Source organism: Colius striatus, chromosome 1 (genome assembly GCF_028858725.1).
Source record: "Colius striatus isolate bColStr4 chromosome 1, bColStr4.1.hap1, whole genome shotgun sequence".
NCBI classification, from domain to species: Eukaryota; Metazoa; Chordata; class Aves; order Coliiformes; family Coliidae; genus Colius; species Colius striatus.
This window is the reverse complement of record NC_084759.1, coordinates 9605846-10182561: the sequence shown is the minus strand read 5'-3', so window position 1 is coordinate 10182561 and position 576716 is coordinate 9605846. Positions and strand designations below refer to the sequence as shown.

The 576716-nt window shown below is 40.6% G+C and overlaps 2 protein-coding genes across 4 annotated transcripts; both read right to left on the bottom strand.

Moving 5' to 3' along the window:
• Positions 1 to 37648: 37648 nt before the first annotated feature.
• Positions 37649 to 69775, bottom strand: MTNR1B (melatonin receptor 1B). Its single transcript, XM_062020380.1, has 2 exons — positions 69546 to 69775; positions 37649 to 38591 (listed from the first exon to the last, which is right to left on the bottom strand). Exons 1-2 carry the CDS (start codon positions 69754 to 69756, stop codon positions 37723 to 37725), a joined length of 1080 nt encoding a protein of 359 aa, XP_061876364.1. The 5' UTR covers positions 69757 to 69775; the 3' UTR covers positions 37649 to 37722.
• A 160591-nt stretch (positions 69776 to 230366) lies between these two features.
• Positions 230367 to 551250, bottom strand: FAT3 (FAT atypical cadherin 3). 3 transcript variants are annotated; one of them, XM_062020375.1, is made up of 28 exons: positions 547956 to 551250; positions 454556 to 454870; positions 359178 to 359239; positions 332616 to 332930; positions 329403 to 329613; positions 328896 to 328964; positions 319834 to 319973; positions 310123 to 310398; positions 308625 to 308835; positions 300958 to 305031; positions 292760 to 292956; positions 291576 to 291729; positions 290606 to 290839; positions 278977 to 279366; positions 276288 to 276502; positions 275020 to 275157; positions 272266 to 272409; positions 271515 to 271712; positions 268263 to 269061; positions 260334 to 260468; positions 259131 to 259288; positions 251402 to 251870; positions 241962 to 242115; positions 240093 to 240748; positions 237895 to 238008; positions 234190 to 234249; positions 231601 to 231636; positions 230367 to 230986 (listed from the first exon to the last, which is right to left on the bottom strand). In XM_062020375.1, the coding sequence occupies exons 1-28, from the start codon at positions 551248 to 551250 to the stop codon at positions 230367 to 230369; spliced, it is 13839 nt and encodes a 4612-aa protein (XP_061876359.1). The 3 variants fall into 3 exon arrangements, with proteins under 3 accessions (XP_061876359.1, XP_061876360.1, XP_061876363.1); XM_062020376.1 differs by lacking the exon at positions 328896 to 328964; XM_062020379.1 differs by lacking the exons at positions 231601 to 231636; positions 234190 to 234249; positions 328896 to 328964.
• Positions 551251 to 576716: the final 25466 nt, after the last annotated feature.

Here is a 576716-nt window from a genome sequence, read left to right as displayed (position 1 = left end):
CAAGCAAGGCTATCTACAGCAAATCTACCTTGTCTAGAACTTTGGGTTTTTTAAATATCTTGTAGTGGCTTTGTCTAGGCCAGGTTTGGGTAGTGTGGGGAGGGCTACAGGGATGGCTTCTTTAAATAAAGAGCTGCCAGAAGCTTCCCCTGTAGCTGACAGGGCTAATAGTCAGTTCTAAGCTGGGCTCACATCTGACCCAGATCTGGCCAATTAGTGACTGAGGTAATGCCTCTGTGAATAACCTGTTTGAGAAGGGGAAGAAGTTGCTGGGTAGTTGCTGAACTGCAGCAGCAACAGGGAGTGAGAATGTGAAAACATCTCCATAGACACCAAGGTCAATGGAGAAAGAGGCGGAGAAGGGTGCTTAGGTCCTGAAAGACAGACTCGCCTGTGACCTGTGGTGAGGACCATGGTGAGGCAGCTGTGCCCCTGCAGTCCATGGAGGCCACTGGGGAGCAGAGATCCACTCACAGCCTCTGGAGGAGCTCACGCTCAGTGGGTGCCTGAAGGAGGCTGTGACTCTGTGGGAAGCTCACACTGGAGCAAGTTCCTGACAGAACCTGGGAGTATGTGGGGAGAGAGGAAGAATGTCTTCCTGATGGAATTCCTCCCAACAGTATGGGAAAAATCCATCCATACACAAAGTTAAGGTGAAAGGGTCACTGAAATTTGTGTATCTAAGTTCATATGTGGTTAAGGTGAAAAAGGAGAGCATAGTATGATGGGATGAGGAGGAGGGCATGCTTTCTGTGTTTTGAATTAACGTATGGGGTTGGGTGACTGTGATAATTTAATTTTGGTATAAATTGAGTGCTTGATAAGGTCTGTATATACAGGTAGGTTTTTGGAAGGAGCTTTCCATTAAGAATACCAGTAATCATTTGCTTCAGTACATTGTAAAGTTTAATCAGAAGAGGCAGAACATATGTCCTGGCCAGCTAAGAAGAATATATGGCAAAATGAACAATGGAATAGATTTTGATACTGTGAACACTAAACTCCATTCAGCTCTATGTCCTAATTAATGCTTCTGAATGCCTGAAAGTTGACATTGTTGGTGTGGCCTTTTGTAATGCAAAACCATATGACATGGAGCCCTTACTGACTTGACTTAGGCAGTTGGCAGCTATTGTCAATCCTGAATCCTGATGCTACTGGTTGCTCCTTCTCTTTTGACCCTGGTAAGAAAAGAGACATGGAATGGAAAATCCAGGGTGAGTAGTTTTCCCTACCCATATTTGGTCACAGAGATATCTGTTCTGCAGTGGGCTGTGATCTGCAGCTGAGAAACTCTGAGGCTGGAAATGAACATGTTCAGCATAGTCTTGCAGTGAGTGAAGGAAAATCCCATAACAAACAAATCCCATAAAAAATAGTGCAGCCTATGATGAGAACAGAGAGTTTAGAAGCCAGTAGTTTCTGACAGTTTGATTTTTCTGTTTTTTTGTGGGGAATGCTAATGGCTGTATTTGGGGCTGACAGAAGCTGAGGAGCAAGGTTATCTGTGTATCTCAGCTGTATTGAAGGAGAGAGGGCACAATTTTATCTTGTGCTTTGAAAACTCATCCAGTACAAGGCAATAACTTCACTTATGGATACAGTCAAGTGTGGTAAGAGAAAAATATATTAGATGACATTCTTGTTTTGAAGAATCTAGGCTACATGTCCTTGGGAAAAAGAATAATATGATGAAATTTGAATATAATTTCCAGTGGTAGACTTGTAGGTTGCCAGCTCCTGGAGTTGAATCAGATCCAGAGACCCTACGTTTTAGCAATTGAAGCATAGGTAATCCTTAATAATCTGTTACACAAAGGACTTTGAAGATCCATGGGATTTGTTATATTGCCTTTTTTTCTTGTAATATTTGAGGGCTATTGATGAGGGTTTCTTTTGAGAAAATCAAAGGGAAAACTCTCTAGGGTTTTTTTTTTGTGAGTACACACAGACTAATATACACTACTTAGCTGGCAGTAAAGAGCTTTTTTATTGTTGTTTCAGAGGTGTAAATCCTGAAGGTTAAAAGACAGAAGAAACAGGCAGGAATTCCAAGTGACATCTTCTAAATCTCATGATTTTTAAAACTTCGTATTTGGGAGCTCTCACCTTTGATTTTTTTACATGAGGATTGTCCAGACATTTCATGCTGTGGAGTGCTAGTATCTGAAACCCAGACTAGAAACAAAAACGTGGATTTTAACATAAGCTGAGGAAGTCATATGTGTCAGCATGTATGATTATAAAGGCAGTTTGATCATAAGGTCAGGACTTGTCATGTGCTAGCTGAGCTAACCTTTGTTACAAAGGCAGTATCTACCCTACCCTTTGAGATACATAAGTTTTTATTCACTTTTAAAAATTGTTATCATAACATGATACACTCTGTCTTGGTTTGTAGGATGTCTGATGGCAGTTTTTCATGGCAGGAGCCTGTTATTGTGGTTTAACCCCATCCAGCAACTAAGCCCCATGCAGCCAATCACTCAATTTCCTCACTGCAGGATGGAAGAGAGAATCAGAAGGGTAGAAATAAGAAAATTTGTGGGTTGAGATAAAGGCAGGGTAATAGGGAAAGCAAAAGCCATGTACACAAGCAAAAAAATCCAAGGAATTCTTTCTCCACCTCCCATGGGCAGGCAGGTGTTCAGCCATCCACAGGACTGCAGGACTGCTGCACTTGTAATGATGACTTCTGAAGACAAAAGCCATCATTCCAAACACCTCCCCTCTGCCCCCCAGGCCCTTTCCTCCTTCTTCCCCCGGCTTTACATGCTGATGTGATGTCCCACGTGTGGGATATCCCTAGGGTCTGTTGGGGTCAGCTGTCCCAGCTGTGTCCCCTCCAAATTCCTTGGGGTGAGGAACAGAAAAGGCCTTGATTCTGTGTAAGCAGTGCTGAATCATAGCTAAACCATCCTCGTGTTATCAATAGTTTCCAACACAAAACCAAAACACAGCCCCACACTAGCTGCTGTGCAGAAAATACCTATCCCAGCCCAAACCAGCACATGTGTGAAGACTTGCAAACTAAACAGATAAAAGCCTCCTGAGGACAAAACTAATCAAATTACACGGTCTTATCTACTAACACAGGAGAAGAAATACTGTGTCAAAGATGCTGCTCCCTGCAGCTTTTCTCTTTTCTGAGCTAAATGGTTGTCATGTAGGATTCCTGTCCTGAACTGGTTTCCACTACTGTCCTTTTGTCTTTCTAGACAAAACTATCTGCTTCCCTCTGTACTGAAGAGGATAAAATATGCTTATGACTGTGGGCTATCTCAGCCTAGCCATTGTAGTTTCCCATCAAAGTGAGTGCTCAGAACTTAGCCATGCCAGAGATCTAATCTCAATCTGTCATTGAAATGAAACTTGAGATCAGTGAGGCCATTTTAGCTGAAACCAAAAAGCAGAAAACTCATCAAGACCTCTGTGATGTGAGGTTGATAAATTTTAACAGCACTTCAGTGAGCTGGAGCATCTTTTTGAGAGGTCTTAACATCTCACAATAATTGCATCCTTATGAAATAGAAATTATAGTGTCTGGCTTGCAGGAGAGTGATAACAACTGTTTTTCATCTTGTACTATAGAATAAAATGAACCTTTACAAAATACATTCTGTCAGGCATAGACAGTTTAGACTAACATCCTATTTCACTGTCAGTTGTTGAATTTTCATTGTTTTGGTAGTGGGCTAGTTTTATTATGGAGAAAAAAGGTTGATTTTAAAAGTAAGAGATGTTGAACCATGATACTTAAAAACATATATATATAGTACCAGAGAGACATGTTTTGAAATTTTCTTTTCATGTGACTTCTAACCGTGATGGAAGAGCTGGATCAGAACAAAAGAAAATGATCTAATTCCTACATTCACACTCTTTCTGTGAAGGCAGGTTTTAGGCAGGAGCTGTATATAGCTCATGTTGGCAACCTGCAGAAGGACATGCTTTGGTACAATCCAGCTACAGAGGTCCTCAACTGGGTGACAAAATTCCTGGGCTGGACCTGCCATTTTTAGGTGCCTCCTGCCATCCCTGAGCTTACTATAATGACCTGGTTCATTTCTGAATTCACTTTGGCTGCAAGGCTCAGCTGCAGTCTGGACCAGTCACTTGGTACCCTCGTGCCTGCCAACGGAGCACTGAGTCTCCTCCATCTGGCTGAGAAATGGCTCATGAATGTTTCAGTAGCAGGTAAATGTGCCCAGTGGTGAGCCCAGTGTTCAGCAGGAAGGCCAGGGTCACTTACCAGCTGTCTTCCACCTACAGAAAAGACATGCTCGATTAATTTTACAAGTTTTAAATTATGGCCTCTGTACTCTTGACAGGTATCAGCATGTGCACGTGGCTTTCATGTTTTACAAATCTTCCACAGTTGGAATATCCTAATGACTTTCTATTTTCTTCTTTAATCAAAGCCTTTTTTTCTCAGTGAACAGACAAGGGTTAACAGACATAAGCTGGAACACCTGAAGTTCCACTTGAACATGAGGAGAAACTTCTTTCTTGTGGAGATGATAATGCCCTAGCACAGGCTGCCCAGAGAGGCTGTGCAGTCTCCTCTGGAGGTTTCCAAACCCACCTGGATGCATTCCTGTGTGACCTGATGGAAGTGAACCTGCTTTAGCATTCATTGGGTTGGACTGGATGATCTCTAGAGATCCCTTCCAACCCCAGGCATTCTGAGATTCTGTAATAGTCCTGTTCTGCTTGTCCTATGCATTAGTCCTGAAGGCATTGTCTATATACTTTTCATGTGTGATGTTAAACACTTACAGGCCTGAACCTCTCCCCTGTTTAGACAAACCCCATGTATTTATGTTGAGCTTCTGAAGTTTATGTACATACTAGGGAAGAAGACAGCTGAATCTAGACTACATTATCCTGTTTTGGGGTCTCTGGTGCATGGCAGAGATCAACAAATTGGAGAGAGCACAGTGGAGGACTGCTAGCATAGAGATGGGTGTGACTTATGAGAACTGGGCATATTTAACCTGGAAAAAGGAAGCTTAGGGCAGATTTAGCTGCAGTTGTTCACTCTTATGGAGAATTGTAGAGAAGACACATCCAGCATTTACTCCTGCAAAGTGAAAGGACATGATGCAATGGTGAGAGTTGCAACAAGGGAAACTGATTCCATATAAGAAGAAAAAATGCTAACCATGAGGGTTGTACAGCATTAGCATGGGTACTCAGAGAGGCTAAGGGACCTTCATCCTTGGAAACATTGCAAACTCAACTTGACAAGGCCTTCACAACTTTGAGTCTAGCCCTTCTCTGAGCAGGGAGTGAGTCCAGATGAGCTCCAAAGGTGCCATCCAACCTAAATATCTCTAGCATTCTGTGGCAAATTCCATCTCTTACAGGAATTACTGGAAATGTCACCACCACTGGAATTACTGAAAGCAATGGCAGTAACACTGTGTACTGAGAGTGACTCTGGAAATGTAACTCTCAATGTGGTACCTCAAAATTTTGGCAGGGCTGAAAAAGAACATTTCACCTCAGTCATAAGTGGAAAACAATCAGTTGTAAAGAGGAACCAGAAGATGCTGCACCAGTAGTGAGTCTGGAGAACTATTGAAATAAATTATTTGCTTGACAGATGCATAACCAGATGCATAAAGGAAAGCACGTTGCAGACAGAAATAAATAGGTAGAGTATTACATATATTATGAGGCCCCGAGAAACTTGATACCTCTGCATACCACCAACATGACACAAGGAATTGGCCAGGTGAAATTATTAGGTCTCTACTACACAAAAGAATAAAACTACAATTTTTTTATCGCAGGTTATAGGCTGCTGGTTCTTCCCTTGCTAATGGGAATATCTGGGAGATATTCCCAGATATGGGAGCAATATCTTGGCTCCCATAACTGTAGCCAAGTCCTCAGTGATCACTGTTAATTTGTCAGTACATTGTCAGTAATTGTCTATTGGGCAAGCACTCAGAGTAGCCAGGACTCATCTGCTGGCGTGGCTGCACATGAGCATCTACCATCTATGCTGAGGAATAAAGACTATTACACTACAAATAAGAAGCTTTCTAACAGCAACCATTGTACTCTTAAATGATACATGTACTTCTGACTAATTGCATAGAGATTCAAGTTTTCAAATAATGGAAAACAGGTAATTTAGTTTTGTGCTGCAGACAATCTGGTGCTTTTAATCTGTGTTGCTTGATACAGTAACAATACAAAGATTTTTTTTTTAGACTAACAGAAATGCAGACAGAAAAGAAGACAACCTTGAAAAATCTCTTTCATTGAGACTCTGACTTATTGATTTAACTGAACTCTTGGCAAGGCCCACTGAAGTTAGCATGTTACCCGCAAAAGTGTAGCAGCCTCTTGGGGCAGAGCATGTTAACCACACAGGAAAATTAAGCTTGGAATTGCTATTTGGAACTGCTTTTGGCTAATAAAATAAGTATAAAGCAAAGGTAATATAATAATAAAGCCACAATAAAGTTTTGACCAATGAAATATAAGTTAATTATTTGGTTGCTCTATGAGAATTTAGTACTCCAGAATCCTTAAATTTATTCTTCAATAAATACATTTTGGAAAAAGCTAGAGAAACATAAATACAGCTTATATAAAATAAATTATAAAAGGCATTTCAAAAGGGATTTTCTTTGGAAGTTGTCTTAGGGTGAAGTGGATCAGTGTCATTGTGGCTTAGGAAGATATGCAAAGCTGTTATCGTGGATGCACACTAGAGCTTGTTTTGTTTTGTCACTCTTTGGTTCTGCATAGGAGACAATAGCTTTGCTTTGGGAAATATAAAGAATGTTAACTTGTGTCTCTTTTGTTTAGTAGACCTAGGGTCCTATAATAATTTAGAGGAAGTCCTGGCAAAGTAACAATTACTAAACAATTATTTTTTGGTCTATTAAAACTACATGAAGGAAGCAATAGATATATAAATGCCTGAAATGAAAAAAAACACAGATTCTCTGGAGCTCTTCAAGGCTATTGTCTGTCAGAGACAATGGGTTCCCTGACCATTGTTCAGTCTCATAAAGAGAGAGGAGAGACTCCTAAAATTGAGGAGATACAACAAGAGAAGTACTTATTAGTTAGGCTTTACAACCTAGGAGCTGTGTGATGTTTAGCTCTTGCATGGTAATCCCATGAGAGCAGTGAATCAGAGCCCTGTGGTGACCCTCACCTTGTAAAGCTGTCAGCAGTGCCCAATGCCTGGTCTGAGGTTGCTTCAAATTCTATGTCAACAGATGTTACTTGAGATCTCTCTTAAATCATTTAAGGACTGGATTTCAAGAAATGATATTAGAGTCATAACAGATAAAAGCAAGAAGTTGAGTCCAGTACTTTCAGAGGGAAAAAGGTTTGAATTCACTGAGAATTAGTCACTTATAACAAATGAATGTTTAGTGAGTTTAGCTTTATGAAAATGCAAGCTGGGAAAAATTAGGGCTAAGAAAATTTCTTTATATGATGCAGTTGAATAGTAGATATGCTGGTGTACACTGGTTATATTATTGCTTAGAAAGTTTACTTGTTGGTTAGAATACAAATGTGATTATTTCTGTTACTATGTTTTAATTCTTTACTAAACTTGGTTTTGGTTAGTAGAGTACTAATTATAATGAAGCTGAGGAAAACCAGTAACAAATGCTGATATAAGTAAAGATTATTAATCTTGCCAATAATAATTGAGACCTAACATATAGATCAAGAAACACTTAGAAAATGAAAATGCAATAGAAAAGCATGTAAAAGCCACGCTTGAGTAAGCTTTCTCAAATCATTCTCCTAATTGGAGAGCTGCAGTATCCAAATCAAAAGCTTTTGGATACCACAGATTCTGCTGGATCCTTATCTCTACCTCTTGATCAATACTTGTGTATATTCCTTTTTTTCAAAAATGTTGCTGTAAGGGTGAGAAACAAGTTTATGAAAAATAATCAGTATTATCTAATGCAATTGTTACTACCAGATTTGCTCTAACAATGGAATGACTTAAACTCAGTTGATGTATGGCATGAACAAAGGAAAGGATAGGACAAAGAAGGATTTAGGAAAACATCATGTTTGTTTTCACAGAAACACAAAATAGTGAGAATTGGAAGGGATCTCTAGAGATCATCCAGTCCAACCCCGTGCTAAGGCAGATTCCCCTCCATCAGGTCACACAGGAACGTGTCCAGGTGGGTTTGGAAACCTCCAGAGAAGTAAATTCCACAGCTTCTCTGGTCAGCCTGTTCCTCTCTGAACAGCTGTCCCTGTAATGCATATATACATTAGAATGATGCTTTAGCATTTGTTCTCCCTGTAGTTGATTGTTTCCAAACCTTGCAAATATAATCCAATTATGCCTTACCAACGAAGCTTATCTTAAGTTTCTGCCATGATGCTGGGAAATGAGGTGAACCGAGGTGAAAGAGGAGAACTGAGAGTGCAGTGCTTCCACAGTGGCTATGAGTCAATGTAGTGAGAGTGTGTCCCCAGAGCCAATGTGTGTATGCAGTGCCGTGTGGGACTCGTGCTGCCAAATGCCTGCTTTCAGGGAGATGATCCCTACAGGAAACAGCGACAAATATTCTACCTGCAGGGAGCAGATGGCTGAAAGTCATCTGGCTGCCCTAAGCACTCCTAGGTTCACACAAAGGCCTGGGGCTTTCTCATTTCCGTCTCTCCAAAGAGATGTCTGACCTAAGTGCTGTGTTCCATGCTGTTTCTGCCTCAATTAGTCACTGTAACGTGCTTTACAGGGAGTTATGTCTTGAAGCCATCAGAGAGGGATCTTGCAAACATTCACAAGACAGTGCATTTTGCAATTGGCTTCTTGTTTGAGGGACTTTTTTGGGAGTGAACAAACATCACTGCTCTGGACTACAGTGGCTTATGCTGGTTACAGAGAAGTCAGGGAGGTATTAGAATTGATAAGAGCCGAAAAAACAGATGGTGTAGCATAAAGCTATCATATTTCTTTATAAAGACCATTTTGTGGATGCTGAAGTGTGAAGATCTGACTCTATTCTCAAAAGGTAGATTCTTCATTTAAGTGAAAAATTCTGAAAACAAAAATAGCAGCACCAAAAATAGAAAAAACAAAGAAAGGATTGAGGGAAGAAGTGTAGGAAGAGACAGGAATCACAAATATCAAGTTTTATTTTGTTTCTTTGTCTTTAGTTCCACTTTCAGCTTTCACACTTTCCAGATTTCACAAAGTTGGAAGATGCCAAAATCCTGCTTAATTTTATTTTTTGGTCAGAAACCTTTTTTAAAAGTTTTTTTTTTTTTCAATATTGAGAAATTTAAAAAATAACATGGTAGTAAAATAAAGAACAAGAGGAGAAAAATAACTGTGTGTCATATGTTCTACTGAATACTAAGAAACAGCTTGCAGAGCAGGTTGAAAGTAAGCTCAGTTGGGTAGCTCATGCTGTCAAAAAGACAGAAACTTCAACGAGTGTAATGGCTAAATATCTCTGCAAACATGTCTTCTAGTTTCTAAGCCTTTGCCCAAATCAGTAAGCCAACACGGTGAGGATAGTAGGGGAAAGCCTCTGCTCAGAAGTCCGGAAACTCCTTGAGATGTGCCAGAGAGTACTTGGGAGGTGAAGTGTTGCTCAAGTTGCCAAGGCACATTCAGACCACCAGCCAAGTTGTAGGTCTTTTCGGTCATGTGAGCCCTGCTAGTGATCCTGTACTGATCCAAAGTGACTATGAGATAATGGAAAGAAAAGTGAAGGGCTGGGGACTCCCATCTGTCCCTCCAGCAAAGGGACAAAGAACATCCAGATAAAGATATATCCAGTAAATAAACGTGTGTCTGAGCAGATGGTGCTGTCAGGAGGGCTTCCACTATTTCATCCAAGAGTATTTCACGATTTATTCATTGACTGATAACAGAGTCCAAACCACAGAAAACAGGAAGAGAAACTTTGGAGATTGCTTTACAAATCTAGTGAGGAGACTTTTAATCCAGAACCTAGTCTAGAATAGAACAATTGACTACAAATGAGCACAAAGAATGCTGGCTTGGACAAAGGCCAAGAAACCAGAAGAGATATTTACTCATTATAGGGTTTAGGAATAACAAAGGGAGTCACAGTGTAGACTACCAAACTTTTAGGTTTCTGTACGTAAGATAAAAAACTTGTGTAATACATCTGAGAACCTGAAACGATTCATGCAGATGGTCAGAATGTGGTTTAGTTTGTAGAACAAACTTGGAGACAGAATGCACATAATTGACATGTCGATATAAAAGGATATCATGTGTTCATGGAGAAAAGGAAGAAAGTATTCCTTGCATATCAAAGACATGAGCTAGATCTGAGGTTTTGAATGTAGCAGGTGAGTTGTGCTTAGAATCTCTGAGTTGGGATGAAAGGAAAAAAGTACATACGATACAAGAGTGGAATGGCAAATAAATGTGAAAAACAAGCACAATCAGCCAAATCATAAATCTTGTGATACTGGGGAACCTTCACTGGCTGGGAAAGGAATACAGGAACATACGGGATATACCTGTTCTGATAAACTAGAGAAGACAGGAACCAATCTCTGAGTCTGAGGCCAAGTATACACATTTGATTGCTCCCTTGCTGCTGTTAATGAACCTTGTTTAGAGCAGATGGACACTGTCAGCACTTTATAACACTTGGTCCCGTGTACACTCTGATCTCTGCGGCCCAAGGCATAATGATTTTTTTTAGGTTATTTTCCTTTGCAATTTAATATGTCTGAAGTTTGAAAGAGGAGTAAAACTTGAGCCCTGTTTTCCTGAAATTTCTTGATTTACTGGCAAGAAAAAAAAAGAGGGGAAGGAGAGAAAAGAGAGAGGGAGAAAAAAAGAACCTCTTTTGTATATATAAAAGTAAAAAGCCATTTCATTGTTTTCTAGTGACACAATTCGAATGAAAAAAAAGGTGTGTTCCCACAAAAAATATTTTGCTAAACAATTTTCTGTGGGGAAACTATGTTGGTCAGAAGGTCTCAAAGAAGACAACACTATGAATGTCTCTAAAATGTGAAAATCTACTTTCTTATTTCAAAGTTTACCTTTTGTGCTCTTTTTCTATACTTGGTGTTTTACTTCTGGGCTTTGTAGACTTGCATTTTCTGAGTTACATCTGAAAGCTTACAAATTTGAATGGTACACATGAAAAAACCTTTATCTTATTTTGGGTTTTAGGAAGAGAGTAGTTATCAGGATTTGGGAGATCAGTCTGTGTTTTGGTAAGTTGCAGTGTCTGTTTGCTGCATTTATGTGTTTTATTTTTAAGGTACAGTCAAAATGCCTACAGCACCAGAAAGGCAGTTTTATTGTTTTTCTACAAATTTAAACAAAGAAATAAATAAAAGACATAAGAGAACCAGATCGGATTTTGGATTTAGCTGCTGAGGAAAACTGATGTATGAGCAAAATCCTAGGAGCTTGTTAACTATCCAAGGTAAACTATCAATCACCTTCATCTTGAATAAATGGAAATTGGCTTGACTCCCACTAATAGCCCTTGAATCCCACTCAGGCTCCTTCGAGAGGAATAAACTTCCCATCTCACATGCCATAGGCAATATCCATTTCTGTAAGAGCTTGGTTCTTACTGACCAACCTAATTCAGGGTTATCTCTTGGCTTCTGTATGGCTATTGTGTGTTAGAACTGGGACATCTATGTGAGTCTTCAGGTATTGCTCAACCTACAAGGTAGTTTATGAGCACCCTGAGACCATGCAGTTGTCATCACCGCAGGGGCTGGAGTCTGCCTTCCTTGCAGGCACCTAATTTCCCGCTAAATGGTTTGATCTTCAAGAAAACCTGTGCTACTTATGGGACATCAGTCTTGCTTCAAGGCTCTGCAGGAAAGCATTCCTTTCTTAAAACACAGTCAGTCATATCTATTCAACTCCACAGGGTTTCTGTAGCCAGCACTGGCTTGACAGACTGATGTTATTTTGGAAAACATAAACACCTAACTCAGACCAAGGCATAATATGTTTTCCCCAAAAACTGGGGCCAGGTGAGATTCCTGCTGGCCTCACAGGCTAATATAAAAAATTGACTTAATTCCTGTCTTGGCAAGAGACTCATTTAAAATAGCATTCTGCATTGTAATCTGTCCCATCTCTTACATGGACAGTAGCATTGCTTATATGTTGAAGCTGTCTGAAAAAAGATTATTTAATATTTACTTCCATTAAAAACTAATTGCCACTAAAAATAAGTTTCTTTCACTACTCGTGAGTGTGAGTTTTGTCAGGAGGCTTCCTAAACATGTTGCTGAGGGTTGCTGGTTGAACTACTTTTCTCTGGTCCCACTAAGACAAACAGACTGATTTTTAAGAATAGATTTTGTTTAGGGACCTTCTTTCCACAGGGTTTAATATTTGATTAATATTCAGTGTTAGATATATCATGCTCCTAGAAGTGAAAAGTACTGGTTTACTCACTGCTCTGCTTCAAAAAAGGAGAATGAAAATGCAGTGATTTAGTGGAAATAGCAAGCAGAGTGTTGCAGCACAAAAACAGACAGAAGGTCTTAGTGTAAAGAGGCAGGGATTCCAACATAAAGGCTGGGGCACTCGTGTCTGCTGCCAAGGAAAATGCCTCTTGCAAAGCACACCCTTGACTTGTGTGTATTTAAAGCAATGCAATTAGAGGAGACACGTGTTCTCCTTGGGGATTAGGTAATGCTTTATGCTCTGCTGTTAAACTTCACAAGCTCCTAAGTGTGGTGTCTCTGTAACACAGTTATAGAGTCGAAACAGCTAAACTCACTGTATTCTAAATAAAAAGAGCAGGGTGGTACAAGCAGGGTAATTTAGCATTTCATGTCTCCCTATATAGGTACATAAGCTGTCTGGTCATTTCAGATAATACTACCACTTTTTAGTCTCTTGCTTTAACAGGATTTTCCTTTATTAAGGCATGCTTACACACTACTTTAAAGTAAACTCAAAAAAGTTTTATAGCTCTATTTAAACAAAGAATAAGGATACTTGATCTTATGTTTCACTCACATCATCACAGAAACATGGAATCATAGAATGGTAGCGATTGGAAGGGAATTCTAGAGATCATCTAGTTCAAACTCCCTGCTAAAGCAGCTTCAATATGATTTCATACAGTGATTACTGCTGCTGCTTATCTTCCTCAAAAATAAAGTCATTTCTTTGTGAAACTTCCTGCCTGCAAAGCCAAAAGTCCACGTCATTTGGGAAAAAGAAAGGATGCAAGAAAGGAATAGAGGAAGGTCTTGAATTTGCATTTCTACATCCCTAGACAGTTTTATGGAAGTATATGTTCAGGAAAGAAGGTTTGGGACGAGCAGCCAACAGTGGGCTCCTTACTTTAGCTTATTACACGTATGAGCTGATGTAATATTTTGGATAAGGAATCAAGAGAATTTCTGAACATTCAGCCTAGTCTTTACCCTGATGAATGTACTGAAAAACAAATCTTCAGCACTGGTTAAAAGATTATTCTAAATGGCGATTTAAAAATTTCTAGACAAGTGGCCAAGATACTTCTAAATTTATCTTGACATATCTCAGACTCTTTCAGTTATTGTACTGGATATGCCACCCTTACTCAACCAGTGGAGCAACTTTTTGAGCCTTGATTAATCCCCTTCTGTTACACCTTTTTTTAAGTGTTAGTGGCTTATCTGTCCCAAATTATGATCTTGGGGAGTTTGGCTAACTAAACTCAGTGGTATCAATCTGCCAAGCAAAGGGACATAATAATTTGAGGTTTGACTTAACTTCTTGAGAATTGGTATTAAAATACAGTGAAAAAAGAGAATACAGGAAAGAAAATGGAAAATCACTCTTTCACTGAACTCTCAATCATCTCTGGAGTATAATGGCCCTGAAGGAATTACTTTTTATCACATTCTTAGTTAAATGAAGCATAGATTCTAATTACAATATTAAGCAATTTTATAATGATGAAAGGTCAAAGTAATCAAGAACTATCTTTACTCACAGTGTATAAGTTACCGATCCTTACTCAGAGAGCTGTCTCTGCCAGCCCTCCTCCCTCACTGCTTCTGATAAGGAAATTAAGCAATTGTTCTGAACAGAAGGAAGAGTAAGTGACATATAACAGCTAATGAAGATATTGATTTAAAGCTTGCCCACAGGGAGAACTGGGAAGAATGTAAAGATTTTTAATTGTCTTTTTAACTTTCCTACCTTGTCAAACTCCATGATCTTAATTGCAGTGAGCAGACCCTGGCTTTGCAAGTTGCCACTGGCTGAGTTGGACTGGCAGAGTCCCAGTCTCTGACCCTTATGAAAAGGAGGATTTTGGTTCCATCATGGAATGAAAGAGTGGGGCACTAATGCAAAATGCTGCCTTGGGAGTCCCAGCACTGTGAGCCTACCTGAGGCCTATAGACAGCCTAATAGGCAGCAAGCACTGACATTTGCTGTAGTCTCCATCCTTGTAGGATATTAAAAGCCTGATTTTGTGTCCTGAGCAACCCGAGATGTCCTTTCCCACCTCTGTCATGTTGTGATTCTGTGATATGTTTGCTACAAAGTGGAGATGCCAAAATTGGTGAGATGTTTCTATAGCCAGTGAGGAAAAGGAAAGTGTGCCCACCATTACTTCTTGATTCCCTTTTGTCTTTAATTTGGTTTTCATTTATATCAAACTAATCTCAACATCGGTCAAAGATTTACATATTCTGAGTCCTGCATAATTTGTCTGGTGGTGTATAAATTTAGTCCAAGTAACGATGTATTCAGTCAAATAATACTCCAGTTTTATCTGCAGCCAACACAGCATAGAGATTTGCAGGTCAAATTGCAGTTCCTGTACTTTAAGGCTGTCTGGAGTCACCTTTCCCTCTAAACAGCAAGCAGAGTTCTGTGTCTTTAGTATTTATCATCCAGCAGTAAATTTTTGGCTGCTAGACACTTTTAGGCAGAGATTGGAAAGACTATAGTAGAACAGTCAGCCATCTCAAGTGCCATAGTGTTCCCCTCATTTCGTTGAAAAATTATCAGTCTTGATCTTGATGAGAGAGTTGTCAAGTGCACAGCTTGTAGACACTGGAGTGCTGCTGTTATGTCCACCTGAAGCTGCCTCTGCTCTGGGTTGAACAAGCCCAGCTTCCACAAGGTCTTTTTGCAGGTCAAGTGCTCCAGTCCTTGTCATCCTCATGGCCCTCTGCTGAACTTGCTTCAGTTTATTGATGTGCTTCTTGTGTCAATGGGATCAGATGCAGAATTTAAATGTGGTCTACTGAGTAATCTAATTTTGGATTGCTCTCTTGTGGATTGAAGTCCTCCTTTGGAATTGAATATCTAGTAACTGAACTCAAGATTACACATCAAAGACAGGAAATTTATGACCAAGCTATAAACTGTAGCATATGTTAACTCTGTCACATAACAAGGGATGTCCTGGTGCCAGCAATTGACTGTCTCTCCACTTGTCAGGGTACTGGTGACAGATTTTTCAGATGCTCTTTTTAGATTTGAAAAAGAGGAGTAGGAAGCTGTCAGCATGAGGAGGTGAACCTGTTTCTCACATCATAGGTGATTTCTTTAACCAACACGTGAAGGGAACTTTTTTGCCTCTTGTGCTGAGTGTTGTTTAGTTATTTATACAAACTGGAAGAGCATAATCAGGAAAGAAGAGGATATCCTTACTGGTGTAGCTTTGGCATGCAAAGCAGTCCAAAGGTATATGTGTGACTGTCAGTTGTGAAATAGCTACTTCAGGTGGTGGTAGTCATGCAGTGCTTGCAACATGGAATTCAAAACAGACTGTTATTTACATGTTTCCAGTGTTAGTGTTAGCTGTGGGTTTTGTTGTTGTTGGTTTGTTTTCTTATTTTAATCAAACTCTTGATTTGTGAAAGAATAAACATGGGCCTTAAAATCCTTTTCCTTGCACTACCTGATGCAAAGCTGTCTCTGTTATCCATGTGGGAGCTCAGTGGCTGTACACTTATTCCTCCATAATGACATTATGCTGAAAAGGCAAAATAGGAAATACTATATCCACTTCTAAAAACTAAACTTACTGGAGTTTGGATATATCTCTGAAGAAGAATGTGAAAACCTCCATATTTCTGACGATGCCAAGCTCTGGTATGATATTTGTTATGTTAAGGTAGGTACAGTTTATACTGTTACAACAAGTTTCACAACATTTCATATTCCTCAGTAACAAGGGACCTAAATAAGTGATTAGGATTTGCTTTTCAAAGCACCCTCTTGAGAAGATGGGGTGCAACCAGCTCTCAGATGCTAGCTTACAGCTTCAGAAATTCATTTCGTAGTTTTGCAACATCTTTGCAACATTTTGAGCCAAACTCTTTCCTGAACCCTGGTTCCCATTTGTGAGAGGAGGATTATAATCTTATTTTCCTTCCGTCTGCTCTCAGACCTTAGATGTGAGTTTTACAGGTCAGACAGTGCTGTGTGTAGGTAGTGTCTGAGCACAACGGGATTCCAAACTCCCTTACAGTCACTTGCCTCTGAGCAACACGAGTTGCGAGTTAATTAAAAATGAAAGACTGTGCAGGTCCATAAAGGTACAGCACTTCAGCGTGGCCTTGGCTAATCTCAAAGCTCTGGGGATGTTTTATCCTATACAAAGGAGTCAAGACTCTGTCCCAGTCTTTTTTTTCTATCTGGCTTTTGTAAACTGCTTCCTTCCCAAGGCCTTAGTTTTTAAAAGTGGATATAGCATTTCCTAGTTTGCCTTTTCAGCATAATGTCGTTACCAAGGAATAAGTGTACAAGGTAGTGCAGAGCAGCTCTTGCCCTATAGCTAATAAGCAAAGAACTATCACAGAGTGAAGTTGAGCTTATACCACCAGAAAAGATCAGTAGTATATGTATCTAAAGGAATGAATGTTAGGTTTTCTTACTAGTTTGCTACATGATTTGCCCACCTCGGGATAGTCAGCCTGCTATGTATGCATTTACATTCGGATTTTTAAAGTTCAAAGCCGTGATTTTCAAAAAGACTTTCTCAACTTGTTTCAGCTGCAGTAAGAGGTATTTTACACTGACTTAACCCAAATCTGCAATAGACTAAAACATCTCAGCATTTTCAAAACTTACAATGATTTGAGGTCTCTTTTTCCAGTTCTGCTGCTGACTGAACAATGGACCAAATAATAAGAAATGGTTAGGAAATGGTTGTAGAGTCTTCATGGGAGGTCTTCTCAATACCAGTTTTACAAAAGTCTTCAAATATGAGTCACAAGGACAAACCACTAACTTATTTTAAGACCACATATGTTATTATGAAGGGCATATGAAAAGGCATGTGGGATAACGAGAGACCGGATTCAGTGTCCCAGGTACATGTCTTTCAGCCATATGCTCCCTAAGTCTGTTGAAAGGTTAGTGAGGATCAAGCCTCTAAGTATCTTATGTACATGCTGAGCAGTTTAGCTTGGTTATTTAAATTTTACTTTCCTATTTGGACTCTTAAATGAATGTCTCAGTTATAAGATCTAATGAACAACATTTACTCCCTTTGTCTGTAAGAATCGAGATTCCTAAATTTTGGAGTCTGAAAAATCTCACTTTTTCTAAACACTTGAACAGAATAATTCAGACTGAGTAGGAAAGTACTGGTCTTAGCAGGATAGGTGTTTGTGAGGTACTTAAAGGGAGTTGTTCTTTTGCTAACTCAGCTTGCTCAAGGTTGCTTGAAAATTCATTAGAAAATATTCTTCCCCAAATTTCAATTGTGCTTCTCATTTTTTTTTTTTAATAGTTCAGTGTAAAAAGACAATTCTTTGGATAATCACAACTATTTTAATAGTGATAAGCAATAGCACTCATTGATGTCAGTCCTGGAACTTGATCAGACATGAAAAGTAAGATAAAGAAATTGCTCTGAAAGCAGAGGTGTAAAATAGTACTGGAGATACAAAAACATTGAGCAATTTATCAGTCCATATACAATGAAGTAAAGTTTTTGTTACATGCTGAATGATAACCAGAGAGAAACTTAGGTTTCTAAAATTGAACTGGCACTTCTTTAAACTGTGAGATGTTTATCAAGATATGTCTGTTTCTGCTGTTCCCAACTATAGTCAGCCACAGCTTCCTGGCTATATCTTCTGCCCTTCGCATCTAGTCAAATTGCTGCAGTCACTGCTACCTTCTCTTCCAGCAGTGTTTTTGTTGCTTTGTGGAAGGTTTTTTCACACAATTGCCGTGGGCTTTCAGGTTAATTTCAGGTTAATGTATTTTTCTGATAACTTAGTAAAATTAATAAAGCTACTATCCTGTTTTAAGAATATAAAAGATATGCTTAATAAGTTAATATTAGCTCACTTTCTCTGAAATTATTTTAACAGAAGGCTTTGTAAGACAAGACCCTATTTTTGCGGTGTGTTTGTACTATATCACTTCACTCTCTCTGGATGTGACAAGACCCCTTGACTACCATGACAACTGAAGAACAAAACCTCATAAAGGCCAAGCAGTCTCAAAAAAAAAGACAAATCTCAAAGCTTGTCAGGGTGGTAACAATGGAAAGATGTAAATGTTCAGCTAGAGAAATGTCACTTATTTTTGTGCTTCGTTTTGCTAGAAAAACTCACAATCACTTATCACCTGTGTCAGACAAGGAAAAGAGCAGTCCTTGTTCCCCGCAGGGCTGCAGCTTCTCTGCTGTTTCTCTGTTTAGCAGTGTATCCAGCTCATGTGTGCTGTCCTTGAGAGGCTATGGAGTTCAGAGCCATGGCATCTTGCAGCTTTGCGGTCTAATGTCTCAGCCAAAAAGAGCCAAATATGTATTTACTTTTGGAGCCAGGTTCAAGACCTGAGCTCTGTCTACAGCTTTATGCCAAAGAGCCAAACAGGAGCTTTTCAATTAAACCACTAACACTTCAGCCTGAAAGTACATCATTTGATTATATCCTTTTGTCTGTAAAGCTCCTTTGTATCCAGTGGGCTCATTAAGACATCTTACTATGTGCTGGAAGCTTTGTGTACAGTCTGGTCTGGATCAAATTATAACAATGGTGATTTACAGCCCAATCCTTCCTATATCAGGGTAAACAATAAAAAAACAGAAGTATTCAGCATAGCTGGAAGATCTCAGCTCACACCTTTCTCACTGGTGAATCACAGCAAGTGAGAAGTTGATATAGCCAAATTCAGTAACTGCAGCATTAGATAGATATTTCAGTAGCTTTCTGTGCTGTATTGAAATCACAGGCTGCCCAGAGGGATTGTGGAGTCTCCTTCCTCGGAGGTTTTCAAGACCCACCTGGACATGTTCCTATGTGACCTGATCTAGGTGAACCTGCTTCTGCAGGGGGGTTGGACTGGATGATCTCTAAAGGTCCCTTCCAACCCCTACCATTCTATGATTCTATGATTTTATTGCAACACCAGAAGTTTTTTGACTAAAAACATGGAAAAGATATTGCTCATTTCATAAAAGCAGATGTGGGGAAAAATCACACCCACAACCCATGAAAAAGTCATGAGATGGTCAAGGGGGAAAATGATGTATAAAGCACATGATTTGATTCACTACTATGGTGGTGAGTTTTTTGGGAAAAGGTATGATTCTCTGAAGAGACTGTTGTCCATGAACTGTGAAGAAACCTCATATGTGTCCTGGTATAAAGCACTTGAAATAATAACCTTCCTTTTTTTTCTTCTTCTCTTACTATCTGATGGTCTATTCACTGTTTCTAAAACAGTAGCTGGTATTATACAACTGTATTTTCAATCTGTTGTTTTACAACCACTTTTAAGTTGACATTCTAATACGTAACTTCAACCTGTTGCAGAGACAACCTAAACCGGCACTTTTGGATGTGCTGATACATAAGATCTTTGATAATCTAAAGAATCTAAAAAAGTACCATAATAGTTTTGTTAAGAGGTGAAGTATCCCCTTGTAAAGGAAGACCTAGCAAGAAGCTTGGTTTGAGGAAAGTTTTATTTGGAATCCATGTGAATCCAAGAGAATAAACAGGATATTTGGAGTACTTTATAATAGCAAGTGGTATTTTTCTGTTTTAGACAGGTGTAGCTATTTTTTCCACATATAGAGAAGTGAATTGAAGAGGTCATGATTCCTTCTTTACAGTTTATTTACAAAGGCAAGCTTTTATTTTCGTTTTGCTTTAACTATGAAGTAAAAAGTAGACACAAGGCATAATAAATTTGCCTGAGGGTCTGATAACCATCCAACAGAGTGTTGCCCATTGTCCAACACTGCGAAGGCTTCTGAGTTGGGGATGACAGTGCCCCAAGTTGCTCATGGAACACGTTTCATTTTGAATTTGTGCAAAAAAGGTATTGCTCATTTTCTCTGGTTGTTGACAAATGGTTTGCAAGCTCCCTCTCATAACTAATAATCGAGTGATTACAAAAGGAGTATCTGCAAAAAATTCTCCAGGATTTGGAAATGCATATAGTAGTTTCAAAGTTGGTATGTTATTCTTCAAAACATTATTACAGTCCTCTCACAGTAGTGAGAGCACTACTAGTCAGCTGTTTGATGTTGACAGCTCTGATGAGAAGTATTCATTCCAGAGTACTGAAACTCAGAATTGTCACTTTGAAGTCTAATATACAGTGTTCCTAGTGTTCCTAAGTTGCCAACAGCTGGCCAATTTCTCACTAAATAGGGAAAAGAATCATAGAATCATGGAAATGTTTAGGTAGGTTTAGATTTAGGTTGATCTTTAAAGATAATCTAGTTTCAATCCCCCTGCCATGGGCATAGACAGCTTTTACTAGATCATGTTGCTCAAAGTTCTATCCAACTTGGCCTTGAACACTTCCAATGATGGGGCATCCACAACTTCTCTGGACAATCTCGACAATGACTCACCACTCTCATTATAAATATTTTTATCTTCATATCTAACTTATATCAACCCTCTTTCAGTTTAAAGCTGTCATTTATTGCCATGTCACTACAGGCTATGGTAAATAGTCTCTCTCTGTCTAGCTCCCTTTAGATATTGAAAGGCTGCAATAACTTCTCATGGAGCAATCTCCTCTCTTCTCCAGGCTGAACAACTCTCTCAGCCTTCTTCACAGGACAGCTGTTCCAGTCCTTTTACCATTTCTGTTGTCCTCCTCTGGATCCACTCTAACAGGACCAGGTTTTTTCTTATGCTGAGGACCTCAGAGCTGGATGCGGTACTCCAGGTAGGGTCTCATAAGTGCAGAATAGAGGGGAAGAATCATCTCCCTCAAAAAGAGATGAGAAAAAGTAAGAATGATTATTAAAATCCATTTAAACTGTGTAAAATTTCATCAAAAGAAATTGTTTATTAACCATCATTTTGCCTGGTGAAGAACACCACAGAAGATTGGAAATCTGTAATTAACACAGATCTGTCTGTGTCACCATGCAGGTGTTTTCATCCATTGTGCCCATCAGTGGCTTTGGGCAAGTATTTTGTTTTATGAAGTTCTTCATACACAATGAAAGGATGGAGTTCACCTTGTAGAGCCTCACCCTGTTAAGAGTCAGGAGCAACTGGAAACAGCTGCACCAGTACATGACAAGCAGTGAAGAGGACAGAGAATTGAGAGCCAGTAGTGCACGTCTGCTCCAGTTAGCCACCCAGGCAAGAAACAAAGGTGAGCTGAGAATTTACTAGGTCCTTCTTAATGTCATGATAAATCTATGGGGCCACCATTGTAATTGCTTACTCCATTTCTCTGTTCTACCCTCAGTATTGGCTGGTCTAGTGAACATCAGCATATAAACTCTGTTTCTGGAGGTAATTTTAATCTGCTTCATTACCTCCTGGTTTTGTCAGCATGTTCCTCATCATTGTTCCTCCAGGAACAGCAACACGTTTCTAGTTGTTATTCTATACATCAGAGGCAATGTGTCAAGTGTCACTGAATGCCTGAAACTTGAACACTTAATGCTTCTCTAGATTCAATTCAGCCAGGTCTCTGTCCTGTGAAGCAGAAGACCTCACCAAGCAGCAGCAATCATGTCATTTAATCTTCTCAGCCTGAATCCAATTTACTTCCAGCCCCAATCTTTCTTTTGATCTGATTTTCTGTCAGGCTCTATATAAAAACTACAAGTGGCTTTTGTCTGTATGGATTGCACGTAAAATCTTGAGCTAGGTGGAACTTGGCACCCTGTGAAGAATGTAAGGGATGATCTGGACAGTCATTCCTCAGTTTATTGATTTCACATCTCTTTGTAACAAATGATGTTGTAGGAAGCTCTGTTGCTTTCTGCCACTTCCTCAGCATTTCTCTCATTTGAGATTCATGTATGAGACAATGATTTAGCCAAGACCACCCCCAAGAATCTGTGTATATTTAATCATTGTAGCCATGCACTTATAGAGCAATCACTAACTTCTTAAAAGACAGACAAGGAGTAGGAACTCTTCCTCTGTGTTGACATTTGAGTAAGTAGGCTGAACTGTAAGAGTGCACTTTTCAGTACTCACACTTTGATGTAATAACATCCCCTTTTCAATCCTCAGCTTGTGGTTGAACTCTTGCCTCTTGAAACTATTACTGTTAGACTTTGGAAGTCTACCTATTTAGTGTTGAAAGATTTAGCTTTACACTGTCAAAAAACATACATTATCTACTGCTTATTAACAAAGCTTGCTTAAACAGCTTGGAAGTAAAGGAAAACAAGAGTCTGAAGACATGTTCTTGTCTCTCTTAGCTTTTCTAAGTAGATAGCAGAAAAATTCCTGAGGAGAATAAATGCTATTGGAGCTGTGGGCTGCACTCTAAGGTGAGCTTTTCTGAACTTTCATTAACATTTTTTTCTTCCTTTTCCTCAAATCACTGAAATAAAATGGAAATTGAGCTCATACTTTTAGCCAAGGCTGGGACCAAAGCAATCCTTTTGGAAACTCTGAAGATCTTTCAATAGTATGTAATAATATTTTATGTTCACCTGCTTCTGCACTTCCTACCCTTAGCAGGGGTGTGTCAATGGAAGACCGGTTTCCACCAAGCCAAACACTCCAGTAAGGCACCTGGAATGATATTGGGTCTTCCTGCTGTGATTCCAAACTCCAATCCTTCAAGTTCTTACTCCTGAAGAATGAGACTAAAAACAGATTGTCTTGCATGATTTCATATCACATTAGTTACTTAATGTTGTATATAAACATTCCTCCATGTTGTCTGCCATCTAAGGTCAGATGTGTCCAGAGCTTTTTAGAGGTTTACTTGTGTCATTCTTCATTGAGCTACTGATATTTACACTGAACATTTGATCTGCTAGCATAAGTGTTTCTGGAACTGTTGTCCAATCAGACATGATCTACCTTCTCTTGCAGTCCTTATCGTATTGAATGAATTCTGCCAGGAAGCAATTACATGGACAGTTATGCCAATGGATGTGATGAGCAGCTTACCAGTCATTGGACGTAGGCAGGGGCAGAAAAACTTTCACCAGAGTAAGAGTCAGTGTATGACACTAATCTTATGATATTTTGTATACAGGTAATACATACGGACCTTTGGGGAAAAGAGCCTAATACTGAATGCATAGCAACTTTTCCAATTAACTTCAACTGATAAATTACCGAAGAGTCAAGATTGAGTGGTTGCTGGGATTTAATGTAGCCTAACAGGCAGTTTAAAGGGAGAGTATGAGTAATATAAACCTCGTGCCCCCAGCTTTAAAATCATTCCCTTCTTTATAAGAGTGGAGGTATTTCCCTGGGTTATTTTGGGAACCATTCTTTTTCCTTCCTTAGAGAGCTGACATGTCATTGAATTATGTGTCAAATCCTCCGCAGATCAGCTGTACCATCACTGACATCAGAGTTGAATTTATTAAGCTTTCAGCCTGTGTTGTGTTTCACAGCTTTAGGAATTGTTTCTCTTTGGATGTGATTTTTCAGCCTAGATTTCTGCATCACTGGAGACTAGGCTTCTAAATGGTCTGCAAAAGGAAGCCAGTCCTCAGCTTAATTGGTTCTGTAGGGGTCCATGGTTTTGTTGTAAAACATTTTAGAGTCTTGGGCTTCTTCTATAAGAAAAAGATAGGAAACATACTGACATGCTTTAAATTACAGTAGACATGATTATTATTGTCAATTAATTGTAATTAATTGTAATTAATTAATTTACTCACTGTAAGCCATTCACTCATTAAATGCAGTTGCTGTACTGATGTTTGTATTAAACATGTTTGTGTGAAATGAAGTTGACAAACCACCCATGATCTGAACTGTTTTCTCCAAGGAAAGTGGTGAACTGTGAATATGGACAAAATTGAAAACATCATCATGTCAAAGAGATCCTTAGTTTTTGAGGGATGTAGAGACCATGCTCAAGACTACCTGATCCATGGCCTATAGTTGGCCATTGCTTTCCAGATCTCTATGACCTACTGCAATACAACAGTGTAAATTTGAGTTGCTCTTTGATGTCAGTCTTGAATTGTTGGTATCGCAAAGCTACATTAATGATGTTAAGTAATGAAAGTCAGTCTTTCATTATTAATGTTGCAAAGCTTTGAAATCCTAAAAATCTCCATTGGTTTTAGCAAGTCAACTGCCTGCCTGATTTAGCTTGATTCCTTGCTAGATTCTGTGCAGAAAATCCTCCTTTTTCTGGGGGTGAGTAGCCCCTCTGAGTCAATCAGGGAGAGGCAATGGGGAGAGCTGCCCACATTTCTGCACACAGTATGATTCAGATCTGCGTGGGAGTGTCTCTCAATGATATGTAAAAGACTGTTGCCTCCATCCTGATGACATAATGCGGGGTTTTAACTTACCTACTGTGGATGTGCTTTATTTGCTTCTAAACGAATAATGAACAGACTGCAGATACTATAAATATTCCATGTAGTTACTTAATAAATGCAAATGACTGTAAAGAAAAAGGACCTTTCTGAATTAGTGAGTAAACAGTAATTGCTCGAAGCCTTTTTGCCCCAGCAGACCTCAATTACAACTGCACAGTATGTTGGAAAACATTTAATTACCTTCCAGAGGGTTCTGTAATTCTTCTTATAATGACTACACCTCCCTATTACTCCTGTGCAAAAATTACCCCTCAGATGAATATTTTCTTTGGTTTTGTTGCTCTTTTTGATTAAAAGGAAAAGCCCCACAACTCTAGATGGGGTCTTGTTCACTGTTCATCAGTCCTTCCACCCACCAGAAAATTTGCTGCTGTTTAACAACGTGTTTTTAAGACTGGGTATGGTGCTTGGACTTCAGTGGGATCAGATCTCACATCAGCCTAAGATCCTAGCAATAGGGTTCAGCTCTAAATTAAGACATCAAAATCAAAATTTTCATATACATAAGCCAAACATCTACGCTGACATCTATGAGTGATCCACTCATAAAACCCACAGAGTGCTGAAAGTGGATTGGATGATGAGACATGAGGGATCCAATTGACCAACCTATGCAAAGGCATTTAAAATGATCTGAAATGCCCTAGGAATTATCCAGAAATGTGCACATTTCTCACTTTTGTCATCTATGCCTTAGAATATAGCTTCAGATAGCTTATTCAAAACAGCACTAAATATCTATTTTTAGGCAACTAGAAGAAATGAAGAAATAGATTTGATTTGTAGTGTTTGTTTATTATGGATTTCTACCAACACAACTGTAGAATTATTTATTTCCCTAGAGTTTCTACTCATCTATGGATGAAGACTGGATCTGATATTTCATATCAGGAGCCTGTTAAGATGAAGGGGCATAGCTAAAACCAGTGAAGCTACTCACTGCATCTATGTAGAAGTTCATCACAAATCTTACAAATGTGGCAATGGTGATTTGCCACTAGGAAATCTAAAGGACCCTACGTGCCTTGGTACATGTGTTAGTGGCTTAATATACCTGATAGGTGGCTTAACACCAAAAAGATGGTAAAATGGTATCTGGTGGATGCTCATATGACAGCCTGATTGAAGGAAATACTAAATAACAGAAGGAATTGGCAGTTGGTTTTTTTTTATATGTTGCCTTTGAGCCCCCGAAGGTTTTTACTTGATTCTGCTGTGGTCAAAAGACTTCCTTCCCCTTTCACCATGACAGGATGAAATCCCAGGATGGTTTTGCTCGCCTTTTTTTTCACTTAACATGTATACTACCAGCAGAACAGATGACATTTAGTAGCCATATATGATTCTGCTACCCTTCTTGAAAATGAAATCTGTAGCATGGAGACTCCACCCTACATCCAAAGGCAGCATCACTATTACCAGTACCATCGTCAATTTGAACCTACCTGGGTCTGGAAACTGTACGTGTGTCTTTCATAAACACATCCACTGTACCAATAGATTGTTATTATTATGCAGCATGAAGTGAGGCTTCTGGCTTGTTTTGTGTCTGCATGGGGCATTTAAATGATCTTTTCCTAAATGCCTTTCATAAACACTGAATGCAAGCTGAGAATGACTGGCCTCTACTTCAGCGTAGCTAATCAGTTATCAACTTAGCTACCACCACAGGTATATAATTTTTTTGATGAAACCCTTGTCTTCCTCTTTTCTCTGATGTAACTATAGAGACTTCTTTATGTATAACCTAGAGGAAATGTCATTCCAACATGAAAACATTCATTGTTAAGGTGGAAACCATACAGCAGTTTAGAAGTTTGAAGCCTAGAAAATAATACATTAACATTTAAACAAAGTGTAAAAATAGTAGACTGCTGCTGAAGTTCAAAGTGAGGATGTGCATTTTTTACAAAGGCCACTTCCATTTTCAAAGAAAGAATCGTGAACTTTTGAAACTCATAAGGCAAATCTTGCAGCCTATGTCAATCCAGTAAATATAAATGAAAAGATCTATGATGAAGGACTACAAGGGCTCCACAGCAAGCTGTGCAATAGTTACCTGAAACAAGGGCCTCTGAAACGAGTCTCTTAGGCTTAGTTTACTCTTTCTTTCAAAGTAAGCTAGTTTAACATCTGAGTTACCTGAGGCATCTCACTCAAATCTGAACCATTTTTCTATGCACAAAGAGCCATTATCATTGCAGCAGCTAATGTTTCTGAAGAACTGTAGGAAATGATTCAGCCCATACTGCTGCCATATCTCAGAGCTCATATAACAGAGATGAAATATGAACCTTAAGAACAATATTTTATCCGACTCTCCTAAACACCACTTGGGTGCTTGCTGCATCTTTTCTTGGTGCTTTACATTGCTGATTAAGAGGTCTATTATAGAATCATAGAATGGTAGGGTTGGAAAGGACCTTTAGAGATCATCTAGTCCAACCCTCCTGCAGAATGTCTAAAGACAAAAGAACTCATGTGTTAAGCATGAGGTGATAAAAAACCTGTTTGCTGACTGTTTTAAGAGACTTAAAAAATATCTTGTCTTCATTTATGTGTTACAATTTGTCCAGTTAGCACCATGAAGAAACTGCTTGGCAACAAAGAATATGTTAACTAGTTACAGCCTAATAAGAGAAGATTATGCTTATCCTTCAAAAGCACACACATCTTTCATAATACAGGGCTCCTAAAGAAATAACTGATTTTTCATACAAAAATTCCTATGAAATTTAAGGTGCTTATTGCTAATACCTATAATGTGGGGTTTTTTTTTAAAACATAAAGAAGCAGTGATGTTTGAAGAAAGAATAAAAGAAACTTTCACTTCCATGACTACAAATGTACTTTGGTTCTTTGTGTTTCCAGTGGAAAAAAAACCCCTTTCTTTCTATGTTCTTTTGTTGAACAATAAAACAGGGTAAAAAGTCTTTTTGTATTACAGAACTTTTCACCTTTTATCGTAAATTTGAGAAAAGAGGATTACAGAGGGGAGCAGGAAATTTTAAGTGAGATTTTTCTACAGTATGAGACAAGTTGAAGATCTAAGGTCAGACTTTTTAACATAGCTAGTATGTCTTGACTTCTTAATTGTACCCCTTCTAGAGGCTCATGGTGGTTTTCCAACTGGATAATTAAACAGTTTAATGCCATCCTGCTTGTGCTGTGTCTTTTACATCTTAACAGCTCTGAGGAGTTTGTATGTTTATGTATGGTATTATACATCCACATACATCTGTAGCAGATGTCCTTAGGTATATGCTGCCACCACCCCAAACTCTTAAGGCATCTAGGTCTTCCTTCCCCTACATGTATGGGTGGTACAAGAACAAACGAGGAGCATGACTCCCAAGAAGATTCAAGTTCCTTTGAATCATGAGGAACAAGGAACCATATGTCATGGGCCTGTCTTCTCTTCAGGTGTCTCAGAGTGGCCTGAGGTTACAGCGTGCCTTTAGGGTTTGGATGGGAGCAATGCCCAGGACCTCAGTGGAGCAGATCGAAGAAGCCAGAATTGAAAGCTGGCCAAGGTGCTGGCTTCTTGACCTTACCTTGGTCACGAGGAGGACTTTTCTAACCTGTGAATGTCAACACTTGTTAGACATTAAACCAATACTCTCCACTACGAGTTTTCCATGGAGCCAAGAAAAATAATGGGTGTTTTAGCTTTGGATCATTAAACTGTAAGGTGTCCCACAAGCAACTCACAAGAAATACTACCTAGAAAAAGACCAAACAACCAACAAAATACTCCCATTTTACTCCAGTTGTTTCTAAAACTTGTGGTTTTATCACAGATTTCATGATAGGTGTTTTCTTTAGCATCCCATCTCATGACACAAATGTTAGCGGCACCACTAGAGCAGAAGGCAGTAAATGTTGTTGACAGTCACTAATTCTGAGCAACCTGCTTTTGTAGACACCTGGGGGAAAAAAATTGCTCAAATATATGCAGAATGAACTTTAATACAGATGACTTGAATGCCATATCAATTTGTGATATACAGCAGAGAGGGCTATTAAAGCCATTGTATTCACTTTTTCTAGCTGAAAGCTGGGCATTGTAACTAATAGCCCAAGAGATCAATGGCTATGGTAGCTTTTTGATAATTCATATCTGATAAAACATAAAATACATAAATACTCTAAAATACTGAATGTCTGCTTGAAAATTAGCAGCAGAATAGGATTTAATGGTGTTGCAGTGATACTCAATTGAAGATTAGTGCCACTTCGGAGAAAAGTGAAAAAATCTTGTGATGTACTATGTTTAATGACATAATGTTGCCTGAAATCCCTATTTCCTACAGTGCTGTTGTGTAAAGTACTGGACGAAGACTAATTCACCCTTGCAGAAATCTAGTCCTATGAACACAAATTTTGTGTTGATTTCCAATGACATAGCAATTAAAGCATGACCAAAAGGCCTTACTATTTGAAAAAAAACTTTGGTATCACTAGCTCTTGGCTTTGTGAATTATTGTATATAAGCTGTGGCACATATGAATACATTGCAACATGGAAAATCTATCTTGTCTTTTAAAAATTGCATGTATTGCATATACTTCATATAAATATTTATGGTTCCTTACTTTTTAAACCCAGTGAATGATAAAAAACAAAGACAAATGGTTTGGAGCAGTTAGCCTGACTAAGAGCAGCTTTTGACAAGGGTGTTTTGACATTAAGACACAAAACTGCTTGAACCAGGCTGATGAAATGGGCTTTTAGTGAAGTTCTGCTTGTGAGTAATGAAAAGTGAAGGATATAATAATAACATTTTCAGTGTAAAAAATATCTTTTAGAAATCCCTAGATTAGTACTGAAATATAAAAGGAGAGAAACCCAAAGCCTGATCTTTCTTTTTGATTGATTGTTTCCTTCACAGAAAGATTTACTTCTCAGCATGCTCAGCATGCTCTAGCACTTGATCAAAATGTTGTTGTCAAGGAATATTAGATGACCTGCCAATAAAGTCTCTCCCCTACTCCGCTAGGCATTTAGTTTGGCTCATCAAGAATATCTTGTGCCATCTAACCTTTTTCACTGTAGGAAGTCATACAAAATAGTAAGTACTTCCAGTTGCAACGTCAGGCTGCTTGCAAACACGACAGAAATGGAAAGCCTTCTTCAGACTGTCAAGCACAGGGCTTAGAATGGAATCTGTTCAATAATCTCCTTCAGATGGCACATAAAGTACAGGACTAAGCAATGTGAAGGCCTGAAGGCAACAAGGAAGGCCTTATGAATACAGCCCCAGGTCCTTTCCCACCAGGCAGCTTTCCAGACACTCTGCCCCATGCCTGTATCATTGCGTGGGGTTGCTGAGGCCCAGGTGCAGGACCCGGCACTTGGCCTAGTTGAATCTCATACAATTGGCCTGAGCTCATCTCTCCAGCCTGTCCAGGTCCCAGCTTAGTGTCATCTACAAACTTACTGAGGGTGCCCTTGATCAGCTCACCTAGATAATTGATAAAGATATTAAACAAAACAGGCCCCAGCACTGAGCCCTGGGGAACACCACTGGCCACAAGACAACAACTGGATTTAACTCCCTTCCCGCCACTCTCTGGGCCTGGTCAACCAGACATTTTTCCACCCATCTCAGAGTACATCCAGCCAAGCCATGGGCAGCGAGTTTCTCCAGTAGGATGCTGTGGGAGACTGTGTTGAAGTCTTTCAAAAGCAGAAAAAGTGCTGATATTGAAAGCAAGAGGCTGTGAGAGAGGTAATTCTTCTTGCATGCTATGGTTTAACCTGAACTGCTAAACAAGCACCACATAATTGCTCACTCACTCCCATCCCAGAGGGATGAGAGAATCGGAAAAACAGTAAAACTCATGGGTTGAGATGGAGACAGTTTAATAGGACACAAAAGGAATAAAACAATAATCATAGAAATACAATAATAATAACAACGATAATAATAAATTAGAACATACAAAACATACAGACTAGAATATACAGAACAAGTGATGCAAGATGCAATTGCTCACCACTCACCGACCAGTCCCCAGGCATCTCCTGAGCAGCATCCTCTGGCCAGTTTTACCTCCAGTTTATATACCAGGCACGATGTCATATGGTATGAAAGATCCCTTTGGTTAGTTTGTGTCAGCTGTTCTGGCTGTGTCCCCTCCCAACTCCTTGTGCCCCTCTGCTTTCTTGCTGGCAGAGCAAGAGAAGCTGAAAAGTCTTGACTTAGTATAATATGACTTAGCAACAACTAAAACATCAGTGTGTTAACAGCATTATTCTCACACTAAATCCAAAACACAACACTGTACCAGCTACTAGGAAGAAAACTACGTCTATCCCAGCTGAAACCAGGACACTAGAAAAGCTTTATTTCTCAGTTGCAGATCCTGCTTAAGGCTCCTCAGCTATGTAAGTAAATTGTTCTCAAGGCTGGGGAAACAAGGCTGGATCAAGCTGCTTCTGACATGAAAAAAGGAGCGGGATGAGAAAGAGGTACAAATGCAGAGAGGAGTCAAAAAATAGAACCCTGGAAATTTGCTGTTAGTAGAGGATTAGAAGGAAGGGATACTGACAGTGTCTGCTAGAGGAACCACATTTCTTTTAACAATAGTTGTGGTGTTATCCTCCCGTAAACCATCCTGGAGAGCAGCAGGATTGTTGGAGTGTTGCCTTGGCCTGTAATATTCCCATGTTTCTTTTGTGTTCACAGTAATCAGGCAAACTCTGCTTTGTGGACAAAATAAAATGCACCAATCTTCCACATTTTACTCTCATTATTCTGTGTGTGTCTTCACTGTCTTATGGGGACTTCTGAAAGTTAGGAATTGCAAATTGCAGGTTTCTACAGTAGAGCATCTTTTGCTTTGGAAAAGGACTTTATGATTTATTTATTTTTTAAGTTTGCAATGCCTTTTGGATTTGCTTTACAGGATGAAATGGTTACACTGTGAAACATTTTAAAGGTATGGTCTCATGACTTGCTTTCACAGGCTTTTTCTAAAGACAAAACCTCACTTTTCATTAGTTTGTAATTAAAAAACACAGCTGGCATCAATGGACCTCACTTACCATTGCCTACAACATCGGTTGGCATGCATTTAGTTGATTTTATCACATGACTGTAGGCAAAAAGGAACCTAAGTAAGTTTACAGAAGAGTAAAATCAGTTGGTATGTATTTCAGATATAAAATATTTTTAACATGCTGTTACTGTTGCTACCCCTGCTTTGTTCTTCCGAAGAATGATTCCTTATATAACAATTCCAAGGCTTCATTCCATAGCCTTGAACTATTTGGAGTTTTGCCTGAACAATTACATCAGATAAACTTGTTCTGTGAGTGGACATTACCACTATTCCAAAGGAGCTTCCCAGCTATCCACAAGGACTAAAGCCCTTAGAGCTAAGCACAAGAGTCTCTGTTAGTGAATGTGACAGTCCCACCTCTATTACCAGGTTTGGTAGGACACACAGTGAAGCACGTTCTTTGTGGCTTCAGCCTCCAACTCCAGTTGGAGCACCCATTCAGATCACCCATTTTCTGACAATGCATTTAATGTGGTTCTGACTCCAGACTAAATTTATGTCACAGAAATATTTATAAAAATATAGATTTAAAAAATGGTTTTGTCATTTTGTTTCTCACTATAGCTGGAGGTGTTATTAAGAAGGTGAAGAATAGGAATCACTTATGTGTTCACCGACATCCAGAGCAGTCTCTTTGCATGCTCATTATAGCTTGAGGCAAAATATTTATTACCATAGACCAGGTGTGCAAGATCCTGTTAAAACAGCAACACATTAATAGCTCACTAAAATTAAATTGTTTTCCACACTTTTCACTACATCTGGAAATGCTTTTAAATGCAAGAAATTGTTCAGATGATCACAACTGTATTATATACATATTATCACAGAATCATAGAAACATGGAATGGTTTAGACTGGAAGGGAACATAAAGATCATCTTGGTTCAATCCCTCTGCCATGGGCAGGGCCATTTTCCACTGGAGCAGGCTACTCAAAGCCCCATCCAACCTGTCTTTGAACACTTCCAGGGAGAGAGCATCCACTGTCTCTGTGAGCAACCTGTTCCTGTGCCTCACCACCCTCACAGTAAAGATTTTCTTCCTAACGTCTAATCTAAATCTATCTTCTTTCAGTTTAAAGTCACTACTCCTTGTCCTATCACAACATGTCCTTGTAAAAAACCCCTCCACAGCTTTAAGGCTGCTCTATAGTCTCCATGAAGCCTTCTCTTCTCCAGGCTGAACAACCCCAGCTCTCTCAACTTATGTCAACAGGAGAGATGCTCTAGGCCTCTGATCATCTTTGTGCCCCTCCTCTGGACCCTCATGTTATTTTGGGGGCTCCAGACCTGGATGCAGCACTGCAGTTGGGGTCTCACCAGAGTAGAGCAGAGGGAGGAATCACCTCGCTTGACCTGTTGGCCACACTACTTTTGATGTAGCCAGGATATGTTTGGCTCTCTGGGCTTTCTGGGCTGTAAATGCACATTGCTGGGTTACGTTGAGATTGTCATGCACCAACATTCCCAGATCCTTCTCTGTAGGGCTACCATTAATCCACTTGTCCCCCAGCCTGTATTTGTGCTTGGGATTGCCCTGACTCATGTACAGGACCCTGCACTTGGCCTTGTTGAACTTCAAGTGAGTTGCACAGGCCCACCTCTCAAGCCTGTCAAGGTCCCTCTGGATGCCATCCCTTTTCTCCAGTATGTCAAATGCACCACACAGCCTGGTGACATCAGCAGATTTACTGAGGGTGGACTTAATCCCACTGCCCATGTTGCTGACAAAGATGTTAAACAGTACCAGTTCTTATACAGAGCCCTGAGGAATGTCATTCAGCACTGCTCTGCACTTGGACATTGATTGCAACTCCTTGAGTGTGAACATCCAGCCAATTCCTTATCCACTGAGTGCTCCATCATCAAATCCACATTTAGGGACAAGGATGTCATGCAGGACAGTGTCAAATGCTTTGCACAAGTCCAGATAGATGCTGTCAGTGCCCCTCGCCTTATCCACTAACTCTGTAACTCTGTTATAGAAGGCCACCAAATTTGTCAGGCACGATTTGCTCTTAGTGAAGCCATGTTGGCTGTCACCAATCACCTCCTTATTTTCCATATGTCTTAGCATTGTTTCCAGGAGGATCTACTCCATGGTCTTGCTGGGCACAGAGGTGAGACTGACCTGTAGTTCCCTGGATCTTCCTTTTTTCCCTTTTTAAAAATGGAGGTGATGTTTCCCCTTTTCCAGTCAGTGGGAACTTCACTGGACTGCCACTTCTCTTCAAATATGATGGATAATGGCTTTGCCACTTCATCTGCCACTTTCCTCAGGACCCATGGATACATTTCATTAGATCCCATGGACTTGTGCACCTCAGATTCCTTAGATTGGAGTGGTTCTTCATTCTCCCAGTCCCTGACTTTGCCTTCTGTGACTTGGGCAGTGTGGCTGGAGTACTTGCTGGTTGTCCTGGTTTTGTCTGGGACAGTCTTAGTTTTTTTCCTAGTAGCTAGTACAGTGCTGCTTTTTGGATTTAGTGTGAGGATAATGTTCATAACACACTGATGTTTTAGTTGTTGCTAAGTAGTCAAAGATTTTTTAAGCTTCCCATGCCCTGCTAGCAAGAAGGCTGGAGGAATACAAGAAATTAGGAGGGGGTGCAGCCAGGACAGCTGACCCAAACTGGCCAAAGGGATATTCCATACTATACAATATCATGCCCAGTATATAAACTGGGGGGAGTTGCCTGGGAGGGGCTAATTGATATTCAGGGCCTGGCTGAGCATAAGGCAGCAGGTGGTAAGCAATTGCATTGTGTGTCACTTGTCTGTCTTGGTTTTTATTTCATTCTCTTCTTATCTTTCTGTTTGTCACTATTACTATTAATAATGTTAATATTAAAACAAACAAACAAACAAACAACTGTTAAACTGTTCTATCTCAACCATGAGTTTTAAATGGGGTTGGTTCTATGATTAAAGTGGGTACAAGAAGTGTAGTGATAGGATGAGAGACAATGGTTTTAGACTGAGAGAGGGAAGATTTAGGTTAGATATTAGGAAAAGATTCTTTACTGGTAAGGTGGTGAGGCAGAGAAACATGTTGCCAAGAGAGGCTGTGAATGCCTCATTCCTGGAAGTGTTCAAGGTCAGATTAGATGGGGCCTTGCTCTAGTGGAAGGTGTCCCTGCCCATGGCACGGGCTTTGGAATGACATGATCTTTATGTTTCCTTCCAATCCAAACCATTCTGTGATGCCATGTTTCTATTCTATTACTTGTGTGAGCTTCATTTAGGATAGTTGAGGAGGTATCAGTACAAGGATTCTTAAAAGTGTTCTTTAATTTTTAAAAATGACTTCATAAAAAATTAAAATCTTCTTCCCATGAGTATGCAAAATGATAGCTGCTAACTTTTACATCCAAGCAAGTGGTTCAAATGTTTATCTTTCATTTACAGAGCTAAAACAACAATGAGAATTTGATAAAAATTCTGGATTCTTTTCCAACTTGTGGTAACTCATGGTCTATCAATTTACTTCTAATATTACTTCACCCATAAGAAAGACAACAAATTTTTACTTTCAACTCACAATTTTGTACATTCGTATAAATCAGAAAAAGTAGAATTGTTAATGAATGGAACTTGTTGTCCTTCACTGCATGGCTCCTAGGCTCTTAAAACTCCTTATTTACTCTAGGGTGAAGTTTCACATGTAGACCTATACTTATATTAGTTCAGTGTTTCCTTACCTTGATGTGGAAGTCATGGAACACAACACATACCAAAACTGTATCAGACTTGCAAAACTATGTTCCAAGCAAATTCTCCATATTAATGGTTGCTACTTTTAGCTACAGTATTTGCATTATATACCACCAGGTTAAACTTGTTCCATCTCTTTCTCACTCCTATTCACAAAGTTTTCAGGTTTCATCAGGCTACTACTGTATGAGTCTTAGGATACTAAACTTTAGAGATTATCAGAAATGATCTGAAGAACATGAAAGAAGCTAGAGGAATCATCACATTTGTTACTTTGCTGTACTTTATACAGACTTTTGGCAAGCAAATAAAGCATTTAAAATATTGCAGTTCTCGGATGTTTTTCTATGAGTATAGCAACATAAGGGTGATTTTTAATTCATCTTTATGGCTTCTGGAGCAGTATGTTGGCCGTACAAATTAACCTTACTATAGAAATATTTTTCATAATAGCCGGGTCAGGAAACCTCAACTGGAATATAATAGCAACCTGAATTCCTCCTTTTCCTATTGCAATACCTGGCATGGATTTACCAGAGGACTATCTCCTTTCCCTCGAACAGTTCTACCAAGAGTAATGTTTCAAGTCTAATGATAAAATAACCTAATTGACTCTGATTGCACATATCTCTAATCTGATTTAGAGATAATACAAACCACATTGTGTAAATTGCTATAATGCTATGGGGTATAGCCCAGTTTGTAATTTGATCTGTATAGTCACTGCTACAAAGTGTTACCTGAAAAAGAATAAATCCAGTTTGAATTTGAGCTGAGTTTGAAAAGAGACAGGAAAATAATCTTTTAATTTTATGAACTGTGCAAATATGAACTGTAGGTACACTAATTATGGGATTGAGATCACTTATCTTTGCCTGAAATGTGTTTACATAAGTTGTCTGATCTCCATTACAATCAATGAAGATATAGTCAGTGAGTTCTGTCAATCAGTTCCACAATGGGAATTTAGAAAGTAAATTGTATGTAAACACCTCTCTCCGCTAGAGACAAATCATGCAAGATAAATCCTCCATTAGCTATCCAAAGTTAAATGTCTGAACTAGTAATCAAAGCTCCATCTAAAGCCAATGACAGGAGACCAGCACCTCTTCAAATCAACTTGCCTCATCCTCGGATGTGTGTTTACCACCATAAATGGAATAAAACATAATTCCACTATATAGAGCCTTGAAGATTGGTTTAGATTAGACACCAACAGTGGATTTTGTTCAAGATTAGATGAAGACATGTGAAGCCATTATCTCAGCTACCATTACAGTCAAAAAGGCATCTTCTTTACGTGTAGTGTCATTTGAGATCATCAAGGATATCCTGCCTGGTGTCCACTTGCCACTCCAGACAATCACCTGGTCTATGCCATAATTTGCAGTCTGTTGCAAACGTATAAGATGTGCTAAAGTGCATCAAATGACTTTGGATGTATGCATTTAGATAAATAAAAGCAGTGCTATGGAAATTCAATATTCTGTAAAGGACAAATATTGTATAAAGTAAATCTGTAACAAATTAACCATTTGTATTATAGTCTGCCTTAAAATTGACCACAAAACATGAAGAGAATGAATACACTCTATTCCCAGTCTCAGTGTATGCAAGTAAGAAAAACCTATGAGGAAATATTCTAATGATAATATTTGCTTTTACATATATATTCTTCTCTCGAGTGTACAAGTCTGATTCAAAGACATCCCATACATGCACAGAAACGTGATGTATTGGATGGAAAATGGAGTATCTCATTCACCCTTTTTGCTCAGAAGGAGGAAAAATATTACTCTGTAGCCCTGATCAGCTGCTGTGCCCATAGACAAGTACCTTCACTATATCTGCTAAGAAGTGAATCCTGATCTTGTATAAAGAATGCAAAACTCCCACTGAAATTAAAACAAAAACCCTCATTCATATGACTGGGGGCAGAATTCATCTCTCAGAACTGAAAGAGCTTGCTCTTACTCACTGCTTCAATTCTGAAATGCATTTTCAATTGATATCTTCTACAAATCATGAGTTGAAAGCAATGTGCTTTATCAAGAAGACAGTATTCCAGTCACAAAACGTCATCCAAATGGAAAGCCTCCAAATGTAAGCAAGACTGACCAGAACATTACTACTATATTCTTTAGTTTCTTCATGACAACCTCTTCCGTTGACTATTACACATTTACAAGGTATTAGTTTTCATTTGGTCATTGTTGTTTAAAGCAGGAGAAGGCTTGCTCTTCTGACCATCAGTTCCTCCTTTGGATGTGTCCTGGAAGAAAAGCCTTGGCATCCACAGTGACATTAATATTCGTTTGTATTCATTTCGAAAATTCTGGTTAAGGAGTCCATATATTATTGCATTAAGGCAGCTGTTGAAATAGGCCATGAAGTAGCTTATAATGAATAACCATTCAGGAACTTTTGGTGCCATTTCCATGGGATCGATGGCTACAGCCAGTCCGATGAAGTTTAGAGGTGCCCAGCAAAAGGCAAAAATCACAAAAACCACAAACATGGTGAGAAAGTTTCTGAAGTCACTTGGCTTCAGTCTTGGCTTTGTTTCTGACTTGACTCGTCTTCTAACTTGAAGCACCAAAACCCAAATTCGAAGGTAGCAGAAGCTCACAATGGTGATAGGGACGATGAAGTGAATTACCACAACAGCTATTGTATAGTAGGAGCTTGCAGTCTGAACAAACGTGCATGAATAGATGCGTGGATCATACTTTAAAGAGCCAACAAAAAAATTTGGCACAGTTGCAATTACTGTTAATACCCAGACTAAGGAGACGTACAGCATTGTGTTCCAACAGCTGTACACTTTGTCATAGGCAAAACTATGACATATATAGCAGTATCTGTTTATTGCAATTGCAGTGATGTTGAAAATAGAGCCTATTACACTTAGTCCCATCACAAAGCCACTCACTTTACAGTGTATGTCACCCAATGTCCATCCATTGTGGAAAATAGCTAAGAGCACCAGGGGGTATGGGTACAAGGCCACCACCAGATCAGCCAAAGCTAGGCTCACCACAAATGCATTACCTGGGGAAAAACAAAAATACAGAGCCATAAGTCTAAAAGCAAGTATAGTTGTGAACAAGAAGAAAATATGATATATTATTTTGCTTATCTGGTTTATGAAATTGTTGATGATGTCAGCAAGTATATAGGATCAACAGATATGTACAGAGATAATTTTAAAATTCAACTTAGAACACCATGGAAATGTGTTCTAAACATGTGTAACATTTAAATCTGTTTGTGACTGAATTATACCCTTATTTCTATTTTAATCTTTATAAAAGACAATTATCAGTGAGCCATTACATGTTGACTTGTTTCAGTGTTCCTAACTCCACAGCTGGACAAAAAAATTCTACATTGTGTCAGGTAGGCAAGCTATTATGTCATCCTAACTTCTCACTGGAAGACTAACAGGCTTGACCAGTATCAAGGGGAAGGACATACAGAAGCAAGGTCTACAGCAGGGACTAGAAAGATGTGTTGTTTTATGTATATTCTAAATTTCTACACAATAGTCTATAATATAGATATTTTCTGCATGAATGGCCTATCCATATGGCAGTTATTTTCCCATTGGGTTGACTAAGGAAGACTGAATTGCCTCTACTGTACTGTGTAGAAAAGCATATTTAATCATACAAAGGAAAAATGTATGAAGGCAAGATAAGGTATTGAAATTCATAGAAGGAGCCTCTATATTCTTTTCTGATGATGATATTTAAAGGAAATTTTAGTGATATAGTTGAGACCTTAGTGATATAGTTGTCTCTCTTTAAACTGTGTTCTCATCATCAGTTTGAATTTTTTTGCCATTGTATGTAAAGACATTTCAATAAACTAGTGAGACAGTAAACTATATTCCTGAAAAACAAAATGTAAAATCATTATCTCGGAACTTCCCATGAGACAGAAAACAGAGGCACTAACTTTGGATTCCTGGCATTTAGGTAGCATAAAACACATTTTTGGTTGTATACTCACTGTTTTGCCTAAAGTCCTTCACAGCATGAACTAACAATTCAGGTAGCTTTTAAAATTGTGTGTAGAACAAAATTATCTTTTGAAAAGAGCAGTGAGGTTCTCAGTTCTACAAATCCTGAGCTTTCTAGTCCTCATCTAAGAATGAAGTTCTCCATTTAATTTTAAGTACAGACATAATGCTATGAATAAGGATGTCATTACCTGGGAGCCATAAACCCAACAACTATATAGGATTAAACTCCTCAAAAAAAGGTAGAAGTTCACCTGTACACTGTTTGTGCCACCTGTTCTTCAACTGTATCTTGGTTAACCTGAATTAAGCAATAGGGAGCTCACTTTCTCCTGTACCCTTTAGGGGAAGACCATGCTAATTAGAATTTACACAACAGCTAGTGAAGTTAACAGAAAGCAGTTATCCATCTATAGCAACAGAAACATGGCTCATCTCAAGAGTGGTGTACAACTTATTTTAGTTTGTTCCCTGTTATATGTTTTACAGCCTGTCTTATACTCTGTACTTTAAACGCCACATCAGTGTTCTCATAGCTACAGTTCACTGACATGGTACTATACATAAGGCAATTCCATGCTATTTATCTTAGAAGCAAGGTGTAAAATTAATAGTACTGTGCTGGTTTTTATGCCCTCTACAGTCATTCATTGCTTCAGGGTTGAGGGAGATTTACGCAAGTGTGTTGTTGGGCCTGCACAAGGAGACATTTCCTGCTGGCTTTATATGCTCTATAATGAATACTATTCCTTAATGTCATGCTGTTGTGAAAAGGGTAAACATAATTTTCAGATGCAGAGTCATGTAAAGTAATTTTTATGTCTTACTCAGGATTGCTAAGGCATTAGAAAAAATCCTCCAGTTGGGGTTTTGCACTTGAAGAAAGAGGTGTTAGATCTAATCTAGAGCAAAGTACCTACCAGCTTTATAATCTGTGAGGAAAGATTGAACAAAGTTGGAAGATAATTGAGGGGGACATGATAACTTCTAATAACCAAAGCAGGGAGGATATAATCCATTCCCATGACTGTAGTGAACACAACAAAGCTTCAGTCACAACAAGGAAGTTTCAAATGACACAAACATTTTAATGGCAAGAAGAAAGTGCTGTAACACCTTGCTTTGAGTCTGCCATTGGAGGTTGTAAGAAAAAGTTAAATGAGCATTTTTCAGTGCTGATCTAAATACAGTTGATCTGTTTTGAGTATAGGAAGGATGAGATGACTTTGAAGGCCCCTTCTAGCCATATGATAAATAGGATAAAAGACAAGACTAACAAAGGAGCAAGGGTATCTTCTTCAGTCTGTATTTACACCAAGAATTTATCTTATATTTTTTAGTCACTGTTTCTATCAGAAGAAAGAGAAGTTAGGAGAAAGAAAGAAAATAAAAACACTTTTTTTTCTGGCTTAGACTGTCTTTTGCAGAAAGATAGTGTTTACTCTCGGATATGTGCCAGGATTAATCTAATCTCTAAGGCCTCCCAACATCACCTTATACCTAAAATGTAAGTGTTCAGTTGAACATTCAACTCTTTCAATCATATTTGGAAATTTACTGTCGAGTACATTTGACAAGTAAATTTTAAAATTTCATGTGTAATTTAGGACATACTGAAAATTTGAGCTGTGTTGCATCGGGAAAGTTAGCAATGCATTTGTCAAAAACATAATATACCACTTTACAACACAAAAGAAAAATGGTGTAATATGCATAAAGGCCTCCAATTTGTCACTTTTATGGCTATTCACAATGCTGAGCGTTCACACTGTGCACTGCAAAATAAGGTCCAATGCTTTTTTCTTTCTATGTGGCTGACTGTGGGAAGAAGTTAAGTATTATATTACTGCAACAATAGAACAAAAGCAGAAAGAAACTTTATTCATTCATAAAATTCCGTAATCAACATTTTGAGAAACCAAAGGCCTTAGATGTTTATAAAATGCTTAGAGAAAGTAAATGTTTCTTTTTGTGCCTAAGATACAGCATGTGGAGCGGCTAAAATTACATGCATAAGATAACTGAAGATGTAACTTTTCACTCTCTATGGTAAAATAGAAACCATAGAATGCTCATGTAGTTGGAACATTATTATAAGATCATTATTTCCATGATCTACCTGATAGACTTTGAACCTAGATTTCAGTTTCATCAGAGAGATTACATTCACTTATAAGTAACACATTTGCTCAGTGGAATGAAGAGACCCTTTAATTACAAACAGTAGTTACTAAAAGCCAAGACAGGGTCTCCAAAAGACACACGTCAGTGCTGTTTTAAAACACTGATAGTTTCAATCTATTTATTGAAGTATTCTTGTATATTGGTTTTGTTATCCCAATTAACAGGATAAAGGGAACTTTCCCTCTCTCTCATATGTAATCTTGATATGACTTGATGTTATAGGCATTTAATCAAAGAACAAACTTTTTTGTAAGGTCAGGACTTTTAGGAGTTAAATATCTGCCTTCTGAAAAGACAATTGACTTCTAATATGTCTACCAAAACTAGAATCAATTGTAACCACCAACCCTTTTTTAAAGGTTTTGCTTCTTTCTTTAGTTTCAAACTGGCTAAAATGATTTATTATATATCATAGTGTTTTATTTTTATCAGATGGTATTTTAGTTTTTACACATTTTTTTTACAACTTGTTACATATTGCATTCAATTTCTTAGCTCTGTTCCCCCTGGCTACAGTTGTGTTCGTCCTCATGTGCTCTTCTGCATCCGTGACTCTTGTCTTCTTTAGTATTTAAAGATCTAGTTTCAAGACAGCAAAATTGTTTCTACACAGCCTTTTGTGCAGATTGTTGCATTTTTCTTTGCCCTCTCCTCTGCTGAACTCCTCTCCTTTGTTGAACTTGAGTTGCTGTGGTGATAATGGGCCCTGATGGGATGCATCCTAGAGTGCTGAGGGAGCTGGCTGATGTAGTTGCTATGCCTCTCTCCATCATTTTTGAACAACCATGGAGGACAGGCGAGGTGCCTGGGGACTGGAGAAAGGCCAATGTCACACCAGTCTTCAAAAAGGCCAGAAAGGATGAGCCAGGAAACTACAGGCCGGTCAGCCTCACCTCCATCCCTGGAAAGGTGATGGAACAGCTCATCCTGAATGTTATCACTGAACATATGAAGGAAAAGATGGTCATCAGTGGGAGTCAATACGGCTTCACCAAGGGGAAATCCTGTTTGACTAACTTGATAACCTTCTATGAGTGCATAACTGGCTGGCTAGATGAGGGGAGAGCAACGGATGTCATCTACCTTGACTTCAGCAAGGCTTTTGACACCGTCTCCCATAACATCCTCCTCAGAAAGCTCAGGCAGTGTAGCTTGGTGAAAGAATCAAGTTGGAGACCTGTGGCCAGTGGAGTTCCACAGGGATGGGTTCTGGGGCCAGTCTTGTTCAATATCTTCATCAACGACCTGGATGAGGTGACAGAGTGTACCAGGAAGGTGTCAGGAAGCTAGGACATCCCTTCTTTCTCTTGTACCTAGTAACAGGACAAGGGGTAATGGGATGAAGCTGGAACACAAAAAGTTCCACTTAAATATAAGAAAAACTATTTCACTGTGAGGTGAGGGAGCCCTGGCACAGGCTGCCCAGAGGGGTTGTGGAGTCTCCTTCCTTGGAGGTTTTCAAGACTCACCTGGATGCTTTCCTGCGTGACCTGATCTAGGAGGACCTGCTTCTGCAAGGGGGTTAGACTAGATGATCTCTAAAGGTCCCTTCAAAATCCTACCATTCTATGATTCTATGATAATGTATTGACAGATTTTTTTAATACCATGGATCAATGACTCAGAATAGTTATTTTATTCTTTCATTTTCATGTCTAACCTTATGAGAAAACTCAGTTGCTCTTTCAGGTTTCTTTATTAGTTTTTCAGGTGAGATGTGAGAAAGTTCTTTGTTATGGCTTAAGGCTTAAAAAACCCCTCTAATAATCAATACTGTTTATAATTAAATAGTCTTTTGTACTGGCTCAGTTTTTCTATTATATCACTCTAACAACTACTTGAAAGTATTTATCTGTAGTAAAGGAAGAGGAACAACATCTTTAATGAAGACTGACAGATTCTCTGTTCATACACACCAAACATTTCTCTAGTGCTAGCTCACTCTTCAGTGCTCTTGTTTATTCCCCTGCCAGACTCCTGTAACCCCTGTGCTTGAACTTAAAAAAGAGTTTTGGAAGGCTTCCAATAGTTTTCTTGTTGTGATTGATGTATAAAGACAGAATCTGGGCTCCATTTCTAGACAGCCATATAGTCAAAGACAAAGGATATCGCCTCAAGGAGGCATGGTGTCATCCATTCTGTAAGTTGCTTTCATATGAATGGTAAGCATACAAAATGATTTTTTGTTGCAGTTTTTTAAATGTTCATATAATACACAGGGTGAGTCTAATCTTTTAGTTCTTTGCTGTAAGTTACTAAAGTAAAAAAGTTCTACAGTCTTGATCATAATTCCAAATTCCTACAAGTGCTATGCACTTGCATACAAAATCCTGCCTCAGCTGTGACATCACCTCTCTCTAATAAATGTAACTTTGCTCCTGATGCTAGGTTTGGTACAGAAGCTGCTGGTGGTTTATAACTTGTTTCTGACTACCAGAAATTTGTGAAAACAAAATGTGATTTTTATAGTTTTAATCTTATTGCCTTATATTGGTATAAATAAACTGTATTTTAAGTCTCTTTAATGATTGTTGAAGTTAATCAGATAATTCTCATAGGATTAAAGCAGACATTAATCAGGTATAAGAAAATAAAGACCTCTTAATAACAAAGATGTGCAATACTTGAAAGCATTTGGTTCATATAACAGCAACAGTGAAATAAAAAAATAAGCCCTTGACTTATATTTGGATGTAAAAGAACAAAAATCAAAGCCTAAACACACTCCACAGTTCGTATAACTTTTAAAAGAGCAGGTCTTACCTTCGGGCAAAGAGGAATAGCAGTGCATTAAGCCCATGACACATTAGTCAGGATTCACTACAGAAAATGGTTTATTTGATCTATTGTTTGAGTCTAGACCAACATGGAGATTGAAGAGGCATATGTAACAGCTTGAAGAACTCAACTAATCCTTCAGCCAAGACCATCCCTCTTCAGTCTCTGTCTGTAATTACTAATTAGTACTACAAACTATGCAGCTCTGATGAAGTATTGTCTTGAACTTTTTTGTGCAATGTGATCTTTTGAGAATCAAGCTTAAACACAATTTCCAGGCTCTAGTCTCTACTGAATTCTCATTAAAGCGAGTTTCAAGGTCTGGACTAGGTACAATAGGAGCATAGTCAACTAAGAGCAAATTGGCATTAAATTGAGTTTGCGTGTCTATGTCTCCATTCCTGGTTGCATAAATAGTCTCAAGTTTACTCAAGGCAAATTTGAGTAAAATGTGAGTGATTTCCCAGCTCAGAGCCCCATTTTGCCATTTTTGGCAAAATAGATGATTACTGTGATGAAACTGGATAGTTGGTACCACTCCTGGAGCTTCTTCATTATATGTATGTCCATGTGCATGTTGGTATTTACTACTTATTCAGTTGATAATCTTTCCCAAAATTTGAGTTAATTTTGGCATATTTTATGGAAGAATTACACAATGAGATAGAAGCTTATGCTTTCAGAGCCAGGATATCTGCTAAATGTCCAGGTGATGGCTTTTAAATGGAAGCCCTAGCCACTGTATTGCTGGTTCTTGATGCTGCCAGTGATACCTACATTTTCTAACCTATCACATTTTCCATTGAGTTTCAGTTCCTGTAGTTCTTGGAGCTGATTTCAGGCTTGGTTGAGGGGGTTTCTTCTTGGGAGACTGAGGGGTGATCTTATTAATGTTTACAAATATATAAAGAGTGGGTGTCAGGAGGATGGAGCCAGGCTGTTCTCAGTGATGGCCAATGACAGGACAAGAGGCAATGGGTACAAGCTGGAACATAAGAGGTTCCAAAGAAACACAAGGGAAAATTTCTTCACTATGGGGGTGATGAAGCACTGGAACAGGCTGCTCAGATGGGTTGTGGAGTCTCCTTCTCGGGAGACATTCAAAACCCACCTGGATGAGTTCCTGCATGACTTTGAGTGGTTCTGCTCTGGCAGGGGAATTGGACTAGATTGTCTTCCAAGGTCCCTTCTAGCCCTTGACATTCTGTGATTCTGTGACTGAAGAATTGGCATCAGGTAGGCAGACAGAACCAAGAACTGGGTAGATTTTTGTTTCCAGAGTGGCTCAGCACATACGGCTCAAATGGCATGCAAGGAGATGTTAGCTGCTCCTGGAGAAAAGCTCATGCCTCTTACTTTCTCACTACTACTTTCTGCCTCTAATTTTGACCTCTTTGATTACTATTTTTGTTTTCAGTATTTAAGGTCTTGTAGTTCTCTTTTGTTTGTTTCATTAGTTAACTTATAAATCCGTTTAAAATCACTTGTGTCACTTTTTTTTTTCCCTTCTAATCCATCAGGAAAATGAAAACCTGCTAGCTTAATTCAGATGAAACTCCATTTGTGTCAGCAGAAGAGAAGCCACCAGAAGTGGTCATGAGCAGTAGGTGGAGCAGAGAATTAAGTCTTTCACATATTAAGTCTTTCACATATTGACATTTGAACTCTATGTGACAGTACAAGACAAGACCTTGGGTAATCTTTGCTTTAGCAAGACATGTTTATCAAGTATTTAACAATGTGTTACTAACAGAAGGTTTAACATAATGCTCTAAACAAGCACCAGATGGGTTTTTGTTTTCTTTGAACATGATAGTTTAAAACCAGTGATACATTCCTTTGTAGTTATGTTTCATGATCTCAGATATTAGTGGGATTACTGATGTAATGGAAAGGGACAGACAATATATATTTCACTAGAACCATAGTATTTTAGAAACTCTAGCAAAAAATATAAACCAGACAATGAATCAAGGCTGGTCTTTGATTTATGGAACATTCAGGTGATTTCTTTTTAGGAAATGTATGTTCTGTGAAACTGTTAAAAATATTTGGTGAGTATAATTATCCTACAATATATAGAAGGAAAATTCTCTACCATCACTGAGGGCAAAATAATAGAACTATTTAGGTTGCAAAGCACCTTTAAGATAGTTGAGTCCAACCATTAAACTAACATTGTCACTTTTGCCACTAAACTATGTCCCTCAGTGCCACATCTACACAAATTTTAAATACTTGCAGTGATGGTGATTCCATCACCTCCCAGGGCAACCTGTTATAATGCTTAACAACTCTTTCAGTGAAAAAGTTCTTCCTAATATCGAATTTAAACCTCCTCTCGTGCAACTTGAGGCTATTTCCTCTTGTCCTATCACTTGTTACCTGGAGGAAGAGACTGACTCCCAGCTCACTACAACCTCCTTTCAGGTAGTTGCAGAGGTCTATAAGGTTGTCTCTTATCCTCTTCTTCTCCTGGCTAAACACTCTGTTTCCTCAGCTGCTTCTCATCAGACTTGTGCTCCAGACCATTCACCAACTCAGTGTCCCTCTTGGAGTGAGGGTCTCAGAACTGGATGTGTGGCCTCATCAGATCTGAGTACAGGGGTACAAACACTTCCCTGGTCCAGCCAGCCACACTATTTCTGATACAAGCCAGGACACCATTGGCCTTCTTAGCCACCTAGGAACACTGCTGGCTTGTGTTCAGCTACTGTCCATCAAGCTTCAGGTCCTTTTCCTCTGAGCAGCTTTCCAGCCACTCTGCCCCAAACCTGTAGCATTCCATGGGGTTGTTGTGGCCCAAATGCAGGACCCGGCACTTGGCCTTGTTAAACCTCATACAATGTCCTCAGCCCGCTGTTCCAGCCTGCCTAGGTCCCTCTGAAGAGCCTTCCTACTCTCAAGCAGATCAGTGCTCCCATCCAACTTGGTGTCATCTGCAAACTTACTGAGGCTGCACTCAATGCCCTCATCCAGATCATTGATAAAGATGTTAAACAGAACAGGCCTCAGCACTGAGGCCTGAGGAACACCACTGGTGACCAGCCAACAACTGGATTTAACTCCGTTCCCCACTACTCTCTGGGCCTGGCCATCCAGACAGTTTTCCACCCATCTTAGAATACATCCATTCAAGCCATGGGCAGCGAGGAGGGTGCTGTGGGAAACTCTGTTGAAGGCTTTACTAAAATCCAGGTAAACATAATCCACAGCCTTTCCCTTATCTATTGAGTCACTTTGTTGTAGAATTAGCCAAGTAAGAATGGCCTTTCATGAAGCCATGCTGCCTGAGCTTGATCACCCAATTGTCCTGTATGTGCCATGTGATGGCAGTTATGATTATTTGTTCCATAACCTTCCCTGGCACCAAAGTCAGGCTGACAGGGCTGTAGTTCCCTGGATCTTCCTTCTGTCTCTTTCTTGTAGATGGGGGTCACATTTGCCATCTTCCAGTCCACTGAGACCTACCTCCCTGGTGAGCCAGGACTGCTGGTAGATGATGGAGAGTGGTTCGGCGAGAGCATTTCTGCAGGCTACCTCAGCACGCTCGGGTGGATCCCATCCGGCCCCACAGACTTCTGTCTAAGTGAAGCAGCATATTACACATGGACTAAGAAGCTTCATTCCTTTCCCTGCCCCTGTCTTTAGGCTCAGAGGGTTGGATGCTCTTCTTTTACTCCCAAGTTCCAGACAAAGCTTTCTGCTCATACAGGCCAATATTCTTCCCTACCAGCCTGTATTTCAGCACAAGAGGACAGCTTGCCCTTGTGCCTTTACGATTTCCATCTTGAAGAACATCCTGCCCTCCTGGGCTCCTTTGCCCCACAGGACTGTACTATATTCAGAGTATAAAGGGAGTATTTACTGTGGCAATTATCCTTTTATTGTGCTTTAGGGGAGCTTTCTCTTCTGAAAAAAATGAGGCCTAGATACCCTGAAAGTTAGACATCTGTATTTTCACAGAATAGTTTGGAATTCAAATTACATGGAGTTTAAACCTTAGTCATCCACTTTCTGGATGAAAGCACTACATTATTATATAGAAGATGAGAAGAAGAACTTTTTGCTTAAGATGAAACAATACAAACACCCCACTGTGGGATAATTTAGTGCAGAATGCTCAGCATACCTCTTTTTCAAGCTGTGTTGCATTGCAAAGAACACAGGATTCACAGGAATAGAAGCTCAGCATGTAAAAAGGAGCTTGAGATTGTGGCTTAGTGACTTGCAGACTGCTAGAGACCGGGACAGACTTGTGTTCTTGGCCTGACATCTGCAACTACAAGTTGGTGCTGCAAGCCACGTTTGCAGGAGATGAATTTTAGGCTTATGAGCCATAGGGCTCAAGTGTCAACACAAGCTTGCCAAAAAGAGGTGTCTAAGTTGCAATGGTGATCAATATGGTTTTGAGATTACAATTTTGGCATGCTTGACAGCTAGGTAGGAATATAACTCAGAGAGCAAAGTCTCTGGTTTTCCTGTGTGCTCTCCCTGTGGTTAGTTATGTAAGCACAGGTACTTGCTGTGAGCTTGCTGCCATGAATTTCGTAATAGATTTCAGGTGCAAAAAAAATTATAAATTTCTAGTGCCGTGCCGTTAAAAATTTAGTAAAGAGCTGAGATTTGCAACCCCTAGGTGTACAGTTGTATTCGCCTGTGGCTTCATCTGGTGCGAGTAGGGACAGTGGTGACTCTCTATTGCCACCTAGTGCACCAGCCACAACAGACACAGTAGTTGGTTCTTCCAGAGCAAAAGTCTGATAGGTAATCAGATAATACATTTAGAGGGTGATAAATACTTTTCTGGGCTTCTAATACATTTTCAGATTGGAAGAAATTTCCAGGTACTGGGTATTTTCAAAGAGAAAATGAAAGGCTGTGGGAGCTGTGACTGTTTAGTCTGGAGAAGAGGAGATTGAGGAGGGATCTCATTAATATTTACAAGTATATAAATGGTGGGTGTCAGGACATTGGGACACCATTTTTTTCTATTATACCTAGCAACAGGACAAGGGGTAATGGGATGAAGCTGGAACACAAAAAGTTCCATTTAAACATAAGGAAAAATTATTTCACTGTTGAGGTGAGGGAGCCCTGGCACAGGCTGCCCAGGGAGGGTGTGGAGTCTCCTTCCTTGGAGGTCTTCAAGACTTGCCTGGACATGTTCCTATGTGACCTGATCTAGGTGAACCTGCTTCTGCAGGGGGTTTAGACTAGATGATCTCTAAAGGTCCCTTCCAATCCCTACCATTCTATCATTCTATGAAAAGGGGAAGCAGAAGATACAAGACAGGCTATACTAGAGAATTCACAATTGCCTAGGTTAGGACACTTCCACAGTAGAAGAGCCTTTCTTAGAAAAAGGATTTGAGTCTATGTCTCCCATAGTCCCAAGAGAGTGCCCTACTCACCGGCCCTGTGGCTCTTCTGGGGTTTGCCTGCTTCTCTCTTTCTAGGTTATGTTCAAGTATTTCACCCTAGAACCAGAACACACAGGTTATCACTTACGTTGTAGAATTATCTTCATCAATATGTTTCAAAGTGGGGAAAAAAAATCCTTCTCATGATTTAACAGGTGGAAAACTGACACAGACACGTGCTGGGACTCTCCCAAGACACAGATCAGGAGGAGCACTCTAGGCTCATGAGTCTTGCTTTCTCTATTAGATAATACCATCTATACTAGTCACTCACTGGGAAAAATGACCAGTGCCTGTCCAGCTCATTGCTCCAAATTTGCAGTGGCACACTGGTTGTAAGGGGTGGAGCTGATAGAAGAGCTAGAGATATTATACCAAGCTAGTTCTATTCACAGCAAACAAAAGGAGCTGGTTGCTATGACGGGTAGTAAACCTGTGGAACCTTTAATGGATCTAGCAGATGCAAAAATGTTACCTCTGTTCAGGGGAAGGCTGGAAAAGTACTTGAAAGAGATATCAGTTGAAGGTTAATAAACACACATAACATACTAGGTTCAAGAAATCCTCTGAGTTGGAAGGAATAATGAGTTGAGAGAATACAGGAGAAGTAGTGTATAGGCTTGATCTGTTCTTTTTTCCTCAGTGCACGCTTACATCTACAATTAAAGATTAAGTATGAGGTGGCTATGCCCTTGGTCTGTACCAATACAACTGCTTTTATGATGACCACAGTAGGTTTCAGTGGCACCATTCAGAAGCACAAAGCCCCTCTCCTGCACCCCTGTTGCAGTGACCTGAGTGCCACGATGCAACATTCTCATTCAGGTCTTTGCCAGCCACTCCCCTACAAAACCAACCTGGTTTCATTGACAAAGTGTTTGAAGGGGCAATAACCTTGTTCTGCATGTCTGGCCACCTGCAACTGAGTTGCATTTTGCAGCAAGGTCAGGAGTAAAGATCCATTATACCAATGCCCTCACACTGAAGTCCAGATCTTGCCTTCAGGGTAGTCTAGGATGGCAAAAGGCCCTGAGGTACTATTGCTTTTCGTACAGAGAATGAAGCCAAGACATTATTTCTAAGCACTTACTACTGAGGGCACTAGTAACAGTCCAGCTTCAAAACTTCCAGTTGCTGAGCACAATCACTTAATAATAACAAAAACAAACTGTTTTTTCACTAATCCATGAAAGAAGTTGAGTTTCCTGTATCTGTCCATACAATCAGCTTAATTTTCTTCACTTGAAGTAATCACAGCTGTTGATTGCTTCAACCAAAGCAGAATAGGAAACCTACATGAACAACTGCAAGAATGAAAACTCATTTACTGCTGACAAAGAGGCTAATATGAAAAGCTGTAAAACATAACAGGTGCAATCTAGTCAGGTCCTATAAATAGCTAGGCAACCTATTATTGTTAAAAATATTTTTTTCCAGTCTTCTAACACTATATTGCATTTCATAGAAAAAAAAAGTTAAATATGTAGTATTTTGTAGGATATTTTTTGTTTAAAAAAAAAAAAAAGGATAAACCCCACCTTGTTTCAGATCAACTACAAAAGACTGGAGTGTTGAAGCAAACACAGCAAGGACATTTCACTGCTAAAAACTCAGGATAAACTTTATTGTATCCTGGTAGATATTAATTTATATTGTGTAAAGGGCTAGCTCATTTTCTCTTACCTTCCATTGCCTTCATCTTTGCTGCTGTCTTTAGCCTGAATTTGTGTCAAAGGAAATTACGTTGAGTTTTTTTTTCTCACAGCAACCAAACAGTGTTCAAGTCCTTAGAATAACTAATCTTCTACTTTCTTTTAGAAAGGAGGACAGGAGATTGAAGAATGAAAATAATTTTGTGCAAACAAAACCCATGTTTTGTTTTGATTTGTTAAGCTGGTTGGTTTGTATTTTTTTTTAATATTCACTAGCAGATTAGTTGAATTTAAAAACCTCCAAATTCAAACAACAAACCCCAGAAAATAAAATAAATCTATTTTTAAATATAAGGCTCAAGATATTACAGAAGATATTAAAAATATCTAGCAAGTATGTCAAACAAATAAATTTGTTTCTATTGTACACTATGGCACATACTCAGCACCAGTTAGCCAAGAGATTTGGCTTGCTGTAATAACATGTATCATTTGCTCAACAAATGTTGGGATCACCTCTTATGGAAACTAAGACATATAGGCAGTAATTTCCACTGTGATTTACTCAGCTGCTCTGTGGGGCTTCAGATGAAGGACTCACAGCTACACAACTAGAAACAAATACATGCAAAGCATATACATGCAAACTAGTTACCACTGCAAAATGGAATAAAATCTAAGCCCGTTATTCCTGCTGTATACTTTTAAAGGTTCCTATGTCCAACTCCCAGACACAGTGGGGGATCCTAAGACAGTCTTGTAATTCTGTGAAGTGGGATTTGATACACTGCAGTATGTATAGTATATGGGAACACCTAATACGGAGAATACTTAGGTTGACAAGTTGCTGATGCTTCTAACATTCCCTGGAGTCATTTCATTATGATCTTCCTTTCCCTTCTATTGTTTCCTATTTCATCAAGGAAGAGAATAGATGATACTTGATGAAACCAGCCATTATAATCTTTCAGTGAAGAAAAGTCTTACCCTTTTTGTTCTGAGCTTTTGGAAGGCCTCATCACTGTACATGCACAGGGAGATGAATGTCTTCAGAAGCTGTTGTCAGTCTGTGCCATCTGCTTCTTTTGGAAACACTGACATGATTCATCTTATAATGATACTCATAGGTTTGTAAACAGCATGTAAACAGATGAATAAATAAAATGCTTTTACAGAAAATGATGGTGTAGTCTCTTCTAAAGTATTGTCCAGCTCCTGCTTCAATTCAATACAAAGTGTATAAAATCCATTTCCTGAATTAAGGTCTTTTTTGAGAGCTAGCAAAAGCCTTGCAAAATGATTAGACAAAAACTCTGCTCTGTCTGGGCCTGTGAGTCATGATGTTGGTGAGACAGTTAAATGAAGGGTGATAGGTATGGACATATAACCAATTTAACCACAGAATCATTTGTTGTTGGAATTGATCTCTGGAGATCACCTAGTCAATTTCTACCATTCAAAGAGGGGTCAGCTACAGCAGGTTGTTCAGGGCCATCTCCAGTCAGGTTTTTTACTATCTCCAGCTATAGAGGCTCAACAGCTTCTCTGGGTGACTTGTTCTAGTAAGAAACAGGTATATAGGATACTTACTGTTTTTGATAGGGAATAAGGGGCAGATGCTGTTGATTTTGCAACAGATGAGGTCTCTACATGATTTACTAAATAGAAGAGGATATCTAAGATCATACCTGCTACTATGTAGGTAGAAAAAAATTACAGTTCCCAATGTGGATTAGAGGAGGTTGAGCTTTGTTTTATGCTTATGTCTTCAAATTCCTTGTGGCAGCAGAATCTAACAGCCTCTGACCAGACATAATTGTCTGAAACAAACTGAGAATCTGGACCAACAAACATTTAGAGACCTGAGAAACTAAGGGTGGAGTGCAGTGAGGACTGCACAAAAAGAAGAGGCACCAGATCGCAGCAAAAAAACACTTCTAGAAACCAATTCCCACTGGCTTTGGCAAGGCCAGATTTTCCCTTCCTATCAGCTTAACCAGGTTGCAGATTCCTTTTGCACTTGCTACTTTGATGATCTTTGAGCACTGTAAACTGCAACTAGACATTCAGACCAGCTCCTTGTGGGAGTCTGCCATGGGTTTGTGTGGAGCCGTTTCTGGTAATGGGGAAGGGGCTGTAATGGTAGCTCCTGTAATAAAGATGCCCAAAACTTTCCCCAGCTCTAAGTCTAACCTCTGGAGCTGAGCAAATTGAGCACCTCTGCCACCATTTTTTAAGAAGAAGCCAGAAGAGGAGAGCTGTTCTTTCTTGGAGGTGGTGGAAGGAGTTGGAAGAGAGAGAAGCAGCCATGAAGTCTCCGAGGTCAGCAAAGGAGAGGAGGAGGTGTGCTGGAAAACTGATCCCCTTGCATCCCATGGTGAGGTGAGGCCTGTCCTCTGCAACCCACAGAGAGCAGTGGTGGAGCTGAGCTGTGCTGGCAGTTTGTGCAGGACCCCAGGGCAGAGGGGCGGCTATGCCCGAGGGGGCCGTGACTCTGTGAGGAGGTGGCGCTGGAGGAGAACTTGCCTGGAGTTCTGCTGCTGTGGAGGAGACCTACACTGGGGGAGTTTGTGAGGAGCTGCAGCCCCAGGGAAGGGCTCATGCCAGAGAGATTCCTTAGGGACCTATAGGATTCCTGTAGAAGGGACCCTGTGTTGGAGCACAGGAAGAGTGTGAGGAGTCCTCCTTGCCTGAGGAGGAAGGAGTGGCAGAGGCTATCTGTGAGGGACTGACCACAACCCCCATTCCCTGCCTCTCTGCGATGAAGGGAAGAAGGGAGATGTGGGAGTAGGAGATCTTGAAGTGCTGGTTGTATTTTCCTCGTCATCCTACTCTGATTGTGCTTTCTGCATGTTCTGTTTCTAGTTGGTAGTAGATTAAATTGTTCTTGTTTTTCTTCCCTAAATTGAGAAGTTGAGTCTGTTTTGCCCAGAACCATAACTGTTAGTGAGTCCTCCTTGCCCTTGTCTTGATTTACAAGGCCCTTGGTGATCTTTTCTCCTCCCATCTCTCTGGGGCCTTTGCTATCCCACGGAAGGTGGGGGTGTGTGTGGGGTGAGCAAGAGGCTGTGTGGTGCTTCGTTGACAACTAAGCTTAAACCATGATAGAGTCCTAGCTGTTACCCAATTGAGGGACCTGGTAGCTTGTGGTCCAGAAAGAACGGGGTGACTTCTGTCTGCATTAAGTACCAAGTCACACCTCATTTACTAGGTAAATACACCTGCAAATTGGATCAAATCAATGTAATTTTTACTAAATCAGGCTCAAATGGAAACTACTTTTGCATATATTACATGAGAATGTTTTGTTTGAAGGTCATGTACTTCACTATTTTATTTGCTCTCCATAAGCAGAACAGATATTCTTGCTTCATATTTAACCAGGAAACTGATTGTAGCTTTACAATCTTTATGGTCTTAGCCTACTAGGTGTTTCATAAATGAGAATGACTAAAGAACATTACATTGTTTTGAGATTGTCTAACTAAAAGCATAATTAAAGGACCTCAAATTAGTTAATTTTTGTTCAACTTTGTAGTAACAAATGTCCAGCACTGAAATTAGACTCTTGATATTGTAGTTAATGTTTCATACCTCTGACCATAATCATAGGTTAAATATTGTTTTCTAAAACTATTTCTACCTGCCTACCAGTAGATCATTTTTTTCTAGGCAAGTTAATATGGTTAAACCATCTTTTTACAAGGTCTGCTTCAATATCTGACTAACATTTTACATTTTTTACTTCTAAGGACTGCAAAAGGAAGCATAAAAAAAAGAGGAAATCTTGCTTAACATGAAAACTAATTCAGAAAACAATGTTGTGCATGGATTCTAACCCCAACTGTGAATCTACTAACAAGTATATTTGCAGTCACTTTAGAGGTCTCAGAGGCAGACTTTGTGTCTTTGAGTAGAAGTGCTTTACATTTCCATAGTGAACAGTCACTTTCTGCCACTATATTTTATGCCAATGAAGTACCTGGAATATGCCAGTGCATTACCTGACTTTTTACAAGGAATTTGAATGTTAAATTTTCTTTTTATCATGACCTCTAATGTAACAAGACAAAGGCCTATAAAAATACCAGTCCCCTATTAATCAAATACTTGTTGCACTACCTAAGTATTAGGCCTTTCTATTTAACAGAAAGTTCTTTATATACAGCATTTTCTGTCAGATGACTGTGCTGATGTAACTGAAGGTGTGGGAAAGTGTGCTGCTGCTTTGTTTTATATTTTGGAGAATTACATTTATGTTTCAGTTATGAGTTGGATCTACTGATGCAGAAGATTGATGAGAGTTTACCTCCCAAGTGCTTTCAGCAGCACTGTATACTGCAAATAGAGAGTTCTGTCAACACAAACAATTGTCTTCCTATTATTTATCAAAAGACTATCCCTTGCTGAACAGATGACATGTGACCAAAGGCTGAAAACATATTTCCAGCTTCACTTTCTTTTCCTGTTTGGTCTATTCCAAATTGGAGCAATAAAGGAATGGAAAACTAGTGGCAGTAAGCAATAAAAGACCACATAAAAGGCACAGGAAATTTATCACTTTTGAACACACGGGCACTGAAAAAAAGCAGTATTTTCAGAAATCTGGATGGGTCAAAGCTCACTATGCATCAGTAAGGCAGTGCTGTAATAGAGTTCTGTCAATTATATCAAATGAAAATCTTTCCACCTATACCTGCATTAAACCACAAGTTTCTTATGGTGAAATGTGGTGTTGTGCTAGAGCCTTACAGAATCACTATATCACACTTCTAGGTTGGAAGGGACCTGTAGAGATCATCTAATTCAACCCTTCCTGCTCAAGCAGGGTCAGTGATAACAGGTTACCCAGGACTTCCTCCAGTCAGGTTTTCAGTTTCCCAGAGATGGAGACTCCACAATCACTTCCGATATTTAACCACCCACACAGTAAAAAAAAAAAATAATATTGTGTTCAGATAAAATTTCATGGGGTTTAATTTGTACTTGTAACCTCTTGTCATCTCACTGAGCACTTCTGAGAAGAGTCTGGCTGCCTTTTCTTTGCTCCCTCCCACCAGGTATTTATACACATTGATAAAATTCCCCCTGAAATTCCTTTTCCAAGCTGAACTGTCAGAGGTCTCTCAGCCTCTCCTCATATCAGACCTACCACAAGCTCCTAATCATATTTGTGGCCCTGTAAGGGACTCCACTACAGTAAGTTCACATTTTCTGTTCACTGGGGAGCACAGAACTGACACAGCACTCCAGGTGTGGCCTTACCAGTGCTAAGGGGAACGATCACTACTTCCTTGACTTGCTGACAACACTCTGATGCAGCCCAGGAGGGTGTTAGCCTTCCTTGCTACAAGAGTGCACTGCTAGCTCATGACCAGCTTTCTATCCACCAGGACTCTCAAGTCATTTTCTGCCAAGATATTTTCCAGTTGGTTATCTCCCAGCATATATTGTTTCTTGGGGTTGCTTCTCCCCAGGCACAGGACTTGTTGAACTCCATGAGGTTCCTGTCGGACTATTTCTGCAGCCTGTCTCCATCTCTCTAAATGGCAGTGTGACCTTCTGGCCTATTACTCACTCCTCTCAGTGTTATATCTTCCGTGAACTTGCTGAGGGTAAACTCTGACACATAATCCATGTCATTAATGAAAAAGTTATTGGTCCCAGCATTTACCTCTGAGGCACACTGCTAGTGGCTTGCTCTCCTGGATGATTTGCCATTGATCCCATCCGCCCTGGGCTCAGACATTCAGGCAGTTTTAAATTTACCTCACTGTCCACTTACCTTATCCTTACTTTGTCAGGTAGTCTATGAGGATGTTATGGGAGAGAGTGTCAAAAGCTTTACCAAAGTCAAGGTAAACATCCAGTGCTCTCTCCTCATACACCAAGATAATTATGTCATTGTAGAAGGCTATCATGTTAGTTAATCATGACTTTCCATTTGTAAAGCCATGTTGATTACTACCAATCACCTTCTTGTCTCTCATGTTTTTGGAAATGGTTTCCAGGATTAGATACTCCATCAACTATTCATTACCTTATTAATTAATCAGAGGTGGTACCTTCTTATAGCATCTTGCAATTTTATTGACTGCTTGTCTTACAACCATTAATTAAGTCAAACTTTGCTTAAGTTATGACATAATAAATCTAAAAAGCAGTAACCGAGAATCAGACACTAATTGGAAACATGTCACATATTCTCATAGACCGAGGCTACCCACAGGCTTGTAATCCTGTCTGGAAAATAAATTATACATGAAATTTCTGGAAGTGTTGTGGAAGGCATTTCAACTCTTCAAAGAAGTTTTTTTTTTGCCTCAGTGGTAATGGCAGTGGTTGGTGGCAAAATATGAAATATATAGCTGCATCCCTTACAGATTCCAAACTACTTATCTCTCAGTCCTTTGCAGATGATTTTTACTTACATTTCATGAATGAAGCACTGGGGATGTCAAAGATCATAATATTTTATCCAGATGAGAATGCAGGATCGGCTTTGCTGGAGCTTTGAATATTGTAGTCAGATGGTTTAGTGCAATTGCCTGTTGGTTATCTGGCTAGTTACCTGGTTTAGTGTAGCTATCAGTGAAGTCACCAGTTTTATCTGGTAGGTAACTACAGTTTAACAACATAGTTACCTGATCCCGGTTAGAAAGCTTCAGGAAAGGTCATCTTTTTGCTTCAGAATGTACACAAATTCTCCTTGAGTGAAGCACTTCACATCTGTTTTTTGTGAACAGAATTGAACAAATTTGTCCATAGGTGTAAAGTGTGTGTTGTTTCTGAACAGCTTGACACCCAAAAGTTCCTTGGTTTGCGAACACTTTGGGAAATCAGTTATTTTCATTTAATGTTTATGTAGAAGTGCTAACCCTTTCTGCATATCTCTGTATTCAGTATGATGGGTAACAGCCACCATTCTTAGCAGTTCTTGCATGCAGTCCTTAAGCCTGAATTCGGCCTTGTTCACAGCCTCAGTGAATGAGGCTGAAAATTCCCTGAGCATGAGTGGCTTCACTTCATATCAGTGTGGTAGTAGTTGCTGTGTAGTTTACTACATCAGAAGGAGTTTCCTGAGGTGCTTTTAAGAAAACCAAGGAATTAATTTTTACATGAGACTCTAAAAAGGATGACTCTATGTTTTTAAAGGATAACAAGAAAGAAAATACAAAGGTGTGTTAAAGTTACTTGCTCTCTTGAATTTGCAGACCTGGAGGTTTGTTTACGTGAAGATGGAAATTCCAGCTGAGATCTTGTGTGAAACTTTTCCTCTGTAACAACCCCAAAATGACACTGTGCATTCCCATGAGTAATGCCTGATTTCTAATGACTTTGCTGGAATGCTCAGCCTCTTGAATATATAGATTCTCAAGAGTCTTAAGAACCCTAAGTTGTAGTTCACAGAGAGGAGAGATAGAGTAGCTCCCAGTTGGCACACAGTGACAACATCACCTGTGTCTTGTCTTGTCTTGAAGCAAAGCAGCATGTTTTAGGATAACATCCTTTTACTTGTCAGTCGAAAAGCTGAATAGAGTTGTCTACTTCTAAGAACATCTTTAAAAAATCCTAAGGACTCCAACAGTGATGAACTTTACCGTGGGCAGGATTTGCACAGCATGAGGAGCTTGAATAGACACCTTTTTTTTCTTTTTCCCAAAACAACTATGCAGATAATATTCAGTAAGCAGAATCTTTGTATTTGAATTAAAAGTAGGAAATAAAAATACCTACATTTATTAATTTACATATTCATAGGTGATAGCCATCTGACATAAGGTCCTTCTCCCTATTTGAACTCAAATGAAATGCTATCTATACTGAGGTAAATGGAAAAATTGCACTGGCTTCAGAATGAGAAGATGCTGAGAATTTCAGGCAGGATTTGAGAAAATCTTATAGAGACATGAGCATGACATTTACAGTTCCCTGTCTTTCTTTTTTTTTTTTTTTGTAGTGATATATTTTAAAATTTGATGCTAGCTCTGAACTTGTAATTAATTAAAATAATTATATTTACAAGGCTAATGTGTTAGGCAGGTGTTTTTCCTGTTAGTCAAACTGCTAGCTCCAGTGGCTCTGTTTTCTGAGTGATATTTTCTAAGAACAATTGTTGCCCTTGTTGTGCAAATATAGCAATTGAAAAAAACCAGATGAACAGATATTCTATAGCAGAAAGATGACAATGTTTGTGCAAGTGACACGTAAAATTATTATAATCTTCACACAGGTATTAAAACATTAAAACGTCCTTAAAAAGCAACAGAAAAAAATAGTTGTTTTTAATTCAGACATAATTTAAGTAGCATTTCTTAAACAATGTCATCAAATATTTCTATAATTAAGAAATAATTTTTAAAGAATCCTAGCAATCAAGATCCTATTAATTCGATAAATGTGTTTAGGCTGTTGTCATGGCAAGACATGGCTGCCCCACATGCAGCTGAAATGTCTTGAAAATGCTGACTCTGTGATATAGTTCAGTCCTTATCAGTATTGAGATCAAAAGTAAACCAGAAGATTCCAAAGCAGTTACTGTTGTCAAGGAAGACAATGTAGTTGCACCCACGGTGATTTAGACATATTTCTGTTAGCTTCTGCTGTCAGGAAATGTGTTCCATGCCCATATCAAGGTGGGTGTTCAAAAACTGGAACAACCACTGAGACTGATTTTGGGGAAGATTACCATAGCATATCTTACCTTCTGCAAAGGAAAAACTTTGTTTTGTTTTATCAGCTCAGGATAACACAGCTGTTTTCATACATATTCTTTGGAACAAGGTAATGTACTTGGCAGTCTATGTCAAGTTACCAATATGTGCTTGCAAAGCATAACTTCTAAGAAGCTAAAATCTGGAGCACATATAAAGACACTGGTACTCAAAATAGATCTGGAGTAGCAGAAGAATTTACTCCTAGAAGCAGAGAACAGGTTATAACTGATTTAATGAGATGAATGTTTCTCCAGTTTTTGGCAACGTTAGCCATTATGATTTGAACACTCAATACGCTCACAGAAGAGCCAGTAGTTCTTTTAATTTTACCAAACTTCTGGCATCCACAGTTTACTTAGTGTTTGAGAAAGTGACTTCCATTTTAGTATTCTCCATTTCCAGATTATGTTGAGAAGGTCCTTGGTCTTTCGATGATGAAAGGTGATTCAAATCTATCTTCTCTAAGGTTAGCCATTATTTTATAAAATGTCATATAAAACTGTCTCCTATTGCTCTTGAATAAACTGTTCATCTCTGTAGGATGCCTTGTGATGCAGATTGATAAAGAAGTTATTTTTTCTCCTTTACAATGTTTCTGTACTCCTAAGTTTCTCTTTCAGTCTTTTAGGATGATAATTTCCTCACTTTAAATTCTACATTCTCTAGATTTCTTCTCATCTAGAGCATTCTTAGGTCTCTTTTTCCAAATTTACTTGCAAGGTTTACTTCCTTTCACTGAAGGATATTTCCTTTGTTAATTTTCCTAATTTACAAATGAACAACAGTGGCTTTTCATTTTGTCTTCTACTTTTGGAACTACTAATAGGTTAAGAAAGTTTAAAATTATTTTATAAGTAACTTTGAAGATTTATTTTAACTGATTACTGCTTGAACCAAGTCCCAAGGAAAAGAAGATGGACTTGGTGATGAACTTATTCTGTTTCCCCTACAAGAAAAGAAGCATAATTAGAAGGATGACATGAGTCATAGACACATGACTGAATGAGTTTAGAAGTGCTGTAGAAAGACTTGAGTATTGATCATTTGAAGGTATTCTTCGAGAAGGGTTTTCATATCTTTATGGACAGACTTCACCTAAGCATATGGGATACCAGCTTGCAATCCAAGCTGGCAGAATGGATAAAAAGAACTTGAAACTGAGAGATGGGAAGAGAGCCTGGGGAGGAATCATACAGTTTCTTCATTTAGCATCCAGGGCAGGGGGAATTTTGGCTTCAAGAAGGTGGTGGCAACAAATATAGAAAACAGGAGCTCAGATACTGAGGAGTTCAACTAGAGTGGTATTAAAAAGCAGTACAGTCAGTAAAATAATGGAAGGAACCTATGCAACAAAATAGGGGATCCAAAACCAGTGAGAAATTCAAATAAAACTTTATGGAAACAATTTTGATAGAATTCAATTGCTCCAATCATCAGGGAAAAGAGGGACAGGGAAGTGCTGGAGAGAGTCCAGCACAGGGCCACCAAGATGATCAGGGGAATGGAACATCTTTCATACCAGGAAAGGCTGCGGGAACTGAGGCTGTTTAGTCTGGACAAGAGGAGATTGAGGGGTGATCTTATTAACATTTATAAATAGCTAAACGGTGGGTATCAGGAGGTTGGGACATCCCTCTTTTCTATAGTAGATAGTAACAGGACAAGGGGTCTCCTTCTTTGGAGGTCTTCAGGACCCACCTCGACATGTTCCCGTGTGACTTGATCTTGGTGGACTTCTGTTTCTGCAGGGAGGTTGGACTAGATGATCTCTAAAGGTCCCTTCCAACCCCTACCATTCTATGATCCTATGATTCCATGAAAAGAAATATTAAGGCAAAGGTGTATAGTCCTCAAAAAAGGAAAAGAAAATAAAAAAAAGATGATATCTTGGTAAAAGTCAAAATTACTTTGGGGAAGACTTGTAAAGACATTGTGCAGGGAAGTATGAAGAAACCTGAAGTAGGATGAGCTCCTCTCTGCAGCTCCTCATATGTAAAGGAGATAGTAAGCATACTAATAGCTGTTGAGTTCTGGACATATACCCAGTAGATTTCTTTAATACAAAGTCTATTTGCAACATACCCTGGCCAGTGTTTTGATAAAGAACAAAGACATCACTGAAGAACCTGTCATACAAAATATGATTGTCTTGAAAGCAGATGACATTATCTTGTTTAAATTGAATGGAGAATAAACAAACAACATAACTAAGAAGAGAGTTTGCATATTTTGATAAATAAAAGAAGCTAATTAGGAAAGTGAAGTCAACTGTATTGAGGAGCTTAGGGATTTGAACGCAGAAGAAGCTTGGCATTAAAGATACAAAAATGTTCTCTGGAATTTGCATCCAAAACAAAGAAAAAATGTAAGAAAAAGTTCCAGATCTAGCTGCAGGAAAAATTGTCTCAGCAAGGACACCACAAGCAAGAAATGAGACTAGATGGCACAGGAAAAGATATGTCCACTGAAGACAACTGCTGGAGAAAACCACAAATGGATAAAATGGGAACTGACAAAACACCTAAACTTCATTGGCTTTGCAAAACCTTGTAAAATTAATAAAATATCCTTTATCACAATAACAAAAGGAAAAAGGAGTTACTGGAGGAGGGGGAATCTGAAGATCAGCTTAAAATGGCTGCTGGTCTGAAGAAAGATTTTGCTACAGTTTTTGATAAGGACAATAATGGTGGGCTTGGGGGCAAACAGGCTACCAAGTGTGGGATTAACACATCAACAATAAAGCAAAAATCTCAGAGAGATCGTATATATTTGATGGCAGGAATTTTGTAATGTGTTGTCTCAGAAATAGTGTCATGGGTTCTGAAAGGACATTGAGCTATGTGTAAGACCTCTAAAAAGAGGCCAAATGTGTTCTCCCATCCTCACTGCCAGGAAAGAAATGTTGATTTCACTCAGGCTGTGGCATAGAGCTTGGCTCCTACCTGTGTCCCAAAGAGCTGGTTTGCCATGATTTGCCTCCAGCTGTGTTGTTCTCACACTTTACTACCCATTTGCTCCTCCCTTGCTATGGTGCTGGCACAACTGCTGTTTCTTTTTGCATGAATGGTGCTAACAGTAAGTCAGAAAAACAATTAGAGAGTAATGAGAAAACTAAAACAGTGTTGACACCTCTGGAAGATTCTTTTGTCTACCATAGAATATGTGCTCCCATGGCACTTGTATTTAAGGTGGCAAATCAACTGCAAAGGAAGAATGAATTGAGAAATCTTTGGGTTGCTTAATCTCATCTTAATTGTAGGCATGGCTGCAGAAACCAATTTGGAAGGAAAGGAAAATTAAAGATGTAGGTAAAGACAAATGAAATAAAATTCAATATGAGCTTATACAACTAATCTCATAATCTTTATTTAATAAAAGTTGGACTTGGACTTTCTGTACCTGGGAGGTTGCTCTAAACTGATCTAGCCTTGGAAACACATATGGTAGGGTACCACACACAGTCTGTTTCTACCACTTCCTGGATGGTGATGAAAGAAAATTGTTGGACTAGAGGGAGACAATCTACACTGAACTAATTTCATCTGATTCAGAAGTATTATGTCACAAAACACAAAGAGAACTAATGAAATTTTGTGCTAATACAAAGTTGAGAGACCACACTGATATAGGGAAATTTTAAGATCTCTTTTTTTCCATTGAGGACTAAAAGGCAGAAAATCGATAGAGTACAATAACATGAGGTATGAAGTCAGGTGCTGAAGGAATAATTGTATGGACTGAAAAGAGAAAAGAAAAGCTGCACTAGAGTAAAATAAGTCTCCAAGGCATACCAGGCCATTTTGTCCATCCGCAGAAGGACAGAATGGAATAGAATGTTGATACTGTATTCTTGCAGGTATGGGTAGTACTTCACCTGCGTTACTCTGAGCAGTTCAGTTTTCTCTTGTTCAAGACAGATTAATTCATCTGAGATAGGTGAACTGACAAGTCTGGAACAGTTGAGTCAATGAAGAGCCTGGTTAAATAGAGGAAAGTAAAAGCATTTGGCTTGTTTACCATGAAAAAAAAAATAAATTGAGAGCTAAATATGTGTCTCCATGAATGTGGCACAAGAGTTGAGATCCACAGAATTATAGGGCTTGGAAGGTAGTTCTCACCAGGTAAAGAAATTATCCAAGTTCAATTACAATAATAGTTCTACAATTAAAAGTATCCTCTAAATTAGCAACTAATAGGCACAAAGTTAAAATAAAATTGTTTGATCTGTAGTGTTATTATAAAGAGATAGAAGAGCTTTAAGTGTTAGGCTCAATGAACTTTTATGAATGTTGAAATCATGTTCACATGAATTTCTTAGTATTGAGGAGCTTCAAGGCTAGAGATCCTGAATGTAAAGGCCAAGCACACAGTGCTCCAAGGTTAGCAAATCCCTGGATTCATGGTTCAAGAAGTCAGGAATACAAATACTGGAAGCGTAAGAGAGGGATTTCATGCCTTGCTCATCAAAATACATTCTTGTCAGCATCACTGCTGATGTTAAAAGACAATTTCACCAAGTGATTTCAGGACCCAGAAAGCACATTGAGCACTTCAGCTGTATTGGTACCTTTATTTTTGTACATCAATCTTATTTAGATCTATATGATCTCTTGGAGTACAGGTAGTGAGGAGGAGGAAAATGTGCCAATTTAAAAATAGATTTTGACAAGTTACTAGAACAATTACATGATGACTTCTGACATCATATGTTGATTTCTTCTCACCTAAAAGGAGGTGAATACATTGACATAGTCCCTCTTGATACTATTTGGTTTTACTGGAGAGAAAAAAATACTTCTATGGACTGAATCGTGTCATCCTAATGTCAAAAATAAGTTACATTAACTAGGCCCTGAAAATACTTGCTTTTCTCCATTAAATATAAAGAGAGCTCAAGTTCAGAAACAACTATCTCTACTATAGTCTTCCAAGAAATGAAGTCCACCTCAGGAGACAGATGTCCTCTATCTTAGTGGGAAGGAATTATAATGGGGGGGAATAATGGAGAGAAAGCAAAATGGCATGGCCAAAGAGATGAAGAATAACTGAAAACAGCATATAACGATGGAGAAAACATGCCCTCATCAATATCACAGAAATGTGGAGAGAAGGCTATGAAAAGGGAAAAAACATGGAAAAAAGAGTACAAGACTTGGTTATATTGCCCAACATGTTTATTTGGTAGACAGAGGAGTACCACAATTACAATTCTATGTGCAAGAATGTTTATTTTTCACAGATGCACATAAGAAGCATTGACCATCTCTACAGCCACACACGGATTAAACAGAACAAAACATGCAAATACACTCGTGTTCTTACATGTAAAAGAAACACGAATCTTCATTTAATGTGTGTTGCAACAGCACCTTGCTATTTGAATGGAAATCAGAGTCTCATCATATTACATTAGTTGTTATATATAGAAAAGAGCAGAGAGAGTGAAGAGAGTTGACACAATGCACTATCACTTTCTGCTAATGTATTCTTTGGCAGTGCACCAAGGTTAATATTAGGACTTCTGCCAAAAGTCAAAGGGTCCCAAATTCTCCCTACTCTTTGAAATTATATTGAGTTAATGTGCCAAATTCTCACCTCTTGCTGATTTTATGTTGGCTTTAAGATGAATGAAATACAAATGGTTTGCTTTATCTCTCTCCTGTGAGAGATGCCTTGCCAATTCCCACCTTCTGAACTGCTTCCTACCAGGTTCTTACCTCAACTCATAATGTTATGGTTATAGTTATGGCTATACAAATGTATCCTGAAATCCATAAAAGTATCTATTGGTTTTGATTTACTTGATATAACTTCAGGATACTTGACCATCCAGCAGTGGTTGCTTAGCACATGTAAACTCTAGCATTTCAAAAGTTAAGCACTTTAAAAGCTGCCTTCAGCTGGACATGCCTAATTGAAGACACACAAAATCAATAGTCCCTTCTGAAAATTCAGAACATATTTGACATTTCTAACAGAAAGACAGGCTAATTTATTTTGTTATTTCCATAGACAAAGTTTTATTTAATTTTGTAGTGTGTTGGGCAAAGTTACTCCCTTCCCAAATTAGAAATTATAAAACCATTAATTTCTGCAAATTAAATCAGTTTTAGAGATCAGAAGTTGCTCAGCCTCTCACAGAAAGGCTGGGTGCAGTTATGTAAGACAAGCATGTTGATTCATACCAATTATGCTCTGAATTACTTGGAAGAGCCTTCACATATTTTCCCCTCCCCCCTCCAGAAACGAATTTAAATGTGGGAAAGAGGCTTCTGTATGCTACGAAACAATCCTTCTGTTGTAAAGCTGGAAAAATTCCCACTGTTTAAGGAGTGAATGAGCAATCTCTAAAAGCACCAATCCCACCCATTCTCCACTTCTCTCCTGCTGAGCATTACTTACCAGCATAAAGGCTAATGGGTCACTCCATATATTTTTCCTCATATTATGTAATGACATTAAGATAGATTCACTTTTGATCATGCTTACATTTTAAGGAGAGTGAAACAATTATATGACTTGCAATTATTTGATTCCTCTGTAAAGCCTAGTGTTGAGAAATCATCAAACAAAATAAGCTAAAGCCCTGCTTTGCTTTCTGAGGGGAAGATGACTGTTCTAGAGAAGAGGGCAGAGCTGTTCAATCTATTCCTTATACACCTGTGGCTTTTTTGAAGTCCCAGACTCTCATTCCTATCCAAGACAATCTCTCACTGGTTTCTTCAAAGATAATTGAGTATTCTTGGTGATATAGCACTTCCTTTTTTCCTTTAGTCAGCCAGACCCCCTGTCTATTGTCACAACCATTCCACTAGTTTTGTCTTGTCTCTGACACCCCTTACTACAATTCTAACTTCATTCATGCCATTTTTTTCCTCAACATTTCACTTTCTACTACATCCACTCCCCTTATGAGTATGAACACACCAATTCTGGTTTACCTAGAAAGGAAAATCTGTAAGTTCATCTGCATCCCTTCCTTGACAAAGGCCCTCCCAAGCACTGCTTTAGCTCTCCACCACTTCCCCTGTCCTTCCACCACTTCACCCACATCAGTTTGCAGTCCTCTTCAACTCTGCTCCCTGCTTAAGATTTTCTCCGAAAAGACCTCTGTGAATGGTGACCAAACTATCCTCTTTCAGCTTCATCCCCAAGAGACATCTGTCCCTGCTGGAAAACCAAGAACTAGCAATCTAAAAGGCATTTGACTTTATGAAGATTATGCAGAAGCAACTCCCTGCTGTTCTTCATGGTACTTAAAGATGAAGAGACCCTTGGGACAGGGTGTGTGACATTACATTAAGGACGATCCTAGAAGGAGACCAATTAGTCGATATTTGAGTTAGAGAGGACCACCACATCTCATTTCAACAGTCTCAGGACGCCAGAGAGCACTTTGATCAGCACCGTGAAACTTAATTCTTCCAGGCATCACTTCCGGTCCGAGCCCTCCCCTCTGCTGCCGTTTGAACGAAGGACACACTTCAGAAGCAAGCCCCGCTCTTGCTCACCCTCGGCCGGGGTTCGGTGCCTCGGCGTGGCCGCGGTCCGCCCGCGCTCACCGGAGCCGAGGGGGCCAGTGGCTCTCGGGGCTGCAGGTGGGAGGGTGTCCCTTTCCGCGCCTAGCCCCTCTCCACTCGCCCACAGCCCGGGGCTACTCGCCGCCCACGGCCCCCGGTCGCGGAACGGGGCTGCTCCGGCTGCCCGCACTGCTGGTGGTCACAGAGGTACCGGTTTCCCCGGCTCGGCCGCGGGTAGGGCTTCGCCGAGCTCCCTACGGCTCCGCTGCCGGCTCGGCTCCCTTGAACGTACGGCCCAATACAAGCCGAAGGGCTGCGGGCGGTGCCCCGGGCAGTCCCCTCCTTCTTCCCTCGCTCACCCAAACCCCACTTTCAAACGTCCTCAAATCCGGCGGTGCTCCGGGGGCTGGGATCTCTCAGCCCCACCTGAATGGGACCCACTGACATCCCTCGCCTGCCGTAAAAACAGGTAATGATTAAGGAGAGAAGATCCCCTCCGTTAGCTGCTGTTGTTCTTAAGCATCATTTAAGCTTAAACGAAAAGCAAACAAGTGCCTACTTCCAGTTGGCAGGAAGCCACTGCACGTGGAACACGACAGCACCCGGGAAGGGACAGCCATTTAAAAACCTCAGACACCCCTACCCGCCCCCCCGGGAGAAACAAGTCAGCAGTTCTCCGTCCTCCCCCTGCTGAGGGAGCACCCCGCTGCCTCCGGGCTGCGGAGCTGAACCCGTGGGACTGAGCCCGCTCGGGATGGGGCGCTGTGCTGCCCCGACTTCGCTCAGCTCTCAGCAAAGTTTCGTTACCCTGAGCTGCGTGTGCACCCCCATCTTCCAGACCCAAAGAAGTGAGCAGCTTCGGGAAATGCTGGGTGCTGTAAGAATTGTAACAGAGACACCATTATTTCGGGGGTAGCAATACCCAAGAGCCTTCCGAGTGTAGGTGTGCGAGGGCAGCCGGACCCGCATGCGGTGGGACACACGGGAACCGCATAAAGAGCTTGCTTGAAGGCAAATCCGAGAAGTCGGTGCTAAGCACAAGACTTTGTTTGAGACACGTGTAACTAGCCCAGCAAGGCTAAGGACAGCAAATAAAATACACGCAGTCACGTTTCAGCACAAAGGAAAACTATAAACACGGTTCAAGAAAACCACTTCACTTTATTTGCTGCTTCGTGGCTGAAGGATATTCGGTGGGGATACAAGGGAACAAACGATTTCGTGAAAGACTGTGGTGAACTCCGCTGAAGACTCGAGCTTGGGCTGAGCCGCCTTCCCAAGCGCAGCACCTGAGCTCCAGAGGTATTCTTAAGCAAGTTTTAAAGTTCCTTCTTTCTCCGACTGTTTTGGGCGCGCTCTTTATCTCCCGTATTTTAGTCGGATGGCACCGATTCTCTCATCAGTAGCTCCATAGAGACCGCACAATGCCTGAACGACCTGCATTCCTCCGGTAAGGGTTGGGGCAGGAAAGAGCTCGGGCTGAGGGAGCGCGGGCGCGGAGGTTCCCGCACAGAGCACAGGACACGCACGAATAGACGAGGGCTCCTGCCCTCCCCTACCTTTAACAGACGACCCGCCTGGGCTCCAGAACGGGGCCGGTCTCCTCATGGTACCCTGAAGGGGAGGCGAGGGTGCCCACGGGGCTTCAGACGCTCCCTACCACCTTGCCGCCGCCGGGACGGGTGCCGGGGCTCGAGCCCTTACCTGAGTTCCTGAGCTTGCGGTTCTTGAAGACGGAGATGATGACCAGCAGGTTGCCCAAGATGTCCACCACGGTAGTGAAGATCAGCACGCTGGAGAGCACCGGCACCACCCAGGCGGGACGCGGGGCACCCGCCGCCTCCCGCTCCGCCAAGCCGAAGCGGCCTCTCCCGCCCGGGTCGCAGCAGTTCCTCAGGGAGCCATTCTCCAGCATCGCTGATCCCGCCGCGGCGCCCCCGCTGACTGCCCGCGCGAGAGGCCGGGAACCCTTTTAACGGCCGCGCCGGCCGCGCGGCCCCTCCCGCTCCCCCGCGCGGCTGCCGGGGCGGGGCGAGGGGCGGGGCTACAGCCCGCTCCGGCGGGCAGGGAAAGCCCAGCGGCGGGCGCGGCGCGGGGCGGGCGGCGGTTGGCGAGCGCGGCGCGGGGCGGGCGGCGGTTGGCGGGCGCGGCCGTTGGCGGGCGCGGTGCGGGGCTGCTCGGGGCGGCGCGAGGCGGGCGGCAGTTGGCGGGCGGCAGGTGGCCGCGGCGGGCTGAGGAAGTCGCGGGCGGCGGGAAGGCGGCGCTCGGTGCTGAGAGGCGGGAGGCGGCAGCGGCGGGGAGGTGCCGGGGCGGGGGCGGCTGTGCTCGGTAATCGCCGAGCGTGGCTGCAGAGCCCGGGAGGCGAAGCCCCCGCTCCCTCAGTACCGCTCCCGGCAGCAGCCCCCGGGCCCGTCTGGCTGCAGGCAGCTTTCCGCCGCCAGGCTCGGCCGGGACCCTCCACCTTCCGCGCCAGAGAAACGCGGGCTGTGTTGGGGTTTTTTTTCCCCCAAGCCTCACTCCACAGCTTCTCTACCCAGGGAACTTCCTTTGCCGTCCCACCTCCAAGTGCTCGGTGCGCCCCAGCGGGTTTTGCCACTCCACTCCTTCCTGTAGTCCAGGCTACAGATCTGAAGCAATGTTACACTTCACATTGCTGAGGCCTTGGGCTTTGCGTTTGAACAAAACAGTCTGTTAGGCCAAGGCTACAGACAATGCCTGTGGGAAGACGCCTGCAAAAGTCATGGGCAGGACATGTTTCAAACTAACATCAACATTGGAAAATATCTCGTCAGAGACCGATGAGCCTCACCAGCATCTCCGGGAAAGTGATGTAATGACTTATCCTGGGTTCTGTCTCCAGGCATTTAAAGGACAAGAGGGTCATTAGGAGCAGTCAACATGGCTTTACCAAGGGAAAGTCATGTTTGACCAACCTGATAGCCTTCTATAAAGATGTAACCAGGTGGATAGATGGTGGTAGTGCAGTGGATGTGCTTTATCTCAATTTCAGTAAAGCATTTGACACCACCTCCCACAGCATCCTCACAGCAACACTGAGAAAGTATGGGCTAGGTGATCAGGTAGTGAGGCGGATTGTTAATGGGTTGAAGGGAAGAAGGCAGAGTCTAGTTGGAGGACCTGTATCTAGTGGAGTCCCTCAGGGGTGGGTGCTGAGATCAGTACTGTTCAATCCATTCATGACCTTGATGAGGGAACAGAGGGCACTGTCAGCAAGTTTGCTGATGATAGTGAACTGAGGGGAGTGGCTGACACACCAGAAAGGCTGTGCTGCCATTCAACGAGACCTGGACAGGCTGGAGAGATGGGCAGGGAGAAATCTAATGAAATTCAACAAGGGCAAGTGTAGAGTCTTGCATCTGGGGAAGAAGAACCCCATGTACCAGTACAGGTTGGGGAATGAACTCTTAGAAAGTAGGGTAGAGGAAAGGGACCTGGGGGTCTTGGTAGGCAGCAGGATGAGCATGAGCCAGGAGTGTGCCCTCATGGCCAAGAAGGCCAGTGGGCAGTAGATCAAGAGAGGTTCTCCTCCCACTCTACTCTGCCCTTGTGAGACCACATCTGGAACATTGTGTGCAATTGTGGGCCTCTCAGTTCAAGGACAGGGAGTTGCTGGAGAGAGTTGAGCACACAGCCACAGAGATGATGGAGTGGAGCATCTCCCTTATGATGAAAGGCTGAGGGTGCTGGGGCTCTTCAACTTGGAGGAGACTGAGGGGTGACCTGGTTAATGTTTACAGATATGTAAAGGGTGGGTGTCAGCAGGATGGAGCCAGGCTGTTCTTGATGTTCAGTGATAGGACAAGGGACAACAGGTACAAGCTGGAACATAAGAGGTTCCAAGAAACACAAGGAAGACTGAAGCATCTTCTGTATGAGGAAAAGCTGCGGGAACTGGGGCTGTTAAGTCTGGAGAAGAGGAGACTGAGGGGGGATCTCATTAATATTTATAAGTATCTAAATGGTGGGTGTCAGGAGGTTGGGATATCACTTTTTTCTATTGTATCTAGCAACAGGACAAGGGGAAATAGGATGAAACTGGAACACAAAAAGTTCCATTTAAACATAAAAAACCCCTATTTTACTGCTTAGATGAGGGAGCCCTGGCACAGGCTGCCCAGGGAAGGTGTGGAGTCTCCTTCCTTGGAAGTCTCGAACACCTACCTGGACACGTTCCAGTGTGACCTGATCTAGATAGACCTGCTTCTGCAGGATAATTGAACTAGATGATCTCTAAAGGTCCCTTCCAACTCTTACTATTCTATGATTCCATGAATTTCTTCAATGGCAGGGTGCACTGGAACGGGCTTCCCAGATGGGTTGTAGAGTCTCCTTCTCTGGAGACATTCAAAATGCACCTGGACCTACTCTTGGCAGGGGGATTGGACTAAATGATCTTTTGAGGTCTTTTCCAACCCTTAAGATTCTGTGGGTCTGTGATACAGAGGCAGACAGTCGGGCACTGGTGGACTTCACTCTGAAATTAAGTTTGAAACATACAACTTCATTTGGGATCCCAAGGTGACAGATGCCATCTGCTCATTTTCGTTAAATAAATGCGATGCCTGTGACAAAGGAGGACAGGCCCTGCACGCCTCTGTGCCTGGCTTCCAGCATGGTTGGCACAGTTATCAGGTGCCATTGACAGAGCATCAGTGGGTTCACATAGCATGTGGTGACAATTAGGGCTGCTCACAGTAAACACAACTCGGAAGGGTTTTATGTCCTACTTTGCATGGTTTTTAGGCCAAGGAAGCCACACTGGATCATTATCATGCTTCCAGGTTTTAAGAATGATGCAGGAACTACACACCTGCAGAAGAGGTTAATGTCTTCCTATATTGTCTCTCTCTTTGTGTATATTCAACATGGACAGGTATGCCCCATAGTTTCTTAAAAATTAGATTTTGAGATAACCTGCCTTTTTTAATTCATTTTGAAAAATGAGGCAAGTGTCTGTCCTTTCTAATGGCAAATAATTTATTAGGGCTCATTGCTGCTTTGAGACTTACCTCTACACAAATGTGCAGTAGTGTAATCAAAATACTACAGATTACCTTGTGGACTTCTTTTTCCAAAATAAAATAGTTCATTGTTGTTCAGTTTAACTGTATCCCTAGTCAATTTTAGATATACTAAAGTAGTCCTGGTTGGAACGTACATAAAAGTGTGCATGAGGATTTTTGCACTAGTCTTATTTACACTGATTAACAAAGAAATTGTCAGGCCTCAGATGCTTTCTGTTTAATATAGGCAGTACGTAAGGCATCGTGATCCTTTTCAAACTACAGATGGAGTTATCACAGCTTTGTGGCTCGAACCAGAGGTCTGTCTTCTGAGAATTATCGCTCCTGAATAGTTATTTGGCAGTTCTGCCATAGGAAAGTAATAACTGCACACTTGACAGAACATGTTTGTTCTCAATGGAAGCAGAAGTTTGCTTCATTTTTCTTTTTCCAGAAGTTTAAAAGGAAGTTTATCCAGGGAAATGCTTATTTTCTGTATTCATCAGTGCAAAGAGGGGTTTTTCGCCAGTGAATAGTAATCTACCTCTGAGAAGAGCTTTTGTGTTACAGTATCTCCTTTTATCTACCCCTTTTCCAGTTTCTCTTTCAGAAAGTTGGTATTCTTGCTGCCCATTATCTATGTAGTACTCTAGTTTTATTGACTTATTATGGAAAACTTACAGATATTATCATTTATTTTCATGCCTCAGGCTGTTTCTGGGCATCTTTCCAGAATCTGTATAAGTGCTTTTAGGAGAAATGTACCATTTTGTTGTCTGTTATTACTACAGGATTTATCTCTAACTGTTTGTCAAAAGCTTAAACTGTCCCTGAGCATAAATGTAACTTTTCCAGGTAGGCTTTGCTCCTGGCATTCTCCAGGTTTGCAGTTTGTCTGCACAGGAGGAACACTACATATTTTCCCTGCCACACACAATTGTTATGTATCATCACTCATTTTGTTTTATAGCTCCCAAAAGTGTGACAAGTAATTTAGAGAAAAATTAGGAAGCTACGGCCTGCACTTGGCCTGAAGTATGAGCCTGATCCAAAATGTGAAATAAAATAAGTGTTGCTGGCTTTGTTACAACAGTCTGTCTTTGGTGGCTGCACTGGCATTTGGCAATAGGAAAACAAGTAGGTAGGAATCAAAATGGTAGCCTTTCTGCCTCAGCAACCTGTAAAGGGCAAGTTCTTCATCTCATCTGAGTTCCCACTCTCTTCGTTTTTATCAGTAGCAAAGGTCTGAGTTATTATTCAGAGTTATCTATAAAAGGATAAGGTTAAAATGCTGATCTTATTTGCTTTTTAAAATGATTGATTAAACTGCATTAAACCATCTATGGATGTTCTTGCTTAGCTTTTTAGTAGCCTTATTTCAAATTAACTAAATTCTCTTTGAAGGTGAAATGCATGTTTAAACCTATTGATTGTTATAGTTAATATGAAACAACTCTTTGTTGCAGAAAGCACTCCATCTCAAAGAAAAGGATGAATTCTTCACAGCTGAACTGGTAACACCTTTATATTTTCAAGTTTGGGGAAATTTTCTTCTAATTGTTAGTCTAGGAAAGGTAAATGTTCTTTGTTTCTTTTTGAAAGCAATCTAATTTTTCTAAAGCAAACTGTATTTGTGTTTCAAGACCAGACCGGGAGTTGCCTGGATGGTGAAACAATCAAATATTCCATGCATGGCTGTGCTGCCAGAGGCTGCACTCTCTTGTTTGCCATTTTTTGGTTTTGCTTTGTTTTTTTTTCCCCTCTTTCCATTCTGAAGATAAATGTCTGCTTCCCAGAAATACATCCATGCACTTTGTTTTCTATGTTTTGTTGATTTGATTTCCTGAAGGGACTCATCTTTAATTGGTCACGGAAGTCAGAACGTTTCATGAGCATGAAGCAAGTCTCAGGACAGAGGTTCCTGTTGGTGAAGTCTCTTGAATTTAGGGCATTCCACGGGAATAGAAAAAGAAATTACGTCTCTTCTATGTTGGTTATGGTGGCACACATTTCTACAAGCAGCACACATTTCTATAAGACCAAAGAGCACTTAAAACTAAAATCCACAGTCTCCAAATAATGTTCTTTTAACTGTCTCAGTCTGAGTTGTCAGCAGGAGCCGGGAGGTGATCATTCCCCTGTACTCGGCTTTGGTGAGGCCACATCTCAAATATTGTGTCCAGTTTTGGGCCCCTCTCTACAAGAAGGACATGGAGGTGCTGGAGAGGATACAGAGGCAGGCTACCAAGCTAGGAAAGGATTTAGAGCATGTCTCATGAGGAACAGCTGAGGGATCTGGGGCTGTTTAGCCTGGTAAAAAGAAGGCTGAGGGGAAACCTAATCACTCTCTACAATTACCTGAAAGGAAGTTGTAGCGAGGTGGGGGGGTCAGTCTATTCTCCCTAGAAACAAGCAATAGAGCAAGAGGAAACAACCTTGAATTGCACCAGGGGAGGTTTAGGATGGATCTGAGGAGGAATTTCTTCACTGAAAGGGTTGTGAGGCATTGGAACATGCTGCCCAGGGTGGTGCTGGAGTCACTGTCCCTGGAGGTATTTAAGAGACTGGTGGATGTTGCACTTAGGGAAATGGTCTAGTGGTTGATAGGACTGGGACAAAGGCTGGACTCAATGATCTTAAAGGTCTCTTCCAGTTGAAACCATTCTATGATTCTATGTTTCTGACTGTTTTACAGTGAATACCATGGCAGAGGGTTAAGTTTGGACTGCTATACCACTTCCTTTTCTATCTAATTTTGGTTTTTAAAAAATAGTTCTCTATATGGTTTTGAGTCAACTTGACCCCAGCCACTGTTTAAATGAAAGCCTTTTGCCTAGCCACTGCTGTCATGAGCCTGGACAGAAAAGTTTTACCTCCTTTAATGAACACGAGTCTGTCTTTTCTGTAGGATACGAAATTTACTTAGTCACATTTTCTCGCCCGAGTTTCATCTTTTCCTATACAGTGTTAATATTTTTTTTAGGTAGAAATCAATGCCTTAGTGGGGGAAGGATTACTTTGTTGTTCAAAATTTTAAAACACATTTTTCCTGCTGGAAATTGTCCATAAAATGAGATCTGTCATTACATTCTCAATAATTTATTGATGTTTTAGTCACATTGAATTTCTGTGTCACATGACAGGATTCTTTTGCTGTGAATTGTCAATAAAAAGAGTCACCTGGTTTTGAAACTTTCATCTAAATAGATTGGGCAAAAGAAAGATGGGGAATGGAGGGGAATTGAAGTTGGATACAGTGTAACCTAAGAGGGAGATCTACTTCCAAAAGACTGCATGCATTCCTTGTACTGGCATCATAGATTTGATGTGGAAGGTAGGTGGAATAGATCACCCTGTGCATGTCTTTCTGCAGAAAGTGAAGAGGAGATTTGATAAGGGAACTGGGGTTGTTTAGCCTGGAGAAGAGCGGGCTGAGATGAGGTCTGATTGTTCTCTACAACTCCCTGAAAGAAGGTTGTGACAAGGTGGAGGTCGGTCTCCCAAATAACAAACAGCAGGACAAGAGGAAAAGGCCTCAGGAGAAGAGGAAAAGGCCTCAAGTTGCACCAGTGGAGGTTTAGATTGGACATCAGCAAAAAATTTCTTCACCTAAAGGGTTGTCAGGCATTGGTACAGGCTGCCCAGGACAGTGATGGAGTCACTGAGGGATGTAAAAGCCACGTAAATGAGGTGCTGGGTGACATGGTTTAGTGGTAGACGTGGCAATGCTGGTTTAACAGTTCAGCTTGATGAACTTAAAGGTCTTTTCGAACCAAAACAATTCCTTGATTGTATGACTAGCTCAGACCAGGTATTTTAGTGTTAGGTGATCAAAGGTGACTCTCACTTGGTGAATGTTACTCCAAGGAGTCATAGCAGGGCTAAGACTAAACTTCAGTGTCCTGATTTGGATACAGTGTTGACATTTCAAAGCCATCCTGTCTCTAAACATTCTCTCCTATTCCACCTTTCCTATTCTTTAGTGTAAATAAATATATGTATTCTATGAACTTTCTGTAGTATTTATACACACACTCACACACTTTCTGTGTATACTTGTAGAAGAGCTACTGTTGCTCTTCCATTCCTGGGACTGTTCTGCCAGTTTACGTCATGTGTTTCTAACATATTAGCCCTAGGCTGGAATGGAAGAAACTCATTTTCATTCGTGACCCAAGCTAATATTTGAACTTACATATTCAGGGTGTCCTGGTTGCGACTGGGAGAGAGTTATTTTTCTTCCTAGTAGCTGGTATAGGGCTGGGGTTTGGATTTAATGTGAGAATAACATTGATAACACTCTGATGTTTCAGTTGTTCCTAAGTAGTGCTGATTCTAGGTGAGGGAGTTTTCAGTTTCCCTTGTTCTGACAGGGAACAAGTGCACAAGAAGCTAGGAGGGAGCATGGCCAGGAGAGCTGACCTGAACTAGCCAGAAGGCTGTTCCATACCATAGAGGGTCATGCCCAGTGTATAAACTGGGGGACATTGGTGGGGAGGGGCAGATCACTGCCAGGTCATCAGTCAGTGGGTGGTGAGCAATTGCTCTGGGCAGCACTTGTCTTTGCTTGGGGTTTATTTCTCTCTTATCACATCAATTTTCATTAAAGTTATTATATTTTAATTTATTTCAATTGTTAAACTGTTCTTATCACAATCCATGAGTTTTACCTTTTTTTTTCCCCTCAGTTCTTCTCTCCATTCCACTGGGTGGGTGTGGAGGAGCGAGGGAGCAGCTGCCTGGTGCTTAGTTGCTGGCTGGGGTTAAACCATGACACAGGGGTGAGAGGCTAATTCCATAATCCGCATAACACTTTGGCTAATCCTTTTTCAGAGCCAGAAGAAAATAATTGGTTTATATTGTTAAAGGGAGCTACCACAATCCCTTCTTCATGTAGCATTCAGGTGCTGTTATCTCTGTCCTTCAGCTTGTTTTTGCAAACAGCTGCTAGTTTTGACACAGCAAGAAGGCCAAGATGGGCTGGGGAGGGAATGCTGCACTGGCAGTCAAGAGGTTCTGAAGTCCTAGTGATGACCATCCCATGGATTTGCCACAGCACTGGGGTTAACTAACTTCATTTATTTGTCTCTTTTGTCACATTTAAATGAGGCTAAGGAAACTGTTAGGTACTTCTTGGGAGAGAATTGACAGTTAATTAGTTAATGATTTAAAGTGTATTTAATTTTGCTATGCAGCTTAATTGTCTTTTGTTTAAGTTAATGCAAAGCTGTAATGGATGGCCCAAGCTGCATAAAACCCAGCCTGTAGTTCTCTGCCAATACCAACAGTAACAGAGCGTCCACTTCACAGGCTTGACCGTGACTTCAACATGAGCTGAGACTTGGAACCAAGGAACAGTTGTATTTGGTGAATCAAATGAGTTCACGACTTAAATACAACCTTTTTTTTTTTTTTTTTAAAGAAAGGGATCAACTTTCATTCTTTGCCACGAGTTTCTACCAACGTTGTCCCAAAGAAAGAATATAAGCTCTGTCACCATCTCAGGGTATCAGCTGAGTTCAGTCAGGTGGCTGACACCGTATGCACAGAGTTATAACTGCCTTTTCTCAAAGAACAAGTCTGCTCTTTCTCTTCTAGTCAGCTCCTGGTTTTCATAAAACCTCTGGAAGTATAATGACATCAAAGCCTGAGGCCATGACTCAAATCTAATGGAATTTAGCAAGAGTTTAAAAGTTGTTGGGAGGAGCTGAGAAAAGGACAGATATGTTAATAGAAAGCCTGGTTATCTTAAGTCCTATTTCCACAGGAAGTTTAGGTTGCTGCAGTCCAGTACTTAGCTTGCTTCCATTTAGGCTACCTGATGCTTGATCCACTTGGTTCTCATATGCCAGGGAAATAAGGACTGGGTCTGGAGCTGGAACATGATGGTCTCAGGGGAACCAAGTCAGAGTTGGTGATTGCTTGATTAAAATAATCTTCTGATAGCCACCATCATGCACACCAAATAATGTACTCAATTGGATTTGTTTTTCTGTCGTTGCCTGTGATTCAGAAGCAACAGTCTGGCCCTTTGACTTTGACAAGTAACAAGAGTACCACTGAGTCAACAATGGTTGGTGATGCGGGGCCATTCAGTTGCAACGTAGGATAGATCAGGTCTCCAAGGTTTGGGAGACAGAACAATAGATTATTGTGTAAGTGGGAACTCATTGTCTGGATTCATTGCCTTGCTTGAACAACAAAAAATAACCCACTGAATTACCTGCTGCCCTAGGTATAGTTACTGTTTGGGGGCAATGCAATTAGAGCCATGTATTTCTCGTCAGTGACAGTTAACATAAAATCTAAACACCACTTCAGTTACTGTAATAATGCTTAAAAGATAAACCTTATTGTAGTACCTGAAGTGGTGTAGTGCTCTTGTGATGATCTTCATTCCAGGTAAGTTTCATCTATTAAAGACTTTGAGGTGAAGTTCGGTTTTATGGGTATTAAATCATTCACTGCACTGCAGTCATCTTCTACTTCATGTTGAAATTATACACCTAGTTTAGGATTATACATCTAGTTTAGGATTTTAGTGTGTCAGTTTCAGAAAGGATTCTAAAGACTCTCTGACTACTTTTTCATCTACGATGCAGTAATAATCATGCATTTCTTTTGGCACTCTGCTAACAAAAAGGACAAAGTTATACTAGAGGACAAAGTCATATTTATGGTAAATGTTAACTATTCATGCATTGACTGGAATTCATTAAATGGACAAAATGCCTGGAGGTATATTTGTAGAAGTGATTCAGAATTGTGTTTTGGTTTTGTTTTTTTTAACTCAGTATGATTATTAACACAAACAATAGGAAATTAAATACTGCCAAGCTTGGGATTTCTGACATGGAGGATATGACTGAAAGCAGAATATCAAACGAAGAATTTGGGAAGCAATTTGAAACATGCTCTGGTGACACTATGTTTAAAACTAAAATAAAGGGAAAAAAGTCAGTGTATCTAGCTTTATGAAGTGAAGCTTGGCTGGCAGTATATGAGGGCTGCATGGCTTACGGGGAAATGGTACGGGACATGGATGAAAATAGGAAAGGAAGAGATGACAAAACTGGCCTATTTACTAGTTTTGAATTTTAATTAGTACATTACTAACAACAGGAAACTTGAAAAAGACACTAATATGAAGGAGTAAAAGGTTCAGAGTGTTGTAAGTGGGTAGGCAATTAGAACTATTATATATTCAAGGTTTCACAGAAGGGAAGCAAAACCAAAAGCACAATTAAAAAAGTTAAGGTCCTTACAGAAGCATGTAAACAGAAATAGAATATAGATAGTCTTTTTCAGTCAAGGATCTCAGAGGAGCCACATTAAAAAAAAAAACAAACAGTAGGCCACTAAGGTATGTAAATTGACAGTGAGGGACTTTTTTTGGCAAAAGAAGCTTAATAATAATTTCCCCCACTGTTGCATGGTTTAAACTTGGTTCACTTGTGGTCTATCCGTTACAGTGATAAGTGGTCATCCAGAACTGTGTCATAGAGTAGCAATAAAAGGGTTGAATTCACCAACCTTAAGTTTGCTATTTGACACTTTCTTGACTTGAAACCTTGAGCTTCAATTGTCTAGAATTTGTTACATGTGATGTACTGGATTATATTTTAAGAAAGAAAACTGGAAATTGAATATTCTGTCATTCAGGATTTACTGACCCTTGCATGAGCTGTCACTGATAGTGAACATCATATATTTAACTCTCTACAGCTCTCTTTTTTCCATAAACATTAAATCAGCCTGACGCTATTGAATTTCATGGCCACTTGCTCTCAGCAGAAGGCTGGAGATGCTCAAGGAACCTGGGTTTCTTTTCAGAGTCTTAGAGGGCTTTTTTTTTAGGATTCTGGCCTTTCAACCTATTTGTCCCATATTTGCTCCCTTCTACTCTATCCTAACCTGTTCCTCCATATCTGCCCCCTTCTGCTGTACCATGCTTTGTTCTTACCCTGTTCTCTTTTCTTTGCTCGTATTGCATTGCACCTGTTTTCTTTCTCAGACTCTGCTTGTCTTCCCTTTGGAATGTCTCTTTGAGATCCCAGTACCTCCCTTTCCTTGTGTGCAGGAATTCTCCTTGCCTAGCAAAGCCCAGTTCTTCTGTCAGTGCCATGAAAGTTTTGTCCTCGCCTTCTCCCTACTTTTATGGATTCCCAATCTCACCACCCTTTTCCTGCAGTTCAATAGCAGTCAGCCTTTCATTTTCTCCTTTGCTTGCTACTGATCTCACTTCCTCTTCCCAGTTCCTGTACCTCAAAGTACCTTGTCTTACTGCTTTGTTCACTTTTCACTTATGAAATTCTAGAGCAGGCTGGTACTGCCTGGCAGATTGTCCTAACCTACATTACCTCTTAATATGTCCTGTCCTTGACCCACATTGGATTGATTTTTGTCCTCACACCAAAAGAGAAATAACTTTCTTCACAAAGTGAACTGTCTTCACCAAGTGAAGAAAACTTTCTTTGTGTGTTTAAGGATGTTAGCATAGTTTGATGGCAATGAACACAGAAAGATATTTTTTCTTTCATTTCCAGTTGTAAGCCTACTCCAGTTACTCTCACGACTGCCATTTCAGGGGAGACCTGTGGTAGAGTCTGTAGCCTTCTCTTGAATCATAAACTGTTAGGTCAGGTGAGTGGTAACAAGGGGATGAAACTCATTCAACCACTCTGTTGTGGTGGCTTTTGCAATAGTCACAGAGGGGAGAGAGCTATAAGCTACAATCTCTACAAGTTTGGGAGATTGACATTGTAGTCAGCATTAGAACTTGAGAAAAGCTCACACCTATTCAAGTAGAATAGGACCTACAGAGAGGGTTGCCCTGTAACTTTGGGCATTAGCCTAAAATTTGGATCTGAGCAGCTCATGTCCATAAAGTGTGTCACCAGCTCTTTATGGTGCAGGAACATGGTGGGGTTCAGCTAATGGATGTCTTCTTGAGAGTCTATAGCAGAGGTCTTGGTGATCTGTGAGTTTATTTACATCTTCTGTGGAAAGAAGGTGGAAAGTAGATAGCGACTTCAGAGCATGTTCTCCCACTGTCTATCCACAGTGTCTGTGATCTGCACTCTTATAAGTGTTTTTATGTCTATGTGCTCTGTCATCTTAAAGCTCTTCACTCCCACTCCCTTTGGAACAAACTGAACCTCTTTTTTCAGGCAGTCTTCTAGTAACTATGATTGTCCTTTCCTGGCTTCACAGTCCTGCCCCTATATTTATAGCAGAGTTTCTCCATTCCTGAATTTCTACCTCAATCTTTGAAGAAGCTTTCATAATTTCATGGGATTTCTTTTGTTTCCCTATTCTTTGTCCTAAAGCTAGAGAGACTTCAGAGACTGCAAACATAAAGCTTGTCATAGCCAATGCTGCTGCTGTTAGAGTACAAAACCACCAATCCACTTTTGCTCCACAGCAGCTGGTCATTGACCAAACATGAAACCTTTTTTATCTTGAGGTTTTTTGGGTTTTTTTTTGTTTTTTTATTTTCCCTCATCAGCATAATTTTAGAAATGTCTTTAAAGGCTTCCTCAGAGGCTTTTGAAACTTCAAGCATTTTTCTGTCATTTTTCCTATGTTTGAATCATGATGGCTCACACTGTTATGCAAGTTTGCTGTTTCAATTTTCTGTTTATGATTGTTTCAGAGAACATAGGACCAAGCAGGTAAAGCTGGAAGATGATAGCCTAATGAGTCTAGCAGAGTGGCAGCATTTATACTACTTTGTGCAGTCTGAATTAAAACTTTGTCTCTGAAACATGACAATGCAGTGGAAAAAACATCTAATTGGAAAGGTTAAGGAGACTAATGTAAGATATGCTCTTATTCACCCAAATAGGATCTTCTTGGAGACTGGAAAGGCTTCAAACAAAAGGAAAAAGTAGCCCTGCACTGCTGTGTCATAGGACTTCCCTATGTGTTTTTTTAACTCCTGAAATAAAACTGAAAGTTCACTATGCCATTGCTGCTATGTTGCTGCAAGGTTTTTGCACTGAGAGAGTAATAATGCCTATGACTGTTAACCTGCCCTTTGCTAGTACTGCCTACTTGTACTTCTGGTACGACTACCTCATGTCAGATAGCAAATTTAAAACAAAATTGTTAAGAGCTTTTCTTATTTGGAAAAAAAAATCAAACATTAGACTGAAATAAAGTATGTCTCTCTAAAAGTTACATTTGTGTCAGCAAAGCCTTTCTGAAATCCAAGTTTATAGAAAACAAAAATTTTACTGAAATGAAGATCCCACTAATAGTTTTTAATATTAAGACTGAATTGTACTTGAGATCAGGATCAGGATGAGGCAATGAATCTTTAAGGCTTTCACTTTTTCCTGTCTAATTGTGTGGTTTGATAACTTCCAAAGGTCTGAGGGCAGACCATTGTTATCTTGAAGTGTTGGTTACACACCAGCCTGCTAAGCTTTGCATTGTTACAGTCTATACAGTTTGCACAATCACCAATGATTCTTCAGACATGAAGTCTCACTCAGTCTGCCTTTTAAGTACCCTTAGCATCTGTTGCAATTGATACACACTCGCCCTAAAGTTTACTGGCCTATTAGAGCACATGATCACAATTATTTCTTTAAAGTGCTACTTTAAAATGTACATAGTAAGAAATACCATCCTTCCATACATACATATTGTAAATTAGACAACTTATGGTGTTTTTGGACACAAAACACACACAAAGACAACTGGAGCCTACTTAGACAGTCACAGATTGATTGGAAATAGATTAGATAATTTTATAATCACTTGATCGCATTTGAAGCAGAAAGATGTTATCTTCCCAAGTGCAATGCCTGCCTTGCACTGCTGCGTGCTGTCTTCATTCTGTACAGACCATACAGAGAATTCTGTCTTGTTCCATAGTCTGTCATTCATGAGGATCTCTAATCTCTGAAGAAATATCACTATATGTTCTTAAAGTTACCTGATCAGCCCCTTGATAAAAACTCGAGTATTTCCATCAAATTGCCACAGTTTTTTGCACATTTTACACATATGTTGTGTTTTGGTCTCTCCATAATTGGGAAACTTCTATTTCCTACCCTATGCTACTTTTTTTTAACCCCACGTCGATCAGTTTATTCATCAGTTTATTCTTAGCTGTAGCTCTACACATATATTCAGTCTTTCAAAATACAATGGGTACATTTCTGTATCTAACTGATTTACCTTTTCAACACTCAAAATATCAAGTACTATAAATAGAGAAAAATCACATCCATGTGCATTTTTATATTATTTACAGACTTTTATGAGTTGATGAACTATTAATCATATTTGCTATTAATAAAACAAGATATTCGTCATAACTGCGAGAAACAGAGTTTCTTCTGTTTGGAGACAGAAACATCTTTGGATCCAGTTTTCCCAGTTACTTTCGCTTGTTCAAGTTTTTCTCTTGTTTTATCTTCAGACAGGGCAATTGACTGATAAAAGTCTTATATCTGCCCTGTTTCAGATATGATGATAAATTAAAATCAAGTGGAACAAAGTCAAGCAACTTATAATTAAAAATATTCATAGAGTTGGAATGTATTACTTTTCTGTTCTACCTCTAGAAGATAAAGCAGAAAGGATTGTTACTAATAGTTATCTGAGTAACTCCAGCTTAAGTATCTCCCTCTACAGAATTTTCTGATGGTATTAAAGGTCTGATTAACTACATTTTTGCTTTTTAAATATAATTCATCACTGGAATCCTCATACTATTGTTAATTAATTCTCAAATTAATGTTTATTATGCATTTATATTGCTTTTAACTGATAAGTTTGTTTTGACTTAAATTGGGACTTCTTATTTATGAATAGATTTCTACAATCTTTCCCCTTTCTAGTTGTTGTTTTGGTTTGGTTTTCAAGGGTTAGTTCCGTAAAACACCTGATGCTACTCTCCCTCTCTCTGCCTTGGTAGGATAATACCTAATTCACCCTTCTTTCCACTGGTAACTACTCATATTCTAGTAGCACTTGGTTGGTGTTCCTTTTCAAACTTGTCATTTTTCTTTTCTTCCCCCTCCCCTCCTTGCCCTACTCAGCTTGGATTTTGTAGCCCATGGAACCTCCTCCTATGAGATTGCTTTTCATGTACATACTCACATGTTTCTCTGATTTTGACAATATTCTCTGTGAGTTTGAACTGCGTGTTTTCACGTTAATTGTATTGCATTTGTTTGACTTGTTCTGCATTGTTAAACATTTTACCTCTTCCACCAGTTAGATGTATTTTCTCTATGTGGTTCTCTTTTCCTTCCAAAACTTTTCAGAATACACATTACAGGAGCTTCAAGGCTGATGCTGCCTTTTCTCTTGTTGTTATCTAATTCTGGAATTTATATCACATTTGGTTCTCCTATTTGTATGATGCTTCACTCTTATCCCTCTTTCTTAGGTCAGATTGCTGCAGATCATTGTTAGCAAATGTTGAAGCCCTGACTCATTCCTCTGTTTATTATTTGTTTGAGCCTTTTGTTCATCTCAGAATTTTCCTTGCTTGTTGAAACCTCTGTATTAATTCAGCTAAGGAAATGGTTACTAATCTTACGCAGTGGTTGCTTCTGCTCAAGCTAGATTCCCATACTGCTGTCCCAATGGTTTTCTCTCATTTAACCCGTCACTCCATAGATGTATCCACTGTCATTTTTGTTCTTACTTTACTCTATCTGGGGCTTCAATTCCTTGCAATAGCATTTTGCTTTTACAGCTCTGAACATCTCCCAAAGGGCTATAACAAACCAGTTATTACTTTGACATTGTGTTTCTCTCATCTTTTGTGGTCAGCCCCCATAGAGGGGTGGCAGGAATCAGCAGACTGGATGATTTGAATGGTATATTCAAGTTCTTTTTTGTATGCCTTGTCTCTTAAAAACCCACAAGCACTTAAAAAACCCACAAACTCTTTAGCACTTCATCCTGTTCTTGCACTTACTCAGTTAGAGCGGCTTCTTGATTGGATTGGACACAGTCTGCCACAGGTATGCAAGCTTTCTTTGTTACACTATTGGATGTGCTAGTACCTGGCAGTTTGTTTCCTGATCACACCTCAACTCTGCCAAAGTAGTGGGCGTTCTCCCATGATCCAGTTCTAATTTGACCATAAGCCATTTGAAGAGGAGGGACAGGATTCCCAAGACTATCACTAGGAGTGAGAGGATAAATTGCCAACTTTCATCTTCTCTTGCACTGAACTCCTACAAGGAATACAGCAGAATGCTTGTTGGGACATTATCCCAGCAATTCAGAAAATCCTCATGCTTCTGAAGCATTTTCTATATATCTGATCTTGCTGAGTATTTTTTGCTTTGTTATTCCTTAGGGTTATGCTGTTCTGTCACTCCTTTACCACCACATTTTCACCACCTACCCTGAGAAAGGGTATTGAGGAAGTTCAATCAAATATAATAGTTTGTATAGCATAGATATAGATATATAGATATAGATATATAGATATGCATATCATATATGTATATAGCATATCATATATATATGTATATTTACAGCATATGTACAGATAACAGTTTATATAGTCTTGTCAAAGATAACAGTTTATATAGCTTCTAAAGTATTCCTCTCCCTAGATTTTTTTCCCTTAAGTTTTTATAATTTATTTTTGTCCATATTTTTGTTCTGTGTCTCTTAACTAAGCTTTTCATTTATTGCATGCTGATTTCCACAATTACAGATCCTGAAGTTGCAGACACTTAGCCTTGGGAACAGGCCACTCATGACAGTTGTTTTAAATGGGACCTAGTCATAATTTGGGATCACAGATAGCACCTAACAACTTCTTCAAACTCACATATACCTCAGTCCTCTTATTTATTTTATGCTCATCCAGATAACATAATTATTCAGTCTCAGATTTTGGAACAAGCTGCCCAGGGAAGGTGTGGAGTCTCCTTCTCTGGAGGTCTTCAAGACCCACCTGGACACAATTCCTGTGCGACCTGATCTAGGTTGACCTGCTTCTGCCGGGGAGTTGGACTGGATAATCTCTAAAGGTCTCTTCCAGTCCCTACCATTCTATGATTCTATGATTCTATGATTCTGTTTTCCATTTGAAGCTTGCACAGTGCAACACACCTACCCAGCCTGCTAGCACTTCCTTCATTGATTCTCAGATCCACCTTAAACATATTTATCTGTGGTTTTTCTTTTTTTGCTCTCCTAAACCAATTTTGCCTGACATAGAAGGTTGCACTTCTTTAGGGATCAGTAGTTTTCAATAATTTATGTTTACAACCTGTGCCTCTGATCCTCTTTCCTTTTTCTCTCATTCTGTTCCCTCTCACTGAGCATCATAGGAGATTTACTTAGTCACTTTACACCATTTGTATTTATAGAGTGAAGAAACAGACTTTTATTTTGCACAACCACATTCCCATCTGCTAAATCTGGCACTTCCCAATTTGTCACATTCTTCTAAACTTAGACCTGACTTTCTAAAATGGATCCTCTGACTGGAGTCATCTGAGTGCACCTGAGCAATTGTTTCCAAGCACCTGGGAAATGGTGGCATCGTCCCCTTGAGGCTGGTCAAGTTCTAGTGCAATATGTTACAGGAATGATCTCAATCCTAGATGCAAGGAAGAATGTGCAACATTGAGCTGTTCTAAGACCTTTGGACAGCTCTTGCCTGCACATTGTCTCATAACCAGGACAAGAAAAAATGCTGCTTTCTTGCACTGGTGCCCACTCAAACAGTTGCATCTTACTTTTGCCTTGAAAAATACAACCCAAAGGAAATAGTCAGGCTGGGTGTCAGGAAATGTTCAAAGATGAGCTAGCATTTGATCTCAAAGTGATGTAAAGGTGAGCAAAGAGCTGTTTCTGTCTTCAGGAGGTTTCTGACCTGCCTCTTTCCTGTCAGTGAGGTCAGCAGTGGGCTGTCAGAAGGACCTGGGGAGGGGAAAGATCATCAAGTTTTGGAAGTGCAGTTGATTCTAAATGGAATGCTTTCACACGTTAATATTTATGCAGTGTGTCCACAAATGGCAAAGGAAGGTTAATTTTAGATTAAGTCGTATTTCAGTGGAATACAAATCTGAAGCAGTCTTGTGAGACTTCAGTGGCACAAATAAGAAAAAGTGAGTTTTCTGTCTGGTCAGTAGGCAAGGAAGTTTTATCATATTAAATCCATAGGTTTTCATGCATAGCTGAAGGTACATGAAGAAAATCATGTACATAGAATTCTATGATTCTGTGATTCTAAGTACATGATTTTCTTTATCAGTTTCACAGCTTATTGCAGACCGATTTTAGTGAAACTAGTTACTGTGCCATCAAATATTAAATGAGACCATATTATCCCTAATGGGCTTGAACCATCACAAAAAATCTTTTAGCTCCTTTTTTGACCCAGTTCCCGCAGTCTTTCCTCATAAGGAAGATTTTTGATCCCCTGATCATCTTGGTGGCCCTGAGCTGGACTCTCTCCAGAAGTTCCCTGTCTCTCTTGAGCTGAGGAGCCCAGAACTGGACACAGGACTCCAGACGAGGCCTCACTAGGGCAGAGTAGAGTAGCAGAACCTCCCTTGACCTGCTGGGTACACTCTTCTTGATGCATCCCAATGTTCCATTGGCCTTCTTGGCCATGAGAGCACATTGCTGGCTCATGGTTAATTTATTGTCAACCAGAACTCCCAAGTCTCTCTCTGCAGAGCTACTCTCTAGCAGGTCAGTCCTCACTCTGATGTCCAGCAGGTCAATCACTCTATGTTTTACTTTCTGAGTACTCTAGAAGAAGCAAAACTTATCTTGGTAGAATAATGGTAGGATATATACAGGTTGCAATACAGTTTTGATCTCTATTCCCTTTTCAAATGCCATTCTATAAAATCTATTAAGTGCTTACAATGGACAGGCTGAAATTGACTTTTAGACAAAAATGAAGAGGTGGTATATTTCTGTGTCTCAGTGACTCAGCAGCAGATCTGCCAAGTTCACAAAAAAATAAATTAATTAGTTTTTAGTCTTGCAAACTCAGTTTTGGTTCCAATAGTCAACTGGGCTCTTGATTTCCCAATTATCACCATCAGTAATAAAGAAAACACTTTAAAATGGACACCACCACGCTGTGGTTTTTTTCATTACCAAAAACATTTCTCTGTCAGCCTCCTGTCTTCTCCATGAAGATATTTCTGAATTGATTGTGAGGCTGTGATTAGCAAGGACAAACCGCACCTTGATTTCACAACCTCTGTTGAATAAACAGAATTTGCAGTCAAAAAACCCTATAGTTTTTAACATTTGGAACTAAGTAAATTGATACTGCAATTAGCAAAAATGTAAATACAGAACTCCAATCCCCTTGCAGATTTCTGTAATACTCTGGTTGGTTTAGCTATAAATCTAATCCAGAAAAGAAGTATTTATGTTTGAATATGCCTTAGTTTGGCTGTGTGACTGAATGCCTTGGCAAGAGGTAACTAGTAATCTTGGTAGTGATCTGAATCCCTCAGAGCAGAGACATGAGTTCCAATGAGCCTCAAATGAGGCTGTTTAATACTAAACTCCAAATTGCATATCCTGGATTGTTCTCTCGTCTATATTGTAATAAGCTCAAAGGAAGATTTGTTTTAAATAAGATGATTACGTTTAGGCAAGAGATGAGTATTGTTAATGACAGAATTCATCCAATTCCTCTACTTAGTCACACCTACTTTCACAGACCAATGCACCTACCTGCAGTCTGCTTAATAAAGACACATTACCTAACAGCTGCAGAGATAAGACAGTAGCTGGATCAGAACAAAAATGCTTTTGAATTCCTTTTCTTTTAGAAGCTGGTCTTCCTTTCCACAAAATACTGAGGAGAATGGACTCTGAAAGGCAGTGTTGGAGATTTTTGTATTAACAATAAAAGTCTGCAAAGGGTACTACAGAGCAGTAGTTTACTACTGCTTGTGGATCTTTCTCCAGTTTTAGTTTTTTGGACATACAACACAAAGATTACAAGGGTCTCGATGGGCTTGCACTGAATTTTCTGTGTAAACAGTAATTCTCTTTGTTCTGAGCTCTGTTATTCTGATCTACTAACCAGCATGTAGCTGTGATTCAGAAAGAATTGTTCCAACAAGATGTCATCCAAATATGAAATGATTTTTATTCATAGAATCATGTTGACTCCCCCTAATAACCATCTTTTCCTTCATATGTTTAATGACAACATTCAGGATGAGTTGTTCCGTCACCTTTCCAGGTATGGAATTTGTTATTAGGTCATTAAACATCATTAGCAGCAATTTTTAATATTTTGTATGTTTTTTTCCTTATCTAATCAGAAACAGAAGAAAGAAGCAGCTTTTAGTCAACCAGAAGCTTAGATACATAATTACTGAACTGGTAATGGCCTTTAATGGAGTGGTTAAACTTTTTTAAAGTGATGTAGATTCCAATGGAGTGACTGTGAGAATATCCTACAGTCATGATTGCCAAACTCTTAGCTCAGAGGGCACCTCAGACTTTCTTGTGAGCTCCCAACATTGCAGCATTCAGCAGGTCCATAAACTCTGCTGTTTAGCATGGTTTTGCAGACTTTCTATTGCTGCCTACGCAATACAGATTCAAAATTTTCCAAGTGTAAAAATTGATAAAAATTTCCCCTTCTGTAGGGTTATAGATTGTGGATTGTAGAACTGGTCCTGAGATCATCTGAGAATTGACAAGCTATAGCTGTATTTTCATTATAAAATGTTCAATCAACTGTTTTATCTGTTTTATCACCATGTGATAGATATGTCACATTGTTATCGCCATATATTTTAATTGTCCTCACCATGCACACTGTGCCCATGACATTTTCTTGTCAGACAGAGTTAGATTCAGAGGCGTTATTCAAAATATTGAGCTTTTTAACACAACAGAAAATCATATATTAAATCAATGTAATTTACATGAGCTAGGGAGTGATGACAGGTGGCAGGAAAAGTACATACAAAATGATTCAAGACTTCAACAAGACATAGCAAGATGACTTTACAAATGTCCTTTCAGTACACACTACAGCTACCTTCTTTTTTTACAGTTTTACTATTAGCTGGCAGCAAGCCAGCAACTTTCCCTCCAGTTAAGCTGTGCTGGCTCTTCAGTGCTTTGGAAAACTGAGCTGGATTCCCATCTTCCTCACCAGTCAGTGAGGAAACAATGGGATTTTAATTGTTGAATCTTCATTGTTGATAATAAAGGAAGAGAAATAAAGAGCACGGGTGACTTTCATATTCCAGATCTGTGGCTGTTGACAGTTGTAAAAGTCATATTCTAACTTCTGAAATGTAACTGTCTTGTTACCTCTGAAGTCCTGTTTTATCTTTCTTCCTTTTTATTACATGAAGGTTTTAATTTTCTTTATACTTTTAGAATCTTGCATCATTGTGTCACTTCTTTATATTTTGTCTGCTAAATTGTTAAGTTTTGCCTTCTGTATTCAAATAGGAAAAACAGTGGGAAATTACTACCTGTCCTGCCCTAGGACTGCTTTTCTGAGCTTATCTATCAGCCTACAGATTGCTTTCATTCAAGTACTTCCCTAAAAGTTATTTCCATTCTTACTGAGATTCAGACAACCACCAGTGAGTAGGAAACACTAAACAGTCACTTTGCATAACAAACAGATTCGAATAAGCAAAATATTGGTTTGGTCATTTTCCTGGCAGCATATATGTTCCTCTTTCCTTACTGTTTTGCCTTTTATCTCTAGAGGAGTAGCCAAGATTAATTATTTCCAGACATTTCTTCCTTTCCAAGGAATTTTCAACAGATTGTCGGAAAACTAAAAGTGCTAATACTTGATAATGCAGTGAAAGGCATAATACTAAAAAAAAAGAAAGTAGGAAAAAACCTGAAGTAAAACAAAAATGATCTCCTTTTTGCATAAGTACAGTTACATGTCACATGCAGCACCTCATAGAATCATAGAATCACAGAATAGTAGGAGTTGGAAGGGACCTTTAGAGATCATCTAGTCCAACCTCCCTGCAGAAGCAGAGTCACCTAGATCAGGTCACATAGGAACATGTCCAGGCGAGTCTTGAAGACCTCCAAGGAAGGAGACTCCACAGCCCCTCTGGGCAGTCTGTGCCAGGGCTCCCTCACCTCACAGTGAAATAGTTTTTTCTTATATTTAAGTGGAACTTTTTGTGTTCCAGCTTCGTCCCATTACCCCTTGTCCTGTTGCTAGCTACTACAGAAAAAAGGGATGCTCCAACCTCCTGACACCCACTCTTTAGATATTTATAAATGTTAATAAGATCTCCCCTCAGTCTCCTCCAGACTAAACAGCCCCAGTTCCTGCAGCCCTTCCTCGTATGAAAGATGTTCCATACTCCTGATCATCTTGATGGCCCTGTGCTGGACTCTCTCTCCAGAAGTTCTTTGTCCCTCTTGGGCTGAGGAGCCCAGAACTGGCCACAGGACTCCAGATGAGGCCTCACCAGGGCAGAGTAGAGGGGGACAAGAACCTCCCTTGACCTGCTGGCCACGCTCTTCTTGATGCATCCCAGGATGCCATTGGCCTTCTTGGCCACGAGGGCACATTGCTGGCTCATGTTTAGCTTATTATCAATCAGGACTCCCGGGTCTCTCTCTGCAGAGCTGCTCTTCAGCAGTTCGACCCCTAGCCTGTACTGGTGCATGGGGTTGTTCCTTCCCAGATGCAGGACTCTGCACCTCCTTTTGAGAATCCTCATAATTCCTCCATTATCACAGATTTTCACTACAGCTCTTCATGTTTAGATTCCTATTTGGACATGAGTACTGAGCATATACAGCATTCTAAGCGAGGCATGTCTTATGCAATGCTTCATGCTCTCTGTCGGAAATTCATGGACTGATTTGCTGTAGGATAGTCTTTTCCACTTTGGTGGCTTATGGGAAATAACCAAAGCTTTATCTCCTTAGTTTGCTTCTGGTAGATGATTTCTCAACTTTCAGACAAAATTCTCATTAGTTGATTGGTACCCAGAGTTCCATTCTGTACTGTTTAATGCTCATCCTATTTTGATTACTCAGAGTCAGCTAGTTCTTCATCCATACCTTGGTATCTTCTGTGCTGCTAATACCAGTTCAATTTATATTGGTGCACTTATCCACTCTAATCTCCTTCCACTTTGTCTTTCTTCAACAGCATTCATTGCACTCTCTCACTTGCCACCATGCCATTTTAGCGCCTCATCTACAGTACAAATTTCATGCCACTAGTTGGAAAGGCATGAGCTTATGAAAGTCTCCACTTCCAAATCCAGCAGTTGTCAGAAGCTCAAAAGAACTGCAGAAAAGAGTGAATGGCTGGAGTGCAGTCCAGAAAATTCGAGGCAGAGACAGACTTCTTGAATAAAGACTAAACCACTGCTTTAATGTGCATAGGCTCATTGGCAAGAGTGAATCATCCTAAACCAAGGAAGCCCACTTTACATAATAAAGCATGGAAGTGTTCAAAGATAACATTATTCTGTGAGCAGAAGATTAGTGACCAGGTGGACACTCCAAATGTCCACAAGAAAATGATAGAATCATAGAATCATTTTGGTTGGAAAACACCTTTAGGGTCATTGAGTCCAAACACTAGCCAAACACTGCCAAGCCCATCACTAAACCACGTCCCTTCGTATCTCATCTACAAAGCTTTTAAATATCTCCAAGGATGATGACTCTACAAGCTCCCTGGACAGCCCGTGCCAGTGTCTAACAACCCTCTCAGGAAAAAAGTTCTTCCTGATCTCAAATCTACACCACCTCTGGCACAACCTGAGGCCATTTCCTCTTGTCCTATTACTTGTTACTTGGGAAAAGAAACCAATATCTACCTTGCTACAACCCTCTTTGGGATAGTTGTAGAGAGTGATCATGTCTCCCCTCAGTCTCCTCTTCTCCAAACAAAACAACCTTAGTTCCCTCAGCCACTAATCCTAAGACTTGTTCTCCAACCCAGCTTCGTTGCCCATCTCTGGACACTGGGCATGTTGACTGGACCAGAACCCTTGGTTGTGCTGTGTTATGGCAGTCATTATGACCCACTCCATAACCTTCCCCAGCATTGAGGTCGGGCTGACAGGCCTGCAGTTTGCTGATCCTCCTTCTGGCCTTTCTTGTAGAGTGTCACATTTACTGACCTCCAATCCACTGGGACCTCTCCAGTGATCCAGGAACCTCAGGAACAATGGATGTTAGCTTGATAGTATCTTAAAATAGGAGAAGTCACTGGAGAGGAAACAGGAGAAGATGCAAAACCATGGCCTTGCCAAAGAAGGGCTTTCAACACTATCTTCCATAACATCCTCCTAGAGAAGAGACAGATCAGCAGACAATGCGGTAGATTGAAAACTGACTGAATGGCTGAGCTCAGAAGATTGCGGTCATGACAGCAGGTCTAGTTGACAGCCAACAACCAGTGACGTACCCCAGGTATGAACTGTGTGCCCAGTGCTGTTCAACATCTTTGTTATTAATCTGAGTGAAGGGACAGAGTGTACCCTTAGCAATTTTGCAGATAACACAAAACTGGGAGAAGAGGTTGATATGCCAGAAGGTTATGCTATCATCCAGAGGTCTCTGGACAGGCTGGAGAAATGGGCTGACAAGAATCTCATGCAGTTCAATAAAGAGAAGTGTGAAATCCTACACCCAGAGATGCTCATATACCCAAACATCAGTATATGCTTGAGGCCGCCAAGCTGGAAAATAGCTTAGCAGAAAAGGACCTGGGGTCTTGGTAGACATCAAGCTGAACATGAGCCAGCAATGTGTCCTTGTCACAAAGATGGCTAATTGCATTCTGGATTGCATTAAACAAAGTACTGCCAGCAGATAAAGCCAGCTGCTCCTTCTCCTTTAATCAGCACTAGTGAGGCCACACCTGGAGTACTGTGTCCAGTGCTGGGCTACCCAGTACAAGAGACACATGAACATACTAGATAGACCCCAAGGAAGGACCACAAAGATGATGAAGGGAATGAAGCATCTCTCCTATGAGAAAAGGATGAGAGAGCTGGGACTGAACCTGTAGAAGAGAAGGCTCAGGGGGATCTCATCAAGGTATGTAAGTATCTGAAGGCAGGGTGCAACACGACTTTCTTCATCAGTGCCCAGTGCCAGAACCAGAGGCAATAGGCACAAACTGAAACACAGGAGGTTCCCTCTAAATGTCAAGAAACAGTTTTTTACTGTGAGTGACTGAGCATTGTCACAGGTTTCCCAGTAAAGTTGTGGACTGCAAGCATGGGATTTGTTGGAATATTTCAAGAGGCAGCAGGCTAAAGGTCTGAATATCCTGGTTTGACCTTGTAACTAACCCTGCCATGAGCAGGAGTTTGGACTAGAGAGCTCTTGAAGTTATATATTTATCTTTGAACTTCTCAGAGATAGTTCGTGGATCTGTTTTTCTAGTACTTGGCTACTTTCTTTGTGATTAAGGTTTTTCAAGTACAAAAGTGCACTCATGATTACTTCATTGCAGAATCAGGATAGCAATGCACACAAAAGCCCGAGCAGGTAACATGATAGTTACATGCTGTCCTGTATTTCTCCAATGATTTTTAGATTTCAAAAGATGTGTCTGATAGCCAGCACTGAACTCAAAAGTCTGCAAAAAGAAAAACAAGACTCTCTTCTTCTTGATCATCTCGTTATCTTTACACACTTTGCTTTCAAACCAGGAAAGCTGAATGTGATTCTCTTTTCCTAGCACATCAGAACCAATGCAGATTGCTTAGAAAAGGGAGATCTTTTGCCCAGTAAGTATTCTGATAGGGAAGAGGTTGAGTCACCGTCCCTGGAGATATTGAAAAGCCATGTAGATGGTTAAGTGGTGGATGTGGCAGTGCTGGGTTAGCAGTTGAACTCAATGATCTTAAAGTTATTTTCTCACCTAAACAATTCTGTGATTCAGGGAAAATATCGGGAAAAACTCTGCTACGTAAGAAGGTGACGTTGTTAGATATCTTCTTTGGTTACATTTTAAGCATTCTAAACATAAAAAATATGTGTCTGATGCCTCATTGTGATAGCAGAGAAAGATTTTGTTTTAAAAGTGAAGGATAGTCTGAGCGTTTGCTTCCTACTTCTATTGTGTATTTTTTACCATGGTAGCAGTGAAAAAAAAAACCTAACAGTGAAGAGGTACATATGATTGATACTGCAGAAACAACTGAGGTATGCAGTGCTTCATTTGAGTCAACAGTCATCAGCTACTTAAATTAATTTAAATGACAACACAGAAGTGCACAGCAAGATAAAGCGGGGAGGCATTAAAGACATTTAGGCAAGTTAGACTGCTTCAATTTGTTCAGACCTACTGAAATTCACTCTGAAGTCATTAAAGAACTTAACTATTAAAAATTGCCTGCAAGAATTTCTTTAAATAAGGAGATCCCAGCAGACTGCAGAGAGTAGAATTTAAAATCAACGAGATTAAATTCAATAGAGGCAATCTTGGAGAATGACTGCCTGAAAGAGGAAATCAAATGCACAAATATAAAAATGGTGAGTAATTCATAAGAGCTGCAGAAAAAGGATTTAAAGGTGCAAGAGAGATTTGCAACCAGAGGCAAATCCAACAAGTTAACATATCAGAGAACATATCAGAGAAACTGAGGCACAGTGCAATGTTTTTTCCAGTAATACAAGTTGTGTTCTGTATTAACAGAAGAGATTTTAAGACAGAAATATTTTTGCAGTCTGCTAAGTATTTAGCTAAGCTAAGCCTTACTGAAACACTGTGTACAGTCTGAGCGTGGTATTCTAAGAAAAATATAGACAAACTTTGGTTGTTCTCAGCATGCTCTCTGAGAATAATTGAAGGACTAAATAACATGACCTGAGAGGAAAGTCAAAATAAACTGAATATATTTAGACAAGAAAACATGAAAGTATAAAGACAGCATTCTGGTTTTAACGAGTTGCTACAAAATCAACAATGAGCCTTTGTTCTCCACATTCACTATGATTAGGGGAGACGGAAGAAGAAATCTGATTAATTACAGTAAAGAAAATTGGGTTTATATTTTAAGAAAAGGTTTTAACTAAGGATTGGAGACAGCTTCCTATGTGGAGATAATGAAAAATCTAGATTAAGAGAGGCAAACCAGGTGCAGAGAAGAGGCTTAAGGTTTGCTATCAGAGAACTAGATCCTAGGAACACTGTGAATTTGTACTCTAAAGCAGAATTTGTAGAGGCTCTAGAGTATAAATCAAAGAAGATCATAACTTGTTCACATCCTCCCACAGACAGGCTTGTAAAAAGTGCCATTAATTGTTCATGTGCCTGGCAAGGCTGATGTTAAAGAGAGTAACTGTGTGAAAAGGCACACTGTGTGAAAGGTGGCATCTGATATGGAGCAGAACACATCTTAAACATCGGATGGACAATGAATGGAAATGCAGCACAGAAGACAGCACATCAACTCTGAAAGGTAATGGAAAACTTTTAACATAACTAGTCCTCTCTTCTGCATTGTTATTATGTCCCCATTTTGTTTCATTTGCAGTTTACATCGGGAGTCAGAGCTGGAAGGGAGAAAGAGTGGAAGAGCAGGAAAGGAAACCGTTGGAGAAGTGGATACTGTATTTAGGGCTGTGCTGAATAGCATTGTGTGTGCTTGTGAAGGCAGGAAGGACTATAAAGTCATTATGGGATCCTTTAATTGGAAATGCCACTGTCAAATTAACACCCATCCCCTCCCCCTGTGCCTGCCTATGAATGCTAGCATGAGTGAAATATTACTATCAAGGAGGTTTATGTGACAAAAGATGCCTGACTTTATTGAGGAAAGGAGGGATCTAGGAGCAAAGAAGGAAGGAATAGGCTCTCTATCTACCAAAGTTAGCTGGTTTAGATAATAACAGAACAGCAGGTGTTGGAAAAGATAATTAAGGCATGAAGTTTACAGTATCATGAAGTATTCTATAAGGATGGATAATTGTATTAGAAAAACACCTCTGATGCTCAGTGGGGAGCGGTTCTGTGCCTGAAGAGTCCTCAGAAGTGTGAAATATGATGCATAAGTAAATTTAGTGCATAAAATACCAATTAGTTGAAACTTTGATTTACATGAGGAAGACTGACATCCCTGTGAGTCAGGTAAAAGTGCCTCCTGTGCAAACAGAATTTTTTGAAGAATTGCCAAGGTTTATGAAATCTTGCCTCTGATATGTTCAAAGGAAAATTTCGTCTAGAATTAAAGCTGATCTGTGTGTCTACATGTATGTGTATGCATATATGTTTTATTTCATGACTAGACTGCTTTAAGAATGATTGTAAAGAGCTGGGAGTAGCAGTGTATCACTTAACATCCCTTTACATTTTCAAAAAAATGTATTAAAGTATTAAAGAAGCCTAGTACTCATTTAAAGGAAAGTAGATTGTAACAGGTTCCTTCCAACCCTACCATTCTATGATTCTATGATATGTTCTATTCTATTATATGTTCATGTACTGCAGAAGACTGTCCCTCCATCAACCAAATCATTTAATCAGTGGATTCATGAAATTATGCTGCTAAGGAGAATCATGTTTAAAGCAAAGTAGGGTTTTTTTTCCCCCATATTGGTCTTATAATGAATATATCAATACATTTATACAAAGGGCAATAGGTCATGGACTAGTTCTTCATTAATAGACTGAGAAATGCTAAGAAGATGCATTTATTATCCTGTGGAGATGGGGCCTTGTGTTGTCAGTGGAAGTTTACAACAGGCTAGAGTGTCTGTATGTCCCAAAGTCTATCTGCTGATGTCAACATGCTTGAATGCCCATGCGTCCAGAGCGAATGACTGGTAAATCTGAGGTCAGCATGAGTAATCTCTTCCCTGAAGGGTAAGTTTATGGACCATAGTTAAGCTGAGGAGCAGAATGACTCTTCAATTTTGTTACATTCTTTTTTATTTTCTATCTGCTTTAACCTAAGTATGGGTAACTGGTGGCAGGCTGTACATTAACACAAAGAAGGAGCCAGAAGGCATTTGTGTTAATTCAGCACTCTTGCTGATGTTAAATCTTTGATGCCTTGAGTGGCTGTTCTTCCATAATATCTGCAAGGTGATGTAGAGTATTTATGCATATTTGCAGAAGGTATCTTGCTCATTCTAATTATGCTGATGCTAGAGAGCTGAGAGAAGCAGATTTGCTTGCCATATCATCACAGTGCTGATGACAGTCACTCCACTACTATTTCAAAAGGAGATCTTGCAATTTCTTTGCTGCCCCATTGTCTTGCAAAGGCTATCAATATTACACAGGGTCTGCTGTGCACTGGCATTGTTTAACATTGTTTAAGATATGAAACATGGTTCCTACTGTTAGAAATTAAAATTATAAAGGAATCTGGTATGCAATATGCTATCTCACTGTGAACTTCCAAAATAAAAGTGATCTCAGGTTTTAATTCTGCATTTCTATAGCTTTTTTTGGCCTTGAAAAATATAAAGAAACTAGGATAAAGCTTCAAAGAATTGTGTAATTCCATTTATCTACATTTTGGAAAGTTAATTCTTTAGGACAGCAGGTAAATGTCTTCTACATTGAAAACAATGTGTCAGAGAAACTCAGTGCTGATTCATATGACTGAGTGTGTTATTTTCAACTACTATGGAACTACTTGCTCACAATCCCATTAACTGTAAATTAGTGAAGTAGGCATTTCTTTGCTGAAATAGATATTTAATTTAACTCAAGTGAACCACATCTCAAGAATGCTCTCATAGTAGACACCTAGTTGAGTTGCATTAGACCTTGATGGCTTACTCATGATGCCTGATTGCTTGCTCTAGCTGAGTGCTAGAAGAGATATCCTGGCCACAACACAGATCTTCAAAGAAGCTGATAAGTGGGGGAAATTGGAAGTAGCTTGTTGGGGTTTTTTTCTTCAGTAATAATTAGAGACTAGATCTTACTAAAACTGATATGCATTTAACTGCTTTCAGACTGTGTTATGCCAAGTACTAGATATGAAACTCATAATATCCGGTCTCTGATAGGGCAGAAAGACAGGGTGAAGATCATTTTGTCTAGGTTGACATATACACTTGAAAAATCAGTTTCTCTCTTTAAAGAAAGGAAGTCGAATCTCACTTGTTGTAATTTTAGGCAATATTAGTCTATCTCAGAGAGTGCTACGAGATTTTTGAAAACTTGTAAGACTTGTGTGATTGCGAAGATTAAATTCAAGTTAAATAAGGCAAACATGAAGTAGAGGAGCTGAGAAAGGCAGTATTTGTCCAAGATGAAGGGGGAAGCAAACATCCACCAAATGGAGAAAAAACCCCCACATCTACCTTTGCTAGCTCAGTCCAGCACTTTAGCTGCAGCGCTTCTTGGATCCGAGGAAAGAGCAGCCGCCTCCAAGGAAGCTTTTTCTTGCTTCTTTCTTAATGGAGCTTCTTTCTGGAAACATATTATACTAGACATACCTTGCTTCAGTATAAACAGCATTTTTTCACATAATACTGCATGTGATAAATATCCCTCTCTCCATTATTTTTTTCTGTAAAAGAGCAACAGAGTTCATCTTTTTCCCATTTTAAAGATCTCAGCCACGATCTCAGCCTTAGAGTATCTTAGGCAGAAGAATGACTTGATTTTGGATTCAGGCATGCTCACATAGGACCTGCTTGTACATCTCAAATATTTCCAGAGGTTATTTGTGTTTTTATTGGAGCACTTTGTAAACTTGGAAAAGAATTTTTTAATCAGTGCCCAAATACTGATCAATACATAGCATAGCCTCAGCTGTTGTACAGGAACTCAGAACTGGGGTCCTCAAATCAAATGCCATCCTCTGTAACTGAGGTCAATCATAGAATCATAAAATCATTATGGTTGGAAAAGACCTTTAAGATCATCAACTCCAACCACTAACCTCAGACTGCCAGGCCCACCACTGAACTAAACCATATCCCTCAGCACCTCATCTATGCGTCTTTTGAATATCTCTAGGGATGGTGACTCCATCACCTCCCTGGGCAGCCCATTCCAATGCTTAACAACCCTCTTGGTAAAAAAGTTCTTTCTAATGTCCAATCCAAACCTTCCCTGGTGCAACTTGAGCTTATTTTCTATGAGTGATCATATCTCCCCTCAGCCTCCTCTTCTCTAGGCTAAACATCCCCAGCTCCCTCAGCCACTCCTTATCAGACGTGTGCTCCAGACCCTTCACCAGCTCCGTTTCCCATCTCTGGACACCTCAGTATCCCTCTTGTGATGAAAAGCCCGGAACTGAACACAGTACTGAGATGTGGCCTCACCAGTGCTGAGTACAAGGGGACGATCACTGCCCTGGTCCTATTTCTGATACAAGCCAGGATGCCACTGGCCTTCTTGGCCACCTGGGCACACTGCACACAAGATCCCATGATATCCCTTTGGTCCATAGTATTCCCCTCCCACACTGCAAAATTCCTTTAGTAAATCAAATGCCCATAAAAAACGCAGTGTGTCGAGGATGATTCACCAGAGCCGGAGGGGTCTGCCAATGTATACCTGTCACAAATCTGTAAGTCTTTTCACCATGGCCCATGTGATTTTGGCAGCTAGAACCCCAGTAACATTTACTCCTTGAAATGTTGATCAGAAAAATCTGTCACATAACATAACTGGTTTTATCACAAATATGACTGGAGCACATGCTGTCAAATTATAGCTATAATTCAAGCAACGGGGAAGGTGAAAAGTTATTTTTCTTTGATGACTTGCTAATTAGCTAAGCTGACAGATCTGCACCACAGTGAAGAGGCTGTCTGACTGGCAGTTTATACTTGACAAATAGAAGTGTTTCTCACTCTCGTTTTTCTTTTCAATTTTTCTTTTCATAGCCTTTAGTAGAAATGGGTTTTGTAGTAAGAACTACAGCTAAACAATGCAGTTGGCAGCAGATAGTGAATAAAGTTCATGTAATGTCTTCACCATGGTCTAATGACTCATAAAGGTGTTAATGATGAGTGAGATACGACTCATAACTGAAGATCACTTGGTCACTGGGTTCATGGATTTTATACTCTGTTCCTCAGATTGTCAGCGAGAATGTAACCATGTACAGCAGTCATCACTGCTCATTACATTGAGTGTCACTGCTCCTTATTACACAATATAATGGGTATAAGTGTAATCTCAGTCTCTCCTACACAGCTACAAGTTTTTTCTTTGCATTAAGCATCATTGACATTGTTTTAGGTCATCTTACAGTTTTCTGAAGTTAGCTAAGCTCATCTATGGCATCTGGGTACAACAGGCTTGGTAAAGTCCACACCAGAGTCAAGACAAACTCGGAAGGATTCAGTTTGAAATTCAGTTATTTAAATTGGAATGTCCTTACAAATATATGTGAGTGTAATGGTTTTGCCTGCGACAGGTTTTGGTAGTGGAGGTCTACAGCGGCGGCTTCTTTAAACAAAGAGCTGCCAGAAGCTTCCCCTGTAGCTGACAGGGCTAATGCCAGTCAATTCTAAGATGGAGCCCACAGCTGACCCAGGCCTGGCCAATTAGTGACTGAGGTAACGCCTCTGTGAATAATGTATTGGAGAAGGGGAAGAAGTTGCTGAACTGCAGCAGCAACAGGGAGTGAGAATGTGAAAACATCTCCACAGACACCAAGGTCAGTGGAGAAGGAGGAGGAGGAGGGTGCTTAGGCCCTAGAAGAAAGACTCCCCTGTGACCTGTGGTGAGGACCATGGTGAGGCAGCTGTGCCCCTGCAGTCCATGGAGGCCACTGGGGAGCAGAGATCCACTCACAGCCCGTGGAGGAGCCCACATCCATGTGGCTAGATGCCTGAAGGAGGCTGTGACTCTATGGGAAGTCCATGCTGGAGCAAGTTCCTGACAGGACCTGGAAGTCTGTGGGGAGAGAGGAGCCCAGGCCAGAGCAGGTTTGCTGTCAGGACTTGTGACCCTGTGAGGGACTCAGGCTGGAGCAGTCGGTACCTGAAGGATTGTTCTCCCTGTCGGTGACCCACATTGGGGCAGGGTGTGAGGAGCTGCCCCTGTGTCAGGCCCCATGCTGGAGCAGTTCATGAGCAGCTGCAGCCCATGGGAAGGACCCATGCTGGAGAAGTTCATGAGAAGTTCATCTCCTGTGGGAGGGACCCCACAGTGTAGCAGTGGGAAGTGTGAGGAGGCCTCCCCCTGAGAAGACGCAGCGGCAAAGTCCATCTGTAATGAACTGATTGTAACCCCCATCCCCCATCCCCTGTGCTGCTGGGGGGAGAAGGAAGGAGAGACTCGGGAAGAAGGAGGGGTGGGGGCAGGTGTTTTAAGATTTTGTTTTATTTCTCATTTTCCCTGCTCTATAATAAATCAAATCATTTCTCCCTAAGTTGAGTCTGTTTTGCTTGTGACATGAATTGAATTGCTGAGCGATCTCCCTGTCTTTTTCTCGATTCATGTACCTCTTGTTATATTTCTCTCTCCACTTTCCAGTTTAGGAGGGGGAGTGGTGGAATGACTTAGTTGGCATCTGGCTCCCAGCCAGGGCTAAAACCACCACAGTAAACTGTGTGTCTAGGCTCTGATTATAGTTTGGAGAGTTCTAGGGCTCCTTTCAATTGCCTACATTTCAATACATGATGTTATTTGAGATCCTTGAGGCTGCCCAAAACCTTTGCTTAGGGCTGGCAGATGTGACCTTGGTGTGAGAGAGTTGTTTCTCTCACATTCCCACTACTCTGCTCTGCTGCAATTCCCCTCCTCTGGCTTCTTAAATCTGTTACCCCAGAGGCACTACCACCATCACTGATGGCCTTGGCCTTGCGCAGCAGTGGGTCTGTCTTTGAGCTGTCTGACACTGACTCTATAAGGATATACAGGTCATACTAAGAAAATAATACAAAGTTTTAACTTTTTTAGTACAATCTTTTACTACTTTTTCTCTAACATGCCTACTGTTTGTATAATAATACACTGCTCAAAGATCAGTTAGATGAATGAGTTTAAAATCTTTCCTTAGGTCACTCAACTTTTAAAATATCCTAATAACATTAGGATAAATATGTTAACTAAAATCAATGAAATTGACTGGGTATTTACTAGAATTAGTCATTGAAGTTCTTTTAACTGTTGATTTAATTAGACTTGCCAAGTGCTTTAACATCTCGATTACATTTTGGTGATTATTTCCTAGAACACAAAAAACGATTCAAACTCCAGAAACTGCAGTAAATATATGTAGAAAGACAAGCAATAAGCTGTGTAGAATCTTCATAGATTGGCATATGTTTTAATGCTGTTTTGAAAATCACTATGCTTATTTACAGCAATACTTAACTGATTTATCCATAAAGCTTAAATTATAGTTAATCACAAATACCATTTTTTTGTTGTAAAAGAGAGTATTGGGAGGCATTTGCCAAAGGGATATGAGAGGAGATTACTTTTAGCATTTAATCCACCAATAATCATCTAAAATAGCAATTGCCATCTAACAGACAAGCAACACTTATCTGATAAACTAAGTGGTGGTACTTCTCTAGTCTCCTTGTCATTATGAAGATCCATGGCATCGCAGAGTTTTTAAAGACATTTAGCACTTAGCATTCAAAACAGCAGGAGCTGCTGTAAACTCTTAATAAGACTTAGAGCTATGAGATGATTCCACTTGTTTAATTTTTATTACCTCAGAAGGAATGCTGGATCCTCTGCTGACATAAACTGTTTCAGATTAATTGACTTATAACATACACCAGCTGGTGATTTGCCCAATATTTTGGTTTGCAGTGCTTAGGATTAATCATATTGCAATCCTAGACAATTTGAATGCAAAACAATTACGGCATAACCTTAAAATATCTACTGATTTTTGTAGGAGCTGTGACATGGACTTAGCCCTTGCAAGACCAATTCTCAGACTAAATTAAGGTGAAACTGAACTTAAAATATCCAGATTCAAGTGTTTTTGTTTTAGTTTTTGTTTTTTTTTTTTTTCATTCTGTCTCTTTTCTATGCCAAGTTGTGCCACAATCTTTCAATTAACTAAAGAATTTGTTGAGGAAGCTGAATGTGTGAATGGATAGCAGGACTCACTAAGTTCAGTAGCATATGTAAGCACCAAAAGGTAACGAGGCACTCTGGACACCATTAAGGGGAGCTGCAGGATGCAGATGCAGGAGCTTCAGTCCCAGCACTTAGTTGTGAGGTCATTAAATGAACATACCTGAAATAAATGTTTTACTTTTAATTGTGCAAAACCAGCTGGGAGTAAGACACGCAAAGACATGCATGCAAAGTGATATATTCTTCATCTTAAGCTCCACGGGAGAAAATTAACAATGTGTTAAAGATAAAGTTTCAAATAGACATTGACATGAGCTTTTGAAAAAAAATGTACTCGGTGCAGAACTTTTCTAAATTTAAGGTGTGCTAAGGAACAGATGTTTCATATTAGCTCATCAAACTGAAGTATATCTGTTGTCTCTTTTTGAACCTGCAGGTCTATAGAAAATTATATTAGCCAACTTTCATAATTGACAAGTGAACATCTTTTTCATAAACTGTCTCTCAAACTAAATATAAAAGGAATTGGCCTGGCTTATAAAAAAGTTGAATTCAATAAGAGCTTTTCCCCATAGGTTGCTTTTAATCAGGCCTGAAGTTATGAGTAATACTGCATGGCTTTTTCTTTACTTCTGTGATTCCAACCGAGTCAGGCACTATCATCTTACACAAGTGCAGCTCAGACTCTCAGACGTCTCAAAAATTCTTTCAAGATGGTGAGTTTTTATTTCATGTGCATATCTTTTTTCCTTTTTGTAACATAAGTACTGGTTTTACTCCTCTCCACTTCTTTAGAAAAATAAGTTTTTGGTTCAGAGAAGATAAGCTCTGTACAATTTCTGGTGTGAAGTCCATTGGGCCCTGTCAACTCAAACTCATTATTTAATGTGTCCTCTCTGCATTCTAGCCCACATTCTCATCTCTTTGTTGAAGTTCAGATGAATCATTTTAAGCTTTTTTTTTTTTTCTCAAACAAAAATCCAAGAGGCAGTTCAACCTTCTCTGCATCATCATCTATTATTTGTTCTGCAAATAGTATTAGGTCTTACTAGACCTACGCTATCCTTTGTTTTTAACATTTCAAACATATTTGTAAGAGCCTTTTCTTATTGCTTTTATATAACTTACAAAGTGAAATTATTTTCATTCATATAAGTTTATAACATTCTTTATCCCTTGCCATAGTCATGCTCTCTAGTTTCCACTTGGTATAGTTCTCTGCTGATTTTCAAGTCTTCAAAGACCTCTAATGCAATCATAACAATCTCTATACTTTTCTTCATCTGTAGGATGATTTGCTATGTTACATCTCTTTCAATAGCTTCCAGATCTTCTACTTTCATGAACTCTTGGATTATCCCAGGGAATTGTACCTCATAGCTCTCTGAGTTTGACAGAGTGAAGTTGTTTGTTGATTGCAAGAAAACATGAGAGCAGCAAAAATAATCACAAAATCGTTTTGGTTGTGAGGGATCTCAGGAGACCACCAGTCCACCCCTACCTAAAGCAGACTCAGCTGTGATATCAGACTATGTTATTTAGGTTATTCAGGATCTTGTCCAGTTGGATCTTGAAAAACTTTCAAGGATAAAGATTCCACAGCCTTTATGGACCACCTTGTGTAGTACCTGACTGTCCAAATGTTGAAAAGCTCTTTATATCACCAACTGGAACCTTTCTTACAGTTTATGAGCATTGTTTCTTGTTCTCATGCCATACACATCTGTGAAAAGCCTGGCTCTATCTTCCTGAAAATTTATTCATAGGTATTGTCCATTAGGTCCCCCTGAAGCTGTCTCTTCTCTATCCTGAACAGGCCCAGCTTCCTCAGTCACTCTACACAGGTCAAGTGCTCCATCCTGACTATTTTGGTATCCCTATGCTGGTCTTGATCCAGTTTACCTACATTTCTGTTTAGAGACCTGACAACTTCCCTGAGTATCTTTTCTCCTCCATGCTGTCTCCCATGAGATTCCACTTCCTAGCTTTCTGGAAAGACTGAAGTCTGATTGCCAGAACTCTGGGCTTTATACTTCGCTCCTTGTCTTCCTCAGCTCTCTCAAGCCCTTGAAACACATTATTTCATTGTCAATACTGCCAGGATTACCACTGAATATCACATACCCAACCAGTTCTTCATTGATGGTGCATAGCAGATCCAGCCACATGTCATCCTGGTTGACTCCAGAGACCTGACACCCTCCAGAAATCTTCTGGATTACTTGCATCCCATTGTGTTGCTTTTCCAGCAGATGTCAAGGAATAATAATAATAAAAAAAAGTATCTGTGATTCAGAGACTTCTTCAGTTAGTTTTTCCATGGCTGTAATGATACTGACACAAACCATTTTTCTCCCTTATATTTAATGTCAGACATCTCAACAACCTGTCACTTACAGTGTCATAGTTTACATACTCTTTATATGTAAGCATTGTTGACCTAAGTGTGTAAAAATAAGGTTTACACTTTCTAGCTCATCTAAATGCTCACATCATTTTGTTGTGCTTAAATAAAGGCATACATTTACATCTTGGCTGGTTGCTATAACAGGAAAATAAATCACTGTGTGAAAAAAACATGATATTGCTCAGTTACATGGGGAGATTTAAACAAATGTGTGTGTGTTAAGAAACATACATAACAGCCTCATAGAACTGTGTTTCATTTGTTCAATAACTTAACTGAACCACATTTCAGTAGCTAAAAATATATTCAGTGACAGCATAGATTAGAAGAGACCTGGGTTACTCAAACAAGATCTTGTTCAGCATCAGGCTTTCTGAACATTCCCCTTGCTGTTTCTCTACGCTCTGTGGATATCAGCAATACCATTTTTGACAGGGTAACATATGGCCATTCTGTAGAGTTCCTGGAAGGAGACATCTAGAAAGATGACTAAGTATGGGCTTTCCCAGCTGCTCGTGTTTGAAACTCTGTAAAAAAGGGCAGCACCAGACAGTACCATTTCCCTGTGCAAATGTGTAAGTGCCATGAGCGGATGCAACTAAATCAGAGAGCTCAGACACAGACAGCTGTACTTCACTAGTGACTTGTCCTCTATGAATACTCCAGGTGGCATGTGAAGTTGATCTTGCCACAGGCAGTCTTTTGCTTGTTGACAGACAAAGTCATTACAAGATCAGAAGATCATAGGATGATTCAGGATGGAAGGCAACTCAGGAATATTGTTTTATGCTGTCAGTGGCATTAGGAGAATGTATTTTAGAGCAGCACACAAATCTATCATTAAAGTATGCAGTCAGGCTTGGGTGGAGGCAGAGGGTAAGGGGATGGCTCCATGCCATGTGAACAGGAAAGCTCTGATGCCAGGAAAACCTAAGGCACATGAATACTCTCTCTTCCTCAGTAAAATGTCCCTCAGTTGACCCTTTCTATAATTTGCAATGAATCTAATTCTAAGGCTTATTTAAGTCTTTAGAGAAATATGTTGGGTGTTTTTTGTACTTGCTTGAAAATCTGAGCTGCGAAATTTGGTTTGATAATGTCTGCATTTAGGTTTATTACAGGTTCATTATAAATCATAGGGGTAGTTAGATGCAAGGTCTGTACCACCATTATGACTGACTCCTCTGAGATGGAAGAATAAATTTAGCCCAGATTTATGTGGAAGATTTTGAGTGGATTTTTGATTTCCTTATAGCTGGTGGGAATGACTAGCACAGGATAACATCAGGAGTCTGTATACATCTCCAGATATCCTTTAAGTTAAACCTTGCAGGGGGAAAAACGAAAGCTTGTGGTCAGCCCTGGAAGGGCACAGAGAACACCTCCTGGGCTAGAGGAAGCAGCTTTGGGAGAGCAAGAACTAAGCAGTCCAGATTACCTGTGGAGTCGTGGTGTTCACACCTGTTCAGCAGTCAGTTTCAGTCCTTTGGCATAAAAGATGCTCATGCATCAAGGTGTAAGGGTACTCTGAAGTCTCCTTCAGGCTATGGAATGACTCCATCAGAGCCAATGACCTTTGGAAATTCTGCTGCCCCTTCTGCTGTCAGTGCAAGGGATATTTCTCTGACCAGGTGTTCTCTAACAAAGCAGGAAGCAACACGCAGCACTGAACAGCTTACTCCAAAACAATTAACTCTGCACACCTCAGCTGCTAGAATTGCTTTTGATAGGAGGATACTAAGAAATTACACTGATGAGCACAGAGCAGAAATTTATCAAGAACAGGAAGAACTGAAGTAAGACTTCTGCTTCTTCACATTTTTTTTTCAGCATGGTAACTGTGTACTCAAAATACAAAGAAATTAGAAGTTCTTTTGCTGTTTCATTTAAAAATTCTGGCATATCTGCTAGAGATTAGAATCACAGAATCATAGAATCATTTCAATTGGAAAAGACTTTTGAGATCATCAACCACACTACAATCACTACATCACTACAACTACAACCACACTACTGATGTCCTAAACAGAAGTGGGGTAAGAATATACTATTTGTTGCTGTGTTAAATTTTCAAATTGTATTTTAATAATGAAATCACCAGCACTTTCAGTGTTGCCACATTAAATCTTGCCTGGTTGAAACAGTCAGTAGATTGTTACAACCCTTATCTGTGACCTGTGTCAATTTAATGCTAACACACATGAAAACTCAGCCACCAGTTAACCCCACTTTGACAGTGCACCTCAGGCACTGTCCTATAGACCACATACATTCTGAGCAGCGAAAACACAAAGTTGAGATCTCATTGTAGGGGTGAACCCTCTAGACTTCTCCCTGGCAGCTACAGAGCAATACCAGCCACCTGCAATTGGGCTTGTGAAACGTGATATAGAGATAAAATACAGATGTGTTACCTGTTTGTATCTCTGCTAGTTAAACATTTACTGAGGAAATGAAAAGAAGATATTCAAGTAATTTTTTGCTTTGGATAGTATCTCTGTCTGTGCTTCTGAATAGTTACAAATCAGATCAGACTGCCTGATGCTCCTCTTTTGTTTTTTAATTCTTCTATTGAATAAGTCAGAAAGCATTTTTGGTGTCCTTTTTTTTTCAACATTAATATACATTTTTTGCAGTGAGAATAGTAGAACGTGGACTATAACCCCCTCATTGTAGTGACAAGCTGTAGGGATTTGTATTCACACTTGTACTAACAAACAACACAGGGTCAAGTCTGAGAAGAGCATTGGTGATCCTTTTTATAATCTTGTCTTTTAAAGCAGATGAGATAAATTTCACCCTAAATATTCTCATTTTTTTCCCACATAACTGAGATCTATTCACTGGAAGTGTAGCTCATATGTAGACATCTGCACTGAGGGCATTCACAATGAATTCTAGCTCAGTGCTTTAAAATGTGAGCTATTCAGCTAAAAGCTTGATGTCATGGAAATCACAGACTGATAGAATATTTTAGTTTGAAACGGACCTCTGGAGATCACCTGTTGTGACCCATCAGTCACAGCAGGGCTGACTCTACAGTTAAATAAAGTTGTTAAAGATCTTGTCTATAATTCAGTATTTCTCATCTTCCCTTTCTTGAGACATGCAAGCAATGTTCCAGGAGTTGCATTCACCAAACTTGTTTCCTGTTCTTTCACTGCAGTTTGCAGAAGGGTATTGTCATTCAGCACTTAGTCAGAATGAATGAATCACAACTTAAGATCATTTATTGGGAATTATCTCTCTACCTTTTATAGAATAGAATCATAGAATAATTTGGACTGGAAGGGACTTTAAAGATCATCTTGTTCCAGTCCCCTTGCCATTGGTAGGGACACCTTCCACTAAGCCAGGTTGCTCAAACTTCTGTTTTGACTCAGGTGAATAAACACAGATTGGGGGTTATGTAGTTCACATACAGTGAAGTAAACAAGTCCACAATACCACATGTTCTTAAATCTGTGTGTTACTGTACCTGACATGTAATTTTATTGAGCCACACTTATTTCAAATAGAAAAAATTGAATTTTCATAAAACTTGTTCATGTGTGATGACTAGAAGACTGGGAGTTCAGACATGTAGGGATGCAGGCAACCTCGGAGATGTTCACAGACAGGGGAAAAACAAATCTGTTTGTGATGAAAAAGTACTCAATGGATTCATTCATGAACATGAACACTCAAACAAGCAAACAGTCCTTTTCAATCATTTGGTGATCATTTTGACCGAAGCAGAGATAATGGGTTGAGCTGACCTTGAATATATAAGAGTAGTAGCAGAAAGAAAAGTTGAGTATTACTCATACATAGCAGTTTTGGTACACCATCACCTTTATATGTAATTGACAGATTTGTGGTTAAGATTACAAGCCTTTTTTGATGAATTTTATTAAAATGACTTTAAGGCTTAGACATGTGTGTTTTCTTGGTGGAAGAAATATCTTCTATAAGGAAATGGATTTTACCCATCTCTACTAATCCTTAATTTAAAAAAAAAAAAAGCAGCTAAAAATCATAGCAAAGAAAGTGAATTTGAAAGTCTGTAAGTGCTTTATTTTACAGTCTTTACACACTTGCTGCTCTGTTTTGTCCTCTGGAAATGGTCATGTATACTGTTATCTGCCAGAAGTTGAATGAATACTGTTTCCTTGACATGTCTAATGCAGATGTAAGGAAATATAATAGCATCTACCTCTCCTTCAGCCTGTCATGCTTTATGGATAAGCCACTAGTCAATAAGTGGTTGCAGAGAGGACTTTCCTCCTCCCCAATCCCCGACCCCACACCTTCAGATTCCTGTAGGTACCTTACTTTCAGATTTCTTTTTCTGGAAAAAGAAATCTGCAACTACTATTTTGCATAAATCATGTTCAAGTCAATTAGTGAAGCTGAAAACATGACATCTTAAAACCTGATTATTCCCCTCCATTTTTTTCAACTGAATTCTTACTTTGCTGGTTTGCCAGCACTATTACTGGCAAATCCTAGGAGTGAGATATTAATCTTAACAACAGATCTCTACCCTAGTCGCTTTTCTGTTGATGATTTTTAAAAACTATGGATGATTCTCTTTATGTCTTCAGCAATTTTATAAGACCTGTTAAAAATGCCACGAGAACTTGTATATTCTTTCACTCCTGGTAGCCATTCATCAGAATAAATAAATGTCCAAGAACGACTGTACTAGATTTGTCTCTGAAAATTACTGGTTTTAAGTGTATATATTGCTTCTTTGCTTCTTTTAAAGTTCAAATTAAATGGGGTTGCTTAGTGTCCCACCTTCCTGTTTCTGTCACAGGATCATGCAGCCCCTCAGCTGTATGGTGTAGCATCTGCTTCAGTGACTTTTGTAAAAGTGATGGAAACAATAATTCCTCCCAGGATATTCAATTCTAAAAGAGTTACCTAAAACATTCCTACTGTAACTCTTGTTACTACTGCTGAAGTATCTCACTCTGTTGGAAAATGGCATGAATATTTGTTTTTCTAGATCTAATAGTACGTGGAGAAAGATACTTAACCAGACAGATGCATAATCCTGAAGGCTCTGGTGTAATCAGGCCTCTGATATTTTGATCTCTCTTCTCTGTCTTCAGTCACAACAGATAGAAGGCCATATAATATGTAAGAAGTAACTAAGTTGTTAAAAAGGTGTTACTACCACCTTTTCCTTCCCTTCAGACTGGAATATGTTTATCTGATGGTTCTTCCAGTCACACCAGTCTTAGTGTTGAACTGTGCTGGCCCCAAGAAAGACTGCGGAATCCAAGGGCAAGACTATTCTGCCATTGCTGCAAAGCCAAACCTGAGAAGCAAACCCAGATGAGATGTGTGCTCTGTTACCTAGTAGAACTTAGGTTAAGAATATGTCAGATGTATATACACACAAGGTATTTTAAGAAGCAATAACAGATTACAAATTAATACTGTGATTACTGAGCTGTGCAGTTGTGTGAATACTTTTCTCTCTTGAATAAAGTCATACTTTGCAGCCATCCAAATTATATGTAATGAAAGTTCACCTCAGTCAAAATATAGCTACTTGTTGAATCTCTGTCTTCTGTAACTTTTTCCAAAGCAGTGAAACAAGGCCTGGTGTCACTGTGGTGAGTGAATCCTTGTGTCCCTTCCTCGCATGTTGTGTGGCACATTGCCCACTGCGCTGCAAGGTCACTGAGTTCTGCCAAAAGCTTGGAGGCCTCGAGTCAAAAAGACATTATCAGGTTTCAGTAACATATGATTTATCCCAGCACAGCCATTTCATTTCCAGTATTTGTTGATGGAATGGTTGGTAGCACTGGGAGAAATATTTGCAGCACATTTAAAGACTTTCTCAAACTAGGCTTTGTAGATATGTGAGTGCTGAGGAGGCTGGTGCTCTCAGGCAAAATGCTGAGGTACATGTACTTGCTGCTTAAGACAGCACCTGGATGCTATCTAGCCTGGACTTCTGCATTGTTTCCATTTTTCCAGATGTTGTAGGTAATTCAGAGATCTCTCTGCAGCTTCAGGGTATTGTGGGAGGGGAGCAAACACATGAACATTGCTAGAGTTTTACATATCATCTAACCACTACTTTGTGTAATTAAAAAAGGCATCATAGTAAATAATTACAGAAGAAAGCTTGTTTAAAACTTCAATGAAGTTTAGAAGTTTCAAATAAGTTTCAGGCTAGAGGCCATTGTCCAATTGACTAGAAACATTAATTTACTAAAGTTTTAGAATTTATATAAGCTACCTATGTGTGTATATTATATATATGAAATTGTGTACATTGTTTTTGTTGAGTCTATGTACACCATTCTCCCAAAGCTGACTATTTGGGCAAGTAAAGAGGAGAAAAAAGAATTTAAAAAAATGCATACTCTCCTTACATCTTGCTCTCCTCCTCTCTCTATTATTATTTTTAGGCGTCTTGCCCTCTTTATCCATCAACTGGTTTATGAGAAAGCAACTTACTTTATGACACCTACACTGTGGAGATCCATGAGCTATTCTGTTGCAAAGAAACAGAGTGAAGGCAAGTCACCAGAACACATAGAACACACATTAAAAAATTGTATTATATTGTGGGAAAATAATGGAAGAATGGCAAGGACGGTTGTAAACACACTCAAAATCTTTCATATGAGGAAAGGCTGCAGTAACTGGGGCTGTTTAGTCTAGAAAAGAGGAGACTGAGGGAAGATCTTATTAACATTTACAAATAACTAAAGGGTGGGTGTCAGGAGGTTGGGACATCCCTTTTTTCTATAGTAGCTAGCAACAGGACAAGGGGTAATGGGATGAAGCTGGAATACAAAAATTTCCACTTAAATATAAGAAAAAACTATTTCACTGTTGAGGTGAGGGAGCCCTGGCACAGACTGCCCAGAGGGGCTGTGGAGTCTCCTTCCTTGGAGGTCTTCAAGACCCACCTGGACATGTTCCTATGTGACCTGATCTAGGTGAACCTACTTCTGCAGGGGGAAGTGGACTAGATGATCTCTAAAGGTCCCTTCCAACCCCTACCATTCTATAATTCTGTGATTCTAAGTGACTTGCAGCTGGGGTGTATAAAAACATACATATAATATCAGTCATTGTCTAGTCTTGCATGCTTGAGAAGTAGTACCTCTGTGCTTTGACAACATAGGCCTTTGATAGACTCAAAGGAACCCTACTGAACATACTTGAGATCCCTGCTCTGCTATGGCAAAGATCAAAGCATGGTGGCAAGCTATGCCTATGTGAATCCCTGAACTACAGACTAAACCAGCATTTTTGTCAATTCTCTAGCAAGGATTGAGCTCTGTGGTGCTCACATTCCCACTTGTGCAACCCTGCCCAGATGCAGTTTTGGAGATCCACAGATTTATGAGGTAATGTAAAGAGATTACTCTTTTCTTACTCATTTCTTTCTTAGTTTTGTGGTTGTTTCTGTATCCTGTCTGTGTCAGCTCACACTGAACATGTTCCTAAACCAATAGATATAACTTTACAATGTGTAAGTATTAATTCCGGGACTAAAGAGGAGCTTAGCTATGTTTGGCCTTTTTATGATCAAAATAACTAGCTCCCTTAAAGTCTGAAATGCTTGTATATTACTAGTAAAACTATTACGTGTTCCAGAGAAGTAGCTAGAAACAGTAATTATCTTGTCAGAAATAAAGGTTTCAGAGAACTGAGTGCCAGTACATATTGATTCTGATGGAAAATATCCAAAATCTGCAGTACGGTTTTTACAACATAGGCAGTTCGGAAGCAAGGCATCATCAGCTATGACTCATTTGTGCCCTTTGAGAGGTCAGAGTGTGTGGGACAGAACTGTCTGTGGGTTTTGTTTCTTCTTGGCAGGAAGGGAGCCACAAGACATGATCAGCTGATACAACAACACAAATAATTTCCCAGACTTCATTAATGATTACATACTACAAAGAGACAATGTCAGAAGAGATGAAAACCCACTGAAACCTGGATGAGGCAGATCAACAACACTGGCACACAAATGTCATTGTAACTTTCTGCTTCAGCTTGATTTGCTATATTTCATTAGTATTACATCACTTCTAAAAGGGAACATACCGATGAATAGCTGGACTACAGAGCAGACTTTCTGACTTGGTTGATAGGCTGATGTAGGATGGATGTGCCAAGAAAGTAAAAAAGTGTTTGATACGTGTGTAAAAGTATATGTTCAGCCAAGTGTGGTCCAATGTAATGTAGGTATAGGATATAACTTACACATTTCTTTGGTAAGTGTGAGAACTGATTGATGCTGTCAACTCCTTGACCAAATACCCTTCAAAACATTGTGATTAAAAGAACAATTTTGTTAATAGTCTTCCTCAGTATCACTGTACTGAATTCAATGACTCTGTCAGGAATCCTACATTTGAACCTGACACATATTGTATTGCCTATCAGTCTTTCTCACAATACTGCCCTTGAATGGGACACCACAGATAAAGCATCGGTATTTACCTTGTTTTTCTTCTTCAGATCATTATCTGAAGTACAGGAGACTCATACGAACTATAAGCTCAAGAAATAAATTTGAGTGATTAATTTTACACAGTGATATTGTAATTAGCATCTATTACCTCCTAGTGATAAAGCCACCAGGAGCGATCTGAATATCTGACAGCTTTGCTAAGATTAATCTGCAAGTTTACTATATGATTAATTTATTTATTAAGAAAATAAAAATGCTGAGCATGCTGGAAAACAGCTGATTTTATGTAATCTGTAAAAATCAGAATGTCTTTCTTCTATGAAGCCAAGCCATGAACATTTACAATTACATACTGGAAAACGTGGTAAGAAGCAATGTAATTATCAAATAAATTATATTAACACATGTAATAGCAAGGGGACTTGCATAGTTTTTCACAATAAGATTGCTGCTGAAAAATTAAAAGGACCCCTTATATAGTAGTACCATGTCATGTTCTTCCTTAGTGTACACACACAAAAAAAGGAGAAATCACATGCACACACAATATTTCACAAAATCACAGAATGATAGGTGTTGGAAGGGACCTCTAGAGATCATCCAGCCCAATCCCCTGCTCAAGCAGGTTCCCCTTGATTGGGTCACACAGGACATTTGGAAACTCCCAGAGAAGGAGACTCCACACACTTTCTGTATGTGATAAAATGCTAAATTTCAGCAGAAAATGTGTCTCATAATTTGTTAATGAGTGTGCATAAACATTACTCAATTATCTGCCACTACAGTCATTGCTTTTCAAGACTTTGATATGAAAGACATGAGAAGTTTTCTCTGAGGAAACAGGCAAATGGAAAGAGCCAGAAGAATGGAAGACATGTTCTTTAAAGTCTAATAATTTAAGAATCATCTCATGAGTGTGCTGAAGTTCTTTGCCATGGGACATTTATGCAGCCAAACTCTTCAAGGGAAGGTGACTTTGACCCTTGTAGCCTCTGGTTCTATAGCACTTAAGGAGACTTAATGTCTTTCACCATGGGCAGTCAACAGAATGGATGATCTGGATTTATAAGTGTCTAATGGATCTCCAACTGCTTGAAGTTGGATTTGTGAATAGTCTTCCCTGCTCTTCAAGCTATTGTAATGCTGCTGTAATAGTAATTATCAAATACATTGAGCTAAAAAAAAAAGAGAACTAAGTTACTAAAAAAAATTGCCAGTCAATATTATTCCTTTTCACTTGTCAGTATTTCAGTGACAGTGAAACTCCTAGGTGAGAAATCTATGAAGACATCCATATTGCAAAAATGCTGGTAGATGTCTCTGTTACGAGATCATTATGTAAGAGAGGCACAAATAATACAATAAAGTGATAAAGTGCTACATTTTAGGGGGAGACTGAGCAGAATAAGTCCGATACAGTTCATTATTGTTTAGTTCTTGTAAATAACTACCAATGATTTTAGTATAATGTCAATAAACCATGAGAAGAATTTAGGCAGGGCATGGAACTGCATAAAGCAGCCATCCTTAACTGAATAAGGGAAAGATATTAAGGATGAAGACAAATAAAAAGATATTCTAACAAGACAGTGTACTAGACAAGTCTCATAAACTGATAATGGTTCAGCCTAGGAACGTGATCTTTCTTGACTATGGACAGAAAGAATCTGTTGTGCTTTAGCTTTGTGAGGAGTGACAGATTTATTCTCCCTCTAAGAGTCATATATCTATTTTCAGCATGTTTGGTTTTTTCATTGATCTTGTTCTGTGTATCAGGCTGCTCAGAGTGGGGAGCAATGAAAAAGACTCCTTGCTATTATTGTTCTATAACTGTATTAAAAGCAGTGTTGAGTCCCTTTTTGGAGCAGAGACATTCCATACAGATATGCCTATGGCCTTAGGTGGCAATAGAAGATCTGGGCTAGGAAACAGGGTATCTGAGGCAACAACATTAGGAGAAAAACCTCTATAAAGAGAATGATCATTCACAAAGGCAGTGAAACACAAACTTGCTGCTGCTGTTAGTTCTACCTGAGGGACCCTAAGGCTAGTGGAGCAGTTTTAGCTTTTCAAACTGCTGTTTCTGTCTGGCATCAGTTCTAGGTACAGTGTCATGAGCATGTGCAGGGAATGAAAAGCCATAATGTGGAACAGCTCTCTACAGGACATACCTTGTAAGGACACCAAACTGGGAGAACTGGCTGATTCCCCAGAAGGCTGTGCTGCCAGTCAGCAGGATCTTGACCTGCTTGAGAGTTGGGCACAGAGGAACCTCATGAGATTCAACAAGGACAAGTGCAGAGTCCTGCACTTGGGAAGGAACAATCCCATGCACCAGGACAGGCTGCGATTGAACTGCTGGAGAGCAGCTCTGCAGAGTGAGAGCTGGGAGTCGTGGTTGATAACAAACTAACCATGAGCCAGCAATGTACCCTCGTGGCCAAGAAGGCCAATGGCATCCTGGGATGCATCAAGAAGAGTGTGGCCAGCAGGTCAAGGGAGATTCTTGTCCCCCTCTACTGCGCCCGGTGAGGCCTCATCTGGAGTCTTGTGTCCAGTTCTGGGCTCCTCAGCTCAAGAGAGACAGAGAACTTCTGCAGAGAGTCCAGCACAGGGCCACCAGGATGATCAGGGGACTGGAGCATCTTCCTTATGAGGAAAGGCTGCTGGAACTGGGGCTGTTTAGCCTGGAGGAGACTGAGGGAGGATCTCATTAATATTTATAAGTATCTAAATGCTGGATGTCAGGAGATTGGGGCATCCCTTTTTTTTTTCTTTTGTATTGAGTGACAGGACAAGGGATAATGGACAAAAGCTTAAGTTCTGCTTAAACTTAAGGGAAACTTCTTTACTGTTCAGTTGAGGGAACCCTGGCACAGGCTGCCCAGGGAGGGTATGGAGTCTCCTTCTCTGAAGGTTTTCAAAAGCCGCCTGGATGTGTTTCTGTGTGACCTGATCAATGTGAACCTGCTTGAGCAGGGTTGATGTATTAAATGATCTTTAGAGGTCCCTTCCAACCCCTACCCTTCTGTGATTCTATGAAGTCTTTCCCACTTGTCCTTATTCACTCCAGGATGATGATATGATAAACTCTAAATTTCTTCACTCCAACCTTGATTTTCTTCCTCTCTGTTGCTCAATCTATAGCTACTGAAACTCTACCTTCCCAAACCTCAGTGTGCTCTGTCTTCCCACTGCCGCAATGTCCATACTTTTCCTCCTTTTCTCCTTACAGTCTTACTGTCCCCCACCACTGTGTCTCATTATCTTTTCCACTAGTCAATCTATTTCCAGCAACATTGAGATGTCTGCTGTATGGCACATTTCTCTCCACCACATCCTCACTGATGATGAGTGAAGTGTCTACCCAACTTCTATTCAGAGAGTGCTTTCCCCAGCCCTTCCTGTGTTCCTACTTTAGAGATGCCTGGGCTTCTCCAGTTTCCTTTTTCACTCAGATTTTACCACTCCTCTCTTAACCCTCCCACAACACTCATGTCTGGTTTTGTTTTGTTCAATGCACTACACAAACTGAGGACTAGAGAGAGCTCTGTCTCTAGAGTATTTGACAGACATCTGGAAGAGAAATTCGGAGAGGTTGTCCCATATTCTTCCAATTCCACTGAAATACCTTGTATTCATTCATTTACATCTCTTCAGGAACAGGATTCTCTTTTCAGGAAGAGTATCCTTTTACCTTACTTACTTTTTTATAGTCAACCTTGAGCAACAGAATTCAGAAAGACAGATGTATTCCTTTCCAAGAATCTAATTTTTGTTTCCATGTCTATTCCTAAAATGCAATGCCAGCTCACAAAACAATCTATTTTTTCATACATTTGACTCACACTGACATAGTAAACGTGGCCTATGGGCCACTACCACTGTAGCTGTATAAGGGGAAATAGAAAAAAAATTGCACTTTAAACAAATACTAGAAGTCCCATCGTGATTCAGACAGTGAACTCGCCCTGGTTTTTCTTATGGCTGAGGCAAAAAGAAAGTGCTGATGTGGTGGCAAAATGAGCATCTGGGCAAACTCTAAGTTCCGTGTGGGCAAACAATGATGCCAAACTAATGTAAACAAAAAAAATAATAATATTCGAAGGGTTTTTTATCATATCTAGAAGTCAATATTAGTGTACACAGAGACAGGAAAGAGCGCCAAGAGTTGCCCAGGAAATAAGTAAACTAGCCCCAGGGAATGCTGAATGTTCTCTCCTTCTGTTCACATTCTATTTAACGCTGTAAACGTTGCTGATAAATCTGTACTTGGTAATTAATATAAAATATATTACATAACACCATAAATACTCATGATGCCTTGCAAGCAAACATCAAGGTAAGTTCCTCGCCTTCAAGACTTCCAAGTGTAAGGAACCAAATTCAAATATGACAAAATTAGGACAAGAATGCAATTGAAATGAAAATCCTGAGAGAGGAAGGAAAGAAAGATGATAGGAGATGAGCTGAACAAGGATATTTCAGAGTATCTGTGTCTTGTTTTGATCCAGCCTATTTCCCAGACAACCTCTCAGCTGTAACAAACCGTCCCCGTTTTCTATTCAAACCAAGGTGCTACAAATTATAATCCTGTTTATTGCCACAGTACCTAGAATATCATGCAGTGATAAGCTTCCTTTTATAATCATCACACAAATGTAGGGCAAGATGGTAAGACAGATGTTTGCGGGAAGAAAAGGAACATTACTCACAAGGTAGAATAAGAGAAGCGTTCCCTTCCAAATCCATGAAGTACACAGGTTGCACAAATAAAGAAAACGGAACCGAAACCTCCAACTCTTGGAGCAAGTGTTTACAATGGCTGTAGTTTAGTAGTGGGCACTGACTGGGTTACAGAATATCATGATCATCAATCTATTGTTTTCCCCAACATTCACATTCTGATTTGCTATGTTTTCTTTCCCTATTCCTTTGCAAAATTTGTTCATCACACAGCACCTTCCTTTCATTGGCTGGAGCTTAGGCTCAAGTATGTGGCCTCCACAGTGACCAGCAGCTGTTTCACACGGATTCTCTGGCAAAAAAAAACAGTTTTAGTTGGGTCTGAGTAAAGAAAATGCCATTAGAGACATCTTTGTGAACTTCTAGTGCATTCTCAGCATAAAGAGAGTCTTTCAGTGATACCAAAATTTTATGCACAAGTAGAAAATACACACAGTCTGAGGGAAAAGGCCAGCAATGTGGTGGGTTTTTTCCCTTTCTCATTGAATGTACTCAATTATTATTTTAGAAAAAAGTGTGAAACACTTTGTACATTTGTAAGACCTGGTACTAGCCACCAAAAAATGTTGTTCTTGGTAGGATGTAAGGTTGCCGCCTTTGCAGTTTTACTATTATCTTTTTTCCCTAACTTTTCTCTTTTTTTATCCCTTCTGATGATATCTGAAGTGACGAATCAGCATTCAAACTTTTATGAGATTAAATGCTCAGGTTTGTTTTTAATATTGCTGGAAGCTTGATATGGATGCTTAGGGACCCTGAATTCTATAGGAAGTTCTGCCACGGACTGATATAATCTGACAAGACAAAGCATGAGGGAAGGGGAAAGTCTAGTAGATCACATTCCTGAAAATAAGGATGGAGGCAATCTAAGACTGGTCAATTTTCCATTACACTAGTAACTATCAGGATGACTAATTGAGTTGTAACGTTTTTGTACTCCCTCCTGGCTGTTTTCTTGCCCTGTGCTTAGACTGCAAACTCCTCTTGTCCATTGAAGCAGAACTCGAGGGATAACTTCCAAGTGTCTGCATTGCAGACATTCACATCTGAGTTAGTCACCCCAATTTCTCTCTCTAGTCAATACTGATGCACATCTAGGGCACAATTCATCTCATTCTGATTTGACCTCTAAATAGATCACACGAATCCTTCCCTGGAAACATCTGGAAACACCCCTTCATTGCCTAGCTGAGATGTGAGTGTCTCTAGCTGGGTGAGATTTATGCTAGCCAGACTCCTAGATGTTGTGTGGAGTCAGATCCAGAATTAAGACCCTATAGATATTAGTCAGTCTTAGACATTATTTATCAGGGTTTTATGCTGCCCAGGGAGGGTGTGGAGTCTCCTTCCTTGGAGGTATTCAAGACCCACCTGGACATGTTCCTATGTGACCTGATCTAGGTGAACCTGCTTCTGCAGGAAGGTTGGACTAGATGATCTTTAAAGGTCCCTTCCAACTCTACCATTCTATGATTCTGTAATTTAGTTTTAACGCTTGAAGCACTGAGTTGGTATTTCTTCCAGTTACAGGCAGTATTGGATTTTTGCTGACCACAGTTCCAAAACTCTCTGCGTATAACTGTGAAGAAGTAGGAAGATGCAGATCTCATTCTTGGACCAGTTCATTCTCTATGGAACTGTGTTCTCTTCTTCTTAAGAGGATTTAATTTCAGTTAAAATTTCTAATTACAACACCACTACTGCATGCCAAGAGTCTCGCTTCAAGCTTCTATCTAAAAACACCTTACAGTCTGCATGAACACATGTGGTTGCAGCCTGACTTGGTAATACATGGAGACATCTTTGTGTGTATATGGATCTGTTAAATGCTCAGCCTTGTAATATGAGCCTTGCATGTTGAGGGATGGGATTCTCCCCTCCTAATCTGCTCTGCTGAGACCCCTCCTGAAGTCAGTTCTGTGTCCAGATCTTGGGTTTGCCAGTACCAGAGTGGCATAGACCTGTTGGAGTAGGTCCAGAGGAGGCCACAAAGATGATCAGAAGGCTGAAGCACCTCTCATTTGAAGACAGACTGAGAGAGTTGCAGTTGTTCAGCTTGGAAAAAGAAGGCTCTGGGGAAACCTTATTATTGCCTTTCAATATATAAAAGGGACTTTTAAGAAAGATGGGGATAGACTTTTTAGCAGGGTCTGTTGCAATAGGATGAAAAGTAATGCTTTTAAACTGAAAGAGGGTAGACTCAGGCTAAATATAAGGAAGAAATTTTTTTATAAGTGGTGAAACACTGTTACCCAGAGAGGTGATAGATGCCTCATCCCTGGAAACATTCAAGGTCAGTTTGGATGTGGCTCTGAGCAATCTGATCTAATTGTCATCCCTGCTTAATGCAGGGGGACTAGATGGCCTTTAAAGGTCCCTTCCAACCCAAACTATTCTATGATTCTGTGAATGAAAAACCAATTTTCAGGCTGTACATTTCTTTTTGTGGTGATTTTTCACTCTTTCTTGTCATACCTAGGCAGAAAAATAACCAAAAAAAATCAGACATTGATTGTCTGAGAACCAGGCTAACAAAATTGTTATGTTATTTTAATAATATGAGGAAACAACAAGAGCCTTTCAGCAGAAGATGATGGAAGTGCAATTAGGAAGGAAAAGTGCTTAATCTTCCTATTATATCAAATTTTTATGTTCCATTTTCTGCCTTAATTTAAAGGATTGAACCATGATGTCGTGATAAAAGTAGGGAATCTTTTCAGCAAGGAATCATTTTCAGTTTTTTATTTACTCTATGTCCTGAATAAAGAAAAAAAAAGTTATACTTCACATCTACAAAAAAATGGGAAAATTCCCTCAAGCTGCTTGCTGTGACTGCATAGGAAGCATTATCCAACTGACCACAAGTCATGTTAGTATTCCATGTTAGGGTAGGGTGATGTGACCCTGCTCACTTCCACAAATCAACTGGCTAAGGCTTGCAGATTGTAGGAAATGGGAAACTGGAACTGGAAGATGGGATAACTTGTTGGACTGTCTGATCCATCCTCAATCTCATCCAATACCAAGAAAGGGATTCCAGTGGCTACTACAGGTTACAGATATTTGTAGGTATCTCATCCTATAAAATCTATGAGCACTCTTGAACAGTAAATGTACTGAATACAAGCTTCCTAAATTAATTGAGTTCTTCAGCCACTCATGGTACTGCACTCACAGCACCATGACCACAATACTTCTGATGTGCTAATGAATGTTTCCCACAGCACCACTGATAAAGGGCAACTATTACTGTCTTCGTTTGCATCTGAGGAAGTACAACACAGAAATTAAGTAGCATGCAGGCCCAGAGGCAGAGACCTAAGAAGCTCAGAGAGCAAGTGAAGCTCACCCTACAGCAAGCATTGTTAAGATGCTGTGTAGCCTGCCTTCACTGTACTGTTCATACATTAATTAATATTATAATTGGTTTATTCATTAATTATAATGGGAACTTAGACATTAAAACTGTTCAGATATTTCAACAGAGGTGTCTAGGATCACCTGAGAGAACCTTTGACCCCCAACTACTTTGCCGAAATATATGTATCCTAAATGCCAGTTCTGTTCAAATGTGTCAGGTCACCCAGGGGATCTCAGTTGGAAAAAGCTCCAACCTTAGGGGCAGAAGGATCAGGCCTAACAGGGGACACAGGACATATCATTTGAGGATTGGTTTCTGTTTCTAGCTAGCTGAAAATAAATCACTGCAAACTAATATATTGTTTACTAGAGGAGGCTCCAAAGAGTATTAGGAATCAGTTTAGCTCCCTAAACATCAACAACTAGGAGCATTTGAGATGATATAAAGTCTTCTACCTGACTGCTGGTTACAGGCCTTTTCCAGGTCCTGTACTAGCCTGTATAGCACCAGGCACTCTGTCACATCTTAAATGATATGAGGTGTCTCCATTGTGTGGGCAATGGAATCAAGCCTTTCTTGTTGACTAAGACACTGGCTTGTCCTACTTGTTGATAAGCACTCTGGTAACCACGTATTGTGTTTGCTTATACCCAGATCACTGAGGTTCTGCTACACTCTACATACTCATTAAATGCAGTTTCATTTTTACACCTTAAATATCAAATAATAACTCATTTGACTTGGTAATGGCTGTAAGGAAAAGCATTTCCATCAGAAACAGCAAGCCTGCACATTCTCTTTATTTTCTTTGGCTGATGCATTTATGCAAAGCTGAGCCAGTTGAGCAGAACAAAAGTAACTTCCTCCTGTTTGTGAAATGTCAGTGTGACATCCTGGGCATGGGGTATTGGAGTCTCAGGAGAAGATAAGTGGGGTGAGTAACTTTATTTTGTCCAGAAGTGGAGCTGCACCCATTGGCTGGATGTGTATGACGCACTCTCTTCATGCCTTATGTGCGTTCTTTTGTTGGTGATGGGGCAAAAATGACTCACTGCTGTGTGGGTTGACTATCAGCTCAGCTGAGCCTTCTAACTTCAATGCAGCTTCTTAATTGACTCTGACAAGTCCATATCTATCTTTTATATAATATTTTATAGTGCCCTAAGGTCAAAATAAAGTCCTGCTCCTCTTGCTTAACCTTCTTTTACAGACACTAAACCAGCCAGAACTAAGTATTATTTAGGTGAATGTGCTGTAAAATAACATTTTGTTTCTTTGCTGACAAACTCTGTAACAAACAAAATAACAAACTCTGTAAATATCAGAAAACCTGCACTGCTTGTTAGGGAATGTAAAGCTGGTTAAATGTTACTTCCTGAGTGGATGGAAGGTACTTTTATTATTTGCTGGAAAAGTCACTGTGTATATGCATGTGAAAAAAAGAAAGCTGGTGATCATTGCTCTGTAGTGCAGGGTTGCCCTTATGTTACACAGTACTACAACTATAAAGAATGTTCTTGTGTAGAGTTAGGGAGCAAACAAGTACCTAATGACTTTAAAATAGAATCTCCTTTATTAATATGTTGTTGTTCAGGAGCTGGACAAGCTATGCAACTAGAAACACAGTTTACCAGAAGGTCCTCTAATTTGTATTACTCTGCTCCTCAACCAACAGGAGAAAGCTCATTAGCAGAGAGTTTTCATGAGTACTTTGTACTGAATTAGGGGCAACATCACATTTTGCAGATGAAACATTATGAAAATAATAACTAGTGAATGATAAGGATATCAGATGCCCCTGCTCTTGAGGTACTGTTCGATATCTAACTTTACCCATCTTGGTCTCAAGTGTTTCGTTCAGGCTAGTCATCAAGGCACCTATTATCCGTGGGGAAAGAGAGTGATCCACATGGTACCTCATGGCTGATTCGTCTCTCCTTAAACTTCTTTTAGAATGGGATGAACTGTCATCTGGAGATGCTGATGTCTCCCTTACTTAGTCCGAGGCTTAGCTTTTAGATGACTAAAATTAGAGAAGACAAAACCAATCCTTAGGTTTTATACTGAGGAGGCAAGTACCAGGTTTTTTTCCTATGTTTGTGCAGTGACGGGGCATCAATATTGACAAGCGGGGCATGGTTTATGGAGGGAACTCCGAAGTGCTACTGAAATCCTCCAGTTTTTAAACAAATCATACTAATGTCATTGGGTATTTGTTATGATTTAATCCCAGCCAGCAGCTAAGCACCACACGTGCCCCGCTTTTCTTCTTCTGCCTCCAGCTTTATCTGTTGCCATGATGTCCCATGGTGTGGGATGCCCCTTGGGTCAGTTGGGGTCACCTGTATCTCCCAGCTCCCTGTGCACCCCCAGCCCACTCACTGGTGGAGTGGGGAACAGAAAAGTCTTTGATGCTGTGTGAGCACTGCTCAGCAATAGCTAAAACATCCCTGTGTTATCAACACTGTTTTCAGCACAAGTCCAAAATCTAACCCCATACTAGCTACTGTGAAGTTTAACCTTAACCCAGCCAAAACCAGCACAGCATTATTATAGTTTGGTTCTTTGGGCTGACATTAAGTACTGGCTAGTCCAAAATGAGGATGGAGTTAGATGATCAGCAAGATAAAAAAAAAAAAATCAGAAACATTTTTAGTAATGGAAATAATGAAGATGCATAGATATTATTTGCTGCAACATAGATAAATAGATTGATAAGTAGATGGATAATTGTCATGATTTAAGCCTAGCTGTCAATAAAACACCATGCAGCCACTCTCTTGTTTCCCCCTTCAGCTCTGCATGGTCATTCCCCGCTCATCCTACTCCTTCAATCACCTGCAACTCCTCTCTTTTTCTGGCTTACTATCCTTAAAAAGTGATCTCAGAGGCAGCAAACTGGCTCAGTCCCAGAGATCGATCCCACTTAGAGCTGGGGTAAGTTTCAAGCAACTTTTTACAGTGACCACCAGTGCAACATCTTCCCTGTTACCAGAAACAGCTCCACACAAACCCTACACAATAAGGGAGACTAGAAGCAGCAATTTTTGAATTATTTGTGCATATTTATCATATGCTCCAGTTGTTTTAGCTCAAAAATGAAACTATTTATTTTAAAAGTGGTGTGGCAACATGAGGAAATTGCATCTAAAGAAAATGAAGCCCAAATTAAATTTGGAGAAACCACTGCAACTTATAAGGTTGAATGAGGAGAAGGAAACATATCTGCCTTCTAAGAGTCCCCGGTGTCTTAGTTGAAGGCTAATATTGTGCCATGAAGGCATCAAAATTATAAAAGCTGTTTATTATGATTGTGCAGCTGAAGCAATAGCACACTTGAGACTGTGGCTGATAAATAGCTAGATAATGACAGAGTTGCCTGCAGCCCATTAAAGAACCAAGAAAAGACTAAAGTCTGTCACAAGATTTATGCAGCCTGACATAGATGAGGTGGTGAAGACTGGGAGGTATCCAGATGAGGCGTGAATAGATAACTAGTAAAAACTGAACACGTGGATCTTGCATATGTAGCCTGAGGCTAAAGTTATTCATCAGTTAAAAGTTATGTGATGCAAGGTGGTAAGAGAAGATGGAATAAATATAGGAATACTTTAAAAGGCTGGGAATGTGCCAATGATCATGCAAAAATATTACACTGCCATTAGTGGGAGGTGAAAAGAGGACCACAGGAGGTAGAATAAAGGCAACAGACCGGTTAGAAAGGACAAACATGAGGGAGGATGGGAAGGAGAGTAAGGAGTTGACTTTTAGTTAAGTAGAGGGGAATTGCAAACAAAGCAAACAACTGTGCATGCTGGAGAGTTTATCAGTCTTGGGACTTGCTGTACCGTCCCATCCGTACGTCACTATCTGTGCAGATTAGATGGTCTAATTCTGCTATGAGCCAGCATGAGCAGACAGTATAGGAAGGAGTATGGAAAGGGCCATGGGAGGGCTGGTGATACTGAGTCAGTGAGAGTCAGTGCATGTTACTGGTGGTACATCTCTTTGTGATTCTGCCTTTTAGTTCCCAAGGGAGTTGCTTGCCCTCACCCCTCCCCTTCTTGCCTGTTTTCCAAACACACACCTCCAATCACTGCTTTCCCACCCACTTCTTGACCTATTTGCTTTGAACACTCTAATGGAATTTATTCTTAACTGTGTGGGAAGGCTCCATATAACTCTATTTCAGGGTTTACTAGGTTACCCAACTTCAAGTGATAGTTACTTTGTCACAGCTCTTCAGCACCTTTCCCATGGGAATGGGAATTTCTGGCTACTTGTTCAGGCCCCTTAAGTGCCTAACCCAGGGGGGTCCTAACATCCCCAGAGGCCTGTGAGATGCTGTGCTGACACCAATGGGAGCATGAGGCAGGCTTGGAAAATTTTACCTCTTACCACTACCAAGTTCAGGACCTCAAAAACAGAGCACTTGATACTGTAATTCCACACATGACACACAAAGCCATAACATAATTCATTAGCCAAAATGTTCTGGTTTTTATTGGTTTTGTTTTTTTTTTTAAATACCTGTATCAAAAGGATGTGAAGACAAAACCATGATAGATGAAGTCTCTTTCTAAGGAAGCTCCTCTAATATGAAGATGACTATCCATAACCAACTTCTCCTTGGTTAAACTTAATCTTGCCTTTGATTAAAACTTACTGTTTCCTCTACTAAATTTAGCAGAGTTCTAACTACAGACAGGGATTTAATAATCTCCCAGGGAATCTTTTAGTGTGGACTATTTTGTAGCACAAGCTATCTCTCCACAGTGATGGAGAGAAAAATAACAGAAGAAAAGTCTGTAATTTGAATATCTGATATCTTAATACCATCTGTCATGGTCCAAACCCAGCCAGCAGCTAAGCCCCACACAGCCGCTCGCTCACTCCCCCTCAGTGGGATGGGGGAGAGACTCGGAGGGGTAAAAGTGAGAAAACTAGTGGTCTGAGATAGAGTGTTTAACAGGTAAAGCAAACATGATGCCTGGTAAGCAAGGCAAAACAAGGAATTCTTTCCCCATCTCCCATGGGCAGGCAGGTGTTCAGCTATCCCCAGGGCTGCAGGGGTCCAGAACATGTAATAGTGACTTGGGAAGACAAATGCTATCACTCCAGATGTGCCTTCTTTCCTTCTTCACCCAGTTTATATGCTGAGCATGACATACCATGGTGTGGGACAGCCCTGGGGTCAGCTGTGTCCTCTCCCTACAATTTGTGCATCCCCCATCTATTTGCTGGTGGGGTGAGGAGCAGAAAAGGCCTTGACTGTATATAAGCACTGCTCAGCAGTAACAAAAACATCCCTGTGTTTCCAGCAGAAGTCTAAAATACAGCCCCGTTCTAGATACTATAAAGAAAAATTAACTCTACCTGAGTTAGCATGTTGTCTTTGGAAGAATTTTAAATCTCAAGTGGATGACAGTCATTCTTCCCATCAGGCAATAAAAGCACTGTTCCACTTTTAATACATCTGCTAATCAGACATTAAAATTTCCTTCCCGTCCAAGATGTGAGGCCCAGGAGAACATGAGAGTAGGCAGTCCAAGGGTTATTTAAAACATCAGATGACTATGAGACAAGAAGGCTTGTGTGGGCTGGAAAGTTTAATAAGCACTGCAATATTTAGTAAGACTCCATGCTTAACATCAGTTTCTTTATTGGAATAAAATATCCCGTAAAGTCTTTTATTACTCTGAAGTACATATTTATTTTAATCTACTTCCACCCAATTGTGTGTTTTGCTCTGAGTGCTCTAGAAACCCATTCTCTTACAACATGCCTCTTTCTGTAGATCTCTGATCATCACATGTTCAGCAATTTTACCCTTGCAGCTGACATTCTACTACATTACAAATGCTGTTTCCAAACCTGACAGGAACTTGTATGAATTTAAATTGTCTATTTATATATACCATCAAATGTGCCCACATGGATCTGACTATTTACAATTCTTAAATATCCAACAAATGTCCTTGCATTTTTCTTCTGATTTTAAATATATATTGTTAATGGTTGTACAGCAAAATGTGAGACAGACCTTCACCTTAACTTTATCTGAATTTAACTTAAGTGTGGCTGCAGCAGTTAAGAAGAAAAAGCAAAAAGTCTTGGAGTTGCTTTTCCTGACCCTTCATAGAGACTGTAAACTCCAAATACTCTCCATTTGGAAAGAAAGAAAAAGTTAGGGAGTAATTGGCAGTATATTTGTAGCTTGCAAACAATAAATAGTCAGAAAGAGGAACATCTGTGCCCACCTCAAAATCTAGTACATGTCATTAAAACTAAACTTTACATTAACATTACCACATCTCTTTGTGTCTCCAGCCATTTAGCCACTTCTTGGCCCCTTCCCACCAACTTCCCTGAGTCTATGCACTGGACATGACATTCTATGGTATGGAATAGGCGTTTGGCTAGTTCGAGTCACTTGTCCTGGCCTCTCTCACTCCCAGCTTCATGTGCACCTCTTTGCTGGCAGGGGATTATGGGAAACTGAAAAATCCTTAACTCAAGATAAGCACTAATTAACAGCTGAAATATCATTGTGTTGTCAACTATATTCTCACACTAAATCTAAAACACAGCACTGTATAAGCTACTAGGAAGAAAAATAACTCTATCCTGGTTGAAACCAGGACAGCCTTTTGGCCATTACTACTGACATTCTGAGATACTCCACCTGCTCTGTCGCTGCTTTCTATGTATCCTGTCATACCTATGTGGGCCAACTACACTGTTGGCTTTAAGATGAGACCCTGAGGCAACAGGAGAGGCTGTGTGATGTTCTGCTTCAGTTGTAACTTGCTTATACAGAGTCCTTGGTACTCAAACAGTTTATCAGATCCCATTTTTAGAAATGCATATTTCAAACAAATAACAATTTTAAAAACAGCACAACAGAGTGAAATTTCCAGTACAGGATAATATCCACGGGATGCAATAAATGACCTTAAATAGATAGGTTTTTAATTTAAGAAAGAGTCTGAAACAGGTGGAGGGAAAGTAGCCTGTAGCATACTAGATTTACAGAGGAAAAATGAGATAAAATTTTGCACTGAAGAGAAATTCTAATCCTTGAAAAAAAATGATGTAATAGACACAAAGTGTATCATTTTCACTGTTGTTCAAGTAACAATCAATCCTTGATTGCTAGTCTTTCCCATGCATCTGGGGTGTCTCATAGACCCCTGTGAGTAGTAAAACCCAACATTAACACCTTGGACTTAAATATCCATCTTAGTCAAGGATATCAGGCCTATGTCTTGGCATTCCTGAGTGATACTTTTCCCCAGATTAGATAGTACTTTCTCTGTTCTCTTCCAGTTTGTACCCATTTCCAAATTCCACTACTCAGAATCTCACTTGAATCATTCCAACCCTCAGGGTTTCATAGACAAACTCACAGCTCATAAAAATTTAGAAGCTCCTTCTGTTTATGAACAAGTTTCTGTGCAACTATGTCTGCAATAGCAGCAACCTAAACCAGGCACTAAAAATATCTCTTCTGTTGCCATATTCATAGAGATATGAGCTGAGTACAATAAACAAAACATTAACCTCATCCGAACAAGTTAATATCTGTCAGCTTAGCCAAAGTAACTCGTGACTAGGATTGTTAAACATATGCCTTAAACTGCAGCACAGTCTATGTCTGTCCACACCTTAGCTACCCTATGATGTCCACCCATGGTGTGTGTCATTCAAGTCACTTGAATACAGGCACCCAGGTTTATGTCGCTGAAGCTTCTCTTAGTATAATCACAGGTTCTGCTATTTTACTTAAATACGCAGGCCTTTGAGTTAGGTGAGTGCCATGGCATTTTAGTTGCTATGTCAATGGGCTTATAAGTGGAAAAAAGGAACAAAGCGAACAAAAATCCTTCAATACAGAACCCAATTATTTTCAAAATCAAGAAGTCAAGTAAACAAAGTTTTGAATATGCTATTTTTAATGTAATGATTTTTGTCCCTTCTCAAGACTGTTGAGTGCACTAATTAGATATCACTTGGATTTCTAACCTCCACGACTGTTTCTCAGTTGGAAAACTATAAAATCAAAGCAGTGAAATGAAGTTGTGTGACACATGTTAATCTTATCACTTGGTTATTTTGTCTCTATTTATGCCATTTTATTCATTCAAGTTGCTCCTGCACAGGAGCACACTGTGAAGGAATATCAGCCAGTCCCAGAGATAGGCTTTGGGGACATGGTTGTAGGACAAATGTCAAAGAGCCATAAGAGTTTTTCACCCACGCAAACAGACACATGCATGAAGTGTGGTTGAAGAAGGGACTTTGGAGACCATGGCTGAATTTGAAGGGGGGAAAACCATCCAATGAGGCAAGTACAGTGGGTACAATGGGTACAGTTGTTAGGATACAGCAATGGTGGTGGGACAGGCCTTGTTAAAGCTGTTTTTTAACTCCTAAGCTACTGGTTGTGCTTTAAAAGGAAGAGCCTGGCCAAGCCACCTTCATTTAGGCAAAAAGGAGGTTGGTCACTTCCAGGCAGGTGTTTGGGAAGTGCAGTGTGGTAGATGCTCTATTGTGATCTCTATCATGCACATTTTGCTGCAAAACTTTCCAGTTTGTCAGAACTGCATGGGAAGCTCAATGCACAGTCTTTGAGACTCCTGTTAAGGGGTAATTTTATTCACAAAACATAACTTTGCAGTGTACTTTATGGCCTCTAAACACCCTTATAAGTCTTGTACAAGCCTCTTTTGCTGCCAATATTTATTTCAATGCAGCTATAAATACCATTAGGTGAGCTTACTGGCTTGAATGAAAGAAAATGTGTTCATATATAGATTTCTCAGTGTCATCACAGGCAAAGCACTTTTATGACAGGCATTTGGGTGATCTCCAGGAAAAGAAACTGTGCCAGTTATGAATACTTTTGCAAAAAAACCTGTCAGACCGTTACAGGCTACAGAGCAATACTCTTCTCTTACTGCAACACTATCAAGCATGGTGACAGCAGCCATCAGTTGCTGTTACTAAAATTCAACCTAATAGTCACTTTGTCATGGGAAGCTGATCATTTTTTGAGCCAAATGCAAGTCTTGATCAGGTGCTGCATGGAGAAAGGTAAAGCATTAGTGTTAATATTATTTTCTTGAAGGAAATTATAGGCAATCAAGTGATTTTCAGTGAAAGAAATGTTGCTTATTGCTTTAAAAAATATCATAGAGGCTTTACTTACAAAGTACCTTTTTGAAATGTAATACAACTTACTCTATTTTCACCTCCTTCTGATAAAAAGCAATGAATCAGAACCTGTCTGAATAGTCGCTCTTTGAATGGTGACACATCTTTAACTTTTTTTGTACTGTTGATAGTTACAATACCCAGCTTTCAGATGCCTTTCTGTCCTTTGAAAACAGCATACAGCTAGAAAGTTCCCCACAATCCCTACCCATTTAATAGCGAGGCCACCTTTTGGGTTTGATTATTGGTTAGGTTTAAGAGTTTGCTCTGCATAAACATATTTGCATCTGTTTGTCTCTGCAAAAAAAATTGTTTAAGGCATTAAATGCTCATTATATTGAAATATTACTGTGTCCTGTAAGCACTTAAAATACTTGTCTCCTAGTTTGTCTCCTGCACATTTGGACCCATTGTTGCCAACTACATTTAATACACAGTGAGTTCGCTCTTGCTTGATAATCTTTGCTTGCTATTTTTTCAGCATGCATTCCTTCTTTGACAGATTCCAACAAAAAGTTTTTCCTAGAACCAGAAGACAGAAGCAGAGGAATCCCATAGCAGGAATCTTCCAAGAAAAATGAGCAGCCACATGTCAAACTGGATGGTTTGTGGAGTCTCCTCCTCTGGAGACATTCAAAACCAACCTGGATGAATTCCTGTGTGACCTACTGTAGGTGGTCGTGCTCTGGTACGGGGATTGGACTAGATGATCTTTTGAGATCCCTTCCAACCCTTAAGACTCTGTGATTCTGTGATTCTGTGAAAATGATATTGTATGTTGATGAGATTAGTTGTGTATTCCTTTTGACTCTACTCACACTTGCTTGCTAATACATTCCTTTTCTGATATTCTGGTCTCCTGAGCTGGATAAAACCTAATCTTTAAGAGATCCTCCCAGTTAGAAAATGGTATTCTGGGTGTCCTTGCAGATAAATGAGTTCTCCCTACAGTAAATTACTTTTTAGATCAGCTTCACTGCAAGGTGATTAACACCCATTTCAGTAACGTGATTCTGGAATACCGGATTCAAGGTCTGAGACCTCATCATCCCGTAAGGCTGGAGACTGTTTGGCATCATGAAGAATCACAGAACTGCACTTTCTGAAGCAGACCTGTAACATTTGTTAGAAGTTCGAAAATATCAGACTACCATCATTGAAAGTGACATTTTAAATGTAGAAACATTACTTTGGAGGAGGTTTTATGCATCCTTCTAAGCCTAACTTCTTAGGTTAATAAAAACTGAGACATCTAGGTGTATCAGTGAAAAGGCACAGAATCAGAATATTTTTAAACATGAAAAAAATCTGTAAAACATTTAAAACAATTTTCCTGTAAGCTATGTATCATATGTATAGCAGCTTACATTTATTTGGCAGTCTGAGATTTCCTCCACAGACTTCAAAACTTTGTTTCCAGAATGTTTGAAGGTAAAATTTCTCTATATGCACTTATTTGGTAAAATGTCTGAAAACTTCAGCTATCATCTTCCATCACAAAACTCTAATCTAACACAAATGGAGTTCTTCATGCAGAGAACACAAAAAATCCAATGAGAAGCAAACACACTGAGCAGGTGTTTTAAAGTGTCATTTATGTATAGGATTCACTTCACTGTAGTTTTTTTTAGATAAAAGCCAGCAATTGGCCACACAGAAGTTAACACAGATGCTATGTCTGATAATAAGGATAAAACTGTTTTATAAGTAATTTCCTTTCAAAATCATACACTGCAGTCTTTTTTATCAGGACATCCTTCTGAAATTGAAATGGTTAGTAATTTAATATTTTGCTATAGAATCACAGAACAGTTTAGGTTGGAATGAACCTTAAAAATCATCTGGTTCCAAGCCCTCTGTCATGGACAACAACACCTTCCACTAGACCAGATTGCTTTTTAAATCTTGTTAAAATTTCTATTGGTGTTCATCTTCACTGTACATATTCTAGGCAAGAGTAGCTCAAGTTCCAGGGAAAGTCCTAATAATTACACCTAGATGCATCAAATTGTGGGGAAGGAAGATCTTGCTGGAGCTTAAGCTAAGATTTATGGCTTCATAAACCACAGGATTTAGATGATATATACATCTAGGTACATCTTAGAAATACATTCTTACTGTTCTAAGATTCACAAAGCAATCCTGACTCTCTGCATGCAGCACAACATCACTGATGACATCTGATGGAACAGAAATACTGTAACTGAATGGATGTCACTGCAAATGCATTTCACCAGGAGATGCTTCTGATGAATCATCTTATGTGCAGTATATTGAAAGAAATGCAAAGCACGGACCTTTCCAGTCACAGTGTGTTGCTAGAAATTTAGTAGCAGACGCTATCTGTACTTTTTAAAGGCAAGTAGTGAAAGTGGGATGAGAGGAAGTGGGATAGGAGAGAAACAATCATGTAGACCCCAAGGTCAGAGAGAAAGGAGAGGAGAAGATGGTCCAGTGCAGAGTCCTCCTGCATCCTGTGGTGACACAGCAACTGCCTCCCTGCAAACCCAAGCAGGGAACAGCTGGAGCTGAGCTCTGCTGGCAACTCGTGTAGGACCCTGCTCTGGAGCAGGGAGCTGTGCCTGACAAAAGCTGTAACTGTGGAAAGTCTGCACTGGAGCAATCAGTGTCTGAAGGACTTCAGCCCGTAGAACCACACTGGAGCTGCAGCCCATGGGAAGGACCCACTCTAGAGAGGTTTGTGGAAAATGAAACATTTTATAAGCACTTGGGAGAAATCTCATGGTCACTTGCCATTATTCTTGTTGGGGACTTCAACTTCCCAGATATCTGCTGGAAACACAACACAGCAGAGAGGGAACAAACCAGGAGGTTCTTGGAATGTAAACAGGGTAACTTCCTCACACAGCTTGCAAGTGAATTGACCAGAGAGGGTGCCCTGCTGGACCTCCTGTTTGTGAACAGAGAAGGTCCTGTGGAGGATATGGCAGTTGGAGGCTGTCTGAGGAACAATGACCATGAAATTAAGTTCTCAGTTCACAGAGATGTTAGGAGGTAGGGTAGCAAAACTGAAACTTTGGACTTTTGAAGGGCAGACTTTGATCTGTTTGGGATGTTACTTGATAGAATCCCTTGTGAGTCAGTTTTGAAGGGTATAGGAGTCCAGGAAGGCTTTTTAAGAAGGAAATCTTAAAGGCCCAGGAACATGTCATCCCCACATGCCATAAGATCAATCGGAGGCAAAGAAAACTGGCCTGTCTGAATATGGCAATTTGGCTTAAAATCAGGGAAAAAGAGAGTTTATGGCCTCTGGAAGAAGGGGTAAACCACTCACAGTGAGTACAAGAATGTTGTTAGCTTTTGTAGGGAGATAATTAGAAGGCCAAAAGTCCAGCTAGAAGTCAAATTGGCTTTAGAGGTAAAGGTTAATAAGAAAAGTTTCTATAAATACATTAACAATTAAAGAAAAACCAGGGAGAGCCTCCATCCCCTATTAGATCCAGAAGGAAAATTGGTAATAAAAGATGAGCGTAAGGCTGAGGTGCTTAATGCCTTCTTCGCCTCAGTCTTTAGTAACAGTAGCATTTCCACTGGGGGAAGTTAATTCCCATGGCCCAGAGACATGATGTGGAACAAAATGTCCCCCCTACAATTCAGGAGGAAATCATCAGTGACCTGCTACTCCACACTGGTGTGCACAAATCTATGAGGCTGGATGGGGTACATCCTAGAGTGCTGAGGCAACTGGCAGAGGTGCTCCCAAGCCACTGTCCATCATTTACCATCAGTCCTGGCAACTGGAGAGATCCCATCTGACTGGAAATCAGTCAATATAATATCCATATATAAGAAAGGACAGAAGGATGATCTGGGAAATTACAGGCATCTCAGTTTGACTTCAGTGCCCAGGAAGCTCATGGAGCAGATCATCCCAGGTTCTATTATGCAGCATATGCAGGACAACCAGGTGATCAGGCCCAGCCAGCATGGCTTTATGAAGGACAGATCCTGTTTAACAAACCTGATCTCCTTCTGTGACTGAGTGATCTGCTTGTTGGATGAAGGAAAGGTTGTGGATGTTGTCTACCTTGACTTTAGTAAGGTATTTGATATGGTTTCCCACAGCATTCTCTTAGAGAAATTGGCTGTTCTTGGCTTGGATGGGCATACACTTTCCATGTGAAAAACTGGTTAGATGGTTGGGTCCAAAGAGTTGCAGTCAATGGAGTCAAATCCAGGTGGCAACTGGTCATGAGTGGTGTCCCACAAGGCTCAGTACTGGGGCCACTCCTGTTTAATGTCTTTATTAATGATCTGGATGAGAGGATAGAGTGCACCCTTAGTAAGTTTGCAGATGACACCAAGCTGGGTGTCAATGTGCTTGAAGGTAGGTAAGCTTCACAGAGAGAGCTAGATAGTCTGGGTGCCTGGGCCAAGGTCAATGCCATGAGTTTCAATAAGGCCAAGTGCCAGGTCCTGCACTTGGTCCACTGTGTGGTTTGGCCCAGCTAGCACAGCAGCACCAGGACAGTCTCTTGCTCAGTGTCCCCCATTCATCCCCACCCTTGTTAGGATGGCAGAGACTCCAGTGAAATGGGAGTAAAAAGATAAGCAAGGTTGTTGTGGATTAAGACAAGGGCAGGGAGGGCTCGCTGCCAATTATGGTTCCAGGCAAAATAGACTCGAGTACTTGACTTAGGGAGGAAAGTAGGAAAGTTTATTCTACTACCTACAAGAAATAGAACAGAATCAACAACAAAAAAGGAGTAGAATGATTGAGAAAATTACAACCAGCACTTTAATATCTCCCTGCCCCATCCCTCCTTTCTTCTGAGGCCCGGCTCACTGCTCCCAATATTTCTACCTCCTACCCCCTCAATGGCTCAGGGGGGCAGGGAATGGGGGATGTGGTCAGTCTCTCACAGATGAACTCTACTTCTTCTCTCTTCTCAGATGAGGACGACTCCTGGCATTCTTCCCCTGCTCTGTTACAGGGTCTCTCCCACGGGACATAGTCCTTAGTGAATATCTCTGGTGTGGACTTTTCCCAGCAGTTACAGCTTCTGCTGATACAGGGTCCCTCCCTCAGGACATGACTTCTCCTGGGCATAATTTTAATGAGCTTCTTTAACATGGGTTCCTCCCCACAGTTACAACTTCTGTGAATATGAGGTCACTCACACGGGACACGGCCTCGTCTGGTCATAGTCACTTCCCCTGGCGCAGGGTCTGCTTTAGCAAAAGGAGTCTCTGCCTTCAATGCGGCATCTTTAGTAAAATGCAAATAAATCTCTGTTTCACCAGTCCTCTCTGTAGAATGCAGGGGAGTCTCTGCTCCAGCACATCGCATCTTCTCTTTCCTCACTGACCTTGGGGTTCACATGGTCATTTCTCTCTCTCTTCCCACTCCTTGCACCTCCACCAGCCGGAAAAGAAGAAAGGACAGAAGGAAGAAACAAGAAGCACTCTCCTTTTCCGGCTTCTTCTTAAAAAGTGATTGTGGAGGTGTCTAATTGGCTCAGCCCCAGAAGTGGATCTGGCTCAGAGCTGGGGAGAGTTTTGAGCAACTTCTTACAGGAGCCATCTTTACAGTCCCTTCCCCCTTTCCAGAAAAGACTGTCATGTCAAACCCTGACAGCCACAGAAACCCCTAGCAGCACTACAGGCTTGGGAAGGAGTGTCTGGAAAGCTGCCAGGCAGAGAGACACCTGGAAGTGTTGTTTGACAATGGCTGAACATGAGCCAGCAGTGTGCCCAGGTGAACAAGAGGGCCAAGGGCATCCTGGCCTGGATCAGAAACAGTGTTGTCAGCAGGAACAGGGAGGTGATCATTCCCCTGTACTCGGCTTTGGTGAGGCTGCACCTTGAATACTGTGTCCAGTTTTGGGCCTCTCTCTACAAGAAGGACATGGAGGTGATGGAGAGGATACAGAGGCAGGCTACCAAGCTAGGAAAGGATTTGGAGCATGTCTCATATGAGGAACGGCTGAGGGATCTGGGGCTGCTTAGCCTGGAGAAAAGAAGGCTCAGGGCAGAACTTATTGCTCTCTATAACTACCTGAAAGGAAGCTGTAGTAAGGTGGGGGTCAGTCTGTTCTCCCTAGAAGCAAGCAATAGAACAAGAGGAAATGGCCTCAAGTTGTGCCAGGGAAGGTTAAGGCTGGATATGAGGAGGAATTTCTTTCCTGCAAGGTTTGCCAGGCATTGGAACGGGCTGCCCAGGGAGGTGCTGGAATCACCCGCCCTGGAGGTGTTTAAGAGACGGGTGGATGTTGCACTTAGGGAAATGGTCTAGTGGTTGATAAGGCTGGGACAAAGGCTGGACTCAATGATCTTAAAGGTCTCTTCCGGCTGAAATGATAGAAAAACAAAACAAAACAAAATGAAAATCCCCTGTCTCCCGTGAGAGGGATCCCAGGTTGGACTAGGGTAAGAATGTGAGTCCTCCTCCCCTAAGGAGGAAAGAGCCGCAGACACAATCTGTGATGAACTGACTGCAATCCCCATGCCCCACCACCCTGCAATACTGAGTAGGGACGAGGTAAAGAACTTGGGAGCATAACTGAGCCCTGGAAGAAGGGAAAGGTGGGAGAAAGATGTTTTTAACATCTGATTGTATTTTTCATTATTCTACTCTGATTTGATTTGAGATTCCATGAGTCTGTAATTTTTTAATTAATTTTCCCCAAGTCAAGTCTGTTTTGCCCAGGACCATAATTGGTGAGTGATCCTTCCATGTCCTTGTCTTGACGCACAAGGCCTTTGTTATGCTTTCTTTTACCCATCCCACCAGGAGTGGGATGAGTGAAGGAGTGAATGAGTGGTTGCATAGTGCTTTGTTCCTGGCTGAGCCTAAGCCATGGCCTGCACCTGCTCTTTGCTTTCCAAATGGGATATACAGGAAGGCAAGAAAGAATACATAAAAATACAGTCTTTTGGAACTCAAATGCATCAAGATGTACAAAATGTGTACAAGCAGTTTGGGATATATACCTTCAGGTCACTTAAGCAGGAAAATGGGAATTTTCTGAATTAAATGCTTGACAAGAAACCAAAGTCACAAAGCCAGCTCTCCTACCCCTTGTAAGAGTGTGGGATGTGTGGGAACTTGGAGCTTAGCTGGCTTTCAGCAATCTGCAGTGTGGCTCTCTCCAAGCACTGTACTGGGAAGCTGTCCAGGGGATATTGACTTCTGGTTTTCTGGATCCAGGAAATAGTACTTTCAAGTCCTGAGGGGTAAAACTAATCCTTATTTAATTAAGAATTTTGATTAACTGAGTTTGAGTAAACAGGATGGTAAAGTAACCAAAATATCTTGAAAGCAAAATATAGAACTGAGGCATGTTCCTGTCCAGCCACTTGTCAGTAAAGATACATTCTTTGTCTCCCTGCCCTTGCAGCTGCTGGGGATAAAACCGTATCCTCCTGGCTGCGGAGGGATCAGCGTGAGCAGAGTTGAGAGAAAGCTTCAGTAGAATTCATGAAAGGCATCTGTCAACAGCGTTTTATAGCATTAACTGTGCTGCCTACTGCCTTAGAAATAAAAATGGACCTTCTTACTGGGTCTTCTTGGGATGGAGTTTTCTTCATAGCAGCCTGTATGGAATCATGTTTGGGATTTGCGACCACATCAGTGTTGATAAGACATCAATGTTTTAGCTGTTGCTGAACAATGTTTGCACTGTGTCAAGGGCTTTTCCTTTTCCCACTTTCCCCTCTCTAACAAGTAGGCTGAGGGTGGATGAAAGGTTGGAAGGGACACAGCCAGGACAGACAATCTAAGTTGGCCAAAGGTCTATTCCATAACATATGATGTCATGCTCAGCTCTAAAAGCTCAGAGAAAGAGGATATGTCTGTGTGAACTGCTCACTTCATTGTGAAACAATCATTTTCCAAATGTTATTTAATATAAATGATGTAAGTGCTCTGTTTGTGTGACTGACCTCTTGGAACACTGTGCCAAAGGCTGTCCTCAGTTGTAGCCATGCAACCGTATTGATTTCAGTGTGATAGCATAGGCATAGCTGCAGACAGAAGCTCACCTCTGTAGTGTATCTCCCTCCACTGCAGAATCACCCGCTGTTTAGGTCTTTTTTTTTCCCATTAGTTAGTTACTGCTAGCATAATTAAAGTGACAGTGTATGGGTAATTCAGTTCCCCAGCCTGTACAAAGGCATGTTGTCCTGGGCCCATGCTGGGTTGTCCTGGGAGAGCTTCCTCCTAAATGACTTCCTCTTCTTCCTTATTCATTAGTTTATCAAAATCCTTTTTGCAATGTATCAGATAAAAATTAATTATTACTATGCTTTACAACAGTGTGAAAAGAGTCAATTTAGGAAGACAATGATTGAGACACTACCAAACTTCTCTGTCAAAACTAAAGGTAGAGTTTTAGCAGAGCTTTGTGTTGAGATCACAGATACTCTTTTTGTATTTAAAATCCAGATGAGACTGCAATGATGCAAAATGAGTCCTGCATCTGGGAAGGAACAACCCCATGCACCAGTACAGGCTGGGGGCTGAGCTGCTGAAGAGCAGCTCTACAGAGAGACACCTGGGAGTCCTGATTGATAATAAGCTAAATATGAGCCAGCAATGTGCCCTCGTGGCCAAGAAGGCCAATGGCATCCTGGGATGCATCAAGAAGAGTGTGGCCAGCAGGTCAAGGGCGGTTCTTCTTCCACTCTACTCTGCCCTGGTGAGGCCTCATCTGGAGTCCTGTGTCCAGTTCTGGGCTCCTCAGCTCAAGAGGGACAGAGAATATCTGAAGAGAGTCCAGTGCAAGGCCACCAAGATGATCAGGGGACTGGAACATCGTTCTTATAAGGAAAGGCTGTGGGACCTGAGACTGTTCAGCCTGGAGAAGAGGAGACTGAGGGAGGATCTTATTAATATTTACAAATATCTAAAGGGTGAGTGTCAGGAGGTTAGGACATCCCTTTTTTCTATAGTAGCTAGCAAAAGGACAAGGGGTAATGGGATGAAGCTGGAACACAAAAAGTTCCACTTAAATATAAGAAAAAACCGTTTCACTGTTGAGGTGAGGGAGCCCTGGCACAGGCTGCCCAGAGGGGCTGTGGAGTCTCCTTCCTTGGAGATCTTCGAGACCTGCCTGGATATGTTCCTATGCGACCTAGGTTGACCTGCTTCTGCAGAGGGTTTGGACTAGATGATGTCTAAAGGTCCCTTCCAACCCTACCATTCTATGATTTTATGGGTCCTTCTCACAGGCTGCAGCTTGTCACAAACTGCCCCAACATCGTCATCCGCCAGGAGAACGGTCCTTCAGGAACAGACTGCTCTAGCATGGTTCCCCCATGGGGTCACAAGTGCTGACAGCAAACCTGCTCTGGTATGGGCTTCTCTCTCCCCTCAGGCTCCCAGGGGAGCTTACTCCAGTGTGGGATTCCCATGGAATCACAGCCTCCTTAAGGCATCCACCTGCTCTGGCATGGGGTGCCCCACAGGCTGCGAGTGGATCTCAGCATGGTTTTCACCACAGGTCACAGGACACTGTTTCTTCCAGTGCCTTGGCACCTCCTCCTCCTCCTTCTCAACTGACCTTATTGTCTGTGGAGATGTTCTCACACTCTCATTCTCTGTTACTCACTCCCAGTTCAGCAACTGCACAGCAACTTCTTCCCCTTCTCCAACACGTTAATCACAGAGGTGTTCCCTCAGTACTAATTAGCCAGGCCTTCGTAAGCTGAAAATGCATCTTGGAGTTGACTGGCAATGGCCCAGGGGAAGCTTCTGGAAGCTCTTTGTTTAAAGCAGCCATCCCTGTAGCTTCCAGCTACCAAAATACTGGCCACACAAACCCACTATAAGTAGAAACCCAAGGGGTGCATGCAGGGGGAACATGAAGGAAAGAAGAACAAGGAGGAATTGTAGACAGAGAAGGACATAGAAGGGGCCTGTAAGATGGCACTGGTCAGTACGCTTGTTTGGTTGAGCCCTGCACCTGATTACCACAGTCTGTCCTATCTTAAATCTTTTCTGAACTACCTCACTGCATAATCTCTTTGACTCATGTGTATGTATACTGAAAGAACTAAGGGTCAGCTACAGATAAGACCTGTGGTGCCAGCTACTGAAGTGAATGAAGGTCCCTAGTTGGATGGGCCTACAGACTCTGCACCCAGAGTACCAGCTACTGGGAGTACTGATATGAGTGGAACAGGTGCCAGTTACTGGAATCAGATTAGGGTGTAGGCACCCCTGGCCCATTTTGTCAGCTACTGGAGTAAATGCAGTCCCAGCTACTGAAGCAAATAGACTGTTGTGACTAATACGCCTCTGAACATCTATTCAGGTAATAGAATCCAGCCATGTGAAATGTAGCTATCAGGATTACTTTGGTCTTGGTGTAACAAATTCCTCTTCAGGGATAGGAATTTGTCTTTTTGCTGCTCTTCCACACCTAGCCATACAATGTAGATAGTAAATAGATATCAGCTACTTATTATTTTTTGCCTTTTTTTTTTCCCTAGGCAAATGCTGCACCTCAGCATCTTAAACAGGACTGTGTTCTTACAGAGTCAGCTGCGTGCTCTGGCAAACTCTCAGTCAAAGGAATAAAGCCAAGAGCACAGAAAAAGAGGCCTATTCAATTTATTACACCCAGCTCAGGTGATCCCCATCCGCAAACCACCCCCACTCATTCATTCTTGCTTCTGTTAAACAATCTCAGTTTTGAAAAAGACTTCTCTTAGAATTGTATTTTTTCATGATCTTGATTATTTCACACTTGACAGAATCACAGAATAGTAGGGGTTGGAAGGGACCTTTAGAGATCATCTAGTCCAACCACTCTGCTCAAACAGGTCTGCCTAGATCAAGTCACACAGGAACATGTCCAGGTGGGTTTTGAAGACCCTCTAGAGAAGAAGACTCCACATCCTCCCTGGGCAGCCTGTGCCAGGGCTTCATTATCCTTATAGTAAAATAGCTTTTCCTTAAGCAGAACTGTTCCTGTTCCAGTTTTTGTCCATTACCCCTTGTCCTGTCACTACATAGAACAAAGTGTCACCCCATTCTCCTAATATAGACTTTTTATATAATTGTAAGTACTAATGAGATATTGTCTCAGTCTCATCTTCATCAGGCTGAATGGTCCCAGGTCCCCACAGCTTTTTCTTATAAGAAAGATGTTCCAGTCCCCTGATCATCTTGATGGCCCTGCACTGGACTCTCCCTAGAAGTTTCCAGATCCTCTTGAGCTGGGGAGCCCAAAACTGGACACAATACTCCAGATGAGGCCAAGTGCAGGTATAGTTTTATGACTTTGTAAATCCACATAAAAGAGCAAATTGTGACCTCTAATGATGGGGAGGGAGAGGCAACAGAGGACAGAGGTGCATTCCTTGGTGGGGAAAGGCTGAAGGCAGGAGCCAGTAACCTGGTTCATTTGGATTATATGCTGGATCCGTGTGCTTCATTTGTTGACATAAAGTAGCTTGGATCAGTTTGGAGTCTGATTGCCTATTATTCACAGGTGCTAAGCATAGTGTAAGGGAAACAGACAAAAGCTACCACCTGACCTTTACATTATAAGATCTATCTTCCTAATGCAGCCCTGAGCAGATTCTTTAACCTTATGCTGGAATTACTTTCCTCCAAGGACAGGTTTCTTCCTATCTTATAGCTGCTTTCTAAAAGTGGTATGTCCAATCTCAGTGAGACATCCACAATCCTCTGGAAAGTGAAAAGTTTGACACCTAATTTAAATATCTAACAAAGATGTTTTACTAAGAATAGATATCCAGATTTCAGGCAGTTGGAGTTTATTGATTTGACTCAAACTATAAAGTCTTTTTTGAACAACAAACATAATGAAATGATAATGTTTGTCCTCTGCTTCCCATGGATGCTTATTTTATCTCCCTTCTTCCAACACTCATGTAGCTTTCAGTTCAATTTATCCTCTGAGAACAAGGTGTCTTGGGCCTAGTCTACGGTGACTTTGACTGGAAGTCAGCATCTAGTTTCTTCAGTATTCAAGTTAAGTTTGTAGAAACTCCTACTTGCCCACACTAGGGCAGCAAGAGAAAGGGAGTGCCCTTGAGGAATCCTGGAGGCAGGAAGCCAGCCAAAACCCCAGTAAAAACTGATCACAGTGATTTGATGACACAGTGAGAAAATCATACCTCATCTTTAAGATCTCATTATACAGAAGATCACATCACTGAAAGGCCATAAGACTGGTGCTGTTTGCTCTGATGCATACAGTCTACATTAGCAATGCCAATACCTTTCTGCCCTGATACCTATTGGAGCAAACTGTCAGGGCTAAGAAAGGACTCTACCAGCTGATCTGTGTGGTTGCAATGTACTGGTAGTTTATTAAAGTAGCCTCTAGCTTGCTGCACTCTGTGTCCCAGACTATGAATACATCAAGATGCTATTAACTGGGATCCTGGTTACACTGATCTCTGCTATTCTACATAACTGGGTGCACAAGTCTAGCCATGAAGATCTAAATAGAAGTATCCATCATTTAAATTGTGTCTCATGGGTTATAAAGTGGATGTAAGGTGCTAATGTATGGCCTCAGATGAAATGAGCTTTGAATTGCGTGTTTATTAAACTTTTCTCCTCACTTGTTTTTTAGTCTCCTGCCTCCAACAGGTCATTAAAACTGCTGAGAACATATGGTGTGACAGATAAAGGCTGAAAAATATCAAGGTATTTAAAAACTGGTCCTTCATTTGCAGACTGTGCACTAAGCCATTCAGGTGTATTTTGAAATGACATTTTGAGGACATGACTGTGTATAGTAATGGCACACATTACTTATCACGGAGGGGGGAATTTCAGATTTTGCCAAGAAAAAAAAGAGGTTTCTGAAATAGGATCCTCATTCAGTTGAAGAGCTTTGAAAAGAGAAGATGGGCAAGAGATGAAAAATACAACAGCATTGTGCCTCATATGGATGACTGACTGCAAGAGGAATCCAGGGGAGCAGAAAATGAGACTGCATTGGTATAATGTAAGGAAGCAGTAAGATGAAAAAATACAGGCAGAGACAGAGACATAGTCTTGAGAGTGGTGGCATACTGTGATAACGATAACTGATGGTGTGTAAATTTGACTGCAAACATCTTTTAAATACCTTTGAAACTCACTTTGCTCTTCAGCTAGTTGCTGGCTTCACACTCCTAGGCCAGCCTTTCTAAGGTTGGAGATTTCCTGGAGTTTGTACAACACTTACCACAAAGGCTGGGAAATATATTGTAGTTTGGCAATGCTGTATAAATGGATTTTAGAGTTTGGGACTCCACATCTGTTTAAGAAGCACTGGGTGTCCATGGCAAGGTGCTGGCAGCAGCAGGACCTATGTGAGAAGAGACACATAGTTCTAGCTGGACTCCAGAGCTGGATGCATTATGTGTCTCTCCTCAGGGCAGAGTCCTATTCAACCTGTGATAGCGAATAGGACCTGCCTGTCTGTGAACTGGGAGTCTGTTCAGTCCTCCCTGGGAACTAGTATATGCCTCTCCTTGTCCTACTCTGTTGTCTTCCACAGAAACTTCCTAGCACACTGCCAGGTATCTTCCTCAACTCATACAGCAACAAGTTGCCTGATACACACAGACTGACATTGTAGTAGTTTGGCTATAGTGTTTTGTCTTACATTTGTCTCTGGGTGGAAGAACCTTTGCTCTCAAACGCCATTATAACCTCCTTCCTCGTGTTCAGTTCAGTTAGCAAGACAGATTATGACTATTCTGCTGCAGTGGTCAGAGGAGGAACAGTTAACACTCTCTGGATGCTGTTCTTTGGGCTTCTCATACAGAGCAGAGTGAAGTTGAGCACATATCCCAGAGACACACACATACAGGGGCACACACTGGGAACACTGACATGGCCAGTCACACAGATCCTCACAGACATCTTAATGCCTTCAACAGCGCCCACATATGGGAGTCACATAAAACAAAATAGACAAGTCCTGTCCTCCTTGCTCTTCCTCTTGAGCAAATTCTGCCTGTTTTGCACCTGCTTGCCTAGAAAAGCATGGGTCTTATGTAGGGCATATGCCATATGTGTTACATTGGTACAGATACACTATAGCATGCTGATACCCTAAGGCTCTGCTCTATTGAGACCCCATCTGGAGTCCTGTGTCCAGCTCTGGGTTCCCTGTACAGGAAAAACATGGATCTGTTGGAGCAGGTCCAGAGGAGGGACACAGAGATGATCAGAGGAACGTAGCACCTCTCTTATGAAGACAGACTGAGATAGTGAAGTTGTTCAACCTGGAAAGAGAAGGCTCTGAGGAGACCTTGCTGCAGTTTTTCAAATATAAAGGGGGACTGTAAGAAAGATGGACAGAGACTTTTTACCAAGGCCTGTAGTGATAGACCAAGGAGAAAAACTTTATAGTGAAAGAGAGTGGATTTAGAATAGACATAAGTAAGATATTTCTTTTTAATGATAGTGATGAGATTCTGGAAGAGGCTGTTGGGAGAAGTTGTGGATGTCTCATCATTGGAATTGTTCAAGGTCAGGTTGGATGGAGCTTTGAGCAACTTGGTCTAGTGGAAGACAGCCCTGCCTACGGCAGGAGCTTTGGACTAGATAATCTTTAAAGGTCTCTTCCAAACCAAACCATTCTGTGAATCTATGATACTATAATACTGTCTAGTCCACTTCTCTTTAGGCAACTAATATTGCCATGAGTCTAGCTCCTTGATTTTTTCTTGGGAGAAGTGACAACCATGATCTGAGTCTTGGAAGAGTTAGGAGAATTGTGGAGATAAAGGGCAAATACAAATTTGAGAAGACATGAAGGGACAGGAGCATCTATGAATGGAGTGATGCTTTCTGAGGATGCATGTGATGTGATTTCACTCTTACTTCAAGCTGATCCCTTCCTACATATGACATAATTCAGCTGCCCCTCCATTTAATGCAACCACTTGTGGGACTGCTCCAGCAGGAAAACCAGCAAGCAGTTGAATCAACTCAATTTATGAAACAGTAAGTTGTGTCTCAGAGGCAAGAAACAGTGACTAGAGAAAAAATTTCACGTCATCTACAACCCCAGAGAAAAATCTAGGCAAAAATTCTTTAAATGAGCTCAGAATATGGAAATTCTTTATCCTGAAAATGGATATGTATGAATTTTGCACTGTTTAAGAAAAAAAATATTATTAATGACTTGATGCAAAGGAGAAATCAACTTGCATTTTATGATGAGACAAAGCTCTTCATTTGCTGTCTCGAGAAGGCCAGTAGTGCAGCTCTTACTGCAAACTCTTGTACCTCTCAATGCTGTAACACCCAGGCATTTTACTGCTATTCATTACATGTAAATGTTCCTTTGTCCCAACACAAACTTGCAGCTGTCAATACAGCCAACACTAACTACCAGGAAATGATCTGTCTGAGAAGGAAATGTTGCAAGCTATCAAGTCCCCACAATGTGCCAAAACATCCGTAGAGGCAGACTGCCAGGGGTTTATTATAAACTATGGACCATATGTTCTCTTGGCTTCCATCGTTTTGAACAAGGAAATGTGTCATCAAATAATCCCGAAGGGAAGGGAGAATGCACTGTGCAGGGAAAGAATCATAAAGATACTTCACTGATTTGGTACCCCACATCTGCTTTCCTGAAGAGTGTGAAGGCTAAAAAGACCAATAGAGATATAAAAAGGGGATTATCACTGGGTGTGGATAGGAATAAACTTGGCAGGAATTCCACCATATGGCCACCTCAGGAGATATGATAGATGCCTGAGGAAAACCTGCCATCATTCTTGATGGTACAAGAAACAACAACCTTCTAATATATGTATCTCTCTTGGCTGTAGACAAGACAGGTATGGCAAGACGTGTGCGTATCACAAGACTCAAGATGAAGCAGACAGGTAACTTCAACATTCAGTCTTGCTGACTGTGCTATTGAACTGAGGCTACATACACAATGTGTAGATACGATTGGTGTTGAATAAGAATTGAGTCTGGCAAGACAGATCCTCAAAGGAAGGAGACTGAACTGGAGCTATATCAACCTTTACCGTATCAAGCTGGTATCATTCCTTTACAGGCTAATGTGGTGACATCAGACAGAACAGGTAACACTGCCTGTTCCACTTCTGACTCCTGCTATTGCAAAACACTGAACTGCATGGGCTATGGTAAATTTTTCTCCATTTACCTGACAGCTGATGTCACTAGTACCAAGAATGACCCTCACAGTTCAGTGCAGAGACCTTCAGAGCTTGAAAACATGTTGACATGCAGGCACTAAGAGTGATCTATCAATGCCTGAAGTGAGAAGACCAATCTGTGCATTGGAAATGGAGATTGCAGATCATAGTATGTAGCTTCAAGCGTGTGCTCTTTACTTAGCAAGGCTAGGGGAGAAGCTGAGTTTGTTCTTGCAAAGTCTGAGGTTGGCCAATTGATTTCAAAACTGAAACAGTTTATGAAAGACACACAAACTGAAACATATTTCACTAAAGTACAACCTAACTGAAAGAGATTTAGACTGGCATAGGCTTCCCAGAGAGGTGATAGATGTCCCATCCCTGCAAACATTCAAGGTCAGATTTGACAAGGCCCTGAGCAACCTGATCTAGTGGAAGATGTCTCTGTCCGTTGCAGGGGAGTTGGATGAGATGATCTTTAAAAGTCTCTTCTAACCCAAACTATTCTATGGTTCCATGATTCTGAATTTTTGCTTTGTTCTTAGCTGCTCTGTAGGATTGTGCTCCAGAAAGTCTTGGCTGACTGGGCAGAGGGAACAGCTCCAGCAGCACCTCCAACCTCTCGGATGATACTGACAGAACTGAAACTGATCCTCTCTTCACCAAAGATCTTCTAAAGCCTTGACTGCTTTGAGGGGCTGGCAACTGTTTGCTTCTTAAGGTTAATAAATGTTGCAGAAAATCTTATATATAGTATTACATACATAACAAGGTTCTTAAATATGTAAGAGTTCCCTGATAGAAAGAACAGATTCCGTTCATATTAGGATTTATACCAACTAAGGTTGTAAACACACATTCTCTACAATTTCTTGGGGTACATCAAACCAAGCTCAATAAAGAGACATCCAGAGGGACATTTCCTTACTATTTTTGTGTGTGTGTTTTGGAGGTAGTCAGATTTCTTCTTCTTTTTCTCTAACTTTTCCAGCAATTTGCTTCTTTGTATTCTTTAATCAGTACATTCTTTCTAACTTTAAGATGGCTTTTTGGTTTTAAGCAGTTCTGAGATTGCATTTAAACTTTCTGAATCATAATTCATAAACCGTGGAAAGAAAGTAATTTTTTAAAAGTGTGATTTTCAACTTACAGTGAAATGTATTGAGTGTCCATAGCAAGTTTTTGGTAATGGAGAAGCTGCAGGGGTGGACTTCATACGTAGAGATCAGGACCACCTCATGCCATACATAGCTGGTTCCAGACCATTCCAGTCAGCTCCACAATGGACCCATCAAAAGACACATCTAAGACCATCAGTCAAGGTGGTGGCACACATGTGAAACCACATTTGAAAGGGCTGAAAATGCCAGGTGGAGAGAGAAGGAGAAAACACAAACTGAGAAACAACAGAGGGAATACCAAGGTCTGACAATTCCATTCATTTAAGAAGGTGCAGTATTTCTGTACTGTGAGAAAGTATAATATATAATATTATCAACTATCTTATCAACTATCTTTTCAACTATAATATAGTTGATGATCTCACAAGTTGTGCTGTTTGAAATTTCTCTGAATAACTCTTCAACCTTGTCTACTTAAAAAGTTTTAGGGCTTCATTTTGCATGTGCTGTAGAGACTGGGATAAGAGATTGCAGTCCACTTCTCTCATGACTGCATTTGTGTGGTGCACGATCCATCTCCATAGCGTGATCAGGACTTCCTTTATCCTTTAGAGCGTACACAGAGTGCACAGATAATGGTAACATGTCAGTGTCTCAAAGTGGCATATACACAAGCCTTTGGGAGGAACAAGCCCCTGCACCAGTACAGGCTGGGGGTCAAACTGCTGGAGGTCTTCGAGACCTGCCTGGACATGTTCCTATGCAACCTGATCTAGGTGAACCTGCTTCTGCAGGGGGGGTTGGACTAGATGATCTCTAAAGGTCCGTTCCAACCCTACCATTCTACGATTCTATGATTCTATGAAACCACATATAGTGTCTTGTAGTCAGGTATTACTCAAGCTTATAAGGTTCCTCCTTCATTCTCTTAGTTCATGCACATGGAAACTATACATTAATGCTAAGTGGGGATCATCCAACATAACGCTTTTATTTCCACCTGAAATGCCACAAGTGATGTATCTCCCAACTAAGCACCACTATGCTGAGGAATTCCATCCTCTGTCTTGGCTCCCAGTATACTCTGACTCTGAGAAATGTGCTACTTCTTTGATTTTCTGAATCGGAATTAATAGGACCGATGAGGTGCAGCTGTGGGAGTGACTCAGCAGTATGGTTCTGCATCTTCATGCACATGACATCCTGTGACAAAAATTCTCACATTTTCAAGATTAAAAAAATGTCTTAGTTTCATTAATTTGTTCCTCAAGGGGAGCTAAACCAATTTTGATAGGGAAACAGTAAAACTGAAATTCCTTACTCCAATCTGTCACAATGACAAACATGAAAATCAGATCAAGAATATGTTATACTTCAAATTTTGTTATAATCATAATTATTTTCATACTTTTCAGGAAGAATTTAGGAGTATCTAAAGCAAGGCTTAAAGTGCAAAACATATGGCAGATGAAGCTATGCTGTTAACAATGAGAACTAATGGGAAGAGAAATGTTTTCCTAACAAGTGCATCTTACTTTGTAGATTTCTCCTCAGGATTAAAGAATAAACTTGGAATTTGCTAGCTGAAGGTGACAAATGGTAGAAATCTTTCAAGATCTGAGATTTTGACCTCCAAAATTCCAGGTTGAATGGACTGTCATTTTTATTTAATAGAAAATAAATAATAGTGATTGATGAAATAGTCTACTGACGTTATTTTGGTTTGAGTTGGGTTGTTCTGTTGGGTTGTTTAGGTTTTTTATTCAGAGAGAACAGAAGTAGGATTCATCTTCCTGAAAATCTGTTTGAAATACTTTTAGGTGGTTTAGTTTTCATCTGCAATTCTTTCTCCCTCTTTCAGCATCTGCATTCAGCATATAGCAATCATATTCCAACCCCTACCATTCTATGATTCTATGATCTAACAGACCTCTTACATATATGTTCACTCTTATCACTTCAGAGAAAGATGTCTAAGCCCCACTCAGCTCTGCTGCACCAAAACTCCCAATTTCCAGGTGTTTAACTTCTGTATTAACTGTGGCAAACTGAAAGACAACCTGAAAACAATATCTGATACAAAGCATACACATTCTCGTTTGGGTTAGCCGACAATCTATGCTCCAAGGAAGAGAGACAGCAATGACATTTCCCCAGACCATTTATTTTAGGTTATTGTGTCTGCTGGGGCTTTAGTATGTGGACAGGGACTAGGCTAGGGACAGGGTACACCATTAGGCTGGGAAGGGGCAAGAGTGAGGTTTCAGCTCAAGGGGCAGAACAAGGTGGATGGTGGCCCTGTGCAAAACCTGAAAGCAAATCAGCTGCTGTTGTACCCTCATCTTCCCTGTGTCTTATGTTCTTTGTTACCTGGGATGAAGACAGATGGACACGATCATTGTCTATCTGTCCAGAGGGTGACCTCTTGCAGCTACATATTGGGAATGATACTGAGCCCTTGCTCAGTTCAAAACTCATTAGTTATTGGTTAAGAGGGTGCTCATTGGCCTTGGTCAGAAACACATTGGAAGCATTGAAACAATTTCACAATCCAGAGCTCCAGGGCCCTACAATATTCCTAAGTGCTCTTTAAGTCACTAATGTAGATTTAACCAGGCTGTTCACTTTAGTGAATGCCCTTTCCTCTTACCACTTTGAAGGACAGTAATTCTCTGCATCTTCCTTATGAAAAAAGGCTGAGGGAACTGAGGCTGTTTAGTCGAGAGGAGATCGAGGGGGGATCTCATTAATATTTAAAAATATCTAAATGTTGGGTGTCAGGAGGTTGGGGCATCTGTTTTTTCTGTTGTTTCTAGTGACAGGACAAGCAGGAATGACCTCTGAACAGTCCAATGAAAGCCACCATTGTTCCTGCATGGCAGCGCTTTGCCACAAGCTCCCTTCAGCACCAACCCACTAGTCAGTGGCTTCTGAACTTCTGCAGAAACCCATCAATATTTATCAACTGATATTTCTTCTACCTTTGAAGTTCTATTCTATCATGTACTTCAACTTTATCCCCCTGAAGAGTAAACTCTTGCACCTGAAGAGGAACAACTCCACACACCAATATATGTTGGGCATCACTCGTCTGGAAAGCAGCTTGGCAGAAATGGACCTGTAGGTCCTGATAGACACTAAGTTGAACATGAGCCAGCAACGAGCCCTTGCTGCAAAGATGGCAAATGGAATCTTGGGCTGCATTAAGCAAGGCTGGATTAGTAAAGGTCTTTCCAACCTGTTAATCGTCTCTACTCAGCCATGCCTGGACTACTGTGTTCAGTTCTGTTCTGGGCTGCCCACTACAAGAGAGTTATGGACATACTGGAGAGAGTTCAACAAGAGGTCATAAAGATGATTGAGGAATGGGAGCACCTCACATATAAGAAAAGGTTGCAAGAGCTGAGACTGTTCAGCCTGGAGAAGGCTCAGGGAGATTTTATCAATATGTATAAGTACCCAAAGGGAGAGTGCAACTAGAATGGTCAGGCTCTCTTCAGTGGTGCTCAGTGTTGGGAACAAAGGCAATGGGCAAAAACTGAAACACGTGATAAACCATGATAAAGAGGCTACAGGAAGCCCATATATTTTTAAAGAGGTGGTTAGATGTTCAAGTGGCATCACAGCTGTCTAGGTATATCAATTCTTTCACTAATCAGTATAATCAAATGACAGTAGAAGACAGTTAAGTAGACATCAGTCACTAGAAGTGGGGTCCAAGAGTCCACATCTAATCTCAGTGCCCACATCTAGTCCTGCATTGTGTTCATGGAGCTGATGGCTTTGTCACAGTACCTATAGGACACCTACAGACTCCTGAAAGGCTATCTAAAAGCCAGGCACAGTACCCTGGCTTGTTTACTTTGTTGATTTGGATCTGCCAAAATAGTCAGGGACTATTTCTGACTATTTTCTGATTTCTGACTGTAGGCAGTGGCATTGCAATGAAATGCAGTTTGGGAGAGAGTCTACCTGCCTTTGGGAGGCCTCTGCTAATGTGGACAAATCCTAAGTCTAGAGAACAAGAGTTTTCAAGAGTCAGAGGTTGCACAGCTTGTTGCATCTGCTGTTGTTTGCAGTGTGCTCAGTGCAGATTTACTGGCAAATGTGTGCATGACAGCATTCTTGAATTAAAAATACATCTTCCAAAAGGTGAAGAACTGGATCTGTGTATCCTCACAGTGAAAGCCAAGGAGAGACTGAAGTAAAAGCATTTGCTTTGTGTGGGAGGGAACTTAGGCCAGTGATACAGAATTACCTCCCACACTTCAACTGGTATGTGTCACACTTTGAAAAGGGTATTAAATATTAGATGAGACAACAAAGAAACTTTCAGTCAACTGGCATTTCGTTCTGCTCTGTCTGCACTCCCTACACTCCTCTGAATGCCATCCTAGTATTTCCCTTTCGGCAAAATTCTAGGTTTGCTAAACCTTCCACTGATCCAGTGAAGCTCCTGCAGGTTTCCTTGTTTTGCAGTTGGCTCCTGGATCACTGGCAATGTCCTGTGAGACCACTGCTTTCTTCATCCCACCAGCTTCCCTTCATTTCCCTCCAGCTTACCACGGACAACCTAGCTATTATCTCACGAGTATGCCAAGATCTTGTGACTACCATCTTAAGGATCATAGAATCATAATAGTTGGAAAAGACCTTTAAGATCAGCAAATCCAACCAGTCACTTCAGACTTCCAAGTCCATCACTAAACCATATCCCTCAGTACTTCATATATGTGTTTTTCTAATGTCTCTTAGGGATGTGACTCCACCACTTCCCTGGGTAGCCCGTTTCAATGCTTAATAAAAAATCCGTCCTAATGTCCAATCTAAACCTCCCCTGGTGCAACTTAAATCCATTTCCTTGTGTTCTATTATTTGTTACTGGAGAGATCAACCTCCACCTCACTTCAACATCCCCTTCAGGTAGTCACAGAGAGTGCTCATATCTCTTCTCAGCCTCCTCTTCTCAAAGCTAAACATCCCCGGTAGACTTTGTCTAAGTCTGCAGGCGAGTTCAACCTCAAAATTAAAGTGTGATCTGTAAGGCACAGAGGATAAGAACATAAGACATGTACTACCTTGTCCTATGGTCCATTTGGCCTAATACTACATCTCAAGCAGTGGCAGTGAGAGATGGTAATAAGGTAGAACATGTGAGCCTGGCCCGTGCAGTCAGTGGTTTAAGGGTACTGGTGACAAGTCCCTATGTTATCCTTTTCACAGAATCTCAGAATCTAAGGGTTGGAAAGGACCTCAAAAGATCATCTAGTCAGATTCCCCTGCCAGAGCAGGACTACCTAGAGTAGGTCACACATCTGCTTTCTGAGAATTAGTCTATTAGCTTTTGGGACTTGCTGTATTTTTACTTGCATGGTAGACATAGGCATAAAGGGCTCAATAACTTTCAGGTCATCTAGTCCACTGAAGAGAAATAATTATAGACATTCTTCAATTCCTTGTTCAGTCCAAAACTGTAATTTACAATAAACTATCACATTTCTCAGAAAAACAAGCTGTATCCCATCCCACAGGGAGAAAATGCACCCACCTGTCCTCCTGGCTTCTAAAATGACAAATTCTGTAAGCCTACGTTAGAGTACTGACCACGCTACGAAGTTTCTTTTTCTGGCTCTGGCTGGTCCTTGGTTACTAAGAGAAATGCAACACAAATCTTGCTCTGCAAAGGCAAGGACTACTGGGAAGAAAATAATTTATGTTACTGTAAATGAAAACAAAATTTGGACATATCTGTCTATTTCTCCCACTCTTATCTTTTTTCTCTAACCAGCCTCCCACTCTGTGCATCATTTATCCTCTCTCTCCTCCTGCACGGTTTTCCTTAAATCCTACCTTCCTTCAAAGCTTTGTTATTCATCTTTTCCAAGAACACTTTGTGTTTGAATTCTTCTGATGCATTACACTTTTTTGAATGAGGTAGCTCATCTGTCAGGACACTGACCCCATCTTTTAACTTGGTGTGAAGAAGTGGGGAAATGGCTCACACTATAAGAATTATTTAAAAGCTTAAGCTCTAGGCTTCATTTTTCCTCCCATAAACACAATTTTTGCTTTCATTAACAACCATGTCAGCACATCATAATTGTAAACAGTTATTGTACTTTCTGGTTACAGTTGCACAGGAGCACTTCTAAGTCAGGGATCTCCTAGAAAAGAGGAGACTGAGGAGAGACTTATAAACATTTATAAATATCTAAATGGTAGGTGTCAGGAGGTTGAGACATCCCTTTTTTTTATTGTAGCTAGCAACAGGGCAAGAGGTAATAGAATGAAGCTGGAACACAAAAAGTTCCACTTAAATATAAGAAAAAACTATTTCACTGTTCAGGTGAGGGAGCCCTGCCACAGGCTGCCCAGGGAGGGTGTGGAGTCTTCTTCCTTGGAGGTCTTCAAGACCCACCTGTGCATGTTCCTATGCGACCTGATCTAGGTGACCCTGCTTCTGCAGGGGGGTTGGACTAGATGATCTCTAAAGGTCCCTTCCAACCCCTACCATTCTATGATTCTGTGTTCTCAAAAAAGTTTGCAGTCCTATAGTACTCCGTTGAAGAGAGAGGTAAAGTTTAGTAATGCCTTCTGACAGACGCTGTGCTTCAGTGGCTTGTTCAAGATTTGTCAACAGGTAGACTAAAACCTAACCCAAATATCCACCACTAATTTCTCTATGAACAACTTTCAGTAAGATTCAACTCATTTCACACTAGCAAGCTCAGGATGGAACGTGGCTTTTGCTATTGAGTGCAGTGAGGTACTGGCTTAAGATGAAAGCCTCATCTTTGTATAACAGCAGTCAGGTCAAATGAATCACAGTGTTGGTTGCCATGTCATTGCTGAAATCAGGGAAGGTTCCTAATACAGAAAGAGAAACAAAAAAGGATATGGATCTGGTTATGTTGATATTGCCCAAGTGACCCCAGGCACAGGAGAAATGCTGCATTGCTAGTGTGCCCATGGGCTGGGGCCATGGTCTCTGACACGTTGCCCAAACACTGTACAGGAATAGCATGTGGCCTGAAAAACTCCTGTTAAACCAGTGGAGCATGACTGCTTCAGTTTTGCTTCCCTCTACCCTGCACAGCCCTCCCTGCACACAAACCCTGGGCTGAGTCCTACTGGACTGCAACCCAGAACCTTGCATTGGCTATGGATCTGAACTGGAAAAAAACCCACCTAAACAAAGTAGTAGTGATGGCTTAGGGCCTTGAAAGAACACACCACATTGAACTCAGAAGACATCTAGGGCCAAGGCCTATGCAGTCTCTCCCTGGCCTCCTGGCAAGATGCTCTCTCAGCTCCCTGCTTTCAGTTTGATATAGCAAGACAGATGTAGTCTATGATGCAGATGTAGTCTATGATGCAGTCAAGAGTTTTCTGGCAAAGGCATAGAATTTCATGCTTTGATTCATACATCTTGAACATAGCATCTCTTTAGAGAAGGATCATATGAGGTTTGTTTGACCCAACTCTGCTCTGCACCAAAGCTGCTGAAGATGACCCGTATTTAATCACTTCAGACAGTAAAACTGATGCAACAAGAAGAAAAACATTCTCACACTTTTAGAAGAGTTAGAATGTGCTATTTAAATTGGAATTTTGTACTTTTATGTTTTCTGAGCTTTTCCTACAACTTAGAAGACATTTTTAGACTATGCAAAAGTGACATGGATACTTACAGTCAAAGCCTCAACAGTTTGAACTGGTATAGATCTAGGTAAGTCAGTAATATAGCAATTAAACTCAAGAACAGACCTAACCCAATAAAAAGATACCAAAAAACCAATCAAATTGTAACTGAAATCGTCTGGACCGATAACTCATTAAACACCGTCTCAGACTGTTAGGCCACCGTCAGTTGCAATGCAAGTGAAATTGCAGGGTTCTTCTGAAATTACCTTAATGAATGAGGGATGTGCTTCTCTTACACATGGATGACAATTCTGTGGCAAGAGGAAACTGTATATCTTCTTCCTTTGCCTCACACTGCCAGCTAATCACTCACAGTGGAAGACATTGGGGATTCCCATGTGCTGGAGTGCAGCCAGCAGCAGGATAATGCAGATGAACTTGAATGGAAGGACAGGATTGAGGACACTTCAGGAAGATTTCCTTTCTCAGCTAAATGTCAGCACCCATTGAAATTCAGACAGGTCAAATCATGTTCTCTAATGAATCAAATGCAGGTTGCTACCATCGCCACAGCAGCACAGTGCTGTTCAGGCCTGTCCTTTGCCTCATGAGAAACACCGAGTGAAAGACGGGCTCAATAAATCATTAATCTATTCACTCTCCAGGCAGGTCAAATGGTAATTAACCTCATGGTTGTCGCTGCTGCTTTGAGAGCTAACTCAGTATCTACCATGCAGCTACAATTTGATCTGATAACTAGCATGCAGAGAGGTGATAAAGGCATGCAGAGCGTCGGGGAGCTGTCACGGAGCAGGATGGGCCGAGCAGGCCCTGCTGTGAGCAGGGTGAGCCCAGTCACAGGAAACACTCTGGGCAGTGGGATGGCGGCAGGCAGTGGCCAGCTCCAGACAGGCAGGACAGTGCCCAACACCACCTGTGCTCCCTGGAGCCATGACTTTGCAGTGACAGCCAACCTTTCCACTGTGCAGGTCTAACCTTGTCTAATGAATGAGAGATTCAGAGGTGGCTCTGCTGATGGATGTAGATGCAAAATAAAACACTTCTTTCTCAGGCAAGGGGTTTCATTACTCCCATGGCAGTACTCGCACAGCAATTTTTCCCTTCGGAGGTCTTTTCTAGAGAGGCTGGACCTGCCAGGGTGTTTCTGCAGCATTGCAGAGACATGAAGATCCATCAACAACAAAAAACTGGCTTAGTGCCACGCATTGATAGCATCCTTGATAGTGTACTATAAATCAGGAGTTAGAAGAGGCAACTCTGTCTTAAGAAACTTCCCAGGTTTCAGTATTGACTTGTCAACCAACACTGTGATACATTTGACCTTTTATTGTATAAATATTAAGCTTTGGTCGAAGCCAGCATCTCACTGCACTCAACAGCAAAAGCCACATCTCATCCCATTTAAGGGTGTGCTGGTGGCAAATTCTGTTTGTGGAACAGCTGGTGGCACCAAAAACATATTTTTCTCCATGTCAAAGAACAAAATATTGGCCTTAAATGTCTATGATATTTTACAAACCAAGAGAAGGAGATTTGCAGCCTAGTCCAGGCTGATAAACCTCATGCTTCTTTGTCATTTGATGCCAGTTGAAAAACTGCTTGCCTGTCAGGCCTGTGGCATTAGGGCTGGGAACTATAACAGTCCAGAGAAGCAAAAGCTATGGAATAGAGGATTTTTCCTACACCATTCTACAGGGCACTGTCTCAGTAATGCTAGTTTGGCTGACATTTCTGCTGGCAAATTATAAAATGTGAAAAGGTATTGAACATTAAACTCTGGTGCCGATGAACTTCAAAATTACTCCGGCTACATCTCATGAAATTTTACCCAAGAATATAGTGAAAAACAAGCTCAGTTAATAGCAATAAATATCAGTTAATTAGCAATCAGTTAATATGTTACACAGGATATGCCTGTTACAAAACGTCTCATGTAATTGTAAAGTATTCAACAGTACTGGAGTGATACTGGCACTAAGTTTTCCATAGGTTCTAACAGGAAGAGCTGCTTCCCTTTAAAATTTGTATACAAGACTGAACCGGCATGTTAAATATCTCTGTGAATGCACTACGGAGTGGTCTACAGGGTAGCAGGGACATTGCATGCACCCTATGTACCCTGGAAAAGTTAGAAAGACCTCAACTCTTACAGCAACTATTCCTCCTCTGCACTGTAACCTGTGTTAGAAGATCCTTAGTAGACTTCATATAGAAAATTTCAATATTCTGCTGGTTTTCTCTTGCTGAATGGTTCATACAAAGACTGTATGCAGCAGGGTCCTGTTTTCCTTTGGCTTGGACAGCCCCTTGTTCTACTGTCCCAGTCTCTGAGGATAGGAACTATGCTTTTAACTAATGAAGCTTCCTTTTACGGTGACACATGCTGGTCACATTGGCCAAAAAAAAACCAAAGGAAAATATGATACTTGCTAGACTTTCATTCACCCTGTCTCACTATGGATACAATGACTGCAACTTCCTTAGCACACAGGACTTCCATTGGTTTGTTTAACTTCACTTATATTTTCCAATGAGTCAACAATGAAAGAAATAAACAGTAAATTCAAGAACAGATCCTCCTTCTCTCAGATGGTGAAATGATTTAGCAGTTTGGAAGAACACTGATGGAATGGATTAGGCTATTGCAAACTGACTTTCATTATACATGGAGTCTGGACTCTGCAACTGAGGATTCTCCCAAGCTCAAGAGTTTAGGCCCAGGATTAGAGGCTGACAATGTAAATTGTACTTGAGGGAGCAAACCTTGACCAAGGCAACAAACTGACTCTCAGAACTCTGAGTCCCACAGGTTTGGTCTGGATTCTTTATCACGTGCAATAGCTTCTCTAAAGATGACAAGCCAACTCTTGGAGTGATTCATCATGGTTAATCAGTCATCATCTCCAAAACCACCAGATGTTGCCATTCATTGGATGTTTGAAAAGCAAAGTGTATGAATACAGAATATTTATCAGTAAAGCAGCAAGTGGGCTGTCCAGTCTTAATTCACCACCACAAGTAGAGAGTATATTCAGTATGTTACATCAAATAATGAGAATTTCAAATCTCATTTTCTCCATGTAACACAGACATCTCCTCTAACGTCTGAGACATAGCAATGGTGAAAATGAGTTTGAAACAGCAAAACTAAATTAGATCACATGAGTTTACATTAAAGTTTAACACATGTCCCTGTTCCAGGTGAAATCAATAGTGTTGAGCTGCAGAATGCATCTCAGCATGTTTCATACAATTAGGAAAGGAACTGTACCAGGCACAGAGAATCAGCAGGGCTCCTGCCCTCACTGCACATCTGTTCCCGTGAAGTGCAATGTTAATGTTCTGAGGCCATCTACTGTTTGCTGTTCACATCTACACTTTAATATACAGGATATTGTCCAAGACAGGAGGCTTTTCTTCGTGACTAGAAAATATTCCTCATAGTCCTTAAGGAAGTCAGGATACATCAGAAACAGAACTTGCTCTACTTTGATTGACATTGCTTTATAAAAATAATCATCCCTAGCTTGTTGGCCTTTCATGGAAAAGAAGTATTGTCATCTTGATAATTTTTTATTTCATTAATATCTTCAGCAATCTGCATAAGAATACTCTTAGAAGTGCCAGATCTTCCCAGAGCTTCCACTTTCAGGTACTCAGAAAGAGTCTAGATGCACAGAGTGAAAGCCTAGCTCCACTGACTCACAGGCAATTATTCCCCTTTGCATCAATAGAGCTAAGTTAGAGTTTTTCTCTCAGTTCATCATAACAGGATTTTGCTGATCCCATGCTGTTAAATCCATCTGCTGCCTCAAGCTTTGGCTTGAAGCACAATGAATAAAAGAAGGAGAGAAAAAAATAGGAGGAGAATCAGAAGCTGTTATCCACAAAATGCCCCAGACTGAAAGCCTCAAGCTGAGACAGTGGAGGCCAACCACTGCAGTACAAACACAAAGAAAGTTGAAACTCCAGGCTCTATAATCTTCTATCTATTACTAATAGCAGGATTCAGTTGACTCTATTCTACGATTCTATGACTCCCTTCCATTTAGGCATTTGTTACACATTCCTAGCTGCTATTTAGGCATGAGTTCCCAGTTCTTGTAACAAAGTCCTTCTCGATAAACAGAGCTAATTAGATGCTCAGATCTCCTCTTTCAATCTCATCTAGTAAGCAATGTGATATTCAAATCTATTAACACCAGAACCTCTCACAGGTATATTTCTTATATGGCTTCAATCAATCAATCAATCAATCAATAAATCATCATCAATGGCTAACTCTTACTAATCATAGAATCATAGAATGGTAGGGGTCGGAAGGGACCTTTAGAGATCATCTAGTCCAACCCCCCTGCAGAAGCAGGGTCACCTAGATCAAGTCACATACGAACATGTCCAGGTGGGTCTTGAAGACCTCCAAGGAAGGAGCCTCCACAACCCCTCTGGGCAGCCTGTGCCAGGGCTCCCTCACCTGAACAGTGAAATAGTTTTTTCTTATATTTAAGTGAAATAATTTTTTCTTATATTTAAGTGGAACTTTTTGTGTTCCAGCTTCATCCCATTACCTAATCATTCAACACTAACTTTGCACAGCGCTCTCACGTGAAGTGTGGACATGAGTCCTTAAGCAATCATGATACTAAAATCTCATAATGTTGGGCTCAAGTCCTTTCTTTAGCAGACAAAAGAGATCAGCCAGTGGACATGACCGTAGACTGATGAAAAATAGAAATTAGGAAAGAGGGAAATAGCACTATGTAAAAAGTAAATTTTGCATAAAACTAAGGGTACAAAAGGAAAAATTGTAATAGTGCTAGCAGTAAAGAAACTCCAGCAATGGCAAAGTCTCATTTTTAGGTGGAGATGGTGTAATCCAGAAGTATGGAGGGCTGTGAAATGTTAGATAGTATATCCATTCTCTTCCAGGTTCCTATTCTACTGCTAAAGGTAATGATATTTATTACTTAAATTCTTGAGAGCATTTAACTTGTTTTAAAATTCCTGTTAATAATCAATGATGTACTGGAGAGGACAAATTGAGCAGATTGGGCCCCAGGTAAGTGGGATTACATCTATGCCATCTTTTCAGAGCCAAGACGGTTAAAACTGCTGGGGACTATTCCACTCATCTATCCACATCTGTGTGGCCACAGTGCCACTTGCAAGCAGTGTATGAGACATCTGACTGCTGTCCACACTGCTTAAAGGCAGTCTGAGAGGAAGCTGTCTGCCCATGCTGACAGTCTTGCCAGCAGACAATGTGAGGTCCCTCCAGGACTTCAATGTGCCCCAAGTTTTATTCCATTGTGTACTAGCAATGTGCCCCAAGTTTTATTCCATGACTATCCAATACCCACATCCAAGCAGAAGGGCAGATTCCAGCTCAGAATAAAAAAAGGGAATGGGCATCATTAGCTGTAAGAGCTGTGCGATCAAACCTCTCCCATATGTATGGTGCAACAACTCCAAATCGCCTGCCCTGCCTATCTCTCCTGAACAGCCTGTAGCCCTCCATCCCAGCACTCCACTTCTGGCACTGGGGAGGACTCTCTCTCTTCTCCAACAAGAGAATTTCCCCAGTTTTCTTCATCCTGTAAGCTCCAGAAGGAAGGTAGGAAGCTTACACCAATATACACATGTAAATGCTTATACAAGTGTAACATAAATTGTATGTACATATAGCCATATATTTAAAATACCATCTGTAACAGAAGGTCCAAAAAACTGCAATACATGCAGGTTTGTTAACAGCCAGAATTTTTTTACAACTCATGTATAAATCATAATGTTCTGTATTTGTGAGTTCCATGTCCTGAGAACCACTTTAGTGACTTACGGATGTTGCCAGATTCTGTGGGGTTTGGAAGAATCTACTTGGTGATTCCCTTTATTATTTTTTGGCAGTCTGCCAGTGGAGATCTCAAATTGATTATTGACATAGAATCATAAAATGGTAGGGTTGGAAGGGACCTTTAGAGATCATCTAGTCCAACCCATCTGTGGAAGCAGGTTAAGCTAGATCAGGTTGCAAAGGAACATGTCCAGTTAGGTCTTGAAGACCTCCAAGGAAGGAGACTCCACATCATCCCTAGGTAGCCTGTTCCACTGCTCCCTCATCCTCACAATGAAATATCGTGCAACACCTCCATAAGTTTAAATGGAACTTTTTGTGTTCCATCTTCTTTCCATTAATCCTTGTCCTGTCACTAGATACAACAGGAAAAAGTGATGTCCCAACATTCTGACATCCATCAAGTGATGTTAATGAGAAATAATGAGCATCTCCTCATAAATAATACTCCCTTTTCATAAGCAATAGCATGTTGGCACCTGCTTCAACTCCTTTCCAAAACATTTAACCTGTAATAATTTCTTGTACAGAACAAATCTACAACCAATGTACAGTGCGTATACACTATTTCACTCAAGATATTGCCAAACTAAGGGGGGAGGAAAAAATCAGATTAGCATTTGTTGTCAATTTACTATGTCCTTGATTATTTTTTCTGTGTTTTAGTCTCTACTACAGCAAGTCTAAAGTTAAAAACCAGTTTCAACGACAGTTCTTCCCCAAGGAAGAATATTGACAAGAAAACTCAATTGTTTCTCAAACAGTTTTCTTCTTTTTCAGATCATTTCTTGGGAACCATTCATATAGACTGTATCTGTATATATACATACTGTGACATTTCTGTATGAAAGGTGATTTCATAAGAAACACGGAGAAAGACCTTTTTTCAGGGCCTGTAGTAACAAGAAAAGGACAACAGTTTTAAATTGAAAGGGAGTGGTTTTGGATTGGACGTGAGGAAGAAATTAATAGAATCATAGAATGATTATGACTAGAAAAGACTTTTAAAATCAAGTCCAACTACTAACCTCACTGCCAAGCCCATCACTAAACAAAACCATATCCCTCAGCACCTCATCTATGCATATTTCGAATATCTCTAGGGATGGTGACTCCATCACCTCGCTGGGCAGCCTGTTCCAATGATTAACCCTCTAAGTGGAAAAATGATTCCTAATGTCCAATCTAAAACTCCACTTGTGCACTTTCAGGCCATTTCCTGATATCCTATCATTAATTACTAGAGAGAAGAGGTTGACCCCCACCTCACTACAACTCCTCTTCAAGTAGCTGTACAGAATGATCATATCTCCTCTAAGCCTCCCCTTCACTAGGCTAAACACCCTCAGCTCCCTCAGACACTCCTCATCAGACCTGTTCTCCAGTACTCTTCACCAGCTCCATTGTCTGTCTCTCACCCCAGTGTCCAGAACAGAATTTGAGGTGCAGCCTCAACAATGCTGAGTAAAAGGGGACAATCACTTCCTCGGTGTTGTGTTAAAAAGACAAAGTAGTTGGTAGAAGACAAAGCCCCTTGTGTTCCAGACTGTCCTCAGATGTCAGAGGGGCTGGGGGCAGCTAGGTTTAAATTCTGAATGGTGTCCAATCAAGTAAAATAATTTGGCAGAAAATAAATCCCCTTTGCTTTCCAGCTTATCCTCAGATATTAGAGGGGCTGATATCTGTGATATCTGACTGATATCCCATTTAGTGTTATTAGTCTGGTCACGTTCAACCTCTATGAACTGCCATGACTACGGATGCACTAACAGCACACTGCACACTGAGTTTGATCATGCTCCATGGGCTCACACAGACAGACTCAGAGTGTGTCAACACTTGTTCAAGATTCCCATATCAGTTAGTGACCATCAAAAAAGTAGTGCCCCACCATTTATGTTTTCCATCTTTCTGGACTCCTTCTAACACCCGATGCATTTCTTCCCCATCCTGATGGACAGTAATTAGAGTTCTTTGTCTGTTTTCCTGGGCTTCTTTCAACAACTGCTTCAGGTCATCATGTTGCAGTAGTTTCTTCACCAGTATGAGATTCATTCCAATAGGGACAAGCATTAAATCACAAATTAACTCATAGTCTGACTGTAGTAACTGGTAAGATGTTACAGGTGCTGAATACTTGAAATCACAGAATCATGGAATCTGGTAAGTAACTGTTGAGATGTTGCAGGTGCTGGATAAATGAAATCATAGACTCACAAAATCAAAGAATAACAGAATCACAGAATCACAAAATCACAGAATCACAGAATTAAAGAATCACAGAATCTGGTCAGCAACTGGTAAGGTGTTACAGGAGCTGAATAACTGAAATCACAGAATCACAGAATCAAAGAATCACAGAATCACGAAATCAAAGAATCGCCAAATCACAGAATCACAGAATCATTACGGTTGGAAAAGACCTTTAAAGTCATCAAGTCTGACCATTAACCTCACAATTACAGGCTCATCACCAAACTAAACCATGTCCCTCAGCACCTTATCTCTGTGTCTTTTGAATATTTCTAGGGATGGTGACTCCACCAACTCCCTGGGCAGCCTGTTCCAATGCTTAATAAACCTAATCTAAGTAAAATCTCAAAGGTTAGACTGATTATTTATATTTACAGCAACACTATCCTCAAGTATAAGATTACCAAAAGCTCTTAGACACATACATCCTTTTCTAGTATATACTAGTACCATTTCTGTGGTGTCATCAGGATGTTATCCAAATAACAAACATTTTGTTTGATGTCAAGACAAATGTTTATGGATGGTATGGCTTTCATAAATAAATCCTCATTGTTCCCATGCGATGGAGGCATCAATATCAACTGTTTGACATTTGTTTTTGTTTTCCTGGGCCCATATCCTGTGCAGTTTGGGATGGATTAGGGTTCCATGGTGATTCAGCCCCAGTGCAATGATTGGATACATGCTGAAGCACTGTATAGTGTTAATACAAAAGCTGTGGCTTTACTCTCAGTGGGATTATAAGTGACCATAAGATCGTAAATTAACTAGATACCATCAGGACTGGAATTTCTTAAATTTAATTGTGCTATCCCATATTATTTTCTGAATTCTGGTAGGCAAGATGCCTTTTTCACCTTATAATTGCAGCTGCCATTGACTGAATCCACAGTTGGGCTTGGACACAATCAAGAGCCAAAGAAACATTGTTTTTGGCTGTATCGAGTGCTTTTAGAATCTACTGATGGTCTTTTTCACTAGTTTCTTCCCACCAAGGTAGTACTTTCAATAAAAAACATTGATTGTTTCCTAGAGCTATGAGAGAAGATCATAGAAGATGTTTCAGCTTGTTCAAATCACTGATTGTCATGGCCAATTTGTTTGCAAGCACTTCAGCATCTATGCTGTTTAAAACTCCCAGTCCTGCTCCCAGGATACCAGAGCCTCTCTCTTTGATCATCTTAAGGGAGTGAGGATTCATCTATTGAACTATGCTGACCATCCTGCATAAGATGTGCTCAAGAATGGTAAGCAGGCAGGTTTGATCACAGAAATATCAATTTGCATTTATAGCTCCTCTCACTTGAGAGAATATGATGGATTGAACAGTACTTGCTGTTGAGTTGTGTTTCTAATAACATAGAGACTGATGTTAAAGATAGGAGGAGCTAGTCTAACCTAATGGTGGCTAATCAGCCACCTGTTGGTGGCTGATTGGGTATTTTTTCAGGAAGTGGTGTGGACAGAGGTTCTCAACTGGCACAGATGTTGTAGTGTCAGTCATACATTCAGATGCTAATTTGGTGGCTTATAACTACAAGGAAAATAAACAGCTATGGGTTTGTAATATTATACCCACAATCTACATTTAGGCCTGTTATTTTGTAATATGGTATTATATCTTTTCAGTTTGGTAGAGTCTGCAAAGACAGTTTTCATTTCTGTTGTCTATGGTAAGTAGTTCCATTGATCTTGGCAAGCCATTTGTATTTTCTTTCCTGGAGTGGCTTGGAGTTTAGCTCTTCAAAGAGATATCTTCCAACAACACTTATCTCTGTGATGTACCTCACTCCTTTGTTTGACTAAAGTTGAGAGACTTAAACTTCTCTTAGCTTGCAGTGTTTCAAAGGTTGCAGTGTATCTTAGCAAGCCATGGTCCCAAGGGTCATCAGTGTTGTGAGTTGGATTGCTGATTCCTCTTGGTAGAATGGTCTCTACATGGTTACTGACAGGTATTTCGAAAGTAGGGTGTGGAACTAGGTTGGAATCTGTAGTTGGTTCAGACTTGATTATATCCATTTTTAACCCAAATGATAGTCCTATCTGGTGCTGTGGCCACTGACAGATTACAACTGTGGGTTCCTCCAGAGTAAAGTTATACCAGCAGTCCCACTGCTCAGTGATACAATGCCTTGCTATTATTGGATTAGAAGAAGTGTTGAGGGTGAGTATTTGTGTGACCTTCTCGTGGACTGACCTATTGATCATTCTGCACTCTACTTGGATTTCTTCCCCTACTTCACCCCTCAGGAGTAGATACGAACTATCCCAGATCCACTTGTGTTCCAAGAACAGTTCAGTTCCACGCATAACTACAGTGGCCCAATTCAAATTTCTTCCTGGTCTTCCTTGTAATGCATTGTAACAGTCATATGCTTGAGACCATGGCCACTCAGGATCCTTTTGACTATAAGCCACAAGAAATTGTGTTAAAATCACTCTAAAGCACCACATTGTCAATTTAACACCAGGATATACATTAATAAAAACAATTATCTAGAAAGGAAATATTCAAAGTCTTCTAAGAAAACTAAAATCAATCAGTCTGTAACAAAAAAATGATTCCTTAAATGCTTCTAACATAAATCTAAAGTGTTACAAAGTTTTACAGTAGTCTGTTGTGATGATATGTTTGTACTACGAGGTCAGGCAGGACACCAATTTTACTACTCTCTGCCTAGTTTCTGCAACACGAGCACATCCCTTGGTCCATCCACTCACATGTGGTTCATCTGGGATTCCTGTAAATACAAAAGAAGAGAAAGTGTGATCAGTCTTATTTGACTGGCAGGGTTAAAAAGAAGGTGAGATCCACTGGGTGCTAATCAGATGTATTTTTCCTGAACAATCTCTAGTTTCCCATGCATAGAGATTTTTAGGAGTGATTAGTACCATTGGTACTCTCCCAATCTGAGGCATTTTCACCACTACAGGTTATCCAGTGTAAAATCCCATCGGGTGCTGTCCTGGTTTGGTATGGATTTTTGGGGCAGCTGTGTTAGCCGATACACAAAAGGCTTTCAATTTTGGGCAGCTCTTTCCACCACATCAGTTATTCAATTGACTGATGGCATAATTCAGTCGCAAATGCCACCCAGATCGATGAGCTCTTGTAAAATGCCTAACCAAACCATTGGTCTGTTTGACAATGCTGTTAGTGTGAGGGTAAGGAGTGTGGAATACACTCCGAATCCCCTCCTCTTTGGCCCAGGCTTGTACTACTGTAGCTGTAAAGTCTGTGCCATTATCACTCTGAATTTCTTCTGGAAGGGAAGTGTACTGAACTATCTTTTAAGACCTTTAACTGTATTTTTCCCCAGTGGTTGATGTAAAACCAGCAGCCACAGTAAGACCAGATATAACTTCTACTCGCACTAGGATGTATTTTTTCCTCTCTGATGGTCTCATTGGACCAATACAGTCAATTTGCCAGGAGTGTCACAATGTTTTCTTGTTCCAAATATGAAGGGGAGGTGCCTGACCCTGACTTAGATGGTCCCTGTTGAGCTGTAGGGACATTGTGAACAGGCAGTTGCCATCTGTTTGCATAGTTTCACTGATACAGCCCATCCTTGGGCTAGACTTCCCTGATATAGATAGGCCTGTTCTGTATGGCCACGCTTAACATGTAACCATTCCAGTAAGCGTTCCCATTTTTGATCATTAACATCAATCTGTTGCAGCCATGTGAGGCTGTCCATTTGCTGATTTAAATGAGCAGTGATTGAACTGGAATGAACATGTCCTTTTACCCAACCAATGTTCTCCTATTGTCAACAATTGTTTCCAATTATCTGCTTCCCAGACTGGAACCCTATTCACTTGTCAATCATTTGCTGCCCAGTGTCTTATCTATTCGGTGGCTTTACAAACAGTATATGAGTCAGTGTAAATACAGCTAGCACTGTGTTGAGCAGCTAACAGGACCACTCTGAGCTCCCCAACCTGTGCACTATAATCACCTATTTCAATCAATCTTTGTCCTGTTCCTACTTCCAATGTTACAGCTTTATATTTCCACTTAACATTTTCTTGATGAGACAACACTTCTGTGAACCACATCCCTGTAAGATCCCTGCCTTCCTTCAAAGGAGGTGTTTCCTGGACTGGAGACAGTTTGCTCGGTGGAGATTGAAACAACAGGGTTTCATCTATGTCCTTTTGTAATTTAGATACTTTAAGATTACCTTCAGTAATGGGCATAATTTCATTAATGCCTTCTAAATAGGTCTACCACTTACAAACCACGGGTTTCTGGGCAACGTCAGCCGGCGGTGCTGTCCCTTTACAGACTACATCCAAAAGGCAGAAAGGTTCCAAAATAATCACACTTATTTGTTATATGTCTCCTTATTTGTTCTGCTAGTTTTACTGCTCTCACTAAGGATAATAAACCCTTCTCAAGATCTGAATATCTGCTTTCAGTATTATTGAAAGAATGAGAGCTGAATTCCAGCAGTCTCTCTGGTCCCTCTGGCCCCTTTTGCCATAGATCGTAATGAGGACAATGTTCACCAAAGCCCCATTCTGTATGAATAGGGTCAGTCAGGTGTACAGGACCTGTTGAAATAATCGTAGCTCTGTTATTAACAGTCCTAGTGTGTTTTTATGTTGTTCAGTCCATTCCCATCCTTTTCCTCTTTTAAGCAAACTGTACAAGGGATGAGCAAGGGTGGAAAAAACAGGGATATGTTTTCATCAATAACCTAAGGTTCCCAATATTTGTTGTAACTATTTTATACGGGGTGGATTTTGTCCCTGTTCTATTTTTTTCAAAGTGTCTGGAGGAATAGAAGCAGCTCGTTTGACCCACCAAACGCTCAGGAATTAAACCTGCCTTGAGAGTCCCTGACATTTTGAGTTGGGGACTTCCAATCCTAATTCAAGTAACATTCCACGAATCTTTTCCATTGTATCCTTCACACTTCTCTGATTTTCTCCCCCCATCAGGATGTCATTGATACACTGGTACACTCTGTTGTCAGATGGAACAGGAATTTCTGCTAAGACTTTAGCCAGAGCATTGTGAGCAATCATAGTAGAATGTTTATATCCTGGTGGAAGTCTGATGAAGGTATACTGGATTCCCTTCCATGTGAAAGCAAACTGTGCTTTATCTTGTTCAAGGAGAGGGATCATGAAAAACAGGTCTTTAACATCCAAGGCAGCCATCCAGAAATGTGCAGCTCTTTATATCAATGACATGATTTCAGCAATATTTGGAACCACAGGAGTTAAAAGGACAATATTGGCATTTAACTGTCAATAATCTGCTGTAAAACTCCACTATCTGGTGGGTTTCTTTACTGGTCACACAGGTGAATTATAAGGCAAATGAGTCCTTTTAATGATGCCTCTTTTTTCCAATTCTGTTACCACTTTGTCAATCCCTGTGAGTGCTGCTAGTGGATATTGTTGAACATTAGTGAATTTCAAGGGAGGTAAAGGTAGAGATGTTTCTAATAGGCTCAGTGTCTTTGCCTAATTTTCTTTCCCTTCCTGCAAAGCTCCACACAGTTCCATCAAGGAGTTTCCACGTTCAACCACACAGTTTATCAAGTCCCAAAAGACTAGTAGGCACAGCACTAACCAATACCTCAGCCCCGGTTAATTTTCTCTGCACTGGTAACAGAGGGCAATTTTTGCAATGGGACACTCCTTTACCACACCATCAATCCATGTAAAGTTAACTTTATGCCAGCCAGGTTTTATGCCCAGGATGTGTGCTGTTTCATTAGTGATCACTGACATTTGTGACCCAGTGTCAATGAGGAATTCTACCATAATTTTCTGTGGTCCAATGGGAATAGTAATGACCGGTTCAGAGGGTTAATCAGAGAGCCATTGAATTGCTAATACCTGCTGAGTATACCTGGCAATGCGAGTTTTTTTACTGGGATTCTGTTATGTCAGATAGGTTGTGTCCTGGTACAGAGGGCACATTGGCCTTAGGGCCTCGGTGACCCCTAGTGACTTGTTTTTCCCCAGCTGAGTTATTTACTTTAGACACAGACTGGGTTAATGTGTGGAGATCCTCTGCAGAGATACTGAGTAAAAATGGTTGAGGTATCGCCAGATCTAAAGCTTTACGCCACAGTTCCCCCATGTTCGATCTGAACCTCCCATCAGACCAAGGTTTTTGGGTATAGACTTGGTGAATTCATCTGGTATGACCTAAGATTTTCCCACTGGGTGAATTAATCCAGCCAATTCATCGTCCATACTTATCTATGTCCTGTATAAATTCACTCCAAGTGGGTATGTGGGAGTGCTGGTGTTGGATACCTTGCTTTTGCTGCTTTGACTACTTTCAGCTTCCTTGCCAGAGGCTTTTATATGATCTTGAGTTTTCGCTACAAACGTCTTGAGGCATTCAGGGAAACCATGAATGAGAGGGGTTAATTGTGCCAGGTCAATAGGCGTCAGCATTGGAGACTGCCTTAACTCATTCCTGTCATGCACAGCTTTTGTACAGGCAGCTTTCTGAACTGCTGCAGCTAGATCAGAATAGCCTGAGGCTTTAATCTCTTGCAGTTCCCCTGTTTCCTGAGAATCAATATCGCCAGCCCAGTGTGCTTCCCAGGCAGTTAGGGAGTGACTACAACCAATCCCAGTGGTTAAGTGGACTCCAGGGCCCCAAAAGCCTCTTGCTTCTTCATTACTTAGCATAATTCGGTCTCCCCCCTCAAGAGATACTTGCCACACATACTCAACCTCTGACTATCCTGGCCACTGGAAATATTTTTCTTGTATTGTCATCAGTTCTGCTGGTGAACCACGGGATGGAATGCACAGTAACATGTACCTCACCCTCCTGTTTGACAGAAGTTTCAGTTTTAATTAAAGGCTGTAAGGGGATTAATTGAGGTTCAGAAGAGGGAGTCCTTTCGACCTCATCATTGTCACTGTCAGACCAAATTCCTCCAGTCTGAGTTTCAAAGTCTGGATCATGCATAAATCTACAAATTTCTCTGACTGGGGCAGAGGGTTGCATATGATCCAATAATTGATTCACCTTCTTCAAAAGTTGTTTGTGATGGCCATTTTCAGGCAAAAGTTGGCTATTTTCATGCATAAGTTTACCATTTTTCCTCAGAAGTTTACCAGTTCATTTTCCTAGCTTTTTCCCGTCTCCCTCTCAAAGGCTAATGAGGACTGTAACATTTCATTGTTGGATTTCAGAGCTGCATAGTCTATGGGAGAAATCTGACTGAGAGCAGCAGTTTCTTTAGCTTCTTGTCGTGCACAAGATAAACAGGCACCTAAGATCACACAAATCACACTTTTCTCTTTCCCTGCTTCAACCTTTTGAGCAGCCAAACATTGCTCAACATGTTCTACCACTTTTTTTTCATCTTTTTGGGCCCAATCCTTCCTTGCCTGAGAAGGGGTCCAATTATATTTTTGCAGCAGTTTGTCCATGACAATCCTGTCTGTGATGCCAATTTTCTGGTGAGTTAAAAAGATGAATTACCTCATAGGGGACTCCTTGTGTTCCAAGACTGTCCGCAGATGTCAGTGGGACAGCTAGGTTTAAATTCTGAATGGTGTCCAATCAAGTAAAATAATTTGGCGGAAAATAAACCCCCTTTGCTTTCCAGCTTATCCTCAGACATTAGGAGGGACTGGGGGCAGCTGGGTTTAAATTCTGAGTGTTATTCAATTTAGTGCTATTAATCTGGTCACGTTCAACCTCTATGAACTGCCATGACTACGGATGCACTAACAGCACACTGCACACTGAGTTTGGTCATGCTCCATGGGCTCACACAGACAGACTCAGAGTGTAGCAGCACCCAGTGAGAAACTTTTACATCCAGCTACATGAATAGTGCAATTTATTAAAAGCAACAGGTTATACAGATTCTTATAGAGATTGTCAGTGATATTGACTGCCTGCAAAAAAGCACATGCAAATACATAAATATTAATAACATAGCATGTGAAGTTAGATAAAAGAGAGAGAGACTCTATAGAGATTTCTAAGTTTAAAGTTCAGATCTTACCCAAAGGCATCCTTAGGAAGGGCAAGAGAGGTTCAGCCTGTTGTCTGATCCCTGGAGTCAGTCAGTGATGGATTGTCCCCTGACTTATTCACAATGGGATCTTCCCTAATGGTTCCCCTTTGTTAGGCCATTTTTATAATACTTTTTCCCTCCAAGGTGGAGCTTGAGTGACTCTAGTCAGAAATACCTTTGTTATGATTGGCGTAAAATCTCGCACTTTGCTTTTAAAGGTATAGGCTAAGAAAAACTCAAAGAGCATGCTCAGGGAGGGGTGGTCAAAGCTTGGAGGCAGTAGCCTTTAGGGAGGAGGTGTGTTTTGGTATTATAATGACATTAGAATGAGCAAAGTCCTCTCAGAAGATGGCATTTTGTCAAAATATGTCAGGCTGTTGCCCCAGAGTGTGAGGCCTGCAGTTTATCAGTCCCATGGTACCACAAGTATCCCTCTCCTTGCAACATCCCACAGAAGCTGGCTACAGAATCTCCACTCTGCCCCAGCCTCCATGCTGGTTGCCTGGGGAACCAGAGACTCCTCATGTTTCAGCTGCACTCTTCTCTGGGACCCTTTGTGATGTTATACCTTTCCTTAGAGTGTGAACAATGCTATATCTTTAATATAAGTTTGATTTCTAAATTGTTTCCAGTAACCATTCCACACTTGGTCTTGCTGGTCATACTATTTCTCATACAGGATACTATTGGCCTTTTTGGCAACTGATCTCAGCACTGAGCCTTGATGAACACCGCTGGTGACCGGTTGTATTGGGTCTGGGGTGGTGGTGATTTTTCATAGCAGCCCTTGTAGTGCTGTGCCTTCTGTTGGTAACTAAAACAGTGTATTGATAGCACATCAATGTTTTGGCTACTGCTTGTACAACAACAAAGCTGTCCCTCCAGCATTCCTTTCTCCACCTTCACCAGTAGCTGTGGGTGGGCAGGATCTTGGGAGAGGCCATGGCCAGGACAGCTGACCCAGGCTCACCAAGGAGCTATTCCACACCATATGACACCAGCTCAGTAATATAAACTCAGGGAAATGAGCAGGAAGAGGGATGGGGGGGTGTGATTCATTTTGGCCTTCCAAAGAAAGAGGAGTAGAGAATAACAGCTTTATTTGCCTTACCGTGCTTCTCATGCATGTGGCTTTGCTATTTCTTTATTAAATTGCTTTTATCTTAATCCTTGAGACTCTCATTTTTCTCCCCTCTCTGGCTTGCTGAGGAGGGGGGTGATAGAGCAGTGTGGCAAGCACCTGGCATCTAGCCAGGAACAAACCATCACAATGGTCAACAACTGGATTTAACTCCTTTCCCCACCACTCTTTGGGCCTGACTATTCAGCCAGTTTTCCACGCATCTCACAGCCATGGGAAGCCAGTTTCTCCAGGAGGATACTGTGGGAGACTGTATTAAAGACCTTACTAAAGTCCAGGAAGACCATATCTGCAGCCTTTTCCTCATCCACTAAGTGGGTCATTTTGTCATAGAAGGCGATCAGATTGGTGAAACAGGATCTGCCTTTCACAAAGGCATATTGACTAGGTTGGAACCCTTGGTTGTCCTCTACTTGTCTAAGGATGGTGCTTGAGATGAGCTGTTCCATAGCTTTCTTGGGCATGGAGGTCAGGCTGATAGGCCTTTAATCCCCATAATCCTCCTTCTGTCTGTCCTTGTAGATAGGAGTCACATTTGCCATCTTCCAGTCTGTTGGGACCTCCTCAGTGATCCAGGACTGCTGGTAAATGATGGAGAGTGTCTCAGTGAGCACTTCTGTCAGCTCCCTCAGCACCCTCGGGTGGATTCCATCCAGCCCCATCAACCTGTGTTGGAGCAGCAGGTCACAACGTTTCCCCTTGGAAGAAGGGTGGTCTCATTCTGTCCCCCATTTCTGTAGATGAATGCTCAGAGAAGAGCTGGTCTTACTATTGAAGACTGGGGTAAAGAAGGCATTAAGTATCTCTGCGTTTTCCTCACCCTTGGTCACTTAGTTTCCTCATTCATCATTAAAGGGTTAAGATTCCCTTTAGCTCCCTTTTGTTGCTAATATAGTTGTAGAAACTTTTCTTATTGTCTTTTACAGCAATGGCCAGCTTAAGATCTAGTTGAGCCTTGACCCTTCTAATTTTCTCCCTGCATGATCTCACAACACTGTTGTAGTTCTCCTGGGCTGCCTGATCTTTCTTCCAAGTATCATAAATTCTCTTTTTCCTCCTGAGATCCAGTGCCCTGTTCATCCAGGATAGTCCTCTGCCCCGTCAGACTCCTACCATGACATTCACTTTGTTTTCCTTCCCTCTGATTCTTACCCATAAACACTCAACCCTATCCTCACCATCGTTGACCTCTAAACAGTTCATAGAATCATACAATGGTAGAGGTTGGAAGGGACCTTTAGAGATCTAGTCAAACCCCCCTGCAGAAGCAGGTTCACCTAGGTCAGGTTGCATAGGAACATTGAGACACTCTCTAACATAGACGGCTGCCCCTCCACCTCTCCTGCCTTGCCTATCCCTTCTGAGGAGTCTGTAGCCATCTGGTGCCACACTTCAGTTGTGTGACTCATCCCACTATGTTTCCGTAATAGTGACAACATCGCACTTCCCTTGGTGCACAACGGCTTCCAGCTCTTCCTGTTTGTTGCCCATTCTGCGTGCATTGGTGTACATGTACCTCAGATAGGTTGCTGATTCTGCTGTCTTTCAGGGGGAAGATGTCCTGACCTCCACATGACCATTTTCAGATGTTTCTGCAGCATTAATCCTCTTTCCCTACTGCCATAAAATCTCCATCTAGAGCCTTCACTCAGGCAACAGATCGCAAGATGTCAGTAGCAGACCATCCCTCAGATGTCTGCATGCTGCCCCCAGGCTTATTTCTGAAAAACCTAGTTTTGCCCTCTTGCCCCCTCAAATCGGGTTTAAAGCTCTCCCAGTGAGTTCTGCTAACTCTTGACCCAGTATCCTTTTCCCTCTTTATGACAGGTATATCCTGTTCCTTTGAAGTAGTCCCAGTTCCCTGTAAAGAGTCCCATGCTCAAAACCCCCAAAATTTTGTCAGTAACATCAGATTTGGAGCCAGTATTAATCTGTTTCACCTTAGAGTCATAGAATAGAATCAAAGAATTGAAGAGACCTTTAAGGTCATTGAGCCCAGCCTTTGTCCCAGCCCTATCAACCACTAGACCATTTCCCTAAGTGCAACATCCACCCGTCTCTTAAACACCTCCAGGGACGGTGACTCCGCCACCTCCCTGGGCAGCCCGTTCCAACGTCTGGCAAACCTTGCAGGAAAGAAATTCCTCCTCATATCCAGCCTTAACCTGCCCTGGTACAACTTGAGGCCATTTCCTCTTGTTCTATTGCTTGGTACTAGGGAGAACAGACCAGCTCCCGCCTCACTACAACTTCCTTTTGGGTAGTTGCAGACAGTGATAAAGTCTCCCCCGAGCCTTCTTTTCTCCAGGCCCAGATCCCTCAGCTGTTCCTCATGTGAGACGTGCTCCAAATCCTTTACTAGCTTGGTAATTCACCTCTGTATCCTCTCCACCACCTCAATGTCCTTCTTTTAGAGAGGGGAACAAAACTGGACACAGTATTCAAGGTGCAGCCTCACCAAAGCCGAGTATAGGTGAATGATCACCTCCCTGCTCCTGCTGACAACACTGTTCCTGATCCAGGCCAGGATGCCCTTGGCCTTCTTGGCCCCTGGGCACACTGCTGGCTCATGTTCAGCTGCTGTCAAGAACACTCCCAGGTGTCTCTCTGCCTGGCAGCTTTCCAGCCACTCCTCCCCAAGCCTGTAGCACTGCTGGGGGTTGCTGTGGTCCAAGTGCAGGACCCAGCACTTGGCCTTATTGAAACTCATGGCACTGGCCTTGGCCCAGACATCCAGCCTATCTAGATCTCTATGTAGAGCTTCTCCATCCTCAAGCAGACTGACTCTTCCACCCAGTTTGGTGTCATCTGAGAACTTACTAAGGGTGCACTATATCCCCTCATCCAAACCATTAAAAAAGATGTTAAACAGGACTGGCCCAAGTACCAAGCCCTGGAGGACACCACTCTTGACTGGTCACCAGCTGCATTTAACTCCATTGACCATGACTTGTCAGACCCAACCATCTAAGCAGTTTTTCACCCAGTAAAGCGTATGCCCATCCAAGCCAAGAACAGCCAATTTCTCTTAGAGAACACTGTGGGAAACAATGTTCAATGCCTTACTAAAGTCAAGGTAGACAACATCCACCTTGCAGGCACTCACATCATTTTTGCCCATAAGCAAAGGGATAGAGGAGAAGTGAGCATCATAACACATTGCAACAGGCTGTCCAGGCTTGTCCAGCTGCCCTGTCATTGGAAATGTTCGAAATGAAGTTGTATAGTGATTTGAGCAACGTGATCTGGGAAAGATGACCCTGCCCATAGCAGAAAAGTTGAACCAGCTGATTTTTAAAGGTCCTCTCCAAACCAAATCATTCCACAATTGTATGATTCTGTGATTCTAATGTAAATATAGGAAAGAAAATGAGGATATAACAATCTACTTTTATGAACAAACTGACCAAAAGCACTTGCCCAGGGAAGTGGTGTAGTCATCATCCTTTGAGGTATTTAAAAGATCCCTTGAGGTATTTAAAAATTGTGTAGATATGTCCTGAAGGGTTTAGTGGTGAACGTGACAGTGCTGCTTTAACAATTGGACTTGACAATCTTAAAGTTCGTTTCCAACCTAAATAATTCTATGAATCTGTGGTTCTATGAATGCAGAATGAAGAAACACTAACATGTTATTTCTCTTCTAAAATAAGGACATCTGTAAATGTCAATGAATGCAGGAGTGGCTAGGTGCGACCCACTAATTCATAACTCACTATAGTTTCCTTGCAAATTCATTTCAGTTTGAAAGTCATGTTCTTATTCTTAGAGTCTAACAAAGTTCTCTTTAAGGTCAGTTGGACAATTTTCATTCCATGGTGATCATTATAACAATTTTTGCCCACTGCTGGTATTTCAATAGAGTAGGCCAAAACTGCTACTAGTTACATCCTGGGCAACCCCTTTGACTTCACTAAGATTTAATGGACTGTAAATTAGTGTAAAAATTGTTTCAACCTTTCTAGTCTTCTATTGGAAGCATATAACACATGCACTGGTACAAGACAAAAAGCATTTATTTGACAGAAGAGCAACTGTCAGGGCTCCTTAATAGCAATACAAATACAATAAACCACTTGAAAAATCAGTGTCTTCGGATTTTCTTGCATAATTGGAAGTGCCATTTTAAGTGGCATGATTCATAACTACTCAAATCCTATAGTTTTAGAAAGAACATTAGTACATTAATTTGGAATACAGACTGTTAAAAATGAGTGAGTAATGCTTAGGGTTATTTTTATTAGAGTAGATCACATTAATTAACACTGGAATGGAGGGAAAAAAGTTTCTCTTGAATGCTCTACTCTGCAGTGCATTATTACTTTTCTCATTCATTCTCTTTTAGCTTATTAGCTTTAATATTAGCTTTAATATTAGCTTTATTTTAGCTTTAAGGTGAAGCTGGAAGTATTTGTTCACTGTGCCATCCATTTCAAGCCATCTCACAATCATTGTCATTATGATTAATTTATATTGTGGTGGTACCCAGTCTAAGGTAGGAGTGCTATATCACCACAGCTTGTGCTGAGAAGAAGAATGAGATTTCTGTATTGTTTTAGGACATTTTCGAGTTAAAGTGAATTAAACAATGAATAAATCTTCATCATCTTTAAGTTACTTTCATTCTACAGGATACCTCTTTGATTAAGGAATTACTGGGCTCACACTCTTGGAACAGATTTCCTATGCAAGATTGTACAACATTTTTATGGCTTGAGGTTGTAAACAGCTCTTTTTACCTTAATCTTTTGCTATACATCATGCAATGAATGTCATAGTGTTCTAGTCAACTGACTTATAATTCTACAGGTACAACATCCCAACCTACCTGTAATTCTCTCTTTGACAAAAAAGACTTAGTTAGGTAAATTGCAGCAAGTGGCCCCCTTCACTACTCTGCTAAGGATTTAAAGTACCAGGTGCTGATGTTTTCAGGAGACAGATGAAACCTGAGTTGTCTGAAAGCACTGTTGCTTTTCTTTGATGTGTTAGAGTGTACTGCCAAAAGGATTATACAGGACCACATGGAAATAATTTCAGGTAGGTAATGTTTCTGCCACACTGCAAAAAACATATGACTCACTGCATGCTAATCACACAGTATATTTGTAGCAGTACGTGATAGCAATTTCTTTGGTTCTTGTCAGTAACTTACCTTCCTAATAACGCTCCTGAAAGGGAACTGAGACACAGTAGATGTTAAAAATCAGTGAAATCTGAAATGCGAATCTAATGATGAATCTCTTCAGCTTTACAGTTTCTCCTATGCTTCCCCTATGTGCTTTTAAATCCCTTCCTGATTATTTTAAACCCTCCCTGATACAAATCTCCAAAGGGCTTCTCTGTCACATCTACCTTGCTCACAAAGCACAAGGATACTCACAATGGAAAGTATGGTTCTACCCCTGATAATGTGTGGTAAAAGAAGTCCTGGATAGACACTGCTGTGCAGCATAGCAACCCTTTTCCCATCAAGACATATATTTTACATGCACTACATTGCGCTAGGGAGGGAGAGAGCTAGTTTCAATCTTGCTGAAATCTGTGTGTAAAGTCACAAAAAGTTTATATTTTGGAAACAGTGTGAGAAAGGTTCTGCTGCTTTTCTGATCTTTGCCTTTTAGTCCTCTTTGTGTCTTCACAACAGCATTGCTACCAGCAAGCACCTTCTTTTCCATGCCTTGTTTTTTCAGCTGTGTGGTTTTTGTTTTGGGGGGTTTTTTTGTGAGTTTTTGTCATAGAAAAAATAAGCTTACAAAACAGCTTTCCTACTGCTTTCCTAGTTCCAATCATCATGTCTGATGTGCGCTCTACATGCCACATTGTATAAGTTGCCACAAAACCTGCACTCTATCCCTTTTCCTCCAAATATCTGAAGGCTTTGTAATTGCTCCTTTGGAGAGCTGATGATTTGGCTCCTGAGTCTGACTGTGCCTGTGGTTTATCTACTGGAAGCAGAGAGGCCTGGGATGCTGCAGCATCTCAGTTCAGATCAGCATCCCTGCTGGTAGAAGCAAATGTGTAAGTCTTGATGTGGGTCTGTTGCTAGAGACTTTCCTTACAATTTTTAAGTTGTACTATTCACTGTGATACTCTCTCTTCATCTACAGCTGCTTCAGCCTGTATCAGTCTCACACAGAGCTATGTTTCCATCAAACGTAACAGCTGACTGCTGACAAAAAGAGGAACTCCCACTTCGCCTTCCTGGCCACACATTATTGCTACTTATCTTCTACCAGCCACTTCCAGTGCTCATTAAACTTTTAATCATCCGATAAGAATATTGGATATTCTTTGCTATCTTAGTAAACCAGGTGGACCACAGTACGCTCCAGTGAGCACATTGCCTTTGTGCTCACTCGCAAGAGTGAGTGCATGGTTTGGAGCAGAGGAAGGAGGATGAAGTCTTGCGTTATTTGATAAATGTGATTAAATCAGCTGGCCTGCTCTTAGACATCTGCTGGACATCTTGCAAGTGCTTTATGGCTTATCAGCAGCGGCATCTTATGACATGCCTTTGAGTCCACTACCTGGAGAGAAATGGCAATCAGTCACAAATCATCCCTGGACACATCCTTACTAGAAACTGAAATGTAATGCAGAGATACAGAACTGGTAAAAACCTGAGGCAGTAAAGCTACCTGATGTGGTACAAGATGTGGCATGGGCTTGCTACTCTGTGCCTGGAAGCAGTACAACCCTGCTTTTACCATGCTGTGTGCAAGCCAGAGTACCTGGCTTCCTGAGAGTGACAGCATATCTGGAAAGCAATTGACCCCAAAGAACATAGCTGCAGAGGGAACTATCTCCCACAAACACACGAAGTCTGAACAAATCCTCCATGCTGAGAAGGCTGAGGACAGTAGTCTTGTTCTTACCACAAATATGGCTTCTAGGATCTGAATGGGGCTTCTCAGCTCAATAGATCAGGTACAGAATCACCCCAAAAGATCTGTCCTATTTCCAGTGAAGGGGCACTTCACAGATCTCCCCTTTGGGATTAAACATAGCCCTGGAGTAAGAGTGCTCTGTGCCTGTGACATAAGTAGTCTGGATCCTGTAACTCCCATGGGCCATTGTGATACTTGAAAAATAAAACATTACACATATTTTAGTGTTTGAGGGAACAAAGTGTTTATTCATTTAAAAAATGACTTTGTGAGCAAAATACTTGACAAATAATTATTCTCTTGTAAGGAAATATTTTTCTCTTGGTCTCTGTGCTGTGATAAGAATTTTAATGAATTTCACTCCAGTCTATTAGAAATTAAAAGTTTCCAGCCTCTGGAAATTAAAAATTCTGCAAGTTCATTTGAGAAATGCAGTGTGTTACATCTTAAAAACAAAAACAGTGATCATGAGCAATTCCCACTGTTACTGTTTAAAACAAATGAAGAAGCATCTTTTTATGTCTAAGTTTGAATAGTGAGGACATTTCAGTATCAGCAGCTAAATCAAGACAGGTAAAAAAAGATGCTGATGCAACAAAAATATGCAAGCCTTATGTCTCTGAACCCTTTCCTAGATCAGAAAGCCTCTTACTTTTAAATGTTCTCTTATTCTCTTCCTGGAAATATCAGTTTGCTTTCTGAGTCAACCAAGACCACCCATGTTGATTTAATCACCAAACCCATTGCATCTCACAGACAATTTCCACAGCACTGAAGGAGGCCAGACCCCTTGATCAGACCAATTGCTGCAGTCACAACTTCAGAATCTGAAAGGCGAGAGCACGAATCAAAGTCAACAATCTGGATAGTTCTCTTCATTGCATGAAATAATAAACTACTCCCATGCAATTCATACAGCATAGTATTAATAATATAATTTGAGATGTAGCTGATACAATAAAACCTTGCATGTCCTTGGCACTACCTATAAATACATTGACATGAATTCTTCCCCTCTCTCTCCACCCCCAAATCAGTAATCTGTTTTGGGAGTTTGTTTTCTTTTAGGTTTTCAGTGGGGATTTTTTTTTAATTGTTTTGAGTTTGTCTGTTTGCTTGTTTGTTTTCCCAAAGAAAACAATTACTGAATTACAAACAGTGAAAAGATATACTTTTTAGCTGGAGGGCCAAATTCACATAACAATTTTTTTCCTAAGTTTTTCCCTTGTTGTATGAGACAGGCTTTCTTTCTATTTCCCAGCTTATCCTGTCTGAGTCTTGTCCAGAGAACAGTACTCCCAACCATGTCTACTTTTTCTTGATTTAGAAGAGAGGTTGGAAGAACCCTACAGAAAGAAACTCTGCCTTTGTAATAGAGATATGGAAGTTCCTAGGCTGTACAGCTGATTGGGCATTTAAGAGGTTTGGCTCATCATGCTTTTGAAATGTCATTTATTACAGTTAATTGATGAACAGTCTGTCAAAGAATGAGGCATGAAAATTCCTCCCTCTCCCTTTCTCTCAAGCTCTTTTCTCCAATTTTGGTTCATTTATCTTTTGTTATATGACGACTCATCAGAGATATGTGCTCTGAATCAAGGTTCATGTGAGTCATCACATTAGCTATACTACATGATAGTAGTGGAGGTGGAAAAAGAAAAGTGGAAGACTTGAGAAACTGGAGCAGAAGCTAAAAACTCTGAAGCACCTCAAATTCTCCAGAAATGCTGCCAACAGGAAACACTGCTGGCAAGAATTCTATCTATTCATCAATGCAAATAGACTTTCTGGAAAGGAAGACATATGAAATGTAGCTGTTTTGACTTGAATATTAATGTTTGGACATCCGAGATATAATAGCTAAACTAGAGTGAGGAAGAGTAAGACAGCTAGACAGTTAACAGATATTTGAAGAGTGTTCTGCTGCAATGATGCATTTGAAAGATAGCAGCTTGATAGGAAAAGCTGAGAGAAAGAGAGAAACTGCTGCATCACTTATAACAGATTTGAGATTGTGGAGCTGAATATGCAGTTTTGGATGTTTTGCAGAATCTGAACCCAGATGGGGTATCAGGGATTCAAAAGAGAAACAGAACTGATAAAGTCACTTTTTTTAAGCTGAGGAAAAGCAATCAGAATTTGTCAGGCTGCAAAATATTCAGAAGGAAAACAGAATAGGATGTAGTGGACTGCAAGATCAGCAAGATCCCACAGAATGTGCAAAAGAAAAACAAAATCACATATCCTATGAAAAGATTTGCAAAATACAAGTCAGATTTTCAAGAAGAAGGATGATAAAGTGAGAGTTTATTTTGAGGAGAGCTAGCATGTCTGTGAAAAGCAGTTATTTTCCAAAAACCTTCAACAAGGGAAAGAATGTACTTAAAGAAAAGAATTCCTTGTTTACTTAGACAATCAGAAATCTTTGTGAGAGCTGTTCAAGATACAGGTACATTCCATGCATATGTATTACTTTGAGAGCAAATGGAGCTCTTATAAACAGGCTACCGGTGCTCAAATACATGGGGTATTCTGCAGAGAAAATTGCATCTGTTGGACCAAAGAGGTAAACCTCACATCTTACAATAGGAATAATCCTTTGTGATGTTAGGTCTTCAAACTGTTAAGATAAAAAGAAAATAAATAGTTAAAGGTAAAGTTTTAAGTTCTTTCTGCAAACAGATTATCTGTTATTAAGTTGGAAAGCAGCCTGCACCAGGGCTAGGAGTAGCCTCACACAACTTGAACTGTCTGCAGTTTCAGCATTTACACCTGAGATAGCCCTTTGGGTCCCCTTCCATGAAATGGAGAGGAACAAAAACTGTCATTCAGCCAATGCATTTATTTTATGTGTCTGCATCAGGATACAGTGACTTGTGCCCTCAAATTGCACATATCTGTGCCTGTTGGGACACTGAGGGAGAGTCACTGGCTCAAGGATAGACACATGAAGTCTGATGAATCCCACTGAAGATATCAATGACAGGGTTTGCACTTTAGGAGCACTGGAGCCCAGAAGGTTACAATCAACCTGTCTTCTGTATTCAGCAGCTTAGTCTTTCACAGAAACACAGAATGGTAGGGGTTGGCAGGGACCTCTAGACATCATCCAGTTCAATTCCTGCTAAAGCAAGTTCACCTCTGTCAGGTTTCACAGGAAAATGTCCAGGCAGGTTTTAAAATCTCCAGAGAAGGAGAGTCCACCCCTGCCCTGGGCAGCCTGTGGCAGGGCTCCTTCACCTGAACAGGAAGGAAGTTTTTCCTCCTGTTCCAGTGGAACTCCCTGTGTTCCAGCTTGTGCCTGTTACCCCTTGTCCTATCACCGGGCACTTCAGAAAAAAGTCTGGCATCATACTCTGGACACCCACACTTTAGGAATTTAAAAGTACTGATAAGATCCTGCCAGTCAGTCTTCTCCAAGTTAAACAATCTCACGTCTCATAACCTTTCTTTGTAAGAGAGATGTTGCAGTCCACTCATCATCTTGGTAGTCCTCTGCTGGACTCTCTCTCGAAGTTCTCCATCTCTCTTGCACACATAGATAATCTTAGGGAAACATTATATTGTGTGTCCAACATTGGGTTTGTTTTTAGCCACTGAGGAAAAAAAAAAGCATATCCATATTAAAAAAAATACTGATAATAGTGGGTTAAACAAACTATCTCCTGTATGAATACACATTTACTAACAATGTAGATAAGGGATGGCACTCCCGGTAATGAGAGAGAATCATCAGTCTGTTTGCTTAACTTGCACTATGTGGAGCCTGATCTGAAGATGCTTGGCACTGCAAGTGAGTGTAACATCAAAATACAGGTATTCCCTCTCCTCCCGAACTAGCAAAGACAACAAGTACACCAGTGAGGCACCCAAATGAGCTGCTGTTGCATGAGGAAGCACACTGATCTCTGAAGGCTCCAGCTGGCATAGCATAGATGCAATGGAGCACTGCTGCCTCAACCCTGGGGCTACACTGTGCTTAAAGAAAGAAAGAAATGTAAAGAAGCCCATTCAGGAGATTGTGGGCTTCTACCAGCAGACATGTACCTGGGCTGGATAGTCTCAGAGCATGAGAGATCTGTTCAACGTGCTCATTTCTTCAGTTTGGCTGCTCTTTCACTCCAGTTGCACATCCAAGGCAGAGAAACCTGCCTTGTCACTACTGCTTGGCTCCACAAAGATGTTTTGGGTGCCGAATTAATCCAGATCTAAACTAAGAGCAGCAGTCATCTGACTTGACAGTCACATGAGTGATTACTCATACTGTTAATTGAGATATAAATTAACTTGCTTTTTTGGAGTATGTCGAGCTGTTTGTATTTCCTGGGAAGGTTAGGGTTGCAGTTCAGAGTAAAAGAGCTCTTGTGCCTGGGAGGGCACAATAGGACTTGTTCTTGTGAGATTCTTTTTCAGGATAAAGCTGACAAGCAAAGATTCATAGTGTTTCATTGGAAAGAATGAGTTCTCCTTACATCTATGAATTGGTAAATCTGTTTCTGATAACAGGTGATAATGAATAACCACATAAAGAGTGGGATCAGCCATTTTGTAATCTGTCACATTGTTTTAAAAAGGGGTGTTTTGCTGCCCTAAATAATAATTTTACAATTGCCTTTCCTATGACTGTCTGTCCCTGGGACTAAATGAATTTTGAACACTCTGGATACAAAACTAGAACAATCCTATTATGTGCTAATCCTTTCAGCAAACACATTTTTGTAAATATTACTGCCCAGAGATACAGACAGACACTGTCATTCAATAAAAATCTCCTTCATTAACTATGTATTTAGAAGTGTGCAAGTAAGAAGGAGAGATAACAGTTCTATGGCTCCATTCATCAAGGCAGTGCTTGAAAAAGCTGTGCTTGCAAATATGGTTAAGTCTAATCTGGCACATCCCGTTGGCCCAGAAAAACACTATGGTGGCATCAGAGCTTACTGCATCTTCAAAGGTTTGTTCCAGCCTCATCCCCATTGGAGCGGGAGGAGCTGAGTGTGTGCTTAAGGCCTCAGTTCTCAGTGTGCATGCCATCACTGTTGGGCAGCAGCTGAGATAGGTACCTTGGCTCTTCTGACAGTTCAGCAGGGACATTAAGTACCAGAATAAAGTTGGAGAAGGCAACTGGAGACATCAGCACCCACACAGCAAAATTTTCCTGAAGCTGTATGAAAGCCTTAGGCTACGTCTATGTAAGAACTAGGACTAATGTTGGTTGGAAGGGATCTCTGCAGGACTCTTCTCCAACTTCCAGCTTGAAGATCACCAGCATTAAAGCAGGTGACTTTACCATCTGACTTGAAAACCTTGAAGAATGGAAAATTGTCAGCCTTCTTGGACAACCTGCTCCAATGCTGGTGGAAAGATTTTCTTTTATATCCAATCTGAATCTCCCATATCTCAGTCTGTGACTGTTACTGTTCTTTATATATGTTCTGATATTACTGAAAGTATTTTTTTTATCTCCCCTTCAAGATGTACAGGCTGGAATTAGGTCACCATTTAACCTCCTTTTCACTGCACCAACAAATGCCAACTCTTAGTATCTACTTGATTCTATGAATCTACTTGTTTGAATCCTAGGTACTGACCATCTTTATAGCCATCCATTGGACTCTTTAGTTTCCACACATCCCTCTTGGGCTGAGTTTTGTGAGGTATGATTTTTCCAGGAGCAAGTAGAGGAGGCTCATACCTGCCTTTATTGCCCTGGCTCCTCCACACATAACACTGCTATGCAGTTTGTCTTATTGTGAAGATAACATGCTCTAGGCTGATACTGACTTCGTGTCCACCAAAACTGTTCAAGTTAGCCAGTCAGTTCCCCACATGTACTCACATTTGTAACAGTGGAGTTATTCTGACCCAGATGGAGCAGCTGGCATTTCTTGCCAGTCTTCTTGAAATGTCTATTGGTCTCATCCCTGAATTTACCCAGGTCCTCCTGAACTGTAGTTCTACTGCTCTGTATATCAGATGCCTCCAATTTAACTTAATCCACAGATTTGCCCAGGGTCTGTTCTGCCTCATCACCCAGGTAACTAATGAAGATAATCAGCCCTGAAGTATTCCATTTACTGCTGGCTGCCCACTGGGCACTGAGAAACAGATTACTGCCCTCTGATGCTGGCAGTGCAGCCAGTTTTTGTCACAGCTAATAACCTGTCCATCCAGCCTATGGTGTTGATAAGTACCAATGAGCACACTCCCAGGTAATGCTCAAGCAGGTCCTGGCTGACACAAGCAGCAATGACCTGTTCCCAATAGCCTCTGTGAGCAGGAAACAACTACATATGAGTCAGACATAGCATTAGACATTCACATTTTGAGTGTGTTACTCAAAAGAAAAAATCCATCTCAAAATGCATGACACTAATAAGGTTATAGCAGGGCCTTTAGTAAGGGCAATTTTAAAGGAGGAATATTTTTTATTAAAAATTACCTTCAAACAGGAACTGAATAAAGTTCTGTACTTCACATATGATCAGACTAAAAGGATTTCCTGAAAAGAATTTTTTCTTTCTCAGTTGCTAGTACCTTAACTGTTTAGGGCTCATTTCCCTAACAAGCCTGTCAAGGAATAAGGAGACATCAGGTATCTTTTTGTTCCTTCATATGACTGCCTATAACTCTACGACAGAGGTGGGAGAATCTAAATATTAAGAAGCTACTATGTATGTCAACGAAATGTTTCAATGTGTAGAGAAAGTTAATACCTTTAAATTTTCATGATAATTCAAAACATGGAATTTTCTTTGGGAATAGAAATCATCCTTTTATGTCTGCATAGTGTCATGTCCAATGGAGCTTTGCTCTCACTTGAGGTCTTGAAGCAGAACTCTGATAGTAAAAGATAATCATTAACTGGAAAGGATGGGAAGAAGAAACACAAATTATTGGGGCCACAGGGTCTCTCTCTTGTTCTGTTGCAACAAGGGAGGTGATTATCTGTCATATATATTTTTCAGGGGATAAAACCTAAGAGCACTCAAGTAAAGAAAGTTAAATTGTAAAGAGTAAGTAAGTCTCATACCATCTTGTGTTAGGTACCAGCACCTTCCAAAACACATGGATGCCTTGGGACTGTGAGGGACAGCTAGTGCATTTTAAATGGAAAGGCTTTTATCCAAAAAGTGTCTTTTCAAAGTCTGAACTGTTCATGAAACATTTGAACTTGTTTTGAAATGGTCATGTTTTTTACAAAGAGGTTCATCAAAGGACGGCTTGTACCTGTACATTTTTCCTCCAGCACAACAGATCAGTCCACATTTAAGTAAGCTAATTGCAAGTGAATCAGTGCAAGTGTTGTGCATTCACAACTGCTCAGGGCTGAGCAGTTGTATGGGAATAGCTATTTCAGCATAACTGTTTCTGAAAAACTACCCACATAAAGATGTTTACTTGGTAATAAGTGTTCAAGCATGAAATTGCTGCTGTCCTTTACTTTCATAACATATATTAATCTGATTTAACTGCTAGATGTAGATGGACACACTATAAAATTCTCATTTTCATCCAAAGATTGACTATAGAGTGGAGAGACAGTGAAGGGTTTAGCAAGAAAAGCAATCTTTCCCTTAAACTGAGCTTCTACATCAGGTACTTTCTGTTCCTTGCTGTTAGCTCAAATACATGGTGGTGAGTAAACCTTTGGAATGAAATGCCTGCAGAGCCCTCCCTCTGTTCTTAGTCACTGCAATATCCTGGCTATTTCTGCTTTGAACCTTCTAACAGTCTGGGCAAGCATATCATCCCTTTTCTGAAGCATATGCTAGAGCCAGTGTAGAACCCCAAAGCATTTTTCCCATCTTCAGGATCCCTAAGAAAAGTGGGGTTTTTTTCTCACTTTGCTTTAATCCCAAACCATACCATAATCCCTCTTGATCTTTTGTAGCTCTGTTGGCACAATAGTGGGGAAGGGGAGCTGTGTTGATCAGGAGACTACATCATTTGTGAGAAGAGGTTTGAAATGAGTAGGAAGACTCTTTTTACCCCTAAAATCTTTATACCTCTTTGGTCAAGGAAATTCCATGTTCCATAGACTGCAGGCTCCACTGCTGTTCATAGCTTATTTCTTTTTAGCCCAAGAAATGAAAATGACCCAATTAATAGACAGTTTTATTAATTTTATTAGATTGCTATTTAAGAATATTATAAAATATTAATGTCTTTTTATAGTTCTGCTTTTTTAAGATGCTTTCTATTTTATTTAACAAAGATCATTAACACTAAGAGAACAGTTCTATTTTCTTGCACATATTGCTAAACAAGTCATAACATTTCTGGTATATTACATAGAACATAATACAAAGAAAGGCCTCACAGTACTCTTACTTACATTAAATATGAATTGAATATATTATTCGGGAAGCTGCACCATCAAGAATAATGGAGTAGTTTACATAATAATACACTGTTTGCCAGGAATGAGGATACCTCCAATAGCCCTTGTATGTTGGTGATAAAATAAAATAGGAATGGTTATGTAGGCTTATGCTAAAATAGAATGGTCCATCAGACATTATGCTTAATGGGATATAAGCTTCCTTTCCACTCTTCCAGACTGCTGTTAACCTCATCTTGTGGGACTAGCACATTTGTCCTCATCTTTCCTTGCATTTACCACAGAGGTCACGCTCCATTATATTGCCCATCTGAGCAAGAGTGATAGAAGTCAGCCTGGTATTTAGGGCTAGGAAGGGATCTAAACTGAGAGAAGTGGACACTTTATGAGCAGAAACATCTTGCTCTCGGCAGACATGTATCAGCTTGTCACTTCTGTGCATGAATAAAAGAACCATAATTGGCAGCACTTCATATAATGGATTGTTTTCATTTCTGTCTTCAGCTGCAGAGACATTAATTTCCTAAAGCTGCAATGATCTTACAGCCCTTTGTGCTTAGGTGAGACTGAAGCGCTTTAGAGCCCAAGGTCTCCAGGGAGAGTGTTGCCTCTCTCCATTTTCCCTTTTCAAGCCTGCAGAAGTCATATGCATATTGTCGCTGTCCATTCCATCCTCACCACTGGCTTCTCACGCTGCCTGCAAGTTTTTGCCAGTCTTGGAATGCTCTCAGCAGATCTCTGTACAGGCTCCCACATCAGCTTCAAGAGACTCAAATGTCCTTTGGCTGGAGAGGACTGTGCTTTGGTAAACACCCAAAGGACACAGGCTTTTTCAAACCGTACCTCAGGAACCTGAAAAGAGATCTGTGGGTGACTTTCAACTTTCAGAAAAACAAGCAGCAGGAAGGTAAAGGAAAACAAAGATCAGGCAGACAAAAGAATAGTCAGAGGGGGATCATGGTGAGAAATCTTAGCTAATACCCAATAAATTGACCTTATTTAGTCCTTATTGCAGTCAAGGTCAAAATTAGAGCCTGATTCACCAAGGTAATTATTAGTAAGAGCTTTTTCCTCTGCTTCGGTAACTGCTAAGCTCAAATGCAGAGGCTTTAATCCTAGTTTCTTATCACTCATCCCCAAGATGTTCTTCTTTTTGTTGAGTGCCATTGCCTCACTCCAGTAATCCCTCCCATCCCAGCCACTGTGGAAGCCCAGCACTCCATACTTGCGTGTAATGTGGGAGAGGGCCAGCACAAATGCCCTGCTGAGCAGATAAGATGCCTTCCTGAGATCCTCTAATAATCCATCTTCTTTTCCATGTAGGTGTGTGAGCAGTTGGCCCTTTTCCTCTGAGTGGGTGGGTTTTTGTCCATGATCAGGAGGTGACTTGACCTTTGAAATCTGAATGCTGTGTTTGCCAGTAAGACACAGGGTGACAAATAAGCTATTTCTACTCTGTCCCATGCTTGGTTGCTTCCTGGACACAGATACAGAAAAGAAGGGGAACTTGTGGATTTGGCTGACGTACTTGATAATTCTTTTCTGCCAGAGCACATCAATGTAGCTAAGGATTAAATGAACAAACAAAAATGGCCCTACTGTGTTGTCCCCATTGCCAAGCACCAGTGCTGCTGGGGTGCTGAACAGCCCATTCAGGAGCAGGCATGCTACCTCAGCTTTCATTCTTCAGGGGTTCATGGCTTCCAGATACTTCTGTCAGGTTCTCACAATTTGCTGCATCTGCTTCAGCTTTCTTTAGGCACTGGAAACAGCAGTAGCTGCTGCTTGCTGAGTGTTACTGATAAAATCACCAAACTCGTTAACCTTTTGGTAAATACTGCACTTGGTGGAAACAAGCAAAGATACAAACAGAAACTGGGGTGGTGGTTTGCAGGTACAACTGGTACAACAGAAGGCAGCAGGCCATGCAGTGGACTGGACACTAGAAATGGTCTGAAGAAGTTGTTGTTGGGGAATGGACTGTATGAATCCCAGGGTGGGCCAAGCACCCCTATGGCAGGTGTCCCCAAGGCACTGTTGGACAGCTTCATGTCTCAGCCCCAAAGGTGTCATGGGCACTAAAGGAGAACTGAGGACCAACTCAAGTGAGTCTGTATTTAAAAGGCAGTAAAGTAAGTAGTGTTAGGCACAAGGAAAAAAGAACAAGCAAGGCCCAGGAAGAGAAGGAAAGTGTAGAGAAATGGGGATAGAAATCCAGGCAGCTGTATCGCCATTTTCTTCTATCCCCTTAGTCATATATACCCTGCCTCTCCCCAGCCTTTTTTCCCCATTTTCTTCTTCAAAACGAGTTGAAGAGCTCTAGGTAGGGAATTGGGAATGTCACAGTTAATCCAGCAATCCAGGACAGGTTTTCCCTCTATGTTTTTCATACCTGTTGATATCAAAAGAAAACCCTCATCAGAAGACAGAAGTCTTAGGTTAGGATGACATACAAAGGGAGTCCTGCTGGAAAATAACAGCTGATAAGGAACTGATGCTTTAATGAGGCTGTGAGCTGCTGACAACAGCATTGCTCAGGCACTTCTATAACTATGTGCTGTCCACAGCAGACATGCTATTAGCAGATAAAACCCACACTTGGCTGATGAACAGGATTAGAAATACAATCCAGAAAGTCAGGCTTCAAAGACTTTATATTAAAAGTTAACTACAATTGTCCACTCCTCAAGCCCATGTGGAAAAAAAAAGTATGACAAAGCAAGACTTAGGATTTATTCCTTGAGTCCAGAGACCGTAGGTTTCTGTCCCTGAATGTAGTGCTTTCAGAGGTGTGCTCACAAAGTCAGATTGGGATGGCTGACTTGGAGCCTTTCATAGAGGGCCTGGTTAAGTAGTAAAGTGCAAAGCCTTTATAAAAAAAAATTAAACTACAAATGAGAATGAAGTTTCTACTCTGAGGGACTCACAGGGTCTCTTAGCCCAAGTGGGGCAGCTCAGCTGCTCTTTCTTGTTTAGGATTCCCTTAATGGGGAGTCTCACAGTTGGGAGGTCAGCTGTGGAGCTGGCAGGCTGTCCTTTCTTAGCTCCTCTTTAGAACATAAGCTTTTTATCTTTCTTTGAGCACATGTTCATGGAAAATAGGTACATTACTGGGAAGGAGTTCATCAAAACACCAAATCTGAAGGACAGTGCACCAGGTATGGTAGGAGCCTCCAATGATGTATTTTTCTATTTCCAGGTTGACAGAGTGAATTTCTCATTTTAAGTTTCCCCAAGAAAGAGGAAAGATAAATGGCAATTACAGTAAGAACGGGAGTTTCATACAGGAGTAAACAAAATTTACATTTTTTCATGGAGGACTAATTCCATCATGGCAGAGTCTCTATACTGTTAATCTGGGAGATTCTTTGCTTATCTGTCACAATCAACTCTTATACCTATGTATCTGTGTCTACCTGTCTGCTGCAAGTGGTCCTGGGGTTATACACTTGCATGTAGGGTTATATCTTGAACTATGTGTCACGCTGGTATGAAGGCCTCTGGAAAGATTTCTCCATTCAGGAGTGTCATGACAGTATATTTATGCTGCTTTCCACCATGTTCTTTAATAGACCTTTAGCAACTGTAACTGCCAATGCACATTTACTATCTGACTGGCCGTGCTCTGATGATGACTAAGTGATGATGACTAAGTGTCCATTCCAAAGGAAAATGCATAAAATCATTCCAAGCAAACTGAGATCCTCGCTCTTAAAATGGCACAGCCAGAGACACTTTGCTTGCTAAAACACTTTACTGCTTTCCCTGTAATGGTCATTTAGATACCCTCCAGTAATTTCTCATTCCCATGAGGCTGAATATCAGTGTACAATCAGCAGTTACAGTTTGTGCAGTTTATTGGGAAAATAAAGTCTAGTTTACATTTCCCCCTAGACCTGTTGGCAATGGCATTTCTTTGGCAGGGATAGATTTACTGTGGAGGCAAATTGTCATCTATACCACAGAATATTTTCTTTTCAGATAGGCTTATCTTTGTGACTTTTAACAGGTTGAAGTTGGCTAATTGTTCACATTTCTAAGGGAAAGGCCTCTGTCCATATGCATATGTCTTTGGTTAATGTGTCACACTTCCCTGCTATGTGAGAAGGCTACATGGAAGGAGACAATGATGTGAATCCTCTCTCCTCAGCTAGCAGTGTCTTTTTTGTTCTAGGAGTCCTGGAAGTAATTTTGCATTTACTGCATTAGATATGGGGACCCTCCATCTTGCTTTTATCTGGAATGGGGGTGAGATCACAGGTCCCAGGAGAGAAGAACAGCAGGGTGTCAATAATGAAATCTAGCAGTGCTTCTCGTCTCAGGAACTGGATGCTCATCTCCTGACCTGAAACAAAGTTAAGCTATTGCACAGGCAACCTCCCCCAGTAGGTCTGCTTTGAAAAAACTTCATCTGTGTGGGCAAGAGGAGAGCCATATGCATCTAAGAGGACTGGGGTACCAGCAAAATGGTCTGAAAGCTTTTTATCTCCAGATTAGTTGTGTTGATATGTTGTATCTATATGTGATACTGAAGGCAATCACAATTCTTGGAAGACACAGAAGGCCTTGGTGATGAATAGCTGTTGCTTTCTTCAGGGCAGTAGTCTGGAAGTATCATCTGCTCAGAGACCCTACACATTTTTATGCTGTATTTTCTGCAATGCAGCAATTTGCTTTGGTTTGGATGCCAAACAGTGGTTTTGACTGCTTCCATCTCTTTCTTGCCATTCAACATGTGGTGAGGTAGCTGCTTGCTTTATGTCAACGATGGTGCCAGTATTTGTCTGTAACATCCTATATTGAGAATAGTGTTTTGTTGTAGGGTTTTGGGGTTTTTTTTCTACTGGAATTGTCCTGAGCCAGTGGAGAGCTTTTAGCAGTAAGTTCTCTGTAGTGCTTTGCTTAAATTGCTACCTTAATGTTTTCCAGGTCATGGACTATTTTTCTTTAGTAAATATGAGTGCTTTCTGCATTTGTTTGGTTACTCTGTGAACCAGGTTATACACCACTGAATCATTCACTTCAGATGTGGTGTGCTTAGACAACATCTTTCAAAAAAAGTCTTGGCAATCTTTTAGCAATTTAGTTGTGAAGGAGTCAAAATTGTCTATGTGCTTTGATATTTTTTATTTTCTATCTGTCCTGTAGATATCTTTCAAGTTTGAGCTTTAGGAAGAAGAGACATTGCTGTCAGCCTTCTGCCTGACCCTCTGTGCTGCAAGACTAAATTCAAGCTATGTAATATTCTGCTGTGAGTATGTAACCATTCCTACCTCTTGCTGGACTCTAACTTTTCATGGCTGATGTTTAATTTCCGTTTCCCATAGGAAGTTTTTGTGACTAGGTAAATTCCTTCTGCTGCTGACTCCATGGTGCTCAGTTTCCTATGCAGCTGGCAAAGGTTCAGAGACACAGGCAAAGCAAAAGCACAAACAAATGGAGAGTGAAGAGCCATGCTGTACTCTCCTGGCTGCAAAACTTCATCCCTTGGGCTGATGCTTCTGAGGTTTTGTGCATTAACTGATCTGTATTTCTTGCTGGAGGTTTTGAGGGAGAAGTTCTTTTCGTGCACAACTACTGCATGTGACTTCATGTGCAGGACCTTTTTCTTTTCTCTTTTTACGTTGCTTTTGTGATTTCACCATTTTGTGGTGTTCATCATCCCTTGCCTCCTGTTTGGTTTTTTTAATACAAACTTATATGAAGTTCCCTTGCTTATGTTTGTACATTTTTGATAATTTCTCTGCTTTCTCCAGGCTACTGATGATCTCTTCAGTTTTTAATAACTCCATTTTTCTTCTGCATTTGGATGAGAGCTTTCACTAGCTTTGCACAGAGCTTGTGCCAGAGTTTATGGGTACTCTGTAACCTTTCTTATTTCACTTCCTGTGGTTGGCATGCTATTGGAGAATTTTTACTGTGCCCCTTGAGGTGAATTAAACACATTTACACTTAAATATAAAAAAACCCCAAACAAACAAAAACAATCATAGAATCATAGAATGGTAGAGGTTGGAAGGGATCTTTAGGGATCATCTAGTCCAACCCGCCTGCAGAAGCAGGGTCACCTAGATCAGGTCACATAGGAACATGTCCAGGTGGGTTTTGAAGACCTCCAAGGAAGGAGACTCCACAACCCTCCCTGGGCAGCCTGTGCCAGGGCTCCCTCACCTCAACAGTGAAACATTTTTTTCTTATATTTAAGTGGAACTTTTTGTGTTCCAGCTTCATCCTATTACCTCTTGTCCTGTTGCAGCTACAATAAAAAAAAGGGATGTCTCAACCTCTTGACACCTACCATTTAGATATTTATAAATGTTAATAAGATCTCCCCTCAGTCACCTCTTCTCTAGACTAAACAGCCCCAGTTCCTGCAGCGTTTCCTCATATGAAAGATGTTCCAGTCCCATGATCATCTTGGTTACCCTGCGCTGGACTCTCTCCAGAGGTTCTCTGTCCCTCTTGAGCTGAGGAGCCCAGAACTGGACACAGGACTCCAGATGAGGCCTCACCAGGGCAGAGTAGAGAGGGAACAGAACCTCCCTTGACCTGCTGGCCACACTCTTCTTGATGCATCCCAGGATGCTATTGGCCTTTTTGGCCACGAGGGCACATTGCTGGCTCATGTTTAGCTTATTATCAATCAGGATTCCCAGGCCTCTCCCTGCAGTGCTGCTCTTCAGCAGTTTGACCCCCAGCCTGTACTGGTGCATGGGGTTGTTCCTTCCCAGATGCAGGACTCTGCACTTGTCCTTGTTGAACCTCATGAGGTTCCTCTCTGCCCAACTCTACAGCTGGTTGAGATCCCACTGAATGGCAGCACAGCCCTGTGGGGAATCAGCCAGTCCTCCCAGTTTAGTGCCATCAGCCAACTTGCTGAGGGTACACTCTGTCCCCTCACCCAGGTTGTTGATGAAGATATTGACCAAGACTGGCCCTGGAACCGATCCCTCTGGAACTCCACTGGCTACAGGCCTCCAACTTGACTCTGTGCCATTGATCACCACCCTCTGGGCTCTGTCATTCAGCCAGCTCTCGATCCACCTCACTGTCCACTCATCCAAGCCACACTACTTGAGCTTTCTGATGAGGATGTTACGGGAGACAGTGTCAAAAGCCTTGCTGAAGTCAAGGTAGATGACATCTGCTGCTCTCCCCTCAACTAGCCACTCATAGAAAGCTTTCAGGTTGGTCAAACAGGATTTCCCCTTGGTGAAGCCATGTTGACTCCCCCTGATAACCACCTTTTCCTTCATATGTTCAGTGACAACATTCAGGATGAGTTGTTCCATCACCTTTCCAGGGATGGAGGTGAGACTGACCGACCTGTAGTTTCCTGGGTTGTCCTTCCTGCCCTTTATGAAGACTGGTGTGACAATGGCCTTTCTCCAGTCCTCAGGCACCTCACCTGTCCTCTATGATTGTTCAAAAATGATGGAGAGAGGCTTAGCAATCACATCAGCCAGCTCTCTCAGCGCTCTAGGATGCATCCCATCAGGACACATTGACTTATGAGCCTTAAGCTTGGCCAACAAGTCTTTAATCTCTTCCTCCTCCACCCAGGGCAAGTCCTCTGCTGTCTTGACCATCCTGTTATCCTTGCTGGACTGGTCTTCCCAAGGGCTGGATTCTACAAGGAGTCTGTAAATATGTATCATGAGCCAATTCCTTGTATACACTTGCACCAGCACCAGTGGAGCGACTCAGCCCATTGTTGGATTCATCTCCCAAAATCCATTCTGCTGCCTAAAGATGAACACCAACCCTTCTATTCTAGGATCATCTATAAGACAGTGCTGAGGAGGTTTCCTATCTAATCATCAAGAAAAATTTCACTCCTTTCCAAGAAGTCCTGCATCTGGCATTCCTGCTTCCAGACAGTTTAATCCCTTCTGTAGATGAGCTTTCTGGCCCTCCATGCCTGATCATTCCTTGGTCACAAATTACCACTGATGAGCAGTTACAATTTGAATTTCCCTTTCAATGCCTAGTTCATATCCTCCATTGCAGTCGGAAGACTTTGCCATCAGTTTTGTCAGTTAAGGCAAAATACTGATAATAATTTCTATATAATTTTTTAAAATATAGCTTTTAAACTGATTTTTGTTTTGTAGATAAAAAATGCTTTTGGAGAGCTGTGTAAATATCATCACAGGCTCTTCTGAACTTCTACTAGCACACCAGACCAGTATCATTTCCCATTGTGAAGGCAGTATGACTATACATTTTTCCATGTTCTCACCTGCCCCAATGTGGTTGACTTTTGAAAGTGATGCAAAGACTGTACAGTTGTCTAAGCATGACATGAAAGTTTCTGCTGCTTCCTCCTCTACATAACAAAACAGATACATGAGTCTTCCCCTTATAAACTTTCTCTTTGTGTAGTTCCTCCCTTACTCACAGCTTATTATTTCAGATGGTTCAAATATGGAATAGGAAATGTTGCACTGATTTAATTACCTTCCTCTCCATCCTTTTCCACTCCTTTCTGCCTTCTTCCCTGTCTGCAATCTCCACTAAGTGTATTTGATTTCTAATTTCGCTTCTGACATCATATTGAGAGTCTTCTTTCACTGTATATACTGCATTCTTCCATTAAGAGTTTCTTGAAAGTATTTTCCCTCTAAGTCATTTTCCTACAGAGTGACAGGGATGAGATGGATGTGCATGTACCACTTAATATAGATGAGAATTCTACCTGCTCGTAGTGATAGTATTACTCTTCAGAGGGTCAGAATGGCACATGAGTAGTTCAGTTTATCCATGAATATATACTTTAAAACTCCTAGTTTTACATCTATCAGCCAATAAGTAGCTCTAAGCCATCTGAATCCTGAATAACATATATCTGTATTATTGCTTTTCCTTCCCTTTCCATTTCAGTGAGTGCTGCCAAAGCACAAGCATATACTTAGCAATGTCAACTTCAGTCCAGTGTTTCAGTTGTCTCTATCAAAGATTTTGGATTTGGAGTCCATATTAATTTAAATATGAGCAATTACTGAAGCTCATGTCCTTCTGATCAAGGAAGGAAGATGAAGTAACTCCAGGAGTCTTTATGAACTTCTCATAAACAAATTTGAAAAAGAAAGATCCTGGTTTTGTTTTTAAAGCAAGCAGGATCTACTGATGAAAATTTTTTAAGCATCCCTGTATTCTAGAATATAGCGGGTTGCCAAGAGAAAAAAAAAACAATGAAGTGCATCCCTGCCTCCAGACACTCACAGCATTTAATGAGTCATCTGCTTAAATGTCAAAGCAAATGCCTGAATTTGGACTGTACTTAAATGCAGAGGAGTGGCCTTCTTGTACCAGTCGCCAATAGCACAGTGACTTGAGATGGTAGTTGCAGAGTCTAAATTCCCTTTCCTTTTGTATAAATAGCCAGATACCCTTGAGTAAAGTTCATGTTTTGTGTCTTGTCTGTCTCCTGATCCATCCTCTTAAATGTAGAACTTATGAGGCCTTCCAGAGAAATAGCATTATTCTAAAGCACAAAGAAATGAGAAATTTTTTCTTTGGTATGACGAACCCACAGTTTTAGAATAAGTTTTAAGTGAGACTACAGACAACTGGCCTCTTAAATCCTTGTTTACCTTTTTTTTTGGTAAGAAATTCCCATGTTTGGAATGGATTTCTTCTCTCCCTGTCTTGGCATTTCTGTTACATATATGGGATATACCACACAGATGTGAGATTACAACTCATTTTGTTTGCTTATCCATAAAAATCCTCTATTATTAGCATTTATTCTGCTATGGAATTAAAATTGTCATATGGGGCACTTTCATGAGCTCATTAAGAAGTATAATTGTTTAAGCCAATTGTAATTTTTTACCATCAAAAACGTTCTTTGAGACAATAAAACATTTTATTCACCATAACAAAAGATTGAAGTGAAGAGATATAGGAAATACCTCTTACTATTTTAGGAAGATTGTTGATGGAAATGAAAATTGGTCTCAATGGGAAAAAGTACTAACCCACTGGATGATGTTCAAACCACCAACATTTTCTTATGTCCTGATTTAAGTTACTTCTTACTCATCTAAAGTAATTTGAAATCAAAGTTTATGTGTTGATACTGAAACAGTCTCAAATGCTCTCTTCCCACTGCAGCTGTACAGTTAACTCATGTCATTCAGTTCCTTGCATACCAGAAGTGACTTGCTGAAGAAGGTAAGGTGATAGAAATGCCAATGGGATTTACAGTACTGTGGTTTAAGCAATTTGGAGGAAGCAAATGACATAGCCCTAGGCATTCCTTAAATCCCTGAAGGCTTGGTGCTATAAGTCTTCTGTTAAGGTAATCTGAACTGAGGAGATTTCAACTTTCCAGCCCAATACAGCTGACATTGGCTGGGCCTAAGATCCCTTGGGTTCCTCCAGTCCAGTCCAATAGATCAAGTGCTGGAATATTGGCACCCACATAAGAATAAACTTTAGTCATATAAACATGAATGATGGAGACAGCCTGATGCTATTTCTCTCTTTGCTGAGGGCACAAATTTGCTAATGACCTCACGTACATGCACATACACACACCTCTGTCCCTCCAGGAGCTGACAGACACTTGGTTTATTTACTGACTGGCTCCCCAAGCCCTGCAGTCACTGGATTCCCGATCTATGGACCTCTATGGCTTGTGGTCTTCAGTTGCTGGACCTCAGTCCTCTCATCCTGCTTAAAGTTCACTGGTAGCTACATATGCTTACACATGTGCATGGACTGCAAGGCACTCTCAAAAAAGCCAAGTCACACATAGGATTTAGTATGAAGATGTGAGAGTCTGTAGTGACCAGAAACAGGACTTGGTCAAACAAATGTAAAGAGAAGCAGCTTGTTTACCCATGACTGACCCTGTTTATGTCTCCCTCCTCCCCATTTACCCATACTTGTTCCTTATCAAGTCATCTTGATTTCTTTTTGATTTCTTCCTTTGGTCTTTCCTCTGAATGTTCCATAAAGTATCTTGCAGACTCCTATGGTCCCATTAAAACATTCTATAATCAGTTTTATATAACACCACAAGTCTCTCAAATCTAGAACCTGTGTTAGAAAGGACCTTAGAAGACAATCTGATCCAATCTTTTCTGGGAAAGGGAGACTAGATGACATTATCTCACATCCCGTCCCGTCGTGTCTTTAAATCCTGTAGTGATGAGGACTCAACCACATACCTGGGAAGGTTTTTCCTGTGAATGATTGTTCTCACTGTGAAAAATTTCTTTTCTATATAAGGAGGAAAAGTCTCCCAGTGCAACTTGTAACTGTTGCCCCTTGTCTTCTTCATGTGGCTCCTTGTGAAGAGAGAGCCTCTGTTCCCTTGTAGGCACACTTTAAGTACTGGAATACTGTGATGAGTTCCTTTTGAGCCTTTTCCTCAGGGAGAAAGGACATCATTCTTTAGTCTTTCTTCATAGTGCAGATTCTCCAGACCTTTGATCATCTTTGAGGACTCATTTGGACCTTCTCCAGTCTGTCTGTGTCTTTTTTAAACTGTAGGAACCAAAACTAGACACAGTACTCCAGATGCAGCCTGGTAAGTGCTGAGTAAAGTGGACCACATCTCCATCTCTGTGTGCAGTCTCCCCATAGATGCAGCCCACAATCTGATTTGTCTTTGTTCTTGTAGTGGCTGTTGACTCATGTTCAGCCTGTGTCCACCAGGACCCCCAGGTCCCTTTTAAGTGTGGCTGATCCTTAACCACATAGATCCTAACCTGTATTGGGTTCACTGGTTATTTAATCCCAGGTGCAGGACATTGCACTTGTATTGGTTAAACTCCATACAGTTTTCTAGTTTTCTCTTACTCACTTTTCCTGCCTGTCCAGATCTCTCTATAAGATGACTCATCTTCTGATGTTTCCACCACACAATCCACTCCAGTGACATCAACAAATTTGGTAAGCATGCTTTTCATCTCATCATCTAGATCATTATGAAGAGGAGTAGTGGTGAATGGAGTGACATTCAGTTCCTGGGTGGTCACAAGTGGTGTTCCCCGTGGCTCAGTGTTGGGATTTGCTCTATTTAACTTCTTTATCAATGATCTGGATGAAGGGATCAAGTGCAACCTCAGTAAGTTTGCAAACACCAAGTTGTATGGGAGTGGTGATTTGCTTGAGGGCAGGAAGACTCTGCAGAGGAACCTGACAGGATGGAGTGATGGGTCAAGGCCAATTGTATGGGATTCAACAAAGCCAAGTGCCAGGTCCTGCAGCTGAGCCACAACAATCCCACAGCAATGCTGCAGGCTTGGGGCAGAGTGCCTGGAAAGCTGTTGTGGAAAAGGACCTAGGGGTGTTAACCAACAGTGGCTGAACATGAGCCAGGAGTGTGCCCAGGTAGCCAAGAAGGCCAATGGCATCCTGACTTGTATCAGAAATAGTGTGACCAGCAGGACCAAGGAAGTGATTGTCCCCCTGTATTTGGCACTGGTGAAGCTGCACCTCAAACATTGTGTTCAATATTTGAGTCCTTCACTAAAAAAACCTGAGGCTCTGGAGAGTATTCAAAGCAGGGCAACAAAGTTGATGAAGGATCTAGAGCACAAGTCTGATGAGGAGAGGATGAGAGAAGTCAGGATGTTTAGTCTAGAGTAGTGGAGACTGGGGGGGAGATCTTCTCACTCTCTAAAACTACCTGAAAGGAGGTTGTAGCAAGGCGAGTGTTGGGCTCCTCTCCCAAGTAACAATGGTAGGATGAGAGGAAACAGCATCAAGTTGTACCAGATTTAGACTGAGTATTAGGAAAATTTGTTCACCGAAAAAGTTGTTATGCTTTAGAACAGTCTGCCCACAGAAGTAGTGGAGTCATAATCTCTGTAAAAAACACATGTAAATGTGGTACTTAGGGACATGATTTAGTGGTGGACATGGCAGTGCATCATTAGACTTGATGATCTTCAACCTAAATGATGCTATTATTTTGTGCTCTTGGGCAACTGGCTCTAGATGACCTTGCTTGAGCAGGGGGGTTGGACAGATGATCTCCAGAGGTCTGTGATTCTCTGAGTCGTTTACAGAAGAGACCTCATTTTATGGGTCACAGACACAGTCTCAGACTTGCTTAGTTTCTCTTTGGGTCCTTAGTTAAGTTCAAATGCCCTCAAGCTAAGGAAGACCCTGATCACCTTCTTTCTGGGCAAGTACAATAGCTTCCAGAATAATTTACAAAGACTATTGTATTATTGCATCTTTCTTTGTCTCTTTTGTTAAAAATCATTCTCTGAAAGGTCACATTGTTTCCACTGTAGCCAATAATTATAATAATACAGGTCCAATTCAGGCCTGTATTAAGACATGCACTATGGTTAATTTTTTCTTGTTTATTGGTTCTCTGTATCTTTGTTGCTCAGTGTCATGACTTAGAGAATCTATCTGTAGAAATATGAAGTACTTGGGCACCTTATTTAGTCAATGTAGAGACCATCTTTCCTATGCTGCTTTGTAAGAGGACTTGCATGTCTTTTCCAGTAAATATAATGGGCAAGAGCCAGTTCTTTAGTCCTGAGGGTATATGGCATGGCACAACTTGACCTCAGAAAAGGGTGATTCCATCTATCCAATCTATTGAGAAAAGTCCCTGGTCTGTGCTATCTGGCATGGGCCAAAATCATGCCAAGGAACGTGACATCAATTGAGCAACACAGAGGACCAATTGAGCAACAATTTCTTGGGGAGCAATGTCCTTTCTTGGGGACGTTTAGTCTAAGAGTATGGCTATATCTACATGGTGCCACTCTCAGGTTCTCTGGTGTGGAAAAGTTTTGAGAGAAGCCAGAAAGGTGACTTACTTCCTCCTTTCAGAGATTTCTCTTAAGTTTCTCTGCATACTTCATGTCTAAATACATGAAAGCAATGTATAACTAATAATGATGAGCACTCAGTAAACAGTAATTCTGAGGGAATTAAAGTTGCACTGGGAAAAAAAATAGTGTTGCTAGCATTAGAAACCTTCTATTTAGTCTCACAATTTAGGAAACATTTGATCATGGGCAGGTGTTTTACTGTGTGTTTTTGATACTATCATCTGGTTGTCAACAGTTTGTGGTGTTTGTTTCAGGCAGCATTGACTGTATATGAAGCCTGAAGCTCCCAATCTATGCAAAGAAGTTCTTCTCAGAAAATGAGATTGCCACTCACAGTGTACAGGCTAGAACCACAATATTCACTGGTTTGATGTCACAGCTATGAATTATGAATATTTCTTAGTCACTGCCTGCAGACTGGAATGCTAACAAGCAAGTGCAGTTTCTCCCATTCATTTACTGTGGGGTGTTAATACAGAAAGGCTGTTTTACACATATTTAGCTATCAATACAGAGAAGCTTTTAATCCATAAGGAGAAATCTTTGAAGTCCCTTACTATGTTTTAAGCAGCTATTATGCTGATTTCAGTTTTTAAAAGAAACAATGATTTTGGCTGCCTGTGTTAGGGGTGTCTCACTTTAAGTCTGATTTTCTCAGCTCTCAGCATGGGATGAAAGGCTTTTTAATGACATCATGCCTCAGAGCTAGCTTCAGAAAGCCTGAAGAACATTTTCCCAGCCACAAAAGTAGCCATTGGGACTGTACAGCTCACCTGCTCAGGATATCTAGTAGCAAGTAAAGCCATTAAGCTCAGAGTGGTTTTTTTGGCAATGAAGTTTATTTGCACTTGATTTTATAGAGACTGTCTTCTAATGCTATTCTAAATCCATATGTAATTGTATATTTATTTGTGCGTGTAGCTATAGGTAGCATATCCTTACATGTTCAAGATAAGGATTCTACTTTGTGACTTACTATATATAAACCTCATTATATGAAATGCTTTCCATCCAATCTACTGCTTAGGATAAGGATCCATGGAGTTAGTTGTCTCGTGCTGTCCAGGGACAGTAGATCATTATCAATGACACTCTCCAGGACTGTAGATACTGTGGAGCCTTGAGCCTCAGGAACAGAAAGACACTGTGCCATACCTTTTCTGTCCAATTTACTGTGTGTGAGATCATGTGTTCCCTGCTAAGCAGATGATGAATCACCTTGGTTTGGCACATGCTCACTATCAAAGACAGGACTAACTGTGACATTAGCAGCTAGGATGGTGCAGTAGGTGAACTGGTGATCTATACATTGAAATTTATTAGTTGAAATTGGATTAAAAAAATCTCTCAAACTGTTGAATATCTAGAACTGATGCCAGGAGCATTCTCCTGATGCTTCACAACTATTTTGTCCTCAACCAAACAGATATTTAAACCGGACGTAATTTAGATGAGATGAATCCCACCCCTAAGGACTTGCTATTTATGTCCTTGATACTATTCATCTAATATTGAGCCATCTTGAGTAACTTTTTACAGAAAATTTTGATTATACACCCAATTTAGGAAACTGAGCCTATCTGTTGTTTGAAAGCAATTTACTAGAGACCAAAGGGAAGAAGTCTACTGAGCAGGCTCTTCAATCATAGGTATCACCAGTATGTTATGTCAGGCAGCATGAACATCAGACACTGAGACACTTATGTGAGACTATTTGGAAGCTATCTAACATTATTTCAACCTGTTGGTACAGAGAAAATTGTTATTTTATTTAAAAGTATGACACCAAAATGTGGTTTTCCACAGACTGAGGGAAGCATCTCTGTGCTTCACAGAAGGCATTGCAGACTCATGCTGTGACAGTAAGATCCAGTGTAGAGAAAACTGAAAAAGGTGAAATAGATGTTTTAGAAAGGCATATTCTTATCAGCCCTGGGCAGTGGAGAATGCTAATGATAGGTGCATGAGTGGAAATCAGCTTCAGTGAAGAATGATTCCTTTTTAATACTGAATTTAGTACGGAAAAGTACTAAGCATATAGCTTATATCTTAGCTCCTCAATGGTCTGATGTTTCAGCAGCTCTGACAGCTGCACTTAAATCCATATTGAAAGTTATAACGTACTCCAGGAGCATGTCACCCAGGTCAGTCGAACCAGGAACTGTACAGCACATCTGAACTTCAGATGAACCTTTCCCATGAACTTGGTGGCAGATGAAGTCAGCAATGGAAATTAATGTAAATGAATGTCAATACAAGGTTTCACAGTGCCTAATAGTCAGATCAGACCTCATCAGTAAGACCCTTATTCAAAAGTTTGAAGCACTCAGTTGAACACAGAATGTATCAGCTACAAAACGATTGTTAAAAATAAACTCATGATTTCAACCGTGGCAGTATAATTAATGTTGTGCAAGAAAAATGTCATCTGACAGAAGGCTACCTGAAGTCAGATCACTTAGCTAAACCAAAAAAGAGGTACTACTTGTACAGAAATTGATACAAATTAGGTTAATAATGCCAACTCATGTTATAAGAGAGCACTGGGCTTTGTATTCCACAGCTTATTATGAACGTAAGAACCCATATGTCCCATCTATGAGGGTGACTAGTACAAGGTGCTTGGAGAAAGAATATAAGAAATAGGATATCTCCCAGCATGTAGTGATCCTTAGTACTGGAGAGGCTTGGGGAAGACTCCTAGGAAATACCTGAACCAAAGTTTTCATTCAAATACTTTAATTTAATAGCCGTCATGGGATCTACCGAGCTCTGCCTGGGCAGGGATGAGGGGCAGGTTGAATGCTTATGGATGAAAATTAAGGGGCAGGGTAGTGTGTGTGATACTGTTGTAGGAGTTTACTACAGGACACATGATCAGGAAGAGGGAGTGGGTGAGGCCTTCTAAAACCAGATGAGAGCTGCCTCACAGTCACAATCCCTGGTCCTCATGGGGGACTTCAGCCACCCCGATATTTGTTGGCAAAGCCACACAGCCAAGAGCACCCAGTCCAAGAGGTTCCTGCAGATGGTTGACAACAACTTCCTGTCACAGGTGATTGAGGAACCAACAAGAGGGGTGTGCTGCTGGACCAGGTACTGACAAATAAGGAGGGTCTGGTTGGGGATGTGAAGGTTGGAGGCAACCTCGGCTGCAGTGACCATGAGATGGTAGAGTTCAAGATGCTGTGTGGAAGAAGCAGGACATCGAGCCAGGTTGTGACCCTGGATTCCAGGCGAACTGACTTTGGCCTCTTCAAAGACCTACTTAGAAGAATCTCATGAGATAGGATTCTAGATGGTAGGAGTTCCCAAGAAAGCTGGTGGATCTTCAAGTGCCATTTCCTCTGTCCCTACAAGTTAAAAATCAGAAAAAGGAAGCAAGAGGCCCACATCAATGAAAAAAGAACTACTGGATCTACTCAAGGAGAAGAGAGAAATCTATGTAAGGTAGAAAAAAAAGCTGTCTGCTTGGGAAGAGTATTGGAACACTGGAAGAGGATACAGGGACAAACCCAGGAAGACCAAAGCCCTTTTGGAATTAAAACTGGCAAAGGAAGTAAAGGAAGACAAGAAGGGCTTTTGCAAGCACATCAGCAGCAAAAGGAAGATCGGGGAGAATGTGGGCCCAATGATGAACAAGGAGGGTGGTGACAGAGGATGCAGAGAAACCAGAGCTACTGAATGCCTTATTTGCCTCAGTCTTCACTGCCACTGCCTTGGGAAGCCCATTCCATCAAGGATAGTAGAATAGTCTGGAGAAAGGAAGGTTATTCCTTGGTGGATGAGGTTAGAGACCCATTGGGCAAGCTTAACAGCCACAAATCTCCAGGACCTGGCAGGAGGTACCCATGAGTGCTGAGGGAGTTGGTTAATGTTATTGCTAAGCCACTCTCCATCATTTTTAAAAGATCATGGAGGACCAGTGAGGTGCCTGATCAGAGAGGGAAGACCAGTGTCACTCCAGTCTTCAAAAAAGTCAAGAAGGACAACCCAGGAAATTACAGACCAATCCGCTTCATCTCTGTCCCTGGAAGGATGATGGAACAACTCATCCTGGATGCCATCTCTAAGCACATGGAGGAAAAGAGGGCTACCAAGGGGAATCAACGCAGATTCACAAAGGGGAAATCCTGTTTGACCAACCTGAGAGCCTTCTATGATGGCATGACTGGGTGGCTAGATGAGGAGAGAGCAGCAGATGTCATCTACCTTGACCTCAGCAAGGCTTTTGACACTGTCTCCCATAACATCCTCATCAGAAAGCTCAAGCAGTGTGGCTTGGATGAGTGGACAGTGAGGTCGATGGAGAGCTGGCTGAATGACAGAACCCAGAGGGTGGTGATCAATGGCATAGAGTCAAGTTGGAGGCCTGTGGCCAGTGGAGTTCCAGAAGGATCGGTTCTGGGGCCAGTCTTGGTCAACATCAACGACCTGGATGAGGGCACAGATTATACCCTCAGCAAGTTGGCTGATGACACCAAACTGGGAGGACTGGCTGATTCCCCAGAAGGCTGTGCTGCCATTCAGCGGGATCTCAACTGACTTTAGAGTTGAGCAGAGAGGAACCTCATGAGGTTCAACAAGGACAAGTGTAGAGTCCTGCATCTGAGAAGTGACAACCCCATTCACCAGTACAGGCTGGGGGTCAAACTACTGAAGAGCAGCTCTGAAGAGAGAGACCTGGGAGTCCTGGTTGATAATGAGCTAAATATGAGCCAGCAATGTGCCCTCGTGGCCAAGAAGGCCAATGGCATCCTGGGATGCATCAAGAAGAGTGTGGCCAGCAGGTCAAGGGAGGTTCTGTTCCCTCTCTACTCTGCCCTGGTGAGGCCTCATCTGGAGTCCTGTGTCCAGTTCTGGGCTCCTCAGCCCAAGAGGGACAGGTAACTTCTGGAGACAATCCAGCGCAGGGTCACCAAGATGATGATGGGACAGGAGCATTTTCCTTATGAGGAAAGGCTGTGGAATTTGAGACTGTTGAGCTTGGAAGAGACTGAGAGGGAACCTCATTAATACTTACAAGTATTTGAAAGATGTATGTCAAGAGGATTGGACACCACTTTTTTCTGTATTGCCCAGGGATTAGGACTAGGGGTAATGGACGAGTACCCAACTGGAAAACAAAAACTTCCACTTAAAAAAACCCTTCTTTGCTGTGAGGGTGATGGAGCCCTGGCACAGTCTGCCCCAGGAGGGTGTGCAGTCTCCTTCTATGTGGGTTTTCAAAACCCACCTGGATGCATTCCTGTGTGACCTGATCTAGGTGGAGCTGCTTTAGCAGGGGTGTTGGGCTAGATTATGTCCCTTCCAACCCCTATCATTTTGTGATTCTGTGAAAAATATGCTTTTAAAATGTAAATATGATTTGTTCCTAGTTTAAACTCCATTTATGTTTTTTACTCCTGTGCTGGTTTTGTCTGGAATAGTGTTAATTTTCATCACACGGGCCAGTGTGGGGCTGTGTTTTCTATTTTTTCACCTTTGCCCTTTGTGAGATGGAAGATCAGAAAAGATACACAGAATGAAAGATAACGGTGCTTTATAGAATTAGATAGAAGTATATCTTTACTTATATTTTCTATTACTTTCCTGGTTATTCCTAATAAGAATACGCTTTGAAGAACTTGTAAGCACTAAGTTCATATTTTCAGTGTGAACCTCATTTTCACAACAACTGCTCACAGTGACTTCCAGATGTCCTTTCTGAATAAAATATATCATTAGAACCTAGTATACACATAGTTAGAACTATTTTTTTTTTTTTAAATGTGCAGTACCTGGCATTTATCAGCTAAAATTTCATCTGACATTTTGTCATGCAGTAACCCAGAATTGTGATAACCTTCTGCAGCTATTTGCAGTCAGCTTTAATTTTGACCATCCTGAATAATTTTGTATTATTTGAACACTTTGGTACCTGTTTTTTTCAATAATTTATGAATATGTCAAACTGATCAGATTCTAAAAAAGATTGATCTGAAATTATTTTTGTAACCTCTCTGTGATATTAGAACTCCTGACCTCTTCTCAACTTTTATTTCTGATATTTTAATCAGATTTTCCCCAGAGGAAACTCTGTCTTTGCACATCAGCTTGATTTCTTTGGTGATTTTTTCATGCAAGACTATATTGAAAGCTTTTTAATGACCCCAGGCACACCATGTTAACCAGATGCCCATTATAACATCCTCATCGACTTCTCCAAAGAATTCAAGTTGGTTTGTAAAACATTACTGCTATCAACCAAATCAATGCTAACTCTCCTCTAATTCTATTCTCTGTCATAGTTTCCAGTTTTTTTGCTTAGTGCAGTGTTCAGTCTTACTGGTCCACAGCTATCTGGAGCTATCTATAGAATTTGGCATCACAATTGCTACTTTCCATTCCCCTGATATTATTATTATTAAAACAATAAGCTTATCAGTTAAAAGTGCAGTAAATTTGTAACTGTTAGAGGTCTCAGGAAAACTCTAGGAATTTCAGGCATTAATTCACAATGGGACATCCTGGCTCACCAGCAAAGGCATTTACCTTTACAGGAAATAAAATTCCAGACTTCCAGTGCTTGAATCTTCCTGTGACAGAAATATTTAATCCAGGATAAAGCAAGTGACTGGGTGCATCAGAGACAACACAAAGTGACACCATCATTTGTACAGATAACACAGGGAATTAGCTATAACCCCCTTGAGGGTTACCAAATGCATGAATCACATCCAGCTAAGGACATCTTCTGATGTGAACATAGTGGAAGGCTGAGACTACTAGTAGGAAATGTCATACATGCTCGTCCTGTTGTTGTCCTTCCCTGGTCATCCATTTATTGCCACTGAGGGTTTCTTTTCTCCACCTGCACAATACCTCCCTGCCCCCAAGAACTATTGCTCTTCTGCAGATGCTGAAAATAGGTTATGTCTTTTTTGGAGACACCTATTCTCTGGCCATAGCAGCCAGAGATCAGATGGCTGTGTATTAGCCATGTGCAGGCTTCAGAAATGGAGTAGGCATCCATGGACTGGGGTTTCCATAGGTGCTCCAAGTCCTCCCAAAGCTTCTGAGTCCAGATGGACTTTTAACCTGAGTTATTATGGCCTTTTCTACAATCTTGCATGCCTAGGCAAAGCTCCAGGCAATACGATCCTTAAACAGATTCAAGTCTTACTCCCATAGTTCTGGTGGTTTGTTTTGTTTTTTTCCCCAGTGTTTTGAATTGTAAAACAACAGGTTATATTTTTTGCAGGTGGAAGGAAAACACTCAGAACTTGATTTTTGTTTTGAAGGTAGCATGGTAATAAATTTGTTAGCACTAGAAATTGTCCTCAGTTTAGCCACAGGCTTTTAATGTAACCCAGTTCCTAAATTCCTGCTGTAAATGAATTAGTTTGGTTCATGAAGAGTTAAGTATTTCCATTTTGAGCTAAATTCTAATTATCTCTTACACTGTAAGTACTCCATTTATTATGGGAGACAATGGTATGTAACCCAGTGAAAGGGCAGCAAAATTATTGCAATATTAATAAAAATGCATCACAACAGTTGTGGAATAACTATTAGGCTTTAAATCAGAGAAGTAATTACAGGCCTATTATCCAATATGGCTACAGCTGCTCTGTGTATTTATACATGCAATTGCTTTCACATATACACCAGGAGGATTAAAGTGAAATAAAACCCATGAATGAAAGTATTTATCCAGGGAGTTAGAGTAAAAGCAAAAATTTCCTTTCCACACCAAGACAAATGGAACCAAGCAGCTGTTGAGTTATTTTGGATTCTTATTCTTGCTTGAGAATGATTAAAAATGATACATCAAGATAATAAATGAGGTTTTCTTTGTGATCAGCATCTGCCATCAGAATTTCTATTACTCTCATCAGTATTTGGCTACTTATCAGGAATTTCTCCTTCCAATGAAGATTACATTATATTTGCTGTTTCACTGATTTTTTTTTTCCTGAATATTTGTATATTTTTCAGTGTAAATCTCTGGAAATCCAAAGAGAGAAGTGAGAAAAATGATCAGTAATAAGGGATCACACAAGCTGTCCATTTTAACTGAGTGAAAATCCAAAGCTAAAGCAGGCAAAATGTTTACAGTTTTTTAGGAGATCAGCTATGAAGTCACTGTTGGTCTGGCAACCCATTTCCTGAATTTGTGTCATAGCCACGTAAAATGTTTCTACCACATTTCTCCTCCCCAGTGTGCTGTTTAATTGCATTCCAGCCTAATTCACAAGTTACATTTTCAAATGATGTTTATTTACTGTTTATTTACGTTGCACTTTGGTTCAGGGTGGTTTCTATGGGCACAGCAGGGTGCTTTAGCCACTCCAATCTGGTTTTAAAGAAAGTTAAAAAACCCTTGAATTATCTTAAAGGGATCTTAGAGTGCTTTGGGCTGGAAGGGACATTTAAAGACAATCTGGTCCAACCTTCCTGCCATAGGCAGGGACATTTTTCATTTAGGGTTAGAAGGGATCTGTTGAGATCACTTAGTCCAACCCCCCTGCAGAAACCAGTCCACCTAGATCAGGTCGCATAGGAACGTGTCCAGGCGAGTCTTGAAGACCTCCAAGGAAGGAGACTCCACACCCTCCCTGGGCAGCCTGTGCCAGGGCTCCCTCATATGAATAGTGAAATAGTTTTTTCTTATGTTTAAATGGAACTTTTTGTGTTCCAGCTTCATCCCATTACCCTTGTCCTGTTGCTAGATACAACAGAAAAAAATGGGATGTCCCAACCTCCTGACACCCACCCTTTAGATATTTGGAAATATTAATAAGATCCCCTCTCAGTCTTCTCTTTTCTAGACTAAAGAGCCCCAGTTCCTGTAGCCTTTCCTTGTATGAAAGATTTTCCAGTCCCCTGATCATCTTGGTGGCCCTATACTGGACTCTCTCCAGCAGTTCTCTGTCCCTCTTGAGCCCAGACTGGACACAAGACTCCAGATGAGGCCTCACCAGGGAAGAGCAGAAGCCAAGAAGAACCTCCCTTGACCTGCTGCCTACACTCTTCGTGATGAATCTCCGGGATTTTGATGCAGATCAGAATATATTTGGCTTTTTGTCCTGAGGGGCTACAGTTGTAAGCACAATGAAGCAGAGAGGGAATTTATACATGGATAGCCCAAAAGACCCACAGCATAAGTTTAAGATAAATCATAGTAGGAAACAGCCATATAAGATGGGTGAGTAGACAGGAATAGTTGGAAAACAGGCAGTTCTTGGAGGAGAAAAGCTTTTATGTTACAGTTAGGAGTTGGGAGAGGGCAAAAACTGAGAAGAGTCTGTATGTCTAGCAGCAGTTTCATGATCAGCCTCTCTGCAGAGTTCTGTAACTTGCACTGCATTTGCAGGATGGAGGCATTGCCATCCTGTGCTTTAGGAACTGCTACATATATACATGAAATGAAAAACTAGGTGACCTCCTGAGGCAGAAAGAGCACAGGGAGGAAGAATGCCTCCACTTACCTCAGCCACCACAGGCACACTGGCTCCTGACAGAGTCATCTTATCATATCCAGTGTAGCATTTCCCAGGCAATTTGGAATTTCCCAGGCAATCTGTGCCTAGATGATCGATAAGTGCCCTAGCTTTGAAGAGAGTTTGTAGGACAAAAGCAGATGTCCTGGGATCCTGTCCTGACAGAATATCATGCTATAACTGACACCTTAAGTATAATCTGAAGACACAAAGAACCCCTTTGGTCCTACAGAAACAACGTAGCAATGAGTTGTGGTGCAGAGGTTGTCAGAAGCATGGCTGCACAGATTACAGGCATGTGGGAAGGAATCAGGCATCAGAATGTGAAGGAAAGGTCGTATACAGGCAATGGGCTGGTGAGCCATCCTTTATTTGTTCAGTGGGCCCACATCAGTGCCATCATCTCTGCCCTGATTTGTATGCAGCAGTGTCCACTGCTATGACTCACCCAGGTCACGGTTCAGAATCTCCGAGCAGCCAAAATACTGCAGTGAAAACAACTCCTTCAGTTTGACTATTGGTTTTTCCTTGAACCTTAGTTAAAGATGCCTTTTCATACACAATCTCAATGTGGTTTCCCTGGGCTATTCTTTCCCTTTGTCTCATCCTACTTCTTTCTTTATATATTCTCTTGCTTTTTCAACTAGATAGGAAAGCAAAGGTTAGGAAGTGGACAGGAATTCAAGTAGGGACTGGTGCAAGGTCTGGTCTTTCAGGGAAAACAAAACAAGAATATCGAGACAGCAACAGAAAGACCAGAGTAAGTAAGGATATGTCTTAGTGCTGGAGAGAAGTGACAGCTTCTGCACTGCAGCTTCCCTGGCTGATGAAGACTTGCTCTTTGCCTGTCAGGTTGCTCAGTGCTCCAGGTAGGAGGACAGGAAAAACACAACTCGATGATTTGCACCTTTCCTGGCACCATGCTGGAAGACAGTTAAAGGTCAGCTGAGATATGGTAACTTCTCAAGGTATTCTGACTTGGTTACAGTCAATTATAGAGCCATAGTTTAAAATACACAGCTTGGATTTTGTTAAGTTTCTCAGGACAATCAAGGAGCCAGGATGGGTAACTGCATTGGTCATCTGCAGGCCTTCAAGTGCTTATCAACACATATATGTTAAATGGATAGCTGGTCTTCCAAACCATGAAAATTCACATGGACACTAAGTTTCCCAAGAGGTCATAACCCTGAAATTCAATGAAATGTGTACCTAACTTGATTCAGCCCTGTGCAAATCTTTGTAACTGGCTTCTGCTGCTGAGGCCTGTTAGACTGTACAGTGCCTTTGTGAGTGCTTATGCAGCAGTTAGCATGATAGTTCTGTAGGATGCAGCAGGGACACCTGACACAACAGTTTTCCCTATAACCAATCTCAAGATGTTGTTAAATCACTGCGACACATATTCTAAATTGAGGACCTCACTGAAAGCCCCTACACTGTTGTCTTCTGTGCTGCCAAAAGTCTAGCTATTATCCTTTCCTCATCTATCTGTGTATGGGAACATGCCAGAGCCCTTTTTGTTACTTAAAACACTCGGAGTCAGAGTTTCTAGTGAGTGCTTTTGACAATTTGAAGTTTTTCTCTTTTGCCTAGTTCCTGTAAGCAATGAGTAATTCTCCTTCACATGATAAACTCCTTTGCCCCTTAAAATTAGCCTCCTGTGAAGAAAACATATCAAAGCAATGATCTAATGTCAAAAACATCTCTGGCTCAAGAAACCAGAGCAAACAACAAAGAGGAAAAAAAGAAAAACCTCCTTCCTTGGCAATTTGGAGGATAATTTCTTTCTTCCTACAGTGTGCCCGATGAGTAATTCCTTTGCAAATGTTAAATCCCCTCAGAAAACGATTCAGAGTAACATTGTTGAATTCTTAGGCTTTCAATATTTCAGTCTATATAACACAACATCCCTGGGTTAAAAATACGATTTAAGAAGGAAAAAAAGTGGGTGGTGAAATAAGAAAGAAACGTTGCAAGTGCTGTATTAGTTCCAATAAATCACTGCCCCCTCCCTCAAGGATTCCTAGCTACACACACATGTTCACAAGGCCTGCACAGCCCAGGGGTTCCTCCAGACAGCATCTGTTCAGCACTAAAGGGAATTTTGTATCTCACGGACTTTTTGTTTTGAGATTGAACCTTTTTTTTAATAGTAGAAGGGATCAATTTGGATCACATCAACTGGCTTCCTGCTTGCCACAGACAAAACAACTTCCCTGGGTGTACTCTCGGTTTTGGAACTTTTACCTGAACCACAGCTTATCTTTTAGAGAGATAGATGGAGACTTGTTTAAGAACAGACAGGTTTAAGACCAGAGTGATCTGAAGATATGCCGTGATGGACGCTCAATCCAAGCTCTACATGAGAAATTTCTAGATGTTAATTCCTTGCCTGAATACAGATCTAGTCTCAAATGGCCCAAATTTTGGTTATTATAGCAATTTTAATCCATCTTTTGATTACTCCATAAGAAGAACTCCCAAGTTTTAATTTTGTCACTGTAAAGTTTGGATCCCAACTCTCAGATCAGTCTTGCAGCTTTTCTGATGTCTTGCAGCTTCTCACATCCCCTTTTGAAATTTGAGGCTTTGACTGAGTCTTAGTAAAGCTGGAAATATCACCTTCCCAGTGTCATTTGGTATTTCCATTTTTATGCAGCCAAAGACTGTTTCTCAGCCATAGATCAAGCTCCTACCATTACACTTAAAGAGATTATCTACTATCATTTACTGAGACACGATACCAACTTCCAGTTCCTTCAAACTGTAGAAGAGATCTATATTCACTTGTCTGAGGTAAATTCCGTTGTACTGAAAAAAACAAATCACCCTTCTTAAGTGGTCCTGGTTTGCTATGTGCTCCTTCCTGTTCTCCAGAATCAACCAGCTTCCATAATTACCATTCACACAATAGTTCTGTGCCATTGCACCATCTATTACAAGCACATCTATACAAGCAAAGTCTTTCACATATTTCCAGATTGTTTTTCTGAATAAGACTAAGTCAAGTAGAGATCCCTTCTATGCTCTTCTGGAGCATCAAGTGTCTACTGGATGATGACCCACAGTTGTTTCATTTAACAGTATGATGTTTAAGCTACTTAAGAGAAACTTCTGTAACTTTTTTCTTCTAGTAATAGTATTTTTTCACCCAGTTACATCAGCCGCCGCAGTCTCATTCAGCCTCAAATGCTGGGCATATCTGCCTTTCCATGGCTTTTAGTTGAGACCTCGATCAAGTTGAGCTCCAGCTTCACCCATATCAGTTGTCATATGCTCACTGAACTTTACAGTAGAATACCTAGTAGAGATGTCTTCAAAACTTATACTCAGGAGGAATGTGGCAACTCTACACACAAAGAGCAGGGAAAATCCAACTCTGTATGCTGCAGAGTTTGGAGCTCAGCCACAGAAATGGATAGACATGACTTTAGTCGCTGATTTATGGCTGGATGGAAATTGCTGGCTGAGTTAACGTGAATTATGGAAATTACAGAGAAAAGGGAAGCAAAGAGATGACTATAGTCTTCTTAATTACCATGCACCTGTAACTAGCCCAGCAGCACTACCACTAAAACAGTGACTGTTATTCAGTTTCCTTTCAGGCAGAAAAGGAACAGGAAGAGTGTGGAAAATAAGCTTTTTAAAGGAGTTGGGGCTGAATCAGTTCCCTAAATACAGACAATTGAACATACAGTCTTCTAAATCAAAGACATAGGTTCAAGGCTGTCAAATTTGGGAGAGGATATATAATCCCATGCCAGGTCTGTCCATCCAGACCACAGAGTAGGTGGGATAATTACACTAGAGTGCTATATGTAAGTAACTGAACCCACCATAATTATATTAAAGTGTAGGTATCTGTGAGAAAGCCAGGTGTATAAACTCTGATTAGTTAGTGGTGATCTAGTCAATAGTTATTTACTCTAGAGATTAAACCACCCAACCCTTAAGGACAAAATAGTCAAAGGGCATTTATTTTTCTTCCTTTATGTTGAAACACACAGTAATGATAATTGGGCTCAGTAACACTGCATAGATCTATAGTCTATAAAAAGACAATGTGTTCTGCAGTTTCATTCTAAAACCTTCTCAACAGTACAGCTAATAATAGTTTGATGTAGCATCTTTTGAGTTGGAATAAAGCTAGACATTTTTCCAGGCTGTAGTTTTCAAGGAAGAGATTCTTATGGTGGTAACAAAGAGAACAACAGAAAACCAATTTCCTTTAAGGATTTACCAGGAAGAAAAGAGATATTGTGACTCGGCCTTATCAGACCTCAGCACAACCTATCAGGACTAGCCACAGCAGCTCAGGCAGAGTTTTGCTAAGCTGAGCCTTAAAGAAAGAAATGTTGTTGCCAGAGGTGCCAGAGTGGTGAGGTCTCAAAAACTTTGCTCAGGGGCAGCACAACACTCTTTAAGGGTAGCAAAAGCTGCGGCAAGATATGGCAAGTGACTCAGTGCTAGCCTGGCCTTTAAGACAACATATGGCAACTGTTGCAGAAGATAGAGAAGCTTTCTTATCATGGTAAAAAGAAGAAAATACCAAGCTGTCAGGGGAATGAGCAAGGGAAGCTGCTGATTGGCACTGCAGTTAAGACAATGTCTGCATGGAGCAGAGCAAGAGAGTAGGCAAGGAAATGAGGACACTGCTGGGCATAAATCGCAGGTAGCATGGAAGTCCAGGGGTGATCTGTGTGGAAGGAGGTCAGGACTTGCCCTGTGCTGGTCACAGCTGGTTCTATTCAGCTCTGAAGATTATGCAAACAACTGTTCAGGTGCCAAAACACTACACTTAAACATACTTAAAGTGTCAGCTGCAAGGGAAAAGATACATGATGAAACAGGAGGAAGGAGCTGTTCTTTGGGACATGGCTGGAGATGTTCTTGGAAAGAGATGGTCCATGCCAGAGAAAGTACCTCTGAGGGTACTGCAGCTAGGTGTAACCCTGTGGGAATTACACCTGAAGGGTTGAAAGTGCTAGTGCCCACTTAACTCTGACACAGACCTAGAGAGGTGGAAGCCTGAGAGATTGGCATGAGAAGCAGCTGAGAGAGGAAGCCTTCTGAAGCTAAAACAGTCTGATTTTGGCTATAAATCTTGGATCAAGCAGACAAGCAGCTGCAAAACAGTTTCAGCAAGGCCACAGTGACCAGAGTGAGACCTTTGCATCATTAACCATAAAGTTAACATTAAACACTCTTTTAACACCCCCAAGTATGATAATGAGCTAGAAGAGGTACACGCTAAACATATATGACCATGTTCCTCAACTTCCCACCCAAATCATGTTATGGACCCAGGGAGGGAGCAGAAACATTTGGGGCATGAAAAGTCCTCAGGGAAGGGAGATAGTCCTTTTAGCTTTTATAGTTCTTGGAGGTCTTTTGTGCTTTTAGCCTTTTGTCCTTCAGGGTGAGTCTTTTGCTCTTGTCTTCAGCTTTACGAGCATTTTCGCTCCACTTCTTCTCAACTTGGGGAGAGAAAGATGCAGCAGGGAGAAAGAGACTGAAGACCTAGATAAGAATTTGGGCTGTACTTTGATGGCTCTAATCCTTTTCCTCCACCAAGACACTTTCTTGGTAAGAATTGCATTTTTTTGCTCTGTGTGAGGGATCCCTGGGATAAGTGTTCCTGGCATCCTAATCATATATTAGTGCTACTGCAGTGAGTGTATTTGTCAATGGCAATCTTGAATCTGTTGTATCTGTTACATTAATAAATTACCTATTTTCCAACCTTCTGAACCTGTGGCTCATAAACCAAATTCTAGCCCTTGACTTTGTGAAACTGCTTTCAGTGAAAACCTCTGGAGGGACTCTGACAAGCAAATGTCAAGCTCTGACCCTTCATGCAACAGACCCATGCTGGGGTATGGTCACCCCTGAGGGACCGCAGCCATAGGCCATTCACACAAGGGCTGCAACATGCCTGAAAGACTGTAGCTTGTGAAAGAGGGCTTTCCCTGGGTTTTTGCTTAAATGACTATGCAAGTGGCTATGTTTTTATCTTCTTTTTTTACCTTGCTACCTAAATAAAAAATCAAAACTTGTTGTTAATTAGCAAAAAATCAAATTAAACTAAACTCCTTAATGAGAGATTTCTTGGTATATCCTCTTTACTATCATCATCTGGGACAATGCAGGTCTCCATGCCCTCTGGACCGTCATTTGGGAAGTGCTATCCCCACATCCAGTGACATGCAGCCTCAGGGAATAACCTGACATAGAGACAGAGGTCTAGTGCAGTGGTGGACACTTCTTTGAAAAGGGTGACCAAACTGCAGTATCCAACATTCCAGCTGAATGATTATGTTCTCCTGAACTTATTTCAGTTTGTTGTTACTCACAAGTCACTTCTTCACTGAATGTCTCCAATTTATCACTGCAGAGTAATACAGGAAACAAACTAGCCCTACCTCTGGCCTAGGAAAAAAAACGATGCCATTCACCAAAATGAGAGGTCTGTATGGCACAGATAAAGCCAGGCACTTAGCAATATTAGAGGGCTGTATTTTCCTGCAATCTTGCAGCACTGTTGTCCTCTTGATACCTCCTGCTCTGGCTCTGCTGTGTGCTGAAGAAACCCTGTATCTCTGGAGGGTAGGGTAAGCTCACATATCCTACCACATATCATACCAGAAGTTCCCCATTTTAACTAATATGAGATGATTATGGAAATTATCTGAGTATTGCCAGTAGCTTTTCATGTAAACAAGGCATGAATTCTTGTAGCTCTTTCTCCAGACTTTCTGTTCCTCAACCTAGACTCCTCACAGCTTAGGATCTATTACACTGACATAAGACCTCTCCACTACTTTTTATTTAAATAGTAGTATCAGCTCTGTGAGTACATAAGCATCCTGCTTCTTGCAGTTGCATTAGTTTAGGTTTTTTGAGACTCTTTATTCACAGCTGGAGGAAATCCATCTCTTCCTGCTCTGGAAACACGAGATTTACGTAGTGAGAGTCTGTCCAGGAATCCATACTACTTGGTTCATAATGGTAGGCCAGTGGACAAAGCAATATTCCTAAACACTTTCAGTTTTTTTAAGAGAAGAAAGGAGGAAAAAGTAGGTTTCTAGTCAATCTGAGTAACCCTGAGTTCTGAGCAGGTCTCCTGCCTCACCAGGTGCTCTGATGTACAGCTTGAGTACTGCTGGTTACATCGGGCTTTGTGTGGATGCATTCAACAGCAGACAGGAAGACTGCATGTGACAGAAAAACTGTGAAATAGAAAACAGACCTTAACCAGAGCATTGTCTCCTTGCTTTAAGGTTTTTTTTTGAAGATTAACATGGTTTTGAGGCTTGCATTAACTAGTACTTTTAAAAATGAACAGCAAGCAGAGATAATACAAGGTATCTTTTCCTGACGACCTGCTAAATAAGATTTATGTGCACAGTAATTCATGAAAGGCAAATCATATTTATACATGGCAATGGAGGAATTTCAGTGGAACAGAGAACAATTTATTTTTTGTGAGAAAGTGCACAGAAGTAGAATCACAGAACAAAGTAGAGTTGGGTCCTTAAATTCTCCAGAAATGGTTAACTCTGCTTTGCTCTAAGCGGGATGGATAATGACAGGAATGTGGTCTCCTTGCAACCTGTCAATTCACACCTAACTTTAAGTAGCATATTTAAGCTTCCCCACCTATTTCCAGGAGAAATCCTTCGTGCATCTAGTTAGGCAGTGGTAATGCCCCAGCTGCTGCGTTACAAACAGCCCAATCTCAGGGAGACCCTCTGAAGTTACTGAAGGCAACAGGGGTGACCTAATGGATGTAACAAAATCAGCACATCACCTGTTAAGTTCATTAATGCTGAATTACTTCTGCTGTTTAAATACTCACACCTTGTTTAGTGCAGATACGATCATCATATAACATTTCATTTTCTATGTAATTTCAAACTTTAAAAAAAATCCCTTAAAATTCCTTGAGAAAAAATGATTCTCTTCTCAGTTTCTTTTTTTTATTTGCCATATAAACAGCCTTGCAAACACTCTCACATAACTGCAGGCAGGCAGGCAGCTGCTTTCTCTGCTTGGCCAGTTTACAGCAGCATTTTTCCCTTGAGAGCGATTCATGACATGTCTGAGCAAGCCAAGAACTACCCAAGTGGGACAGCTGGAATTAGCTTCTGTGCAGCTTGTTCTTTGTACTTTCTTTCTTCACTAGGCAACAGCTCCACAGGAGTTGTATCTACAGGGCTCAATGGATTTACACCTGGCTTATAAAGTACCTCTCCTGTGGGATGTCCATTGGCTGTAGAGGGAGCTCAGGTTAGGTGTGCTGTAGAAAGTTATTCCAAAGATGCTGAAACGAAAAGTCACATCAAAGTGGCACTGGACTCGCAATTCACACACCTGTGATTTAAGACACCCATAACTGCATTTAATTGTCCCTGGCCATACCTCTCCTACAAGCAACATGGCAGTGGTCTTAGGGACACTGTAGGATTTTTCCTGCCAGGGCTGCTCACCACATCTTTATGTGTCTGCCTCATTGAGCCCTATAAGGAGCCCTAATGGGTGACCTCTTCTCCAATCCCAGAACCAGGGGCACAAGGGTTTCATGTGCTGGAAGGAAGAAATTTAAATAGTTTCTGGAAGCCTAGAAAAGCAATTTTTAACTGTGGATATGAGTTAAATATACGTCTTTGGTACTGCTGGGAAGAACATACATCAGAAAGGTTAAACTAAAAGGAAGAACTTGATATTCACCTGCTGTTAATTTTTCCTTCCCTCTTCTCCCATGTTTCTCTGTGCAGCCAGGAGCCCTTCCTTCATCAAACTGACTTTTCCTCTGGAAAATGTTTTCTTCCTTGCAGTGTATATCTGCTTTCTTTGAACTTGAGAGAAAGTCACTGTCATTGCACTGTTTGTTTTTCCTCCACTGCATAATTGGGAGTTGGACTAGATGATCTCTAAAGGTCCCTTCCAACCCTACCATTCTATGATTCTATAATAACAACGGGGGCAGGTGGGATGAGAAATGGAAGAAAGCAAGCTGTTATCAGCATGGGAAGGTCTTTCTTTGATCTGAAAATGGAGATGCTCAGTAAGCTTGCAGATATAAAGGACTGTCCTCTTCATGTCCAGCTGGCCAACCCCTAGGATACCACAGGAGCCCTCCTAGTCTTTCTGAAGGGCTAGAAATGCCCCAACCACTTGCCTAACTCTCGGTTTCACATTGTTTTGCATTATAGATACATCAGTGGAAACAGAGGAAAAGCTTCTGTGTGGAAAACTCCAGGTCCACTGAAATCACTAGAGACATCATTTTAGTATCTGCTCTTTTTCATTTTATCTTGTATGTTACCTCCTTAGTTTTAGACAAAAATGGCTTCTGCTGCTGTGTGACTTTATGTACCGGCAGCACTGCAGTGTTAATGAGAAGAGGTGGTTTCCACCATGTTTGGCTGGATACCTTGCAAGTTTCCACAACCTGTTACTGTAACAAATGCAAGGAAGAAATAGCTTGGTTTTGCCTCAAGTTAAGGAGACAACCAGTGGTGGCAGTTCCATTTTGACAAGACACTTATGTGCATTTTGACCTGTTTGCCATCTTGACTCTCATCTTTTCCATCCTGAAAGAAATACTGCGGTAATTCCCTATCTCTAGCTTTGGTCATTAAACAGAGGCAAGATTTTCTGTTGTTTAGTCTTGAATGTACACCAAACTAGTCTTACTTCCTTGTATAATGCACTGTTCCATCTCACTAACAGTGAGCCTCACTGAACTGTTGGGCTACTTCTGCTGCCACAAATATTTCCTTGAGATTGTTCCAAATTTGCTGGGAAAGGCAGAAAGGAATTGCTACTCTACATGCAGGGAATATAGAAAGCTAAAGAGGAATTTGGGTAGAGTAAGGGATTCCTCCATGCTAGAAAAATAGTAGATATTCTTGAGGGAAGAGGGATTTCTAATGTTGACTTGGTATTTTGCCCTTCCATAGCTTAAACTTCTGTTTCAGGAATGTTGAGAAAGCATGTTTGTACCCTGGCTGGTGGATTTAGTGAAACACTTCTCTGAGTCCTACATGTTTTAATGGGATATCACGCTGCAGACAGCATCTCTCCTCCTCAGCAGCATGAGATGTGCTCCTGCCTGTGTTGTGACAGGGTGTTCAAAAAGCTCTGGAAGGTACATTTCCCCTTCTTCCTGCATTGCAGCTGGGGTAGCCATGCTAAAGTCCAGCTCAGCTGGAGCAGCTTGGGCTGTGGAGGTGAACAGACGAGATGAAAGAGAAGTAAATGGGGTATCCCTGAATACAGCCAAGTATCGTGCCTATCACAATGACATCTCTTTCCTGGGGTAAAACACTTACACAGCTGAGATTTCCCACTTGAATTTGTCCCAGCTGCTAGTGCCATGATACTGGAGGACAGAGATGCCCATGTCAGGAGGCGAGGCAAAACTGTCCTGCTGCACTGTGGAGCAGACTGCTGCTTTACCTACCTGTCCCTTGTACCTTCACTAAGCAGCTAAAACAGGACAGATGAAACTGTCTCAGTTGATGGAGCTCACTGTTGAGATGGCTACATGAAGCAATGATGCCTTTTGCATCATTTGAGGATGTGGCCGTAATTAGGCAACTGCCTTAGTGTACACAGACCAGCTAAGCAACTCCTGGAAAGAGAGCTCTGTAGTGTGAATAGGGGTCTCTGTGGAGGAATTGTCACGTAATAATGAAATTAAGAGCCCCAAGAAGTTGCATTTTCTAATCCTGTACACAGAGGGGCAATGAAACATTACATTCCTGACAGAACTGATGCGTTTATCTTGTTCCCTCCTTTGAAAGTAGGAGAAAAATCAAGAAATAGTCAACACAGCTAGGCTTTTCTTTTTGTTTACTTGGAAAACTTGTTTTAACCATCAACTTTAGCAAATTTTGGCAGTTACAAACCTGTACACTTTTTTTTGTTGTTTTATTTTTATAGCAAAAGAACACAAGACAATACTGCTGACAGCAATTATGAAGGAACAATTAGTTTTTGGATGAAGGACTATACCCACTCAAAGTGATAAACCTTCCCTTTTGCATAAGGTTGAATTTGTTGTCATTGGAGAAATGACACTTCTTAATACCTACTCGAAATGGCATAAAAATCATACCTCTAGTTTTTTGTGCAAAACACATTCATTTAAAAAAAGTCAATAAAAAAGGTCTTCTTAAAATCAGAAAAAAGTTAAACAAAAAGAGTCGAACCCAAAAGAAAGTTACAAAGTACACTTTGAAATGATTAAAAAGTTGTCAAATCTAAAGCTTTTTTGTTTTTTGTTCCTGTTACCTTAAAAGTTTAAACCAACTTTGATGACTCTTTAGAATTATACCAAACAAACAAAATTAAAGCGACCTGATTGGCATCAAATATCTACAAAAGCCTGGTAAATTGAATCCATTATATACATTATTTATAAACTTATTTTTAAACACCAAAACATACATCTTTTACAAACCAGCCTGTGGTGACAGGTCAAATTTACAAGACAATCTTTTCCGATACAGTGCTTTAAAGAGAACTGCTTTCACCCCTAAACATCTTTGTCACCTCTTGAAAAGCGGCAGTATGGGCTCGTTGCATTGTTAAGGAATAGGGACCCAGGTATTCCTATGACAGAAGAACGTTACAGTTCTGAGGGCTCCAATGTCTTTCCATAACACAGTTCAAGTGCACTCTCAACACTGGTAAAGGTTACTTATGGCCTTCGTGTAATACGACATATTCGCAATTATTGCTTTTCATTATTACATAAAGGAATGAATTTAATTTCATTTCCTCCCCATCTGCCCATCCCTTGGTTGATGCAGTGAATTTACTAACTGAGTGGCCCTTCTGATAATGGAGATGTTAAATGTCAAGTTTATGAAATATAGACTAAAAGCCATGGATAATGGGCAGTAGTCTAAATTTCTAAGGCTCAAATCACAGTTTGTTTTCCAGAGAGGAAGAGAGACGCAAACAGGCAAAAAAGCAGAATTTTACTGCATGGTAAATGATGGCAAGCCAGCAGAGAATAAGCCTGAAGATGTAGCTCTCTTGTTGGAAAGCTATTAAACATCCGTTATTACGCAGTGAATAGCTTCAAAGAATACCAACAAAGCACAGATGTATTTTCACGAGTGGTTTTAAATAGCTGCTTTTCTCCATTATTGAGGATGCTACCTTTTCAAATGAAGCTTAGCAGAACTGGTCCAGGGCACCTTCAACTCTCTCTTCCATGACTGCAATTACTATTGGCTAAAAGGATATACTAGAGCACCCATTTAGCTTTTTCAAGCTCCATGAGGAGTGAAGATTTGTTCTTAACCATTTGCCCTGTCTAGCTCACATTTCTCTTTACAGCAGAATTTATATTAAGCCAAGAGCAACAATTTTTATGTTCTCTTCTCAAAGTTTAGCACCTGCCTGGCTCACTGAGACAACAGGCTGCCGCCTCCCCACTAATCCATTAATCAGTATTTCAGTGGCATGCATTTTTAAACTGTGTTGCACCCACTACAAGTTTCTGATGAGAGGGTACATCAAGGCTACTACTACTTCAAATCACACTAGAGGATTTAGAGAAGGGAACATTGGAGGACCAAAATTTCACCTGGCTGTGGGCCATGCAGAGGAGGAGAGCCGACTGACTTCAGGAAAACAGTGGCACTAAGAAGCCTTTGGCTCCTTCCTGCCTTTCACTGCAACTACAGGTTAAAGAAACCCATGGGAGAATTCAGGATCAAAGATGTCACTGAACTTTAGGAAAAGAGCTTGATTGCTTGGAAATCACAGTACTATAATGAATCTCTGCTATGCAGCATCCTTCTGGGAGGCATCCTGCCTGGAAGGTAACTGTCCATTCGGCCCCATGGGAGGGAAGTGATTCTGCAGATCCCTGGTGTCACCTTTGGCCCTCTGCCCTGCTGTAGGACACTGGCTCAAGAAAGTATCATCTATGATTTCGGAGGAGTGAGCTTGCTTTGTTTTTTCAGGATGTTTACAGTACAAAGGCAAAATAATGAACACATTTAAGAAAGCTACATAAGCCTATTTTCTCCTTTTGCAATAGGCCACTTAATGTGGTATTGGCAGCATAAATTATGTTGTCAGTCACTTTAAGGCTCTTTTCATTGCCAGAGTTAGGAAAAGGGTGTCCAGGTATGTGACATTCTCAGCCTGGCCAAAATGCAGAGGACCCTGGCAAAGTCAGTGATTTCTGATACAAGTGTGTATTTGCATTATGACAAGTTGCTTATTTCTTTTGTTGTTTCTTTACAAAAAGCAAAGATTGTCTTGATCCTAAGAGTTATAACCTGCTGATAATCAAAAGTACTTTATTAAGTCTATGAAATCTCCCCGACCGACGGTTCTGAAAGAAAATCCCGTGTAGTAGAGCCATCTTCAGGAATGTGAACTGAACTACAGATGCACAATGTCAGCAGAGACGTGAGAGGAAGCTCTAACACAACCAGGGACCAGGCGATGACAGCAGCAGCAGTATAAAAATCATCATATGGTTGAAAAAGAAATATATACTGGATGGACTAATATGAAAACTAATTCTTGCATTAGGCTATGAATGTGGTGCTGTCTTCCAGGTTAGAAGATTACAACTTGTCCTTGTAGAACAGTAATTAAAAAGAAAATAAAATTATTTGGATTAACAAGAGAGACGTTAATAAAAAAATCATGCTCCCTATGAGGTATTTCACCTTGAGATCCTCATTCAGAACTTACCATTATCAAAAAGAGCCAGAACAAACCCAGGATGACCACAGAAGTACCAATATTCACACTGTTTGAAGATGGATTAGGCCTGTTTGATTTGGAAGGGAGGAAATATTGAGGTATAGAAATCAAGAGAGGGACAGAGAAGGCAGAATGGGAGATCCTTGGCACCTTCTCAACAGCGGTTTAATAAGTAGGCATTCAGAGAAATGAAATGGCAACAATATCGGAACAGAAGTACTATACATTGTATTTATGCATATTTTACTAGTAAAACTCACTACCAACAAGATATTACTGAGGCAACAAGCTTGGTAAGAAACATTGATTATTTTTTAGTCTGTATGGCAATTGCCAGACGCCCCTGGTGACACTTCTGATATGTCCCAGTAAAGTTTTGATATCAGTGTCTCCGGCTTACTCCGGAATTTTGGCTACAGAAAACAGATGACAAGTACATTTTAGAACTACCTGGGGACTCAAACAGAACTATGTGCATAATGGATGCAAATGTCTCACATCAAAACTGAGTAGGAGCAAACGCCACGTAAACCGCAGCCTGATGCTGAGAGGGTGTTGCATTCTCAGCAAGTCGTACCAGTTTTAAAAGTGCAGCTAAATTTGCAGTTTTGTTTTTCAAACTCAGACATTCCTACTCTTGAAGAGACATCGGTCTAATTGCACCTGCTTTCCCCGCAGAATAGACTTCATGAATGAGGCAAGATGGCCTCTATCTGTGCCTCTAGGCTTGCCAAACCATTTCACGGCCTATTGGCAAATCCCTCAGTTCCTTGCAATCATGATGCAAATTTCCTTTTGTTTCTTTCTTCTTGAATACACGGGGACAGTAGCAGGGAAAAGGAGTTGAAACGTACCATGAGCACATTCAGAATATATCACTGTTATAGAAAAGTTTACTTTGAGAAGACCAAGTGACATTCATAAATTCAGTGGACAGGAATTATTTGCAGACAAGTACTTGGTAATTCTTGTATGTGCAGTACATTCTTTCTAGGAGTTCACTAAATTTATTCATGCACCTGTGTAATGAGTTGCTTTCTACTGAAGACTTGTTGCATGATCCCAAAGAAAATACCTCCGCCAATCTTCACAGCTATGTGGCCTATTGGAGGGACGCGGCAACACATTGTACCTACTCCAAGAATTTTAGAAATCCTGTTTTATTAAAAGTGTTACAAGCTGTAATTATTTAAATTACATTCTATTGATAATTTCTTTGTGTCGAGGGCAATTTATGAATAAAAACACTTCCTGCATGTCAAGAAAGAGCCCAGAATTTCATTTCGGGTGAAACTGAAGTCAGTCAAGAGCATGCGCTGGAATACAACTGCTGAAACTATCCAGAGGCAGGACATGGAAAACAGCAGAGGAAACCTGTTAATCTGTTAATTTGTAACAACGATTTATGTATTCGATAGCTTTTCAGAATGACTGAATTATGTTATGGAAGGAATGGATGAAACCCCAACAGTAATGCAGGCTGCACATTCACATTCACCGTTTGAAGTACGCAGACGCTGTAAAACACAGCGGTAAAACGTTTTCATAGCACCGAGTGACAGGTATGTACATTCTGCTTTAATACACCGAGTGAAAATCCCACATTTCCACATTGCACTTGGCTGCTCAGGCCAAATCAGTGTGAAGGACCATTTACTCCAATTGGGCTGGGGGAAACCCAAAAGCATACAGATGCCATGATATTCCTCATCCCATAAGCATGTTCTAAAGTCTGCAAACAACCTTTAAAAGTCCTCAAATCCTACAAAATCACACATTCTAGAGGAGAATCTCAGGCCAGATCTTGGCTGCAGCCCATCCGTGTAGTTCCATCAACAGAGTCAGTTTAGAGCAGCTGAGAACTTCTCCCGTAAGCTCTACGGATGGACATTTGCCAAGTGATGTTAAGCTAACGATTTGAGGTTACAGCGGCGTTATATGCAATGTAATTGCAACTAATTTTATTACAATAATTGTAGCATGATGACTGCTGTTAAAGAGGCGATTGCCCAAGTGAGGAATTCCAAAGAATCAGCAGTGCTTTGTAGACAGTCAGGTTTTCCTAGTGTTTTCAGATCCATGTTCACATTGCATACAGAAGTAGAGGGAGGTTGTGCACATGCATCTGGGCAGAACTAGGCCACTACTGAGCCAAACTCTGACATTTCTAGAAGTCCTCAAGGGCGAAGTTATGCACATACACCTGACGCTGGGTTTTAAAAAGCAGCAACCAAAAGCAGGCCGATTTGGAGTAAATACATGCTGTATATATGTTGCCCTAAATGCACACAAAGTAGAATGAAATGCCATGTACAACCCAAAAGTATACGTAAATATTTATGGACAAATGCCTGATTGTGTGTCTTTGATAGGTCAATTTGTAAATGCTGGTTTTTCAGCCATCTGACGTGTCGTACACAGCAGCCTCAGTGATCAATTGCTTTTACTCTGACATAAAATTTCATGCAACAGTGCATCTGAGCATGATCCATACCAGCTCCTTAATACTATGGGGATATCATAACACTGTAACACTTTTAATAATACAAAAAAAAAATCAGATTTTAGGGGAGAAAAAGAAATTACCTAGCAATTATTGTTCCCCCCCTGACTCAAAAGACGAGTTTTACTCTTGGTAATAAATAGAAAGTACATACTCTCCAGATTGTCTGTAACAATTTTGTGGTGTTTGATACTTGGTCTCTTTGTGTCTGCACATACAGCATCATTTCTGAACAAGTTAATAATGGTTTATCCTGGAGATTTGCCAATATATATAGATATACCTTCAGCAGAATTTCTTCTCAATATTTATACCATTAATCAGACCAAATGACAAAACAAAACAAAACAGAAACAGAGGAAGAAGAAGAAAAAGGGAGTTTCCTTTACACTTGTGTCTGATGCTGGGTCTCCACAAATGGAATGTGAACATTTTCTAGGTTGAGTCCCTCCACACTTTCATAGTCACTCATGGCTACTTCAGAGTCATCAAAGCCGCAGCTGGCGGAGACGTCAGAAGAGGAGGCATCTAGAGAGTTGTGCAAGGCTAAGGGCATCTTACCTGCACTAACGTTTTCTGTGTTCTGGCTTGGGGCAACAGCAAAAGTACTAAATTCGTTCCCAGCCTGAGCCCCTGTGGTGTCCGTCTCGTTGGGGAACTGATGAGGAGGGAGATACTGGCTGGGGTGGAAGTGCGGCCGTCGCCTGCAATCGGGGCTGAGCGTGCTGGCCATGGAGACCGGCTGCGAGGGCGGGAGAGTTTCGTATTGGTCCGGGTAGTCCTCGGGAAGAGGAGGTGGTAACTGGTCCTGACTTAAAAACTCCTCTTCGTGAGGGGGAGGGTAGTCGCTGTCAATGTCGTAGCCACCAAGGTAGTAATCTGTTTCCAGCTCTCTGGTACTGCCGTGATGAGCTGAGCCTCCATCTGCCGCCTCGAAATTGGGCAGTTCCTCAATGTCAGACAAGCGAGTGCTTGGCATCCAGTCAGAGGTGTCCCAGTGATACGCTGTGGCAGGAGAGAGAAGCAGAGCACTTTGTTAGGATGGGGCCACTAAGGAGAAGAGTGTGTCCTGCATGCACTCACCTCACAGCACGTGCAAATGGCAGCATGCCCACGGGCTATCGGCACAGGTCAGCCGTGCTCTGACCAGAGGGGCAAGGCGGGAGGACAAAATGCTATTATGGTGCCAGTGCAAACAAGCAAAGAAACAATACATGGCCACTCTCAGGTACTTTTTTAGGAATGCAATCAGGTTGTATTAGAAACTGTGAGTTCAAGAAATCAAAAGACCGAGCATCTCTGAATTAATGCTTTTCGCAGTTACTTGACAAAAATCTATAAATGAAGTCAGCATGCTTATGATATCACATCTAGTTTCCCCTTCCACCTCCAGGGACCTCATTTCAAGAAGAAAACTATGCAAGCAAACAAAATGGTTGACTGAAAACTGGATCCTGAAATAAAAAAGATGGCTGGCCATTCTCATGCAGCATTAGAACCCAACAGAATTCAAACAAAAGAGGACACATGAAGCAGTTCAAGAAAACAACACAGATCCAGTCAGTGCCTTGCCCACCCCAACCCAGTCCAACAGGCAGAAAGCATCTCAGAAAAATCACCTCTGTTGTAGTTCTGTCCTTGATCCGTAACAGACACTGTCAGATACAAAGTGAAAAGTAAAAACTGGTAACTTGAAGCTTGTTACCAGCATTGTATCACACATGAAAATACAGAACGCTGCATGCATATTGCTAAAGTACAGCTGCTGCCTCGGTGTCCTTTTAATAGGATTTTTTAATTGTTCTTCATTTTAGCATACAAGGTAAGCTTCTCCAGCCAAATACAGACATATGCAAAGAAATTATTATGTCAAGTGTATGATATTCCTTTTCTATCATATCTTAATTATATGCCCTCACTAAACAGATACGGAATTACAGTTGAGCTGGAATTCTTAACACAAAAAGGGCTATCCACCATCTCTACTATTTACAACTGCAAAGTACATTTCTCTCTCACTTGTTCACTTTGAAACAGAAAAATAAGAATCTACCATTCTCAGGGCCGGTTCAAACAAATCTGGGCCCACCTGGGGTCAGATACCATGGTGATGGGCACGGTATAAGAACCTGAATAGAATAGAATACAAAGCCATTTAATGGGGCCGTCAACTACAATGCCCAGCAACCCCAGACCCACCTCCCACCTGCACTGCCATGCTAGCCAGTGGGGAGGAAGGCATTCCAGTATGGAGAGGGCACAGCGATGGGGAAGAGAGCAAGGAAAGAGGTTTTATGTGAGACAAGAGCAGGGAATAAGCTTCAGCGTTTTCTAGATGAGATGCTCTTGTTCAGCCACATGTTATTGGGCCTCATGCAAAAAGTCACTGGGCAAGTTCTCTGGACTGCACTGTTGGAGGACATCTGGCCAGATAAACAGACCCTTAAGGCATTTCAGTACTTAACTTCTGGGGCTCAGCCACAGACAATGGCAAACCATTAACCAGGCCTCCATCTACTAACACCACTCTTGCTCTTGCTTATGGTGATGGTGATTTCTTTGTTAGGTCGTGAGCCAGTCGCTTTCTACTTGCTCTGCGTTAGCCCTGATTGAGAAGGGTTGGGGCTACTGCAGGTTTGGCAGCAGTGTGTGAACCGGCCCTAACCCCTCTTCTTCTTCACTTCTGTCTGCTTTGTAAAGTGAATTTTGCTGTCTTTCAGTCAGTGTAATGACATTGCACCCGAGATGCATCATTCCCTCCGAGCTGTGTGGCTTCAGGATCCAGGAGAACCTCACTGATCTGCTGACTCATGTGACCTGGGGAAGGAGTCCCATCCTCCTGTGGCTCTGTGTCAGCGATTCCGTGCTCCGTGAGTCAGAAGCTCCATCGTGGAGAGCCATTCACTGCCTCTACCTGCTCCACTGCGGAGCAGGCAAGGCTCATACTGTATAAGCTGTGCTGTATAAGCACTGGGAAGTGCAGAAAGCATTGCCAGTGACAGCCTCTTGAAACTGCTGCCAGATTGGCATTTTCTGACCTATAAATCATGATGGGGAGCCAATGTGTTTGCTTTCCTTGGCAATACCTTCGCATTGCCTGTGGTTTCTTTCAAGGTTATTTTCTTATTTTTTGGTGGGATTTTCTTTTTGAACTCACCTTGGTTAGTTCATTTTACTTGATAGTGAGAAGAATGGCACACACTTCAGGAAATCAGTGAAAATACTATAGACGAATGCTCAAGTGCTACGACTAGCTAGGAGCAAAAGTGCTTTTCAAAATTGCCATGACATTGGCTCAAGAAAAAAATCAGTCATTTCACAAAAATAATTTACTCAATCACCTTTAAGCATTAGACAGACTGAAGTCTGCAGAACTTGGCTTAAATTTGCCAAAAACAGATGAAATTTTGCACTTGCGGATAACTTGAATTGATATTGAGTTGACAGTTTCCCAAGAATAAGATACATGTTGATTAAATAAATAAAAGTAATGATACATCACATTTTGTCAGTGCTTTACGGAAGGGGAAAACAGCAATTTTCCCATTTTACAAACAGGGAAACCAACTCACTTGTAACATGTCGTGCCTGAGGTTACCTAGGAGGTCAATGGCAGAGCTGAGTGTCAGGTTCTTGGACTCAACTGCCATGATCTATTCAACACTCACATCAGCCCTAGGAGAAAGACAGTGGCAGGCAGGCTGCCTTGCTACATGGCACCCGTGGAATTGTGTCTACACATCTATTTGACAGTGTTACTTAGGAGAATGGGCCACCTGCCTGCTACCACTTTGCTCCTCTCTGTGTTGTCCTGTTGGAGAGCATGACCCAGCTCTACTGCAGCCTGGAATACTTTACAGTCTTCCTGAGTTACTCAGTCTCTGTGGCCAGGATAACCTCAGTGATTTGGCTCCACTGTAAAATTGATCCTTTTACCTGAAGGGAATGGGAATAGGCAAGCAAAAACATTGACTTGAACAGAAGAGGATGAAGGCTTTGACACCTTTTCTACCACCTCCAATTACACATAGATACTTTGTGGTATATCCCTCTGGTGGTTTTGTGTTTGCTGGGGAACTTGCTGTTCTGCATAACCCAATCCCCACCACAGGTTTGCAGGTCAGTGTAGATTAGTGAGGTTCTGCTGGAATGTTTCACAATGAAAACAGGAAGCATTGTTGCATAGCAAGAAAAAAAACCATAAATACCTTCATTTTCTATAGTGTCAACTACATTGTTGACAAGCTGTATGACAGTCACTATGGAAGCTTGCAGGGGAGGGAAAGCAGAAAATAAAGGGAGGGGAAGGACAGTGTTAGGTTAGTATTTAAAACACATGTCATATGTTACCACAATAAATTCTCTCAAACAGACAGAACTGACATTGAAAAAAAAGAAAAGGCTGCTGACCAATGCATGATTTATGCAGTGGGTTGCAGGACATTTCATTTCAGATAATCCCATACATTTTCAGAGTGGTGATAAATTCCAAACCAGCATTTCCAGAAAGGCATGTGGGTGATGTGTATCACCTCATAAATCCAAGCAGACAGGCCAGCTGATTCAATTAACCAAAGTGGTATCTTGTCTACCTGACACTAATTTCAAATCCATTCTTGCTTAAAGGTCTCCAGAGACAGTGTCATGTGCTACAAGGGATCATTATCTTTTAGACCATCATGCCACCTGAAACGGTGCTAAGATCAATCTATTTCCTAAGAGGATTGTTTTACTTATTTACTGTTTGTGCTGTGTCATGGGATACCAGTGGGACTTTAACCAGTACTGTTATAATTAGGGGCAAAACATCCACATAGGTTTGGCTCACATTTTCATCTGTTTAACAGAATATAGTCACAAATGCTTTGTGTGTTGCTTGCAAGTGTTTCACCAAAACATACTCTTCTTTTGAGTAGTACAGATTGCACAATTCTTCCAACAGGCCTGCAGTGTGTGGTCTTGTAAACAACCTGTACTTCAGGCCAACTAACATCCCTGACTTTGAGGACCTGAAATAAACCACCACCAAAATCAGAGGGAAAGCTCTGGTTCAGTGTGTACTGAATCTGTCCCCTCTCCTTTGTCTTTAGTTATGAGAAAACCAGTTGCCTTAGAGCGGGCCAAGAAGGGGCCTTGTTTTGGTTTACACAGCCAATAGACTCTGAGGTCACAAGGAACATGTTAACAGTAACAGTGCTGTTCAAATAGATGTTGAATATTTTGACATCTTTGTTAAGTTTTGGGCTTGGGATCAAGGCTCTCATCCAATTTCCTCGGTCCTTGTGAGGGCTTGGTAAAAGAAGCCTTGATAAACAAAAGAAACCCTGTTCTATATTTACATTGAATGAGCTTATGTCATCAACAGCAACAATAATTGTACAAGGGAGACTTGTATTGGCTAATGTATAATAAACATTATGGAAAAATAAGTGACTCCACTTAGTTAGCTGCTGCATGGCTGGCAAAGAGATGGAGGGTGGCCATCAACTGTAAGAGGAGAGCAACTGAGAACAAAAAACAGGAGATCAAAAATCAGGGCCAGCACAGTCTTCACTGCAACTAAGGGCTGGTTCGGGTGGGAGCTTAGCAGAGCATGTTCATGGAAACTTCTATCTTGGGCAGCTCAGTGCAAGGTATTACTCAAATACAGTGTTGCTCAGTGGTAAAAATTGCTTTCACCAACAGCAGTTCCTTGGACTTCCCAGCAGAACCATCCATCGCTCTGCAGTGAAACAGTAATCTAAAAATAAACTCTTGTCACTTCCCTCAGTCAAAATAGCTTATCATGGAAATCTGTAACTTGCTTTTGCAGTGACTTCTCAAAATATTACTGCTGAAAGTAGGCAACTGTTTTTTTCACATTTGTGGCTAATAAAAATGTTTGCTTTTTGATCACAAAAAATACCACTAACTACTGCCACCAAAGACTTGGGGAGCTGATGAGTTTAAATGCAGCAGAAACAAGGCAGAAAAAATTAAAAGTAGGTCCAAAATCACACCCAAATGGTGTTTGCACAGTGAGACAACCCCTACCTGAACCAGCAAGAGAAGGCTCCAAGCACTGTGAGTGGAGGCTGTCTGCACCTGAGACAAACTGAACAGTGTTGAGCTGTTCACAGCTTCAGAGGGATGTGTCCCAGTGCTGCTCTGGTGTAAAACAGGCTTCCCTGGTTGGAAGTACTCAACCAGTTTCAGATGACAGTGTCAGCACATGCATTTGTACAGCAGTGTGACACAAGCCTGTCCCTACTGCCAGCCATGTCTGCCCCCGGCAGCGTTGCTCATGGCTTTGGAGGAAAGAGTCTGGAGAAGGAGCAGTTTGTCCTCTCTCCCCAGAGATCATGGATGCTTAATTGCATTTGTGGTGGTTTCACTGAAAACCTTTTAACCTTTACAGGGATGTGAAGCACAAAGGACTAAAATGACAGGAAGGGGAAAAATGTACAGCTTCAAGAGGGATATCCATCCTGTACATGGCTGTGAGTGTGTATATGCTTACTTATGCCTGTATTTATATTTTAGGCTCTTTCACTGCAAACCTTCCCTGCCATTGCAAGACAACCAGGGCATGCAGATTTGCATTGACCTCCACAAACGACTCAGATGATTTAAGTTTCTTTCCTCGTTCACCCTGAAGATACGGATTTGTTTAGACCCTGAACTAGAATTGCTATCTCTAAAGGCCATATTTTAAACGCAGCTTTCACAAAAAAATGAGCAGACACAGAAGGTCCAACCTAGCTTCAGTGTGTACTCTGTCACTGATTAAAATGAAGGCAGGATCAGATGCCTGAAAAGCCTAATTAGAATTTGGGAAATACAAAAAACCCCATGTACAATAAATGGAAACCCTGAATATTTTTTCTAAAGGTAATTATTGTTTGAATATATATTATTAATATAGTAATTATTTTAATAATTATTCTAAAAAACACTAAAGGGTTGTGGGTTTTTTTTGTGCAGGGGCAGAAGTTCACTAAGAACCTTGACAAAAATGCTCACAATGCTTCAGCCACAGTTAAACCAAAAGCAACTGCAAGCTCACTTTGCTTAAAGTGATTTTTCCAACATTTAGGAGTACCTAGGGAAGAGCTGCATGACATGACTGAGGAACTGAGTCTCCAGAGAGTTCATTAACCAGTGGTTGAGAAAACAAAGTACAATTTCTTCATGCTAATCTTTTCTTGTGTATCTGAATGAGACTTCCCTGACATCGATCATCCCTCTGGCAGAAAGATCTAGCTATTTCTCAGACCCACTGCTCAACACACATGGGCTGTAGGAACAAAGGTTTGCTCTGACTTTGTAGGCCCCTTTCAGGCTATCTACAGCTCTGCCTATGTCACCCACTGAGATGATGATGTGGGACATAAGAGCAGGCAATGAACATGCACTGAGCAAGGATTTAATGGTACTCTATTGTTCGCTGAACTGTCATTGCCAGGGAGAGTCCAAGCCACCAGGGTCTGGCTCATCCGCTCATTGTTGCTGCTGAGCACCAGCAGAGTTTTGTTGGGATCACAAATGAGATCTGGCAATCAGCACAGAAATCCCCTTAATTTGACTGATGAAACATGAAAGCCATCCTCTTCCAGGCAGGAAAATGACAGAAATTCTACAGTTTCACTTGCAATCTAACAGTCAACTTACATCTTGGCAATGTGACTCTGCTGTTTGGCACCTCTAATTCACTACAAAGTTTGGTACAGATACAACAGCTCCAAGAGTCAAGACTTTAATTACATTCCTATAGTTTATAAAATGGACACAAAGAGAAAGTTTGAATCCAGGACTTTCTAGCCTCTAGCATAACTGAAGGGTTTTCTAGATATCACCTAAATGTTTTTAATAATATTAGAAAGACAGTTAAACAGCTTTGTCCCCAGTAAAATAAAGGGAAACCCATTTCTTACCATTATCATCACCGGAATCAGACTGGAAGGAGCTGAGGGACTGTACTTCGGAGTTGCTGCCTTTATTACTTCCTGCAAAACAGGTCACTTCTTCAGCGTCATCAACCCCTTTACCTTCATTGACAGCAAAAACAAAGCAAAATGGTACTCTCTAGGTATGCAGCTTTACCTATATATACCACGGAGACATGTAAATCCTGCCAACAGTTAACCTTCTATCATTTTTGTCAACATAGAATTATTTCCTTCAGACAGAGGAAATGATGTATTGGTCAAGGAGGCAGCTGATGAAGACACCTAGACTTTTGAAGTATTTGAAGCCCAAAGAGTCTTTCAAGTGGCTGACACCACTGTAATCAAGGAAGAAACATCTGTATTCAGTATTGCCTCTTTAGATGACACGTAGTCTCAGCGGCAAAGAAAATGATGACTGAAAAAAATGTCATTTAAACATCTTTTACAAGAGACTACAGTTACATTTATCTTTACTGTTCATTTCCTAATTTGAGAGCCTCATTAAAGGCTCATTCAATGCTCAATAAACTTATTCTGAATCTTTTTATTCATATCAGTGGCCCTTGGATCAGATTCTAATGGCTGCACTGCTGACATATAATAGATGACACTTCAATTTACATTGCTTTTCATCAGGGACATTCAGTCTTGACAACTCTTTTACAGTTTAGAAATGTAATTGCAGCCTGTAGTATAAATTCTCATGTAATTAAACACACATGAATAAACACATTCAATTACACATTATATGAGTAATAAGAAGGAACACAAGAAGTTATCCTCCATAGTAAGCACTGAGATAGATACCTGAGCTAATTAAAAATGAACAAGCCCAGGTGCTGCAAACACTTACGTGCAGCTCTCCACCTGCTAGCTGTAGATATTTCTATCTAGCACAGCGCATCTCCATACAGTAAGGGCTGCTTTGCTCCTGCGGAGAAGCAGGGTATGCAGTAGATAGAGTGAGCTGCAGCACCAAACCTGCACAGCTTTCCACTCTTTAACAGCTGAGTTCCATCTGAATAGCATGGCCTCATGCTGTGCAGAAATTCATACAGATTCCAACAGCGTCTGCAGCAGAAACACCCGGGAGAATACAGAATGGAGCATGTCTGGGGGCTGGCATGTTGATCCTTTCAACCAGCAAAACTATATTTAATGGTTAAAAAGGTCAATCACAACACAACAGTGAAACACAGACCAATACAGTGAAATAAAAATGGTGTCCTGTTTTTCACTAGAAGACCTTAGCCAATGTGCTGCCTTGGATGAAAATGTGCAGGTTGGGGCACATATTCCTCTCTCTTTTTTCAGTTCCTACTGACTAAAACTACGCGACTATAATTGTTTCTGGATCATGGAGTTTTGATTGACAGTTCTGGTTAAGGCTGTGTTGCAGTGGGATTGAAGATGCATTAGGAAAAAAGTACTAAAAAGAGAAAACATCGAAAAATGCCCTCATATGCTAAACATCTTCCAGTCCCTGTGACAGACTCTGACTTGCAAAGAAAGACAAGGTAGGGCTGTAACTCTGTCCCACCAAACTGGTATTTCCTGCTATGACAAAACATGTGAAGTTTGCAACTTGTTCAGGAATGAAAGAGGCACCTTGTTATCAGGTGAGAAAACCATCAGAGCACAAATAGGGGAGTGTGAGGATCAGAAATCTTGCTATCATTCTGACATTGAATGCAGATGGGAATCCAATGGACTGAAAAGGTAATCCTATGAGTAGTGCATGATTTTCTGCTTAATTTCATAGATGCTGGAAGTAGAGCGTATTAGTTAATTTGTCTCCACTGTAAAACAGGATTGCTTCTTGCAGCAAGTTTAACTCCTCCAGAAGTCAAACTGCCCCAACCTAGCAGAGCATTCCATTCCAAATCACTTTTTTCCAATAGGACAATGAATGTATTGTATCACTTAACTAACACTCAGAGCACTTACTCATATGTGCTTTCTGAACAAGTGAATTGAATGTGTTTAGTCATACTTAATGCATAGAAGTAGAGATCTTGTACGCCTAGTTTAATTTTAACCTTTCAAATTCAAACCGAATCACTTACTGGAGAAATGTAACAGCTGTAAGTGTACGAGGCTGGAGTACCTGTGCCACTGTGCCTGCTGAACCCTGAATGCAGTCCTCACCTAATTCAGGGAGAAGGGAGACCGGCGGTACTTACTTTCCGTCCCAGCATCCCACGTGCTCTTCCTGATGGAGTCACAGTCGGACCGACAGGGAGACACAGCGGGCAAGTTCGGAGCCACGCTGCACACTACCACCCCCCGCCTGGCTGTCAGGATTCGCGGGGACTCGGGATGAAATGTCGTCATCTCCTGGTGCTCCACGCCAAGCCCATCCACTATCTTGTCCAGGTTACTCCGCGAGTCACTCTGGAAGCACGGGGTATAAGCCATCGGCCTCACTGGGACCTGTGGAGGCCCCACTTCTTGGTAGATATTTCTGCTGTCTCCACTGTTCCTGATGTTCTTGAACTGGATGCCATTGCTCTTGTTGAGCAGGGCGGCAGTAGCCGGATCCTGTACCAGCGTGATGTTGTTGCGGGAATAGTTCTTCCTGAAAACTTTCTTGCGAAAAATGATAAAGAGGATGATCAACACAAATATGACAAACAGAACCACAGCTATTCCTATCAGCTCCTCCTTGCCAACGTAGGAATGCCCAGCTTGGATGTTGGGAACCACCACGGGGCGAAGGCCACAGTATTGCCCCACATAGCCAGGGGTGCAGTTACACAGGAATGAACCGAAGATGTTGACACAGGAGCCACCATTTTCACATTCTTCTCTCTCACACTCATTGATGTCTTCTTCACATCTTAAAAGAAGAAAAGGAGAGTTTGGAATTTGGAGAACAATCAGCAAACAGCCCAGTTTGTACATGATGATTTACCTTGTCAAAGTGGTATGGTTACAGTTAACACTTTGCTGGTACTTGGCAAACAATCTTATTACCATCTTTGTTTATTTTTATTCCCCCTGCAGTTATTCCATGGCTTTTAAAGACATTAAAATGAAAACATCAAGAAGGAAATAAGAGTTTAGAGCATCTGACAGGAAAACGCTCCTTGAGACTAATGAGGCTCACTGAACGTCATAGAGGTCTCAACCTTTTTATATTGTGTTTAGACCATGCCATGGGATTAAGAATAAAATATTAAGAGGATTCAAGGAGAAAATAGTTAAGGAAAAGTACAGTAAAACAAATAGAGTACTTATTTAAGAGAAGAGCAGGACACATTGACTGTGTAAAATTACTTAAGGCTGGAGATAAAATCAGCGAATATTAGAGAAATGGTGGGGGGGAAGGACAAGAACCTTCAAGAAAGAGAAAAAGTGGAGTAATAGAAAAAAAGGCAGAACAGAAAGTAGAAACAGTAAACAAAACAGATGAGAAAAAAGCATGTTAATGAAGAAGTCAGGGGATATTCTGTTTCTACATTAAGTATAGGATAAAGGCCAGGGTTTTAAATAATACATTCAATAAATTCAGGTTTTATGTCAGGGCTAAGGTGATGAAATAAATAATCCACTAAAAATAAAATTACACGGCAGCTTCCACAGGCTTTATGGGATTGCTCAAAAAGACTCTCTTAGGTGTGTATATCTCAGTGAATATTGTCTGGAGATGACATCTTGAAACAACAATTTAGGAGGCCAAGTTCAGAAAAGCATTTCCAAACATGCAAGCACCATGGATTTCTCAGTTGTACTTAGCTTAGACTAGAAAAAAATAAATAAGTTTTTGGCTCTTTTTTGCTAGGTGAATCATAGATTTTGGGTAAAAAATGCCTGATGAAAAAGCCCACCATCACTGAATTCACAGAATCACAGAATGGTGGGAGTTGGAAAGGTCCAGTCTAACCCCTGCTACAGCAGGTTCACCTAGATTGGGTCACCCAAGAACATGCCCAGGTGCATATGGAAACCTCCAGAGAAGGAGACTCCACACCCTCCCTGGGCAGCCTGTGCCAGGGCTCCCTCACCCAAACTGAAAAGCTCCCATTGCCCAGCTGGGAAAGGTCACTTACGTTACTCCTGTGAGGCCATTTTTGCAGTTACAGATGAAAGCGTTGCCGATGGGATCGCATGAGCCTCCATTCCGGCAGGGATTTGGGAAGCAGGCTGTGATCTCTGACTCACAGTTCCTTCCTGTAAACTGGGAGAGGCAATTGCACTGGTAGCCTGGGAGGTGAGAGAGAAATAGATAAGCAGCTTATCACTGTATCTGTCTGGAAGCATGAAAGCATCTGACTACTTTACTCCAAAACATATATTGTACCCTGGGGGAAAGGGGATGCTTATACACATTCTGGTATGTCATAGAATAACAGAATCTCAAGGGCTGGAAGGGACCTCGAAAGATCATCTATATCTTTGTGGTTCACACCAAATGTCAGCCTAGAATGTGTTTATCTGGGATGTCTGGACAATTGGAGCTCACATCTGCAACCAGGGACCAGAGGAATTGCTGCAGACTAGCCTGATTGTCCTGATTCAGATAAGAATAAATGTCACCCATAAATTTGGGTACAAGAAAAAGTCTAGATCAAGGATGCATCTCAATAGTTTTCAAAATACAGACCATATTCACTGATAGTGGCAGCCCACATTTCTCCACATTTCTTCTGGGGCTTCACTGAAGAACAAAGATATGAACTAAGAACTTTTCCTTATCCACCTTTTACAAGGACAACACAATAGGGATGTGACAGTAATGTTAGACTTGATAGTGATACCACTGTCATAAAGTACACCATGAAGGCATGAGCTATAAACTTCATAACAACAGCTGAACTGGGTAACATCAGCCCTAATCAGAGCTGATTATGTGCAGTGTGTGCTATTAAAAGACTCATTAATCACTGGCAGTAGGGGATCCAAGTCCTACCTCCATGTTTCTTGCCAACAGAGGAGCAACATCAGAGTGAAAAACAGTTCTCAAGCCCATTGGTTCACCCTGCCAGACATCAAATGACAAATTCCTTCCTGCCCCCTCCAACTTGTGATTTCAGATCACAATGCCATTAAAAATATTATCTAAAGTCACAAAGAAATTTGGTGAGGCAGTGTGTCTCTTAATGTTATGAACTGGGTATTGAAACCTGAGTGTTTTTTCACTCAAAGCAAGCAAGGAACATGTAGGCTGTGAAAGCCATGAGATGGCTAAGACAGTCCTTGGGATGGAAAGACTCGTAGATTAGAGATGTTGAACTACCAAAATTTTCCCAGACATCTGTAAAAAGCTTTGGCTGATATTTAAGAAAGCTACTTACACAACCCAAATGTCTTAAACACATGTGTAGGCAAGGTTCAAGCTTCAGTTATGGGGTTTACATATTTACTGAATGTAGTATATTAAGTAACTGGAACAAGGCACTGTCCTGCCATTAGTACTGCTGGAGTTGTAGCTGAAATGGTTGAATGCAACTCAATTTAGTGTCAAAATTATTGGAGATCAAGCTGATGTAGCTGAAGTATCATCCCTCAGTGGTGAGTTTTTTAAACATATTTTACAAAACTTTCTAAATCTATACATCTGAGAAAAAAATAACAGACTTCTTACAAAGCCACTGTTCTGGGAAACAAGACAGGAATTTCTAGCACAGTTACAAGGAGAAGAATTTCACAGAAACAATATGGAAAAGCCCAGTGGAGGCATGAGGCAAAAGCAATTCTGCATTAAGACTCCCATTTCTTTTATGTCCTATCTGGTTCAATTTGCCTTGTTCAGTTACTCTAATTGAATTCTTTCACAAGCACAGGCTTTTGAGAATAAACTTGGAATCAGACTTGCTGGCATACTCAGCCAAGAGTCCAATCCTATTTAATTGAAGATAAACAAAATAGATACTCAAATATCATGCTGTTTTGTTGTCCTGCCACAAGAAGAGAGATAGAAGCAATTTTCAAGGTTGCAGAGTTAAGAAGACAAATGATTCAACTTTGGGGATGCCTACGAAGTCTGTTTGGTCAGTATCAGCAGGATGGGATTATTTCTTGCTGTTTCATGTATCTCAGACAATGGAAACAACTTTCTGAACCTGTAGAGATCTGGGTCTGAAGAATTACAAAACTACAACTGAACTGGCATTGCATTTTTGATGCTGGCAAAGTAGCTGATCTAGAAATACAGTAGGTAGAAATCACAGCATCAATAAATAAGGCCGTTTCGGTGCTTCATTTTATGACTGAACAGTGACATCTATAGTTCAACAGCTACAGTAATGTTTTATATATTGTATATGGTCTTGCTGAGTTGAAGCGAAATGAACATGTTCAATCCAAATATAAACCATTTTATTCATAAACAATTCTGTTGCCTTACAGAATAGCAGAGTAGTTATATTCTTCTATTTGTTATCTGATATTTTCAACCTATGTAACTTCAAAGTGACTTTAAAAAAACAACTTTCTGTACTTAAGTTACTGGTTACCAATCATTTATAAGGCAAAGCCTTTAAATAACTTTCACCTCCTGTGTTTGTTTTAGCTGATGAAGTTCTGGATTCTCATTCTGTAATATATTCTGCCACCTTTATTCGCTGCAGGAAGCTTGGGAAATATTGATTTGGTACACAAAAAAAAATCCTTTTTCCACCAAGTATAAAAAGAACATGGATTCACTCATTATTATTATTATTATTGATTACATTAAAGAGACATTAGCTCCAATTACCATCTTATACCTGGAGGTGAAACTGAACGCACCAGATGGGTCAGAATTCTGTTGGGCAACATATGCACAAGACCAAAATCAAAAATGTGCTTCTGAAAGTCTAAATTTTCTTACTGGATTTGATTTAATGATCATGGAACACAGTCAGATATTAAAAGACTTAAGTATTCAGTACAGATTCTAAGTCTAGGTATCAGAGTTAGTAATAAAGAAGGCAGTAAACCAAGACACTATTAAATTACAATATTTATCACTGACTCTTCCTCTTGTTGGATGCACTGCCATAGATCTGCCAACTCTGAGCCATTGGCAAAAGACACTGAACTTTCCTGTGACACACATGCTCAGAGCTGCAAACCATTCACCCGAGAGGTCTCCAACACAGCAAAGCATATGTCGAAATTCATGGAGTAGGGAAGTGGTGGGCTGATCCGATGGCTCAGTACGCAGCACATATCGACTTGGCCAGCACACTTGCCAGACCTTTATTGCTTCTCCAAACCTCTCAGCAGAGGATGCAATTTTTCCCACTGCTGCACATTGTAGCCTCATGGCTGTGGACAAAGTGTAATCGTAAAGAAACCCTTTGGTCAGGAGACCATCTTCTGCCTAACAAAGAATTTTTATTACTCTTTTAATTTAATACCCCAGTAATGTATCACACATTTCTTCCCACACGTTTAGCACAAGAGTAACGAGCAAAATTCCCACATTCAAGATGAAGAAAAGGCTAAGTGACCTATCTCTTAGCAAGGATGCAAAAACCCTTTCAAACAATCTAAGGCTTGCCCCTGTTCACAATGAAGGCACTGGAAGTCTTGTAAATTCATCAACATTTTAGGTCATACAGTCCAGCTGAGTCCCTCCAAGAGATAGGAATACTTCATTCTGCACACTAATGCTGGAAAAGGCAGCAAATTTTGTGATGTCACCGCTGCATTTCTTTAGAGAAAAACAGTGGAAAAAGCTAGAAAGCTCTAGTAAACACATCTGTAATGCTGCTGGGGTAGGACCACAAAACCCTCTGCATGTGCCACAATAGCCTTTACCAACAGCTGGTCTTAAGAGCAACAAGAAGCTATGAGCAACGACATAGTCCTTTTAGGCCATACCAATGTTAGCAAGCCCTGTGGAACAATGGAACAACTGGTATTGAGGACCCAGTACCCTCAGTGCACATATTTCAGGCCTTTAGGATCACATTAGCTACACTGGTGCATGGCTTCCAGCACAGCACTGTCAAGAGGGAAGCCTGGTCCTGCCTTCTGAGACAGGATTCAGATCAAAGCTCGTTTGTGATCTAAAGCATTGTGTAGACATAGCACTCTCTTACACATAGTCTTGGGCTTTCTGGTTGTTTTTTAGGTGTTTTCTCACCCTCATCCACTAATCGAGGTCTCTGCTAGGTAGCTGAGTCTCATCTCACTTGGACTTCAATAGCTTCTCTTCCTGCCTGGTTGGCATCTCCCTGTCCTGAGGAAAAGGGATTTTTTTAGCCCAGACCTTACTGAAGAGTGAGGACACTACACAGGCTTCCTGCCACTACCTGTGTTTGCTTGGCACTTAATAAGCAGAGACAGTGGCAAAAGGTAGGCATGGTGCCATCAGCAGATGGGATGCTGTTATGCAGCAAACATCTCTGTTGGTAGCACTGCCAGCCTGAGCATCTGAGTCTCTGTATACCCTCAGGTTTACTTGGCTTTAATAAAGAGGATGCTCCAAACTGCTGCCACTTCTGTTTTTTGAACATGTGTATGCTTCTGCTTCTATCTATCACATGCAAGAGCAGTTGGCTTTTGTCTCTTTCATGTTTTGCCTTTTGCATTTCATCTCCCCATGTAGTTTCTTTCCCTGCTGTGCAGCTAGACCTGACAGTGTCCAGGAACAGGCTGCCCTTGGCTCTGCTCACGTAGCATTTTATGGCAAGTTAACTGATGAGAAAAATTGAAGGTGAAGACGACCTCTCCCAGCACTTGCATTTCAGTATGTTTACAGACACACCAGGCCACTCTCAAGAGCTGTGTGTTCTTCAGCCATACATATTCCCGTTACTTCAGATTTAACTTATCTGTCTTCAGACAGCCAATTGCCTCTTGCCACCAGTTGGCATGAAAAATGAACCTGTCTTTGTTAAACTGGTGTTTTCTATGAAAGGATTGGGGGGGGGTGCATGCACTTTGAAACTAGGAATTTAAATCCAGATGTCTAAAAGCACAGCTATAAAAAGATGAAAAACTTCCCAGCCTTCTAAAAAGACATGAAGCTTTAAAAAAATTAACTGAGGTGTATCTGGTATGCTTACATTGCAGTATGCTGCTTGCTTTGTGTGTGTGAGAAAGCATGATGGAGAACGTACGTACGACCAGGTCAGTACTAATACACTCATTCCTCCCTCCTGTCATTCTTATAAACTACCTAATCCCCTAAAACACCTGTGTGTTAATGTTGCCAACATGCTTTAAAACATGTATCAAAACCACCACCTAAGTGCCAAGTTTTCCCTCCTTTGGGTTTTAACTCTGTTCACAACAGGAGAAAAAAGAAAGCTGAGGAGGGGAAAGCAATGACTTTCTGTTCTCACATTCTGCCCACAGTCCTTGACTCAACAGATATTTCAGCTCAAATGTTTCATGTTCAAATAATATTGTCTACTCATACAAGCCATTTACTTCAATCAAAGCCAGATGTATGTAGGACTGATGAAATTAAAAGCAAGTAACTATACTTATAATTGCAGGCTTTACAAGCACGGGAGTCTCTCTTTGTGGCTGAAAACCTTGGTGCAGTGTTTGCATTTGATTACAGTAAAGCCTTCTATCGCTGTGATTGCTCATGTTGTTATTCATGAGGATAAACACACATTTACTATTGGCAGACCTGGTATTGCCACCCTGTTATTAAGGTTGTGTGACATTTCCCATTTTAAAACCTCATATTCAGCCGCTTACAGCTTAATCACACTTCAAATCCTTGGTTGAATTTTCTTGAGAAATTTCAGCCCAAAGAGCCAAGCTGCTTCTGAAAGTCATGCTTTTTATCAGTTCTCAAAATGCTAACAACTGTATTTAAAACCAGCTTTACTGACCCACATTTATGGGTAGAGACTGAGATGCCTGGAAAAATGTGGACTATATTTAAGGTTGTGGTTTCCAGTGTCTCCTGAGAATATAGTTCTAAAGCTCTACACAGATCCTTCTGCTAGGAGTCTCCTGAGCTGTCAGAGCTAGTCAGTGTTTATCCCCCTTTTCCCAGTTTTTTTTTTCCAGCATGCACAGGATCTCCCTGTGGGGTCCCTGGACACACAGGACCCTCTCTTGAACCACTGACAACACTGGGCATAGGTCATTGCTGTGGGACTTGGTTTGGACCCATGGGAACATGAGTGTAAGCAGAAGTTCATGTCACGGTCGCTTGCAGCTGGATCAGAAACCAGATTTTGAAAGCAAAGGGGCTTTTTTCTGCACTCACAGTGATGTCTCTGAGCATCTGAGCTATCTATGGTTTCTCCTGCAGGCTAAGATGCCCATTTTGTCCTCCTGTTCAATATGCAGAGAGGTCAGTCAGGAGGAGTCAGCACAGGTGAACCAGCCCTATGTCAACTCTCCTTTTGGGTCAGTACTGTTGCATCGGTGTGCAGCCCATGCCCAGCACTTTTCCTGAACCAGGCGCTCCAAAGGGGCTGTGAATTTACCCACACAAGCCCCAACAGCAGCAGTGTGGCCACGCTCCCAGTGCACACAAGGCATCAATTTGGCAGTTCCCCAGGAAGGGCCATGACATTACCCCATTCCCATAACCGCAGGATGAAGGGGAAGGTAATCAGAGGCAGCTTTTTTATTAATGGTGAACGGGGCAGTTGGCATTCCCATTGAAAGGAAGATTTGACAACAAGAATACTATTATGGGGGTTTGTGTTTTAAATGATCAGTTAATGCAAATTATATGTAAATTAGACATGGCTCCTTTGATTTCTGGTATGTAGCCAGCAATTCTTTCATGTTATAATGTTGGGTAACCTTTCCTTGACTGTTTTAAAGTTAACTACAAATTGGAGCTTTCTTTTTCTCTTAACTTTCTTGTGATGCACAGTAGGGTTTTTGTAAGAAAAAGGATGTTAACAGTATATGAAATTTTCTCTGTAAAATTTGAGGATTCACTTCTTAAAAAAGAAATCCTATTATTATGCCAGATACTGTCTGCTTAGGAAAAGGAGCATTATTCTCCAGAAACTTTAATAGAAAGATAATATCATAGAAAATATTAGTCAAGAGATCCTGATGCTACCGAATACACTGGGATTGGGAAAGGGATCTTTGCATAGATATTTTTGAATGCTTCCCCTACCAAAAAAGACGAAAAATTAAGAGTTATTACTTTTTTCTTTCTTTTTTCTATTTTCAATGAAAGTCAGCTGCTGCTGTCTATGTCAGCAAATACAACGGCTGACGACTCTTAAGTGCACGCTGCAATTTGTGGCTCTGCAACCAGCATTTGCAATGCTGCTGGGCTCTCCACTCTATGGAATTTAATTACATGACCTCTGTGCCTATGGAGGACACTAACAACAGACTCGTTTGCCTGGTGGAAACTGAGATGCCCACACCTTCTCCCCGTGGGCTGCGCTGCAGAAGCACTGAAGTACAGTCAGGGCCCATTGCGCTGGAGTTATGGCTTTATAACAATCCTGTATTTACATACACCGCTGAGGCAGTAAAAACAGCAAACAGATTTTTTAACGGCAGGCAGCCGAAACATCCCTGCAGGGCACGTGCCCCCTCGCCGAGGCAGCAACGCAGGCAAGTTAAATCAGTTCCGTGACTGCTTTCCAGCAGCGAATTATGTTGACATGAAAACGGTGCATGCCACTGCTGTAATAAAACGGGTCCAATCTTCAGTGCTGCCTGTTTCTCCCCCCACCCCATGTCTCCCCTGGGTTTGAATTGGCATGCACATGGCGCTGGGGAGAAAAGAAGAATTACTGTAAAGCATTTTGTTAGAAAGGTCTCAATTTACTCATCACTGAGACTGCTGAGCAATACTGTAAATAGACTCAAATAAAATCAATAGAAGGAGCTGTTCTCGTGCTTCCTAGGATGCTAGGCGAATGGTTAACCTCATTTATTAAGTATGGGATCTGAACCAAAGCCATGGTACATTCATGTACATATTACAGACATATTTCCTAGGGATTTAAATAATCTTGCTTAGCAATTCTATTAGTGGATGGAGCATCCTGCCTCAGAACAATTTTCTTTTGCCCTTGTGCAGCACTCTTTTTTCTTTCCTTCCCTCGGTAAATAAAGACCCTTAATGACACACAAGCAGCAACATTTGTCTCTGTGCTGTAGATCACATCCTGCCTTGCCAGTGCTTCAGTCCTTCCATCTCCTTCCACCAGCACCAAAGCCAACAGCACCTCTGACGTACCATTTGCCATGGCAGGGAAGAAGAAGAGGCTGAATCAAAGCCAAGAAACCAGAGGAAATGCTGGCTAAGGCAACTCAGCATTAGAAAACCCACATTGTCAGGGCTTACCCTGTAAAGGCAGGGTTATCCAAATGAGAAACTTCTGTCTGAGAGTCAGTTTTGTTCAGACCTCAACAGATTTCAGCCTTGAAAAGTAAACTGTTCTCAAGTTTAGAAAGTCTCTAAAGTTTAGAAAGATCTATGTTTGAGAAGGGTAGTAGAAAGGAAATACAGGTACAAGGCTTAAAACAATGAAACCCAGAAGGAGTAATTATGGGTGCAAGGGAATTGCAGGGACACATTAAAGCAGAAAGCCCTGGGACAGTGATTAAATGCTCCATAAAAAAAAAGAGTTCAGTGGGAAATTGCCTATGGAACCACCACCAAAACCACTGTCAGAAAGCTCTGAACTTGCAGAAGATCTCTCTGTTCAGCATCCTCCTTGTCAAAGGAAGTTTTAGTTTACCAAAAAAATGATGCTGCTTCCTAGAACAATAAAGGGGAAGGGAAATCCATACATTGCAGAGAGAGAACAGCCCTAGAGGAAATGTCTTACACATATGCCACTTGCTTTTTTTCCTGCTAAGATGCTGATGGCTCTTAGGTCTATAACTTGTGCGTGCGTTACCAGGTCATAAGTCACTGGCACCAAATCCCGCAAGCCACCATATAACCACTGGATAGGAAACTCCAACAAAAGTACAGTTTAAATCAATGCCCTATAAACTTTGGATAATATTACTTAGACCTTGAAGTACTCAGGCCTCTGAGGAAGCTCTAAAACACACTTCTGGGAGGGTTTATGAAGGGGTCATGACTTGCTATTTTCCACGCAGATGTATATTCGAATTACTCACAAAACAACCAAGGTGTTTGTGGGCAGCCTGGTAATTATTTGTGACAGATTCAGAAACAGAAGGCGGCATCGGTGCCATTGCATCTGTGACGGACGTTTGAAATCACCATCTCCATGTACAGCCTTCGAGACTGTAAATGGCTCCTGAAAAATCCAGCTGAGCATTACAGTAATTGTAATTCTATTGGTTTCTATAGAAATAGGATTATCCTAACAGCCAATAAATCAATTTCCTCCTGGAACACTAATGCAATGAGAAGGAGCACTGTTTCACTGTTATTTATAGAGCAAACAGCTTTTACACAATTTGCAATATCTATCAGAGTTTTATAGAGTTCATGAGATTTTTTTTTTCAAGCATATTGCTGCATAAAACCATCTCTGGCAATAAATTATAGAGGAAAACGGGGAAAGGGGGGTGTGTGTGTTGGGGGGGGGAGAAAACTCATAAAGTAATGCAAAACACTTACCACCAGATGGCACGGTGGTACAGGTGCCGCCGTTCTGGCAGGGATGCCTCTCGCAGGCGTCGGGGTAGAGCACGCAGCCAAGCTTCAATTCCGTCAGGCCGACCACTTCTGCAAAGCTGCTGCGCTTGTTCTGGAGCGGCAGCTCGTTGTTGTTCAGGACAACTGAATCCAGGCAGCCCTGAAAGCCGCTCAAGACCTGCGTCGTTCTCTTGTCGGTCAGGCTGCGGACGTTGTCCACTTGGACCTGAGCGCCGAAGTAGACGGAGCTGTCTGTGCTGAGAGTCTGGAAATAGAGGGGGGCTTTGCGACGCTCCACGTAGCTGTCGTCCAGGGACAGGCTGGTGAAGTTACGGTTCAGCTCCAGGAAGACTGAGTGCCAGCTTCCATCATTAACGGCCCTGCCCGAAATTCCCAGGATGCCCGGACCGTTTCCGCAGTCCAACTGGAACCACAGTTTGCCATCCACAATCTGCGGGAGGAAAACAGAAATCACGGTGCTTCAGTTGCTCAGTTGTCTCGTAATACACTCTCATGGAGAATCTGGAAACACAGAGGACTTCTAGACAGCCTCTGCACAGTGTTAAAGCTGCTTTACTGCATGACACTCAAATAGCAAAAAGCTGTGTCTTTAGCATCAATTAATAAAAATTAGGGTGATAAATGTCAACCTACTTAGGACTTAGCCCAAGCCAGTTACTGCTGGCAAATTGAAAATGCAGAAAAAACATAGATGCACAGCAGAAGTGAGGACTGGGATAATGGCATGTCTCACTGAACAGGGCATAAGCCAGAGGACCTGTGTCCTGCTCCCATCTATGCTGCTGGGCAGTTGTGTCTCTCTGGAGCAAGTCTGGCCAGTCAGGCTCTGCAATTCTGCTCCTGGTGGGTGATGCTACTGAAAGGTCAGTCAGGGCAAAGGACTACCTCTGAGTGTTTGAGAGGCTTGTGGCAAAGGCAATGGCCACTGCTTTCAGCTGGAGTTGCTCAGTGCTCTGCTCATTTACACATCCTGTGCTTCTGTAACCTTTTGGATCATCCCTAAGTGATATAAGTTCCATTACCTTAAGTACAACAGTAAGATTTGGTTAACCAAAAGTCAGTCATTTTCTGAGGATGCTACACTACCTGCTCTGTGTATACCTCACAGATGGCAGAAGATGGCTTGCTCTTTTCCTTCTTTCTTCATATTTATGCTGGGTTCAATGTTTTAGAAGGACTGTTGAGCTTTGTCTTTCTCCTTTCTGCCCCTCACCCATCTGAAGTCATCACAAAGGGAAAATCTGTGCTAGCCTGCTGGGGCAGGCAAAGTGCAGAGTGAGGGAATATGTATAAAGTGCTGCTCTCCTGATTAGCAGTTTACCCAAAGATTTCAGGTTTCTCTAACAGATGGCAGACAAGTTTAAAATAGCTGACAAGGCTGGAAATAATTTCTTATGACACATTAATTGGATTCAAGCTCTCTGAAAGCTCTTGCAATTATTTTACCTTTATGTCACGCTCTAGGAAGTATTTATTTCTGCAAACCCCATCTCAAGACAGCTCTGTCCCATTACTTATCCCTCTGAAAAGTTCAGGCACTGTGTCCTTTTCCATCCTTCCAGGCGGCACACATTGTACTCTCACTGGTTTACCTGTAACACAACCTCATTGCTCTCCCCAGCAGAGCAGAGTTGCCATAGCTGTCAGTGAAAGAAACCTCCCCCTGCTTTGGTGGCTGGCTAAACTGTCATGGCTAATGCAGATGTGATGATGCTGCGTTGCATTGCATTGTGTCCATCTGTTTTGGGTCATATTTGGCCATTTCTGGCATGGATAGCCATTTAAAACTGTGTTAGCTTGAGACATCCCTTGGCACGTGTCTGAACTAGTGCTCAAAGTCTTCTCTGCCAGGCTCTCTGCTGTGGCCTGAAGGTAAATGGGATACTGTTAATCAACAGGACTCTTCTGTTTTGTCATTATGATCATTTTATTGTCCTGGGAGATTCACAAAACTACCTGGGGAAAAGCTATGGGTAAAATCTTGAGTTTTGATGATCTCTGGACTTATCATAGAATCATAGAATGGTAAGGGTTGGAAGGGACCTTTAGAGATCATCCAGTCCAACCCCCCTGCAGAAGCAGGTTCACCTAGATCAGGTCGCAAAGGAACATGTCCAGATGGGTCTTGAAGACCTCCAAGGAAGGAGATTCCACAACCTCCCTGGGCAGCCTGTGCCACTGCTTAGTTCTCCTTTCCAGACTCTATTCTCTTGAATGGTTGGATTTGATCTGGGCTGTAAACTCAGGCCAATTCACATCAGGCAGCTGGGTATAAAACACACCACTGCTTTGCAATTGCTTGGAAGGGTTGGACACAGAGATGCTAAACGTGTAAAAAGCTCCCTATAAATGACAGCTATCTACATTGCCTGTGTGGCATGAGGCATGTGAGAGGGATACACATGTAGAAGGAGCCACAAGAATAAGAACTAGCTCATGCTATGGGTAGCTGCCTATCCTGAAAACATTGATCTGTAGGATGTAATGAAATTGAGAAGAAATGAGACCTGTCATTGTAATACAATATGCTTAAGGGATGGATGTTGCTTGGTGCTCCTACAGCTCAATCAAAAAAGGCTGCTGGATGTATAGAAAAACAAGTGTGGATCATTCCTCATTAAAAAAGTCTTTTCTTGCAAGTCTCAAAACTCAGCTGTAAGCCATTTCTGTAGATTGAAGCTGGACCTATTAAAGTATCTACTCCAGAGGAATCTCAGTAAACAAGATGCCCTGATAAACTGAGCTGGTTTCTCTCCAGAGATGAAGCAATAGTTTCTTTTCTCCCTGTGCAACAAAATAGTCCACAAACCTTGAAGGCACTGCTTGGAAAGTGTGTTCTGGCTCAATAGGAATACAAATCAAACAGAAAAATATATGCCAATAGATTACACTTAGAAAAACAGCCATCATCGGATAAGCAGTTTACTTGGTTCTTATTCAAAAGGCTTTTTTCCAATGGAAACTGTTCTACTGATTGTGTATAATATACATACACCTCCCCTAAGACTACTTATATCCTGAAGGACCTACTGCCTGTATGTCTATTACCCTTACTCACAGAACATGCTTTTCCAATTATCTTTATAAATACAACACCACATATGAGCACCTGGGACAAATATTACACCATTTGTCTATGGGAAATGATGACCTAAACCACTTGTCATTAAAATATGTTTTATACATCTTTCTCATCCACTTTTATTTCTTTTTACTGGCAGATGATCTGACATACATGGTAAATATATATTGCCTGAAAGGCTATGTTTCCTTCCTTTTATTAAAAAAGCACTAGTAACCCCTACCTCAGGCTACAGTGAAAGATGGAAAGATGGTCCAACGCTTACAGTACTAGCCTACAATTTGATGGATATGCATGGGAATCCACACTCTGCAACACTCTTCCTCTGGGATCTCGAGCAAACCATTAGTTTGAGGTGTCCATCAGTAAAAGAAGGATAACGTCATTTCCCTACCTCACATCACTGCTTTACGGATACGTACATACATTAAAGTCTGTGACATGCCCAGGTACTCTAGCAATGAGACCATAAAGGTACTTTCACTAATCAGATGCTTACAGGTCTTGCTGTCATGGGGCAGGGAAGAAATATCTGTCCCTTCATGGCCTTGTGCCTCTAGGAGGAGGAGGAAGATCAGGAACAGCCAGGAAGGAGTGAGTGCTGCAGAGAGCTCCAGTTCTGCCAGCTTACCAGGCAGGCTGGCCAGTCAGGGAGGAGAAGGGTCTTCCACTCTTCAGGGCAAAACAATGTCACCACTCCTAAGCACAGAGAGTTCAACCATGGATCTTTGACTGAGAAATGAATCTCTGGTGTTCCCGTGACTCCTCACAGACAGTGATGTCTGTGATTATAGTCTGGACTCTGGTATCAAGAAAAGCTGAACTTCAGCTTCTTATTAAGTGAGGTACCTTCAAGCAGATAGTCTGGAAATACAATTAATTGTCCAATGCTGTTGTCCAGTCTCAGCAGTTATCCAGATAATAATCTCAGTGGGGTGAGCGGTCTGGTTAAGCACTAGTAGTCTCAGTTCAGGACTGAACATGTGGCACTGATTTTTCACCATCTATGTGATGCAACAGAACTTGAGATACTCCATCTCACAGCAGAGATGCAAACTCTGCCACCCTTCATCAACGCAGCCTGTGGTGCTGGCACTGACCTTCTGAACCAAGACGAAAGCTAAGAGACTCTGCTTCATCCTTGGTGGGCAGAAAGTTCCCACTAAGCTTTCACTTCTCAGAGCACTGTGGGCTTATTTACAGTATCTCATTATAACTACTAGGACAGTGAGGTGAATGCATCTTACAGACACAAAATTCCTCACCTGTAGAGAAGTACAAAGAACAGAGAAAGCTCCAAAAGCTGATGCAATCTGTTACTTTTCAACAGCTTCATTCAGTGAGTAAAATGGAGCCAAGCAGATACTGTAAATTATATTAGAATATTAGACTGGCTAAGGTGTTTGGCTAACATCCATGTTTGTGTATCAACATGGGTAATAAAATGATCAAATGGTTCTTCTGAGACCACCTTCAGCTCACAGTCCATCTGCAGTCTCACACCACGGATATAGCATGCTGCCTGCTAATCTACCCAGGGAATTATTTTGTTAGCTGAATTACATTTCAGGTTCATTTGTGTAAAATGGTATATTTAATTAAAATATTACTCGTTTCAGCTCCAGCCATAACTGGGATCATATCCAAGCTTCAGTCTTATCCAGCATAAGCCATACAGCAGTAATGCATTAAACTGTATAATACACACTTAACTAAACCACACAAAGTTTCACATTAACTGCCTGGACGGAAGAACATACAACTTGCCTTTCACCATTTAACAGCTGGCATGATGGGAAAGTCTTTCTTTACTTATCTTTAATCCTTTGTATTTCACAAAACAAGTTGACACTCCACCATGTTCCTTGAAAAAAACCAAAATGAAATATGGAGTTCTCCTATGGCTTCGTAATGCTTTACATTGCTAAATCTTACTTTCTCCAGATAGATGCTATGTAGGAAAAAGGAAATAGTGATACTGGTTTGAGCAGATGTAATCTTTTCAAAGGAATAGAAAAAGGCCATTGACCTGCATCTTATTTTCCTCCAATTGTCTTAAAAGCAAGAGCACGTCACAAAAAAAAATGGCCAACCTCTCAAAATCGATGGATGAGTTGCTTTATTTGAAACAGCTGAATAAATAACACCCTTATTATATTGTATTGATACAGAGTAGCTGGTAGGCTTTCAGCAAAGGAGTAAAAAAGCAGTTTGCTCTATGGAATTGATTATTTGTCTGAGAAGGACATCGTGTTATGATTATGAAATATTTCCATCCCTGGAGTTATCACAAATGTATGAGCTCCCAAAATTAAGCTGGTCATTTAAACACTGAAAACCATATCGCAGCATTAATTTTTAAATAGACTGCAACAGCGTAGAATCCCTTCAGAAAAATCAATGCCACTGTGTGCCCCAACAGCGGGGGTGGTTTCTGCCCGCTCTCCCATGGGCTTGCACAACGTGATGGGCCTAAATTTCCCTCATCACTGCCTTTGTTTGGAGCTCGGAGATGATGCTGGGCCCTCTGGTGCTAATCCAGCAGATACTTAAGTACATGCTTAAAATTAAGGTACGTGAGTAGTTCCAATTGCCTTCAAATACAGGAAGTTAAGCAAGTGATTAAGTGCTTTGCTGGAGTGATGCCAGAGCATTCAAAAGAGCACAGGATCCCATTCTTTATCCTCTATTTGGAAAGCCTCTCCTCATGTTTAATTTAATTGAAAGCAATGCTCAAATGATAACAACTTCACATTTATAGACCTCTAATTAATCTACTTAATGGCCTCATTTCTGAGCATCTCCCTATCTCCCAACATAGGTATCTGGTTAAAAAAAAAGCCTTCCCCCTGGTTTACAAATGACAAAACACATGCTTAAAGAGTCTAGAAGTAACTTGCTCAAAAACATCCGAGTTAGGGATCCCCAAAGTGCAGTTCATGAGTCAGCTGCCATCCCTGAAGAGATATGCTATGGCTACATCCATTGAACATAATGTCCTTCACCTGCCATAGAGGACTTTTGTGAGATCTTAGTCTGAAATCTCTCTGCTAAATGACCTTCACAAAATAAACCTCTAGTGATTCTTGATCTTTTAAGTGATGTCATTTCTTAAAAAGACCTGCTGAATTCAATGCTTCGCTTTTCTTTAAACCCTATGCTTATAGAAGCCAAGTGCCAAGCCTGAGAAAAAGATATACTCACTGACACAGCAAATCCTGCTCTACCTAAAAGCCAAGGGTGAGGCTCTGGGAAGGGAATTCCCTGTGTCCTCCCCTGCTCAATGAAGTGGAGCCTTCGCATCCATATGTGACCCTGGACCTCATTCATCAGACACATGATGTGGCATCTGCATCTGAAGCTCTCTTCTAAGTGCTGCCTGAGATTGGTTCAGAGCTGGAAGTCCTTTCCTAGGAAGCAAAACAGAGCATGACCTGGGGGCTGGCTTCTGAGACTGAAGCAGAGTAGCCACAGCTCTTGTTGCTGCTCCTTCCAGTATTATTTTTCCCTCACAATATATTTCAAAGCAAAATGGTTAGGTGATTGTGTGAAGTGGTGATGGAAAACAAAATGCCTACCCCAACACCAAAATCTCAACCCAGGTGATTGCAATGAGGTGATCGCAATTTTCAGGCTCTCTTGTCCTGAAAAGTTCATACTGTGCACTTCTGTGAGTCTCAAAGCAGAGCTTAATTGTCTTGAACTGATTTGAACAATGCTTAGAGTCCTCAGTGAATGACTGACAGTAATGCTGTTCATGAAATATTTGAGTCCAACAGCTATAAAATTGTTCGTTACCCATTAATAACTCATCTAGCTATTTTAACATTACCTAAGCATTCTTCCAAAAGAATTCTGAAGATTGCAAATACAGACACAACAGGCTCTGTGCCATTTCTCCCATTGCTGAATTATAGGATATGGCTGAGTTACAAAAGTCAACATCTTCACTTTGTACCTTGGAGGCTCTAGCAGTAACACTATACTCACAGGCTCTTGGATGAGCCTAGCACTCCCTTTCCATCCAGCAAGTATTTGCTCTTCCACAGAAACCAACAAAGAACAAAAATGCATGGATAACTTATCAATCAAATACTAATTGAGTATCAGTCTCCAGCTACCTTATGCTTTGCTCAACAATCTCAATTCACAGAGTGTAGAAAAGTCCACATTCAGCAGGAGGCATGTTCTAAGTGATTGGTTTCTGGAATGAACTTGGCAGCAGTGAGGGCATGTCCTCTAACCACAAGCATGGACACAGAGGAGGAATGTATCTCAGGTATTGTTTTGACTATATGGTCATATAAATGGCCAGATCCTACATCCTGTGCAATCTGGCTCCTGCATGCAGACACAGGTAATATTGTTACAATAAACAGCACCCAATGGAGCATTTTCCAAGAAAAGTGCCATGAACAACCTGTTTTTTGACTGTTGTTGTTGCTGTCATTGTCAAAATTGTTATTTTTTCCTGTTAGCGTGAAACTGATCCAACATCATTTTCTCAATCTACAGCTGAAATGAGAACAGCACTTCACAAATTAAGAGCCAACCGAAAACATATAATCAAGAAAAACAACTGCAGAAAGACTAAGTTATTTTAATTACCTTCAGAATGATACAGGGATTCGCTCTGGTGTACATTATGATCCCATTGCTTTGCAGGGTTCGCAGACGAAGAGCCAACTTGAATTCCTCTTTCTTGCTATTTTCAGAAACCCGGTATTTAATGTAGCTATTCCCAGCAAAGCTAAGGGAAGTGTGGCCTGAAATAACCATGTTGAAGAGACATACGTTCTTTTAGTGACACACGAAATAATTTCTCAACTGTCAAGTTAATTAAAGAAATTAGAGAGCTAATGTCTAGGAAGAAGTAAATAGAACCCGACTTTGACAGGGAAAAAAGCTGGCACCTACTACAAAAACATACTGTTGGGTTTTTAAAAAATTGTATTTCAGGGGATGCAGGAAAGTTCTGTTTCTCCAAACATACAAAAAAAATGAGAGCTTTCTCCAAGTATTGAGCATTTTTAAGGTTATATACCCCTACAGGCACTGATCTCATCTCATTGATAACAGGGACTGTGCCCGTACATCAGGCAATTGAGTTATGTTCATAAAGCTAGAGTGGGTGGATGCCAGCCAAACCCTTGCAATGAGTTCCCTGCAACCACTGCCCAGGAACAATGACACAGATCAGTATCTACTGTGCTTTCATGAGGGAAATATCAAACGTCTGCTGTCACACAGCCCTGGATTGACTGAAGTCAACGGAAAGCTTCACTTCACTGGCTTTCCACCTGGCTCTTTATATCCCAGGGAACAACACAGCTGCAGAGAACTAACAGATCACAGAATCTTAAGGGTTGAAAGGGGCATTGAAAAATCGTCTAGTCCAAATGTCCTCAAACTTTCTTTTTGGGATGATGTAGTGTTTTCATTAATAAAGACTGGAATTCCAGTAATCTAAATAGTAAGCAGAAGAGTTAATTATGGAGCTATGCCCATGGCAGGAAAACATCTGGCATAACAGACTCTAGGAAAAGCCCTGTTTTCTCAGCAGCCTGTTTTACTAATCTGGGATTCAACGAAGTCAGTGGGAATTTCCCAGCAGAAACTGCATCATGGTTCTCATACAGCCCTGTAGCTATAATGAGAAGTATTTTACAGGGCTTAGAGACAGATATGCTAGTGCTGAGAAGGATTAAGCAGTTCATCTTCTGTTGACTTCAGTGGCACCTCTACCTACAAAATGAGAATGCCAGCAGTTTGTTGTTCAGGTATACCCCCCTTTACCACTGAGACATGCACCTGAACACTCGCCAAGCTTTCCTGGTGGGCACTGGCAGATGAAGGGTCTCCGGTTCGCTTCATACCCCACACACTGCATGTCCCCTGGACATGGCTTCTCCAGACAGGGATCATTAGATCCTGGGCAGAGTCCTCCTGCAATAAGTCAAAATTCTGTCAGGGATATACACTGTAAAGCATGATCTGCAGCAATACAGGAGCAATGAAAGACAATTACTGATCTCACATTTCAGTACGAGCAAAGAATGGCTTAATAATAGCAACCAAAAAAAAATCCAACCAAAACCTTCACAGAAGAGATGTCCTTTGGACAAGTACGTAACAAAATCATTATGGTTCTTCTTCAAAGGCTGTTCTAAACCCCACAGCAATGTATTATAAAACCCAACAGTTATGAGCAGTAACTGGTTTAAAATTGGTGTTGTGAAGGCCATTCATTTTCTCACAAATCTTCCTGCACAGGGGATTTAGAGATGTCAGAAAAAAATGACTTGAAGCTACACACTGTTTTTGCTCCAGCACATCCATGAGAAACAAATTTAAAGAAGCACAGTTCCCTAGCAGAAAAAAATAAGAAAAAGCCATTCCTGGGCTACAGAATGACAGATGGACGTTTCATCCTCATACTGCACAGGACACACTGCTGGCTTGATCGTGCAGCACAGACAAACTTGCCCTGTCGCTATCACCCCCCCTTGACATTTCTGAGTTCTCACAGCCTATTGTATCATGCCCCTTGCCCCGGCTGCCAAAACCTAATCTCCTTTCCTCTGACTACACAAGTTGTGACTACACAAGTCCCACTGCATCAGGAAATGCAACTTGGTCTGGACACTAAGAACTCAAAGAAATTTTGAAAATAAAAATAAGTTGGTTGTACATTGCCTTGACGTTACCTAATTAAAGAAAGAGGAAGCCTAACATTCTAAACAGCCAGTTGCAATTACAAATCAGGCAAAATACCCATGTCATTTTGTATTTGGGGAAGAGCTTAATTTGGATAAAATTATTTTGAATGCTTGTGTCAACTCTTTCCTAAACCTCTTTCATTAGTATGGAATCTAATCTTGCCCAAGAATAAGTGAATTCAGAACTCGTACTAACTTCATAAGGGAATTAATCTCAAGGGAAAGATGAATACTGAGTTTCAAATTTGCTTAAAATACTGTGTGACACAATTACATTAAGGTTCTGCAAAACCACCTAAATTCTCAACATCTATCAAGCTGACCATGTCAAGGGTTTAATTTAAAGCCTGTTAGTGTCAAAGGGACTTCTTGCATTCTACAGGGTGTGGCTAAAACTTCTTCATAACTTCTAAAAGTGGATAAATAAATCTGGTTTGATTGCCCTAAGCTTGACAAATTTGCAGTCAATAATGCAAAACATGATATCAATATTGCTTAATATATTGCTTAATAGATGAATTCTCAGGAATATACAGCTTCCACAACAGTTAGCATTTTCTTGATGGCAATAGGGAACTTTATACATGCAGGGGAAGCTTCCACTTTTGGACATCTGTGTGTGGCTGCTATGCAAGTAACCTTTGAGTGCAGGGAAAAAGGCATTCCTGCCCTTGCTTCTATTGATTTGCAGCCAGAGCTTTAAGAGAGTGAACGCCAGTTGCTGGGAATGGACAGATGTATCTTGTTTTGCTTATCAAATTCATTTACTTAACACATGCAGGTGATGATTTTAACAATAAAAAGTCAGTATCTTTCTACTCATCACTTTCTGAATACTGGCAGTTCTTGTTTATTGCGAGATCCTTATCGTATTCAAAAATGACTTTATTTTTTGAGCATATGTATTTTATTTACAATTTATAAAGGAAGAAATCAACCTGTCATAGAGTATATCTCTGAAAGTAATGAAAGAAAGAATCTTATTGCTTCCACACTTTAGTACAAGTGAAGCAGGGCTCTTGCACTGTAAGTATTTTCTGGAAAAAGAAAAATTACTACTCTAGGTTTCAAAGAGGACATGGTCTGACTACAAATATGGCAATGACTGTAAATGTCTTGCTTGATGTACAGCACAGTCAATTTAATCTTTAACATCCTCCCCTCCTTTGTCAAACATTTGTTTGAGAGGTCTATGCAGTAAACGATTTACAGTACTGCCTGTAGTACTGGTAGAAAATGATGCATGGCAATCTTTATTAATCATTTTAGTAGGTAACATTAATGGGAGTAACAGATGCAACACATAGTCACACTGAGTCTTACAGAAACAAGAAACAAATGTCATTTAATAAGGTTCTGCACTGCAGAACTATATTCCATTTACATGTAAGGTCTGCAGTATTTAACAGAGAATATAATGTTTTCTACAGGGTTTTTTTTTTAAGAAAAAAAACCTCACATTCTTTGCAATCCAATGGCAAGAAAGAATGATTTCTGAAATTATAACAGGTGGCTAAACATTCTATAGGCTGCCTTGTATCTTCTACTTGGTTCTTTCAGTTATTTTAATCCACTGATACGTGACGAACACACAGCATTCTGCTGTACGCAGAATATATCTCCGAGTACACTTAAATCTTTTGTGAGGCTGCAATTCAAGTGAGTGTCTGTGTAGATGATAGACAAGTCATTTGGAGAAGAGCCCCACAGCTCAGCTCGTCAGTGTGCAGCAGAAAGGAGCGCCGAGATTTCCAAACGTGGCTCCACGAATTCTCACATCCCCTAACCTAAGACTGTATCTTTGACATGAAGCAATAAAACAATAGCTTACTTTGTTATCCATCTCTGCCATTTTTTTTTAGCTGATTCAAACTCTGATTTGTACTTCAGAGTCTTCCTTCCACAGTCAAAAAATATATATGGAAAGGATCTAACGTATTTAGTGCAATTGTGGAGATACACTGAAGAGCTGCTTATCCTGGCAGGCCAGGAATAGTTCTTCTGCTGAACTACAAGCAAATCAACTTTTGATTCATTCTGCTGCAGCAGGATTTCATAGCTGTCACAAAATGTTTAAAATGTTCAGACTTGGGAGAGGAAATGCTTTCTGCCTGTCTGTATACTTACAAGTACATAAGCTACAAATCTGCATTATTGCATTGCTTTGGCTAACACGCATTTCCAGGCTGATTTCATAACTATGCCAAGCAAAATTGTGAAGTTGTTCAACGTTATGCTGTCCAAATCAAAGATTTACAGCCTGAGCTTAAATAAAATTATTCTAATGTTTCATTTCTACTTCAAAGAGTACTCTATTTACCATCCAGTAAGAGATTTAAGACATACAGGTTTGAATTGGTTTTTTTTTTTCTTTTTTCTGTAGGCAAGTCCAGTCAATCCACGGCATTTCCTTGAAACTCACATTAGTATTAATACAGCTGTTCTCTACAAGGTATCACAGAGATATATGAGCTAGCACAAACCAGTGAACGGCAGGAAAAGGTGGAATAAACTCACTTGATTTGAAATATCATCTTCAGTATAATTCCCTAAAAGAAGGTAAAAGTATCAGAATCTTCCTAGTAGTATACTGAGGAAGAAAACACTCTTCCACTGAAAAATGAGACACTTATTTAATTCTTGTCCCTCCAAACAAGTATCGCTTTCAGAAATGTAAATATATCTTGAAAATTGAGTGCTTCAACAATTTTAACTTCAGCCTTGTGATATTTGGTGTTTTTCTGTAAGCCCATTCTCCTGAATTATATGAATATTAGCAAAGGAATATGTTTCTCTTGCTTGCAGAAGAAAGCTGGAAAGGTGACTCCTGTAGGAAAGTATGAAAAGCACACTCCAAACTGTTATATTTAAATAATCTAATAATTACTTTATTAGAAGGCAAGACTTTCAACTCATGAGCTTCAACTTGAGGGTTTTTTTGGAGCTTGGAGACCAGATACTGTAAGCAATGACTACTGTATACATATCAGTGCAAATACCACAAACTAGTTTCTGCACAAGTCAGACATGGGGTGCATTTAGCTCGCATACCACTGGAAAACTGTGTCACAGTCCTAGTGAATCAGATTTTCTCCCAGTTTCAGAAGAACTGAGATATCTGACCTCTTCCATCCACTCCTTGATCACATCTTCCCTTAAGATCCCTTCAATGATAGATTCCCACTCACCCTGATTCTACAGTCATGCACTCACTTCACACTTCAGCTCTCCCACGTTTTGTATGAGATTGTGCATGGGCCTTAAAAGGGGGGATATTCACAGGGAGAGATCTCTCTCCTCAGATAAGCACAATGTTAACAGGAACACAGCCAAACAGAATCTACCAAATTTATCTGCAGTTCTTTGTTCCCAAAACCAGACAGGACACCTTCTTCAATCTTCCTGGCTACCTTGCCAGCACACCTCAAGGCTCAGTAGTATGTGTGTGCTTCCTGAAAATAGGAAAAGCAGTGTTGCACACATAGGAATTGTGTTCCTGATGCCTAATCCTACAAAACATCCAGGACTCTTTTTCCAGGTAGTGTGTGCTCTTTGGAGCTTAGGACACAAACCAATTCTGAATATTAGGTCCTATATTAATTGCAGATCATCATAGTCTATGACTTCCTTTTGTCAGAACATTCACAAGATACTAGAAGTAGCTCCAAAAAGCCTGAACTGCCTGGTTTCATGAGAAAGTAGTCCAATACTGCGATTCACTTGATTAAACACCATGGATATGAGTGTCTGCACTTTTGCTGAACACTTCTGGGTCTATTAGAAAAATTCTTTCAAACTATTAAGCCAGAATCATATTAAACACTCGAAATTGAATTCATCTCATCTAACTTTAGGGCACGATTCATCCGACTGATTCTAGACATCTAGGGAGAGATGTATCACATCATTAAAAAAAACCTCATTCTTTCCACTGTCTGCAAATGGGGCCTGGAGTGACCAGCTCAGATGTAGATATATACCCACATTTGTCAAAACGATTTCAATCCATCACTCTCCCATAAACATATTAATGTAACCTCACTTTTGTAAGATTACAATGCAGAACAGCTCTATAACAAAGTAGTCCCAAAGAAATCTGCTTCTTCCCTGCATCTTTCTCTCAACACAAAATAATTACTTTGCATCATGAAAAAACAGAAGTACGGAATAGATTTCTGCTTCTGAAAAATGAGAATGTCATGAGAACTATTTTACATGAATATATTTATTCCAGTCCTCCTATCTTTACTTCACACAAACACTGACAGATGTTTGCATGCCTCATGTCACGTGCTGAGAGGCTGGCAATTGCACAGCCCCTGTAGCCACACCGAAACAAACCCCATCTTGTTACAATATTTTTCACAGAAACACAAGTAGATAAGCCAGAAATCTAAGGAGACAGTTTGTTATTGAAAAACTCTTTAGTTCAATTTTATCGATTTTAAAGGCTTAGATTGATGCACCTGAACTTTTGAAATCACCCTTCCAGAGCTGAGCTGACAAATCTCCAAAGTTCACCCACTGCCTGCTTTACAATCTCCCTGCATTCTCCTGTTAGATAGCTCCATTTGCTCACAAAAGTAATCTAGGTAAGTTATGCACAGCTGGCGTGCATAAATTGTGCATATCTGTGACATCTGCCAGTGGGAAAAACACTCCAAGTATGATACATATTTCAAGAACGAGTGAATTAGTTCAAACTAAAGCTTTCTGGGTCATAATTGAATCAGATCTCTGGAAATATGCAATGTTTTAATGGCTTCGTCATAATTCAAGCTATTAATATTTACTGGACTGGATCATGAAACTATCCTAGTAACAAAGGATGTATAATGCTTTTATTATACTGATAATATCTTGCTACTGCTGTCGTATTAAACAAGGCAAAAGAAATATATTCTAGCATTTTGTGTGCTTTTTCCTGACTTGCTGCATTTATGTGCACGTACAAGAACGACTGATCAAAGAAGTATTTGCATTTTCCTAACTCTTTTACTGGGCCTAGTCTTTAAGCCTTCATGAAAGCAAGATTATGCATACATTCTCTAATCAACACACCCTCAGAAGTCTCTGTTACCTCCTATGTGAAAAAAACACAGTGTCTTGTATCTACCCAAATACCACGACATGTCTTGCAGCTCCTTTAATTAAAAACAGTAGCAGGGGATGAATCATCACCTAACATGGAGAAGGGCAAAGCATGGGTTGTTTTGCTCTCCACCAAGACTTCTTATCTCTACATAAGTAATAGGCAACAAAGCTTTCACCTCTCTGCTGCCCACACCAAAATCAGCAGCTCTGGACACTTTTGTGACAAGCTGGATAGTGAATTGGACATGAACAATCCCAACCCAAGTCTTGTGGATTGCCTATGGGAAATTAGCACACAGTGTCTTGAACAGGAGCTGTGGGAACCCTTCCAGCTTCCCAGCTAGAGCAGGAAGCATTTTGAGGACTGATTGGTACATGACAGAAAAATTTGGAAAAAGCTGTCCCAGATGAATTTTTCTGCAAGCTGGGAGGAAAAGAAAGCGGCTGGATCAGAACTGCACTGCATTGCAAGATCTTTCTTTTGGAGTTAGTTAAGGGATTTTGAGTTAGATCCACTTATTATCAGTATCTGAAGGGAATGGTATATCTTTATTGACTTTAACAAGCAGTAAAATGAAATTATAAACAGTGAAAATTTTGTCTGACAGAAAACCCAATTTCTGACAGTGAGGGCTATCACTACCCTCATCTTGGTACTAAAATGAGGCAAAGCTGTGACTTAGAGAGCATAAAAGTGTTCTGCAGACAGTGGTCCTGCATTAGTTCCTGGACTCATCTGGAGAATATTGCAGCATTGTCCTTCTTAAACCTGTGAAAAGCCTTTATTTGGAGCCTTTCATGTGTAACAAAATGCAGACTATTGTTATAATGGATACATTATAATGCTCTTACTTAAAAACCAACCAGATATAGTGCTCTTGAATAGACTTGAAAATACCTCACATACAGAATTCCAATGTTTTTACAGAACTAAACTTCTATAGCATTATTATTCACGTGCTACAGCAGACAATGATTTCTGGTTAAGTTTTGTGCTATTTATGCCTGTTTTCATCCCCTCTGCAGTCAATGGAAAGGCACAAAGTACTGCTGACTGCTGGAGAAACAAAGATTGGTAACTGAGGGCCATGGCTGCTGAGTTCTTGTTCTGCTCAGTATATGTGTATGTGTGCATGTGTGCTTAAGATGAGGGAGACTTAGAAGTATTGATTTTACAGCAGCTTTTTTCTCTACTCTTAAATGAAGTGGAATGAGGAGCAAATAGCCTGGCAAACAAAAGGAACAGAACTATTATTATAACTGCCTGAGGTTTTATACTCTACATGCAGAATCATGGGGAAGACTGGCTCTCAAGTCTATTTCTCATACATGTCCACATGAAATCTGTGTCAAAATGTGGAACAGTCTGAAACACAGGCAAAACCCCACCCTGTCACCTAGGCCAGGAATAGCGCTTGCCTACAGTTACTTAATAAAGTACTGCACTGGTTTCCATGCCCCTCTGCAAAAATGGCACTGGCAAAGGCCTGTTTGCACTGCCTAGGTCAGAGGTCCTTCTCCTCAGAGACTGCTGGTGTGTTGCTGCAGACCGGGCTGTTCTGCTATGGTCACACTCCAGGTTTACTCTGGGGGTGGCACTAAGAAGGTGGGAAACCACATCCCTCCCTCACCTCTCCTTTCATCTCCCCTTCCTTCCCCTCCCCTGGAAGCTGGGTGATGGCTCTGATTATGGAGCCTCCAGGAAAGCAGTCTTTGTCGTAAAAGGCCAAAGTTCACCAACTTCCATTTACATCAGTAAACACGAACAATTCTTCCTGAGCCTGAGAAATCAATTCCCACAGTACATCAGCCAGCCGTGCTTTAACAGACTGAATTGAAATGCCCCTTCTAATCTGCATCAGAGGAATAAAACAGATCCTATGGCATAATGTGTAAAGATGGGAGGGGAAGAGGGAGCAGTACTCACCGTTGCACATGCAGCGCACATTCCTGTAAAAGCGGGGGCACACAAAACTAATTCGTGCCGTGCTATAGGTCATCAGGGAATGTGAATCAATAGATAGACTTTGTTCACAGTGTTGTTCCTGACAATCCAGTCCAGAGCAATTCTTCTCCAAGATAGCAGAAATACGAATCACATTTTCCAAGTGTCTCCTTGCATTGCTAAGCTTCTGAATCAAATAGGCAGGCTTATAGAAACCACTGTTGTGCATCTGAACTGCAAACAGCATGTCAAGCTGATTGCTGCCTGCCACGGGCTGAATACTGATGATGTGTAGGCTGTCCTGTTTTTGGGAGAGCACTGCGTTTCGCAAGGTGCGCCTGAACCCGTGCATGTGAAGGCCCACAAAATCTTCTGGGGAAACGTTCTCAAAACGGATGGTGACGGTGTTCTGCAGCATTTCTTGCAGCAGTTGCTCAACGTGGACCACGACATCGATGGGTACTTGGAACCGGCCATCGCTGACAGACACATTCAGGACGTACTTGCCGTTATCGAGCCCTCCGAGGGCAATGATCTTCCCATCATGGCTGTTGACCTTGAACAAACTTTTCTGCTCTGATTTCAGCGTATATGTGAGGACATCGTACACATCCTGATCTGTGGCATGAATTTTCCCAATGACTCCCCCAGGAAAATCATCTTCCATAGTGACAATGAAAATCTCCAGTGGAATGGCAGTCGGTTTGTGAATGCTCTCTTCAATAACCCTCACCTGAACGTAGGTGTGGGAAACCTGCTGAGGTTTCCCAGAGTCCTTTGCCTAATGTCAGTTAGAAAAAGTAAAATGAAAAAAAAACCAAAATAAAACACACATATAACAGCCAAACCCCATAACTTCTTGCTACATATATTTTCATAGCATCAGTAATTCTGAAGACCTCTCAAAAGAACTTCCCAAATGCATTTGCAAAATACATATGTAAAGAAATGTCTCAGCCATTCCTAGCAGTGGAACTTACAAACTCTTTAGGGAAGCACAGATATCTCATCTAAGTGGATTGCAGAGAGAGAAATGTGTCAGCAGAATGTCTCATTACTCAAACTGAAATGTTCCTGGGATCCCACAGCTATCACTTGTCCTTTTCATAGCAGAGGCATTAGAATGTGGTACATTCTGCACTAAATGGAGTTTGGGCTCACTTCTACCCTGGAAAAGAGACTGAAGGCCGGTGAAATACCAGCATCAGTTTCTGCACTGCTCGATGTTCTCCCAGGTGTTTCAGACCCTGTGTAGTTTGTGTGGATGTGAGGGAGTTCAGAGTTTTTCTACAGCAGTCTGTTCTACTTTACCTGAAGCAATCAAGAAACATGCTTGAAATAAATAAAATTTATCACCCTCCAAAAATGAAATAGGATGCTTGTGCTGTTGCTAACAATAAAATATGACAGCAATACTGCACTTGGGACAGATGACTGTATGACCCAGAGCATGTATGATAGCATCATTTGCACTTTTTTATAGAGAGTAAAAAAGAAAGCATGATAAAAAACCCAAGGCCATATTGACAGAAAGGTATGCAAACTTGAATCAGTGCTCTTTGCTGCACCAAGAAAAATGTTTCATAGACGTCACTGCTAAGATGTACTGCTCCACACATTTATGTGCACCAGAGAAGAACAGAAGACTAAGCTACCACTGGGCAGAGGTGTACCACACACTCAAAGATCTTCGTATTTAGGTATGGGAAGGAAAATTTACAAGCTGAAGACAGAAAGAGGCAGGATAGCAATAGTAATATGGACACTACTAGGAAAGGATAAGTAACTCTAAGAGACTTTAAAACTCATTCATGATTACTCCTCAGGATGTGCACACACATACATGTGTACTTCCACTTTCAATTTTAACATTACTTTTTAATAACTCTAACACAGAGAAGGAGGAATCTGATGGTGGAAAGGAGAAAGCAGCACTCTGGCACATATGAATGGAAAGAAACATTTCTATTTTCCATACACAACAGAAAACGACACAATATATTTTCACTGCAGAAATCCCTAAAGAAAATAATACTGGGAGGAGTTTGGCCTCCACAATGCAAAAGTGTGATTTTCTGAACATGTTAGTGCACCTCAGAAATTGTGGTCTGCCTAATATTTCATTTATATGACATATCTGGATCTATATAGCTAGAGGATGCTGTTTAAATTAAAGTTTTACACTCAATTTTGGCGTCACTAGAATCTCAGCTGGCAAATTGCCCTGAAAGCAGGGTATTTTAGGATGAAAAAGCATTATTAAAAGTTGAGGTTTTGTCATGTTTTTAATTTCATACAAGGGCTAAAAAACATGTTTCAGGATTATTAAATGGCAAACTTGTAAAACTTCTCTTTGAACTGTTAACTAGCATCAGAGCTTCTATTTTTTGAATTCTAACAAACTGAGTATGTCATTGCTGCGAACAAGATTAAAGATGCTTGTAAAGGAGCAGTCAGGCTGTATTTAGAGAAAACAGCCCCAGCAGAGCAAGGGGAGGAAGCCTGAATTTCCAACTTAACTTACAGGACAACATCCCATTTAAATGAAGAGGTGTAGTTAACTCCTGAGACGTGCATATTTACTGAACCCTACTACATTTTCTCTGGGAGGTCTGGGAAATGTGGATAAACTACTTTTGGATTTACATTTTTTTTGTAATCAAAATTATCCTGCTTACAAAGTTCCTCAGGAGTGACTCTAAAGCTACGTTTGAGCTGCACTTCTATGGTGTGTCTTATTTTCACATTCTTTAAAAGCTAAGTTGACCTTGGAAATGTGATTTCATGATTTCTCGGTAGGCTTCCAAAAATTTATGATTAAATTTATGACTTAAAAGCAGAAGTGATTTTCCTTCCTAGAACAATATTTTGCTGTCACTCGTCCTGCAGTGTATTTATATGTATATAATGCACTTTTGCTTATTTTCCTCGCTTAGCTACAGAAAGAAGAAGAAAAAAAAAAGGTCAAAATCTTAAATCATAGCAGCCACTGCTCAGAAAATTCATTTCACGTGGAGGAAATTGGAAAGGTGGCTGGCTACCTATTTAGATTTATATGAAGTTAGGTCTAAGGACATCAAAGGAAATACACCGCATCATACACTTGTAAACTGGAATGAGAGGTATTTACTCACAGAATACAGTCAATTAAAACCAACCCACATGGGCAATGTTAAGATGACCTACTGCTATGGGGGTTCTTGTTCCTGGACAGACGCAGAACTCACACCATACCTGCACGCACAGCACATATTCGGTTGCGACCATGTGCTTGAAGATGACTGCAGATCTCAAGACGCCGTGAGGATCCAGCGTAAACTCCTCCTCTTCATTGCCAGTGAGGATGGTGAAGGTAAAAGGGGGGCCATTGTGAAAAGAGTCTTTGTCTGTCACTACCAGCTGCAAAATGCTTGTGCCCACTGGTTTATTTTCCTTTACATGTATACACAGTGTATAAAGAAAAAGATTAAAATGATACATATCACAAACATAAAATACCACGTTTCACTATCGAGAATATTCAACTGAATGCTCTTTTACCAAGATGGCATTTCACAAACAGCAAATTTATTTGACACTACTTAGGTCCCATGGACCAGTAGCAGAGATGAAGGCACCCACCACATCTCCAAGGACAGACGAGCTTTGCCTGGTACTCTGTCTGATCAGGACTGACCAACCATTAAGACTTGCACCCTAAGCAAAGTGTAAGGAAGTGTGAACTCATCCCAGCTCAGACTTTTTGAGGCCATAGTAGCCAGTGAAAGGGGATGAATGGTGAAACGTTATGACAGATGCTGAGGTTAAGCAGCCTTAGCAAACAGAAACTTACCCAAGATTTAAGAAAGACGTGTTTATACTTTCCTTTAAATAAGATCACTTGATACATCTTTTGCAGATAAATCATCAAAAGCTACTTAACTGAAACCAAATGCTTTTGTATTTTAAAAGTCAGAGAAGTTTTTGATGTGCAGGATAAACTTACTTGAATTACAGCTGTATAGTTAGCTGGAGTAAATACAGGGCTATTATCGTTCACATCAGAAATGTCCACGTTGACCGTCACAGTTGAAGACAAAGGAGGGGTGCCACTGTCTCTTGCCTGGATAACTAATGAATAACCAGATATCTGCAAAAAGGTAAAAACACTAAATAATTGTGAAAGCAACTCTGAATTTTAACTCATCTTCTTTACATCCAGCGCACCATCTACCATGCTCTAAGGAAAGCTCTTTGGTCTCATTACCTTCCCTGCCCTTAGCCTAACATTATCCTGTTTATTGCCACACAGTGTCCCAACTTCTGTTTTATAAGGCTATCAATAAACATAACAGCTTCACTGTAGTAAAATAACAGTATCAGGTGATGCACTTCTGAAGCAAAGGGGTAGACAAAAAATAAATGACAGATAATACCCAAACTCAGACATTTCTGCTGTAGCTAACATTTTCATCTCTCCTAGGTGTCAGCTGGGATATGTGACCTGATTCTATTTATCTTTTGGTTGGTTTCCAGGATATTACATAAATGGCTTATTAGAGCCAACCTTAGTTTGACACCCAATGTTTCTAACACGGTGATGGAGAACCAAGAAGTTCAAGGGCTGTTGGCTTAAACACACTTGAAAACATTTGGGGCTACTAGGGACAACAATCTCTGTATCAACAGACAAGGGGTTTTTGAGCCTGCTTGTTTGCAACACACACGAACAATTCAGCATGGTGTGGGCAGTTCAGTGCATCACCCATGATCCCTCTATGCACATATGCGCCCACACGTGAGGTGTGAGCATTTGTGACAATTTGCAAAAGCTCTGTCTATGCACAGCTTATGGATGACAGTTTGATTTTATGAACTGCATCCTTATGTCGGCCTCCTTACATCTTACAACTGCTTTTTACTGTATATGGCTGTCTGCGCCCCAGGGAGAGCTGCTCACAAGTCTGCCCATCAATCCCTCTATGGGGGAGAAAGCAAAGGGAAAAACGTGTGCCAGATAAACATCTCACTCCAGTCTCTCAGTGTGGGGCTGGAAAAAGAATGTCCCTACAGAGACAACAATATAATGTTAAAGGTGCTTTTCCAGGGTGGGAGGAAGTCCAAAGACATTTGAAAAATAAAAGCGATTTAGGTAGGAAAGAGGAGTACAGGCTAAGCACATGGAAGAGGGCTCTTCTGAGATGTGGGACCAAGCTAATGAAAAAGGAAACATTTTTGAGGGACATTGTAAGGAAGACAAAGACTGTGATTTGGTGGGGCATAGTGACACAAGCAGGGAAGAATCCTGAACTACAGAAAGTCCAAGAAACTAAGACAGAGAATTAATGTTTCTTTCCCTCTTTCAAGCTGTACTTTCTACTGCTAGCTAAAAACAAGACAGTTCTGTGGGATCTTTCCCAAATTTTGTGTATGTTTGCTCTCATTTCAATGTATCCCAGAAAAGTAGATGGCAAAAGTCATGTTTTCTATGTGATTACAGCCCTGGAAATGAGTTTCCTTAAAGAAACGAAACTTGGGAGTCAACACTTCCTTTGGGGATCTAGAGCAGATGGGGCATCATGTATAATTTTCCCTGAAGAGGTCAGAAACACCTGTGTCTAGGAAATGTGCCAAAGAAGCAAAGAAAAAGACAATATCACAGCTTATATTAACCAAGAGAAACTTTAGAAAATGCAGATGTAACAGAGCTGGCATTGAACACGCATACTCCAGTGAGGGTGGATGAGTGTGTCTGAATGCAGTTGTACATAAGTGCACTTAAGAAACTAAAAAACAATCATGTTAAGAAATTAAGCCTGTGCCACTTAAGAGAAATGTATTACAGCAATTTTATAACAAGCACCTCCATTGTTACTTCCTTGTCCTCGACAGTCATTCTGCCACTAAACACTGACAATTGAATCCTGCCTTTGTGGTAGTATGGGAAGGATATTTGACACTGTTTTAAGCAGTGGCCCTGCTTTCAGTACAGCTTTTCCAGCTGAGCCCATATTCTGAGGATAGCAATCAGCTTCCCTAGTTTCCTGGATGCACTGCTCAGAGGCAAAAGGCAGGGATTTCTTTATGTCTATCAAGACTTTTGAGGCCACACAGCACTCTCCTGCTCTGCTAGAAGCAAAGACAACTGCATTTGTTTGTTTTTTTCTCCAAAACAGCTAATTGCTAACTCTGGCAAAATGGTGATAAATAACCCTGAATGAATAATCTAGCGAGCAAACAAAGCAGCAGAATCTGTTTAATGAAGCACTCTTTCACTTTTGGTACAGCCTGGCCACTTCATAACATCACCTCCCCAGTGACATGTTTTGCAGAGTGCTAATTAATGGCTGAGCTCTCAGCTCTGTGCTTGGTGCCACAATCTGGAGTATGTTGTACTCATTTCGGTGCACACACTGCTGCATGTGTGTGCTTGCACACGCAGGAGAGAAGCAGCAGCTCATTAACACAACAACAGTTGCCAGTGGCATCACAGGAGAAATCCAGGGCTGCATTTTTTCCCTGTCTGGCCTCAGCTGCTGTCTTGGTGCAGGCGATGCTTGCAGAGCAGTTAGGTTGTAGACAGGATTGAGGATAGAGCTGGGGTGTGAAGAAGTTAGAAGCACATTAGAAAGAACTGTTGGAGCATTTTAGGCCAATCACTGAATAGTACAAAAGAAGCACCTTCAAAACAAGGTAGCAGGAGAGTTGAGATCAATACATATCTGTAAGTCATTTTAAGTTAAAAAATCATATGTCTTACCCTTTCTCTATCCAATTTCTTTTTCACCTTCACGAGTCCCAAAACAGGATCAACTGAAAATTCATTGTCTCGATCCCCGTTCACTATGGAAAAATGAATCTGGCCATTGGAAGGACTGTCCAGATCTTCTGCTATCAACTTTTTTGAGAAAAGAGTGAAAATTAGCCAAAAAAAAATATTAAGCCACCTTTATGATACATTAATTGCTCAACATTCCAAAAAGTAAGATTTCATATTCCATCAGACTAGTTGCATTTGAACTGCACACCTCTACAGCATCACACCAGGCATCAAGCCAAGCAGTCTTCGATAGGAGACTCCCCTTTGACCTTTTCAAAATTCTGGCCTTAAAACATACAAAATACTTTAATCTTAATATTCCCTACAAAACCTTCTTTCTGGATCCACAAGTTCTGAGAATGTTGTAAGGTTTGGGTACAACATCTTGCATGCCAGACTACACAAGTACTATGTATCTCACAAAAAAGTTGAATTCTACCTGTCAAATAAAATCCATTTGTTTTTAGCTGACTTGTGAAAGGCAATGCCCTCAACATGCCATTGCTGTTTGACAGCATGTAGGGGACAAAAAGAAACTGTATTAGTACTAGTTCTGCCCCCCTCTAAAAAGGGGGAAACTGGCAGTAGACTGGAAAATTGCAGCAAGTGCAGAGTACTGGCTAGAAAATAGTTTGGGTGATAAAAGACGCAGCAGTTCTCACTATTAACCAGTGCAGCAGGATTATATTAAAGTTCATTGCAGAATCCCAGAATGAATCACAGAAGAGACCTCTAGAGATCATCAAGTCCAACCTCCTCCTAAAGCAGGTTCACCTCAATCATGTCACACAGGAACACATCCAGACAGGTCTGAAGATCTCCAGAGAAGGAGACTCTACACTCTCTCTGGGCAGCCTGTGCCTGGGCTCCATCACTCTCACAGCAAAGAAGTTTCTCCTCATGTTCAGGTTGATCTTCCTGTGTTCCAGCTTGTGCCCATTACCTCTTGTTCTGTCACTGAGCACTACAGAAAAAAGACTGGTCCCATCCTCTCAGCACCCACCCTTTAGGTATTTGTAAGCGTTGATAAGATCCCCTTTCAGCCTTCTCATCTCCAGGCTAAACGGTCCCAGGTCTTGCAGCCTTTCCTCATAAGAGAGATGTCCCAGTCCCCTCATCATCCCTGCATCCCTCCGCTGGACTCTGTGCAGCAGTTCCTGTGTCAGAGGGCTCCATCCTGCCCAGGGGCAGCCCAGGCCCCCACTCACCGTGATGACGGGCTCGCCGAGGGCCGCGTCCTCGCTGATGACGGCGCTGTACACGGCCTGGCTGAACTGTGGTGCGTTGTCGTTCACATCTGTCACGTTCACGTTCACAGTCGTCACGGCGCTCAGGGCTGGAGTTCCTCCATCTTTTGCTTCCACTACTAAGTAGAAATCCTTACACGATTCATAATCCAAAGCTTCAAAAATGGAAATCACTCCTTTGAAGTAAGGGAGGGAATGTCATCGGTCAGCAAACAACCAAAGAATGCCACGGACTAAGGGGTTTGACTGTAGTAAACAGTACAGCATGCTATTTATCACCATGACATGTATACAAACTATGCTGGTCTCTCTGTAACACTGCCCAATCCAATTAAAAATATTTGGTCAGGTTTCTACTGCTGTCATTTGATTAAAGAATGATGCTAATCGCACTTGGGTTGCCCTCGCAGAAAGTACCTTCATAAAGCATGAAGCTTGAATGAATGATTTAGCATGAAAATAGCTTTTATTATATGAGTATTGTAGATGGTGAAGTAGGGGTCATATTCACCCATTTCCCTGGGCTCATGAACACAGCTTGTGGAAGAACTGGATGCCAACTCTGGAAATCAGCCCTGACTAGTCAACAGAAATTCACTCCCGCATAATTAACTTCTCATGAATTAAATACAAAGGAAAGGGGTATGAATACCTTGGAGAAAACAGCTGTCTATCATCTATGTGATTAAACAGGGGCTTCCCCACTCAACTAGGTTTACACACTTTATGTTCCCTCGCAACACAATCCAAACTAAGATTCTCTGTAACTTGACTCATTCTGTGCACCCAAACGCCCTCTAGGATAGAAATGATTTCTATACAAGCCTTGCATTTATATCCCATGGACACATAACCGTAACAAGAAGGGGAGAGTGGATTGTGCATAGATTACTAGTGATGTCTTGAAGGAGGTAATACAGGGAATGGCAGGAAATACAAAATCCTTAACCCTGGCAAGCCAAATAATTTTCAATATAGATCAATCAGGAACATGGATGTATGGGGCTTAAAGGTCACTTAGTCCGATTGCTGTCCAACACAGGGCAGCTAAACCTCATAATTCTTGAACATACTCATGTCTCCTGTTCTTAGAAATCTCCAATAACATCAGTATCCTAACCTTAGGAAATGTATTACAGTACTTAATAATCATTAATGTTAATGATTTCTTCCTATGATTTAACTGAAATAATCCAAATGCAATTTAATTCCATTCACAACTTATTTTCTCATGAGTGGATATGGAGAACAGTTTATTCCCCATCTCTTAGCAGGTACTTCATACAGGCTTGAATATTAACAGATGCATTCTCATTTCTAGCTTAAATAGCCTCAATTCCTTCAGTCTTTCCCGGTAAGCCCCATTTTACAGACCTCAGTTCATTCTTAATCTCATCAGGGCTCTCTCCAAATGAATCCTACCCTTCAGCATGACTTGCTGGAAGCAGGAGCCCTGAAGAGAAACTTCCAAGTGGCTAGCACACTGATAAATGGTGTGAAGGACACTATTTTTCAAGCCCTGATCAGGCATGCTACATGAGCACCCGGCTGCCTCAAAACTGAGCTCCTGCCTCTAAACAGATAATAATGGAGCTGTCACACATTAATGAATAATAAATAGCTTGGTGTTTTGGTTTTTTTTCCTCATGTGATTAAGCTTCATTATGGGTTTTTATCAATTTATCTCCTTGGCTTCATTGTCAAATGTGAAGTTAAGTATTGCTGTCTAGGTGTATTTGTATTTAAGTTTTGTTAGCAGTAATCAACAATATAAAGATAACAGACAACATACAATTATGTTAAGTCCGTTACCTGTAAGGCAGTGGCCCCTTCAGAGTGGAGAGAGATATTTGCTCACAGTAATATAAAGGGCACAATGCATCACTGATATTTTCTGCGTTACTGGTTATTACACTCAAACAAGTATTACCTTCAGCTTTCAAAATGAAGATTGTTTTGCTCTGAAGCTCTAATGACAGATTTGTACTGATCATCCTGAATGTCATAAGAGAATCCAGTACAGGAAGCACAGAAGAATCATAGCTTACAGTTGTCGGATTAAAACATCAATAAGGATAAAGAATATATCCCACTAAGGAAATTCAAAGACAATTGCACTAAATAAGGCAGCTTTTCTTAGTGTTTCTTAAAGAGAAACAGCAGTATGGTTTTAAAGTTTGCGATATATAACCAAAATAAACCAAACCAAACCATAGCTGAAGTCATCTGTCAGACAACACAAATCATGAGCAACCCAAGTCAATGAAGTTGTGTACAGTTGTATAAACAGCAGCCACTTTAGGACTCACAGCTACTTGGTGCTGATGGCACTGTCTGCTGCTTCCTAATGTCCACACTAATGAGGCTGTACTCAGGTAAGCAGGTAAACATTGCAAGAGTTCAAAACTCTAAGTGTTGTACAGTATGGCTAGTGAGTTGTCACATATAGGCTGGCCCCAGAAGACATACTAATGGAGTATTCTCCACTCAAGCTGGGGCAGTTGAATATGACTGTAATCGATGCCACTCTCCAACCTAAAATGTGTGATTTTTTTAACTAATTCCACATTGTCATGCTCTGAATCTCTGTACTTGGAAATTTCTTTGTGCTGCTTTCTTTTGCATTAAAAGTAAGAGCCACTTTACAAACCTGTTTTTGAGTTAATCCTGAACTTCCCTTTCTCATTCCCCGATCTGATGAGATAGGCAATTTCAGCATTAGTACCAATGTCTTGGCTTGTAGCAAACACAGAAAGGACTGCAGTGCCAGGTGAGGTGTCTTCAGGTACTGTTACGAGATAATCTCTTCTTTCAAACACAGGGGGGTTGTCATTAATGTCTAGCACTGTAATGGTAACTGTGGCAAATGAGGACAAGGTCAGCACAATGCTCTGATCTGAGGCCTTTACACTGATGTTATATGAAGACTGAAGCTCTCTATCAAGTGGATGCTCCAAAATAATGATTCCTGATGACTGGTCAACTGAGAAGTAACCACCTGCAGAGTCTGCCAGGGAATAGGTAACTTTTCTGTTCACACCTGAAAGAGAAGCAAATGTGAAAATGATAAAGTGAAATAAAGAAAACAACCTCTTCCTATCTAACAGAAATCCTAATCAAAACCTGCTGTCACACTGACCAAGGAGAGCGGAGCACATGGTCGTAGGAGTGCCTGTGGCTACAGGATGGCAGAAGGTTTGGGAGATTGGGACATGCCCTTCTTACATATCAAATCCCTGTGCATAAGTTCCTTCCCCCATTATGATACTGTTTTAGAAGACCACTTTGCAGAACTGCTGTGTAATAAAACTTGAAAGCAGAATCGAGATACGGTCCCTGCCTAGAAAAGCTTCCAATTGAATGAGATGAGACAGGCAGAATGCTGAAACTGGAAATGTCTCTGAGCACATGTACATAATGTACATCATCAAAAAATAATAATATAATAATAAAATACATCAGGTGGCACAGAATATACTTCCTACCAGCGCTGCCTTGATTCCACTGTTGAGCAGCAAAATATTATCATAGGACAATACCTGTTAGACAAAAGCTATATCAAAGGACTCCTGCCAGAATATGAACATTTTGCTAAGGAAAGTCCAACATTCCCTCAGTTGGAGAGCAAAAACTGAGTTGTATGAAAGATAGTCTGTTTTTTTCAAATCCTGCTGTATTTCCCAATACATAGCACCTATTCCCCCAGCTGCTGAATATGCAGATCTATGCTAAGGTAGTTGTCAGTAGTAAGGTCTGAGGGGAAGGTACTGACTTGTTTGCTTGCTGTACTACAGTGGGATAGCCATTTCAAATCTAATTAAAAGTGAATATAGATACAGTGTACTTCAACCCCCTTGATGCTGGTTGATTTCGTGATTTGGTGCTTCACTAAGAGATTGTAACTAAAACACAGAGCCACTAAAATGGAGAGTGTTTTAACATCTCTCACTTGAGCATTTGATGCCCTTTTTGTTGGCGAACAGACTTTATGAGCCTGACATTAATCAGATGAACAAGAGCTACCAATCCCTTCTAGGCATATTTTGTTAATTTAACATTTGTGACAGTACTATTCTGCTTTCCAGCAGCAAAGCATTGTAGAAATGTCTGATCAAAAGCAGTACAAATCACAGTTGTTTTCTGCTTGACGTAGCAGTAGGGTATTCACACAAGGGGGAGCTGGGAGACTCTTTCTTCAATCACACACACATAAAAGCTAGAGCAAGTACAAAGTCCCAGACTCTACTTGGAGAGTGTTGGGAATTACTATTCGGTCTCTTCTGGGAATAAGTTTTTATGCCATGCTTCAGACATCAGAGAATATTTCAAATGTTTCAAGTTCTTTAAATGGCACTATTACAACGAACCAGCTTATGGGGTTTGTTTGTTTGTTTGTTTGTGGGTTTCTTTTTAACCACATCAGAACCTCTCTATTCACAATGACATCTCAAATATGAAAAATACAGAACCTCTCCTTCAGCAGAACAGGCAAGTCAGCCGAGGAGGTGACTCTGGTGCCATAGTTGAGGCATCAGAGCATAGTCCACGAACCAGCCAGAGATCCATGTGTTGAAACGCCTAGGCTCTAAATACCCTAGAACCTGCTGGAGACAATCTCTTCACTTAGACTCTTCATACATGCATCCAAATGCTCTGACAGCTGACACTCAACCACACTGACAAACCAGACAAAGGAGTGAAATCCTCTGGGAAGTGGAAGTTTTTGAGGGTCTGAATGGCTGAAGGTATGTCTACAGTTCCAGCAGGGAAGGATCTCCTTCAGCTACAAATCCTCTTGGTGCTTCCACTTCGAAAAAGAGGCAGACCTGATCAGAACAATTTATGAGCTAGTAATTGAGCTGATCCCCAGGGATGCTGAAAAAGAGGATTTTGCCTTATTCAGGCATGCAGTTGAACACCCAACCTACACATGAGTTTTAACTGTAAAGCTATTTAGTATTCTGTACTGGGCTCTCTTATTGTCTGCCAGTTTCTACATAGAATTAAATACTTCTCTGAAGCAGGGACCTTAACACATACTTTCCATGCACGTGTTTGTAACTGAAGGAGAGCCTTAATCTGGTTTGGATTTTTCCTTGGCACAACCTATTTGATACTAACACCACACCTGGGCACTAGACAGAAGGTTCAGATACTATGTTCTTTAAAGGCATAAATATGTAGAAATGAGATGGCCTACCCACAACTTATGTTTTGAAACACTCCAAAAATTATAGCAAGAACATCTTGAGAGAAGGAGTGGGGAGAGATGGAATTTGGTGCATGTGACATCACATAGGTTAAGCTTACTTATAGGAGGAAGTGATAACTTTTGTGACTGCAATCTGATTGCTATATAATCCAATCACTCTCCTTGTATGCTGCTTCCTCAAGAGGATGTCCCTGAATTAGCAAAACACAAACTACATTCTTTGGTAAGTGATTGCCAGTGATCGTGCAATGGAGACAGTCCAGATACAGGTTATGGTGTTCCGGTTGTTAACTCTAGTATACCACAATCCTTCCACTCTGCTTGAACACAGCTGTTGGGGGATTAATGTTTGAAAACTTGTTGTGTCTATTCACTAAACTTACTCAAACTTCTCGGATTTGTAAGGTTCCAATCACAAACATAAGCTATTTGAACATGGAAAGCTTTGCAGGAATTGCTATTACTCTAAGAGGATTGTAGTACATTTTTTAAATAAAGGAATAAGCAAGCACATTTTCTATTTAGACTTGTATTAGCATATGATTGAATACTGCCCTTTGCCAAATCTCTGGTGTGAAGAGTTTGTACAACACGCAGTCGTCTAGTACTTCAAATATCATCCTTACAACAGGATTTTTTTTCATTTTCTTCTGTATTAAAATAAAGGGGCATGCACTGAATGTCACATAATCATAGGATCATAGAATCAGTTTGTTTAGAAAAGACCTTTAAGATCATTGAGTCCAACCAGTAACCTCACATTGTCTAGCCCATCATCAAATGAGGTCCCTCGGCACCACATATACACATTTTTCAAATACCTCCAGAGAGAGTGACTCAAATACTTCTCTGGGCAGCCTGTGCCAATGCTTGACAATTTTCTGGTGACATTTTTTTTTTTCAAATATCCAATCAAAACCTCCCCTAATGGAACTTAAAGCCATTTCCTCCTGTCCTATTGTTTGGTACTGGAGAGAAGTGACTGACCTCCATCTTGCTACAACCTCCATTCAGGGAGTGGTGGAGAGTGACCATGTCTCCCTTCAATCACCTCTTCTCCAGACTAAACACCCCCAGCTCCCTCAGCCATTCCTTATAAAACTTGTTGTCTACACCGTTCACCAGCTCAGTTGCCCATCTCTGGACACACTCCAGCACCTCAGTGTCTCTCTTGGAGTGAGGGGCCCAAGAGAGCACAACAGCAGTCGAGATGCAGCTTAATTGAAAATGGTGGAGTTGCAACACTTTGATCCAGACTGACACCAAGTAAAAGCCTGAGTGTTAACACAAAAGCTGTAATCCCCATATGACAGGCAATTTCTGCAGTGGGCATTAACTATAGACTGCATCATATACAAACTAAAATTTACACGTATTACAACCGTACATAGTAGTGTTTCTCCTTTCTGTTTTCATATGTCACCCTGAACTCATTATTTAATGTGTTTCCCCAAGTACAGATAACCCACTTGTTCTTGTTTATCTCTGGAAAATTATGCTTAACTTTGTCATCTGCTCATTTTCATTTATGGAAAGAAAAATAATGGCAAGCATTAAAAATAAACAAACAAGAAGTAAACCAGAAATCTGTCCAGAAAGAGCATGGTAAAAAAAAATTATTTATCATTTTAGCAGTGATTTGAAAGCATGGTATCTGATATTGTGCTTCCTCCTGTCTGTCTTTCATGATATGACTATTGACACCAGCATGTACATATGGCCTTTCCCGATTACCCAAATGTTAACCATACCACCAGCTACTGGAAGTTAAAAGTCCACAAGTTCATTATAAGCAAACATGACAAAAGATGAATAGTAAACCATATTTTATAATACCCTACTCCATAATTTTGAGATGAAAGAAAAATCTTTCCAGAAGTACCTTGCTGAACTGTAGAAGTATATATAGCCCCATAGGGGAAGATATTTCAAGTGGTTTTTTACAACTCAAGCAAAAAAGCTGGCCAAGTTCAATCCATAACACTGATATGAACACAGGCTTTCACTACTTTGTCCCTTTTCAGCGTTGAAATGATGGCCTTAGGCCCAAAGGCCTTTACTCACACCAGTGCTCCAGCAGAGTCATGGTGGCATGAGATGAAAGAAGGGATACAGAGGGCAGTGATGAAGATAGCCCCTTCTTGAAGAGAAACACTGGACAGAAGTGGCAGGCATCGACTTTTAATGGTATGATACCTTCCATCTGTGTCTAGACCCCTGCTTTCTGTTTCATCTCAGTCAGGTGTTGTCTTTTTTGTGAGGAAGATAAGATCTAGATGGTTGGTTCAGCCTTCCTCTCTTTTTCTAGCAGAGATTTACATAGTCCAGGATACTGGTTTATGTGACTTCACGTCAATACTGGTTTCAGTAAGTGCTCCTCAGTGATTCACTTCCTTGTACTGATCAGGCTTAACCCTGATTATTTTTCTGAAGTGGAGAAGGCCAATTTGCATACACCTAATTTAGGGTTAAACATTGCAGCTGACAACATTGGGCAATATCACCTGAAGCAATGGAATGTAGAAGTGTCTATATATATGCACACACATAAATATATATGCATGTATGTATTTATGCATATATATATACTGACACATACACACACACATATGTTTCAGTGATTCAATTTAGATACAGATCTTATTCAGTCAACATAATACAAGATATATACTTGTCTTTGTCTAGTTCTTTGCCTCCACCTTGTTAACATTGCCTTGTAAATCTCAAATAATAAAGAGATGAATAGAAATGACAAAGTATAAAGATAACAGGAATCTTGCAAGGTCACCTAATTTATCCCTGCACAACGTCAGGACGGATGCAATTTATCCCTAAACATAGGCATATCCTTTGCTTGTGACCTTGCAAAACCTCCTCCTTGCAAGACACACCCAGGTGTCTCTTTTCTTACAACTAAAAATCTTGTTCTGACTTTTTGCTGGGACAGAATAAAAATAATAAAAGACAATGGGAAAAGAATAGAACAAAGGTTGGCTTGCTTTCTCAGAGCTACTTGTTTGATATCTGGAGACTGTTAGACTTTATCATCTCAGTTCTCTTTTCTCTGGCAACCCATCTCAACTTTTTTAATATTTCCTGGTAGTACATGTTTTCCAGACCTGTAATCTTTTTTTTAAATGGTCCAGATAACCCACATCTTTCTGAAAATGCTGTACCTGAAACTCGGCACAGCCTTTCTGAACAGGATTTGCCAACACTAAGTAAATAGAACTACTTCTGTTTTCCAGCATTACCTTTACGAAAATATTTGCCTCTTCACACCAGTATGAAGGTGTAAATTTACATTCAGGCTGTGAATCACAATAATACAGCTCCTTCTCTGCGGTTCTGCTGCCTGGTAAGTCATTACCCAGACAATACTTATGTACTTGAAGCCTCATTCTGCTTTCTGGCATCTGTCAATACAGACCATACGCTTACTGATCCACCCAGGAATGAATATAAGAGCAATGCTGTACCCAATACACTTCTTAACTCCAGTGCAACAGTCATTACAAACTCACCTGGTAACAGTTTCATGTAGACCATGTTTCCCTAGCTTGCTTATAAAAATATAATGTGGTACAATGTCAAAAACCTCACCAAATCTACGCCATAGCACTCATAATATTTCTTTCTATATGGCCTCTTTGCATGTTGCACAAGGAAAAGGGATTGGGTTTGATGTTTTCCGTTTGCTGACCTAGCTCTTAGTCAAACTGATACATGCATACTGATTATTTTCATGTAAGCTGGGTGACTAATTTCCCCTGACTACATATCTGCACCTTTAAAAATACAGCCCTTTGAAAGATTCAATAGCAGGGTCATATAGACTGACTGCTTACAGGATTAGGTCTCCTGGGTACTTAGGCATGGGAAGCAAAATAAGCAAACCGAAGTAGGGCTTGTTTAGGTAGAAACCTAAGCTGTCTACCATAATCCCCAAACACCTTGTTTACCTCTGCACTAGGTAAGTCTAAACTTCACAGAGCCTGACTATAATACTTTATTTTATCATTTTTCAGAGGCCAAATGTGCTGTATCTCTGCCTTCCTAGATGTGCTTCTACTTTTATTCAGAATGCAAAAGCTGAGTTTCCTTCTGAACAACTCACTGGGTGAATTTGGACCTGCAGGTGTTCTCAGGACCAGCCAGCCTATTGGGGCACATGAAGCATTGCCTCCCCCCCCTCCTTATGGAACAGAAATCACCTTTCCATGAAGGAGAAGTACAAGGGTACATTGCCATAGACTATTACTTTTTATTGAATAAGCCCTGGGGAAGAGAGACGAGAATTCAGCCACCCACCCAGCTACAAAGAAATGCTCACTCGTGTCTCTTTTTTCTTTCTGTCCTCCACACCCTGCATTAGTGCACTAACCCCTGGACTATTTTAAAAGTCAGTGAGGCAAAGACATGGGTAAAGATATAGGAAGCTCCACATATGTTTTAAAAAGAATGAGCCATCCTCTGGAACATATCTTGTAATATTCATATTTCAATCCTTGTTTCCTTCTTTTTCAAATCCTGAATGCATCGACATTTTCTGGACCCATTTTAAGCGACCTGCCCAGCATAAACAAAACATGCGAAGCAGAGGTTTGCTGTATAGTGCCTTTGCCAGCAAATGCCAAAATTGGTCTATATTTCATAATTCCTATTACTTATATTAACTTGCCAATACATATAATTCAGAGAACTGCTTTTTAATGAAGTTGTGACTGTCTTGATCTCCTCTCTTTATACTTACTGCATTGTCACTTGTCAGGACTTATCCATCCCCAAACCCAGCTGTGTGTGCAAAAGGCTTATTTGCCCTAATTCCTTCGGGAGCAAAGCCCACCATTGATATGGTTGAAGCCTGTACTCATTACTTCCATGCACGTGCTCTTGAAAGTGATGGCCCACTAAACAACCTAATGGACTGATTTTTTGTGTGTGCTGTGCTCACCAGCACTTTGACACCATTTTCTATAGACAAGTGATAAACTTGAGAACTATCTTTGTTCCTCAGTCATTGTTTCTGATAGGTATTTAATTTTTTTAATGGTTTGTTATTTTTTCTCATTGACACAGCAGAGGGCAAGAATCACAGAATCTTAAGAGTTGGAAGGGACCTTGAAAGATCATCTAGTCCAATCTCCCTGCCAGAGCAGGATCATAAGGGAGTGGAGCATCTCCCTTACGAAAGGCTGAGGGAGCCAGGGCTCTTTAGCCTGGAGGAGACTGAGGGGTGATCTCATTTATGTTTACAAATATGTAAAGGGAGGGTGTCAGGAGTATGGAGCCAGGCTCTTCTCAGTGATGTCCAATGATAAGGGGCAATGGATACAATTTGGAAAATAAGAGGTTCCAAAGAAACACAAGGAAAAACCTCTTCACTGTGAGGGTGAGGGAGCTCTGGAATGGGCTGCCCATATGGGTTGTGGAGTCTCCTTCAGGAAGAGTAGAAGATACAATATGCTTACTTCACCACTGTCCTGAAGGTAGGAACACTCCAGACTGGACTGACTGAACCTAAAGGAGAAGTTATATTAGCAATCTTCCCTAGAAAAGACATTTCTTATTTCCTGTGCATTTGTCTTATGAGTGTACGTGGTAAGGGTTTGTTTTCATTTTTTGACAAACCAAGTCTTGACTGAAACATCAAAATCACTGAGGTCAAACCTTACAGGGAAAAGCATCAGTTTTTTCACAGATTTCTGTGAAATCTAAGAAAACTTTCCATCAGAAGCTGAAAGAAAATAGCACTCACTCCTCGTTTGCCAGGATCCTCATCTGCACACCAGACAGGCGACAGCTCATAGTTTGTTTCCCTGTACTTCTTAGGAGAGCAGGTTGGGGTTAAGAAGCAAGTGTTTCCCAGTGAGGAGACCTTGGGGCTGGAGAAGGGCTATGGAGGTGAGGGACAGGTGAGGACAGAGCAGGAAGGTCTGTGCACTGCAGGGAACTCCTTGCAAACAAGTAAGAGCCACTCCTGCTATTTTTTTGTCTGCCTACCAGCCTATGTTTTCCTGTACACTGGCTGCATGCAATACAAAGTGCTGGCTCCAAGACAACCAATTCCATCTATACTGGTGGCTGTGCAGGGAATAAGGGAGGATCTGCATGAGTGGGTACCAGCCATAGCTCTAACCATGTGATAGCACATAGGTTGGACAGCAGCAGTGGCAGGCAAGACAGAGCTGGCTGACGAGGTCATTCGCATTTTGAGCAAAACTAGAACCCCATATTCATCATAAACCCAGAAAAAAAATCAATAGGTGAGTGAAATCACTAAACTGACTACCAATGTGGCTAGTGTGGAACTGCCAGTTGCCTCAGCGGTGATGAAGGGGATTGCAGAAGGACAAAGTGCTATTCATACTTAGTACAGTAAGTGCTTCTACCTTGAGTAGACTACACCATCGATCATGGAAATAGGTCTGAGGATGGAGGTCATTCATAAGGCAAAGCAGCTGTAAGTGAGCTAGGATTTAACCATCACTTAAAGCACTGCTGATCTTGGACCATGTTGTCATTCATTCTTGTATTCTGTGAGTGAGGCCAGAACACTGTGAATGCAGAAGACACTAGCAGCACTGGAATGTTTATACACTTGTATCTTAGGTGTGAGCTTTAGGTTTGTTTTTAAGTTTATCAGTCTTTTACAGTCATGCCTGCCACAAAGTCTCATGAAGGTTTTTTCAGCATTGCTGCTCTGGCATGACTCTTTGAACAGGTGGATGCTGCAGTTGTCTGATGGGCTTGCTCAGATAATTATACCTCAGCATTCACTTCAACTTTTCTCGTGCCTTAATTTGAACAGAATGGAATAATTTGGCATTTTGATTTGAAGACAGTGGAAGGTGGAAGTGCTTCCTGTGAACGCCTTGAAAAGCTGTAAAACCAGCATTTGTCTTACATTTCTTAGTTTGCACATTTTCAAATCTGATGGTGTTGACTTAGTAGGAAATACAATATTGTGGAAATAGTAAGAATTTCCAATGAAAGCAGGATGGGAGGAAGAATTATTTTATATTAAAGTTACTAATATGTCTGTCTACATGGAGAAGTTATATACAATGAACTTGTATGCTATTAAACAGTTTTCTTCTGTTGAAGAAGAATTACATCTCTCCTTCAATGTGTCCAGCTGGTACAGCCAGTTTCTAAGCATGTATCCAAACTACAAATATAGTAAGCAACACATTATGTTCCAGTCCTAAAATTTGCCAGGATATTATGAGTTCAGGAACCTCAAGAGATATCAAAAGCATTATAGTGTGACACTGTTTTCCTGTTAACAGGAAATTGTCCTAATTGCCCAACATGTCTGACCACAATATTTTCAACTTTATGTGAAATTGTGTTTAGCTGAAGATCACAAATTGACTTGTCCTTAAGTTTTATCTCAATGGCTTCTATGTTGATACTCCTGTCCTTAAAGTACATGGCTCTTCAAAGCCTACAGCAGAAGAATGGGTAAATGCTAAGATTGACCATAAGATGATCCTTGAATGTTAAAAACTTGATTTAGATGATGATTACTAACTGCACTGATGTTTTCAAGATAATTTTTCACAAAACCTTACAGGAACATGATATCCCACTAGGAATATCAATACTAAATTTTTCACTGTGTTGGGAACATTACATCACCTGAACTCATTCATTATGCAGCAATAGGGAATCAGCGATTTTAGCGTGGACTAATGGAACAGTAATTAGTATAAAATCCAACATCAGAGAACAGAGTCACTTTCATACATTACAATGTTTTGTTTGATTTTCAGGTCTAATCTTTAAGGAGGTACATAGCCCCTTCTCATTCATCACATGGACCCTTCCCTTTAAATCTTCTAGTTTCAGAGGAAGATGTAGCAATTATCTCATGGTTTTGGTGGTTTTTTTTTTAAATTGTTAACCATTTTATTATGCAATTTTGGTGCAAGCAAGAAGCTTTGTCAACTTTTAGTTCTAATTCTTTCTGTCTCCCCTCTCCTTGAATATCATCTTGCCTATGAGAAAATCGGTAATTAAGACAACAGTGGAAAAAACCACTAGGTCTAAAGAATGTTCAGTAGTTTACTATCAGTAACTGGCTTTTCACTGCAGGACAGTAACACAATTTTAATTGTGATTTCTCAGCCATGGCATATAATGCAGCTCTTCACAGAGACATTAATGAATGCTTGCTTCTCCTTTACTGATGCCTGTATATTTACATTATCAGCCTTAGTAACAACTGAGACTTCCAGTATGCATTCTGTATCAAAACCAATATTTTAACTTGAAATATTTTTTCATTCGATGAAAGGTCTGCTTTTTATGTGAAGCTACTCAGACTACAGTTTTCACAAAACATCTCCAAAACCATAGGAAGAAAAAATAAACTATGAGATTTATTTATTCCCACTGAAGTGAATGATCTGAAAAAAACCTTGCTCTTTGGTAGGTTTGCCACTGTGTTATTGAAAAAAAAAACCAACCACACTGTAAAATATTCCTAATTGGGCCCAGAATTCAAGGTCCTCATATAACAAACTATTATACTTTAAAAGAATACACAGTTAAATATCCAGAACATTTATAATGTACAGTCATGGTATACAGCAATAGTTTTCTGCTAAGGTAATCAACTGGAACAAATGGGAGTCAGAGCAGCATAAAACTCAAGAAAAGCTGTGATTAATCAGGTAGAGGCTGGTAGAGCACGTAACTATATTATTTGCCTGAGCAGAGGCATAGGTATTTAAAATCATGTCTCGAGAAAAGAAGTGATACCAGTGGAGGTAAAAAGTTGGAATTTACCCCCAAAACCATATTCTACTCCTAAACATAGCCATCATCAATAAAGACAATAAAAGACTACATGCTTCCGCAGCTGCTGCAACAGTTTTCTGTTTGCAACACTGAAATGTCAAGTTCAGCTACAAGCATTTTGATGTAAAGAAAAAGAAGAGAGAAAAATGGGGATGATGCAGAACCAAAAAGAGAAAAGGCTGAGGAAAAGCAGCAATAGAAAAATTAATCTGCAGTATAATTCCACCAACCCACAGAGTTTTTTGTAAATGTTACTCACCAACATCAGGATCAGTGGCTTGGACTCTTGTTAATAAAGCTTTAGTAGCTGTATTCTCATAGACACAGGCAGTGTAGTGATCAGATGAAAACACTGGTGGATTATCATTAACATCTTCCAAAATAAGATGAATTTCTGACTGGCAAAACTTGCCCCCACCATCTGTGGCTCGGGCAACCAAGTTGTACACAGGGATTTTCTCTCGGTCAAGAGGGGCTAAGGATTTCAGCTCACCTAAAATTGATTAAAAACAGCAGCCATCATTATAACTGTAGCAATATCACTAATTCTAGATATTATGAGCATCTCAAAAACACATGAATAGGTGTCATGGTCTAATTGACTCAGTCCCAGAAGCGGGTCTGGCTCAGAGCTGGGGAGAGTTTTGAGCAACTTCTTACAGGATCCATCTTTACAGCCCCTTCCCCCTTACCAGAAAAGGCTGTCATGTCAAACCATGACAACAGGAAAGAAAAAAAAATCAACCTTGCTTGATCCAATGAATGGGTTAAAAACTCAATGTGACTTCTTGCTCCTCTTACCCAACAGAGTGAGCTGCCAATACAAGTGCAGGGAGGACAAGCCTCTCACGGTGGACTTCAACAGCCTACAACTTCATCCATATTAACATCACCATGTTTTTCCTTCTCTCTAAATGGGAGACATACAGTTCTGATGGATGGGCTGTTTGGGGGATGAGGAATTGATTGGATGGTCATATCCATAGGGTAGTTGTCAATGGCTCAATGTCCAGATGGAGATGGTTGACAAGTGGTGTCCCTTATGGGTCCATACTGGGACCAGTACAGTTTAATATCTTCATCAATGACACAGACAGTGGGATCGAGTGCACTCTCTCGATCTGGAGCAGCTAGCTTATAACCAAAAATCACTTATCTCTAAGGAACTAGCACCCACTAATGTTGAGGGATTAAGAAGGCTATTCAGAGACATTCAGTTGCCATCTTACCATTTTCTGGATCTAAGAAAAACTTATTGTTCCCAACACCATAGAGAGAATAGCGAATTTCACCATTGGACCCAATATCAGCATCTTTAGCACTAATTTTAAGAATCACTTTGTTTGATGGAATATCTTCAGGAAACAATGCTGTGTATGCAACCTAGAGACAAAAACAGAAATGTAAGCTATGCTGTAGCAGCATTTTACAGTCTTTGCACAACCTTTTTTTAAACTCTCTGTAGTGCATCTTGCTATATACAAATCAATTTTCCTTTACATAACATATCCCTAGAAATTCAAATAATTGTTAAGCTTTAAGGTGTCACATAAACAATGCAAAATTATGAGTTTTAATAGGGCTAATCTTAACTGTCTCATTTTATATCTTCTGTTTGTTTCATCAAAATTCATGAAACAGAAACTTTGACGAGTGTGCTAATGAAGACAATTGCTTTTATCATCTCATCCAGCAGTGTTTGATGGAGATACAGACTGTGATTCCCCCAGAGTGGTGCTTGCAATGACAGTGGGCCGTCACTGATAAAGTAATTATGGGAATTATATGACTATATACAGACAGATACATGTATATAAGATTCTGTGAGCAGTACCACTGAGGAACTCCGTGTTTCATCACATCTTTTCTTTCATACAAACCTTTCTTTTGCAGCAATACTGGTTCCCCACATTGCCTTTCCACAGACTAAGATATAACTAGCACTGTGAAAGCTATGGTCAGGCCACACTGCATGCGTGCATGACAATGTGAGAACATATTACATTCTTCTTCCTTTTCCACTGGGTCTCTGGCATCTGCCAGTTTCAGGAAAGCTGGATTTAAACTAGATTAAGGACATCTCCACATTGTTTGCAAAGGTAAAGGTCATTTTTGCTGCAGGGGAGGAGTGGTTGCCCAGTGCCACCTTACAACATTTCATTGCTTCTAAAGCCAACTAAGGTCACCGTGGACAAGACTCCTTTGCTAGCTTTACTACACCATTATCCTTCAATCTTGGCTTCACAAGACTGCTTTGTGCTGCTCCTCTCCCAGATCACTCCAGACTCTTCAACTAAGATCTTAAGGATGAAAATGGGCATTTCCTGTCAATTCCTGTAGACAGAAGGGATACTGATAGGGAAATCGTCGCTTTCCACACCACAGTCCATTGCTGTGGGTGTTGCTAACTCACCTGTTCACAAACTGGGTTATTATCGTTAACATCAGTGACAGTCACTTCCACGGCAGCTTGGGTTACAAAGAGGCCATCTGTGGCGGTGATGTTCAGGTAATAAACATCCTGCTCCTCCCGATCTAGAGGCCTTTTAACATAAACTTTCCATTCATTCTGAACCAGTCCCAGAGCAAACTTCCCTTTGGGATTCCCTCCTGCAATGAGACAAACAACATGCAATGGGGGCATCCCCTCAGAGCTCCCACCTTATTTAAAAACAGACACATCGCAGAGGACCTGAACTAAGCAGCTGTCATTTGTTTTACAGTGATCAGTGCTTTCAAACTCGCAGACTCTGGAAACCTGTAATGAGATTACACTCCCCATGTTTATTGCCCCCCAAACGCCTTGTATGAAACTGAACCAATAACTTTCAGTGGAAACGAAATTCATTTAGCAGAGCTGAAGATGATCTCTTGTTTAGTTCCCCGAAAGGGCAATCAAGTTCAAACTGTGAACAATCAATAGTCCTCTCAAGCTGGTACAATTGTCTTTCCACTTAGTCTCGGGAGAGGATGTAATACACCGTAGCTCTTGTTACCAAGACAATTTCATTAGCTGTTGATTATGCAATCAAGGATTGGAAGTGGGTTCTATTAAGAAATACTCTAATGAAAGCTTTATCATACAGCTGTGTCGTTCTTCTGCTCATTAAAATTCTAGTTTTGAAAAAAAAAGTTTACATGACACAGGAAGACACATTAGTATTAAATAGTTCTAACAAGAGGTCACTTGAGGAGCAGTTGGAAGATAAGAAGCACAATTAGATCAAATGTATCTGAGAGTTAAAGCTGGTGAAAGGAGTGTAGGAGGCAAAGCAGAACAGCTTTTTATTCTGCTATAACACTGACACTGAACCTGGCAATGCTCCCCGCGGTCTCCAATGCTCTTTGGCAAAAAAAGCAGGTTGGGAGAGAGAAAGTTTTGGTGCACATCGCCCTCAGGAAGGAAGAAAGGACACATCACACACAAAAGGGTAAAATAATCAGGGCAGCACAGTTGTTGATAATGTTTCCAACAGTTATTTACTCTTTCATCTGAAACAGTACAGTCCCCTGCCTTCTCTATGAAGAAACCACCCTTAATTACCTTTCTCTGAGACCGACCTCATCCCACTGTCAGACCAGACATTAAAATCTTTCAAACCAATGTTGTGGCTTAACTCTATTAGACAGCTAAGCCCTAACGCAGATGCTCACTCATTCCACCTCTCACAAGAAGGGGGAGAGAAGTGGAAGGGTAAAAGTGAGGAAACTTGTGGGTTGAGAAACAGTCAGTTTAACGGGTAAAGCAAAAACTATGTGTATAAGCAAAGCAAAATAAAGAATTCATGGCAGGTGTTCAGCCACCTCCAGGAAAGCAGGGCTCCATCATGTGTAACAGTTACTTAGGAAGACAAATGCCATCACTCTGAGTGTCCTTCCTTCTTCTTCCCCAGCTTTATATGCTGTGTATGACACTATGATCTGGGACATCCCTTGGGAGAGTTGGGGTCAGGTGTCCCAGCTGTGTCCCCTCCCAACTCCTTGTGCACTCCCAGTCTCCTTGCTGGTGGGGTAAGGAGCAGAAAAGGCCTTGACATTGTGTAAGCACTGCTCATCAGTAACAGAAACATCCCTAAGTTATCAACACTGCTTTGGTCGCAAAACCAAAACATAACACCACACCAGCTGCTATGAAGAAAATTAATTCCTCCCCAGTCAAAACCAGTAAAACTACCCAATCTTCTGTGCCCAGCATCTAACATAACCTTGGTCTGTAAAAACATATCTGCAACTTTAATAATTTAGGATAGAGCACTATAGTCATAGCAAACTCATGTGCTCTGGAAGTTGAGGATATAGAACAAAGCACCATGCCACCCCACTGGGTGAACTTTAATTCCAGCTAACCTGCTACTAGCCCATTCCCAACTGTATTAAGGTTTTTCCTGTAGCCTCCCATGTAGAAATGCAATCTGGGAGCTACTTTCCATGTTTATCCTGCATAAAAGTGGTATAAAAATACTCTGGGAATGCTTATTATTCTTGCAACAGGATCAAGAATGTAAATCATGCCAGTGTATTTTTGCTTACAACTTATTCAGAGTCTTGACATGTGTCATGGGATCATTCCAGGCTCAGTGGTAAGACCAAGTTCTTAAACTTTCCTTTCTAGTACTTGTGTTGAATGTGTGAATAAATAAATATATAAATAATAATAAATATAAATCAAAGCCTGAATTTATTTGAGCTGCCTCTGCTGTCAAGCAATTAGGCGTCACTGCTGTTTCTTGTGTCACAATTCTGTCAGTTCTGAGGGACCTTCTTAGCAAAAAATCCGAGAAAATCTGAACTTGAAACTGATCTTAAAAACAAGCAAATGTCTAATGCACATTTCATACCTCCTTTCTACATCAAAAAGCAGAAAAGAGGTCATAGGCTGTAATCTATGTCTCCTTCATTAGGTACCGATGACAAGGCATACAGGTTTCTATTTAATATGAAAACAAAGTCATTTGAGATAGGCTGAGCAAATCTTTCTCATTAAGCATCACCCTTTGTGCTAGCTGTAACTGTGTCTAAGAACCATGTTGTAATCAATAAGATTTCCAGAAGATTAGTCAGATGGGCATTATAATGATAAAATGCCCTCCTACAGAGCACAAAACTCACGTATCAAACACAGATATTTTCTCTTGATAGAAAATCACTGTTTTTGATCACAAAAACAAGCAGATCCCAATTTTTCCACTGATTCCTGTGACAATCTGGAGTCATCCTCAGATGACTCAGTTAAACATTATTTAATCTGTTGTGTGGTATAAACATACGTATTTCCTAAAGAGGGTTACACAGTGTGACACTGCACTACGGGACAGATCTGAACACAATCCAAGGCAAGGAGAATCTGTCCATTGACATGAGTCTTAATTTGACTTCAAAGAAGGTAGACCCCTGCTGATTGACATTAAATTCTCTCTGTTCAGTTCAGTATCAGCATCAAAAAGCTTTACTTGCCTTTATAAAAGGCTGTAATCTTGTCATAGTGAGTTTAATGTTGTAAACCATTAATAAAAATGGTCTTAAATATTCTTATTTAGCTTCTTGATAGCAATCAGTGCTTTCCTGCATATTAGTCCTTTTGTAAAAGGAAGTGATTAACTGTCTTGACCAACTATGAAGCAATACACTCCAGGTATTGGTATCCCATGGCTAATAAAAGAGGAAAGGTAAAATCTAATTAAAATCAGCTGGTGGCTTTTATGACTGGCAGTGATGCTATCTTGGAGCAACTTAAAAATCACTGTTGCTCTTTTATTGATGGAATGGCATTTTAGTCCTACGTAGGAATTTGAGAGTATGTATGAAAAACAGTCCTAGGGATTCCTTTTTTCCCCTTTACTACTCCACTAGAAAAGGATCAATTTGAATGATCAAGAAATCTGTGCAATAGGCAGCAAACGTGTAACAGTTTATTTGCACGTCTTTTTCATTACTGCCACCATATTTTTTTTTCAGGACTGGCTGTATACTTTGTTGATAGAATACAAAGGTGGAAGTTGTATTACAAAGTGTAACAGAAATCATGAGAAGTAAACACTAAAATATCATCAAGGAAATATTCTTAAAAAAGGAAAGGAAAAAAAAAGTAATCCACACTGTGGCCCAGGGAACCATCTTCTCGTACATATCCATATGTCTTGATGCAGATCTCATTCTGCAGTGATTAATTAACTTTTTCACTAATATATGTAAGCAGATTCAGTTTCCTAGGGGTGTTCTAATTAATTAGTTTTTCGCTCTGAATAATGTGGCTTTTCTAAACGGAAGCCTCCTGACTACATGTATTAATGGATTCTCTAAAATCTTTTGGCAGTTTTCTTATGTTCTACTTTGAATGTCACAACAGTGAAGTGCTAGCTACAAAAAACACTCCAGTAACTTTTTAGAAAGGCTTTGAGGCTAAAAGAATCAGCATTATCTTTTATCTTTTGTTACTTGAAGTTTAAATAATGCTCTTCCTCACTCCCAAGTCAGCAAATAGTACAAAGCCACATCAAGCTCAAGTTTAAGTAAAGAAAGAAAACAGTCAGATACAAATGAAATGCAGAGACACAGTTATCCAAACTAAACAAATTCTGACACACATCATTACTAAAGCACTCACAGAGGGAATATAACAGCTAAAAGGGAACTGAAAACAAGAAGTCAACAGTATTAGTCTTCTCTACGATTGCCTGATCTGGTAGGGGGAATGGAATATTTACTAACTTATTTAATTTCTCTCTTACATTTATGCATTTATTAAGATACCTTCATTTCCCAATTAGAACTCTAGGAATTTGCATCACATAAAATCAATAGGCTTATCCTCTACTCCCAGTTTAAGATGTTGCATGTCTACTGAGCTGCTGAAATCCTCTTAGCTTTACTATCATAAAATTGCAGACAGTGTTCTTCAGCCTGCAGCACAAGTCCTCCGAAAACACTGAAACATCAATTTCTCCAGAACTCCCAGATCTCAAATATAAAATAAAAACAAAACAAAAAAAACCCCATCACTTTACTCATACTGGGCTATCAATCCAGCAAAAGATCTACTGTGTATACTACCAGTTGTTCCAAAACACACTGTACATCTTCCTTCTTTCCTACTTGGCTGAAACAAGTTTAAGGACTATTGTCTGTCCTTAGATTTATGCATCTGATGGAGCCTAAGAAACATCACTTAGGAACACAAAACTCTACCAAAGTCTCAGCAACTGACTTTCTTTTCTGGCGGATTTTCCTAGTTTACCAATGTTAAACGTTCGTAATATCTGTATGGGTCTAGGCTGGCTAAGCATCCTAGCTAAACATCTGCAGAGCCCTAGTTTTAGTCAAACTGCCTCAAATGATAGAGGCAATGATCCCAAATGAGTCTTCACAAGGAAACTACTATGCTCTCTAAGTGCATTTGTGTTATCTGCCCTTGGTAGCGATTTTGTGTTAAGATTTATTTGAGTTTTATTTAATATTATTATAGATTTATATTTATATTTATTATTACTTGCCAATAATCATAGAAACCAATCCTAAATTGAAGGAGTTCTAAACAAAACTAGAAGACTAGAGAGAATGTGAACCCGCTGCTGAATGAGTTGAGTACCCTGATGACAAGGATATAGAGAAGGTGGAGCTACTGAATGCCTTCTTTGCTTCAGCCTTTACTCCTAAGACCAGTCCTTAGAAAGCTCAAACCCTGGGGGATTGAGAGAAAATCTGGAGGAAGAAGGATCTGTACTTGGTTGGGGAGGACTGGGTTAGGGATCCACTGAGCAAGCTGGAGATCCTCAAATCCATAGGTCCTGATAGGATGCATGCACAAGTGCTGAGGAAGCTGGCTGATGTTATTGCTAAGCCACTCTCCATCATTTTTGAATGCTCATGGAGCACAGTTGAAGTTCAAGAGAGACAGAGAACTTCTCAAAAGAGAGGGCTGCCAAGATGAGGAGGGGACTGGAACATCTCTCTTACAAGGAAAGGCTGATAGACTTGGGGCTGTTCAGCCTGGAGAAGTCTGAGGGAGGACCTTATCAGTTCTTATCAATACCTAAAGGGTGGGTGTCGAGAGGATGAGGCCAGTCTTTTTTCTGTAGCGCTCAGTGACAGGACAAGGGGTAATGGGCACAAGCTGGAACACAGGAAGTTCCACCTGAACGTGAAGAGAAACTTCTTTGCTGTGAGCGTGAGGGAGTCGTGGCACAGGCTGCAGGGAGGGTGTGGAGTCTCCTTCTCTGGAGGCTTTCAAACCTGTCTGAACTTGTTCCTGTGTGACATGATTGAGGTGAACCTGCTTTAGGAGGGGATTGGACTGGATGATCACTAAAGATACCTTCCAACCTCCACCATTCTGTGATTCTGTGAGAATATGTATTTAACCACAAGAATGTATCTACTCCTTTTCAAAGCTGACCAGAAGACTGCAATCAGTATTTTTAGTTCTTAAAAGACTGAAAAGGACTCTTCAGTGATCACATCTGACATAGAATATTTATTTCTTCCATCTCCTAAATAACTTTTTAACATCTGTCTTCTCTGTGTAAATTTTCTCCACGTGCATTTGTACAAAGCTGGTTTTCATGGATCCACGTCACTCTCATAACTTGCTTTCTTCTCCCTTTATGTCAGTGTCTTGTTTTTCCTCAGTGTATGTTTACTGCATTTACAGAATTCTATGGCTCAAAATGTCTCTAGAAAACCACAGCATCTGAATAATCATCTAGCTCATATGAGCCATGAACTATTCAGGTGCAGTTCCCAAGCTCAACTTGGGATAAAATGTGAATAGACTATTTCATTAAACTATAATATGTTTTGACATTTTAATGAAAAGAACCTAATTTCTCCTTGCATATTTCCCAAATTGAAAGGATATATTCAAAGACAGTGGAATTTCTGAGCTCATACACTTCAGTAATTGTACAGTATGCATTAGAGAAAGTTTTGGGCTTTGACATTTAACGTTTTCAGAAACTAAAACACTAGCACATTTTCTTACATATTTTGAACTTTGTTAGAAATTAAGGTACAGAATGATGTACAATTTTTCAGTCACATGTGACAGCTATTATTCAAAAGTCCAATTTTTGCTAAATTAACTAGGATATGAGGAAAACGTTATTATGCAACTAAGAGCATAATTCATTAGAAGAGATGACTGAAAGACTTCAGAACAAAGAGAAAAACAGGACCTTAATCTAATGATCACCGTACAGTAACATATCTTTGTTACAAACAGGAATTCTACTTGGATCACCAAACTCCTTCAAATATCAGAAAATCTCTAGAATGAAGTACTACTTATTTACTTGCAGATATGTGTGAATTGAGACACTAGCAGCTAATGCACCTTGCCCAAAGCCTCCAAATCTTGTGCTTTATGCACAAGACTATTTTTGCCTCTACTTCTAACACCCTACAACACATCACACTAAACACATAGCCTTTGCAAACCTTTAAACTGATTCCAGACTTTCAACAAAATGTTCAGAATGAAGTTGTGATTGCTTTGCAAATGCCGCTATTTCTGATGTGTAACAGCAATCTGTTTCTAACTGGAATGTAACTCCTGTCCCTACAAACCATGCCACAGCTATTTCCATTTTGATAGCTAATGAAGAGGAGAGTTATCCTCCAGAGCAAAAAATACAAACTGCTATTCCACTACTTCAGTCATTTTTGCCCATAGCCGGCTTCCTGCTTGCAGTCTTGTGTAATTCGATACAGTGAGAAAAACAGGAATTTGTCCAATAACCTGGTTATTACTTGGGAATTAATATTAACTCTTGGATGGTGAAGGTTGAGGGGAGTGACAAAGTTGTTCTGTAATGAAATCTATCAGACAGTGCAAGCTGTAGACAGAAAAATAACCACAGCACCCCATTATTTGTAACATACTCACACAAAAAACAGTCTGGATCGTGGAGAAAAGAAGAACAATAAATATCATTTATTAAATACACCGCGATAGGAAAGACTAATGTTGCCACACTTGGAAAAATATGTTAGTAATGTAATCAAAATTGCCTTATGCTGTATGTAACAATGCATGGCAGCTAACCAGTACTTCTAAGTGGATTATTATTTCCCTGGCTAGAAATCTGTGCTGATAAGAAACAGCATCCACCCACTCCTTCCACTGTATAAATTCATTCCTCCCTCCTCTCTTCCCCATAAATAGTGGCATCTCAAAGTGGCTCCTGCACGTGCTTTCCTATCTCAAAAAGTAAAATGCTATTTTAAAAAAATTCAAATACTTGTAAATGTAAGGGTTTTCTCCTAAAAAATGCAATGTTCCTCTTCTCTTGGTCAAAACATTAAGTCATGATGGATTCCGAGATGACACATAAATTATGATGGGTTGATGGGTCACACTACATTTCACTGCAGCAAATCATGAATCATTAATCTTGGAAATTAGAGAGAATAACCTAGATAGACAGACACACACACACACACACAACCTAGATAGAGACACAGACATAGACACAGACACACACACACACACACAATTGTCTGATTCACAGTGATAATGCAACTGAAGCCCTTATAAACATCCACCTAAAACTGGAAACATGCACAGTTCTTCAGTAAAGCTGGCTTTGGGAAGAAAGCATGCAGGTTGTTTCTTACCTGTAATATAGTAGCTAACCTGCCGGTTGACATCAGAAGTGTCTTCATCCCAGGTGCTAAGAACAGCCACGACTTCCCCTGGAGGGTCACTCTCCTTCACTGACCCTCTGTACACCTCATGCTCAAAGACGGGTGCATTATCATTGATATCTGTCACAGTAACTGAGACCAAGGTGGTTGATGACAAGGATAAAGTCTCCCCCAGATCTGAGGCCACCACTGCAAAGGTGAAAGCAGGATCCTTTTCATGGTCTAGATCCTTCAGTGTGCTGATCCAGCCACTGTTGCTATCAATGGTGAACGCTTCTGTGATCTTCTCCAGTTCTGATTCCACTGCAAGTGTATAGGTGACCTGCCCATTTGCACTTGAGTCTGCATCAACTGCTTTAACTTGCATAAGTTTTGTTCCTATAGGCATCCCTTCCATTATTATAGCATCATAGCTGGCTGTTTCAAACATGGGCTTGTTGTCATTGACATCCAATACCTTAACCTCCACATCCACGGTCAACACGATGTCCACTTTGTCTAATTGAATAGTGGCCGCAACTTTGAAGTGAAAAGCGGGATTTGTCTCATGGTCAAGTCTCTTATCCAGTTTTAGGAGACCCGTGTCTTGCTCTATGATGAAAACACCATCTCTGTTGTTTTCACTCAGCTCACCATTAACTGTGCTGTACAAAGCACCTTGATTAGGCAAAACATGCAGAATGTCAATGGTGCTGCCTATGACGGTGTCTTCAGCTATGGTAAAAGAATACTGAGGTTGAGAAAAGGAAGGCAAAATAGTTTCTGGGGGTAAAACATGGATGTAGACAGGAATGAGAGAATGTTTCACAGGAATGCCACCATCAACTGCTTTTACAAAGAATGACAGAACTGTGTTTTTTAGCTGGTTAAAGCTACCTTTGGTGACCATCCATCCATTGTCTGGATCTATTTCAAGCAGATCAGCTACTGAAACGGAAGCTTCGCTATATAGAGAATACGTAATTCTGGAATTGGCTCCATCATCTGGATCCACTGCTTGTACTTGAGTCACCAAGTAACCTTTCCCAACATCTGCTTTGACGCTTGCTCTGTATTCGACTGTCAAAAACTGAGGAGCATTGTCATTCTCATCCACTACTATCACTCTCACAGTGCAAAATGTAGTCCTGCCACCTCCATCAAGGGCTCTCAAAAATATACCGATATCACTTTCCAGTGGGTTCTCCCGGTCTAACCTCTCCGTTGTCAGAATCTGCCCATTGCTATCAATCAAAAACCGGTCCTTGGCAAAGTCATTTATTATGGAGTAGCTTATCTGGCTGTATACACCTGAATCCCCATCCGTTGCTTTCACGTGGAGTACTTTAGTTCCTGGAGCAGCATTTTCTCTAACCTCTGCAACATAAACGCTCTGTGAAAACACAGGGCTATAGAGGTTGGCCCCAAGGATCTGGATGTGCACCTGAGCTGTACTGGTGAACAGCCCATCTGACACAGAGACATTTAGGCTGTACATGGGCTCCATCCTCTGTTTGCGATGGTTGGAAAGGGTGATAACACCACTTTTGCTGTCCATAATGAAACTGGTCCGATCATTTCCTGATAGGATGCTGTACTCCAGTCTGTCAAAATCGGAGCTGTCGGCATCAGAGGCCTGGACACAAGTCACAAAATGACCCCGAGGTGCCAGTTCACTCACATATGATTCATATATTAACTGGTTAAAAACTGGGGGGTTGTCATTCATATCTGTTATTGAGATACTAACAAGAACCTCACTGCTTAGTGGTGGGAACCCATTGTCGGTGGCTCTGACTTTCAAGCTGCACTGCTGTATGAGTTCATGATCGAGCATCCGGGCTGTCAGAATCAGGCCGCTGCTGCTGTCTATATGGAAATAGTCTGTGCTGTTAAAGGTGTCCTGGACTATCTGGTACTGCACCATCTTGTTATTGTCAGAGTCAGCATCTATAGCAACCACCTGCAGTACAGGAGTCCCGATCAAAGAGGCTTCAGACAAAGTCGCATTATAAGCCGACTGATCAAAAACTGGAGGATTATCGTTAACATCATTAACGATCAAGTCCACAGTGACCTCAGCTCGAGCACCAGTGAGGGCATCGCTGGCTCGCACCATCAGCTTGAAAAGAGAACTTATTTCATAGTCCAGTGGACTGATGACACTCAGAACTCCAGTATCAAAGTCAATATTAAACTGGTTGTAGGGATCTCCTTCGACAATGATATAAATGATGCCCTGGCCTTCTGGACTGGTTGCATTTATACTTAAAATTGGCGTGTGCATTTCCACATCTTCATTCACGGAAGCTGTATAGAAGGGCTTGTCAAACACAGGCATTGCTTTGTTAACAATGGTAATGGGGAGCTCTACCAAAGCAGACAACGATGGGTTACCGCCATCTTTTGCAAGAATGACAACCAAATACTCTATATTAGACAAATCAGAATTGAAGGCTTCTTTCAAGGTGACACTACCAGATCCTCTATCAATTTCAAAATGTCCATAGTCTTCCTTCAGAAGATATGACACCTCACCATTTTCACCCTTATCCTTGTCAATAGCTGTCACTCGATATATCAGGGTACCAGGCTCAGCATCGACTTGCACAGCAGCATAGTATGGCAGCCCTACGAAGACTGGGGCATTGTCATTTATATCCTCAATGTAAACCCTCACCACCACTCGAGCGACACGAAGGTGATCTAGCTCACGGCTTGCTTCCACCACCAGCTCATACAGATCCTGTTCCTCTCGATCGAAGGGGATGCCAGTTGTCTGAATGACTCCTGAGGTGGACTTGATTTTGAATTTGTTGCCTGGGTTTAATATACTGTATTTCAGAGGCTCATTGAGGCGGTTACCAACAGCATTCACCACAGCAATCTTTGTGATATTGGTGGTGTTTTCTGAGATAGAAGTGGAATAAAAGTTTTGTGTGAAATGGAGCCCGCTATCCATGGCCTCTTTTACCATTATTGTCACCATAGCAGTGCTATAAAATTTCCCATCAGATACTCTTGCTATTAGCATATAATGGTCTTTGGATAGGCTGTTGTTTTTAATGGTGAGTACCCCTGTGCTTGAATCAATTAAGAAATGGTCCATATTGCCTTCAATGAGACTGTATGTTAGTTCAGGAGGGATCTCTGAGTCTGGGTCTGTAGCCTTGACTTTGAGAACCTCAACACCAACATATGTGGGCAGGAGCAAGACTGTCTCAAACACGGCCTGGCTGAAGACTGGTGGGTTGTCATTGACATCAGTTACCTCAATGGTCACTTCAACTGGGCTCTCTGCTGTAAGCTGGGGATTCCCACTGTCTCTAACATGCACGTGGAAATGGAAGTGGGCTATTGTTTCATGATCTAAATTTGCAATTGTTCTGATTGCACCTGTGCTAGAATCTACTGTGAAATACTTTTTTGCAGTAGATTCAACAATCTGGTAGACAAGCAAAGCATTCTGGTTGCTGTCAGCATCAGTGGCACGTATCACAAGGGGACTGTTATTCGCACTCCGCACTATGCTGTTTACAGGAGCAGCTTCGCTTATGCTCCCTGCGTACTGAGAGAAGAGAAAAACTGGTGGGTTATCATTTTCATCAACAATCTGAATGTTCACAGTAGCATTTGATGCCATGCCTGCCATATTTGTTGCCTGTATGACGAGCTGATAAAAAGATGCACGTTCATAATCAAGGGGCTTTTGACTGGTGATCACTCCAGAATATGGGTTTACAGTGAAGACTCCATCCACATTCCCATCTTTAACCTCATAAACTAATGTAGACTGACTGATTGCAGAGAGAGCGATGACAGAAGTACCAATATCCACATTTTCATTAACCTCTGCTTGGTATTCTTTGAGAGTGAATTTAGGATGGGAGTTATCTGCCATTGTCACAGATATCCTCACGATTGCTGTTGCAGACAGAGGTGGAGAACCTTGATCAGCCACTTTGACTGACAAAACAAACTGTCCCATTGTGGTTAAGTCTGGCTCCTTCAGTAATGTAATAATCCCTAAAACTGGTTCAATCTTGAATGTGTTTCCTGTATTTCCTAAAACACAAACATTGGAAACAAATTAGAAATTAAATACAATGCATTTAATGATCATTTAAACCAGAAGCAATTAGCTGCAATTTGTGAAAAGCAGTTACTAAAAAGAAAGAAAAAAAACAAACCACAAGCAACACAACAGAATTCTAAAAGCCCTTCCAGCCTTCTTTTCTGAAAATCAAGTATCTCAGTAGATACCTGATATCTTCAGAAACTCGGGTGCTGCTATCTACATCTTGATTCTAAGTGCTGCACGTACATTACTCTGACTGAAGTAGGAAAAAGCATCTCTAAATTATAGGAATTAGTCAAATACGTGTACACCTAAGGCAAAGAAACTAGATCAGAGGCTAACAAGCCAATTACATGACAAATGGATAACAACTCGGGCTCTTAATTGAATGGGATATTAAACAACCGTAGAGGAGATTACAGTAGTTGAAGACTCAAAGAACTGAATATAAAAAGGTTAAAGTGGCATTTAGAAAAATAAACTAGAACAAATAGCATAGAAAAGAGATCCAAGTATCTTGTGGCACAAAGGTTTATCATATGATCTCTGAGGAGAATGAGATTTAGCAGAAAATGTCATGAAATGCCTGTTATAACATGAAAGCAGGGATATCACTGGCCATAAAGGTGAAAACAGTGAGTCTGGATCAAGGACCATCTTTCTGGTCTTTGTTTTCTCTTCAGTCATTTGACCAACCTCTTTTTTGTCAAGGTAAATTCCAAACTTTTCATACATATCCTTATCCTGTAATTAGAGATTACCTTTACCAGGCAATCTGTATTTTGCTCCTTCCTTGAGTGTCTGCCTAAAGTATAGGATGCTGCATGTATATGACATGTATATTAGCATACAGACTCTTCTGAATTTGATTCTAAATGCAGACAGTATGTACCAAGTTACAGCTATTAGATTCATAAAAACACGTTCCCGCTACTCTGATTTACACTTTAAAATCTAAACCTGCTTTAAATCTACAGTCAAGCATTTATCCATGACCTGGAGAGAAATGTCTCAGGTAACTGGTGATAAACAAGACATTTTCTTGTAATGGTCATTGTTACAGGTGCTGAGCACAGAGCAGTCTGTGTAAACTGTAGCTGGAATACCAATACATAGAACTCTAAATGAAGTGAGTTAATGTGAACTGTTTTTAAGATGTGATTCACTATCTGTTGTAAATTCTGGGGCTAATTTAAGCTACATACTACTCTATGTGGTTTAATACTGATAGTGGCATTGTTATTAATGTCTATCTTTTCAAATCAGTAAAGTTTACTCTACTAGCTGAAACAAAAATTGCGCTATTCACTGAGGAGCTGAGATTCTGCCAGAGCTACAAATGCTCATAAAGATGACAGTATCTGTCACATTTGCAAACACTACAAATACTGCTGCAGTTATTTTGCCAGTGCAATGCTAATGCAAATAATTTTTAGCCATTGCCTGCCTCATGTAAGGACAGAGATGGTTCTTCTCCTTTAGGAATTCATTTTGAAATTACACAAAAGCTATGCTCTTTAGCAATTGCTCCCTTCATATGCAAGGTGATGCAAGTAATTTGCCTGAATGTGTACAATCTGAATGCTGCAGCTAAAATCAGTATCCTCAACTGCAGACTTTATGGATCATAGAAACTACAGCAGGAAAAGACTGAATTTTGATGCATCTGGGATTGGAACATCTGCAGATAATGAAACTCAGGGAGTGTGTAGCTTAACAGTAAATGGAAATTTCAAGTCTCACACTGCAGAGATGAAACAGAAACAGGCTGTAATGGAAGACAGAGCTTCTAGAAAAAAGAAAAACATGCAGACTAGAAAGGATGCTAGAGCATCATTTCTAATCATCGTATTTTTCTGTCTGCATCATGTATGACATTATTACCAGTGTACAGGAGGCATAGTTCCAGCAGGTAGGTAGGAGCCATAAAGCCTAGCAGGTTGCTCTTTACATTGTGGTAGCACCAATAGGTGATTGGGTTGGAGTCCATAAAAGCAATAAGGTGTTCAGAAAAATCTTGGAACAGTCTTGAAAAACATTTTCCCATTTTCAGAAACCTGATTTGGTCTGCTCAGAGTTCGTTCTATACAACATAGTGTTGTCCTGCCTGGGCATGTGTAAAATTTCCCCTGATCTAACTTAAAGGCCACTGCAGAATATTGAAAGCAACTGGTAAGACCAAATGCAGTGCATGAAGGAAATATTTATTGTGTAGTGCTAAGATCTTTGTAGGATCAAAAAGCCCTAAGTTCAACACTTTTAGCTGTGAGAGACTCACCTCCTGCTTTGCTCTGCTTCCATGGAGCATACAGGGTAATGACAGAAAAATCATTCCGTGGGTCTTCTCTAAGCTTCAGGTTCTATCAGCTTAATTTAAGATGTGACTTTGAACTATGTGAAATTAATATGAGATGGTGCAGATATTCTTACATGATCTTTTTTTTTTTTTCTTTATCCTGTTCCTAATTGATGTAAGCCATCCTAGCTAGTGACAAGATTTTACAATAATAGAGAGATAAAGCTCTGGAATAGGCTGTCCAGAGAGGTTGTGGAATCTCCTCTGGAGGTTTCCAAAATCTGCCTAGATGTGTTCTGTGCAACTTGATTGAGGTAAATCTGCTTTAGCAGGGTGTCAGATTAGATGACCTCTAAGAGATTCCTTCCAACCCCTACCATTCTGGAAATCCATGATTCTGTAATGATCATGTAGGATCAGAGCCTAATGCTGGGAATGGTTTGTGATGTGGCTAATATAGGAACAATCTGCACTATATGAGGCTTCTTTTTAGGGCAATGTGAGTTCCAGATTTTTTCCTTTACAAAGGAAAGATTCATATCACAAAAAAAAAAAAGAAATTAAATATTAAAGAATTCAAAGGTTAAAAACTTCTACTGCTTCCTCTCTTTTTCCAGACACTCTTACTGTGTACATATATATATGTATATAAGTGTGTGTTTATGTGTGTGTTAATGATTTATCTCAGCTCTTCAGAGCTTCAGATCCATATGAACCACAGAATATTACATTTTCTTGCATGAGTGACAAAGGTAACACAAATTTGTCATGGTTATGCTGCTGAACTGGCAGAAGAAGGCCTTTGCTGGTACAGATTATGTGGTGAATGAAAATATCCAGAGCAGCAGAGCAAAAGGAATTTTACTCTGGTATCACCATGCCTTCCTTTAGTTTGAAGAGAATTTATTCCATTAAAATGCTATGGCCCTGTTGATGGAAGTTTTTAGCATAGCCCTGGTGTTGGTCTCCATGTTCCTCTCATCTAAATAATGGCAAAGGTGCCAGGACATACCAGTTGTTGTGGCATTTGTTTACAGAGGATGCAGTGTGAATTAGACTGAAAACAAGCCACTGGCTATAGCTTTCAGCACCTATCTTCTGTTATGATTTTGAGACGTCTTAGAGGTAAAAGGCCTCGGTAGCTTCAAAATGACAACCACCGGGAAGGAGTCTCCTTCGCCCAGCTCTACAGAAAGACCAAAGAAGTTGACCTGTATGTCAAGAGAGACCACAACCACAGCACTGCATGAATCATGACACTAAATTTTCAGTCTCTGCCCTAACCTGCTTCAATTGTGTAGATAAGCTCTGCGTTTTCTCCTTTGTCTTTGTCCAAAGCTGTGACCTGCAAGACTGCTGATCCAACTGCTGCTGACTCAAACACCGAGGCTTCATACAATGGGCTGGTAAAATATGGACTGTGGTCATTGGAATCTTCCACATTTATGATGACTCTGGCCAGGCTTCTTCTATAAGGGAATTCTTGGTCTCGGACCTACAGAACAAATGCACAATACGCATCTTGATATCCATCTAGTAAAACTTCATAAATGTTACCTACCCGAGGGCTAATAAGACTTATTTCTATTTAATACAAAGTAATAAAAATGTCAATTTGTCTCAAAGAACAGCCTAAAATACATTCACATGCAATACAGTAGATAATAAAATTAAAGAAGTAGGAAGAGCTTAAGGACTTTTTTTCCCCACTTAGGACTCTTTGTTTTGCATGGCAACTAACCATAATGACATGAATTTTTAAAAGTGGCAATCACATGACATCTTGAATTCAGTTTTAAGTTTGCAAGAAATACCTTTTTTAATACATGCTAAATGGTCATGTCTTTGCTCTGCCATTCTCTGCTTTATAGTACAGAAGCAAATACACCTTGTTTGGTTCTTCTCAAATAGAGTAAAACCCCCTATTGTATCAGGTGGAGATCAAAATCGAGCACAAGGAAATGACCTCTGTCAGTCATGTCTCTCTGTGATTCAGTTTATTTTGCAGCCTGCTCACTGAAGTATGTGGAGCTTGTTGTTCTGCAAGCTGACACTCGGCTGGATCTCACAGAACCACACAATGATGGCTCCATACCTAACAAATAATTCCTTCAAAGATCTCTTCTGGAGTCTAAAGTGGTTAAGGAAAATACTGGACTACAACATTGAAGCCAATAGAGATTTTTGTGGTTTTTTACATTAGCCTCCAATCCATAACACACAATCTTCACTTGAAAGCAGGCAGATTTATGTTCTGTAATTTAGGCACATTGAACAAAAAATGATTGGGTTTTTTTTTCTGATTACCAAACTTTTGGAAATGTAGATCGAAGTTATTTTGTGTATTAACAGTGGAGGTACTGAAATAAGTCTGTGAAAGTAAACTATGAACAAGCCTTGTATTCAGAAAGACTACAGCATTCTCTATGGCAAGAAAGCAGTTATCTCCCTGTGAATAACTTCTCAAATAACTTTCAGCTTCGCTTCAGAAACTCTGAAAATTACCTTGAGTGAGAGAACCAGATGCCAAGAGATTAAATAATTTCCTGCTTGCTCTCCCTTGAGATAGCAAATCATATCATATTCCATAAAATGAATTCACAATAAGTTTCCCAAAAAGCCCAACTAAAAAATGTAAAATAAATACACAGCAGGGAATGCAAGATGAAATTAATGGCCACTTACTACACCAGCCATCCTTTGCTCATGCAAAGACTGAGGGATGTATGCACACGAAGCAGCAGTGATTGTGTCCTGAGCCAAGTGAATACTGCATTCTTACCATGACATTAAGGATGTGCTTATCTTGAGCCTCGTGGTCTAATCTCTCAGCAGTATACAGCACCCCAGTGCTGGGATCAATTCTGAATTTTCTCATGCTGACTGTATCGATGCTGCTGTGAATAGTGTAGCTCAACTTATGCTTTTCATCTCTGTCTATAGCTTCAATTTGTAGAATTTCAGTATCAGGGAGGATGTCCTCTGAAATGGTGACATCATAACTTGGCTGAGAGAATTCTGGGCCATTATCATTGTTATCCAGCACTTTGATAAGAACCTACAGTCAATAAGAGAAAAACATTTGAAGTTATTGAAGTCTGGATTACTGAATAGGCATGTATTTTATTTTACATGTTTGATGATGTAATGCTGCTCTATGGTGGGACTGAGAAACATAATGTAATATTAAATGCCTACTGTTTAGATCAAAATAAATAGTAAGGCTATGACTTGGAGGCAAAACATTCCTAATTATAAGACCTACTCAGAGTCTGACAAAGAAGTTCATATTTCCAGTATATATAGATTGTAAAATATTCCTACAATGGTCATAGGAAAGGTTTTGTTGTCCATGTAACTGACTTCTCTGGTTACAAGAGACTTCTGGAGCTATTATGGGATTTCCTTTCCCCTTCACTATTAATAAGGCTATAAAAGAATCCTTTTCCCATTACTTAAATCTGCTTTTTATACAATCAAGATTCAGCTAAATCCTGTGTTGTTTTCTGGCCGATATATTGTGTTGAGAGGTGCCAGCAATGTGAGATCATGACAGCAGTGGAGTTGCTGTTACACCTTAGGTTGTGTTAGGAACAGTGACACTTGATGAGGTGAGAACAAGAGACATGATCTCACGACCACACAAGCCCACTCCACACAGATCAACAGATACCACCAAGGACAGGTAATCTCAGGGCACTGATGACAGGGAAACATTAGTTTTATGGTTTCATCCTTCTCCTTCCTTTGCCAGGGATATAATTCACTTTCCCCTTCAACACCTATTTGCCTCCCTTCTGTTGCAGTTCATGAATGGTAGAACTTCTGCTAAAAATGTGAATGAATACTGTGACATTTGCTTCAAGTCTGTCTTTGAAATCCCAGGATTGATCCCTACATAAGCTTGGAGGGGGGGAAGACAGTCAGAGTGCTACTGTGGCTACCTATTGCAGCCATTTCAGTGTACCACAAGTTGACTCTGGTAACTAATAAGAATCACTATTTTCCAAGTTTTGCCTTTGACTATGCAATGTTACTGTGTATGGCTCCAATGAGCTTTTCTGGTTTTCACCATTGGAGGAGTCACTCCCTGGAGAAAATGTGCTTTCCAGACTCTCTATGGTATAAAATACTTTCAGCAGTGTGGCAGCAAAATCTTTGACAAACTATATAATACTGAAATATGAAATGCAAAAAGTTGCCTCTTTTTCAGTACTGGAACAAAAACTATGTTTTACAGAATATGCTTGAGAAAGCACACAATTTTACAGTGAGTGAAATGGAACAATCTTTTTATTCAAAAGCTTTGAAATAAGAAATAGTCCAATGAAAAACATGGGAAAGGCCATGTGCAGCACTCTTTCCTAAGACTAGGCTTGACTGATTCCTCATGATATTTTCTTTGTTGTTCTGAAAAGCACTTTGTTCTTTTTTGAGCAAATATTTTACTACTTTGTTAGATCAATCCCTGTTCACCATACTTTCTTAACAGAAAAAAAATATAGTCATATTTTTACTAAAGTATTGCACAAACAGATGTTGGCCTCAGAGAGAGATGAAACTTTAGATTTCCATGATACATGGAAAGGTTTGCAGAACACATTACCAGAAGGAACATGAGCAGTTGTAAGCAGCACTCGTAATGAACTAGCCTGGGAACTGTTTAAAAGACAGCTGAAATAAAATGCTCTGTAAGTGAAACGGCATAAGACTTCAACTGTGCATCCCATACAATTTAATTTTCACCAGATTACGGTACACCAGAGTGAAGCAGGGCAGTGCCTGTATTAAGTTATGCTTCAGTCTTAGACAGTTAGCAATAGAACTGGGGCCTATAACAATGATGAAGAGTTACTTAGCTTTTCATAATTTTGTTGTTGCTATACAATATATCTAGGCATGTTTCTGACCTGAGGAAAAAAAAAGTCCAACTCCACATCTGAAAAATATGTGAAGAAATTACTGTAATGTATGAAAGAAAGTCTGAGAAAAAACCAGAATGACTTCAGCTCTACTTTAATGGGACACAGAGCCAGTGCTGAAGTAAACACTACAGCAATGAGTTAAGGATAATCTGATTACTAGTGTTTAAGACTTAAAGGCATTTTCTGGAGCAGTTTTGATGTCCTCAGTCCTTACTAGGTAACATTATAACAGGGCTGGGTTATTTTACTGCTGCATTGTTAATACAGACAACAACAGAACTTGTTTTACTTGTAATTAGTGTTCAAAAACACTTTGTCATGTATTATTTTAGGTACTCTAACATTAGGGATAGAAAAACTTTTCAAATAGATTAGACTGAAAATAACGAGACTGATTTTGCTGATGCTTGTGCAGTATGGTCTACTGTGAACAAGTAAACTGCCACATGAGGGACAGGCTTGTATCCGTGAATTTGTTTTTAACATTTCCTTGTGCAAGCTGAAGCTATTCTATAAGAAAAACAAAATTACAGATGCATACTACTGTGTCTTAAAGGAACTGCTACAGCAGTGACATGCTGGGGTTTTTTTGTGTGATCATCCAGTGCTGAGGATCATTTCCCATCATATATAATGCATTTGGGCATCACTGACAAATTGGGAAAGCAGAGGAGGGCATCAGGCTTTATCCACCACAAAGCTTGCATCGTGACTGTGCAAGCCACGGCAATGTGATTTACGCCTTCACTAGACTGCAAGAATGAAACTGGGTGGGACTGGATCAGTGTCAGAGACTAAGAGTAAACCACAAGATTACAGAAATTATAGTGTGAATTCACAAAGCAGCATTTCTTCCCACTGAAAAAAGCATAAGCTTGACACACAGATATGGACCATGATGGTGCTTGGGGAGTGGGAGGCATGGAGAGGGTTAAAAAAAAGATTGAGGTTTTCATTCACTGTGGTCATCAGACTTACAGGGAACTATGCACTTCAAATTGCACGGGTAGTTTCCAGAAAAGAACTTCTTTTTTTTCTTTTTTCCTTTCCTTGCACTTCATATCTACTGTTAAACTGATCAAGTGCCTGTTTAAGTGTCAACCATCTTCCTCCCCAGACATGAGAGTATTTCAATAATTTGTCAAGTGATCCAGGTTGAAATACGCATTATTTATTACATACTCTGCATTTCAACAGCCACTTCCATGTGGAGATGGAAGGCGCTGGGCTAGAAATGCTAATGAATAAAGAGGTCATTATTGATTCACAATGTCTTCTATTAAAGTGTTAAGAGTATTTCTAATTTTTGTCAGCTGTCCCTCAAAATCCCCGAGAGTCAACTGTAATTTTATCATTACGGTTTCTCCTTTCCTAAAGCGAGGTGGATTTTCCTTGCAACAAAAGAAAGTTAGATTATACATGGGAATACTGATGATACAGAGCTCTGTTAAACCCACAAGCTATGGAAAAAAAGAAAATTGGAATTATTTTATGTCTCGGGAGCTACTTGAAATAAAATCAGATAAAATGGAATTTAAGTGCCATTTAAAATAGATATTAGTCCTTCAATCTTTACATTTTTGAGGAGGAAGTGATTATTATCCCCAGGAAAACACTGCCCTGCAGCAAGGTTAAATGACTTACCGAAGCCACATGAGAAGTACAGTGGCAATGCCGGGGAAGATGTTTTAGGTTTATTTTTGAGCCACTCACCTTTTATTAATCACCATAAAGAGTCATCTCCCTATGCAGAAGATGACTTCCAATCATCCAGCAGGATGACTTCTAGTAAGGTGGTCCTTAAAAAGAGGGGGAAATCTTTTCCTTTAATAATGGATAAACGTTAGAGTGACATAACACTAGGCTCATAGAAAATCTGATCCCACAAACATATGTTAGGTTCAGTAAGCCAAATGCCAGCAGATCGTTAATACGAGGAAAGTTACTCAAATTCATTTAATGGCTGCCAAACTTAGGCGTAAAATCATGGTACTACAGGCAAGTTTCCTATTGACTTCAAAAGGGCCAGCACTCTGCTCCTTGAGGTCTTATGCTTTAGCCAGCCTTTAGCATGTCTTTCATCTATAATCAAACCTTATCCTACCAAAGTGACTTGAAGACTCATAGTATATGTGTAATGTAATATTTTATTCATATTTATTTCCAAACACAAGTTATGTCAAGAATGAACAGTGCTGCACTAATATCTGCTATTACTGTGTAGGTGTCTGGGGTGTTAAGCTGTGACAATGTCCATTGTGTAAAATCAAAGACAGGCTTTAAAATTTTCCCAACACATCTCTGAAAGGTGATGAATGGAAATGTTTACTATTTGTTTGCTGCTAAGTAGGGATTCCTCTTTGCTAAGGACTGTGCAAGGTTACTGACTAAGCCACTTTTCATAGACAAACACTAGCTGCAAGTCTTTTTTCCACGCTCATAAAGCAAACATGCAGCAAAGCAGTCTCTGCCTGGTTATCCTTGAAAGCTCATATATTTTCCAGCGTGTCTCAGGCTTCAGAAAGGCAGGCTTGCCTCCTTCTGCTTTCATTGTGCAGAGCCTAATTTATAGTCTGAACAAGCGCCTCGCTATAAAAGATTTGCTTCTCCCTGCTCACTTCCTATTTCCCACAGTTAGAGCAAGTTTCATATAAAGGATTCACGGGCCTCCAAGCTTACAAATTAGGCAGAGTAACACTCAGAGCATTAGCAAAGACTTTTTATTCAAAACGGTAAGTGAAAGACCTAGAGAAATACAATCAAATCAAAGCAGGACAAAAATGAATGCAGGAAGTCTCTCCAAAGCTGTTTTTAATGTTGCCCATCACAAATACCTTTGGTTTAGGCACAAACGTGAAAACTGGATAAATGCCAGGAGCTGCTTTAGAGACATTTCAAGCTGGAAGAATCTGCTTGGCTAATTGCTTGGTCTGGGCACATTGTTGTTTTACAACCTACTAAGTGCCTGAATTGCTTAAACCCAGGTTATGCTTTTGTGTGGGTTTTGAAAACCTATTTTGATTTAATATTGCTCTCAACAGTGTTACCACACAGCTTTATTTGCTACTTCCTGATGACTTTTTCTCTCCTCCAAACCCCAACCTTAACGTAAAAACGCAAATAGTTTCCTGACCAACTTCAGTGGCCTGTTATTTATACTTTACTGTGCCCCTTCCGTTACATTAAAATGGGGGAGAAAGTGTTTGATTCACAGGCAAGGCAGTGCTGAGATCGCTGGATGGGACAGAAAAAAAAATAAATCAAGAATTGGGTTGGTTCTGGTCTGGAGGAAATGTTTAACAGAGAAAAAGCGAAGACGTGAATTTAAACCCTATGTCTTCTTGTCTGACCTAGAAGAATCCACAACTCTGAACCTTTTGTGGCAGGCTCTAATATCTTATCTACATTTTGGCCACGGCCCACTAGGAAGAGCTTTTTCACTATTCAGGTAAAAGAGCCACCTTCACTCGGGGTGATGAATTAGCTCCTCTTTCTAAAGAAACAATCTTGTAAAGAAAAGGTCTTTGAAAGGTGAGACCAAGTTTGGTACCCTGAAACTTGCAGATAAAGGTCAATCCTGAGCAGAAGAATAAATGAAAATCCACAGGAATCTGCAAGGAAGGACAGAAAGGGGCAGTGAGCAGTAACTTCTGTGTCCTATTCCAGCCTGGTTGGCTGCAGCTGAAGGTGTTACAGGTGACCATGATCAACAAAAACTTTTCAGAGGGAAGTGCATGTTTCTCATTAAAGTCCACTCTACTGGGAAACAATAAGATGGTTTGGCCACAAACGAAACTGAGGCATTTTTTGCCTCTTACCTTAGAAGCATCAGCCCTCATGCTTTAAAGCAGCTTTTTCATAGCAGTTATGATGATGGAAAAGAAAGTGAAGGCAAGAAAATAAGCAAGAAGTAGAATTCTTTTATATAACACCATGACTTCAGAAGTCTGTTATCCACTAGGACAACATTCTCAATGAAAGTGAAAAAGCATCATCACTTAGATGATTATTCCCCACTGTAATGGTTTTCTGTGGGTGTTTCAGCAAAACTCAACAGCATACACTACAAATCAATAAATAAATGCTATTCCTATGTTGTGCTAGGACGTAAAGGATCCGAGTTGGTCAGTAAAAAAGGAGGCTTTGGGATAAACCTGACTCATGACCAAGAGAATCTCTAATGTTACACAGCCAGATGTTGTGACACTGGCTTCTTGCTGGAAGTCCTCTTTCTGCTCATATGAGCGCAGATGATCCTTTCCCAGCCTTGAAGGGAGGTGGTGGCAGTGGCGAAGAGCATGGTCACTGTAGAGTTGCTGTTCTGGATCTCTCCAGCATGGGATGCAGAATGAGCTAATGTAAACCTTCAGCCTTTAATAGAAATTACTGTGTGGCCTTGGGCAATGATGAATTAAGCTACAGGGCAAAAAAAAAAGCAAAAGCTCTCCCTGGCTGAGTCTCCTGACTTAGCCTTCCTAGGAGTTAATCAACGTGACAGAAGCTTTATACTCACACTCCAAATATATAAATCAATCTCTTTTTGATCCTTTGTTCCCTTCATCCCTCTCTGGCAGTGCTGCCAGGATGGCTAGAGCTCAGCTGGAGGGGCAGCACGGTGAGTGACAGTGGCTCAATAGGTCCTGGTGCCTTGGTTCTCACTTTGGAGATCGTATTCCTTTTTGAAACCCTGATCATGCCCAAAGCAAATAAGCTTTCAGTTACAAAGGAAGTTTGTGATTTTTTTAAATTTTAATATTCCTAATGTTCTTTTTGTCTCTTTTCAGAACAGCAAACCAGTAATACAACAGCTGTAACTTTTAAATCCAAATTACTTTCTTCCTGTCACAATACAGTAGTGAACTGGGTGCGCAGTAAGGCATGAAGGGAGCATGAAGGGAGCGAATAGTTTATCAGAGTTTAAGGCACCCAGAAACATTGCTGAAGGAACTTCTGCAAGTCCGTGCCAAGGATCATGTTACCGAAGCAAAAATCTTTGGCATTTTTATGCTATATTTTACCACCTCCAACTGTGTAATAGACAAAAAGCCAGGAAGAGATAAAGGGAAACAGGTGGGGAAGAATAAAAAGCAAGACTGTTCCATTTGGCATGACTATGATCAGCTGTTTCATAATAAACCATTGCACTTTGAAGAGGGCTTTATATGATTTTATTGTTATAAAAGAGAATGAATTCATGTATGTGCTTTCCAGCCGCTTCCTCTTCTACCATAGCTTTTTGCCACTTATAATAAGAAATGCAGGTGGTACAATGTGTATGAGACAAAATAACTTATAGTACTATTTAATCAAAACTCAGAATAAGGCCCCCGAAAGACATCAGTAGATGCTTTTTGACTCTTTCTATGACATATTTTGCTTAAGCTATCTGTTTAACTTTTAAAAATTATTGTTCCAAAAGGAAATAAAGATGAATAAAGTAATCAAAGGCTCAAAAGTACAGTCAAAAATACAGTATGAGGGTTTGGAAAAGGAGGAGGCAGGCTGTAATTCTGGCAGCTTTGTGGTAATGTTGTGAAGACCCAAATAAACATTCTCAGATGTTGCTTTGGGTCCAGGCCACAATGAAATATCTAAACAGTATCTACATGAAGAGAAGGAGGTGGAAGAAAGAAAGGTCTATATCCACCACCGATTATTTAATGTTATACTGTTCCAATCTTAAATTACTATCTTACATTTTTAAACAGGTCACATTACTGTTATAAAGAATGCTCAGGCTTCTTTTAGAATACAACAGCTTTATTGAAATATGTTTTTACCATATGTTTTAACTCAAACTGTAGAGTCTAATCAAAATAGGTTTTGAGGACTGTCATAGGGGTCAATTTATAAAATCAAAAGCAGCAGAAACAATAAAAATAATGTCCATGAGAAGAGAAATTACTTGCATCCAGTAAGCTTGAAATTCCTTGTGCTTTTAATTTTTTTTCCCTTGCAAACATTTCAGCCAAGCCAAGTTGTGTTAGGGACTCAACACCACGTTTCTGAAATGTGGACTGAGAATGTTGCCAAGATTAAAAAACAAAGCAAAACAAAAAACTACTCAAGGGCTGAAGAAAATACCTTATGGAAAGGGAATGTAAAGAGCTCAGTCACTCTCCTTTGCTTGTGTACCAGAAGACTGGGAGGTAATTTGACTACTCTGAGTAAGTGCCTTTCTGGGAAGAAAATACCGTGTTTTTTAATTAAGCAGAGAAAGGCATAACCGAGAATACAGGCCAGATATAAGCAAGTTAAATATAAGGGATGTTTCTATCAGAGATGCATTTAATTCTTGAAACTAACAGAAAATAGCAGATTTTATACCACCTAATTTACCATCAACTGTTGTTTTCTTATCAAGAATGGATTACCTGGAGAAATTATCAGATAGGGCTGGTTATAAACAGGAGTTCAAATTGAAAACGTACTCAATGATTTAATGGTCTCATAGGAAGGCTAGTGTTATGACTCAGTGAACACAAATGTACATCTGAACCATTTGAGCAAAAAGGCAAAGTAAACCAGAAGCACCTGTGTGTGCATGTGTGTATGTAAACGTAAAAAAATGTTTAGGCCTTCCTTTTGCAAGATAAAGAAGCAAATGACATCAGAAACCTATTTCTTAACTATTATTTTAACCACATTTCATCTGGGATTTGAGGCTGCACACAGATGTCCTCTAAAAGGATATATTTTTCCCAATGTGTCAGAATATTCAAGTCATAGACATACTTCACACTTGGGCAGTAATTCAGGTGCAGGACTTCATACCCTGGCTAATTCATACCCCACAACTTCCACTTGTATTGAAGGATTTTGGTGTTTGGAGTCTCTATGATGTCACCTGGACATCAAAGTCCATGTGCCATGACACTGACTATGTCTCAACCACAGCCTGGTGCCCACTGAACAGATATCGAGGCTTTGCATCAAGGTGTCTCTGACAATGCTGTGTCAGAGCCAGTATGATCCCAGCCCTCCACATTTATCTGAAATGACTTTTTAATTGCTGAAAGGCACTGAGCCTGATAAGCAAGCCTGGTTTTAAAGGGTTCGCTGGGGCTGTTCCCTAGCAAACAATATGATCAGAGGCAGTGACACTAAAGGAGGCATCCTTTGAATTTTAAGGTTCTTCTCTGAACAATTGATCCTGTGTCCCACATTTGGGCCTTGAGAGGATGACAGGTATAAACTCCATTTAATACAATCAATAGCAACATTCCCCAGCACTACTGAAGCACTATTATATTTTGGACCATTACAGAGTGATACAATTGTCAAAATGTAAGCTTTGCTGCCTGTGATAGGGGCTTCCTCAGCAGGAGGAAGGCGAATTACTTTTGTGTGAGCACGAAGAGGACAAAAGGAGAAATAACGCTTTGAAACCTTCAACAGCTGATTCTTTACAACCAGATGGAAAGGCTCTGAAAAATATCCCCTCTGCTAGTTAACATTGGCCTCAAAGGATGAGGTTTCCTTCAAATGGCAAAATGATTATTTTTTTATAGCATATACATTCCACTAACAAATGCAAAACTTGCTGAGAAAGGAATGTGATATTCTACCTGAGTCGTGGCAATGTTTGTTCCATCGGTGACCTCCACAGTCATATTATATATTGACCTCTGCTCTGCATCCAAAGGCTTTGCAATGACAATAGTGCCCACTCCCTTCTCCGCGTCGAAAGAACTATCGTAATTCCCTCCTAATTGTTGCACAAAAATACAATTAAATTAGCCATCTCTGGAAAATTTCCATTGAAAATGTTCCTAGAAGTGGGCATATCTGTTTACTGGCATCCATCTTAACAGCTTGCCTTAGCATACACAGTACATCTACTGATACTTCTTTGTTCACAACTCATTTATATTTCAAAGCACAGTTTGTATATTGGAAAGCAGATATCATTAAAATGCACTGCAAGAAAAAAAAATCTAGCAGTATATTTAAGTGAACCATAACTGAGTCTATAATAAGAATCAAATGGCTATAAGCACATAAGATGTGTGCCCTTGTAGCATGGATAATGAACAACCACAATTATATTTTTGTATAAAAATAATTTTAAGAGGGTTGATTCTGCAAATTTTATTTTCAGGAAATTCTCACCAATGCTCATAGGTGCAAGGACAGTCAACTGTGTCATTAAAAATTACAATTATAATCAATTTTAAAAATGCAAATAGAGATTTGTTATGTTAATTTCAAGGACAATGATAATTACTGGCAGCAAAGGTCAAATTCCACTAGTCTTTTAGGAATTATTCAAATAGATATGACAGGATACACATCCTAAATTCCTTCCCATTAAAAAACCCCTCAAAAAGCACTCTTCTGAAACTAATATCCCCTTATCCTGTCACACAGTGAGTGATGCAGCAGTGGGAAAACCCTTCTGAGTCTCAGGAGAAAGAAAGAAACGGAAAAAAAATTCTATTAAAAAGTAAGAGAAATCCATAAATAATTTAAGATCAAAGGGTTACAGGATTTCTCAGCCACAGTTATAGTTTATAAATTAGTACCACTCATTATGTTCAAAAGTAAAGCACACACTCTCTGCTGCTAAGCTGCTTCTTACTCACTCATCTATAAAGTGTAATTTATTATAAGTAGAGTCTGAAATTTTCTGAGGCTGGGGACAGAGAGAGGTGGAACACAACACTGCTGACAAACGAACTCTTAAGGTGTATTGATCACACAGCAATGCAATGCCACTAGCTACAGTCACTGACAACCCAGTCTATGAAGCAAAAAAGGCTTTCAAACCCCACTGGTTATAAAACTTGTGTAAGAGCTAGCCAGACTTCTTTAGGTTAGATCCACGGGCAGAAAATATTCATTCCATTGACTTAGCTCTTGTGCAATAGAAATGTAGAGATCTATATTTGAGAAGCTGGAGCATTATCACCAAATGGCTCTCATTGTAAGGTTGGGGACAGAGAAGTAGACAGCCTTCCTTGCTCTACCATCAAGTCTTGCATCTGCACAATACACTGAACAACAACGGGCATCATTCTCAGAAACAGTCATGCATTTAGTAAGGTTTTGGCATTCCAAGAAGCTGAAGATTAGAAGAAATCACAGTGAAATCACAGTCTCTAATTCCCTAATGTGAAGAAATCCTCACTTCTCTCTAACTCTTGCAAAGGGTACTGCAAAGAAAGTGTAAGGTAGAAGAAGCCCTACTCGGTCTATGTCTGCCTTGGAGGCTATTCAGGGATGGGGAGAAGAAAGGGGAGGAGGCATAGGAGTGCAAAGTTCCCATGCAAAGGAAAGGCAGAATTGGTGAACTTCTGCCTAATGAATGATCCAAACGCAGCGTTTTCAGATGGGTCATCAAGCTTACCTATGTTGAATATGTATGTACATATATATAGCTCTAAGTCTAATAGACATGGTTGTGGTTTGCCAGAAAAACACCAACATTGGATCTTCTACAATTTATGGTGGGTAGAAACATTGCTTATTTCCCTCACCTTCTTCTGCAAGCCCAAATTGTATATTTTTCTTATTTTTTTTTACATATATATATATTTAATGCTATTTGACACTAGAAAAAGAAGTGTAATTGTCCTTGGCATTTAAGCAATAGCAAGGTATTTGGACATTGATCATATCTTCAGTATTTTTGGGGTTGTTTTTCTTTGAAAAAAAGTTAGTCTGGAAGAAAAAGATGCTGTATCCCAATTAATTTTTAAATTGATTTACTTAAGAAAAATCATACCATGAAAATGAACTCTGAAAAAAAGCCTCCTTTGAAGAAAAGAGTTGGAGATTCTTGCATGGAAATCTATGCTGAAATGAAGCTAGCCTTGGGACACTAGGCACTTTACAAAGAGAATGTTTCATACTGATAACCATGAAAACAAAGTGAAAGCCTATACTTCAAGATGCTTAATCTCCATCTTAACGAGCAATCAAAAATTATATGCTATCAACTAGCATACACTTCCAAAGAAATCTCATCTTCAAAACTTCCAAGAAGTAATATGGAAGCATTAGCAATAAATGTTTAAATGCCCTTCTTCTGTTTGCAAGGGCACACAGTGTATTACAAATACATCGACTTCTTTGAGCCATTTTCATTAAGTATATTCTTCCCTTAAAATAAGAATTAAATTCCTTATATGAGTTTTTTATGTTATTAATGTCTTCCAAAATGGTCTAGTGTCAAACAAACAAATCTTGGTTGACAGCCACCAAAATATAGCCTACACTTGTAACTAACCAAGCAAGGGCTTTATTTTACATTGACTCATTTTCTATTAAACAAGGCAGAAACTGCATCAAACACTGAGATGGGGATGGATCAGAGAACATCCTGCTTTGAGATTAGTGATTATAATCTCTTTTGGAGTGAAATTCTGGTTTATTCCTGATTCAGTCTGCTACATTTTAACAGATCATGGTCAGATGAAGAATCACTCAGATGACTGAACTTCTGGGAATATTGCCTGAGATATTGAGTCCTGCCTCTCAGTTGAAGTACCAGATGCAGTCTGGAAATGCTTTGTACTGCTCCTGATGAGTGATTCTGATGTTGTCCTTAAGCACCGAAGAATAAAGAGTGAATCAGGTACAAATGTTAAACTCTTTTTAAAAGAGTCTTATAGACATGTCTATGCAAAGGCTACAGTTAAACACCCAGAGAAGCACCCAACACAATTATCTTTCAAAGATAGATGCTGGAGGGGCACAGAGAACATTTTTTGTAAATGCAGAGGTGACTCTTAAAAACTCCTGCAGCTGAACTATTCTGGGAACTCCACGTCAAACCACTTTCTTCATGAAGGTACTCATGAGGGCTGAGCCTGTAGGAGGTGACAGCTTCACACATTTTGGGGGTACTGGAGGCTGGTTTTCAAAAGTGTGCTGCAGGTAATTACCAACCCTTTTGAAGTGAGTTCATCTTTAGTGCTGTAAGCTCCCACAGTATCAGTTTTACCAATATTACTATCGGCCATTTAACATTTTCTTTGATCACAATCTTAGGATGAAAGGGGGCTAAGGATGTTGACATTTTGTTCAGCTGCTCACTTTTATTAATGTGAATTTTTATTACTTATTCCCTTTTCCAACATATGGCATATGCTTTCCTTTTTATTGTCTACTAAAACCTGCTTTCACCTAGCAAGGTCTGTAGAAGCTGTGCTAGCAATTGCATTAGTCAAGTAGTATTTCAAATTAAGAGAATACATTTTGTGTTCCTTGGGCACTTTGGGAAAATCAACAATAAAGAAGACAAGATGACTGAACCAGCAAGTTGGCTAGACAGGTTGTCCTGAGAAAGCATTTTAACACTGAATGATCTCAGAGAGATGTGGATTAGCCATGGCTGGCAATAACATTGCAGGCTAAGAGGTAATGCTGATGTTTTTTCAATACAGATTAAAGACTTCCCTTAAAATACTCTGATTAAACTGAAGCACTTACTTAAGAGTGGGATTTCACAAAATGTCTGTATCTATTTGCTATGTCATGTTTGGATGAGAAGACTTACTAGGTTGGGGTAATAGAAATTAATCCAGAACATCCTTTTTCTCTCTGATTGACTGTTAAGATTCCCAAAGACGTGTAGCACAAAGTCATATATATCTATACTTTGGTTACCTAAAGATAAGTGAGATGATTTCCACTTTTACTTTCTTGAGATTGATTTTAATGCTCTTGCATAAGCCCTAGAAGCATTATATTTCTATAATTAGGACTTTATGTCATCAGAAGGCATGGCATAGTTTATTTAGTATTTTCCAATATATCTCTGGCAATTTCATCTGTTATTGATCTCAGGATGGTTGTAGAAACAGTCCCTGGTACAAAAGGCCTTATTAGTTGGCCCTTACTACAGCTTTGTGAGACCTTTCTAGCACAGTCCTAATTTTCAGTTTAACAGATGGTCAAGAAAGAGATCTCAGGAAACTGAACCAAGATTTTTCTCTAAGCCAACAGACTATAGGTTGTGTTCTTGGTATGGAGTAGACTTAGCTACATTTTCTGTCTGAATCTGGAGCGTTACTTTTGTTCTTAGCCTGTTACTTGGCTTCATAGTCACTATGAACATATTTTTCTACTAACAAAAGTCTTGTATGCTTTGGAAAGAATTTTCCTTTTAATAAAAAAGATAGTTGTCTTGGGGTTTTTTTTTTATTTGTTTTTTAAATCCACTGAACCTCACAGGACTAACAGGAAAGGATCTTCTGATGTAAAGCTTATCATTAACTTGGCAAAGGGCAGACTACCATTCCTCAACAGTTAAAAGTGGTTTTTAGAGGTCAGATGGAGAATTTGCCCAAGGAAAGACATGATGTAGATTGTGTATCCCCACACAACTTTCTGAAGCGTCCCTTCTGAATTTCAGTGTAGGGCTTGTGGGTTTGTTTTTTGTTTTTTTAAAAACTTCCAAGATATTCTGCTTGTATTTTGGCTACTGCATTTGCTGCAAGTGATGGATTTGTATTTTTTTTTTCTTTTAGAGTGCTTTTTCTAGATGGAATTCCTCTTGGGAAAGATGCTGGGCCTCCTTGTGTTCCTATCAGCTCTTAACATGTGGTTGAAGATGGGATTATGCTGATATGAGAAACGATTTTGTCTTCAAAGACAAAAACATGTCAGCAAATCTGGATGACTTGCAGGGAAATGAGTCCCATATGAAGATCTTTCATCCTCTTTTCCAGTAGAATAATCAAGAAGACAGAGACTGAAAGTACAACTGGAGAATAACACTTTCTCAGTCTTAGATGCAAAGATGGATCACACTGAACTCTGAAGGACATCCCCAAATCAAATACAGCTAAAGCCTGTCAAGAGTCCTTCACTGGTAGACAGCAAAGAGCATATATGCTGCATGTACAAACTTAATAAAGCCAAGATAATACTGAGATCCTCACCCAAGTCTCACTTGGCCTACAACGCCATGAGGGATGAGTGCGGAGAAGAGAAATATAGGAGGTGATTTAATTTAGAAAACAGTCCTCTAAAACATGTTTTCTCAGGTCAGAGAAGATTCATACTTGTCTTGTCCCAAAGCAGACTAATAGTACCAAGGACAATGGTGACAAATTGAGCCAATTGCTACAATTCTCACATTGCTCAGAGCAGAGAATTGGAGGAAAAGGCAGAAAACAAATTCAGTTTGAAACTCAAAGGGAAGTCTAAAGTGCCTCTAGGATTTTCAGGAAAAGAATCAAAGCAAAAATTTCCAATTTTTCTGTTTTCAAAAAGGATTAAATAAATTTAGCAACTGCCTCAAGAAATACAACCTCTACTACAGACTTTTTAGAATCATAACATAATAAACAGTATTAATAACAACATGAAAATGTTATTCTTTTCTGTACTGTATCATGTAAAGAACAATAAAATAATATAGATTGAATTTTCAGATTAAACTATTGTAAGGAGAGGCAAAGCCTTGTGTTTGCTGCTAAGAAACTGAAGGTAAGGGCATAAAAAGTAGAAAAAACCACCAGGTATTTTAGATAATTCTCAGAGAAGATAATTGAAGGGAGCCTAGGGAGTTACACGGTTTTGACATTAATGAAAATTTTCAGCACTGTGAATTAAATGTACAATTAATTAAAATGAACAGACATTAAAATTATTGCCATTTAAACACCCTTGATAAAAGTTCTGATGTGCTTTTAAACGTTGGGTGCTTTTATAAAGGCATATATAAGCTGGGAGAAGAAGGAAAGATAGAAGGAAGCCTGTTTAAAGAATCAGAGAGATGTGCAACATGCTATTTAAGCAAAAACTAGCACCATGCAGCTTAGCTCCAGTGTCAAAGTAGTCAACACACCATTCCCACCACTAACAAAGGAAGAGACAGAGAGGGCTCGATTAACCTGAGAAAAATAAAGACTTCTTTTGGAATTCCCATTGAAAATTAGTTTCTCATAAATAAATGAATAAATTTAACAGAACTAAACAACCTATGTTCATGTCTTTCACATTGTGAGATCTACATGAATTGAGAATGGCGTTGAATGCAGTCTGAAAACAGAAACCAGGTATGACATCTCAACCATTCCCAATTAAACAAACGAACAAACAAACACGTAGGCATTCTGCTCCTCTCCAGTGCTCCATCTTCCATGGAGGGAAGATGATATCCCTGCCTCCAAGGCGTTTTCCTTTTTTGGAGCTGATTAACTCAAGAACTCAAACAATTATTTAAAGTCTATTTAACTTAGGTACAAATTAGATGCTGAAGTTAGGCAGAGAGAACACTATACAGCCAAGCTTCATCTACCCTCCCTCCTTTTTTTTAGTAGGAGGAAAATGCATGTTTTGCATTAAAAAAGAGATCCTCTGGAATTCCAATGCCCATTTAGTTTGAAAAGGTTATAAACTTAAAGGTCAAGTTGCAAACTCTATATTAAACCATTTCTATACATAAGTCCTAAGGGCTTTTGTTGACATTATTGTGAACTGTGCATGGAGGTCCAAAATCACAAAATACCAGATGGAGCAGGATCAAGTCTAGGTTTTACAGCAGCACAGAAACCATCTCTGGCATCAGCAGTCCTATATAGCTTTCCATACACGACAATGAACTTCTGCTAATAACCCATGTCTTTCACTGGGCTTTTCAGCACCAAACCTCAATGTTCCCCAAAATGAAATTGTCAGCATCTTTTTTTTTTCCACATTATATTGAGGAACAAGGAGACAAAAAGTGTTTTTATCAATCCTGACACTGACTAAAAGCAGCAAATATAATATAAATACATAGTGGTCTGTCTATGAACTTTTTGAGGTGAGTTTTGTCTTTGCCACTTTGTATGCAGAACATCTGGATCAGCAGGATCTTCTGCATGCCTGGGATTGTTGGCTATTCCTATTGCAGAAATGGATGTTGTTGCTAATGCTATTAAAATATCAGTAATATTTAGTGACAGCAATCGTATGGCAACAGTATTGAGCTGGATCGTTGGGGTCACTGATTTCTTATTAAGTCTGGGGAACCTCTGTCTCCATGGCCCTCTGCAGTGATGAAGCATCAGGTTTTGCCTATTGGGAAACCATTAGTGTTGTTTAAATAGCAAAATGTCTTCTAAACCATTTAAACTATTTTAGCCATAAAGGTCAAATTAAATGACAAATTAAAGGCTTAAATTTCATAATGCTCTCCCCATCATCTCTGTTTGGTAGGCAAAAATGAGATATTATTATAAGGTGTTGCTGATTGCAAGCGACTCTAATAATGCAAAAGAACACAGCGGAAGTGTGGGGGCTTCTCTCAGTGCTTAACACAGGCAGCATCTTAATGAGAGCTGCTGAATTTGCCAAGGAAAGGACCAAGAGGCTGTGAAAGGCAGAGGAGTAGAGAAAAGGGTTCAAATGGGAAAAAAGTGGCGAAAATATCAATAAAGATGGATTTCTCCTGGGAGGAAAGTTAGGGTAGGTGAGGAACAGTAAAGGAAATGTAAACATTAGCTAATAAATTGCACCTAGCATAGTGAAACAAGCAAGGGAGTGGGAGGAAAACTGTAGGAAACATATGCTGTCCTTCCCTGGGGGTTAGCAGGAACCCTAAAACATGAAAATAGCTTTGAGTTTAATATTAATGTGGTTGGCACACCAGAAACTGTGCTGCACATACAAAGAGGAAATGTTGCTGCTTCTGTCTTTCATCTGCACAAATTGGCAATAAAGGTGGATGAAAATGACTCTGACAGATGCTTTCTCTTGTGGTCCTTATCCTTCCTGTTGGCTAAACCCATACACAAATAGTTGTGCTGAAATGAGAGCCAGGCTCAACCAGGACTGCTGATGCATCCCTTCTACTAAGTCTTTGGCAAAGGCTTTTTGTTTCTTTAATCTTTCACCTAATGTTTGCATCCTAGCCCCTAATTCAAATAACAGCACTTTGTGCACACATGTTGTTTTACAACCAAAGGTATATAAATATTTTGTACAAGTATCTGCAAAGATCAAGTTGCACAGTAACTTTGCAGGGTGGCTGTGCTGCTGGGGAAAGTCTCATATTGGAGATGTTAAATGAGTTATTTTAAATGATACACTGAATCAGCAGCAGAAGTAGGAAATAAATGCTTTGGAACGTTGACTCCTGTTTCTCCACTGTAACCAAGTGAGACCTTTCACTCTCTGTGTTTTTGGCAGCCACATCTGTAGTGGCATTTCCCTGCGATTTTAAGGCCATTACCCCTAAAGCTTCTCCTCCTCTGCTAAGGATATTTCTCCCTCTCTATTTTTTTAAAGCAATTTTATGTAAGGCAATTTTATGGTTGGAATCTCACATCAAAACACATTTCTCTTTTTCAGCTTGCATTCAAGACAAACTTTTGGTGGCTCCATTTGTAACCCATATGTTGATGCATCCCATTCTGTTTCACAGTTAAATGGATGGCACTGGACTGTGAAAAGTTTGAATTAATTATTTTGTGATAAACTGCGGAAAATCCGTGAATAAAATGATAATAATTGGACACAAATACGGTAGAAGCTGTCATAGAAAGAAACGCAGCACATCCATGTGTCGCATCGCATCCTGTCACAGGCACTTATGAAAGATGTAATACAAATTGTCTCAAAGAACTTGCAAAAAATAAAAAAGGCAGCCTGGATAGTTGTATTTTAGCAAATGTGTTTGCACTAAGGGTACCTTCTGTTGAACAGTTCTGCCCACAAGCTGTCTGTAGAATATAGAACATCTCTCGAGCATGCTTGCCACCTTGAAGCAGGGCAGTCGGAAGCAGAAAAAAAAGAACAGAATGCAGAAAAAAAGGTGAAGAAAGAGAGAAATGAGGGACAGCAAGTCTCAGTACCATAAATACATTTAGAAATGAGATTAGCAAAGTATGACAATAGAATTTAAATGACAGACAACATTAAGATTGCAGTAAATAACATAGTATGAAAAAAAACCAATTCAGCCATACAGCGCTCTTTTTACAGCTTAGCTAAGGAGTCATAACAAAAGCAGGAGTATTATTACTATTGTTATCGCTACATTAAAATAGCATTTTCATTTCAGCATTACGAAAGTGGGTTTAATTGGGGGAGGTGGGTGGGGAGGACAGTTCACAGTTAGTTTTCTTGCTCTCAGAACCACGCATCCATATGCTTTGCTTCTGAAGTGTCCTCCTCACGCCACTGGCTCCCAACTTACCGACAATATCAAACCAGAGGGGAATATTAGATGGCTGCACAGAGACCACCCCGACAATTTCTGTCACTTTATCGCTTTCCATAACGGTGAAGTTGTAAAAGGGCTCATCGAAAGTCAGGGGCACGGGCGAGGGCGCAGGCTTTTTAATCCACTCGATATGGAGGCGTGCAGTTGCAGACTTTTGGGGCCGGCCATTGTCCACTGCTTTTATCTAGCAGGTACAAAGAAAAGAGAACTCAGACTGAACATCCTGAAAATCCCAGCTTGGCAGTTCAGACCTAATTCTATCACTGGATGATGAGTGCTTGGAAAATGGCCTCTGTAATCTTCTATGTAAAAATCCCACAAAAAAAAGAGAAAGACAAGCACTCATTTCTCAGTTCTCTTTTTTTTTTCCCCATTACACTTTGACTTTTCACTGAAAAGACTGAAAAATTTTGTTTTAGAAATGCTGGTGCAAGTTCTCCTGGAGATGCAACTCAAGTGCTTCTCACATAGATCCTTTTCTCTCTGATTTCATCTTCCATCCAGTGCCCTCTTGCAGCAAAGCTGAGAGCTTTATAATGACCTTGTAGGATGTCATGCATATGCAAAACATGCTCATCCAGATCATATTTGATTGCTTTTAAATGGCATCTGTATTGCAGATGAAACTGGTATTTCTTATATTGTCATCTTCAAGACGTTTAATGGAGTTAAATAAGTTTAGATCATTTGTCCCATTCCCCAAAACAAATATAATTGAAAACGTCACTGTATTTATTTTCCTTTCATTCTCCTCTCTGTAATGTTCATTAAGAGTTGCCCAGCTTGGTGCTAATTATTTTTATTATAATGTCCTCTAGAGGGATGAATAGACTTGATATTTGCCAAGGAAGCTTTACGGTTTTAGCATAGCAAAGACAAGATGAGCAGCAACAGGCACTGGGCTTAAGGAAAGGGAGAATGTAGATTACAAAATGATTGCTTTGGTGAATAATATCAATGTCAATCAAAGGTTTTTCCTCTTAAAACTGAGGGAAATGTTTCTGGCTATATAGGACCACTGGTATAAATATACTGTTACTATGCCTGTTAAAAATGGGAAATATTTTCCTGAAATACCATACCCTATTTCTTTCTCTGGAAATGTGTTACGTGGGTTTGGTGCCATCACTCGCCACGCTGCTTCATTCAAGACAGATAGGCCCTTAGTGAGAAGATGCTGCGGGTGTGAAAAGCAGTTTCAAGGTAGAAAAACCTCTGGTTGTGGCATTATAGCAAAGGCTACAATTTGGATGTGACTTCCATCTCTGCACAGGGAAAGGCACTCACGCAGAGGGTGCTTTACTCTGATTCCTAGGTATTTCTCAATACTTTCATATGTATTAATTATCCTGTCAGAGTTTCCAACCTATGAAGGTATCCCAACATAGCCTCATTGCTGTAAAGGACATCACTTCCTTTACCATGGGCCATACTGTGGCCCTCTGACCTTTTTTTTTAACTCCTTAACTACAACTTATATTTTTCTTGCAAATAAATATTTGCTTATTCATTGTAGATGAAGAGTGCACATTCAAGTTTCATATTGCTTTGTCTCAACACCATCATAGAATCATAGAATGGCAGGGGTTGGAAGGGACCTTTAGAGATCATCCAGTCCAACCCCTCTGCAGAAGCAGGTTCACCTAGACCAGGTCAGAACGTGTCCAGGCGGGTCTTGAAGACCTCCAAGGAAGGAGCCTCCACTTGCTCCCTGCGCAGCCTGTTCTAGTGCTCTGTCACCCTATCATCTTATATTCTTCCTTTCTTTCCACTGTCTTTATGGTTTGGGTTCTGGCAGAAGTATTTTGACTTAGATTTCTTTTAACCGAAACTGCTGCCATACTTACACTCCTTAATGTGGTGAGAAGAGTACCTCAACTTATAGTACACAGTACTCCTCCTCCCTGAAGCCACCTAATTTGGTCACTATAAAGACCTTTCCATGAGGGTAGGTAATTGTATCCACACAAAAGATTAATAACTATATGTAAATCTACCTGTATCACAGAATCATAGAATGGTAGGGGTTGGAAGGGACCTATAGAGATCATCCAGTCCAACCCCCTGCAGAAGCAGGTTCACCTAGATCAGGTCACACAGGAATGCATCCAGACGGGTCTTGAAGACCTCCAAGGAAGGAGACTCCATACCTTCCCTGGGCAGCCTGTGCCAGGGCTCCCTCACCTCAACAGTAACATTATTTTTTCTTATATTTAAATGGAACTTTTTGTGTTCCAGCTTAATCCCATTATCCCTTGTCCTATTGCTAGCTACAATAGAAAAAAGGGATACCTCAACCTCCTAACATTTATCATCTAGATATTTGTAAATATTAATGAGATCCCCCCTCAGTCTCCTCTTCTCCAGACTAAACAGTCCCAGTTCCTGCAGCCTTTCCTCATAAGGAAGATGTTCCAGTCCCCTGATCATCTTGGTGACCCTGCACTGGACTCTCTCCAGAAGTTCTCTGAGGAGCTAAGAAGCCCAGAACTGGACACAGGACTCCAGATGAGGCCTCACCAGGGCAGAGTAGAGGGGGAGAAGAACCTCCCTTGACCTGTTGGCTACACTCTTCTTGATGCATCCCAGGATACCATTGGCCTTCTTGGCCATGAGGGCACATTGCTGGCTCATGGTTAGTTTATTATCCATCAGGACTCCCAGGTCTCTCTCTGCAGAGCTGCTCTTCGGCAGATCGACTCCCAGCCTGTACTGGTGCATGGGGTTGTTCCTTCCCAGGTGTAGGACTCTGCTCTTGTCCTTGTTGAACCTCATGAGGTTCCTCTCTGCCCAACTCTCAAGCTGGTTGAGATCACCCTGAATGGTACAACATCGAATCACAGACTCATGGAATTGTTTCAGCTGGAAGAGACCACTAAGATCATCGAGTCCCGCCTTTGTCCCAGCCCTATGAACCACTAGACCATTTCCCTAAGTGCAACATCCAACCATCTCTTTCTGAGCAGAAAAGCCCTTGGTCTTAATTTCTGTGTTTTTGAAGGAGTAACTTACACCAACAATTTGCAAATTGCCTGAACAGTCTGAGGATAGTTCCCTACATGCATGTGGATACCTTAATATAGCCAGATCTTACATATAGGGCTTATGTTAAACAGTTGTATATCACTCTTTAGACAAGAGAGTCTATCAAATCATGGGTTTGCAGGTTGATTAAAGAGCACTTACTGTTAAGATGTCATAACTCCCTGCTGTGAATTGCTTTCTGGAAGAAACCATCCCTGTTTTAGGATCAATAAAAAATTTTCCATCATCGTTTCCATCCACAATACTGTATGAGATTTCTGCATTAGGGCCTTCATCTTTGTCAAAGGCAAAAGCTCTGTAGATTGGCTCCCCTCTTTTCTTACGGTCCCTCTCTGGCAGCTTGATCTGATAGACTTTCTCCGGAAACTGAGGTTTGTTATCGTTCTCATCCAGAACCTGGACCACCACCCAGACGGAGGACTGCTTGGGAGACGTGCCTCCATCTGAGACAGTTACCTGAAAAACAACAGCAGTAGAGGGTATTCTAAATAGGTACAGAGAGATTTCATAAAACAGAAAAAGCTATAAAACATAAGGAAACACTCCTCCCTCCCTAAACCTAACCTGCAGTTTACAAAATCTTCCATGTACACAAGATGTGCTCACTATAAACACACTCAGTGCCTGACTCAAATATGCCCACAGTGGTAAACATAGGAATCTGGAAGATTTTTTACTTTCCCTGGAATGGAGAACCTGTGTAACAGGAATCTATTTCTCAAAACCTAAAATCCTTTTATCTCAAATTCTGTAATTTTATCTCAGAAGAACTGGAATTAACCCATTAAGTAGGATCCCTGCTTTTTTGCAACCATTTGTAAAGTTTCTTCAGTCATATGATGAATTTGAAAGATGCATTTCTTCTTCTAAAAGAGTCTCTGTCACTTATTTCCCATTAATTATTTGGAATTTCATAAATAACAAAAGGATTTCTGTCAGTTCTTTTCATTCATTACCTGAGATGTGACAGCTCATTAATTCCAACACTGCTTTGTACGGTTGTAAGTGGCACAGAGAGGCAGGTAGCAAAAAATCCCTGCTGCATTGTGTAAAGAGGGCAGTGTGCTGCCAGAAACACGTAAGAAAATCGCTGAGACAAAAGTTAATTAGTAATTTAGCTGCAACTTAAATAGAATTACTAATAATTTTCAGTCTGAAACACTGTCAAGACCAAAATGATCCAAGATCAAAAAGCACTCAAGAGATTTAATAATATGCCTTCAAAATGCAATCGATATGTTTCAAACTTTTCCCTCAATATTTCGATTGCATTTTCTAAAGAGAAAGAAATAAGGCAGAAAGTTATTTCAGTTTGTATGAAAGAAGTTCCAATTTCACTTTCAGCTGCATATACTAACATGTCAATTCCCACAGTAGTGATTTTTGATCATAGTGAGGCAAGATGTATTCCCATGATTGCTGCATGTTGATTGCTTTGCTAGTTAATTCCCCGATGCTTTAAGTGTTCCTGTGTTCCATCATGCAGTGTTGATGTCCAATCCTTAGGCAAATAAAATTTTCTGGGAATAAAGTCCCTTGCCATTGTCCCTTCTTTGTGACAGGAACTTAAACTTAGGGTAACCTCCATTCAGTACTGAGATCAGCAGAAACCCCAGAACATTTTCTCTGAGAAAGGTAAAAGACCTTTTCCACTTCCTGTATTTAACTATACTTTTAAAAACTGACACAGCAGAAGGGAGTACACTGATATCCTTAGGGACTGAAACTCCTTATTTACAGAACAATAAATGGTATGGCAATATACAGTGGCAAAGTAAAATCCTCCAAATCAGTCCATAACTCATTTGGAGAATGTCCTGCCAGTGACATATATGAGCCTCAGGACTCTCTCTCTCTCCTGTCACCAGGGTTGGCAATTAGAACAGGTTGGGATCACTGCCTCATGCTGGGGATGGCTGTCTGCTGAGAGTGGACAGGGACCATCCCCATCCTCCGAAGACACCAACGCACCATCTGTTAGTCACTGGCAAGGGGGTGTGGGGAGAGGAGGACCTGCAGCTCGTTACCAGTATTCTCAGCCATCCAATTCCCACTCATGACACTTTCCAAAATAGCATTTATAACACTGAAAGGCTGCACACATGGCTGTGAATCTGCCTTTCCACCCGGTGAAAGCAATGCTGCTGTGGACCTCAGCCTCTCCACTTTGCCACTCCAGGAGAACTTCAGAGCTTCTGCAGCAAACAAGAAGCTAATTCTGTCAATTCTCTTATTATGGGCTTTCAGCAATAAATAACTTTTGCCCCACTTGGAGGCTTATCTCCTCTATTCCTGATCTCCTCCGGTACAACTGGCCGTGCCTTCAGTGAGAGCACAGGTTAACAAAGAAAAACCTTTTTCAGGGTTTCTGCTGATTCCATGGGGAAAACAACCAAATGATGTCAGGCAGTACGGGCTCTAGTGCACAGAAAAATAACGATATACACTTATTTAAATGCTGGTCAAAAACATCAACAAAATACTTTTTTGGGGGGTAATATTCTTAATGCACAGAAAATACTATCAAATTTCAGGAAATTCTTGTTTTCTGATCGGAACACTACCCAATGTTGTTTTAAAAAAAGACATGTTCTTCAATTTGATAGTAGTCATCTAGAAAGAAAATGTGGGGGGGAACAGGAAGATAAAAGTTTACAACTAATAATAATAATCAAACCTCTTAAAACCACTATGGTATAAACAGTGAAGTGACTATGATGAAAAACTTACTTCAGTCAAGACATTGCTCAAGAAACAAAGCTGTCCTGCCTTACTAACACACAGTCTCACAGTTTGTTAGGTTACTACTGAAATCCTGACTAACATGGTGCTTTGGCAGTAAATACGTGCATTCGTTTGTTTTTGTAAGCTCAAACTTGTGGGAAATATGTTCAACAACAGAGAAGTTGCACTGAAAATATTTGCTGACAGCTAATAGAAAATAGTAATGGCAATAACACAAAATGTCAGCTAATTAACAGAAATTAACATAGAAAGCCTGTAGTTAGTCGATTCTACTCTGTCTAAAACTTTCTGTTCCCAGAGAGAAAAACGTTACGTATCAGTTAAGCCTCTTTCTCTGGGTAACACTCAAAACTTTTCAAAACGACAGGCTGCAGCTCCACTCAAAATGGTCTGAGTGCCAGATACGAGAGCTGAAGTGTGAGTTAAAGCTCCCTCTTTGCAAGCATGTAAACTAATTAATTAAGCCGCCCTCACACCAGCGATGTGATTACTCCCCTAACCATAAATCCTCTGCCCCATCTGACCCCTCTTTTAATCTCCATCATTCTGACTCCAGCCTGGATTTTCAGGTTCCTGGTATAAACTGGGTGAAAGAGCTGCAAAAATTGTCTCTGCCCCTAAAGAAAGAAAAAAATGCAAACCAAACAACTGCACAACACCACATTAAAACAAAATAACAAATCGCTGTCAGTTCAAAATTGCTCCTAAATGGGGAAGACTAGAGAGATCATTCAGCACAAATACGTTCAGCTCTGCAAATACCATTTCCATCAGGACACTGCATCACACCAGCACTTAGGGGCCCCTCTAACCAGCACAATTTTGATTCAAACATTACCACAGTTTTCAGCAAAATCCTTAAACAGCTGGAAATTACAGTGAAAAGTATCCAGGGAGGGGAGGGAGGTTGGGAAGTTTGTAGGACAAAGATACAAAAGCTAAATCACAGCTGGTATCTCTGGAAACGTGAAAGGCAGATGTGCAAGGCACAGGAGGGCTTGCCAGCAGAGAAGCTCTAACTTGGGACTGGTTAGGTGATTTTGTTTAGAAACATGTAGATGGCATGGTAGAGAAGGTGAAATAGATGAATAACAGCTTGTCTCCATACATGCTTGGAAAGATGTGCCATCAAAAATCCAACAAAAGGTGAATGTCACAGTAACCAAGGTGGGGAAATGGTGAAGATCAGAAGTAAAGATTTCTCAGAGGAGACCAGGAATGGCTGCTTCGTCAGCACGTGCCTTCCTAAATGCTGAATAACTTCTCCAGTCTTAAGTGCTGAGTCTGGTATGCAGACACAATGGGTAAAGATGTGCTGTGTTACCCATGTGCAACCTAAGACGAGTTGGCCAGTTACTGTCCTCTCTGCAGATCTGGTTAGATATGGCTGCTAATGCTGTGTCAACACAGCCTAAACAAAGGATACAAACTTCCGAAGCTGGGACACGTCCATGAAAGCATCAGTTTTGACTGTCTGAATATCCACACAAAATGTTGGCCCATTCATCAAGGGTAGAACATCTTAAAAGGAAGGTGATGGCGTTTTAAGTGGTCTGATGGAATCAGACAGCAAGACTAATATGAAATGTATATACCACTTTCACGGTGAAATGCTAAGCATCACTGCTGTTTTCACATGACCTACAGAGAGTTCTACATCTACAATAGTTTTGTTCATAACATGAACACTTTCTGTTGGGAATAGGCATCTAACCATTGGCTTTAATGTTTATGACTTTACTGAACCATGTCAGTTTACACACACATGTAATGTTTACCTGAAAATTTCTCTGCTAGAGTAATAGCATTCACACATCCCTTAATGCTTCCTTCAGTTGGATGGAACATGACAAGGGCTCCTGAAATTCTTTCTACTCTATCAGACATATATTTTTGGAGAAACACACACCAAAAAAATCTCCTTCTTCACTATATGACAAATTCAGCATAATAACAGAACTTTCAAAATCCAAGTAAGGCAATTTCCAGTTCTTCTGTAGGATCTGCTTCAGTAGGTTTGATCTACAGACATTAATACTACTCTTCCTATAGGACTGAGAGATGCTCTTTCCTCATCTTTATGTTCACAGATGTTCACTACAAAGATATTTTTATAGCAGCAGACCTTCTCAGTGAAAAGAAAGATGTCCTGTTTTCATCTGGGATAGAGTTAATTTTCTTCCTAGCAGTTGGTACAGAGCTGTGTTTTGAATTTAGTGTGAAAATAATGTCAATAACACAATGACTCAGTTTCAGTTGCTGCTAAGTAGTGCTTATCCTAAGGGAAGGACTTTTTTCAGTTTCCTATGCTCTGCCAGTGAGCCAGGGAGAAGCTGGGAGGGAGCATGGCCCCTGAGAGAGCTGATCCAAACTAGGCAAAGGGCTATTTTATACCATAGAGGGTCATGCTCAGTGCATAAACTTCGAGATGTTGGTGGGGAGGGGCAGATCATTGCCAGGGCATTGGTCAGTGGGTGGTGAACAATTGCACTGGGAATCACTTGTCTTTGCTTGACGTTCATTACAGTTATTATTATTATACTTTATTTCACTTTAGGAATTAAAGTGTTCTTACCTCAACCCACAAGTTTTACTTTTATTTCAGCTGTCCTCCTCATCCCCCTGGGAGTGTGGAGGAGTGGGTGAGCGACTGCCTGGTGCTTTTAGTCACTGACTGGGGTTAAAACATGACACAAGGTCAACACTGATTGCTAAAACACAAAAGCTGAAATGTTAGACGTGAACATTTCTTCTTTTTACAACCACGGAAAAGGCATGGAGGAGACATCTACTTTGAAAGTGTTGGCTAAAACACAGCATCAGTCTAGTAGAACTCAATGCTGGTAACAAAAATCATTTTGCCTTAAGATCGTCACTCCTCCTATGAATTGGACTGTGACACTTAACTGAAGATGCATTAACCCTTGATTTTTTTCCGAGTATGATTGCAATTGTGAGGACCACCCTCCTGAATTAAAAGTACAATATTGAGTCTCATTAACAAAAGCTCATGACTTCCAAGATAATTATTAACTCAGCTGGAGAGAGTAGCTAGCAGGGATCTTTCTTCAACAACTATAACAAGACAATCAGCAGGTGTTTAACGTGAATTATCAAGCCCTGAGAAGAGCAAGAATCTTCTTCCACATCACTCCTTGTCAGGAGGAAGTACTCAGCCTACCCAATTTTTAAGTTCAGAGGAACTACCACAGTACTGTAATTAGCATTGCAAAACGCTGAAGATGTCATGTTTGGCTGTTTATTTGTGTTCCTGTGATACTGCTTAATGCAAAAAGAGTGAGATGACATGCCTGTGTCTCATCTGAGGAGTATGCCTAATCCAGGTCTCAGGTAAAAGTCTCTCCCTTCCCCCAACCAAAAATGCCAATTTTGCTTCAGAAAACTTTAGAAAAGAGAATCTGGTTGAGTTACTGGAGATAGAAAAATGATCAAAGGCAGCCTGAGAGCTGAGGCATACCCCTGCTGTTAGTGACTAATGGGTTTGTTTCTCCTGCCAACGCACAAACGAGCTGCAATACCTATTGTAAGAGTCTCTGGAATTCAGCCCAAGTAAGAGAAATAAGAGATTATAAAGGAGAGCTCATTGAAGGATGAATGGAACTTTAAAGTCAAACATACTGAATTGTTATCTCTGCCTACTTCAGAGAAAGACTAAATTCACAGCTAAATTCTTACAAGGAAATATTTTTCTAAAATGTATTATATTACTGAAGCACATGTTGTATTATTGCTACAAAGTGGAGGCAGTGTAGCTCAAAGATAGGCAGGAGAGAAAAAAAAGGTACTTTTTCTCTTTTTTTCAGTTCAACACTGTGATACTGACTTAGCTGCAATAAACTAGATGCCCTTGCTTTCTAACCCTTTATTTGGCAACTGCAGAAGAGGAGAGTTGCTTATTTCACTTATCCTAACAAAATGTAGTGCTTCCTCAAAGACAAATCCTACAAATTACTGTAGAAAAGAGTGCCAATCATATCAGTATGATCCATCTTTCTTTATTTCCTTTAGGAACATGTTTCTAATCATAAAAAAAATAATCCATTCACTCTGGCCAGCTATGAGAAATAAATATTTTAGAGTACATTTTAAATACAAATTATTACTGACACAAACACTCTAGGTGTCTGATTTGGGAAGTTAGTGGCTTCCAGTCACATTCAAACTAGAAAATAATGCATAATGGTTTGTTACACGATTTCAGAATTAACAATGACATCAGGTAACTTCAGTGTTATACTGCCAGAGGACAGGAAGGAAGGAAGGCAGGCTTTTGCATTTGGTGTTAAATGCTCCCTGCAGTACCTGCAAACCTTAATATTAGACAACCCCACTGAAGAAAGTCATAGAGGCTTCAAATCTTAACTTCTTTTATACTCATAGTACTGAGGCCAGTAGATGGTAACCAAAAGACCTGTCAGAATGAAATATCAGAGTAGATAACTTAAAGGCCCAGAAATACTACTACTACTGCTACTACATCTATTCTGTGTCATACTTTATTATATGAGTTTTTTTGAAACTGAAACAGTAAACAAGAGTAATATATTCTGAAAAGAAACTTGAGACTTGTATTTTAGCTTTAGTAGCAATACAGGCAAGGATCTGCATAGCTCTTGAGAGTGACTTTCACAGAAAATCAGTAATTTTCCATGTGCATTGCTTTTGAAGTTCACTATGGTTTGGAGTTCCTGGCAACCTTTGTGCATCAGCCTGTATTTACAATGTTCTGGAATCAATAAACACTAAGATAAGCACATTAATCCATTAAATTCCCAGGAAAATAGCAGCCTGCCCTACGTTTAACCCTTTCAGGCCATCTTGGAACAGTATCTTTCCCTTTCTTTTCACTTAAGTAAAAAGGAAACTAGTCCTCAGGAATGTAAAGTTCATGTAATTTTGATTTTGACAAACTGTAGATAAAACTTTGCCCAAAAATGACTCTGTGCCAATCACTTTCCATAAGTCCAAATATCACTCCCACTTCCGTTGGTGGAGTTAAATACAGATAATCTTCACCTCCACTGCCCAACTGTAGTATGTCAACACTTAACGATTCAGCAGAAATCATCTGGTAAGAAAAAGCATTGCACAGCTAAGACTTTTCCTGACCTTCTAAGTGATAACTAAGTATGTATTGTGTCTCATGTTAAGCAGTTTGCAGTTTGCCACTAGAGGACTGGAAAATTTGAGGTGATCACAGTAGGAACATCGAATTCAGTCTCCAAACAATTGTAGAGGTCTTTGCAGTACACCAAGAACTTCCTTTTTTTTTTCATGAGGATCATAGAATGGTAGGGGTTGGAATACAACAATGAATCTCACTACCAAAGAACAGAATGAAGAAAAAATTGGGAAGCAGAAGAATGCACTCTGAATAGTCCTCTGGTAGCATCCAGATCCAATGCCATGTACCTGCCTTCAGACTGACACCTTACAAACAAGATAAAGACGGAAATATGATTGCTTAAAAATAATAGGCATATGGAACCTCTTTAGGAACAACCTATTACTAAACAGAAGTATAACTACCCTTGTAGCCTTTAACTGAGAAAGAGGATAAAAGTTTGGTATTGATCTTCACAGTAAACTTTGAAGACGTTTACCTCCCACTGATGGTGAAGATTACAATCAAACAGTTTTGTGAACAGAAAATAAGAGGTAGTCAAATCTGAGAATATTTCACTTCAAGCAGCTTTAAATAACATAGAGCTTGAAAATTAAGATATCTGGGCACTTCAATGTTAGTAGGAGTCTCTGTAAATTGTAATTTCATTCAGACCTGAAAATCTATCTCAGCCATTTGTGGCTTTTACTTTTTTTACAAGAAGCACCTGTGACCAAATGTTGATAAGTTCACTTCTGTCAGACCTCTCTCTGCAGATAATTCCTGTCTAAAGCCTTAGCACTCAGGAAATACAATAGCTCTCTGGTTTTGTGCTTCAGAAGAGATGTGCATTAACTTCTAAACTCACCACACTATCTTTCTCTCAGATGTTCAACTACCCTTTCTTTACCATCCACAAAAGTCACTTGATTCTTATCTTCACTATAAGCAGGAGTCAAACACTTTCATCAAAGCCACCTCAAAATTATGAAGGTTGTTACACGCTCCCAGTCTTCCCTGTTCCATACTGGACCTGTCAATATGTGTAATCACATAATAGTGAGAAAATCATTCTGGCTACTAATAAAGATATAAGGTTTTTATCCATACTTCCATGATTTCTTTTTCCAAATTTAATAATTTATTTTATGTTTTAAGTATCAGCAGAAAGGCTAAATATATGCTGATATATTGCCAAAATTTAATCAAGCTTTAGTACTAGTGACTGTGGAGTTAATTAATCAAGCAGCAAAACGATATACACTTTACATCTGTGCTTGGGGTGTGCAGCTGTATCAGTTTGTGGTATGAGTTCCCAGGTATTCAAACTGTTGGGAAATTAAGGTACAGCAACTCTTCCAGAAAAACCTCTCAAATTTGGTGCAGGTGATTTCCCATGTGTGGCAACAGCCCTCATCTATTTTGCAGTAAGTCAGCAGCACTGCCTCATGCTAATGTGGTACACGCTGTTGAACTTCCTCTAAGAAAAGACCCACTATGAAAGCACTTGCTCTGCATGACCTTAGAGATATCGTGGCATGGAACTGTTACAATAGAGTAACAACTTCATAGAATCATAGAATGGTAGGGTTGGAAGAGACCTTTAGAGATCATCCAGTCCAACCCCCCTGCAGAAGCCAGTCTTCAAAGGAAATATGATCTTCTCTCCTAAACTATAATACTAAAACTTACTTTTAAACAATTTTTTGTCATAGAAGTCAGTGCCTTCTGATGCTGGATGAAACACCTTCAGGTAAAGCTCTATGACGGTCAGTCTTGAAACAATATTGTTGTGACTTAGGACGTAATACATTTATGTAGCCATCATTGAGATGAAAGATACACACTGTAATTCCTTAAAGTTATTTACTCTATAGGTACATTGCATCCAAATCCTACGCTGCTGTATGAAGCAGGACCAAGTGTTTTCAAAAAAATGATAACACTTTTTCTGGTTGTTTTTTTTCTTTTCAAATTGCTCTAGCAAGAAACGATTGTGCTAACAGAGGATGACAGCACCTTGTCTCTGACAGAAAGGCAGATTAGGATGCAACCAACTCCATCTCCAGCTCCTTCTCCAGCCATTTGTTCTTCCCCTGTCATCAGTTTGCAGCCACCTTCACCCATCAATAAACTGTTTGTGCATGAACAGGGCCACTGAAATAATCAGGGTTTAAAATGAGCTGCCGAAAGGAAACAAAATCCCCCAAAAGGCAGATGGTTAATGAGTGATAGCGCAAAACATGGAGAGGCATGCCAGGTCCCCAAGGCAAAGTGGGGGGAATTTCTTAAGGTGTTTTGGCCACTGAGGGAAAATGCATTCTGTAACTGCCATTTTGGTGATGAATTCTGCACTAAAGATAACAACCTCCTGTCCACACCACACCCTCTCCCCAAAAATCCCTACCATAAAATCCATAACTTTCCAACATGCCTTTGATCAATATCAAAGTAGGCAAAGACAGAATCGGTGATCTCAAGGTAAAATCCCATGCCCTATCAGTAAATGCTGAAAATATCCAATTTCCATCTCACTCTACTTTTCCACAATATGCAAGAAACAATGAATGCTCATCATCCACACACACATGTAAAATGTTGGAAAGACATTTTGATAGTTGATAGCCTGATGAGTAGTCTCTGACATTTAAAGGCAATTTAGTTTTTTCAGGGTGAAAAAAAAAGAAAATCAAGCTCCTATACTTTTATGTTCAAGATAAAGCTCCCCAGTTAAAAACATGACTGATAAAAAATTGAGTTCTTAGCCATGTAGAAAGTATGTAAAAGACCTTTAAGGGGTAGAGGCTGTTCTCAATTTTTGCCTCTTAGAGAAATTCTAAATTGGAAAAAAAGCAACACATGTATGTTTTAGGCCTCAGATATTTATCTGGCTTTAGTGAACAGTCAATCAGGAAGTTTGCTGGGCCCATTTCCACTAATCTAAAAGGGAAAAATGAAGACGTGATCTCTTTTTTTTTGTGATTTTCAAGTTATTTGATAAAAGTTTCTTGATTAACAATGAGGTGCAAAGTAAAATGTGAACCAACTTAGAGGACAATATCATAGCAATTACTCATGTATGTTTGAATAAAGTAATTTTTGGAGTCAGATGAGAACTGCATTCTAAAACATAGAAAGTAGTATAAAAATGCTCAGAAAATCAGGATAGAAAGTAAGTAAAATAAGGTAGAAGAGATAAGCACGAGTAAGAAGATTGGTTGTTAGGGCTCTTCCCAACACTGGCTTTTTAATGACAATATCATAGTGATTTGTCAGACCAGGTTAAAGTAAATCATATCAGTAATTGCTTTGATTTTAGTAATAAAAAATTTACTTGACTTCTTGATGCCTACTTCACAACTTTCTGTGACAAATTAATTTTAGACAGCTAATAAGCATTAATTGGGCTGTATTTAATCACAGTTTAATCTAATAAGCAACACAGACAAGGCTTATTATCTCAGTCTCCACTTGTCTTCGATTCCAACTGTCCTATAAATATCTACTATCCAGTTTACATTGACACGAGGTCAATTTTACAAGCTGGTAGAGAATCAGGATGAGATTATACACAGGGAAGAAAATAAAGATTTTGATTTTGAAGCAAAATTAATACCCATGGACTACCTTTTGACTTTTACCAAATTAAGTTTCTAGCTTTGAAAAGTGAGCCTGGAAAATGGGCTTGGGTCTTATACCCAGTACAAGAGATGTGAAACTGAAATTCAGGTAACTGTAGTGGCGTTAAAGGATGGGAGGCATCAGTGCCTCCCATGGTGGGTGTATCAGGAGTCTGTGTTGCATCAGACATAGGAAAAACCTTGCTTTTCTTCACTAGACAGGACTGGCACAGCAAAGTGTATGTTTAGGGACCAGTTCACTGTTATCCTGTTTTTCATGTAGTTAGCTCTGTTTTCTTTTCAGTTTTGTTGAACCTCTGCAATCCTTCACAAACACCTGAGTAGCCTCAGCATACCCAACCACACCATGGACATACTGCACATACTGCATTATGGCTAGACACAAAGGGAAAGTCTAAAGACAAGTATTTCCCTGATGAATTGAGCTCATGTTGTCTTAGCAGGCAAAGAATTACATACATCTCAGTGGAAAAGGATCTGGCCAGCTTTAAAATCCTCTGACTTTGAAAGCAATGTGAACTTTCCCATTGAATTTGGCGAGAACAGGGATGCCTCTAGAGCTGAACCACCACCATTTCAGTAGATTTTACTTCTCATTCAGCTTTTGCTCAGCCCTGGGCTCCAGTTGTACAGTAAGTACCTGAAAGCTGTAAGCCTTTGACTACACAGTAGAGAAGCTGTGTACCACCACAGCATCACCACCACTGTAAGCATATAACTGACTGGGAAAAAGCTTGCTTTAATAGCCAGGAAAATGTGGGATTTTGAATTTACTGTAAAGAAATGACAATGTCATACACAATTCTTTTCTTGAACATGATTTTTTGGGGCTGTAGGTTCAATCTGTTAGACATTACAGCTGGTGATCCTGCAAACAGCAACACAGATGAATAATTTTCAGAATGTGTCCAGACTACATGGCCAACATCAATAACTAGGTGTGTGTGTAGGAACTAAGTCATCTGAGGGTAATGATACAATGGGAAATGCTGTCCCAGAGTTTTATCATTCCAAATGTATTGCAAAAAAAAAAAAACCCAAAAGACCTTGGCCCCAAAAAGTTAATTTCCCTGAGTAAAACTCAGAACACATTAAAAATGTTCAGGTTATTAATATTAATTAATCAATTAATAGTGTTATAATTAATTAATTACACAGTGCCTGGAGTCCTGGAAAGGGATCTTTACTTCTGAATAATAAGATGACATTCTACTGCTGCAGTGCAGGAGAAATTTTAAAAGATCACAACTTAGTGCTTTGATTGTTCTGTAGAATTAGCATTTAATGTGCATTTGGTTTCTGCAGCCACAGGATGGCATTCACTGCCGTGCAAAGGGTCAGGGAAATGTAAGTAGAGTCTAGGACTTGTACTTTCCATCTGGGGAAAATAAATACTTAATACAAAAATATTAATATAGATTTACTGCTCTCTACACCAAGGCCCTCAACAGATATTTATCTTGCCTGACTTCAGTAAGTTGGGACCTTCTAAAAATACAGAGCAACAATTCTAACTTGGGATATCAGTAACTGTATAAAAGCACTTCAGTTCTACTTCCATGGTTTATGGAGTCACAGTAACTCTTTAATGGATTTATATAGGCTCATAATTCACTATTTATTTTCCCATTGGGGCATTAGACAGAGTAGGTGTTGACACATGGCACACCAACGGGAGGACAGTGGGAATGAACGAATGGCCAAGGTGACCTATAATTGGATTGCAAATGTCAAAGAGTGTGGTTGAAAAGCCAGGTATATCAACCCACACATACTTTTCCCAGATGTGAAATGAAAGTTAAGAGCAGGGACAATCAGCTACAAGTAGTTACGATTTATACAGTTGGGTTTGAAGTCAGCGGCTAGCGACATCCAATTAACTTCAGTAGAGATGTCCAATGCCACTAGTAAAACAACTGGATTTAGAGTGATGAGCAAGAATGTCTGACTGAGAGACAACCTAGTAATGCTATTAACCTTTTTGAGATTGCCTCACCGATAATGTGTTCAGGGGGACAATAAAACACTGCATGAGACAATATGCCCAATTTAGCAGCACAGGACTGATACATGGGAGAAGAAAGAGAATTTTCCTGGATTCATTATATGGGCCTCCAATTAGCCCTCACTGGGTGAAGGGAGCAAAAAGAGGGGAAGCAGAAAGAGCCCCTCTAATGACTCGCTGTTGGTTTGTAGCAGAAGACTGAAAAAGGAAAGTTTTAGGAGCTGCTTTGCTTTTGGGATTGTCTCAGGAGGTGTTAAAGGGGCCAGGTACTTTGTTGAAAATAGCCATGAGAAAGCTCCTGATTTATGTGAGCTCTTGAACAGCACAAGTGCATCCTGTCAGGATCAGTACAGAAGCGTGATCTCTTGGCCCAGCGGGATCAGATATCTCAGCCCCATGTGCTAATCCCCATGGTTAGATGCTAGGGTCAGCACCACAGATCACATAACCAGAGAATTACAGAATCTTAAGGGTTGGAAGGGACCTCAAAAGATCATCTAGTCCAACCTCCCTGCCAGAGCAGGACTACCTAGAGTAGGTCTCACAGGAACTCGTCCAGGTAAATTTTGAATGTCTCCAGAGGAGACTCCACAACCCATCTGGGCAGCCTGTTCCAGTGCTCCCTCACCCTCACAGTGAAGAAGATTTTCCTTATTTTTCTTTGGAACCTCTTATGCTCTAGCTTGTACCTAATGCACTCTCATGATGTGGAGCCCTGACACCATCCATAGATGCTGCCGCTGCTTCCTTTGAGAAAATCACAAAGTCACAGAATCTTAAGAGTCGGAAGGGACCTTGAAAGATCATCTAGTCCAATCCCCTTGCCAGAGCAGGCCAAATGTAAATACACTTGTCCTCCAAAAGTGCATCCAGTTTTAGAGATGGGGGTATGAAGAGCAGGTCCAATCCGTGGATTACTGATTTGACAAAATATCAAAATCTTATTTACAGGCTCAATGAGGCAAAGGCAGTTTGTCAATCAAGTGAAGTTTAAGATGCAATTCCTGTTTTACTATATAAGTCTGGTGAATGTGTGCTCAGTAACCTCTAGAAAACAGAGCATGAACGTGTTATTTATTCAGCTACTACTGTCTAGGCATGAAAGGGCTAGTGGAGCATATTGCACCCCAATAAAAATTAGGGGGGGGTTCCTCAAGAAAGGATCCATGCTATACCATGGAGGAGAGAAAAGGGACACCAAATTAGCCCTGCAAGAACTGAACAAGGTACTGAAAACACAGCTTAAAGCGCTGAGTAGGGTAATTTGCTCAGTCAAGAAGCAGGATAAATGACTGCCTCACGCTGAGCACGTTGCTGCAGCAGCATGGGGTGCTTTTGAGAGCTCAGCACCTTGCTGGAAGTTGGGCATCCCATCCCCAGTGTGATCCATCACAAGGCAATCTCCCAGTGCTGCAGAAAAATAAAATCTTCTGTACACGTCAGACTTCTCTTTATTAAAAAAGCCACAGCTTTCAACTGATACTTTCACACTGAGATTTGGATATTATGAGAAGGCATTTAAACCAATTTTATGTTACTTTGTAAAATGCTGTTCCCTGGTTGTTGTGCTACAGTTAAGGCTGTATCTAGTGACTTTCAACTAAAATAGTAAAAGATCCCTAACTGTATATATACTTGGTAAATACTTGGTAAATGTCAATGAAAAGAAAAGACAAAATTTGGGCTCTAGTATTTAATTTAATCCCACAGGCACATGACCAAAGCTACACTGGAGAGACTGTGCAGGCCCACTTGAAAAACAGGGTTTTCAGGAGAAGGAAAAGGAGTATGTGCAAGTGAACCTTGTCAGTTCACTGTTTTATTTCTTCTGCTATAGATTCTAGTCATCTTTTGAGACCAAACTGATGCATCTGTCTCATTGCTTTCTGCATCTCTCTCGGTCAAAAACGGCCATCCCACCTTGGCATACTTTGCTGTATCATGTAACAGACCATCATCTCTGCTTACCTAAAACATGTAGTCTAAAACTTTCTATAAATTTTTTCAGTTTTTTTTTTTTTATTGTGGTCATGCTGGAGGTTTTTTCCAAGTGTGGCAAATCCACACGTTTAAATTCTCCATGTTTTTTTCACTTAAGTCTTTTAAACAGCTTGTTGGCCTTGAGGATTAAGAAAACATTTTTATTTATATAACACCTGAAAAAAAAAATCTGGAAGGATAGTAGAAAGAAACCAGATATATAGGGAGAAAAAAGTATATCTGAGGCTATAACAGACAGTATCAAGATATTTGTTGGTATCTGGAGTAAAGATAACATGCTGGTCCTCAGAAAAATCGAAGCCATAAATTGACAGACTGCTATTACTAATACTTGTATTTTTTACTTTCCCAGGGAATGTGAGAAAAAATAATTCATTATTTTGATTCTGACATTTTTGCTCTCAATTGTTTATGTTAATCCTTGCTTTTAAATATTTAGAATATTCCTTGCCAAAGAAAGTATTTTTTTTTCCAAAACATAAAATGTACTCTAGGATTATGATAACATTTTCAACATCTCTCTATCATGAGAGATTAGCAAGCAGCAATATTACATTTCAGAATGAGATTAATCTGTTCCCTGACAATTGAAATTTGTTAGGCTGGGAAAAGAATATTAGTGCTTTTTAGGGCAGATTTCATAGCACTTGATGCTTTAGGGCCTTTGTACTTTTCTGTTTAAATCATATCTTTATAAAAAGCAAAAGAATTGTTTGGTCTCTGATTGTTATCAAGCTGAAGTCAGATAAGAAAAGCATTAGGATTCTTATGTTCCATGATAATATTTTTAGGGAGAAAAAAGGTGTCAAATATGTTTATTAAACTGATTCTCAACCCGATTAGAGGTTTTCTTATCTTTAGGTGTCTAGTAAATACTTTAATTTGTGTCATGTAACAAATGATGCTGAATACTCCAATCTTATTTGAGCACATTTCACACAATGATGTGCTTTTCCATAAGATTATCATTAAAATAAAAAAATCCCACCCTTCTTCAGATTGCCCTGTTTACACATGACATTTTCCTACCCTGGAAAGGGTGTCTTTTTTTGTCTCGATCTGAATATTGAAGATTATGTGGCTGAGGGACAGGGTGGTAATCTGGCATTATGAAAGAACAGATAAAGAAGGGAAAATACAGAATACTGAAAGACATTACAGGTTATGGTGAGATGACAGTAAGGGATGTGAAACTCAAAGAAAAATGAGTATTCAAGATACACTAGGAAGAGGTTCTCACCAAGTGTGTGGACTGGTAGTGGCAGTTTTGGGAATGAAGATTTCAGTGATCAGATCACAGATGCTGAACATTATGAGAAAAATTGGAGACAAAAAAAAAAAAAGGAAAGATTAGAGGAAAAAGCACTGACAAAAACCAAATTATCTTAGTGCAGACTTATGGTATGACTCAAGGGAGCAGACCTCAAGAAGAAGCATGATCTGTACATGATGGAGAAAAGAGAGCTGTAGGGAAGACTGTAAAAGCCAATAGAATTGCAAAAGGTAAGAGTTGTTCTAGTTTTTCCCTTGCAGAGAGACTGGTTGTAAACCAAAGGCCTCAGAAGTGAAGATGACCTGTGGAAGGGACTGTTTGAACTGTGGGTGTCCTGGGAATCTAATCAGACTCTAATCAGGACACTGCAATAGCCTCTGATCAAAGAGCAAGTCTCAAACCAATCCAAAGTCCACTTGAGTCAAAGGAAATGGAAATGTAGTGCTGGGATACCCACATGACATACAGCAGAATGGTTGGTTTGGTGTGTATAAATGGTGGCAGGAAGTAAAGCTGCTGTGAAAATACCCCAGAATTAACTGTTTTTAGAGACAACAGGCATTAATTCCAAACAGCTGAGCGCAGATCACCCAGGGAGAAAGGACAAATGGATGCAAAACTCATTTAAGGGCATGTTCTTAAATGATGGATTAATTAAAAAGGCTTACTAGGATTTACTATACCCAGAAAGGATTTTAGTTCAGATATAATGTATTCCTAACTGAAGAAGAAGATGCTCCCCTGCGTTAAATGCAATGCACAACTCTGTCTCAGCCAGGAAGACAAGAAACTGAGACCTCCACAAAATGTGTGTGTGCATGCGAGTGTGCTCAAACACTTAGGCATAAATTATCAGTCTGGCAGCTGATGGGTATTTCAAATGCTACAGAAAACGTGATATAGCACTAAAGCAGACATGCTTCAGATAACACAAAGGCTCTGTACATCTAAAATAGATTCCAATAATGTGAAAGATTTCCTGCTGCTTCTGCAGAAGATTAAAACATTGGTACATTCATAAAATAAATGTGAAGATTTAGCAAAGTGGTGTGCCCTTCACAATGACTCTTTGTCTCACTAAGCATGGAGCCTGGCAAAAGAGACACCCTGAAAGGGTATAGCTGACCAATTTGGGCCTGGTAGGTGGGCTCCAGGCCATGAAAAATAGAGCTACAGATCTTAAGAAACATGCATTGAAGAAAAAAACTGTTAACCCTGAGCTAATCTGTGAGCTAATCCCTCAGCAAGAAAGCAACATTAGACCAAAATCCTAAATCCTGAAAGAAAAGAACTTGGTGTATCTTTACAACAATTTGCCTACACAAGCCAGCACGGAAAATGGTTTATAAACCAAGAAGGAAGACCATTAATATATCCCTCTCTGTTTCAAGAGCATTTACCACGTCAGTGCAGACCTAATTTTCAAATCATACAATAGTGTTTGGTGTTTTAATAATACATTTCCATTCCATTTGTATTGATCAAATGGTCTGCCATCTTGTAGTTCCGGGAACAGAGCAGAAGAAAGAGATGTTTTGTATCATTTCAATTGTGTTGGTTTCAAATTCTCATGTGTTCACTCACCCATTTCCAGATGTATCTGGAGAAATGCAGCCATGGGCTCTCTTGTCCTGGGGACTGTCAGGATAAGTTCAAGAAAATTATTGCTATTGAAGCTAGACTAACTACACCAGTCAGGACAAGCAAAGGAACTCAACTACCTCCAAGATAGCAGAGAAAACTTTCCCCTGTCCACAGTGACATGACATACATCTTAACAAAATCCTAGTTACCCAAAATGTTATTTTCTTGTACTACTTGACTTCACAATTGCATGAAGCTAAGTCCAGTGAGATCTTGATTAGATCCAGAGGGTCAAGGAAATGCTGATACACCTTTAGGCTCCCAGATGATGCTCAGGACCTTGTAGGGTGGCAGTCCCTACGCTGGATTTGCTTCCTGGCATAATTCCATCTTCTCTGCATTTAAAAGAGGTGTAAAATGCCTGATAAGACAGACCAGGAAACCTATACACTGAGAATCTCCTTCCATGCTTGCAGGCAGTAAGGTGCTTAAAGCCAAGACCTGCAACTAGATTGCTGTAGGTCCACAAGTAAAACCCTACAAGAGGCATATGATGCCCAGCATGAAACAGCCGAAAGCGCTGTGCTTTGAGGATTTTCATTTCTTCATTTCATGACCCAACAGTTCAGGTCAATGACTCATGAAATCTGTAAAACAAGCTCCCTTCCCTCTGCAAACTCCAGATACAAGCAAATCATTCCTTAACTACGGCAAAGCTCTAAGCAATCAGAAATGTGATTTTTCTAATGACACACAACAACTGTGGTAGAGAGCAGTGTGTGAATCAAAGCCCTATTTCTGGACAATGCTGATCTTACCATGGTTTTCAAAATAGGAACCCGAATTAGTACTTGCAAAATCATCTGTATCTTTATACTGGGTCAGCTTTCCAGCTGAAAGGATTTTAGGTTTCCAGCTAAAAGGTTTTTAAATGGCTAATAGGTTTTTACATCCAGATAATAATATCAGTTGTTCCCTGCACACTCACTGTCTGGTGAAACTTGATTTTGTGAAAAATACACTAGGGTCAGTATTCCACTTAGATGGTGAATCTGTCACCGTATATATCAATGAACTGGGAAAATCAAATCTCTTCCAGGAGCTAAGGAGTTACTAAACAATAAAAGAGCTGTGCTATTTTATTTTAATACCCAATTAAATTAACATGAGTTTACAATAAATCTATAAAGGTCTATAAGCTATGTGACTCACTTCTATGATTGTCAAGAATTCATAACAAAATCCCAAAGTTTTACACACTGGTTTACAGAATTTTTTATTTAGGAAGTTTATTAAATACAGAAAAGAGGAGTGCTTTTCTTCATTACTATTGATATCCCGAATCAATAGAATGGATTAAGCACACAAGTGTGAGATTTTTAATGCTGAACTGAAATCTTGCTATGTAAGAATTTCCATACAGTATCTGGATGGCTTAAGCACTCTCCGAGAGAGGCCAGGACTAGATCTTTGGATATAAAAGATGCACTGATTGAGCTGTCAGTAGTGGGTTTATCCTTGACATTTTCCTGATGTTATCATGTGCCAAACATTTTAAGAAAAACAATCTAATCTCGAGAGAGTGAAAAGAATTAGATGAATAGTATAAAAAAACCCAAAGCCTGAAATCAACCATAAGCACAAAGCAAAAAGCAAGCAAAGCACCTTCAGAGTTGACCTGAAATCCACAAATTCTGTGGAAATGTCACAGACATCCTTTATGCATCCAGTCTCTCAAGGCCACTGGTATTTCACTGAGTAACTGAAATCATCTGAGAGTCACAGCTACTATTTGATATACATGGACCTATTTTTGCCCCTCACCTTTGGTATATATTATTTCATCAGACTTGTGTGTGCATTTCCCATTGGCTACCTGAATTTAATGTGGAATATTAACAAATTTAAATATACAGCTCCTTTTTTCAATGCAAACTTATATTGCCCTATTATTACCATTTTATGAAGAGATTTTTCTTATTTAATAAGAAAACAAAATTAAAATTCCATATCCATAAAGAAAAATGTTACTAAACTCAGTTTTCCCAATGCTTAGGCTTTTTTATCTATGCTACTTCTCAAGTTGCTATCTAAAATAAAAGGACATCTGGGAGCTATTGAAATTTGAAATAATCAAAGTGAATAATCCGTAAAAATGCCATGCCTTAACCATTTTGCATTTTAAAATTCCTGTTCCTATCTCTTGCACAGAGGCCACTCAATTAACCACTGAACCAGCAATATTTTCAGTGCTGTGCTTGGTAATTCTTCATCTTACTGGATCACATTACTTAGAGACAACAGTCTGATCGAGGAGATCAGTTATCACTGCAGACAGATGAGTCACACCAGGACTTCTCCCATATTTTGCTGCATAAGATTTTCTGCCTGAACACACATGAGAAGTAGTGTGCAATGTCATATGCAAATCTGTCTCTGAAAGAGAGTTTTAACCTCTGGTCCTCTCCTGCCTTTGCTAAGTTGTTGGCCGCTTCTGAAAATAGCAACTTCATTAAAAAAATGTATTAATTTGGAAGGGAAGGAAGGTAAGTGCAGCTCATGCATCTCTAGAAAGCTGATGCAGAGTAAGAAGTCCCAAGAACACGGGATGCGGGATGGAAGTCTGCAGCGTGGGATGAGTGAGGTCAGCACAGCCCTTATACACTTGGCACTCAGATCTCAGCCAAAATCACCACCACACTGACTTTTTCCACAGGCAGCTTCACTCTCTGCTGATACACACATAGAGACAGAATAGGAGATGAATTTGCTCTTGTTTTTTTCTAAAACTATTTATTTTCTTCTCTTTCTTTTCTTCTTTCCTTTCCTTTTTTTTCCTGCAACTTTGAAGTTGACATTCAAGTTCAACATTTCATCATTCAAAGCTGATATCACGATACAGCTTCTACAGTCTTTTTAGAAAGCTGAAGCTACATATCTGATGTTCCACTAAAAACCCTTTCAAGTCTCCTCAAAACTAATAAAAAATAGTTGTCTTATTTGCAGCAAGCACAGTCAGCGATAACTTAAAAGCTTACGCTGAGAGTTAAGAGGCTGTCTACCTGTTTTTTAAATTTCCCTTGCATCAGCTGATAGGCTTCACTGTTAAAAAAGGAAAGGCATGTGCCTTTGCAGCCACTTAAACCTCAGACAAAATGTTCAATCACACACACACTGACTCGTTTTTACCCCATCATCAGCATGTCACTGAGAAAAAATGCAGCCAAATGTGGGCAATGCTAAAGATCCATGAAACAAATGCTTACACAGATTCGTAATCCAGGATTTAAGCAATCAATGTTCTGTAGAGCACTATTCAGCTACATAAACCCAATGAACTTCAACTTTTGTACTTCTCCTGTAAAAATATACATGAGCATATTGCCACACGGCTGCCTATATTCAGAAAACACTGCAGTTTCTCACAAAGGACCACTGACTACAGGCATCACCACTAGCAAAGGCTAAAGCCTACCTAAATAGGTTCAAATGACAAACAGGGTTAAATTTGCTGGAGGAAAAGAGGAGAATAGCAGAGAACACAGCACCAGTCCAACACTGAACTATCCGCGTATTTGTGGCAAGAATTGAGAGGCAATGCTATTATTTTGCAATCCTACTTTAAAAGGTTTTAAACTCCCTCTCCCCTGCAAACTATGGCCATAAAGTTTCCAGAAGCAATTTCCCCTGTGATATTCCAGATCAAATTCCAAGTGGAGTAAAATGATAGACCCTCCATCAAAATTCCCCTTTACAATTACAACTTTCCATTATACAAGTGGAAATTTGAATTCTTTTTAGAAGGCTACAATTACAGATTATTATGCCTCCCTCTAATTACTGCATATAAATACATACCATGCAACAGAGTTTATTGTACCCTGTTAGTGTACTTACAGTAAACAGAAACCAATATGCTTCATTCAGACCATGTATTTTGACACTCACATCAGAATTACCAATTTGTCTTCATTACCACCCTTTGCACTGTTACTGACATCCTTCTCAGAGCTGCGCTCAAGCATCACAACAGGAAGATTGATGAGACTCGTGTACACTGATCTGTGACAAAAGCAAGGCGCTTCAGAGGCACTGTTACTATTCTGATAGCACTAAGTTGGCTAAAAATTAGCTACACTAAGCCAAAACTCTGGTCCCACTTCTCCTCCTCATTACTCCTGGTACATGACTTGACCTTGAAAGGCTAAGTTGCAAAAGTATTTTTAAACCTATTGTTTTCAGTTGCTTTGTCATTCTTGAAGATATTTGAAGTTCTGACCATGCTTATTAGCAACTATTTTTATTCTTTAGAGAGGCTTTGAATAGACAAGTTTTTCACCACAACAAATGTTAAAAGATAAATCCTGAATGAATCTACAGTGCTAAATTTAAATATAGTTTGGAGGAACAGAGAGATGTTACAGATACAGTTTTCAAAACTGGCTAAATGACTTAAGAGCCTACAGCACATTCACTCATCAAGGAGAGACTAAAAAGCCTCAACATTTGCAACTTCTTATGTACTGTTATCACAAGGATGAAGAGGTCATCTCTTGCTCCAGATAATCTATCTTTCCAATCATAAAGTTTCAAAGACTATTGCTAGAATTGCACATTGAAGCCTGCAAGTCTTTTGTCTCATTCTTTTGCTAAATATAGGTCTTGCCTTAGCAATCCTCACCAAACTGAACCACCCAGCAGTGGGTACGTTTTTGCAGAGACTTTCTGTGTTGGAGGCATAAATAACCCAGCATCTGCAAGAGTGCATTCAGAAACTACTCAGGGTCAGAAAGCAGTCACTCAGATCCACTTTCCAGGCTGAATACGCAAGTCAATGAGCTGTAGCCTGGATTCAACAATCCTCTCTCATCAAGCTGTACATGTACACTGGAAAACACACCAGGAATTCTTTGTATTTTGTACGCCACAAAATAATCTGACACAACACAAGGACGCAGATTCTGCAAGAAATGGTTTAATTTTTACACTTATTATCAGATCTCCATCACTCCAGCAGCTGTTTGCATAAAATCACATAGCAAAATCACTAGAGTCTGTAAAGCTGTCAGACCAGGAATAGGAAGCATCTACCAAAAATGTGGGCAGAAAAAACAGCCAGACTATTTTTTATGCTTTTCCATAACTCAAACTCCACTAGTATTCTCTACTTCTAGCTTCTTTTTAGTAAATTAGCATAACATAGGAGCAGATAAAGCGTTAACATAATTTCAGAAGGGAATACATACACAGCAGAAGGAAGTAAAAGGAAAGAGGATGATGTTTCCAATTACTGACAGAGCATATAGGTAGAGCACCTGAAACCTGCAATTGCATCTCATTTGGAAATATATCGCTATTTTAATGTATTTGTAAAGCAAGCAAGTGACTCTCAGAGTAAGTTTTTTTGTTTCAGATGGACATTTAACTACTTCATCCCAACTACAGAATCTATAAGACAGTCTATGAAAAAAAAAAACACAAATGCTTTTGACTTGCTTCCTGTGAAAAACTAATGTATTCAAGGGGTCATTTTCCTCCCATTTCAGGCAGAACGATTCCATTAGTAAGAATCTACTAAAGCAAGAGATCATCCTGTATAAAATCCAGTGACATCCAATTTAAACCTAAGCAGAAAAATTCTACCTGATAACAAGCACTGAATAAAACCTGCAGCCTTGCAAGACGTTACAAATGTGTCAAAAAGAAATTAAGTCCTCAGCTTGGGAGCTTAAAATATAGCACTGACAATGTCACAATCAATGAAAAATCTGGGAGAAGAAATACCTTTTTTACCTCCTGCCCAAAAGCCCAAATCAAAAAACCACCATCCCCAAACAACATCAACAAATCAAACGTAAAGCTCAGTTATTATAGAGCATAGTGTATTTCAGACTTCTTCATGCATCCCGTAACTCAGACTCTAGACATATTTCTGTCCTCCATTTGGCACAAGCTCTTTGATAAGTTCAAGTCCTGTGACAGCAGCCTCAGTCACACTGAAAACATCACACGGACAGAGGTCCATCCATCTGAAGTGGATATTTACAGGAGGAAGAGAGATGCACAGGTGACCTGGGCTCAGTACTTTGCAACAGACTTGTGTACTTACAAGGGGAGTCACTCGGATTCACCTTTCCAAAGCATAGCAATTCATGCTGCTTCTGATACAGATAGAGACAGATGACTACCAAAGAGCCAACCTAAGCCAGAACAGGTGGTGGTCTGAAGATGAGCATTGGCACTACATACAATTACAGTGACTACCATCTGCCATCTTATTTCACCTAGTTTTTCTAACAACTTTTGTGTAAGAGGTGGGAATACTCTTAGTAATGGAATTTGCTCAGTATATAGTATCTGGTACGGGCATAGCGTCCCTGTCAAACTCATGCAGGGGAAAGATGGGTCTATTAAAAATAATTTAAAAGTTGTATCTAGAGTTGTGCCTCTCACACGCTGGGCAAAGGACAGCGATGGTTGCCAGGTCGAACACTAATCAGAGCTTTTCAAAGGGAGCCAAGTTTGCTCTCTTTTATACTAGAATGACTACTGAAGGAAGGGTACAAAATGAAGCTAAAGGCAAATACTGTACTACTGGGAGACCACGGTTGTCTCGGTAATTAAGGCCTCCCCAGGGGGTTAATTACACACAGAGACAGATAGGCATTTTAGAAAAGGTTTTCTGAGTGTGCCACAGAAATGGGCATGGCTTGGCTAGCCTGGGTCTGAATCTCGAACAGCTTATTTGCTCTGATCCCTAGGAACGCTCCTCCCGGGAGTTGGTGCTAGTCCATAGACACCACTCCCAGGTGGTTTTATAAACAGTGTTGTCCTCTCCCCACTTCTCCAGGACACATTGCTCAGATGTTTCTCTTTTCTGTAGCCTGCCCTCCACTCCCGTTTCACAAACCTTGGAGCACCCTATGACATCAGTTTCCCTCTAGAGCACCTTCGGTCCTTAAGATCTTGCAGATAGTTATTGATTTCAGACAAGATAAAATCCAGGGGAAGTATAATAGCAATCTATATTGATGACTAAAACCTAATTCCTGTAAGTAATAAGTTTTTCTTTTTGCTTTTAATAGTAACACTTCCCTGTATGTATGGGAATCCTCTGGCAAATATGAATTTGGCATGTTTCACTGGGGTCTCAGAGGCAAACATATAAATGCTGAATAGACTTACAGACCTAAGAGTCTCATCAATAGATATATTTCAAAATCAATACCAATTTCATTCAGTTTGTGACCTCTAAGAGTATAAACTAGAAAGCTTGCAGTTATTGGAACACATGATTACTAACATTCCAACTAAATAAATCCTAAAAAGGGGAAAATCCTTTTATTTCTCTGTATTTGTTTCTGGCCTGGAATTTTAAGAAACTGCAGAGAACTATCAAGACAAAAAAAAAACCCCAAACTTGTACAGTAATAAATTAACCCTTCTCTCCCATGTTCTGCAGGAACTACAATAATTTGGGATTTCTAATAAACAAAATAACCATGGAATATGTGAAAGTATATTTGACTACATTTTGTTCCATGATGATGACTGCATTAGAACTATTTTGTTCAGACATTTTAAAATTTGTATGGATTTGAAGATAGTTTCCTAAAATACATAGTAAGGATGATTATGTGGGACAACATGGTTCTTTTTCACTTGTACCAACATGAATCAAGAATTCCTTATTTTACAAATATACAAGAGAACAGTGTCAAGGTTCTTCTACCAAAAGGAAAAAGCCCACAGCGTGTGTACAGGAATGTCAAAAAAAACTACATGTGTCAAAACCAGTAGTTTACAAGTATATAATTCCACACCCAACATATGTGGATGGTTTAGACACATTTTTTAGAGGGCAACTTTTAACTCAACAATTATCATTGACAGTCCTGTTAAGAGAAAGTTGAGAAATTATTAATTGATTCAAAGTTTGCTGTCATCTGAAATAGTAGTCTGTATGTTAGATCTGAGTAACCATTTTTATCCTGAGAGACTGAAAATCTTGGCAGGGTTGGGGTGATTCCACCAACCTGAAAAAAAACCTCCATATTGTAAATTTCTGTCACAAATACAATTTAAGGGCTATAACTAAAGCACATTAGAAGTGGAAAACAAATGTTGTGCACATTTGTTCAGTTTTCTCCTGTGCTTGTGAATTGCAAAATGTATTATTTGTTCTGTGTAATCAGACAATCCCCAGCTTTGTGCAAGACTGTCATACACTACCAGAAAGGAGAATACCACTCTCCTGGAACAGGAAGAAGTGATTTTAAAGTACAAAAATCAGTTAACCTTTTAACATATATTTTCCACTTAATCTTACCTCCAAAAAATGCTCTGCTTGCTGCTCCCGATCCAATTTTCTTGATGTGGTTGTAATCAGACCTGTGAAAAAAGGACGATATTTGATTGTCAATACCCATTGAAAATATATGTCTCTATTGACCACAAGAAATAAATTCATTTTCAAACACTCAAAGGGAAAAAATCTATTTGAAGCTATATCAGACACAGATTTCTTGACAACTGTCAAGCATTTTCTTTCTCTGTGCAGCCATTATGACTTTCTGACTAACAATGAAACTTTAAAGAAAAATGTTGTGAGAAAAGTAACTGAAAAACAGTTTGCTATGTATCTACAGTTAACATGCTACATTTATTACAGTGAATAAAAAAACTTACTAAAGAATCACTATTTGCCTTATGATTAAGTGCTTCAATGAATCATTTGCATTTGACTGAAATCCTGCTGTAAAAAACCTCATTAAAGATTTCAGAGTTCTCAAACAATTAATGGGATCGGATGCTGATTGCTTCCACGCCAAGAATACTTGACAAAGAAGGTTATTTCTGTAATAACTACTTGTATACATAATGATTTCCAAATGTAATCATTCTAATGCATTAAAGGTTTTGTACTACAATTTCATCAATTTGTTCTGTGCTCAAATTGAGTCTTTAAAATAAAGTACCTTTTTACATGAGGATCATCTAGATATCTTTAAAAAAAAAAACCAACAGTGAAGGAATGTACTTTCATATTTTATTAACCTCTTATGAGAGTTATACCAAGGAAAGAAAATGAAACACTTCCAAAGTTCCCTCAAGAAATGTGATGAATATCTTCGATGAACATAGCTTAAGTTTCTTATTTTGTTCTCACTAGAGATTTAAAGGGCAGATTTGAGTTTTCCCTCATAGAAAACATTTATTTGAATAGGAAAATGCATCATGTGCTTGTTCTGTGATTCTGACGAGCGTAAAGGGACCAACATTTTGTAGAGATAAAGCTGCTTTTGGAAACAAAATGAGTGGACAAAGTCATTCTCAAGAATTCCTTGTCTCTAAGACTACCAAGGAAGACAAGACTCTCTGGATAAATACTCCCTGGATTACCTATTATTTATTTAATTAGACCAACCAAACATCTAAACATAAACCCATGATGACTCTAAATTCTTCAAAAAGTCATTGACAACCAGCTGAACATGAGCCAGCAGTGTGCCCAGGTGGCCAAGAAGGCCAATGGCATCCTGGCTTGTATCAGAATTAGTGTGGTCAGAAGGACCAGGACAGTGATTGTCTTCCTATACTAGCACTGGTGAGGCCATACCTCGAGTGCTGTGTTCAGTTTTGGGCCCCTCACTACAAGAGGGACATTGAGGTGCTGGAGCATGTCCAGAGACAGGAAACGGAGCTGGTGAAGGCCTGGAGCATAAGCCTGATGAGAACCACCTGAGGGAACTGAGGTTGTTTAATCTGGAGAAGAGAAGGCTGAGAGGAGACATAATCGATCTCTACAATTCCCTGAAAGGAGGTTGTATTGAGGCGGGGGTTGGTCTCTTCTCCCAAGTAACAAGTGATAGGGCAAGAGGAAATGGCCAGAGGAGTTTTAGATTGGATATCAGGAAAAATTTCTTCACTGAAATAGTTGCTAGACACTGGCACAGGCTGCTCAGGGATGTGGTGGAGTGAGCATACCTGGAGATATTGAAAAGCCATATAGCTGAAGTACTGAGGGACATGGTTTAGTAGTGGGTTTGGCAGTGTGAGCTTAGTGGTTGGACTCGACGACCTTAAAGGTCTTTTCCAACCTAAATGATTCTATGATTCTATGAAATAGCAATATCCTTCACTTAATCACTTCGTAATCTGGATGAGACAACCAGAGATTTGGTGTAGGCAACAAGGTAGACCTGCTTTATAGCTTAGGTGTAGCCATAGTGACATGGAAACAAGAGCGAGAGCAAGACTAAGACATCCTGACAGTAACCAATACACCAGCCTATACAATATTAAGCCAATGCATCATTTAGGAAATAAATCACAAGGCAGGACTCAGACTTGTGGCCAAGGCATTTGAGCAACACTTAGCACTGACCCTTGGGATAATGCTCTTAACATAGCACAGATGAAAAGTGAACAAAATAAAAAAAGTTGGGTGAAAGTGATCAAAACCCACATAAGTTACTTTGCAACCCATGAAACATGGAAATACCAGAGTGCAAATGAAGAAATATTTGTACTAGAAAAAAGAAGACTAAGAGGAGATCTCATAAATATTTACAAATATCTAAATGGTGAGCGTCAGTAGATTGGATCATCCCTTTTTTCGATGGTATCTAGCAACAGGACAAGGGGTAATGGGATGAAGCTGGAATACAAAAAGTTCGATTTAAATATAAAAAAAATCTATTTTACTGTTCAGGTGAGGGAGCCCTGGCACAGGCTGCCCAGAGGGGTTGTGGAGTCTCCTTCTTTGAAGGTCTTCAAGACCCGCCTGGACACATTCCTATGTGACCTGATCTAGGTGGACCTGCTTCTGCAGCAGGGTTGGACTGGATGATCTCTGAAGGTCCCTTCCAAACCCTACCATTCTATGATTCTATGATGAACCATAACTTACTAGTGATGGTGACTTGATCATAGATCTCAGAGTTAATATCAAGTATGTGTGTGGGTGCATGTATGTGTGTGTGTGTCCTCGTGTGTGTCTGTACAGATGACTGAAGATGACACAAAATCAAGAATAGTTATGAATTCAACAGCATGACTATTGCTTTCTTATATTTTTTTCATAAAAAATTACATCTATATTAATAACAAAGCCAGTAAACCTGGAAGAAAGAACAGAAACTTGTTGGTTCTACTGTGTCAGCTAAAGTATGTCTTCTTATTCAGAAGTGGTACAATATTCTGTCTCAAACTGAGACTTTTGTGACATATTGCATTTTTGAATAGTAGTTTGCTTAAACATGTGGGTATGCTAAATGTCTGCATCTGAGGAATACCCCAAAGTATATCTTGCTCTCTGATGATATGCAGGTAATAGGCTCAATCTAGCACAATTCTACAGCAATCAGAGAATCTTTGTAAATTTATGCTAGCTAAGAATCTCTCTGAAATGAATGTAATTGTTGCATTTTTATTTTTAGTCAAAAATAGATGAAAAAGCACAGCAAACTTATTTAACATAAAAGGCAAACAATTTAACAAAGCAAGGCAAACAAATCTATATTCAAATGTAATTTGGGGCCAACATCTTTAATTTAAAAAAAATCAGTAACTATATTTCCATTTGCATATCCAAATTATTCCTTCCTCAGGAGGTTGTAATACTGTTTCTTGGCTTTTTTTTTTAACACTTTCTGCTCTGGAAAACTCAAGGCATTTGCTTCCTCAGTTCTTGCAGAAAGGGTGATGGAACCTGGACAAATGCAAATCTGCCTGCTAACTGCCTTCAATTCTTTCATTAGAGCGACCAATTGCCATTTAGGATTTTCCAACTGAATAATTAATCCTCTGCCTTCAGTTTGTTCTCCTGTTTCACAGAAGAGTCCTCATACAAATAAAACAACTGTGTGCCTGTGTGTGTTTAAGTTGATCGACCATGCTATACAAATACATCTATGCTGTATATACAGTCAAATATTTGAGTATGTACGTGTGTGAGATCTTCCACATACCCAACGCAGTGAATGTTAAAAATTATCCTAAAATACACATATTATCAGAGGTCTGTTGAGCTCTGAGGTTTATTGATGGTCATTCTTTCAATATATATGCATTATTTGAAGTATTTGTGTTAGAAAAAAATAATTCATGGACTTAGTCACAGAAGAAAAAAAAAATCATTGGCGGCTGTTAATTGCAAAGGCTATGGCAGAGGAAATCTCTAAGCAGTGGATGACTTGAACAGTAGTACCCCAAGCAAAAAGGTTGCTGTGAGTTTTCTTCTGATGCTTATTCTCTATGCATCCAGAGCAGCCCCAGGCTGTAGGTGTGATAGGGAACTAAACTGACCTTTGGCTTAGAAAGAAATTCCCATATTTTTCAATACTACAGCACTTAGGGACCAAAAATCAGTTTGCCACAGGCTATTTTCTCACACAGATTGAATTTCCCTAATATGGCTATGAAGGCAAGGAGAGTTCAATAGCCTTCTCCTTATGAAATTAAATTATTTTCATTCAACCTATGGATGGATAACCTTACTTGAACTGTTTCCTGAAGTACTACTTAAAAGATAACAGGATCTGGTATGCAGAGACAGCATATTTTACTGTTATCTCTGGAAGTGTTGTAAAATTTATGGTATAAAGACAAAATTATCAAGAAATGAAATTTTAAAGAATTCTCCTATCAATTTCTCATTTCCAAACTTTGTGTAGATGAAATATGAAAAGAGCATATTAACGATAGGACAAGGGGCAACAGGTAAAAGCTGGAACATAAGAGGTTCCAAAGAAATACAAGGAAGAATTTCTTCACTGTGAGGTTGACAGAGCACTTGCAGTTGTCGAGTCTCCTTCTCTGGAGACATTCAAAACCCATCTGGACGAGTTCCTGTGTGACCTACTCTGTCCTACTCTGGCAGGGGGCTTGGACTAGATAATCTGAGGTCCCTTCCAACGCTTGAGATTCTGTGATTCTATGACAAGTAACAAGCAAGCTAAAGTAAAGCGAGCCCCAAGTGCTCCTCTGCTTTAAGCCAGTCTTCCCTGGCAAAAGACTAACAGAATACAATTTACTGCATGTTTTACTATCTATTATTAAAACAACTTTTTTGCTTTCTGCTATGCATCGTCATCAAAAAATCTTTTCATTAAAAATATACATGTGCAGGACTGGTTAGAAATGTGACTATGGACTTCAGGTTATTATGCAGGGTTTGAGAGAAAACTTCAGACTATATTGCCTGGCTGCAAGTCATAGCTGTAGATGCTTTACAGCCTCTCCACTTGCGGTGTTAGGGTCTCCCACCAGGACTGCCAGGCAGCACAGGACCATACATGTCAGGGCTTAGACATCACACACACACACAAAGATGATTTGGATGGATTAGTTGAGGTCTCCTCTCAAAACTTTCCAGTCCCTGGTTACCAGGGGGTAACTTTCTCCTCATTAAGATGCTGATGCCCATCTTCAAGGAGAATCATTTTGAATTGGAAACAAGAATACAGTCAGAGAGCTTTCTCCACAGAGTTATTTGCCCCACAGGATACTCTGAACATCCTGCAACACTGATGCTATCTTGGCATCACAGTCCAAAGAGGATGCAGCTCCCAGTCTGCCTTTCTCAAATACTGTGAGGAACAAAGATACAGACAGAAAACTGCATGAATGTATGAAAGGAAATATTCTGTAGAGTTACCCCTGAAAGCTCTGCTTGGGGAAAAAAACACCTTGGGATTGTTTGACAAAAATATGGGCCTTTTAATCTAACAAGTGAAACAGACAAAAGGAATATGTAAAACAAACACTGCTTTTCCAAAAGTGCTCCATAAATACAGCTGCTGGTTACATTTGCTGATCGTTCAACAGAGCCCCTAGGCTGAATTTGCAGAAATTCATATGGGAATGTATGAGTTTACTGCCAAATTTACTAGAAATATCTAATATTTATTTGCAGAACACACACAAAGGTATGACCACAACCTTTTCCATACCTATACGAAACACAGTAAAGAGTATACATCTGTTAAGAAGTATAGCCTTGGCTATCAGCTGTCCTGCTACTCTTTGAAAGTAAATTTAGGCTTTGTAATGAAAAAAACAAGGGACAGCCACAATAAATAGCATTAGGATTTCCACCATATATTTAGGAAAGTAAAACTATTGCGTATTGCTAACCACAGAAATGCTGAAATGAACAGCAATAACCAGAGTAATTTTATTACCCACAGGCAGTGAGAGGCGTTGTAAACACTCTAACAGCACATTCATCTCCTGCAATAAATTAGGGATCGACAAAATGAAATTGAATTTCAAAGATAAATGATAGAAAACGATGTACATTTTACTTGGAGATGTAAACAAACATATCATTTTATATAATTACACATGTAAACCCCTAATTTAGAAAGGCTGTATTCTGATCTAAATGAATGATACTTCATTGAACAAGAAAGAGGACTCACCAGGCGAGCCTGTGCAATTATATGGAGGACTGCTGCCTTATTGTTTTTCCTGAGGTGACAATGAGAGGGAAATGACCTCTTTGAAACAAGCTAGGTATAAAAAATGATTGGTTTTAAAAACAGTCATGTTTTCTAATGTGTGGTTATGTCTGAGGGGAAAAAAAAAAGAGAGGAGAAAAAAAAAGGAGATGCTGAAGCAAAACCTTTTTATTCCTCTTTGGTTGTCCCTTCTGTCTCTCTTTAGAGTTCCTTCAGCTTATTGCTGAAAATATCAAAACTCTGCACAAAATGCACAGCAAACATTTACTTCAGAGAAGAATTTGGATTACGCTTTCCTTTACAGGCAGATTCTGGCTTTTTTTGTTCCTAGAATCTGTTTAAAATGACAATATGGTGTGACAGTCTGTTCAGCCTGGTGGTACAGGGGACTCGGAGGGACTCCCTTTTATCCCTTCAGAACTCAGCCAGCACAGTCCTCAGCAACTGCAGGAAAAGCCACTACTCTCTTAAATATTCCTCTCCATTTCAAAAGTGGCCAGGTTTTCTCCCCACGTTACTCCTGGAAGGCTGTTTGGGAATATGACCACATGGTTGAAAACCCTGGTTTCCAGACAGACTGTGTTTATGAGCAATTCATATCTTCATTTTGGTCAACTAAACAAGCCAAGTTCTTTTGGCTTCCTCTCACCTAAAGAATGAACCGTTGCCCTTCCAGCCCACATCCCTTCTAGGCCTGGTGGATGGAGTTTGAACACTGTGCTCCACACGACAGCTACACAGTCCCACTAAAGCAGCTTGACTACTGCTGGCAGTGGATGCACATTTAGCAGAGAGTGGCAGTCTTGTTATTAGTCCTGAAATGCACTGTGTAGTTTCTTCTGCTAATGAATTTCTACTCTTTAAACTCCCAGAGATCCTTCCTTTATTTTCCCCCCCCAGCCTCTCCTGTTTGAATGATGCCTGCTAACTCTGGATCAGAGCAAACTTCCACTCTTGAAGCCAGCATCACTGAAGAAACCACCAAATAAGATCATTCGTCTAGCCAATATTTGAAGTAATCTGTTAACGCATGCCCTTCAGCATGCAAATTCCTCTTTCAAGACTCATAATTTTTATTTCCTCTTTAGCCAGGCCCATGTGCACACATCAATTTGACTATTAATCTCCATGTCCTTGTACCTAATAAATTCTGCAGTGCAACCGTATCAAATGTATTACTAAAGTCCATGTAGATGACACACAGAGCATTTCTTAGAACATCATTTATCTTACCAATGACATCAAGATAGGCTGATACGATTTACTTCTGGTGAACCCATGAGCACTTTTATCCCACTTTCTATTTATTTTCATGTTTTTAATCATACTGTCCTTCAAAATGCGTTCAAAAGCCTTGGAGATGACAGAGGTCAGACAAATAGTTCTGTGACTTCAAGGCTTATTTCTTCACCCTGTCTTCCTGCTCTTTACCACTGACATTTTATTTGTTATCTCCCAATAGTATGGCTGAAATTTGATAATAGTCACTTGCTACCAATAGTTACTTGCTACCAGAGTCCAATCTAAGGTGCCAGTTCTTTCACATTTCTGGAGTGGAGATTATCATAGTTATCCTTACTTGCTAAAAGAGAGATGACAGTGAGTTGAGTTTGGCCAGGAAGGAGCCAAATCTCAAATGGCTGTGAAAAGCAGGATGGAATCTGTTAATATGCTTATGTCAAACCACAGCCACCATCTGACTGTGGCAGCTTTGGACCACAAATAGTTTCAAGCATCTCAGTCAAGTGTCTGAACTCAGGCAGGAGGAAGGTACTGCTCAAACTGCAACCCCAAAAAGCCTATTGCAAAAATGATCTCTCAGGGATAGGGTGGCAGAGCCATCATCAAACACACAGAGTCTGCCATCCACAGCTGCAATTTTTAAATGAAAAGACTGACAATACTCCAAGTGCCCAAATTGCACTTGCTACTCTAGCACAACTGGCAATTTCTCCACAGTGTCATTGTAGCCTGAGTTATCTCTTAGGGCTGTGATGCTCTGAAACAACTAAGCACATGCCCTTGAGGGATTGTCATGCAGAGGCTTAGCTTTCCTAAAACACTTCACAGAGAGGTTCACAGTTTTTGGGATAAGAATGTTTTCAAGTTCAAATCCTTTATTTAGGGTCAAATGAATACAAAGGAACAGAAATAGCATTCGTATCTTCTTTCTTTTCTTCCCTTAAGAAGTGCAGTGCCACCTAAAAACCTAATTGCTAATACGATGTCTCAGCACAGATTTTAACATCCCCCTGCATCGCTTTCATTTTCAGGGAGAAATTACAGAACCCTATTTGGGTTATAATTAGCATATAATTATTACTGGCAGGAATAGCTATAAATACATATCTAACTCATGGCTAGCTTAGTAACCAGCACATATAATCATAATACAATTTTCTTAATTTTTTTGTGCACAAAGGCCTCTTGATTTTGCAGAAAGCGATGACTGAGCCTAACTAGGCTCTGGTTATAATTTATGCTAATTAATTTCACTGTTTGCAAGAAAGAAGACTTATATAACATCCATGGTGTGGGTGGGTGGTGCCACTTTCAGTGGAAAGAGGCTATGCAAGTACATCATGAATTATTGTTCAGTCTTTCTCTGGCATATTATGATGTAATAACAAAGGAAGGAAAAAATAGTAAGAAGAAAAGGTCTCCAATGTATGCTTTTGTATACAGTAGGCATAGGGCACAGCATGATGGAGTTCTGGTATTTTCCATCCTCGATTGTGGAGGAGGTGTGGAGGGTGCACAGGGCACAGCTGTCAGTTTTTCCTCCTAATCTAGACACCCTCATTACCTTTTAAAGAAAAGTGATTTTGCATTTTTTCACACACCCCCTCAACTGAGCTCTGTTCTTGACAATAGAAATACCACCCTGGCTTTTCTCCCAACTGTGCTCCAAAGAAAGGCGTTGATCCCTCATTACCAGCAATTGTCTCCAGCTCAGCAAAGCCACAGTGCTGGGACAGCAGTGCCTTGTGCTAACTGCAGACTCCCCAGGTCAAGTCAATCTTATCCTCACCTCTAAAAAAAGAGTAAATATATTCATCGACAGGGTGACCTTCCTGATCCAGAGGCAGGACGCAGGGCTGCAGAAAGAAGCCTCATAGAAAAGATATATAGCCTTGTCTCATGACATGCAACTCACAAACAGACCTCAGCACTGCCAGGATCCATTGCCCTTCCCAAGGTGGTCTGCTGCCTAAGTCACCACGCTGAGACACCTCTGCTTGGTTTACAGCTCACCCTCTATCTTGATCTGTAACCTTATGTGAGGCATTTTATGTCTCTGTCCTTCAGTTTCCTCCCTCATAAAACTGCTGTAATTGATAACTTTCTTTGTAAAGTGCCTTGTGATCTATAAAGGAAAAACATGACTTGTGTAAGAGTAAGATAGTAACTAACAATCTCGTAAAGCTCAGCCATAATAGCCCTAAGCATTTTCCAAAATTCATGGTTAAGTAACTAAAGAAAATAATGTCTTTAAAGACTGAAATTAATTCCTTTGCTTTACAGGGTTTTCTGCTTTCTTTTATTCACTTCTTTTCATAGGGATTTATTTACATCTTTGTCAATGAGTAAAGTACAGTCATAGATCTGACTCCTCACTTCAGCAGCTCAGCACATGACAAATAGCAAAAATGCACAGTAAAACTATAACAGAAGCAGTAGCTGCTTCTATTTGCAAAGTCAGTTAAGTACCTCAGCCTTGCTGAACACTTGTCAGAGCGGAGAGGCAAGAGTGGGTCCTGTGTACCAGGAAATCTTTGGCTGATGAGGAGAAGCAGAATCTGTTACTTGCAAAGAGCTCTCTCTTGCTTTGACACCAAGTGAGAGGTGAGATCCCCAGGCTGAGCTCTCTCCATGTGCGCAGGCAGAGGGAGAGGAGGAAGGGCATGCAGACCCCACATTCAGTTGCTCAGGCAGGGGTCTCAGCAGCATCTCAAGCACTGTCCCTCTTGGCTGCTTTTGAACAACACCACTGATTTATTTAAAACTCCCAAAGTGATGGGGATGAACCTGAAGGGACTGGATATAGAGAGGATAAAAGAATGAGGAGATATGCATTGAGGGAAGATGTGAACACGCATCAATCCCAGCAGAGGAGGAGACTGAAAGCAGGGCATGTTAATCAAGCCTTTGCCACTGATGCAGCTGATGACAGAGGAGCAAGGGCCAGCCATCACTTAATGAATGAGGATGGTGTTACTACAGGGACTACTTTTGGAACAAAAGATGCATCCAAAAGCTGTGACAACCTGCTGCTGGAAGTACTACAGGTGTAGGGACTGTCGACACTGGCTTTTTACTTTCTCCTGCCTGAAGTACAGCTGTGTTGTTTTGCTCCATCATCACATGTGCACTTCTCCTTAATACATTCTACCATCTCATTTCCACTATTGGTTAATGCACAAATCCTCATATTCTACTTCTTCACCCTCTGAAGTCCAGTTAGATATATATTTTAGCCTAGTCCTGTCAGTAAGAACTATATATGTTACAAATTATCCCAAGATAATGATGTTCACCCAGATGAAAGAGGAGTGTGCGTGACTTGATCCAGTGCTCACCTACACTTCTCTCCTGGCTACACAAAGAAGGCTCTGAGGTCCTGCCAGACCTGCATAGTAGAACTATGAGGTCAAGAAGCAATCAAAGCTACTCCTGTATTCCTTCTTTAGTCCTTCCAATTGATATAATCAAGTCTCCTTAGCTACTTTGCTCTTGAAAAAACCCCTATCAGAAATACTAAGATGGATATGGATGAAATAGGAATGGAAATGTGTGTGTGTGTGCAAGTACAAAAAGAAATAACATGTTTAAAGGATTTAAAAGAATGAACTATACTGATAAACTAAGGAGATGACTGACAGCAGTCAGATGGGTGAACTCTAGGGAATGTGCTGTTTACATCTGCACAGAGGGCTCTGGTGAGGTCACAGCATTGATGACTTCTCAGTAGAGGAGCTATGGTCTGGTAACAGGAGGAGGGCAACAAGGTTAGAGCATATCATGTACACCATCATTCTAAGAGAAAGACAGATAACCCTAAGATGCCCAAGATGAGGGCATGAAGAAAGCAAGCAATGATTTACAGAGACAGAAGTAAACAAGATCGTGATGCAAAGATAACTGTTAATTTCTAAGTGTTTTAAAAGACCTGCCAAAACTCAGTTCCTTGTCAGTGAATAAGAAACTAAGAGATACAGTGAGGACTCTGGTTTACTGCACAAGTTTTCTTGACCACAGCATTTGAATACACTTGCCTTGGTGCATAGGGTATGAGAGTGTGAGTAGGTAAAATCAACTTACAGAGCAAGTTAAATAAAATGTCCTCTCCTTTCATCAGGTCTCACACTGAGTTTTGTTACACTTAACTGTGACACTCTTATTTCATCTAGTTTTAATCTAGGCGACTTCTCAATAAAACGGATGCCACATTTAACTATCCCGCTGACCACAAGCTGAGGAGAACTGTGAGGATAATACACACACCCATTGTGAAACCTATTCTGTGCTAACCTATCATGACTCAAAAGCTGGTTGTTATTGCACTACTGGATACAAAGGCTCTGAAGCAGAGTGGGAAGCTTGGCATGCTCATTTACATCTCATTACCCAGCATGCTCTTCCTCCTCAGTGCTATTTTCATAGCGGCATTGTTGTCCGAGCCCTGGGAACAAGTGGAAAGATTTGGTGACTCTGGATGCATGCAGTTCTTTTCTACTTGCTTTGCTCCCCTTTTAGAATGAAAGGCTTTCCAAGAGGTGAAAATGAATCAATTTTCCATTTTTAAGGCTGTATGGGTGGGGTTTTTTTTCACTACTTTAAGCTATCAGGAGCAAATCTGGAATAACAAATAAGATTACAGAAATGTGAGCCTAATGTTCCTCTCTACAAGGTGCTCAAGCATGAAGGTTTTGATCGAAGAGTAAGAAATGAGATTTAACTTCCGATTTAAGCTTCGTTTGTACAAAGAACCTGTTCCAGCAAAATGTGACTTCGCAAGCTCATTATTCAGTGAAGGACAAATATCTCCAATTGCAATCCAGTAAGATCAGCAGCTTTCTCTGTGTGTTACAAAGCCGAACGAATAGAACTGAACATACTGGCTTCTGTCATTGTCTACATCTAAGACTGTGATGATTTCACCCTGTCCAACTCATTTCAAAAGCTGCAGCTTCCAATTAAAAGTATAAGTTGTCAGCCAGAATAAGTGTCTGTCATTTAAGCCAGAGCAGTTTTGGTTTCTGGCAGTTTTACTGCATCAAAGGACTGATTTACAGATCGGTTACAATTTTTCTATCCAATACCAAAGGGAAAAAACCTGCCTCAGACGCTGGACTCAAAACAACACTAAGTGATCAGTTTTCCATAGTTTTTGTTATGTTTTAACAAGTTGGAAATAAAACTTTATTCCTCAGTGACATTACAGTTTTCAACAAGCACTTAAAAATAATAATTAAAACAAAAATTCAGGAAAAGCCAAGAATCTCATGCTCTTTATCAAGACATAGTGCTGTAAAGATTATGTTGTACTTCACAAACATCAATGAATTCAGCATCAAAAACCTGTGTGAGGTATGTGGTTAGCTCCTCCATGGGTTAAACAGTTTTCTCCCATTTTATATATAGGGAATCTTAGCTATAAAAGTAAAATTAAATGTTGAAACAATAGCAGAAACAAATTTAAAACTCTTATCTTCAGTCTCTCAGCTTTGTGTTTTAAGAATGTGAATAATTTTGGCGCCCTTTCTTGGGATAAAAAAGGGGTAAATATAGGTAAAGGCAATGTGCAGATACACAACAAAAAGTCTCTAGGCAAGGAAACCCCATGGGTTTCTGGGTTTTTAGGGCTAAGACTCAGTACCTCCTTAAAACATTCAGACTGTTTGCTTCTTGGGCTTCATGTGGCAGGAGGCTGAGTAGCATTTCACAGCAGGATCCTGTGACAATGCTTTTAAGTGTTTATGCTGTACAAGTCTTGAAGAATCAATCACTAAGTCTCACTCACCCAACTTATTCATTTTACTAGCAGTATTGTTTTTATAGCAACAGCACAGTCTTAGGTCTAGAAATTGGTCCTTAATGATACAGAAGCATCAGGTTATACCTGCTGTAGGTACCTGGGATGTGCTTGGTGAAATTAAAACAACCCAGAGATAAAAGGCAAATGGATTTGGTAGTCAAAACATTTTAAGATGGAGGAAATCTCTATTGGCATCTTTAAAGCCTAAATCTACCCAAACCACACTGCACTGAATCAGAGACGGTGTGTTGGGATATCATGGGGACAGGCAAGAATTGGGAGAAGAGACTGGAGGCTGATTGGCAGCTAGGATGGGGCCCATGAGAGCCAGGATAGGCACAGACCTAATCACACAAACGAGTCACAATTTTCACAAAGGCCATGATATCCGATAACAGGGATACACAAAGCTGAGTGTGCTGCTGGAGCACCTGGGCAATCCTGATAGCTACTGCACAGAGCTGTGATGGGGGTACAAAAGCAGGAGTGCACAGAATGCTAAAGCAGCTGTTTCTCTTCCAGAGGCAATACTTGCAAGAGCAGGTGGAAAGTAATCTAGGCAGCAACAGTACAGGGTAATAAAATAACAAACAATAGTTCATTAAAAAGTGAAATAAGCAACAATGCCTTTAAAGTTCACTAAGACACCCTATGTCCAAAAATAATTTTGCTTTATCAGTCAAAAGAAGGAAGAAAAAGAAGTAAGATTAAATGCATTTTTAGTATGTAGATGTTTCCAAGAGTCAGCAAGTATTTCCCCAGTCACACAAAAAAATCCTCTCAAAGCCAAGAGTTAGTACAGGTGTCACGGTCCAGAACAGGATCCTGGTTAACCCATACAGGTAAGACTCACTGTATTCACCTGCATCCTATCTGGCTGACAAACATCAGTCAAAGGACAAGGACTGGCACTTTTTGAGCGTGATTTATATGGTTTCTTGCAGATATCCAAGCTAAGAGGAGATACAATGCAGTCTAGGGATGTCTCTTTCCAGTCAGTATAAAGGCAGTTTCTAAAACTACCTCAAGCACAAATGACTACAGGAGTCCCACACTCCGTGTCTTAAGACAGGCAGATGAGTGAGGCAGAATGGGACTGTCTCTCACCCTAGGTCCCCCAGGATCTGGGGCTGTCAGTGTGGACTTAATGTCATAAATTTGAGCAGCCCCAGAAAGCTGTGAAGCAGCTGTGAAGAAAATCCCTTATTTTAAGATACATCACTCTCTTTCCCATCATTGCCACTTTTCAGAGATTTGCTGCTGGATGGCCCCTTTCTGTGTCTGTGTGAAAGGTGGGACCTCAGCTCCTCATGGCTCAGAAAGTTCTGTCATCCTCTGGCCTCTGGAGTTCAAGGAGGAGGACAGCACTCATGACACCTATTTCCACTGACAGGACAGATTCAACTTTCCATTCAATTTTTATCTCTAGGTCAAGACAAGAATGATAGATTTGAAACAGAATCAGCTGAGCATTCAGTCAGAAGCTGCTGCACCACTGCACTTCCAGTCTGATGGACTCCAGGCTGTCTCCTGCCTCCAACTATGCCAGTTATTGATTTTTGTACCAAAACATTTACACTGGAACAACCTCTAGTGACTGCAATTATATGGGTATAAAGGTGCTTCATACTAGCATAGATTATGAGATAAACAAGCTCACTTACACCAATGCAACTACATTCACTTCAGTGTATTTGTGCTGCTTATGTCTACAGACAATCTCAGCCTAATGGTAATTAACCCTGACATTTCCAGCCACCCTGAGCAGCTGAGTTTTACGTTAGAAATAGCAACTGACCTATAACAACACCATCAGAAACCTCTATAAACCATCACCACCTTCAATTACTTTTGCCACATTTGGAGGAAGGATGTTTGTTATGCCCCTTTTAGCAGGAGGCTCCAAAGGCTGAAAGTTTCATGTGGCCACTTTTGTGTCTGGACAGGAAAACAAATAAACAAACAAATCTATTCAGCCACTGACATTTTGCTGTGAAAGAGCTAAGCCAGCACAAAAACATTGATAAAAGTGGTGGTTAATCCTGTGGTACCCTTATTGTTCTTTATCCACCATTTCCAAGTGCTGGAGCAGCTCATGGAGCGTGGCAGAATGGGCTTTGCCAACTGTTGCCTGGGTTGACATCATCCATTTGCTCAAGAATCACTTTGTAGGGCCACATTTGCATCATCCATCAGCCCTGGCTCTGTGCTAGCCCATTCAGCAAGGCCTCGGCTGTCAGCTCCCCAGCACTTTGCTGCACAAGGGATCTCACTTGGAGAAAGGTTTGGACAGTTATCGGTCAACTTGTCCTAGGAGAAAATGCACCCTACACCGTACACAACTTGATGAAAAAACTTGAGAAAAAACAAACCCAGAAAGCAACGCCCATCCCCCATCAGCACCCTCCACGGGTAAAAGTTAACTCCAAATCACAGAAAACCAGATTGCACTTTCTGCTCAGACTGAATTTGCCAAGAGGCTGCTGAACTCTTCAATGCAACAAAGGATACATATTTTGCTTAGCTTCATTCTCTCTCTTTACATCTTTTCCCTAAGTAATACTAGAACAATCTCATGGGAAAATATGAGAAATTCCTTGTTGAGAAAAGAAATGAGTTTTAATACTAAAACGGGCTGCCAGTGTCGACAGGCAGCAATGCTGCCATTGGACAGTCATGGAACTGCAGCACAGAGGGGCTTACTCACTTGCTCACAGTCACATGCATGAGCAAGGAAAGACTGAAGCTCCACCTGCAAATATTGCAACGGTACAGACACCAACTAGACACGTGGAGGCCTCATTTCCAAACATCTTCTGTCTTCTCAAATGCACATGTGGGTCATGTAACATTAGGATAAATACAGGGAAAGGCACATTTAAAATTCATATGACATAAATATAGGAAATGTCTAACAAAAGTGACTCATGGACTGAACAGGTTTCCAGAAATATGCAAAATTTACATTTGGACTCGTGTTTTCACCTTAAGGATGAAGAGGGGAACACAAATACAAGTTTCTTTTACAGGAAGTAGCTATGTAATTACATTTTAAATTGTAATGAATGCATTAATTAATTGTAATTATACTGCTATAAAAAACAACTGGAAAAGTAGTAACAAAAGGAGGTTTAATGGGAATCCTCATCCTTTAATGGGCATAGGGGAAAACATAGTGACCAAGGAAGGATGAGGAAAAAGCTGACGTACTTAATGCTTTTTTTGCTTCAGTCTTCAACAGTGGAATCATCTGTTCTCTGGGTACTTGGCCCACTGAGCTGGAAGACAGAGACTGGGAATGGAATGAAGCCCCGTTAGTCCAAAGGGAAATGGTGTGTGACCTGCTGCTCCACCTTGACACACACAAATCTGTGGGGCCAGATGGGATCTACCCAAGGGTCCTGAGGTAGCCTGCAGAAGTGCTGGTGCTCCATCATCTACCAGCACTCCTGGCTCACTGGGGAGGTCCCAGCGGACTGGAGGATGGCAAATGTGACCCCTATCTACAAGATGAGTCAGAAGGAGGATCCTGGGAACTACAGGCCTGTCAGCCTGACCTTGGAGCCAGGGAAGGTTATGGAGCAGATCATCATGAGCACCATTGTGAGATACATACAGGATAAATAACGGTTCAGGCCCAGTCAACATGGCTTTATGAAGGGCAGATCCAGTTTCACCAATCTGATCTCCTTCTATGACAAGGTGACAGCATCCTCCTGGAGAAATTGGCTGCCCGCAGCTTGGATGGATCTACTCTGAGATGGATGGAAAACTGTCTGTATAGCCAGGCCCAAAGAGTGTTGGGAAATGGAGTTAAATCCAGTTGTTGGCTATTGAGCAGTGGTGTTCCCCAGGTCTCAATATTTGTGCTTGTTCTGTTTAACATCTTTATCAATGATCTGGATGAGAGGACTGAGAGCACTTTCAGTAAGTTTGCAGTTGACACAAAGCTGGGCAGGGTCATAGATCTACTTGAGGGCAGGAAGGCTCTTCAGGCAGACTTGGACAGGCTAGAGCGATGGGCCAAGGCCAATAGTATGAGGTTTAACAAGGCCAGGTGCCAGGTCCTGCACTTGGGACACAACAACCCCATGCAACATCACAGACTTGGGGCAGAGTGGCTGGAAAGCTGCTTGGAGGAAAAGGACCTGGAGGTGTTAATTGACAGCTGTCTGAACATGAGCCAGCAGTGTGCCCAGGTGGCTGAGAAGGCCAATGACATCTTGGCTTGTATCAGAAATAGTGTGGCTCAGAAGGACTGGGGAAGAGATTGTCCCCCTGTACTCAGTGCTGGTGATGCTGCACCATAAGCACTGTTCAGTTCTAGGCCCCTCACTCCAAGAAAGTCACCAAGGTGCTGGAGCATGTCCAGAGATGGGCAACAGAGCTGGTGAAGGGTCTGGAGCTTAAGTCTGATGAGGAGCAGCTGATGGAATTGCAGGAGTTTAATCTGGAGAAGAGGAGGCTGAGGGGAGACATGATCACTCTCTACAGCTACCTGAAAAGAGGTTTTACTGAGGTGGGGGGTTGGTCTCTTCTCCCAAGTAATGAGTGATAGCACATGAGGAAATGGCCTCAAGTTGCAGCCGGGGAGGTTTAGACTAGAGATTACAATTAACTTTTTCTCCGAGAGGGTTGTTAGAAACTGGCACCAGCTGCCCAGGGAAGTGGTGTAGTCCTCATCCCTGGAGATATTTAAAAGCCATGCAGATAAAGTGTTCAGAGACAAGGTTTAGTGGTGAGTTTGTCAGTGTGAGGTTAGTGGTTGGACTTGATGATCTTAAAGGTCTTTTCTAATCAAAAGTATTCTATGATTCTACAAAAAATCACTAATTCTTTAAATGTCAGACATCAGATGGGACTCATTTTGAGACTAAGGTACCTACATTTAGGTGTCTGCATGTGCTGCAAGGAGTTCAACAGTACATGTTCAACTTGGTTGCCTATATGTAAGCATCAAGAGCTCTTATCCCAGCCCCTTGCCATTGTACTGGAGAGATGTGTCTCCTGCAGGTCCTGTGGATGCCTCAGGTATCCCAGGGCTTCTCGTTTAGCATGACAGCATTTGGAAGGTTTTTTTCCCAGTTTGAGGGAGAAAAAGTCAATTAGCCTGCATGTTCCAGCAACATGATCATAGAGATAAATCATTTAAAACCAATTTAGGTTCTTACCTTCAGTGACCTTAATTTCATTTTCAACTTATATGCCCTGTTTTCCAGATCCTACCTGATGTCAAGCTGTGCTAATTAGTACCTTCTTACACTGCTCAGCACCAGTGATATCCTCCTTCCCAAGTGTTTTTGATAAGTTTGGGCATCAGATGAAGCGCTTTTCTCACTGAATCTCAGCTTTCCAATAGTTGTGAATTTTGTGAAAAGACTCACAACTCTTCTTTATGGTGTTTTTAATTTCCATATTTTTTCTCTGAAATTAAGTTTGGATTTAAGGATCCCACTATTCTAATAGTCTCTCTTTATGCCTTGTTGCAGTCCACATTCCCACAGCACGCATATCCCAGAATCTCAACAAGACAAAACCTGCTACTCAGAGGAAGCCTTCTGAGTGGGTTGCCCAGCCCAGAGGACTGGGAGCTGTAGAAAAGGCATTGGAACTGCTATTCTCAAAAGACCAAAGTAGTATTTTAAATTTTGATTTTTTACTTGTCAAAAAAAGCAAACTGGTATATGGCATTTTTTAATGGAAAAAAAAACCTCCAAACTCAGGCTCTCCTGTGCTTTATACAGGGAAATATAACTTTGTGGTATGTCACCAACCGAAAATCCTCCTTGCACAACGTGTTTCTGGGCTGATAAATACTCAATTTCCTTAGTACTGCCGTCCTGACTGTCCAATCTGGAAGGACTAAGGAGCTGGGTTAGACCCCAGTTAACCCTTGAATGAGTTTTACTCAGGGCTGCAAGCAGATATATCTATTTTCCTGCCCTTCTCAATACATCACCACCAGCTACATCACCTCTTGAGCTGGAACTGCTCATTTTTTTCCTGCCCTGCTACATGAAGAAAAGATGTAGAGGTGGCTTCGGACAGGGCTGCCAGATGTATCAGCCACAGGAGATATTCTGTCTCCGTTCTTACTGCACACCAACCTTTGCACAGGAATGATACCACGAGAATATTTAGCTGTAAATGAAGTTCTTTGATAGCTCTATATTAAAACTTCTACCAATGGGGAAAAAATATGCACCCTTCTGGTAATTTTACAAGAGCTACACCATGGCAGCACCATGCAGTCAAGAAGAACAGGATTAATACTTCAACTGATATGATGCCAAACACTACATAAAAGATGATTAAAGTCATCTCCACGGGAAGGAACAACCCCACGCACCAGTACAGGCTGGGGGTTGAACTGCTGAAGAGCAGCTCTGCAGAGAGAAACCTGAGAGTCCTGATTGATAATAAGCTAAATATGAGCCAGCAATGTGCCCTGGTGGCCAAGAAGGCCAATGGCGTCCTGGGATGCATCAAGAACAGTGTGGCCAGCAGGTCAAGGGAGGTTCTTCCCCTCTATTCTGCCCTGGTGAGGCCTCATCTGGAGTACTGTGTCCAGTTCTGGGCTCCTCAGCTCAAGAGGGACAGAGAACCTCTGGAGAGAGTCCAGTGCAGGGCCACCACGATGATCAGGGGACTGGAACATCTTTCATACAAGGAAAGGCTGCAGGAACTGGGGCTGTTTAGTCTGGAGAAGAGGAGATTGAGGGGAGATCTTATTAACATTTATAAATATCTAAAGGAGGTTGGGACATCTTTTTTTTTCTATGGTAGCTAGCAACAGGACAAGGGGTAATGGGATGAAGCTGGAACACAAAAAGTTCCACTTGAATGTAAAAAAAACCTATTTCACTGTGAGGTGAGGGAGCCCTGGCACGGGCTGCCCAGAGGAGTTGTGGAGTCTCCTTCCTTGGAGGTCTTCAAGACTCACCTGGACATGTTCCTATGTGACCTGATATAGGTGAACCTGCTTCTGCAGGGGGGTTGGACTAGATGATGTCTAAAGGTCCCTTCCAACCCCTACCATTCTATGATCCTATGATTCTATCTCGTCTAGTTTTGGCTAAGTAAACCTGTTTGTCCTGTCTAACCCTGTAACCCAGGTTTCTGCTATATGTAAGAGGCACAGGAAAGGATGCCTGGCAGATGCTGTTGCTCCCTCTCTACTACCTACAGACAGGTCTGCATGTCTGCCTTAGGACAGATGCCTACCTCTGAAATAGCGACATTAAACAAGATTAACCCCATCCTTCATGGCTAGCGGCACTGCCACAAAAAGCTATCCTCACTGCTCCGTGCTCTTCTCCTCTCTGTCTCCCCTTGCCCAATCATATATACTCGGTGGGTCCCTGGGGAGCAACACACTGGTATTCAGAAGTCCTGATTTCTTTTGGCAATTTAGTCCTGAGCTTTAACTGTTTATACAGGAACACTTAATGAGTACAGTTACTTGTGTGAAAACACAAGCATCTGTGGTTGTGATTACGGCTAAATTCAGCCTGCAACCTCAGCTGTCAATAGTTTATTATCTTTTAGAAATCATAATCAAGTTAAATCACATCCCCTAATTATAAAGGGACTATTTTGAGAAGTCTGAAAAGGGTGATCTGCACCTTTTGGGCAGGAGTGCTCTTGCTGTGTGACCTTCCCATCACCCTAAGTATAACGAAGCAGAAATAATTGGGAAATTCCCTTCGATGTCACCTCTCAGACTGCGCTTGCTGCTTCTCGAGGCTGTCATCGCAGTGCCGCCTGCTCGCAGCAATTGCTGCTGGCACAGGACCTGCTCCTACCACGCTGCATTATTAGCAAGCTGTCAGACACCGGCCACGCACAGCCCCCGTGCCAACACAGACAGAGTTGTAGGGATAATAATGTTGTTTGTTAGGTAAAAATAACTGAACTTTCAGAGTGGAAAACACAACACAAAACTATAGTCTTTGGTTGAATGCTATTTTATTTCTTCCCTCACGTCGAGCTCAGGAATGGCTTTATGAGGTGGATACAAGCCGATGTTGAAGAGCAGTAATTTATTTGCACAGTTCTTTCTGCTAGTCTACAAGGGTTGCCAGGGGAGACTTCTTGCTGTGTTTTAATTGCCTTTTTTTTGGCTGGATAATGCCAGCAGGCCAAACCCTGAGTAAGGACTTGAACACAGCCTGCACCCTAAGGAGAGGAGCTCTAGGAGGCACTGTGGCTCAGACTCATACTCCCAAGTGCCACTTATCCCCATGCTTCCCTGTCGAATCCCGAATGCACTCACTGTGGACTCGTGACTGGAATGCTGCCCAGCACAGTTCCCTCTGCCTCAGCTCCCCAGGAAGCTGGGAAGCAAGAGGAGAAGTTGCCCACATGATCCCCATCCACCCGCTGCCACACAGGGATGGAGAAGTGAGCAGTGACCCCCTGCACACAGAGCCCCGTATGCCGAGCAGCCGGCAAGGCAGGGGGGAATTCGCACTCTCCTCTAGAAAATATCCATCACAAGTCAAAGTCCAGCTGTCAAACAGTTCATTCCTTTATACCATCTTCCCCTACATAAGGAACAGCCTCTCAGTTCAGTTTTCAACCTAACACCTCATTCACATATCTCCTGGAGCCCATAAAAAAATCTGTGAAAGGCAGTAAATATTTCAAGATGAACAACTCCAAGCTACTTTCCTCTTACCAGCTTCTCAGCATATCCTCCCCTCCACTTCTCCTGTTTCTGTTGCAAACCCAGGATACAGGAATACCATCAATTTGCAGTGATGATGATTAGTCGAGAATCAGAAAGCAAGTAGTATAATAAAATAATTTATGAGTATATTTAAACACTGAACTCCTTTCTGTGCTCAAGAAATCAACAGCCAAAATTTCCCCTCCTACAACAACTGTGGCTTAAGCATTTGGTTACTGTACCTCACTGCACTGTACCTGCATCTGTGCATGGACACAGAGTGTGGGGCACATAGCACGGGATGGTGTCTTTCCAAAGGATATGTGCTATATTAAATGGATAAAATATGACCATATATTTCCTGTCCTCTCCAAATCACTCAATGCAAGATTCATTTACAGACATGAATTAGGAAACTGGATAAAATCTGTGTTACTTCCAGCATCAGTTGAGAAACAGTTTCTTAGAACATTTATTCCTTGCTTACACAAATGGTCGAGGTTGGGTCTGAAAGCGGCATTTTATCTATCACTATTTTTTAAACTGGCACTTAGAACAGTTTCTCACGTGACCATCCTGATATTCAAGACCTACTTTACTGAAATGAGGAAACGTTGGGAAGATGCTGGACCCATACAAGACAAATGATAATTCCTCTCCCCAAAATATCTCTGCAGAGTAGACTTGGGTGAGCCAGACTCTGAGTTTTGGCTATGTCATATCAGCTCACTTGCTACCTGGCAAAGGGATAAATGATCAGTTGCCAGCATCCATTTTGTCAAATCTCATAATGTTTCTTAGTACAGGAGTAAGACTTGATGGTCAAGCTTCTGGCTGCAAAAATCAGAGCCAAAGGCCAAGAGGAATAATCACCAGTACGCAGGGCTCACATCTGCTGAGCTGCACAGGGCTCATCTCATCCACATCCACGAAAGGTCTTGACAAACATCTAGGTCAGATTATTGCTAGGAACAGCCTTGCATGGCAGTAGTGCATCAGCATGCTGGAAATGTCTCCCTCTGAGGCAGCCTGCCAAGCAAACAAATTTGCACTTGAAGGAATTGCAGGTAACTGAAGTCCAGTCCAGGGCCAGGGGATTGGAGCATCTTCCTTATGAGGAAAGGCTGCGGGAACTGGGGCTGTTTCGTCTGGAGGAGACTGAGAGGAGATCTTATTAACATTTATAAATATCTAAAGGGTGAGTGTCAGGAGGTTGGGACATCCCTTTTTTCTATTGTATCTAGCAACAGGACAAGGGGTAATGGGATGAAGATGGAACACAAGAAGTTCCATTTAAACATAAGAAAAAACTATTTCACTGTTCAGGTGAGGGAGCCCTGGCACAGGCTGCCCAGAGGGGTTGTGGAGGCTCCTTCCTTGGAGGTCTTCAAGACCCGCCTGGAACATGTTCCTATGCAACCTGATCTAGGTGAACCTGCTTCTGCAGGGGGGTTGGACTAGATGATCTCTAAAGGTCCCTTCCAACCCCTACCATTCTATGATTCTATGAATTGCTGAATATAAGTTTTGGCTTTCTGCCTGATGGTTTGTAACCACCTAGTGATATCTCTGGTCAGAGGTCTCTGGCTCGTGGGCAAGGACTGATGGCTGAAAGCTATCTACTAGAGAGGCTTACTGCTAGAGGCACTGCTTCACACCCACTGCTTGTGATTCCTGCTGTGAGTAGTCCAGGCAAGAATGTCCACCTCTGCAGGCAATGGAAAAATGGAAAGAAATACACATCTGTCAAAGCATGAGGAGGTACAAAAGCTGAAGGCTCCTGAATGATCTGTATAGACACTGAGGCAGTATGAGTCTGTCTTTTGCTGCTGTTTAGACAACCCAAGAAGCACATAAAATAGGGCAGAGCAGGATAGAATAGCTGTAATTATTGACCTTCTTTGGGTAGGAAAGGGAGGGAATCCAGACAAGAAAAACATGAACACATCTGTATACATATAACAAATGCATTAACACAGATCTGTGACTACAACCTTTATAGGTCTTGCAGGGAACATATTAGGCTTCTTTGCTGAATAAGGATGGGAAGCAAACAAGGAGAAGCAATGGTGATGATGGCCTCTCCACACGAGACAGCTGACAGATCAGATAGACCTTTTTGACTCTCCTATTAAGAAGACTTTACAAGCATCTGTACGTGATACACTTGTCAGAACATGATGGGTCCAGTTAGTCAGTGATCAGGTTGACAACAACATCAGTTTCTCCTTTGCTTGGATAGTTCCAAGGAGTAATGAAAGCTGCTGTCAACTAGAAGCCCTAATTTAAATTTGGGGATCAAGCACATCTTTTCTCAGTAATTTCACAGGCACCCTGTTCGGCGCCTGTTTGCAAACGAGATGATATTTTCTCAGCATAAGTTTATCCAAGATCTACACTTCTGCTTACCCATCTGGTCTTATGAGATAATTCTTGGGCATCTTTTGTTCTCCTTATTCCTAATGCACTCTTTGCTTGCTTAGTTAGGCTGAGAAATAACTCAATTTATTCTGCCTTCAAAAAGGAATATTACAGAAATCGACTTCTTCCTTGCTAAGCAGACAAAAGTTACAAAGGTCACAAAAATCTCTATGCCACTAATATATCTTCACATGTATAGTGCTAACAGCAAAATTAGGTGACTGTTTCATTTTGACAGTATCAGTTTTTAGTGGACAGTATCTTTGTGTCCCATCTCTTTTTCTGTTAAAGACTAGACTATGTAGAGGAGTTACCAAAAGTCCATTCCCAGCCCTGGGAAGACAACTCTCCATATCTGTAGCTGAGAAGTGATATAAACTGAGGACAGCAAGAGCATCTGCAAGAGGGACAGGGAACTTCTGGAGAGAGTCCAGCACAGGCCATCAAGATGATCATGGGACTGGAGCATCTTTCTTATAAGGAAAGGCTGTGGGAACTGGGACTGTTCATCCTGGAGGAGGCTGAGGGGAGACCTCATTAATACTTACAAATATTTAAAAGGTGCATGTCAAGAGGATGGGGTGACACTTTTGTCTGTAGTGTTCAGTGACAGGACAAGGGGTAATGGATAAAAGCTGGAACACAAGAAGTTCCCTTTAAAGAAAAATTTCTTTACTTTTGAGTTGAAGGAGCCCTGGCACTGGCTGCCCAAGGGAGTTGTGGAGTCTCCTTCTCTGGAGCTTTTCAAAACCTGCCTGGACACGTTCCTGTGTGACCTGATCTAGATGGACCTGCTTGAGCAGGAAAGCTAGAGTAGATGATCTTTAGAGGTCCCTTCCAACCCCTACCATTTGGTGATTCTATGATTCTATGATCTAAGAAAGCACTATTAACTACCAATACTTTTAGGAGACCGAGGCAGATATTCAGTGCACTACGACATACACAGTGGAAAAACAGGAAGGATTTACACAAATTTGACTGAGCTTCTGTGTCTACACACATTGTTTTATAGGTTTTGCACAGAGTGTTTTCATTCTCTCTCACTTGCATAAGGATGTAAAAAAATGTGTGACCTGTACCCACGTGGACCAAATTTCTTTAATTTTTCTGCAGGATTGTAAGTAATTTATGCTTACACTTATGAAAGTGAGCATCTGTCATGGTCAGATAACCAGTAGCTCATGACAGGTATTTGGGGGATTTGTATTCAAAGTTGTAATTATATTTGCATCTACCTGGACTGTAGGGAAATGATGGAGAGAAACAAGAAAGGAGACTGGTGCAGATAATAGAGTGAGTTATAGCTACACTGCAGGTGTTCCCTTTTGCAACTCTATAAAGACAGTTCAGTGTGGAGTCACTGAGCTCTGAAAAGGTCAACTCATCTTTCCAAAGGGACAGACCGAGGGGTTAGGAGACACTAATTTCTTCCTCTATCTGAAGATCTATTAACCCTCACATAATGCAGAATACACTGCAGGTAATCTTTATTGATTCAGGTCCAAAATCTGAGATGTGAGTTTGCGAAAAGTTGTAGGTGGGTCAACATTTCTCAAGATTGGACTCTGGGGCCTTAAATATAAACACAGTAAATTTAGTAACAAAACTAATGGAAATGTGATTGGGCAAAAAATGTTATTTCCAAACTGTTAGGTTTTCTTACAAATAGGGAAACTCTTCAGTAAGATTTACTATATGACAATGTAACTAAAGAGAATAGGTCTTATTCTCCAATTTTATACTATCTTAACCCCACTGACTGGAGGAGTCAGTGAAAGAGTCAGTCTGCGGCCACTTCCCATTTGCTATTGTAACTTCATAGAATCATAGAATGATAGGGAATGGAAGGGATCTTTAGAGATTATCTAGTCGAATTCCCCTGCAGAAGCAGGTCAACCTAGATCAGGTCGCATAGGAACATGTCCAGGCGGGTCTCGAAGACCTCCAAGGAAGGAGCCTCCACACCCTCCCTGGGCAGCCTGTGCCAGGGCTCCTTCACCCTCACAGTGAAATAGTTTTTTCTTATGTTTAAATGGAACTTCTTGTGTTCCAGCTTCATCCCATTACCCTTTGTCCTGTTGCTAGATAAAACAGAAAAAAAGGGATGTCTCAACCTCCTGACACCCACCATTTAGATATTTGTAAATATTAATGAGATTCCCCCAGTCTCCCCTTCTCCTGACTAAACAGCCCCAGTTCCCGCAGCTTTTCCTCATGAAGATGTTGGATAAGAATTCGATCAAGCAGCCTAACGAAATTTTAATCAATCGTTTAGCACAAGCCCTCAAGAACATTTTTAAAACTGCAGCAAGTGAAAGCAAGTACACAGAGTACCTGGTTGGGAATGTTCTAACACCGAGACAAAGAGATGTTGTGTCATGCCTGATTTTGAAAGACTGAAGCAGCCCCACAGAATACATCATCACTGACACGTAAAATTACCAAACATTTATACATAATACAGTATGCTCAAACCTATCACCCTGCAAACAAAACAGATCAGCAAGCTATCATATGATGAGAGAGGAAGACACAAAGTCAGACAGCCTGAAGTCAGCCAACTGATGACAACTGTCTAAGCGACAGGGCAGGTGAACCAGGGTTTTAACAAGGGCTACTGCATGGAGAGCTGCAACTGTGTAAGCTGCCTGCACAGTCCTCACTACTGGGCTACGGTTCCCACAGCCACAGCTGGCACCCTTCAGCCACTGGCAAATGCTGCAAGAAGAGGAAGGTGGAGGGAGCTGGGTGTGAGAGTGAAAGCAAAAGTCCGATGCCGGAGATTATCTTCAGCAGAGAAGTGGAAGTGACATTGAAACTAAGCTTCACGGATAAAAGCCAAATGCAGGCAAGAAATCCTAAGTACTACTAAAAGGCTTTGCGAACAGAGATGCCTATTGTGAGAAGCAATATAATTAGCTCTCTTGAAGTCTGAATGTCATTCAAAGAACTTAGCAAGACAAAGAAGCAGTAAATTGTATCTGCAAGGAGATTCCTTCCCCAAACCATCACTGAGCGGTAATGCTAGATAATAGATCATAATGCTACAATCTAGTGCTCCTGTCAGACAGAAATTTAGGTAAACTAGCATTGCCTTATTTACAGGATTTGACCATCAGGGTCAAATCATCACATCAAATCAAAATTGGTAATGAAACTTAATGGATTCTAGCTACATTAACTTCATCAAGATGTAAAATTCACTTCCCTTCTCCTCTTGTTGACATCGAAGTGCCACAGGCAGACTGATATTCACTTCATAACATATCCTTAGCTGCTTTTTTTTTAGGTAGCAAGATGAAAAGACTGTGCTGCCTGACAAAAGCCCTCAACCACTTTTGTTAGGTAATTTTGACAAAATTTAACAGAGGAGTACAGGTCTGTATGATGCTGATCTGATATAACTTCAGCAATATCAGCAGCTGTAGACAGCAGCAATGCGAAAGGCTGAAGCAGGTGGTGGTGAGATCTACCTCTGATGTCAGGCAGAATGTCAGGCAGATCTACCTCTGATGTCAGCACTAGCAGACACAGCAGGGACGGCTAGCCCTGAGCTCCTGATTCTGGGAGGTGAATTCAAAACCCCATGTCCTATGTCCTCAAAGAACAGTCAACCCGAACTTTGAGGCATACATGTGAAAAACACAGAAACCTTCTTGTTCCCTTTATGAGCACCGCATCACAGGAAACAAAAATCAAATTTATTGGCTCTGAGAGAAAGCTTAAACTGGATCACCAATCTATGAGCTCATTTGTGGAGAATCTCACCTTGGACATCCTTCAGTTTTGTGTTAGCCATTTTAATCTTATCGTGGTTCAGCAAGAATCACCAAAGATGCCTCAATATAGAGAAGTGAGTCTGGGCCATCACTTTCCAAGTAAATGCTCATAACACTGCAATGGCAAGTCGTATTTTCTCTTGCACTCTCTGCAGAGCTTGCTTTGCTTTACTTTTTTCCTTCCATTACAGAAACTCATTAATTCTTTTCTTTTGCACTGAGAGACAGCAAAAAAGAAAGGGTACAGCAGTCATCAGTGTAGTGCTTCTTACCTAGCACACTCATCTGCTGGGAGAGGAAATGACAGCTCGATCCTTTACAGTGAGAGAATGTTAAGTTGCCTGGATAACTGCTGTAGTCACATCATTAATCCATCAAAGATAAAGCCTCTCTGTCCTTCCTGCAGCCATCTTCAAAAATAGTGAGGCAATCACCAGGTGCAGGGAGCAAAACCCTGTCAACAGGTGTCACTTACTTTCAGAGAAACCTTTGGAGCAAGCACATCCCGTTTTATACATGAGTTATAATTTAAGTTGATCAGTCCTGTTGAGACCACAGTGGTATAGGAAAAAAAAATCTGAAGACTTTGGGGTGATGAGAGCATTCAGTATTAATGCAAACGTATTGAAAAGCTGAAGAGGCCTCAAGGCTGTGTGTAAGCAATTAAGGCTTTTGGGACTGCGATATTAGACTTCGGTATCTAAATTCTAAGTCTCATTTTAGGCAATCAAGAAATTGTCTGGATCTGGCCCCTAGTGACTAGTCAACAGAGACAGATTTCCTGTCGCCTAAGTGTGTAATAATTACTTTCCAGCAGAGAAAAGCCAATGGTTCCTGGCTTCAGAAATACTGACTTTTTGGAGGTCCATGTTTGGTTGAGCAATCCCACCCTAAATGTTCTTTTCACACACAACCCCCTAAATCTAAGCCACATTTTCTGTGACCTGGAGGATGTGCATAGGAGTGTTGTTGAGGTGGGGGCAGGCATTGGATTCTCAGATGCTTGCTGAGAAAGTTGGAACAAGTACAAGAAGAAGGGGACCACAAAAGGGAAGATGTTGCCATACCGAATGCTCTTTCCCAGCACCAGCAGTAGCCTCAGGCACAGAGCACATACTTTGATCACCCCTGTGTACCACAGGTCCATCCATCACGCACGTGCACTCACACACACACACAGACACACACAGACACAGACACACACACACACACATATACAACTTCCAAGACTAATCCCAAGCAATTTCCTGCAGGCAGTTATAAAACTCAAACAAGATGATTCCACAAAAATCCCCAAAGCAATTTTGGAAGTAAAACACTGTTATTTTTTTTCCTGACAGTCTATATTAGGAAGCAAACTCACCAGTTGTGGCTCCTACTATAAAGCTTAACCTTTTGAATGCCACACATGGTGAAAAGGCTGCACACAGTCTAGGTTTGAGAAGTCACATGCTTCTTCTATGCCGTGAAATTGTTGTTTCCTCTGGATACAGCCCCTACCTACAGACTTTTGGTGACTTCAGGACCTGCCTATCTGTTTTGTGCTCAGTGTTTTACAATACTGTCGTCACACAAATGTGATATCATCAGAGTTCAATGGCCAGAAGATCTGGGTCATGGGCTTTGCATGGGGAAAGAACTTAGTTCTCATGTGAAAACCATGAGATTACACATGAAATTTTAGGGCGCACAGGGGCATTTGCTTAAGGAATACTGTGTACTTCAAATCTTGTCTCTGTAAAAAAAAAAAATCAAAGGTAGTCTGTGGCTACTGTACTAAACATTCCATCAGTGTGCCTCAAACAACCAAAAATAATTCCAGACACCCACCTAAGACTTCCTACAAAACATACTCATTTTTCCAGTCATGTTTTGCCATTTAAATAAATACAAGCTCCTACACAGATACAGATTTTCAACTTCTTTACCTACTGTCAAGTTTCATGGTGCAGATTGCATAAAGGCTCCTTCACCCACAGGCTAAGACAGTGGATGCCCTTACCTGAGATGGTAATGGAATGGGGTCTATGGGGAGAGACAAAGTGTGATGGTATTATTCCTGAAGGAGTAACGTGGAGAGAGGCAGAGCTGGAGTGAATTAAGAAGAGTGTTGGCAGCAGGTCAAGGGAGGTTCTCCTTCCCTTCTACTCTGCCCTGGTGAGGCCTCATCTGGAGACCTGTTTCTAGTTCTGGGCTCCCCAGCTCAAGAGAGACAGAGAATTTCTGAAGAGAGTCCAGTGCAGGGTCATTAAGATGATCAGGGGACTGGAGCATCTTCCTTATGAGGAAAGGCTGCAGGAAATGAGGCTGTTTAGCCTGGAGGAAAGGAGACCGGATTGGGGGGGGGGGAACCTCATCAACATTTATAAGTCCCTAAAGGGTGGATGTCAGAAGGATGGGGTGACACTTTTTTCTGTAGTGTCCAGCAACAGTACAAAGGGGTAACAGACAAAAGCTGGAACATGAAAAGTTCCACTTAAAACATGAGGAGAAACTTCTTTACTGTTCAAGTGAGGGAGCCCTGGCACAGGCTGCCCAAGGAGGATGTGGAGTCTCCTCTGGAGGTTTCCAGACCCGCCTGGATGTGTTCCTGTGTGACCTGACTGAAGGGAATCTGCTTTAGCAGGGGGCTGAGCTGGATGATCTTTAGAGGTCCCTTCCAACCCCTACCATTCTGTGATTCTTTACAGCCAGAGGAGCCTCACCCTCCTTTGTATAGAGCCAGGAAGTTGATGACTAAAGATGTGTTAGTCTGAACACCAGAACTGCATGTGGTACAATGGGGCATGTGGGTTAAGTCTTGCAAAAGCAGAATGAGAATGAGTCTGCACACTGTTAAATGAGACTATACAGCAAGAACAAAACAGCTAAAGGACAAGAGATGTTGGATTCCAAACACCGCACTTAGAGAAAAATATCTGCCAAGAAAAGCCTGTCTCTTGCATAAAGAGAAGCAAACACACCTGGTATAAAATATTTTTTTAATAAAAGATTAAATTTAAGGACAAGTTGTTACTTTAAACACAGAATTGTTGTCAGATTTCAAGATTTGGACTGATGCAGGACAACATTCAGGTGGTCAAGATAACAAGGCATCCGGAATGAAGTAAAGGGAGACTGGATTAAAGCACTTCCTAAATACAGTGAAATAAATCCTGAACTTCAAGATAAGTCTCTGATCTGCAACTGGATTTGCACAGGTGAATCTCTGTCGCTTGTGAGGCTCTCTGGGCAGCAGGAGTAGGATTAACTAGTTAGTCCTTGTCTGGCTGCTACTGAGGGGAACTATCAGAAGTCATCAAGTCAGTGACAGTTTTCATAAGTAAGGAATTAATTAAAATTCTGCAGAAGAATTTTCCTCTTAGAGAAAAACTAGGAGAACCCATGAGATGCTCCTGAAAGCAGCTGGCAGTGTCTCCCTGTGTAGTTCAGTAATTCACTCAGATTTGATCATGTTCAAAACCTCTCTAAGGCTTGGAGTCGGTCTTGCCTTCCCACATTTCACAGGCCCCCATTAACTCTTTAAACAGCTGCTGCTGCAGCTTCTGCAGCTCAGCACCACTCTGCAGCCTGGTAGAGATCCCTCTGAGGCATCCTTGCTGCTCAGGCTCACATAACTCCGTGGGAGAGAGATACAGAGAGCTGTCCCTAAAGCAGAGAAGGTACTAAACTTCTAACTCCACAGTGTTAACGTGTGACTTCCACAAGGCCACAGAAAGATTTTGTATTGGAGCTAAACCACAGACAGAACAAGCTGTCAGGCTCTAAACCCTGAACAAGGGCATGAGAATTGGCACTTCTATTGCCATGATACAGCTTGGAGACCTTAAAACTACTTCACTACCTGATAAACCCATCTCAGTGTATTCATAAATTATTTTTGAACCTCAGAATGCTTGAAAAAGCAGATGGAGTAATTTAGATAAAACCCCCACAATTAAACTCACTTTAAAACAGTGACCAATTTGTAGTGTAAATGATTAAACTCGACTGCTTGCCTACACTCCTAGAGTTTGCCAATGTCTTTAAAAGCAGAATAAAAACACAGACCCAGCAACAACCAAAAAAGCATTTACAGGTTATTCCCTAACCATGGCTAGATGTATTGCATCATAAAATGTCAACATCAAAACAATATAGAAAAAATAATTACAGACAGTGTTAGTGTTGTAAGCTGATAAGGACCAGATGGTCTTTTGTATTTATGGTTTGCCTTGTGCATACAAATGCTTTTGGGATCTAATTAGCCTTCTACAAAACTCAAACTGGGTAATTACTATCATTATCCCCTTTTCAAATAAATCTGAAGTCTAAACTGCAATTAAGTTTTTTATCATACAATTCATATCCACACATTTTAAGGGCTGTTCTTTGCTATCTTTTCATAAATCTTCTCCTAGTGATTGACATAAATAAATGGAAGAGTTTAAAATAATTTTAGAGAGGATTTTGTACAAAGAATAGTTTCCAGGTAGCAGAGTCAAAGCATTCCCAAGCAACGCCCCATCCATGCCGAACAGGCTGCTGATTTCCTGAGCATTGGATTCTGCCACCTTCATGTTTGTTGAATGTCCCATACTCCTATCGATGGCGATCACTAAAAACAAAGGAGACACCGCTGGCAAGAGATGCTGACAAATGTGTATATGGAGACATATAACTTCTCCTGTACACACAACCATCATCTTTTATATGACACGAAGTGGCAGTCATTCTAATTAACTTTTGACTTCAGCAACACATAGGCTGATGACGAACTGTGAAAGGGTAGTGGTGCAAATAATAAGCAAGAATGTCATTTTTATTGGTTTCTTGCCCTCAGGACAGCTAATCACATGATAAAGGTAGCACGCTTCAGAAAAGCACGACAGTATAATAATGCACACCACTGGATTCGTTTAATGGAGAATTAATCATAATCTGTCCAAAAATAGATAGCAGATGAGATTACAATGTTATAAGCTAATCATCTTCCTCTCCCATCCCCAAGAAATGATCCCCACCATTTTCTCTTGTAAGAAAGTACTGCGCTAGAAGTTGATGCTAAACAAATAACACTTCTGGCAATGAAGGGAGGACATACTAGGTGGGCAAGGTTTTGATGTAAATTCCTATTTTCCTACTGTAATGTTTTCATTGTGTTCTCCTGCTTCTGTGAAAATCATTAATAAGCAGAGTATCAAAATCAGTGCTAAACTCAGAGTGAAAGCTCTTATGTTTCAACCTGGATTGGCTTGCTGATAATACTATCAGTGGTTTCTCTAAATAAACCTCTGCAAATGTGACCTTTCTCATGCAAACTGCTTACACTGGAAAAACATTTAAATTTTACTTTCTGTGAACAAAGGTTTAAGCATTTTTAACCCATCCTCCCTCCCCCGACTGCATGCTAGACGCTGCACATATAGGACCACAGGATCATTCAGGATGGAAGGGATCTTGGGAAGTCCAGTTAAATATGTGGGGGTTGTTTTTTTTTTTCTGTGCAAACAAGGTTCACAATTTCAATTTGTATTATAGTACTTCTTTTTACAACACCAAACCTTGAAGTGTTGATCTCAGAAGATACATATGGGCTCCTAGGTTGATATAGAGAGATTCCCAACACTCCTGCTCGCTTTTCAGAGACACCCGAAATTCCCATCACTGCCCATGTTCCTGAGCCTGCATTTGTTGTATGATGAGGAAACAGTTTCATGCCTGGCTGAATCTTGATGTTACTGAAATTAGGCACCCATTTATCTACCATCTCATTTTGCTGTGGCAGTGTTGGATAAGTGTGCTTAGAGCTTGCCTAAGCACCTGGACAAGGACAAGCAGCTGTGGCCATTCTGTCTCTCCCACCTCCTCATCCAGAGATTAATTCCTTCTACTAAGATATGTGAAATGGAAATTTGATTCTTCCCTCCTCTTGCCCACTAAGGACCAGAGATTTGAATCCAGGCCTGAAGGAGCACTGGAGTCACCTGACAGGAGATATCCTCTCCTAGTGCATCTCTTTCATTAGGGAAAAAATAATTACATATTCATGGGAGCAGGGGCAGAAAACCAGATTTCTCTTTTCCCAGCTGAGTGCCTGTATCACCTGGCTACTGAGTCACTGTCACTCTTTGTGGCCTAATTCTGTAACGATTTCCATGACAACAGGGCTGTTTGCTATTTGAATATTGTAGAGTCCGGAGAAAAACCTTCTTTACAGATAATAATGGAAAGAAATATCAGAGATGATATTAAAAGTTCCCCCCTCCCAAAAAATGGGAAAACCAGCCACTGCCCAGGAAGCAACCATCACCTCTGACTTCAGCAGGCAATTTCTCTGTGTTTGCAAGCTAGCAACAGAAGCTGCTTATGTGCGTCAAAAGATCTTCTCTGCCACAGTGAGATAAATACATGCTTAGTTGCTGATTTCCTAATCTTCAATTAAGAAGTGTGGCATGTCAAAATGCAGCCTTCCCTGGATATCTGTCCATTGTGGAGTTGGGGGGGAAGGACTTTTTACTTGCATATTGGATGTTTGTGGTATGCAAAGCAATCTCATTTTACATGAAAAAGGCTTCTTATAATTGGAAATTTATAGCCAAAAAACGTGACTTCTCAGGATCCAGAGCTCTTCATGGTATATGTGCAGGACATGCACATATGCATCCTACTAGAGGAGGGAACCGGCCCATCATTCAGCTCCAAAAACACTTGTTTCCCCCATGTTTCTCACAGAGGGCCTACCCCTCCACGTGTTGTCTATCAAAGCTTCTCCATTCTCCTTTCTCAACTATGGCAGGGCCCAGGATGCCACTTCAAGAAAAGGAAGGAAGGCATAGGGACCACATATTATAAAAATATTCCCCAAGTAAGTTCTCAGTCTCTTCCAAATGCTTACACAGATGCACAGGCTGCAGAGCAGACCTCAAATCACTTGAAGGTGAGCCCTGAAACTCCAAGCAGACATGGGAGCACCCTGGAGACGTGTAGGCCTGAAGACATTGCTGCAGCATCACGTAAGTGGCATGTGAAGATCTTCAATGAGAGGGTTTGCAAAGGTCAGGGGAAAAAGCTGCTTCCTGAGCTATAGGGAAATAAACTGACCAGTGCAAGTGGGTTGAGGTCAGAGTTGCTGCTGCATACCTCAGCACATATCAAAGTCAAGTTAAGAAGATTTTGCGGTTAATATCACCGTGACCTTGATCTGTCTATTACTGAGATCCATTTCTATCCTGATTTCAGGAAAAAACTCCCTTCAGTGAAGACAAAGATCAAGCATCTTTTTACATCAAGCAAACATGGTGAATCCTTAGAAGTGAAATTAGGAAGCAAAGAGAAACAGAAGGCCTTGCATCTCCCTTCCTCAAACAACCAGTGTTGTCCAAAGCATGCAGAGGGGCTTTTGTCATCAAGGATGAGCTTAATCTGATGAAATGCAGATGTCTGCGTGTGGTCCCCTTTATAGTCATTACAGACAAAAAAAAAGAAGCAAAATAAAACATTTTTGGGAGACCTTCATCTTTCCCAACATGACACATCTGTAAAACAGACAGGCTGTGCCCTGGAATTGTCTGTTTCTTTCTACTGGTTATACAGTCAGAGAAACAGTATAACTCCTGTTAGAAGGGACATGTAGAGGACAAATAGCTCAAATCTCTGCTCAAATCAAGGCCAAAAAGATCAGGTGGCTCAAGGACTGGATGAACTTTTAATATCTCCAAAGATGAAAACTCCATAACCTCTGTGGGTGCCTGTTCCAGTGTCCGACCATCCTCACAGCAAAAAAATCTTTTCCAACTTATGGCTGGAATTTCCTCTGGAATTTCAGAGTGCTATACTCACTGCAGGCTCGCATTTCTTTTGGCTGTGGGAATCATAAGATAGGCAGTGAGAAAGAGTACCACAGCCTTCTAAGGCATTTGCCAACCTGCTTGGGTAAGGCACGAGTGACAGACATATACCACACTATTCCTGCTCATTCTTGATCTCCAGTGGAAGGATGGGACTAAGTGGCTGAGTGCTGACTGGTGCAAATGTATCCTTGAGTTCATGTTTAAGCTTCTCCATGGGAATCTATAAAGCTGGATTTCCTCTTCATGCATTCCTGCATGCCTCCAAAGATATCCACCTGTTATATGGATGGAGTGATGACTATTTATCAAGGGAGAGAGACGAGTCAGGCGATCTGGAGATTAAATCAGAAAACTCCTCTTATTCTACAGGGATGGAACATAAATAAAAAAGCAGGAGAGGGTCTACTACGTAAAAACAATACATCCTTGGAGGTGTGATGTGCTTATAGAGTCAACTTTTAAGTGGAAGGAGAGACCACTGCCAAAAGAGCCGTTTTACAGATGTCTCCAGAGCCAAAAAACTAGGAAGGGTGAGCTGGTGGAGCCAGGCTCAAAGGCTCAGGAGCCTTTCCTTCAGAAATATCCCATGGCTTCTCATGGGAAGTGCTCAGATCCATGGGAGTTATCAGTGCCAAAGGGAGAGCCTACAAAGCTCATCTTTTTAGACAAAGTCAGTGAAGAGGGAACTAGGAACAGTTTCCAAGTGGAGCTGGAAAGATGGGGAATTCACAGTTAATGCTTCTGGACCAGCATGAAACGTTATCAGCACAGCTGCAGCTGCATCATTTAGAAGTGTAGTTCTGTGAAACAAAATGCCACCTCCAGAACCATTGATACCAATCGAGAAATGCAAGAACACAGCAATATTCACAGTGCAAGGCTACAAAGCTATGCTCATGTTAGCCAGTTTGTCACTGAAACCACACTCTGGCTTTGGATTTCCTGATAATTTTTTGCCCACTGAAGTTATTGCAGATAGCTCAGTTGCTGCTGTGGGAGCAGGGGCTGACTCCACTAGGAAAACTAGAATCACCTCTTGGTGTGCTCCTTCCCATCCAAAACTTGGACAATACACAGACAGCACAGTTCCCACAGACAAATGAGTCCATGGACATGGACCAGTAAACCTCGTATTGTGGTGACCTCAGGAGAGCCACGATGGTGACCAAAGGAGTGTTCAAGTTAGTTAGAAGATGAAGCCATTCCTATTTTCATAAGTCCCCTGGTGCCTGGTGGAAGGACATCTTGTCCAAATCAAAGCTGACCTAAGGAGGCCAGCTTTGGAATGTGAGTTGGGCTAGGTGACCTCCAGGGTATCTTCCAATCTATACTTGTTAGTGATTCAGCAGACAAAACCAAACAAGTTAAAAAAAAAAAAAGAGAGAGATGAAAGGCACAGAAAGGAACTTGTGGGTAGGACATAGGCAGGGTGTGAATGCTCTCTCTTGATTAACAGCAGGAGAAGAGAGCAATAACTAAACAGTATCATCTATGTTCCCTTTGCTTGGGGTACTTCAAGCATCTGGATATACACAGCAGACACATTAAGGAAAACAGCCTTGGCACTTGTGTGCTGGAGGTGTGTGGAGGTCTGCAGTAAAGTGTGCATACAGACAGGCACTCTAAGGATAACTATATTTTATTCCCCAGCATAAAACTCAATTGTCCCAATAATGACATGGCTTGCAGCCAACAGTACTGTTGTGTTTTGCTACGAACAATAATTGAGTTGACAGTCCATTTTTTCACTGGGGGTTGAAATATCAGATTTGATCAGATATTAGTACTGATGTTGCTGCATTTTGCCAGCTTGCCAGTTTTTCTGGATGACAGGCGGATTTGTGATCACAGCACCATGACCAAGAGACACAGCTGTGGCAGGAGATTGCCTTGGTCATGAGTTCAGAAATTTGTGCTGCAGAATATAATGCAGTGCAGGAGTAGGAAAATGGGTCAAACAGACAGGAATCAGACCCAGGAGTGGCAGGTGACTATTCAAATTCATAGAGACACTGAAAATTCTGTGGTCTGTGATGCCTTTGCTGAGATTTCCCAACCAAATTCCTGCCCCCTCTGATCTTTGGATGAATTTCTAACAAGAGGGAAACACAACAGAGATAAGGAATATTACGTGTGTCTTTTTTGTAGCTCTGTTAAACTTGAAGCTGGTGATTACATTTGAACCTTTCCAGTCATTGGTTTTCAGATTATTTTTTTTTCCAGGCTTTTAGTCAGGGAAACACATCGTGCATATGGTTTAGTCTCCTTGTTTTCAAGAACATGCTTAGCTTTAGGAATGTGCTTAAATGCCTTCTCAAACTGCTTTGTGATATGTGCCTTAACGCGGGCTGGCATAACTGCTTAGCCATGTAGCAGCTCACCCAAAAAGTTCTTACTACCCAGATGGCTCATTACACCTCTCTCTTGCAATCTATGCTGGATGCCAAATGGCTCCCAAGTGAAGCTTAAGGAGCAGTACTTGACCTTCTAGTGCCATGTATAGTTGATATCGCTTGGGAAGCCATTCTTCTTTCCCTTTGTAAAAGCCAAGCAATCACAGTCTCCTGATGAAATGGTGGTGAACTAAGTTACTCAGCACAAAAGCTTCATGATTTGAACAGGATGTGAGCAGGTAAGGAGTTCCTAAATATGTACATCTTGATGATACTTCCTGAACCGTGAAATACAGCTTCCCCCATCAGAGGCTACACCTGCTGACACGCTGCAAACCTCAGGCAGTTCCTGTTTCCAAAGAACTGAGAGTTAACCCAACACATTATGTGTGCCTGTCATTCTTCCCCAATAACATTTTTTTTTTCTCTCTTAGCCAATTTTAACCTTAACTTGACAGAAAGAGAGAATTCTCTATCCAAGTTCCTATGAATCTGATGAAAACAAGCAGCTGTCTGAAGGATGGAAGCCCACGTTACTGCCTCACTGTGCTCTCGCTGCAGCACGACTTCAGCTGACTTGATGGGGGTCAGAGGATCCACACGTCAAAAAACAAATTGTGAATGGAGGACTCATAGGAAACGTGCAGCTCATCACGCACCAGAAGCACCAGATACTTTTTTTCATGGAAGACCATGGTCAGTACAATCACACGTTTGACGCACTTGCTGCATCCTTGATGCTCCTGTGATTTTTTACCCTTTTTGGACAGTTATAACCAAGGGTGACAGAGGGACAGCTTGAAAAAGCAGAAAAGCGCACAAGCATTCATTTCAGTTCACTTCTAAAATCACATCAGTTAATCTCTGCAGTTGTATGTAGGAGCCGATGTGTCACAGTCAGAATGCTCTGAGAATGGGAAGGCAAAAGAAGGGAATTTCAGAGATGTGTAAAGAGAAAAGATTCTATTTTCCACACTTCAATTTAAAAACATTCTTAGTTGTTGTTATGCATGATTTTAATTAAAGGGTTTTTTTTTTTTTAAGATAGACAATAAGCACAGCTGTGGAAAAAACCCAAACCTTTAAGTAAAAACATATAATTTTTAGTAATTATAACCAATAACATCACTCTTGAGCAGTACATCCTTCTTACAAACTGCTGTCAGGTACTGAGACTACTTGGTGTGTGTCAATTCGGAGAGTAAGGAATATCAGTAGGTTGGTTGGTTGTGTCCACAATTAGCAAGACCAAATACATTCTTTTATGGTATAAAACCATTAATTACTCCATCTTCAGCCCAGTAAAAGAGCAGAGTAATTGCACCCGACACCAACAAACGAGGAGAACCACTTTCCTCAGTTGTGGCTTTCCCCTGGACCTTATTTTTTGAGGAAACTTCTCCCAAGAAGCAAGTCCCAAGATGACACTTGCAGGCTTATGGCCCTTTCTGGACTGGAAATCTATTTAAACCTGCAAGCAGAGAAAGAGGCCCCTACATAAACCCCTAGCATGTGCTCTCGACCAGTATAGAGCCGGGCCAGCAAGTCTTCCAGGTACTCAAAGACTTTCTGTGTCCTGTTACAGCATCCAAGTAATTAAAATACAAGATGGAAGTAGCTGTGTGCAATACTCTCCCCAACCCCAAAATATTTGCACCCGTAGCCTAACAAATGGATCAAATGTAAAGAGAGCTTCAACAGGCAAAAAGAACACAAAATCCTATTTACTTCTGTCAACACTAGACATTAACATTTTTCTATTGGCCACACAGCTTTCACAAGTGATGAAGGGAATACATGCCCTACTGGCTCTACAGCTCTGCAGGAAAAAACTAGGTCTGCATTCCAAATGATGAGACATTCACAAACATCTGCCCCAAGAGATCTCTTTGGAGGAGAGATAGTGACACAATTATTACACAGAATCTTGCTTCGTTTGCCAAGATGATTTGCTTCAGAGAAATGACTGAGAGATAAACTGATAAACCACAAGACTTTGAGCTACAGAGAACACAACGAGGCCAAGCCTTGCGTCAAACAGAGCACACTGCTAATCTGAAACTGCTGGTACTGGCTTCCCAGCAGTTCAGAGCATGGCTGCTTCTTAACAAATCAGAAATGACAAATACAGCACAAGTTCAAAGGGAACAGAGTACTGGCACCACACAAATTCCTGTAATAATATCAGTTCTTTGGCTCAATGTTCCCAACACATAACGTACCTCACTTTGTCATTTTTACTGTAACCAATGGGTCCTCTATGCCTCAACACAGGATACTTGACATTATGCGGCTCCATCCATTTCTCCTGGCTTTTCCATTCACATGTCAGCCTACTACTTGTCTACTTACTCCAGTTTCCCGTGGGACTCAAAAGTCAGACCTCTGGCAGGCAGAAATCAGCTCTGCTTCAGCGAAATCTCTTGTCAATCCAAGCTGTAATAGAGCAGATCAACTACATAGCTCTGGTCAGAGGGAGAGCATCTCTGATCCTCCTCTTCACTCAGCCCACACTCCTTTCCAACTGTTACAAGCTTGACAGCATCTACTACCACCGGTATGAGAGCAGTTTTACTTCCATTCTCTAGTCAGACTCTGTTTTTACAATATTTTATGACCATCCACACCCTGTCAACAACCACTCATGTTTCAGAATTGGACCTGGATTGTGAACTGGAAGGAGGAGGCTGCCTGTGATCATTCCCTTCCCGCAGATTGTCTTTCCTCTTGCAGACCAGCTGCCCTGAAGGAAGCAGAGGGTGTCCCTTGGTTTGAAGCCAAAAGACAAAAAAAAAAAAAAAGGGACCAAGGCTACACAAACTCCTCCAAATGTTTTCCACTAAAAATGCCTGGCAATATGCAGTCAAGCTCAGAACACTGAAGTAACACTGAGTGCTTCAAGCATGAAGGAATAATATGAAAAACTTCCAACAGGGAATTGTCTAAGACAGAACCAAGGTCTGCCAAAGAAATCAGGTTCCTAGTGGTCCTACTGCTTCACGACAGAGACATCTAATCTTTTATTAGATTATACTATGATCACTGTGCAACAACTTTAAGGCAACAGACCTTTGTATATGCAAGTACTCCGAACATGAATGTATAAGACCAAGGGTAGCCTGCAACCAGGACCATGTTGTCTGCACTCCAGCTTCAAGAGCTTTCAATCTGTTAAAATATCATGGAATATATGTCAATATACCCATGGAAAAGGGCCATCACACTTTCTATTACCCTTCCAGTTTCATTGCCAGTCTTTCAGAGCCAGGGAAGGATGTTTCTTTGAGCATTTGTGTTTCATCATGCCTTCATTTCCATCAAGACATCCGTAACACATATTGCAGTCTGTTGCAGGCTTCTTCATGCCCCGAGGGGAGAGAGGAGTGTGAGCTGTTCAAATCCAAATCCTCACATAAACACGATGCAGCCTCAGGAACTGAGCCCCTGCTGCCAGAGGCAGTCAACGGGAAAGCTACTGCACACCAAGCACCTTGTCTGCGAGAGGTCTGAGTGGGAAGGAAATCCTGTGTGCAATGCTGCTGGAGGAGCTCCTGTCTCTGTTTAGTACAGTGGGAGCCAGTGACTTACCTGGGACACAGATCAGTGGCCAAGATGCTTCCCGGGAAGGCTTGAGACCTAGCTTAGAAATCTCGCAGGTGTGGGAGGGCATTGAATCTGGTTTTCCCTTTGGGAGGATTTCTTTGAGCATAAGTAAGTCATGCTTGCAGAATGGTAATGAATGATGTCATCTCCCTTCTGCAACTCAGTTTTTCTTGTGAATAAGTTCTTCCCAGACTCACCTTCCTGCAGTCCTGAGAACAGCAGGACTGCAACTACCCCACAGGGACAAGAGCCCTCTGGCTCAGCCAGGGCCCTGTTGGTAAATACTGGTTCTTGTCCTCTATCTCAATAATAATTAGCTGTATGAGCTATGCATGGCTCCAAACCTTGATGGATCTTGTCTTTACTTGAACGTGTTTTATCTTGGGTTTTGCTGTACCCGCAAAAATGAGTAATTTTTTTGTGGCCCTGCCGCGTGCTCCACAATTTAGATGCTACTGTCTAGTTTGGACAGCTGGAAAGTGAAATTACCCTGTGATTATTCACCTGTGGACTGCTATTTGCTTTGAACTTGTTTTATTTGCACTGTGACCTGATTTACTTGCACTTCATTTCTGTTGAGCTTTGTGTAATCACAGATTCTTCCCCCACCCCAGAAAATAAACCATGATCTACAAAAAAGATTAGCAAAAGTAAGTAACTGTGGTACAACTAACTCTGAATCAACAGAAGAGTGCAATCTATGAACTACTATAATGTTGAACCACAGAAAATAAATAATTTTCAGTGAACTAAAACTCAGGAGAAGGAAATCTCTACCATCAACATCATACTCCTTTTGTGAAGAGCATGTGGAGCTGACAGCTCACCCTACTAATGTATTAGAGAATGGAAACATAACAGAAGAGAAAAGGACAGATACTTGAGAATATAGTTTTACTATACCACTAGTGATCCTGTACAGAAATGTGATTACCTAGATTGTTGTCATAATCAGTGTAATAATAAAAAGTGGTTGCACTTTTATTAGACTGGGAAGATATTAATTAGAATAAAATCACATTCTGATTCTTACATTCTTGCATTAGATGTGTTCTTTTGGTTGCCTGTATTTTGTATGGAAATATTTAGAATTCTGTACATAAAACATGTACATGCATATCATATGCACTGTGTCCAGTTCTGGGCTGTGTCCAGTTCTGGGCTCCTAAGCTTAAAAGGGACAGAAAACTGATGGACAGAGTCCAGTGCAGGGACATCAAGATGATCAGGGGACTGGAACATATTCCTTATGAGGAAAGGCTGCAGGAACTGGGCTGTTTAGTCTGGAGAAGAGGAGACTGAGGGGGGATCTTATTAATATTTACAAATAACTAAATGGTAGATGTCAGGAGGTTGGGACATGTATTTTTTCTATAGCAGCTAGCAACAGGACAAGGGGTAATGGGATGAAGCTGGAACACAAAAAGTTCCATTTAAACATTAGAAAAAACTATTTCACTGTTCAGGCGACGCAGCAGTGGAACAGGCTGCCCAGGAAGGGTGTGGAGTCTCCTTCTTTGGAGGTCTTCAAGACCTGCCTGGACATGTTCCTACGCGACCTGATCTAGGTGAACCTGCTCCTGCAGGGGGGTTAGATTAGATGATCTCTTCCAACCCCTACCATTCTATGATTCTATGTATACATATATAGTCATTTACAAAAGACTTTCATTACACAGCAGTGCAGGAGAGGAAACTATCACAAGGTTGATTCATGAATTTAAAGTAAATCAGACCAAGTCAATTGCTGGGAGATCTGTAGAGTACTATGAACAACAGTAGATAAAATGCATAAAATATCTGTGGAAACTATCCATAAAATACCCGTGAAAACGATGCTCTGAATCCTAGAGTTAATGCACCTTTTTAAAGCAGACTATCGGGAATTATATTCTTTCTGTTATTTAAAATATTTAATCGTAATTTGTGTTACCAATATCACTTCTCCTTAGGAGAGATGACACAGGACAAAATAGAAGACAAGAGCTGCTTTTATAGCAAAAAAAGCCCCGACCTATCAGTTCAATGTTGTTTTGTATAACTGCAAAGCTCTTAACTTAGTCCTTACTCCACTCAAAATACCTAAACCAAAACAGTCTAATTTTTCCTTTTTGTTATTTAAAGGAGTCACTACCAAAAGAGATGTTAATGAAATGAAAAATCTTACTGAATATTTTCAGTGCTGACCCTTTCAACGCTCTTAATTTTTAGTGTCGCATCAATCTCATTCTCATTGTAACTATTCTCATCAAGCAAAGGCCATCACTCTTTATAAGAAGTCAAAAGAGGCTTCTGAGGGTTGCCAGCAAAGAACTGCTAAGGGAAAACTTTTCCAATTAGTAGACTATTTTCCTCTTCTTCCTGAAGACATAAGGTTATAAAATCTCCTTTAAAAATAGATTAAGGTGAAAGAAGTCTTCATGATTATGGGACAAATTTCATTTGAGGAAGGTCAATGAGTGCATTCTCAATGCATTATTAGACTATATAGCAGAGGACCGGATGGTCAGACCCCTGCTCTTGCACAATCATCTGTCACAGGGTAAAATCAAATCTTTCATTTCCCTCGTTGTTTCGTGTTGCTCATAGGGCAACATAACAACAGTACAATCCTTTGTACATTTGTTCGTGGTGCCTCTTGCTCCAGTGAGTGATTTCTAAAAATACTATAGATACTCTGCTGAAGGATTTATTCAGGCTTGCAAAGTGTGCCCATTTTACCAATGCTTTAATCACCAATTAGTACACACACTGCTGCTATTAACTCACTACAGCTTTATCTAAACTGAATACAAACCATTAGCTTGCTTTTGCTTTAGAAAAAAAGGTAATAGGAATGAGCACCACAGGACTGGCTGAGCCAAACAGTAGCTCTGCTTTTATGAAGATAACCATGTCATGCATTAGACAGAAAGCAGCAGGCATTCCTGGTTTTCAGGGACTGGACAAATTGCTTCAAAATGCTTCAAGGTCAAAAATCTTTTAAAATACATTCCAGGCAAGCTCAAGACATAGTATGTCTTCTAAGCTGCACTGTAGACAATCACAGAGCAATGCCAAAGTCACAATCTATGCACACATGATGGTGAGCTGAAATCCTGAGACACTGCAGGTTGTTTAACAATATATTGCAGAGCTGGTTTTATTACACTCTGTGTGTTGTCTGATTTCTATTTCATATGTATCCCAGTCACTATTTCACCCATGTTTTCAAGCACGCCTGACTTCCTGCTTCCAGTCCTATCAAGTCTTTGTATATACATTTTTTCCCAAAGGAAGGGGAGCTGTTCCTCCACTGACTAATTAACAAAACTCATATCCACATAGAAATCTAATGCTCTATACAGCTGACAGACAATGTTTAATCAGCATTCTCATCTTTAAATGCAGGATATCTGACTAGTGCCCTGAGCAATTCTTAACTCTGTCACCTTCACTTTAACAGGGATGTGTAACAGATGTTCCTGAAGAAGTAATATGAACATATAAAAATATGCGCCCTGCGCACTATGGCAGTTTCTTCATACCTCCCTGCCAATTACTGGCTGGCTCTGAAGCATGAGGGTTTATAATTCTTGGTTGTTTTTTTTTTAATCTTTCCTAGTACAACTGTGGATATTCTCATTAGCTGGTTTCCTATTAAGTTCCATACCTTGAGGCCACAAGAGCACAGGTTCATTATCTGGCATTACTATTAATTCTGATTGTTCAGTGCTTGAAAAAAAATGGACAGTAAAAACTTCAAAATGCGTTAATGACATGAGATTCTCTAAGGGTGCTCCTAATGGGAAATAAAGCCACCTTTTTCACAAGGAATAAAGTACCAGTGGTGGAATAAAGCTTACCATGACCGATGACTGTTCCTTACAAGCCCTACACGTGCTTTTATGTTCCTAAGTTTTTCACTAAACATTTGTTATTCTCATCCTACATCTTTGCTGAAGATATTTCAAAACATTTAAAGCCATAACTGATTTAGTTTCTTTTTCTATTTTTGCAAGCAAAGCAGCAATTTAATTCCACGTAACAGACCCAACAGATTTGCATTAAAAATATGTCACTTGAACACAAAAACAAGGAGCCTTTTGACAAGCTCACTCTACAAACTGATGAATATACTGTATCTAACTGTGATGAAATATTTAATACTATAGGCTATTTACAGTTCACTTACAAAAAGCCACTGACAACTCAGAGGAAACTGTGAAAAACATACTAAAGAATTCTGCTGATGAACTACATTTTCAAAGGGAAGAATCATTCTTCTATTTTCCTAACCAACAAGGTTAGCATTAAGAAACTGCTTATTGTGACTTTGACAATACCCTCCTGTGGTTTCATCCTCACCTGCCTTCATAAACCATGTGCTCGAGACTCTACAATCCTAAGTACTACATTGGGAACAAAGACTCACAGACGTCTGAGCAAGAACTAGCAGAACATTTGGTGCAGATGAGGTTTACAAAGACTTTTGTCAGAAGCTTACACCAACAAGAGTATCCTTTTCTCATATATATTCAAAGGATCCTCTCAATGTCATAGGTCCAAATTGAAGGATAAATGTGATACCAGGAGAGGACACTTGAAAAGACAAAGGCAGAAAGGAAGGACTCAGGATACACAGAAAGAAGAAAGCTGTCCCTTAGACAGCATCCAAAGTGAGCAGGCACAGCCAACATGTTTTAGAAGAGCAGAGCTGAAAAGGAAGCCCAACAGAGAGGCAGGACTGCAAGGACAAGGATTGCACTCGTGGTGGTTCAAGAAAGGCAGGGAGTAGAGATTCTCTAACCAACTGCAGGCACATACAGCACAGAACTCTACACCTTGCTTAGCTTTCCAACACAAATCTGCAGTCAATAGGGAGTCCTTCATCCTCACATAGATGCCTTAGTTGGATCTTGTTTGTTGTTGGTGAGCTTTTTAGGGAATCCTAAGGAACAAACTTTAAATGCAAATATATGACTGCTGTTAAAAACTAGGTGACAGAAATTCTATTAAGAAAACTTAAATGAGTTAGCAATGTAGTTGTTTTGAAAACAGATGCCTGAGAAGCTGGTGGAAACAAAGTTTGGAAATTTGGAAACTTAATTTCCCAGTAGGAACAATTTTTAGGAGGTGTTGGTGAATTCTAAAATGTAAGACTTCTCATAATATGTGTTCAGCAGTACTTCCAAATGCAGATTCCTATGAAATAAAATTCCCACGAGTCATCAGAATGTTTATGTAAATCAGGGAAATATAAACCAAAAATTTAATGTGATAAAACAAAACTAGTCCAACTGCTAACACTTTAAGCATATAACCAGCTGCTAAGAGCACAACCTTAACACAAGCCATGATCACATGATATGCAGATTTTATCACTCTTACTGTTATTGACCTGGACACACCGCCTGGATATAATGATTTCAGTACTGGTAATCTGTCAGTGCCTTCAAACTGTTGACCTGATTTGCCTTGTCACATGCCTCATTGTATTGCAGTTATAACTCAGGGTTCTGAATGTAGTCATAACAAACTTGTCATCCACAACTACTCAAGAGCTGTATCAAAATGGTGCATCAAATCTCCTCTTGAGCTCAAATTAATTTTATATTCAAACCAAGACCCCCAAGCTATGAGCATTCTAGTAGAGCAGTAGGGATTTCTCCAGAGCAGGTCAAAGTGCTTTACTCTTGCTCAAGCCTCTCATATGGCTTACGCTCCTCCAAGTAACACAAAACAGACACTGAGGACAGGAAGCTTGTCATCTGGGCGTGGCTGTCTCATGCTAGGTTTTTAGGGATATTGAAACTACTCTACTTTTTTAGGGAAAAAAGAACATAAACGTAAGCCAGCATTTCATCAGACTACCTGTGCTGCAGAACACATATCCTTACAGAAGGCTGACTAGAAAATTTCAACTTTAGGGATCATGCAAAGTTATGTTATTTACATCAGCAACTTCCCAGATTGAAACACTGGTATTGGAGAGGAAAATAAACATACTAGAGAGATATACAGTTTTGGTTTTATTTATATAACTCAACTATATATTTATTAAAAAGCATAGAATAAAAATAAAGTATCACTAAATAATAATAATAAGAATTAATGTACCTGAACAAAGGTACCAGTGTCACTCTTTAATATTGTTTGTAAATTCTAGTCATAGGCCCCTCAGTACAAGCACAGAAACACTGCTGATCATAAAATCAGAGAAGGATTCCCAGGAACAAAAGGAAATGTAAAAATGCACCTGAGTGTTCATTTATACCAAGAATAAAGCCAGCAGGTTCAATACTTGATTGGGATAAATTACATGATTGCTTATATTCAACTGCCGGTAAATGCTCTATGCTTGAAAATACATATTTACTCTACTGTTCTCCACATTTAACAAGGACAAGCTTGCTAGCTCGATAGGGGTTATTTACATACATGCTGAATTTCAGAACACCTGGACTCCTACCCCCTACCACAGAAAAGACTAAAGATGCCCTATTTGCTGGGCTTGCTGGAAACTCAAGAGATCCAGTGTTTGGTAGCAAGCAAGTCAGTAGCAAGGCTTCTTTCTTTCAAGAAGGTTTTAGAGGCACTGACAAAGCTGAATGTTCACCCTTTTAAGTCCTCTCAGAAGCTTCATGACTAATAAAAATGGCCATTTCTCTTTGGAAATCTCTAATGTTCTTCTCCAGATCTATTTACGTCACCTTTATAGCCTCTGCATTTCAGTAACTTTGGTCTTCGAAAAGTCACAGATTCAGATACTTACCAAACCCATATTTGTGGAAATACACACCTTTTAACGTAGCTTAAATCAGATATTGTCTCAGTCCTAAATTTCCTTACTGAATTCCTCTTCCTAAACTTAATGAAGTGTAAAAAGCCTTCCACCTGCATCCCAGTTTGGGGTTCAGTTTGCACAGTCTTACACTGCTGAGCCTGGAGACATCTATATCTATATATCTATATATCTATATATCTATATATCTATATATCTATAGCCCTGATCTCATCAATGGAAAGTAATCACAACCTTTTAAAATACACTTTACTAGGTGATCTTTTTTATTACATTTAATTTCATTGCTTAGACACTCACATCCAGGGTCAACAGTATGTTTAGAACAACCCATTAAATGTAATAAAAGAATATGGAAGGCAAGACCAGAAAGGCTTTAAGAAGTTTTGTCCATCTGAAGGCCCCAAAGGCGGATCAGCAATACCTCAACACTTCCCAATAGATATTATCTTTACTACTCTTACTACTACAGATATCTCTTACTATTCTGTTGGTCCTGAGGATGTTTCATGGAATCTCATGTTTCATCATTGTCTTATGGTTAAAAACTTTCCCCTAAAGTTTAGCCTAGATTTTTCTCATTACCATGGCACTTATTGAGAAAATGAGCCTGGCTCTTTCTTTGATCACAAGACTAGTGAAAAGGTGTCATAAAAATTGATGTAAGAAAATCCCTTGGAACCCTCCAGCCTGAATATCAAGTGAAGGAGAAAAGCAGGAGTGATACAAGCTGTTCAGACTGCGCACAGTTACAGACAGGGCAACAGCATCACCATCTGCTGGAAGGAGTGAATTTAGCGACCATACTAGTTGCTACCAGAGGAGTGAGAAATGCCTTTGGCAGATACACAATGCGAGGAGAGGATCATGGAGATGCCACACACTGCCCCAGTTCCCAAGAACCGAAAAGCTGAATAACTTTCCTGGGCCACAGAGCAGAACAAACCTACCCTGACAGTCTTAGCTTGAGCTGTTCTGTATTTTATCAGTCACAGTTTAGGTAGTGAGACTAATCTTTTCTAACTTCACTTCTGCCCTGGTAGAGGCCACCTGCCATGGTGGAGGACTCTTGGTCTCCTTTGCTCAAGCAGAGCCAGAGCAGACCTCCTGTGACTGAGATGGTCAGCTTGAAGGGATCAGGCCAGCTGGCAGCTGTGCTGTGTTATCTGTCCATCAGTTTGTGAGAAGCCAAGAGCAAAGGGAGTGTGAAAGGCTGATAATCGCCTTGGGAACAGATTGGGCTCCTGCTGAAGTTGAATTTAGCACTTCCCAGCAGGCAATGCCTGGTCAGATGGTGCTCCTTCCTGCCGGAGCTCTCTGCATGTGGCCAGGAAGATAACACTCACTGTATCTTCCTGATATCTGTTCTACTCTTTGCAAGTGCTGCAGCCCTGCAAGAGGCAAAGCAGGAGGCCTCTGTGCACAGTTAGACATGGGACACCCTATGGCAGAGCTTCGGGAATAGTGCTGGGGAGATGCCTCCAGGGCCACTGCGGGAATGTGAGGCAAGATGGTGCCTTCCAGAGACTCACATGATCACTGATGACTTCAAAGAAAAACAGGGAGACAGCAGTGTCCAGTGCATTTGGCTGTTAAGATTTAATAGCAACTACTTGGCTCTTGGTACAGTCACTTGAGCCTTTCCAAGAGCTCACGCTGACAGGGAAATGGAATGCCCTGGGCTGACATGTTGACTTCAGTAGCCTGTGGTGTCATTTTTGGTGGTGAGAGTCCAGGCTCCAAGAGCTGTTGAAGAGGGTTAGCACAAAAATTAAAGTCACCTTTCATCACTGATGAATGTTGCTGAGAGGTGTGACGGGAGGAGAGCCTGCAGGCACAGCACAGCAACAGCCATCAGGGCTCTGGCAGACTTCTTTTGTTGGCTTTAAGTCTAAAAAAGGTTGGGAATTGGGACTGAGGGTAGGATGCACATCACCAAAAAAAGTAATTCATGCTGCACTATTCATCCCTTACCCTCCTTTCATACCATCAAACCTTTCCAAACCTATAGTCATCAAGTCCCTGCACTGAGTGCCAGTAAAACTCAGCCAGAAGGCATGTATTTTATCTGCAGGACAACCCGTGTAATTTATCCCAGAGTAGAAAAGAAGTGGTGACAAGGCCTTTTGGAGGCTGTGGAGGTAAGGAGGCTCAGTGCTGGTTAGCAGTGCAAAGAGGCTGTCACCACTGATGATTTTAGAGCAAAGAAACCACCGTACAATAGTTGTCTCTGGCGAAAAAGAACATAATGCATCTGGCTTTGTGTCAGTGGAGATGGCCCTGCCATCTCCTTTGTACTCCTGCTAATGCAGTGGGGGTTTGCAGCATCTTCCCTCTCACCCTGTAGTGAATGGCCCCAATCAGAGCCTCACCGAGCTCCAAGCAGAGCACCAACACCCACCCGCTCTTCTGATAACACATTTCCTAATCACAGTCATTTCCCTACTCTACTCACGTGTCAAGGAGTCCATTCCTGTCCTCCACATCTCACTGTGACATCGCACTGAAAATATTTTTGAGGTACTGAGTAGCTATCAGCAGCCCACATTTTGCAGTCTGCTGAAAGCTGTCTTTGCAACTCACCAATATCTAACATTTGAGTTATTTTTAAAATGCATTTGTTTCTTGTTGTAAGAAAAGACCAAAACCTCACCACTTCATGACTCCTCAGAGCTCACAAGCAAAAGTGATTATCACCATGTGCCTGAAATTGCTATGTTTTATTCAAGCTGGTATACCACATCCAAAGGAACTGCAGCAAGCAGGATGCCTCATGGATGGTATCACAGTGAAATTGCAATCAAAAGTGTGGCCTCACTCTGCACGCTGCTAGGAAGGCTGATCAGGTTGCAAATTGTAGTGGTTTGCCTGGGCCAGGTTTTTGGTAGCGGGTGGAGCTACAGGGCTGGTTTCTTTAAACAAAGATCTGCCAGAAGCTTCCCCTGTAGCTGACAGGGCCAATGCCAGTCAATTCTAAGACTGACCCACATCTGACCCAGGCCTGGCCAATTAGTGACTGAGATAATGCCTCTGTGAATAATGTATTGGAGAAGGGGAAGAAGTTGCTGTGCAGTAGCTAAACTGCAGCAGCACCAGGGAGTGAGAATGTGAAAACATCTCTGCAGACACCAAGGTCAATGGAGAAGGAGGGGGAGGAGGGTGCTTAGGTGCTGAAAAGGCTCCCCTGTGATATGTGGTGAGGACCATGGTAAAGCAGGTTGTTCCCCTGCAGTCCATGGATGCCATCGGGAAGCAGACCCACTTGCAGCCCATGGAGGAGCTCATACCAGAGTGAGTGGATGCCTGAAGGAGGCTGTGACTCCATAAGAAGTTAATCCTGGAGCAAGTTCCTGGCAGGATCTGGGAGTCTGTCGGGGAGGTGCCCATGCCAGAGCAGGTTTGCTGTCAGGACTTGTAGTCCTGTGAGAGACTCAGGCTGGAGCAGTCTGTCCCTGAAGGACTGTTCTCCTGGTGGCTGACCCACATTGGCGCAGGGTGTGAGCAGCTGCCCCCGTGACAGACCCCATGCCAGAGCAGTTCATGAAGAGTTGTAGCCCATGGGAAGGACCCCCACGGGAGAAGTTCATGAGAAGTTCATCTCCTGTGGGGAAGGACCCCACAGTGCATCAGTGGGAAGTGTGAGGAGGCCTCCCCTTGAGAAGAGGCAGCGGCAAAGTCCATCTGTAATGAACTGATCATAACCTCCATCCCTCATCCCCTGTGCCACTGGGGGGGAAGGAAAGAGGGGTAGGGGGAGGTGTTTTAAGATTCAGTTTTATTTCTCGTGTTCCTGCTCTGTTTTGATTGTTCATTATTAAATCAACCCTTTTCTCCCCAAGTTGAGTCTGTTTTGCCCATGACACTAATTGCTGAGTGATCTCCCTGTCCTTGAGTCTTAAACCTCGTTATATTTTCTCTCCCCTGTCCAGTTTAGGACAGGGGGTGATAGAACGACTTTGTGGGTGTCTGGCACCCAGCCAGGTCTAAATCATCACACAAGTCTAATAGAAAGTGGGATACCAAATTCCTCTTAGCCCTTACTGCTAATTGCAAAAAGCAGCACCACACTGCTGATGACAATTGGTTTGCGAACAATTACTCCAGGTTCCAGTCTCCAGCTTGTTACAAATGACATGAGATAAACCTCCATTTATAGAAAATGAGAATGTCATCATCATCCCGATGTGCTCAATTATTGTCCAAAAAATAATGGTTGAGTATATCAAAAGGTAGCCCTGTATCATCTACATTTTACGTGACGCATCTATGTCTGTGCTCACAGTCACTGGTGGTCTAATCCTCCTGTGACCTAAACACAGTCTCTTGAGCCAGACTGGACCCAATGGGTGCTCTGAGAGTAAAGGTGAGATACAGCAGCACCCAGAAGTGAATTGCTGACACCATGATGGGTTACAACAATGCCCTATGCCTGTCACAGTGTTTTGCATACTCATCATCTACCAGCTACATCCAGAGTATCAAAACTAAGTTCCCTCAGTTTTCATGTCTGTGGTAGATTGATGCTGCTGTCTAAGGGGATTAAAATCTGGCAAAATGGCCTTGGTCACAATATCTCAAAGTTCCTCTGCTTTGCACTTTTCCACCTTTTGACCTGATTGTCCATCATGCAACTTTCTCTAATGAACAATAAGTCACAAATTCACAGCACTTGCTTCTGTCTGTTCTCTCCTCCTGTCATTACTTATCTTTGTGTCACCTGAAAGAACTTAATCATCTTTAAGATGCCTATCTTATTGCCAAGGTTAGCACTGGTCAATGAAGTGAAAAAAAAAAAAAAAATCAGGGGTATACTCAGCCACAGAAACAAAGACACAAATCAGATGATCATGAAATAAGTCAAGCTATAAAAAATCACTATGTGGTGGAAATATCCTTGATTTATAACAGCAACGATGTCCTTCACGTCAAACCTTTTTTTTTTTTTCAGAAAGCAGACATAACTGATTTGAGAGATAAGAGCATGAGATTCCCTTCCAAGAGTTGCCACAATATTTCTCTAATATTTAAAGACATCTTCCAGAGCCATACTTTGTATTTAAGCAGGGATTTCCAGAGTGTTAATTCTGAAGGCAAACATAGTTCGTAATTCACAATAGCAGCTGAATAGAACCTTTTTCTTTGAGTATTTACAGTGTTGCATAAAAACAGCACTTACACTGAGAGTAAGCAAGCATTCAGCTCTAGACTTTCAGTTTCTCTGCACCCTGCCCAGTCACTGAAGACAGTGAAAATGGGATATTTATCACTGCAAGGCTAACTGCAGAACATGTTATGTTCATTTCACAAGGGCTCGGCTTCCAACTGCAGGCTCTGTGGCAAGTCAGGCTTAAACTGCTGATTCATTTAGGATGCAGAAAGCTGATGCCAGTATTCTCAGCCTGTTACTTTGTGGTTAAAAGGGCTCTGAAAGCCAGACACTTTTGTCTGCAAATAATGTATGTACGTATGTGGCACTATTTTCAATAATGAATACTTGGAATTGTTTTTCTTATGTCTTTCAACTCTGTTACCTTGGTGTGACATTAAGCAATGCCAAACACCACTTGTGTCAGAAGTAGGAATTCTAAAAAGACTTTAAAAAAAACCCCAAATCCACAAACAACGTGATATAAAAATCTCGAGTAGTGCCCCGGTGAATGTACTGTTTAGGATAAGAGTTGACTTAAACAGGTCACAATAGGATATTCAAAAGCACTAAAGTAAAAATGACAATCAAATGCCTAAGACTGTGTCTTTAAGCACTGAAATAAGAGCTTTGGAAAAGTGAATTTTTTTCTTTCCTGAGATTTTTATGGACCTTAGCTAAGGACTGCAAAAGAGAAACCTCTCCTGGTGAGGTGGCAGTAGTTTTCAAATGACTGCTCTGCCCTGTTCACAAGGTTGCCTGGTCATCACATAACAGCCACAACACCTTACAGTAATTATGACAATATGGTAAAAAGGCTACTATATATTCAGGTTCTGATTTTTGGTCTGAATCTCTACCGGTATTGACGCCTTCATGAAATAACCATGTATTGCTACCCTAGGAACCACATACCAAGGAACCACATAAGTGAATTCATTGTTCTCACACATATGGAAAAGAGACTTCAAGAACAGAAAAAAACAAAAGGACTAAATGAGATATCAGTTGGAAGAGAAGATAACTAAAAGCTATACATCTGTTTATGCATTCCAGCAATATCAATATCTGCTATCAATATCAATATCAATATCTGCTACATATGAAATGTCTTTACATGTGGCAGGACTGACCCAGCCTTCCAAGGCAGGCCCCTAGAAGGTGAACTGCTTTCATCAGTACTGGGTAGCTGTGGTTTCATGTCTTGCAATGGCCATTTACAGGCTGCTTAGCACCACAGACAGATAGAAGGATCTACCAGTGTGACTACAGGTTTCCTCATCATCTTTCATACAACTAAATAAACCTCCAACCCCAAACCTGTGCCCAAGAGGAGTTTCTCCTATTTAAAGAGAGAATGTCAAAGACTTTGTGACATTCACTTAGGACTTTTGCTTGTGAAGGAGTTTCAACAGAAATGATGGTGGTACTTATAAGAGTGTTACCTACGATGGTATTGAGTTTGGAAAGCGATGAGTGACAGAGATGAGCACAGTTCCCTGCACAACAGAGAGACAATCAATGGGCACAACACCTGAGTGAAGCTTTCAGCACTGGCATTTGAATACAGCTCTAAGCATAAACCCACGGATCGGCAGCTTTGCTCAACAGACTCCTTGAATTTTTAGTCTCTCTCTTGAATTCAGACATCAGAGCAGGCAACTAAATTTGATACAGTAAATCATCTGAATACGAGCTATGTAATGGCTTCTGATTTTACATGTAAAAAGCTTGGATAATGTTGGGAAGGGTAGCAAAGACATTTGAACAATGTTGTATTAAAGCAAGTCAAGCTCACGAGCAACAGACAGCACAACGTTTGGAAAAAGCAAAACGTGTTACAGTGTTAGGAGGAACCTCTTCACCAGAGAGTTCACCAAGTCTCATTTGATTCAGAAGCCATTCCCTGCATCTGTATGTTAACGAAGCAGCTGTTCCACTGCTAATTGCTGCTCTGACAAACTGCTTTTTTCCAATTAAGATTTTATTATCGGATTTATCATTGCAAACAGAAATAGATGTATTTCAGTTTTAGAAAGACAACAGAATGGTGCAATTATCCACCAGTCTTCCAGCCGGGCATAAATCAGAATCTGTAATTCCAAGGTTTTACAAGTCCTTTAGAAGTTGAGCAGATGTCTAGACACACGCCTCTTCTGTGAATGTCTGCTTCCACAAGGATGCCCCAATGAACCTTTTTAAATTGGGTTACTTGGTTCATATCCAGGCATTTTAAGCCTTATCAAGGCATTGGGGGTAACTGTCTTGCTTTTTAGAAATGCTGAATACTTACAAACTCCATCCCCATTTCAGTATGGTAGTCTTACACATTTGATGTCACAAAGTGAATTAATCTTAAAGTAATAATTACTATTTTCTTGAAGAGTCCTCTACTATAAGCCTTCCTATCAAAGTGGTAACTAGACTTTCAAATTGAGATGAATAGACTTTTAAAACTGAATTCAGCGTTACTTTAGAAATATGAGATCTGAAGAATCCCTCAATAAATGTACATCTCAAAGTTCTTGCAATGGCAGTATATTTCTCTGCTTTCTATTTTTACCTGTAGTAACTTACAGAAGTGAATACTCTGTCGACTCAATGAATACTCTGTCAACCACAGCAGAAGTGTAGTATCCTTGAATAGAAGCTGGAGGCTTCATAAGGCTTTGTCCAGTGTTGCACCAAGACCTCAGTTCATGGGAGTGTTTCAGTTTGCAAATAGCTCCACTGAAGCCAGTGAAGGAGCTCCTGTGCTAGACAAGAAGATACTCAACTTTGCTGCACTAAAGGAAGCAACCCAAGGATACTTGAGACTGTGGAGGCTAAACCAAAAAGTAAGTAAGCAGGAGACTAAAGCATTAGGCAGCACAAAACTAGGAATTCAGCAGCTTCATAGACTCAGGAATGTGGTTTTAGAAGGATAACATTTCTAAGACACTGTATTGGTCGCAGGAGGACAGGAGAAGAAAACTGCTAAGACATCTATTTTTTTTTAATTTCTGCTATGAAGAAACTGGTTTATAAATATCTTCCTCACTTGCAGAGTTGGCATAGAAAATTTATGAAATGTAGACGAGAGATCCCAGCTTTCTGGGCTGTATGTCGTTTCCAAAACACTGCTACCAGGCCCTAAAACTGGGTCTTCACTGGACTGAATGGATAATGGTATTCTCTCTTCAGAGGAAAGTGTATTGGGTTTGTGTGGAGCCACTTCTGCTTGATAACAGTGGGAGGTAGCTGCACTGCTACCCATAAGCAGTTTGCAAAACTTACCCTGTCTCTGAGGTGGACTCACGTCCAGCCTGGATGGGTAAATCGCACCTCTGGCACCATCACTATTTAAGAAGGGAAACTGGCAATGGAAGGAATGGGACAAGATAGAGGTGACAATGCAGACCTGCAGTCAGTAAAGGAGTAAGGGAAGAGGAGCAGTGCTGGACCAGAGACTCTTTTGTAGCCTGCCATGAGAGAGGCGCTGTGCCCCTGCAACCCATGGAGGGCCATGACAGGGCTGACAGTTGCCTGTAGCCCACTGGGAGAAGCAGGAGTGAGTGAGTGGCTGCTCATGGTTCTTTGTTCCCAGCTGGGCCATAACCATGACAGCCAAATGATTACCACAAAAATATTTCACATTTTGCAGAAACATCTGAACATGAATTTCCAGGTCAGAAATGGGATGTACAGGCAAACAAAGAGAATTTCAAGGACACATCTTTGTACTACTGCTCATGGCAAACATTTCTCTAAGAAGGCAAACAGCAGTCAACAATAATACACAATATGATACTGCAACTACAGTAAGGACAGCCAGTGCCAAACAGCTGCCCCTCTGTCACTGGTGATTAGGAAAGACTGGCTGTATTTATTTTTAAATAAATTGTTTTTGTTGCTGCTCTCTTTATGAAGATAGACCACTTTTCATATTTTTGAATTTCAGACCACTGTAAGTCTTCTAAAAAGGTTTCACTGGCTTTTTAGACAGCTGGTAACAACTCTGACAGCAAATTTGTAACTGAAGAACCACTTTAAAAACAAACAGGGCAATAACTGTCCATCTATCAAACATCAGCTTAGAGTAATGGATTACAGAGAAGAGCCACTTTAGTTAATCAGCTTGGACTTTGTAATACTTTTTTGTTCCATAAATAATACTCTAACAGGAGCTTTAATTTTTTGAATCACTTTGAGCAAATGGTGAAAATGAGTCTGTCCTTTGTCAGAAAGTATCAAATGAAAAGACACATTGATGGCTATCTCTGCCCTTTGAAGCAAACTGTTAGAAAATCCATCTTGTTAAAGATGACCTGCACCAGCCCCAGGAGGAACCTAGCAGCTTCAAAAGCATAACACTGACTGTCCAAAATAGTAAGGCTAAAAGGGCTAAGTCATGGAGATGCAAATGTGGCTATTTTCTCTGCTTAAAAAAAGAAAAAAAAACCCACTAAAGCTTTCAGGTCTCAGAGCCAATGACTTGGGAATGAAACTTTCACCAGGGAACTTTGCTGGAGACTACAAGAAGTATGATTAAATGGTCATGAAGAAGAGCATGCTTGGGTCCTTTTATGTGTTTGCCTTCACCAAAATTGCCTGTAATATGTGACATTGAGGTAAAGTGTGTCAATGCCAACAACTTTCTAGCAACTCTAGAAAGTTAAACTTTTCCTAGTTAGGCAAAACCTTTGACTCCCTAGAAAGATTCTCGATTTACCCTTAGGAAATCTCTCAATAATATAGCAGTAGGTTAAAATGATGAATCCATTTATGGCAGAAGAATCTTTAAAGCTTAGAAACAACATGGAGTCCTGATACCTTTGAGCTGCAGATGTCCTCCTGGAAGAAGTGAGCCTGTTATGATGATCAGAAACTCAGTGTTATTCAATGAGATGTGCACTGCCAAACAGACATTCCCCTGATGGATAGCTACTACAGCGTTGAAGGCTGTAGGCAATTAGTAAACAGCATATCATGCAAGAAACAAATTCTGTCCAAAATGATTTGGCAAATGTCTACTGTTACGAAAAGTGGTAATGGAATGTAATGGCCACATATATCAGATAGGGTCTCAGTCATTACGATCTCATCCAAGAGAAGAAAACACGATAAAATGGCTAGTCTTTAATTCACATAACAGGAAAGGATAAACACCGAGGTGATTCTGCCAAGATTTACATCTGTGGTTCCAGGAAAACAAGGTATCTTTGGCTTGATGCTTAAGGTTAACAATCAATCTCATCTGGCTATTCACATATCATCTTTCATCCTGAAGTATTCTACAGCACTTAAAAAATAATATACAAATCAGGATCTCTACTCATAGAAGCATTCATTTCCACACTTCATGCTTTAAGAGCTCCTAGCACACAAAACACAGAAGTAGTGGGCAGAGGTAACTTGATGTTTCAAGGCCAATACAGTTCATTTTCTGCCAGTGCTACCATTAAATAAACATATATTCATCCAAGCTCTTCCAACATCAAGGAAAAAAAGCTCTGTCTGTCTCTTGGGTTTCTGCAGCTCTCTTTCTCTTTCTCTTTCTCTTTCTCTTTCTCTTTCTCTTTCTCTTTCTCTTTCTCTTTCTCTTTCTCTTTCTCTTTCTCTTTCTCTTTCTCTTTCTCTCTCTCTCTCTCTCTCTCTCTCTCTCTCTCTTTCTCTTTCTCTTTCTCTTTCTCTTTCTCTCTTGGACTGCAGACCATAAGCAAAATGGAGAGATGCTGAAATTAGGCAAGCTGAAAGATTTTTGCTGAAAGAGCAAGGCAAGCACATCCCTGCCCACTGTTCTTGTATGTTTGAATATTAGTCACTGCCATGCAAAATTGACAGCCACTCTGGCAGGTGAATGCAACTGAGGTTGCATGGAAACTCCACACTCTATAGTTAAAACTTCCATCAATAAAAAACACAGAAGAGTAAAATAATCTCTTCCGTGTAATTGGTTCTTATTTCACAAACTATGGCTTTTGTGAACTCTGGAGTTAGCTACAAGGATTGCTAAATATCCACAGACAAAAGCAATGCGGATGTATGCATTTTACAGCAAACAATGTGCCTTGCCTTCCAAGTTATGTACATTTATAATTCAGGTAACCCTGGTTATTTTGCCCTTCATTAATTTCTTCCCAGTTTCCCCGCTTAGCTGGATATTATCTCCACTATATATATATTTTTAAGACAGTAACAGTCTTTTTAGAAAGAAGTGAGCAGTTCACTGACAGTATTATACTTCTAGTATTATACTTCTAACAATGCCCAGTGCTGGATGCTTCCCACAGAGGTGCAATATACCTGCCCAGGAATGCTGGTCTCCATGGAGGAAAATAGTGGTTTTAACTTTATCGAAAGCATAGAATTATTTTCTTTTCCTCCCCAAAGCACTTATCATTTTTATCCTACCAAGCATAACAGGGATCATAACACCAAGTATCTCTTTTTCTCAAAAAAAAAAAAAAGTTCTACTTCACATCACCAGAATTTCTGAACACAGCTCTGGGAAACTCTAGTGCTATCAACCATGCCTGAATGGAGGTTAAACTTTCAAGAACCTAACAGTAACCTATGCCTTTTAAATCATAATCTGTCAACTCTCCCTACATAAGAAGGTAGGCTTCTGGTATTTAATAGTTTGACTTGGAAAAGCAAGCGACTGAGGTTCAAACTTGGCAAAGAGTCATTGCTAGCTAAAAATGGAACAAAATTGTGGGACAGTAAGCAAGTTAAAAAAAAAAAAAAAGCTCAAATTAAAAAGGGCAAAGTTTTAAATTCCACTATTGTCAGAAAATACCTAGGAAGCTGCCTAAAAGACAGAGTTGACATTTCATTCTCCAGCAGGGAGGCAAGGAATTGCTCTTCCCCCAAATACTGTTCCACCAGTGAATCAGACAGTAAACGTGTCTGTAATACTGCAACTTTGCATCCAAAGCAACTTCCCTGCAAGTCAGCAGGCCTTTTATTATCAAATTCATTAGGAAAAGCTCAACCTGAAGAGCTGTCTTGACGAAGCTATTAATAGCTACAATCATGAGTTAAGGGAAACAAGCACTTTTCTATAAAATTTGAGTCCATATTCACACTAAATAGAAACCATTTGCTCCGTGTATCAGAAATATCGATTAGTAGTTCTGAGCAGATTGCCCATAGGTACCTCCACTGGCAAATGGTCCTGGGAAGACCCATTGTTTCAGCAGGTGCAAAGATATCATAGAGATATGTCTCTGTCTGTCCTATACGTGCTTATGCTGTAAGGACCATGAGACCTTGGACACAGACTGGTTATGGTCATTTAAAAAAATGTAACCAGTAGAATCATCTTTAGCAGCAATAAATAACATATCCAAGGACACAAGTCAGGATTGTTTTAAAAATCTAGAGAAAAGAAGACATAAGAAAGCCAGGGATATAGCAGAAGACTTTCTAGTTTTTAATGCAACTGAAACATAACTAATCTTCCTATTTTAAAAATATCAGGAATAATTTTTTAAGTCTTGCCTATTTGATGGTGTGTTAATTCTGAACTATCTTAGCTGCTAAGCTTTCTATCTCTTCCTAATTCTACAATGGAGGTAGCACCTTAGACCCTTCTCCCCTCTGCTGACTCACCATGCGAGAAGGATGGAGGGAACTGAACACCTCCGTGTGCTGCATCCCTCCAGTGCAGCAAGGCAATTCTTGGCTATCCCTTCACTTATGCTTGAACATGATGGCTGCTCTTCTCAGACTAAACCAAATGTCTCACCTAATCCATCACTTCAGTAAAACATGAAATTTCCTAAGAAGCACTCACAGAAACCTCAGATATAACAGTTGCCTGATAACACTTTTGAGAAAATAAATTATTTGTCCCATTTATTACCCTCCTCTCTTTTTTGAAGAGAGAAGTACTATGTAGTATGAAGATCCAACAAATCCTGCTCATGACTGCACTGGCAGACCACAGTAAAGGCTCTCGTCGTTTGCCAAGGCACTCTTCCTCCACCACGGCCAGATCTGTGATTCATGGGCCAGTGAACAATTGACCCCAGTGCCCAAATGCTATCAGAAAGCCTGTTTTGGAGAAAGTGCATAGGAGTTCTGCAGTCTGGTTATCTTTGCAAGATTGATTTCTTTTACTTATGCCTCCTTGCATGACAAATTGTTCTTGATGCAGAGCCTGATGGAAACATGAACAGCTTCAGTGTGGATTCTCTATTAAGGATGTATGACTGCATATACAACCTGTTTAGCTGAAGGAAAATGACTCAATCCCTTCTGACACTAATGTAAAAGTCCTTTAAAGTGTAGGTCAGTTGCTTGGTTAATTTAGGGGACACTGACAGCATAAAGCTGCCTTAAAGCTGCAAATTTGCTTTCTTTGGGATTTTTTTCCTATTTAAAAAAAATGACCTTTCCTTGAGGAAATTCCACTTACTACTTAATAGGGCTGGATCTCACAAAAAACCCTTTTTCAGGACAAAAGTCCAGACATCCTATAAACTGCCCCACGTAATTACAATATGTGATGGGATGATAACGTTCTTGGCGTCCTTAGTCCCAGGAGTACCATTAACGCTCTTTGTTAGGTTTCAAAGAGAAGTACAAAGAAGAGAGGACAACATATTTTATGTTTCCCTTTGCATTACACATCATCAAATCTACTTATTGGAAGAATTATGAATGTTCCAGAAAGGAAAATAAGGTTTGCTGTTCGACTGAACAAAATCTGTGCATTTCCTACTTCATTCAAATCAATCAGAGAGCTCATATTAATTCTTTCAGACTTTAGGCAACTGATATTCAAAAAACCTGAAGATTTCATTATGATCTGTTGTATCAGTAATGGTTGGATGGAGATTAACCTCTAGGTTACAGTGAAAGCTGTCATGTCTTCTGTTTGTAACTGACTACAAGAACTCTCCATCTGCATAAAATTATTCCCTAAAGTGAAAATGAAAAGGTAACACAAAACTTCCATCAAATGAATTCATGCTAAACTGTGAGACAGCCAGAATATAGTAAGGAAGGTGGGAGGAATTACACAAATGGCTGCAATTTGCAGATTTATCACCAAACACCTGCATTCATGCTTCCACTGCTACAAATGCAAAGGAAAGCACCCAAACTCTAAACAACCCTCATGGTGATTTTTGCATTTGCAAGTGCATTTGTCATCCATCACCATGCTCTGCTGATGGGAGTAATCCATTAACCACAGTGGCTATAGTATTTACATCTGCTCATATCCTCCTCCTAATAGGAATAGTTTGTGAGAAAGGTGTCATTGCAGTGGGAGAAACAAGAAAAAGAAAAGCCATTTCAGACAAAAATAAATCAATGATAGGTTGAATAAAGAGGCCAAAGGAAACAATAATTAGGTAACTTGTGACACAAATGTACTTTTTTTAAGCTGAGGGAGAAAAAAAATCCTTGAGTAACTAGTGAAGGCAAGAGGACCACAAAATTTATTTGTGGTTTACTAGAGGCAGTTCTGTCATTCTTTGAGAGGAAATAACATCTCTGGATTTGGATTGCCAGTCTCCAAACTGCGCAAAATGATATAAATAGAAGTGACTTAAATCACCCATTTTAATCATGATTTAAATCAGCAAGCAGGAAACATTCATTTAAATAATCAATTCTAATCTTGTTTTGCAGCTGTACTTTTTATTTATTTCCCTAAAGTAAGTTTTGGTCCAGTGGCTGGTAATCATTAAAACACACTGAATTGTAACTAAACTGTAACTATACACTAAATTGGAAACCTTTTTTCTAACCAGGACCATTCATTAAAACTGTACACACTTTAAAGCAGTTCTATGCTTTGCTATGCTAGATTTGTGCTTTTTTTTAATTTGCTAGATTACTTTGATTGCTCCATTTTATATTTTGTTCCTGTACCAAATTGCAGTGGGAGGCTAACTAGAATTCAATTACAAAGTCCATAAACACTATTTTAATATCATGCATTACTTACTATGAAATGATAGATTTAGTATAGGAAAAATACAATATAAACTAAGTGATTTACGAAATTAAGGAAATGCTAGTCAGAGAATTGAACAGTTTCTAGTCAGTGACTCTGAAAATTGCAGATTTTGTGAATCTCAGTTTGTGCCTCTCCAGTCTAGTCTGACATCACCACATGAAGACCAGTTTCTTGCTCTTTGTACTTTGGGTCTGTTTTAGCTGAACAGGACACCACACTGAACTAGGAAAAAAACCCCACCCCAAAACTAAGAAGACTAAAGTAAAGGGTCAGGCTTATAAGACTTCATCCCACTTGCTGACTTGGTGACATGCACTCTTCAGAGATGCCGGCAGCACCGACTACTGCATTGCATTTCCCATGCTTCTGTTCAGTGGTTGCATGCAGTGTGCTCAAGTCTTCAATGCCATGCTTGGGAGAGTGACGGCCAGTGCCCCAGCAGAGTGGCCTGGGCTATCTGCTGCATGGTGAAGGCAGAGGGGATATCATTTGGCCAACTATAACAGAAATACTTGAGGAATTTGTGGCTTTGTCACAGGGCTGGTGCTCAGGAGCGTGACCCTGCCTGTCACATGCAAGGCGCTGGGGAAGGCAGCAGAGCTTTTTTAGCTCTCCCAGTGCCTGTGCAAGAGGCATACTACAAGTTTTTGTAGGTTTGGGATGGATGAACTCATTTAGTTTCATAGTAAATTCATGTGAAAGGCCTGCTGCCATTACTGGATTGCTCTGGGAGACAGTATGAAGAAACTGGCAGTGAGATCAGTGTATAAACAGATTCATTATTCCAGAAATCGCTGTCCCTTTGTGATTGTGCTTCTCCATAAGGCATAGACAAGGATATTGGTTTTCAGGCATTTGTAAAACAGGGATGTTAGAGAACATCATGGAAATTTATTACTCATCTTACAAGAAGCTGGCTGAATCCATACAGTATTGAATATCAATATATCAGTTTCATAGATTAGAAATAGATTAGGATCGCTCTGAGCGTCAGAGTGACATTGTGTATAAGGTAAATAAACTTGCAGAAATTTATTCCTGTGTGCACTCAGTGTATCTTGTTTCAGAGACAGCGGCATACAGGAACAAATAAATGATGGATAGAGGGCAAGCTTGCTTTGGTGCCCTGTGGGCAAGGTGCAGTCCAAGGGACTCTCCCAGCTTCTTCTATTGCACATTGTCCTAAGCCAAACAGCAGACACACAGAAACTGTAGTCATTTCAAATGCAAATGTTGTTAATTTAACTTAATGATCCATCATACTTCAGTCTGAACATTTACCATTTGAGTACAACATATTCAAGTGTTTTATGCCCCTGCTCTGAATACTCAGCAAATACAAGCAGTGAAACATCTGAAAGGGCACAAAGGTTATACAGTCTTGCCTAGTGTGTGGTGCTACTGAACAAATGTGACGTAATTACTGCTACTGAAAGAACTAACTGCTTTACTACCAAAAAAAAAGTGATTTCTCTTTCACAAGTTAGTTTTATGTTAGAAATTTCAAGGTTTTTTTTTTTTTCTGTGTGTGTACAAAGTTGTTATTGTATTATGCAATGGGCAAGGTTTCAAACCAGCTCTACAGCCTATAGTAGGAAAAGATAACAAAACTATGCCATACCTTAAGCTGCTGCAGAGAAAATGAGTGACATGAGGAAAACAACACAAAACCAAGATTTAACGAGTTGATGTTTCATGAAAGATAAATTCTGCTCTAAATTTGGATCTGTGTTGTAAAAAATGATGAAATAAACCATAACTGCAGAGAACTGCCTCAAAATTAAGATCCCATGTAGTCCTCTGCCTACTGACCTAATAAACATGTGCAGAGCAATGCAGTCAGAAGGCAAAAACAGCAGTCTGTGGTGTTTTTAAACATGATGGCATAGTGTAGAAGCCCTTTGGGAAATGTAACACGTGGTGCTCAGCAACACATCTAATAACACTACTAATTATAATACTAGAATGTCATAATTACATCCATTCTGAAAGACAGTGGCAATTGCTGCCTCTCGTTCTCGAGTGGAACCAGCCCACTTTTTAAATCGTGTTGGATCCAAACCTCTAGATGTGTTGCAGAAAATAAAAGACAAGAGAAACGGCAGCATGCTGGAATACTGCCTTTGCTTTTAGGATCTTAATGTCATTGCCTCTCTTATTTTCAGCACAAAATGTGGTCAGAGCTAGATAAAAGAGAAAGGATTGTTCTGATAGTTTAAAAGTCACTCTCAGGATCACAACTCTGAGTTGTAATAAAAGTAAAATATTTAAGTTATATTTATCTTCAGTTATTAACTATAGTTGTCAATGTTCTCTTCTACCTGCACTTTCTACAGAATACTCTGCATTATTAATGGAATAGAAAATTGCATTTTTAAGGTAAAGGACTGAAAATATGGGAGGTTTTTGCACACACTCAGAATGACATATCCACGTATTAAAAATACAAATTATAGAACTATACCTGACTGAAGCATAGTTTATTCCCATTGTTTCTCAAGCACTTTACTGCTTTTCTTCTAATTTCACAAAGAAATGAGTACCATAATGTATATATACATATCTATATGGCCAGTAGGGAAGTGACTGCCTCCTTGTACTTGGCCCTGGTGAGGCCACACCTCAAGTGTTGTGTTCAGTGTTGGGCCCTTTACTACAAGGACACTGAGGTGCTGGAGAGTGTCCAGAGACAGGCAATGCAGCTGGTGAAGGATCTGGAGCACAGAACGGATGAGGAGCAGCTGAGGGAGCTGGGTGTGTTTAGTCTGAAGAAGAGCAGGCTGAGGGAAGATCTGATCACTCTCTACAACTACCTGAATGGAGGCTGTGGTGTGGTGGTGGTTTGTCTCTTCTCCCAAGTACTGAGTGACAGGACAAGAGCTGATAGGTCTTGAGTTGCCAGGTGGACATTAGGAAGAAATTCTTCACTGAAAGGGTTGTTAGACATTGGAACAGGCTGCACAGGGAGGTGCTGGAGTGACCACCCCTGGAGATATTTAAAGATAATTTTAAAGATGAGGTGCTGAAGGACATGGTTTAGTGGCAGACGTGGAAGTGCTGGGTTAATGGTTGGACTTGATGATTTTAAAGGTTTTTTCCAGCCTGAGCAATTATACGATTCAATGATTCTATATCACAAGAACTTTTTTGGTCAATTTTGCTATTCATTCATTAATAATGTCAGAAACCATTTCTATGCTGATTTTTAAGCAATATGATCCTAACTAAAGGAAATAAGTTACACAGACTTGCAGTCAGTAGATAATTCAGTTTTCAGCTACTGTGCTATATTCAATCTGTATTTGTTGTACACTCTCCCTTTGCAATAATCAAATCAAATTTCTATCCTTGTAAGTACAAACACAGCTAAAAAGATTAAAAACTCTTAGATTGGAATACACAAATACTTTCCTACAGAAGGGACATTTTTTCCTATTTATTGATTTTTAAAGCATTCTGTTTCTTCTGCTGGTTCTTGTTTCTTATTGTGCGTTCATTTTTAGTGACAAACTAAGCACTGAATAAAGTGATGGTAAGAAATATTATTCTAGTCAAATAAGTTATTCCACAGGGCTTTGCTTGAGTGGCAAATTGTGTATTCAAATCCAAAGGGCCTTGGATAAATCCTCTCCTGGTACGGAATCAGAGCAAAAAGTTAGACCTTGAGATCCTGTCTTCCAGCAAATGGGCTAGACCTAATTCAAAGAACTTCCTTTTGTTCATTCCAACTTTTGCAGTTGAAAAATGTGACTTAGTAGTAAAAACACTGTAAAACCAACAGTGACAGTTTCCCCTAGCAACTATTAAAAACAGAGCCCGAGCATGCATTCCACTCTATTGTTCCTAATGGATGAGACAGCAAGCTCAGGTACTGTTTGAGTATCAATGGATGCATCAGTTGCACCTCTGCTGCAGAGTGGACAGGACATTACACAGAGCAGTGATTGCCTCTGAGAACCACACAACAGACTTTCCAGAATAAGTGAATGAAAGTAAAGTTTAAAAAAACCCGAAGAGGTTGGTGAAAAATAATTTGAAGATCCTACTGGCTTTCTTTCTATAATACCAATGCAGTAAATGTGGCCAGCAATCCCACTCAGAACTACAAAAATAGTATTGTGTTGCAGAAACCCTTCATGTGACTAAAATACTGGACAGAAAATACTTTGCAACATTGGGTTTCTAACAGACTTTGGTGAAAGGCCTTTTAGGAAGCCTTCCAGAAACCCATACACTCTATTAACTAGATTTATCCAATTCATCTGTAGCATTCCATTAGGTTTGTGGACACTGATATCCTTCACAAAAGCTACATTGATTGTTTTGTTGGGTGTACCAGCCTGAAATTCCCTGAAGCATCTTCTGAGCTGTTTCTGAAGAGTGTTGCCAAATATTCTAGGTTACACAGAACAGAACTTTGGGTTGGGAGGAGCATTCTTATTAAAAAAATCTGGAAAAGTCTATGATAGAGACTCATAGAAAAAGCACCATGCACCACATTCTGAAAGCTAACTACCTTTGAGAGTAAATGCATTAGTGAGTTTGTATCCAAAATTGTCCAATAGTACTAGCACAGAAAAAGGTGCTGTAGGTGAAGAGACCTTCCTAAAATCACAATCCAAAGCAAATCTAAAATAACTCCACCATTTAGATAACTTGTTAAAACACGGTCTTAGAAGTGTCCCTGCCTTGCACAGATACCCACCTTTATTTGAAGAAAAAATAAAGATGTTTAACCTATGTTTGGAAGACATGGGGAACAACTGAAGTGATTTAACATGCAAAATACATTGTCTATATTATCTTGTACTGAGGTGGTGACTAGAATCCCTAATGAAGCTCAGCACACCTCACTCGTTCATATGCTCAAAATGCCCTACTTTCCTCCCTGACAGCCTGCACTGGAAGCACCACCCGTGCAGCTCAGCTTTTCACACCAAGCAAGCTGGGCTACTTTACAGAAAAAAACTTATCTGCAGCAACAGATAAGACTGGTTTATTCACCTGACTGTTGGTACTGGATCCTTCTTTATCCTCACGCAAACCTGAGATGAGAATAATGCACATTTGTCTGTATAAATGTACATTTCTCACCAGGAGTTGTTGGTACTTTCTGCGTGCTGGCACCAAGGGAATATTTTTTGAAAGCCTTAGGCAAACTATCTCTTAGATTTAGACATTCCTTTTCTATTGAAGAGTTTGTGCCTCCCTGGGAACAGTTCAACAACTGAAGCATCAGGTGGGTCTTTTGGCTGATGTTAATAAAAGCAAAATCAGAGAACCCAGATAAATATAAGAAGAGAGATTCAAATAGTAACAAAAGAAGAAAAGGTGTGCATACACCTTTGAATGTGTATGGCAATGAATTCAGAGTGCAGTGTCTCTCTATATAAAAATAATTCAACTCTATTTTGAGGTCTTGCTGAACAATGAATTTTAAAAAGCTGTTTCTCACTAAATACAAGTGCTAAAACTTCTTCCCTTGTGATATTTCAGCATCAGACTACCAGGTTGACTTTAATGTAAAACAATTCTTACCTTTCATCTTATGCTTGCAAAAATCCAGTTTTGGTTTGGTTGGTTTTGTGGGTTTTTTTTCTGGTATGAATAAATTAAATAGTTTAATATATTATATGTCACATCATTTACACATGCTATAGTTTCTGCAGTGGATCTCAGCTATATCTGCATTCACAACCCTAATGATCCTGCAGAATTTCTGAACTGAGGTGCCAAATTTTCTTGGCCATGTAAAAGTGACGCCCTATAGAAAGCTTGTTCTCAAAACCAAGATGGCCCCAGAACTACAGCTAAAAGGCACAAAACAGGACAAGTACTAACCTGATCTAGGTTGACTTGCTTCTGCAGGAAGATTGGACTAGATCTCTAAAGGTCCCTTCCAGCCCTACCATTCTGTGATTCTCTGTTGTTGAAGTGCTGAGGCCTGAGCAACAGGCCACGACCTAAAGCTGACCTCTAGATGAACCTCCCAGCCAAACATTATACAAAATCATTGTCTAATTATTAGTGAAATAAGTATGAGTATTAGTGAAAGATGTAGCTTAGGCAGAATATAATTATTACTGAAGATAGATGCTGTGAGAATGTATTCCTTTGCTTGTTCAGAGGCAGGCTGTCAAGGCTGTGAAACCAGGTGGTCTGGCCTTGTGTGAAGATATGTGATCACAGTTGAAGAGATAAAGAAACTCCATTGGTTCCTTCCTGAGCCCTGGCCAAGCTCTGGGTGGTATGTGAAGGGGGTGAGAAACCAGATGTTCTGCATGAGAAGTTATATAATGTTCTTTATTCAAGAATGTAAAAACCTGAACCCTCTTGCAGTGATCTGGCAGACCTCGCTTATGAGTGGATGCACCTTATAGGACTTCCCAATTCCTGGGACATGCTCTCCAAATCTTTGTCGCAACAGGGCTCCCCCGTGACTGCAGATCTGGATGATGACAATTAAAGCAATTGGTGATGTATTTTCCTCAATTACTATTGCTAACTTTATGTAGTAATAGTTGGGTGCACCGCCTTATTCTCCCTTCTGCTTTGCTCAATTTGCTGCATTATTTCGCTTGTTATCTTAGTGCTTTAGACATAAGTAATAATCAGCTTGTTTCCTTTTGACTTGGTGCCTGTATCTTTTGTCCTGACCCTGTCTATTAGCAGAATATTTGTGATGTCACTGACTTTTCACAAAATCAATGCCTTTTAATGATGAAATCCCTCATTTTCTCTCATACACAGTTTCTTACAGAAAACTAAACAAACAAATACTGGTTTGTTACAGAACACTGAAGTATACATTGGGTGTCGACAGTCTAGAAAGAAATTCTTTTCAATCAAAAAGATTGAGTTGTTCTTCTATTACAAAGAATAAATAAGGGGAAATGCTTTGACTTCCCCTACACCGTCTCTCTGCAATGAAGAACACTGACTACCTACCTTCTATGTCTTTTATGACATCTGCCAAGATCTTAATTTCCAGGTGTCCTAGGGGAGAAAAGCCCTGAACAGATAATGCAGAGCAAAACCATGCTGATGTGTTCTTTGTGGCGTGTGTGACAAGGTGCCAAAATGACTAACCGAGAAACAGCCGCAGCCTCCACTCACCCCCGCCTTCACCTCATCCCTGAGACATTAATCAGGTTCTGCTCCTCTGCAAGGACTTCAGGATGTTTTGGTCAATGTCAACACTGGGAAAATGAGAAGTTTGCCCTTTTGTCAAACTTGCTTTGAGAGACATCTTCACCAATTATATCCAGGGGCTGTTCAGCAGAAAGCTTGAACTGTCCACGATCTGTATGAAGGCACTTGACAGTATAAAAAATGACCAATGACACACAGAGTTCCTTTCCCTGTGTTTTACTGTCTCTTTACATCTTGTTCAAAAGTACTATGCAAAGCTGTATTGTTCATCATTAATCCACCTCCTAACAGTTACTGTGGAGCTGAGGAAAGCTGCCCAGAGTGCTCTGAAGCTGTGCTCTTTGTTCTTGATAAGCCCAGAAGTAATTTTAATCAACAGAAGTAGAGTGCTGGGACTCTGGTCCCAGTCAGTCGTTTTAGGTTTTAACAGCATGAGAGGGTTCTTCTAACATGCCAAGGCAGAGCAAAGGACACCACTGTTATCAGTGCTGCAAACCTGGAGAGCTCAGAAACTATGAGGCTGCTCTAAACAGAATGAGATTTACAAACAAATGTAAGCAACAAAACACATGAGATGGGCAGATAAGCTTTCTTCTCCTTTTCAATGATTTCTGAATGCAGCCCCCAAATATAACAACATAAGGAAGTTCAGCTGATTTTCCCTGTCCCCTTTCTTCTGGCTCTTCTCCATCACCAGTTTGTTACTGTACCGCAGCAGGGGTGAACTAAGTCCAGAGTAGATCTGCTTCTCTTGCCCTGTGTCCACTACAAGTTCACAATGCTGGGACATTGTAAACGAGTGCTATCATGCTGCCTGTGTATGGTTTGGAGGATGAAAAAGCTTTCCCTCTTCTCTCATCGTACACTTTCCCCATCACCAAGCCTCCTCACACAAGGCCTATCCCCTTGCCTTCTCTCCACACCTACACACAGAGCCAAAGCTGAGGCACTTCTGTGTGATATTTCCGAAAATGTTAAGCTCTGGTTCCAGGAGCCTGATCAACAGCAGTTTGTGTAATGTTTGGATGTCAGCCCATACCTTATGCCTACACCTACACAGTCGTATTTAGTCAGGCTCTGCAGTGCTCCCCACATCAGTAGTGCTGACCAATTGGCTGAGTTTTAGCACCATATAACGTAACACTTTGACACACACGTCATATGAGAATAACAGAAGCTATGTTAATGGAGCCAATGTGGCTGTAATCCAGAAGTTAAGACAGTAAATATGACATGAAATATTTGTTTTGTTGTTAGAAAACCACTGTGAGGTGTCTGACAAAGCCGAGGCTACGATGCAAGACAAGTGACCAGCAGGACTTCCTGAGGTTGTATATACGATGCCTCCTTAGGCTGGCATAGAGATTCTCCCTTCTTAGACAAGTCCCTGTTCTGGAAAGGTCAGGGAATGCAGTTATTATAGAATGCAGCTGAACGCCAAGTACTGTAAAAGCCAATGGGTTTTATAGTTCCTTTTGCAAACCTCTGGCTGCTGCTTGTGCAGAAAGTCTCCACTGTCTCTGCTGCCTTCCCCTGTAACACTTCCCATGGGAAACACCTACATGACTGCAGAAGGGTTAACACAATATGATCTATGAGAGCTTGGCAGTACAGACTCCTGGAGAAACCCACACAGTCTATTTACACAGCAACAGCTGCAGCAGAGGCAGAACAGACTGAACGCTTGCAGAGTCAGGAAAAGAGCACAGCCTCCTTTCAGGACAACACTGTAATACACAAAATGTGTAGCCCTTTTCCTCCACCTTTGAAGAAAATGCTTAAACTGACTAATCTGCTCTTCCCGATGGCTACAACATGTTCCTCCTTAACGACTTCTGAAGAGTGAGCATTTGCTAGAGCCCACGGCAACTGTGGAGAAAAAATATTGTAGACCCCGATTTAAGAAAAAAAGGGGAAATTTTATTTGCTTCAATACCCAATTGGTATATGTTTGCAGTCGATTAGTCACTGCAGACTACTTTTCAGCCCACATGGCAACAGTTTTGGGGTTTTTTTTTAACTGAGAACAAGGCGAGAATCATGAGATTCAGGTCTAATTTTCTGATATCCTTACAAATATGAAATTGCCTGTTTGACTGTAAAAAAATACAGCTACATATATTAAGGGTATTAGGATAAATGTAAGAATTTGTGATTAAAATAGTACTTTTTAGATCATGTTAGGATTCTTTTAACACAGAGGAAAAAGGGAAAAAAAACCACAAAACAACTAAAAATCCCACCAATGCCTGGCACTGTACTCCTCTCAGCTTTGAAATCTAATCATTAGGTAGTGTCAGAAGAATATTTATTTCCTGGTCAGTGTCTTCTGAAAGACAATTTAAGTAATAACCAGATTTGCTATGTAAATTAAACCTTGATAAGTCTCACTCAACATCTTTTTCCTGTGTAACCTATTCAGAAAGATGCATGCTCCATTTTACATTTTTCATTAATGCACCAAATCACAGGAAATTTAAAAGGTTGAAGATGTTTAATTGTTACTAGATGATAATCAGTCAGAACCGATATTCTAGCATGTATCTGGCTGGAGAAGATGTTGTATTTTCTGATACATTCCTCCTAATACTTCCTTTCCATTGGAATTTATCATTAATCTGCATTTATGTGTCTTGCATGACATGTACAGTCAGGAAACAATCTGAAAAGACAAATCTGAAAGCTTCTCATTTTCTGTGACCAAGTCCTGCCTGGACATGCTCCTGTGTGACCTGATCTAGGTGGACCTTCTTGAGCAGGGGGGTTGGACTAGATGATCTTTAGAGGTCCTTTCCAAACCCTGCCATTCTTTTATTCCGTGACTCTGTGAAGTAAGGGACAAAAATCTAAACAACGTATTTGGTTGAAGACACCAGCTTTTCCATTTTCATCACTTACACTATGACAGCCCTCAGAGGCCTCTAATGTGGAACAAAACTTATTGTTCCAGACTCAGGACAAGTAAAAGATGAACACAAGCTAGATGCCAAAATATACATCTTATTTCACACCTCTCTTTCCTCTCTCTTTACTGACAATGTTGCTAAGTTGTGGCTAGAAAGGAAATGGAGAGTAAAGGGACTTCTCATGCTACTTGTCCTGTGATGCTCAATAGTGGTGGGAGATGAGAGATGATAGATGCGAGGGGGACAAAAGAGACGAAGTCATGACAGTTCCAACTCTAAAACTTCCCCCTTCTTTTTGGTCTTCTAGTCTAGAGTCACGTATCCTACCATTCTGTTGGTGAGGCTCCCACTGGTATGTTAAGGCACCTAAGCTCTTTCTCTAGGACCTTCAAAGAGCCCTGGACTCCTTCCAACTAAAACCAGAATGGGAAGAACTTCCCTCTGGAGGGGTTTCTCTCTGTGTTTTAAATACAGAGATATATTTCTTTTTTTAGGCTTCTGGTTTATACAAGGTTTAATGCTACTTGAGTATTAAATGGTATATTAACAATATTTCATATATGGAACAAGCATGTATCTTCTTGGAGATCTTAAAAGGACTGGTTAATGCAGTTTTGAAAGATATTTAGATGCTGCAGTATTAAAGGTTTCTGTAAAAATCTGAATACAACAAAATAAAATGCAATTTAATAGACACTACAATACAGACACTATGTTTTTTCAGGCATCAATTTAACTAGCAAATGGTACTTTTTGATGACCTTGCATCTGCAGGGGTTGCCTCAGATTTAGCAGTGCAGCTGCCAGTACCTGGGAATCAGTCCTGCAGGTTTGGGTCCTGCACAGCCAATAAAATTCCTGCCCCCCAAAATGGGAAACTGCTTTTTCCCTGACTAGTTGTCTCAAACCACAACAGCTCCCACTGTTCTTGAAACCTAGAGCAGCAAGTATTGCATCCTGCTCAGGCAGAGAGCAGATCAGGCTGTGAAATCTTAGACAACAATCACAAAAATCTGTAAGCAACCAGAGTGAAACACAGGGATAAAGTGATAACCCAAACTGTTATGGCAGTATGATACCACACCAGGCACTGACAGAAACCAGAGGAGTAGGACACGCATGGTACCATGAGGCAAAACACCAGGGACTCCTAAATGCAGGCAAAGATCTCAGTGAAGATGAAGTATATGTGAAAAAAAACAAGGCTGAAGCTTGTATTCTGCCTCTGAGCCAGGGACGTAGGTCACCATGACCTCCTCATACACCTTGATCTCCTCGAGAGATGCTGAAGACAGAGCAGCAATGCTAAGTGTCACTTTGACTCTGTGAGCTGACTTTGGTGATGGAGAGCATTTACACTGAATGCAGATCGTGCTCCCATGAAACCCAGTGCTGCAGCATATTACATCCTTCTAAACAATGTTATTAAACTACCATAATAATCACCCTGCTCTTCAATCCAAGGTCTCACAGCACATTACAGGCAGTAATGAAACGACTCACACAAGACCACTGAAAGGAAGAAGAGGATCATTACTGCTGCTGCTCACAGTCATAAAAGTTGTGCCTTCAGATACAGAATTTCATCGTGAGGAGCCAAGCATACATGTGTCACCATATACTCCACTGAAGTCAGGTACAGTTCTCATCAAGGATTTATCATTGCTTTCCTGATACTCAGTATCTTAGCTGAAGTTTCAGGTCTTGAGACTCTTAGCTTTAATTTAGAAGAAACAAAATGAAAACAACTCCCAGAAAAAAAGCTATATTTGTGGATCTGAAGTTGGAAAATCTGTTCAGTCTACTCCAAGACAGAAGGCAATTGAAAACAACAAAAATGTATCTTATTTTTGTGCTTCGGGTAATTCCATACTCTCAAGGAGCTATAATATTTTCTTTGGGACTGAGTCAGGATTTCTGTCCATGCATGGCTACCAGCTCTGCATTGGTGGGTGGGACAAAATCCTGAGCTCTGCACAGGGGAAGCTGCCCCAAGAGACACTTCTAGATCACACAAAAGCCTTATGGTAGGGCTAAGGAGGAAATCCAGATCTTAATTACCCCACATTTCAGATCAACAAGGAACTGTTAATACAGCAGCAAGTGAACTGGCAAATTGCTAGGGCAAACTTGAAGCAGCATCTTGCATCTAGGGTTCAGAGGAGTCAAGTTTGAAGACACGACTCTACCACCACTTTCCTTCATCATCTAAAGCAAGCTCCTCACCCATGATGCTCTGTTTTCTAAAAGCATGGCTTCCTCTGATTGATTAGATTGACTGCTGTGCCATTAGCAAGGTTTTGCTGGCAGGTAAGTATGTGAGTATCATCCTTTATGCAAGACAGAAAATAGGAAGCATGCCTGGATGAGAGAGCACCAAGCAACAGCCTGGACATCAGTGCTGGTGCTTTGGTGGGCAATCGTGTGCGAAGGCGATGGATCAGGGCCCTCTGTTCCTCTGCTGCACTGTGCCAGGGCCCAGTTTGACCGTGACCTGATAAACCCATGTCGGTTGAAGTGAAGTTGGGAAGTGTCAAACAGAGTGTCTAAAAATGGGAGTGCTATACATTTCAGAAATATCAGAGCTTGGGTCTTCTTGTTTTTTTTCCCTTTAAAATTACATTAAGAGGCTTAGAAAGCAAACATTTGTGTAGGTTCCCTACCCCAAATGCTTGCTCTGTGTTTAGATGCAACTCTCAATTTTTTTCAGCTTTTTACAGTAAAGGACACATTAAATGACACAACTGCTCTCCAAGCAAAAAACTTTCATCTGTAGCCATAAAAACAACAAAGTAATTTGTCCTTGGTGAAGTGGGGAATAGCCACGGTGGATGATGAATGGCTAAGCCATATGCATTCACTTTCTATCTACACCAAAGAGAAATTAAGCAGCTATCAGCTTACCATGGAAGCCAGAGCCACAAACAATGATTTTTGTGAACAATAACCTGGCACATCTTCTCTGCTGCATTGGCAGCTGCTGTTGCTCATGCTGGGAAGGTCCTAGGAGCTACTTTGGACTCCCATATTCGCACCTGACCCTGGTCTTTCCTGTATGTTGGAGACTTGGGGAGGAAGGGCTTTAGATTGCAACCATGAACAGCTTTACAGAGACAGCATAACCTGTATTTTCCTACATGTAAGTTGCTGACAATCTACCTCCTTTCCCCTCTCTGCATTAAAGAACTATAGTGTTCAATTAATTAATAATTGGATTAATCACATAAGTACTTGCACAGGGAGAAAGTAAGAGCTCTTTATCCCAGCAGAGATAGGTACAACTAAAGCCAAAGCCTGAAAGAAGGGGTAGAAAAATTCAAATGAGAAATAAACCTGTTATTTCAAGAATGAAGAAGATATAAGCATCAGGAAAAAAGAGTCTTAGAGCCTTTAAATCAGAAATACAAGCTTTAGTCAACCATTAGTTAAGACATTTCAGTGCAGAAGCAATTAGATGACTTCCTAAAACTGGAACCATGTAGATGGTCAGAGTAGGTGATCAAACCACCCTCTGACCTTAAGACTATGAATCTGTTCATTCACTATCCTAGCACATTGCAGACCCTCTGCAACACCTCTGCTTCCATTTCTAAACCAGAAAATATCATAAGCAGGAAAAACAGAGGAGCTCTCGTGCTATGCTGGAAGGTCTAAGAAAAAAAATCACTTCTGTCAGCAAATAAATAAATAGAACAGTATGGCAATAGTGAGCAGCACAACAGCATCAAAAATTGTAATATAATAACAGTACAAAACCAATAGTATTACAACTACAAGAAAACTGCCATCTTCAGTTAATCATTTTTTTCCTGAAATTAAAATAATTCCTTAAATATAGTAAACTTTTGAGAGGCAGAGAATTAAAAAATGTATTTTTTTCCTATGTTACATTATAATCCCCTTAAAGGGAGAGTGTATGTAAGGGGGGAGGGGATGTTTCATACTCCTGATGTGATTTATAGTCAATATGCTAGAAGGCCATGGAAATCAGCTCCAACTGTTATCTTAAATGAGAATTTGTCTCTAATAGTCTCATATGAACCCAGCTAAATATATTTTCTCATTTCACACTCAGACAATCACTAAGGGTTCAATCCCACACCCATCTGCAGCAATGGCAGAAATCCCATTGACTTCACTGAGAGCAAGGATAAAACTCATTCCTTGAAGGTGTTACAGCATAATTATAGTCAAAAGTATCTATGACACAAAACAGGGGAGGTTTGTTTTTTAAAAGACTAAATTAGCAGAGAAAATGAAGTCAGGGTTCTTCTGCAGCAGCTCTGATGTAGCCCTAATCAGCCTTCTGTAAGTGCCAAGTGCACAGCATCAAACCATTCAACCCAAGAGCTACGTTATGAAACCACATAGAAATCTGGGAAGTATATGTTTTCAAAGGCAACTAAAATGAATCCTCAAAAGCCACTTCTAAAAATAATTCACAGGCATTTTTTTGTGATTTTACCTACGGTTGCTGTGCCACCTATCCTACAAATCAGTTCTGACTGAACAGAATGAAAGATTGCAACACAGTTCAAGGTGGGGAAAGGATAAACTCTGAAGTAATAAGATCAGGCTGCTATTCATTTATGGTACTTTCACATCCTGACAGTTCCATGATTTCTAGGAAAGATTTATCTTGTCCTTACAACCATTTCTCAAGTGTCATGACTGAAGTGGACCTCTAGAGGAGGCAGGGCTGAGGACGATGTGCCAGGTGGGAGTTGCCTCACACTGCCGATAAGACAGCAGGGATTCACTGATGGAGATGGGATGGCCGTGTTTGGAGGGTGGGAAAAGTGATCCTTCAGTGACTCTGAAACCACATCAGCATGGAAAATACTGCCCAATTGCAACAATTTAATCTTATCTTTATAAAAAAATAAAAATACATTCAATTTGCAATTGCAATTCAGAAGGGCACTTACTGGACTACAAACCATTTCTAAGGCACTCCAAGATGCACTTATACCTATTTTTCTTTTTAAAGGCAATTGAATATTCAAATGCACTTTTGTATTTTAAGTGTAATTTCTAATTACATGCACAATTGCTAATCCATCTGTTTACTACATACTGTAAATGTCTGTAGTTATATATGCTTGAATAATTATTGAAAATTAAATATTGTAAACAGTCAAATTAATTTCTCTCAGCATACCAAATTGCAGGAAGGCAGCAAGATGATAAAATATTACATGCCCCTAGAAATGGAACAAGTCACTCCTACCCCCACACCTCACTGAATGTGCTTATTGCTGTTCTCTACCAGATAGGAAACTTTTTAATCCAAAAATTTGTAACAAGAGGAGTCTGAAAAGCTCCACTACACTCTGCTATCAGTGAGACAGTGATTTAAAACGAATGTGGCCTGCAAAAACTTCAGCTGTGCTGGAACAAGAAAACAGTGTTCATTATGTGAAGCAAGTTAGTGTTAATGTTTTCCTATTTCCATCCTGTTAGAAGTACCACAGGAATATATATATATGTATATATAAAATGTTTTCTTCTTTTGTTGATTTATGTATAACATTGCATGGCAATAATGCTATTTGAGAAGCCCCGAGCAGGAAAACAAGGGAACACACAATATTTGAATACGCATTATCCATTCCCAGAAGAGATACAGTCTTTCCTCCCAGCTTTCTGTGCAAAGCAGAGCTCTGCCACAGAGTCCCTCTACTGCTGTGGTCATTTTGTCTTAAGCACAGTTCATTATACACTAATAGGTTTTTCATCCACATCAGATCATCTATTTTGAGCTTCTGGAGAACAACAGTCAGAGAATTTCACTGCTCAGCTCTTTTGTCTGGACCATAATTTTGGAATATCTTACCTTTACAGCTCAAATTACCTTGAGGCAGAAAATAAAAGATTATTTCCAGCCTGAATTTCTGTAACTTCACCTTCCACTGACTTTTATGCCTTTTATCTGTTAGATCAAAGAAAATGTTGTCAGGAACCCTGTCTCTGTGTATGCACACACAAACTGTGAAGGCCTCACCTCTTAAAATTTTCCTTGACACGTTACACAGACTGAATTACTTTGGCTTCTCATGGTACAGTGGTGTGAATTTTACATTTCAAAGGGCAATCGAGAACCACAATGATCCAATTCTTTTAAGTAGATGGCTTAACAGAGGATCCAGACATGCTTGGAAAGTGATGAGAATCCGTCTGTAACTGTTGGACTTCATCATTTAACAGGGAGCGCCACTGCCTACACAGGGAGGCAGTTGAAAAAAAATTAGGATCTTAAATCTGGTACAAGTGTCTCCACGCACACAATTACCAACAAGAGACTGGGTACCCATAAACCTTCCTGGATCCTACCCTGGCTGTAGACAACAGGTCTCTCCCTAAAATCTCTCGACAAAAACCCGTGAGCTATGATGTTGGAAGAAGGAATAGGGATGCTCCATTAGATATTTAACTTTGTAACTATCGTGAGGAGAGTAGCCATTTTTTTTCAGAATATAAAGGAATTTCTCCTTTAAGGAGCAGAGCTGGGCATTGTGTTTGAAAAGTTCAGCCTCCTTAGGTAGCTTTGCCCTCATACCCCAGTGAAATAGCAGCTAAATCCTTTTATTGCAAGACTGGTGCTGTCCTTGTTTTCTCAGGAAAAGGGAAAAGGTAAAAACTCCTAAAATTATACACATGCCATTCAAGGAAAAAGAAAATGAAAAAGCCTGATTTGGATGTTTTTGCTGAAAAGTCCTTTAATTTTATAGAAATGCAAATCTCAAAAAAAAAACCTCTGTGCAATCTATGCAAAATTTTGGCAAAAAATAAATGTGAATATATATGAATTAAATCTTAAATACACACACATACACACATGTCAGAGAGCAGGAGGGAAATCTCACCACAGACATAGATTTAGGACATATATTTCTTATATACAGTTTAGGGCAAATCTGTGGCACCTCCTCCCTTCCAGCTCTGCAAGGTGTCCGAAGCTGCGGCCCCCCAGGACAAAGCCCATGGCATGTCAGCACCTTGCCTGCAAACTGCTCTCTCTTCTGTTTTTAAAGCCTAGTATCCACTCTTTCTCACTCCAAGACTGCACGCGAACAAACTTTGTGTTGATGGATACCGCCTTGGTTTTCCTGCTGCATGCCCATCTGCTTTTTCCCATCTGCTGTCTCAAGCTCCCCTTAAAGCGCGAGCTTTTCTGTGCAGCGACCATCTTTTGCTTCCCTTCTCCTGCCAAGCACAGCAGGGTGCCCACTCATGACTGCAGCTACAAAGGTGCCACAACACTCCAAATAAATATTAAATTAAAAAGTCATCATTTCAGCTAACCAAAAGGCAGCACAGCTTTTGCATTTCCTCATTGAGTACTTAGTTCCACGTTATTTTTAATTACTAAACTAAAAAAAAAACAAGAACAAACTCTCTTCCTTTTCTTGCAGCACTCAATGTAAAGAAATCAAGGTAATCTTCAGGATATTTTTCTGGCTGTTTTTTTTCCTCTTAACTCAAAGGCACTATTAGAGGTGATGGTGAGCACTCATGATGACAAAAACCAAGCCCATGCACAGTGCATACACGTGTGAAACAGTCTTGAACACGGAGCATTTTCTGTGTGATGTAACTTTCTTTATACAGTCAGTTCAACAAAATATATATTATTTTCTTCATGTTTTCACTGCTATTTATGTTTGTTTACAGGCAAAAATGACATCTCTCTATAGAAATCTTCCCTTCTCTGACATTTTTGTTTTCCCATTAAATCTTTTATTATGTTCTTAGTGCTGCACTTCTGTTGTTAACAAAGCAGCCAGGTAAAGACATTAGGCTGGGGCTTTGCAGAGTGCTTGTAAAACCCAACTGCTCTGAACAATGGCACCAAGCAAAAAGTAGAAACAGGAGGTTGGGAGGTGAAGAGGAAACCTCTTACTGCAGGCTGGATGAATAAAATCCCCTTGAGATCCTCTCTCAACACCAGGTAGCAGAGGAAGAGGAAGAACCATCAGGTTGGAGCTCATGAGAGAGAGATGTAGACTGTCCATCCAGCTTACCAAAGACTATAACTAAGTCCTGCCTATTTGCCACTTTGATGCCATTGCTCAATAAAAGACTCTGTCCTCCGTAAACAAAGCTAACTCAAGCCGAGAGCTTTCCATACATACAAATTGAGGTCACGTGCACTTTCCTGAGTTAAAGCTGCAGTTTGCCTTAGTAAACTAGTGTTAACTTTGGTCATGTGGTTGCTTTATTTTCTCTGCTTCAATACATAACATTCCCTTAATCAGTTTGGATTACATTGTTACAACAAATAAAAAACCCAAGAGGAATTTCCTAAGAAAATACAGGCTTCCTTGAAAAGTATCTCCAGCATCACAGGTGTCTAAGCTGTTACTACCACCTAACATTTTTCCATTCCTGCACCTACTTTGGGTAATCTTGTTTTTACTTATTCTCTGTGTAATCAATCTAACTCATACCTACTCAATAAATAAAATTTAGCAACAATTATTCTTTGTGCAATTTGTAGTATGTTCCAAGTCCTATACCAAGAACTTCCTGAAACACATAGAATAATAAAGAAAAAGAAAAATTACCCATCCCTGGTTGCCTCTCCTAGAGTTTATCTCTGGGTAAGGTGTGATGGGCACACAGTGTTTCTTTAGAGATTTATAAAACCCACTTTTTTCTTACACTAACAATAATAGCTTGAGTATCTTTGAGCAATGACAGCATCTTGCTATAATAATATCTTCTTATAAACGGTCGAATTCTCAGGCAACACAGACCATATAATTCAGCTGAAGCTTTATTAGCACAAGTACCTGTGCTCCTTTAAGCAACAGGGTTAGCTTTTTCTCTATACTGCACATTTAATTCCATTATGTCTGTGATTCAAAGGAAGGTCAGAAAATAAAAGCATATGGTGAATGGAAGCAAAATTAATTATAGTCAAAATATTCTCTTGTGGAGTAGACTTACATTTATCTTTTAGGTATTGTAGCTCCATTAGAAAAATGGTGAGTGTGCATTGTTGTTCATGTGCTGCTGTTAAGTTAAAGTTCAGGAAATAATACTTAGTTTTCAAACCAAATCCCTTCAAGATCTGAAAAGCTACTTGCTAATTACCATACAAATAGATTAGTACAGCAAAGATTCCTCATCTGACAAAACATGAAATTCCTTTTAGAAGGTAACAAACCCATAGCAGATCATGACATTGACTCATATTTACAGGATGTAATGAGCAAATGTGTTCTTGCACAGCAGATACGAGCAAATGTAAAACTGAGAAAGAAACAGTACAATTATTTAGAGGTCACCTGGAACTTCAGGGCTCTGGGTTTGCCTCTTCGCTCCACGACAGCATCAGACAGGATGCTTAAGGCCGCACCTGCATTAGGCTGATGGAAGAAGGGATTTATTTCACCTAACCAAGAGACATGAGTAAGTTCTACTTGTATATGGAGAGGAGGCTTCATCAGAGCCATCCACGTGTCCTTGTGTCCAAGCAAAATGGAATCCTTCCTTGCCTGTGGGCAACCTAAGAAACAGGATAGGAAATAGGTCCTACTGGAGCTCCTATCTGTCCAGATAACTTGTGTGCACATGGTAGTGAATGCTGCTGCTTGGTCAGCCTAGCTTTCAAGGTTCAGCAGGGCAGGCTGGACTCATGCCAGTAAGGCTTTGCATTATATATGGCCAGTCACTTTGAAGGCAAATTAAAACCAAATCTTTATTACTGGCATAAACTGCATTAGTCACTTCCTTTGCCGCGGTTCCCTGCTTGTTAGAAAAGGAACAATGGGCGAAATCATATATGTTCAACAGGTAAGGATGTACAGACAAAGTAGAATCTATGTGATGATCAATGTAAAAATGAAGCTGTAAGAGCAAAGCCCCTCAGAGCGAGACTTTTTTTAAGATTTAACTTCAGAGTTCTTAGAGCTCTGCAGAAAGTTTTGTATAACGTGAAAGCTGTGATTAGGGAGGTCTTCTGATATTTAACCCCCAGATACTGCTTTATTTTTATAGATACACATCTCCTGTTAAATTAAGCTCTGCTAATTTAGACATATGGCAATGAGATCTGTATAATTATATAGATAAGGTCACATACTTAACTGGCAACAGCACTACTAACTTCAAAGAAGTTATGTCAATCTTCCCAGGGAGAGAAAAGCGCTCTTATTAGCATAAAGGGAAAGGGGAAAGAGAGGCGAGAGTAATTTCACAGAAAATAATTATCTTTGTTTATAACAGCGTAACTCTGAAGGAGATAGTCAGAGAGAAATGAAAAAATAACACAAAGCCATTGTTAGGGTTGGTTTTTGAACAGTCATTCAGCTGCACTGCAAGGTGATGAGGCTTTAGAGGATTAATAGGTGCTGACACCTACTGTGATAGAAGACAAAGAAGAATTAATAGTTGCTTACTGACATCGTGATGGTTTATGCAAACATACCTGTCTTCACATGAAAGTTGCCATCTCCTCTTATTCCAGTTTCATTGCTTTTTATTTATTAGCACTCATATGCAGCAAAGGTCAATCTCATCCTCCCAGATAGGAAATATCTCCATCTTTCTTTGTACCAAGCACCAGATGTAAACTGAGAGTAAACTATAGTTACAGTACTTGCCTCTAACTTCCAATACATAAAGAGATATTAGAAAGCACTCACGCAGTAAAGTGAGGATACACCACTCACAGAATCACAGAATCTCATGTGATGGAAAGGACCTCAAAAGACCTTTGACTCCAACCCTCCTGCCAGAGTAGGACCACCTAGAGTAGGTCACATAGGAACTCATCCAGATGGGTTTTGAATGTCTGCAGAAAAGGACACTCCATAACCCATCTGGGCAGCCTGTTCTAGTGCTCTATCACCCTCACAGTGAAGAAATTCTTCCTTATATTTCTTTGGAACCTCTTACATTTCAGCTTATATCCATTGTCCCTTGTCCTATCATTGAGAACAGCCATCACTGAGGTCATCACTGAGGACAGCCTGGCTCCATCCTCCTGACACCTATCCTTTACATATTTGTAAACATTAATAAAATCACCCCTCGGTCTCCTCTTCTCCAAGCTAAAGAGCCCCAGCTCCTTCAGCCTTTCATCATAAGAGAGATGCTCCACTCCCTTCATTATCTTTGTGGTCCTGCACTGAACTCTCTCCAGCAGCTCCCTGTCCTTCTTGAACTGAGTGGCCCAGAACTGGACACAATAATCCAGATGTGGTCTCACAAGGGTAGAGTAGAGGGGTAGGAATCTCTCTCGACCTACTGCCCACAGTCCTTCTAATACACCCCAGGATGCCACTGGCCTTCTTGGCCATGAGGGCACACTCCTGGCTCATGCTCATCCTGCTGCCCACCAAGACCCCCGGGTCCCTTTCCCCTACACTACTCTCTAACAATTCATTCCCCAGCCTGTACTGGTACATGGGGTTCTTCTTTCCCAGACTCTACACTTGCCCTTGTTGAATTTCCTTAGATTTCTCCCTGCCGAACTCTCCAGCCTGTCCAGGTCTTGTTGAATGTCAGCACACCCTTCTGGTGTGTCAGCCACTCCCCCCAGTTTAGTATCATCAGTGAACTTGCTGACAGTGTCCTTTGTTCCCTCAATTTTTCATTCCCTCAATTCAATCCACTAAAAGTGCCTGTCCTAAGATGACAATATTGAAGGTATCAATTACAAGATCTCTGGATACGCTCCAGCACGTCAATGACCCTCTTGTAGTGAATGACTTAGAATTGAACACAGCACTTGAGGTGTGGCCTCACCAGGACAATCACTGTCCTGGTCCTGCTGGCCACTCTAATTCTGACACAAGCCAGGATGCCATTGGCCTCTTGGCCACTCAGGCATACTGCTGGCTCATGTTCAGCTGCCTGTCGACCAACACCTAAAGGTCTTTTTCCTTTAGGCAGCTTTCTAGCCACTCTGCCCAAAGCCTGTAGTGTTACATGGGGTTGTTGTGCCCCAAGGGCAGACCTGGCACTTGGCCTTGTTAAACCTCATACAAATGGCCTTGGCCCAGCAATTCAGCCTGTTCAGGTCCCTCTGAAGAGCCTTCCTGCCTTCAAGCATAATTACATTCTGGCACAGTATCGTGTCATCTGCAAACTTACTGAGGGTGCTCTCAGTCCCCTTATTCAGATCATTGATCAAGATGTTAAACAGACTGACTAACAACTGGATTTAATTCCATTCCCACCATTATCTGGACCTGGCCACTCAGACACTTCTGCAATACAGCAAAACGCAAAAATGCCCATTCAATACTGCCTGCTTGGGATTTGCAGGGTCCATGACCATACACATGGTCTATGTCACCTCTGACCTATGGTCTATGTCACCTCTATGTCAGCACCTCTGGCTGTTGGGTAAACACAAGTTACTTAATTGATAAAAAAGCAGTACGCAATAAAAAAATAACTCCTTCTGTGAGCCTTCACCTTATCTTGGACTAATATCACTGCTTTTTTTTCCTCCCCAGCAGTTCCCTCTTCAAATCTGTATCCCTGCACAAACACTACAGTCACAGACGCCTTATCTCAGGATCCCAAACTCACAAACCTAATTTCCTCGGCCAGAGTTCAGGCTTCGACCATAAACAATTACTATAATGCAGGGGCATTCACTGCTATTATCATAATAACGTATGGAGGGATGTGACAAGTATCCATAGAAAATATCTTGTGCACACATTTAACAGGGCTGTGACTCAGTACTTCTGGTACACAGTTTCACCCAGTCATCTCAATTACACTCCTCTCATTGATAGTAATTCTATCAAGAGTATTTGGCTACCTGGAAGTGAATGCCACAGTCCTAATTACAAATTAGTGAAGGAATAGTGCAGCATATGAAAAGAAACATATGAAAAAGGTAGATGGTTTCTTGTTCAACTTTGACTAGTCATGGCTTCTGGAAATTCATGAATAGGGAAACGGGATACACAAGGTAGAAAAATTAGTTTCACAGCTAAGCTGACAGCTGAAGTTAATTCTGAAGATCTACTCCAGTGATGGTTTTGAGAACAAGAAATGACTGTTGTAATGTACATACAGGAATATAAATTTACGGGATTAAAGGCAAAATCCTGCCTGTTCCAGAATGGGTGCTGAGGCAGGACATGAGAGAGCTTTTTGTTATCAGGCAGTAAGCTTTCCATCAGCAAACACTCTCTCACTGGCCCTCATCACACTGTTGCCCTGAAGAAACTGTCTGTACTGAAGCAAAGGGAATTCATTTTAAAAACTGATGTTTGATTGAATAAGTGAAGACACAATGGTCCAGCCAAGGCAACAAAGATAATCCTGAAGCTTTTTACTGTGAAAGAGGGATCAAAAAGTCATCTCGAAGATCTAAAGGAAGGTTAAAATTTCTATAAACCATGTTAAAATCTGATGATTACAAATAAATGGCATTTATGAGCAGTACTGTATCTTCTAATGCCATTTTAAAGTTGGACTTGATACTGGAGGGATCCAGCAATCTCAACTGTATTCTGTGTTTCATGGATCAAAATTCACCGCTAGCAGAAATCAGGTCTGTTCAGGACAGATGATAAAGCTGGATTTATTATTTTATTAATAGCAGTATTACTGTAGCCTCAACTAAAGTGACACAGCTCATACCTTTATCCCTTCAACAGATAACACATACAAAGTAAGGAGGGAATCACTGCGAGGGAGGAGAGAAGAGATAGACTCGCTAAGCTCAAATTTTCTTATTTTCAGTGGAATCAGTGGTGTGGCACTAGACTTACTTAACCTAAAAAAGTTTTGTATTCCTCTTCATCCTACCATTTCAAAACTGATGCTCCTCTCTCTTTTTATATGCCTATAAATACATGACTGTGTGGACGTCTATTAATGCTGAAGTGCTTGAAAAATCAATAGCTTGCATTTCCACAGCCTATTTGATCTGCAAACTGTCTACTGTGAATTCACTTCCAGGACAATCACATGAGGTAAGAAAATATTTCCACTTACACAAAAAAAGAAAAACAATGAGGTTGGGTGACTCACTCAAAGTCAAAAGGAGAGTTTGTGTCACTGCTGGGATGCAGCTCAGGAGCTAAATGAACATTTCTCCTGGGAATAAATGTGCACTGGTAATCAGATGGACCTTACATTCTTTCTGCTCCGTTTTGAGGGTTTTTTTACTTGATATTATCACCATCATGGTTATTATTATTCAAATTATTATTATTAGGACAAGTTCCTTGAGGAACATGCTGTTCAGTGCCTAGTAGGCTTTTAGGTCCCACTGTGTTTAAGCATGTAACTTTGACATTCATTATCCTTTGATTTGCTAGCTGCTAACCCTCAGCTCAAACCACTGAAAATATGGTGTCTTGTAAAGAATGAGCCATCCCAAACCAGAAATTAAAGCTTTCAAAGTGCTCAGAAGCTCAGTTTCTAACAGAGAGCATATTACAAAGAAGTCATTAAGAGTCACACACTTAAATCACATTGAGAAATGAAAGAAAAGAGAGTAGATCATTTAGCATGTGTTGATACAATATAAATTGCAGAAAGTAGAAACTAGTTAATGCACCAAGGGAATTACATTGTAAAAATCTGCTTTAGTTATGGATAGCTATGGATGACTGATAGACATACTGGGCTGGACTCTGTAGCTGTTGTTGAACTCTGCATTTGTACCATGTTAGAGACCGCAGGAGGAAGGGAAGCCAGTTCCTCAAGTTCACCTTTGATTGAAGAGAACTACAAACAATGGTTTCACCTTCTGGAAGGTCTTCTGTGGTCTTGGATGGGTCAGTTGTTCTGCAGAGATAGTTCCAGGATGAACAGTGTGTCTGATGTGATCTCCATAGCCATTTTCCATCACACAGAGATGCCAAATGGCTCCACAGCCAAGGCACGTGCAGGACATGTCACCAGGTGCCCTTCAGAATGAACCTCCAGTGGGAGGGAGGTGACCTGTAACACCCTCAAAATTTCATACATGGATTTCCCCAACTTGATTGCTATAGCACCTAAAATGCACTCTGGAGGGAAACAGGAGGGTAGACTACACAATCCAAACTAACAAAGCATCTGAAGATGCTCATTGGCAAAACATCAAAGACTTTATTTCAGAGGAATTTTTCCCAGCATTTAGCAGCATGCATAACATCAACTGCAATGTCAGGGAGGTCCCCCAGTAACACTGTCAACCCTCCGTGATGAGGTGGGAGATGGTGGAATTAGTGGGCAATGAACACTGGAAGATGCTCATTCCTGAAGAATAGTTTTGGGGTTTTTTTTTAAATAAAAAAGAAGCATCAAATGTCCCTTGGAAGAACAGAATGATCAGAATGATGAAGGTAGTACTAAGTTTAGCTTGATATTATTGACCCAAAGTCCCTTGGAAATGTCAATAAAAAGTAATTTTGTTTAATATTTTCAAATGGCCCAGCACTTACCTTTAATTACTACATGGTGGACGATTTTAAATCTCCCTTGCTTTACAGAACCAATGTATGTTAGTCTTTGTCCTCACCCAGTACAGCTTGATTTTATACCTGGCAGATATGCAAAGCTGTAGTAGGGACTAAGTTGCCTTCACTTCCATTCGTTCGCCTGTATGGCCTTTCGCTTCACCTACAGTACAGTAGGAACATTAATGACTGCATTATTAAGATCACTGAAGCTTGTCTCTCAGAGCAAGCTGTGTCCCTTGAGATGGCAACTACCATAAAATTTCAGCAAAACTGAAACATTCTGGAGCATCAAACAGTCCTTGTTCCTCTGCTGAAAAAATACACAACAAATGCGGGCGTTGGAGAACAAGAATATATCACAGAGTTCTAAGAGTGCTCTCTTGAATACATAAACCACTGCACTTTCACTCTCCTCTTTGCCATACTTTTATTTCTGGGCTGAGAAGAGGCACTGTGGGGTCAGCAGTTACACTGCTGGCAACCTTCAGGACACAGTGTAGCAGCAGAGCACTTGATTTGTCTCAGTCTGTGAAAGCCAAAAACATGTGTCGTGATTTCTTGAGCCAAACCAACCAAGTGCATCCATAAAATTCAGGATATACAGCAGAAGAGTGAAGCACTTTTTCAGTATGGCCGGGCAAATGTGGCATTCAGCCCCAGCAGGATCTTGTGCCAGCTGACTTAGTGAGCTTAAAAGCAAGCAGAGCTCAGCCTCCTGAGAAGAACAGCATTCATATCAGCTACCTTCTGACACTCACTAACCCTGTATTAGCTTATGTAATTATTAATACAAATCTAGGTGCAGATGTGACAGTTCAGGGTCAATTTCCAGAAGCAGATTTGCTGCTCTGGGAAGATGTACTGACCTACATACACTATCTCTAAACCCAGTAGTACATTCTGCCTTAAATACTGCAGCAAATTTTGGGAGTGCCAGGGGTCTGTCTCTGTTTAAATACTGCCAGCAAGGGACTAAGCACGGTGTAAGAGACACACCTGCATAATTTCAGAGTAGATTCATTAACATCAGTGTGCAAGAAAGTGCAATTTGGTCTGTTGGCATGTTAGTTAAAATATCTCTTAATCTAATCTATGTAAGACTGAAGAGGAGTTTACTGGGTTTGTCCAATACATGTGCAACATTAAACAAAATAATGTCATGGTTTGAATTAAAATTCATCATTTTTTTCAGAGCACAGAAAAGTAATAAATCAAAGCAGTAAATTACCCCTGTGCTGTGCTGTGAAATTAACACCCGTATACACAAATAAAAATAAGAATTTACACCTATAATCAATCAATTTTTTTATTAACTCCATCACTTGTTTCATTTGCTTTCTTCCACATGCCTCTCACCCTAAAATAACTCACTCAGCTTGGGGCACCCGCAGCACTCCCACAGTCTTGTCTGGGAGTCGGCTAACCCAGCCACCCCGTCAGCAGCTCTGCTTTCCTCCTCTTTGTCCTTCTTGGCCTCATCTCATGCCACCCACTAAGAAGTAAAGCCCTGTGACTCCGTGCTCTGCCAAAACAAGTCCAAGCAGTCACCAGCATAAAAGTCAGGCTAAGACAAGAACTCCTGCCCTCTCCAGCAGCCACAACAGGATTTAGGTTGACCTGTGGCTGCTGGAGGTGCCAAGTACCAAGAATGCTTCCACCGCTCCAGATGCATGAAATGGCTGGGAACCAAGGCACAGAGGATGCCTGTCCCTGCAGTCATGTAACATGAAGAGTCACTTCAGTGATTTGAAAAGCATTTTACGTACCCTTCTCACAAACCTGTGCCTTGCAATACCTCTTGCCCACTATAAAGAAAAATCTCAATTTGCTCTCTTGGATCTGCTAAATTTAGGCAGCAGTCCCCACCAGTTTGCAGAACAAGGCTGCCTTGTTCTAAAGCATGAACAATTTATTGTTTCACATATACTCATTATTCACTAAGTGCTTGTATCTATGAATATCAGCTCACAAGACAGCTGAGGCACTGGCTGATGTTTGGCTTTACGTTTGAAAAAAACCTGAGGTGAGAAAAAGAAGACCTTGATGGGAGGGAGGTTGCCCACTCTTTACAGCCATGCAGCTGTGTTCACCTTCCTGTCATCCTCCCCCTGAGCACCCACATCAACCTTAAACTCACAAGTGAGAGCCCCTGCCACCCATGTGCAGCAGAGCCAGCCCCTGGTGAGAGTATAGGTTGCCCAGGGTGACTTCTGTGCCAAAGTCTTGCTCTCAGCAGCCCTTTGCTCCTGCAGAAGCAGCTCTTCCTCTCTCCAAGATCTATAGAATAAATTGCAGGTGATAATCCTGAAAGGTCTGAAGACTGTCTTCAAACAGATCCAAATGCATGTGATGTATTTGCAGTTTGACAGTACCTAAAATAGTCACCCAGAGCTGTGCCAGTCAATGAAAATGTAGGAAGTGACAGGCTGTCTACTGAAAGGCTTCTTCTGCCTACAGGCATGGTATACAGGGAGTACTGTTCCTTCCACTATCCAGATAATAAATTAAGATTGTGAGATTGAGATGAAGTTATTGCCCTATATCAGAAAAAGAGCCAATCCCGGACTCCCTATGTCCCTCTTGGTGCCTTGATCAGATGGCAACACACTCAGTGGTATGTGTGCCTTCAGAAATTTGTATGGCCTGCATGAGTTATGCAGGTGAAAATGAGCTCCAGAGGAATGAAAACACAGTCATCACCAAGCTCCAACGATCACTGAGGAGCACAAGACTCTACAAAGGTGGAGAGGAACATGCCATGAGCAGGGTACAGCAATGCCCAGGGCATTCCTCTTCATGATGGCAAGAACCATTCAAAAATAAGATGGCATTACCCATCTTGCCCAGGTGTCAAGAACTGTCAGTCGTCTGGAGTCAAGGCAGAAATGCCTCAAACACCAGACACATGCCATAAGCTGTGACATGCCCTGTGCACTCCTTGCACTTTGTAACAAACCCAACTTTGTCGGTGCAAAGTACCAAGTCCTCAATAAAGAGGACACAAAAGGACAAGGATAGTAAGGCCTTAATCTCCAGCAATAGTGAGAGATTTCTCGTTGCAATATAGCCAAGTGATCTACAGAAGTGATTTGTGAACTATGACCCGTGCATCTTCACAGTGGAGGAAGCCAAACTCCTGTCTCTCACATGTTTCCCCGAGCCTCTGAATAATCTCAGCTTAGAGGATACTCACTTCTGGCTGCAAATCCAGCAAGAGGTTTAACTCTGAGCATATTAGCAAAGCCTAATCAGTCAGATATCAGAGAAACTTCTTAGCAACTTCTTAGTACTCCAAGAGCATCTGTACCCTCAGTCAACTCCCTATCTTTAGTTGAGGCCAACTTCTGATGCTTGCCATGAAAGGATGCAAAAAACATTGGATGATGCCTTCGTGTTGACTCTCAGCACCTGATTAGTCATAGGAGTGAGGTGTCATTTTATTGGCACTGTTTAAACTTCCAAAGTGATGCAGAAAATACAAGAACCCTTTTCTCACAAACAACCACTCTTCCCTGATGAAAGAAGCAGGTTCGCTCAACCCACATATGTGGCAATTGCCACATATTTAGGTTCACATTAAAACCTTCTGTCTTGATTACACAGCACACTGCTGTGTGAAGCACTACGTGAGTTCCTGCTGTGCAGAGTCCCAGGGAGTGTACGGGGCCAGCACAATACAAACCTCTTCTATCTGGGCAGAAGTTGCCTATATAAAACAACCAGAGTGTAAAATGCTGTTTTAGACAGACTAGTGCACTGCAGAGAGATGGCTGAAAGAAGCCTGGCCAGAGATCCCCAGGGGCACTCTCTAGCAAAATCCATTACGTTTTTGTTCCTCAGACATCAGCATCCCAACGGGAGAAAGTCTCCCGATATTGAGGCTGGGTGAGCAGAGCTCACCACACATTGATACTTTCCTTCCAAGGGAGAATAAATTCCTTGTGTTCAAAATGACAAATCTCCCTTTTGAGACAAGGCACCTCCATGCAGACACGCTCTATCAGTCCCATCATTTTCAAAGGCAGAAACAAATTAAAAGAGGTCTCCTTGCCTGGCTCTCACTGCTCTGTGTTTGACACTGAGGTGGATAGAAGAGAATGGTTTATCCCCTCTATGACAAATCCCAGCCAGCCACTAGCCAGGATGCTCACTGAATGCAATGGCGGGCCTTCAGAAGTTGCCCAAGCAGCTACATTACTCATCCTGAAGCCTTTCAGCTCTCAGACTGCAATTTTTTCAGTGCAAAATGAATCACAGAGAATCAAAGAATGGTGGGGATTGAACGCAATCTCTAGAGATCATCCAGTCCAACCCCCTGCTAACACACAGTAACCTACATCAGATTGCACAGGAACACATTCAGGCAGGTTGAAAACCTCCAAAGAAGGAGATTCCACAAACTGTCTAGGCAAGCCTATGCCATAGCTTCCTCATCCTCATATAAGTTTCTCATGTTCAAGCAGGTCAAACAGCCCCAGGTTTTGCAGCTTTTCTTTGTAAAAGATGTTCCAGTTCCCTAATCTTCTTGGTAACCTTCCACTGGACTCTCTCCAGAAGTAATGAAGATAAACCAATTTCAAAGTTAACTATGAGAAGGAAGTTCTTGTTAGGGAAAAGTCCCCTTGCCCGTCACTCCATCGGAAGGGAAAGCACCTAACAGGCTCTGTGGGCTCTGGTCCACAGCATGGCCTCAGCCCGGCTGCAGTGCCGGTATGGGCGCCATGCCTTGCCTGGGAGGCCACTCTGCAGGAGGAGCCGGCTGCAGGGAAGCACAGGCATTAAACACTGCCGAGTCCTAACTCCAATGCTTTGTCCAGATGGGATTTATGGGGTGGGGAGGGGGAGAAGGGATGCAGATGGAAGAGCCATCTTTGGCCATTTCAAGTGTTAAAAATAAGTGAGATATGTGCCTTAGGGCTCGGCAGATTGAACATAGCGATTATATATGCTCCACGATTCCTCACCTGGGCTTGTGCCTAAAAAGATCCTGACCCTTTCTTGTGCTACACACTGCAATAGGATTCCCCAGCCAAATGATGAAAACCTATTTAGTGAATGTCATTTTCCTTCACCAAATTAAAGACATTCCCTCTCAGGTCTATTCCTTCTGGCTTTCTAGCTGTTGGAAAATTTGCAGCAGATGTAAGGTTTTTTTCTAACAACATAAAAACCCCAGAACAAAACAAGCCTTAGAACCAGGATGAGAGCAGTGTGAGTCCTGAGAACTACTGTGATAAATATCAGCCTACTGCAGCAGAAAATCCCCCAACACACTAGGCTCCAGATCATGCTGGAATGTCCCCACCAGCCACACAGAGAGCAAGGGATGGCCAGGTACAGGCTGGAGTGATGGCCGCCAGCGGTCAAGCACAGGTAGGCACTCACCACAGCCTTGGGTGGTGAGGTGATTTCCTTATTAATCAAGCACTAGGAATAGCTGGTTCGGTAAAGACACCAAGAGCAGGGAAGTGTGCAGAGCAAGTCTGCACAGGAACAATGCACCACTGCAATAGGGTCTGGATAGCCAACAGCATCATTTCAACTTAAAACCTTATCTGCAATGCTGCACCCACAAGCTACTTCTCAAGCTATCAGTCCCCAGCTATCAGAAATCAATGCAATGAAAGCCAGAGGTACTTTCAGATTACTTAAAATGTATTTTTTTATAAAACAAGCTGTAAAACTACACCCAGTTACTTTAATGCGGAGCCTAGTTGCACGTGCTGGACAACTGTCATGTCACTCACTTCAGCAATGACATGCCAGCTCACAAAGGACTCTTTGGTCACTCTAAATTGCAACAGCTTGAATCTGCTTCCTAGTATTGCTCTCCAGGTTCAGTGTAGCGAACTCTCGTCCCTGTAGGCACAGGGAAGAGGCAACAGCCTGAAGCTATTTGGTGACCTACAAAAAAGTGATTGCTGCAGCAGCACATCTGTTACCATGTTCATATACCAATGCAGAAGAGGATGCTTTAGACACATACAAGATGCTTTAGACACATCAACCAGAAAACAGAGGTTTGGAAAGCAATGCAACACCAGCAGATCCTGCACGAAAGCAAGTCGACAAACATTCAAATTGCATTTTCCCACCACTGTGAGACAGCAGGATATTTTTTTACCTGTTTTGGGATTGATTACAAAGAAGTTCTGGGGATTTCCACTTGTAATCCGGTAAGCCAGTCTTTCATTAGTGCTGGAGTCAGGGTCCTGGGCTTGGATCTGAATGACAGATACATCCTTTGGGGAGTTTTCCATGATGGCTGGGTAATAGATGGGTTCAGAGGTGAGGGGAGCATTGTCATTCACGTCCTCCACCTCAATGTAGACTTCGATGGTAGTGTAGAGTGGGACAACACCATGATCAGTCGCATACACGGTCAACCAGTAGGATTTGGTCGTCTCCCGGTCAAGGATATCTGCTGTGTAGATAACTCCTGCAGAAGAAGAGCAAGTAGAGGATCTCAGGAATAGGATCAATGAAATATTAGATGTATTTTGATTTGGTTATATTACAGAAATGTGTTGAGCACATAACAAATGTTTCACCCTCAGAAAAATTAAAGCTGTGCATAAAATGAAAACTGAAACTTGAACTTGGGCATTGTCCCCTGAAACCTGCTCAACACCTCAATCCTTTGTCCCAAGAAATTGTTGAGAAAAAGACAGCTTTTGATAAGTGTCCTAATGTCATAGTCCATTCTTTGCTGGGACTGCAGCTGGCAGAGTAACAAAAGAAACACCACGATTTTCTGCTGGTGATGTGACCTTGCATAACCTTTGGTAGTGAGGAATATCACCATTCACAATGAACTGCACAAGAGAAAGTGGCTTCTCCTTTTAAAGCTCCTGCCAGTGTCCTTGCTAAAGAAAAAAATCTAAGCATCAGTTTAAAATAAACCCCTTCATGTTCAGAAAATAGACAGTAAACTTAACAATAAGATCACTCACTACAAAAATGCCAAAATCCTGTATAACCAGAAATTAAAAGAAGCTCTTAAACAACTAGAATTACCTCTTTTATCACAGAGAAAGTATGTGTTTGGCCACTCTACCTACTGGTGTAAGAAAACATAATCTGTTTTCCTACCTGGTCCTAAGGAAAACCAAGAGAAATAGTGTTTGTGTATAACAGAGCTGCAGAGAGAGACGGCACCCACTGTTCCACTCATGTACCACCCCTACTTCCACATGGTTCCTGCCATGAAGGCCTTTGATCCACCTCATTTCTGCCTAAATTGATTTAGAAATCCATCCTTTTCCTAAAATGAACACTAAAACTATAAAGACAACAGGTAAAAGATACAGGGCCCTTAAACTAGAAACCCCTCTGAGCACTGGAAGACCTACTTATGTTTGAGTAGTTCAAACCTTCACTGACTTGAGCACTGTAAATGCTCAGAGGATCAAATACTCCACACATACACATCCACACCACCACACCAGCACCAAATTAAGCACAAACACTTTCCTATTCCTTCTGGACACGTAAACCAAGAACATTTTCCTCTCCTAACACAGCATTATTAAAACTTGGGTGACACATTAATACAGTGGATCTCAAGCTCGAGATAAACTAAAAACACTAAAAAGGACAGTATGCAGACCATCACAATGGTTATGTTATTAGTAGACAAAAACTGGTAGAGAAGCTGCAGGGCAGGAGAGGAACACAAGAAATGTGAATTTAGTCTCAGATGTGCTTGATGCTACTTGGAACAGCATTATCAGTTAATCACAGAGGAAACAGGTGCTCTAAGATCAGCACCAGTGAGGGAATGTGTAGCACCAGTGTGTAGCTTTTTGGCTTTTTTACATATCAGAGTGCACTGAAAATTTCTACAAGTCTGGAGTCTCAGAAAAACTTTGAAGACACTGGAATAGTCAGAGAGGTGTTTCAGGCAGACTTTGGGCATTGCTAAGGAAGGCACAGCCTTTGTGTTCAGCCAGCACAGTGTACCAGGAAGGAATTCTTCTCCCAAGTCCTCTTGCAAATCCTTCTTAATAAGGTAAGTAAAGTTCACATGTAATTTATCTTTACCAGCCTCCATCTTAAAAGTTACACATCAAATCAGGCTTTTTAGATTACATCAGCAGTTAATCCCTTTATGATACTGGCCCTGTTCTGGCAGGATGGTTGTACTTGGATGATCTTTCGAGGTCCTTTCCAACCCTTAAGATTCTGTGATTCAGAAAAGACCTTTGGTTTAAAAGTTAACAGGTAAGTCTATTCCATTTCTTGAAGAGCAGCCACAAAAATGATGGCCTTGTGCTCCTGAGACATCAGAGGAAGGGATAAATTTGATGGCATGATAGAAATTCTGATGTTGACACTGTGAGAAGTTCCAATGTCAACCTCCTCAGACATTTCACAGCAGAATGCTTCTTGTACTGAAGTTTACTGATAAACTGATTGTATTATGTTTTACTTTTGTCCTAAGGGACTAATCACCACTTAGACAAGCTACCACACAAGGACTGCTACCTGTCCCCAGGGAGCCAGGGCCAGGCTCCCAGCATCCCCCATCCAACTCTGCTCTGGGTAGGAGGCAGCACAGAACTCACTACAGTAGATTCCTGATGTACTTGCATTTGTCTTATAGGACATATCTTTTCTATTTTATTTTTTCAAGTTTAGCATTTTTTTATTATGCTTCCTTAATGCTAGTTTGAATTGACAAGTATTTTCCTACTCTATTTGATCAACCATATAGAGAAGAAAGGGAGAAGAACTCCAGCCATGTACAGGCTTAGGTCTTTTTCTAGTAACATCAGATCCATGTCCTTGCCCAGATATATCATTCACCCAACAAACGTGAACAACACAGCACTGGAGGACAAAGGTAGAGTGTATTCTAAATATTCTTGTCAGCAGTCGCCTGTGCTACGTAATGACTTTCTGTAGAAACATGGGTGAAATATGTAGTGAACTGTGATGAAAATGCTTAGAAGTCCAGAAGAGAAATTACAACACAGGGATGAGAAAAGCCCATAACAAATGACACTCCATGAAAAAAAAAATAGATAAAATAAAATCCACATGGGCAAGGATGAGGCAAAAAATGATGAACATTAGTGCTCCTAGAGAAGTTGATTTATTCAGAAGACAAGAAGAATTATTTTAGATCTTTAAATAAAATTTGAAATAAGTAGGGTTTCCTCCCAGTGAAAGCACAGCAGGTTTTAGCAGATTAACCTCTGTTTATGAAGCCGAATTTCACCAATACTGAGCTGATAATAAATCTACCTTCTGAGTCATTCCTTCATTTTATGACTCCTGGCAACAGTTACTTTCCATTTCTGTATTTCAGAAGGAAAGGATCATTGAACAAGTGTTAGCAACTGCCAATGGATCTGCTACATCGGTTCTTCTTTTTACTTTTGATTTATTAAAAGATTCCAAATAAAAATTAATTCCTTTTGCACAATATGTCTTGCCATTTCACCTGTCACCACCATATAGCAGCTTGATAAATAACAAGAATGTCTTTGTTCACTTGCAGCTCTTCCACGCGGAAGCCCTCCCATCCCCCCAGGAACACCTTCGACTGTGCTCTCAAATGCCCTGAACAAAGTGCTCCTTGCTGTCTACCTAAATATGGGTCTACAGTTAGTAACCCCAGAAATACACTGCACAAAGATTTTATCTCTCTGCATAGGTATGGGTGACATCTTCCAGATGGATGTTGATCTCATATGAGGTGTTAATTCTGAAAGACTAATGATGACAAAATTATCAGCACTGCTTCTTCATTACTATGGCATGAAGGCAAAAAGGCTTGATAGAGCTGGCATCAGGAGCCCCAAAGTATTTCCTGAGGCAGTCCACAGGTAGGCTTTTACCCATTTTAGCTGACTGAAAGTATGAGAAAGGCCAAGAATATCCTTGGATTAGAACACAGCAAATTCAGAAAAGATCTTGCTTCAAAACTTACGGATACTAACAGATACTAAAGAAAGACAGAACTTTGTTTTCAGGTCCAGGAGGGCAGAGGGGAGGAGAGGGCTTTGGGAGCAGCTCTAAGGCTTTTCTTGGATACCTTTTCTGGTGCACTGTTCACAGATGCCTGCTAATTAGAAAAGCAACATAAACAAGGTAATGATGTCTGAGCTAAACAAAGTGAGGGAACACCAGTAAAAATTCTGAAATATTGAAAGTGACTAAAAAATAAAAAGTTCCAAGTTTTCGCAGGCATGTTTCTGAACAAGATAGAAAAAAACCAGATGTTCCTGTCTGCTGGAACACTATGCCACAGAGGCACTGTTGCATACCTACACAAGGCAATTGAAATCCAACCAAGCAGCCTGTAAACCAGCTCTTTGTGTCACCCTCAGACAGATTTCACAGTATCCTGAAGAATAAAAAACTGAAGAGAGCACTTTCTGAGGCCTGGAGTAGCCTCCAAAATAAAGCTTGCCAAGAGGCAGTGCCACTGGTATGCTTCTCACTGTATTGTACATTGGCCCTACACAATTCGTCAGGCACCATGTGCATTATGAACACTATAAGTGAAGAATAACAACAGAGTGCATTAATCTCTGATTAAAATCCTGAGCACATTTAGATGTAAATTAAGTGCTGCCCTTGGGCTTGGCAATGTGGCAACAATGCAAAGGTTGTGTGCTTGTTTCTCTTAAAGGCTTGTTTTCTCTTTTTCCCTAGGAAAATAATAGGATAACGTTTTCTGTATGGCTCTGCAAGTGGCACACAATATGACACTGCATTCTGAACGGAGAAGGCAAAAAAAGGTAGGAATGAGAAGCTAGAGGATATTACAGTGGACAAAGAATCAGCAATCTGGATTTCCTTCCTGCTTCTGCCACTGATTTGTTGCACATCTTTCAGCAGACCACTCCAAATGATGTGGTCCAATCAAAAAGTACGTCAGTTATCTATTTACTGTAGTCACGAGAAACCTGAGAGGCTCTTAAAACAAAAAGGGATTATAGAAAAACACTATTTCTTCCCTCATCTCTTTTTTGCCCCCTATCCCCTCTTTGTTTACCTTATGTGTTTGACAGTGCTTTGTGTATAGGTTGTGTGATGAATGGACCTGCCACAGCTCTGCAAGAGAGTGTTTACTGGAGCTGTCAGCCTGGGTGTTTACATAGGTGCCCATCGCCATGGATATCTGCTTTGCACATACGTTCCTCTTAAAAGTCAGATCATCCTTCACGAATACTCTCAATAGCACAAACTTTGAAAGGAGTTCAATTCTGGTTAGTTTTTTTTCAAGGCAAGATTAAAATACAACTTGGTGGTCTGTACGAAGCTCAGTAAGGAAAAGAGAGAGGAGAATAAGGTGGCTCTTTAGCTGAGAAAAGCAAATTGAGGTCTTATGGCTGGGAGTCCAAGGCCAAAAAAGGAGACTGCAAACACTGAACATGGAGGATATGTTGCAAAAGCAACTGCTAGCCAGGGATGGGCCTGAATCTCCCATCTTTACAGATCTTGGTACTGGGATGAGACAATATAACTTATTCTCCTACCCAAGTTATTGGCCTAGATGCAAAAAATAATGTAGCATGTGATTTTGCTGAGTGACTCAGTAGGCTATATGTTAAAAAAGTTGCCAGTGTTAAGTAGTCATACTCAGTTTCAGCAAGTGATGAACAAGATGCAAGGGCGTTCCTGTGCAGACAGAAAGAGCATTGACTTGGAAGTATCTGCAACTCTTCCAAAAACTTCCATCAAACATGAGTGTTACAGAAAAATCCCTTAATTATCTCTTCTGTGAAATACTGCAGTGGTTTTGCAGGGGAACTTCCTGCTTAATACCATCAGCTCTTCTCAGTCGTTTCATTGAGAAGAGCCTCAGTTACAAGATGTTGCTTGTTCACATCCCTCTTCAAGAATGTGAGGTAATTGCATAAACCTGCATCTTAGACCAGGAAATTAGGAAAGGCCAGAGGAAGCGAACAATCCATTTATTCCCAAAGCCTGACCCAGGAATGAGGACTGGCCGTAGAGAAGTGCAGAAGGAGCAAGAGGCAGCAAAGGCAGTGCCCGTCCTCAGCAAAAACTGTGGCACGGGATGGAGGTGACACTATGGCAGCACACCTATGATGTTGTTTCCAGCTGCTGGATTGCAGCATCCCCCTTCTCATTCAAAGCCAGCTCCTTTGCTAGTGTAAATGCTATACAGTAAGCTAAAAATATATATAATCTTTAATACGGCTTGAGGACTAAGGGTGAGGGAAGGGCTTTCCTGTCTCCAGCCCCCAGGGCACCTGTAAACTCACCCTCAGTATGTACAAAGGTCATGTGTCAGCTTCTGCCATATAAAGTGTTACAAAAAGCACATTTCCAGAGCCCTAGAAGTCTGTTTCTCCCTCCTCCAGCTTCAGAACAAAGGGGATCAGTGCAAAACAGCTACAAAGCAGAAGCTGGTTTGTCCCCACATTAAAATGACATGACTGAGGCAGAGTCGGGAATGCCAACTGACAGCAAAGTACTTGAGACTCTGTTTCATCCCTCAAATTCAAAGGATGAAAATACAAAAATGAGCGATTTTAAAATGCTACTAATTATTCATGACCCTCATCAAAGACTCCATGAGTCTTGTGACAGTAAACACAACACCTTGCTTTTCACTGAGCTGTCAGCCAAAGGTCCTTGCTTGAATTGCCTCCCTGGGAAAAATAAAATGAATGTGTTTTTAGAATAAAGCAGTTGAACAGTTATATTTTTTTCTGAAACTATGATTCTATGATTCTAAAACTTGTTGGTCTAAAACACAGCATGAAGAAACAGCTTAAACATCTCATCCAGCTGCACTGAGATGGAGACTTCACATTCACCTAGCCCCGCTCCTGCCCCTGAGCTCCAGCCGGACTCTGCCCCCTCCCACTGTTGCACAAGGGTGGCCCATGGAAAGATTTCTGATTGTAAACACAAATATCAGAGCTAATCCAGATTCCTTGTGTTCAGCAAAGATCTGATTTTTGACAGACACAGTGCAGAGAGCTATCATAGGCAGGAAAGGTTAAAAAATACCACAAGTCCATTATTCATCAAACCAACAAACATAAAATCAACCAAAATGGCATGATTTGTAGGCAGGAATTTCACACCAAATTAAGGAAGGGAATTTATGATTTGAAGAAAGCTAAAATTACGCCTAACCCATATATTTTTTTTATTTAGGTCTTTCACACAGAATGGTTCTGGTGTGTATAAAAGCAGAATGCACACCTCTTTCAGCAGTTATTTATTTAGTTACTTCCATTAAGGGTAAACTGTAAATATGACCCTCAGGATTAAATAGCTTTAACATAATGAAGATGTGAACCTGAGCACCGAAGCCAGACAGAATCAGCACACTGAGGTCACCAAAGCCAGTGGGAATCAGAATAAACCATACATTATATTCACTCCTTTTTTAAGTCCTCTCAAGTCATGAATCACCAGTGCCAGTGCTGAATAGGGACGGCGGTATCACATCAGCCACAAACTCAACCAGAGCATGAAGGAGACCTATTGCCCATCCCTCCCACCGCTCGCAGCCGGCAGCACTGAAAGTCAGGCTCCTTACTCTGGTGATTAAATGCTATTTCAGTGCCTTCATTTAAGCCCCCCCATTGTGCAAAGTGTGGTCTCCTGTTTTTATTTTATGGCACACATTTTCTAGGCCTTATTGCATATTAAAATGCAAACCCAGCTCCTACTGAAGCAAATGGCAATATCCCCTTTGACTTAAGTGAAGACTGTATCATGCCCAGAAATGAGTCCAAAAGAAATATTAACTTTGTGAAGCTATACATACCTAGAACTTCCCAATACTCTTTTCTTGTGCTTTAAATATCAACATATGAATAAATCATGCTGCCTATCAAGCAATGCAAGACAGGTAATATTCCTGTCTAGGCCTTAACTTTATTTTTTTTATTTTTTTAATGATGCTTTGAGTGCAGAAATTCACTGTTACCTCACAAAGCAGCTTCTGCAGTGAATATTACATCTGAGTTCCCAGAGCAGCAAAAGAGAATTAGAAAGCTAATCTTTAGCAATGCTATTTCCACTGACTCTGGATTAGCCTGCAAATACACCTTTTCATCATATTACACACAGTATCACGAATATCAGCCAGGATCATGACAAGGACGTTCCATGTGTTCATCAACATAATATATTTGCATTTAACAGCAAGTAAGTAGATAATGTATGGATTTACAACTCTTACCAGACAGGACATGCCACCATGGGCTTTTTCCAAAGGAGGGTTCATAGCTGCCATACTGCACACAGAATCAGGTGTACAGAGCAGCTGCAAACTGCTTCTGCTCATAAGAAAACCACCACCATGCAATGGATTAGAGCAAGCATGGCCACATGGGCTGAAATCCAGATCAGGTATATATGGAAACTTCCTCAGACCTCTGAGGTCCTAGGCCAGCGAACAGCCCAGTTGAAGTCAAGGATACTTGTGTGACTTGGACACACAGTGCAATTGCAGATCAGGTCTCACAGGAGTCATTAAATCACATACAGGCCCATCAATATGGCTTGCAAGGGCATGACCTTGACACCAGGCTGGGGATGGTGTCCTGCCTGAACAAAGAGCCTGGTCAGCCCTGCCTCAGGCTGAAAACCACAAATATAACTTCATTTACTACAGCTGAAGGGGGAGTTCAATTAATTAAAGGCAATAATCAAGTTTAGGTCTGCCCAGTGACCACTCAAATAAAATTCATAAATATATATGTACATTTATGTATTTATCAATATTAATACATGAACTTATTTACATTTATGAATGGATAATCCTTTGTATAAGATATATACATATATGTGAATAACAATAAATATGAAGTGTGTATACATATATTCCTATCATAGAATCACAGGGGTTGGAAGAGACCTCTAGAGATCATCTGGTCCAACATCCTGTTAAAGCAGGTTAATATGGTTACATGAATTGTGTGATTCAAAGGGCATTATGAATTATTAGTGTCACCCACCATAGGGGTCTGATTGCAGCTCCCCAGGTGTCCCAAAGCAAATACCAAGGCCATGAGACTGCTGTCAAAAGGACTGATTTCCCAGTAAAGCAGCACCTTAATGGCATTGAAATAGAAGCACATCTCAGAGTAGGTGCTTGACCATCCAGGTTACTTATATTTTGAGTTTCGAGGTGAGATTCTTCCTTCTGTAACTTCAAATGACTTAAATTCAGTGCTGCTGGCTTCCTTTGCTTGCTTTATTTGGGGCAGAGTAGAGGACAGATTACAACTTCATATCAAAATGAGCTATCACTTAAATACAACATCTTCAAGGTCACTTACACATCAATTTCAGAGTAATTTTCTCAACATATCATCAAGACACTGAACTAGAGGCTTAGTCAAATAAATTCTCTATCTTATTCCATTTATGAATTAAACGAAATAAGATGTGTCAACATTTTCACCTGACTAGGTTTTATTATGCTTTCTGTATCTTCCATTTCATCCCTCTACATACTCAAAGAAATACCCATATTAAGCTTGCTTTAATATTTTTTGCTGGGGCAAAAAAAAAATTACAAATATCTTCCATGAATAAACAAAAAATACGCAACAGACAACTCTGGGAGAATCAAATTGCCTTCAAAAGCACAACTACTACAAAGAACCCCTTCTCATTTATTAATAATATCTGTCAAAGCATAACTCACTCCTTCACTCCTGAGCAATGCAATAAAACCCTGCAGTAAAACCAGGCTGAGAGGAGCAATCAAGCCTCAGTGATGACTAAATTGCTGCCATGTGCTGTTTCCTATTCACTACACATGCTTGAGAACGACGGGACCAATGGTGACACTGCTCTGGCAAATGGGATGTTCATAGAATCATAGAATGTTAGGGGTTGGAAGGGATCTTTAGAGATCATCCAGTCCAACCCCCCTGCAGAAGTAGGTCCACTTAGATTACTCAACTTTTATGAAGTGGGCTGCTGAGAGGATGCCTTTAACCCAGATATCTCCACTACCCTCTTCAGTCTCAGAGACACTGCAAAACACAATCTCTATTTATGGCATGAACTCTGTACTGTTTCGACATTTGCAGGCTCAACTTTTCAGCCCAAAGGGCAAGAAAAACAAATGAAAAGTGCCATTTTGCAACTGTGGCAGGTATCATCAGAATTCAGATACCTTTAAGCTCTTAGGCATTTATGAAAAAGGCTTGCAGGAAAATCGCTGTGGGACACTCCCTTAATGTAACTCAGAAGAACGGTTGATGGTATAATTTCACTCTATTGATTATGCTTTTTTTTTCTTTCTTTTTTTAAAGCATTTGTGTCTACTGAGTTTCCAGACAAACATAAATTATAAACTGTAAATTCTCATCAATATTATAACCTCTCTGTATGCATTTGTTCTACTCTATCAGTTTGGCCCTATAGTAAGTTCTGCCTTGTTCTCAAAGCACCATCAGGATTACAAAACTCATGAGCCTTTTGCCCACCTCTGCAACCTTCCCAACCAAACCGAGCCAAATCAAGCCAAGCCAAGCCAAGCTAACCCAAACCAAACCAGAAATGGGGATGGTACCAGCAGAAACTCTTTTGTTATTAGCACCAATGATGAAAGCTGCTGAAACTTGATAATAATCTCTTTGTACAGAGACATTTTTCTCAAAGGGTCTCGCTAACGCCGAGAATAACCCAGAATTTCTGTACATCCTCTTTAGTAGATTAATAAAGAGATCAAAGTCCGACCCCAGTGTTCTCTGCTGGGAGGACTGGGAAGCTATTTTAAAAAGGGTTTGCTCTTGGTTATTTTAGAAATGAGATCAGAAGTGGAGCAAAGCTGAAGCAGAAAGAAGAGACAGAGCAAAAAAGGCAAAGGATGCTCAAAAGGATTGTGATAAAAGTCCTGGCAAGGAACTTCTGTGAAGGGTCCTCTACCTTTACACAGAGCTCTGTATCTTTTGTACTGCCTACAGTATGAGATTGGGAACCCTTCTGCAAACTCTGTGTTGATCTGCTTCAGCTGTATTGTATTGGTGAGGGAGGTGGAGGGAAGTGGAGGTGGCTCTGCAGTGGAACCTGGTTGTTCGGGGAAGCTGCCCTAAAAAGCAAGTGATCCCTCATACTGAGGAAAGCAATGCTGACCCTACCTGGGCTGGATCCTCTGATGGGTCTCAGCACTGAGGATTGTTGACATGGGATGGTTGGCAGAGCAGACAAGGGACTATCGGGAATACTCTACCTTATAAATGTCTTTCACCTTTTAGTTATATGTATTATATTGGAATAATCTTCCCCCCCCCCCCCCCCTTTGTTGTTGTTTCTTTTAGCCCACAGCAAATAGGCAATTCTATGAAAAGAGTAATAACATTAACTCTGAGATCTGCCTTCATCTTTCTCTCTATTCAAATATAAACCCTGAGGAGCACTCAAAAAGGAGAGAAAGAGTACCTCTGAAAGGTGTTTAATAGCCATGCTGCACTTGAACATGAGCACCACAGGGAAGAGGGGAGTGTGATGCACAGAGTCAGCACCACAGCACCATCCAACTCCCTGCACAGCACAGCTGTGCTTCCTCTGCTTGGAGGTACTGAGTGTCACTCTGGAGTCTATTTTACAAAGCATTTAAAAGAATTGGAGAAGAATGAAAAAAAAAAAAAAGTTTCACAAACAGTGTGAGGAGAAGAGATAATGATTTATAGTAAGAGAGTTTAAGATTTCAATCTGTTAAGCTTATTAAAAAGAAGATGGAGAGGCAACTTGATTAGACAATCCATGTAAAGTTCACAGGGAAATATTATTGAGAAGTAAAGGGCTCTTTAATCTAACAAAATAAGGTGGAGCAACACCTCATGATTGGAAATTGATGCCAGGAAAAATAAAATTAGTAATCAGCTTGATACTCTTCTTTTTTATTTTTCTAAGGCAGGATATTAATTTCTGAAATAATTTCTTCCTAGACATCTGCCAATGAGGGCTACAAACTGTTGGGGAAGAAACATTTCATGGCAAATGTATGCCACACTTTAGTTAGTGAAAGATTGTTCTGTAAAGAAGTATAAAACTGATTTATAGTAGAGATATAAAGGGATGAAACCAAATGATCTGGTCTCTTCTGGCTTTAAACACTACAGGTTTGTGAACACTGTCTAGCTGGAGAGAAGAGATTCACTGGGTGGTGCTGGGCTGCCACAGTGCTCCCAACATGTCCATCTCCACTCCTATGGTCACTCTTTTGTTGTCCAAACAGCCTCTGCCTTGCTGTTCTCATCAAAAAAGAGCTCCTGGTATCTTATCTGTTCTAGTCACGTGCACCAGGCATTAGAATCACAGAAACCCAGCATGGTTGAGGTTGGAAAGGCCCTCTAGTGATCATCCGGTCCAACATCCTGCTAAAGCAGGTTCACCTCAATCAGATCACAAAGGAACGTGTCCAGGTGAGTTTGGAAACCTCCAGAGGAGACTCCACACCCTCCCTGAGCAGCCTTTGCCAGGGCTCCCTCACTCTCACATGAAAGAAGTTTCTCCCTCATGTTCCAGTGGAACTTCCTGTGTTCCAGCTTGTGCCTGTTACCCCTTGTCCTGTCACTGAGTGCTACAGAAAAAAAGACTGTCCCCATCCTCTTGACACACATTGTTTAGGTATTTTTAAGTGCTGATAAGATCCTCCCTCAGACTTCTCTTCTCCAGTATCAACAGCCCAGATCTCACAGCTTTTCCTCATAAGAGAGATCTTCCAGTCCCCTCCTCATCTTGGTAGCCCTGTGCTGTACTCTCTCTAGAAGTTCTCTATCACTCTTGAGCTGGGAAGACAAGAACTGGACACAGTACTCCAGATGAGGCCTTAACAGGGCAGAGTTGAGGTGGAAGAGAATCTCTCTCAACTTGCTGGCCACACTCTTTGTGATGCACCCCAGGATGCATCAAGCAGCATGTCTGATAGACGTGACCACTGGTGAGCCTGAAGCAACGTCTACCACTTCTGTCTAGGCTAAACACTGGGAGGGATGTACTGTGGGGGTAGTGGGCAGTGAATAATCTGGTGTCCTTCTGTGCTGGAAGAGAAACTCTCAGATTACAAAAGGCTCTCAGGCAGCCAATCTTGTGGTTTTGTAAGAACAATCAATTGCCCTTGTGTTTCTTGGAGTGAATTTTCCAGTGCATAAGTGCTCTTAAGACAGTAGATACTTCATCAATATTGTCCATGACACTGTAGCAGCACATTGCTGTTTTGCAAGGCAGCAGACTTTGCATTTCCCTATGAAATGCTGACTGGAAGCACTGAAACCTAGTTTTACCCAGACCTATTTACAGTACTATCCCCAAATTCAGAAAAGGAAAGTTTTTCCTCTGTATCACACCGGCTTTACATACAGGGGCCAGGGAATGCCACACTCAGCATCTCAAAAAAAAAAAAAGTGACTTGTTTTGAACAAGGAGTACTGCTTTAAACTGCCCAGAAGCAAAGTATTTCATTTTTCCTTAAGTATGCTTTTCGATGCACTCTCTCCTTTTTTCTCTAGAGAGGCTGAGGGAGAGAATCTCCCTTTCATCCTTCATGTCCGGAGGGCTTAAAACTGCCTCAAGCTGCTGCTTCTGCTCTGGGCAGAGGTTTCAGTGGCTGTGGCAGAAGAAAATGCAAAAAGGTTGCCTGGAGGTCAAAATTTAGTTCAGATCACCTGGCAACACTGAAAAGATTAGGAGCATCTCTTGCCATTTGCTTCAGAAAGGACAGGAGTTTGGTTTCCCTTGTTGAGCAGACAAAAGAGAAGCTCCAGTTGCACCACTAAGCACAAGAATGGATCTCTCATCCCAGATCCCTTTCACTAACATGGAATTACTCTCCACAAAGCAGTCCCCTTGAGACATCCTTTGCATAGATGCTGAAACTCTGCAGGGAAACCACACTGGCATCATGTTTTCACCCAGTCATTCCACTATTAACCATGAAGGGCTACAACCACCTGTGGATGTCTGGTAACTGATGGTTGAGAAGCTGATATCTCCTGATCCATGCCACAAATCACACAGCAAATTCCTGATGCCCTCACCTGAGCTGCCAAGCTGGAAGGCCATGGATGGAAGGCTTTTCTATCATCTGAGACCAAAACTTGCAGGCCTGAAGAATTAACAAAATAGGCAGGACAGGACAGTCCAGTGCTTGACTATATGCTGAATTATCTGTAGCCCTGTTGAAGTAACTGAGAAGCTTAGCCTTTCTTTTGAAACCCAAATGGGCAGGCCAAGGAGCTCTCTACTTAGAAATCATCAGCTTCTAAGTCACTTTTTGCACAATTTGACTGGACCAAAGATCTTGCCCAGAATACAATTGAAATACCATCTGTCACCTTCCTTCAAAAGTTTCGGGTCTTATGTGATTAACAGAAGGTTGCTCCTGCAACTATCTTGGAATCTCCTTTTCTCATTTACCAACAGTTACCCAACAGAATATATCTCTCACCAAAACCAGTCATCAGTGTTTGATGGTTGCTCACACTAAGATCACTGCTTTGATTACGGCAAAAAATATCCACAGAGATTGCCAAGTACAATCCCAGATGCTTCTAAGCATCTTTCTAATAGCAAGCTCTTAGAGACAGCTATACAAGCTTTGTGTGGGAGACACCTCACCTGCAGCCATATCTGTGACTGCAAAAAGTGAAGCAACTAGAATTCACTTCCAGGTTGGATTTTTTCCAAAATTCCTTGAACAACCTTGTGGTAATTGCAAGAAAAAAATGCACATGATCATTAAAACAATCAGGACTTTAATTTTCTACCTGGTGTAGAGGAAATGGAGCTGGAGTTGTAACAGCAAATCTAGCAGACTCTGCACAAGCAGAACATAATTATACTTCTGTTTCACTCTCCATACTATGAGTGATAATAAATCCTAGGTTCAAAGAGTATATAAGAATATGATGGAGCATATTTGGGCAAGTATCATTCTTTTAATCCTGGTGAAGTATTATTCTGACAGTTATCTTAAAAAATCTTCCACAAGTAGGATATTCTTTTTAGACAAGAAAATCGAGGGGAGAGGGAACTTGAGATACACAAGGGACTGTGACAAATAAGAGCAGTAGGATAAAAGCCTTAATGCAGACAATCCTACTGTGATGATTGGGAATGGTGCCAGTGACTAGGTGAGTGCTTCTTCTTGGCACTGAACAGAGTGAAGCAAAAAACACGTGCTCTGGCTGCTGCTCTCCAATGTATAGCTCTTCATGTAAGACACAAAACTCAGCCCACCAGAGTCCTCCAAAGTCTTGGTACTTTCTGCCAGCTTTCCTTGTCTGCTTTTCCTGGAGATATTGTGGCTCTACTCAAGATGCAAGGAGGCAGAGCAGGCAGCCTGGCACCCATGGACTGCCAAGACATCGGCATCCACCCAGATACTCTCTTGCTTATTCGGGACAAGGCTCAGATGCACTCAGTAGGAGTAAGTGTTGTGTTCCCCAGCTGGTGTATACGTACATGTACATAAACTGCAGCAGCTCAATTTTAAGAGTGTTTTATGATGAAGCAGACTAAGCTCCCTAAAGGGGTGGGGAAAGTCAACGTCTTGATAAAGTAAATAATGAAACACTGTGGTACCAATATATGCCGTGTGATCCCTTGAGGGAAACCGCAAGCACAAGCCCTAATGAAATAAGACACAGAAAATAAGGGCTCTGCTGAGGACCAACCCTTATGTGCTTATTATGCACCACAGAGATTTCTATCACTTTATCACACTTACTCATCTTGGTGAAATGTTGTATACATGTACAGATATGCTATGTATTAAAACACGTGCACGTGCACTTGCAGGTACATATATCCTAAATGAAAGAGGGCAAAAGGAAAAGTGATTTATTTTCATTTCTGTAAATGTCCAGACGCTAAAAGCATGGCATGCTTTTTCTGCTTGGCTTGCCTTACAAATTCATCATCACATGCAGTTCAAAGCTTTCATAGGCATGTAGCATTTTAATTTCTGTTTGTGAATATTTTAGCTTTTAAAAATGTCCTTGTATTTTATGCTTTAATTTCTTAAATACTCCGTAATACTAGGGTAGGTTTTGCCTAGTGCAATTCGATAGGCTGAACTGAAGATAGAAAAACTCTGCTATTTATACACAACACTTTCATTGTTTGAAATGCATCAGAATAAGCAAATCATACCGTTCAATTTAATTATTTATTTATAATGCAACTTTGCTGACTGTGGATACCATAAACCCAACCAAACAAAACCCAGGAAATTAGCCCAGATCTGAGCTGGAGGAAGCATGGCTCCCTCTAATTGAGTTTCCTTTCCTTTGCTCTTATCTTCTCAAGATCCTTTAGATTGTTTTCCAATTTTCATTTCCATTTCTTCCATTAAATGCCTCTAACCCATGACCTCCATTTACTGCCACCCATTTATCTTCCACTCTTAATTGAGATGTAACGTGTCCACTTGTCCAGCGCAGAGCACTAAAACTCTGACAGCACGCTTGATAAATGCTGGCTCCTTCAGGAAATCTCACTTGCGAAAGTGTAATTCAATATTCTACTCTTGAACAGGTAAGTCTGTTACACTAAACTTGAGTTTATCTTAGAAACATACTGTAATGAGGACCAAAACCCTGGTAACAAATAATAATATATTTGGCATATTTGTTTTCTCTGCTACAACATGGAATTAGATGAGTTTTGACCCTGGGAGGGTACGAGGTGACAGGGCCAGTGGGAAGAAAACATATAAGGCAGCTCTTGGCAGTCAATCGTTTTTCACTTTCAAATAGAATAATTCTAAATGTGGTGGTTGGCAATCAAACTGCCTCCCCCGAGACTGGGTGTACAGGATTTTTTGAAGGATGGGGTCATTTAGAAAATAGTTAGACCTTATACAACATCACTTTAGGAGCTCTTGACAAACACTAATAAAACTCTCATCAGCCAGCTGGTTCTGCATCTATTTAACAGACAGGTAAGCGCAGCATCAGAGAGTCACAAATACAAGAGAAGAGAAAGAGTAAAGCTCCAGCTACCAAGCAGTCATTTTAATCTCATGGAGTAATACTAAACTAAATCAGCAGAGAACTGAACAGCAATATCTTAGCCTCTTGAAGCAGTAAAGTAAAATTAATACGGCACCCCAGGCTACTATTAAATTGTAAAATTTAAGAAAACATATTGTGGTCAGGCATTCAGCCTCTCAAAATAAATACATGAATCACCCATGCTTATTCTAAAAGACTAAATGTTTGCACCAGTGATACCAAGTAAAACAAATTTGCTGGGATCCTGAAGGCAAACATCCAAGAGGAAAATTTGTCATTCAGAACCATCTAGGTTCTAGGTTTCTAGGCCAGAAGGCTCCATGACCAAAATATCTGAGTGAGACACACTCATTTTTCATCCTCCAGAGGTGTGACTGTGAACGGTGCTGACATGCTCTAGACAGCTTTAATATAAGTTTAAGGCTTGGTACTGATAGACTGGTCATTGCACCAGTAGGTCTGGAGAAAGTCACATGAACTATAGCAGTATGGTCGTGACTGAAGGCTGCCCAGTGCCATCACACACTCTCTCTGCTACTCAAGCAAGCACCAGGCCCCTCACCAAGCACTTGCAGAGTCAGCCCAAACCAGAAAAACCTATTCCAGGAACCTGAAATACTCTGAGTAATGTCTAGAGGCAGCCAGGGCAAAAAATAAGGGCTGCTCTATTCTTATATTCTGAAAGAAGATAACAGGCAAACCTGCTTCTCTCCCTATTTTGCAGTTGTCTCCAAAAATGGAACCAAGGAGTATTTTGCTACTTATGGGCGCCATTTCCACACAGTGACACTGACGAGCAGGTATCTACATAGCTCCTAGCTGTGCGGAATATTAAACTTAGTATTACAGTAGTTTATAAGATGAACACTATGCTGGCATTACTCCTGCTGTCTCCCTGTATCTGGATGTCTGATGGCCACCTTGAGACCATGTCAATCATTGCCTGCATGCCCAAGTTGACTCTCAAAGGCTTCCATCAGAATAGCTGTTGACACAGGAACAAGTTAGCTGAAAGGATCTCTGTTAACTGGCCCTGTGACCATGCCACTGAATGGCAGCATAGACTTGGCTTTAATCTCAGTTTGAAATTCCAAGAGGACCCATGCTGTCAAGGTTTTTGATCTTGCATGACACCAGAGAAGACACCTGGGAAGACACGAAAGCATTACTCTGTCTGGTCAGTAATTTTTAAGCAACGCACTGTGGCACACACAACAAGGTCTGATGGAACAGTCCTTGCAAGAGACTTGAAGGCATGACCAAAAAGTAAAGCAGGGGCTGAGAAAGACGAGAGACTGTGCATGTTCAGAAAGCAATGCAGGAAGCATAGCTCTCAGAACAAAATGAGAGGGGAAGAGGCAACAACACTGCCATGACATTGGCATTCCCGGCATGAGCATGCCTCAACTCACTTTCTACCAAGCCAGCATCTGGTGCCACCTAATTAAAACACCAGTTCCACGAGGTGACATCCAGTCTTATGAATCAAATGAAACAGCTGCTAATTTCTACAACAGTCAGACAAAACAAGTCTAAAAAAGGAAAAACAAACATGTGCACAACACACAGTACTAACTTTGGCACTGGCATCCCGACTGAACATAAGAACGGGATACAATTCCCACATTATTAACCTGTGACTCTTCAGTCTCACTGAGGGACTGCCCAAATTTATTCCAACACATCTTCAGCTGCTCAATGGGCAAAAATGGATTAAGTTTTAGAAAAGTGAGTAAACTCACCTCACCGCACAGCATTGCACTGCAGAGAAGTCTCCCTTGAGCTCGTGCAGAGGGAACACAAGCTATTAGCCCAGATGATTAAAAGACTAGAGACTGCAGAAATCTCAATACATGCACGGCCTATAATAGCACAATGCAGGGTGTGTTTTTACTCCATTGACAAACAGATGCTTTATTTTTATTTCTCCCATAAATAACTGGGTGGGTTTTTTAATAGGTATAGATAATCAGGCATTTACATGGTTTCCAGCAGAGAAGCAATATTAAGCTACTAGGTTACAGCCATTCATAAACTGAATACATTGCTGGAATTACTTTTTACCGTCATTATTATCCAACAATCTCTACAATATGTGTTGTTACTGCAGCAGTAAAATGATTAGTTTCTGAACATTGCTGGAAATCTGTAAGTAACACCACAGAGGTGAACACTCAGTGATATCCAATCTTTGAGGAGAACTTACACTGAATCCTGTGGGCTTCTGAAAACAGAACGGGATACGTTTCATGTACTCAGTTCTCCTATGTTTTACACTACTGCTTATACAGATAACATGTCAGTTACAGGGATTAGCGCTACCAAAGAGCCTACTGTACATGTGTGTAATGGCATTTCTCAAAGTGCCTCTTCCAAACTGTAAGACCTTCCAAGCAGAGACTGTGTTTAACCGGAATGAATCCTCTGGAATATATACTTTAACTCCTTGCTTTGTTACTGATTTTAAAGCAGCATTTTATATGAAAGAGGTAATCAAAAACTGAGCAAAATACACAGACTCCAGAGACCATTAGGTCAATTTGGCACTAAGAGTGGAGATACACTACAGCATTTTTAAGTGCTGCAGAGGAAAATCATACAGTAACCTTTAATCATTTATCTATGCTCTGTCAAAAAAAAAAGTTGGTTTTGTTGTTTGCATTTTTTTTTCTCTCCCTGTGATGCAGGGGAAAATAGGAATTTCAGGAAAGGATAATACACAAGCTGATTGCAGCAACTTGCAAATGAACTAGCAGGGGGTGCCTGTGAATAGATACCAATTTCCATTCCAACCGGAATGGAAGTTTCTATATTAAAGAGTATTATTTCTGAGCAGTCAGCAAGGAGAAGATGATGCAATAAACCATGTGAAATTTCTAAGTGATCAGGACCAGAAAGAGAGAAGGAAAGTAACTGAGGCTGCAGCCTTGCTAAATACAAATGTGAGGAGGAAATGGAGAAGATGCAGCTGCCAAGGCAGTTGCTGAACAACACACTTCAGAGATAAGAGGCACTAGCCATTCTTCGAAGCAACTGTAGCTGCCAAGAGCTACAGAGAAAAGAATGAATTGAAGGGGATAGAGGGGTCAAATGCAGTGAATATGAAAACAAGTCAAGGCCAAGGACAGGCATGACGCTTTGGGATTTGGCCAGGAGGTGATAATTTGTGGGTTTAGTCAACTGCAATCTCAGTGGAGTAGAGAGGGCAGAAACTCAATGAGAAAAGAAAGAGTTGGCAGCAGGAAGACGAAGGCAGCTAGAATACAGAGCAGGAATAAGGAGCTTGGGTAGCAGAGAAAAGGAGAAGGGGCTCCTGGCAGAGGCAGATATGCTTGGAGAATTGTGGCTTTTTCCCAGTACAGGGACAGAAAGGCAGATCTGAAAGCTGAAATGATGCCAAGAAAGAAAACAGAGTGAAGCGAGGTGGCACGAACAACATCGAGTGAAGAAGGTCACAAGGGATTGAAGGAGGATCTGAAGAGAAGAAGTCAAGAGTGAGAGGATTGAGCTTTGTTTGTCACGAGTCTCAGATGAAAGAGCAAAGAAAGAGAATTTCCATCCCAGATCACCTTCAGTTACTACTCCTCAGCCAGAGGGAAGAGCTGTGCCTTCCTCAGCTGGTCCTCTGAGGCTTCTGTGTGTCAGCAGTTTGGGAAAAGACTTGCCAAAATTTCTCAAAGAACAACAGCATCCTTTTACATCTTCTGTTTCAAATCTGAACTACATTTATATGGCACCTAGGTTAAACAAGGTGTGGTATATTCTTATTTTCTCTTCCTATCCCTTTGAGTTTCAGCTTTGTCTGGCTATAAGAAGCAATGACTTTGACTTGCTGCCATCTGCACTTGCTACACTGACAGAGGAATAACATGTATCCATGCCATTTGCCTGAATTTCCATTAAGACTACAGCAATAACCTCTAAGCAAATCCTGCATGAAATTATAATGCCATTCACACCAATGTTAAATCTCTTCTGTCCTCTGAAAAAAAATCCTCTGTTTTTAGAAGTCTCCTGTAAGGGCAGCTATAAAACTTCTCCACCAGTTGTAATATCATATGTGTCAACAAGATCACTGTTTACACTTGATATATTTATTATTAACTTCAGGATACAATTTCTCATGCTGTTTACAGAATGCAAAAATATGTCCTGGCAGTTCATAGGGAAAGAAAGTGTGCTATGATTAGACAAGGACAACGGCATCAGAATCACAACAAAGCTGCACTTCCTGACCCCAGCAACAAAGGAAGAGTTGAAGGGAAATTCTGTGTAATAGTTTATATCCTGAACTAATTAAAGATCTCAATCCCCTAACAGCCAGATAGCAAACACAAGCAGTGTCTCCAGATGAAGGATTCCTATTTTGATGGCTACCATAATGAGCACATTCCCAAAGGACGCAGTCAATAAAAAGCATCTCCTATCTGGAGGATGCTGAATGAAAGTTGGACTTTTCTTAATTTTACAGCAATTCCTTATTGCATCATATCAGCCTCCACCAAAGGTCTCAGTTCAATTTTTCTGTAATGAATTCAGAGACTCAAAAGAAAAATTCCATCCCATCTTAGCCAGCTAAATTTCTCTCCTTGGCTAAGAGCTGACAATGATTACGAACAAAACACCATTTTTACATCACTGCAGTTTTAATGAAAATTTATTAACTTGAGAGAAACTATCTCCTTATCACCAACAGACACTAGAACAAAAATGCCTTTTATTATGTTACTGAATTGATGTTTCAGACAGAGCCATCACTACAGCACACTGTAGCTCAACAGCCTAATGGCAAATACGACTGATCTTTTTCCTCTTCCCTCTGCTCTCCTTTCATGTGCATTGTGCCCCAGGCAAAGAAAACCAGAACACGCTAATGCCTTCTGTAAAATTTTACACATCCAGTCTGATGTGTCTGCTGCAGCACACACAGTTTTCCCTATTAAATTGCTAGGCCACTTATGAAAAACCTCTATGCACCTTGCACATCTCTTGTAATAGGAAAAGCAAATACCAGGGGTTAGGCTGTAATGCACCAAACTATGGGCCAATGTGAACTTTGTGAGGATCTTCAGAGATTCTTTTTCTATTTTACAAGTATAGCTGGAGTTAAAAGAGTCAGAGGGAGAGCACATAAAAGTAAGAAAAACTTTAAAAAATCCTTTCTAAAAAGGAGAGAATTTGAAATGCCCGTGAGTATCATGATGGAGTTTTGGCAGTAGGGAATGATGAAGGGAGATGGGAGCTGTAAATCAGGAGAACAGAATACTCCAAAGTCCAAATGAGAAGAGTTGAACATGTTTGGTATATTGGGAAGATGTTATCTGAGATAATGTGATGAAGAGTTACTAGTGACTTGACCAGTACCTTCAGTGACAAGGAGGAGACAGAAGAAATTAAGAAAATCACTCAGAGAACCTGTTTGAGGAACTGGAAGGGACACGTTAGAGATGTGATTGCAAAAGAAAGTCCTTAATCCAGGGTCAGAGCAATGAAGGAGAAGATGTCAGCAAATCATGAATCAGACTGAAAAGAGAGACATGCTGGGTGTGGAGGTGAAAATAAAAGACAGAGCTTTCCCAGATTAGATGGCAGAAGACAGTCATAGGACCAAAGGCACACCAGCCAGGTGAGGCAGGATGAGGCACAGCTACAAGTAAGGATAGAAATAAACCAGCAGTGCTCTCGGTACCGTAAAATACAATTTTACAAGTGGGTTTTATTTACAGTGTCTTTCTTGTATGGGGTGGAGAGGAATGGAGACCACAGAGAGAGATAAATACTACTATAATTATCACTTAAATCTTTTTTCTTAAGGAGAAAAACTGAAAAAAAAAATAAAGGAGGAAGTGGCAAGGAGGTGAATAAAAGGTTTTTCTCTTTACTGGAAAGGAGAGAGGGGCTTACTTTGTCAGTGGGTAGGGCACAGATAAGCACAAAAAGGAGAGGCTTCCCAAAGGGGGAAGGTTCAGTGGGCTGAAGTCCTTAAACAGGGAAGAGAAAAGATTATCAAGAAAAGCAGTGCAAGGAATCAAATTGCTTCAGTGACAAAGGACGTTCAAGGTGAGAGACAATACACTGGGATAGGTATTTACCATAGCAGATTGAGTGAAGGGATCATTTATGTGGGCTTTGGAAAACAGTACAAACACAGTAAGCAATTATGCTGCAGTAACTAAACCAGTAGCACCCGTGCAAATGAGGATGGCTAACAGAATGTGCACAGGAGATATGGGAACAGCCAGGAGGCCCGACAATTGCTCCCTGGAGCCTGTGGGTGGAACAGGGGTGCATCATAGGCAGAAGCAAGAAAGTGCTGCCCTGCGCAGGCCTTCCTCTGCTAACCTGCTGCTTGCAGATGCAAAAGAACAAACTCTTAAACTCGGGAAAGAAAAAAAAAAGGATATTTTCAAGTCATTCTCTTACCTCCTTGAAGATAAGCCACGAAGTTATGCAAACACTGCGTTAGTTCAGGCTGTCAATCATGCAGATCAATCAACCTCCATGTAATGGGATTTGGCAATTAGTCATATCCAGGCTCCAGTAAATTTTTATGGCCTCCTAACCAGTTTTCAAACAATGCTATAAAAGCACAAATATTCTTAAAATCCTAATTTTTCCTCCTGCAATGTGGCGTTTGTTGCGCCGTTTATAGCTTGTACAGACTCAAGAAGAACTCTGCTGTAAACTTGGATTCCTCTCTGTTTATGTGCTACCAGCCATGGTAAAATCTGAGAGTTTGTTCTCATAGAATATGGATATTTTCATACATTAGCTAACATTATAAGCTCTTAACTCATGTTTTCAGCTTGACCAAAAGCCCATACCCAACTCTTGGCAATCTCACCAACAGTTCTGTCTGGTAGCACTCCACAACACATGCCAGACAATGCCTCTTCCGCAGAGAGCATACTTCTTGCCAGGAAAGGTTGATAAAGACAATCAGTTCAGCTTATTTAAGTAAAACCTAGGCACAAAACCACAGCAACATGTGAAAAAATCTCTCCTTTCTATCTCTACCTGTAGTTTGAGTTCAGGAGCTCTTAGGTCAGGGCTAAACTTGAAGGCGATCCTAGGCCCTGTAGAGAGCATTTCTCAGTGAGAGGATGAAGGTTAAAGAATGAGCGCTCATTTTATTCAAAGTCCATTATTTTCACTCCTTTTACCCATCATCTTTACTCCTTTTTGACAGGGTTGATCATGGAATTCAAACCAGAAGTGTCCTCAACTTCAAGGCTTCTAAACAAGTTTCTAAACAAATCTAAAAATCTTTTATTTCACTACTCATTTAAGGTATCTCTTTATGTACTGGCACTTCCTTTTGCTGCTTAGTGTCTGGGAGATAAACGAGGTAGCTTTACACTTTGCTGAAAAGAAATCACACTGGGCTCAAAAGATGGACTCAAAGTGACAATTCCTCAACCCTTGTTGACTGCTTTTCTCCAAGCACCGGCTGAATTGTAGCTGTATGGTTGCGCTGGAGCTTTTTGCAAATGATTGCTTGTCAAAGATGCTCCAGAGTTGTGCAGCATTTTGCCTTCAGCGTCTGCCTCTCAGCAGCAACTCCTTCTAATAACCTGCTATTTATACTTGCACAAAGCACTTACCCACACAGCATTTCTGGGACTCACACATTTCATGTTGTGTTGCCAGGTCTCTCTAAAAATTCCACTGCCTAAATTAATGGCATAAATAAGTGTTTGACATTAACAGGACATCTTCTGCCTACTTTTTGCTCATTTATGATGAGGCTGGAGGGGAGGGTCTTACCTTCTCAGAGGTATAGCCTACATGCAGCTCCACTCACTGAGTTAAAGAAAAGCCTTTGTCTTCTTTACTCACAATCATCATGACTATGTCAAACTGTCTGACTCAACTGAAAACAATCCATGCAGTGATTGGCACTGGGATGGGTTTTAAAGCTGGTGGAAAGAAAAGCACTTCCCCACTTGTAAGCTCAGTAAATTTGACAAATAAATGTGCTTGGAAAGCTACAAGTCTCTTTTTACAAAGTCAGTTTTCAGAATAAAATAATCCAGTAAAGGCTTTTTGCTGACAGTCACAAATAATTCCAGCAACATAGTTATAAAGTGTCTAAAAGATGTTTTAACCTATCTTGAAGAATCTATATGACATCTTTGGCTGTCATGAGAAGGACAAGGATTAAAAACATGGTTACTGGCACAAGGAGTTACTCTTCGAAACTGCAGTAACAGGCACACCAAAAAGATATATAGAAAAAAGCAGAAAAAACCAAACTCCACAGCTCCAGGAGCCTCTTGTGATAAATCCCCAAAGCAGAGGTTGTAGCATCTTTCTCCAACCCAGCAGCTGGGTGTTCCATGTTGTCCCTATGACAGAGAACCCCAAGAGAAACAAAATGCTAGTGTCCTCACCTCAACCCCACACAGCTGTTGAGACATGACACTTCACTGAAGAGAAAAAAAGAACAAACTTCAGCAATGCAGTTCTCTAACCTGAACACAACTAGGGAGAGGTATTCTGTGGAGCAAACTGGAATCTAGCCACACAGCTAGAAAACCCCACCACGCCTCCAACTCCCTCTTTAGATACAGTCTTCTTTTCTTGCCCCTCCAAAGTCTGTGTCTCTGTGCTGACCACTAACATGTCATTGCCACTTAGCCATACCAAGGCTGAATACAAACTACAACCATTCAAATCACAAACATATAGAAAGCCTGCATTCAAGCTTATCATCATCACTTAATCACATGTTAAATGAGCTAAGAATTAACAGTTAACACATGAAAAAAGTTGGCTTTCCATCAAAAGCAATTATAATTAATTCCTAAGAAACGTATTTCTGGATGCCAAATCAGATGGAGGAATCAACTGGGGGATAGATACGCTCCTTCCATAGCTCCACTCGAAATCCTAATTAAGACCAGAAATACAAAAGTGGTTGTGGTAGAAAGGTTAATAGAAGAGGAGGAAATCTCAAGAGAAACCATGCCAGATATTCGGTCCCTCCTTTTGGCTCTTCCAGACTTTTTCCCTTAATAGACAGTCTCTAGAGACAAGGATCTGCGAACACACACAGACTCTGTCACATGGATATTTTAGTAAAAATAAAATCGTCACAAAATCATGTGCTTTGCCATCCTAGAGATCTTGTAGACTGAGTGGCTTTGAAACATTGGTGTCTGTTACCAAAAAGCTGCATCAGAAAAGTTGATATCATTGAATTACTGGGAAATGGAGAGAATGGGATCTGTAATTCTGAGGATACTGAGCATACAATTTGCTTCAAAAGCAACAGTGATGCTGAACAATTACAGTTCAGACAATAGGATGACAATGGGTAGTTCAGAAGTGTAAGGAATGGTTTCAGCTAAAAAGCCCCTTTCTTTTGCAGATTCTTCTGAAACATTCATAAAATAAAAAGAACCTGTACCTCTACAGTGCTTTCTAGATGGAACCATCTCTAGACTGGGAGAAAAAATAAAGAGGTAAATGTTTCCAGAAATGTTTCTCAAAGCTTATGGTCTCCCAACAAGGATGCAGAAAGGAAGCTTAAGTTATGGGTGAGCAAACTTCCCTGACCTCCCAGAGAAATGTTACTCTTATAAAACCCTCCAAACCTGTCCCCAGTTTGGAATTTCCAACTATGTTTGTGAACTATCTGACTGCAATACCTTTGAGATATGAACTACCCCCCTTCATTTCAACTTCAGGTATGGCAAATACCAAGAGTATCTTTCAATATCACTGTTGTGAAAACTTGGGAATACGGGCCATGAATAAAACCAGGCCTTTCTCAGGACAATAAAAAAGAGGTTTAGAGGAAAACTGTTATAAAGATATCTTAAAAAAAATCATTTTCAGCTGCTTCTCCCATTCATCAGTGCTGGAGAAGTCAGGGACGAACTAGACATTGAAAACAACCCAAACTGACCTTGCCCAAATCCTCCTGAGGGAAAATGCAGCCTTCTAAGAGCACTTTGAAAAACACTGTCCTGTGGGAAGGATTTCACACAGGATCGTAGGACCAGGGCATTTTTTTTCACTTACATTTAAGACTTTTTTCCCCAAGAAGGAATGTTCTCAGGCAAATCAACCCACTGTGGTCATTCAGGCCCACCTCATGAATGGTGTGAATGGAAATGGGGTCACCTAATGAGTCAAATTAATTTTGTAAAAAAATTTTGTAAAAAAAGTATGTTCTTTTTCTCATGACTCAAGCATCACTCATATGGAAATTAAGTAGAACAGAAGTCCCACTGCTTGTATTTTCCATAAATATTTAGGCTGCTTATCCAAAGCACTGAGCATAAAGGTATCGTCAGTTTTATTCTGCACTTGTCATCTTATCAGGAGAAATGCTTCCCTTCCTATTATTTATCTTACACAAAGTGGGATTTTTTCTTCTTCTTTAAGATGAATTTATTGGAAATTCTCTGTCTGCATTAAGATTAATTTAAGCCCACTAAAACTGATAAACTGTTGTTATTGGCCTCAATCCACACTACCTTTAAATCGTTGGATTTTCATTCTGAAAGTCTGATGAAAGATTCATTTGAAGTACCTAAAGTAATCTCTACTTTCTACTCTCTCTCCTACATGCCACTCTTTTCCAGTATAATTCATTTTATGCTTTCAGTTATAAATACACAGTTCTGTCTACCTGGCACTTTAGATAACAGAGGTCCCCATACAGCACAGTCTGCCTTGACCATGTCTAACGTCAATCATGGGGACCTTTTCTCTTACTGATGCTGGTCATCTCACTCTTGGTGTAAAAGCAGAGAGATGGAATATTTCTGTATTGAAGGCAGAAAAACAGAAATGGTGAATGCATCAGGTCTCCACACCTCAGTCAAACGTCATAAAGAAAACCTTATAAATCTGTCAGTTTGGGGATCAAGCCTGGTAAAGACTGACATCCAGAAGTAATGGACAAACTTCCCTCAAAGTGAGGTCGTTTCATGCTTCATTTCTGCTATTGTTTTGACTACTTGAAACAGAAAAGCCAAGTGCTATATACTGAACTTGCTGACACTGAAAATTATGAATCCAAGTAGAGGGTTTCTGTAAAACTACATTTTCAACAATATGATTGTTTTTACTTTTTAAATTAAAAATACCAGCACACTAGAGAATTTCTGATGCCACTGGAAAAAATTATCTGCAAACAAAAAGTCTGTCCAGCTTGCAGTACACGCTAAAGCAGTGGTACCAACAGTCATACATTTAAAGGATTAATTTTGTTGGGTATATAGTTGAATCTAAGCATACACAGGTACATAATTTTACACCAAACAGCCATTAAATCTAAACTACTGTTTAGTATCTTGGTGATATAAGGAAACAAAAACCAGGTCACAAGTGTAGAAACTTCGTAATACAATATTTATCCCAATCAACTTTATTTTTTATGACACCTTGCAAGGCATAAAATGCTTTAGAGGGTTAAATAATAAATGATTGGAAAGAAATGAGAGGAAAAAAGTGGTAAGGAATGAAATTTATATTTTCTGATGAAATGTAAACTGACGTGGACTCACTGAGGGATAATGATACAAAGAACCTGGCCCAGATAGAGAAACCTGCAGAGGCTCTTTAGTGCTAATAGAGCCTGTTTCTTCATTTTTATCTTGAATCTCATTTTCATTCTAGGATAATACAATATTCACAGGCCATCTAAGGGGTAAGAGCTTTGTCAAAGGACAATATTTACTAGGATATTATCAAATATACTCCTATTCATGTTTTCAGATCTTGGATCAAATTCTGGAGTTTTTTTTTAAATAAGCTATGCAGTCAGCAGGCTGTTTGCTCATTGTCAGTGCACACAAAGGGCAACAACAGCTCATGAGCACGTCCCAGACCTCATTGCTTATGGGGGTGTGGTAGCTCAGAAACACTTCTAATAACTACAGTTATAATTTATTATCCCAACATTGATTATTATCTTTCATTTAGAGGTATATCACTGATTATGCTATTGTATGACTGATTGACATCTCTGCTGGCAGGATCACAGGCTTTGGTGACCCCGAAATTGCACTTTCACAGTCTCCGTTTCACTGACAAACACAAAAATATTGTCACCAGAACCAAGGAATTACTTTATTACAGCTATCACCAAATACCAAAGTTTCCCTCCTGTGAGAGTATTAGACTTCTCACTGAAGTTTCAGCAACATAGTTACACTACTCCTGCTGTGCTACCACACACAACACTTACAAGGTAATACTGCATAAATAACAAGTATTTCCTTAACTAGGTCTTTCAATTATTTAGAGATACTTGGCAAACGCACCACTAACAGCTGTTTCATAACAGATTTCATGGTACCGTACACCTGGTGCTAATGCTTCAGCATGTCTAAATGGTTTTCTAAAGATTACACAATCAAACATCGTAAGATAAAATCACTGTAATTGGAGTCCTCATCAAAGAAGAAATTACTGTTACACTTTACAAACATGACACACTACTTTCCAAAGCCGAGCAAAAGCTAACATTATGAAGGCCACAGAACTCATAGATCTCTCTTGATCTTACCCCAAATTCAGGGAACCCATTTCTAGCTGTGATTCTGTAACAGACATACAGGGTCCACATGACAATATGGAACATCAAACGCATCTCTGATGCACCTACCCTGTTTTAAGCAAAATAAAGATTCTATCTTAAAACCTAAATCTCCACTGTGTCACAGACCCCTTTTACTTATCTGGTGGCATCCATAAGAGTCAAAATTTACCAGTGACCTTTAAGTCACACCTTAAAAACTGATTTCCTCAGCAGAGAAACTATGCTGAAAGCATTTATTCTGATTCCTAAATACTACATAAATAAGTGGATATGTTTTAGATGCTGAATATCAAGTCAGTGCCAGATAATTGTTAGCTTCTCTCAGGTGTTTTCAATAAAACAAGCTGGGTAAAAGTAACGTAATACAGATTTGCTGAATCTGATGATGGCTTTAGGGACCTTGCTATTAAAACAACACATGAGACTTGCACACATATCTCCAGGTTTATAATTTGCCTGGGAATCCAGAAACAGGAAGAGATTTTTTAACTATGTTAATTTTTGCATGCATTTAAATGCTGTAGGATTACTGTTATTGTGATTGGCACAGAAGTGGTGGCTCTGCAAGTGCTGAGGTGTTCAGATATCTGTACTGGGTGACATCCTAGGTTATTGACATTAATATTAACCTTGACATCAACTTCAACATGGATTTTGAACACAAACAGATTATGTTAGAGGAGATCCCATTAGATTACTGGAAATCAAAGACCACATTGAGCTGAAGAAAACAGAAAGAGGATGACTGATGAGCAAAGCCATGGGCATGCAGCCCCATGGGCAGCTTCTCCTGAGCTCTGAAAGCCGGTAGGGTGAAGTGGGAGAGTAACCACTCTCCTCAATTAATCCCTATTAAACAGACCATGATGTTTGCCAACAAGTGAAGTAGCCTCCACTCTCCTCTCAAGGGTTATTTCACAGGGCACTGAAGGAGTGAAAGAGCAACTCTGGTGCAGACCTTTTCCACCACCACACTCTATTTGTAGCCAGCATGAATGAAACTACCTAGCTCTCAGAGTGGTTCAGTAACAGTGATCGAGTTAAAATAAAAGTTATTCTTATTAACCCCCTTCTGTTGTCTTCCCCTCAGGGAATTACACTCCCACTCCAAAAGACTGGAAATAAACTGTTTTGATTAAATCACATTCAATTACAACAGTATTTATTAAAACCAATAACCGCAACTGGTAAGAATCCCCCTGTGCTTGTTTCTAGGTATTTAAATTAAGTTAAATGCACAATAAACTTTGCATTGTTTCAATTTACATGACCCCAGAGTCTTTAGACATCCCGTAGGCAAAATTCACAGACTTATAAGCTGCTATTAAACATGAACATATGGTGGACTTGGCGTCCTGTGCTGTTGCTGCTCTTACAGGAGGGTTGTGAAGTGCTTTGCTACCTCTAAATCTGCTAAAGCAGCCTTACACCAAGCCAAAATCCCCCTTCATCCCAAGAAAAGGTGCTTTATTTCCAGTGACAGCTATAGTGAGACATTCATTTTCTGTATGTCCTTGCATGTGCCGCACTGTGGATGTATCTGCAATTTCCACAGGAGATTCGTTAATGTCCACATTACGTGGGTCACTATCACAACTCAGACCTCAGAGTCTTGCAGGGCCATGGTTTTGCGTAAGCTCCATAACTTGAGAAAGTCTCCTTACGGAAGGATATCCCCTCAACTGCAGCTGAGGAGGTGTTCCTCATTGTTTCTTCCAGTATTGTCTCACTAACTGCTCTCAGGGTGGTATGCAGGCTCCCTCATTCACCCAAAAAACCCAGTCGCTCATATTCAAGAAGAGATTCCTCCCCTTCACTTGCCATCTCTTCTCACTCCTGTGTGAGCAACCACACTGCGTCAGTTATACTTGGGTTTCCATTCAGAATACAAGCAAACTGTTGAATTCCTCTGGCCAGTTCTTGACCCTGCTCCCTTTCTGCCTTTCTCCTTTCAAGCCTCATTGTGACATACAATTCAATATCATGTTTGGGCAAATAATCAATTTCATTCCATTCTCCTGGTAATTTTGACCATACAATTTCTCTCTGGTTCAAGTCTTCCTTCAGACACTTTTCACATGAAACTTTAACATTTTATACATCTTTTACTAAAGAAGTGCCATTTAATTTCCCTGACAAAGATTACTATGTCCTCCACTAAAATAAAAGCCTCATCTATAGACAACAGAACATATCTTTCCTATACAATAAAAACTTCTGACAATATTTTCAGAGAACTCACAAATAAGGTAATCTGTCATTTTGTGAGTTAAAATCAAGTGAAAATGCATTGATACCAACCTTCATCAGACCCCACAGTAACCCACAGGAACAATTTCAGAGGAAAACATCATTTAGAAGACCAATATAGGCTGTTCCAGGACTTTCAAAAGAATAAAACCCTATCATTCATTCACCATAATTATATAGATATTACATGACCTCAGCACAGAACAGAGTCGAGATTCTTTGGGTAAGTGAATGGATGGTGCATTTCCATTACTTAACATGTTTGATTTCTTTTAAGGTTAACTTTCACTCTAGATACACTGCATTTATTAAGTTTGTTTTGGAATAATTGCAATATTCCCATAATGTCCCCAGTCCTGAATTACTTTCACATACTCTAATCCTTACCTGCATTTTAATAAAACTTTAACTTTGGAATGTGTTTTAAATTATCCCTTTGCAGAACACAAAGAAAATGTAAGTTTACTTTGACCCTACGACTCTTAAGAAACCTCAACTCGAAGTTGAATCCCCTTTCGATGTGCCTATTCATATCTATTTCGCATTGCTAAGTCTCTATCTCACTTCAAGGGTTTGAGAGTGTCCCATCAAATTCACTTCTTCCTCTGAAAACCAGGACAGTACTGTTTCTACTTCTGCCATCTGCTTCCTATGCAGCTTTGCTCTCCTCATAATGTATAAAACCTTGGAAAAGCTCATTCTGTTTCTAGCAGCCAAACTCAACACCATGATACTTGTCTAATACACTGGTACAGAAAGAAGAACACTATTTATTCAGTCATCTACACAATCGCCTGTAATACCTAGATTCGTCACTAATGGTCTCTCCCCAAGTGCTGATTAAGTCACACAGCGCTTATCTTCTGACAGCAGGCATTACATGTTGAAACTCCAAGAATGAAAATCACAATCCTAGCCCATCTCACAAGAATCTTAAAATGTCCTTGCCATTAATCACTACACTCCTTTCAACAAACTTTATCTGGCAGCAAGACAAATCACCAAAGCCAGAGCCTGTATCTATATTAAAAATAAAAGACCATAAGAAATTTCCCCAAAGAAATCTCATACAAAGACATAAAATTCAGATTCTACTTATACATTTTGACATTTTTTTTCTCCAGTAAAATAATATCATAACCATGAGGTCTGTGTAACAGAAGCGCTCTATCTATATCTGAAATAATAATAGCTTTTAAGGTTACAAAGGGTCATTAGGTCACCTAAACTGACCTCACATATAACACAGAAATCATTTCACTCATTTGACCATTGATTGAACCTCAAAACATTGGTTATGCACTTTATGTACTCCATTATGGCTTACTTTTCTGAAGACACAGGGAGTTGTGTCATAGGCTGTTCCGGGGATGGCTCACACCCTGACATCCAACCTCCAGTTACCTGGCTGTAACTTCCCCTCTTTTGGGTCACTCTTTTCCCCCTTTCTCTGCTGTAGTGAAGATCCTCCCAGCACCTGGTACTGTCTCTAGGTGAAAGCTTTTACCGTGCTCACCAATCATTATTTCATCTGGTTTGGTAAAATAATCAGAATAAACTGGTCAAGTTTAAGATTTCTCACTGAAAAGCATTCTCCATCATTCCCATGACTTCAGTCATTTTTATTTCCTTACCAGCTCCTCTGACTCGGGTTGGGGCATAGATATCCCCTCTAAGACCTAGTGGACCATGTCAGAAGTCACTGATTTTTTAATTTTGTTTTCCTCTCATTTCCTTTTGCTATCAGTCAAAGACCAATTATTTCATTAAGGTATCATCCAGCCTAAAACATTCACTTCTGAATAATATAAAACTAGTCAAAAAGTATAAGTCTACAGAAATAATAGGAGGGATTAAATGGCTGTTTCAGTGTAAATAAAAGACCAAGACATTTCCATACATCCAATACCATACTGTGTGCTACCAGCCTTCCTGCTTGTAAAATTTACTACCCTGTTTGATCCTTAATCACCAACCAACCTGGCAGGCTGCAGTGTCCAGCAGCTACGAAACGCTTGGAAAAGTAAAGGAAAAGTGGGCTGCTGTCAGCTGCTTTAGTTGACCTCAAAAAGAGTCAAAAAGAAGAAATACCCATTGCTGCATCCTGTTATAATAACTGACAGTAGAGAAGGATGATGAAAAACAAAGGTAAATGTACACAGTATGACATGTTGCTTCCTTTTAAGTAAAAAATGTAGTAATTATGTAATTCACTCATTTCATAAAGTCCTAATAGTCTGTAGCATTTGTTTTCTTAGCCTTTGCTACTGAAATCTCTTCATACTGCCATCTGCTTCCAAAGCACCGTTGCCTCCATTCCTTGGACTGAGCAATAGTGTCCTGCTCCTGCAGGCCTTACTTTCCAGCCAAAATCCAAATCAAAACAAAACAAAACAAAACCTGGCTAGCTATAATGCTGAGGTGAGGAAAAACCATCTGCAAGCTTTTAAAAGCACACATGCACACACACATGCAGATAAAACAAAGAAACTATTTCAAAGTGAAAGCTTTAATAAGAACAGCTTTGTATTAAAGTCAGAAAAAAACTTATGGCAGGAGGCCTGGAACAACCAACATCAAAGGAAAAAGCATCTTTGCAGTTCTTTTTTTTTTCTTTTGCTAACTTAGATTTAAATACAAATGTCTTTATATATATAGAAAGAGTAAGGTTAGCAATTGCTAGCTGCTGGGAGCAGCCAGTAATCCAAGGGACCAGCGTTTTCCTCTGGTCTTTCTTCACAGAGGAGGGTGGGTGCCACTGCTCATTTACTCTCCAGCTGCTGGAGGGAAAGAAAACTCAATGAGCTGGACCAAAAGCAGAATTGCTTTTGGGATGTTGCAGAAGATGTGCATTTTGAAATCTTTTTATTGAAAATGCTTTACAAAACTGGGGAAATTAGCAAACTCTAACTGACGTGAACAGATACACAAACAGTGCCTACAAACAGACACGTTCTTGAACTATGGAGACTTGCTATACTAAAATTATAATAAATACTCATATGTGGTGAAGTCAGCATGTACTACGCACAACTGTTCTGCTTCCTCTCAGTGATAACGTGGTGCAGCAGAACAGTAGGGAAAACAGCCCAGCCTGCTCAGTGATGCCCTAGGGTGAGCACCATCCCCACGTCCCACCTGGGCTCACCCCATGATTTCCGGAGTGTGTAAACCTCAACTGCACTACAAGCAACTCCCTGCTGTCCACACACAGTTTTTAGCACCATCTGAGTCAGCATGAACTTTTTATTTGGCATTTTTTTACTGGAAAGGTTTTCCAAGCTTGAAGCTTACCATAGAAGACCATAAAGAAGAATCAGAAACATGGTCGTGGGTAATTGTCAGTGACTCACCTCACGTGAGATAAATTATTAATATTAGCCCAATTATTCCATACAAATTTTATCTTCCGCTCCTTTGCTTTGCCAAGGAAAGGCAGATGGTAAGTCAGCCCACAACTAAGGCATGAAAAGAGAAAAAAAACCCCTTAAAGACAAGTAAGTGCAAACTGACCTACTTCCAAATGGGAGCTTTAAAGAATTCTGTGTTTTAATTACAGTTATATTAAAGCAATGTCTCCTTAACGTCTCAAAATATTAGAAAGGACTACTTAAAAAGCTCAGCAAAACAAGAGACACAAGGAGGGCTTGAGTGTACCTAACCATCATGAGTTCATTTTTGAACCAGATGTAACGCTAAGGCATGAATATAAGGAGACCTCCCTGGGCAGTCCTTATAAACTTCTGGCAACCTGAAATCAGAGGATTCCTGAGCCAGAAGAAATAACTGTTTCTTGGTAATAGATCCTAAAAGGCTTTTCGTCCATGACTTTCTGTGTACCTCTTGTGAGCCCATTTTGCAGCGCAGCGGTGGGTGCAGAGCCATACAATCCCAACACGAACTGCTGGGGAGAACAATCTCCCTTGTTTGCTCTGAACTCGCTGCCTGGGAATTTCATCCACCAGCCCTAGAACTTTTAGCAAGCACACCTGTGAACATCACTCCTTTCTGCCTTCTCTTTTTGCCACTTCAGAAACACCACCTCTGGCATTTCCACCCTGTGTTACCTTTCCACAAGCCACAGTCCTTGTCCATTTAACCTCCTCTCATACAAAAGCTTTACTGCACCTCCTCTGTTGTCACATCCTCTTGATCTAGCGATGGGTCTATTTTTGTACGTATTTCTTATTTTTTTCAGAGTCTCTGTATCTTGGCAAAAGGGTAATACTGATGATTCAGCCTTGCATGGTGCACACACAGACGTATGCATTCCCTCACATGCTACAGAAGGGGAATGTGCACTTCAAGTCTGTTCACCATTAATGTACACGCTTTTGGCTGTGGGACTCCGCTCCTCTGCACTTTACCATACTTAAATGATTCAGTGTTTAAACTGTTGATCTGGAGATCTGTATGACAGCAAATTAGTTGTCATCACTCTTTATTTTCATGCAAAGTAAAACCAGATATGATTTTTTTGGATGGAACACTGTTGTGTGATTTTTGCGGAGGAATTTTCATGGGTTGAGTAGAGGAGTAGAGATGCTCGTCAGGTGTCAGAGCTGCACATCTAGGGTGAGATGACCCTGTAACTGCTGCTCCTGCTGTGGCGGCAGTGGTCACTAGGCAGGACTGAAATGGTATTTTTATACGGTATAGTAAGCAGTACATGATCATAGAATCATTTAGGTTGAAAAAGACTTTAAAATCATTGAGTTCAACCATAAGTCTAACACTGCAAAGTCCACTAAACCACGTCGCTAAGCGTCACAACTACATGTCTTTTAAATACCTCTAGGGATAGTGATTCCATGTGGGTTGGAAGAGATGGTTTAGGACAGACAAATGAAATTGGAACAATGAAGGGTGGAGGCTTGTGACAACACTGTTCCCCACATCTGAGACTGAAATCCAGAAATCTGTGTCACCAGTTGAAAGTAGCTGCAAGAATCTGCAAAAGCCACAGGCAGATCTTATCCACTGATAGCCCTGTGGAGCTTCTCAAACACATAGAACAATAATTTTTTTTTTTATTTTTAAAGTAATGATAATTGTGATAATAACACTAAGAATTATAAGACTGCAAAATCAAGCAGTCTAACTCAGAAAATGCCAGAAGTTGCCATCATAAAAAGCTTATCTCATCCCTGATTCACATTTATTTTTCCCATCAGCTAGCATCTTGTATTAGGTACCAGAATGCGGGTCTGTTGCTAGATTTTGGTGCCACAGTATCATCCCACCATAAACACATACGTATATGTGCTCTCTCGCCACATACAAACCCAGTTTATTTAATGAGCACCCTGTTTATTGCCTAGCACACAAAGGCATCCTGGCTCTAATCCTTATACAAAGGGAAGAAAAAAAAAACCCAATGGGAAGAACAATAAAAAAAACCCTATAAATCTTTTAAATGGTACCTCTGTGTGAAAAGACACCATTGTGGTGCTATGCAAGGATGTACAGGAAAGGGAAATGTGCACACACACATGCAGAGCTTCAGGCTTGCTCACAGGACCCAGGTGAAGAAAAGGAAAGGAAGCCAAGAAAGCAACTCCCTAAAAAGGAAAACTTACCATCAATAACACACCACTTCTGCCACAGAGCTACAGTTTTGTTGTTCCCAAGTTTTGCTTATTTTCATTTCTCTTTTAAAACTGGGAAAGAGATGAGGGACCTCTTCTATAAAATGTTTCTATGAAGTAGATTAAGAAGCTCATTTGCACTTTAAAAATCTGGTACTGTTACTGGGTTTGCTTGAACTTTGTGGTGCAAAGCAAACGAGAGTCTCTCAAGACTTTCAAGTTACAAATATAATTCCATTAGTTTTCAATTAACAGTTTGTCCACGTACATGCAAAATAAATTGATTTAGCACCTTGGTCTTGAGATACCAAAATCTAAATGGAGGGTTTTTTCTTCCTCTATTGTATCCCGTCTGCAAATATTAGTTACCATAATAGAATATCACGTAAATCAAATAACCACCTCTTTTTCATAATCACACTGGCAGCTGCAGTGCCATGTTTCAATGGCTGCCCACTGGAACTCATTAAGAAAGCATTATGTATAGCAAATTAAAATGCAGGGTCTATGATCTGCAGACAAAAGGATGACAAAGCTTATCAAATGTGTGCTCTGGACTTCTCATTAACTCGAGGCTTTAAATGGCATTGTCCCCTCCGAGTAGGTTACTGTGTTCAAGCATCTTTCTGTTTGTAATGAGCAGCCTGTATCTGGCCTCATGGAAGTTGCTCTGAAGAAAAAGCTGTGTTCTTTAATCAAAATATGGCAAAATTTGGATTGAGATGAGATTCTATCTTGAGTCAGCTAGTACAAATTTGGTCACTGCTGTTTACGCTTTTGGAGAGCACCAGCACATAGTCTGACTCACAGCAAGGGGTGCTGAGCAGAGATAAGCAGTATTTGTGAGGACTTGTCTTCACAATCTGTCATAAATTTGGGGAAGTAAGAACTGCAGGATGGCAGAAAATGCAAGGATGGTCAATAGCCTGGTCCCACTGAAACCATGACTAAACCTCTGGGTCCATAGGAGGGTTTCTCCTCCGTTCTTGCAGGGCAAAATGACCACAATCTGTCCCTTTCTATTTGCAAGACAATAAGGTTCACTGTCTGTATCTCCTTTCCCTAAGAGAGCTCCAGGCTCCATCAGCATCATACTCCCAACGCTGCAAGGGACGGACGGATGCACAAGGTTTTCAGAGCAACCGAGGGAACTTAGTCATACACTACACAGAGTTAATTCCTTAAGCAAATCAAATCCCATTCTTGTTTTATAAAATGTCATGGGTTAGTTCCACACACTGTAGAAGTTTTAAGTTTTTCATTCTGATTTTGTGTTACAGATGATTGTCTTTTACATTATAGATAGAGTACAAAGCATCTACGCCTCACAACATGGTAAACTATAGTGAAAACAACTTGAAATATCAACAGCTGACACGAGTTTTCACAAATTTAACACAGGTATGCACCAAGCATTTGTCAGTGCATCTGACAGATGCATAATTAGCTTTGCCCATAAGCTTCATCGTAATACTGCTGGACTTGCACTGAACATGACAGTGCAGACAAGCACTGGTGTGCTTCAGTACATCTCTGATTTCCCCAATGACAGCTGTCTTCAAAGAACAATATTCATCTACCAGAAAATTAAAAAACACGTCAACAAATCTTCCAGACCCTGGCAAGTAATTAATTACCTACAAATGCTTTGATACAAGTAGGGGCATCAACATTGATGGTCCTTGCTTCACTTCCAAAAATAAAAAGAAAATTTTTATTAAAACCAGTCATTAAAAATTCATCTGGGCTGCAAAATTCACAAGCAGAAAAAAAAGTAGGGAAGGAGTAAGTGTTAGGGACAGAAAGGTTAATAGCTGCCGTTTAAACACTAAGAAGAGAACATGTCTTAGACCTTAATAATTGAAGGAGAAACTATTTTCTATATGCAATGGATTTTTCCATCTATTTTCAATGCATCTGAGTAATTTCTTTTTGTTACTTTCCAATGTCAGGGATGCTGACAAGCAGTGCTACATGAAATACCACACAGCAGAAGGAGAAATAGCACATGGCAGTGCCATGTCTTAAAACTACACACCACTTTTGTGCCTGTTCAGATGCCAATGCAAACAGAGGTTTCCTGTTAAGAGAGCAGCCACCCCAATGCCAGAGAAGCAATCTTCCAGAAGTATCAGCTTCCAACTCCACTAACCTTCCCAAAGCTGGATTCAGACACTGGCAAGATCAATGTATTCCTGTGGTCCCTCCATTTCCATGTGTTAATGCCTCCCCCCTGCAGGCTCTGCACTGCAGAAAGGTCGCTGGGTGATTAATCCAACTGTGCTCCCATATCAAAAGTGACTGCTTGAGATCTTCCTGTTTTCCAGTGTCAGTTCTTCAGAAGACCCTGAGCAGGCTGATGCTGCCGGGAGCCACAGCCACACATCCTCCTGTGTCACCTTGGCCTCTCTGCATCTCTTCTCTGGGCATGTCATCACCCACAGTATGGACCATTCAGAGCACACTGACACCAAGTCTTCAGAAATGAAAATGAACAGGCAGATATAGGAGTGAAATGCTGATTCATTTAAATTTGCTCCTAATTCCACAGTGTCAGTATTTAGGAAATATTTATTTTCACTGTAAAGGCATCAGAGGCTCTCAGGTGAATGATGCCAAGCACATGCTCCCTTGTCTGAGCCTGCACACCACACAAGGTGGTGGCATAGGGCATCTACAGCCCTGAGATAAAGCCAAATCTACCCTTTAAAACAGTCATCAGAGTCCTCACAAAGTACAATTTTTGGAAAATTGCTGTGTGGCTAGAGATCACATTTGAGTGCAGTCCACCCCAGAGGAAAGAGCTCTAGTCAGACCATGTTGGCTCTTCACTCTGATTAACTCCAGCTTCATTTTCAAAGGAAGAACTACAAAATCCATTTCATCAGTGCCATCTAAAATACCTTAATTGTATGATTTTCCCCCACTTCTGAGGAGTCTCTCTCCCCACTCCTACGGTCTTGTACTGTGAGACTGAGAAGGTCTTTGTAGTCATTCACATTTAAGGAAGATAACAACATAGCTGAAGCAGGAAAAAAGATTATAGTCCCTGAGCGTTGCCAAATGAGTGAAGCTTATACAAGCATTATCGTTTTCTTCACTGCACACGGATGTGACTGAGGATATGGAGTCATTACTGCTCTTCTCAAATAGTGGTAAGACGTTATTTAATATTGACTGACAGCATGGAGGCTACATGATCCTACAGAAGCTACGACAAGAAAAACATGGTGATGTGAGGCTCTGCTCCTGCAATTTGGCCTATGCTTAACAATTCACAAGACCCATAACTTTCCAAGAGGATTTTACCTCATTCCCATAACTTTCCAAGAGGATTTTACCTCATTCCTGAGATAAGCCAGAAGACTTGGAATATGCCAATTTTGATGCCAACAATTCTGGAAAAACATAGGAATTCCTTTGAGCTTAAAACTTTTATGTAGGAAAGACCATGAATTTAGAAGGACAGGAAAAAAACAGGTTTTCCAACGAAACAGTTTTAACAGGATGGACAAAAGAAAGAGAAGAGGTGGCAAAACTTGGTCAGCACTTGGTCAGCCTCTGAGCTGAAAAATGCTTTTGCATTTTCACAAGGTTAGTCAGTTCTAAGCATCCCTGTGCCCTTGTGCATCCCACAGGTGGAAAGCCAAGCAGTGTGTAAGTGCCAAGCAGTGCTCCCAGGGATGGAAGAGGAGTAGGAAGAGGAGGAAGGGGAGTAGAAGGAGGAGGAAACCCTGTCCTGCCTGGCACTTCACTGTAGTGGTTAACTCTTGCCTCCAAGACTTCCAGCAGAGGAAATTTCCTACTGCATGCACCACTCAGCTGCACATAAGTCCGGTCAAGCTGCAGAGGTGGGAAAACCCATCCACAGAAACATGCTCCCATTACAACTCCCTTCAGAAGGTCGAAGGAGAGAAAAGAAATAGCTTTAGAAAAAGAGACGGAATGAACTCATGGGCACTGCAAGACCTGCATTTTGAGATCTCACAGAGATTTTTCAAGACTTTGTGCATTTGGTTGGGTACATGTCTTCCCATGGATGGGGGCACTGCTGTTTGGTTCTGCTTCCCACACACAGAGAACAGGACTCTGATTAGATGTAATCACCAGGTGATTAAACACTGATACAGTAAATACTCAAAACAGCAAAGACACTCAGTGGTTTTAATCTGCATGGATCTCCTTACAGAGGCCAAAGCGAAGCTGAGCTGAGCGGTGCTATCAGAAAACACCATCACCGTGCCTGAGGCACTGTATCAGTTATGACCCTGGGTCACAGCAAGCAAACTTTAAAATTATTCAGATGTGGGGGTTGGTTTGGTTTTGTAAATATTTCTTTTTTTCTTTTGGGTATCACTAGATGGCAGAGCTTGTCACTAGGCTTCCTACTGACACATTCCTATAGCTTTCAATATTTGGATTTCAATTAAGCTGTAAATTCCTGGGGTTTTCAGTGGCTATTTCTGGGGCAATTACAAAATCAATGTCCTTTAAAATAAACAAAGTAAGCTTATAGGTTAATGGCATGAACAATCGACTCAGTCCACTCCATGTTTGAGATAATGACATAAATGTAACCTTTGACTCAAAAATTATTTAAAATACCATGCCTGAAGACCGAGGAGCCTCTGAAACAGCACCATTTGGGGTTACAAGTGGCCCAAAGGTCTTGAATCTCCCCAGCATTCACTGGAGCAAAGGTAGCCAGAGAGCCCAAGCTCCTTATGCTGGGAACTTTCATATTACCACTGAAAAGCAAAACACCTCAGCCTTGATGGTTAATCTGCAGCTCATTTATGTGCCGAACTTATCGACAGCAGAAGATGAAAAGGAAAACTCACTAGCACCAGATAACCTGAGTAACAACCTGCATAAATCCCAGCATGAAAAGTCTACAGAGGCCTTGTCCTTCCATTATTTAAAGCACCTGGGCTGAAAACATGTTTTAGCAAACTGATGCTTTATTGTGTAAGAGTCCACTAAAGTCAAGAGATTGAATCACATCCTCAGCAAGTCCTGGCACCCGTAGGGAACCCCTCACATCACTTGGGGAATGACCAAAGTCTCCTCTGGATCTAAATTTGGTCCCAAGTGTAGGGCCTCAGTGGCCAGTGACTACAATTTAAATATGCACATAAAGAGACACACACAGAGGTATGATATTTATATACATGTAGGAACAGAAGAGAGCAGCTCAGCTACCAACTGCTGCTGGGAACGACGGATTGCTCAAAAACGGCAGACTCCTGCTGTGTACATCTCCAAGTTGTTCTGTGTTTGTTTTGATCTATTTTCCAGTAAAGGTTTTCCTTCATAATATAATTTACTGTGGAAAGCTGTATATCAACTGGTTGTGAAAGCTCTCGGAAAGGAAGACAGAGACAATCATTACGTCAGTCAGAGTTCAGCTGGAAAATTTTGTCTTTCCCCCCCAAAAAAATTAATAAAGTTTTCACACAGCTTGTGGAAAAATTGTTCTCCAGGAAATTAAATCTCTGTAGCACCTTCATCCTATTAGTCTACTTGCCAATTTCCCTCCCAATGATTACAAAGCGCTCAGAGAAACAAATCAAGCTGCAAAAGCGACATGAGCCTGCTATACATGACACCCATCGTTACCCTGCCCTTGGCAAGCCAAAGCCTTCCTGTTTTAAGAATCTTTTCTGGCTTTTTTTCGTAAATGACCCCTGCTGGGACAGTCAAACATGGTAAACCCTCCTCCCTCCCCTGTGTTGCTGATGGCCAAGGCACTGGTGGGATGTTTTCCTCCCTACCCCAGGACAGCTGGGGCTGCCAGGAAGGTTCTGTACACTGGGATTTCCCCATGTTGGAGGCACCTCTTTCTCCATAGCAAAAGCAAAAGGGTCTCAAGGAATCCAATCATTCCTTAAAATAAATAAATTTTAATTAATATCTCTGGTGTCAGTGAAAGTGTCACCACTCTCAAATCCAGAGACTCTAGATTCAGTAATGAGTGATGCAGTTGAATCCAGGAATGCCACTGCAGAAGCCCATAGAGCCTTAAAGCGACGCTTGAGGCAGAAGACACATCTTCTAAGCTCAATCTTACACGGCTGCTTAAGGATGCCTACATTGAACCCTGCAGGATGTGAAAAGAATCAGCCAACAGCAGAAATAAATGTCAATACGGGATCAGTGATCCCAGTGCACCTTTGCTGGATGTAGCTGTTGTGTCCAGAATCATGGGCCCCCATGTCTATACTCACACCAAAAAGAATAATTTCAGAAAAAAACCCAAGTCATTTGTGTTACTGACTTGATCTCTCTCTCTCTCCAAAAAACTGCTGTTCCATAGTACTACTTTAGGACTATTTACTCTTAAGTGCTGGCTTTTAATATCGTTTGCTTGACAATTTCTTTTGCTGCCTGAGGAAAGGCATCTCTGGCCACTGAGTGCATCCAGAGCTGTTGTGTGGTTATCTGCTGGAGAGAATCGTGTCTCTTCAATCTTTCTTTTTCTTTTTTAATTCCTTTTATTTTTTTCTTCTATTCAGCTCCTTTGCAGGGCTCATTGGAAAAGGCTACTACTCTTAATTGGGCATGGAAATAGCCTCAGCTAACCAAAATGAAACAGCTCCTTGAACATGCACAATATGCAACTAAAGGAGCAGTTCTGAAGGACGTGAGGACAGCTGACAGTATCTTGAGACTGTAAGTGCTGTAGCCACTAGAAAAGGAAAAAAAAGCAAAACAAAACAAAACAAAAAATCTCCATGAAAATGCACAGTCACTATTTAACGGTATATCACAACCTGCCACAACATCAAGAAGCGGGAGTATTTGTTAACAAACCCTCTGAGGAATGAATGGCTCTGTGAAATGATAGAAGTTATTAGTCTGTCATCTTTCTGCCTGCTAGTCTGAACCTTTGGTTCAGCAAACACAGTCCCCATAGGGCACAGGTGGTAGGATCAGCACAGACTTAAGCTGAAAGGGCATGGAGGAAATACTGTTCTTTCCTCAGGCTACCGTGACATGCCAAATTTTTGAGAGGAAGCACCGGAAACATTTGCCCTGCATTGACGACATGAGCCCATGTATGGGGGAGAAATTCTGTCAGCTGAACAGAGATGTCCTTTTCCTTTTGAATATGGATTTCTTTTTGAACGCAAATCCAAGAATAGAAGGAAATTGTACATGCATAAGAAATCCCTCCAACCTGCACCCAGACACACTAAACTTACCCATGTTTTCTCAGCTGATGCCTTTGTCATTCATTTCTGGCAACATATCTTGCCATTCCCAGTTTGAACACTTCAAGAAATAAATTTACCTGAAAAGTTTTCATGAGACCTCACACCACTCTTCATGATTTCCCATTTTTGTGCCCTCTCCCCAGTCTCCCTCCAGTACCTGATCCACCAGACAGCTGTGATTCCTAGATCCTTAAACCAGGTTACTTCATGTTTGCTACATCTCAGTTTTAAAAAGAGCCTTTACGAAAAAAAATAATGTGTCTGTCCAGTCTTTGATTTTAGTATTTCTATCAATGTGGTGCCCTCAGCAAGTTGTATCTCTCAGTGTTTACATGTGAGGAAAACGGTATCTGCCCATCTGCCACAAGCACATTCATAACATAACATTGGGTCTGCTAAAGTAGGTTAGTTAAGGATGTAGGGTTTTTTCTGGATATAGGTTTGTCAGGCTCATCAGGCTCCACTCTTTTACAGGAGATGAGCCACAGGGACAAGCAGTGTCAGGATCATTTGAATAGAATGCAGTGGGAGCACAAACGTGCCTTAGAAAAGCAATCACCATCTCAATTATCACACAGACATCACTATTTCCAAATCACCCTCCAATGGTATAGTGTACTGGTTGCATATAGGTGTAGAAAAACCCTACTACTTTAAAGATATAACAAGCATCAAGACTTCTTTCTGAGCAGGAAGGAGGACTGTTGAAAGACATTGATACCTACATTTCAGGTGGTTAGAATCACAGAACGTGCCAGGTTGGAAGGGATCTCAGAATATCACCTGGTCCAACCCTTCATGGGACAGAGAGCCCTGACGAGATCACCTAGCACCCAGCCCAATCACGTCTTGAAAACCCCCAGTGCTGGGGACTCTGCCATCTCCATGAGGAGGTTGTTCCCCATGAATAATTGTTCTCACTGTGAAAAATTCTTCCTTATGTGTTTCAGCCTATCCATCTGGCATCTCGACTGCAAAGCGAAGAGCTCTTCCATTTTCTCCTCATCACTGTAGCCAGGAAGACAGGTCCCTCATGCTCAGTACTTATCTTTACAAACAGCTGCATGATTGTCTTTCAACTGGAGAACGTGACCATATAAAATGTGAAACCTTGTATTTTAAAACAAGAACAAAAGTGGCAATCTGGAGTCTTTATTTTTAATCTTTTAAATTATAGTATTTGTTGTTATGCATAGATAGAGAATGTATAAAGCCACATGCATGCAATTATACTATGTTTTATACTGCCCATTTCCTAAATTATTTTCCCTTGGGACAGGATATTATACCATTACTATATTTATTCTCTCATTATTTATATTTCTTCACAGTGATTGAAAAAATCCTGCAACAGCTTATAAGTTTCTGGCTAGGAGTGGATTTTTTTCTGAGAAATGTTTTGTTACATGTTGTTGGAAGTGCAATTACAAAAACATAAACATGCAGTTTACATACAATAGATATTAAAAAAGTCAGCGTGTAACCCACTTAAAATATTTGGCAGGATATTTATCTAAACTGTTTCAATATAATGCAGATGTGTCCTAACAAATAAAATGTGTTTTGAAATCTGTCATCATTCTCAGCCAGATAAGCAGTTGTCCATACCCTTAAATTACTGCCTATTTAGCACTAAAAAAAATGTTGAGAACAGTTATACTGTCCTCAACATCAACACTGATAATAATTTTTTACTTACCTAATGTTGCACCCCTCTGATATATACCTGATATATACCTGGTGATATATCTGGTGAAAATTGGCAAATGCTCACCTAAAATTTGCAAAACTCCAAAACACTAATTGCACCCAAATAAACAGCATCAACACAGAAAAAAGATAGTAAAAAGTAAAAGCCAAACAGTAACTCATCCTGCCCAATAACAAGAGCTCCTCCAATGATTTTCAAATGTGAATGAATATAGGAAAATTATTTGAAGCTCTAGGATATATCCGACTAAATTCATCACCTACAAGCACATGCAGTCCTGATCTATCTTTGGTTCTTCCCGCAATGTTGCTGCCTCCACTGACTTCAGGTCTGGATAGGCATGACTTCAGCCACACTGGTCCCTCACTGCCTCTGGAGGGGCCCTTTAATTCTCAGGAGCTGCACAGGATGAGGAGGACAGAGGAAATACATGGGCTAACACAGCCCTGCTGAGGTTTTCACATTTCCTTTGAGCTTGCAATTTAGTTCAAATATGAAGATCACAGAATCACAGAATGGTAGGGGTTGGAACGGACCTCAAAAGATCATCTAGTCCAATCCCCTTGCTAAAGCACATCTGCCTAGATTAGGCCACACAGAAACACATCCAGGTGAGTTTTGAAAACCTTCAGAGAAGGGGACTCCACATCCTTCCTGGGCAGCCTGTGCCAGGGCTCTGTCCCTTTCACAGGAAAGAAAAGCCAGCAAACTGCCTCTGTATCCAAAGCCTACTGAAGCTGACACAAGTCTTTGTTCTGTTTCTGGTGGGTTTTGTCTTGAGTTTGTCTATGGTTTTATTTCTCAGGTGCATCCTCCATGAGTCTCCTGGACTAACCCTCTCCAGTATCCCTCTGCTTGCATTAAAAATGAAGGGCTTAATGAAGCTGTATTTAAACAGTAACATATGGCCTCTTCCTCCATTGTTCCAATTTTCTGTTATCAGAAAAACATTGACATTCATACACTGGCAGCAATTTTTAGAGATTTTAGATTGTTTCATTTACCAACACAGGACTTTCATGCAGTTTAACAAAGTTCAGCTGTACAAGGTGCCTGAGTGCTATGCCTATGCCATAGCATCTGCCTCAGGGGTTTTAACAGGTCAGCAGCAAATGCATTTCAGGAATTTCAGTTACTGGCATCATCTGACAAGTGCCCAACTGCTGAGCAAAAAAAAGTCAAAGGTCATTTTTAGGAATGATAAACATTCTTTTGCATTAATGTTTCCTAATGTTGTTAGAAAGTCTCATAACCGTCATGTAAAAATAAGGCAGACAGATTATTCTTTCAAGAAATAAAAGCAGTTTTCACTGACAAACTTCCACAGACAGATAGTTTTGAGGGTTATTACAGAGCATGTGCACTTCAGCTCAAATTAGGAGAAGAGGAAATGGCCTCAAGTTGTGCCAGAGAGGTTTAGATTGGAGATTAAGAAGAGCTCTTCCACTGAAGGAGTTGTTAAATGCTGGCACAGGCTGCCCAGCGAGGTGGTGGAGTCTCCATCCATGGAGATATTTAGGAGACGCAAAGATGAAGTGCTGAAGGACACGGTTTAGTTTAGTCATGGGCTTGGCAGTGTGAGGTTAGTGGTTGGACTCGATCTTAAAAGTCTTTTCCAATCAAAACAATTCTATGATTCAGTGATTCAAATGCCAGCACGTTTGTAAAAAGACAATATTAAAGACAACAGAGGTGCCTGATGAACGCAAATTTCCATTCAGGTCTTTGCAAAGGCCATAAACCATTTTTTGCTCCAGCAAGACCTGCAGCTAGTCCCACGCAAGCTGCCCATGGCCCTCCTCTCCCAGGTGTGGAGAGGGGTAACTCTCCCAGATACAGTCAAAACCTAATGCCAAACTGAAATGAAGCTCAAATAAAGCTCAGTTGGACAGAAGCACATCATCCCTTGGCATTGCTCATGAGACACCTTTCCAAGAAGCTGGTTTATCAAGTGATGAGCTTGCTGGGGTCCTGATGCAGTCAGTGATGATTTAAGGTTGAGGTATAATCCACACCTGGTGTTTAACACTTCTGATCACTGTTTACTGTTTCCTGGTAATGATTTACAGGGTTTGATTACCCATTTTTCATTATGACCAGAAGTGAGATTAAAATGTTTCAGAGACAACTGCTTATATTAATCTCACAGCAGAGGCTGGGAGTAGAGCTGTCACTCAGGGAAGGGATGGCATCCCAGCTGCCAGCACTACAAGGCAAGAATCATTAAAAGCAAATACCTTCTCGCAAGATAGACTGGAGACAGGGAGAAATGCAGCCAGCCAAAGAGGGTTTCTGAACAGAAGCCAACACACACAAAAAAGCAGCCAAAACTCATTGCCCATCCTCTGCTGATTTCATCTCAGAAATAGGAAAAAAAACTCCACTAAATACCAATGCTTTGTATTAGAATAATACATACACTTTACATTTCTGTATTTAAATCACCCGCTCTTTTGTGCCTAATATGGAGGAAAAATTAAAGTGCAGGCAGGATTAGTAAACTGGGCTGGAGTGAGTCGCTTCAGTGAGGCAGCAGGAAAGTTCAGCTCCAAATATGGAGCGGTGAGATGGGGAGAGGTGATGGCAAGCAGCGGGCAACCTCCCTGCTCCCTCCCAACTTGAGCGGTCTGCCCAGGCTCAGAGGGGAGACTTTATCTTATCTTTCCAGGGTGTAGAGGCAGGAGAAAAGAAAGAGAGAGAACATCAAAGTAACCTCTTACTAGACTTCAAACTGCACAATAATATCCTCTCCATGTGGGGAAAAATGTAAAAAAAAAAAACCCCAAACCCACCAACCTACAAGTCACTTTGTTACTTTCAAGGGATTTTGCAAATACCTGAATGACTGCAGTTATTAACAGTAGCTACATTTTACTGCCTGATCCACCACAGACAGAAACACAGCTCAGAGGGGAGTACAACGTGCTGCACACCGAAACTAAATAAATCATAATTACAGACTGCTCTGTCATAAGGGGAGACAAAAATTACTTTCTCTGCCTGTCTGGCCACCTCCCTGCCTGAAAACACCTTATTTTTTCATTCCTGAAAATAAATAAAATAACCAAAACCCAAAGCATTTACTGTAATAATTTACTGTTGAGGTCAAGAACGTGCTCCAGGGGTGGCAGTGGCAAAGAGAACTACAGTGGGAATACAAACAGATACTTTCCTCCTAAGCTGCTTTGATGTGCCATTCCTTGGAAGACTGGCTTTCTTCCTTTTATAGCTTTAGGCCTGCAAAGATTTTACACTTCTTTTTCTTCATTCTTTTTTCTTTCTCCCAGATATCCTTAGCACAGGACCCTTTCCCGACCTCACAGTAATAACAAACAGGAGATGAAATATCCATGTGCTGTCTTATCAAAGCCATCTGCAGAATTTAAGCTTTCATTTAAAAATAGAAATTAAGCTTCTAGCCTTTAAAGGTTGTAGAGATAATCTTCTCAACTTGAATTGATCTACAGCCATCCTCTATTTCTACTCTCTTTTGTTGAGTTTTCTTGAGGACCGTAACTGCTCCCAACAGACAAACTGACTGATTTGGGGAAAACTGTTTGACAGATAATGTTGGCTTGTCTTTCCCAAGTGAAATAGCATCAGTTTCTCACTGTTGATGTGTAAAGCTGCTAAGCAGAAGCAAAATAAGACTTTTGCTGGAATCTCCATAGGACTAAAACATGGACATCTATAACACACATGTAAGTTCAACATCCATGAGTCTCATTATAGTTCTCCAAGAGAAAAAATGAATTTTGGGTGGAATTAATCTCACCAGCCTCCCAGGTCTGAAGGCAGAAGCAGGTGCTTCTAGGTGTGACTCCTCAGACACATTTCAATCATTGACCTTATGGAAAACTTCTCTCAAGATGCCTGAGGCTGAAGGAAAAAAAATAGTCTTGGTACTCTCAGTTCCTACTAGAGACATGGAAGGGAAATAATTAGGGAAGATATGGCAAAAAATGACTGCCCTAGATGACACATGAGCCCTGCTGCAGTGATGATTTTTTTCCTAGCTCTCTGTTAATCATTCTGGGGAAAAATCTCTCCTCCCTTCAAACAGACATTGCTGTCATCTTGACTACAATAAAAAAGGCCTCCCTGACCAAATCATTAGAACCATGTCCAGTCTCTTATCTCCAAATGATCTCCAAATCTTCCCGGGGACAGACAAGAAGTAAAAATCGAACCTAACACAGAAAAAACATAGAGACATCATATCCACAGGTGTGTGGATGTGGATGTATGTGTGTGTTCTTTCACTAGAAAGCAAGCAGCAATTAATCCATTCTGACCTCCTTTGGACTTGGCCCAACCGGTCCATACCCTTCTTATGTTAGGGCCCCAGAGCTGGACACAGCACTGTAGGTGGTGTCTAAGCAGAGGAGAGCAGAGGGGCAGAATCCCCTCTCTGAACCTGCTGCCCATGTTTCTGATGCAGTCCAGGGTATGGTTGGCTTTCTGGGCTGCAAACACACATTGCTGAGTCATGTTTAGCTTCTCATTAAACAACACTCTCAAGTCCTTCTCAATCCAGTCATCCCCCAGCCTGTATTTATGCTTGAGATTGCCTTGACGCATATATAGGACCTTGCACTTGGTTTTATTGCACTTCATGATGTTCACATGGCCCTATCAAGGTGCCTCTGGATGCCATCCATTCTCTCCTGTATGTCAACAGCACCACACAGCCTGGTGCCATCAGCAAACTTGCTGAGTGTGCACTCCATCCCACTGCCCATGTTACTGACAAAGATTGGTTGCTGTCAAAATCACTGAGCAGTTAACATCCCAAGAACTGCTCCCAGAAGTATCTAGTGAGAAATAACCTCCTCATTGATATCCTCCCCCTAGCAATGACATTTTGACACACCTCATCAAACAGGTTTTCAACCCATCTAGTATGTGCTGTTATGTCTACACAAGTTGAAATAAAAGATCTGGTGGCACCAAATCTAATGCCTTATAGAAATGTAAGTACACTGTAACAGCAGACGCTATGTTATCAAAACATGTCTTTCAATTCTGGATTGTCAGAAACTATCTTTATAGATGTAGTAGTTTTATAATGAAGTGATATTAAGGGACCTTTTGCTTAACAGAAAGGTGAAGTATGGAAGAAGATGCAAAAAAAGGAGTAAACACTTCCACCCCCACCACCCTCAAATAGTGCAAAAAAAAAGTAGAGAGGAAAATGCAATAAAAATCAGAGTAGAATCAAACATTTTATTCACAGTAAGAGTAAAAAAAGATCCATCACATTAATCTGTAAGTTGGGTCACACAGGAACTTGTCCAGGTGGGTTTTGAATGTCTCCAAACAAGGAGACTCCACAACCTATCTTGGCAGCCTGTTCCAGAGCCCTGTGATCCTCATAGTGAAGAAGTTTTCTTTATGTTTCTTTGGAACCTCTTTGTATGTCTATGTTGGCAACAGTGTGATGCAATTAAAGTGGGTCTGCACAGTAAAGTAATGGCTTGTGAGTAGCCCAGGTGCACCAGGATGTGCTCCAGGCTGCTCCCACAGCTGCATGTCCACAAGGATGGAGTGCATCAGGTGTGTATCTCCCAGTTCAGTTTTCCAAAAAAAAAAAAAAGCATATTTGGGTCCTCTGAGACCATTCCTCAACCTGAACCAAAGCCCAGCAGTAGGAACAGTCAGATTTCCTTTCAAAAATCCTTCTTGATCCAAACATATTTATGCACATACATACAGCCCAGGGAGCTGAAAAAGGCTGAAGGATGCAAAAGGTGAGCAGAGATCATAAAATGATCAGAATGTTTTAAGAGGAAAAACATTTCTTTGCTAGCATGACGTCTGGGGTTGAGTCCATACGGATTAAATTTAAAGCTATTAGTAACAGATATAAATAGAAGAATATAATTAACAAGCTTATCAGTAACAAAAATGTCGACAGAACACAACTAGCACTGGGTTCCACCACATCTACCATTGCAGAAGCAGGGAGACACTGCCCCAAAGGGCATCAACAACTTGGTGATCTAATCTCAGAATATTAAAATATAGGTACCTCTGCCTGAATTTATGCGAATTACAGTTATTTGTGTGCCATGCATATCTCCCAGGCCATGTTCAAGCACTCACTCCCATAGTTCACCAGCTCCTGTAACCATTGTGTTGGAGAAGAACATGGCCTCACCACAAACCTTCAACGTAGATGAGAACAAAACATAAGATGCTTACTTAGACTAAAACTTCCACTAAATACCACAGTACTTCCAAATACTTTTTGATTCCCAAGCTTTAAGCCATTTTTTTTACTATTTTCCTTTTTTTTCCCTAGTACTCTTTGTCTGAAATTCTATGAGTTTTGGCCAATCTATTTGACTATTTCTATTTTTACCACAAACAAAAACGGCATGATCCATGGATGGGAGGACAACCCCTCTTTTTTGTTTTGTTTTGTTTTGGCTTTCAAAGCAACTATTTTCTCCATTAGATCATATTTGTTTGCTTTAGACTTCAGGAATAAATAGCAGATGACATGCTGCAGTTACTCTATATGTTTGCTTTATCCATTTTTGTATTTATTGTCATGAAAATTTCTATGGGTGAACGTTTCCTGAAATGTCAACACACACACCCTTTCCCCATGGTCCATTTATCATCTACCTTAGAAATGATGCAGCCCTTGTTTCCAGAGGTAACCTCACACCATTCCCAAACATTATAGCAAACTGTATATATTGGCCTTGCACTACTTAGAGGTCTGTCCTTATTTTGTCTCATTTTAATTAAAAATCTTTGGGAATTTGACAGTGTTTCTTTCCTCCAGTCCTCCTTAAGTGATGGGTAAGAAATTGTCCTGGAATAATACAAGCTGAAACACTGTATTTAAATAATTCTCAAAGGATCCCACTGGAAAACAAAGGGAAACAACAAAACCCTCAAACAAAGAAAGTTCAAGCTTGCCATGTTGCTAGTGCTGGTTGCTTCTCTGTAGTACAGCACATACTAGAAACTTTCCCTGATTAAACTTGAAAATAAAATAAAATTTTAAAATCATAAAAAGCAAAAGTGTCATCACAGAAAAACAGCTTTGAGAATCTTCCCATCAAACGCCACCAGTGATGGCTCTGGCCATCCTCTGGATGTGGCTTTCTGCCACAGCGGGTCTGGAGGTTTCAACTCAAAACAATCAAAAGCATGGGAAGATCTGAGGTCCATGTGATGGGCAAGGCTTCAGGTTATTTCACAGCAGCGAAATACCTATCTCCTTCTTGGCAGATAACTGTCATGGTTGGTGGGGTGGTGGCAGTGTCTTCTTTGCCCACCTCTCTACCCAGCACTCCACTCTTCATATCAGTCTCCAGGTCCCAAGCTTGTCCTTGGCAGGGGAGAGAAAAAAATAGAACCTCTTTTTCTGTCCTCATAAAGGAGGACTGTAAAAGGAAAAGTCCAAGGTAGATGCTTCTCTTCAGTCCTGCTTTTGCCCCTCCAGCAGACGTGTTTACCATTAAGGGTTAAATCAGTGAGTGCTACAGTGAGAGCTTCTGCAGTCCAAGACCACAAACTTAATCCCTCAAGGAAAACAGGCATGGGGCAGCCATGCATAATTAAGAATAAAAAGCGAAACCACCACCAAGCAAAACATTTTCCTACACGCACACACTGTTCTGTGTGGGCAGGGAACGAACAACACAAGACAAACTCTAGCCAGCTCACTTAATGCCCACAATTGCAGTGATGAAAGCAGGGAGGCAGCTGAGCCACGCAATCCAGTGATACGTTACAGCATCATCATTAAGGTGTAATACAAAGAGAAGGCAATTGCAGCTAAGACATATATTTAGATTGGAGGGAAAACAGTCTTACTACAGAAAACCTAAGGACATATGATGACGGGCAAAGTGCTATGGATGTGTACCTTGGGCACTACATGTTTGCGTGCTATTTGTGACTAATTTCGTCTTATGGTCAATACACAGATTGAGAGTTGTGTGGTGGAGGGAAAAGCAGGAGGAAGAGTTCCACTCCTTTTTGTTAGGATGCCTAATGACTTTTCGTGTTAGAGAAATATAAATAACCATATCATCACAAGGCAGAGATCAGATCTAAAACATTCCTTGGAATGGGAAAACCAGATTCTTAGAAAGCTCTTGTTTGAAGCACTTGGATTAAGGCTATTATTTGACATGGTACCCAAAGAAGTGGCATTTCATGGAGGAAAGAGTCATAGGACAATTCCTCTCCGAAACAGCAAAGACTATATTTTGCTCTTCATGAAGAGAAATTCATTACTATCTCAGCTGGAGTAAGAGTTTTTGCACTCTTCAATATGCATGTTAAGAAGGCAAATAGTTCATCTTTAAAAGTCTGCTTGTTTCTCCATGTAATGGATGTCAAGTTTCACAGAAAAATTCCTTTGGTGGTGCAGTTACAACTTTTGTCTGCTAGTTTTGGTTCTCCTTTTTTAAACAAAATCTCTAAAATTGTCAATACTAATTTTCTGCTAAGTGATCCGTGATCCACTTCACATCATCTGCCACAAGGCAAAGCAGCCTTAGGGTCAGTTTGTTGAACTTCAGCAGGTTCAAAGTCTCTATTGATTCCTTTCTCACTTCCCCCGGTGCATTTTAGAGCAGGATAACTGGCAAGCTGTTAAGCACTTAAACTATTTTTCCAGGATGATGAGTCATAGCAAATATGCTCATAACAAAACCCCTGATTAACATTTTCCTCAGAAATCTTGGCAGTGACATTAATAAGTTTTTTAAAACTCTGAGCACCGTGGATCCCCTCTCCCACCTCACTGGCAATGCAATGCCATCCCAGAGTTGGATGATACCTAAACCAGGTTTTTAGCAGCAGAGAATCCCAGTTAACAGTGTGGTCAAGCCTGTCACTCGCATGCAGAAGCAAAGGAGGACTAAAAGGCAGAATGGAGCCTCTCAACTACTGAATACTTACAAAAAAAGTGCATTACCTCTGTGTCACTCTATCTGGGACCAGCATCATTGTTGTTGGCATCTGCTGCTCTCTCTTCTTCTTTCTGCTTTTCATGCAATGACAGAGGGTCAATTTTGAAAGATCAGGATGAGCTGTCTATACACACTTTTCAGGGGATCTGGATCAACAGAATTGCTGAAAATCTTCCAGTGTATCATTTGCAGGGTAAGAAATGGAGCCTGAAGCCCTGATCATGCCGCAGTTAACTCTCCCCAGGAGACCCATCAATCATCCCATGAGCCTGAAGGTGACCTGCTGGATGCAGTCCCAGGGTGCCAAGTTCTGCCCACCTCATATGAACCTATCCCAAATCAGTTCAGGGATGCTCTCCACCATACCCATGGGCTGGTCAAAGGAGAAAACCTTTATATCGTATGGATTGTTTATTCTTACATTTTCTATTTACTCATCAGACCAAGAAAAGATGAACAAAAATAAATAATGACCACAAATAAATACTGTATATAGGTACCAATATACCAAAGAGTGCCATCAAGATTTGAATCATGCTCAAGGTCTCTCTATTTATAGAGGTACCCAACAGGTCATCGGTTCTTCAGTAGTAAGAAATAACTGTTAATATTATATCTCTACTGGGCTCTCATTTCTTAGACTTACTCTAAACTGAAAACACCATGTATATACAGCATGCAGCCAACTGAAATATCGTATAGCAACTAGGTGTGAAACCCAGATAGGATGCCAACACCTGTCTTGCAACCAATTTATGTAGTCCTCAAAGTACCCAGTACTGCTGGGAGACCTTTCAAACAAACAAGTAGAAGTGAAAACAGATTGAAGTATAAACCACATTATTTGTATTGTGTAAATCCAATGATATAAAGAAGCATGATTGACAGAATCATCACAAAATCAGCTCAAAAATACAGTTGATACTCTTCATGGTTTTTTTTTTTTCCAAGGGAACTGCAACAGACTATTCAGCTGGTTTCTCCCTCCTCCACTTTTCTTCCTTTTTTTTTTTTTAAATCCCCCGAGGCAGAGCCAAGAATCTCAATGTGCCACAATAACCACGTTTACTTATTTCAAACTCCTGTCTGTAGTATCATATCATATCATATCAGCTCAACCTGGCATCAACATGGTGCTCTTTGCTGATGAGCCCAGTAAGGAATCCAATCTGTTCATCATTATGTGACGCTCAGGAGACATGGGAGAGTAAAAAACAAAAACAGAAAGGAGAGAAGGAGGAGTTAACCAGGGCAGCAGTGGACAGAATGAGAAACAGGAAGAACTGAATAATGACTGACAGAGGCGTGAAGGAGGAATGTGATACCAGGACCTAGAAAGAATCAAAAAGAAAAAAGGTGAAGCAATGGGTAGGAAGGGAAAAAGCAACAAGACAGCCTGAGTCAGAAGGAGGGGAAGTGAGAAACACCAAAAGAAAACAAATCCTCCTGGAACAGAGTCCCATTCCTCTATAAAGCGTAGGTTTTCTGAATACCTCCCAGAGCTTAATCCACCATGGAACTGAAAAAAAGCCCAACAAAAACTTTCAAGGCAGGTGAAAAGTGCTCCCACACCAACCCACTCCCAACAGGCCCTGATTTCCTCTAATTGCAAGTGAATCATCAGGTTCCCCCTAGGCAAAATGTTAGTGAAAAACCAGAACAAAATGAGAAGGAACACCTGGGTAATGAGTAGATATGCCTTTCCAGAAAGCCTGGTACATAGGTGCATTACACAGAGCCACAGCAGAGTTTAGGTGTGGGCGTGAGCTTACACAGTCAATTAGGCATAATTTAATTACATTGAAATAATTAATAATGAAGCATTCTTTAATTGCTTATAATTTCTTTGTCGTGCAATGCTGTGCACCCTGCAAAGCCCAAATCACACACACTCAGCAATACCAGATTTCAGCATGCCCAGGCTATCTGCAGCCTCCTCTACCCTTGCCTTTGGACATGGAGTGCAATTAGTCCAACGCATGTTATTACTTCCTTTGCAGACCTCATAGGACACAGAATGGGCACAGCTCCTGAACTAAAACCGTCATCCAACCTACATTTTAATCTGCCACATTAAATAAAGGCAGTGTCAACAAGATTCTGACCATCTAAACTGAGCTTAAGCTAGCAGTCAGGCAAATGCACGCATGTGATCCCAAAAGCCTGCTCTGTGATATCACCTAAATCTACAGCTGCTTCTCAATTACCCGACAAGGCTCCTGCTCAGCACATGGATCCAGGGATCATTCATTCTTCAGGCACAAACCTCTTCTTTTTTTTTTTCCCCTCTTTGCTTTATTCAGATACAGTAAGGAAATCCAGATGCTCCACTTCATTTGTCTGTTAGAACTCCATGCTTGCCACTAAGGCTTTATTTAGCTATCAAAAGTATGTAAGTATGGCTCTTGTCCCTATGCTTTAAAGTCTTGCAAAGATTTCAAGAGCAGTTTCTTGCTAGGTTTGCCATATACGGTTTGCATGATGGTGTGATTAATATGGGTTTCCTTGGAACCAACTCAGGTTGGTTTCCACATCTCACAATCAATTAATCACAAAGCAGAAGAAGCCCTTTCGAGCCAGAGTCTGATACGTACAGGAGATCTTCAGCAGAGTGTAAAATAAGGGCACTGAGCAATGCCTGAGGCATCTGCGTTGCATGGGAGTGACTATTTCACTCCTTTCAGACACATCACATTTCTCATACCAGTTGTTCCCGGACACAGTGAGGTCCCAGGTCAACTATATGATGTCAAAACCCCCCAAAAACCAAAATGGGCTCTCTGCAGCAATATGGATGCATGAGGAAGCTAGAAATCAAGGGAAGAGATGTGGTAGATAATTTGGGAATAAGTACAGATAAACATCTGCTGTTAAATTTACAATATTCACAAAGTTCAGAAAACTCCACCAAATCATGGAAATTGATCTATACATTACAGGTAAACGTGTATCTGCCCATTTACTTCCACATAGATCCCAGAAATTTGTTTCATTGAAGCACAGTTTTGTTGGGCTAAAACAAGACTTGGCATGACAGCCAACCTCAATTTGAGAACAGAAAGAAAAATCCAACACTTTCAATGATAATGGATTGCAACTGTAAAAATGTGTCTTGATTCCCATGTGAATTTGCCTGCCCCAGCTTTCAGGCATCCCTTCGTGCTATGCCTCTCTCCACTAGATCGAAGAGCCCTTTAGTGCTTAATGTTTTCTCTCCCTGAAGGTCCTTACTGCTTGCAGCAGAGCATTAGCCATTTAAGACAATTTTCCTTTCAAAGCCTATTATTTCAGAGTAATTGCATATCCAAATTAAAAATAAAAAAAAAGGTGTCTAGACTAGTGTATTCCTTCTGACAATATGCTTACTAAGCGGGATTACTGGCTAAACTCAACTTAGCTGGTCAGCTGTGTAATAGTGTCTTGTTTATTTAATATTATCTCCACAGGCTTTACAAATTGCCTATATAAAGAAGCTTGCTCATCACTAAAATCATTCTCTTCTTCACTGCAAACTGGTGCCTGAACCACTTTGAAGAGTGCTCCATAATGAGGAGCACAAATCACAGACTGCCTGGATTTGGGAACACCTGTACCTTGCTTTTCTAAGATACTCCTTGAATAAATGTTAAATAACACAGAGGTTATTACATTCCAGTGTTAACAACTGACCAAAACCAAGCCAGATTTTCAACCTTAATGGATGGCACTCCTACACAAGAAAGGATTTTCTTGTTTGCCAGCTGCATTACCTACTATATGGAAAATAACTGGTTGCACTATGCAGGTGCATGCACAAACCCACATTTGTTAGCACTGAGGTCAGTACAACCACCTGCTGTTATGGTTGCCCAAAAATGTCTTATACAAACAGTAGTTTTGATGACTTGCTACTCCTCCAAACTGAAACCTGTAATTGGCCACGATTTTCCAGGCCAGACTACCTGCATCCTGGTGGATACCTTACTGAAGACAGCACAACTACTTCATTACAACTGTTTATAAATCAGAGCTGTCTGAAAATTTCTGCTGTTCATGTCTTTTGAAAGATGGACTTAAAATTGGCATGGGAGAAGCCTTCATGTCAGTGATGTATTTGATTTTTTCTCTGTTAAAATACTGTTTGTTTTTCCCCCCAAATTATAAGCCTTGAAAAAAATCTGCAAATGCTTGCTGTTTTTTTCCTAAAAGCTCAGAGCTGATCTGTCCAATATTCCTGCACATCAAGTGTGATCCACTCTGTATCAATTGGGACATCTCATGCTACTGCCCTTATTCCAATAAGCAGGCTTTTCTGCTTGCTTTTCCCAGAGCTGAGTGCAGGCATTGTGCATGCTGGTGCTCCTGGAAGTCTCCCAAGACAGTAAGAAAAAGAAATATTTCCAAAATCATAAAAAAATAGAAAAAAAATGAAACCTGCAAGTGAGGATGAGGGGGAGGAAAAAAGGTAATTGGAAAAAGAGAAAAAGAGATTATGGCAAGGATACACAGGAGGAAATACAGGGAACGAAAAACCTGAGAAGCAGGAAGAGAAGATTTGTGACTGAAAGTACAGGAAGAAGCTGAGACTCCACAAAAATAAGAACATAGTTTTCTGGAAATTAGAGAAAAAGAGATCTGTGACTGTGCATCAAGGAAGGAAAAGGGTGCAGTTCTAGAGTACAGTAGGAAAGTGCCCGAAAAGCAATGAGTGTCCAGTCAAGGAAGACAGAACTGGAACAAAAACTTAAATATTGCAAAGTACAGATCACTACGTTGGACACACGAGCCAGAAGAGTTGTCAGAGAGAATAAAAAGAGGAGACGGTAACAAGGAGTTATATCAGGGAAAGGCAGAAAAAGCCTGTGCCTCATGAGCTCTTATTCAGAGCCTACAGTGGGAAAATTCATGAGTCTTGGTATTCCAAGGAAAATGACAGTGAAGTCCAACGGACAAGTGGGTTGCATCTATGCCTAAAGACAGCTCATGCCAGACGGCCTGTTACTAAATGGATTTGCCACCATTTGTCACTGCCACACAAGGGTATTTCTTTTATGTTTTTTCTTTCTAAACCATGGAAAGGACATGCTGAAAACTCTGCAGAAACAACATAATCCCTATTGCAAAGCCAAATGCTGGAAAATAGAAGTTAGCATCCAACTTCTTTGACCCTGTCTCCTTGCCTGTGGGTAATGAAGCTGCTCTCAGGTAAGTCAGGACAACAGAGCTGCAAGGGCTTATTATACATGAGGATGCTCATGCCACTTACTGCACAAACTGAAGAAGAGGCAGGGAGAAGGAAAAAAGGTTAGAAGAACAAAAGCCTAGTTGAAGACTCCAAGGGCAAGTCCATGTCAATCCTTCTTCTACCATGGACACATATTCTGAACCACAGGCTTCACAGGCAGCTATTACCTGCACATGCTGCACCTCTTCTCCCTCTCGAGTACCTTCAGATGTAGTAGCCTTCAAACAGGCTCTGCTGAAAACGACTTTTCTTTGCACATATTCAGTGCTTTCCAGAAGCCCATAATTCAGACAAGGCAGATATCAAGTCTAATAAAGGAAGATGCCTTTCAGGATGTTAATTGATCTCTATTCAAATGCTTCTCTATACATTTCAAATTTAATATGGAAGACAAAAAAGCTGAACAGTCATTCAAAGCCCAAGCACCACTCAAGGAGGGAACTGCATAAGGTAATCAGCGCATAGCAAAAATGACTGTGCAGTCCTTTATATCAAAACATATGGAGACCAAAGGGCACAAGAGAGGCAAGGAGCCATGAGCAGCCTTCATCCTACCACTACTTAACTCTGAGTGTTTGCCTTCACCAACTTATTAATCTTTTTTTTAATGTAATTGTTTGCAAAGGATAAGCAAAGACATAATTTGGTCTCACATTGATGGGCAATTTGGTTCCTTTATGACTGTGGCAACTTTCTACTAACTTTATTTAAACAAAACAATAAATGCATATCACTGTTTTAAAATTTACCTGCTCAAACCAAGACACAAGTGTTTGCTTTTACTGTGAGACATTGTTTTGCAACAGGAAGGCAGAATTATCTGATAGGAAACACAGCTAATGTAGCACTAGCAAGTTATTAAATGGAGTCCAACTGGGCACATGATGAGTAATCCCGAAAACACAATTCAAGGGGGTAAAATACCACCATGCAACTGAACATAACAACCTGCTTGCAAGCCTTAGAGACTGCGTGGGATAGAAATAATTTTAAATCAATTGAGTTACTGTTTCTTGGCAATTTGATAGAAAGGAGAAACAGTGTAATTGGCAATCAAGTACTCCTTTGGGAGCTTCCAAACAGCCAGCTGGATTTGTAAATGCATGTTAATCTGCCAGGGCCAAATCCTGTAGGCACTTAAAACAGTGGGGTAAATTGCATACTGGGTGTAAATTACTCAGAACAGGGATGTAAGTGTAAAGGAGTACAGTTTGCATGTCAAAAGAATGCTAGTTTTGCCCCTAAAAGTGAATATAAACCTGCTTTCACTCCTCTGCCAAATCAGACAGTTCACTGAATCTAATCAAGCACAGATATACTCACCCTTTACTTGTTAAGATGTAACCAAATATAGCTCAGGGACAAATATGCAGTCTGCATGATTAATTAGCTGGCTTCTTTATCTAACTTTCCTTCAACCTTTAAATGCTTAATAATATCTATTTATTAAATCAATGAGCTTACATATAAAACCAAGTCCATTAGTTGATTTTAAGTCAGTATATATAGATGGGATTTCATTGAAGGAGTAAACACTATGGGTAAACTTTAGCAGTCAGCTGAATAAGTGCCTGAGAGGAGTGAGGGAGGGGACACAGATGCTGATCTCAACCAGAAAGGAGACTCATTGCTACGGTCTTTAAAGGACTGTTTTAGGGTTTGCTTTGAAAAGAATAACATTCCAATCGAGCTAATAACCTGCTTGCATTCCTGGAAAGAATTTCATTCTGGTTTTGAAAAACATAAAATTTGCCCCATTTATACCCAATGTCCTATGCTGTGAAAGAATATGAACTGGAAGTGGCCTTTCTTGTTTATCAACCAGACTGTTTAGATGAACAATTTCAAACAGAAGCTCTCTTCAAAGGGAAAGAAGCCTCTTGCCCATGGCATCTCAAAACCATCCAACCAGTCATCTCAGGTACTCAACTTTAAGTGATGGCACTATGTCCTGCAGGGAACTTTCTCTCTTCCTTATAGTAAGAGCTCGGACAACTACCTACAATGACTACCAAGGGCAGATCTTCCATGAAGCATCTCCAAAGAGCTTCATTATTGGGGACTGCTGACAGAAGCCCCACATTTACATACAATTAGTGAAGGTTTCTTCTGTCTGTCTTTATTCATTTATCTCCTTCAACTTTCCTGAAAATGATGGTGCTGATTCATAGTCCCATTGCTGTCTCTTGAGAGGTGTTTGAAGTTACACATAAAATCAGACCTGATAGCTGTAGAGACAGGCATCCTGCAAATAAATCCTCCAAGGATGCTCAGACAGGCTGTAGGATGCCAAGCAGCCAAGCCAGGCCAGCATCATCTGAATGCCCCAGGCAGTCTGATATCCCACTTACCCCTGCACTGAACACAAGTGGTTTCTGGGAAGGTTTGCAAGCCAATATGGGTCAAATATAAGCAATTTAAAGAATGACAGCTACTGCAGGATTAGTACTTTACAAGCAACACAAAAGTTGGGGAATAATAAATTCTTCCCAGGTGAAAAACAAATACAACATATATCCTGCTCCATGTGTTCTCTCCTGGTGAAAACACACACTCCAAGAGGAAAAATGCTCTCTGACTCTATAACATGCAGCTCTTTGTGATAAACAAAGCAAATTGAATTTATTTCTGGGGAAAAAAAACCCCATCAAAACCAAATTCCCCAAAAAAAATCCAAACCCCCAAGGTTTCACATCCTCTCAGGAAGCAAAATCATGTTGCCTGTGTCAGTTCCAAAGGTTCAGGGTGAAATTAGCTGCCTCCAGGTGCAGCAATTCATCAACACGGAAACTGAAGATTACTTTTGTTGTTCCTGAGCAATTTGAGAAAGATCATTCTGCATATGGCCTGAGACTGTTATCTGAATGTCTCTCAAGAAAAGTGTTGTAATGTCCACAACAAGCAAGTGTTTTAGAACTAAACCAGATTAAACAGTAGAAAATACAACGGGAAGTAAAATACAGCACTTCTTCCCCAGAGATGGCTCTATTACAGCCTCTAGTAGTGTGAAGTACCACAGGACTATTTCTTTTCTCCTGGTTATGATTAAATGCTAATTTGGAAAAAATGTACCATTAAAAAAAGAGAAAACTTATGAGTTGAGAAAAGAGTCCAATGGTCTTAAAGTCTATGCCAAATCTTATCACAACTCATACAAGCTGCTGGCTTCCTTAATTTACACTTTCTTCTTCCTTCTTTCCTACACTTGCACATTTTTCTAGGTTTCTCTGTTAGCAAACCTCCAGATTGTCCCACTTGAGCCTAAAGCTTCCTGGAATACCTCCAGACACTCTTGCTTCACATCATCTTTCCTGTACCTAAAAGGTCAGATGAGTAAAGCTCCCCTGAAGTGCTAGGAGTCCTGCTTTCTTGCAGGGCGATCCAGATGTGTGCATCCAGAAACATTCTAACCAGTCCCCACTGTTGAGTGACCATTGGCACAGTTCAACCAGCCACTTCATAGGGATGCAACCAACAAGCAGACATTGAGATGTGTCCCCTGGCCTTTTTAAAGCAGGGCGTAAACCAATAGGCATTAGAGGTTTGGATGAAAAGTTGGGAAATGCAGTTTTTCACTCATACAAAAGACAGATGCTTTAGCATGTCACCAGGAAGCAGACCGCAATCATGGGTCTATTGAACAGAAACACAAAACCCAGGAGTCTCCTGAGATAAGGAACAAGAAAAGAGCTCCCCAGTAGGAGAAGAAAGGAGTGGGATAAGACAGTTTATGTTTGGCTATGAAATAATACATTCAATTTAAAAGAGGAAGAAAAAAAAATATCCAGTTGTCCCTACTAAGACCATAAAGATAATATTTCAGTCTTCTGTTTGACTAATACTGTGATTAAAAGGTATATAAAAAGATCAGGGATTTTACATTTGAACTTGAACAGCAGGTATGGAAGTCATCTTATTTTAGCTGTATAAAGATTAAGAAGTCTATTGTAAGGTAATCATTTAAGTTCTCATTATAATTCCTGAAGAAAGAGGACCCCTACGTGTGCCTCCACAACACAACTTCTTGATTTACAACTTTAAAATGCTATGAATACTGTTGCTGCTAACCTAAGAGCTGACAGTGTGAAATGGTTGAAGACTCGTCTATCAGTATGGCGCCTATTTGCTCTCCAGAGAATATATGACACTTACTCATAGGAAGCTTTACAGAGTGGAGAAACAGCAAATAATGTGGAACTGTACTCGAAAAATGTTCTGTGGTTGGACACTTCTTTACTTTTCTGTCTCTCTTTCTTTCCTTTTTTTTTTTTTTCTCTGAAACTGCAACTTATTCAATGAATTCAGAATATGGAAGTTGAAAAATTTACAAATACTAAGAATTTCACAGTTTGAGAGTTTCAGAATGAAAAATTCAGTTTCTCAGTTCATTGCAAAAGTTCATCTGAAAATAGAACATGAACTACAGTATAAAGAAAAACTAAACTCTTAACTGAAGTAGTTGACTTAATCTTGTCTCAAATTTGCTGGACTCTCAGTTTATGAAAATGTTCAGTTCAGGCTTTTTGAATCAATTCAAGGAGTAGCTGCCATCAAAATACCAAAGATACCCTTGGGAGGAACCAGTTCCTACCAAGACGACACATCTGTGTCTCCTGGCTATTACAAATTTGGAGCAAAATTTAAATGTACACAACCAATATTCTTGACAGTTGTTTGGCTTTCCACTTCTAGAAACTTCAGCAGAGACAAAAGAATGAGAAAAGCTAACACAGATCCCTCTCTTGTCTAATAGGATGTACCTGAGCCATCTCTGAACTCAGTCTTTCATTGTACAATGCCAAATGGACTGTGAAATTGTTTACTTTAATGGACATCGCTAGTTTCTCCTAGAAACAGAACGAAATTTATTGGGTAATCTAAACCAAAACCACAGATTTTATTCATTTTTAGTGAAAGTGCTTCTATAGTTTCTCTCTTCATATGGGTGATAATTCATTAGGGAAGCTGAATCTTGGCAGTCACATCTGCACCTCTGTCATGCACAAGCAGTGCCGGCACAAACTGCTTTCTTTGGAGTAACAGTTGCTTACCCAACCCTTGGCACTGTCACCTACCAACACAGGCAACACTAAATCCTGCTAAATGAAATACAGGGCATAGTCTCTGGATTTTAAATTCTCAAGCAAGAATCATCATTTTTCCCTGGCTACAAGATTTTATATACTTCAATCTTTAACCACAAAAAGAAAACCTAAAAGAAAATAAACATAAAATACAAAATAAAACCTGAAAAATTACCATACTTTCAACTAAACAGGATCAGATTTCAGTTTACTAGCCTTCTTCAAGGACTGTATCAACTGGTCCCTGTAGAAATATATGGAATAAACTTCTCTTTTGATAGACTGCATTTGAACAGCAGAATTCACTCATTGGTTTAACCCAGAGCCTAGGAACCACAAGTAAGGTTATGGCAGTGACAAATGGGTTTACAAGCCATCCAGAATTCCATCTCATTTGATGTTTAGGTTATTATTTAAGTACCATAAGGTCACAACAGCAGACAATTCAGAAACCATTGGATGAAACTCTGAAGCACAAGATCCAATATCCCTTCCAAAATTGTTAACATCCATAATGCTAAGTCTTCATAGCATTTCAAATCCCTTTTAAAATACAGGATACCTTCAAATCACTTCCTGCAACTTATCAAGCTGATATCAGATGGCAAAGTTATAAGCTCGGGGCTATAAATGAAAAAGTCTGTTACCACAAACAATGCCATAAGCCCTTCATGTTTCTTTGAATTTCTCCTTGGAAAATGCTGTCAGAAGTAATCCTGCAACACAAGGCCAATATGTGGCATGCGAGGAAGAAACCTCTTCCATAAATCTAGGCACCTCCCTCAAACTTCTAAAGCAGAGAGCTGCACCATTTGGGTTGTTCTTTATTTCATTTTAACTTTTTGAGGGAACATAAGAGGAAAAGAATTTGAAATTTCTAAAACTGTTATAAATACCAGATGGAGAAAATAAGGCAAGCTGTAAAAGATGTAGGGTAGAGACAGAAAACAGGGAAAACTCCAGGATAAACGATGCTCTGATGCTCCATCCGCCTTGACTGTCCAACACCACAGAAACACGGGAAGCCAGGAACCTCACAGCATGAAAAATAATGAAAAAGGAGAGTAGTTGATTTTTGTTGTTATGTAAATGCCACAAACAATACTCTTGAACTTGAACAAGTTCAAATCTAAGGAAAATTGGAAGGGAAGAATTAAAGTTCTCTACTATTTATTCTCTAATAATTCATACAAACAATTTACAGAACATATTCCAGCCATTCTACAAACTTTGTTTATAAATCCATTTTCCTTTCAAATTAAAAGGAAATAGCACACTTTGACTTCAAATGCATTTAAATTAGGGTCTTAACCCAAAATCTGCTATGGAAAAAAATGCAAAACCTTATCTTGAAATCTGCTGGAATAATTGCAGCTCAAAAAAATTCAGACATGATTCTCAGGGAAAGAAGAGGAGAGAGAAAGATTTCTTTTTTTCACTGTAGGGAGAGAAAATCGTAAACCAAATTTTTTTTTTCAGCAAAAATACTGAAGCTCCTATAAAAAGGAGAAAAATGTCATCATCAAGCTCCTCTATGCTGAAATTATCCTTCTCTTTCCTGTAATCTCAGAAACGTAAAACTGTTGTCATGTTTTGCCAAGACTAACAACAAAACAAAGAGCCTATAATGCACCTAAAATCACGTTAAGAAGAAAATACAGTGAGGAAGAAGTCCATTTGGAGCAGATCACATCAGAGCCAGGAGCAGAACAGGAAAGTTCATGAGACGTAAACATGGAACTGGTAGGAGATACAGTTGAATTCAATTTTGACAAACAGATGTGCATCGTCCATAAGTCTCACCTCACACATCTAGAAGGTTAAGGAATTAATGAATGATATTCCTGTTACTTCCATCATTTTGCAGCATGTCAACTCCATCAGATGCACTGCTCATCCTGCCTCTACCCCAGCACCCAGTTAGACTCCCCTCCATGGACATACTGCATTTTACCTAGTTGATGTACTCGGCTACTGCAAAATAAATGAAGATTAACTAAGAGAGCAGGCCAGAGAGCCTAAAAACACAACCAAAAAGGTTGCAGGGCCTGGTTTCCTAATGAAAGAAGTAAATGTTAACAAGAAAATTAGTGTCATTTTCTAAAGTCTTGGAAGACAGTCTGTATTTGATGTAAGGGTATGATTTTTCTCCAACTATCCTTACATAGCTACAAGTTTGATGCCTAGTGCAATCTGGTCTGATAGACTTGCTCTGCAGCCAGTGAAGAGAGTTAGTCATTTCCAGAGGGCAAACAACCTGCAACATTTCAGAAGTGCCTGTTACAGAGGAAGCTCAAGTGACTAGATGTTGTGGTTTTGGCCCTGCTGTGAACAAAGAATCATGATCAGTCACTCGCTCATTCCTTCCCCTTCCAATGGATCGAGGAAGAGAAAAGTATCCTTTGGAACTCCCTAAGGACAGGAATGGCTCACTCAGTACTTATGGTCCCAAGTAAACAAGAATACTCAACTTGGGGAAGGAAACTTAATTTAATCCACCATCAACCAAAAACATAACAAACAGAAAACATACCCAACTAAAAGCAAAATGAAGTATGATAATGATGAGGAGTATGATAATAATGAGGGGTATGACCAGTCCCTTTAAATTCCTCATCCCCTACCCTCCCCAGGCTCAGGCACCTGATCCTGGTGTCTTTACCTCCTCCCCTGCTTGAACTGCTCAGGGGGGCAGGGAGTGGGGGTTTCAGTCAGTCCCTTCCTGATGGCTCCTTCCGTTTGTCTCTCCTCAAGGCAGGCAGGCTCCTTGCCAGTCCTCCATGCTCCAGCACAGGCCACTTGGACGTGTGTTCATCCTGAGGGGTGCAGCTCCTCTCCAACTCCTTTGACAGCTGGTCTCCAACACTCATCCCCTCTGGCACAGGGTCTTCCCAGAGCTGTGGGTGACTATCAGTCCTGTCATGGTCTTCCATGAGTCATAAAGGCACAGCTGCTCTCTAACTACGGGCTGTAAGGGGGGTTCTCTGGTCCGGTGCTCTTCCTCCCTTTCTCCTTTGCTAACTGCAGAGTGCACATGATCACCTACATCTTCTCATACTTTCCATCTCCTCCTATGCACTACAAATTCCCCTTCTTAAATAGTGATGGCAGAGGCACCAGATTGGCCCAGCAGGGATGGAGGTGGGTCAAAGTCAGAGCCAAGGGAAGTTTTGCAAAATGCTTAGGGGAACCAGCACTGCAGCTCCCTCCTCATATTTCCAAGCACGAGAGGCTCCACATAAGCCCATCACACTAGATTAGACACTTTTGACATAAAGTTAAACACACACTATACCATCTAATGGGCAAAACACAACTCCAGGAAGTGTAACAAATACATAATCCAGACTAGACTGCAAATAAACTTCTTGATACATTCTTGCGCCCAGAGCCAGACAGAGCTTTGGTCCCTTGCACACCATGGGCCCTGTACTCAACATAGGGATGTTAATACCAGGTATTGGAAGTCAAGTGTGCTGATAGACCACTGTGAAGAAGTCTTCCAGTAAACACAACATCTATTTCAAGTAACTTCTAACAACAAAGAATCATCCTGTTGATTTACAAATGAAGATTAGCAATGAAAACTCTCATTACAGACATCACAAGATACTTTTTCAGTTCAGTGTTATCTTTACAATCATGTCTGTTTTCTTGCAATCATTACATTTCACAGTCATCATTAATTGTATTCATAACTCAGGGAAACTGCCAATTTGCAAAACCAGAAGTCCTCACACTTGGCATTTCTTTCATATATTAAACTAAGTGTACACATGTAATTTTGTAAATATGTTTTATTAGCTTGGCTAAAATAATTGGGCTGAAGTAGTGACACTAAAATTGCTAGAAATTAATTTCAGAAGTATCTCTCTTCATTTGTTTCAATGTGTGCCTTATTACTAAACATTTTTTCACTAAATCTTTTATACCACATACCTGTCTTCAACTCAAGTTTTTCCTATAGTCCAGCTTAAATTAAAAACAACTTCAAGAATTGTATCAGTGAAAAATATTTTTAAATGTTAAAAAAAAAAAAAAACATGAGAGGAAACAGCATTTCCATGATTCATACTGGGGAAGGGGTCAGAAGTGGCAGGCAGGTACAGAGATAACCGAAGTCACTGGAGAGCTTAGTCCAGGCTGCTGCTGCCTAGGCTAGAGCCCACTGCAGAAGGTAGGATCATGGAGGACATCCCATGGTCACAAAGTGAGCAAAATATTCTCAGCAAGAAAAAGGGGGTGTGAGGAAAAAGTCCTGATGGTCCTCATGGTTCAACTAAGATTGAACCTGCCACATGTCCAGGGGGGAATCGTTCTATGATTCTATGAAAGCTCACAGCCTTAAGTGTGGTTAAGCACTTGATAGACTGCCCAGAGGCATTTTCTCAACCAATTTGGACAAGACCTTGAGCAATTGAACCCAGCACTAAGGTTACATCAGGCTGGAGCAAGAGGATGGGCTAGAAGACCTCCCAATCTAAAAGTTTCTGATGTGCTATGAAAAAACAATCCTTCTATATATTTTCTGTCTTCATTTCTTTGGGCCTCTGCACCCCATCTGCAATGTGTTAATAACATTAACATCAAGGATAGAGTCCAAGTCCAGATTCAGATTGCTAAATGTGGGTGTCTCTATGTGAGCCAAACACCTACACTCCTCTCATGCTTAGTGTCTGAAAAATCAGTTTCCTCCACACTGGCATCTAGTGTCATTTAAGTTTCCCCAGTGTATTTATCTGAGACATCCTCAAGGGACAAATAGATGTGACAGAGATGGACCAACGGTCCTCTGCAGTTCTAACAGGAGACCAGGCACGCAATGCTGGGGCATATGAGAAGATCCTGCTTGCCCTTCAGCTGACCAAACGCAGGTTCGTACTCAGAAACCCCTGACAACAAGCATGGATGTCTGTACTTGCAAGCTGAAACCTGGGGTTGAATCCTAATCATAACGTCCACAGACAATTAGAGTTATGATGAAAAGAAAGTGAAACACACTGAGGAGTTAAGAGCGTCAAAGGAATCCCAGTCAAATATCATGGAATCTATCCTGTTGGAGAAGATCCCTGAGAATGTTACAACAAATAGTGAATTGGGCAGCAATAAATGAATAACAAGAGGAAGGCAAAGTAGTTAACAGTCTTCAAGAAACTACTATGAATAATCAAGATCATGTAAAAATACTATTACTGATTGTATAATTACAGAGTGGAGGTAAATGCAAACAGAGTGGACAGGCTAGATTTGCATTCACTAGCATTTCACCAACTTTTTTACAACTTTGCAACGTGAGCCGTACTCTTCTAATGCACTTAGAGTGTGCAATATTCCAGGCACAGTCATGAGTATATGAATACTGAAAGGTGAAGTTTTCAAAGACACTCAGTGTTGGATTAACATTTCTCTCCCTGAAGACCAGGGTAATTTCTTCATGCTTATGACATCTTCCTCCCCCTCCTCTGGCTTGAGATTTATAATGTAATTTTATATAGCCTTACTTTTTCTTCTAGAAATCATTCCTGCAGCTTTATGAATTACGTCCATAACATCATGTTCTGAATAATCTATATTAAGGAGTTTCTTTTGTCCTAATAGTTGACATAGAAAATCAGTCGAATATGGCAACGCTCCAATGAAATCCCTATTCAGTACCCCATTAAGGAAAAAAGTGAACACTTTTGCATATGCACTAGCCTACAATATAAACTAGCACATCGCTGTGAAATACTGTCATTATTTTACAGCACTGATTTAATTTTCTACTGAATGCCCTAAAATGAAGGGTTTCTCCAGGGTACAAAATACAATGACTCGACTTAAAAATTGTAATTTGTCAGCACTTAAGTCTTTTTTTAAAAAAAAATAAATTATTTCCTATCATATTAAATAACACCAACTGACAACAGCTCTATGTGCTGAAAGAATCCAGATGCATTTCCTGACTGCAAAGAGTAAGAGAGTTATAATGTGGCAAGAGAGTGGTATTGTGCTCATTAGATCATTAAGCAGCAGTGCTTATAAACAGAATATTTAACTAGACTCTACAAAGATATTCAAATGTAGCTGCCAGAATATACTTTGAAATTTTCCACCTGATACAAAAATGGAAGAGATGAGAAATTATCTCCCTTTAAAGGAAAAAGTTCAAGGTGAATGGCACCTGATTAACTCACTTTGTTGTTAATTATATCCAATAAAAATCCTAAATATGGCATGCCATCCTTTATTAACATTTCTGCAGAAGTAAGAATCACATGTAACATTCAGGCACAGTTTCTGACTTAGTTGTGCAATTCTTACCTCTTACCATATGGTACAAAGATTCATCTATTTGTAATACGAATATGTTAATAAATGGTCAGGAGAGTATTTGCCTGTGAGCTCATTCCAGTTTCAGTACTCACTTTATTCACCTACCACACCTTTTCAGTAGAGAAGACAGATTTGTGTTAGCATAGAAACTGGACAGCATTGGTCTATTCATTATAGAACTTAACAATGAAGTGCTCTGATTAGTCCAGGGAACTCAGCATCTCTGCTCTCTGAGTAACTTTTGGGATATAAGCACAGAACCACAGCCTTCAGAGCTGATTTATTTCAACAATACAGAAATGAATGTTACAAATATTCCACATTAGTCTACAATTCCATGTAAACTGAAAATTAAATTAGTGCAAAATAGGAGCTTTTTAAACTCAAAACACTCACTCCCCAAGAAGATATCTTCCCCATAGAAGGAATAATCTGTGGTACATTCTTCTTCTACTGTTAGGACAAAGAAAGATCTCTGCAGGTATTTGTATGGAGGAAGTAATACAGAATGACTCATTTCACAATTTAGAAAGAATTGATGCTTACTTAATATAAAAGCCTTGCCAAATCTGTGACTGAACAGAAAGCTGTAACTGGTACTAATTGATGTCATATGTACACAAGGAAGAATCCATTTGTGACCCAAGTGTCATAAAAATCAGCATAATTACATACTTTATCATTTGGGTGATTTTTTCATTAAATTACAAGTTCAAAGTGTGACTACAGTTTCATCATTTGATTACCTTTATCTCATGGTGAGCATTTCCTTCCAGCTAAATCTGGAGAGCAATGCTGAGAGTTAAATATGTATGTGCAAACTGACACACATATGATGGGCATTAAAAGCTAAAATATGCCATTTTTCAAGTTGAGGAACTCGTAATCAACCAGAAGGTACAAAAAAGCTACCAAATTATACCACAGTGCTGGAATACAAAAAATAGGTGGCTCCAACAGAGCCAAGGCAACCACCATCAGGAGAAACACAAAAAAACTCCATCCCATTCTTCCTCAAGGAATGAGACAGTGGCATTGTCTAAAGAAGTGAAAACTCAAAAAAATGTAAGATTTAATTCAAAACATAAACATGCCCAGGGCTAAACAGCTATGAAAAATGTTCCCAGTAAATTTATCCGTGAGACAAATCCATCATCCCCATGCAGTATGGAAAAGATTGTATTTGGGAGACAGAGAACTGCATTCCTTCATGGAGCAAATAATTTGGGAGGCACCATGGTATTTATTTAGGGAATGACTAATTAGATACAAAGACAAAGAAGCAAAAAAATACGGGTCTCCTAATGTGCTAAAAATATAATTATTTTTTAAAAAGGCATGAACAGCAGCTAGAAACATGGTCTCAGGGAAAGCCCAGGGACACATCAGGATTCAGCTTCAGCTCCAGGAACTACTAGTGCGTGAAAGGGCTTATTTGTCACCATGCCAGACATTTGGACGTCACTGGAGTAATGATGAGGCTGAGGAAGGGGGGGTAGAGTGGTAAAAAGGAAATCCCCCTTCATCAGTCCTGCTGTGGGAAAGAAGGGGAGGGATTTAGGAACAGACATGACAGACATGGAGAAGGAGAAGGCTTCTGGCAATGGGGAGGACAGAAGCACACTGGTCTTTAAGCATCTAAAACTATTTATGAGAAAAATTAGAATGAACTATCCCCTGCCCAAATATAGTCAACACATCACAAATCCCACATATTCCAGGGTGAATGTCCAAACGTTTCGAACATTTAAAATGAGGACCCAAGGTCATAATGCAATGGGTCAGGAAGAGCATAAAATGACCTGCAATGTCAAGGTAAATCCAACTACTGATTCTTACGACTTCATCAAGCACTCAAAAAAAGTCAGGCACTGAATTATTTCTGTTAAAAAAGCAGGGCATTCAGCAGGCTTCTGTACACCCACTCATGCACTTATCCAATGTATTAGTCATGTACTGCTACCAAAACAAGAATAAAAATATATTTTAACAAATCTTGCACAAAGTCAAAACACAATTCCTTTGCAGACATGTTAGTCCACAAATCTGCTCTTTCATTCAGCTTAGGCTGCCAAAATCTTTTATGGACATCTATTACACAGATCTGCCAATCCCATAACTCACTTCTTGACATTAAGTAATAAATACATAACACAGACACACATTTGTCCTTTTCAAAATTCAGCTGAAATCCATTTCTTTAGACAAAGGAATGACCTGTCCAAACCACAGAAAACCTCTCTACACCAAGGCATGCACTCTAACCTTCAAGTCTTGGCTCCTACTTGAAACAGGAGCTATGCACACCCCAGCATTTGACATTAAAATAGGAATTTATGACGGCTTTGTGTGCCATTGGCATGTGGAAGTGCCATTCATAAAGCAGACACCCATGGCAAGGCTCACTGTACAGGCAGAGGACACCAAGATCCATAATTAAAATTTTCAAAAGCAAAATACTGTACAGACTGTTCCTGAGCCTGGAAATGCTTCATTTTAGCATGTTTAACCTTAAACAGTTCCTGTTAGCCTGGAGGTTAGTAGGTTAAACTAACAGTGAACTTTACCCTTTGCAAACAGTTACACTCAGATTGTCACCTTAAATTGACTTCTAAGAGAATGTTGATGCTGAGACAGAAGTTCACAAATAACAAAATATCTGTCTGCGTACTGCTAAAAAACCTAAGTGTTGCCTTTTCATAGAATCATAGAATGGTAGGGTTTGGAAGGGACCTTTAGAGATCATCTAGAAGCAGGGTCACCTAGATCAGGTCACATAGGAACATGTCCAGGCAGGTCTTGAAGACCTCCAAGGAAGGAGCCTCCACAACCCCTCTGGGCAGCCTGTGCCAGGGCTCCCTCACCTGAACAGTGAAATAGTTTTTTCTTATGTTTAAGTGGAACTTTTTGTGTTCCAGTTTCATCCCATTACCCCTTGTCCTGTTGCTAGCTACTATAGAAAATAGTGATGTCCCAATCTCCTGACACCCACCCTTTAGATATTTATAAATGTTAATAAGATCTCCCCTCAATCTCCTCTTCTCCAGACTGAACAGCCCCAGTTCCCGCAGCATTTCCTCGTATGAGGAAAGGGCCAATGTAGCTAGTTTTCAGGGCCAATGTACCTAGAAAGAGGTCTGTACTATACAATACTTAGAAAATCTCATAGATACCAGCCCTGCCTGATTTCATAGTCAAATGGAGGTCACTGCAGTAGGTGTTTTTCAAAGGAAATTATTAGGATGAGGAAGGATGTAGGGAGGATTTGCAAGAGATGAAAACAGATGACACTGGCCTTGTAATAAAAATTCCGAGTGCAGCAGGGAGCGGAAGATGTATCATCATTAGCTCATTTACTGGTAGTGAACTAGTGAGGGCTCATATCCATGAATCTTCTCATGCTGCATGCACATTTTTGAGAAGGCAGCAAGGTCTATCTCACATGCATAAGATCAGGTCAAATGACTACACAAGTAATATGCACCCAGAGAGAAAAATAACAGCTGAAGTTTTCTAGCTGGCACGCTTCTGAAGTCCATCATACTTCAAATTAAGCAAGAGGCAGGGAACACACCTGAGAATAAGCAGGCGTGCTCTGTCAGGGGAACTCTTCCACTGGAAAAGGTAGAGCACGTGCCAGCTGCTGCTGGGCAATATTAGGACTATGCTCAATGAAGCACCTAGCCCTAGGTAAGTTCAAACACAAATTCTGACCCAGAAAGATACAAGAATAGGCATGTAAAAAAGCATGGGGAGAGTGGCTGCTGCAAATGGAGCAAGAGATGACATGAGAAAGAGAAAACATCCGCAGTAAGGGCATTTTCTTGTCAGGTGATGTAAATTATAAGGACGGTATTTACATCAAGGCAAGTCGCTGTTAACTTCCTCCATTCTCAGTCACCTCTCTTTCTCAGGAAGGAACAAGATTGCACTGGTAAAGAGAAGATGGACCCAGCAGGATGGGCCAGTCCTGTGACTGGCTCGCTGGATCTGAACTCTGGCCATAGGCATTTGGATTTATAGAGGAATTTAAAAGTCTAAACTATGTCACCAGAAGCCTCCTAAATATTCAGAGATTGCAAGCTAACTGCGAGTACATCTCTCTTCTCAGTACATCATCTTCTCTCTGTAGACAAAGACTGAAACATTGTTTTCATAAAGGTCTGGGTTCCGTAAAGCTAATCCCATTCCAAAACACTCAGACACATTTTTAAATCACACTAGCTTCATTGGGTTAAAAGCATTTAGCTGAATCAGGGCCCCACGTTGACGATAGGGACAATAGGAAGATCCATGACAGAGAGACAGCAGGAGAGGACATACCAGGGTATGTATGAATTTGTTAGAGAAGGTTTTGGAAAGGAAGAAGAGATAAAATTAGAAAATGGGAGAAAGCTTTCTAGTTAATTGAAGATTAAGAAGAAGTAGAAATAGAAAGTGTGACACAGCTGAAGGTATGAGAGCTTCACAGCAGAAGGCAGGAGATTACTTAATTATCTTATACAATTAAATTAATTCCTTTTAATCTTTTTATACACATTGTAAACAAGATCCCTCTATCCCATGAAAATTACCTTTTAAAGGCTGGGTAAATACATTAACTAATCCTAAAATCCCAGAAATCCCAGTTTCTTTTTTTTTTTTTTGAGAAAACAAAAAAGCAAGCAGGGAAGAGCTTTGTAAACAGTTTTGACCTTCAGAGAGCCTGCAACTGTTTATTTATTCCAAAACTGAAACACTGCTTCAAGTAGCTAAATTAAAAATAAATAAATAAATAAAGGTCACTTACATGGAAACAGCTACACCTCATTTGCAGTAACCAAGAGAAGGCACCTTAAAGATTTGTAATACTGCATAAAACCCACAGAGAGGTTAGCTAGTACCAGCACCCAGAAATCAAGTCAAGTGGAAGATAAACTCACTTTTCTGTTTTGAAAAAGACTTTAAAAACCAGTCTAAACCCATCCAGCAAGATACGGTAGTAGAAGCAATTTTGATTAAGACTTTGAGTTTACTATGGACAGCTACTTAATTGCTACTATCCCTTCACATTTGGTAAATACAATGTTTACTGCTGATAAAAGCACATGCCTTGTGTTTGTGCCTGAGGTGAAACAGCAGCACCCTGCAGTGCCATGGGTGCAGACCTGATAGGTGTCTGTACACGCGCCCACTTTGGGCAACACAGAGGGACCAAGTCAACTGTCCACATCCATCACTGCCACAGCCCGAGCTCCCGGGGCTGTGGGTGCTCAGCATGACCCGACCCTGTGCTGGTGAGCAAGGGATTCAGCACTTACCCAAACAACACCACTACCACAACACAGCCCTATGAATTGTCTCATTTCCTTTTCATGGACTGTTTTTTTCAGAGCAGAATATCCAATACCAATACACTACACTATCTCTTTGTAAATTTAATTAAGCAATGAAAGGAGAGTTAAAACATGTAACAATCTACAGCCACTCTGCCATATCATGCCTGGGAGAGCAGAAAGAAATTAACAGCCACAAAGAAGTTTTACAGTTTTGTTTGCAAATATCTGCAGTGGGGGGGAAAAAAATAAAAATGGCAGAATGTGAGACTTAAAAAATATTGTCAATATCATCTAGAAAAAAGTATTCAATGTAAAAAAGATATTATATATGTTTTGCTTTGTTCTAAACATGTAGGTAAGTGTGCTCATTTTATATTCAGATATACAGGAATTCTGATTACAGCCTAAATAGTTCCTGTTCTACCTTAACATCAAGGGTGTAGCCTAGCTTTCTCAGCAATTTGGAAATCTCAATTAACAACAAAACAGAAATGTTAATTCATCTAGGAGTTTCTTCATGAGAACAGAGATATCTATCTACTGCTAATTGCCCAGTTCCCCTTGAAGAGGGTAACTATCCTTAAATAAATAAGTAGATATGAAAATGCTGATGCTTCCTAGGGTAAAGAGCTCTGAAGGCAAGTCGTAGGAAGTTTACAGGGTGCAGATATTGCTGCTGCTGAGAAACGTGGTTTGGAGGATTTTGAGCTGAAGCTTCAGGACAATAAAACTCAAATTCAGCAGCTGCTGCCACGGTCTAACAACTGGCAAGACAGTATTTATTTATTTATTATTTCTCATCTGCGACACTGTACATTTCGCTGCCATGACAACTAAACATTTGCTGCCCATCTGTATGGTGACAGAATAGATATATACATCTGTTCATGAATCTTGTTTTTAAAAGAGAGATAATATTTTCCCAACTTTTGTGTATTTTTAAAGCTCTCTTCAGAATGAAGTGGAATATTGCAACTCCTCTCAAATAGTGGTCCATAAATCACACCATACAGGCAGGATGTTGCCCAGGAGATACTCTTAATATCATTCATCGCAACCAGAAATGAAACAGAGGCTGGTGACAAGGACCAGGGAACATTACCTTCATTGCACGTTCCCTCCCATGTTGCCTTTGCTTATCACCATTGGCAATAGCACTACCTAGAGACCTACTTCCTTAGCAGCTGATTAGAAACACAAAGCCATTTTCACAAAAAAAGGACAATAGATGAATGACTGGGGACAGGGAAAGGCATTTTATTGCCATGTAGTTTAATAATTCTTTAACGTCTTTGTAATATCTGCCATCCCAAGGCTTCCATATCTTTAGAACATAAAATTCAATACATAAATTAACTTCAGTGACATCAAGCAACCCAACCAAGGCTGTAGCATCATTAAACTTTGTGTTTGCTTAGTCCTTAGGCAGTTCCATTAAAAGGAGACTCCTTTTCTGAACTACCAAGCCCTGACCTTACAGCCAGGTCAGGCTGTGACACTGGTAGATAGGCTTGTTCCCAAACACGATATGCAATAAATTCCTGGTAACTTTAGGAAGATTTCCAGCCCTATGCTTTAGTTCCATATTAGTGAAAAAATGGGAGGAAAAAAGAAAGGGTTCTAGAGTTAAATCATTGAAAAGTAGAAACAACAGGAGTTTTGATGGGGAGTAGCTTGAACTTTAGATTGCACTGGGATGGAAGGCACTGAATTGAACAAAACAAAACAAAAAAAGAAATAATAAATAATTTTTAAAAAACAGAGAAGGTCAAGTATCACCTGAAAGTCAGAAGAAATCTGCAGCTGTACTTGCAGGGCAGAATTCAAATCAACTATTTCAAGAGTAGAAAAATAGGAGAACCACAAGACGGGAGAGCATCCTTCCCTAAAAGAACCACTACCATCTTTTATGCCACATAACACAGCAAATGTTTTGGCAAGGCACTGAAGCCACATTAGACACGTTCCCTCAGCACATTTTTGAGCCAAAATATCACGTGCTGCAGGCAGCATTAATCTGCTTCTCTGGCTTCTGCCTCGAACTGCCTGGCTCCAAGCCGCAAAATAGGAATTAGCTGCTCAGATTAACTCCTGTCACCTCTCTGGTGAGCCTTGTACTGGATTTAAAACAAGGACACCACGGCAGGGGTCCTTACTGACATGGAAATTACTCTAAGCAGGCAGGTTAGCTAGCAGTTGCTGAAACTATTTATTAAGGTATATGAAAAGAGCAGCATCGATGGAGCTGTCAGTAATCCTTGCCCTCGACTATAGCCTTCCCACGATGCTAGGCTCACATTGCATGCATCAATCCATGGCACGGATGCTGAAGCTGCACATTTTGGCATGCTTTGCCGTGTGCTGTCCCACAGTTGGGCAGTTCCATGCAGGACTGGAAATTCTCCCACTATCCAGGGGATAATCCAGCACAAAAGCTCTGGTTAGTAGTGGAGCCCCATCTCACTTCATACCCTCGATAAGTTATTTACAGTATCACAGAAAGTATTACCTGGCTCAGCAACACCCAAGTGGCTCCTTCTCAAAGTACCCAAGACACAGGAGCCACAACTCCTCCAAAAAACAAAGTGGTCTCCCAGTATTTCTTATAAGGAATATTTTACCAAGGGGAATATTCGACAGTCTTTTCCAGCTCCAGCCATTAGCTCCACAATTAGCTAAAAAATTTCTGTAATTACATTTTTTACCACCTTAAAATGATCATAAGATACTTGCAACATGGAACTATGGCCAGGCCTGTGGTCAAGCCCTCAGACAGGCCAAATGGAGACACATCAGTTAGAGCTGGCAGGGAGCATTAAGGATTCGTCTCACTTGATCCTGAAATTTATGTTGGATTTTGTTTCCACCAAGCAGTGCAGTATTGAAGCATCATTCACCCCTGCAAGGCTGAAGGGAACGATGGGGCAAGCTGAGCATATGGCTGTTGGGTATGTCCAATGCAGTCAATGTAATGTTTCCATAGTTAACTATTTGGAATAAATGTACTAGCATAAATATGTCACTGCAACTTCTCCTTGGAGATTAGACTGGCAAAGAAGTGACTCCTGAAGGGACTTCTCCTTTAACACCTTCCAACTCAAAATACCAAGTAACTGCATTACACACAACTGCTGCAATCCATTTTGATACTGTTTCCATCAAAATCACTCATAGCATTTTAAATCCATGCAAGCATCGCAACTGGCACAAAAATGCCTTTGACAATGTGATGATCATTAGACTTATCGCACAGTCAGGTAAAGTGAGGCATGAAAAGGTTAGTCATACTGCCAGAGGGATTTTTTTCTCTCTCTGTAACATGTAGTGAGTAGCTTTATCCATCTGATAGTCGCTCTGACTTGTGATTTTATCTTGAGGCTCAGGGGCCCACACCATTAACATCACGTAGCAAATAAGTACCCTAATCAACTAATGCACCAAATCCCTCTGTTAGCACACGTCCTGCTTGCTCCACCACAGCTGCTCTTCCACACCAAAGCCAGGACAAAGCAGCATGAATTTTAATGACATGAGTTATGCCACTGCAGGTCTCTGCATGGAAGCCCTAAAACCGATAGGGTCACAAGCAACAAAAGGGCAACTCAACCCTTAGCATTGTTACTGAATTCCCTTCTCTACCTCCACCAAAATCACTGGCCCTGTAAATCAAATCAGGGAACTACTGCCCTACTCCTTTCCTCAAAAAAATATGAGCTCTTCTCATTGCTTTCTTGTGCTGTCTCACCAAGTGGAGACATAAAAAAATCAGAGGCACTGCAGGGAGATGGTAGGAAATACCAGTCAGGACCAGGACAGGGCTGCCTCCGCTGTGGTCAGAACAGACAGATGCCAGGTTTAAAGGGAGCTGGGAATTGCAGCTTTTTTTACTGAAGTGAATTGCTTGTGAAGAATCCCATCAAGTTAATAAAGCAAGAGCTAGCTTTGGGGTTTGGCTGCTTGTTGGTTTGTTTGGGTTTTTATCTGTACAGATCAAGCAGCCCTTTAGGAATCTCAATGGTGAAGATGGTATCTCCTGGATCCAGGTGACCAGGGAAATGGGATCATGGCTCCTTTGCCAGCAGTTCCCACCCCCGTCAGGGATCTTCCAGGAAAGTCCAAACCCTCTTGTCAAAGTAGACTACATTAGAATTGACAGTGTAAAGCAGCCTGGTTACACTATCTGCATCCCCTGGTTATTTCTGACCATGTTTGATGTCTAGATAGAGCTTCCAGCTGGTATCAGAGGAATTTTAATTCCTGTGTTCAGAGAAAGAGAAACTGATTTTCTGAGAATTAGCTGGATTTTATCTTTATCAATGACAGATTAATGTTCATTATGAAAGATTAAGTAATTAAAGGAAATCCCATTGAAAAAAAAATGAGACATATACAAAAAGTTTCAAACACTTCCATGTATGTTTGCACAAATACACGTGAACCCTTCTTTGCTCCTAACACTATAGGAATTGCATTGCAGCAATGGCTACAGCCTGAAACCTCCACCAGCAGAACTTTTCTTTCCACTTCCAGCATCAAGAAATTCAATCTTTCTTGTTCAGATAACTCAGATATAATTTAGATACCATCTTCCAACTTTAGAGGGAAACAGCAATGGGTTTTGACAACAAATTGATAGGGGGCCAAATTATAGAGTCAGCAGTCCTAAATTCATTCGCTCACAATTATTTAACAGATTTGTCATTTACCCTTTAGCTAATACAGCTAAATGACAGTCCCATTCATTCGTCATAACCAGTCCTCATCTCCTCTCAAAATGCCACCATAGGAAGAGTCTTCCTTTTTGATTATTTTGCCTTTCTACAGAAGATCTCTTTACACCTCTGAAGCAGCTTGCTGCCCACACTGAACAACACGTTCCTGAAAGGAAGATATCTCGTTAAAGGCAGTCACACTGGGACGCAAAGGAACCGCACGCTCGCTAAAAGCACCTCATCTCATTAGCAAATGGCTGGTGTAACTGCTCATTGTGGAGATGAAGACACACCATTAATTTGCTCTGCATGTAGGTACTGAAGGCACAGCACACACCTCCCCACCCCTGCTACTGTGGGAGGACAAAAAAAAATCACACATTAAAAGTTTGTGAGGTTTCTATCAGAAGTAACTCACGTGGGCTGAGTCTGCTGAATTCAGGATTTCCTTAAGGAGAAAGACGAGGTGGGTGTCTCAAGACCAGTGTTGGGAATGATTAAAGCAAGAGAGGCTGCCTCATCCATGGAAAAGACCTACAGCCACTTGGAGCATCCTGAGCCACCCAAAAGAATGATCCCCAAAGATCTGCTCCAATCCCTCAAGAGTTGCCAACACCCCAAGAAGCTGCCTGCTGCAGACAGCCCAGGGCTCCAGCCATTCCTCTATGGGGTCACAGTGCCAGTGCTTGTCACTATCTAATGTTCTCCCCCCAGCAGCTAAATATAAGGTTATCATCCCAGAGGGAGCTCCATGAAAACTGATGATGGCTTGGATTGTGATCTGTCATCATCTAAGAGGTACTGTTTAATGATAATTAAAGCATGGAATAAACTCCACCTAATACAGCCAATAAAAGTAGTGCAGTGCCAGGCAATTAATCCTTAAAGATCTTCTCAAGAAACAATAAAATTCAGTCCTTTTAAAACCATCTTCAAGATCCTGTATAGTGTAGAAAGGGTCATCTCGCATGACATGCTGGGAGCTGGAAAAATCTGTCCCATCCACCACTGAATGCTATAGCCATGTACAGCTTCATCACAGAAACTCTGAATGCCTCAAGTTTCCACTGCTTTTAATGAATTTCTATATTGTTATTCCTCCACCTCTCCCAAAGAAAAAGAATCAAACTATTAAATTATCTACACCTCTCATACCCTTTCAGTAAAACAGGAAACCATTTAAATGTACATCAAAGAGCTTCCTTCATTAAAATGAGAAAAATAATTTGTGTACTTTAGATGAAAGGTCTTCTGGGATTTTGAAGTATTCTGGCAAATTTAATTAAATCCCATAGTTATTCTCTCACAAAAATACAGCTTTTGGGGGAGGGGGGGAAGTTATTAAAAATTTAACTGATTCACAGTTAGGGTGGGTTTTGGGTCTTTTTTGTGAAACTTTTACCGCATAAACTGAAATAGTGGTGAGATGTAAAACTATTTTTAATGACCTATGTGTAAAGTTACATTTCCCGAGCACGATTCTCAATAAAACTTTCAAATGAAAAGGAAAAATCCCCAAACAATTATTCATATAATTAACTATGAGCTGCAATGAACTAAAATCAGAAATTAATTTGCTATGCAAATTTTAGTAAAAATGAAAAGCCAAAGGCTTCACTTGTGAAAGATGGGTAGATCTAGTCTTCACATTGTGGAAATTGAGAGCTATTAAAACCACATAGAGTTGGATTACTCTCAGGTTAATGTAAACACTTCTTCATAATTAGTCCTGACATAAATTAAAGCAGGAAAGTTTAATTTCATTCTTTACTGTCACTAGGATGATTATTCATCAGTGCTAATGGCCATGAGCTCAGCTTTATAACTAAAAACCGATTTTCACTGGCAAAAGCAGCCACCTAACTTAAGTTAGATCCAAAACCTCAGCATCTCCTTAGCCCCAGAGCTACACACCTCTCCAGTCCATTAGCTCGGAGAACTGGCACTTGTATATGTACAGTAGGCATGTTTTGCTTAACTCCAAGATTAAGATATCAAAATAACTGAAAAGCACTTCCTAAGAGAAGCAGTTTCAGGCTGCCTCCCGCTCAAAGGGAGAGTTCTGGTAACCAGACTGTCACCAGTGGGAAACAGTTGCAAATTTGAAATGTAGCTGGCTACAAAGATATTGTTTAGTTAGCATATTCAAGACACATCAAAGAGCAAAAATCAACACATGCCTAAATGGAGGTGCAGGTAAGCTCTACAGTACATCCTGATATCCACAGTCACTGAGATGGGGGATGTACTGAAAGGGCATCACAGCTCTCTGCAGACACATGCTCCCCACTTTCTTTCTCGTTCCTCTGATGCAGAGAGTATGGAGGAAACCAAGCACAGTCCTACGTCTTCATAACCTTCCTGCTCCTGCTGCCCACTGCAGCAGCACTTGGCTGAGCATAGAGCAGCTACCACTGGCCAGACTCATCTAACCACCTTCCACGACCTCACCTCAGCTGGGCACCGTGTTCATGTCCAACCTACGTGAACACACTTAACCAGGTGAGCGAAGCCACATGAGATGAACACTGCCCACGCTCCTTGTCCAACTTCACGTGAGCTAATTACAATGCCAGGGAGGGTAGCCCAGGGCCCAGTGAGAGACCTTGCAGCTTCTCATCCCACTTTCCTGCTCCATGCTCTGCAAAAACTGGAGGCCCAAAGCATGCAGAGTTGTGCTCAAAACATCCCCAGAAAAAAGAGAAAGATGTGGCATGCTCCTAACCACAACAGAACAAATCTATCTCATTTTTGTTAAGTCTCAGACAAAATGATCAGGTGAATGTTGGTGGAAAACTCAACTTTGAGAAACACAAAAAAAAGTATTAGTGAATATGTCTAATGCAAACCAACTGTGACAAAAACTCCCTCCCTGCATGCATTCTGTTTGGCTTTCTCTCAGTTATTTCTTGCTGGCAACACTTCAATGCTAATAAGACACCATAAGTGTATAAAATGTAATAAAGATGTTTACATTAAACAGCAGACCTACAGATTAAAAGAATCTGTTCCATGAGCTATAGAAGTTTGACTGCAAATATCTATTTTCAGGTAAAAACGTATGCATGAACAGTAAGAGATATGACAGTGGAGGGATTTACTTTATTGGTGGAATTTATTTTACCTTGCTGGCAAAGACCTAACAAGTTCCAAGACTCGAACACTGAAAATAGCCCAACAATTTTAAAATACGACACAATTTTTTAGCAATGAGAGTCATGAAAGTTTGGAAGACCTTTCCAAGCAAATGTCTGAATTTAAATGACTTGTAGATCTTTAACTGCAAACAGTGTTGTAAAAAACACCCTTTAATCCAGTTTCCAAGGTAAATCCTGGACCCTGTCTATATGCTGAAGCAGGGTGTCATGGGATCGTGTGGAGCCATTTCTGGTAATGGGGAAGGGGTTGTAAAGATAGCTCCTGTAAGAAGTTGCTCAAAACCTCCCCCATCTCTGAGTCAGACCCACTTCTGGGGCTGAGCCAACTGGGTGCCTCCACAATCCCTTTTTAAGAAGAGCTAGCCATAAGAGGAAGATTCTTCCAATTTGTTATTGCTGTCCTTCCTTCTTTTCTTGGTGGTGGTGGTGGAAGGAGTTGAAGGAGAGAGAGGTAACCATGTGAACCCCAAAGTCAGCGAGGGAAGAGAGGACGAGGTGTGCTGGAGCAGAGACTCCCCTGCATCCTGTGGGGAAATGACAGGCTGTTCCTCTGCACTCTGTGGAGAGGAGTTGTGAAGCCAAAATTTCATAGTAGTTCATAAGAGAAACCCATGACAGGGGAGGTGACTGTGTCTGGAGGAGGCCGTGGATTTGTGGGAGGGTGGCACTGCAGCAGAAGGTTCCTGAATGCTGCTGCCACAGAGTCCCATGCCAGAGGAGTTTTTGAGTAGAAGCTGTATCTTCTAGGAAGAACTCATGCCAGAGAGGTTTTTTAGGACCTATACCCCTTGGGAGGGACCCCATGGAGGAGTAGGGGAAGAATGTGAGGAGCCCTCCTCCTCTGAGAATACAGAAGTGGCAGAGACCATCTGTGAGGGACTGACCACATCCTCCATTCCCTACCCCCTGAGCTGTTGAGAGGGGAGGAGGTAGAGATATCAGGAGCAGTGAGCTGAGCCTGGGAAGAAAGGAGGGATGGAGGAGAGAGATCTTGAAGTTCTGGTTGTATTTTTTCTCATCATCCAGCTCTGTTGGGTTTTTTTTCCCTTTCTGTTCTGTTTCTTGTAGGTAGCAGAACTTTTCTTACTTTCTAAGTCAAGCTGCAGAGACTGTTTTGCCCAGAACAGTAATTGGCATTGAGTCCTCCCTGTCCTTGTCTTGATCCACAAGGTCTTTTTTTCCCTCTCATCTCGCTGGGGCCTCTGCCATCCTAAGGAGGGGGGCAGTGAATGGGGGACAACAAGCAACAGGTTGTGTGGTGCTTCATTTCTGGCTAGGCCTAAACTACGACACAGGGGAAGAGATATGCGGACTTACATTTCTGATTAGTCCAGTGTTACCACCTGTCTCTGCTCCAAAACAGATCCACAAATTCCTGCTCAACTGTCTAGTTTTACTGTTCCCTAAAAAGCTGCACAACCTGATGAAAGGGTCAGACAGCAGGATGTGCCCTTGATTTTACTGGCCACTGGAGATTCTTCTCTCTTGGACTCATTTCAGGAAAGGATTAGGCATTACAGTAAAGTGGCTCTACATAATCTTAGACACTGTTAAAACACTCTCCTCTGTACATCCCAGGAGGATAGGACTCCTCATATTGTCCTCCACATGTTCATAAGCTTGCAGTTTTGCATTAACAATGTCACTTCTTAATGCCCCTGGGCTTCCATTGGTGCCTTGGAAGAGCTAAAATGGATTTTTCTCCAGTTTCCTTTGAACTACGATGAATTGCTCACATGGGAAGACAGATCATGGTCTGAAGTGATGCCAAGATAAAGTTGGTGCTCAGACGCTCAGATTGAACACCAAACAGTAGAAGTAAATTTCCCTCTAGTATCATCTGACTACCTTGAATCTTGGTCCTAACACTGGCACCTTGGGCATAAGCTTTCTGCAGGAGCACCTTGGGTTTAATTCAATGGATGACGACACACAGCATAACACAGATGTCACAGATTTTTAGGGTACCTGTTATTAAATAAGAAGTCAAATAAACTCATTCCAGTGAAACAAGGACAAGTCTTATTCCTTTGCTGATTTAGCACTGCAAATGACAGGGAAACTGTAAACACACATACATGGAATTTTTCAAAAAACTTGGTTTTCCACCACAATTAATTTTAAAAGAAAAATGTTAACAATTACTTTCCTAAAATTGGAAATCATAAATGAAGGAAAGCTGGCCCTATTAAAAGCTGTCAGAGATAACTCACAAAACAATGATAAGGCAGTACTGTAGACCCAGAAATAGCTGCTCCTAGAAATGTTTTACTCATGCCTAACACAGATAGAGGATGACAGGCCAGATTTTGACCAGGACCGTGCTCTGTGATCCATCTGTCACGCTCCTTCCCAGCGGGGCTGCTCGGGACAGCCATCATGGCTGAGCTGAGGACCAACGACCTCTAGTTCTAAGTGGCTGCTGCAAGTGCCTCCCACATGAGCATTGCCCTTTCCTGAGCTCAGCAATTGCCTCTCAGTAATATCCATTGGCCCTTCTTTTGTTGTATGGCCTGAAGTTACCTTGAAAACTGGTTTTAGAAGTCTGGGATAATTAAGTGGCTCTGAAATACTGGCTCTGGGCAATGAAATTTGCCTACACTCCCTAGGAAAATGAAGAACATCTGTAATACTAATGCTTCAAAACTTGCTAGTTAATTCAGTGCTACCAGTGAGTCTGCCCAGATTTTCCCACTAGATCCTACATGCTTTCATAAAATTAAACAAGTGAGGGGAAAAAAGAATCATGTATCACAAACCATTTTCATTTTTACTTCATTTTGTTTCAAGGAAATGCTAGTAATGGTCCCACATAAATATTTATCAGACCACTCAAACTGTAATAAATGTAAGTATCCTTCAACTTTCATACACAATAACTGAAAACCATTTTAGAAGACAGCAACAAGATGCAAGGAGTCTGAAGCAATAAATTTATTCCCTTCTGCCAAATAGATATAACAGTGCAGGCAGGTCTGGTTTATTGCAAACTATATCATCTAGTGTTCCTAGTTTCCATTATTAGTCGTTTGAAACCATGATTATGGTTTTCCAACACCAACTGGCTTCTTTTTAGACTCTAACAACAGTTTGTCAGACATTTCTATTCCTCCCAAGGTACCTTAAAAGGTATCAAAAAAGAAGATCAGACTGCTATCCCTGGCACCATAAATAAATCCATGGAGTTTGTAATAATTTGAATTCCACCTCCATTTAATAGTTTCTTCCAGATTTCAGTGCTCTGAAAGACAGTCTTGGAGTGTTCATTTGAATTTCTGGGCTGAAAGCACCTAAAGATAACAAGTTAATAGGGTCAACTCCAGCTTGTGTTCTTATCACAGGGCCTCTATGGGGATAGAAATTGGCAGCAGTTAATGCCTAAATGTAAAATCCCAATGAAAATCAAGGGACTCAGACTCCTGAATAACCTTAGAAAATTAGGTTGGTAAATTCTGAAAGCGTTACTTAAGTTCATGCTTCCAGGCTTTGCTAGAACATTAAAGATCCCCTAAAGCATTTCATTAATACCAGTATTTTATCTCTATGTTCAGTTTCAATGGGATTTAAGATGATGCTTCAATCTTTTCTCAGAAGCAGTAAAAGATGTACTTCTGTTTTCCCACCTATGTAGTAGTTAGTCATTCCTTGCCTCCAGGGCATTGCCACACCAACTCTAATCAAGCCTACAGAAGTCTCTGCAGTCTAAGATGCTAAGTGTATCTAGTCTCTTTGCTCCTTTAGAACTCATGTTGTTCATTTGCTATGACTAGTACATCCATGGGTAGTGTAGGGATAAATATAGAAACTCTTCAACTGCCAGGCTGTTACATCAACTGTGCAGAGTAGAAACACATGCCAGACTGAAAAGTGGAGCCTGAGTCAAAAATGCTGTTTAACTGAACCACAAATCATTAAAAAATGAGAAGGAAGACGTCAGCATTTAGGCTAAGACCGATCTCATCTAACTCAACCTTTTGAGAAGTCAGGAAGTCTCACTAGTTGTCCAAATCCCCACTGTAGCCAGAAAAGAGGTGCTGATAGATGATATTTATTATCCAAGATAGGTGGTATCATAAACCCATATGCATTTGTTGGACTGAACGTCAGCTTCTGAGACGGTAAAAATACACCACTTTGCTGTAGGATCAGCATTGTGAAGGTGCACATACCTGAGAATATCCAGGTTTTTAAGCAGGTAGTAAAGGACTTCTGACAGAGATAACTTTCAGAAAAGTAGTTCTGTCTATTAGAGATATCACTGCAATGAGAATTCAGAGCACACTGACATCCCACAAAAATCTTTAGCAGATTACTGTTTATTTTGTGTTACAATAATTTGGAAAGATAAAGAGGTTTTTACACAATTACCTTCAAAGGAACTGCAATTAGCAGACTGGTGAGGAATGTGGATGAACACACCAGGTGAAAAGCAGTACTAGAGATTAAGAAATTTCTCCAGCTTCCCCATAGACTCTAAGTCCATAAGGGTAAGGTTACCACCCACTTCTGCAAATAACATCAAAGCATCCAATCTTGATGATTTTCCACAGATAGAAAAGAGAGTGGGATGCTCTGTCTCACACTGTATTCTCAGAAAATGAAAAATCATAAAATATTAGTTGCATAACTCTCGTCATCTATACTCTTAAAAACATTCTTTTCACTTCCCATTTCTAGAAGTGCATTCACATGTGGGTTGCATATCAAGAGACAATTCCTTGAAATCAGGCTAAAAACATCAATGTGACAGAGAGAAGTTATCACAAATTACCTAGCATGTAAACATCACAGCATATATTCTTGTTTACAGATGGTTTACAGTAAACAGAGATGGGTTACATCTGATTAAAGAAAGGTGTTTTGTGTAGACCTCTAGTCCTACAAGGACCTTTGCACATTTTTAGAGCATGATTCAATTCCATTTATTTAATATTTTTACTTTGGAGTAAATGAATCATGTTTCTTAATTGCCCATTTCTATTAAATATGAGGAAAGCCTGCAGCAACTAGTTCTGACTGTAGATGACCATATTTCTTCACGTAGATTACATATCTGGAGTCAAAGAAAACAAGAAGGGTAGAAAAAAATGGAAAAAGATAAGCTATAAATGGCAGGATCACATTACACGTCCCTCAGTGCAGGGATCTTAAATGGCAAGCTTGGGACATACCAACAGTCAATAAACAGGTCAATGAAGACAGCAAATCAACGAGCTTGAACTATACACCTAGGCTGGTGACAAACTCCGTCACTTTTTTAGCTATGTATCATGTGTTGAATTGTAAATCCACAAGAAATTTAGTCTGCTGGCTACGGTACTAATAGGAAACCACAGATGGAGTCTGAAGAGGCCAGGAATTGCTGTCTTCTACTTAAGGAGAGTTTTTATTGATTTACAAATTTGTAGTGGCTCTGCCTCCAGGAAAAGGAAAGTAAAGCCACTGAAACAATTTTGGAAATGATTCACAAGGCTGCGAGAACAAACACACGTAAAATTTCATTTCATCCAGTACTTCTAGCTGGCAAACATTTGCTGTGTTTCAGGTTACTATCACACATGCTCTAGAGTATATAGCAGTTAATGCTGAAACACAACAATGATAGGCTTCAAATTGAATTCTCGGTGACACAAGGCAAAGGACAGCACTGTGGGAAGGAAATCCCAGGCTCATCCCCATGGATATCCCTTACTAAACTGTAACAGCATCAAGATTAGCACATATATCCTACGGAGAGAGATTTATGTTGGCCAATACAGAGGAGACTCCCAAGCTCACTGACAACTACTGCTCAGGCCTGAATGGAGAACAGTCTGTTATGGAACCCACGACAAGAGCTAGGTCAAGTTTGGTGGAGTTACATATGCACCTGTACATATCTATAGTGGAATGAGGACAAAGCCACCATGGCAACAAGCGTGCAGCAGTACAGCACAGTGTAGATCCGCCACGCAGGCAGTTGCTCTTCAGGTATCTCTGCACCTTTTCTCTCTGAGGCATAATGATACTGAAGAGGAGAACAGGCACCTCTTGCTCAGCACATGAGATGAAACCACTAAAATCGATATTGCAGAAGAATAGAAATAATAATGCACTTGAGCAGAATTTTGCTGAAAGCACAGACTTGCTTGGAGTCCAGCCTGCTCACATATCAGGACAAATCTGGCCCAGTTTATATCCTAATGATTATAATGGATACTGCAGTCTTCTTTTCATTAAGGCAGCAGCCAAAAATATTGATTTGTTGTACTTCATGCTCCTGCTTACCTTCACAAATTTCAAGAGAGACGGTGCATAAGCCAATAGAGTCAGTCAGTTTAAAAGTGACAAATTAACTGTGCTGAAAGTAAATAAACAGCTATCTCTTTGTAAATTATTTAAATATGTGACAAACTCTTTTCTACAGCTAGAAAGCTGATTCATCATTGAGAAGCATTTAAGTTTCCATCAGCTCAACAGCAGAGTATCAATGCTGTGTCCTGTGTGACATAGCAGGTCAAATTCTGCACTCTGATTACAACAGCGAAACTCAGAGTAACTCTTGAACCTGCAAGCCCTGCTCTTCACATTGCCCTAGCTGCAGCTATGCACCCAAGAGCTCTTGAAGTTGATTTCAAGAAGGCTTAGGTTGTATTGAACAGTTGAGGAAAAGAGACAGAAGGGGAATCCAAATGTCTGTCATCTGCTGCATTATCACGTTTCCTCTGGAACGGTTTAGTGAAACAACACAGGTTGGTTTGTTTTCATGAAGATGAGTAAAAAAAGGTAGACAAATATTCACAACTTTTAAAGATTACAGGGTTGTGGGTTCCCTTTCCCTACCTAGAGTTCAATTCTGGAAAGAAACTGAGTACATTTCATGTAAAATATTGAGTATAATTCCCACTCATTTCAAAATATGATTTGTCCTTTACTGAACGGGAGCCCGAACTTACTATAAGCTATATGCCTTACTAGGCTAGGCAGAGAGTAAAAACCCTGGATGGTGCACGTCACTTGTTCATTAATTAACTCACTCACCCTTCCAATTCCTTTCATTTCAATAAAGTTGAATCCTGAGACTTCCAGAGCAATACTGCAGCATTTGGACCAATGTCCCATTGCTTTATAAAGAATGCATTTGGCTGAAGTTGACGCAGGTAAACCAAAATTTTCAAATGCAGGAGCTTAAAATGGAAATTCATCTTTAACTGCCTACATAATGTTGCCCAAAGACCTTCAACTGCTATTAGCGCTGCAGGATATGTGAGTTCTTAACACTTCTGGAAATTTGAGTAGGTGCCCTCTTGACTTCTGACACTCAAGTTTGATGTTTCTGGACACAAGGTTTTGACTGTCTCATCTGTGCACAGCTGCAGCAGAGAGACTATAGCACAAATAGAATAAAAATATTTTTCTCTGCTTATGCTTAGATGTGATCTACAGCACTTGCAATGTCGTCTGGTTTTCATAATGTTCAGTTTAGAAAGTTGACATTTGATTAAACAGTTGAAATTTGCCAAAACATAAATTTTAATCTTATGTTTTAATACCACATTCTCAATTAAAAGCTTTAGAAAGAGACATACAAAGTCTGCTTAAACCACAATAAACCCACAGACCTAACTTCTTAAATATAATTTCTGAAACTGTTGACTAATATTTTCTAATTTCCTCCTTACTTCTAGTATCACAGCTGCACCATTACTCCCAACAGCTATCAGACGTAAGCAGCCAGTTTGTTAAGTGTTTTACTAGATAGCCTTTTATGTTTAGCATTTTCCAATAGGGTGGTGTAGTAGTGAAGTTCAGCATCTTTAAAATCTTCACTCTGTGCATATTGTTTTCTAACATCAATGTTCACAACATTACTGTCAGCAAAGCAAAGCTAGCACAGTTGGTTTACAGTTAAGCATCTTTGTGTTTCTACCTTTACACAAGCACGCCAACACTGATGAATGCTGTGCTGCTACAAGCAAGCATATTGTACAGGAATGGCATATCATTCCAGACTGCTAACTCCTGTGAAAAATGACTCCCAACAACAATAGGAACAAGACCACAAATAGCTTTTAGGATTAAATAATTCATGTTTTGTGCTCCTTACTTCCTTTCATTGGGTTTAACACTGCATTCAAGGTCATGGGTGTTGTGACTCTGTGGAGGTGACCTGGGTAATTTACAGCAATCAACCGATAATACAAGGATTGGAAGCAAGTCATTCCGTAACTATCACTGCTTTCTAAATGGAGCCATCACAGAGTTCCTGAGAAGGAATGTGTATTATTTCACACCCACAGAGTGATGAATGTAACCAGTTAATTAAATCATGTCATTGCTGTGCCTGGAAAAACCTTATTTATAATTTTACCTTGCCTGTTAACAAGAACTGAACTTCTTATTAAAGGTAGAAAATCACTATGCCAAAGCTTTGCTGTTTCAAAAACCTCCATGAAGGGAAAATTAAATCAGAAACAAAACTCACCAGTTTCTTCATCTATGCTGAATCTTCCCAGGCCGCTGCCATCCCTGATGGAATACTGGATCTCTCCATCCCTTCCAGAGTCCTCGTCTCGAGCAACAACTTGCAAAACACTTGTACCGATGCGGGAGTTTTCCTTTACAGATCCAATGACAGCAAAGTCAGGAAAATAAGGGGTATAGAGATTTTCGTTAACATCCACCACTTCAACTTCCACGAAAGAAACAGAAGAGAGAGAAACCGGGCGCCCTTTGTCCTTGGCACGCACCGTCAGGTTGTAGAACTGCTGCTTCTCGTAATCAAGTTCTTTGTTCAAGCGGATGGCACCGCTCGCTTTGTCTATCTCAAAGCGCCCATTGTAATCATTCACTAGTGAGTAACGGACTTGGCCTCCCAAGCCGAGATCCGGATCATGAGTTTCCAACCAAGCTATGACAGTGCCAACGGGCAGGTCCTCAAGGACCTTCACGTTGTAGCTGGATGGTATAAAGGCTGGAGAACAATCATTGACGTCATCCAAAAAAACCTTCAGAGGCACAATAGAAAACTGCTGATGGCTGCTCTCTGCCTTGTCCCTAGCCTCGATCTTCAGTGTGTAGTTTGCTTTTGATTCACGGTCTAGTTGATCAGCCACATACACCACTCCTGTGGAACTGTTGATAGCAAACTGTTGGGTGTCTGTCAGTACTGAGTAAGTCACTTCACCATTAGATCCTAGGTCTTTATCTCTGGCTTCTACTTGGATAATCTCTGTACCAAGACTTGTACTTTCTAAAATATTAACTGAGTAACTGTCCTGTAAAAAAACAGGCTTGTTATCATTTGCATCCTCCACAGTGACAGTCAACAGTCTCCATGCAGACTTTTGTGGATTACCTAAATCATAAATTGTAATATTAAGGAGATAGAGCTCTGTTTTTTCACGGTCCAAGGGCATAAGAACACTAAGTACCCCCATCTCCATGTCAATGTTGAAACAACTATCTACATTGCCATCGGAAATTGTATAAAGTACTCTTCCATTAAAGCCTGAATCTGCATCATAGGCCTTTATCCTCAAGATGGTGGAACCAACTGGTAGATCCTCCGAAACCTTTACATCAGTAGGGAAGGATTTGTCAAAATGTGGTGCCTGCTTGTTCACCGAATAAAAATCAAGAAAACCATCTTCCAAATTCAGCTTCACATTTGCTTTTGCCTTTTTGAGTAATTTTTCTGCTAGCTTTTGAGCAACTCTAGTTTCTCTACAGCTAAAGGTCTTTGAAGACACTTTCCCATGAACTACTGAAATATTAACAAACATAGCATCAGCAAAGTTCTCTCCATCAGTTGCCGTTATCTTAAGGCCAAAATTGCTGTTCTTTATGCCAGAATTAATTAGAGATTTTTTAAGTTGCAGGACACCAGAGTCAGGATTTAAATAAAAAATGCCAAGTTCATTTCCAGAGATTATTTTGTACTTCACAAGCTCTAACTCATCTATGTCTATTGCAGAAACAGCAGTGATGTGACCACCAACGGGAAAATCAGAAGAAATCACTCCCTGACACGCCACTTTTTCAAAGAGGGGTTTGTTATCATTGACATTGCCTATGTATATGGTGACATTCACCTCGCTTTCATGGCGATAGGGAGAACCCCAGTCAGAAGCTCTCACAATGAATCTGTAGCTTTCAGGTGAGGATTCAAAATCCAGTTCTTCAGATGTGCTGATGACACCTGTAAACTGGTTTATTGTAAATGGTAGTGAGTTCAGACTGGCAATGCTGTATGTTATGTATCCATTTTCTCCCCTGTCTCTATCAACTGCTGAAACTGCCAAAACACTAGACCCCACAGGGACACTTTCATTGACGAATGAGCTGTAGGAGAGCTGCTGGAACTCCGGAGTGTGATCGTTGGCATCTTCTAACCTGATAGAAACCTGTGCTTTTAAATCACCATCTTTGTTCGTATGTACTTCTAATTCATAGACATCCTTCTCAATGATTTTCAAAGGACGTGCAGTAGTAATAAGGCCTGTGTTGGGATTGATCTTAAAATACTCAGCTTCCTCACTTGGAGCTATTTTATATTCCACACCTGGTGGCTCAGACATCAGCTTAACTACGGCAACCACCACACCAGGAGGTGAAAATTCACTGATCACAAAATCATACGCTTCCTTTTCAAACCTCAGGGGGATACTTTCTTTCTTGGGACTAGCAATGTGGACTAGTTTGACTGCAGAAAATTTCTGAGGAGATCCTTTGTCCTTTGCTTGGAGGGTCAGGTTATAACCATATGGGAAGCTGTCCCAATCAATAGGCTTTCGTTCTTTGACTTTATACTCATTCATCCATTTACCTTCTTTAGTCAGGAAGAACTGTTCTAGTGGATCTCCAGCCACAATAGAAACAGATTCTATTTCTCCATTGGCTCCTTCATCTAGGTCATCAATATTGACAACTGCATAGGTAGGCTCTTTGTCTGATGGGAAGGGAATATGGGTTACTACATTTATCGTTGGGGCATGTTCATTTATACGTTCAATGTGAACATAAAGCTTGGCAGTGCTGCTTACACCATTGTTTCCATAAAGTTTCATCCCACGGTCCACAGCCAAAATCTCAAGATCGTATCTGCTTTTCTCATCATAGTTTAACCGGCCACTTAAGGAGATAACACCACTCGTAGGATGAACTGAGAAGAGGTCGACTTTGTTTTTGAAGTAGTAATAAAATTCACCATTGGACCCAATATCTGCATCTGTTGCGGTCACCTGTGCAATGCTAGTCCTTAAAGGAGTGCTTTCTGCTATTGTGACAGAGTACGTGGTTGGTGAAAACAAAGGTCTTAAGTCATTCATATCCAAAACCTGGATGTTCACTTTTGTCCATGCTTCCAAATCCTCTCCTCTGACAGACCCTTTCACCATCAATAAATAGTTGTCCTGGATTTCCCTATTCAATATAGCAGAATTCCCACCTTTAGTCCTTATTCTTAGGAAGCAAAAGTCAGCAATGATGACTTCCTCTGCTTTAAAAAAGCCCTCATCATCCCCAGACACTATCTTGTACTTGATATCCCAGGAAAGGTCAGCCAAGGTAATGCCCATCCTTGTTTGACTGTTGACATAGGTCCTTGCTGCAGAATTCTCATACACTGTAGCATTGTAAATGGAATGTGTGAAGTGAAAGCCAAGCGAGGTGGTCCCGTGAGCCACCTGGCAAATGGAGGCCAGGAGCTTGACAATCAGAAGGGCAAGGCATGACAGAGGTGGCCGTGAGCCTGACCAGCGGCCCATATTCACCTCCATCACATCATTCTTTCACCCTGTGACAGAAAGAGAAAACAGAAAAGATTTGTTCAAGAGAGAAAAACTATATTGTGAAGTGTGATGTCAAAATTTCTTACTAAATTTCTAACAAAATAAAATGTATGTAATAACTAGTCACTATATATTTTGCATCACAGAAAGGGAGAATACTATATGCACACAAGCACACCAGTTTCAGACTATATATTTACACGTGTGTGACTGTGTAAGTATGCATGCATGCACTCATACAAGCACATACACACAACTCTATGTATGTGCGCATTTACTCTTTAACATTACAAAACTCTATGAGAGCCTACCACACCTATACAAACATGCATGCAGTCCAGAATAGTAATGACAGTGACAAAAATAAAATCAGATACATATTTGTATAAGTTTATAAAAGCGGATAAAGTCCATACAGAAATCATTGGGTTTATCTACCAGTAGCTCCCAGTAAGCCCAAACTTGTTTGTTTTCAGAGCATAAAGGAAAACACATTTTAGCCCCAATGTTTCATTCTGTATGGAGGTAACACCGTGCTAGTCAAATGTTAACAGTTTTTTAATGGACAATTAAGAAAGACCACACAGTTGAAATTCGAGCTGCCAGGAACAGTACACAAAAGCCACTACCCAGCCATTACATTAATTACAGATACTTTCAGAAAAAAATCCAAATTAAGGAAGAATTATAGCTAACTAAATGCAACTGCATCCACATATAGATATGCATATACACACCCAGACACTGAGAACAGATAAAACACAATGAAGAAAATGAAATTGCTTGATAAAGCTCCCAGGTCAAGACTGAGGTTAAGAAATAGCACAGCTGAGATTGCCCATGAGACTTAACTCTACCCTTGCATATGTACCAAAATGCATCTGTAATTATAGTCAACCACTTTCCACCAAATACACTGGGGAACATACTCTAAATGAGGCCATAGATGGAGATTTTTTCCTATATGTTCAATAAATGTCCTATTTGAAGTTGTCCTACTGCCAACAGGACACCTTGACCAGCAAGAGCATACACACATCCTTGCTCAGGTGAAGTGGATTCCAGCTTGCACTACATTTCACTTTGGCAACCACAAGCAGCATTTGGCTACAAATAAGGTACACAGTTTCACAACCATCAGCCTGTCTCAATACAGTCTATCCCACTCCAGCCACGTCAAAGAGGCAAGAGTCTTTCCATTGATTTCAAAAGGCTCAATATAAAGGTAAGTATTCAAATGTAATTAATCAGCAGACATTTGGCGAAAATTTGGAGTTCCTCTATACAGTCCTATCGTGGAATAGCCCCAGTGCTTCGCTTTAGGGATCTAAATTGGGAAGTTAAATGGAGACGGGGTAAGCGGAGGCACGGACTGAAGGTTGCTGGAGAAACTGAGAGCCAGATCCCGCTTATTGCTCCCAACCGAAAGGGGTGGAAATAAGTCTGAGGAAACTAGACAGGTGCTTACAGTGAGGCAGGGTGAATAAGCGTCTCTGTTACAGAGTATCTTTGCTGCTACTCATGAAAATAAATTTCAAAAGGCAACAGTTAAAGACTCACTGCACACATACATTCTATTCATTGTCATTTACAAGTTACTTGTAAGTGTACTGTTCTCCAAGCTAGAACACAAAGGAAAAGGATAGAGAAAAGTTGTTGGCAATGACAGGGGTTAATTCACATTTTCAACATGATTTCAACATGAAGATTTATGAATTGCACACAAGTTTTGGAATATGAATTCATACTAATTATCATTTCAAATTCAACTGAAAGACTATTTCAGTTTTAATTACTAATGACAATCAATTTATTGCACTGATGTTATAATGCTTAAACAAAACACTTAACCTTCTGATCCAACAGTCTATATCCCATTGTTTAACACATTAATCAATTTGATCAATTCTCCCAAGTGTTTGACAAGGCACTCATCTTTCAATACACTTACTTTCTCATACATTTCTCCCCCAGCTTTGTTTCCTTCTTATTTTCTATTATAACAACCGAAAAAAAAAAAAAGGAAAGTCTTTAAAAAGAAAAAAATCCAAGAGTGTATAACCTCCTGGACTTGCATTCTCTAGTAACAGGCAAATCCCCATAGAACAATAGGTTTCTGAATATCCCCACTCAACTGTTGTGCAAATATCATGTATATTCTATCATGAATACACTGCTCCTTACAGTTTATACAGCAAATATGCACAATTCTCCAATATTCTTTGTGTATGCGAGGGACCAGGTCTCCCTGTGCTCTCCCATGCTCAGGTTGATCCCCATAAAATCCAGGATGGAAATTTTTTACTTCAGCTAGGAAAGATTTTTTTTATTGTTGTTGCCATTTCATTCAGCAAAAAGATCAGAGCAGTGGCACCTTATTTTTCAGCACAGCAAAGACTCATCAACTTAACCCACCTGTGTGAAAATACCAAAGTCCTGTATTTTCATGGGGCTTTACATGATCACTTTGAGTACTGTCACAAAACTGCTTCAGCCTAGCGTAGGAGACAATGCTCCCAAGTAGAAAATACAATTGGTATAAGGTATGCTACAGAGGAAAAGACAGGCAAGGGGACTGAGCAAATCTGGTAAGAGAGATCCAACTCCGAACAAAATAAAGGGCTATGCCTCTTCTGTGATATGACATTACTAAAACACTCAACAGACAAATCACTGTATTGATGTCTTGCACCAAGAGCACTTCAGCATCCTCTGTCTATATTGCAATACCAGCCTCTCCCCACTGCCAGGACAAAGTGAAATTTTGCTGGCTTATGATGGAGACTGATGTTGTTTCATATGAGCACCCAGACTTTATTTCACTGTAGCTCAGCAGCTTTCCAGAAATAGGCCTCTTTGGAGCAATGAAGTGAAATGTATTATCCTAGCTATGTCTCATTTGGTGGTCTAGTTTCTCATGTCCACACCATAGTTCAGGCTGAGCTGGTTTCTCTCTGTCATTCATGGCCGTCAACAACAGGTTTTCAGGCCCACCACAATCAGAAATCAGTTTTCCTGAGAAATTCGTTGCTACAAGCAAAAATGATTTAAAACTTTGCCTTCAGGTTAGTCACACCCAAGGCTACAGACTTTTCCAGGCATCAAAGTAGATATTTATAAAACTGTATGATTAGGTGAATCTAATAAAAAAGTTGTGTATATTCCAGGCAATATAATGACAACTGTACACTCCTGTTCCATTTATCTATTTATTTTTAGAGAAAGCTTGGGCTAAGACCTGATCTCAAATACACTGCTGTAAATCCAGTCATGACAAGTTTACAAAGTTTTAGTGGTCCAGTGCAACCATGATCAGTCCTGAAACACTAAATTCCACCTAAAACCAACACATGTATGTGTGTGTGTGTTTGTGAACTCATGTTTTAGTTATGCATACATATGTATACGCAAACACAGTGTTTGTGTATTTTTAGGTATAATTTCAGGGTTGGCACTGGAAAAATTGAATCTTCACATCAGGCAGCACTTTCAGGTTTGACTTCATTTCAGACATGGTATGCAGAGCTGTAACAGGCTCCTCATTGAAGCTATTCATCTATCCACATATTTATATGACCATCATCATCATATTATTTGAAAGTCCCAATGGATGAGCTATTAAACTGCCACTTGGGCTACCCAAGAATGTTTTATTCATTTACTGAATTCCTTTCTTCTGTGATATTTGTTTTTAAGAGCTCATAATACATACACACTCAATACACAGGAAATGTAATGTGATAGGTTACAGAAACAAAGTACAAAGCAACCCACCGTAAATTAAGAGGCATTTCTTTAAAGGCACTTTTTGTCAAAAAAATGTTATGGTTTCAAGTTAAGAGAAAGGTTTTGCTTGATTTTGAAACATTTGGGCAGGAGCTACTAAAAAATAATAATAAAAAAATAAAACCTTTGGTACTGTTCAACATGGTTAGTCTGAAGAAAAGCAACAGCTCTAACGAGAACAGAGGCGAAAAGATCTCCTTCTAAATACCCAAGAAGGCGGCAAAACACCACAAAGGAGTCCAGCATCTTTCCACTCTAGCTCACATTAAACACTCTATCCAGGGCATAGAAGAATAGAGAAGGGAAGGAAGGAATAGAAAAATATAATGGTGTGTCTTTGTTTTTAATACTCTTCAAAATAAACTTGAATATCACGGAGAACGCAATAATTTCACATTCAGTTCTCCACTCTGTCACTTTCCTTTGCTTCTTGAACAAAGGTTAACTACGTGACCCAAACCTTACAGAAGAGCTGTAGGGACCTGTAGATGGCTGGTGCTCCTCAGAGGAACTGAGAGGTATGAGTATCATTCCTTTTTCTCATCTTGGCTCTGGAAACCTCCAGTCTGGGCTGCGTCCAAACATAACACCCCACCAGACTGAGAAAGAAGACTCAAGTCCCAGAAACTGCCACGTTTTCTGCACACCAAAATCATGGCTCTAATTCAATGTGCAGATATGAAACAACTGCTATGTGATCCTTTGTTTGATTCCCTCTCCCTGTGCTAATTCTTCTAATCCCAAAGATATCCATACCATAAAATATTTGAAAAAGAAAACAATGCATATACCTCTTGGGTAAACTCTGAAAATATTAAACAAGAGCCAAAAGGACTTTTAAAGAATATCAGGAATACAGCAGGTAAACTTCTTTCACAAGCACAAAGAATGAACTTTTAGCTGGGCACAATAGGGAAGAGTCTTCTCCTCTCTCCCTACTTATACTCAAAGCTCAATTACACCCTGTGAAATAATGACTTTTCCAACTGAAAAATGTACTTAGGCAATGTGACTAGCTAATACAGTACAACGACTTAGGACTTTCTACAGGCTCTTTGAAAGAGAAGACAGAAGAAACCAATTTGTACTTTAACTTCCATCAAGGACTCAATGAAGCTCTTACTTACAGTATCCTCAAGGCTGAGAGGAGAAAAAACAAGTTTCTCAACTTGAGATGACAAATATCTGAGTCAAGATATTTGTGCACCTGTGTGCATGAGGAAAAAGGGTCAAAAAAAAAAAAGTTTTAACTGTTTTTACCTTGCTGGGTATTTCTTTTGGAGAAGCTGGGAAAGGGAGGATGCCCTCACACAGCACAGGAGTAGTTACCTCATGGTACAGAAAAATACTACAGTTTGGAACTATTACTGCAGTTGTCACAATTGTCTTTCAAAAGGTAGCTAATTAAGTTCCATTAAATCAGTAGCATTACAGTAATAAGGTATATTTGAAAATATAAAAGTATTTTAAAGGAGACAAAGGAGCATTAATTTCATACGCACATGAAGGCTAAGTAGTAGTATGTAATGATGTCATGCATCTGCAGCAGAAACAGAAGCTCCTGATTTTGCTGGAAGTGACCTCAATCTTACAAGTAACTCCTTCCTTTCACTCAAACAACACCACCATCAGTAGCCTATCTATTGTTATGTTCTAACCATCAAAAAAAATCAAATCTACAAGCTTGTCACACAGGCAATCCATGTATCTGAATGGAGCCCTCCTATTCTCAGTGCTATTTTTATCCACAATGGTAATCTGTCTCCACAAAAACAACAAGCTCTAGTTCTGGGTTTCACAAAAATGATCAGACTCTGAGGACTAGTAAAAGTGTGTGGTGAAGGTTACAAAGAATCTTGACTGGTTTGCAGTTGTCAAGCTGCATCAGTGACAAGAAAAGGCATTTTTCACAATCTTTTGTCGACATTGCAACAGGGAGTTCATGTAGATCAGTGCCCTCTCTTGGGAGGAGCCTCTTCCATAGTTCAGAACTATGAGAAACACTTTCAAGCACTTTCAAACTCATGGAAATTCATACGTAATGCACGAGGAAGACATCAATCTAGGAGTTTAAAGACCAAGGCATGATTCTACTAGCAAATTCCTGGCACAGACTAGAGATAGGCAAAGATTTTATACTCTCCCCTCATTACACTGGCAATATCAGCATGTTGTCAAACAAGAACAGGGGAAAAAAGTACATTGAAATGGCACTTCCTCTAGCCAGACATCTTCCTAGAGTTGCACTTCACAATAGTTTACCCAGCTAGGAAAGGCTAACAATTTACTGGTCAGGAAAAGAAATCAGAATCAAGAATAAGAATTTAGAACTTGTGCCATATGGAAATGAATTAAAAATGTGTGTTCGACTCTAGGCAGGAGAGGAAAAAACACCTGATCGACAAAGATTTTACAACAGGAGATATATTCATGGGGATACCTTCTCCCCAGTGAGTACAAAGATATGCTTTTCCATATATATTATTATATCATGATGTGTTTAGTCCAAAAAGAGAAGATGAAGACAAAATTCCCATTTCTGCAGAGTGAGCCCTTGCAAGAGACAGTGCTATAAATCTTAACCTTCCTTAGAGCTGCAAATCCTCCTGCTGCCTGCATATAATCTCACATGGGAGAAAAGCCACTCAGCATATAGCAAGTGTAATTCAGGCTGTCCCTAGGATGTGAAGATTTAGCCACCCAGCCGTATGTCAGGAACAACTTTGTTTTGCTAGCAGGTGCTGGAAATTTTTTGCATACAACACTAATTTTTGCCAAGTATCAGTTCAGCAGCAAATGGTTCCACTTGTGAGCAGGCATCATTTGTCTTCCTGGGGAGCGGGTGCAAAAGGTCTGTCAGACTCTCCCTTCCCCCTTGAGGATAAAATGTGGCTTGGAGAAATGGGGGGGGAAGAATAATTTGCAGCCATGTGAGATCTGTCGAAAGGGAATTCCTAGGAGCCACCTTACAAGGGATTTGAGCTTGTCCCTTGGTGGTCTGCCCCCAGGGAAACAAAGGCTGATATCCAGTTTTCATGCTTCGTGTATCTCCAACCCCTCCACCTCCCCCCCCCACAGGCTCTTGCTTCTTAATCACTGTAAAATGGGGAAGCTTTGTGACAATGAAAATGAGACAGTTCTTTTCATGGAGGCTGAATGCTTGCTTATGAAACACACTCAAAGATACTATTTTCTGCTTATTTGGCTTTTTTTTTTCCTTTTTTTTTCTTCCTCCCTTAAGTTTATCTCATACATCTACTTTGACCCCCATTCAAGGAGCCTTGACTTGAAAGCTCTTCCTAGGTACCATATTAATGTAAAAAAATCCAGGACTGGCTAGTCCCACTCCTGTCACTGCTGGTATTTCCCCTGCTCTCCCGTCACCACACATAAATTTGGATCCCTCCAAATGGCCAATTCCTTACCAAGCTGCACCTCTGAACTCTGCTCATGCTGGCTGCAGGCTGCTGTGGATCCACAGGCAGGATGGAACCCTGCCATGTAGCACCTTCCCGCTGCACACACTGGGATCTGAGCAGTGAATTCCACTGGTCTCCTTGCAAATCTTTCTATATAAATTATAATACAAGTAATACACACAATTGAGACCAGTCTTTTGTACAAAGCCCTGGAGCAAACTAATCTCTTGCCTTTTACAATGCCCAGTGAAACACAGGAACAGGATAAGCACTGGGAGAGCCATAGCACAGCATCAATGCGAATGTGGTGTCCCTGCAGTTGAAAAAGCATCTTCCACCTCTCCTGTGCAAGGCTCAGTTACCACCCTGCACTCTCTTCTATGGTAGCTCTCCTGCAAATGCACTCCCACTGGGGCCCAGGCACCGCCAGTTGCTGCCGCCGGTCTGCTCTGTGTTCAGGATACTGCACATACTCCTCCTGACAGCTTGCAGAGGCTTGTATAAACTATTTGGATATAGTTTAGAATAAGAAATAAGTCTATGAGATTTACAACTACTGTTTCCAGGGCCATAATAGGTATGTAGGTGTGAGGACTCCGGTTAGCTGTTACTCTCAAGAGGAAAAAAATACTATCTCCCTCAGACACTGTGTGTGGAAGTGGGGCAGCTCAAATGGTCCAGATATTTATATATGGGCAAAGGAAGGGTGGTTGGAAAAGAGAGGAATATACAAGACCTTCTTCCCAGTTGACAGCTCCATGTAAAAATAAAAAACCAACATAAAAAGGAGATCAGGGGATAGCAAGTCAAAATAATGACAGTTCAGTAAGGATTTCACAAAGGAACTGTGAGATAAACACTTCATCCCATGCCAGACCTTGGGATGAGCCCAACTCCAGGTTCATCCCAAAATGATTTGCTGAGTGACAGAGAGATGGTGTCAGTGGGATTGCTTCCGTCAGTGGTAGTTAGTGCTGGAAAGGCAGGTATGGACAGAATCAATAGGAACAAGAAGAGACAGCCAGGAGAGGAATGAGTAGGGACACAGCACGAGACCTAGCAAGTGGCACTAGACAGGCCAGTGAGCAGAACTGAAGGACAACACCCTGAACCAGAACAGTGTCATTTACCATTCATGAAGGGAGAGGCATCTTCTTGCCCATGGCATGCCAGGTTTGCTGTCCAAAAATTCAGTCAGAGCTACCAGTCCTCTAGGTTCTAGCATAACTTGATGGTGTTTGGTCCATGCAGAAATAACACTCAAAGTGATCTCAAAAAATGGCATTGCCTGAGCAATCTCAGAAGAAGTCTTGGAAGAAGACATATGGATGCATCCAGGTGCCATTAAGAAAACAAAAAAAATCACTACAATGAAACAGAAAAACTACTTGAGAAATATCTAAATTTTATGATTCTAGAAGAAAAATAAAAAGGAAAGAAAAAAATCTTTCTTGAGGCTAGGAACTGGATTATTGGTTTTGCAATGTCTTTTCTCTTTGAGATGGCTGTGGCACAGCAACAGAGAGAGATCATGCTTGAAGTGCGAGGAGCAAATATTTTGATTGAGATACTCAACAAGTTTGAGATTTGAGAACAAAACCTAGATTTAGCAGTGAATATTTTTCCTTCGATAGGGCAGGAATCTACAGGGTGCTGACACCTGCTGCTATGCATAACACCAAGTTGCTTCCACTTCTGGAGCAACCCATTTTAGTTGTCTGCAACTAACTAGGAATGTCTACATGGATCTAACTTACAGGCATTGCAGAGTAAGCACCTTTCTGAAAGACAATTCCCCAAAAAAACGGCCTTCCTGATGAATCAACCTCTGAAAATATGACCAGGTCTAAGCCCATAACTGTCACAAAAAAGTAAAGGAAACAATCATTGATAAATACAGTGGCTGCTTTCTAAATTTTCCTTTGCAAAAAAAAAAATCAGAATGATTGCTACTTATTCAAATAGGTAGTGTTTAGAGAAAGGGCTATTGCCATTACTTTTTAAAATTACAACCAGCTCAGGCGATGGAAATTGTTTAACCTGCTTAAGTAAGAAGCAGCACATGGATACATCAGGTCAAATACATCATAGGTTCTCTCAGATAAGTAGAATCTACGCTGCAGATGTCACACGGGAAATAGAAAAGTAGAATGAGTCAGCCTCAAACTGAATAAAAAATTACACCCAAAACACACAGATTTTCTCTCCAGTCCATATGTTAAGGCCCAATCACTGCAAAGAAGAAAGCTTTCCATCAGAGCTGGCTTTGGCTCACTATCTGCCTCAGGAATATCTGAACCCATATGAGGTGCTGAACCCAATGATTTTGCATGGGATAACACGTTCTTTATTATGCACACAAGGGTGTGCTGGTAGTGCTCAATCAGACAGATAGATCTGCTTTGGATGCAGAGAAAAACCTCTGGTACCACCTCTCATATCACCACCACCAGTCACCTGCACCCCAGTAAGCAGCCACCAAAGGAAGGGCCCAGCACTGAAAGTCCCACAGCACGCTGAAATCCCATTGTATTCAAACAGATTACCCACACTGAAACCACACATGCTTCTGTCCCCCTCCAATGTCAGCCCAGGCATAGATATTTGAGACAATAACCACTCTTTAGCTAACCAAACATTAACTCAAACCACTACAGCTTCAACTTTCCAACTCAGCCAGTTCAGTCACCGCAGCTGGGAGTCTCTCTGCTGCATGTTTGGAAAGGCCTAACTTTGCAGTCACAGTCCAATTAAAAGCTCCACAGAGCAGAGATCACTTTTTAAAGCTGAACTGTTCGCTTTTGTTTATTTATAGTAAAGCCATTAATTGCTAATCACATATTTGTTTGCTGGAAAACCAATGCTCCAAAATAAACACTGAGTTTAAAGACCATTCCCAGAACACTGAACGGTATCAGGAACAGCGCTAAAAATGTAAATCAGAAACTTCAAAACACATCAGGATTTCAACTGGAGGAACAAATAACCCATTATTTCTGTGCCAGAAAAGAGGTTACCCATAAGCCATCAGTTAGCCTCACATTCATCTACAGTCCAGTAGTTATTTATGTCCTGGAGAATGACAGACACCACTGCACAGTATCTGTTGAAAATATCTTCATGGCAGTCAGCATCTGTTAGATTAAATGAGGTATCTCTTCATACAGAGTTTTGATAATCACCATGGAAAAGCATTTTTTAGATCTCTGGCATTAGAGGCAGAACCTCAGAAAAGATCACGTCATTTATGAGCCAGTTGCACATGTCAAAATCAGACAAAACTAAAAATAAATAATTTATGTTTAAGTACTTGAGAGGTGGGGTTTTTTTAGCTCTCTTCACAAACAGAGCTCCATGCTTCCCTCGAGAGAAGCATGTTCCCTCGAGAGAAGCGTGTTCTCTCAAGTATCTACAGGAGTCCTGCATGGATAACCAGGAAAAATGACCTTACAGAACTTTTCTCCACAAAAAGCGTTTTAAAGAAGCCCAGCAGCCCAGGCTGCATGGAAAGCTTCACCATCAGCCATTCTGGGAAGCAGTAACAACTCCATAGTGGACTGTTATTGGCCTCTTGAAATCCTTACAGGTACAGGATTGCCTTGAAGCAGCCACATCCACAAGCTGTCAGAAAAGCTTCAATTGTAAAGTGCCTACACCTGCCCTGACAGTACTGCCCTCGAGTTCTCTGATTTTCAAGTATATTTGAACAACAAGTAAGTGCACACAGCCCATTTTCAGCTTAGGGAACAGGCACAACAGCTCAAGCTCCTTGCCGCAGACCACACAGGAGATCCTCCACCTACTCCAGCTGACAGCTCTTGCAGCCTCACTATGCTGCCCTCTGTACTTGCACAAGTTAGGGCAGGAAGGTTTCCCTACAAAGCAATGCTCATCAGCATTACTGGCCTTAATTCCCAAAACAAATAGTCATATAGCTATGTTTCTCACCATCGTTACAGTGGCTAAAAACTAAAACCATTCAGAACTTGTCATTTATTCACAGTTCAGGAATTAGAGTTCAGCCTTCAAAATTGTATCTAAATAATTGGAGACACTGATCATGAAATGGACTAGTAAGGATGGGGCAATAACAATTATCATCATCAACAACAATGACAGCAAGATTCCATTATGCTCTTGGAAACAGTAGCTACTAGGAAGAACAGGTGCATCTTAATGCCTTGTCCTTCTCCATTTGAAGTTAGAATCATCTGCAACCCAAGGTCAAGTTGTAAAGTTTATTCTCTCAAATGCTGAACAGAAAGCAAACAGCACCTGCGCACCAAACACTGGCTGTGGTAAATCACCTAAACACAAGAGACAGGGTCAGGCTTGGTCCCTCCGAACGTTTCATCACGGCTCACCCCAGCTTGCTGCCAGCCTCCTTGGTCTGGACTTCTCCCCACTTGCGGGGAGCCCACGTAGTGGTGGTGCCACACCAACTTGCCACAGCCCCAGCAAATAAATCTTCCTAATGGGAGCTTTCCCATCCCTTTCACACTTAGACAAGCAGAGAAGTTGGTAGCAAGGTGGACACCTTGCACCACACAATGCTAAACATGCAGCTAAACACTCGCTGATGCAAAAAGAAGAGGACACATGGCCCTGAGCTGCTGATCTATGTACTGGAAACACAACCAGCCACTGGCTCCACATCTTCTGTTTGTGCACCAGAAGGGGAGAAAGTGCCAGCAGCCCCATATCATCCCATCAGGTACTCTTTGGATCTCCAAAAGCCGGGTGTGGCTGTGCCAAGCTGCCCTGCTGCTCCTGCCCCATGCCAAGGTGTCATGCTAGTGTGCAGGTCCCAGGGACTGCCCCTGCACAAAGGTACATGGATGTTCCCTCTAAGAGCATCTGGCAGAAGCAAACTCACACCACGTGACTCCCAGCAACATGCTCATCACTTCCCTCTTTTTTTCCTTCTAGCTAGAGACAGGGGAAGCTGTTCATCTGAAATATAAGGACTCCAGTCTAAACAACAACTGTCAGCACATGCCCAGTGAGGTTCACTGCTGCTGAATTTAAAACCCCAATTTAAAATGAAGTTTCAAATACAAAGGTGCTACTTGCACAGAGTTCTTGTTCTTCAAGCTCCTCTATGCACCAATTGGAAGTCAACTGATTCCAAATTGATCCCTGCAAATCTCCAGAAAGGTTAAAAAAAAAGAAACCCAAACAAAAAAAACCCACAAGCATCTGTGTCAGAGAACATCAGGTCAAAGATCAAAGTCACTGGGAACAACTTCACCTGATTTGAAGCTCCACTGTTTGTTTCCTCTGTGTTTTTAAGATGAAAGTATAGACCAAAAAAGTATGAGCTGTGGCATTGCAATGCATCAACTTCCAAAACCAAACCCAGAAAAATTACAAATCCACAGAGAAGGAGGGAAAAAGAAGTACATCTTGCTTGTGAAACTATTATGGATAAGGAAGTAAATGTCTGTGGCTATAATATATTTTTATACCACTTTTATAAGAGAAGGCTCTCCAACAGCTCTTGGCATATCAATGCCACTATAAGGACTGCAATAAAATTGAGCATTCTGTAAAAGAGTCATCACACATGCATCCCTAGAATTTATGTTTGAATTCCTCTGTATTAAATTCTGTATTTTGTGGCTTTTGCAAAATCTATTTTATTTTAGTAAATGAACTATACACCACATTGTCTCTCTGAAGAAAAAGTACCAGTGGGAACATAAAGTCTTTTAACAATAAAAAATAATGCTTTGAACTTAAAAACCACTTTCAGTACCAGTCCCCCTTCATTATGCCCAGCTGCCCCCATACCTCATGTAACTGTGACAGTTACAGCCGTTAAGTTTAAATCCCTGATTGTGTGTTTCCCGAGGATATCTTCAAGCCCAGGGAGGTCTCAAAAGACACAAAAGAGTTATTTTTTCTGACATGCAAAAATATTCCTCAAGTGCACAGAAATGCCTCCTTTGCAGCCAGAGGGTTACACAGACTTGTAAGCACGTTGTGGAGGTAACGCACCCTGAGCTGCTGCTGCTCAGACGCGGAACCAGCACCGGGCCACTGTGCGCAGGGCCTCACTGACCATGGCTGTTTGAGCCCCACCACCACAGCCTCAGGCTCCTACCAACTCCTTCACCAGAGCTGCAGACACTGCACAACTAAACCAAATTATATTCAGGCACAATAATTTCATGCCAGAGCTTGGTGATCGCTTTATGGCAGGATAAGCCACCGTGGCCACCAAAGCAGCTGTCCCAAGCTCAACCCACCCCCTTTCCCTCCCCTCTCCCGGTTTTTTTGGTACTTTTTGTTGATTTTGTTCTCACTGGGGATTGAGCTGCCCAATTGCAAATATGCCTGTGAACAAAAGGGAGGGAGGGAGGGAGATGGGAACGGGTGCCTGGGGCAGGAGGGAGGGATCCTTTCCATGTCCATGGCAGCTCAAACTGTTTGTCAAACAACAGCCGGAGTTGAGGCAACCAAGATGGTGTGTAAAGAGCAGAAAGTACCTTTGAGAAACATACTGAACACTATCAAAATACCCAAGCCTTAAATAGACACATGAAGTATTTAAATGCTTTCACACCCATAACAAATTTTGTTTACTGCCCAGCATTGAAACAGCTTTTTTTCTTTACTATTGTAAGATTGTTCCCAAACAGTGTGAATTTGATGTTGCAATGAATAGTAGCACTTCATCTCCTATTTACAACCCATTCAGTGACATAACTCCACAAATAGCATGCAGGATTTCCACACTTTATGGAAAAAAAAAAACCTGTTCTTGGCTCAAAAGAAGTTGTGCAAATTAGCTGACAAAACCCACTTCCTTTTGTTTTTCCTCTCTGATATAGGAAACTAAAGGAAAAAGAGAATCACCAGCCAAGCCCTATGAAAAACTTTATCAAAACCATTAGAACCACCAAGCATTGTTAACGTCTCTCTCGTAATTATATGCAAAATGCTCAGTATCCAAGGAAACAGCGTAGTAATGAAGTTAGAGACTACTGTATAAATGCACCTTCTAAATCACCACCAAGAATGTCTGTTCCTGAGGGACTGGCCAGTTTATTAGTGTGTGACACCCCAATCATTTAGACATTCTACAGCTTAAAAACAAAAAGCTAACAAGCTACTTTTGCATAAAGGACTCTTTTGTCTGCTGTATATGAACAGCCTCTAGTTACAGAGTACCTCTACAGAGTTGCACATTTCTCTAAGCCTGTATTCACCTTCATGAGAATTGTCAGAAGTCTCTAATGATGGGCACTAATTAAACTGCGTAATCAGCAACAACTGAAGCAGAGATGCTGTCCTTTGCTCCAATTTCTCATCAAATTGAAATGTGCAATAGGAGACAAATCAAAACTCAGTTCTTCTCTGGAGCCTGTTGGTCTGAAATCCATTTCATTAGCACCTATAGCACTTATGCCTATATCATTAAAATTAATTTGAAAAGGAATACTTATGCTCCAGTATCAACAGCTCATTCTCAGGGAAGTTTCCTAGGAAGACAGGCAGGTTTACAGTAAAGAAGCGAACATGAAATTAACTCCTGCCTTTTGGTGTTAGCACTTAAATCATCGTGCCAAATCCCTAGTTTCTAGGTGCAATTTCAGCAAGCATTCATTTATTCTCCCAGTTTCTGCAGCAGTTTATTCCACCCAACAACCACTGAACATAAAGCAGTTCCAGTCAGGTTCAAACACGCTGTCACTTTGTGGATGAGCTTTGGTATTCCTCCTCTCCAGTACGTGTGACAGCTTTACAGGAGCACATACCTCAATATCACTGCTTCTTCCATCTGATGCCCCTGTAATCTTTCTCTGTGACCTTTACATTCCCTTTGGCTCATTCTTTTCCATGACTGTAACACCCTTTATGTAAGTAGATAGCCTAAGCTACACAGCGTTTCCAGTGTGGCCTCAGGCAGAGATAGCCAAGTGCTAGAATAACCTGACTGCCAGCTCCTGCCTGACAGCACATACAGACATACAACTCTGTCATTTTTTGGGATGTTCTCAGGCACTGTGCTGATTTGGTAAAAAGGGCATCATTATCTTCATGCTGCCTTCTCCTTTGTGCTTTGCCTCTTTGGTTTTCCCAGCTTCTTTCCCACTGGAACCCCCATTGCCTCTGTATGCAGATCCAAAGACAATTTGTCTGCCCTTCTCCTTCTACCCATACTGCTTTGGGGGGTATTGCATGATTGAAACAACATCCACATCCTCAGTAAATTCTGTCACTTTTCCTACATCTCTCCTCTTCCAGATTGGTGTGGAGCTGATCCTCATTTCTCACCACTACAAACAGCTTTATCTTCTCACTGCTTTGTTTGGTGCCTTCTCCTCTCAAGCTCTGAAGCTCACTTTCACACCACCACAATAACTGATCTTGTCCAATTAACCTTTTTAGCTGGCTTCTATGCTTAAGACACTTTCTTAAAAGGCTATAGAAATCAGGGCCATAGCTTTCTCTCACACCAACTTTTTTCCTCTCACTTTGTCAATATATTCCAGTGGCACAGCATGCCTCAATGGCAGTCTCTGCATTGTAGGAGTATATCTGTAAATCTGGTTCATAGTATCAAAATTATCTGATGCTTCTCTAGATGTCTCTTTGGATTGCTTTCTCTAAAGTCCCTCTACAATTTCATAAACAAGTTACCAGACTGGCTAAAACATTTACTTTCAAAAGGCATAGTCTCGTACTCTTGTGTACCTGAAGCAGTTGTGCACTCGAAGTAGTTAAGCAAGTGAACTTTCTCATTCCCGGTCCCTTTTACTGTACTGACAGCTCATCCACTTCACTAGTAGTGTTTCTTTTTCCTACAACCAACAGTGACCACAGCAGTCATCTTGAGAATATCAATCCTCTCTCAAAAGCCACATTAGAGATGGAATTTCTAGAAATATGAAGTCTAATGAAGTCAAAATCCAGCAATGGTTAAAACCGGTCAGTGCTGTGACAGCTGCTGCACCTTAGTCAGGCACTTTATGCTTAATGCAAAATGATACTTTAAAGTTGTGACTCCAACAAAAACTGGTTAATTCAGAAAACTCAAGTCTGGAAGGGTAAGGGGGCATCTCAATAACCTTCCAAGATGCTGCTGCTTATGCAGACTCAACAAGAACTCACAAGCAAGGAAATGCTGAAGAGATCTAAACTAATTTGATCTCCAAAAGGCAAGTGCTGAATGCAAAGCTGCAAATATTATCTGCCTATACAAAGTCCATCCCCAAAAGGGCATATCTCCTGGCCAAGTCACCAGCAGCTTCATTTCCAGAGGTACAAGGCACCTTTAACTCCACTCAACAGGAATGTCACTAACCATGGGAAAGCTGAGCTCCTCTCCTCTCTCTGTTTTAGCTTACTTATTGTGGTTCATGCTTATCTGCCTGCTGTGAATGTCATGAGGTTTAATTAGTTTTGGTCTGTAAAACCCACTGAGATCCCTCAGAAAAGCTCTATGTGCATTCACAGTAGGATCTCTGCAAGATAATTTTCTTGGCATCACCAGAGTGAGCAGCACCAGCAGCCAGAGGATAACTCCAAAGATGAGGTACTTGAACAACTACACTGCCCACAATCCCTGCCTCTCTCTGGATGATTAAAAGTTTCAGGGGCAGCATTTTTGGTGCAACACATACTGAAACTGATATGGGAGTTAATGGTGGTTTTACAGAACGCTGCTGGCAAAACTATTCTCATCAGCATCTTTCAGCAAAAATAAAGGTCAAAAACTCCTCAATCCTAAAATGGAAATAAGGGGAAAAAAGTAAATTGAGGACTCTAACAAAAAGCACCATATTTTTTTTTAAATATCCCCAACAACTTAAAGTTGCCCAGACTTCTGTATTCATTAATTGCTCAGGACACAGATTTATTTATTTATGGCTCAAAAAGAATTCCTGGCTCAGAGGTTTTCCAAAGAACAACCCTCCCCAGTTCTGCATAGCCACCTCAGCCAACTTGCCCTGCCATTTCTTATTCTGATGCTAATGCAGTTCAAACAACCCAACCCTGCATTTTTAATGTATGCAATAAGCCTATCTTTAGGTCACTTAGTCGTGTCACTTTAAATCACAACATTTCCATAGAGAAAAACCTGATCATTTCATTTACTTCTAGGAACAGAGGAGGGAGAAGAGGAAAAAAAAGTTCATCACAAAACCGCTTTTTTTGTTTGTGATGCCTAATTCAAACCCCACTGAAATCTGCATGAAGTTAAACAGCAGCTGAACCATGAGAAACAGAGCATTTTCATTAAGAATTGCACATCTACCTTCAAGACAGGATACTCTGAAAACACCTGATCGTGCATAGGCATATGATATTATATAATTATATATACTATTAGACCTTATCCAAAGTCTGCTGGAATAAAGACTGAGATCCCACTGATCTCTGCGGGCTTCAGATCTCTCTCTTTCATCAAGTCAGCCTGGATTCTGCCACCAGCTTTCACAAGCATCTGCACAGGGACATTCATGGGGTTTCCCACAAGAGCAAAAAAATAAGAAGTTAAAGCCATCCATGAAAGGCACTGGATTTATTCCAGATGTGGAACTGTTTTTAATTAATTTGGAAGTATTTAAAGTATTCACTCATTAAATATGGTTCGCATTTCACACATGCATGTAATAGAGTAAGAAAACCCAAATTTGAAGCAAAAATCATAATGTCTTATTAAAAGTATTCTGACATCACTTTTAGCAAAACTAGGCTGACACCAAGACAAAAGTTACAGCACTGCCATAACACATCACACCCACATCTAAAGCAAGTGGTCCCAGGAAACCTCACCTGGACCTGGAGGAATCACCAGTTGGGAGCTTTCCCACCTCCAATCAGCCCAGCATCACTTTGCACAGGATACTTCCCAGTTCTGCACAGGATAATTCGCAGTGTTCCCATCATCATCACCCAGGGCAATACTTCAAGTCCAACATATCGGTCCTCTATGGAGGATGAAACAACTTAGTGTAAATCCATGCACCAAATCATCATCACTGGTAAAAGTTTTGTGTACTATCACACAGAAGAAGAGTCAAGCAGGGAAGAAGGGCACTTCTGAGGTCTCAAGCCACTGGCTCCCAGCCACCTGTCACCATTCTACTCCAATTAAAGCAATCTATGAGCATACCATAGACAACCACAGGTGTGGGATGCAAGCAAAAAACTTACGGTCTCCTGCTTTTGTCAAGTTCACAGCACAAAGCTCTACCACAGGGACACAAGAGTGAATCTGAACACCTGCACCACGCTGGACCCAGTCCTGTCCAAGCGGGGTCTGAGGGAAGGTGCGCACGGCAGCACCCAGGTAGGTCCACACGCGGCAAACCACAAACCCTCCGGCGCAGACAAAACGCAGGCACCGTCCCGCTCCATCCCAAGTTGTAACGGGCCGCCGCTCACCCCAGAAGCGCGGCGCTCCCCGGCGAGGGGCCGTGCGTGAGCCGCTGCCACCACCGCCGGGCGCTCCTGGGCCGGCCGGGCTCAGCCTCCCAGCGCCACGAACCCCGGCGCGGGTCCCACGGCCGCGCTGCCGCGCGTGGCCGCCGCCGCCGTGCGCGGCTCTCGCCTGCCCTCTAGCGGCCGAGCCGGAGCCGGGCCCCGGCACGGCCAACGCCAGCCGCGGCTCCGCGGCCCCCGCGCACGGCCACGCCGGGCCGGGATGCTGCTGCTGCACGGGGACACTGCACCAGGCACGACAGAGCGCATCAGGGCAGGAGCAGAGCTCTTCTGCTTCCACGGGAGCCCATGACTCATGGCGTTGAGGTGAGGGGAGCAAAACTGCCGTTTAGTGCGGAGAGCCACAGCTAAGTCCAGAACACAATTACTTTTGTTTGTAATCATTTCTCCGAGACCTGAATAAATAAGGTATTTGAGGACTAAGAAACAAACTTTTCCTGCACAAAAACTAAGTTTTATGTCGGACAACAATGGTTTTGTCCCCAAGGGTCAAAATTAATTCTAGTGACTGCCAGACAAGTAGTCTCTCAAGGATTTCTAATCAATTTTACCAAGTGCTACCAAACTCTGTGTGACGATGTCCCATTCAACACAGCACACAAACATTAAAAAAAAAGCCCTCAAAAAACAACAAAACAACAACTTCAGATTGCTTCACAAGTCCTTTTTTTTTTTTTTTTTTTCCCCTAAAAAAACAAGAAGGAACATTCAAGTTTCTTTCCTTTGGTTGCCAGTGCTAAAATATGCTAACAGCATTAAGGCAAGGGACGACTTGCAGAGCTTACAATCTGTATTCAGCATAATTAGCAGATGCCAATTTAACTTATTACTGCTTCTTCCTTTCTATATTATAAAAAGGATGTCAATGAAAACCTGTTATCTAAATGACTGTTTTCTCAGTGCTGATATAAAGCAACAATCATGGGAAAATAGTCACAGAACATGTGTTAGGAAATAATCTGATTTTGAAATGACATTATAAACAGCTACAGTAAAGAAAAAAATGAATGCCTGCAGATAGGACTTTTCTCTCTTCCTTCACACTTTGCATTTATAGACTGTTTTTAAATTAATTACCTATGTGGTGGCATTCCTAGTTATTCAAATGAGCAATGAAATATTCAAGGTAATGCAATATTATCAAATGAGATTCCTCAACTGTCTCAGTCACTGATCATTTTAAAGTATGAGAAATGAACATCCTTAAGATGCATTTTGCACACAGAGAACTAAGAAGTAAAACACAAATACCTGCAGAGGAAACTAAAACAAGCCCTAACGGACCATGCCACAGCTCAGGGGACAGTTACAGAGTGCACTTCTGCCTGCAAAGCTGAAACACATTCAATAAAACAAAGCCCTCTTGAACTAAGAGGCTGTTGAAAGATGCACCCAGCACATAACACATAAAAAAGCAGTGCACACCGAGGTTGTGGATTAAACAGGTTTCTAACACATAAATGCTATAATGACCCAGCCCAGGCATCATTTGCTGCTCATTCTGTTTGGTGAAGATGCCTTCCCACTAACATTTCTGCATCTTACAATGCAGTGCAAAAAAATATTTTCATGAACTATCTTCTGACTCTCAGTGCTAAGTTGAAGAGCCTTGTAAGGCTATGCTTCTCTGCAGCTTTAATTGATTTCAGCTATAACTTCATTTATTTTGCCTAACAGACAGTGTAAACTTCACCCTTCCAAAGAATTAAGAAAAAAATCACATTGCATACTCTCCCATAAGCTGCACACATAAAGCACAAAACAGAACCGCTGCACACATACCCAATTAAATTGGTCTCTGTGGAAACTAATAACTTTCCACAGTATGCACTGTAATCCAAGTAATAATTTTAAACAGGCATAAGCTGCAGTGTGCTGAACTAAGGCATTCTTACCTTGCAAAGAGTGCTTGAAGACGTTTAGTTACAGTAAAAGAGGAGAACGTGCACGTTGCCAAGTATTTCCCATGTAAAGGGGATATGCTTTACCCCACACATGCGCACGCACACACAAACTGGGTGCTTGTGCTTCCTAGGTAGAAAAAAGGACCAGAAAAGATAAGCAGCAGCGATAATGCCCTAGCTTTATGTCTCAATCAGTACAGAGTAAAGCTGGAGGAACCATTTGAGATGAAAAGGGAAAAATAAACAAATCCAAGAAACAAGGTTTCTCTCTCCTCTGGATGCAAAGAGCTTTGCTTGGATGACCTATAATACCTTAACACAAAAATCTTCACAACCCACCTCCCTCCTGAGCTAGTTAGTTGCACATGTCAAATGACACTGAACAAGGCACAAAGACTTTAACCAAAAAAAAAAAAATAAAGAATCCCTTACCTTTTACTCAGAATAAGTGACAGATAACAGGCATGAGAAACTCAGTTGGCATAGTTGCTGTACATATTTCTCTGCGGACTTCTCTTTAGTGGTCCCAAAAGCACTGAACATAAAAAAAACTCCAGCCTGCCTGCTTCATTCTTCAGCAATAGAGATACATGCTGTCACGGTAACGTGAAAAAGCAAGGAGAACTAAAGATTTTAGTTTTTAAAGCCTTTGTGCTTATAGGGAAGAAAAAGAGGGAGCAGAGAAAAGAAGAAACAGAGCAAACACTTTTTCTAGGAGAGATCTGGTCCTGGCTGTAGAAGTAACCACAGCACAGAGTCATTCAGTTTGAATTTCCCTGTTTGTAAGCTCCTTGGGAAATTTGTTAAAAAAATAAAAAATATCAGTCTTTAGGGGAAAAAAAATCCAATGCATGGATGGGGGAAGGGAGAGGAGGAGGGTACTGCTCCTATGTGACATACATATGGAATGAGCATTAGAACAATGCTGACAGGACAGCTAAGCAACTGCACTCTGGGGCAGCAGTTTTCAAAGCACAGCTTTTCCAGCTTTGCAGAAAGGAGAAGAAAACAATAAAAATTTTTAAAAAAAGAAAGAAAAAGGAGCCCTCGGCAAAAGGAAAGGAAAAAAAGAAAAAAAGAAGAAGGAAAGAAAAATAATTGAAAAGAAAGGAGCTGTTAATTCAAGAACTACCGGGCTAAGAAAAAGAAATGAGTTGCCTAATTCCTGAAAGGGGGGGCGGGTGGGAAACGCCGCGGCTGCTTTCCTGCGATGCAAGCAGAAGCCTTGATGTCTAGTGCACTTACATTTTATGCGGCGCACAGTGGGTCCCCTCCTCCCCGCCTGCCTCCCTCCCTCCCTCCTTCCTTCCCTCCCTCCCTCCCTCCGCCCTCCCTGCCTAGGAAGCTCTCCCTCCCAGGGGACAAGAATTCCAGTGGACCCAATTAACACTGTACTTTGCTGGCTCCTTGGTATGATCGATATTAAATAAGCTGAGTTTTAGCAAGCACTGAAAAATAAAGCAGCCATGTAATGTGTGGCTGATGGAGACTGCGGGGTTTTTTCCCCCACTTCCCTACTTTCCCAGCCTTGAAACAATCCGACACGAGGGGGGGGGGAGGTGGAATTTAAAAGCCATGTGCCAGTGCCAGTGCCACAAGCTGCATGAGATATTTGTTAGAAACTTGATGGAAGCCGAACATCGGTTGCTCATTTCACTAGCTTCAACAGTACTTTATTAAAGTGGATTTACAAATCAATGGAAGGAATCCAAAGGTTCACAAACAGGCTCTTTCATCAGGTCCGCTGCCTGACCGTACAGGAAGTTTGCTGAAGGGGTCTGGGGGCTGTTTCACCAGCACACTTGTTTTCAATGGGCTCCCAACAACACGAAATGCAGTAAGAGGTTCACTGCTTTAAGGGAATGCAGACTAGTGTGTTTACTGCTTCATTCCCGCAGCACGTGCGACAGGGCACCCTACAAATTGCAAATTATTTTAATTTGAAGGGGGAAGTGGCTGGGAGGCAGTAACCTTCTTTGGTCCTGTTTTCCCTGGTCTATCAATCACAGATTGCCATGTAAAAACAATCTACTACAGGCTCTCTCTATAGAAGAAAAGCAATTACTAGCATTAACTCTTGCCGTTGCAAATTAATACAATACAGTCTGCAACTGAGAGAGTCTGCCTGCAAGTCATTAATCTAAGAATAAATGGGTGGTTTGCTTAAATCCAATTGGTCTGAAATTCTCAGGTTAAGAGTTCTCTTTCCTCCTTCCATATTTCTATTTGTGTCTGTGAAACCCCCTGGAAAGAAAAGAAAGCCACGTTTATTTGCTGGGGCCAGTACTATTCCAAACTAACAATATTCATCAGTGAACTCACCTACAAACAGAGGATTTCCCCAGCAGTGGCTGCTTTTTTGTTGTTGTTTCTGGGATGGCCATAATGTTCAAACCAAGCCAAATAAACAGCACTGAGCAATATTCCTGATTGAACAGCTGGGTTGACCAGTGACTTGAATCCATCTTGTTAAATTAATGTGAGACTGCATTTCCATACGAATAAGATCAATTAAAAATACTCGTAAAACCATGCTACCAAAGGCAGTGAAGAGTTAAATTAATTAACTCAAAAAGCCTCCAATTAAATAAGCTTATGATCCTCTATCTATCCAAGGGAGAAGAACACCCAACAGCAGGGTGAAATACTACTAGTAGTAGCTCCAAATGCCACACTGTTGGTCACAAACTCCTTACGATATCCAGTAACACCCTTCACTGTTAGATAAATGTGGAGTATGCAGAAACCCTGAGTGCCGGTCAATCACGCAAACAGGTACTACAAACCAAAGGCTTATTTACATGAGAAGACCTGAAAGAGTGCAGGTATATTGCTTATGCAGATGAAGTCCCTATCGCTACAGCTACAGTAATTCCAGGCTCCCGTACTTGTGACGAAGATGCTGCACTTTACATGTATTGTCTTCACAAATATAATCTAGCTGATATATTTTTTGGTGCAGGAAGGGTCAGGGAAGAAGTACCCCTGAGCACCACAGCACTAAGCAGGGCAATAGCGAATTGCAATTTTAATGAGAGGGAAACAGAACATCCATAGGAAATCACAGACAACGATGCAGATCTTAATGCTTCATAGCCATTACTGACCCAGCACCACAACATAGCAAACATACTGGATTTGAAATGAGACACAGAGATTGCTGATAATACCAACCTGATGGTCCAGAACCTGCAAAATTACATTCTCTTTTCAGTCCCCTACTCTAAATTAGGGGGCAACATCAATTGGTTTAAGTGTCCCTGAAAGCAGCCTCAATCTTGTAAGAAAGCTTCTCTTTTCAAGAGGATCAAAGCACATGGCAAGCGCTTTGGAATCCCATTTAATCGAAGGAACATAGATATTCCATCTGCTACAAAAAATGTACCCACCTTCCATGAATACATGAGACTTGGAGCCAAAGCTTCAGCCAGGATAGCTGAGGAAAGTCTTGCAAAAAAAGCCAAACAGCCTCAAGGGGCACTTGGTAATTGCCCTCTTGCCCACAATGACAGTCATGAACTGCTAATGACTTCAAGCCCCATCTGACACAAGGCAGGGGAAACTCACTCTAGCAAACAAATTCTTTACACAGGAAAACATTCTAATAAGGATATAATCCACAGAATATATCCAGGCTGAAGAGGTCCAGTGGGTAGCTGCATTTTGGGGAAAGTTGAGGTTTACAGCTGCAGAGGGGATTCTAAGTGCTCTTGGAACCCATAAATGATCCATCAGTCGATCTGTCATCTCAACACTCCTAGGCACTAGGAAAGTCTTTATTATCCCCATTTTAGAGATGATGATTTGAACACTGAAAGCCTAAACTGCCTCCCCAAGGAGATGCAAGAAATGCTGGAGAATAGCAGGGAACTGATTCCAGGCTTTTCAAGTTCCTTAACTGTGAAGACTGTTCTTGTTTCAAACACATGCAACTGAATTTGACGTATTTTGAAAGTCAATCTATTTGTTCCTTAAAAAAAAATATCAGCATCACTCTAATCTACTCTTCAGTATGAATCAAAGCACAGTTCATAGCATTTAGGGAGCTCCAATGGTCCTTAAGAAATTGGCATCTGTATGGACTGACAAGTTCTGAAGAAAAACTCGTAATTCACATTATTTTATAAGAAAATTATTTAAATATAATTCCATAATTAGAATTACAGTCCTGGTTTGGTAGGACATTTCAAGCCAGTGGTAAATTGCATGGAATGACACCTCATATGTGTGAAGAAAAACACATAGAAAACATTTCTCAAAATAAGCAACTATGCCAGTATCAGACCAGGTTACTGCTTAATGTTTAGATTAAGGAAAAAAATCTTGAGTGCCACGGTGAAGGTCCCGGGCCCTAGCTGCCAACAGAACAACCCTTGTCCTGAAGGCAGGGAAAGAGGGATGTGTTACCTGCCCTGACCTGGGCAAGAGGCTCCTACAAAGGGTTCCCCTATGCATGGCCACCCTGGTGAACTGCCTGTGCTGCCTGGAGGTCCTGTTCTCCCACAAAAAGCCTTGCACACCCTATCCCACACAAAGGGTCCTTCAAAATCCACATCACCCAACACACAGGCCCACCAGTGCTGCCACTGTCAGAGATGGTGCCCTGACAATACCACAAATACCATCCACAAACCAGCTGCTTTTTAACTTAATATAACATACGCTTGCCTTGTTCTCAGAATTTGCTTTATTTACATAAAAATCAACTCTACCAAAGCTGCAAAGAGTATCTAACAGAAATCCAAGCTGGAAAGATGCATCAAAGAAAAAGAGTTGCTACCAGAAGTCAAGTCAGTTATTTACTACTCAAGGGCAGGAACTAGGGACTACTAATGGGGCAGTACCGTATGACCCAGAGGAAAAGCTATCAAGGCTTTTTTTTCTTCTT

Bases quoted from the DNA above. Each gene is read 5' to 3' on its own strand.
- MTNR1B (XM_062020380.1), bottom strand. From the start codon at position 69,756: ATGCTGGAGAATGGCTCCCTGAGGAACTGCTGCGACCCGGGCGGGAGA. The intron at 38,592-69,545 runs GTAAGGGCTCGA...GTTTTTCCCCAG, and splicing joins CCGCAAGCTCAGGAACTCAG to GTAATGCATTTGTGGTGAGC.
- FAT3 (XM_062020375.1), bottom strand. From the start codon at position 551,250: ATGGAGGTGAATATGGGCCGCTGGTCAGGCTCACGGCCACCTCTGTCA. The intron at 328,965-329,402 runs GTAAGTTGGGAG...CCCTGCTTCAAG, and splicing joins CCTCTGGTTTGATATTGTCG to GTGGCAAGCATGCTCGAGAG. The intron at 234,250-237,894 runs GTAAGAAATGGG...CTCCCCTGCAAG, and splicing joins TGATTCCGGTGATGATAATG to CTTCCATAGTGACTGTCATA.